The following is a 422,462-nucleotide window of genomic DNA, read 5'->3' on the forward strand; positions in this document are numbered from 1 at the left end:
TAAGACATTTTAATTTTTTTTGCGTTGGTCTGGCAGTTTGAGCTATTGGCAAGCATATAGAGTAAGTTGGCATTGAAGCTCATTCCAGGATAATTCACCTCGCCCACACACATTGACCAGGGCCAGAAGTTTCCTTTCTTTGGGTTTCCCTTACTTTCTATGCACTTTTTTGCGGCGCACCCAAAATGATTCTATTCGTGTGTGGCTTTGTTTGAAAACTTTTTTGGCCCAGATAAATTTTTAAATTAGGATGATGTCTACGGAAATAAGTGATATTTCTGTGAAGGAATTTTTTAAATTTATGAATATATTTTAGTATAAATTATAGTATTAACTCAAAAAATGTAATTGATAAAACTTTATATTTTTCCAGTTAATGGTCAAGAATATTTTAATAAACTTTATTTAGTATTTATCAAACTTTAAAAGCATTAAACTTTTTCCTTAATAATAAATAAATTTGTCTTAAATTTTGTTGAAAACTACAGCAGCTTTGTGTGTCAAGGAGTTCGTGTCTGTTGAAGCAATTAAATATTGGTATGCAGTCAAAGTTCAGCAACTCGAAACTTAGTCTTCAAATAAAATAAGTTTGAGTTATGCTTTCCTCAAGGCATAAAATTGATTTTACCTGTATTTATACTGTGAATTGCAACTTTAATTGGTTTGACATCGAGATGGGAAAAACACACGAATAATAAAAATAAAATAATTCTAAAATAAACAATTAAATTTTACAAATATATAAAAAGGCTGTGAATACATCCAACAAAAATATTCTTTTTGGGAATTAATTTAATAAACCATCAAAAATGTCTCTTATTTTATTAATTATATTCCACAAAGGGCACTCTGTTCCACAACGGCCTGCATAACATTGAACTCTGCACCAGTTCTTGACCCCTCGGGTCTGGGCCAACACATGTACACATGTGGCAGAGTCCAGACGACAGACACCCAAGGTCTGTCTTTCGCAGCATGTGGCCTCTTTACGGCGCATAAGGGATACAAATTTTTTGGCAACTACTGAATTGCTGGCTGAATGGCTTTACAGGGAAATAAAGGACTGCGTGTGGCATTCGGGGGATTGGGTAAATAAAAATCGTTAGGACGTCAAGTGGCGGAGCAAGCATTTAGCTGGCGTGTAACTCGAAACTTATCAACGCGCCACTTTTGCCGCTTGAATTAATTTTTTTTGGAGGTCTGGCGTAACGGATGTCCTGCTATAACGCAAAGCTAGCCGGAAGCGCCAGCAGAAGCTCCTGTTTGTCCTCGTTGCCGCTGAAAGGAGCTAAAAGGATTCCGCCGCAATTTGTTTGATGTTTGCTACGTGTTTTCAAATATTTTCCTCAGTTTCAACTTATCCCCATTCCTCGTTGGATGGCGACAGTTGGTGGCCAAGTGAAGCAACAAATGCCATAAAATATTTCATAGAAAATTCTTCAAACTTTCCCGGGCACACTCCTTTTTGTGCAACTGCGGTGGATGCGAAAAGAAATGAGCCTGAGAAATGGCGTCTGCACATTTTTTTTTGTATTTAATAATAAAGTGTTCCTAAAAAAAACTCTGAAAATAAGCTTGCAATAAAATTTATTTGCGTTCCTATTTGCCTCTTTCAATATGATCAATATGTGGCAATTTAAATCAATATATAATACACAAAATGATTGTATTCTGTACTTATCAGTAAAATGTATGAACCAATTTCGATTTTTTTAATAATAAAATAATTATATGTTCTAATATGATGCAAGATTTGAAAATAATCTCATTTGTAAATTTGTAAAGGTTTAAATTTATATTCAAAAGCTTAAAATATGTATATTTAAATGAAACATTTATTTGGCCAAATTAAAATGAAATTGTTTATGTTACTACCTTTTTATAAACAATTTACTGAACTAAAAATAAACACAGATCCCGCTGTGCTAGTTAATTTATCATACATTTATCACACCAAACCACGCAATAGTGCACAAAAATTAAAACCAAAATCCCAACCGAAAAAAGCGAGCAAAGTATAATGCTTCCGTTTCGCACTAGCGGCAAATAAATGGTGAGAAATTTTCATAAAATAAAAGTAAATGTAAAAAACGCACACACGCAGGAAGCGGAAATGAAGTTTATGGCTGGCCGTCTCTGTGTTGGTGTAAATGTGAGCGGGTGTCGGTAGGAAGTAGTAAAATTCCTAATAGAAATGAGGCGTGGCAGGGCAAGGAAAACCGCACAAAACTAATTTCCCCAAGGCGCGCTGCAAGAAAAACAAGAATCTCAAATGGGAGGAACACGCCCCGGAGCAGACCAACACCATCAGCTCATTGGAGCAGACAAGATTAGCGAGGTTTTCCGGATAGGTTGTGCATAGGGGAACCTAATGGGGCGTGTTTATATATACACGATATATGAGTGGTGCCCCATCATTTGCCTTCTTTCTGTAGGCCAAACAAATTATGTGTATTTTTTATTATTTATTATAAATGATAGGATAGTTTACAAAACTAGAGCTAACATTGAAGAAAGGTTATGTATATATAACAAAAAGTTGATTGAAAAAATTGTAATTACATTTGTGTAATTGCCGCAGGTTCGCAGGTTAATTATAATATTATTTATTTTGGTTATTATCTGCATAATTTTCAAAAATTTAAATAGTTCTAAAACATTTAAAGTTCTTATGAAACGTAATAAGCTTTAATATGACTCTTCATCTATACGTTTAGTTAGCTGCAGTTAAATAAAATAAATCCACTTCCCTCTTGCTTTTTAAGCCACGAGAACTTTTCGCAATTGTTTCTTTTTCCATCGAGTGTTTATTTTCGCCCCTTCCTATTTTTTCACGCCTCAAAAAGTGCGACAAAGTATAAAAAATAAGGCAGCCGCACAAAGGACACAGTTCAAGTGGCACATGTTGTGTGTACAACTGTAACTGCAAAAATATATATATAAATTAGCAACAATCCGTCACCGACTTTGTGAGGTTTTCACCGCTCCTGCCATTTTATTTTGCAGCCCCCACTGTTTGTGCGACCTGCTCCTTACTTAAGTGTTATTAAAGCCGTCGACTGACGACTGTCTGCCTCTTAGGCATAATTGTTGCTTTACTTAGCCCGCCCACTTTAGCCTCACACCTCCCACCTCCTACCACCCACCACCCCCTGAAGTTGCACCTCTTACGCTTTTGCTTGTAGTTTATTTCATTTGTCTGGCACTCGGCAGCATTTTCACTTATTTTCTTTGACTCTCATTTGCTTTTGCTTATTTTCCTCGTTTTCTGGTTTCCCGGTTTTTTTTTCTCTTTTCGCTTTTATGACTTTTGCCTTTTAGTGGCCTCTTAAGATGGCCAAAGTGTTTTGGCCGCCCACGCCGCGTATGAGTAATGAGGAGAAATGCCGCGCGATATTACTCATACGCCCGTTATTCCCGAGTCGCTAATAATAAACACCTTTGGTGGCCTATCAAATATATGCATTAAATGAAGTACGGATGTATGTATTGCTTGACAAATGACTCGGATTTAGTGGTCTTAAAAACAAGTTTTTACCACCTAATTAATATGATTCCAGCAGCACACTACTCGAGCGTAATATACAGGGGAATATCAGCCAATTAAGCTGTTGAAAATACATTTCAATTATGGCTTTCAACAGGCTCTTCTTCACCTGACATTCCAAACTTGGGTATATATACGACCAAGTGTTTGCCTTGGGTCATGTCGGGCTAATGCCAGTCACGTCATCCTTAAGGCGGGGGCTTATCAGGGTTCACAGCTGTTGGCCGGGGACTTAAGTCTGCTGCGCCCGTATTTTGAATATTTGTTTGTCTTCCTCCGCCCCACATATTTTGCCACTTGAAATTAATTTCTCAAGAGCTCAAGAGCACATGTGACGAGAACACAAACACGAATATTCCCTTTTCCAAACACTAGCTAGGCAAACAATATCTTGTATATTTACTTGTACATATTTTGTAAATGCGCCAGGCAGAGAGTCTGGCATTATGTCGTCGCTTGTTAAATCTGTTCAATCTGTGCGTGCGATGACATGTGTTTGCGTCTAGTCCTGCTTCTTGTTTTTGCACCAGGATGACAGCTTAGCTATGGGCAAAAATTTGCATTATATTAATAACTCAAAGGATAATTCAAGTTGTTGATGTGAAAATGCTGCCATTAAAGTTGTTTACCTCAAGCTAAATGAACCTTGTTTAGCTAGTTAGCTGTTCTATGCCATCTGTTTGTTTTGCGGTAGTTTCAAATTTATCACCTATAATAATTTTACCATTGTATAAAAATTTGAATTTCAACATTGTTATACATTCACATTCACTTTATAATTAGATTAAGAGGTAGATTAAATTAATCATGTACTTATAAGTGTACATTTTCTGCAATTAATATTAAAGCTTGGTATCATAAAAATTGATAAAATTATTAAAATACCATATCATAACTATCTATATACTCCTATTGAAATATACCCCGACAAAAAATGCACTGTGTGATTTGAAATAATTTTCACTTAGCCATCTCAAAGGCAAGCAATAATTTGCTTTGTTCAAATCGAATAAATTTTTCATTTATTTTCCCAATTTGTCCAAATAAAAATAAAAGCGGGGCATAAAGTAGATGGAAAAAATGAGAAATATGGCTTGCTCTCTATTTCTCGATTTCTGGGGCATCCAAAATACGCATCGAAGCGTTTATTTATTTCATTTACCATTGAGCACTTACGTATTACCAGCAATTTTTCTGCATCAAGTGAAATTGAAGTTCCGCTGCCCTGAGTCCTGCCAAAGTTCTTGCCACGCCCCCCGATCAGGGCTATCAATATCGTAGCGTAAAAGCGGAAGAAAAGCGAGTGCGAGGCGAGGCAATCAACAAGAAATACATTTACTTCGGCATTTTCCCTACCATTTTCCCTTTTCCTCGGCATTTCTTCCTTATGAAATCTCGCATGCCTCATTGCTGATGGGCGATTGGAGATGATGATGAGGGGGCATTTTCCGGGGTGGGGGTGAGCAGTCAAAACATTTGTTCATTTCCGTTTCACGACAATATTCATATTAGCGGCAAATTTCTGTGCCTTCAATTGGAGATTTTCGCTCAATAAACATGCCTGGGCATTGGTCCATGATGATTGCTCTGCCCCATTTTTGCTGCCTTTTTTGTTTATTTTAACATTGGCTGGGAGTCGGGAAATGAATTTGAAATCCAAACATTTCCATCCATACACGTTATTATTTATTAGGCATTTGTGCTGATGTTTTTATATTTATAGCATTGGCCCGAGATTTATTTTTATTGCCAAGTTATTACGCATATCGGTATGATAATAAATTTTCGAGCCCAGGGAAAAAGCAACAGAGAACTGAAAATGCTGGCGATGCTCAAGTGAAAGCTCTATTGAAGCGTGCCATTTCCCCAACATTCAAGTTTTTTTTTACCCCCGAACTAGATTAAATTTTATGCATATATTTTCCTTCCATTTGGCCAATTTTATCATTTCCTTTTTCTGCATTTTATTTTTCGGGGTAAGCCCCTTGAATTAGTCTGGGTAATTTTGTTGCCAATTCGAGAGCTCTTCGACTAGCAGTACTCGAGTCTGTTGTTCATATATATATTTATTTCCCTTTATACGTTTACTTGTGTACTCATGCATTTCGAAGAGTTATTGCGTTTCTGTGCATTTCGGTTGGCTTTTGGGTGTCATTGAACTTGGAGTGTGTTTTGCATTGGCGAGCCAAATCTTCCATAAATTTAAGGCGCATAAAATTCCATCATGTCGTCTGCTTGTCGCATAGTACATTGTTTTCTCTCTGGCAAAAGTAATTGAAATTTGCATTGTGGCATTAGTTGAATGAAATATTTGCACCACAAAAATTATGGCAGTTTAAATAGACGTGCTGAAGTAAGACTTTTAATAAATTAAATTTGCAAAGACAACGCAGTCATCAACAGAGATTTGGTGTCTCAACATGAGTTTATTGACATTCTGCTTGACATTTATTTGCTTTATTTGCCTTTATTTATTTTGCCGCTGTCGTAAGATTAAATAATTTATTTAAAAATATCTAAACTTTAATACGTTTTATTGTGTAAATTGTTAAAAATCTAGTAGATTTCATATATTTTGAAGTTGTTCATATTAAATCCCAAAGCGTTTATTAAAAGATCATTTTTACCACGTTATAAATTACTTCTAGATTTTGTGTGATAAACACATTGATTATAATATAAAAATCTAAAAATTATAATTTAAAGATAATAGGTTTCTTTATAAAGTGATATGATGAATGTGTATTCAAATAAGGCAATTTACGGGCTGTTGTTGATAGTGGTTTATGTTCAAATTAATTTGGAAACTAGGACAATTGGCTCGAATTCACTACCCCGATTGTGTCCCATACATAATGCAATTAATCAATGCCCCGATTGACGTGCACAATGTACTTGATTGTGGATTCTCTGCCACTGAGAGTGCATTTGCGGGTTAATTTAAATCTGGAATACTGTTTCCGTACCACAAGCCTTGGCCAGAGGACAACTAAATTTCAATTAGGTTTAAATGTAAGCACAGTAAATTGCGCAAGTGTCCACGTGGGCTATCTATTTGAATTAGTCTGCGAATGAGAATGTACGGTATTAATGCGTAATTATGCTAACAAGTCAAAGCTCCGATCTCTGACCCCCGAGGGGCTGGGACTGGGACTCTAATACGGCTAAATCAGTTTAATTATAAAAGATTAACCAGCCGGTGTCTGACAGCCAGACGCAGTCGCTCTCCATGTGGATTTAATTGAAATGCCCCGCACAAAGTCAATTCAAATCCAATAACAATGCTGTGGCCGTTGCGGAAGTTTGTTTTCGGCAACTAATCCCAAATGATTAACGAAATGCGCGTGAAAGTGTTGGGATCCTCGGAATGTCCTGTCCCTCGGCACTCCACTGTCTGTCTTCATTCCCAAGAATATATATAGGTACATGTATATATAGCTCAGGGCACATAATTCAATGCGGCCCGGTTGTTGTTGCCTGGTGTGTGTCAATATTGGCGAAGGGAAATGGAAAGCATTCACAGTGTATATATTTGTAATAGAGATGGGTGCGTGAGCGGAAGCTGGCAATCATTATGACGGATAATCAGGCTAATGGCATTAATTCGTGGTTTATGAAGTAAGCGTTTTACACAGAAGTAAGCGGTTTGGATAACAATCTGTATTGTAAGCCCCGTAAGCACGTAGCACGAGATTGAAATATGAGATTGAATAACATCTACGAGAAATCATTATATCAATAACTTTATTTTATTAACTGATTTCATAATAACAAATAGCTTAACTAAAATATTAATTACAATATTCTTAAATTAAAGTACTTATTATAGTAAATTTTAAAAATTTAATTTTAATTAATCTTGTTCTACATATCTAAGAATCTCCTACCTGATGTTCATCGCTATTTCGTAATGGTGACAGCCTGTGCCGTATCGTTTTGTTGCGTGAATATCGGGTAGGCGGTAAATGCGTGCGGAATTCAATAAAAATTCTAATGGTTTTCTGATGATAATCTCATGGCTGTGAAAATCAAACAGCCAAGCGTTTCCCAGGCAATATTTGCACTTTGGTCTGCGATTGGGTTTTGGTTTCGGTTTCCTGTTGTTGCTCCTTCCACGCTCTATTTTATGCTCGTATTTTCCTAAATATTTGCCACGCTCCACGCTGTCAACTTGGTAGCTTCGATTGAATTCCTTTATATCCAGCTCCACTTCATGCTTCGTTAACTGTGAATTCCTGCCAGTTCTGGGAGCATACGTTTGAGTCTGTCTCCTTTTGTTGGCTTGAACACCTTTTTTTTTGCCGTCGCCTCTCTACGAAGCTTACATATTTGTTAATACCTACATCCCCGACTGCCAGGGATGCATAAGATTGGATTTAATCCTATTTGCCGCATTTGCTGCTTGGTTAGCTTTTTTCATTTCGCTCGCAGCCCTCTAATACTCCCTTTCTTCTCTGTTTTTTTTTACCATTTGCACTTTGACATTCTGATTGGCATTGACAATAGTCTCTTTGTCTTAAAGTTCGACTTTGTCAGACCCCTTTTTTTGTGTTGGAAATTGAAAAATAATATAAACAGCTTAAGCTTAAAGTTTCTCTGGGGGCTTACGTTGCGTATGCGCAACTTTTCATTTGTGTTTTTGTCTGCATGTATTTTTAATCTAGACAAATAGCCGTAGGCTGCAGACGTCTACATGGATCCGATTAAAATGTAAATAATTTGAAAAATTAAATGAAATATAAGCACAAAGGGCTCGTGTATTTTTTCACATATAAAGGTTTAGGTAATTCGGTTTTGTTGCATTATAACAATTCGTTTTTTATGGATTTAAATATTATTGCGAAAACAGATTTATTAATAATAACAATTTTATTCAATCCGCATTTGTGGTAACGCAAAAAAAAATTCTAAACAAATGCCTAAGGCTTCTTAACATTTAAACAAAATATTGTAATACGGATACAAATTCAATACATTTATAAATGTTATAATTATTTCTATTATGATTAAGGATGAAATTATTTTTAGGTGTTTAGCATTTAAAGCACATTTTAAAAATTCTTTGAGATATCGCAAAAGCAGACAGTTAGCTTATAGTTTCAATATTGATTTTCCTCTATGTATTTTTGAACTTCGACGACTTGTGGCAGCCGAGAATTCTGAGATTTAGGTAAACACAGAACACCCTTTGACACCATTTCCCCTCAAAAACAATTGGCCCGATATCCGGGCCACTTTCACTCGATTCTTTGGACCACAATCGCATGTCCCGACTGCGGTTGAAAGCAGCCGCTGGCGGTGGCGATAAGTCCACCCAAAAGTCATTAAACTTGTACTCCCAACTTTTTCGGGGCGTGGCCGTGAAAGAGCAGGCAAAAGTCAACTTTTATGCACATGGCCGACGTCAATTCGATTCAATTTCTTGGCACTAAACGCGCCAGATTGTCTGTGTGTGAGTTTATTTCCGTTTCCGGAGTTTGTCCACTTTCACGCTGCGTGCAAATGGCTCAACAAATTAGCGAGAAAACTTTACGGACGCCACAACACAGAGCAATTAAAAACTCAAGTAAAACAGCAGCAGCAACAATAATTACAAAATGCTTTTGGCGAAAAGGAAAGTTTTAGTGGTTCAGTGGGTAATAATGCCACATCAGCAGGCGAGTAATAACAGTTTGGTTTCAGAATCCTGGAGGAGCTGCTGCCGTTCCTCATATTCAATTTCGTGCAGCTTTTAATTTTAATTAGAGCCAATTAAGGGGAAATGTTTGCTGTTCCAGTCTCCCATTCCCTTCTATCCCCATTTATCTCACATTTTCACCGAAAATGTGCACACGCACACACAAAACAAATTGTCCTGTGTTTTTCCTGTTGGCTCTTGGCATCTTAAGCGAGATTCTTTTAACGTATAATTGCTCTGCGAAACTACAAATTTTTCACAGAGTTTTCCCTCTCACTCTCGGCGGCGGTGAGGTTAAAACCGAGTGAAAAACAGACAAAAGTAGTTTCGGTGGCTTAGAAAGAAGCCAGCAAAGGGACAAAGGAGAGATTGCTGGTAGCGCAAATTAAAAAGGTAAGCAACGACCCAAATATACTTTAAAATAACATTTTTGTTTAAATAAATTATATAAGTTTTAAAACATATTTTTTATGGGGTCTGAATCAGCAAAGAACTGGATCAGAATATGTTATAAGCGCAAGCCACAAATGATACATGAAAAATGTGTAATTATTAAAATACACATTGGAAACAACAATTAAAATTAAATAAATCAAGCGATGACTATAAATGTAAGTCTTTAAAGTTTCTTATTCTATATTCAAATATTTTTATTTAGTCATAAAAAATATCAATACATTTTATCTTATTAAGATCCGTTTTTCAGGATAATTTCAGCTGTGGCATACTCCCTTCTAGCACTGCATCATCGAATTGCCGGAGGCCAGGACACGAATTCGCATTTTGCCAAGCGTGTGAGTGTGGGTGTGTGAGTGTTTGGCTATGTTTTATGTGTGCGGTGTGTTTTGCCGGCGAGTGCACAAAGTTAAATGGTTTTTTCATATACTATCCAAATGTCTCTGTCTCTTTTGCTCACTCTTCTTTTAACTCTGTCTCCCTCTTTCTGTGTGTGTGTGTGCCTGTCAAATGGCATTTGGTTTTCGGTGTTTGCCGGCAGACACAGAAAACTAAATGCGAATGAGTTTGAATTTAAATGTGAAAATAATTAAAGTATTTAATTAACTGATGCATTCGATATTTTCCTTGATTGTTTGGTAAATACAAGAATTTTTTCATGAACTATTAATCAAACATTAGGTGCCACATTAAATAAATATGTTTGATTTTGCATTTATATATTTGCCACTAGCACTTGACAAAATAATAATTAAAAAGAAAATACATTTTTGGGAAATTCAAGCCCTTGGGACCACAAAAAATGAATTTCTAAGTTTTAAAACAAGTAAGTATTTGCTACATAGCATTGAGATAACAAACTAAACACAAAAGTGAAAAAAGAAACATTTAATAGAGTTTGTAAGGTCAAAAGTTACTGGAAAAATCTATTATAACGTATCCGGCCTGTTGGCCCAGGTTAAAGAACACCATTTGGCGGAGAACTTTCGCCGCGACCAACTCATTGTGATGCATTCGTTTCCTGCCAAATCAACTGTCAAATAGTGAACGCTGCTTTTGATTATCAGCCGTTTTGCATACCACCCATATACCCCACCGATTTTCCCCAACGGGCAAGTGCGTGTGCTGTGTGTTTGCGCTCGCTCACCTTGCTTTGCCTTGGGTACATTTAAATTTCCATTTGAAATTGGCAGCTGTTGGAGGGAGCGGGCGGAAAAGCAGAGCGGAAAAACAGACAGCTGTTACAATATTATTGACTCATATCGCATGCACGGCACAAGCTCACGCCAACTCCTAAAGGACACCGGAATACCAGAATACCGGGACGCACTCCGCACTCGGTTATACACTCGCTATTTTCCAGAAAGACAGGGACGAGCTCACTGTTTATACGCGATGTCATAATCAAAATTAAAACAAGAGAGAACGCTATAGTCGGATGCCCCGACTATCAGATACCCGTTACTCAGGTAAAGGGAGTGCGAGGGAGATGGAGACTAGAAACTTTGATCACGCATAACTTTTTAACGAATGGTCCGATTTGAAAAATTTCTTCTACATTTCGATAGGTATTGATAAACACAATAAAACTGCATTTTTACTTTTCCGAAATATTTAAATTTTTAAAATCGTATATAAGCGATTGTGGGCGTTAAAGGGGGCGTGGCACCATTTTGAAACAAACTTGCGCTGCGTAGGAACTACTAAAATCTACATGCAAAATTCCAATCTTCTAGCTTTTATAGTTTCCGAGATCTCAGCGTTCATACGGACAGACAGACGGACAGACGGACAGACGGACAGACGGACAGACAGACGGACAGACGGACATGGCTAGATCGACTCGGCTAGTGATCCTGATCAAGAATATATATACTTTATATGGTCGGAAACGCTTCCTTCTAGCTGTTACATACTTTTGCACGAATACAATATACCCTTTTACTCTACGAGTAACGGGTATAAAAATTGATTGTCTGGTCACGGTAATCAAATATGGCTGTATCTGGTAAAACTTAAATAAATATATTATATATAATAAATTATTATATATACTTGACAATGCTTAGTCAGTTTATCGATTGATAAACAAATTTCTTTATTTTAGTTATTAAACAATCCTATATTGGTTCTTTTAAAGGGCATCTTAAATGTGTATATTTGATAATTTATTTCAATAGAAATATATTATAATTTAATTTTCCATTAGGCTCTCCGTATAAACGTAGAAACCAAAGTGAACAAGCTGTTCCATAAGGACCGTTCTTGCCGATTTGCCATCGACCCAAGACTCGAGAGTTGAGTTTTGAGTGCGGCGAACTTGGCATAAAATTAAGTGCTCCATTTTAATTGAATTGATGTCGGTCGGAGAGCCAAGAACGTGTTTCAGCCTTCTGTGAAAGGTAGCTTTTGACAATCTTGTGTCAATAAATGGGATCCGGGTGCTTCAGCCACATATGCTGCCAATTCTGGGGTTGGCATACCTTTGACTTTGCTTTTTATGCTCTCCAGTCTTGGTTTGTTTTATTTCGGTTCAGGTAATCATCGGGAAACTCGACAGGCACGTCTTCGTCTGGGATTCCTTTCTTTTTTCTTATTTTTTTCTCGGAGCGGCAACATCTGTTTGATAATGTCTGCCAAATGTTTATCACTTTGTTCGTGTTATTTTATTTTTGTACTCCTCTCTGTTTATGCCGTTCATGAATGCATAAGCTGAGATTTTACTTTAGTTGGGGGGCAGGGAAGGGTCTATAAAAGTTGCTAAGAAAAGCTAACTTCCACATTCGAATGAGATACCATTTAAGGGTCATGAATGAGATTAAAAAGTTGAAAGCAATGCAATGTTAAAGCAAAAAGATTAGCAAAGTTAGAAAAGTTTGTGAATATTATTCTCCTTAATTACTATTTAGTTACTGACTTTTTTTATTTTACGATAGACAAAAAAACTTCTATGTTTAAAAGCATTAAAATAGTTTGTTTGCTTGTTAAATCTGTGTTCATCACATCAAACATTGTATTTATAAGAATTCATTTTGTAAGATTTTAAATAGTATTTATAATGCAAAAGCAAATTAAAACATTATTTTAAGGACGGCCTAATTTCAATTTTAATCGGGGAACAAATGAGAAAAGGTCTATAAATATTTATTAAATAACAATTCCACAATCAAGTGACTGAAATTACATATTTGAACGTTTATTCAGTGCTCATGAGAGATTTATCCACTCACAGCTCTTCAACAGGTTAAAAATAATAAATCATAGCACAGTGACTCGACATTGGGAAAGTGTCGTTTAAATTGCAATTTTCAGCGTCGATGCCGGCAAAAAGTGGCCTCCCATGTCCCATCGTATCGGGGTGTTAATCGGTGGTGGCGTGTGGTGCCCCATTTCCGATCCGATGATACGTTACGTTACGTTACGTTAAAGTGGCGTTTGTTAAGTACAACACGCTTGACATCATTATCGCGACTGTCAACAGAAGCTGCTCAGCCCGAATCTGTTGATTATGTTGTTGTTTTCGCCGCTGAGGAGGCTCTGAAGTTTGCCCTCTGATTGACAACTTTCAGGGGGCTTGGTTCAGAGGTCCCGAAAGTTTTCGCCTCCGTTGTCAATTGTCACTCGAATCCAATTTAACAGACAGACACACACGTTGGGTGGCTGAAAGGGAGTCGTAAACAGCCTTTTAAAGAGCCACGCACAGCGTCGTCGAAAAAGGCATCAACATTATTGGCATCGTCATCGTTATCTGACAGTTTGTGTTCGACAAAAGTGTCGAGGCGTTAACGGTGCTTTGTGCCTGCTTCTTGGCGGTGGCAACCCTGGCAACTGTCACAACTTTCTGCATCATGTCACGCACTCTAAATGACAAAGCAAAGTTTTGGGAAATATTTAGCTTAACTTTTTCGCTAACAACTTCACAGGAACATTCCTTGGCACTTTAATTCCGAACCTTTCATTATTTTAATGATTTATCGAATTTTTCTCCTAAGGAATCTGTGAATCAATCACACTCTCAATTACTATCTTCACAAGCCTCCGAATCAAGTATTTATTTACACATTTAATACAGTCACTTTAAGATTAACTGTTTAGTGGAAAGATTTTCTCTTAAATTTAAAATATAAATATTTTCTTACATTTTATTTGAGTGTTTCTTTTCGCAATTGCAATAACATTTCTCAAATATAAATTCTGTACAGCTTACATAGGCAATTTTTCATTTAATTTTTTTGCAAATACTAGTTAAATTGAAATAAACCAAGAACAATTTTGATTGCTTTTATATTTAAACATAAATTGAATTTGCCACATGTCTATCTCCTCATTCTTTACAATAATAGAAATAACTGAAAAATCTTAAACCTGTCTTTGCATTTCATTCGTAGAAGTTTACTTATCTAAATAAACATTAAAAGTTGAATACGGGTTCCTTTGACTTATGCTAAGCAAATATTATGCAATTTCCTTTTTAGCTTGAACATTCCAAATAAAATGTTTTCCCACCCAAATTAAATAACAAAACGTTTTCCGAACCTAACTCCCCCGAGCAAGCCGCAAAAGGTAAATGAAATGTGCAATCTGTGCAAATCGGAAAATCGAAAAACTTTTAGCACAAAAATGTTGCCAACAACCGAACATGGCAAGCTTGTGTTTTCACGGGAATCTGTTGGAGCAGCAAATGTGTTGTTAGTCAGAAAAAAAGTAACTCCATTTTCCCCATACATAAATATTCATTTATTTTATTAAAAATATTTTTGGGCTTACCCTCCAGTGAGGAAACCAGATTACAATCCTGAAGAGGAAATGCTGAGATTCTAAATTCCCAGAAACATATTTTCTCAGACTAATTATAAATACGTTTGGCTTTGCCAAAAATAAAATGGTAAACGTAAACTATATGTTCGAGTGTCATTTCAAAAGTACAGAAAAATATATTTTGAGCTGAAAGCATAGAAATGAAGAAAAAGGTGAGTGTGAGAAGCCCATTGGGAGTCATATCGAAAAATGTGTCAGCTTTCATGCTGGGAATTTGCATTTGGCAACGAGTTGGTCAAACTAACACCTGGCATTGTGAAATTGTATGGGAAAAATGTTTGTTTTTTTTTGAACATTTAGAAAATTGCTGAACACGTGTGCATTTGTGTGCAGGTGACTTGACAAAAGGAGTTGGAATAGTTTGCACATTTCCATAAAATATAATTAAAAGCAACTCGCCGGAGACACAACTCTGCCAGATTTTTGTGTAAAATACCGTTCGTAATTTCGAAGATTTCTTGCATATTTTGCGGTGTTGCTTCAACATATTTAGCCTGGGCTTTCATACGCAATTATCGTTACGATTATTGTGCAAATGCCTCTGTCAAGTATTTTCCCAAAATAATTGCATATTTTATTGTAGCTGCTGTTTGCAGCTGACAAATGCCTTTTGTGCTGTTTGTTTTATTGTAACTACGTCTAATTGGAAGCATCAACACTTGTTTTGTGCAGGCATCTTAATTAAAACACATATATATATGGTGCCGCAGAGGGTCTGCTGCTGAAGTTTGAACGACTGCCAGCGGAGCTGTGGGAGAAATCGAGTATACGCCCCTTGAAAAATTTATCTGACATTTTCGCTCGCTTTGTTTCTAGAGGAAAGCTCCGCCAGCAGGCAAGAGCCAAAAAGAATTCACGCTCGATTTGAAGCTCATCCCGGTTGTCTATCAGCAACAGCAGGCACACGGAAAAAAGAGTCGCTTACTGATGCAGATACATATATACATACACTCGTATATACTCAGATTGAAAAAATGTACTTATATTTAAAAGGATTTTTGAACTTCTGATAGGTTGGAATTTCTTCTTATTTAAATTATATCTTGAAAACAGATGGTAATAGTATTGTGTATTATTGAAAAAGTATTTTATGTTTATTATCGGAATATTAATTAATTTTTATTGAAGCTAAGCCTTCAGCCAAATTCTGGATTTCCTTCCAGAAAGAAAATAAGCTTTGATTTATGAAATCTATTCACTATATTTTCTCAGTGCAGCCCACCCAGCTCGTCCTTCCAGGCGACAGTTGAATGGGCCCCGTCTCAATGAACCGCCCCCAACGCCCCCTGCCACACTCATTAGATCTGCCCACTGACATTGGCACGGAAAGTCCTCCTCTTAGGCTGACAACCCGTTTTCGGGCTCTCTGATATTTCATCACTTGGGAACGGCGAGTACCAAACAAAAAATTGTTTTTACATAAACAGTGGATAGAGGGAGGGAGGGAGGGCATTTTCTGGCTTTTCCGGTGTTATGTCAGTCATAATCATTCTGCTCCGCATCGCTCTATCTCCCATTTGGCTGAATGGATTGGGGAGATGTTTGCCCGAGATGTTGCCCCAGGCCCAGAAAACAGGACATGGCCCAAACAATGGTTAACCAATTTAGTGGAAAGTGTGGGCGGCGAGTGTCTGAGCGTCTGTTTTGTGGTTGAAATCCGGCTATTGTTCGCAATTGATTTTAAATTAGCTTCATTTGCAGTTTGCTTGGGTGGCTTCAAGTGGACTATTAAAGGTTGCTTTAAAAGTTGCCTGTGGCAGTAGAACAAACCGGATTTACCAATTGTATTTGCTTGTTATTTCTGAAACCCAAATGTTAAAGTTTTCGATTTTTATTTAATGTTACTACTCCTTCAGTAGAAGTGAAAGGAAAACAGACAGATTTCTTAGGAAATAGATTAAATAGAGTTTCCTTTAAAAGCTCACAATTGAATTTAAAATGAATTTACTATTCCTTTGACATTTTCAAAATTATTTTACTTATTTATATATCAGCTTTAAAGCTATTATCTGTGAAGCAAAAGTGTCGCCTTTCATGTTGACGCTCAGATTTTTCTGCTTATCATTTAACCGGATTATGGGAATTATGCATTCAAAGTGCAAAAATGATGACAGACAATGACTCGGCTGAGAGTAGAAAGTGTGAGGGGCGAAACAAAGGCGACGTCGAAACGCAAATTGCATACAAATGCAGCGGATTGCAGGGCACATCTTAGAGCAGTGCTTAGTTTAATGCGTTTCCCCGGAGAACTCGACACTCCCGGAGTGAGTTGAGTCGACTTGGCTTGCTTCCGGCACATTGCGACCATTTTATTTGGAAATATTTGCGCCAAGCCAACTGCTGCTGTCTGTCCTTCAATCCTTTTGCTATCTCACTTACATGCTTAAAAAAACTTGGTATTTCAGATTAAATCTTCCAATATCCATGAAAAATCAGATAACTTATTACAAAATTTTATTCTATTAAAAAGGTTTAGTGTGGCCCAAAAAATTGTAATTATTCTTTTGATATTTTGGAAGATGTTTATAATATATGTTTAAATACTTTTAAATCCATTATTGAAAATAGTTGATTTAATTGTAAGAAAACTTGTACCTCGAACTCATGCTATTAAATGACCCTTGCTTGAATAATACAGAACCGATTTAAAGTCAAAGTATATTTTTTTCCAGTGCATTCTGTGTTTGTTTTTCGTTCAGTTTGTTGTCAAATACTAACCCCTAGCTATGGAGTTGCCAATGGAGTTGCAGAGGCACCAGAACATCTGACAAATGCGCCGGGTTGAACAAACAATAGATTAGCAGGGCTATCTCGATAAAATCGTTTCGTCTCGGCTTGGGAAATTAAATTTCCCAACTCAGTGGGAGGAGGAAAAATTACTGACCCAAGTTTTTGGCATAAATTCTTGAAGTGTCGCGTATAATTTGAGTTTTCTTCAATTTCGCCTAAGTGCCTGCCAAGTTCGGGATTTCCCATGGCACTTTTGAGAGCTGTTAGTGCATTCATTCATGCAGCTCGGAATTGATGTCAGGTTCTTTGACTTACGGTGCTCTGCAGCGGGCTCTTTGGCGCATTGCCTTTATGAAACTCATAATTCCTATTTTCGCCCACTTCTTTGCTGGTCTCGGACATTTTTGCATTTTTTTCCTGGGTCCACTTTAAGTGATGGGAGACGATAAAAAATGAAAAAGCCCTGGTCTTAAAATGAATTTTAGGACCTAGAGGCCTTAAAGAAAGGCTAGAAGCGAATGATTAAAACATTAAATAAACAACATTAAATAAAACATTCTATTTTGGCAGCAAACCCTATTAAAAATATTTATTAAAAAAATTTAAAAAAATATATAAATCTTAAGGCAATTATATCAATAATTTTAACATCTTTATTGAATTTCCCTGGCTTAAGTAACATTGAATTTCTTAGAGTGTTTTGGGAAAGCAACGCCTATTGAACATTTGCCAGTTGTTAAATTGGAATATTACCAGTTTTGGCACGCGGCCGCAGCTTTTGCATAATTTAATTATGCCAACTCTCATGCATATTTAATGTAAAAGCTTTTTAACGCCTTCCTTATTTATGTATTTTGAGCAACGAAAATTTATTCTTTGTTATTGAAAACATGCAGAGGCAACAACAATATTTGGCCTCAGATTGTTTTCTCATCCAACTTTTTGTTGGCCCCTAATTAAGAACACTTTTTCGGGGGCAGAGCTTCTCTTTATGCCGTTTGCACTAATTGGTGGAAATAAGTTTTTGGTGCCATTTCCAATGTGATTGCGGATCTGCGGGGATCGTGTGCGAATCGATTTTCAATTTGCCAGTATTGAATTGTGGCCTGCAGAGGCAACTTGACAGCGAATTACTCGACAGTGGTCTGTCGTTTAGATAGGCCTACCATTTTGGCTAGGGAAAATTGATAAACAGAAAGAATGCCATGCTGCCACACACAAATCGCCATCTGCATCTGTTGGCGGGCATTTAAAAAGTGTTCGCGAGCCAATATTGATAGCATTTCCCATGCGAGGGCGGAGCGGCATCTATTGCTTCAATTACTGGCGAGTGGAGTCACAAAAAAGGGAAATGTTAGCGTTGTTTTCCAACTGTGGTCAGTAAACCAACATGGGTTGGGTTTTTTGGATGCCTCTGCCAGCTTTTCCCCTTGCCATACCTCCCTTTACATATCAATGGGCGGTGCGGAGGGCGTGGCCACTTTCAAGCAAACATTCATTTATGTCCAGTGGAATTTGACTTCCAACCAGCCGGGAGTTCGTTCACTACCAAACAAGTAAGTTTTTTTAAAAAAATACGTCAAAAGTTTTTTAATTGATTAAAATAAAAAATGGCTTATAAAAAACAATTTGTTTTAAGTCACTTGATATGTTTGTATTACCTATTTAAAAAAACATTCCATGTATTTACATATGTATAGATTACTTAAAGCACTTAAAGTTTATTAATGGAATGTACCATTAAAATGACTGAATTTATAACATTCCATCTACATTTTAAGTACAATTAATTAGTTAGTCTTTAATACATTGTACGTTTTTTAATAATAATTGTACTATTAAGAGAATGATTGATACATATTCCATTAGACCTTGCCAGCTATACTTCCCAACATACACTCGGCAATCAAAGGACAACCAAAAAACCCAAGGGAACATTCCAAATAATTACCACAAAATATATCAGAGGGGTAGGCAATAAAATTAAACATAATTACAACAAAGTGCCCTCAGCCAATACAATCAATGGGTAAAACACAAACATAAAAACATGGATTGAACTGCACACAAATGGGCAAACACCAATAAAGCGGCAAAAACGATATAATTTTGCACAGCAAAGAAAATATTCTCGTTAACTTTTGCATAGAAATCGAGTGGCCATTGTGAATCGTTGGCAAAAACTAAACAACAAATATAAACCAAGCACACACATATAAAATTTACTAGTGTTCCAACACAGATTCACAGAAATAAGAGGGCAAACGTTGCTTTTTATTAGCAAACGCGTGTTGTACCAGGCGTACGTGCCTCGAATTAGTTTTTTGCGATTTGAATAAAATGGTTTTGAATAAATTTGAACGCCACACCCCAAAACACGCACAAGTACATAACTACGACCCCATGCAATTGTTAACTGGACAATGGATATTCCAACATTGGGCAAACTAAATGCAAATGTACTCAGAGCCAGTTTTGTAATTAGAGAGCCGATAATTGTAAAATAGAATAATCGTGTGTCTGAATGATGATGAATAGTACTTTAAATTCAACAAGAGTTTATCAATTTATGTGAAACACTGAATATTTGGCATACTTCATTTTTGGTGAAAAAAACAATTTAGTCATAGGAAGAAACTTTTAAAAAATAATTTGAAATGGTTAAATATATTCAATAAGTTTTTTTAATCAATACATTTTTGATTATTTTTTCCCTTTAGAAAATAAATTGATTCCTTCTATTTTGGCTTTTACTATCATAATTGAATTTGTCTGTCAATATATTTTGTAATTACTGATTTAATTAACTTTTACATTCCCATTAAGCCATTTATTATTTTTTCATCAGAGGTGAACGCACATAGAAAATCAAAATAAATGTTTGCCAATTAACCGAAGCACAATTAGTTGACCCCAACCAAAAAATATTCGAGTTAATCACACAGGCGTGACCGGGTCAAAGGTTAAGGCAGCATCGAGTGTCGACATAAAAGTCGGGGATTAAATAAAACACACTCGTAAAATCGAAATGGCGGGGGCACCAATACAATCATAAATCTAAGTGCGCTCCTGTGTGTGTGTGTGGGTCGGCATTTAGGTGTGTGTTAACAAGCCAAGGGCTTGTATAATATTTTCTAATTTCTCAATTTCCCGCACATTGACATCCGGAACTAATAAAAATAAATCGCACTTTGATATCCGCTGCGCATTGCGTTCGTTCATTTGGCTTCGTTTTCCTTTTCCCACCCATTTTTTCAATAATCGTTATACCCACACTCATAAGAACACACAAACAAAAAATAATCTTGTTTTCTGTGATGAATCATTTCTCGTCTATATTTATAGTTAATTTTATTATATATTTTTTCAACATTTTAATATCTGTCTATTCTATTAATAGATACTATTCTTTGATTCAAAATGTTTTAGGATTTTAAGACTAAAGTTCATAGGCCATTTTGCAGCAGGACTAATGAGGGTCCTAGGATTATTGTTTTAGCTTGTTAAATTCTTTACCCAGATATTTGTATAATATACTGGCTGTTACCATTAATATATATTTTACCAGTGGATTTTAAATAAATATAGGGGCTAGTTTTTGTTCAGTGCATTTCCACACATGGGAAACTCTATCGGCTGTCAGTGTCGTGGCCCACTAACATTTTTATATCATTTTTCGTATTTCTTTTCATTGTTTTTCTTTTTGCTCCCCACACTTTTTTGGCCTGGCGAGTTAGCGCCAACAATAAATAAGTGCGCTCACATAGACACACACACATACATACATACATACATACATACTTTTACACACACAAAGACAGATACAGTTACAGGAAATTTATAGATCTGACCGGATGTGCGTCTCTCTGGTGACAGAAACAGCGAGATAGGAGAAATAGTTGGAGAGCAAACCCTATATCTGGCATATACCGTATACATATTACACTTTATGTGTGTGTCTATTACAATGTACAAATAACAACAAAATGACCAACTAAATAAATAGTTTTGTAACCGCACACAGGCAGGCGGAACAGGCAAACAGGAATGTGTTTTCCAAACACCACTCCAATTTCATAGCAGTCCCTTTTACGACTTCCCAATGTCCAATTAGATCGCGAGCGTATAATATTTTCACTAAAATTAAGGGAATATTTCGTTTAATAAAAGAATATCTGCGTGGGAGTGGCGAATTTAAATCGAGTCTTGGATAGAGTCTTGTCCCGTAGCCTTTTGCTTAGTAATTGCATTGCACCTGAATCAAACTCAATTTCCCAGTTCCCGCCCTCTAAGCTCATCCCTTTTGGGCAATCGTTCCAATCGAGCACTTTCGGTCTCCCCTGCAATTGGAAAATAGAGACAACTCTGCGCTCCTGCTTTTCTGCTGATTTCCTGCTGCTGGCATCGTAAATCCTGCCGAAGGGAGAGTATATATATCACCAGCCTTACAATATAAGCGACTCAGGGAAAGAAGAGCCAAGCCAAGGCAAGCGTATTATTGCTTCAGTCTTACTAGCTGTATCTATATCTGTATCGGAGGATTCTACACTTCGGATAAATATAAAAGATAAAAGTAAACACACTAAAATATATTTCTTAATACTGGTTTTTGGTAAATATATATTTATTTCAAATTATTTGTGCTCTTACAAGTAAACATAAATACAAGTAAAATAAAGGCCAAGAAATAAGGGATGCTTACTAAATTTTAAAGGGGAATAATTGTAATTCAAAAATATGTTTATTATTTTAATTAAGTCTTATATAAACACAAATATTAATTGGGGTAACAATGCAAATATATTTTCAAAGTAAAAGCTTAGTCCCTGTCTTAACTTTAAGGATATTAGTTTTAATAAGTCTGCTTTTTACTTTGAAATCATTTGCCATGTATCCATAATTCAATAAATTATATTTAAGGGGCTTATACACCTTTTCTTTGCCCAGTGCTGAACAATAAAATATCTCAAGTTGGTGATGAGGAGCAAAACGCTTCTCATCGTGTGCGAATTCTTAGATATATGTGCTTGCAGCAGGAAGAAGCAGGTCAGCAAATGCAACAAAGCTGCTTATCGCTTAACGCTCTGTGTAATGCGTTTAAACTTGATGATTGATTCTGGGCAAACGCCACGCCCCCTCCCCGCCCCTCTAGAAAGCCCCTTTAAGCCATTAGCTGCAACTAAGTGCAGATACAGATAGAAAACTGAACCAAAGTTTCTTGGTCAAACTTTAAGGGGGGGGCTTCGTTTCGCTTGGGTTCGGTTCAGTTCGGTTCGGGGTTATCCTAGTACAGAGTAGGCTTTACCAAGGGAAATCCCTTATCCCCTTATCCCCTTACACCACCACCACCCCTCCCTTGCAGATTTTCCTCCTGCTGGCGCCATTGTTCCATTCATTTTATGTTGTTGCCTGCGTTTTATTGACTGAAGTGTGGCCTGCTATGGCAATGGCGGCCATTGTGCCCTAAACTAAAACAAAGTACTGTTAGAAGCACTTTCTCCCGCTGTCAGTGTGTGTGTGTCCTAGTGTCTATGTGTATGTACTGGTTATGGCTCGTTATATTCGTGCGTGTTACTGCGCAAAGATGCCCCATAAATTTCGCGCGTTTTCGCCTTCAATTTTTTTCTCACTTCGTTTTTAATTTTTTTTTCTGTTTTGTTTTGGTTTATTTTGTTTTTTATGGCAAAGCGAGAATGGCACAATTATTTTTGTTGCTCTAAGTTTCTTGCACTACGTATATGTGTGGCAATCTTTTTCTAAATTTAATGACTTTGGCAGCTTTCGGCCAGTAAATCAAATTGTTATTGCCCGCTCCTATTGCTTTTGTCACCTAAATTAATTTTACGATGTCTGATGTGTCTAGTGTCTGACGACAGTTTTTTCTGTTCAAGTAGAGAGCAATAAACTTTCAAGTCTCCTTTGCAGCTGATACCAGCTAATTATCTGAAAAGCCTTTTAAAATCGAAGGAATACAACAAAATGGATGGCGAAACTGAAATTGCAAAGGGAAAGAAAGAAGAAACTTCCGCTGTGTGAAATTCGAAAGGAAAAACGAAGCGACAAAGTCATAAATTTGTTCATGTATTCAGACTCAAGTTACTGTGCAACTGTGAATCGAAAGAAATAAATATTTCGAGCATTGGCTTTTTTACCGAAAGTTTTTTGCACTTATAAAAAGGTTTCCTCTTGGAAAAAAATCAATCAGAATTTATCATATAGAAATGACATAAATATATGAACATAATTGAAGTTCTACTTCGTTAGAGACATTTTAAATTAAATTTACTTCTATATTGACTACCAGAAAAATTGTTTTACAGTACTTGAGTTATTTATTAAGTAAAGACATCTAAAATATATATTTAGGGAGACACTGAATAATATTTATTTTTGCCCACACAATTCAACATTCTTGGGGCATCATCGACCCTGGCATTTATTTAATAATATCTTTCTTTATAAACAGACCTGCCAAAATAGAGGGAGCACCCAAGCAGCGTATTTACCAGGTATTTTACCACTTTGGTACACAGTATTTATGGCCCAGTGCTGTAGTCAAATATTTTTCCATGCACTCAACTCACGCACGAACAGAGGGACATTTGCACTGGCAGTGGCGGTGGCGTTGGGAAAACGAGGCTTTTGTTTGCATATTTTTTGGCATAGCACTTAACGCCGTGGCAGAAACGCAGAGCCGACCACAATGCCCAGGTTCAACATGCCATCCCACCAGGATCCTGAATCCTGGATACCCGGCAGGGCTTATCCCTGGCTCGCTGGTCAGTTCGGTGGGCACTTTATGTACTTGCATTTTTCCATTTCCACATTTAAAACGCCGCATTTCCCTCTCTGGTTTCGGTTTTTTGCATTTTGTTTATGCTCTTGTTTTTCACATTTCCATCGTGACGATGCCGGGGCTCAGGTAGCGTTAACACTTGTTTAAAAATTTGTTATTGGATTTCTTTTGTTCGCATTGTTTATTTATTGTGGCAGTCGGCGGAATGGAGAGTGACAAAAAGGACAGATAGTGGGTAAAGGGCAGACAAATGGGAGTGGATATTCCGGAGATGGCTGACAAGTTGGCCTCACATAGGTCACAGAATTCCCCCTTCTCCATTCATCCGCTCCTCTGGCACCCCTTTTTTCGTCCATCCAGTAGCGCCTTTGTCACTTTGCATTGGCTTTATCGGATTGCACGTAATATTCCCAACAAATTGAATATAATTGCGCTTGAGCTGCAAAGCGCATTAACCAAATTGAATATCATCGTCTCATTGAGGCTTCGATATTAAATTTAAATGCCATATGCGCAAAAAGAAATCCCGCAAACAAAAGTAGCACTTTGATTGGAGGTGTTTAATTGGAAAAGTATAAGCCGATTAAACTGAAAATATACTCGTATAAATACAAATTTTCTAGTAGGAATCACTTACCGATGAGTGAATACGAATTGAGTTTTTATTATGAAGCATTTAGGAATTGACATATTTTTGTTAAAGACCAAAAAGGGACATAACTTTTTTTTGGAATAACTTTTATATTTGGAGTATACATGTTCTTTGAATCCTTTAGTTTCTAATCTTCTACATTTTAATTAATATTTCTCTGAATGAACTTATTTCAGAGTTTCTAAGAAGTGCGCATGAAAGAAAGTTTTTGTTTTAAGCAGTTATTTTCTTTAGCTGTCGTCGACAATAAAACATTTTATAATTCACCTTGTTTCGTATTAGTCTAATTAACTTGTCAACAACTTTGTTTTGTTCATTTCATAATTGAAAGCACAGAACTTGTTACTTTGTCTTCGCACACATATGGAATAGAAACGAAAACCTCGCTTGTGTTGGCCAGCAAGTAAATTAAGTTAATTACAAGCAAATGAAATATGAGAAAAGTTAGCATTCAAATGCTGCAAAGCCAAGTTGAGCGTTGCCATGGTTGTGTTTGTGTCCCTGTTGCTGAAAGATTATATTTAGGGCATTAAATTTGAGAGGGGTCGGAGGTAGAGTCACGTTTTGCACTTCAACAACATTTTCCCCCTGTTAAATGAGCTGGCCACTACAATTGCGTAGAATGGTTCTGCTGTTGCTTGAATTAAGGGCTGGCCAATGTCTGGTCTGTGTTTTGGTTTTCGCCAGGTCCTGGCCTCTGTTTCCTGGAAAAACAGGAACGGCGAACAGCTGCGAATAATTTTAATGGAAATATTCATTCGTGCCCACAACGGAGACAAGTGGCGGTTAAAAGATGGGCAAACACTTTCACCGGCCGCACTTAATATAATGTAATTTGGATGCTCTTGGTTAATTATTCAGGAAATTTTCCAACGGCTTCTAAAATGGTTTATATCAGTTAAACGCACACTTTGATGTCGCGACGCGATTTGGAAGAACTTTAGTTGACTAATTTTATACTGCCTCTGGTTTTTAGACGGGCTAATTAATGTTCGTGCCAGAGGAACCAAATTCAATTAGTTTAATTTTCCAAGTATGTCAAGTATGTTTCCGACTTCCCCAAAAAGCAATTTATCAAAGACACTTTATTCGTTTTTCTGTCACTTCGATTATGTTCTTTGACGCCCTAAGCTTTCAGATTGAGACATTCCGCATTAAAAATTAAGCTAATTTCCGCAGCACCATTAGGGAAATGTCACGACCGAATTTAGACTACTTTGATTCTGGTGTCGCATTTGATCTAAACATATAATTTGATTTGCTATGTCAAGTATGAATATTTTCTATTTTTACACGCTTTTTGAAGAGCATTTTCTTGTTCCTGTGAATCAATGAACTTGTAATAAGTAGAAATTGTATATTTATGTAATAGGACCAACACGTCTTTAATTTCCCATTTTAAATGTATTAGGAAAATAAGCCAAATATTAGAAAAAATTTCCAAAGTACTTACTTACATAAAATCAATACTTTAAAACTTAATAAATAGCTATTTTTCTTTTTAAGAATTGTATATAATACAGCTAATATTTCATATTACATTACAAATAGTAGCGATAACATTAATTTTCAGGAATCCAATTTTACCTACGGGTTTTGCTGTGTTACTTTTGGTTGTCAAAATAATATTTACATTGTTGTTATTCTCTCTTGATTTAATATTGTTTAGCTGTAAAGCATCATCAAGTGAGTCTCAAAATTTTTGGTATGCATTGCAAAAGTGTAGAAAGTCGGCAAAGAGCGACCTTTTATCATGGCATAAATAAAATACAGGTGCGTGGCGGTACAAAAAGCGAGAAATAAAACGAGGGAAACACGGAAATCTGCATTAACCAAAAAGGCATTTAGAAGCGGTGGCCACGCCCACGCCTGCTGCAGAAATTAAAAGCAAATTTCCGACACTCGAGCGGGCTCTCTCCTAGCCGTTTGGCAGTTTTATGAGCCGGCTTTAAAATCACGTTAATGATATTTACAACGGCGGCTGTAAGGGAAGCTGAGCTGCTGCCTCGCAAGTGGAACGGCAGACTCACTTCGGCCTTTTGACCAGAGTCGCTTCCGTTTTACGCCCCCTCTCGACCGTGGTGTTAACTGTGTGAATTTCCCGGCAAGTCATTTGCATAACAAAGTCCGACACACACACAAACACGCACACACACACAGTTGGTATTTACAACATTTAAATTAGACATTAAATTTGAAAGATGGGCTGCCAGGGAACTTTGCCCATTTCTCTCTCAGGTGTTCCTTTCTTTACCGAGCCTTACATTCCCTTTTTTATATTTTTCTGCCAAATTTATTTAAGCTGCAGATAATTTTTGGTCTCGGCACTCGGCAAATGCCGCTCTTGATTTACTTATTTACTTTCCTTTTATGGCACTTAAATGACATTCCGCCTTTGTTGCTGCTTGTAATTTGGCCAGTTGTCGAGTGTTTTCTTTGGGGTCGATTAAGGCGATAAGCGTAATTCCTTCTTTTTGGCCAGAATGGGACCAGTCTATATATTAACTTATTGGCAATTACAAAAGAAGATAGCAACTGGAGAGTCAGCAAGTTTAGAAATCGTAAATACGTTTCTGAAGTTCTAGTTTAGTGTGAACATTATTCACAGCGATTTATGGGTATTGAATTGGCTTGACATGTGGTATCTATATTTAAAGAAAATTTATTATATAAGAGATGTGCTTTTAGTCGACACCTAAATATATACTTTTTAAAATAAACATATTAAGAGCAAAGCAAAAAAATTAAAAATTAAATTACAAAATATATTTTGTTTTCTTAACATGAAAATGAGACAAATAATTAATCAATGTTAAAATGATAATTTTTATTGCATATTTCTACAGAATCAAAAAATATTGTGGGTCACATTTTAACAACACATCGAATACTTGGAAATATGGACTACGGAATTCAAGTTGAGGGTCACATTTTAACAACACATCGAAAACTTGGAAATAAATGACATGAAAAGGGGTCAATAATTTGATCAACGTTAAAATGAAATTTTTGAATGCAGATTTTTTGAGAATCAAATTACGAGTCTTACGAGATATGCCACTTGCCAATCGGATAAAATTTGGTAAAGTTATGGACTCCGGAAGTCCAGTTGAGGGTCACATTTTAACAACACATCGAAAACTTGGAAATAAATGACATGAAAGGGGGTCAAAAATTTGATCAACGTTAAAATGAAATTTTTGAATGCAGATTTTTTGAGAATCAAATTACGAGTCTTACGAGATATGCCACTTTCAAATCGGATAAAATTTGGTAAAGTTATGGACTCCGGAAGTCCAGTTGAGGGTCACATTTTAACAACACATCGAAAACTTGGAAATAAATGACATGAAAAGGGGTCAAAAATTTGATCAACGTTAAAATGAAATTTTTGAATGCAGATTTTTTGAGAATCAAATTACGAGTCTTACGAGATATGCCACTTTCAAATCGGATACAAATTGTTGAAGTTATGGTCTCCGGAAGTCCAGTTGAGGGTCACATTTTAACAACACATCGAAAACTTGGAAATAAATGACATGAAAAGGGGTCAAAAATTTGATCAACGTTAAAATGAAATTTTTGAATGCAGATTTTTTGAGAATCAAATTACGAGTCTTACGAGATATGCCACTTTCAAATCGGATACAAATTGTTGAAGTTATGGTCTCCGGAAGTCCAGTTGAGGGTCACATTTTAACAACACATCGAAAACTTGGAAATAAATGACATGAAAAGGGGTCAAAAATTTGATCAACGTTAAAATGAAATTTTTAAATGCAGATTTTTTGAGAATCAAATTACGAGTCTTACGAGATATGCCACTTTCAAATCGGATAAAATTTGGTAAAGTTATGGACTCCGGAAGTCCAGTTGAGGGTCACATTTTAACAACACATCGAAAACTTGGAAATAAATGACATGAAAAGGGGTCAAAAATTTGATCAACGTTAAAATGAAATTTTTGAATGCAGATTTTTTGAGAATCAAATTACGAGTCTTACGAGATATGCCACTTTCAAAGCGGATAAAATTTGGTAAAGTTATGGACTCCGGAAGTCCAGTTGAGGGTCACATTTTAACAACACATCGAAAACTTGGAAATAAATGACATGAAAAGGGGTCAAAAATTTGATCAACGTTAAAATGAAATTTTTGAATGCAAATTTTTTGAGAAGCAAATTACGAGTCTTATGAGATATGCCACTTTCAAATCGGATAAAATTTGGTAAAGTTATGGACTCCGGAAGTCCAGTTGAGGGTCACATTTTAACAACTCATCGAAAACTTGGAAATAAATGACATGAAAAGGGGTCAAAAATTTGATCAACGTTAAAATGAAATTTTTGAATGCAGATTTTTTGAGAATCAAATTACGAGTCTTACGAGATATTCCACTTGCCAATCGGATAAAATTTGGTAAAGTTATGGGCTCCGGAAGTCCAGTTGAGGGTCACATTTTAACAACTCATCGAAAACTTGGAAATGAGTGAAAAAATGGGTAAACGTTCGAATTTATCAACGTTAAAGTGATCAATTATTTGGAATATTTCTTTGTGCAGAATCTGCTGATGATCATGTTCAAAATATGCACACTTATGGCCATTAGGACTAAAAGCATAACAAAATACAAGAGCCGAAAGCGTAAATTAATTCCCATACAAAAAGTTTATCGCATCTGTCTGTTGGGGGAACCCCAGAGCTTTACTATATGGATGAAGGGGCCAGAGGAACCAACGAGTGTACTAAGGAAATCAGCACATTTGGCTTTAACGACTATGTTCCCCGGCATTTTTTTTGGTAACAACAAAGAATATGGTCCACTCCGCATATCTTTTCCTTCGGTTGTTTTCATCTCGTTTTTCTTATTTTTTTTGTCCAACCAGCTTGTTATTGTTGCTTTTTAATGTGCATTTGCTGTCGCCGGTGGTGCTGGTGGTTGGGTGGTGCTACTTGGTCGCCATTTGAACATTTCAGCTCTACAAAATGTCACAAGGCGAGACGCCAACATTCCTTTTGAGGGGTATATTTGAATTTTGAAAAATTCCGACACCAGATTATATCCAAATATAAACAGATTATATTTTGGGATTGTCGAGGATTCAGATTATGAAATATTCCAACGTAATATTTCTAGATTTCATTCTATATGCATATCCATTGGCATTCATAAGGCAATCAATCTTCGGCTTTCCTTCGGTTGGCATCCATTTCTCCTCCTTTTCCCTGTGTGGTGATGGCGGTGTCCTGTGAATTCAAGCAGCTGAGCAGCTCTTGAAATATGCAGACAGATGAGCCGGCAACAACCATCACCCACAACAGCAACAATGGCAATGCGATGATGGCAAACTGTTATTATGCAAACAAATTACATGGCGGATATCCCACTGTGGGAAAATAAACGGTTTGAATTCCAGAATAAACATTGATCCAAGGCCTTTTTACTCTTATAAATAAAAAATGTTTGCATTTATTTTTTATGTCGTTACAATATTCACCAATGCGGCTTCAAAATGTTGTAGGCTTTGACCGCTCAAATTTGCAACCTGTCTTAAAAATTGAAAATTTGTTAAATTTTTAATTTTGTGTTGGCGTTTATATAAATAAAAATTGACCTTTATTGGCAGTATTTAAAAATTAAATTAGAGATTGAAAAAAGGGGATTACTTGAAAAGTGAAATTAATTCTCCTTAAAAAAATATATTTTTTAAATATTTAAAAAACTGAATATCTCTTTTAAAAATTTATTAAAATATCATAATTTTGACTTCGATAATATACATAATCTTTGATTATTTTTTCCAGTGCCTGTGGTAGTGCCTGTAGTGAGTAGATCGCAACTAGAATATCCTTGCGTTCTTTTGCGTATTCGAGCAGTTATTATTTGGCCATTTTGGCGGATGCTCCGACTTCGTTTATTGCCCAATGTAATTAAAATATCCAATTAGTGCAGAGAGCGATCTGCATATATGTATGCGCGCTCTGTTGGCCAGGAATTTTATGAGCTCCGGCTCCTGTTGGCCACATAACTAATGACCGAGAGGACAACCCCGAGTTCGGCCGGCAACATAAATTCCCTTTTGGGTAAAATTAATAAAAATGATTGCAGTCGCTCGGCCGTCGCCTGTCCTCCTGCTACGTACAATGAATGAATGGCGCATGCCAGCTGTCGGCCAAACACGCTTTTGATTGCCAGCAACAACAGGCGCGGAGCCAGAAACTACAAACCAACATTGTTGTAAGCCGGAGTCGGGCCCAAAACAAAACATCAGGACGGGAGCCAGTAGCCAGTAGTCCAAAGCTAGTGGGGAAAAAAATGGTACCCGTCTTTCATCAGCGCGTGCATAACAAGCAGCTCGGCTCAAACTAAAGCTGGACATCCGTGGAATGGGCCAAAACCCTGGCAAAGGATCGGGAAAGGACGCCACTGTCCTGTCGCTCACTTGGCTCATATGGTGAGCGATTTGGGGGATGGGAGGCCTCTTCGCTTCGAAAACCATTTCGGATGTCCTTGGTGTCTCTTTCCTTGTGTCATGCCACAGCAAAATGACAAACAGTTCGCGGGATGTGATGCAAACTCAAAGCAAACGCGAAAAATAAGACGAGACCAGTCAAACAAAGAGTGGACTTCAAAATACCCAAACTTGTTTAAATATATTTCAAAAGTGTTACACCTTGAATTAAAAAAAAATATATTAACTTTAAGCTAAATGTATTTTATTCAATTTAAGGGTAGAAAATTATTATATATTTATAATGTTATTTATTTGTTGATAAACTAAACTCGGTTTAGAGTCAACTATTTCGGTCGAGCAAGAAGAAGTCCAAATGTTATATGATTTCTATTTGAAATATATAAACACCAATATACCACTTAAAATGTTATTTAATAATGTGTACCTTCAAGGCATAACGAAAAATTCCATTTGCAGATGCCTGTCTCCAGTAAAGACCATTCAGTCCGACAGCCAGTGAGAAATCCTCGAGCTCAGCTGCTGTTTAAAGCCCCTTTTAATCCAACATGGTGCCCAACAATTGCCACGGCTTTTTTAGCCACTCCAACCATAGCCCCCACAAAAGCAACCACATCGCTTATAAGCACTTCACATCTAATCAATTATGCCATCTGCACATATCGCTGGGGCTCTTAGAAAAGCACATTGGCCAATGGCCACATAACATTTAAATATGCATGAAGATTTTAAAGCACCGTCAAGGATCGAGGGTTCAGCGAGGGAAAAAAAAGGAAGATAAAATATAGCCGTACGGCCAAATGAAATCGTAAAGGATAGCAGCACGACCGCCGTGGAATGAACAAAGCACAAAAATAAGAACAACGCAGAAGGATAGCGATGGCAGCTCCAGAAGCCCAAACAGCGACAGGACACTCCAGCTGGAGTGAAATCGGGATCTGAATCTGAATCAGAATCCGACACAGAAACAGAAACAGAAACGCCAGCCTGGAAACGGAGGAGAAACAGGAACCAGAGCCAACATTGCATGGCTGATGGTGCGCTAATTCCGTTAGCAATTTCACTTGCCAGTCGAGAACGCGCAAAAACATGAAAACAAAAATCCAGGAAACAAAAATCCAGGAAAACGAACCAGTCATGGGCTTGGGAATGCTCTTTAAAAATGGATATAGTATCAATATTTTAGCTCAAAGAAAGCACAATTTTTGCTCAGTGTTTCATACGTTTTTGTTGTAGTATTTGTAATAGCTACAATTGATTTAATAATTAAAAGGATGTGCAGAAGAGCCTCAAACAGTGTAATTTTTTAGCTAAATATAAAGACTTAAGTAATGTAATAGTCAAAGAATCTTAAAACAGAAATAGGAGCATTTTTATTCTAATATCCATTGAAATAAGAAATATTTAAGTATTTAATATCCATTGCTAAAAACGCTGATAAAAAATGTATTTGAGTAAACATACTTAGTAAACAAAGCGATATTGCCAGTTTTTTCATCCAAACTTTCTAGTAGTTGAGTCAAATAAACTTAATAAAGTATTCAAATTTTTGGTACTCCAGAAAACCACTTCAAACGCACATATGTGCGGATTTCTTGGCATAAATATCACCGCACTGGAATTCTTTTCTCCAGCAAACTAGAGCAAATATTCAACGTCTGAGAGTAGGAAAATAAACAAATCTTACGCTGCAATGAAAAACGAGGCGAAACTGCTTAACGGCTGCCGTTTTCTACTGCCATTCGTCCTGCCAAATGTGCAAAGGAAAACGGAGCAGGCGAAACAGAAAAAAAATACTACGGAAAACAACAAAGGAGCTGGAAAAAAACGAATGAAATGGCCAAGCAAATTGTATTAGTGCGGGAGTGTGCTGGCCACATTGCAACAGATTAACGTTCTTTACTTGGCTTAAGCATTAGCAAACAGGAGAAGGAGATACAGATGGCAAAGTGGAGGAAAATGGGGAAAAACCTCTGCCCCAAAAGTGGACGGTGCACATAAGTAACGTTAATTGCATTGAGGGCACACATATGTGGTCCCAGATGCCCCCTCTTCCCTTTTTGCCACTATTTCACATTACCCTCCTTTGACATCAACAACAAATTTTAAATAAAAGAAACCACGCACTCACTCGCTTGTTTGCTTTATTTCCTCATTCTGGCTGCTTGTTTCTTGTATTTATTTACATTAATTGGATTTCAATGTGTAACAAGCAGATACATCCAATACAAATTGGATACCAGAGCCCGGGCAAAGGCGTCCTCAAAGGCTCAAAGGGAAACTCAAAGGACTTCAAGAACTTAAAGGTGCGGAGAGCGGTCAACTCTGTATTTTTTATTTATATACCAAATATTTAAGAACTTATAAAAAAAACACAGAAATTAAGGAAATTTCAATAAGACAGCTTAAGCCATTCTTTGTTCTAAAAATAAATTCATGATATCCCAGAAGGGAAAGAGCAGTGTATAAAATTAAATGATTTTAACCTGAAGTGCGGTATATAAGCCTTAAACCACTTTTAAAATCAATATCATGCCCGGACAATCCACTCAATGACGAGATTAGAACTAATGGTCTAAAATAATTAAGCAGCCTCTGCAAACTGGCTAAATCACTGGGTCCTTGTGGGCTTAGTTGAACAGATGATGTGGCCCTGCCAACCATGTTAGATGGAGTGTGAGTGTGTGTGTGAGGGCCGAGGTCTCCTGCTAAAAGGATATGTTGGACTTACCCTAAGTACGGGGAAGCCGCAGCCAAGTGCAGCGGCGACACTAACAAATGAACCCTGTTCGGGGCCATGACAATGTTGAATATCCGAGGGGGGAGTGGGAAACTCAAGCATATTGAGCGTGAAACCAGAAGATTTAAAGGTACATGCACAAAGATGATACTACTTAGACATATGTCTTTCGCCCGGGTCGCTCACAATTTATGGTTGCAAAAAGAGCAGCCAGCGAAGCATCATCAAAACTGGCCAGTGCAATCCGTTCGCCCTGCATCCATCATCTTGGCAGCTTTTGCATACAGCAAGTCGAGTCCTTCGGCAGGAAAAGAAGCCAGGAGCTGGGACACAGGGCAAGAGAAAGCCATTTCATTGTGCCAAGTGGCTGTTTATGATGCTGTTGCTGGCCGGAAGTTATCAGTTGCCCCGGCTCAGGCCCAAAGAGTCAGTCTTACGACCAAGACCTAGCCCAAAACCAAGACCGAAAGTCAACTCTGGGTGTTGCCTCAAAATGCTGTTAGTTTGCCATTTTGTTGCCTCACTCTGGGCAATTTTATTGCAGGCTGTTTGGCGATGACTACTCTAACTAGAGGCACTTAAACTACTCAAAACCAAAGTTATACTTAATTTAAATAAAACTTTTTTATGGCTTGGAGCAGTTAGACTACTTAGAATATTTTAGCTAACTCAAAATGTTTTTACAGTTTATTTGCAGTGTTTGCCCAATTAATGCTTAAGAATTTGTTAAGATTTGAGTCCAAAAAATGCATATTTATAATTTAGACAGAACCAAATAATTTGAATTTTCTGCACTTTTATTATTTATTTTCAAATTAGGTTTGAAAATTCCTTCTAAGTTTTAGGGAATAGGCAAAAAAAAAACTATAAATTCATATAAATGTTAACTATTATGACGAAAAAGTATTTCAGTTATGTTTTTAGATGAGAAAATGTGATTTCTTACAATCAAAATTTAATGTGGTTGTATATTTGCAAAGACTCCTTTGAATTATTTCCAGGGTATATCAACTTCGAGGCTTGTTCATGAGCACTGTTTCATTTTTTTGGCCACCCTCAGGGCTTAGCCAACAAATGGTTTTCTTAAATTGTTTGCCATTTTCTATTTTTGCTCCTTCCAGTGCGGTTGTTGCTGTAACTCCTACTGCGGCTGTTGAAAGCTTCCTTAAATAAATTTTTTGTAGTTTACAGTTTCCGCATTTTGGTGTAGAGAACGAGCCTGAACCGAACGGAATAACAACCCGATGGTATAAAAAAGCATCCGCTTGTTGTCCTGGCCAAAGCCAATCATCAGGAGCCTCGCCTATTTGGGCACCCGAGTCGAAAGTCCCAGACCCCAAGCTTCCTGATCTCGCTCGCTTTAACAATGTTAATAATCTTATTTTGTGCCTCAATGGACTTTTTCCTCTTCTCCCTTTGGCCGGGCCTTTGTTCGCAGTCGAGTGCAAAAAGAGCAGTAGGAGCAAAATGTATGCATGGCATTTTATTGCATACCTTAAATGCAATTTTTGTAGCACAATTTTTGGCGCTGCTTTTTGGGCACTTGCCCTGGGACGGAAAAAACCCCCTTGGCCAGTGATTTTTGTGCCTTTCTGTTGGCCAATTTTTTCCTTGCCACTGCCGTTTGGCCCGAACGCCAGCCTTTGCCATTTTTATCATTCCGCGCAAAGTTGCAGCAACATTTGTCCTTTACCAGCCCCAGCATCCCGAGTCCAAGAGCTTTGAGCCTTTTGCTATGTCATTCGACTACTCTTTTTTGCTGCAAACTGGCAATCCAGTTAACGGCAATCGCTTTAAATGATTTCATGTTTGCGTTTAGGATTTGAGGCATTTAAGTGGCATTTTTTAAGTATTTGTTATAATATTCTACAATTTATTGCTCGGAAAGTTTGACTTTTTTGTGGTCTATTAATTTAATAAATTATTTATTTACACATTGCTTCTAACAAACTTATTTGACATACAAATGAATATAATGAATTCCTATTTAGTAGTATTTGACATACAAATTAATCTAATGAATTCCTATTCAGTAGTATTGATGAAGTAGATCTGGTCAGTAATAAATAAATTTCTATATTTTTTCACATGGCGCTTGGGAGTTAAAACATGTAGCATTTGATTTAGCATTTTGTGAATTTCTTAATTTGCCATCATATAAATTTTGCAATTAATAATTTAGGCCAAGTTGAAAAAAACTAAGCCAATATAAAGAAGATAAATTCATTCATTAAAAAGGCTAATGGAATCAAACTGAATTTAACCAAAATAAAATCCAATGGGGCGAAAAAATCAGGACCCCTGCAAGACAAATCCTAAAAAGGGAAAAGGTGACTAAAGTCTTTTTACCAGACGATGAAAGCATAATAGATGAAAGCGGAAGGAAATAAAGGAAGAAGGAAAATTGGGAGGTATCATATCACTGAGGAACAACCTGGGGTCGGGCCAAATGTGTGGCGGAAAAAATTATACACGAGGAATAACAAAACTCAAACAGATTACTAGGAGCATGAAACGACATGAAACGGAACTGAAGCGGGCCAAAAGTAGTAAAAAGAGGGAGCCGGCGAATAAATAAATAAATAAAATCAGGAGCCAGCGCTGATTTCGTTAGGGGCATCTCGTCCTTTTCCATTTGGACTGCTCCTGGTTTTACTCCCACTCGGCTTTCCGGGCCCACAGCTGCAAATGAAACCCAGCCAGGCGAAACTCAAACAATAAATGGCATAGATAATGCCCTAAAATATTCAATTAGTTTATGGCCACGTTCGCCATTTACGTTTGCTCCACGGACGCTCTCGACCTGGTCAAACTGAAAAGTTCAGTAGCAGGAAATTTCCAAAAATTAGAGCTGTTTCGCCCCATTGTTGTGTACCTTTTTGATATATTGGGTGGGTTTTTTTTTGCTCGGCATCTTTTTTTTTTGTTCACAGCCCTTTTAATGGGCAACCGTAAAGTGAGAGGATTCGAGTGGCGGAAAACAAGAGAAAAAAGAAAAAGATTGCATTAAAATATTTTTATTGCCCGCTCAAGTGCAGAAGGAACATTTTTAAATTTAAGGGCAAGCAAAAATTGAAAATAAAAATTAGATAATGGGGAAAAGGGAAAACACGATAGAACTTTTACAGGTCATAAACTCACATTTTTAGTATGCAATGCTGCTGCTGATAATGATATGCGGTAAATGAGGGTCACGAAAAAAGTAAAATAATACTTTAAGTAAAAAGAGATTTTTTCATAAAGAGCGAAATGCTAAAGATGTTACTTGGATTATATATGAATTAATATCTATTATTTTATTTAATAATAGGCAATTAATTGATATAAAACAATATTTTCGTTCTTTAAAGCTTGTATTATTTATGTGATTTCTTTGTAGCTTATTATCTGTCCACTCTCCATAGAAGTTTTTTTTTTGTTTATTACAAATTTTTATAAGTTTCTTAAAATTTTATTCTTACCTTACTTTTTAAAATTTTGAAAACATCTGTCAATTCCATTAAGCTAAGGCTGTTATTTACTTTAGAGCTCTACCTCACACAGTCTCCTTTGATCTCTCCTGATTCAAATCTTGTATGAATCTCATGTGTCAAACATATCCCTCTCACTTATCACCAGGCTAGATACAATTTGCAATCAGTGAACGAAGATGGCACTCCACTCACTCACTCATTATTCACGCATTTGACTGCTGTCGCTGACAAATTTGGGTTTAGCATGCACATTTGCCAAAGCCCTGACAAATTAATGCACATTTGCGATAGCATCTTCAATTCAAATCACGCGACATGTCACAGACTTGAAAGCAGACACATGCCATTGAAAATCAAACGACAACTCATTTGATGCAGCGCCAGATGTTTTTACCTTTCCATCAAGACGACGGCGCGTTGTCTCCGTTGTTTTTGTTTTGGGGCAACGTGTTTGCCATTGTTGCCTGCCACCCGAAACACTCATTTGCCTAGTTGCAAGTCTACGAGTTCAGTCTCGAAAATGCGCTACAATTCGCTGAAGTGTAAGTAAAGCCAAGAAACGGGCCTGAATAATACGTTTGGCGGGGATGAGCCTGGAGTCACCGTGTTTTGTTTTTTAAGAGAGTTTGCCCCAATGGCATCTGCGGCGCTAAAATGACAAAAAACACAGTCATGGGCACTTCGTCTGCTGCACCTATTTTCGCCATAATTCTTTAACTGAAGGTGAGAGATTTTAGTCTAGGAATGTAAGAGAGAATGCCTTGGCATTCAAGGCGCCTTAAAAATGTTAATAAAATGCCAAGTAAATGTCTGTGATACAATCTGACCATTTGCATAGCTGAAATGATCTCATTTATTAGAACGCAATATTGCTAGCATAGATTATGCTGATATCTCGACACATAGTCCCACTAAATACCCTATACATAAATGTGTTTTAAAGTTCAATCTAATTAGGATGATAAGGTGACAGAAATTAAAAACTGTTTTTATTTTTCGTGGTGTAAACCAATAAACACAGCTATCGCACAACTAAAAAAATTGTGCTCTTGAAAACAAATTTAAAGAAGTAAAATAAAATATATATGAGTAACTTAAACTTAATCATGCATTAAACATAAAAATGTATTTACCAAATTTTAATTTTAAAATGATTTGTCTTCAAATTCCTATTTATGTCGAATAAGGCAAGCAATATTTAGTAAGGGTATATCACCTTCATCTCTGACTTTAGGGACTTGTTTGCATTTCTGGCAACTGTTGTCGACTGCCACGCCTCTTTTGCAGACTCAGACAATCGCATAACGTGTATAAGTGTACAGTGGCAATGCTGCAGTGTCTGTTTATTTGTATCTGTATCTGCTTCAGTGTATGAAGCTGCTGTTGTAAATGTATCTGCGTCTCGGTGTCTGTGGCCGTCTGTCCTTGCGAGTGTCTGTGTTCATCGCGAGGTGAACGCATTTGGCGCACACGTGCTTTTCTGGCATTACCACCCCGTACATTCAGGACTCCCTATAATGTATTTGTGCCCGGGCCCAAGTGGCTGCGATGAGGCCGGGGAGACCGTTTCGAAAGGATGTCGCCATTGTGAGAGGTCCTCGGGTGGACTAGGCAACACGTTGCCACCGGAGAGATAATAAGTCAGGCGTAAATTAGTTTGCCATTTTGAGTTATGAATGCGCATTTCAGCGGACTGCTGCGAGCCTGATTGTGTGCCACTGCGAGTGCTGCGGAATGGATCAGACTGGGTTTCACTGAGCTGTTTCTAGCTAATGAATGATCAAAGCACTGAGATTTTAATTACAGGCAAGATAGAAACGAGTTCGAATTAAAAAGAAATGGTATAAATACAAAAATAAGGCCTACAAATTGATAAATTATGAAATAATAAAAACTTCTAGCATTCAAATAATAATATTAATAATAATAACAAATTAATTTCCTACCCAGGCAGTTCTGCTAATAATCACCTGAACGTCCGTTTCCCAAACATTCAGTTTTAATCCCATGTCTTAACGTCTCCTTGTCTTCCCAATTGGCACTGTTAAATATTTGATGGTGAGCAGAAGTACGATGAACGCATAATTAAGCATTTGATGGGGCAAACAAACACAAGCAAAGGGGGAGCCTGACTAATATGCCCAATCATAAAACTAATCCTCATGGCACAAGAAAAACCTCATTAAAATAACGCATACGCAACGTAGTGTGTTGACAGACGAGAGTACATAAAACAGGCGAAACAGGAGCCATGGTTAATGTGTCTGCCGGCCCGAAACCGACACTGGTTTTTGCGGCCAAGAAGTCTAACCAAGCGAAATTAACATAAATGAATTTGCAGCTGTCCAAAGGAGTGCCCCATACCAACCCTTGCCCTCGAAATGTGAGAGGCCCAGACAAATGGCCAAATCACACTGACCTGCAGTTAAATGTGGCGAGACGTGTGTGCATGCGGGGTTAGGCATCGGGTCAAAGAATTAAAGATGGATGAAAACTTGTGGCAAACACCATATAAATCATTTATGCCATGCTAACTCCAGACCGAATGCCTGAAATGAGTCTACAGCCAAAGGTGCCGGGCATATTAAGTAACGCAGGGCTTGTGCTCCTTCGATTCGCTGGCTTTAAGGCGACGCCGAGGCACTAACCTACAGCAATATGAATGCGAAAAGTGTGTCAGCCGAACCAAAAACTAAAAAAGAAAAGAGAAAGAGAGAAAAGGCCAGGACATGCGCACATCCCCATGCGATCCACAAACAATTCGAACTTCGGGTCCTCACTGTTAACATTGACCAAGAAATTATTCGGAATGGCCAACGACAGCAGCATCCCAGCAGCGTCAGTCAAGCGGCGTTGCTGTTACCGAGCACAACACACATTATCCCCGACTGTCGTCAGCCAAATATCCTTCGCAGAAAATCGCGTGAATTCGTCGTGATTTACCGGCACATTTTCTGTTTGTTTTTTCCGCAATTGCTGCTAAGTCGAGTGTCCATAATTGACAGAACTGTCAGTCGAAATCAAGCCAAATCGAGGCCGACGGGAGCCGACGAGGCCCACAAAGTGTGTGTTTAGTGCTTGACTTGTTACCAAAGTTCTGGAGACGTATTTATAAATATCCAAAAGGTGGCAGAGTGCCCTTAAAATTTGCCTGAGGTGTAGGCGGAAAAAGCGAAATAAAATTCACAAGAAAAGGAATTCAATCAAATTAACTTCCACCATTAATCAAAATATAAATACTGGTAAAGTAAATTACAATCAAAATAAATAAAATATGCAATAAAGTGAAAATCAAAGATATAGATAAATAAATTCAGATAGCCCAACAAAGAGTACGAAAATAATTTTAATGTAAAAAAACCATCGAAATTAAAAACACTGTGTTTGCTAACCAACTAAAGCCACTACCAATGCTTAAAAAATACACAAATCAAACAGGAGAATATAAATTACGATAAAAAAACCACAATAAAAGGAGATTTTTTATTTAAATTTACTAGAGCCGAGTGTGTAAATGGTAAACAATAAATTACCATACAAATAGCCACAATAAATTCCATATTAAACGACTAAGAGAAAAAATCGGATTACACAAAAAACAGAATCGCACAACAATATCACAATATAAATCAAAATTCTCAATCGAACAGTTCACAGTGATAAAACAAAGTTATAATAGAATTGTGAATATTTCATAATTCACATTGAATGGGAACAACTGATTCAAATTAATCCAAATTAGATAAAGTAAAAAAGAATAGCATATGCTTATTAAATCATTGATAAAAACTTCATTTAATCGAGATTCATTTGACCTAAATCCATGTTAATCGGGAAAAAACAGCAATTTGATCAAAATGCAAATGGCAGGAAGCAGCGGAAATTTTATTGACAACAAAATGGCGGAATGCATATAAAATGCAATAAATAGCAAATGGTAAAATTTCAAACGGCAAACGACCATAAATCGATGATACAAATGCATTAAAGTTCGACATATTACGAGCCCCATATATACACACAAAATTGTATAACTCTGTGCACTTGTGTTTTTTTGTTGCCGCCGCTTAATTGAGCATGCATTAAAATAATAGCAATATATAAATTAATCTCGTTATAAAATATAAAAGAATGCTTACATAATTTAGGCCTGTAAACGTTTAAAGCCACCGAGTGAAAAATTCTGTGTCTATTTATGTCTACATAAATATCAGTGTTCATAAGTGTAACAGTGACAGTGCGGGTAAAATAAAGGCTATAATTAAATGCATAGCATAAACAATCGGCCAGCTCGGATTACCATTGGGAATACGCAGTAAAAAACGATTCTGTTTGGTAAGCTTAGATGCTGAATAATACTATTTATTTGTTTTCCATTTAAGTCAAGCGAAAGCAAAAAACCTAAAAACAACTTTTTATTGAAAATTAATTGAGTATACAGCCATGAAAAGCTAGAAAAAACTGGCAGATGACCACAGATTGAACTCTATCAATTAAATCAATTTGGGTTATTGAATTGTTGGTAATTCCCCACTTTATACAACGAACTGCAATCAAATTTAAACGTATTTATTAGACAACTTTTCCTGCAAAACAAAACAAAAACTCCTAGTTCACTGGTTTGTAAATTATTCATTGATTCTAAAACTTATTGAAGCCGAAATAAATTGGAACAACAACATTATAAAAATTCAAGCAAGTCAGTCACATTTGATGTAATTTTCATTGATTTCCCTTTGGCATTAGAACGAAATTAATTGATTTCTAATGTTGATAAAAGTAAAGTAAACAGAACACTTGACAACTTTTACGCAACGTTCCTCCCTCATTTTACCTACAGCCTGGGTATTTTCCCAGCATTTTTTTTAGCTTTTTTCTACGCTTGCCTTCCCCAATCTTGGTTGTCAAAGTTTACTTTGAGTGTTGATTTTGGGGACGAAATAGCAAGCAAGTCTCCATCAGTTGAGGACTTTGTATTGCTATTGCATGTAATTAATTTTCCAGCTCGAAGCTGCCGCGAGATTCGCTGGCAACCAGAAATGAAGCCAGTGGAACTCTTCAGTAATTAATTTTAATATACCTTAAAATGTTTTTATATATGTCTAAAGACCTACGATTTGCCGTAACAACGCAAATGTCGCACAATAATTGGAGGCCATGAATTTTTAATTTTCTGCGCTTTAGAGCTTGACCAAATCCAGATAATTGGCACTATGAATATTCTTTAATATAAAATTCGACGGCAATGAGATTATGACAGGAAGTTGACCCCAGGGAAAATGTCATTGTGAATATTCTTTCCTTTGCCAACTATTTGTTTTTTCTTTCTGAAAGGTCTTGCTTTGCCTCAAGATATTTAATTTTAATATAATTAATTTTAAGTATAAGAAACATCAAACTTAAAAATAAAAAAATGTACATTGAAACAAAAGTTATTAACAGTTAACTGTTACTAAAATATAAAAAAAAAGTTTAACATAATTTTTAAAGTTTATAGCTTTATAGACTTTTGTTTTAATTCTTACTAAGCCCCATAAAGAATTTTCTAATATTTTATACCTTTATTGTTATATTTGGTAATTTTAATAATTTAATACTAAGCTCGTATTATTTATTTCCAATTTTATTTATTATTTACTAGTTTTTGAACTCGTGTTTTATTAAGATACCAAAAAAATAATTGGATTGAATACCATAGAGAATGTGCTAGTAGTGGGAGCACATTTTTATGACATGTAATAATGGGTTTCTGTTGCCATTAAGATTATCATTTTAAATCTAACTAAGCACCGGCTTGTTGCACTAATAGTCACAGCTGTCATCCGCTGCATTCGCCCACCCCATGGGCATCCTCTTCTTGCCGCAAACGGGAACGTGCTCGAGTGCATGACAAATATGGTGAGGTAAGCCGAGTCGGGGCAGAACCAGACGTGGCAGCAGCTCCTCCAAACCATGGCCATTACCAAGACCGCATCTCTGCCATCCGTGTGTGTGTTTGTCAGTTTAGTTGCACTGGAAGACTCGGCGGATGCTCGATGCTAAAAACCGAACGACGTAAACAATTTGTAAGTCATGTGTAAACATCATAAGTTACTTGGCGGCGCATTCGTTCCAATTATAAGCACTTAATGTATCACCGGGTAAAATCCATACGCCACGTAGGCGCATTTCGCATATATTACGCATACGCCACGTTCGCCGGCAATAAAAACAAACAAAATACACACGTACGGGGGAAGCTGTCTGAGTGCTACTACCCGGAGTTAGTTATACAGCAGCCAAGTAATTAGATTTTTCCACATGAAACACAGACACAGAAAGGGCGAGAGAGAGAGAGGGTAAAGTGAGGAAGCGAGATGGCGCATCGAGCCAAGCCGTGTGCAAATACGAGTAGTTTCAAGTGCAAATAAAGGGTCTGCTCCCGTACAATTCAATTATAAAAAAAAAAATAAAAATCATGAACGGAAAAGAACACAGCCACATTCCGTTGGAGAAAAGTTTCAGCGGAAAACTTAATGCATTTAATGCGTGCGGGGCAAGCAAATGGATTAGTGAGCAGAGCAAACTTTTGTTATTCTCGGTAAAACCCCGACATATACCCACCCACCGGGTTAGCCCACCTGCCATAAAGTTTGCGTTGTCATATATACATTTTGCCATATGCCACATGCCGAAATCTCTCTTGAGCAAAAGGAAAACAAAAATAACCCGACTGCAGCCCTTTGGGTATTTTCTGTTTGCTTGCGTATTTGAGCTGAGTTGGTGTTGCTCCCCGAAAAGTTATGCCTGAATCTCGCATTACACGTTCGTTGGATGTGTTATTTTTGAAACTTTTTTCTCTTTTTATCGCGCCCTGGCCGAAAACACGTGACTGCAGAGACAGGTGGCAAGTGGGCAGAAAAAAGTGCATTACTTCGCCTGTGAAAAATTGACGTTGGGCAAAAAGCGAATGACAAAAGAATTAATAAACTTTCCGGGCATTGTTTAATACCAAAAAGTAGTTAAAGTTTAGGTATGCCAACTGTAATTACCAGAAAGATGCTTTTTCGATCATGCAAATTAAGCTCTTCTAAGCTCACACAAATACAGAGGGATTAAAGTAGTTTTACCTTGAGGAAACTAAAAAGAGTGAAAACAATGTAATGAAAAAGCGCAAAAATTGCTTTAAATATATAATTTAATGAACATGGAAATCTGTAAATTAACTTAAAATTGTTGGTTTGAGTACCGCATATCAAAATTTCTGTAACATATATTTTTTAGAAAACTAGTATATGTGGGTGTAATAAACTCCCAACTGAATTGTATTTTTTAGCCAAAATTATCGATAACATTATAACATTATACAACGCTAGAGCATAAAAGACAACAAATGCCCAGCTCCGGGCGGAATCATGTCATGCTCACCGATGATTTGCATATGAGGCCCCATAGTTTTGTTCGGATATAATATATGTATTTGGAATATGTGTACAAGCTGCATTCGCCGCAGGTATACGTTTGTGTGCCTAGCTGGGTAAATTTTAAAGTCCAATTTATGCATATTTTAAATAATACGGACTTTGTGCATACGCAAAGTTTATGCTACCACAGAGCTGCCAAGTTTATAGTATGTCTGCGAATAGGTGAATCGCTGGCAGGCTTTGTGTTTTTGGCTTGGTCCTAGACTGCAGGACCCAAAGCTACTTTTTTGAGCAGATACTCGCATATTCCACTTGTGCGCATGGAAGATAAAATGGCTGCATATAAATCATGCCATGGCCAAGATAAAGAGCGAAAATAGTCTTCCTCTGTGGCAAAAAAGTAAAAGAAAAATATTAAAAAAGTGAGGAGTTGGACAGGGGATTTTCCAGAGACAAGGACTTTGTTTGATTTCGACTCGAATGCATTTATAATGGTCAAGTGCAATGTATCTGCAAATATAATTGAATTACCTTTCAGAGATTTCTTCAGCATTGGTCAGATCTTTGCAGATAAATATAAAATATATTCTTTATATTTGGCTGAGCACACAAGAAGTTTTTGAGCAATCAAAATTATTTGGCCACAAATCTATTGAGTACATTTTCTGCATTTCATTTAATATACTTATACTTATTTTCTTCGTCATTTTATATACAATTTTCTAGCAAGAGTTTTCTATTTTGCACGGCACAAATTCAATTTCCAAGTATTTATATTTATATTTTTTTTATTACTTAAATATATAAAATATATGAACATTTTTATTTTTGGGCCGTACAAAATTGATAAATTAAATATACTTTGTTAAAGATAAATTAATTGACTCAAATTTAATTCTCTGCATTTATTGTAGGCAACCATTTTTGTGTTGACTTAGTAAGGAAACACACTTTTATAATTCCCTTTGCGGACATAACCACTTTGGATTTTTGCTCGCTTACGGATTGCTACCAAGTTTGGCCCAACTATGACGCTAATCCCCAAGTAATTGTCTGCTTAGCGCTTACTGCCAATTTATTGAGATTTTCGTTTTTTCCTTTTACCATTCTCACCTGTCGCACGTAGTTAAGTGTGTCGATACTTTTCGCACTGCCAGTAAATTTTGTTGGAGTTGAGTTGGAAATCCCCTGCACACATAGTTATCACGTCGCAAACTTTGCGCACTTCAATTTTTATTATGCGATTTTGTTTATTTTGATTTTGCCCACGAGAAAGTTTCCGCCCAACGTCTAATGATGTTAACTGCTAACGGCTTATCCGGTGAGCGAATCAGCTCAGGACTTAATAACTCTGACAGGGCGTCCTTTTTGGATAGTTGCCATGAACATTAAGTCACTGCATTAAGACCGTTGTGGCCTGGTTCTTTCCCATCTCAGATCCGTTCATCTCTGGGGTCCGCTCTTAATTAATACCAGGCATGTGCTGAAATCAACAATTTTGGTCTGGCCGAAAAATTCTCAGATGAGGGGTGCCTGGCGCACTGAACTGTCTCACTCCTGCACTTAATATATTTTTCTTCATTTTTTCCTCGGTTTCTCGGGTACGAGTATATCCACGTACCCCATGTGCAATTTCAATTTTCTCGTATTCCTCCTGGAACGGGGAATGCAATTATTTTTGCGCTACTTTTGCACCCACTTCACACTGCATGCTCACAGATATATATATATATATATTACTGGAAATATATCCCTTACTGCACTGCAGCTTCGGGGGCCCATTGATGGTCATAAATTTTTAAACAACAGAAATTACAATTACTGACCGCGCCAAAAGGAAAAAGCAGCAGCAGTACGGGGAAATTGTGAAAAATGCATAATGAAAGCAATCCATATTAAAAATATAAATCACGCAGTGCGCCAAGGATGTGGTATGTGGAATGTGGAATGCTGGGCGCAGGACATATGCCGCACTCTGGGAACAATAATAATATGGCCAGCTGTCAGTCAATTCGCCTGCGGCAAAAGCCCGGCCAAATAATTAATTGGCTGCATTATGGCACTCAAAGACAGGCTCCGACTCCTCCGTAAAAGTGCGCGGAGCATTTAACATAAAGTGACGATATGAGGGGCAACCGAGCCGCACTTCCACCTGTCAATGGCACTCATTCGTCGCTGTCATCGGCCATTCCGGGGCATAATTTTCAACTTGATGTGGTCGCCCAATTGCCGTTCATTAAGAGCGCGTAATTGTGGGTAAAGTGGTTTGGCGCTATAGTACCCACATTCAGTGGTGCTGGCCACAATGCCACGCTAGATGGGTCTTCATTACCCCACAAAAATGTGCTAGAGCGGGCTTTAATGAGCCCACTTAATTGAGGGGAAATATATTAATGGTTCTTCGAATGGACATGTATGAAATCGTCAAAACTTAAAGTGAAACCGTTTAAAATCATGTAAATTGTATATGTTAAAATAGCTCTGAAAACTGGTAAGATTCTAACTAGTAAAATTCCTTTCAAGAAGACAATGATTTCTTGAACTACTCTTTGTTACTATGTAAACATTAAAGGCTAAGTCAAAAATTTATAAATTTATTTTAGTGGTCCTACAAAGTCAATGATTAAACATCTATATGTCCAGATTCATTTTTATAAATTAAAATTATTTATTCATTAATTTTTTTTGTCAAAAGTAATTTATTTAGTTATTTTTACTATTTCTTATCAAGCCTCCCAGCATCTTCATACTGATTGATAAAATACACAATTAGTTTTATTTTTTGTGCATATCCTGCCTACTAGCATCTTGGGCACTGAACCATATTTATTTATTTTGCTCCTGCCCTAAGGAAGCTCTGCAGTTGCCTTGGAATGCACAACATTTCAGAGGCAAGAACAAGTAAAGTCAAGCCCCAGGAGCTGAAGGAGGACCCAGGGCCAAGGATATCAGCCTGCATTCCGAGCAGCTGTTGTGTCATTGTCGCCGGGCGGTATCCTTGTTTTTATAAGCTCTCTTGCATGTAATCAGTTAGGGATATTCATGGACATGACTATGATTTTAGTGCGCACAGAAAAAAGAAAAACAAAATGGCCTGCATGTATCCTACACAGAGAAAATAAAATTGCTCAGAATTAAGAATTTTATAGAAGTTAAAACATATTTTAGGATTAAGGGGCTTAGCCAATCAAATCAATAACTGAAACAAAAAAGTTGTAACTATTTAAGAGTCCAAATGTAGCCTACGAAATATTATTTAACATTATTTTTGCTGACCCATCGATAAGATGAAAACATCTTTTTTAAATATTTTGTTGTCAAATTAATTTTATTGATCATATCTCCGAATTTAGGACTGCAGAATTCGAAAGCAATAAATTTAAATTTAAATAAATTTTTTTAAGCCTGCTCTAATTCTTAAGGTAACTTGGGGATAATCTTTTCCGCCAGTGTATACATTTTCAGCACAGATTTGTACATGGGATGGCGCCAAGTCGCAGCAAGGAGTCTTCCAATAAGAAAAAAGAAAGCCCAGGCTTAAAAACAAAAAGGCAAGGAACGCTGCAATTCCATGCAAATCCTGCTGGGCAACACAACTCAACATGATGGCCAAGGAGCGAGCCACTCGAGTCCTCGTCCTCGTCCTCGTTCTCAGCCCATTTCCCATTTGCCGTCAACAACTTGGACAAGAGTCCAGCTGGTCCTGCAATGGCGATATATGTGGCTGGCCGGCTTTAAGCCCATAATCAGGCGATTTGCAGGCATTAGAGATGCTGAATAAAAGGAGGCGGGTTCAGTGTGTCCTGCTGTCGAGGACACAAGGCCGCCTGTTGTCGTACGTCAGCTTTTGTCTATGGTTGATCATTTGCTAGCCAGTGGATTTGGTTCCTAATACTCTTGAAAATGTCTCCGGCAGTTGTGTCCAGTAGATTCTCATGTAGAGCCGCTTAAGGTGGACTTACCCATGGCAAGGAACTTAAGGAAAAAAGCTTCGCTAATTCTAGATTGGTTACTACATGAATATACTAACAACAAAATTGAGTCTTCTTGATCAATTTTACGCTTACATAAAAAATTTAAGTAACGTTGGTTTATTTTAAAAAATAGGGTAATTTTGAATTAATGATATCAAGTTTAAATAAGTTTAGTGAGGACATTTCTCAATTATCTGGATTCACAACACATTTCTCAATTGACATAAAAAGTTGTCTTCAATTTCCTTAAGCACTCTCGCAATGCGCCTTTGCAGGATTGTTACTTAACTGCAGTTTTGTCTTGCGGTTTTTATTCGTCCCTTTCGACTATCAACTATTTCTTATCGGGCAAACTAATCTAAGGTAGACCAAAAAAAGAAAGCAAATGGCCATCTATCTTCGGGCCTTATGGAAATCCGTTTTCCTTCTTTGCCCAGCTTTTCAGCCACACGCACTTTTTTACACTTCATTTCTCCACTATAGTTTTACACAGAGAAAATTATATACGTTTTTAGAAGCTTCAATAGTGATTTGGCTGCCAAATATATGTTTTAAGCAATATAATAAATATTTATACAAACATTTTATTCATTAAAATAAGCTTTAAAGCACTTGGCGTTTTTATTTAAAGAAATCTTAAATTAAAATGATTTTATACTTTCTAAGATTCAAATATATTTTAAGCGAACAATTGCTTACAACCAAATACTGAATATTTTAATCTTATTATATTATATTATTATTATTATTATAATATCTTAATAAAATATTTTTTTTTTTTTAAGGTCAATGTTTTCTCTGTGCATTTTTTATTCCATCGTTTTTCTTCGGTCCATTACTAAAGAACAGGACTTTTTTATGGCTCTTCAGTGCATATGCTGACATCTCTTGGTTGCAGCTCGGCTTTCATTACGTCTGTCCTGGTCTGCACTGCCATTGCCACTGCCATTGCCCTTATTTTCTTGTTACACTTGCTCCAAGAATTATTGCCTTTGCATATTCCACTCCTCTCTCCGGCGCTCTGTGTGTTTGGCTGCGCATTTTTTTAGGTTTCTTGGCATTTTTTGCCAGAATTCTTTCCACAAAAATGACAGCTGACACTTGCGTTTAACCGCACAGATTTGCTTTTAGTACGCTTTCGTGTCTCCCCCAGTCGAACCCTTTGTCCCCTCCTGCGATTGCGGTCCATTTGTTTGTACGTTCGTCTGAAGGCAAGTTGTAATTGTCGTTTGTATTACCAGCAAACGACGACTTGGGGCGTTGTGATTGCGGTTTCCTCCTCCACCGACCCATCAAATGCAGCTTGCCACCATTTTAATCCCCACCCTTTGTGGTTTCCCCAAAATCCTTCCGAAAAAATTAGAATTCCATTAAAACGACTGAGCTTGTGGGCTTTTCACTTGAATGCGCTCACAGTTGGAAAATATTGACTTTTCTTTCGAATAGGAGGGAAATTAGCGAAGCATTTGTATGTTAGTATTTGTTTTGTTGAAAAAAAGAGTTAGCTCCCATAAGATTTAAAGCAAAGCTTCTAAATTATTTTTTTTAAGTTAATCTTTGCAGATTTTTAAATGAAGCTCGTTATTGATTTCATGTATTGTCTATCGAGTTTTTGGAAAGCATTCATTTGAAATAGAAACAAGCAAGGGGTTTATTTGCAATGTCTACATGTTGGCTTGCTTTAGCTCTGAATAGAATTCAATACTTCATCTCGCAATCTGTTCCCCGAAATTTCATTTATACGCCCCACTCTCATCAATCTCGTTTGCATGGTCCTGAACAATATTTTCGATGTTTCACACGGCGCATGATGAATATTTTGTAACTGCCACGCCCCAATTCACTTAGATCGCCCACCAGTGGGCCAGCATGTGCCGAACAATTTCAGCAATTTATGAAAAACATTTTTGATTTTTAAAGTATTTCGAGCACAGTTAGTTGCAAAATATTTCATGCCGCTTCAACTTTTTTGTTGGAAAAAGTTTGAGTGATTTTTTTAGATATTCAGATATTCATCAAAATCAAAAATCTGAATTTTACTCCCATGAGAATCTATCTACATTTTAGGGTTTTCATTCATATTTCCTAAAATAAAAATCATTAAAGCATAAAGTTAATGGATTCAATATATAAAATTGTTGAAATTTTATCTTAACTAAATAATATAATAGATTGAATTTTTAAAATGGGTGTTTTTATAATGTAAGCAATTTTTGTGTCAATTTATATTTATATAAAACCCCTTTAAAGTATCTCTTGAATAGAACCTAAAATGGAAAAACTTTCTAATCATCCACTCGATAATATGGCCAAAAAAGTGAACATAAAGTCCAAGGGTAAATGGCTTAGAAAATGTTCACCAACAATTGCCATAAATAAAAGTCACTCGGGGCCACATAAATACAGTATCGAACAACAAGGACGCCGGGCCATTGATGATGACAAAGCTGACAGAACGCAAATAAGATTTGGCTCAAAAATTTATTTAATTTCATTTTATTGGATGAAAGTCAAAGGCGACGAAAGTCCAGACAGGCAGACGAAGAAAACCCAGCGGCGGGAAGGAAGTGGAAAATGTTTACCAGAACGCAGCGGATCCGATGTCGAATCATTAATCTTTTTGCGCTGAATCAGCCCAAAGAGCTTTGCCCTCTTTTGGCGAGACGAGCGGGCTGAATAAACAAAGCAACCAATTTGATGCCAAGTCATTGGGGCAAGGGCCAACAGCAGACTTGGCCATTTGCAAATGAGTCGCCAGCATAATGACCATGAAGCTATTTGCTCGACAACAAATTGCCAACAATTTTGCACACTCCATTGACTTTGGCCTTTCCTCTTTGGCTTGTTCAATTTTCATTAATTTACTTATAATTATTTGCCGACATTTTCATATTGACTCTGACCGGTCGTCCGGCCTAAGAAAACAAGTCAAATTAAAAATTTAAACTCGAGCATGGGGACATGGAAATTGCTTTTGTGCCCATGCCCATGCCCTTTTGCATCCCACGGTAGCAATAAAAAGAAAGCAATGAGAAATATGCGGCTGTTAACTTGTTCATTACCCTAATGGAGCGTTTTTCCCATGCATTCTCCTCCTTAATATTCCTTTTCTCTCACATTTGGTATCCCTTTGGACCTTTTTTGCCTTTGCGAAGGTCTCCTTTTCTCGAGATCTTGTCCTCCGGTTCGTTGCTCCTGTGTCTCTCCGACATTGTGTCCTTTTTGTTACATTCTTGCGGGGTGGAAAAACAGCAAGCAGCGAAGCAGGCTGTCCCGCCTTAATAGAGTAAAATTCCGCACTGTTATATATTTCATTTAAATGACATTTTAATTAATGTCAACAATTTTGCCATTGTGGCGAGTCGACGCTCTCATTATGATGCCCTGGGAATTCCGTACTCGCTTACCATCACTTTCAAAATACTTTTTACCGTCTGCCGCTTTAATGTGATTATTTCTAATTAGATATTTTAATTATGCATAAGTCTTTGAGGGTTTCTCAAGGTCCCTTGTTCATTAAACAATGTTCTAGTTGGAGATGCGCTCGTGAGCCAGTTTTAATATATTATGCACGTGCACTTATTATCAAAGAATTATTATATCTAGGTCACACCAAAAACAATATCGTAACTTTGTCAAAATAATTACGATAAAACCAGACAAGTGTAGTCTGTATTCAGTTCAACTTTATTTCCAGATAACAGTTGGTATATAGGCGAATTCTTACTGTCCAGCTCATCATATTTTATTCAACAGCTTTAACCCATTTAAATGATATTTAATTCGAATGCACCAGAATGCCAACCCATTGGATAAATTATAATCCCTGATCTTTTCGAGTGTCAATTCGATAGATGAAATGAATAAAGCCGAGGGGGGATGATAAATAAAAAAGTCAAAGAAAAGTCAGCTACTAATCACAGCTTAATGTCGGTTTTAATCCCAACCAAAGTCACTGTTGACAGTGGAATGTTTGGCAAGCCGAAATCTTAAGCTCACCGAAAAAATAAACATGCACAGAGGCTCTATAAAATGGCCCACCAGAGACCCACAAAATCCAAAGGGCAAAAGAAACGAAAACCCTTACTTATTTTTTTGGTAGGACAACAAAAAGAGGAACCACTTTTAGTTACAATAAATTATATGCAACAGTTTAAAAAAAGGACCAAAGAGTTAACGATGTTGTGAGCGGCGGTGGCGAGTCCCCGAACGTTTTTTGTTGCCAAATAAAGCACTTGAGGGAATTGCACATAAAACGGCTGACGGATGACAGGGGGAAGAGAAGGGTTAAGGCCTTTATTGGCATGTGGCGAAAAAAATCTTTTCATTTGGGAGATGCCAAATATTTGCAGGTAAAAAATAGACGACGGAAAAGGGACAAATCCCAATATGCCAGGCACTTTATTGCAATCCCTTTAAACAAGTTTTTCAAGCCCACCAACGGTTTTTCTCCCTTTTTTCTCGTTAGACATATTTGCTTGGACGCCTTCACGTGCGAATGCGGCAAACAAATGTGAGACTTTTATACCAAACACTTGATATTGTGTGCTTATGTGTTCGGGAGCTTCTCCCTTTCGAATCCTTTCTATTTCGGCGAATAAAATATGGAATTACTTAACGGCCATGTCAGAGCGCAGACATTGTGTGCGTCTGTCTATTTGCTGGCGGTTGCCTTTGTGCTGGATTTTATTTGTTCTGATGTGATTTGTTTAGCTCAGCAGTCCCATATGTCAGGTTGTCTTTAAACTCTCGTTGAGAGTTCCCTTTTCCGACTTTCAGTTTTCGGGGATTATGTGAAAGTAAGTGCTACATGTGTCTCTAAGTTGGGGCTTTAAAAGTAATTTTCCTTGTTTGTCCAAATTGTTTTTACACTTTAAGCAAGCAGCTGCACACGCTGCGTATGATTGATATTTTCGCGAAAACAATTATTAATAGCACACTTTGGAAGCCCCTTATATTATCTTTATCTGATACAGTACTATAAAATTTAAATATTATTACACATAGGAATTTTTAATGAAAATGTTTGCCGAAAACACAAATAAAAACTTTGCAAACAACTTGAATAAACTTTTGGACAATCTGTGATGATATATCTCAAGCTCATTAAAAATGAGCAGAAACTTTCGCATTTTTAGCAATAAATTTTTCATTTAAGGTTCTTTCTAGTCTGACCAAATTTCGCACGCCTCATAAAGCAGGGGCATATAAATAAAATTTTCATAAGAAGACGGTATTTCTGGAGAAGGGTTGATGTGGGTTGAAAAAACTCATCAGAAATTCAACATGCGTGGTCTTATGAAAACTTGATGCCTCCGTGATGACACTCATTGTCTTGGATGAAAAGTGTGGCAAGTGACATGAGCAAAAGCAGGGTGGAGGCCTGACATTTTGGAATTTTATAAAATTGCCAGAGCACCCACACACACATTTTAGTCGCGGTCTTTTGTTCGACATTCCCCCAACGCTTTTAAACATTTGTTACACACATTTTTCTTGAGCGGCAAATGACTTTCAAGCTGGCATTTCCTCCGGATTTTCCACCCATTCACCCGCCAGGTGTCCCCCGTCTCTCTCAGTGCATTAAAAGTTTTCTAATGAAAAATTCAGCTGCTCAGTTAAAGTTTTGCTTATGAAAATGCAGCTGCCTGCCGAGGAGTGACCAGATAACTGCGAAATGAAAATGGAAATGGAAATAGAGTATTCGAGAATAACTCCCCGAGTTGGATGCGAATGGCTTAAGCTGCACAAACTGCCTCGAATTGCGAAATGAAAAGTAATCAAATTCCTGTTGCTAGTTTGCAGACTCGTGAAAAGGTTGAGCCAAGTTTTTACCGAACTCTAAAAAGTTCTGAATCGTGAAGGTGACATTTTGCTATAAAGGTGGACGAGGAACGGTAATAAACTTGAACTCCTAAATGGAATTGTTACAACTTATTTAATTAAGACTCCGGTTGTTTTTGTCCATTATTTGGCCTTTTACAGCTTCTGCTAAGAATATGTATACTCAAATAATTTCTTTTATATACTGTTTTTTATATACTTTACACCAAAGTATGGATAATAATTATGCACAGCCTGCCTGCCTTTCGCGAAACTCGATCCTGCTTTAAAAGCATTTGGCCATCGTAGTTCAAAATTAATTTTATTCTAGTTGAGAGATGGAAATTTCATTAAAGCCCATGCCACTGCCAACCGCATAATTTATAAAGTGTCGAGCTGAAAACTGCCCTCCGAGCAGCATCAGCTTCGGCAGCAGTTTCCATCCAACAAACCAAGCGACCAACCAACAAATCCGTCCATTTATCCATTGAAGGTCCGGCTGCGGCCATAACAAGGCGTGACTTACAGCGTACTTGAAGGGCCAGAATGAAGCAATTTTAATTTGCTGCTCTTGGCTGGGTAGTAAAACATCAGCAGTGGCAACAAGATGAAGATGGAAGCCGGAAAGAAAGGGGGGCTCTGGTGGGGCTCTGCATCCAAAGTTTCTGCAGTCAAAATGCAGTGGGTGGATGCCAAAGTGTTGCGCTTCATAAATAAAGAGGGAGAATGGACCGGGGCAGAGGATGTGGTGCTGGATGAGCGGCAAACTTATAGCTCTGTTGGCCAGTGTAAAAGCATATTTTCTGCTTTTAATTGCAATATATTCTTTTAGACAAAATGACTGATGATGGCCGAGGCGCAGTAAAGTTGCCTTTCTCCCTCTTGCTCGCTGTCTATTTGCCGTCTTTCTTCGCACAAGCGGCAAAAATATATTGCCATGAAATTTGCAGATGGCACAGGAAACGGAAACCGAGCGGAGACAGGCATGTCTCCACACTGGCAAACTCCGTTTGACTGCTAAATGAACAAGGAAAACTCATTCTACGCTTTTCTCCGCCTTTTCCCCCCAGCCCCCCTTCATTTTCTTCTTTCCCAGAGCTTCGAGGCACTCCGAGTAATGCGGTTTTTGGTCACTGCGGTCCTCATTGTTATTTTTTATTACGATACTGCGAAAAATCGCTTGGGATACACGAATATACATTATAAAACTGTTACCGCTTACAAAGTGAATATATGTTTGAAAAAGTTTGAGAGCAATTAATCCTTAAAAATAATTCTAATTAATGATGAATTTAATCCCAACGCTTTTTTGGCTTTTATTTCTCAAGTGTAGCACCCTTAAATCCTTTCTCCGCCTTAGCGATACAAATAACTCAGAGATAAAGAGAGAAAAGGGGAAAAGCGAAAAATGGAAGGAAGGGCTGAAAAAGTGGGTCTGAGAAAGGCCTTTGTCTTAGCCATCGCGACCGCCATTTTGATGATGAATAAATGAAGACCTTTGTGTTTTTGGACGTGGCCGAGGAGAATTTACCACTTTCATTTACTCGACATGCACTTCTCCGGCCGAATGGAATAATTAAAATGTGCCCCAGATCTTTAATCCAAGTTTCTCAGTTAATAAATTTAATATTTATGTGCATTTCATGTTTAGTATTTATAGATCCCCCTTTTCTGTTGGAGAGTTGAAGTGCAGTGGTCATTAGTCATGAAAGTTTTCTCCTTATTCACTCGGCTTGTTATAAATTCCCTAATTTATTTCTCACTAAATCCAGAGCTATTACCTCCCACGAAAAATATGGTAAGGGTGGTGCAATTTTCGCTGAACTGCAAAAATGGCAAATCGCTGAGAAAACTCATAATTTTTTTCCTGACCTGCTGTGAAGGCAGCGTAAATTTTATTATTGGCAATGCCAACTGCACGGTCTGCAGCAACTACAACAAAGTTTCCGGCCAAAGTTTTAGTTTTTTTCAGCGCCCTATCAGGCGTTTATACACCCCCCGTAAGTCCCCTTTCAAATAGATGATTAATGAAGCTTGGAAAAGTTGAGTGCAAATTTAATCAAGCGCACTAGCAAATCGAAACAATCGACGAAAAAAAATGGCCAACTTATAATAAGCTCCAAATTGGCGCAATATGCCCAGGAAAAAGAGAATATAGAATCGAATTATGTAAAGAGGGAGTCGAAAACAAAAGAGCAACGAGCTTAGAAAATAAATTATGCAATAAGCAGGATGATGGCGCCTTGTGATTTATTACTTGATTTCTGACATGTATTCAAAACGGTGGAGTGGACCTGAATAACAAATTGACTTATGTAAATTGTTTGATTCTCACAAAACGAAAGTAAAATAATGATTGCTTTAGGCTTTGGAAATTTACTTACTGAAAAACACACGAAATACATTTTACCAGTAATAATATCTATTAGAAATATATAGCTTAAGCTATATAATAAGCTATATAATATAGCATAAGTGTAAGTTAAAAGAAAATGGCACACGTTTAATTTTTCTTCCGATTACAGATTACTTGCTTCTCTTTGTCTTCAGACCTTTTAATTGTAAGTATAACTTAAACTAATACAATATCTAAGAAGTTTAAAATAACATACGAGTGCTTATATTAAAATTACCGGGCACAAAATATAGTTTGCCAGCTAATATATCTCAAAAAAGACTTTCAGCTCACATTGCTCTAGAAATGACTTTTAGTATTGCCATAAATTTATTGAAATAGAACTACCGATTCACCTTTTTTTAAAACATAAGCCCCAAAAGACCCCAATATTGTATTTCCAAAAAAAAAGTATACTTATGTTGCCCTTACTTAACCCTCTTCAAAAAAATTATCTACTCTCACTTTGCAATCCAGTGTAGACATTTTCTTAACCCTTTTCGCAGGCACGTGTTTCAAATTTGAGCAAAAAATTAGCTGGCCCAGAATACGCTTTTATCCTTAAAGACAACTTCATTCATCATGCTGTCTGTTTTATATATAAATTTCATTAAACTTTCCAAGGAGTCCCCAATAATCAAGTGGCCATTTTATGCGTATTTGTTGTCTGACGTATTCATGAGCGCCAACTAACGCCATCAATTTGCGAAACTTCCAGTCAGCTTGAAAATATTTTCCCCTGACAGGCGAGGGCCTAACTTTTGGCATTTCTTGGGCCCGGGGTGACCTGAACACTTGACAGGAGCAGGACCTGGTGTTCCGATGTCCCGGTTCGTGGCCCAATTATTATCATAATGCCAAATGAAGATGACAACATTGACAGCTTGTTGGATATGGGGGCGAACTTTTAATGATACTGCTAAGGTCGTTGGCTGAGGGCCAATTAATCACTGCCGGACAGTGTCTTCGCTTGAGTGTCACTTAATTTTTTATGATACTCCGCCTTGACTTAGCGTCAGAAACGTTTCACGTTCAATTGTTTTATGCCGTCTGCGCTTTGAGGTTACGAGTGGTCTCTATAAAGTGTTTTCCACCCTGCACTCAAACCGCATTTTCCCGCCCCTCGAGCGAATTGTTGTCGAGACTTTCAAGCCATTTTGAGTGCCTGGCCAGAAAGTTTTCTCTGTTACCCGAGAATGAAACCGTCAATTTGCCGCAAATATACGTACACATAGGGTGAGTGAAGGGGGATGAGGATCGAGGGGAGTAAATATACCAACTGCGAGAAGTTTTTAATGGCCATTGAGGCCAGTTTATGCAGCTGCCACTCCCATTCAGCATTTACCAACAGCCATCCACCCGCTGCCCCCGATTCGACCTCCCTTATGGTTTGTTGCTATTATTAAATTAGTTGCGGGCGATTTGTGGTAATTAGGGTGAATTTTAATGGCTCTTTGAACTCGGTGGCAAATTGTGAAATTTATATGCCAAAATCCTACATGTTGGAAATGGCGTCAAACCCTTTGTCTGACATGTTCTTAATTTAGTTTGAATATTTACATTTATACTTTTATTTTTAAATGCAAATAATTTATTTTGTACCCAAAAACTATTTCGAAATAAAGAAGATTACACTCTACGACTGTTTGTTTTAATAAACCAATTTTATTTTGATATTATTTATAAAATATATGCAAAATGCACAGTTTGAAATTATCTACCTGGGTATAATTAACCAAGGTGATTGGTGAGTTGCCTGGCTATCATAGGCATTCACCCGGGGACTAATTAGGTCGCATCACTGCATCGATTATCTTGCACACTATTGCCCCTGGGAATCACACAGGCTCTGAGAAGGATATGGATAACACATACCCATGCAGCTGAAATCCCATCAGTTGCTTAATCCTCCCGCTGGCGGCACCTTCAACCATCGAGGTCTCCCCAATCTGTTCGTGCGTGGTGCTGAATCTTATTTGAGGCATCAGAAGCCGTATCATCATCATTTATTTATGCGTGGCACAGCGTTGCATGGATGCATTATGGGCATGACGACATCTGCTGGATTCACGCGGTGTTAATAACACGTCAACATTTGGGGCGTATACTTGATGTGTGTGTGCGGTGGTGGGAAGGCGCATCAAGTATACGCCGTGCAGGCATCTTACACAATACTGCCATACTGGAAGAACGCCAGTCGACAGCGGCTGCAGCTAAACGCGTTTAATGGCCAACGTTGTCTGCCGCTGCGTCTTGCAAATTGCAATTAATTAATTGAAGTGCCGGTGGCGTTGCTTCCACTTCCACTTCCACATCCACATTCTCCCATTAATGTCTGCACAATGCCAGGCTGCACACCGCTTAAATGGCTGTCACGTCTGCTACTCGAGGAACAGCTCTTCTGTCTTATTTATGAGTCTTAATAGCGAACCAGCCCACACAAGTTGGCCAGGTTTTCTTAACAGGTTAAGTAGCAGTTTGCCTTGGCAAATTGAAAAGTCTAGCTGTGAGTGGCATATGTACGCCAATTTAATTTCATGTTCAGTGGCTGCAACTTAATGATGGTAATTCAACAGACTCGCTCTTCCTCCAATTATTAAAGATAATACGATAAATCAATGGCAAAAAGAAACCAACGTAAATGAGCATATATTCAGTACATCTGAAAAACGGCTTTAATTAATTATTATCTTATTAAAAGATAAAAATAAGGTAGAGGAAAATATCCAGAAAATAAGTAGCTTCATTTTAAATGTCATTTCCAGGGAGGGCTGAAAAATACTCAATTTTTTGGTATTCCCGTAAAAGCTTTTTGAATTTCCCAATCGAAATCAGTGTGACAGGAATTGTTTGCAGGCTTTATGCCTTCAAGCTGAATATTTGAAATTCCACCGACATGCGTGTCACTTAATTAAGAAGAAAAGGGAACATTTTTCATCCTCACTAGTGTATTTTTAGTCGCGTCTACATAATGATAAAAAGAATTGAATGGCAAACGCGAGTGGAATATAAAAAACAAAAACCAGGCTGCTGAATCAAATTAAAATTGTACCGACATTTAATATTCATTGAAAACATTCTGTAACAACAATAATAATGCTGCGTGTATCTGGCAAGCCGACTGCCGGAATTGAATGGATATTCGAGACTACATATAAAACACAAATACGGGATATACACGTTTGATATGAAACAACAAACCAAACTGTCGTGGACGGAATCGCAAACACATTAAAAGCCCCCAATGTATTGATCGAATGTGTGGCGCAACCATTGAGGTAAAACCGTTGGATTGAATAAATATTAACCTGAAAACGATTTACAATTCGCAATTGGCCCAAAATTAATCAGACATTTGGGGAGCGAATTAGTAATCTACATTTTCGACATTCAAATACATTCGTTACCTGATTTAAATTTATGTTAGTCCTAAGTTTTTAGATTAATCTTTGTTTTTATTGTGAGCAGTTTGCAAGATGGCAATAAACATGCACTCTTATTCAAAGATTTTACCTAGCTTTTGCATTTATAAATAAGTTTGATTATTTTTGTAGGAATTTGAATAATTTCATAAAGCTTACGCGCTTAATTTATTGTTTTAAATTAAACTAGTTTTGTTTTAAAAATGTATAATCTTTTAAGCCAGTTACCCAGTTCCCACAATTTATCTAAAGTTTTAATCAAAATCACTTAAGTCTTTGATTTTGAATTCACCTAATTATTATTAAAGCGTAAATTGATAAAATGAGTTTACATTTTAAATGCAGCTTAATGTAATTACTTTATAAACAGAAGTTGAGAATATTCTGTGAATTTTATTATTTTATTTCAGGTGACTTGTGTTTCTCCTTTGAACATTGTATTATTTAATTATTAATCACTTAATCGTCAAACTACACAATTATAGAGGCATTTCAACACAATTTGAAACTCAATTATTTCTGTGACTTGTTTGATCAATATTATTTTCCATAACTATTTATACAGCACAATATTCAAATATAATCAGATTACTTGCCTTTGCTTAAGTAAGTTTTGCTGCAAACAGAAGCAGCTCATGATTCTGTTTACTTGGCAGGTTAAATTCTTGCCAAAAACACAAAGTGACTGGGTATTTGATTAAATGGCCATTTCTAGCACATGCTTATAAATACACATGCATCTATCAGCCATAATGAATTCAATTAATTTACTCCTGCCAAAAATACGGGATTATACATACACACATGAGCGACTTTCATATAGGGAACTCTGCCTCATCCTCAACTTTATCCTCGATGTCTGAGCTTCATTATGATGAGTGATTGTTGCTGCTGGGAGTGTCTGCGTGTGTCGAAGATTTTTCTCAGCCGATTCTGGGATATATATTCTTTTTTCTCCTTTTTTCCTTTTATGTAGCAATTTTTTTCTTTTGTTCGTCGCACGTTCTTTGCGGTTTTATTAATGTGTGCTAAATGTGCCGTCCACTTATAATATACGATCTACTCATTCATATATACTTATGCACTCCAGACGCGAATGGCTTATTTTTATGGAGCCCCATGAACTCGAGTTTCCCCAATCCTAGATGATTTGTTTGCCCACAATGATGCCAAGGCCATCAGTGTGAAGTGTATGTTTATATACCTCAAGTGCCAACGATTTTGGATCTATTTTTCACCAGGACAATAACCTGATGGCTATTTATTATTTTGTGCATAGGAATTGCGGTCACCGGGTGGACTGGATAAATTGGCCAAACGGAAAGGATAGACATTTTTAGCTAATTGAAGCCGAAAAATAGTCCAATCTAAATCAAATTCTGGCCATTGATTTCCATTTTGATTTTCAATTGAGCCAATCTAATCGAATGCATTTTAAAAGCCCAACTTTTTGGAAACCATTTTCGGCTGCCCATCGCATCCTCGATTTATATTCACAAATCTGCAGCGAGCGACATTAAAAAAGCCAATTTTGTCCGCATCGCATCGCAATTTTCCGCCTGGAGCCAAACTAATACATAATTAGTTCAATTTCCGTTGTTGCCGATGACAGCGAGGCATTTTCGAAATTTTCACCCAGCTCTGCAGTGCAGTCGTCTGGATGCCGGGAAAAATTTACTAACGCTGCATTTTGTTGAAAATTTCACATGAAAATGTATGTAAACTGGGTAAATTTATTCAATTAAAAGTTTGTGGTTAATGGTCCATTGAGGTTTATTGGCCAACACTCATTTACCAACCGCCCTTTAAGAGGCGTCAGTAAGAATGCATTTAACACAAAGTATTTGCCTTGTAACTTAAAAGTTTTGGGCCAAAGAGGAGGCAAAAACAAATAAACATAATGCGTCTATTTGCCACTTAATGAATTCTTGCCAGCGAAAGACAAAAAAACCGGCCGAGATGGCAAATGGCAAACCTGTGTCCCAATGTCCTGTGTATTGTTCGGCGTCTCCATTTCTTGGCCCTTGCCAACTGGCAACTTTCGGCCAACCAAGTGGCAAATAAAATATCGCCAGCACATCTTGAGGACATCCGGGAAAGGGGGTCTCTGGCGCAGAGCTACAAAATTTTCGCTTCTGTCTGCCAAGTTAAATGTAATTGTAATTTTTAATTTTAAGTGCTCTGCCAGCGACGAAAAAATATAATAGAATGCGGGACAATGTTGGGTGCGCCAGCATAACAAATGTTAATTGCGCAACACATAACTCATAGTCTGGTAGAGTCTGTGAAAAGCGGAAAAGGCATTTTCCTATCTGCATGGCTGCTTGGAATTTCTTTTAATAAGTAGAGCATTCGCAAAAATATTTGTTTATATGCCAGATGAACTGTTGCGCTACAGTTAAATTTTTCATGCTCCAGGTATCTTATTATTTTAAGACTTATAGCAACTTAAAAATACGAATACACTTTAACTTCTAATTAAATACAAGTAAGAAATAGTGATCTTATTCTATTTATTTCTGCAATTTATGTATTATGTTTTTTTAACGTTTTGAGTTATTTTACTTGCTTAAAAATAACTGTCCTGAAAGATAATTGAATTACAAATGGTTCTTAAATATTGAAGTAAGCTCAAATAAAATCTTTAATTGTATCGAACATAAATATTAAATAAGTTTTTTAAAATATCTTTTTTATAAATTTTGCATCTTCAAAAACTATATATATTATTTGTGGGACTTGAATATCGGTTTAATTTGTTTTTCTTGTTAATTTAGGTTTTGAAAAGGACAAAAGTCTATTGCATTTTTCTATCATAACTATTATTTATTTTTTCCTGGCCAATAAGGTATTTTGAAACCAACTTCAGAGTTCTTTTTTACGGTGCACCTTGTATTAAATGAAAACGATGCCTGTCAAAAGGTAACTTTGTGCAGAATGCTTTCGATTGTCAGTGAGGCAATATAAACTGTCCGCTTCCTGTGTCCACAAGCCCTTTTCCTCTCCCCTCAGATCACCCTTTGGCACTTATGCCTTTTGTGCGATACTTATGGCAGGAGGTGTATCTGATAAAAGGGGGCCCTGCTGGCCAACGGTTGCCTGGCAGCTTTTGCTGCAGGACAAAGCATAAATTCGGCGTTTCATGGCACCCACATGGGATCGATGCTGGTTTTTCACGCCACTCCCCGAGGGGAAGTCCCCCCGTTTTCCCTTTGAAAACTCCCCACCCATTTGCGGACCACCCGCACTGACCATTGTCCTATGTTCGCATCTCGCTTTTCCAGCAATTGCAATTGTTTTCTATGGTGCCTGCATCGATTATACGGTCATGACTTGGAGTTCAGTTATCTTAGCCGTTTACCCTTTGCTTTCCACCCCGCCCTCCATCGCTTTTCCCTCCCATTTTGATTTTAATTTTCACCCTCACAGTGGAAATGGTTGCGATTTTAATCAGCTCGCCATCGTTGATTGCCGGCCAGTTGCAGTTGCCTGTTGTTTTCACTGGCCACTTGCAGTCGATTATCTCCTTTGCACTTGGCCAGCGACTGAATTGAGAAGTGCTTTATGGCGCCCTCATTAATAATCAGCGATGCAGTCATTTATGTAGGCTTAGAGGCTTTAAGATCTAGCCTGAAATTGGGGAAATTTGGTTATAGGATTGGCAAACATTTAAGGCATACAAAAAATCATGATAAAATACTGTTACCATAAATTAATTTTTTGAAATTCATTAATTAATTTGGTCAGCGATGTGAAAAAACGTCTAGTATCTAAAAATCACAACAGCGCCAAGCCCATTTTCCGGAAACATATTTCCGAAAAAACACAAACAGAAACAAGAGCAAACAGATAACAAATTAAAAATCTGGCGTGTTTGCTTGCATTGTGTGGCCGGAACTGCAAAAAGCTGGATGGAGGATATAGTCAGAAATATTTTGCTGGTCACATAATTATTTTGGTTTGGCCCCTGGCGGATGTGGTCGCTTAACTGCCGGGACACAAAACTGCAAAATGCATTTGATGGAAATTTATTCAACCCCAGTGGCCCACCACTTCTGCCTTGGCATCCCATCAAAGCCACTGTTTTCCCCAGCAGCGAAAAATTCAATAAAATCCCGGCCCTTTTCCCTTTTTGTTGGCCTGGTCAATTTTTCTAGCTAATGATTTGGTTTCCGCTCTGGCGAATGTGTGCGTGACCCACTGTGGTTTTTCCAGTGTGTGCGTGTGTGTGTTAAATTTATGGCTTGCCAAGTGGTTAATTGTGAATGAGTATTCGCGGCTTGGGCGCTGAAATGTGGATACGCTGGTGGCTTATAAGTGAAATGGTCTGTGATTGAAAAGAGGAACGTTGCACTAGACCACTAAATCCTATGACAAAACCGTCAACATTGCTTTTTATTGCTTTTCACAAAACCGTCAACATTGCTTTTTATTGCTTTTCACAAATGAGAAAATCAAGTTAAATGTTCCCAAGCGAAAAATGGTTCTCGCAAATGTTTCGAAAATTAAATTTTGTAAAGTAAAATGCATATATTTTGGGTAGAACAAAGAAAGCCATACGTTCTGCTGCAGAAATTAAGTAAGCTCTTAGGCACTTTTAAACACCATTCAAGTTCAGAACGCATGAACCATCGACTAAAGTCGACAACTAATGAGCTTTCCCAAAACACGCTGTTTTGCATACATTTCCGCACTTAACTACTCTTCTCCCTTGGGTAGTGAATTCTGAAATTTGTGCGGCTTGAAATTAATGGTCAGAGGGTGGTAAGTGTGCTGCGTGTTGGTTGGTATTTGTGTGTATCGAACAAATATTCCGGTTCGATCGTGAAACGCCACTTAATGAGAAATCCTATTAAAGTACAAATTTAATCCTCTAACTAATTTCACAAGCACGCCGGGAGCAACACGCACATATTTGGGAGCTCCCTTGGTAGTCGGCCACACCATTTTCAGAACCCCCTCCCCATGTCAGTAGCGACAACTGACAGTTGCTGCTGGGTATTTAGTTGCTGGCTTATATCAAACAAGTCCGTACACCGAAAACAAATTTTTTAATATTTTAAGTTTCAGGTTTTTGTGAATTAATTATTGTTATTAAATATTTTTTCATGACTTTTTGAAATAGATATATTTTTTATATGTAATTTTGTATATGTTCTTATATTTCTTACCATTAAAAACTTACTATTTATCCTGTAAATTATTATCTTTGAATTTCTAAAAATTGTTAATGACAACATATTTCTGAGCTTCAAAAATAATATTTAACAAAATAATATGGCTTTAACAATAACAAATTCTTTCAAACACTGTAGTAAACAAATAATTATTTCACAAAAACCGTTTTAATTTATGTTATTGTAGAAATCCAGTTTATGACTCTAAAACAAATTGAAGAAAAATATATACAAGTTTTTGTGGTGGTGCCAAACCGAGCTGAAGTGGACCGAAAATATGCACAGGCGATTGAATCAATTAAAAGTTTGCCACAGTAGTACCAGTATGCAACACTAGCTGGAAAAGAGCATGCGGCAAGAACTTTATAGAACCAAAAGAGGGGTTGAGGCAGGGGTCCAAAACATTTTCGACAAATTTACCCAAAAATTAACAACAAATCTCGAAGGGAACAGCGCGGGACAGAAACCGAACTTCAACTTGTGTGATAGGTAAAGTGCACAAGTTGTGGCAAATATTTTGAGCGCACTTTATTGACCAATATGTGTAGCAGTTGCCAGTTGGAAAATGCGGGAAATTCTCGGGCGGACAGCCCGACTTGCTCTTGGTGATATTGCAAACTTTGCCGGCAGCCATGGGACAAGTTTTCCGCACATGGCGGAGGAATCCAGCGGAAGTGACTGACTTCTGACAAACTTCAAAAGCTTCGAGAACATAAAATTGGCATTTTTTAATTGCTTCACACAGATGGGAAAGTCATGAGACTAAATAAGCCTGATTAACCAGGCGTTTAAGCACTTCAGAGATTAAATTCATCTAGGAATTAGCATTTGCACAGAGAAAAATGGTGTAGCAGTTAATTCTATTAAATGTTACAAATACCAACGCAATAAACCAAGGTCTGTACTTGAAGCGCAAAAAGAAATGTTTAAGAAATGTTTAAAAAATATAATGACTTAGTTTTAAATTATTAAAAATAAGGTGTAAAATCAAAAGATACATTTTAAATATTTATTCAAATGCAAAACTTTGATTAAATTAAAGTTCTGTTCAAAAATAAAAGTATATTTTCTATAGGCTCGAAATTAATACAGTTTTAGCATAAGTTTTGCTCGCTGTGTAAAGCCCATATAAATTGATTGGCTTACTCGGCTCACATGTAAATAAAATCCCAGACAGTGCATAGTGTCAGCTTAAATGTAATTGTTTGGAATTTTAATGAAATTGAAAGACTCCATGCTGATGCAGCTGCAGCATAAAATAAGAAGTAATTGGCATGCAATAAAAAACGGATAAGAAAACCGAGAAAAATTTTACTACGAGAGTATGGAGTGTGAAAATGGAAAATGGGAAACTTCACATGAGCTGGCAGCCCTCGAATCTATTTGCACTAAGTGTTCGTTAGAAAATGTTTGCATAGCAGCACTCAACGTCATTCAAAACACATGTAGAATCGTCGGAAACCCTTGAAGAGAGTTTCTTGGGCAGGGAAATTGCGTGGGAAATGGGGGAAATTCGGGAAGGGTGAAAAGTGGAGGCCTTGACTGTGCGATCTGAGTGAAGAAAATCAAAGAAAAATCAATAAAAGGCAAATTGTCGTAGGAAAACAGAAATGTGCATCATTTTCACTTTATGCAAATTGCAAAATGTGTGATGAAGTCGACAGCTCTGCCGCTTTTCCCCATTCCTACTTTTCCGCCATTTCATTCCTTCTGCAATCGTCATGAATGAATACAAATACAAGTAAGTGTGTATGCCCGCCACGCCCCGTTCCCCGCCCTTTTCCACTGTTTGTCATGTGTAAATGCAATGGCTGACAAAAGGCATTTGCATATTTAATGTTATTACGTTATTTTGCATGGCACACAAAAATTTATGTTTGCATGCGACAAAACTCTCAGACATTGCGAATGCGCATATTCGTTATATTTCCCACAAATTTCACAATAATTCCCTTACAACTTTTTCGGAAGCCCCAGAATAGTCGGGAGTGGAGTAAAATCTCGTTGCCACACTTGTTCGCCATCGTCATCACCATAAATAATGCAATTATTGTCTGCTGCCAGTTTGAATATACGCCCATTTTGAGGCTCGGCTAGTGAAGTAAATATTGCACAGCGGCAAGAGCAAAAAGTCGAGAACGTGAAGAAATGAAAATGCCATTAAAAACACGTTTCAGATTACAATAGTTAGAGGGTTCTCATTCCCGGATTTCGCGTCATCAACCCTGGCTTTGAAACCTATGACTATAAATGCAAGCATCCGATGAGTGTGTAACTTAATAATATGGTTAAATTTGTTATATTCCATTTATAACGTCATTTATTTTTGCAAAAATATAAATTTAATGCGTGAAATTGTAGAGAAATTTTACAAGATATCATGTTTATTCTGTGCATGCCATTTAATTTTATGTGTTTCCATTTCATTTGTTTACTGAACTGAAATTACTAGCAGAAAACGTAATCAAAATATATAAGGTTTATAATATCACTTTAAATTGTTTGTGTTTTTACTGAAATTATAGTTTGTTTTTAAATTAAGGCTAGCAAGAGAACATGAATAATAAATTTACCAAGAAGCTGAAATTAGCTCCGGGTCGATTTTTAGTTAAGAACAGGTTTTAAAACCTAATATATTGTGGAAAGCTCGTGGAGAATATTCCCACATAACTTTGTCCTCTAAAAAATATCATCTACGTCCAGTAGCAATTTATGGTTTAAAATTCCATATCATCATAATCAATGTTCAAAGCTTAATGTAGTAGCGGACCCACACACATGCCACGCCCTGTCCCCACAGGCATGCCGCCTCAAAGGACTCAAAGGACCCGAGGACAGCAAAAGGCAGCCCAAAGTGTGACTTCAGTCACTTGACTTTGCCAGCCAGGAAACCAAGGGGCAAGTCAGCAGAGCGATGCCATGCGATGGAATCCTGGCCTACAACCGGCAGGATGTGTGGAACAAGGATACGACTAGAGCGGCGGCAGGAGTGGAAGGAAGGGTGCAACTGGGGGAGGTTAGCATCTTCTGGCCGACAATCATGGCAACCGCAAATCATCATAGATATTTCGAAAATTTCATTACATTGTTCGGATGTGCTGGGAAACTTGCTAAAGGTGGCAGGAGTTCTCCCGCCCCCTGCAATCACCCCCTTTCCACCCAACCATTGACCCACCTACGATCTCTCGCTATACATTGTTGAAAAATTCAACCTTAAATGGATGATTTTAAAGTTTTGAAGCCCATTTTTATGTAAAAGTTGAATCAAAAAAAATACCGATTTATAATCTGGATTTATGAAACAAACTGTAGTTTTCGAACTTTTATTTTGTTTGAAAGACAATGTTGAAAAGGTGAAACCTATAGTACATGTTTACATTTACATTTTATTGGTTCATAATTCTGAGATAGTCATTGCATAAGATTTTATTTCTTGGTAAAAAAGTCATTTTTATTTTTTCATGGAATTTTAATATATTTATTTTTTAAAAATATACATTTGCACGTGACCAAGATATTGTTGTCAGTGCATGTGTGCACTTGGCTGAATGTTATCTACCATGCCAAATGATGTCAATGAATGGTTAGATGAGGTGTGCTTGTATGAGTCGTCGTATTATATAACTCTAGACCTACATACACACGCATAACAGTTAATGACGGTTCTGGAAATTCCATGGCAGGAAAAGCCCAAGTCCCCGACAGAGTCGAGCCGCCTTTCATTTCCGTACTTTTTACCCAAGCCAGAATTTTTTCGTACCATTTTCGTTGTTGTTTGCTTTTTTCCGTTTCCCCCGCCGCACCCCCCTTCCAGCAGCCACACCCACCTCCCAGCCGCCCCCTTTTCCGCTTGTACCAACCATTCTCGTCTATTGTCTCATTGTCTGTGCGCTCATGTATGATTTTTATACCCTTGCAGAGGGTATTATAATTTTGGTCAAAAGTGTGCAACGCAGTGAAGGAGACCTCTCCGACCCTATAAAGTATATATATTCTTGATCAGGATCACCTCCTGAGTTGATATAGCCATGTCCGTCTGTCCGTCTGTCCGTCTGTCCGTCTGTCCGTCTGTCCGTCTGTCCGTCTGTCCGTCTGTCTGTCCGTCTGTCTGTTTCTACGCGAACTAGTCTCTCAGTTTTAAAGATATCGAATTGAAACTTTGCACACACCCTTCTTTCCTTTGCACGCAGTATATAAGTCGGAACGGCCGGGATCGGCCGACTATATCCTATAGCTGCCATATAACTGATTGATCGGAAATGCCATAACTCTGCTGTTTGTTAGGTTAGGAAGTTGGGACTTTCTATGGGTTTTATATTTGGCCAATCAATCCGACGTACCAAATTTCATAAGGATCGGCCGACTATATCTTATAGCTGCCATATAACTGATTGATCGGAAATGCCATAACTTTGGTGTTTGTAAAGTTAGGAAGTTGGGATTTTCTATGGGTTTTATATTTGGCCAATCAATCCGACGTACCAAATTTCATAAGGATCGGCCGACTATATCTTATAGCTGCCATATAACTGATTGATCGGAAATGCCATAACTTTGGTGTTTGTTAAGTTAGGAAGTTGGGATTTTCTATGGGTTTTATTTTTGCCTAATCAATCCGACATATCAAATTTCATAAGGATCGGCCGACTATATTCTATAACTGCCATATAAGTGAACGATTGGAAATGCCATAACTTTGGTGTTTTTAAAGTTAGGAAGTTGGGATTTTTTATGAGTATTAAGAATGCATTATGAATGATTTTGGAGAATATAATTTGCAGAATATTCTGCAAGGGTATTTCAACTTCGGCTCCGCCCGAAGTTAGCTTTCCTTTCTTGTTTATTATAAATAAGCTTGTAGGCATGTGTCAGCTAGGAGGGAAAAAGCCCAGTGTGCCAACTAAACTCTGGCCGTAATCTGAAATGGTAAGGAAACAACAACAACAGCAATGCCTGGCAATCATGGTGTAACTGCCAGCAACAACAGCAAAAACAGAAACAGAAACAATATGAGCAAAACGAGAAAATGTGTTGTAACATTAAAATTTAAGATTTCAAGGAAACAGTGCCCAGAATTTCATTAGATGAATGTTGGCAATTGCCTTTAAGAAGGATGCTGTCGAAATGAAATAAATAAGAAATGAATCTATTAGTAATAACCAGAAGACGGCATCAAGTCTTAATCCAAATGCAAATGGAAATGACAGCATAAATGTTAGCAAACAAAAAAAGGAAATTAAGCAAACTTCAGCAATCGTGAAGTTTACATTCACTTGCAGGTGTTTCAAAAATGAAATAAATTTAAACTTTAATTTCGATGTACTCGTTCGGTGATGTTGATCAATAATGAACGGAAGCCAACTTGGCAAACGGAATATTCAATTAAAAAAATATGAGTTAAATAATTACAAAATGCTTTTAAAAAACAAAATTATTGTAATTATTATTGATGAACTTAAGATGATTTATTAAACGACATTTTCTTTTTGTTTTCAGATCGCAGAATTAATGCAAATCAGAGCTCACAGAACGGTAAGTAAAACTCACAGATTGCTTCACGAAAAGAGTAAGCTCGTTTGATAATCCCCATTCAGACAATTTCTCTTAATTTATTTATGAAAATGTCTTGTTGTCGGTTTTCATTGTTACAACAAATCGGTTTCTACCAAGCAATTCAAATTGAGCACCCATAAATACCTCGAGCGATTGGTTGATTGTTATCTCAGCGCAAATCTGGGCAATTTAATAAAAAATAAAGACACAATCGAAGCCCACACATGCTGCATTTGTCTAACGAAAGCAATTTTGTTTTACTTAAAAATTTCCCAGAAGCATGAACGGCAACCTTTTGCTGGCGCACGAATTGTATATCTAAATCGCAAACAAATCGAAAGCCGCAGATTTCTGTGTGGGTGTGGATGAATATCTCTCAATTGCGAAAGGAGGCGCCGAGGGAAAGCCAAGGAAGAGGAAAAGGTGGTTGAAAAAGAATACACATTGCCTAGGGCTTATTTGTCGATTGTGCGGCAATGCAACACTTTTTGCCCAATCCCCAGGTTTAAATGAATAATGGCAGGAGCAATGCGAGAGTCCTTGCCATCCTTCGCCAATCCGCCAGCCAGGCCAATTTCAATTCCCTTCGCCAGCCACTCGAATCCTTCCTGGAAACTGTGGCTGCGTCATTTCCATCAGTTGATTGCCATTATGTTGTTAAGGTGAAAAGCGCAGGGACATTGTTGTCCTTGTTGCTCCTGCCGCTGTGGCAGGAATATTGCGACACTTGCAACAGCACACAAACAAAGTGCAATGAATGAATGGCGCTGCCTTTGCTGTTATTGTTCTGTTGTTGAGTGGAAAATGAGTTTACACTTAAGTAAATCACTTTTGCGCTTTCATATTGACAAATGAAATTAACCTTGGGGGCCGGAGGAGAAGTACAACTTTCTCCCCGGAGCACGCACACGTAACACATTGCGTATACGAAATATCTGGATCCGACCAACATGCCTTCCTGCATTGTTAACTTGTTTATTAGTGAGTCGGACATCCTTTCGACCTGTTTCGGAATAACCGAACCGGTGATAAAGAAAATTTGATTGCGAATTGGCAGCACAAACCTCAGAATTGAGGGGGTAAAAAAGGTCAGATGTTGCAGGGCTTACTCAATTTGCTGGCTAATTTAATATGCAGGCTGCAGAAAAACCTACCGAAAAGTAAAATAAAGGCACCCCAAACACATTCAGCTCTCGTAATTGGATTTTGGAAAGTTATTGTCTACAGGCCACCGCCCCTTTTCTTTATCCCTTCTTTCCATCTCGCACTCGCTGCATTTGAAATATCGAAAAAGTTTCTGTATAGGAAAAGGGTTTCAAGTCCTGACTATGAGATATGCATGCTAAGTCATGGCTGACCAAGCATACAAAAGTTTTAAATGACTTTTGCTTACTCTTCGGCCCAGAAAGAAAAGTACCACTCACACATTTGTATGGCACACTAGGTTTCCTCATGTAAGTTTAGTTTAATTAAATCTAAAGAAAAAATAAAAACACTATAAGGAGGGTAAAATTGTCAACTCTGGCAAGTTTCGCATTGCACACAACTATTTCAATTTATGTAACATTGCACGTCGGCAACTTTTCAAATTCTTTTTTTCGTGCCTGAACATTCTTTTTTTTCACCGTGTATGTGTGTGCTGGAATATGTTCCATTTTTAGACATGCAAAAAGTTTCTTCTGTCTGCTGTCCGTCTCTTTTGCAGGGCAATTATTTAGTTAATTTAACTGATTTATGCTCTTTTTGAAGTTTACCTTAAATTGATGTGAAAAACCTTTAAATATATTTGCGAATCAGAAGAGAAAGCAGATCCTGTTTCAAAGCCAAACTATTCTGGTACTTTGCATAACTTGTCATCTGCAGAAAATTACTTTCACGTCAACAAGAAGAGGATTTCGCTACCAAAAGTTCTTTCTTTTTGCTTGCCAAACTTGTGTTCGACACACACAGGGCAAATTCTTTAAGCTTTTCAGTCCGACGCATTTCACTACGTCGGAAGAATCCTTGACTTTTTCCGGGTCTTAAGAATTTTCCTTTCCTACCGCTTTTACCTTTTTTTTTGCCGATCATAAAGGCGTTAAAAAATTCATAAATAATTTTGAGATAGTTTTTTCGGTCTAATTCATTTTGATTTTTCTCAATATTTATTGTAATAAGGCAAAATATTAAATAAATAATGTCAATGTAGATTAAGTCTTAAAAATAAAAATATTTAACAGAAGTTCTATCTTCTACTTGTATGTAAAGTATCAATTACTTTTGTTATTTATCAATTTATATTTATTTTTTCCTGGAGAGCGTATTTATAGCTTCGGCGTGACTGGTTTGTCTCTAAGAATTTTGGTTTTAACCAAACACATGCATAATGTTCATAATGAAAATGTGCAAAGTGCAGGCATAAGTTAAAGTTTTTGGCGGGCTCTCAAAGCAGTTACCATCCTTTTTACCTTTACCACTGCAATTTTCGCCACCCATTTCCCAACCCGAGTAATCTCACTCTCAGAGCTTTGAACCTGCACCTTCCGCTGTAACTCAAAACTGTTTGTTGGCAGTTTGATACCGTGTGTGCGTTATTTTCTGCTATCAGCAGCTTCCTGTTGTTAAGTTTTGCCAGACAACTTGTGTGTAAAGTAGGTTAACAACAAAAAAAAAGGAGGCTAGTGAAAATTTTAATGCCACATAACTAGGGAAATTGTAGAAAAAATCAATTCAATTTCGCAGAGCACACACTATGCTAATGCTCGTTGTAATCTCTTTTGCGTTTCCAAGGGCCACAGCCCACTATCCACACAACTTGCACAACAATACCAAGTGATAGTAAAAATCAAATGTTATAGACACAAGGAAAGGGTTCGGGGAGGAGTGGAGTGGAGTGAGGGTGGACGAAACAATCTGGCTAACAGAAAAGTCAATATGCGCCTGGCTGGTGCATTTCTCAAGTTGGATAATGTTGTGGCATGCTTTGCATGGGGGAGAATATGGAACAACGAGGGCAGAAATAAATGCACTCAAGAAATATATTAGCTTCTTTTTTATTCAAGATAGAGCTCCAAAAATATAAGTCGTTTTTTTTAAGCAAGTCCAAAAATTTAATAATATAATTTTCCATTTGATCAATTTTAACAATTTTTAAACTTCAAAGATTTAATAACTATTTACAAAATGTTCTTTGAAAGTCGTAATAAAACGTTAAAAACATAAAATCATATTTATTTTTGAATATTCTAAGAATTCTTTTGTAAACCAAAAGTTGTTCTTCTTGCTGAAAGAGGAAAGAAATCCGCCTGCGACAATCTGCAACGTCTTATTTTGTAGTCTACTTCTGCACTCTTTAGACTGTTAATCGGCTGCAAAAACAAAATGTACTCGAGTGGCAAAAGTTCCCAACAAGGCCAGTCGACTGTGAATGCAATGAGGAGGAGCAGCCTCCGTTGGAAAGGGAGCGGCAAAGGGCACAGGATCAGGCGGCAATCCGTTGCTGACTGGAAGATGCCCTAATGCGGTTGCCACACATCAGTTGTTCCCTGGTCGGCTTGCCGTATTTGGTCCTGCTGAAAATTGTTGCCCAGCGTGCCTAATGGCTATTCAATTGGTTCCGAAACGTAAGCTCCAAAGTGACTTCAAGTTGCAAGGGATTGAACTTAGTTTTTGAACTCTGATTGGTCATAGGGTTGTTAACGGAGGCCAAAAGCATAGGAAATTTGAAGGAGCTTTGTAGCTGCCGAATATGGAAATAGTTATGAAGGAAAATGTTACCAATGCCCACTACAGAACTAGTTCAAACCGTATATTGTGGAGCTTACACATAAAATAGACTGCGATTGTTATAAAAAACCTCTATAAATTAACCTTTATTAAGGAAAAAAAACAATTATGATTTTCTAAAAAAGGTGTGGCCCGAAATCATGAAACTTAAACTTAATTAGCCCAGCCTAGTGTGTTTACATAACCAGACATTGCGATGAAAGTGAAGACATTTCTGACAATCAAAAAAATGCAATTGCATTCAAGTTTGCCAAAGTGTTTCAACTGAATTTTAAATCCTATTTTCCAGAGCAAGTGTTGAGCTGCTTCAGGATAAGCCGACGTGCTGGATGGATAAATGAGGGAAAAGCTATTAGGACCTGCCGTAAATTCAACAGTTTATTGGCTCCTTCGCCCAAAGTGCAGCCAAAATATTTTGCTCTCCTTAATTGAAAATGCACTTGGCTGGGAGCCACCCAAAAAAAACCCCATTCACATTCACATTCACCCACCTCGTCTCTGTCTGGAACATTTCTAATGAGCACTCAACAATTACATACCTCCTGAGTACGTTTTCAGGGCATGGGAATTCTTTTTTTCAATCCCCTCTCTCTCGCTCTGTCCTTCTTGAACAAAGTTTAGCACATACTTTGCACTACTTTATTTCCCAATGTCCTTTTAATCAAAAGGCAACTTGACCGGGCCAACAACAAAAGACATCCCTTCGACAACGACTCTCGGAAGAAGCATTCAGCATCGAGCATTGAACAGCAATCGATTTAGTTGGTGGAGAAGCAGGAGGAAAAGTGGGTCCTGCAGGAGCAAAAGTAGGAGCAGTAGAATTTACCTTGTCGAGTGCTCCTCAAGATGCACTCATTTAATTGAGTGACCCAAAAATGAACGAGCAGCATGTTTAATTTCTCGCTCTTGTGCCTCTCCAGCACTGATTGAGATCCCAGGCCAGTCGATTGCTCTTTAAATATTTAAAGAAACTCCTCTGTGAGAAGGACATAAGAGGTGCCTGCCAGGAGTCACCGAAGGCACTTAAGTGGCAATAGACAGGATTCTGTAATGTTGCTATGGGACTCTTGCATTATAGCATTGCATGTTAAGCGATAATTTGCAATTGCCAGTTCAAAATAATTAATTGAGAAATTTTGGGATTCCTATTCGGCTGCTATAGGAAACATCAGAACAATTTTTCCGTTGCTACCCTGCTTTTATTTATTTTTAGTTTAATACATTCAAATTAGTTGTTTGTGATACTTGAACCTTAAAGTTATCTCCTATATACGATAAGCAGAATATATCAAAAGTCTTCAAGGAATATCAGTCAGTTAGCAATTTGTCCATTTATAGCTCGACATCGTTTCGCAGTTTTGGTTTGTTCCCGTGGCTAAAATCAACATGGAGCTTTCCGCAAACAAGGCGAGTGCATGTTACCAGTGAATTAATAAACCAGAAGTACACGGCCATCCAGAAGCACTCATCCACGGCGATTCCCAAGGGCAACCAAGCACCCACTGGCAACCCCACCCAGAAAACGCACATTAATGCGTGTACATAAAACCAAACTGTGATTTTCCTTCTCTCCTCCAAGGTTTCCTCTTCTTTTTTATACATCATGAATTTGTGCGGCTCGAAGGTTAATGATATGGATGGAAAGGAGGTGGGGGTGAAAAAGCGGGGGAAAACTCAAAGTGCTTCAGCTAATTATGCGCATGTGAAAAGAGGAGGGTGGGAATTTGGGAGGTCATGATCCGGCCACATTAGTTGTATTATTCTAATTAGGCGACGGACAAATTAATTGTGTTGCGAAAAACCCAATGAAGTGTGGGAACATTCAATGGGTTGAGTGCAGAGAAAAACACTTTGGTAAATGTTCAGCGATAAACACCACCAGAAAGAAACCATTTTTCTTTTTTTTTCCTTCAGGTAATCGCTTGCAATTTTTTCCCTTAGTTTCTTAAGCGATTATTGCGGTTTTTATTTGACCCTTAATGCGCAGTGGTTGCGTTGCCAATGGAATTGCCAGTGTTTCAATAACAATCAACTAGCTCCACTCCTTTTGGCCATTAAAGGCACTTAATTTTTAATAACCACACTTAAATGGTCAGACTGGAAACTTATGGCGTGTCCATTCGATTTGGACGTTACCACTTGAGTCAACATGCAATAAATGTGATGCATTATAAGCAGAGTGTGAAGTAGAAAAATATAAATAAAAAAGAAGCAAAGCAAATGAAATTGTTGAGAAATTTAAAAACAAATGGTACACGCATTACGTGGTGAAATTCTTTTATACTTTAAAGACATCATTTATAATGCCAAGAAAAATAATTTAAAAAAAAATTGTTTTTATATGCCTCACAGCTCTTCAAGCCTTTTAAATACAATATATTGCCATAAAATCTTTCTCGTCTGATTTAGAAAAGATAAAACACCCTCTCGTTCATAAAAAATCCATAATTAATTAAAGTCAATGCCAAGAGCCCTCTCTTAACTTAGTCCTTATCACAGACTGGCTCGTGTGTATCGCAAGATACAAGTACCAGGGCATAAATCAAATCAAAAGGAAGGTTATCACGTTGATCACGTAATTGATTATGTAAGCTGTGGGTGTGTGTTTGGCTGCCCCACATACATATATATATTGGGGAAATGCTCGTTTTCGTTCCACCAAGTGATTTCGCAATTAACAAGGAAAAAGTTGGCTGTCATTCGAGGGGGAAAACAAGGGGAAGTCGGAAAAGAGGAACACGCAATCCCCCAGCACGTGGGCATTGAAAGTCCGGACTCTGGACTCCGGACTCCCAACTAGGGACTACAAGTCCAGTCCGGTCGGATGCCATTTGGACTGCCGGAGTTTGCCATTGTTGATGCTGCCTCTCTTCTGGGACGTGACAATAAAGCGCCGAACCGTTAAACTATTGTGTGCCATAAGGATTAATGTCATTTACATAATTTGCCCATGTGTGAGTGGGTGGTGGAAGTAGTAGTAGATGGGGCCGAAAACCCCAAAAACAGGAGAGCACGCGTTTAGGCATTTCAGCATTTTGGCCACTCGCACGAACAGCTGCTGCAACATGATTGAGCTTTCAAATTGCTAGACCGCTCTCAACAGTTAGATCCTCATGCTTCTACACTTGGAGAAACCTAAATCAGATCTTAAAATCTATTTTATACGTGTTTTAAGGAATATATAGTATTACATATTTAAGGCTATATTCTTAAAAGACGAATTTTTACAAGGCTTACATGTACTTGTATTTTAAAAATACAGTATTTTATGACATTTTTCATTAATAAAAGCATGAGCTTTTTAAGTCGTTGCACTTTTTTCACAATTAAAATTAAAGTTATAAAATAATGTATACAATTTATTGCTATGGACTAAAAAATATTTATAAAATAAAATGAGAACTATTCTACACAATTTTCTATTAACATCAATGGCACCCAAAATTTCATGATAAGTGCTTTGAAGATTTGTTTAATTCGATGTGTATTTCACCGCGAAACTCATCAAGTTCTCCATTGCTCCCACTCACTGTGTTTACCCCTCTTCGCAATCAGAGCCCCACCTTTCATTTGTTTTCCGGTCGTTTCCCTCCATGGTCATAATTATCCTTCTGACTTGTGCTCATCCATGTGCGATGTCGGGACATTGGTTGGAAATTTTTCGACAATTACGGGGACAACCGCAGTGAGCAGCATCGCAGGGTTGTCCATCATCTAGTTGTAATTCCTCCCGATTCTCTGCTTCCAAAATAGTTGGGGCGTTGTCCGGGGAAAATGGCGAGAACATAAAAACTTCGCCCTGACACTGTCAAACCACAATGGAGTCCCTCCCCCACGCATGGGTGTGGGTTAGATGGAATTTTTGGGAAGTATCAGGGGGGTTTGCATGAGTTGCATCGCCTCCTCAATTCTGGCATATCTCCGTTGCGACAATTGCATTGGAAATTGGATTAAGCACATGCCACAAAGAAATCAACAGCAGCTGTCGGCGAAACTGTAGCTAAAAACTGGGTTCGGCTTTGCCGACTCACATTTTAGGTTGTCAATGGAAAATAAAAACCGCAGAAAAGAAAAAAATTGTATAAGATCCAAGCCAATTATTTTATAAAAAGTGAATCTTATATATTATTTTTATCCTAAAATCAACTATAACGCTACCAGTTATTTAAGAAAATACAATAATAACAGAAATATTTTTATAAAAAAATTTTGACTTAAGAAACATGTTAAGTTTATAAAAAATCACTCTGTAGTTAAGATCTGTGCAGTTTTAAATTAAATTTGGCCAGTACAATATCAGTTGAACTACTTGAAGTACACTTTGAGATTGTACAAGAAAATTGAAAAGAAAAATTTATAATTTTTAATAACTAGCCCTATGAATAGCGTTCAAGATAGTTGCCTATGCCTTGAACTCGCATATGTCGCTCGTAAAAAATGTTTTCCATGTGCTGAACAGACAGTGACTATTGCATCGCTCTGCAGGCACCACCGCACCACAGCACCACCCACTTGAAAACGAACCACCCAATCCACCCGGCACCACAATCATAAAGAATCATGGAGAGAAATTGTTGAACATAGTCGTCATATCTAGCCATAACTCATGCTTTGTACTCTTGTTTCTCGACTCTGTCTAGAGCCCCTGCCACGCCCACTTATCTGCTGCCACGCCCCCCTCCACCTCCTTAATCTGTAGTCGCATTTGGGTTTTTTGGTTTGGGTTTGGCACTGCTTTGGTTGACGTGACGTGATGCTGGAGTTTTGCCCGGTTGGCCAATGACAATGACATCGTCATGTCCTTCGCAGTAACATGAGATGCTGCTCCTCATCCGTCTAGTCTGCTTTCTTTTTTCTTAGCTCCTGTCGATCCATATATATACATACAAATACATATAGATGAACCGCACTGTATGGAGATGAAACGTGGAATGCTAAAAGCGCGTGCCATGGCTTACACGTGTCAGTGGTCATGTCAATTGTCCGAATGAAGTGCAAGTTTCGTCCCATGTGAAAATTTGAGACACTCGCCATCCGGAGAGTGAATTGCTGACTCCTGGCATTGATTTCCAACTGTTGATGAGCTCAATGGAAAAGCTTTGGATAAGCTGATTGCTGATGGCTTTATTTGGCAGTCATGCAGTGTGGAAAATGAAATAACGATAGCTAATAAATTATAAGAACTCAGATTAACACTTTCACTTACTTTATTCAATATTTTTATTAAGCTTTAAACAGAAACATTTTATTGGTATATATTGGTCATACATATCTTAGATTTGTTTTAATCAATATTAAAACCATCAAATTAGTTTTGGTTAACATCTAATATTAATAATCTCTGTGTATTAATCAACAAGTTGTGGATATATATTGCCGCAAGCAAAGTTTCATCAACGTTAGTAGTTGCTGAAATTTTGGTTAAATAGAGCTTGCCGATAATTAGGTGACTTAATAGGTCCTGTGATGATGAGACGCCAATGAGGTCACAGATGATGATAATCACGATGATGCAGCAGCTTCCGCTGGGAAATTGAGCACTACAGCGAACACGTCGAGCATTAATAACATGTGATTTATAGCGGGGAATTAACTTTCACCCATCGCTCGCCTGCATAAAATGGTGTTAAATTGCTACCCGTTCGATGAAAGTTTTCCACGAAAGTGTGAGTAAGTTGGAGGAAAAGTTTCCGTGTCTAATTCGAAAGGATGGGAAAAGTGTTTGATAAATGGTCTACATGATTGGCGGATAAATTTGCCTTAAGAGTTTAGCTTGTCGTATGGATTAATAACCAAAAGAAACAGATCTTGAGTAAAATGGATTATTACTAATATAGTTTTATATTTAAAAAATTTAAATATAATGTGCAGGTGCATATAATAAGATGATATAATAAAATGTTTGACATCAGACATATCATAAAGCTTTTTCATGTTTAATTTAATTATTCTGCACCTGTAATAAAATGTTTGACATAAAACAGCCTAACATAAAGCCTTTTTATGTATACTGATGATTTTATCGATCACATCTTAGGATAATCTTTCTCTTCCGTGTAGCATAGAAAGAAAAGCAACCCTCTTAAAGCGACAAACACTTGGCATAATAACTGGCAGCATTTGCATCTATTCCAAAACATAATGACAATGTCGGTCCCCGACCCTTCACTGATTTCTAAACTGTCTTTTGTTGTGCCAAGCACAAATCAAAAAAAAAAAAGCTGAAAAAAGAGGAAAAATAGAGAAGCGTGCATGGAGTGCAAGATAAGTCCCTGTTTTATCCATTCCCCTTCGCACTCTGCTCATTGTGAAAACGCCACAATGCACAATTTCTACGCGCTCTACTTCATAAATTAAATAGCAGTCGTTTGAGTGTGTGCGAGCGTTTCCACACATGCAAACGGGGAGGAACACACAGGCATCCTTATTGTCTTTTGCGGTTGTTAGAAAACAAAACGTCAAGAAAAGTAATTCATGGCACAAAAGAGACAGCCCGCGAAAAAACGAGACGAGACTAGACTAGAGCTCAAATGCAATGTGACAAAGTTTCTTAGAAAGTCTGGAAAACCTCCCTTGTGTTAAAGCCCCCTAATCATTATCACGTTTATAAATATTCAAGAGTTGTTACAATCTAAGCACAATATCAAGATAAAATTATTCAAAAGATTATTTATAGGTTTTTAAAAATGACTAGAACATATTTTTTTGATGCCTATCTTAACAGATAATAGTGCTTTTGATATGAAATGGTGTTCGCATTTTCAAGACTTATTTACAAGTAACAGCTGTTGTGAAAGTTTAACATTTTATTAAATTAATAATAATAAATGTTAGTGTGAGGACGATAATAACAGTTAATCTGGCCGTCAAGTTTAAGGCCAACATTTTCGGGTCAGTAAAAGTATTTTATGGCGTTTAAACGAAACCAAAATGACAACAACAAATGCAAATTAAGCTCTCCTTTTTTATTGGTCTGACTTCGCTGAGCTGGGAGCAAATTTGCCCGCTTTATTTAATATATTAATTATGGCACGGCTACTGTTTAACTCATTTGCTCTTTTGCCTGTTTGCTTCGCAAATATGCATACTACGTTTTAAATATGGAAAGAAAAAAAATGTGTCACACAATTATTCAATTTCGCTTTTTGTGTGCTTGCATTTATTGCATTTTTAATCGCACTTAATATTTCAGTTTGTCGCGCCTCGTGTCTGTGCTGCAATGTTATTATTTTCTTCTGTTCAATATTTATTATGCCAATAATTTGTGCGATGTTCGCCTTTGACTGGGCTTATAATTAATCATTTACACTGTTGGGGAATGTAAATACCAACAAGTTAATGTAGCATTCCATAATATTTTTTTGTGATCTTATTAAGCCGCGAACTTTTAATGAAATAAGTGCAAAAGGCATCCAATTTTTATATTAAATTTAACTGGATTTTATTGTGGCCACGTGACAGAAATAATAACCACAAATTGGTAAACTATATAAGGGCATAATATTAAAATATTTACAATAAATTGTGTCAGTCCAATACAAAAACAGTACAATAAATATAATTTCAAACCAAGACCATTTAAAAGAAGAAACAATGTCTACTTTTTAAACTTCTCTTTCTACTCTTGAATCTCTTGAATTTTTTTGTTTTGCTTTTGTGAACCCGAGTTAGCAAATCTAATCTTCTCGCTTTTTTCTTGTACTCTTTTGCAGAGCTGGAAACAACTTAAGCTGGATTCAATGGGAAGCAGAAAATCGCAATAATTGACAAATCCAGTTAAAAACTGTCCAATTCCCCAAAAGCGAACACAAAACCGGCAGTAAAAATAACTTAAAGTCGATGCCAAAAAGCAGGGCAAAAAACAACGGAGACTGAGTCCCGAAATTGCCCCAGAAAATTGCATAAAATTGCAACTAGCCAACAGGAAGTGGAGAAGTGACAGGAGGAGATACGACAGCGATAACTAAGGACACAGACGGGATAAATCGGATCGGGGTCAGTCATTTGCTGCACGATTGCCGACCCCGACCAACGAACTGAAAGTTTAATTGCCTCTGTTATTCGAGTTATTCGAAAAAGAAGAAAGTGAGATAGAAAAGCAGTCCAGGCGAATGCAACAATTAAAATCAAAAAGTTTTGGACAAGATGCTGCTGCCTACGCCGTGGCGACAACAAATCCCAACTGCTGAGCGCATCCATCGACAGCTTTTCCGAGCCTAAGAGCCTGTGGAAAATCAAGGAAACGGCCAGCAGAGTCCTTCGAGCGAAAGAAACAGACTGAGACTGTGCGATAGAGAGGGGGAGAAAGCACGCTGGCGAGTGGCGGGGCTTTTAAATCGTCTGCTTCTAATTTGAATGGACTCAGCCGCATTCGACATTCAAATGCATATTTGGAAACTTTTGTTAATTGGTAAGTGCCAGTCCGTGTTATTTTATGCTTGATGAAAACGAAAACTTGACCAGTCGTAGATAACTTTGGCAGGCTTAAAGAGAAATACGCTTGAAAAATGCACTTACAAATGTCATCTAATTTTCTCAGCAACTTTCAAGCTAGTTAATAATTTAATAACTTAATAAATTAATACTATATTTCACTAAGAAATCCATGAACAAACATTTTAATTTTATTCGACTCATATCTTAACAAATTTAAAATTCAGCAAGTGTAGATAGAGAATGAAAAATGAGGAAATCGGAATGTTAATTTCAAACTTTCAGCGCCTTGCGATTCTTGAACAAAAACTTAAAAGCAAAAGATAAAATATATAAAAAAATACTCTAAGAAAATAAAAATCAACTTTACAGTTTTCTATATATAAATAAAAAAACCTTTAATATATCACCCTTTAGACATGATTTCCAAATTTACAACTGCCTTCAGTGAGGGTGAAGAGCATAAAAAAATACTAAGAGATAGCCAACTCTTTGAATAAAGGGTTAAAAGTTGCCGCTCTCGTATTTATGTTTTTTATTTTTTTCCTCGCCTTTTCCTCTTTTTTCTGTTCGTATTTAACTTGGCCAAAGAGTTCTTTCCCGCCGAGTGGAACTTTTTTTTTCTACTCCTTCTCTTCTTGAGCATTTCAGCAAGGCTGGTTTAAATAGTACTTTCACCTACTTTCTTCCGAGATAAAGTTGTTGAGGGTAAGCCCGCGGGAATGGACTCTCGTTCATGGCAGCCATAGAGCTTTTTAATTATGAAGCAACATCTCTGGAGTAAATCTCCAGGCGTTTAGTTAATTTGTATTTTTCAAGTTTGTTGAAAAACAGAAGTTTGCATTACGGAACTATCTAATATGAACCATATGCTTCACGGGTTCAAAATTAATTAGGTACACTGCGAAATATTTTAGTTTGCGATTGCCTTCTAGCTGTTTAAATATTTTTTTAGTTGTAAATCAAAATATTACAGTTAGTAGGTAATAATTTATGATGATCCATCGACGTTTGTAGCGTGTAATAATTTTAATACGTATATAATGTCTTGATTGGCTATTTGTTTAAAATAATATATTTTTAAGATCTTGGAATGATTTTAAACTAGCTGATTTTTAATGCTTTATCTTGTGGAAAAAGGAATCTCTCAATTCGAATAATGCATCCGCAACTCAATTCGGAAATAAATTTGATGCACTTGGCCAAAACTTTTAGTTGCGATTGCCATCCAATTGCTTCGCCATATTAACAGGCAATCAACTTTGATTAATATCGAGCACAAAGCTTCCCGCTTGCTTCAAGTTCAATTTCAATTTGTGGTTTGCCATATCCTCCTGCCAAAGCAATTGCATTTTTTTCCTTTCTCTGGGGCACTTTTCCAGTTCGGAACTTTGACATGGAGTCTTGCAGCACTTAATAAAGTTATTTATCTAGACCAGAGTCTGCAGTTTAGCTCGAGGTAAAGAGCATGTGCGTTGAGGTGATTGATGACATCGATAAGTTTTTATAAATTGCAACCGCTGGCGGCGGACTCTCGAGACTCTTCTTATATAACAGGCAGATAAGCCGACCTTAAGCTTTGACATCTCTGCAGTTACTCTAAATTGCGCATACTAAAAATCTGCATGAACTGGCGGGAAAAAAGAGGTTAATCTTTCTGCCGCGCATTCCATTGCATAATTACACCATTGCCACTGATTTCCACCCCAATTAAAAGTCAACTGCACTTGAGACTTACTTTGGCTTCCAACGAGCTGACCACACACCGCCTGCAAAAAAAAAAAGTTCGTAGTGAAAAACTGGGTAATATAGAAATAAAACTGCTAAAACTTTTGCGCCAAATACTTAATGAGTGGCTCATAAAAATTCTCATATAAATGCAAGTGAAGTTTGTGGACGGGCGAAGGCCAAAAACACAAATGTCAGATGCAAACCGAAACCTCAACAATTAAACTTTGACTGAGTCCTACAAACTGGCAGACCAAACTGTTTTATAATGTATAAAGGTTTTCCGGCAATTGCCAAAACAAAATCACTGCGAAAAGCACCAACAACTCGGCCAGCAGAGTTATTCATGTGGACATCTGGCCAAGATCTGGCTGACAAAAACTGAGTGAGAGTCTTTGTGGTCCAGACGTGTGGCTTACTTGGATAATAATATTTCAAAAAAACTTTGAGTTACGAAATTAAGTTTAGTTTGTAGTTTGAAAAATGTGAACTTGAAGGAGTCATGACTTTACACGTAACCAATATTACGTTTTCACCAAGTTCTTCGCTTTACGTTTTTTTGAGTGAAGAACAAATTTTCCGACCAGCTATTGATACTGGGAAAGGAGACACAAGACCGTGACACTGACAATTTTCCGTTTTTCCGCGATTGAGAACAGTATACAGTTAAATGCGGAGACGTAAGTTAACTATAAAATCCTGTGGAAAACAACTCTACAGAAAAGCTTTATGGCTGGACTCAACGAATGGCTCTGTACCATAAAAGTTGTTTTCTATAATTTTATTTGTTTGAACAGAACGTATGAGAATGTTTCGTAGAGCTTTTCAGTATACTACCAACCGAATGTATAATTCAAGTTTATTCTCATTCTTATACCAATACAAGATTGGCAAGATTGCTATAACTATATTTAAATGTATAGCAGTTTTTCCTGATATAAAACCTAAAATAGACTTATACGAAAGCCAAAAAATCTACACTTACCATTCAGTCATAAAGGATAAATCCTTATAAGAATTTTTCGGAAAACAGAAAGTGAAGTTTATATATTTTTTATAGACAGCATATAAGAGGCATATAAGGCTTTCGAACTTCCACACGACAAATAGCTTTATTAGGGATATTTTCTACTGCGTCTAGATGAATAACTTTTTGACATATAAGAGCTTTTCGAAACCATTTACTGGTAATATATGTTAAGCAAATTATTTCATGTATTCCGAATTCCCTATTTTTAAATATAATAAACAATCTCACATTTATAGAAAAAAAGTGTTATACCACACTTTTAAAAGAGAACATACAAATCAAAGAGAACTTTCTAAAGACTTGTGAAGAAAAAATAATAAATCAATTAAACTAAGCAAAATGCACATCTTAAAATTCATATAGCTCTAGCAAAACGTCAAGTTAAATCAATCACAAGTGGATCCCAACTTCACACATCACACTTTAACAGCATTATTCAATTTAGATGTCACAAATGTCATACGTAATAAAGACAAACTGAAATGGCAAGAAATTCGCCGAGAGCTGCGGCAATAATACAAACAAATTAGAAATTACGATGCGACAGAGATGACAGAGTAAGGGCAGACAGAGGAGTAAGCCGGGCCAACTAACCCGCAAACCATTCACAATGTTAGCACCGAAGATAAGAGCAGCTACTACGAGTACAAGTGTGGCTCTTACTGGAGGAGCCAACTACAAACCGGAGGGGAAAGCCAGCTTAAAACTATAATTTGTAGGTTGTTGCAGTCTGGCAAAGCCACAAGCAAACTCTTGTGTGCATGATGCACAGTGAAGAATTATTGTCCAACTTTTGAAAATTCTGCAGCCTCATTTTAACAATGCTTTATTCAAAAACAAATTATAATAAAACTGAAAAAAATCTGACATTGACTTATTTGAGGCTTTTAAAATGTTAAAACCCTGCTAATACCATTTTTGTTCTTTGTTTTTTTATGCTATGATTAAGTTTTATTACTATATGGATTTTATTTCTTATAAGTATTTTATATATTTACCTAATAGGGTAGGCATATAAAAATATATACAGATAAAATAATCTACAACTATACTAAGTATTGTGGCTCCCAGTAAATAGAAAAGTGAGATGTGGAAACTAAACTGATATGATCTTGAGTGCGTTGAAATTTGTAGGGGCTTAAAAATTATAAAAAAATATTGGTTTTCTCAGTGTACTTACATGAGAGTCTGGGGTTTTTATTATTGTGGCTTCATTTGCAATGCACAAAGAGAGCAGGAAAGAGGACCTAGAGTGAGGGAGACGGAGCGAGGCAAATGCGTGGCAAGTTAGCGACCGCATCTGAAATGAAAAATCTCCAGCACACACACACATTTGCAGAACTACACAGGGCAACAAAATATTAGGAAAAAGCAGGAGGGTTACGATCCCAAGAAGGGACAGCACTTGTGGCTTTTCGACTCACACTCTTACTCGAACGAGCAGTTGTTGCGGGTGCTAAAATGGCCACAGCCACAATTTGTGTTGTCACGAAGTAAATGTTGACACTTGACATAGACAAATACAAATACAAATACAACTACAAACACACGCACAGTCGAAGGGAGAAAGCGAGAGAGAAAGTGAAAAAAGAGTTGCTAGCTAACCCGTTAGGAGTTTGTTTTATGCATCCGCACACTTGACATTACACTGCCATTGCACATCCTCCCCCACGACCATTTGTCCCATTTCTCGTTCTGCTCATCTATTTTGGCCCTTTTTTTGTTTTTGTAAGGGGTAGCAAGTATATATGGAAAGTAGGGAGCCAAAGAACACAGAAAAATAATCAAATTAATTGGGACTCCTGTAATTTGCTCCTGGCTCTAGAGTGCATGGTCACATAGAACTACGTTTCATTTTACAAATGACTTGGTAACACTGCATATGATTTTTGACACTGAACGCGATCACAATAAACATTTTTTACTTTATTTTATATTACCTTAAGTCCAAATACATTTTAAAATTTGATTTCTGGAAATAACTAAGACATTAATTTTCGAATACCAGAACTTGACTTTTAATGTTCTCAAGTCGACCTTAAGATTTTACATAATACTTCCGAATAGTTTCGACAAACTTAACAAAAGGGTAGAATATTTTTCTAAAAATATATAAGCCCTTCTTTGCATATTGAAAACCCAAAATACTCTTCCAGGGTATGCTCCCGATGACTTTCGCCCCAACCCAGATTGTTTATTTGGATAAGACCGCTGCCCTAGCCCCACCCACCACTTTATTGTCGTTCGTGCCTTTATTCAATTTTACTTTGACTGCTAAGCTCACTCAAACACCCGGCCATCCAATATTTTCCCCACCCATCAATTCATCCACGAGGCGTTTAGTTGCCACTACTTGGGCAGAGGTTCCGACCACGCCCACTCTGACTACCACTCCCACTCCCAAAACCCTATAAAAACCCTACACCAACCCCCCGGGCGCCCTGTTCGTGACACTCTCTGATAGCAAATTATTACAGTCTGATGAGTTCGTCCTGCTGATGAATGCATGCCGAGCCAATAAATTGCGCTTTGGGCCAAAGATACTGGACCATTTTTTGTTTTCCTCCCCTCCCCTCCCCTTCCGTTTCGATTCTTTTTAAGGAAGTGAGGGATAAGAATCTTGTTATATCGAAAGCATGGGTCACATCAACTTGTTTGCTTTATTTAAGTTTCTGTTTTGATAAAAATTGTTTGCATACTTTGTCAAGTTTGCTGCCTTTGCCTCTCACATTTTATTGTTTGTCCATGCATTATGGACCCTTCGCTTGGGGACAATATTTTTAGAGGACATTGAGCTCCAAGAAGGATTTTCCATCGCATTACAAAAGGCTGGTTCACAACTTAATTAAACTGCTTTTAATCTACCGAATTAACCAGGTGCATAACTTAGGTCCAAAGCCAAAAGTCAAACCGAAACCAGGGACCGCAAATGAGCGAGCTCTCGTTTGTGCCAAAATATGTTCGAGGAAATTAATTACGCTGGTGGAAAAGAGGCTGCTCGGGGCACATACCCGTGTATCCTTATTGGCTCTAAAATGCGGTTAGTGGGGAAATGCATTCCAACTGCTTCAAGCTGCGACCCTCACCGCAATCCTCGCAATATAAACTACCTTGTGGTTCAAAGTTGATGCCCGGAAACTTTTTGGAATGCCTCGCGTCCGCAAGTTAATTAAAGTGCTTTATATCCTGCTGAGGAATCCGTGCACCTCGCCGTTTATCTCTAGGTTGTTGACTTTTTGGCCATTGAAGTGCTTAACCCCTGTCTTAAACGTCTTGGAAAATTTATAAATTCTCTAGGTATTTTCTGAACATCTTATGGAATTTCTCCTATTAAAATAAAAAACGAATATAACATATATTGTTTAGTTTGCTTATGGTAATATTAACAATTAAAAATATAAAAACATTAAATTTTTAGATTGGAAAATTTAAGATTCACTGTTAATAATCACGTGCAATGCGGAGAACCACACGAGAATGCCAAAGGATATCTCAAAGCAGATTGATAGATTAATTCGATTACGTATACGCCACGTTGCGTTCAAAATCTGCGAGCAAGACATAATTTGCGGTGGCATTAAATTGAAATGAATCGACTCGCTGCAAAGTGTCATTGTGCAGCCGGCAAACAAGGCGCAGTGAAAAACTTTAATGCGACAATTTGCAGCTGCCACAAAGACGGCTAGAGCAAGGGAATCCGCTGGAGAGGTGAGGAGAAAAACGGAGAATCGTGGGCGGGAAGAGAAAAGCAAACTGGCAGGGAAAAGTTGCAGATGGGAAAGCGAAGCGGAAGCAAAACTTGCCGGCAACTTGCTGACTCCTCTGAATGAGAATGAAGTTGAAAAACCAGCGAGAGAATCAGAGATTTGTTGGAATAGCCCGTAATGATTGCAAGAGTTTTTGATTGTGACAAGAAGCACACACACCCGGACAAATCTGGGCATATATATATACATATATATGTATTCGCCTAAACGATGATAAATGTCCAGGCAGGCGACACGAATTTGTCAGGACCCCGAAAATAGTTTCTGATTAAGATCTTTCTTCCTATTTTTGGGGTCACAGCGTGCAAAGGCATAGAAATAGTGAATTAACTTAGCTCTTCGGCTGCAACATTTGTCTTTGATATCAAAATAGCCCAGGGCTAAGAGTGTAAAAATTAAATAAATATTTATGCATAGCCCCAAATCAAAATCGGAAAATGACAAGTAGCAGCTGTCAAAGCAACTGCGTAGGATTTTATTGCCCTAGCCATCGGATGTCCAGGATGTTCGTGTTCTTTTACCTGGCTGTCATTTGCGGAGGAAGTGGCAGATGACTTCCTCTGGCTGAACCGCATCCTGTGCCTTCCATCTTTGCCATATTTTTCATTGTTTGCTGTAACCTTTTGTATGAGTTGGGTGATTCTTCAGGCTCGCTTATTCATGCACGGAAAAAAATTACATACTCCTCTCTTAATTACAAAGGAATATAAACGAGCAGCATAGCAAATAGTTCAAGAAGCTTATTATAGTTCAATTTGTATTGCTAATTTATTTTATTTTATTCAGGATGATTAAATTTAATTAGCATTACTTTTGTTATGGTATTAAAATCCACTTTTAATTTCGTCGTAATAAATGTAATTACCTTAATTAATTTTATTATTGATAATAAAAATAATTAAATTTTATTATTGATAATACAAATTTTCTTACACTTATCAAAAATATTTGTTTATAAATTTAATTGGTTGTTTTAGGATTAATTTTTAAGATACTATTGAAATTAGTAAGCTAATACTAAGTTTTAAAACAACCAGATGTCTGAATCAAAACAAAGTATATTTTTTTAATTACCCATTTCTGTAACCGTTTTGTTTCTGTGTTTTTGCCTTGCTTTGGTAGCTCCTACCTTATTTCCTGATTTTCTTCTCCACCTCCCATTAGCCCTCGAGTTATTTAAGCTGGCACTTATTTAATTTTCATGTAAAGTTGATGCTTGCTGAAAAAGTTTCGCTCGCCTTTGTTTAGCAAAAGTTAAAGTTAAACTGTCTTCAGCTCGAAAGCCAAACAGTTTGCCAGCGTATTAGAAATTCCAGTAAGCAAAGTTGCCGTTCGAGTTGCTGGTGTTTTTTGTGTGTTTCTGGCTGCTCCTGGCAGCGGCTTTCTTTGAGCCAAGTCGGTGGATTCTGTGCCCTCATCCCCGGGCGAAATTCCTGCGCTTCTTCATTTACTTGTGGTTGGCCATCTTTGGGGCCAAGTTTTCATTCTGCTTGCATAATTGAATTCCTTTCTGGGGTCAACAAGTTGTTAAAACGGGAATAAATACGAAATTATTGGTCGAGATTATGGGATTGCAGGCGACTCAATTTCAAGTTAATTATAAATTCTATTCACTTATTTATATGTAAACCAACATGTCAAATGTGAATGTTGAACAACTCGATAAATCACAACTAAAATTATTTCTATTTATTTTGCTCACAATAGCTTCTATTTTTTTAAGGCATATATAATTTAATGCAATTAATGGAATACGAACGTGCGGTTTGCTCTATTTTCAAGCCAAAAAATCGTATTTCGGGCAAAGGTAAAGAAAATAAATATTTGATAACAATTAGAAATGCTATTAGCATTTCTGCAGTCTGAAAATGTCTGTCCAAAAGTCCAACATATCAAACATATTTAACCGGTACATGAAGGCGATAAATTTCATTGCAGAAAAAAGTAAAGTAAACATTTTGACATGTTGCTGGTAAATTTAGCACTGCCTTGGTTGCGTTTTAGAAGGATATTTATGCAGCTACCATGTTTGTCCATCACAATATTAGCATAAATATTTTCTAAATTTGATACGCCACACACACATGCTAGTTGCAAGCTTTTGCCCTTGTTGCATGCCACATTTGCATTTTGCTTTTAATTTCCCCTTGCATATTTACATGGTGACCAGGAATTTGAAGAGTATGCCTGATTAGTCGCCTCATTTGATATTTTCGATAATAAATAATGCAATTTTAAGGCCTCAGCTTATGGCAATTTTTTCACCTCATTATTATAGTTGGGGCGAAAAGTGCAGACTACTTTTTTCCGCAAATTGTCACGTTTCCCAAAGGGAGGGAATCCTGCCTTCCTGCGTGGCCTTATCAAGGACGTCTTTGGTTGCTAACGAGTGTCAGCTGCGGCTGCGAAATCTTTGAAATTCATGTTCGGCATGCAAACGATGCCACAAAGCGCCGCCTGCCAAGATATTTGCCTTGACGAGCGTGTGTCAAGCTGGGAGAAAATTCTTTGGCACTGGCAAATCGAATTCTGTCTCCTGCGGATTAAGCTTTAAGCCCGAGAATTGACGAATTTGTGGCCGAGTTTCCCGAGTTCACTGCACCCGCACTGCTCACCCGCTATTGTCTGTGAGAGCATAGTCCTTTATATCAATTCACTGTTGCATAAAACGCGGAGCAGTTAAATGCCTTGAAATATACAACGGCAATTTGTCAGAGTGTGCGTGTGTGTGCCAGAGACAAATAAACAACAATTCATTTGTACGGAAAAAGAATAGATGAGAGCAGGGTGCACTTAGAAAATTACTTTTCATATGGGTTATTTTTTATTAGATGCTCACATATTTAATATAAAATATAAAATCTTTTCATAGGATCGTATTTGAATTTTATGTTTAATTATTTAGCTTTAGTTATTTGTTTTTACCAAAACTATGTTCTAGTTGCCTATAACGAGAAACTTAGTTTTATTTGCTTTTAAAAATTTACTCCGTTTTGTTCTTGTAATGTGTTTTTGGGTATTAGTGTCTGAGTTCATACCCATTTTCTTGAGTGCAATATAAATTCGATTGCGGCGCATTTATTCAACGCATTCACTCATGCAGTTAGTGTGTCACTCTGCAAACCATGGCAACACTGGATTAGTGCACTTTGTGGGCGACTGTACTCCCCCATCATTCATATGTGGCATCATGCCATTGGCATTTATCTTCGTTCTAAACTGGCCATTGTTCCGACTTATTTGTGTGGGCCAGGACTTGCCTTTTGTGGGTTAATCTGGACTGAAAATAGATGGTCAGGCAGGACATGTTAATGCGTTTGACAGTCTACCTGGGAGCACTTTTGGCCTGAAGTCCCTTTTTAGCAATGGCGTATTGACCGCATCTTTGGCCATTTTGTAATAGTTACACCCGTTGCAGAACACATTTTCTATTGTCATTGTCCCCCGGTAATGACAGACCAATGGCTTTTCCATGTAGCCTTTACGGCATTTTTCCATCACCCAGCACCACTGGTTCATTTGCCCCCCAACTCCGGCTTGGCAAACTTAATTGAAATTTAGAGCTCTCGAAATTAACTTTTCAATTATGCCTCCGCAATCGAATTTGGTACAGAGCCCCAGTCCATGGCTGCTTTTAATGTTTGCCAGTGCTGCATTGGCGAGTTTATAGCATGTTAAATGTGTTTTATGTTGACAGTGTTGTCGCTGTTCCTGTAGCTTACGCACTGAGAGAAATCTATTACGAAATAAGGAAAACTTTAGCGAATACCTTGCCTTTTTTTTTCATTTTTAGATATTATTTTTTAAACTATTAATGAACCTGCTTATGTTTTTATTTACACAGTAATTTAAGATCACGAATATTAAATGGAATTAAAACAAATATAATAAATCTTGAAAAACTATAAGTGTATGTTGTTTGCAATACCAAATTGTGAATTTTAAGGACTAATATAAAAACTATTAAAACTAAATCTGCAGATATTTATTATATGAGAAAACCAATGCAAAATGATTAGAGTGTATCGTAAGTGATCGCCGCCAAGTCCATTACCATCCGAACTGCTTTCTGTGTATTCGGTGCTGTTCTGTTCTCTTGTTGGTGGACAGCATGTTGACAACAATAACAACGAGTGCATACATGCCTCGTTGCAGAAATTATAGACATAAAAGCTATGTCCTGCCATCCCGCTCGAGCACACATCCTGCTGGAATATCGTTCAACTCGGCAAGAGCTGACATGACAGTAACTTCAGCTGCAATGCCAACAACGGCAACAACGGCAACAACGGCAACACCGGCAACAACGTAAACTGTTGCACTGTCTTTGGCTGCAGAACGACATTCATAGGTGGTTCGAGAAGGGGCAACATTTCGGGCCATACTGAGGGATAAAAATTGCATTTATGCATGTGACGTGTTGCTCGCCCCGACACGCCAGCAATTTGGCACAGAAATACGGGGAAAAAGAGGCTGGAATTTTTGGGGAAAAACGGAAGCGAAGTTTTCGGGTCCCCATCGGAGATTTCCCTGTCATTGGAGACCACAAAAAAATCAAGCTACAAAATGCAGCTGACGTTTTGAATGCAACGCCAAGTTGCTGTCAAATTGGTCACCCCCAACTTCTCGGTGTATAACTCATTAGGCATATTGTTTTATAAGCTTTTCGCAGGTTAAAATCAGGAAAAAATTAAATTAATTTTGGAATAAACAGTCATTTTCAAATTGTGATCGAATTTCAATTATAAATAATCAAAGGAAAATTAAATGATAGAGATAATAATAAACTTAAAGCTACCAAAATAAATGTGTATTAAAGAGGTAAAATAAAGTTATAATTTTGCAGATTTTTTATGTGGAACAACGTTTTTTCCCTAATGCTGAGTGTTCTTTGTGGACGAGATTAAAGCCCCCTGAAAAAGCGCCGAAAAAAGGTGAAAACCCACTCCACTGGGCGAATCACTTGAAGTGGACGTGGAGTGCATCAATGCAGGACGTGAAGATCGGGCGAACACAAATAAATTTCTGCACTTTTTGGGGTCAGCGGGATAATGCCGATGGGCGTGGCAGCTGCCTCTAACGCACATGTGCCAGTAATTTACATGCATGTCTATTTGCCAGCGCTTGGAGGTCGCTGCCTGTCAGGAGACTGGTGAGAAAGACAGATGGATGGCAGGGAGGGAGGAAAAACTAAAAGGAAAAGCGGGGAAAATTCCGAAAGAGGGAGAGAGGGAGAGAGAGAGCGGCAAAAAATTGGACATGTAAAATTCGCCAGAAAGACGCCCATTGGCAATGCAAAAGGCAACCTTCAAAACAGTTGCATGCATTTTTCAATTTTAGAATGACGAGGCGATGGTTTATACGCCACACACACCCCTTTTTGCCACTCCCCTTTTTTCGCATCGCCCCCTTTTTTCCCCATTTACCAGTTCCCCGCTCTTCCCGCACTTGCATGCAGGCGTTGGTTTTTCTGCTGGCTTAAAATTTCACCGCATGACATTCATCATAGAGCAGGACCGTTTCGACCCCCAGCTGTGTGGGATGGGTTAAGGCTGCCACTGGTTTTTCTCTTTGGATGTGTGTGTGCTTTAGATATTTGGGTTTGTTTTTGTACTTGCACAGAGCAGTGAGTGAGTGAGTGTGTGTGTGTGTTTGTGTGTGTGTTAGTGTGTGTAGCCAAAACAAACATTGCAAAATTTATGTCGTCTCATAAATTTGTAGCATAATTCTGGAACTGCTGCTACTGCTGCTCTGCAAGCCGCCACTCGAAAATGTTTGGCTGCAATTTTGTGCTTCTGGCCAAGAGCAACCCAACACGACCCGTTTCGACCCGGATTTGCCTTTGGACCAACTTGGTTTGGCCTTTGAGCCGTTTGCCTCGCTTCTTTTCTTTGTTTGTTGGTCTAACGAACCGCGTAAATGCAATTTCTCGGCTTCTTTTATTTTTGTTTTCCCTTCTACTTTGTTGCAGGATAAATCAAACATTTCACATATAATATTTAAGGATTTTAAATTGGAGCTTCTAAACCTTGAAAGACTCTTGACAAGAAAAAATATTTCTTTTCATAAGAATACCCGTCATAATGTTGGAATACAAATAACGGTTTAAAGTGGTGTTTTTACATCAAAAATATAAATAAAATATAGTTCTCCTAATAATATTGAAAAATGGAGATGTATCAAAATACTTATAAAATACAAAAAGCTTACATGAAGTTTTTAAATAAAATATAAGCCTTTTGTTTGTATTTGAAACCAAAATATATGCTTATATTTAAGTAGTTTTCAAAAACCAATGCAGTTTCTTTTTTTCAAAGTGCATTTAACCCCAAATAAAGCTTCAAGCTGGGAAATCGAATCATATCAATTATTGCCATTAATTTGACGGTGTCAAAAGCTGCAACGGATTGAAAGTTCAATAAATTGTGTGAAATATTTAAATCTCTTGCGGCTGCTGCACTAGCAATAAAAGTTCAGTGAAGTGTCGATGTCAGAAAAGTAGCCACAAGAGCATTTTGCAATGCTGTCAACAAATGCCAGTTGGCAAAACTTTCGGCATGCTAATCGAAGGCAGTCAAGCCCACAGATTCCGTATAATCAGGCTGCAACTCGGGAGCTGCCGTCATCAATTATTCCCCGGCTTCGGGGAATTCAGGGCTTAAGTCACTCGGTGTGCATCGTCGCATAAATCAGTTATTAAATTATTTGCACTGCTGGTGGGTTAATGGCAAGAGTCACAGCTTGTGGAGTGTAATGCGCTTACGTGGAATTAGGCTAAGACCCGAAGACTTGCTTAGAAGATTGCGCATACGCAGCGTGTGCCAGTGGCAGTAGCAGTATCAGTTAAACGGGGCTTTGGCCATGTCACTCAGGCAGACCCCTGACTTATGCATATGCAAGCATGCGGGACCAGGTAAACCAAGTGAACCAGGAGCCAGGAGCTAAATCTCATGCCAGTGACAGCTAAGAAATGCAAGGGAAAACTTTCCCGAGGCTGTGCATCAAGTAAATGCATGAATTAGTAATAGAGGAAAGTGATTTTGTTGCTGCACTCAAAAAAAATGTTTGGGAGTCAAATTACTGTGTTTCATGATGTAAAACATGACCTACCATTATCAAGCTTTAACAACATCAAGACCATGATTTTTCGTTTTAGTTAAAGAAAGATAAAGTTTTAGATAAAGAAAATTAAACACTGCTGACAACAAATCAAGTGCTAAAATATGTGCAACATATTTTAATTCCCTGTGCTTTCTATTACTTTATTAAAAAGGGGTATTTTACCTTCTCTGTGATCTTCAGGAGTCAACTAAATTACAAACTCTTATTAAATGCGATTATGGTGGGTGATACCAGCTTCCGACAAATGAACTTCCTTTTAAAATATCTCCGAAATCTGACCGCAAACACTTTTTAACTTCAGCTTTCCAACTTTCGGCTAGAAAATAAACTAAGCCTGTGTACGACCGAAATTGCGGCCCTGGCAATTATTTTTGCTGCTCTTTTGGCAAACAAAGGCCAACGATACGGGATGGCAAGAGTGAAAGCCACCTTCGTTCCAGCAACATCCTTCCTGAGTGACTTTCCTTTGCCGCTTAGTTGACTTGCAAAATGGCTAAAATTTCAGCAGGCAACCAAGCGGGCCCAATTTGACCTACATGCATGCCAAAAAGGCCCAAAAGGTGGACAACACGATTTTAATAATTCATTGAAATCAACAAAACTAAAACATTTTAATGGGCGTTTTTTAAGCTGACTCTGCTTATTGAATTTGCATTTTATCCATTTCAGGTTGGCCCCCAGCATTAATACCCAGATTTGAAATTTACAAAAAAAGCAATTCTTTTTAAATAATGTTGAGCAATTTGTGTCTGCGATTTGGGAAAACAGGGCTTAAGCTTTGTCATTAATTTAGCTCTGAGGTCGCAGGCCTGGTCAGCAGATTTTTAGTAGACCACAAAAAATGGCTTTAAATCCATTTTATGGCCATGGCCATTAACCGAAATTTGTCTGTCATGTGTGGAAAATGTTTACGATGATTCGCATAAGGCAGATGTAACATTTTTGGAGCGAAGGCTCTTAATTTTATGGCGGACTCATTTGCCTCGAGGTGAAAGTGTAACTATCGGCCATTGAAAACTTTTTTTTTGGGGAAACGAAATCACGCATACGCCGGGTAAACACACAGTTTTTGGCATTGAGCTAAAAAACTTTTTTTTCGGCTCACAACTTTGTTCATTTAAATGCTTATTAAATATGCCTGGTTAGGTTTTTGGGGAAAAAACTTTTGCAAAAAGGGAAGTAAATGTATTAATCTCGAAGCTAGGATACCCAAAGATTAGGAACTACAAAAGGGTTTTTACAAATAATATTTTAGAAAAAGCAATGTATATATTAAAACCGATTGCAAGTTATTGGAAAACTACTCAGTAAGTACTAAAATATGCAATTATGTTTTCTTACGAAATAAAATATAGTCGTTTAGCATTCTGATGGGATTTATGGTTGCTTTCGGAGTGTTTTCGTATTCATAAGGAAAAAAGGTTGATTCAAAGTTCAAGAATTTATTTTGCAATGGTTCTAAACCACAGCAAAAAAAAAGAACCAATATGCCATTTAATGGCTAACGGCGACGGAGGAACGAACCCAAAACTATCCGGCCACAGTGGTAAAAATATAATCAAAATAGAAATTGTTGATTTTTCGTTTCGTTGCGCATACTAACGAGTTTTAAAAAGTTTAACCCACCAGCCGAGCGACGCACTTCCACGCACACCCACGGCCACGTTAATGTTAACCCATTCCGCCCCTTGACACATTTACCCCCTGCGCATTCGATTTCATTTTGCATTTGTGGCCCTTGTCGCTGCCCTTTTTTTTGTGCCGTCGCGAACTGGCGGCTCTTGTAATTTCCGCTGTGTGTTTTCCATTTTTTCGTCTCTCTCGTCGTTTTCCCAATGTTGTAACCCTTTTTTACTTTCGCTTTTGCTCGCTCGACACGGGGAGCAGCCTTCTCACAGCCATTAAACTCCTTGAATGCCCGGGTCCTGGCAGTTCCTGCCGCCTGCTAAACTGCTAAATGTCGCATAATTATCGTATTTCACTGGCAGCTTTTTGCAGGGATTTTTTCGGGCCTCCCTCTAAAGATGTCTCTCATTATTGTCTGCTGCTGTTTTTGTAAATCCCCTTTGAATATTTCATATATTTTATTGCTTTGAATTTGACAACATATTTGTGGAATAAAACGAAATGGGTTTTTATTAATTTCGGCAAGGTAAAATATTTTTGTTTACGTTCATATAAAGGTAAATGAGTTCTTTGCAGCTAATTAGAAAGGTTTTTCGAAAAGAGAAACCAGCTGAAAAGGTTTTGTTTCGCTTTGCCTTTGGGCTAAGCCCTGTATTCATGCCGAAATTCTAAGACCCCTTTATGGAAATGCCATAACTTTGATAAATTTTGTTGGGTACACATTATCTTTGAGTCATTAAAAACTTTCAACCCACTCCAATTAATGTTGACAATAACAATTAAAATCATTTAAGCCATTCAAGCTCACTTAGGCCAGCGTATATACCATGTATTTCAACTGCAATAACCATAAACTATTTGAACAAAACTTTTCGCTTCGCGGCATCGTTAAAAGGACAACCAGTGGAGCTTCAAGTGTCCTTTTTCCAGACTCTCTGAAAGCCGCAGAAACTTTTGAAAGTCCTGCACTAATCGTTTGACACACACACACACACTAACTAAAGGATAGAGAAGTCCTGGGAATAGTAGGCAACTTTTTAGGTGCACAAAACACAATACAAGTTTTTCGTGAAAATTATTTTTGGCTCCCCATGCAGCAAGTATTATTTTTCTTTCCTTGTTTTTCTTTTGGTGCTACCACCACATTTTTTTCTTGTCTTTGTTTATGTCTTGGCTTTTTTTACGAGGTAGCCGGGCGGAAGACAACATTTTATTATTTTGTAACGTTTTATTTCCGCTTACACTTTTCTTTATTTTATGTGGCCCAGCGAGCCTAAAAGTTTTTCAAGCAATTCCACCCAGCTGAGTTTGAAAATGATTGTTTCTTGGCCTTGTGGGCTGGGTATCTTCTTTATCCATCGCTTAGCCTAAACGTTTTATTGTTTCATAAATACTTAATATGCATTGTAATTACTTTTAAGCATCTTATCATCGTTTATTATCCTCGGTTTATAGTTATTCGCTCTGGCTTTTATGTGGAAACTAAAATTGTATGTGAATCGTGTGTGTGGTTTCATTAAAGGGATTCACCCGTTTGCCATTCTTCCATTTCAACTTTGTGGCAACACACAAATTGGTCAGAGAACAAGTGTGTGGAATGCCTTTCGGGGTTGTCTAAGTGTGAATTTAATTAGAATTTAACTGGAGAGCCATGTAGACAGCTTTTGAAGTGGGTTAATGTCATTGAAACGATTCGCAGAAGAACCCAAAATTGGGGCTCTAGCAGCTCAGTTCGAGTTGACCATAATGTCTCCATTTCATGGCCAATAAACAAATGCAAAAGCCCCGAAAATCCCAACCTCCATGTGTTGCCGAGTGCGAAAACATTGCAGCCATTTCTATTCATATAAATAAATACATAAATGTATGTGTATATATGTAGACAGATATATATTATGAGCAGATAGCCTGGCAGCACATAACATCACAGAGTGTCTGCAATAAGGCAACAAAACGTAGAAAAGGCGACAAATGCCAACAATGGGGGTAAAAAGTGGCCAAATAAAATCCATAAATCGCCAGACAATGCAACAGACATTGCGGAGAGAGCGGGTGAAATGTAATAAAAATACAAGTCACAAAAGCAAACGGGTCCTGGCATCCAATGTGCCAAACACGGACTTCATTTCTGCAGAAAAATGCAAACAAAAAAGAAGATGGAAAACTGCATCTTGTTGTGGCAATTTTCGGACTTTATTCCATCGTCCATCTCGTTTTTAATAAAATGTGCCAAGCTCAACTCAAGTCAGGTCGGTCCTGGCGGCTTAGACTCAAAAGCGAGCTAAGCTCACTCAACTGTAGATATTGCTTCTCTACTTCTGGTCAGATCCCCAGACCCGGGCAATATCAAGAGCTGTCGAATCTGGTCGGAGAGCAGCGAAAAGGACATGGCACACACACTTGCCCAGCCCGGCACTTGACCACATTTGAAAAGAGTTATGAATATTACAGCAAGGTCTGCAGGAGAATCTTTGTATGGGGGCTCCCCTATTTTTATGACCCCAATGTGTATGTGTGCGGTCGAAATTGTTATTTTCCTTATTTATTTCAATTTATGAGATTTTTATATGCGCACTTTTGTGGCTTCAGTTTTCATGCAAGTCGAGCAGAGTATATTGCCTTCTAAATAAAGCTTTTTTTAATCAAATTTGTTTGTAAATAACAAGGCCACGGAAGTCGGTAAATTCTTTGGAATATAAGTTACCAGATATCAATCTGAATAAAGGCCTCGGTAAATTGTAGTCGTTAAGTCTCTAGGAAATATGTGATATTCATTGTTTCTACATGTTTTTCAGTCCATTATATAAATATGAGAATATTAAAGCGCAGACTCTATTTGTAATATTATTTTTATTAATACCTAATTTGTCTACATTTAGATTTCATGTACCATCATATCAAAAGTAATTTTATAATTTTTAAAGATACGTCTTAAATAAAGTTCAAGCTCTGAACTCCTAATAAACGAATCACTTTTTATATTGACTGCCATGATGAACTGAAAACAAATCGAAAGCTAAGTACTGCGAGAGATTCGAGCAAATGGAACCTTAACAAATTATCACATCCATTACTTGGCAACCTCCTGAAACCATTGGAAGATTAGGAAACCCAACTGCCATTGCCACTAATTCAATTTCAAGGAACGCGCGAAAAAAGACAAAACTGAAAAATCGGTTGGGGAGAAATATATATGTATTTCGCTGGGAAAACTAGTTTAAAGCGACTGCAACTCGGTCACGAACTGCCATAAAAAGCGCAGTGAAAAAGGGAAAATGCGAAAAAGGGTGGTGTTAATGGCGGGGTGAGGTGGGGAGTGCAGCTCCAAGACTACCGAGAGTGTGTATTGGACTTGATATTTGCGCATCAGTGAGCACATTGAACTGTCAATGCCAGAAAAAGGAGCAGGCGAAAAATAAGATCCCTGGAAAATGAGGGGAAAACGGGAAAAGCGTCTCCATTGCCAATTTATCAATTGCAGTTGGCAATCGACAATTGACAACGACGAACTCCGACGACTAATGCAGCCATTGCCATTTGACCCGTGGGTTGAGTGCTCCACCGACTTCCTGCCTCATCATGTGCGTGTTGAAAAAGTAATTACATCGTGAACTGCCAACAATAAATAACAAAGAGGGCTTGTATGGAACGACACAGTTTTTATTGCAACTTTAAAGTGTCATTTTGGGGCATAAATATTGCCCACAAAAAGATCGCTCCTTTCTCCACCTCTTCCCTTCCCATTTCTCCGACTCCAGCTTCTCGTTTTCCTTAGCCTGCATAAATCAACGTAAATGAATGCTATTTAGTTGATGGCACAGGCCAGGAAATGCGCCGCTTAGCCAAACACACTCACAAAGATGCACACGCAGGTTCTTAAAACTATGCACTTAAAAAAAATTCCAGAGAGTTATTATAAAACTAGCAGCATACAAAAAAAAAACAAAAATTTATGAAAAAATTGTAAAATAAGATATTTCATTTCATAATTCAATACGTCGTTTATTTATTATCCACATATTGATCTATTCTTTTCTTCGGAATCTAATATTACGAATATATTAGCCATTTATTTCAAATAGATATGGAAAATTAAAGTTATTATATTGACTTAAGAATGTATTTGGAGTGTAAAAAAACAAAGTTCTTAAAAACCGTTTAAAAGCCTGTAATTTAAAGATATTTCAATATTTTTTTACAGCATTTTGATTTTTATTTGGAAATTAATGTATATTTTTCAAAGTGCACACAACTCCAAGAGCAGTCTCCAACTGGTAACAGTTACAAATGCAGTCAGTGGCTGGCATTTCTCAAATGTGTACGGAAACGAAGCCAAGTGCAGGCGGGGCGTTGTTGCCAAGCGAAGAAAGATGGCTCAGAGAGAAGTACTGAGGCCGTTGGCTGATATACCAGTGTGTCTGTGTTTGGCACTTCCGTTTGGTATTAGCCAGCTCTCTTCTGCGAATTTAGTCAAAATCCACAAACATTGGCAAAAGCAACTCCGCCCCTCTGAAATTTGCAGGGGGTAATGCATTTCTGCGGTTTTGGCGAGACTTGAGGCTTTGCTTGGGAGGCATTTTGTTGCATCTTGAGTAACTGAAGATGTTTGGCCTGCCATCCAAATGCGAGCCAGACGGGCATATTTTGCATACTTCGGGGCTAAATCAGCTACGCCCATAAATTCAGTGCCAAAATGGATGATATAGTGCAGCCGGAATGATGCTGCTCGAATTAAATTATATCGCTAAAGACGTTTCAGTTATCTTTCCACTTCAGGCATTAGTTCTGCAGATGGCGCAGTAAAATTGGTTGTGATTGGCGCTTAATTTCTAACTTAAAAGAAGATTATTATTATACATTTTAAATATTTAATAATATGGTTAGTACACATAAATATTTTGTACGATGCAACATTGCTTAAGTTACAATAATAAAGTTTAAAAAACAAGAAAGGAAAGCTAACTTCGGGCGGATATATATATATACCCTTGCAGAATACTCTGTAAATTATATTCTCCAAAATTATTCATATGATGCATTCTTAATACTCATAAAAAATCCCAACTTCCTAACTTTAAAAACACCTAAGTTATGACATTTCCAATCGTTCAGTTATATGGCAGCTATAGGATATAGTCGGCCGATCCTTATGAAATTCGGCATTTCGGCATTGATTAGCCAAATATAAAACCCATAGAAAATCCCAACATTCTAACTTTACAAACACCAAAGTTATGGCATTTCCGATCAATCAGTTATATGGAAGCTATAGGATATAGTCGGCCGATCCTTATGAAACTCGGCATGTCGGATTGATTAGCCAAATACAAAACCCATAGAAAATCCCAACTTCCTAACTTAACAAACACCAAAGTTATGGCATTTCCGATCGTTCAGTTATATGGCAGCTATAGGATATAGTCGGCCGATCCCGGCCGTTCCGACTTATATACTGCGTGCAAAGGAAAGAAGGGTGTGTGCAAAGTTTCAATTCGATAGCTTTAAAACTGAGAGACTAGTTTGCGTAGAAACAGACAGACGGACAGACGGACAGACAGACGGACAGACGGACAGACGGACAGACGGACAGACGGACAGACGGACATGGCTATATCAACTCAGGAGGTGATCCTGATCAAGAATATATATACTTTATAGGGTCGGAGATGTCTCCTTCACTGCGTTGCACACTTTTGACCAAAATTATAATACCCTCTGCAAGGGTATAAAAAAAACATACAATAAATAAATTTGTATAAATATAAATTTATTGCAAAACCAATAATACAACTTTGTCAGAAAGCCCAATAAAGTAGAAGCTGTTTATTTAGATGCAGCGAGGCTGTTCAAGTTCGTTAATAAAAATATTATATTTTCCTGCCTATAATTAATGCCATAATTGTGTTAATTAAATTTGTTTTTACTTTTTTTCAGGTAAGTGAACTAAAATCCTTGAATGGCAATTACACAAGCGTAAGTAACAGAAAAAATATGTTTTTAATGCAACATTCGCTATTGGTTGTACAATAACAAAAAGCCAAATTCACAATACAAATAGACAGAGTGAAGCGTGAACATTAAATAAATAAGTTGTGGATTTTTTTTGTTCCATAGCAACTGTGGAGGGTTCCGAGATTTTTCGACCAACAATGTCCAATATCCAGTGCCCGGGATAATACCTTTGACAGGGGCGAACACTCAGGTTGGGGCGTCGACAACATTGTTTTATTAAATACAAAGTAATGGCCACTGCCACCCACACACGCCCACATACCCACACGGATTCACACACGCTGACATGGCCGCACTCTGACTCCGGAACGGCTTAAATCATTTTCCAACTTTCCACGTACCTTCATTTTTTTTCTGCTTTTTGTCATGCTTTTTCATTTTTTGTTGGGAGGCACTTAAATTATGCAACAATCGTTACACACACGTGCACTTGGCAAAGGCTCGCACACCCACCATCAAGAGTAATGGCGACATTTTCCAAGTCGCAAAATTTAAGGAATTAATTGCCAGCTTAGCCACAAAATGCCGTTGAATAATGACAGACGCAGTATTAATTGAAAATTCTTTAATCACTTCTCAATATGCATAGGTTAGATATACGTAATTCAATTAACTTGCCGGGATTGGGATTTATGATGGGCTTAACCCATGACAAAAGGGCGTTAACAGAGGCAGAGAATCTATTGTATGTAGGGGGTGATAAGGAAGCCTTAAATAAGTTTCCATTCGATTCAATTTCGTTGAATAATGGCAGACGCAATATTAGCTAAAAACCTCAAATCACCTTTCAATATGTTTAGGTAAAGATAAGAAAATAAATTAACTTGGGACTTATGCTGGGCTTAACCCACGACAAATGTTGGTCAAATTTCCGTTAACAGTGGAAGAGAGTCTAGTTTATGTTGGGGATGTTAACAGAACTTAACATTAGCCCGTCTAGTTTATGTTGGGAATGTTAACAGAACTTAACAAAATCCCGTTGAATGTTAACAGAACTTAACAAAATCCCGTTGAATAATGACAGACCCTGTACTAATTAAAAATTGTTCACAATTCCAAGTCACTTTTCAACACGCATAGGCAGGTTATAAGTAATTCAATTAACTTTCCGTCCATTCGGACTTAAGCTAGGCTTAACCCTTAACAAAAGTTGCTCAAATGAGCGTTAACAGAGTAAGAGAGTCTTTGGTATGTTGGGGATGATAAGAGAACCTTACATTATATTATATTAAAAAAGGTTGAGAGAATTTAATGTCTGTAAAAGTGTGCTCGCATCGACAGCTGTTGTGAAATAAAGAGAGTTGTTCTGTAAGAGATGCAAATAAATGCTTAACTTGGTTTGCCAGGAACAACATTCTAGAGAGTCTTTTGTTTTTAAATTGAAACTCATTAAAAACCACCTCAAAAAATTTAAACAAAGGTAACTAAATTTGACAAACTACTTTTACTAAGCCCTACACCTAATAAAAATAATAGATATTCAAACGTAACACATATTAAATTTGTATATTTAAATAAATTTTATTATAAAAACCATTAACATTTCAAAAGTTTTTCTAACAAAACGAAAGAGTTTACTTTCCTTGTTTAAATTCAAGCTATAAAACTAAGAGACAAAATTTTTGCTTTTGGAATATATTATAATTGTATATTGAATTGTATTGTCATCTTAAAACCTACTATAATCCGCTCATAAGGAGGAGGAAACGTGACCAAATGAACAATTAGCTTCTTAAAAAATCCATAGCCTACTTATTGGTGCACGTTACTGCAGCCAACTTATTTACTCTGACTTGTTGAGTTAACAGAGCTGTTAACTACCAACAGCAGCCGGCAAGAGAAAAAGTCCCTTTGTACGAAAGCCGGCTACTGGCAACCTACTAACCTACTGAGGCCTCTCCTGCTATCGCACGTTATCACATTAGGAAATGTCCTTCAAATAGCATAGCAGTAAGTGCCACTGTAATTGCTACTGTACAGAGAGCCCACTGTACAGTGCAGCATCCCGACATCGAAGTCGCAGGATACATTTTCAGTACATTTTGAGTTGTTGACGGCGGTGTGCGCGTTCTTCGGCATCCGAGTGCCCGGAAATATGTGTGTGTGCTTTCCGAGTGGCTGAGTTGTAAAAAGCATGAAAAATTACACCCGAATGTAAAGTTGGGTTTCGGGAGCAAAAATCTAGAGGTCCTTTTCGGGCCAAACACAACAACAAATAATGAAGGAGATAAATTATTTTAATGTGATATGATAGCCGAGAATTTATTCGCGACGCGCTGATAACGCACAAATTTCCATGGCAATCATATTCAGTCCAAATAAATAATGCAAAGAATTAAATTGAAATATCCGCGTGCTAGAATGTTGTGTCCTCGCTTAAATGCCATTTTATCACATTCAATGCGTGCGTGCGACTGCTTTAATTAATATTCAACCAAAACGTGTGGTCTCATAATGATTAATGGAATATGTAATCAATTAACTGCAAATGGTTAAAGAATGGTGTCAAACTATTCACAGAATTTACACGCACGTGCACATTAATTAAGCAGTTTTGCGCGGCAAAACGGTGTGAAAAGTTTTGAAAAAGAATTTGCAAAACTTTCGTGGTGTGAAAAAATAATTTGTGTGTAATCCGAAATTTAATTAAAAGTAAAAATGCAATAAAACTAATAAAGCAGTCCGTAGGAATGTAAAAAAAAGTTCCCAAAGCAACGGAGCGTGGCAAAATAAAATTAGCATAAAACAGTTTATGAATAGCGCTATTAAAATTCTTTGGCTGAACAAATTTGTGGAGTGAAGTTTGACTATATTAAATTAAATGAATGTCAAGAAAAAATAGAACACAAATTGAACGACAATAAGTACTGTCATATCTGAACATTTTCGTGATGTGAAGCTTATTAGTCTCAGTTTAATTATGCTGATAAAATAAATTACATGGAAAAATGGAAAATTAATTTAATGAAAATAAAATGCTTAAAATGTGTTTCCTTGACTTAATGTTTTAATTATTTCTAAGAATATATTTTATCATTAAAACACCATTGAACATATTGAAAGATTATTTATTTATTTTGCTTATTATTCGATTTGGTCTTTTAAATCGAATAATAAATTAAAGATTTCTTTTAGGGGAATCTTCTAATTTATGATTATAAAACTTAAATAAAAAAATGGCAAGCTAAATATTTTTATATATTTTTTTTGAATTTATTGTTTTTTAATAACCAAATTAATACCATTTTTGGCATTAAATCTCAGAACCGTTGTATTTCTCTTTGATTTATGGCAAATGGAAACCTATTTTAACAAGTAATTTAAATCATTTTAAATTGTGCAATAACATCGATAATTGTAGTTGAAATGAGTGATTTTGGTGGACCAAAGCTTAAATAACCCCCCCCACTAAATGGATCATCCATGCCAACAAGCTTATGCCTTGTATAATGAACTGTGAAAGATAAACATGTCGACCCCGCGGCGAGTCCAAACAAATCTAAACGACTGCACACGAGTAAATATATCACAAATTGAGCGCATAACGCAAACAATTATGGACAATGCAGCAACAATGTCACAACATCGCATTCGGTCCACAAATCTGAAAACACTAAGCGGCTTAAGTGCCATTCATGTTATGTTCACACAGTGTCAATCCCACAAAAAAAAGCCCATCAGAAACATGATTAATCTCAATTTATGACATCAGCAGAAGCGGCTAAAAATCAAAACTGCAAAAAATAGGAGCGCTTCTGCCAAGCGCTAACGATCAAACTAGCAATCAATCAATCAATCAATTTATCAATCAACACTTTACGCCAAAGTTGAGCAGGAGCTCCGAAAACTAAGCCATAATTGACATTTATGGCTGAGGGCCCTAAGCCCAACCCAAACCCTAACCAAATTCATGTGTAAATATCAGGCTGCGATTACGGACAATATGATTTATGCAGCAGCATAATTAGTGCTCGACTGATGGGTGGATATATCATTCGGGTTGTCCCTCTGTCATCGTTGTTATTATCCCTCTGCCGTAATCATATTTCGCATAATATGCAACTTAATAAAATAATAATATTCCCCGAAATTATGCTTTTGCTAATTAGTTGCATAAATCAAGCCATTAACCGGATGGACATCCTCTTTACCCATTTCCTTGCCGTTCTGCTAATTGATTTGAGCCGTAGACACGATTTTTGCATTTGCGCATCCACCTAATTAAATGGCACTACATATGCCAAGTTTATTTCGCATTAAACGCCACCAAAGGGAGTGCCCTGGTGAAAGTACACAGAATCTCGGTGATTTCACACTTCAGTTTTCACCTGGCTTTCACTTGAACTCCCACTTCCGCTCCAATGGCTGCAAGTGAAATGTCTGCCGCTCTTAATTTATCATCTGGGGTTCATTTGGCGTAAGTGAGTCTGCGGTGTCATTATTTTTTGTGGCTTTTTGGGTCGGGTCGTGGCTGAGCTTTACATGCCATCACATAAAAAGCGATGCGTGGCATTATGATTAGGGTACGTGTGTCAGCATTGTCTGCTGGATAATGGAGACGGGCTCAGAAAATGTTAAGCCAGGTTAAGGAAGCAATTGTGCGGCCCGGATAACTTGTCCGCATCGAGCGCAAATTTCATCCTCAGCGAAATCATACGGTAATCCAAAAGCCAACAGCCATAAATCCCCCTGATTGCCTTCAATCTTAATGGAGGTCCTTGAATTCATACGCTCGAGCTGCTTCACTTGCTGACCTATTCAACAATTCGAAGATAAAGATAAATAGTTTGGCCTAATTTTGATGATAAATTTGGGCAATCCATCAGAGATATGAAACTAAAGTAAAGCCTCATTAGTAGATTTTTATAAATATTTTAAAACAAACAAAAAATACGAAATAAATAATTTATTCAAATACAAATTATAAAATCATAAAATTTATTATTAATAAAATGTTTTAAAATGCAACAGATCCCCAAAATATCACTTTCTTAGTCTTTCTGTATCTTTAGGCATTAATAGTTAACTTACTTGCATGATGCTTTAAGTTTATTTTATTTCGGAGAGACTTAAATCAATATGTATTGACAGTTGGCATTGCTTTTAAGAAGACACTTATTCCACCCTCGCAGTTAATATCTCAGCACAAGCCCAAAGAGCTGCAATAAAATAAAATTATTATATTTGCCGGCTGTGATGTGCGACAGATAAAATAGTTGCGACTCTCACCGCTGCGCCAGCAATTGGCCATATATCCATGGGAATGGGGAATGGGAATGGGGATTGGGATGCGCCATCGCGCCATTACACAAGCCAAAAGCCGCGGGTCTGCGATTCCGCCAAATGTCTCTCGATATGTGGGTGCGATTGGCTGTGAGGCGAGAGGCAGCCATGTGAGCAATTTGGTGGCTCCCAAACGGAGGCCCAGGGCCTCCAAGAGGATCCAGATTTGCAGTCGGAGCCGGGGAAATCGAATCAGAGACCCGCAGCTGACTGCCAGATAAGCAGCTGTGATTTATTGCATCTAATTGCTCACGAGCCGATCCGCGAACGTGCCCCAATAACATTTGGGGGCTTCACACCTCAGCGGATTCATGGCGGATGCCCAAATGCCCCGCAGTGGCAGCGGAATCCAATGCCATACATTTTGTGGCCGGCGGTTCCTGCCAGCCGCCAATCAATTTAAACTGAAGTGCCCACGCTTCATTAGAACCATTTTCAATGGGCATTCTGGCACAAATCAAAAGCCATCCCGTTTGTCACATTTTAACAGCTGAAAACACAAGCAGAAAAACAAAAGCTATACAAATAAATTAAGTCAGAATGAATTCTAAAATCTAAACCACATTTATTTATTTATTTATCAAGGATTAAGGTTTTTTTCATAAAATAATTTAAACAATTCTTATTTTAATTACACTCCATGCACAAACAACCCTTAACACTAAAATATCATTTACAAATTAGCAATGATAATTTAGGAAAAATATAAAATAAACTTCGTTCACAAAAGGCTTTACCAAAGCTTTATAGACTTATAATAATATTTAAAATTTAAAATATTTTTTAAAAATTATGTTTTCACTTTTTTATATGATAATTTAAAAACCACAAATGTTCTTTCAAAGTCTAAAATATAAATTGATAAATTTTTTTTCAATCAAATTGATCGAAAGCACTTGAAGCTCTATTTCTGATAACAATAAAACTTAAAAGCATCGAACAAAGCGGATTCGCCAAGTAACAAAGCAGAAGCAAAATGTTCATGCAATTTTAAACGGCGAAAAAATATCTAAATAAGTAAGGCAAAATTTGAGGAGCAACCTCTCAACAATCTCTACTCCTTATTGCAACCATCAAGGGACTTAAAAAGTGAGAGAAGAAAGACCACTGAAAGCCATCTTAAGCGGTTGAAAGAAAAGAGGAACATTGTTCCAATCATGAAATTTGCAACTACTTAGAAAAGGAGCAGGTTTTTTTTCTGACTAAATTTAACATCAATAGATGTAGAGCATCAAAAATTGTTCATTAAATTTCTATTATACACACATGTTGTAAAATTTTACCACCCACTTGGAAGCCAGCTAATTTATTCAGAAATGTTTGAGCAGCGCAAATAAACGAGCGACGACATGACAACAATTTAATGAAATTCACAGTGGCAGTGGTAAGAACAGCCTAATTAAATAACCACGCCCACTTCAAGAGCACTTCGAGCGTAACATTTGCCATGCCACGCCCCCTCCGGATATTTCCGCCCACTGAGCTGTCGAGCATGGATAACTTTATAACGCGAGCTAACTTATTTTTTGCCACTCGAACGCTTTGCTTTGGCTTCGAGCACCTGACAAAAAACCACTTGAATTTTAAACTTTGTAGTCCGCATCCCGAAAAGTATTTTTTTTGTACCGAAAAATGGCATTTAGTTTAATTGAAAATATATCATAATAATTTTAAAGAGTTTGGAAAGCATTAAAAATATTTTCCCCACTGATAAATGAAAATTTGTAAATTAAAGTAAATTCATATGAATTACACTTCAAGAAACACCATTGCTTACACTTAAAAAACTAATAGTTATCCGTTACTCCAAACTGTATCTATTTATATGGTAGTTTTTTTCAGTTATCATTTACAACATAATTTTAGATGGAACACTTCATTTATACTTTTCTTATTGTTCATAGTAAAAAATAAAACGATAAATACAGCTGTTTAGGAATGTTATTCATGAAAAGTTAAATTCCTTTAACTTTTTCCCCTGCTCTCTTTCTGACAATCATTTAGTTACAAAAAATTTATTTTAAGCTCAATGAAACACCTAATTAACTAACAAGCCAGAGAACAAAAACATAATGTGCTCAATTTTAAAAGCTGAAATATAAGCTATTCATATTTCAGTATTTGACGTTACATAAAAATAGACTTACAAATTTTAAAAGTTTCTTAACTTCCCATTGTTGTAGAAACTTTGCCAATGAACTTTGCATGAACATCAATGGTAAATAATACTATAAAAAAATGACTGAAAGTTTTTCTGTGTAACGCAAAAAAGCTTACTTTGTTTTCCGGTGAACCCAAAAATAAAGTTACTAAAATAAAATTTAATTTCAACCTTTTCTCGTTGTCGTCCTGAAACACAAAAATAAAAATGAAATGGATAGAGAGAAGTGGGTCAATAAAATGCAAGTGATGCATAAATTTGCAACAGAAACTGGAATTCGCAACAGTGGCCGGGATCTGAAAACCGGGAATTGTGCTATGCCCCCAAGGAAAACGGGCAGCATTAAAATAAATAAAAATTAATTGGTATGTTACCAGCCGTGGGGGCGGTAAAACATCGGGTAAATGGAAGAGGTGGTAGCAAGGTGCAGGGCATTCAGGGCATTCGGAACTCAACTGGAGCCCACACAGTTGGACAGCTGAGTCAACTACCCTCAAAAGTGGGCTATGCATATGCATAAGGGGCGTGGCAAACAGATACAGAGAGCGAGGGAAAAGGGCTTTTTCCACCACTTTAGTTCAAGTATATTAACACAGCAAATAAAGAAAATATTACAAGAAAATGAAGCGAGGCAAATAATATTACTCTTCAATGGGGAACCTTTTCACTGGAGTTTTCCCTTTCCAGAATAATCCTTAAGACCATATAGAAAGGCAAATAAAACGTGACGGGCTTTGTTATGTTTCATAAAGAAAACAAAACGTGACGAGATTTTCCTGAATTTCATAGGCCGAATGTTAATTGAGTGAAAGCCAGTAAGGTTTGACTGTTCTAAGAACATGAGAAGTGTATCAAGTGTATCCGAGATTAGGCATCTTGATTATGGGCATAGGAAACCCTTTGTTATTTCCCTGAAAGTTATGAATAAATAGTCATAATCTGTATATCACTGAAATTGTAATGATTAAAGAAATTTTAATTTAAAATGCTAACCAAAAAGTTACGTTCAATAAAAGAAAAATCAGAACCGGAACATATATCCTGCCCTTAACTTTCTTTTACCGCAAGCCTTTTGAACTTTGACTAACTTCTTACCAATAATCCTGTGTACTTATCACAGCATTCTTTGCAAGTTCTCTGTTCCACAAACTTTAAGCCACCTTTAAGCTTGGCAAAAATGAAATTTTCAAACTTATGACTTGGCCAACTTTTCTACAAAACACGAAAAAAACCTTAGGGCAATTCCGAATTGTGCACAGAACTCGTTCATCAAATCATTTTATGGTAACTACAGAGCAGATTTCGTTGGTCTAGGTAGAGCGAAACTGAAATGCATCCCCGGGAAATATCAAAAGTAGCCTGGATAAAATGCAAGGCAGTTGCAGCTCCCTCTTTCCTGTGAAAATGGGAAAACCGGGGTAGGAAAAGCTGGGGAAATGGGTCACACGGCTGAGTGCATTTTTGGCGCGTCAAAGATGTCGATGTGCAGCAAGCAGCTGGCAGAGAGATTTCCACCGACTTGACAGCTGGCAAAGGGAAAAGCATTTGGGGAAAATTGTGTCCTGTTTGGGCGTGCCTGCCTATGAAATATGCTAATGATCAACTTGAGACATGTTCAAATTATTGTCACTGCTCCGGGTCCTCTTCCTTTTCCCTTTAAAACTGCAAAGTTTGTAATTTTTTTAAGGGAAAGAAAAACTCTGGTGGGAAAACCGGAAAAGGCGCCAGAACGCAGTTCGCTGCTAATTAAGTCAGTTGATGCTACTTTATTACTGGCGTCATATTTTTCTTCTTTAAGTTAATTTTTTTCTTTTTTACTGTTGTTGACTGTTGCCGCCGGCAGCGTTTTGGCACTTTTGTCTGGCTGTGCGAGTTGCTGGCAAATTAATTTTTATAAATTTAATTAGCACGGCATGCTGCCCATATTACCCTCAGGCAATTTGATAAGCTCGCAGATAATTGAGGTGCATTTTTTTTACTTCAAGAAGATGAGTGTTTAAAGCCTGGGAATATATTAAAAACGTGCAATAAATATTTGCCAGCTGAGAGTACCGCCGGGCATGACAGATAACTTGGAGATTATTAATTTTTGCTAATCCGTCAAAGCAACATCGGACAAACAACTGAATGTCATCTCATCCCTGCAAAGATTTTCTTTTCTCGTTTTAATTGCAATTTTTTTGTGCTGCCACTTTCGTTGTTCAGGGGCTAACTAAGGCGCAATAGCGGAAAGGACTTTTCCCACACACATTCCTGTCCTCCAGAGGAAAAGTTGGGGAAATAGGCGGAGACAAAAAACGCCACAGAAACCGCTGGGAAAATGTACTGAAAGAAAATACAGTTATTTAATCAGGGCCATCAAATAGATTCACAGAAAAGAATAAGTTTGTAAGGTGGAAAATAGGGAAAATGTGGAAACATCTGATATAGGTATATACAAAAATATTCCAAAGCCATCAATTTAAAAACCTTAGCATTTAAATCAAAAACTTAAAATTACACTATTCTGTTAAATGTATTACATTAACAAGATTGATTAAAGACTTCAAGATTTATATAAATTTAAATATTAATTCAAATAAATTACATCTTAGTTGGCAAAATTCAAATGTTGTCTCCTTTAAAATATACAATTTGTATCTCAGTATAAGTGTCTATTTTTTCCTGCATGTACTTCCACACAAGTAGCGAATTTTTCCCGCTTTCCTCCATTTTCCCTCCGTGAACTGTGAGCGGGGAATGTGTGATTGTAGCAAATGCAAGGACGAGCGCACAGGGTCCTGCATTAGTTCCCCGCACGGTTCAGTGCTTCAAACTTAATCCTTGCTCTGTTGGCGCCTCTTTTTTACCCGTGGCTCCGCTTTTCCCGCCCCTCCGCCTTGCCACCACCGATTTCCCAACTGTATGTGTGAATCGTTAGTGTGTATAATTTTAAAGTTGGATTAAGCAAAGCGGACGGGGACAAGCAGGAGCAACAAGGATGCGCCCAGAAAGGAATGTGCTGGAAAAATCAGGTCAACTGTATGTGTCACTTTTACAGCTTATTATGGCAAACGAAATGGCCCCGCCCTCCGTTTTCCGCCCCTTTCTGAGCACTATCTGTTTGTCACCCTGCAGCCTTTTATGGAGCTACATTATCGCATAATGTAATCATTGGCCCAAATGATGGCATGTCCTCAAGACAAATTCTTTGTTATATTAGCCTTGGCAAGCCGCGCTGAAAGCACGTCCTTGTAGTTCGTCCATAAAACGAGCAAAACGGAAAAGACAGAGAGAAAGAGAGAGAGCGGGTCCAATAAAATAATAAAAGTAAGTTTAGTTAAAGGCGGCGCAAATAACAACACCTCAGTGGCAACAGCTTGTAACTCAGGGCTATAAAACGTCCATTAATTGGCTTTTCACAAGGAAAAAGACATCGAAGGAGAGTGGAAAATGGAGTGGAAAATAAATACGAAATAAGCTCCACTTAGTCAGCTATCTTTAATCTACTCCAGCTGCAGTTTAATTAATTTCCATCGATTTCAGGGTACCTACCCAACTGACTGGAAAACTTTTGCGCACTACAACTGAAACAATGAAAATCATTCGTGGCTCAGTTGGCTGTGCATTTTCCAGCTGCGAAATGAAGCAGGAAAATTGCAAGTGAAACTAATGAGTTTCCGCTAAAGTTTAAGTGATTTGCGGTCAGCCTTAGCTGCTTCACTTTTGCCAGTGAATGAATGAATCCTGAGCCCCACTTTCCCCTCTCAAGAGTCCAATAATGCAGTTTTATGAGCTCTCAGTTTTTTATTTATTCACATACTTTTGACAATCTTCTTTTCTCTTTTCGAGTATTATTTGTATATTTCCTTCTGCTGGGCAAAATTTGCATATTTATGGGACAGTTTTGTAAGGCGAAATAAATCTGCGGGGCCATAATGCAAAATAAGGTCCGGTCGTAAACAAGCCCCTTTTGGGCCAAAGTGAGAGAGCCAAGTATCTGGCTTATTGATCTATCTCCGCGTATATATTAACAAAAAATTTGTTTACATTGCGATGCCAATTTGATGTTCCAAGTAAGATAACGCCCGAAGAGTATAGCCGCGAAATTTATTGTGTTTTTCTCGATGAGCACGAAATCACAATCCTTTTGTGGCCCTGGCAACTTTTTAATGATCCAAATACTTGATTGCTTGGGTAACAAACAGCAATTTGTCAGGGCAATATAATGCGAAACTTCGGCTCCACAATAATTGATTTACTTTTCCTCCCTATCGTCAATCAATTGACGTTGCCAGTACTCATACGCCACGTGGCACCGAGTTCAAGCGCTGATATAACGAGCAAACAACAGCAAACTCGTACAAGCTTCGGCATTATATGCTCGGCTGCTGATAACGGGATAGCTCGTGTGTGAGAGTGCTTGAGTGTGTTTGTGAACGCATTAGGGGCGTGGCCGGGCGCCTTGATTGATGTCACTTTAGCTGTCGGTCCAACTTGCGATGCCATCGATGATGGAAGTCCCGGACTCCAGAGAATTTCGAAGCGCTGCAGAAGTGCGATCTTCGAATTGAGTGATGGCCTGCCGAAATTGCTTGGGGCTAAGGAGATAGAAAGGACATTGTCTCAAGCCTGAGAGGATTCAAGTGCTAATAATAAATGCTAAACAGAGGTTACCCTCTTCACAAACTACAATCTGTGGTCAACAAATGTATAATTCCAACTACTTAATTTAAATAATATGCAGCATGTTGGAAAACAAGATAAAGATATACATTAATTAATTTCAAAACATAACATTACATTAAAAAATAATTTCTTATAAGTTTAAGTAAACACATGTTTATAAAAAAATATATAAGGCAACTATGAATTTAAAAACATTTCTTCCCGTTTTGAAGGTAGCCTTTTAACAACTATCAATTGAGGATCATTGCAATAATGGAAATATTTTGTACCACTATTATTCTAAGACATAACCAACTTCTGACTTATTTTGACAATTCAATTTGAGTTAATCACCCTTTTGAAAAACGATTTTCCGCTTCACTTTCACGCTCTCTCTCACACCGACATCCTTAAGTGGAAAATAATAATTCCACATGAGACCCGCACAATTGCGCCATTTAGATGAGTTCCATTGGCGTCGTTCGTGTGAGAGTGTGTACAAAAGTTTTTTCGGCACGTGACAAAGGGCTGGGAAATAAGGAAAATGAGGGCGTGGCTGATTCGTCTTTAGCTTTTCGCTCTTTTCGCCATCGCGGGGCGGCCGCAAAATGGCAGCCAGAAATAATGACGCTTATATTTATGAAATTTATGCGTGACACCCACTTGAATGCGAAAGCGAGAATGAGTTTGTCTTTCGGCAGAAGCGAGTGTCTTTGACGCTTATCAACGGGCCGCCAAGTAGAGCGAACTCCCCCTAATATTGCGCCTTTGTCATTTTTAATCTTAATAAAAGAAAGTTTTTGCACAAAAGTGCCGGGCGAGGCGTTTTTATTGAGCCACTAACAAAAGTCGTGAGAACAAAATGTTTATGTCACATGACAAAATGCCAGGGCAGCCCAGTAAGGGGCGCGTCATTATTATCAATGCATGTTGACGAGGATGGGGCGAGGGGCAAACTTTTGCGCAAAACTTTCGCATGAAATAAAATCAAAATATCATAAACACTTGAGCTGGGGGCGTGTGTGTCTGGTCTGGCCAGATATATTTATTTATTTTTATGCCCGACGACAAATGCCATTAGATAAATAATACCAAATGGAATTGCCCAAAGAAAAAAGTTTTCCCGGTCGTTTTGAGTTTTTCCTTCTGCCCAGGCAAAGCGAAATAAATAGAGCCAATAAAAGCCTAGAAAATTGATGAGGTTTTATATTTTTCATTGAAACTTTCCGCAACTCTCTGGCCTTGAAAGTTGCGCTGGGGAAAAGTTTAAAAAACATTTGATACGCAGCAAATAAAATCAATTATATTCTTGATCGAGTTTACTTTCAATCGGCTAAAAACTATTTCTAGTATTTCAAAGAGTTATTGCCATGTTTTTCAATCCTGCTTCGAATTATTTCATGTATATGCATAAATTTCATTGCCTCCGTCACTCTAATCCTGCCAAAAACTGCAATACTTTTTCCGCCATTCTACTGAACTATGGCGCTATGACACCACATAACGTGTGTATGTGGGGCGAACAAAAAAATATACACTGCAATTTTTATTGACTGTCGCAGCCGAAAATGAAACTGCAAAAAAGCGGGCAAATCAAATAAACATTCCGCATAAAATAAATTCGGGGGCATATCAAACAGCGCCACCCGAAAACTGAGTCTGAGCAAATACAATACAATTTTCATGTGCAAAGGGTGTGGCTGGGGTGATTTTCCGGGGAGTGGCAGCTATTGCACTGCGGACGAAAAAAGCAAATGCTGGAAATCAAATAAATCAAATGCTCGTAAATAAATCATTTGAATTTATTTTCATTTGGCCAAAAACGAAATGTTGACAAAATAAAAGCACAATAAATACTCGACGCCCAGAAACACGTCCCATTCATTCGGCCCAGCCGAGTAAAATATATATTTATATATACACATTACATAGAAATGTATTCTGGACGAGAGCAACAAGAGTCCTGCTGACTGACATCGGACAGGCAGATGAAAGTGGCGAAAATAAGGACCCTGAGATCTCGTGAGCCTGTCACGAGCCAACGAAAGCTAAAATGTTATTTTCTCACTTCCAACTTTTGCAGCTGCTCCTGGACTCCTCTAGTGTCCCTTTTTCCGTTTCCCGGTGCCCGTTTCCGTTTGTGTGACTTCCACTTGTGGTTAGTTATTTCGTCCTCAAGTGTCCCGCCAGTCGAACAATTGTGCACTCGCCACAGTGAAATACATATAAATGCTGGCTATATTGCTGCCTTTATGGTATTTTATTTTATTAGTCACCGACTGTCGATTGTTGTGTATCTATGACAACATGACACGTCTGCCGCAGTAGAGTATCTTTATAATAGGACGACCATGGCTCACAAAACAAACTTACAGATGTACAACCTTTTGCTGCTTGAAAGGCACATTATTCACTTTAAATGGAATTAAGTTTCTTGGAATTTCTTCTTTATAATAATTACGATGGCCAAACCCTAAAAAAAAACCTTTAAGAGATTCAAAACAAAAATATACATATTTTATTTATCCAAAATAAAATGTTTTTCATAATAGCAGTTGTATTTTAGTTAATTATAATAAATTTACTTATGTATATATATTGGTTTACTAAAGGCTCTGAAACAAAAGCTCTCTGGGGATATCAAAAGGAAGATTTCTCTTGCCCAAAACTGATTTAATATCGACTTTGGCCCAAAGTTTTAGACAAATTAACAAGGCAAGCCCTCAGCTCGTTTGCAATTTGCAGCTTTCATCAGGATGCTCTGATGAAGGTAGTGCAGGGAAATCCTTTAAGACCGAGAATTGCTTATGCCAAATGCCGGGTGGAGAACAATTTGAACAAGAGTTTCTGCTTCCTGTTCCCTGCGGTCGGATGTCTTCGGATGCAGCTCTACATCTTAAGTGAATGCCGGGGGAGGAGCTTACTGCAAAAGTTTGCCACCAAAAACAATGAAGGCAAGCTGTAATTAATTACATTTTATTTAAGTTCCCGTTGGCCGAGGGACGATTGATTATTTCGTGTGCGCATATTTGGTGTTTCATTTGTTTGCCAGCCAGCTAGCAAACCAGCGAAACTTGAGCCAAAGTCCCACTTTCCAGTGGTAATCCGATGCTGAGAAGACTGGCACGTAGTAGTCTTACTCCTCGTTCCATCCATCCAACAATGTCTCGCTAATTGAATTGTTAAGCGCATTTGAAGCGTTTGCTATGTTGCTGTTGGGATGCAGTTTTGCTGGGAGAGCGTGCAAACACTTGGCGGGCTGAACGCTGAGTGGATGGCTGCTTGTCTGCAACAGGCAATCTGCTGGGTTTTTCCGGAAATGCTGGTTATAATTGTTTCCCCGCCGCCCAGCCACTTTTCCATCTCCCACCGCCTTTATTCACTTTGTTGTTCTGCAACTGTGAGCAGCATCAACAACAATAAGTACAAACATATGTTGCCTGCTTGTTCTGGCTTCTCTGTTTTTACAACTTCAAGTTTTCATGTTTTTCCATATAAATATTTCTCTTTTTTTTTTGCGCTCCTCTTTTATAGCTTTTTATTTTTTATTGTGCCGCTTTCTTGTTTTTTTTTTTAGTTTGGTTCGCCAGATGTTGGCTTTGGCGTTGGCTATGTGGGTCACTCACTTTTTGCGTTGTTAACTCATTTGAATTGCACGTCAACAATTGTGAAAACAAAGCGAAAACTTTTACCATTTGTTCGGGCAACAACAAACAGCATTCGACAGCGCCAACAACAAGAACAATAACACTAACAACAGCAGCAACAGCAATAAAAACAACAAAAATGACTGTGGTTCCAGAATGCAAAAGCGCTTAGGGACTTGAGCTTTATCTGCTAATTCCTTGGATCATCCCCAAGAGCAGCGTAGATATATTTAATTGTATGGGAAAGTTTCAAATGCGACAAGCAAATTCACTTTGGGGTTGCCTTAGGCTATTATTAATTTGCTAGCATTCATTTAAAAAAGATCTTCCATAGTTAAGTGAAATTTTAAAATCCTTTAAAATACATTGTAAGGAAGTGCATTTTAATATGTATAGAAACTGCATAAAATCAATCAAAAGCTGTGTTCATTTATAAAAATATTTATTTATTCATTTGCGGTTAGTATAATTACAAATATTTTATGTTATATGTGTTTCTGAAATTTTCTTTTATATTTACCTTTTCTATTTTATTAAATTATTATTATTAATCACATGGGAAGCCCAGAATGGTATTCTTAAAAAAAAATCGCTTTATTTAACTTAAGCTGCCAGCAGTTTTGAGCACTATAGCTGTTGCCACAACTCAGGATCTATCTCATTTTTTGTTATTGACTTAATGAAAAGCATGTACGAAATTTTCTGAGAAAATGGCAGGTGGTCGACCAGTTGCGGCATGATGTTTTCATTAATAAACGAGTTGATTTCCTGTGGCCCTCATAAACTTGTCATTCCAGTTCCATTTGGTAGCTATCACATTTCTTTCGTTCCTTCTGCCATTTTCTTGCAAGTGAACTCGGCTAATTTACTTGGCTTGTTTTCTCCACCCCCTTTTGCGGGGAGGGAGCTTGTGGGATCGGGCAAGTTTATATTCATTAAACTTCCGCCACATTTTCCGCTTTATATTTTGGCGCTTTCAAATGTCGGCCCGGGACACTCGACTGAAGAATTCCCCCTCCATTATCCCGCCGCCCAGAAGAGTCTGCGGTTAGTTTTGGCCGGAAAGTTTATGCTTTTGTATTTCCGGCGGGGCTGGGCAACAATTTTACCCACTTCCTCTTCGCTTTTTTTCTCCTTTGGTCGACTTCATCTTGGGCCGGAAAAGTGCAATTTCAAAATTTGTGCTGCATTGAGGCTGTCTTTTCTTTGGTCCGTCTCAAAGTAAAGTTAAGAAATGAGCATGTTTAACTTTTTGGCAGGCAAAGGAACAAGAGACAGCCGACTGAAACCAAGAAAAAATTCTTGTTTGCCGACTTAAATTTCCCATTTTCCATTTCCCGTTTCGTTGCAAGGCAGCAGCTGCCGTTTGAGCGGGCGCTTGCATAAATTTGCATAAATTGCGTAAACGGGGATTATAGAGCTGGCAAAATGACTTAAAGTCGGCAAGCCTGACGCTAATTTCCCTGACCTCGATTCGCTTTCTTTTTCCCGCCATGGGCACTGTTCAGAAATTTGTTTTCAAATGAGGAAAATATGAGCCATACCAGAAGGTAACAATTAAAAAATCAACGTTTTAGTATCCATCACATTTCTTGGTTTGCCTTGATCTTAAAAATTATTTCTTGATTACAGCGTTGAATTACAAAATTAATTCTTAAATTACCAAATAACATAATGAATATTCAGACCTACTCATAAATTAATATATTTATGTTCCTGGTAAAACAGTTTACAAAGAGCTAGCAAAGCTTTAATACATAAATTATTTTTATTTTATAAGGACATTTATAAGGACATTTACATCTGTAAACCAAAATTTGTCATAACCTTACAATTTTTTCCAGTGATCTCCATTTTTATTCATATTTGAGCACGCCAGTTGGCTGGCAATTGATTTGGCCAGCTTGTGCCGGCTTACGGGTTTATGACAAAACCACCAATAACCCATCAAAGTCCAAACAGGCCATTTGTATGCGGTACTCAGCGCCAGAGCGAAGCAATTGAGTCACTAATTACTTTGCCCTGGCTTTAATCGTTTCGGCAACGCGAAAGAGCCCGCATCTCCGCCAGCCAACTGTCCATTAAAAGTCTCTTCCCAAGTGATCCAAATTGTTAAAGTACATTCCGAGGGGGCGGGATGGGCATTACCCCTTGTAGCATAAACAATTAAATATTTAGGAGCCTGTCCACGCCTCCGGATAAAGGTCAAGGCTGTGGCCAGGATTTGAAAGCTCCTTGGGCGAGTTTCGGCCAGCTTTAGTTGCGTTAATTGGCCCGCCTAGCACGGCCCTTTGTTTGGTCTTGGCCCAAGTTAGCTAATGGCCAACTGTTTGGGCAGCGTTTGAGAATTTCCAAGGCAAGTTTGGCAATTCTAATTGCTAAGATTTAGGCGTTACCTTGCCTGGAGCTCATCCGAAACTAGAGCAAAGCCTTGAGCAAAGCCTAGTCTAACTAAAAGTGGCAATTCTGTGGAAGTAAAATAAACATAATGAACAACATTCTGAGCAGGGATTTCACTGAAAGTAAAGAGCTTACTATATATTAGATGAATAATTAATTATATTTAAAATAAAAGGCTGCTGAAATATATATTTATTTATTATCATTTAATACGAAATCGTATTCCTAATGTTTTATTGATGATAACTATATCTACCAAAAGATTCATTGAACAACAAATTCTATACTTCACTCCCTCGAATGCTGACTATATATAAAGCTGTCAATCAATCACAATCCAATTTTACAAACTCCCGAAACCCAAAATAATGCTATCAAGAACATAACAATTTTTAAGATAACTCAATTACTTGCTCAATTCACCTTGTCAATCATTTAAAATTACATCCATCTTTTGGGGAAACAAAACTTTATATTAACCAACCCCAATTAAGTCCCCACAAAAACGACCAAAATTGCTGGAAAAGCTTGCTTACAGTTTTCGACAATGTCACAAGCTTTTAATAGCAACGGCTTATGATGGCAATAAGGATAATGGTAAAATTGTGTGTGGCTGCGAGACATTGTTGCTGGCAAAAGTAAACGAACAATTTTAATTATCCTGCCAAGGACAAAATTAAAACAATTTTAATCACCAACGAAAAGCTTCGAAAACTGCGCTTAAACAAAAAAAATGATAAACCCAAAACTCGTTCAAGGCCGCAAAGTGAAAGTTACAATTTGTGTAAAATATTTTGTGTGGCTTTTTTCAGCGCTGAGTGCAAAATGATAGCTTGAGCTGTAAGCAAAATATTAATGCCAACTACTATGAAAAACGCGCAGCTTTTTGATTTATGTGAACGCCATAAAAGTGCACAGCGCAAATTGCAAAAATACCTCAAAGGCAACAGCAAAAGCAACGTGGACCACAGCAACTCATTAAAACTAGTGCAAATCAACAAAGGCGCTGGCAAACCGGAAAGCTGGAGGATCGCAAGCTGGAACAGCTAAACTTATCACTTTAATCACTCGCGCGCGGCAGCAGGAAATTGCGAAAAGGTGTCGCGGCGGAATACACCTGGGAAAAAATCGACGCAAATTAATTGCTCAACGTTTTGCGACTTTCAGCCGTTTGTTCACTTGCAGCCGCTGAAATAGCTTTCATCGCCATTCAAAATCGCCGCCTCGCCCTTCATCCGCCTGCGTAGTTATGGTCGATCCATTAAAAATCTTTTGGGTTCTGACAAATAGCACCTATTTGGGTAAGTGTGTTCGGCCATTTGTATACCCTACCCCGTAATGTGCGTAGCTACTTATAAGTGCATATGATTATTTACTCGTACGTCCCACCATCGTTATGCTTATGTAAATGGTCCTGTGAAAATTTCATGAAGTGTAATTTGTTGGGCAGCCGAGAGTGGAGTAGGGCTCAGAGAATCTGAGTCTGCACGTGTGTACGTGAGGGATCCTGCCTAACGACACCTCCGGGGATGCGGCTCTGCTCGCCACTTTAAATATGCATTCATATTTCCCGGTGCTTCCTAGCGTAATTTTCTTAGTTGATTCCCTCTTGCCGTAATGAAGAAGGTAGCTGACACTCCTGCAGACATAAGGCTACAAATAAAAAATAATATTTTTTTAAAGGCAAACTTGATTGGTTTTGTATTTAGTTGCCTTGGGATTTGTAATCATAGTTCAATAAGAAATCATCAAATTTAACACCTTGAGAAGATTGCCTTGCTTGATGTTAATAGACTAACTTTTTTTTATGACAAGCAATAGTTGACATAAAGTTAATATTTTAATAATCATTTTTACAGTGTGCACAAATATAGATTCTTTTTTATTTTGATTGCAGATGTAGTCACGTATTTTATTTTTATATAGACTAATTTCCCTGAATTTTATTACAAACTTTCTATCATCCATGCTTTTAGATAAGTTCCTTTAAGAAACTAATATGCAGCCCACCAACTTTCCGTAATTGCAACTTACCATACTAGATAGAAACTTTAAATTAATTTATGATTAAGGTGACTTTTAATTTTAAAACCACTGCCATGACATAGCACACATGGCGTATACGCATCGTGGCTGAACTGATAAAAGTGCAATTTCCACGCGAACCAGCATTTTAATTGCGGCTTTTCGGTCTTGTACCGCCCTTAACCCTGTCATCACAGCCGAAAACCCGTCCGACGTGGCGGATGTAGGTCGTAATTAACACGCCAGCGGACCGTCATGTTGGATAATGAACTGCGATGGAAACGAGGACCATAAGCAAGGTCTCCACCTCACCTTGTCTTCTTGCCCGAGAACTCATTATGACTGACAAAATATTTGTCAACTCATCAACGCAGTGGCGAGGGACTGAGAATGGCGACATATTTTTTTTTATATCGGTACACCATACTGTCTGAAAGTTTTTGTTTTCACGGATTATTTTGTTTTGCTGTTTGACGCTTTGCTTGTCACTGGCCGCCGCGCACACTTTTTAATTAGTTCGGTGCTGAAAGGAAACTCACAGGAATTTTAATGCGCCTCCGAATGTTCGGAGGGAGAACAAAAAATCCTCTTCTAAACATTTCATAAGTTTAATTAACAATTTTTTATGTTGGTTAACGCGCACAAAAGTCAAGGGGTGAGTGCGGCGGATAAGGCTGAAGTGCAGGTCACTTCCGGCATCGGATGTTGGTAACGATGATCATCATCATTGGGCCGGCTAATGAATACAAATATTCCGCGCTCTTGGACCCGGTTTTAATTGAAATTTCAGGCCAACAAAGAGGCTCAAGCGAAAGGCACCAGAAAAAATCCGCTCTGGCCATCATCAAAGTTAATGAGCTGCACGTTACTGGATACAAAAAAATGGGAATTGAATACATGGCCGACTGGGCCCAAAGGGTATTATTTGGATTTCGTGGGGTTCAACGAGTTCATTAAACGGATTTAATTGTACTTTTTTGTGAAGGAGATGAGTCTGAGCTAAGGGTTTTCCCAGTGAGATTTGTTTTTGTGCTTAATCAGCACGGATTTTTATTTAAATGTAAAAGTTCAAGAGTTAACTAAATAATTGATAATTTAAATAAGGGTTTCATTAGTGGAAAGCAAAAATAAATATTATTTGAATTATTTATTATGGTTAATGTATTACAGTTATAGAATGTTTTTTCCTAGTAAATGTACCATTAATTATTCATGCTTATAACTTAATGCACATAATTATTTATAGCAACATTTAAATCGAATGTCAAGTGTCAACAGCAGTTGTGGGTAAGATCAAAGTGAACACACCGCAGTGATAAATTAATGGTAAAACTAATTATAAAACTCCCAAGCGCACACGCTATACCCAATTATTTATGTCAGAAGTCAAATGGGCTGCCATTATGCGAATGCTTCAACTGACAAATCCAGCGAAACAAAGCGGAACCCTTGGCTTATGCATACATCAACATAATGGGCGTGTAAAAACTGTCAGGCAGTTTAAACTTTTGCCACATGTCATATCACGCATACGCAGTGTAACATCCTTCCTCTTCCGCACGCTAACACGTGGCGCATTAAACTAATAATAACTTTTACACGCACAATTGGGTGGTATTTCCACCCCTCCATTCCCCCACCATCGATATCTGTCAATATTTGTTTTACTAAAGATAAGCGAAAACTTTTTTGCATATTACACAGAAAACTAAAAGCGAAAACTTAATCCAAAATACATAAGTAAACACAACAGGAGATTATCATAAAGTTAGTGAACAATATATTACGCATTGTTTGTGTGTTAAACGCCTTGAGGATTAAAATATTGCCGCAACAACATTATGGTTATTTATTCGCACTCTGCTTCTGCATATTTTCTGTTTGTTAATTTATCTGTTTGTTTGCTTTGTTGTCAACCGTTTCAGTCTGAAAACTAATTAGCAAATTAAAACATGTAATTTATTTATTTGCCGCATAGGTTTGAAGGCAATTATTTAACTAGATTTTCAGGCAACCAATACATGCCAATGGGTATATACCGCCCGAGGTGACTAATAAGACAATTTCGGTTTTCTTTGTAAGCAAATATTCTTTGAAGTTTGTGGCTGAAACTTATTGAGTTAAGCCAACAGAATTGTTGATGAGTTGAGCAATTGGAAAAGCTTTAAGTTTTAGCAAATTGTATTTTATGTAATTGTAATTTAAACAAGCTTTTTGTGGAACAAACTTAATTTGCCAGTTAATAAACCAATTAAACTTTTGGCTATTTAACGTAAAATTTGACCTATTGTATAGTGAATATTAAATATGATAATAAAGCAAAAGATGCCACCAAAATGGGGATTATCTAGACCCAGTAGAGACAGCATAGACGTGGCCATAAAAACCCTGTAGTTTTCAGTTGTCAAAGGGAAAAGTCCCTCCATTTTCCCCCTTTCACCCTGTCAGTTTTAATGTGATGCGCTTTGTTGCCTTTTGGAAAATGTAGCTTCCTTTTTTTTGCCCCACAAAAACTACTTTGACTATCTTTGGCTTTGCGAGAGTCTGCGTGTGTATCTGTGTTTGCCATGGCTGATTTGAACAGCTCTGACATTTGACGCCACTTTGCACACATTTTTCCCTTTTCAACCCCAACCCCCCTCCATTTTATTTATTTTGCTTTGCTGAACACAAAAAGAGAAAGGGGAAAAAATAGGAACAACAAAAACGAATTCTAAAGCAGCATATAAAATACAGAAATGTTTACGGGGGGTGCAAAAAAGGATGAAAAAAAGTAGTGCCAGCTGCCAGTCATTCATGGACTGACATATGGCTCACCAGCAGGTGGGCGGCGGCGGTGGCGGTGCAGGAGGGGCGTGGCTGGGCTTGTTAGTGTGCCAGTTATGCGGCCATAAATAGCTGACGGCTGCTCACCTGCCACTGCCCTCAGGCCACGCCCCCCGCCCCTGCCCACGCCTTCAACTGCACGTTAATAGTTTAAAGTGAGCCCTTTTGACTGCCCCTCCTGCGAAGCGTGGGAAAACGGGGTAAAGTGGGGGGAAATGGGGAAAAGGCGGAAAAGCGAGAGCGTGCTGGCTGGCTGGCTGATGACTCGGGCGCAGTTCACTTTGCTGCTCAATTTAACACCAACAAAAAGGCAGCCACTTTAACCAAACATCAAGCAGAGCTTTCCTACAGGGTACCTCAAGGGGTTAAGGAAATATGAAAATATAGAAAGATTTTGGAAATGTGTCTGATCAATTTGGTTCTATACCCTTAACATAATATCTTATTGTCAATGGGTTGAGGAAAGAAAGAAGTGTAAGGTAGATTTTGGAAATGTGAGGGATACTGTTGGTTCTATATTTTTTATTTGAATATTGTTTTAAAATATATATATATTAAATGCAATGCTTTTTGTGTTTAAGACATTGCATTACTTGATATACATTGCTGCTCAAAATATTTTCCTATTCTTCATTTGAATAGATTTTTGACTTATAATTATTAACTTGAATGCGATTATGTTTAAGATAGGAATTAATTTGATATATCTACATTGCAGTTCAACATTTTTACTTAAGCTTTTATTTTTCTTAAATTGCAATTTTCTTGGTTAGTTTTTAGTTTATTGTTAAACGTATGTAGTAACTTATGTTAAATAATTATTTAATTAAAATAGTTAATACTTACGATAATAATTCTTGCTCACATATGAATGATTAAATTAATGCTTGTTTACACCGCTGAAACTTGTCATATATATTTTCTTTGAAAATTTGATTTTCCGCACTCACGCGTTCTGTGTTGTTTACGTTTGCCTTCAGTCGGTATTACACAGTCCATTCGCTGCCAAGGTTTTTCGTTTACCTGGCCATAATGTCAGAGTGCCCAAAAATTAAGTCAAGATAGCTGAGAGCGAAAGGAAAAAAACACAGTAAAATGCAATTTCAACTGCCAGCGATGTTTACTCACCATGTTTGTGAGTGTGTATTTGTATTTATTCAGTATATTGTAGCTACACACATTTGTGAAGGTCCTTGGAGTTTTCTTCTTAAACGCTTTCTACCCGACTCACTTTACCCTCTTTTTGGGTTCTTATTTATTCGAGCTTTGCGCTTGAGCTGATGAATCCAAAAAACGAGTGTGTGTACTTTTATTTTGCTCATTTCTCATTTTCTTTCACTTTCTGGACCAAAAGAAGGACCATATTACGTGCAAGAGTTACCTACGAGCTAAATAAAGCAAGGAGCTAAATTCCAAATTAGATTCTATTTGTCTAACCCCATACTTGAGTATGAAAGGCCTGAAAGGTGGTTCATTCATTTTTTCATTTCATTTCTCGATGAATAGAATTTTCAAGTTTGACTTGAGCCTTCAAACGAATGAATGATATGTGTGAGGGGAGATTTTTAAGGGGCCCATGCCATAAACACACTTCTGCAAAATAGGGCAAGAGCACATTAAATTTCTTCTATTCGGTCGAACATTTAATTAGTTTCTGAAACTTTTCTTTGCCTTCAACTTTTGACAAAATTCAATTACGCCACAAACAAAGCAAGCAAAGCTAAAACAGATAAAAACAGTTTTATAGATTATGCAATGCATTTGGCAGTGTTTACCCAAGTCAAATATCGAAAGTTTGCTCAACACTTACGCTTGGCTACCAAAAATTGTATTTTCAATTTATGTAATCTACCAAATAATTGAGAAAATGAGAGAAAAGGAACTGGTCAAAATAAGGTAAACATATCTTTCTGCATTTTGTTTACAGAAATGATAAATAAATGGCATTTTACGAAATACTGCAGAAACATATTTCTTGGCTAGACAGCAAGTATTTTTAAAGCAGCTTTAAAAGCGATTATAGAATATGGAAATGGGAGTGCATTTAATAGCACACTTTTGCAGCCGAAAGGATTGCCCTAGCAACTGTCGTGTTTTCAATATTACGCATACGCAACGAGAGCCTGCTGGCAAAATTAATTCTTCCTTTCCCACCCTGCAGCTCTGCTCTTTTATGATGTGTGACTGCCAGCCCCGGTTACTTTGCACTGGTTGTTAAAGGACATTTATTCTTGTTGAAAATATACATTTTATCTTTCTTATATTTATGCCCAAGTTGTGCAAGCTTTTTGTGTTTTTTGTGAAAACAGATTATTGCTTCCGTCATGTGGGAACCGATACAAAAAACAAGGCTAAGGACCTTTCAAGTCATCCTCAGGCTCTCTAGGGAAAATTGAACGCTTAAAACACTTTGTTAGTTTCGTTGACAAAAGACGTTTATTTAAAATATTCAGGCAGTCATATGGAATGGTACTTAATTATTAAGGGAAAACTTAAGAGCCTTGAAAGATTTCTATAATTATACCCCGATTGGGGGATTTCATATTTTTTTTTTGGAAAACAATTGTAAAAGCTTACCAAAGTTAGCAAACTTTCTCTGGGGGACTGTAAAAATCCACGCTCATTTGTTAAGTACAATTCCTTTCGTATTCGCCTCGAGCTCCCCTGCTCGAATAAAACTCATTAACGCACGTTCCCGTTTCGAAAACTAAACTACACAACTATCCAGAAAGTTTTGTTTGGCAAGACATTAGCAGGAAATAAGCAAATAAAGCGAGGCAAACAAATGTCGCTGCAGTTTCCGAAAAGAGAGAGAGAAGGGAAAACCTTAAATTCGCTGTGCACTTTGTGAAAACTTATTTGCTTTCGACTGGAAAAGGGGGACACAAACTTTTCACTTTGAGTAGATTGTTTTGTGATTTCTGTTGACTTCCAGTTGCGTTGCATATTCTTATAGTTGGGTCTATTTGAGTGGAGGCTTTGTCTGGTTTAGCAGGGACCTTGTTAACAATTTACTTAACGGGCTGAGAAATTTCGGATTTCAAGAATTTGTGCACTCTAAAAAAAACTCTAACCAATGTGTGCTTTTTTATAAAATATCTCTGATTTTAATCCTAAATTTTGTATGTGGTATTTCTTTTATATCATTCTATTTATATTTTTAATAGTGGTAATTGTTTTTTAAAATATCGAATATAATTTCAATCTTGATTTTATTTTCGGTGTATAGTTAAGTAGGGCATATGAGTGGCGTATTTCCATCTTTTATGCCTGCCACGTTTTGAACATAAACCGACAAGTTTACGACTTCCTCGACCGCAAAGGAGGCACGCGCGCAATTTGTCAATCAATAAATTTGCTATAATTAATGCTGCTTATTGGCATTTCATACACTAACAGCATGCAACCAAGCAATCTATTTATATGGTATCTATATCATGGCTTGCCTTCTTTTTTCTCATTTGCAGTTACAAAATTTGTACGCATTGGTATTGCCGACAAAAACGATTCACCGCCATATTTCGATAGATTTCTGTACGAGACCGAAATCGATGAGAATGCCGATTTGCAGAGCACAGTCCTCACTGTCAACGCCAAGGATCACAATGACTGTGAGTAGCAATCCAAGTCCCAGACATAAACGATAAACCATCCCTTCATCTACTTTAATTGGATTTCTGCTCGAGCTAAGGATATTTGTACTTAATCGCTCGAGCAAAAGAATATATTTTACATAAATTGCCAATTGATTTAATTAAGTGTGTCTTTAATTGTATTGTTCAGGGGGTGTTCTCATGTCACTGGCAATCATTTGCATTGCAAAGATATAGACAGTTGCTTCAGGGGCTAAACTGCTAATGGATGTCAGTGAACTTGGGCTAAAGTCGTAGATATATAAATATTTGAATAAGTTTTGCCAAAAAACTATTTTATTGATAAGGCTTTCAGAAAGGGTAATTAAACCAGAATCATGAATCGTAGTTAAGTATCGATTGATTTACCTTGTGTCAATTATTTCACATTAAGTTGCTCTACCTTGTGTCAATTATTTCACATTAAGTTGCTCTGCGAACTGTAAAATGTTAAACAAACGCCATTAACCTACATACTTGCAAATTACGTTCAAGAAATATTCATTAGAGATATTAAAATAAATTAGGCAAGAAATTCTTAAGTAAACAAAATGGTCTTTATGCACTGATAGTTTCAATCCGGATGTGATTTACCTCTTCATTTTGCCATCTTACGTAAGAGACCAATAACAAAGTCATCGAAAGACAATCACTTATTTGATTTTTGCCAAATCATGCGGCAGAGACATTTTCAGTCAGTTTGAGTCATGAATTCTACGACTTCCTTCCATAAAGCACAAAAAATTATACGAAAATGTGTATATAGGACGTCATAAACATTTAGAAAAAACCAATTTGGCAATTTCCCTCATGGGGCCACAGCAAATTTATGCATAAATATTAAAGCAGCGCTTGAGAGTATTTTTCCCTTCCACACTGTCGTAACAGCATTTATTTATTTTAATACTTCGCAATGTATGTGGATGTGTAAAATATTATTAGGCATCGGGCATGTACCGCAAATATTTACGAAATATTAACAAATAAAGGCTCATTGAAGCAAAAGATTTACAATAGAAGATACAGCTTATAGTCATGCATAAATCCATAAAATACAAAGACAAACACAAATTGGGAGCAAGTGAGCATCTAATATGCGTATTTGTATATCTGTCTATTGATTCCCATGCGGAAATTATTATTGTTAATATAGCGAGGCATGGAGAAATTCAGCGTCTGCGGCAAATACGATTTGCAGCACGAAAAACATTCAAAATCTCATTGAAAGCGTTTAACAACTTTTCCCAACCGAAGGGCGCACCAAACTTGCGGGTAGAACTTTGTCTTCTCTTGGCTGAATCTCCCCAACAGCAACAGCTCGCAAAGGACATCCGAGAAAAGTCTGAGTCCTTGTTGTCGCCGGCGCGACGACTGCGAAAAAAGCATTAACCCGAATTGGAAAAAAAGCAGAGCTGCTCTCACAACAATAACACAGTGCTACAAAACCATGTTTAAAACAAAAAGCCATAATAATAACAAAAATAAAAAAAATTCAACCTATTAGATGGAATAACAAACATTATTTAATTGTGCAGACTTGTCAAATAACTAAAAACTTTTTATTTTTATAAAATTTGGAAGGAAGCATTGGCATATTAAACATTCTATTAACTAAATTTATTTAACAATTATACCATTTCCTAAAAAATTAATTTATAGACGAGGGCATGAAAACAATTTTATGAACATGTAAATCTTCACCGTGGTCTTAATATATAATGCAGTATAGCCCAGTGTAATCTTCCAAGAAATAGAAAAAACAGCGCCGGCGAACGGAAAAATAAATGGGCACACGAAAATTTTGAACTACTTGCCGAAGGAAAAGGATTTCACTTCTATGTGTGAGTCGCATAGAATATGAATTGAAGGCTGCTTCTAACAAAACAGGGTCAGGACAAATCTTTTATGCGATTCCTTCGGTTGCCATGTTTGTGTCTACTTTGAAATACGAATGGGGCTGTAAAACTTTTGTGCCATTGCGTGCCACATTGCGAATTTATGAGCAAAAAGATTATTTATTTGAAAGTGCGCGAGTGGTTGCCATGTGTTGGCCAAATGTTGTCACAATCGAAGCAGTTTCAAGAAGTTCCCTCCAGCTCCATGCAAACGATGCTCATTTATTTCCCCGGCTTCCCATCGCTTTAAGAACTCATTTTTAAAGACCCACCTAAGAGGTGTCTGGAAAATAAACAAGGACTCTCACAACCTTTCAGTGTGTGCCATAAAAACACTTAGCTGCCATCCCCAACCTTCAAATGAAAATAAAGCAAAAAGACCACAAAAACCCTAGGAAGATCAAAAACCAGGGCAAAAACAAGAATGTTTTTCCCTCCACTTTTTAAAATGACTTTTCATGCTAAATAAGTACGCAGACAACATCACAGCGGATCCGAAGTGAAGGGAGGGATACTTTTACTGCCTGGGCTGCTCCCATGTGTGCCTGGGCCTCTGGCGTCTGTATATTAATTTATTATCATTATCAGTGATTTAAAAATGGCGTCAAGACATCGTAAATTGTAAACGTCATTGTCTAAGACTGGGGACTACTTAACACGACTCGCCTGAGCTACTCCTAATGTCCCTGTTGTTGTTATTGCCTGTGTTTTGAAAAAAAAAACCAATAAAAAACAAGAATAGAGTCATTTTATAGGTTTTTCTTTAAGCGTTGGGCGGTCATTAAAGGAAAATATAAGATAAAACATATCATCAACGAAGGCTGCTGCATGAGAATTCGATAGCTGAATGTACTATATTTTATTATGAATATTAAAACAATTAATTATTGAAAATAATTTAATGAAAAAAATTGTTTTGTAAAGCCCTAGAAAAGCACTAAAATAGTTTTCTTCAATAAATACAATAAAATTTTTAAACAAATTTTTGCTGACAAAGTAGGCGAGTAACCTAATGTAAGATATAATTTCGCAAAATATTGTCAGCTCACTTTTCCACATCAAAGTGAAGAGACCTCAATTAATATATCAGTCATATTTTAAAGAATAAAAAACATCAAAAGGATCCAGTCATGAATTGCATATCCCTGAAACGTCCACTTATAATAGAGGATAATTTGGCGGATACTTCTCCAGCAAAACGAAGACGCAAGCATTGTCAAAAAAGAAAAATATTGAATTCAATTACTAAAGAAAAGGACCAAGAGATCCCAAGGGAGTTTTTGAAAGGTTTGCCCATTCTGCTGGATACAGATTCCAGTGATTCAGAAGTAGATTCCCGGATATCCGAAATTAATGCCCCAAAATTAGTCGCTCAGGATAACACAAATCTATTCACCTTCAAGCAATTGCAATCAATTTGCTGCGGAATGATGAAGCAACGTGAAGATCGCCTGAAGGAGGAATACGAGTTGGAGTTGACCCAAAAAATGGCGGAACAATACGATATTTTTATCAAGTTCACCCACGATCAAATGCAGCGGGAAATTGGACAGAATTCAAGTTACTTGTCATAAGCAGGATTTTTATAAACTGTTGATATATTTTTAATTTCATGAGAATTATGTTTCTTAAAAAAATAAATATTTCTTATTAAATTTTATTTCTTGGATAAAAACGAAGAATAAAATATATGAATCAAAGGGAAAAATATTTACTGATGATGAAAATATAAAATATATATATTCACAAAATATATTTTAATATAATTTTATATAATTATTGAATAAGTTTTAAGCTTTCGAAAACTTTTCGTTCAGCTTCCCAACTAATTCCTTAATTGGGCAGAAAGTTGTTAAGGCCCACAAACAGCCAAAGTCAAATGTGGCCAAGTTTTTTTTTTTTTTTTTTTTTTTTTTACTTTATTCTTATTTATTGGATCTTCTCTATTACTTAAGAGACTAACAATAAGTTTTCAAATCTTAATCTATGTTACGTTAACTTATGTTATTGAAAAAGGGATGGGAAATCATTCCGCTGTAGACGGGAATGATAGCTTAGCCGGTTGAGTTGTCTGGCAAGCAGGTTTGGGTGATTTGATAATCTGGCTTCATATTTAATTTTTCTGGAAACAATTTCTTCTTTTACGGGATTTATATCCAGGTCTCTCTGGATGTTTGCATTGCGGATGTACCAGGGGGCTCCAGTTATTGTTCGTAGGGTCTTTGATTGTACTCTTTGAATAATTTCTATATTGCTGCTGCTTGCGTTTCCCCAGAGCTCGGAACCGTAGGTCCAGATCGGCTTTAAGCACGAGTTATACAGTAGTACTTTATATTCGAGTGGAAGGGGGAGCGGTAGTTCATGAGCCAGTGAAGGCTGCTGGCCTTTAGTTTTAAATGGGTCTTCTTTGCTTCTATATGCTTTCTCCAGGTAAGCCTCCTGTCTAGGTGTATGCCGAGATAGGTGACTTCGTCTGCTTGTGGAACCGGCTTGTTGTTTAGCGTCAGTGGTGGGCATATCGACAAGTTTAGTGTAAATGTAATGTGCTTACACTTTTGCTCATTGACTTTGATACGCCAGTCTGCGAGCCATTTTTCTACAGCTACCAGGTGTTCTTTTAAATGGGCTGTAGCTGTTTTTGGGCATTTCGAGCGGCTGACAATGGCAGTGTCGTCAGCAAAGGTTGAGATGAGGGTCTGGCGGCTTGTTGGAATGTCTGCCGTGTAAAGGATGTACAAGATTGGTCCAAGCACACTTCCTTGGGGTACTCCAGCTTCGATGTTACGGATGGTTGAAGTAAAGGTTTTACATCTCACGGTGAAAACTCTGTTTCTGAGGTATGACTCAAGCAACTTGTGAGTGTTTTCCGGTAGGAGGGTTTTGATTTTGTATACCAGACCGTCGATCCAGACGCGATCAAATGCCTGTGATACGTCCAGAAATAAGGCACTGCAATATTGCTTGTGTTCGAAAGCCGTGCGAATTTCAGATGTTAAGCGGTTTACCTGTTCGATAGTTCCATGCTTTTCCCTAAATCCGAATTGGTGCAGAGGGATCGTTCTGTTGTTTTGAAGATGTGTTACTAGATGAACAAGAAGCAGTTTTTCAAATAGCTTTGATAGACATGGGAGCAGACTGATGGGCCGGTACGAGGAAGGCTGGGATTTGTCTTTTCCTGGCTTCGGGATCATTGTAATGACAGACTTTTTCCATTGGTCAGGAAAGTAGCCCCATTTCAATATTGAGTTAAATATAAATGCGATGCATCTGACTGCGCATGCAGGTAATTCAATTATCATTTTTGGAGAAATAAAATCGTGACCAGGAGCCTTTTTTGGGTTTATGTGTTCTTTAATAGCTTTAAGTATTGTGCTGGTTTCAAGGGTAACTGGGGAGGACGGCGACGCTAGCGAGACATTCGGTAGAGTGAATTGGTTGGATGGCGGGTGGGGCTTGAAGACGTTTTCCAAGTGATGGGCAAAGGTGTTAGCCCTTTCTTCGTCACTGCGCGCCCAGGCACCTGTTTGTGATCGAATTGGCCAATCGGGATCTATTGGTGGCTGCATGTTTGGGTGCGCTCTCCATAGTGGGAATTTATTACCCGTCGGGGATAGTTTCGCAATGTAGGCCCGTTGGGCCTGGTTCTTTTCGGTAGAGAGGGCCTTCGACAATTTTCGAGATGCTTCATTAAGTCTTTTCTTAGTAGCTGGGGACCGATGAGTCTGCCAGTCTCTGCGAAGTCTACGTTTTTCAAGTAGGAGAGACTCGATCTGGATACTTGAGCGTCCAGTTCTTAGCGGGTTTGTGGATGAGGGTTCTGGCGTAGAATGTTTGGCGGCAGAGGACATTACGTCCGTGAGGTGTTTAAGCGACTTGTCAATGTCAGATTCAGAGGAAATTTCAGGATCAAGTTCGATGTGTGCACTTACATATTTTTTGTACTTCAGCCAGTTTGTTTTGTTTGATGTTAGATGTTGGGGGCGTTCCAGAAGCTGCGGCTGTTCAGATAGACAGAGGAGAACTGGCGAATGGTCCGATGTAAGCTCTTCTAAGGTTTTTATGTTTATCAGCCTGTGCGAGACTCTTCTAATAACAGCGAAATCGATAATGTCAGGTTGTTTATTTGGATCTGTGGGCCAGTATGTAGGCCTAGCTGGTGAGACAAAGTCAAGCGCATTACCAGGAGTGATAATAGCGTTGTATAATTGGCGGCCTTTGGGGTTGATAAGACGAGATCCCCAGTGGGGATGCTTTGCGTTATAATCACCGGCAGCTATAAAGCAGCGTCCTAGTGAGTTGTAGAAATTCATAAACTCATTTTCTGCAATACTGAAACGTGGAGGGCAATATATGGCGGATAGGGTAAGTGGGCCGCCAATTAGGTTTATACGTAGGGATGTGGCCTGCAGGTAGTTAGTAGCGAATGTCTCCAAGGGATGATGTTTTATGCGTTGTTTTATGAGTATACCGGTACCTCCGTGTGCTTTACCGTCCGGGTGGTTGGTCGCGTGGAATATATATCCGATGATATGGAAGTAGTTTTTATTAGTTAGATGGGTTTCAGAAAGTAGCATGATATCGATATTGTGGCTGTTTAGGAACTGTAGGAGTTCGTTTTTGTGCCGGGAAACGCCGTTTGCGTTCCAGAAGCATATTCTTAAGGAGTCCATTTATACAGACTTTTGTTTGATCAGCAGTTCCATTAGAAGGCTCTGGTTTCGCAGTAGTTCTTGAAGGGAACTTTGAATCGTCATCATGACGTTTGCAAGAGTAGCTAGTGTAGATTCTAGACCGCTAAGTGTTTGTGGGGGAAGAGTTTGGTTTTGCTGCGTAGAAGGTTGACTTGTTGTTTGGCCATTTTGGCTTAAGAGCGGGAAATCATTTAGGTTTGATATGGGTGGCTGTGGACGCAATGCTGCAGGTTGGGCGGTAGATGTTTGTGAGATTCCAGGGTAGCGGAGTGCGTTGGCAAAGGAGACACCAGGAGTGGTTGTTGATGGGGTGAAGATGTTTGGTTGAGCAGAGTGTTGAGCCGCGAGTGGGTTACTGCGTCTCTGATTTAGGCGGCTCTTGAGTTCTTTGTAGACGGGACAGCCCCGGTAGTTGGCAGTATGATTTCCCCACAATTACTGCATTTCCTCAGAGTAGGGTCTTCTTTGTTTCCCAGGCATGCTTCAATGCAATGCAAGTCTCCACAGGCGACACAAACTGGACGCAGGGTGCAGTAGGTTCTTGTATGCCCGAACTCCTGGCAGTTTGTACACTGTACGGGGCCGTTCCGCTTATGCGGTTCCTCTACGGTGATTCTTCGGTGAAGGAGATATTGCAGATTGTAAATAGGATGCACTGCATTTTTCTTTAGAGGTTTCGTCTCTGGGGCCAACTCAATCTTAAACAGTGGTTGGGGAATTTTATCCCTGTTCACTATGTTTACGATGTGCTTAACGTCGAAGCCATTTTCAGTGAGGCCTTCAGCTATTTCTGCTACCGCAACAGTCGATTCTATACCTTTAAGTACAACTTGTAGGCCTTTCTTACTTTTTAGTTGGTAAGTGTAGTAATTTATAAGCTCATTGTCAAGATATCTTGTTACAGAACGGAAGTTGTCTTCGTTGTTAACCTGGAGTTTTGTTTCTAATATGTTTCCTCTTTTTAGGGTATTGATATAGAAGTGGTTAGGCCCGATTACTTGTTTAAGCTTATTAATCAGATCGACACTGTTGTGTTTCCTAATATATATTGGCGGTGGCTTTACAGCTTTCATGACTTGAGGCGCCTGACCCTTGTCTTCTTCGGTCTCGCCAAGTATGGCAAATCTGTTTTCGGATGTTCGTGTGTTGCCTAAAGTTTTTGGTACTTTTGGCCAATTTGAGTTTGCGTTTTTTTGTGGACTAAGCTTTCTTTTTATTTGTACATACCGATCGATCCCCGTCTGTACGAGAGTGTTATTCGTAAGAGGGTCAGTAGAGCAAAGTTTTACTTGTGGTGTTGAGATAGGCCACTGGGTAGCCGCAGACGTTAAAGTTGTTGTTGTCGTTGACGTTGCTGTAGTAAGAGAGGGTACAGTGCTGGTGGGCGCACAAGCCGAAGTAGTCGGTGCATCGATAGAGAGAGAGGTGACGGGCATTGTGAACTCCACGACTGAGTAACGGCAGCGCTGCTTGAGCATAAAATCGCTGGTGACAGTGAGCGGGCTCTTTCGGTAGCGGTCAGTGACGTTAATTTTGTTGTTGCCTCCGATGAGTCAATTGAAATGTAAGCATTGTTCCGTGCAGAAGACAGCCGTCGTTCGTCTAGTTGTATTTGTTGCCGATCGCGACTTGGCTTCGTGGCTTTACCGGTTGCACTTGCTAATATTTTATTTGCGTTCGACATTTTTAATTGATTTGATTAGCTAGATCGGTTTTAAATTTAGTTTTAATCACAAGGAGATGTTGACCTTGGGATATGGCATTGCTGCCAGCGTCTTTTCGCTATTTTTCTTAGTTTTGGTGGTCACTTTGTAGATTTTTGGAAGTCTTTCAGCAGGGCGAGCAAAAAGACACGTCTACGCGGTTCGGTGGTTCTGTTGGTTCCAAGTTTTAACGCCTCAAAACTCCTGCTTCCTGACATCCTGCTCATCCATTCCCCTTCCATCTTCATCTAGTCGAGCAGGTTAAGCGATTTACGCGTCGCTAATTTACGCTAATGTTTGCCTTTCACATTTCCGCATAAATGCACAGACAATGTGGCAACATCAGCCCCGTTCTCCGCACTTTCCCCCACTTGCCACGGACGTGATCCCTTCAGATGTGTCCTGGTTGTCACATATGAAAGCATTTCCATATTCCGCCAGCAAAGACAACACTTTCGCAGGCTGTTTAAACATGAAATAGGTAAATTATATATTCTTGTTGTTGATGGGATTCTCTTGAAACATTAGGACCTCCTCCCGTGGGTGCAAAATGTTTTTTAATTAACTTAATTATTTCTGCTGCCTCGTGCTGTCTGCCTTTTTTTCTCTTTGACTTTGTTCATTATTTTTTGATCTTGAGGCATGTTAAGGTAATCTTGTGTTGCCTAGGTGTTTTATTTTTGAGAGTTTGAGTAACAAAGCTTTATGAAACTTTGGGAATTATTATGACACCGAAAGTGGTGGAGCTTATTGATTTTAGCAAAGAAAATAATTAACAATAATGGGTTGAATTTAGGACCGCAAAAATCAAATAATATATGTATTCTGTTTAAAAAAATGTATTAGATTCATATTATTAAAATAAATATATGCTACTTACTAACCTTTGTTGTGTAAACAAATTAGCCTATTCTTTTATTTCATAATACCTACACTCGAAATAAAACGAACTTAAGCAAATTAATAAGATTCTCGACAAGCAAATAATACTTGAAAAATCTTGTTAGTCCAGGTCTTTTGCGTGATTTTCAGCCTTTATTTTTAATTCTTAATAGGCTGAAATTGGATTCATTTTCATTACGTATACGCCGGGTATGCTCCAACCTCCATAAAAACCTACTCAATTACCCCCTTGAGTGAATTTTAATCTTTATTAACGTCATACCCTTATTGTCTCTTTGCAGCGACGAATATTCGATACCAGATCACAGGCGGTAACATAGGCAATGCCTTTGCCGTACAAAACACCACCGGTGTCATTTACGTGGCAAGTCCACTCGACTACGAAACGCGGCCAAGGGTAAGTAGTCGACTGCTCTGGGACTGTCTACAACTGCTGACAGGCTTGTTTTAACTAAGACACTACATACAACTGAGAAAAATATTTCGTTACTTTAAATTTGTTATTAAAAAACTTAACCGATAAATACTAAATATAGTTATTCTTTAAACTTAACTTTATTTTATTCAATGCTTCCAAATTTTTTTAACCACAAAACAGAGTCTGGATAAATAATTTATTTCTTCAATTTTTCTCTTTGTGCACCCACTTGTCTACAAGTTGATGCACATTTTTCTTAGTCCTATTTTTTTGCTAGGTACTAACTTTGTGTTGCATGCATAATTTATATATTTTTATGCTTTGGCGATGAACAACAAAAAAGTGGAAATATGTAAAACTATGCAGAACTTTTGGGGGGAGTTGGCAAAACTTTCGACAAGGCAAGGCGAGGCGTATAAAAAAATTAATCCGAAAAAAGGAAAATTCGCTTACATGCAGAAAGCATTTCCATCTCAGAGAGCTAGGGGGTTATATGGGATATATAGACAGCTACAGCTGTCGTTACATTTCCCAATGCGAATTTTTAACGTGGCTGTTAACGCACCCATCTTGCACTGAGAAAAATGCTGATGATGGGACAAATACTCAATTATAAAACAATAATTTGTAGATAACGATAAAAAAAATAAATACGAAATTTTTATTTTGTAGGAATTTGTATTTATTATTTTAATAAAATTGATACTAAATATTATTTCTAAAAAATATTATTACCTTTAATTTAAATTGTGTACCAAAGCAATTGTTTTAGACAGACTTAATATAATAAAAACGTTCCGTACTGATTTATTCAAGAATTTAAATTTAATTTTTGTTAATTTTTTCTGAGTGCAAGATGAACATATATGTAGAAATCCCCCAACATCCTGCATCGCGTAGTCATCACCTATACGCAACTTGTTTGGGCTCCCCCACAGGACTGGAAATCCGTGTAGCTGTCAATGCTCAACCATGCAACAAGCACTGGCAGTGCCACAACCAAAACAACAAGCCACAGCACCCGGAACATGTGTTGCCAATTTCGTATTTGGCTCTACTTTTTTCCACTTTGTTTTGTTCTACCCGTGGAAAAAGTTTCACTGACCATTCATGCGAATTTGGCTTTTGTTGCTCAAATTGTGACTCGACTTTGGCCAGCTCGTCGGCATCAGGCGCATTAAAAACGTCAGGCCAGAATAAATCTCTTTGCTGATAGCATTGTCAGTTTCTTTATTTTTCTAAAATTTCCGCTGGAAATATCCATAAACGTATTTTTAACTTTTGAAACGTTTTTGCTGGATTAGGTAAAAAGTTATTTGGTTATTCACTTTGCTGCATTAACAGTTTATGGTATGAAAGGCTTAATTTACAAAACTTAAATACGGTTTGGTTTGTAGTTGGACATTTTATTTAAATGCGTTTAGTTTAATAATTGTTTATGTTATCTTTGTTATATTTTATAAAATATATTAATATATTTAATATACTATACTTACAGTATGAACTGCGGCTGGAGGCGACACGAAATCGCAAAAACAACTACACCACCGTTGTGATCAACGTTCGCGATGTCAACGATAATCCACCCGTATTCGATCGTCAAACATATCGCACACAAATCACTGAGGAAGACGATCGCAATCTGCCCAAACGCATACTGCAGGTTAGTTTTCAGCACAAAAACTTTGTCCGCCTTTTCCGGGCACCATTTATCGCCTTATTGGCTTTCAACAATGTAAATATTGAAACTCGGCTGCTGCATGAGCATCACAAGCAAAAAAGAAACACGAACCGAAAACAATACATACAATACACGTAATTTACATAAAAAGCCAAAAACTTAACAATACAAAAGGAGAATGGCAAGGCCAAAGGCAAACAACAGGCTGCAAACTCAAGTGGCGAACGGATACCACGCAGAATGTGTCTGGGAAAAAAAAAGGAAAAGTGGGAAAAAGTGGAGGGAAAAGTTCTTCATTCGCGTGGAGCTATTCGGGCGTAAATACAAATAAATACTCATTCATTAATAATAACGTGATAGTTACGCAATGGCAGTAAAATGCGCCCACATACGCAAATACATTCATCAACTCCATGTGAACGAAATATATACATATAAATCATATACTTATATATACATACATCTGTACATATCTGTACAAGCGACTTTTATTCCCGACATCATTTGCCAACATGAAAGCCAGTGTAGAGGAAGGCAAGTTTATGACCACATCAAAATTTGAATACACTTTAACGGATGCATTAAGGAAACGGCCATTTATATATGGTAAATACGAAAGTTGGAAAAAACAGCAAGGAATGATAGGAAAACATACATTTTTATTCCCTTAATATACATACATTAGTTAAAATCAAAGCAGTGAAATTAATGATATATTTTTTTTTAAGGGGGCTGTAAATAAATTACAATTCAATTTTTTGAAATATTCATTGCCAGACGAAAGTTAACTCATAAAACCACAAAACTTCCATTTATTTTATTTACCTTTAAATATATTGAAGAGCATTCCATTAATTCCCACTTGTTTCGTTTTTTTTAAATATTAAATACAAATTAAAATTGCACAGCTCAGCGGGCGTAGCCGCAACCAATAAACAAGAAACGGGGAAAAAAGAAGGCGAATTTTTAATTACACATTTATGGGAGGCCAAAGTGCGAACGGAGAAGCATTGTCACGGCAGGTCCCATTATGGCCGATATTTTTATATGTATATTTTTGTCCTTATTTGTGAAGATACAAGCTGAATGGAATGCGTTTGCTGTCGCCGACACCTTTGGACCCAAATTGATTTCTGCGTTTGGAAAATGAAATGTAAATATTTTTATGTAAAGCGCTGCACTTGCGAGGCTTCTGTGGGTGGGTTTTTGGTGGCAAGGGCGTTGAATTATGGCCATAAATGGGCGACCGGGAGTGTGTGTATTCTGGCCGAGAGGACAATGGCACGCAGCTCGAAGGCTCGCTTCCGCCTCCGAAATGGGCGGGGCAATAATAATGGGCACAATGATGGCACGTAGACAACTCTTTTGTCATATCAAATTGTGTTCAACATTTAACGTAAATTGTCGCATTGTGAATGTGCAGCGGGAAGCGGATGGCTGCTGAAAATGGGTATGGGTGGAAATGGCAGGCACTTAACACGTGACGATGATTTAATGGACCAAGGACCCAGAGGATATTGCTACAAGTTTGCTTGTAATTGTCAACTGAAACTCTCCTTTCTTTCATTATAATAGAAAATGGGTTACACACATGCAGGAATCGTGCATAACTGGTTTGGTTTTAACAGATACTTTGCACAATCCTCTTTGCACAGGCAAAAAGATACAAAGGGAGAGATGAAACACAAGCTGAACAAGGCAATTATTGCTTTTAATTGACAAGACAACTGTTTGAAGGCTTTGCTACTCCGTCGTCCTCAGCATCAGTAAAGAGATTTGCATTTGCTGCACAGGAAGAAAAAACACAGTTTGTTTCGGGCATTAGAAAATTCAAAATAAATAAATAGGGAAACAGCACATGCAAACAACAACTGTTTTCTGAAAATTAAACATTTACTCGCGTCCATTTCCATTTAATTTTAAGCTTCCAGTTTTTTAATGCCTTATTTAGAAATTACTCATTTTAATGTTTACATATCAATTATAAATTAATTTTTTTGGTGTATTCACTATAATGCTTTCATGACAATTATAAGCTACATTTTATTCTGAATTTATTATTAAGTTTACATGACAATTATAAACTTATTTTTTTGGTGTATACATTTTGTTCTTAATGCTCATGTATTGTGTCTTGTTGTTAAGAAACGATTACAAGAACTTGTAGGTTTCCATCCTGTTCCTAGGCCTGAAGTAACATTTAATAACTCACTTATTATTCCCATTAATGCAAAGAGGCTTAAAACAAGTAAATCTCCAAAGGACTTTCTATAAATTTCCCAAGTATCTCAAAGTTGTTTGCAGATTAACAGATTGTATTTCATTTATTTGATTTTATTCAATTGCCCAACCCCTCATTGAACCTAATCAAACTCGATAACCATTTTGCCTATGATCAAATATTCCAAAAAAATGCTCCTAAATGCTGATTTAATTTACCAATCCCAGGCCAAAACGAACAAAATAAAAATAAAACAAAAGAAAAAAACCAAATCCGATTGAATAATTACATAAATCTCTGTAATATTAGCATTTCTTTTCTTTTTTCACTGAAAGTATTTTGTGGCCATTGCGGAGGGGTCGAAATACAATGTGCAAAAAATAGAAGACCAAAAAAATCGAAGCATAAATTTACAAGCAATCTGGCGGGTAAAAGGAAAAATACCAGCCACGCCCACCGTCCAGATTTTTCAGCCGCCCCTCCCGGTATTTTTCCCATTTCAACATTCACGTTGCCCTTTATTGGACATTTAAAGCATTTGGCTCATTTGCATATTTGATTTATAGCCCCCAATATTGTAAGCAGCGTCCAGCTTTCCCCAACCTGATTCTTTATCCCCACCGAATAATGCACTTTTTGTAACCAACCGCCTTTCGTTCTCCTTTCCGTTTCGTTGCAGGTCACAGCCACCGATGGCGATGTAGATAGACCAATAAATATTGTATATTTCCTGACTGGCCAGGGCATCGACCCTGATAATCCAGCGAATAGTAAATTTGATATAAATCGCACGACGGGCGATATTTTTGTACTCAAGGTAAGTGAGCGCACGTCCACCTTCTGGCGTTTTAAAACAGATTCCAATTTCGAGTCCCCTCGTAAAACGAGCGTAATGAAAGCCAGTTAAAATTTCGCGACGGCCCCTTAACTGCAAACCGTGCAAATGGCACTGAATTCAAACAAGAAAAATAACTTTTTTGTTTGTACTTCAGCCGCGGGGGGTACTCTATAAGCCCCGGGGGGGGCTATTTTCGGGACAGGGGGGCTGTTTTTTTGACAGGGAGCTTTGGCCGTTCACAATTGAGCCACAGTTTATGTTCACACAATGGCGCAGTTTATATTTTGTGACGAGTGAACAGTTAAAAAAAATAAGGGGTCATTGCAGCATGGAAATGGGCCTACCCTGAATTTATGCGGGTCGGTTGACCTTGTGAACTTTCATGTCAAAAATGAAGTGTTAAAAAGGTTCTAGAAAATGGCATTCATTTTATACGTAGTAAAAATATCACTTCTATTTTTACTTTTAAATAAAATAATGAATATAAAGAAATTCTGAAAGCTACTTAACTTTCTTGAATGACATTTGGTCTGAAAAATAATAGCAATTTATTAAAAATGTTGGTCATTGACATTTTTAGACTACTTTTATCAATGTTATTGTGATAAAACTACTCTTTCAACCAGCTTATGGAACACCGCAAAAAACGTTAAGCGACTTGACACCGCTTTTAACTTTTTGCCACTGCGTCACGCTTTTCATAGCCGGAAGAGCTTGAAAACGTGTTCAATATTTAACACTTTTTGTCGGCTTCTGATTGTTGTCATCCCTTACCACCCTCGACTGCGCGACTTTTGTAAATTGCAAAGCTTTCCACGCGGTTCGGTGGCGTATGATTAATTTAAAACTGTGCCAAACCGCACACACACAAATGCCACACCCACTGGTAGATGGATCATAAAAAAAAATAGTGTCATTTAGATGCAAAAAACTACCACCCTCGGTTGTCAGATACATAGACTCCAATTAATTTCACACAAAGTCCATAAAAACTAACGAGTCAAAGTGACACCAAACGAACGAGAGTAAATTAGTGTTGCTAACTATGGATAAGGAATAAATGGTTTAAAGCTAAATATGAGTAGTCTAAAATTTATATTATATGATTATACGATAGTTAATGTTAACTTCAAATCTTATTCTTATATTGATCATGTAGTAATGGGCAAGAACGCTTGCATGGACACAATTTATTGAAAATTATATCAGTGAAACTAAATGTTTTCGATGCTTCCATATAGGTATTATATCTTTTTAAAGTAAAATATATATTATTTCAATAACATAAACAATATAATTTTTAATATTACAGCCTACATTTTTACTCCAGCGCAAAAATGGTTGAACTTTTTTAAAACTGCTTTTAAAAAATTATAGTAGAGGAAATAAATATCCATTTACACAAACTTTTTATACTTTAAGGAAATCCGTAATTTAGCTGTAAAATAGTTTTCAACACTAATGGACCTCCACGAGCATTTCAAAGCACGGGCCTCAAAAAACACCACTTCGATTCGCATTCTGCATAAAATGTTCAAATGTTGCCAGTGGCGGTTGGCTTTATTTGTTTTGTTGCTGGCGGAAAGGGCAGTTTGCTGATGCGATAGGGTTGAAAGTGGGTGAACAGGTTGAGAGGGGCAGTGGGCGATGGGTGGTGGGTGGTAGTGGGAGGGGTTCGGCGACAGCATGTGGCATTTGTGGTTTTGACGCTCTACAACCGACCACATGTAAATGACGTTCGTCGTTCGTTATTGGTGGCGCGGTCGCCTCGCATAAAATTGTGTGTAAAATCAGGCGGGAAAATGGGGCTTGGAAAAAAAAGGGTTCTGAGGTTGGGGTCTTCTTCGTCAGGCGGATGCCACTTGCCGGTTGCCTGACGGCATTTAATTTGTAATTGCGATTGCATTACGTGTCACGTGGCAGTAAAACCATTTTTTCCACCGCTTTAATTGAGCGAACGGGGTTTTAAAGTTTATTTGCCTACAGCTGAGCGAATTGCAATCGAATTGGTTATCTAGTGTGGTTCAAATAAAGGGGTAGGAAACGAAAGGCATTATATGGGTCAAAACTACTTTTAGGATCCATAGTTGTCTTTAAAAATCTTTAAAAATAATTAAAAAGGAAAAATATAACTTTGTGCAGAGTAATAAATATCAAAACATAAATAAGTAAAGTTTTATATACTGAAAGACAAACAATATTTGGTAAAAGTAATCTGGTAAAACTTCGACTTCCTATTATACTTATTCCAATATCTTCTTGAGCACTTTAATATTCTCTTAGAAATAACACGTGAAGTTGTTCAAGTCTTTATTTTAGCAACACCAACACATTTCGTGTGTCTTTAGACTAAATGCAAAACTAAGCTTTCATTTACTTCAATAAGACTACAGAATTAATTCATCGTAAAGCAAATTGTCCTTCAGAAAGACCACAGATGCCAACACATTGAATACATTTCGTTAAGGTATAATACTATATGCATTAGCTGAGCCAGCAATGTTTAAGGGCAATTTGAATAGGACCAAAGCCAGGCCACAACTAAAAGGTTGACAGGGCCAACACATTGGCAAACACAAGCAAATCGAACGAATACTGGAGGACGTCTCAATCGAATTGATGGCTTTTATTTTGTCATTGCCAATGCAATCTCGTGTGGATAACTCATTTAATGAGAAATCTAATAACAGACTTGTGTATAAGACTACCTACCACCGCAATGCCATCAAAGCCAGGTCAGAAACAAACAGCAATCCATGGCCAAGGGCTCAGGGGTTTCCAAGGTCTAAGACTCAGACTCAGTTACAGTTTACCGAAGGGCATCAAATAATTTGCAAACAAACAAACAGCTGCCAAATCAAATCCTTTTTACACTCTAAGAAATTGAGTTGGCCTAAGGAACTCAAATAAAAATCTCAAAAATCAATTGCTTTATTTTTATGAAAATATTTTGTTTTTAAATTTAGGTAACACAATTTAATTGAATAAGCATAGAAATGTACAGAAAGACAATTTTCATGGAGAATATTATTTAAGACTTGATTTTACTTAATAAGCGAAATAATATTTATTTGATTTCTAATGTTGCAAAATAAACAGCTTTTCAATAGTCTAATTTTTTTTAATTTTTTAAAATTATATTTGTTATTTTTATATATAGCTACAAATGTTATGAACGCTTTTAAAATAACGCTGTTAGAAAAAATATTATTTTGAATTCGAAACAGTTTGGAACTTAAATCTTTTGGAATATTTATAACAAAACGATAACTTTACTGCGAGCGAATTGTGACTTGAAATTGGATTTGTCTTGTATTTATTTGTAACTATTTCCATACTCAATATTTCGTGTGTAACTTGGAATCCACAGCCCCTGGACCGTGATCAGCCCAATGGCAGGCCACAGTGGCGCTTCACAGTATTCGCCCAGGACGAGGGCGGCGAGGGCCTGGTGGGCTACGCGGACATCCAGGTCAACCTGAAGGACATCAACGACAATGCGCCGCAGTTTCCGCAGGGCATCTACTTTGGAAACGTAACGGAGAACGGCACCGCCGGCAGTTCGGTGATGACCATGTCCGCCGTCGACTACGACGATCCCAACGAGAGCACCAATGCCAAGCTGATCTACTCGATTGAGAAGAACGTAATCGAGGAGGAGACGGGGGCGCCCATCTTCGAAATCCAACCGGAGACGGGACTCATCCGGACTGCAGTCTGCTGTCTGGACAGGGAGCGAACGCCCGACTACTCCATCCAGGTGGTTGCGATGGACGGCGGCGGACTCAAAGGTGAGTGAAATAAATACAACTGAACTCAGTCAGTTTATCTATGCTGTGGGCGTTGTTAATATATGGTTTCCCAGGAATTTCATATGCCTAGCAGGCAGCATTTGAATCCAAGCACGCATTACCTCATCCGATTGACATAAGATGTCTGTGGCTATTAATAGATTTGGCTTTGAAATAAACTCATTAAATGCTAAGAAACGGTTTAATTATATTTTAGTAGCATTTTTGATTAGGGCTATAAAATCAATTGAATAAAGGCAATAAGAACTGTCCCAGAATCAGAAAAAGGTGTATAAATAAAAAAACAGAACATTGTATGGGCAGCTAGTATATCATGAAGATAAATTAAATTTTATCCCAGTCATTCCCCTAATTTCTGCCACTGCATCTGTGTTTAATCGACACCCATCTGATGCACTCTGTCTGTTCTGTTTACTGTCCAATATCGCAGGCACGGGCACCGCCTCGATTCGCGTCAAGGACCTCAACGACATGCCGCCGCAGTTCACCAAGGACGAGTGGTTCACCGAGGTGGACGAAACGAATGGCACTTACATCCCGGAGACGCCCATTCTCACGGTGACCGTTCAGGATGAGGACGAGACGAACACCTTCCAGTACAAGGTGGTGTCGAATAGTGGTTTCGGGGCGGATAAGTTTGCGATGGTGCGGAATGGCGATGGCACGGGCTCGCTGAAAATCATTCAGCCACTGGACTACGAGGATCCGCTGCAAAGTAGTGGCTTCCGCTTTCGCATTCAGGTCAACGATAAAGGCGAGGATGGACCCAGTGGAAGTGATAAGTATCATGTGGCCTACTCCTGGGTGGTTGTGAAACTGCGAGATATCAACGATAATGTTCCGAAATTCGATCGAGAGCACATCGAAGTCTCCATCTATGAAGATACGAAAGTGGGCACTGTTTTGGAGCAATTCAAGGCCGCCGATGCGGATCAAGGTGGTCACTCCAAAGTGATTTACAAAATAGTTCGCTCCACAAATCGCAGAAGACAGTTTGCCATCAGTGACAAGGGAGCGGTTAGCATACAAAGACCATTGGATAGGGAAACCCTGGATCGACATCACATCCAAATACTCGCTATTGACGATGGCAACCCTGCTCGAACTGCAACTGCAACTCTAACCGTGATAGTCAAGGATGTGAACGATAATGCACCGACCTTTGCCCAGGACTACAAGCCCACATTGCCGGAAAATGTGTCTGGTAAGAAAATTCTGGAGGTGGCAGCCAAGGATGCAGATGATCGGCTAAGAGGAAATGGAGGACCCTTCACTTTTCGACTGGATCCCTTGGCCAGCGATGAAATAAGAGCGGGCTTTAAGGTGGAATACGATCGCAGTAAGTACAATCATTTTGTACAAAAGTTTAACGAACATTTAAGTATTAAAAATAGCAGTTTAACGAACATTTAATTATTCAAAATACAAATTAAATTCAATAATTTTAACTCCATTACCAGTGGCTATAGCTCAACTACTGGTACTAATAAAAAATAGTTGAATGTTAATCGCAATCGCATACACAAATAGAAACTATAGCCGAGGGCAAAGCGCATTGCATAATTAATGATGCAAAATATATATTTAAACGCTCACTAAGCCCAACATCTGTCACTTTGGGAAATAATCGCCAACACTTGGAAAAATTACAAAATAAAATGCTGAACATATTTAATGCATTTGCTTGATTAAAAATGTATTCAATGAGATATGTCGCAGCCATTTATACCAATTACGCATCTCATTTAAGTAATTATGCAAATTAATATCAAGCGAATAGCCGAACTATTTTTTATTTATTTAGACTTTGAATTTGTTTATGGGCGAATAATTAATTCTGCATTTGAAAATCAATTATTTATATTGATACCCCGAAGGGCTTTTGGGTCACAAATTCGTTTACTGGAGAGATACTTGAAACTCAAACACGTGCCAGGTCGACAAAAAATTACAAAAAAAAAGGAGCAGAAAGTGATAAAAACACATCAATGAGGATGGTCCCTAAAACAGAGGGACACACAAATACAAAAGAGAAATGAGCCCTGAAATTCAAACTGGCAAAGCAGAAAAACTGGTAGAGAAAATTGAAAAACTTGCTGTCAATGTCAGCGACAGCATTCAAGTGACACCTCAAATTTTCTTTCATTTGATCGATTTTATTGGGGTTCTCTCGAAAGTTTTTCTTCTTTTTCGGCTTTTTGTTCAGGGCTTTTGTTTCAAATAACTCCCAACAATGGCTACACAAAAAGTGTAGACCAATTTCCATTTTACAAAAGAGAAGAGCAGAGAAAAAAATTCAAAATCAAGTTTGAGAGTGGAGTTCTATTTTCAAGCTGACTACATTTACACTTCTCATCTATTTATTTTCAGCAAAAACTAAGGTATTTAAAAATATACATAGTCTTAGTTTCCTTTTAAATATATATTTATTTTTGAGCTATTTTAAAGTATTAATAAGCATACCATTTTTTAGACAGCTCCTAATACATAAACATAAAGTTTATTAAATTTGATTTGACTAAATAGATAATAATCGGACAAACAAAAATTCCCAGAAAATGTAGCTTAAACCGAAAGCCTTTATTTCGTGCATATACTCTTAGGGAGAGTCCCTGAAAGGAAAACACCAAATCGCAATGAAAACAAAAGCCGGCCGGACATGGTCAACTGCATCGACCGAGATGATGCCCCGAGGCTTGGTTCTGTCCACAGTTCCACCGCTTTTCTGTTGCTCTGTGTCTCCGGCTCTTTCCGACCAACTCCTCTATCTATCCCTGCAGTTGGCTTTTACTGTGTTTTTTCGGTTACCAACTTTGTGGCACAAACAATGCTGATGATGCTGATTGTCTGAAACATAATTCAATCACCATTACTATGCAAACACAGTTTGGTTTAGCGTTTGATTTCGACTTTGATTGTGTGGCAATTGCCTTGAATGAATGAACTGAATTGGTTGGAGTGCCGTAGAGCAGAGTGGAAGTGGTTCGGTTTCGAATTGCAAGTTGTTTGATTTTAGCGTTTTCCGGTTAGCCTGGCCAAAAGCAGTGAAGCAGATTCGCACTGACTAGGATTGGAGTGGATTGATTTAAAAATCGATAGCATTTTTATTGATTTATACTCTTGGAATGCAAAAAGTAAAAATAAATTTAAAAATATAAATATAAAATATATATATATATAATATAGTAAATAAATTGATTAAAACCAAATACCTTTCTCTTTTCAGGAGGTGACAATGGAAATGGGGTGGCCATCATCTCATCCCTTCGTCCTTTTGATCGCGAAGTCCAAAAGAGCTATGCCATTCCCATCGAGATCAAGGATAATGGAGCTCCTGCGATGACGGGCACTAGTACACTAACTGTGACAATTGGCGATGTAAATGATAATAAAATGCAGCCGGGCAGCAAATCGGTTCTGGTGTATAACTACCAAGGACAGTCGCAGGATACGCAGATAGGCAGGGTCTACGTTAACGATCCCGACGATTGGGATGTTCCGGATAAGAAATACTACTGGGAGGTTCAGGAACATCAGAGATTTAAGCTCGACACGGATACTGGAATTCTAACGATGAGAGCGGGGACCAGAAGAGGTCGCTATCAGCTCAAATTCAAGGTATACGACAGGGAACACGGTCAGGAGGATATCCCCGCCAATCTAAGCGTTACAGTGCGCGACATAACAACAGAGGCGGTGCAGCAAGCGGGTTCCATGCGATTGGCCCACATAACAGATGAGGATTTCGTGAGAACCTGGAACCCAGTTAAAAATCAAGTGGAACCCTCTAAACTGGAGAGGTTCCGCAACAAGTTGGCCGAATTGCTATACACAGATCGAGATAATGTGGACGTATTTAGTGTGCAACTGAAGGAGGGTTCTCCATATCCCCTAACCGATGTTCACTTTGCAGCCAGATCTGCCACTCAGCAACCATATTTCAAGGCAGTTCGCTTGAATGGTGTTGTGCAAATGCATCGTGAAGAGATTGAAAAGGATGTGGGCCTAAATATCACCATGGTTAATATCAATGAGTGCTTGCACGAAGGCAAGGGAAAGTGTGGTTCCAGTTCGTGTACATCCAAAGTGGAGTTGGGCAAGAAACCCTACACGGTTAGTGTGAATCGCACCGCCTTGGTGGGCGTTCGCTTGGAGATTAGTGCCCAGTGTGTTTGCCGGGCCAGGAACTTCACCAATCAGGATCACAATTGCCGATCCCATCTGTGCTACAATGGGGGTCGCTGTGTGGAGACCCGAAATGGCCCCAAGTGTGTGGCCTGCCCATTGGGATACAATGGTCCTCGATGTCAGCAGTCCACTCGGAGTTTTCGCGGCAATGGTTGGGCCTGGTATCCTCCGCTGCAACAATGCCAGGAGTCCCATCTCAGTTTGGAGTTCATCACGCGTGCAGCAGATGGCTTGATACTCTACAATGGACCCATCGTGCCACCAAAACCTGGAGAAGCCGTGGTCAGTGACTTCATAGCCATCGAACTGGAACAGGGCTATCCGCGTCTCCTCATCGATTTCGGTTCCGGCACCCTGGAACTGAGGGCAAAAACGAAGAAGACCATGGATGACGGTGTCTGGCATCGTTTGGATATTTTCTGGGACTCCGAGAATGTCCGGATGGTGGTGGACTTTTGTCGCACTGCCCTCGTTTCCGAAATGGAGGATGGCACTCCGCCGGAATTCGATGACAATGCGTGCCAGGCGAGAGGACAAATTCCGCCATTTTCGGAGTCCCTAAATCTGAATCAACCCCTTCAATTGGGTGGACTCTATCGGCAGCACTTCGATCAAACGCTGTACAATTGGCAGTATGCCTTCAGTTCCAAGGGATTCGATGGTTGCATCCGCAATGTTATCCACAATTCCGAGCACTATGACTTGGCTTTTCCGGCCTTGGCCCGGAATAGTTTTCCCGCCTGTCCGCAAACCGATGAGGTTTGCCTGAAAACCGAACACACGGCTCGTTGTTGGGAGCATGGCAATTGTGTGGCCAGTTTGGTCCAGGCCAAGTGCCATTGCCAGCCGGGTTGGATGGGACCGGGCTGCAATGTGCCCACCATTCCAACGACCTTCAAGGCTCAGAGTTATGTGAAATTCGCCCTCAGCTTCGAGCCGGATCGATTTTCCACACAACTGCAGCTTAGATTTCGAACTCGCGAGCAGGGTGGCGAACTTTTCCGGGTTAGTGATCAGCATCACAGGGAGTACGCCATCCTGGAACTCCGCCGAGGTCACCTGCAGTTTCGCTACAACCTGAACTCGCTGAGGAACGAGGAACAACTGCTGACTCTGACCGCAATCGCCGTGAACGACGGCCAGTGGCATGTGATTCGCATCAGTCGCTACGGATCGGCCGCCTTGATGGAACTGGACGGCGGGGAGTCGAGGCGGTACAACGAGTCCTTCCACTTCACCGGCCACCAGTGGCTCACCATCGACAAACAGGAGGGCGTCTATGCGGGCGGCAAGGCCGAGTATACGGGCATCAAGACCTTCGAGGTGCAGGCCGACTTTCAAAGGAGCTGCTTGGACGACATCAGGTGAGGGCTAATTCTAGTTTGGTCCTTCTTGGCTACGGGTTACACTTTTGTACTATTTTAGAAAAAAATGTAGACATAAATAGGCTTTCTTCAATAATTTATTTCAGTATCAGTTTCTGGTTGTATTGTTCCTTAGAACCTACCCTTAAATTTTTTTAAATATAACATAAAGTTTAAAAAAATTTTTAAAACATTTATAATTACTTATTCGAATTTCAGCTTTTTAAAAAAGACTGTTTTTTAAACACCTTAGAAAAAAAATATTTTATTTACGACAAAAATACTAAAAAAGAAATGTTAGCAATATATTTAAAAATAAATTAAGGAAATCATTTTTAAACATTAATATTCATTTTTCTTATTAATGAATACAAAAAATTTATTTTAATTAATTTTGTAACCATAAGGGTAATTAGTCAACGGATTTGTTTGCAATAATGTTTGTGTGAGGCACAATAATAAATTTATTTAGTTAATGTCAAATAAATTGAATACCTTCCCAATAAAGTATTTTGTTTCAGACATCGAAAGAAAAGTTCTTAAAGTTCTATGCCATTTTAGTTAGTACAAGTGCTACCACCTAATCAAAGCCAACAGGAAAAGGACACATTTTTAGTGCACTTCGATCGCTGGCATTCATGCATAATTTTCCCCTTTCCCGCCCCCTTTTCCGCCTGCAGGCTGGACGGGAAGCACCTGCCCCTGCCCCCCGCCATGAACGGCACCCAGTGGGGCCAGGCGACGATGGCCCGCAATCTGGAACGCAACTGCCCCTCGAATAGGCCCTGCTCGAATGTCATCTGCCCGGATCCCTTTGATTGCGTCGACTTGTGGAACGAATACGAGTGCACGTAAGTATACCTTTTTCATTTTCACTTCCTGGCCACTTCCTTTGTGAGCGGTGCATAGTAATTTATTGGGCTTTCGATTTAATTACAGTCCCTTTTGTTTGCCTTTGAAGGCAAGCCAAAAGGTTTAATTAAATTGGGGAAAATGCCAGTTTCAAATAAGTTAATTGTATCACGATAGGTAGAATTGAAATACTTCTTAGACAAAAGTTGGATTATTTAAACATTTGTAAATATGTGGGCTATATGAAAAGGAAGCTCTCAGTTGCAAACATCAATTTATGTATCAGAATGCCATTAAGTGGAATGCGACCTGAAGTTAGGTACACATTTCCGAGAGAGACTCCCTGCCATTTTCCAGCTTCGGGCACTCAGACAATGACAAACAGCAAATTGACTCCGAATGCAAAACAAATAATATGATATTATTGTCATTGCCTGTCTTCCTTTGCTCATGCAAGGCCAGTCACCGCAGAAATAGAAGGTTTCACTTAGAAAAATATAACCAAGATGTTCGGAGCAAGACAATATAAATTAAAAACACAACAAACATAAAAACAATATACAAATTAAATTTGATTAAATTTTAGAAAGTTAAACTAATTATTTAAAAACAAAATTATTAAAGACAAAATTCTACAAATAACATTGAAAGTAAATTATTATAAAAGACCTTTTTTAAACTTTAATCAATGTTCTTTAACTACAATTTCTTTCTTTAAGATAAACGTTTTGGCACACAGAAGTTTAAATGGACTTATACATTCTTTGTTAATGGTATTTTGTGGGCATCAACTCTTGAAAATAATATTCTTGTACTTAAATATACATAAATATAAGTACATAAAATACCTGGAAAACCAATTCCGAGACTTAGAAATAATTTTCACCGTTCTAAACTATATTGCTTGAATAAATGTACTTTTTCCGAGTGTTTGCACATGGAAATATCTACATTTGCCTGGCCGGGAATCTGGGGCACGACTCCTGATCCTAGAGCTTCTGCTCTGCAACACCTCATCGATGATGGGTCGTCGTGGCGGTGGCAATGGCAGTTCTCTGGCTCGAGAGCAGAGCACATTTTCCACATCATTAGTTTTGCGGAGTGACTCCATTCGAGAGCCGACGACAGGCAGCAAGGACACCCAATCTGGCACTGCATCATGTCCTGGCCGCTACCCCCTCCCCTCCATCCTCCTGGGAAGACTAAGCACCCCCAGCTGTGAGCTTCTCGCTCCATTTGCTTTTGGGAACGGGAACATCTGGGCCTGCTGCTTCCAAAACACGTGTTCGCCGGGCTCGCCTCCTTGCGGTCTTCTTTCTTTTAAGATAAATTTAAATAGTGGCACACGCCTCGCCTTCAGGTGGCGACGTGTCATAAATTATGCTTACTTTAGCCTCAATTTCGTTGCCAGTTGTGGGCAGCAGTTAACGCAGTGCTCTGCTGGAATTTGTGTCACTCACTCAGGACTTGGGACACTGAAGATGTCGGACAAGGAGCTGTCCCCAATTGGAATACTCGCAGTGACTTCAATTTAAATGCTCAAAGTGTGCGAAATGTAAAATATGGCTTGTTTCCGCGCTTAAAGCTTTAACTTCCCCATCGCTGTTTTGTCCAGGGATTCTCTTCTAACCAAAGCTTCACGCCCTTAATGCGCTTCGCAAAATATTTGAGGGGCCCAACTCATGGGGGAATTATTCTATCCCTGGGTTGCACAACTTTGTGCCAAAATAAAAAAGTTTGCATTTCGGAACAAAAAATTTAGAGAACTAAAGTAGGTACATACACACGAAACAATTCATTGTAAAAACTGATACTTTTAGGAAGTGCTTAATTTTGAAATTATTTTGAAATGTAAAACTACAAAATGCGGCTTTCCTTTTTACCCAAACGTTTCGTCAAAAAATAATTTTTTTGTTTTTTTTTGGCCTTGAATTTTACTGGTTTTAGTTTTTATTAAACAAAAAATATTTCGTTTTCTCCCCTATTTCCCTATTTCCCTATTTTGCCAAATTTTCATGAGTGTATTGAAAAGCAAATATAGAGAAATGTGTGTGGCCACATACATTGCTGCCCCTTCCATTAATCGCCTTTGATTACTTAAAATTTACACATACTGTTTTATATGGTTTATTTTCCCCGATTGTAGGGGCAAAGAGCATTAAGGAAATCTTTGTGGCAGCATACATTTTGGTTCGCGAGCCGTAATCGCCTCCGAATTCGTAATAACTCCCGCGTTCTCCGATTTCTCGTTTCAGCTGCAGCGAGGGTCGCATCATGTCCTCGGACACCAAGGGCTGTGTGGACAGGAACGAGTGCCTGGACCTGCCCTGCCTGAACGGAGCCACCTGCATCAATCTGGAGCCCCGCCTGCGGTATCGCTGCATTTGCCCGGAGGGCTATTGGGGCGAAAACTGCGAGCTGGTGCAGGAGGGCCAACGGCTGAAGTTGAGCATGGGAGCCCTGGGGGCGATATTCGTCTGCCTGATTATCATACTGAGTAAGTACGAGTGGCGACCGCAACTGAAGATACATTCAAAGAGCCCCCCGCCGACTGCCGACTGTCGCTAAGCTCCTCCCAAAAATGTCCCATTCATGTGTGACAATTAAGCGGCTTAAGCAGCAACATTGCTTCCTTCTCAAGTCCCTCTCTTTTTCCATGTAAATGCAATTTGCTGGTGGAGAAACCACCTCCCCAAAAAAGCAAAAAAAAAGTATAACGACACCGACATCTGTTTGGACAGTCGCCACCGTGTGTGTGTAAGGGGGTTAAAAAACAAAATAAAAAATGTAAGGGGTTAACATGGAGAGACCCATGCAGTTTCAACAGCATAAAGTGGCAACAAATCTTGTATCCTTTGCTTTATTTTTGTAACTTTTTTATGCCCAGACAGGGGCAATTTGTTGGTTTAGTCTAAAAAAAAAGAGGACAAAAATATTAGCATAGCGGCTAATTAAGCTTAGGAAAAAGGAAGAGAAAAGTTTACATGTTGTCTGCAGGAATAGTTGTACAAATAGCAGCAATAATTAAACATAAACTTTAACCATTCAAGATTCACAGGGATTTAAAATTGTTTTAATTTTAATTGGTCTGTTTATATTATAAGCCAGTAAAATTCCATAATAGAGAAATGTGACTAATTAAATGCCTAAAAAATCTGTAAACCATTTTTTTTCTAACATTATAAAATTTGAATGTATTGTAATGCTCTTATAAATAGTAATCCTCAAGGGTACTTAGTTCAAAAGTTAAAGCTTTGATAAATCAATAAATATTTATAAATAAAAGATTAATATAAATAAATAACATATTGAAAAAAATATGATTTTACCTATATTGAAAACTCTTCCATAAAAACCACTTAGCTTCGTACTATTTTTGGTTGGTTGGGCATTTACTACATTGCCTAAGCCAATTAGGGCCATTTTATTGCTTGAAAAAATCGCAGAAAATGGAATAAAATTTCAGCAAAATTCTGAGCACTTAATGGATTTTGCGAACGAGTGTTAAGTGGCTTTGGTCATTTGGTTGTTTTTCCCTTCCTCTATTTGCTGCCAGCCCATGCAAATGCGTTTTCTCTCACGCAATGCGCGACAATCTATTTTCGTTTCGCCGGCTCGACTGGGATTTGAAGGGATTTTCAATTAGCGCAGCATTTTCGCCCCGCTCCAGATTGGTTTTATATGCCTCTAGTAGCACACTGTAGGCCATTTATTTTTGGCCATATTTAAAAGTGACGCTGATTTATCCGGCCGGCGGGCCAACTTTAATGAGTACTTGCGCCAAAGTTGCAGCTGAGACAACAACAAAAGACAAAAGCGTAAGCTAATTAGTCGCTGCTAAGGCAGATAATTACACAGTTGGCTGAGGGCGGAAAAACAAAGACTGGAAGTGGCCATAAAACCGCTAAACCGCAAAATAGGCGCAATAAATAAACGACGAGCCGTCCGCACAAAAGTACTTTCATCTCCTCCTTTTTTTATGATGTGAAAATATCTCAGGAGCCGAAACATAAAATCTGACAGCAGCAGTCTTGTCTTCGGTTTGTGTTGATTCGCCCTAAAGTGGCGTTAAGATTGGACAGGGGGAGGTGGGAGTGATGGTGTATAAGCAAACTAAATAATTATCTAACATTATTTACAGTCAACGCTCCTTCATGTCCTGTCTGCGGAGCGGCTGCTGTGTAATCTGTGAATCGCTGAACTGTATTTTAGCATAAAGTTTCAAGTGTCCAAGTGGAGCAACTACAAAGTCCCCTCGCCTTGATGAGCTGACCTGGTCAGCAAGTTCAGGCCAGCAACAAGATATTTGCCAGGGTCCTTCGTCCTGTATAGTTAAGTGCAAACAAAGGCCGTTAAAGAGCTTTCGGTCCGGCATTGTTCATCTTACAGGATATTTTTGCCTTTGTTTTTGCTAGTTTTTATGTAGGTTAGTTCATGTTCTCCTCTGGCTGTTGTGCAGTTTTTCGGGCTGCTTCTTATTTTATTTTCCTGGTCGGAGGTAATGTTGATTAAAGGTTGATGAATGAACAGTTGGCCCTGGCCTGCTTAGCAAAATATTTTGAGCTTTATCCCAGGTAACAGACTTTAAAATGCGCTTTGAGAAAGTATTTTTAGTGCAAATTGAACTAACGCTTTGGTTAGGTCAATAATTGAGTTTGGTGCTATGTTCCATAGTTGGATTTTTAAGCACGTTTCAACGGATAATTCAATTCATAACTTCTCTCAGGCACAAAACATTTATTTAGCACGATTTGGCGTCGGAATGCAATTAAATTTTGTTTTTAATTGCTTCCTAGCATTGAAAAATATGTAAACTAAGTGCCAGCAAACCTTAAATTAACTAATTTACTGTATTGTTTAAATTAATGTTTATGGTTAATTTATTAGATTTTTAACAATCCGAAAATACTCTTGGAAGAGACTAATAAACTGATATGTAGATCAGTATATTTCTATATAAAATTGATTGTTTTGTTAGGTTTACTTTAAAATATATAATAAAAATAACTATTCTTTAAATGCATCATTTTTCTTTATTTTTTTTTTAATTTTTCTTTTCCTCATTAATTATTTAGGGTCACCTTTGAAAACAGATAACAAAAAATATTTATCAAACTTCATGGAATTTTCATCTTTTATTTGGCGAAAGTTTCCAAAACAGATTTGGAATGCTTCGCTTTTAGGACGAATTATCGAAGATTTCTGTTGGCTGTTTTTGGATGGGGGCACATTAATAGCAAAACTTGTGCGGCAAGATAATTTAGAAAGTTTTCTCGCTCCTTTCTGCGGCGAGAGACAAATTTAATGCACTTCAAGCCATGGCCGAGAACTGGCAGTGAACTATTTTCGGTTCAATTCGGTTCTCGGTTGTGGTTTTGGGTTTTGTGTCTTGCTGCTGTCGCAACTTTATGCTGTAATTGTTGCATTAAACTTTCCAGCTCCCAAAGACACAGGACATCTCGAATGGGTGGCGTTTTAGAGTGGTCCCCTACACCGACAGTCATTTGCCAGCTAAGCGGATTACAAGTCGGCCAAAAACATTCACATTTCAAATGCACATTTCAAGTGTCTCCGGTTCGCTGTAGCATGAAAACTTGTTAAGTTCTGTGTCCTTTCTGCGTTTGCCTTTTTACTTTAGTTGGCTTAAGTAGCATAAAGTTATTAATAAGTTTCCCTCCACTCAACCACTGTAACATATTCTCGGAAAACTCGCAGCCACTCTCCTTCTGTTTGACGGGTAAACAGGACTTTTGCTCGGCAAAAAAAAAAAATACTGCCAAAAGAGAATCCCTCTTGTAGACTTGCATTTTATCATTTGCGCTTCAGTTGACAGGAATATTAACTTGGCTCTGGCACAGTTGGGTTAAGCAAACAGCTAAGTAAAAATAATTAAAACTCTGGCTCGACTTCTCCAAAATGACAAGCACTGCCAAGGATGTTTCTTCGGATTTCACATCCCATTTTTCGGTTTTTAATGCCCCAGCATTTCTTCTGGGCTAAGCGGATTCATTAGTTGCAATAACTGCCAGCTGACTTTCGCAGAGACAGAGCACAAAGTTCATTTATAAGGAAAAGGCATAAAACATTTCTCCACTGGCGAGTTGATTTCTCGTAATTGTTGGCCATTTGATCCGTCCTTGGAATCGTTATCTTCTTAAATTTTGAATGCTTTATTGTTTGTTTATTGCTCTGCACACAAGCTTTTTGGTTTTTGTAATAGGGAATATAATATGCAGACAATAATTGAGTACCATTTTTTTTCTAAATTCAATTTGTTGAGTCTTTAAGGTATTTAAAAGTGTTTCCACCTTATACAATCACAAAGTTTCCGCCTGCTCTCATTTTCTAAGTGTGGAAATGGAAAAGCGGAAAAAGAACAACATTTTTCCTACATTTAATTACCTTCATTAAATGTAAATGGAGCTGTTGTTATGGCTCTGACAGTTAACAGACAACCAACAGACTACCAGCCTTGCTTTAGGTATTTGTTTCACAATTTCAGTTTTTTTGTGCCTTTTTTATAAAAAAAAGTACAACGGGCATAATGGGTAAAAAGGAGGTTTTTATAATGAGGAGGAGAGAAAAATTGTGGGCTACCTTAATAGAGATAATTTTAAGGAGTGTCCCAAAAAAGATGACACAATTTAAACGAACTATGAAATAAGAAGAAGAGTAATTAAATAAATAAATATTATGGAAATTTATTAATGACAACCCAAAAATTGCTTGGACCTTTCTTTTCATAACGTTAGAAAATGTGTTAATTAGATAGATAGAAATTTAGTAAGAAGAGAAACGGAAATTAATGTTTTATCTTCATAGATAACATTTAAAGTAAACTAAACTATAGTTTGAGATGAGATGAAAAGCAATTTAATAAATATTTGTAAATAAATTATCATAAGGACAACTAAAAAATACACGTTCGTTGGATTTGATTTTTGGATCTGACTTGAGAATGTGACAAATACTTTTCCCACGAATAAACTAATATTTTAATAATATCTCTCAAATATTATGTACTTCAATCGCAGATAGATATAAATTAATAGATACAGTTTTAAGGAATTTATTTTATACCATAATATTTCTTTGTATATGCTTCTTGATAACTTTCGATGATGTGGCAAATACTTTACCCACAAATAAACAAATATTTTAACCATATCCCTCATATATCTTTCAGTTCTGGCCCTAATCTTCGTGCTGTATAGCCGCAAACGCAAGACGACCAAGAAGAAGAAGCGCTCGGGACCCGAAAAGGATGTCCGGGAGACGGTAATCAGCTACGAGGACGAGGGCGGCGGCGAGGACGACATGACGGCCTTCGACATCACGCCTCTGCAAATACCAATCAGCGCCCAGGGAGGACCGCCGGACATCGCCGCCTGCAAGATGCCCATAATCTGTGAGTAAACACGAGTCCGGCGAGTGGGACTGGCCAAGTAATTGGGCGGTTGTTTGCACTTAGACCCCGTGATGACGCTGCTGCCACCTGGCCAGGAGCTGAACGTGGCCTATCTGATGGAGGAGCGCAAGCAGCGCATCGACAAGGACCACAACGCACCGCCCTTCGACGACCTGCGCAACTTCACCTTCGAGGGCAGCGGCAGCATCGCCGAGTCGCTGAGTTCGCTGGCCTCCGGTAAGGGTCCTTCATCTTCCCTCCACTTCCCAACATTTTAAGTAATTCCTGGAAATCTGCCACTCAAATATGCTCCTTCGGAGATTGTCTAGTTTTACAAACAAGTAGCCTTTAAACAGTGCTTAAAACTACATTCATCATTGTATTGGTTATAATTTCTTCTAATTTTTTGATTTCATAAAATTTTGATTAATTTTATTTTTCTACTAAAAAGTGCTTGAATCTTACAATATCAATATTATGTTTTTTCAAAATATATATATGACTAATTCGAAAGCTAGACCTTCCTTTTACACAGTTTAAAACGTTTATTGAGGTCACCATATATAAGAAAAAAAGAACTTTAAATGCATTATATTAAATTAATAGATAAAAAGTTTTTAAATTTATAATTTCAATTTATAAATTTTAATCTAAAAAAACGGTTCTTTACATTCTTCTAGAAATAAATATCCTAAATATAAAAATCGTACCTAGCAATCACGCTTCAGATTAATGATAAATTGCACCTAGATTTAGTGATAATCGTACTCAAATCGTCTGGAGTGTAAATTAGACTTCTAAATTCAATCAAATAGCTAAATTTGATGGCTTTTCCGACATACTATTTGCACTGACAAAGCAATCACCCTATTAACTGGCTACTCCCCCTTGACCAATTGCAGGCACTGATGATGAGAACCAAGACTTTAACTATCTGCAGAACTGGGGTCCGCGTTTCAATGCCCTGGCCGCCATGTACGTGCACGACAAGGCGAAAGCCAAGCAGTTGCCATCGGATGGCGGTGGAGGATCAGCGGATGGAACTGGAGCCTCATCATCGTCGCCATTGGGAAGAGGAGGAGGAGGAGGAGGAAAAGGAGGCGGAGGAGGAGCAGGAGGAGGAGATGTCCTTGCGGTGGTTGCCACGGGCAGTGGGGCAGGTCCTGGCGGCGGCGGTGGCAGTGGGTTAATGCCCAACGTCGACAAAGTTGTATTATAAAAATAAATAGTTAAGTTGTAGTTAAAATGATGTTTCAGCTGTAAGCACGATGGGGGCAACCCTTTTAACGAAACAGGTGTTTTGTGTATTCGTGTGTCTGGTTAGGGTTAAATCGTATGTACATGTGGCTAACTGTGGAATTTAAGACTAACGTAAGGTTTTAGGTGTTTTATCCTTATAAAGATATTGAGGGACTTAAATAAAGATTGGGTTAAGGCTAATAAAATGGCTCTTCTATCGATTCATTCTAAAACTATAAAAATTTATTAGCGTCATTCTGTTGTATAATTTTAAATGAAAATATGTTGAAAAGAATTTTTACTTATAAAAAAATTAATGTATTTAATTGTAAATCCTTTTTATACCCTTGCAGAGGGTATTATAATTTCAGTCAAAAGTTTGCAACGCAGTGAAGGAGACATTTCCGACCCTATAAAGTATATATATTCTTGATCAGCATCACCAGGAGAGTCGATCTAGCCATGTCCGTCTGTCCGTCCGTCTGTCCGTCTGTCCGTCTGTCCGTCTGTCCGTCTGTCCGTCTGTCCGTCCGTTTCTACGCAAACTAGTCCCTCAGTTTTAAAGCTATCTGCTTGAAACTTTCCCAAAAGTTGTCTTTCTATTGCAGGTAGTATATAAGTCGGAACGAGCCGGATCGGGCTACTATATCATATAGCTGCCATATAACTGAACGATCGGAAATGCCATAACTTTGGTGTTTTTAAAGTTAGGAAGTTGGGATTTTCTATGGGTTTTATTTTAGGCTAATCAATCCGACCTACCAAATTTCATAAGGATCGGACGACTATATCCTATAGCCGCCATATAACTGATTGATCGGAAATGCCATAGCTTTGGTGTTTGTATAGTTAGGAAGTTGGGATTTTCTATGGGTTTTATTTTTGGCCAATCAATCCCAACCTACCAAATTTTATAAGGATCGGCCGACTATATCTTATAGCTGCCATATAACTGAACGATTGGAAATGACATAACTTTGGTGTTTTTAAAGTTAGGAAGTTGGGACTTTTTATGAGTATTAAGAATGCATCATATGAATAATTTGGGAGAATATAATTTATAGAATATTCTGCAAGGGTATATCAACTTCGGCTCCGCCCGAAGTTAGCTTTCCTTTCTTGTTTAAATTCGTATTCTACTGAACACTGGTTAAAAATTGGCTTAAAAATAAGTTGTTCTTTGTTATTTATATATTGAAAATTAACTAATAAGTTCTGCTCTAAATTTGAAACCTATGAGGAATGCACGGAAAAACGTTCACCTATCAAAGATATGACTTTCCCAGGCCACCTTCTTACAAATCTTTCTGTGTCTTCCTTTCAAAACTCATCTGCGCGATGATATTCAACTGAACCAATTGAGAAATCACTGAATAGTTCTACAATTAAAACGATATGAGTATATTAAGCATACTACAATGAAAAAGAGTTTATAAAACTTGCTACATATTAGTTAAAGATCCTGTATAAATATGGCGTTAACTCTTTAGCACGTAAGTTGAACCAAACTAAACCGAAATTTTGCCCATCCTCCCAGAAAATGTTGGGCGTTGCAACTTTTGTGTGCCACCGACAGGGGAACGTGTCCGATTGCCACCGACCAGGTGGCACCTGAAAAACCCTGGAACCAACGCCGAAAGCTGCCACCGAACCCACGCAGCCACAAAAGTTTCGAGAGAAAAGTAGAAATTTAATAAGAGGAAAAAATCATAGCTAACTTTGGTGAAAATTAAATGGAAAGGGGAAACTCTACTGTAACATAATTTTGTACATATTAAATTCTGTAATTCTATGATTAAATTAACTGCTATTGTAGCGGACAAATAAAAACAAAAACAACTAATAGACTAATTAACTACAATTAAACCTACATTTAACTATAGAGAGACGGAAGCCGAAACCAAATAATGAGTGTTGATCAAACCAATTTCATATTTCTGCATTTACTAGCAACTACACAACCAGTACAGAAAATGAAAGTATTAATAATAATATTGTAATATGTATTAAATTATGAGTCATACACGAAAAACGGTTAATTACATTTACGTTAGTTAATGGACAATTTGTTAGTAGTTAGCATTTAAGCATAATTTTTTAAAAATCAATAAAGCCAAAAAAAAAAAATATAATAATACAATTCCGTGTAAGAGCAATTTCCATGCCAATATGCCCTGAATTTCCGAACGCCTCCTGGATGTCAGCCAATCCGGAAATCCGCCCGTTGACACTGCCTAATGATCCTTGGACCCGCCACTTCCGCCCCAGACATTGCGGCATTTGGCGCCGTAAACGCGCCGTTAAGTCCCGGCAAAGGTGTCCAAATGGAAGCCGCCGAGAGGAAGCCACTTTCAGCGCCTCCTCCGAACTGGAGTTCACTGGAGCGTTTGACAGGGCAACATGCATTGCCTCTTTCGCCAACCAGATGCTGTCAGTGGACCAGGATGAACTGGCGCTTTGGACTGGGGCACAAGCTCTTCTAGGCCGTAAAAAATGCTGAGCAGTGACCTTTGAAATTTCTCGGTTCAGGTTGCCGCTTTTAAAACTCCCTCCCATCCACTGTGGATTTTCTAGGGCGGAAAAAAAACATTTTACAGCGCATAATAAATGAGCCAGCGAGAGCTATCGATATGAAATATGGTCACCAGCCATCAATTTATCCTTACTCCTCCGGTTATCCCACTTAACTTTTCTGTTTGGGATGGATAAATGATGGTCTATATTGAGAGTAACAAATTTGGTTAAAGTAAGTTAAAAATCGTGTTTAGTTCCCTATGGTGATTAGGAACTAATGAAGTAGAACTGATTCGATTCCTTAAAGGTTGCTTTATGTCGAAACAAAACCGTTTTAGAAATTAGGAAAAATGTTTAAACTATGGCTTAGAAGATATCAAATTGTCAGATTTATATACATAAAAACAGTTTACAATTTTTAGTTAACAATAGATAACAATTTTATTGGGCTTAAGCCACAACAGCTTACTAAACCAACTTGTTTATTAGCTGTTATGTTTTAATTGCTTATTTTTTGGTGTATTTTTACATTCAAAAAGCAAAACAGAAATGGCTAAAATGCCAATTAGTTCGTCTGACTTGCCCCAGTACTATTAAACTTTCAGCTGAGCCACCAATCGGTATTCAATAGTTCCGATGCAGGGATGCAAATAGTCTGCAAATGAGCTAATTAGTTGCATTAACACTAAGATCCTGGGCGGCGGAATAAGCATCCTTAGGCAATTGCAACGCACCCACGCAGAGATGCACAAATAGGACTTGTAGATGTAAACACAAATTACTGGCTGCATTTCGCCTGGTTTAAATCACAGTGGCAGCAGTCAAGTTGCTGATACACCAACAATAAAAATTATAAAAAGGGGAAGCCAATGGAGAAGGATAACATAGCCTTAATCATCAAATTTAATTCAGTATCAGGGGTTCATGATAAATGGTAGATGTGTAAGTAATTGTTCGATTTACAGATCGAAAGGCTTTTATGAGCATACATGCATAAAATTAACTTAGCTAATCACTTGAAAGGAAAATGTATAATATTGTTCTGCTACTGATGATTAGACATCTAAGATAATGTCGAAAATATTTAGACAATCAAAGAAAAATGTTGAGTATTGGAAGACTTTTAAACTTAAAGGAAAATAAGAAAAGGAGATTTGTACATTATTTTATGATGTTTATGTTCCGCTTACCAATTTCCCAATTAGTTAGTTACACTTTGACAAATAAATGTTAATTTTTAGATCAATGTGGATTTTAATTTTAAAGTCCATTAAGTACTTTATTTATTAAAAACATTTGACTTAACCATTATCCAATATTTATATTTATTCATATATTTGGAAAACGAAGCGAGGCGGAAATGCAGCTGCATTATTTGTATCCAAATTGTATGCTAATTACACAGATTTTCGCCTGATTTGCCGCATGAACCTGCATTTTCATCGCCGGACAGAATAAATTATTTATAAAAATCATGCAATTTGCTTAATTACATTTGCCCACGTTTTTTCGCATCTCTCGTCTACAAATATTTGTGGATTACCTTTAGCCCCACGAATTGCCGAATTTCTCTGTTGGCCTCCCTTTGTTTTGCAGTTGGTCAGAAATTTCCATTTCCATTTGCTGGCCATTACTTAACGAAAATAGCCAGGAACATTATCATGGATGTTGTTATTATTTTTAATTGAATTTTGGTCGAGAGGAGGAGAGGTGTGTATGTGAAGTCTGGACTTAGAACGAGCGCATTAAGGGTATTTACCTCGTCATTTGGCCAGCAATAATGGCCCGCTAAAATGCGCAAAACATGCCCAAATTAATATTTGTTGAAATTCGGAGTAAATAATCATCAAGCTCAATTACATGTTGGAATACTTATTGTGAAATGGAATGGAAACGGGGTGAAAGATTTCTTAAAAAATGTACAGTTTTGAGTTAGCTAGACTTACCAACATTAATTTTTTAATAACAAGGTAACAAATGCCTGTTTATTAATGTTTTAGTTCATTAAATTATTTTTGAAGTATATTCAATTCTGAGTTTCAGAAAGCTTCTCGATTTCCTAAAGATAAAACTGCTATAGTTTTTATAAATATATATAAATATGTTGGTAGCTTGATTGATTTTTCGAATTTTACCATATCAGTAAGCTTTTGAGAGATATCAATTTCTTTGGCGCCATCTATATATAAAGAGTAAAACTATTTCTGGACACAGATGGTGCTAAATATGTTTGGTTCCTCTCAGCGCCACCTATATGTGAAATATTTATAGATTCAGAGATCTAGCCGTCGTGTTTTTGCTCATCTGGCAACGCTTTAAATAACTGTCCACAGGAAGTTTAAATAAATGTACATTAAGCCAATTTTGTTTTTATAATACCATCAAATAAACAGTAAAAGTTTTAATTCAATTGTTATTTTTAGCCTCTTGTTCACCAACATTGTAGTTGAAAGTTAAGATTGTAGTATGAAATCAATCTTAACATCCATAAAAAAAGGTTTTTAATGCCAAATTTATTTTGCAAAGTGTTTTGCACATTTTTATGTGTAAATAACCTTTAAATTAATAAAGTTAAAGTAAAATAGAAGATCGGACTAACTAAATTCATCTTTAAAATAACTTCACAATCATATTTAAATGATTTTAAATTAATTTAAAGAAGTTCATAGTGCAACCAAGCGGCATAATTTTGCCAGTAATATTAAAAATACGAATGTAACAAGTTAGTACTTTTAATACAGTTTTAGAGAATGCCGAAACTTCCCCTTCATTTCTGTTGACCAACAAACTACATTAATATTGACACCCCGGCGCAACTGAACCTAATCAAGCCACTTCATTCACCAAAAAACAATTGTTAAAGAAGCGAGAAAAAGTCGGGAAGAAGGCAGAAAAAAGCGATTCTCACGCCCAAATGGGCCGACAAATAGAAAAGCTCCTCATCGAGTAGTTAGCTCCCCGCGGAGTCGCTCTTCTCCTTCCACTTGCCGCTAATGCGAAACAAACGAAGTGCGGAATGTCGAGGGGGAAAAGGGGAAATGGGGAAAAGGGGGCAGCAATGGACCACACGTCGAGCATAACAATCAATCATACAATTAATAATTCAAAATGTGGGACAGGAGAGGGGGGAGATGTACCTGGTTGGGCTGTCAAAGCTACCAGAAAACCCGAAACCCCGAAAACATCGAAATAAATACGTTTAATCAATGGGAAATTAAATTTAATTAGCGTGGCCCAGAGCGAACAGAAGAAGAAGGAGGCCGACAGCGATGTGTTGCCAGATTTATTTATTTCTAGTTAAATAAATCAATTTAAACTACTAAATTGTCGCCACGTTGTTGACAGGCAAAAAATTAAAAAAAAAAAAACAAAACCCAAAAAATGTGTGGAATTAAACAATTTACATATGGAAGTCGAGTTTTAAATACGCTTTATAATTTGTTATCTTTATAAAGTACTTATATTTATATGTATCCAAAACTTATTTAACTAACTATATCCTTAAATAATTAAATAATAAATATCCGCTTAAGCTTTACTCTAGTGCCAAACATATATTATTTTAAGTATAAGCATAAAAAATCCTCATCATACTGAACACTTCAATAATTAAATGAACTCATCGCGCCGCAAACCTCGAAACTGTTGAGTGTTGAAATTCGTTTTTAATGACAAATGAAAAACGGCGATAATTTCGTGTCAAACACAGAATAGGCGGAGGAATGAAAAAGTGTCTGCAAACTGGCATATGCCCCGATACATATTTAATTAATGATGTTTTTAATCAACGCGCAATTTGTTAATAATTAAAATAGACATCCCTAACAAGCAGTCGGCAGAAATTTAAGTTTATTTTAATACATGTTAACCAATTTTTTCCGCACCGTTCTGTTCTATGGCTAAAAATCAATAATAAACTTCCAACTGGAGGCTGTTGGGAAACATTTTGGGCTTCGTTCTGGATAAAGTGTTTGAGTTTTATGTTTTTTGTGTAAGCTTGTCGTTGACCTTTGTTAAACGACCACCGGTTGATGTTCGTTCTTCATGTTTGTGTTTTGAATGAGGCCGCCTTTAAAACATTTTAAATGGACTCATATTTTTATAAGTTTGGTAAGGGGGAATAGTAAAATGTTCCATTTGTTAAAGTCAGAGGTTTTTCAGCTAAAAATCTTTATGATATTGAGTTATTAGATTAAATATGACATACAAATTTTAAAACTTATAAGGCCGTAAATTATATATAATTTTAAAGTTATTATTAAATGATAAAGTCTAAGTATATTCTTTTCCAATTCTAAATTTTCATTTATTTAACAATGAATCTGAAATGAAATATATTAATTTATCTCTTATTAATTATTTAAAATTTTTAATATACAAAAGTAGGAAATTTTAACATAAAAGGTTTTTCAGAAAAATATATGCTTTAATCGATCTTAATCTTTGAAATCTAATATAACATCAAAGCTTCCGGGAAAACTTTTATATCATTCATTTGCTAAAAATTGTCACTCAACTTAAAATGAAAAAAAAAATGGGATGCTTGCTAATATTTTCACCTAGTTGTAAAAACTTTGGTCCAATCAAGGCGAGCAAGTTGACCTCCTAAAACCTCTCAGCCATTTGTCTCGCACAGGCGAAGGATACCCAGAATTTGGTCCCCTTTTCCCCTTTTTCCCCCGCCTAAATACCCTTTTAATTTTGATTGTTGTTGTTGGCCAGATGCTTCTGTGTTGGCCAAACTTTGGGAGCTGACACTTTTATCGGACTCGTGGCCAAAATGCAGGCAAAAGCATTTCATTTTTTTCTCTGCCATATTTTTTTTGCCGTTTTGTCAAAAACTTTTGTGTTTGAAAGCAGACGCGTCAGTTTTAATGAATGACGAACGGAGAGGACACTGAAAATAAATTGTAATTTTGATTTTCAAATAATACATTTTTCACAGGAAACATTTTTATGTTTATTTAATTTTGTTAATACAATATTTATACAATTATGAACTTATACATTTTTTTAAGGGTAAACAATAAATTAATAAGACCAGTTTATAGGTTACTTTATTTACATTTTTTATTTTATTATTTAATATTTATTAGAGTTTTAGTATCAATGTGTTTAAATGAATTATATAAAACTTATAAATATTTGTATAATTAGGTCTTCAAATCATATCAGTTTGTTTTTATTATAATTGTGTGATATTTACACACTTTTTTTTTTAGTGTAAAGCCCAAAGTCGGGCTAACCGACTGACTGACGTGGATCCCGGCACCGAACCGCATTGGATCCCCTGGATTTTGTTTTTGGGCTTGAAGCGGAACTGTCCGCAACACACCTTACGCACGTCTTTCAAACTAATTTCTCCGCGCTTCTCAACTTTCTCGCCATGGTTTTAGACCAAGTTTTTGGCCTGCCAGAAGTTTATTAACTGTCCCCCGACTTGGACTCCTCCCCGCAATTCGATTCCCCTCGTAACCGCGATTCTAAACGGCTCTCACACAAATTTTGGAATGGTTATAACGGAGGGGGGAAGGGGGTTTCGAAGTTGCCGGGGGGCAGGGGCAACTTGGGAGCACTCTGAAAAGCGTGGCATTGTTGCTGCGGTCTCTTATGTTGCTGCTGTGTCGGTTGATGTTGCTGATGTTGTTGATGTTGCTCCTGTTACGCTTGTTGTTGCTGGTTTTTATGGTTGTTCCCGCAATTTTCTTTTGTTGTTTGCTAGTTTTGTTAATGTTGTCACTTGCTCATGTGGCTAAAGCTGTGGGAAAACATGCTGCAGTTGTTCTGATAGATAATATCAGACGTTATGTAAAATGTTGTAGCAGTATTGTCCGATAACTATTTTGGTTTTTAAAAATTTATAAATTTTGGAGTTTGCAAATCTCAATGAAATGTTTATATCTAAATCTATAACTTTATGAATGGTATTCCTTTTTATGTTGGTTGTTGAATTTTTGTTTGTTTTCTAACAGAAGATTTTAGGTCAGGACTTTTGAGCTCATAGCTTATCTCCTTATTTAGGATTAGGTAATTAAGCATTAGTTTATGATATCAAACCTAAATATAGTAAAAGAAACCCATGGCAAAAGGACTTGTGCAACAGGAGATGTATATTGTTGACTACAAAATATTGTTTGTGGCTTCCCAACATTTTCGACATTTTTCTTTCTTCCTTTCTTCCTTTTTTCCTCATTTTCCTTGAGTTAATTCATCATTCACTAAATGGGTATTACCTGTTAAGTGCGTTTATCACGTGCTGTGTTTGGCGAGTTTACGAGTTTTTGTTTCGCCTCCTTTTTATTTTTGTTGGCTGGTCTTGGTACAGGTTTTTAAATAAGGCCAGAAGCTCATCCTCATTTTAAAGCCAATATCTTTTGATTATTTCAATAAAAAACGTGCAGCGTTTAAAAAATTAATTACATTCCACTGGTTTATAAAATTGAGCTAAGTAAGCAAAAGAATTTAGGGCATTATTTAAGTGCAGGTTAAAACAAAGGCTCAGTATTTTAATATATTTTTATAAGCTTGCGGAGGGTATTATAATTTCATACACAATTTTGCAACACAGTAAAGGCCACATTTGTTTTTAATACAATTCATGGGGAATTTAACGTCAGGCTGAACTTAAAAGGTAGACGAAGAGGTATATATTAAATAAAACATTATGGTATACATATCTTAAAACTTTCCAACTTACTTAAGGTCCATCAAAAATGAGCCAGCAAACAATACATAAGTAATCCAGTGATTAATGACCTAGACTACCATCAATACTTTTTGAAGCCCATTTCTCACAGCCAAATGCCAACTGAATATTTCACAGGAATTTAATACAGTTTCGCTTCCTTTTAGAGACTTTGGCAAACATTTGCACATAATCCGTCATAAAGTGGAAAATCAAGTAACCAAGTGATTAAGCCATGAATGGAAGTGGCAGGAGGGGCGAAAAGAGTGTATTCAAACAGCATTCGTAACGAAAATCAAATCGAAAATTATTCAATAGGCTTTTGCCTTCAACGTCTCGAGTGGCCATCGGAATCGAATTGGCTTGGCTCGGATTCGAATTGGTTGGCTTCGATTGCTTTTTTTACTTTTTTTATTCGGGCGGACTCCGTTTGCTCCACAAATGCATTTTAGTTGTTTGCCCACTGGGACGACGATTTTTCGATGACGACGACGACAAGATTTACATAAATAAGTGCGCACCAAAAGCTGGATAAGAAATCGTATATTTTTCTCTATCCACACTCACATATTTATACCCCATCGAGGTTTCTTTCTTCTACCTTTTGATTGCCTTTTTTTTGGGAGCCCATTTAGACAAACCGCAACGAATTTTCTCACTTTTATCGCATTTTAATTAAAAGCTGCCGAAGCTCTGATTTCGACCAAGGCAAAACTGGATTGAAAGAAATATATTTTAACGGACCCAAGAATTTGAGAAAATAGTAATCATATCTGAGATATTTATGAACACATAAATATGTCTAATTATTTGGATAAAGGCGCGGATTTCGTATATGTTAAATATTAATAGAAAATTAGTCGAAATGAGATACGAAACCAGAACGCAGTAGTTTGATTAAATATGCTACTCGTAGTTTTAATACGTATTGGGTGTGTTATTTGTAAAGGTTTGTAGGCATTGAAAGATTCAAATAAAACCAGAAATACATATCTGCACAATACGTTTCGTTAAAAAGTAAACTTTAGAAAAACAAATAATTTATCTAAGGAATTAAAAAACAAATAACAAAAATAAACGAACAAGAAAAATGCAAAGAAACTGTACTAATAAATAAAAACTTGATAAAAACAATGTATTTTGTAATAATAATTTTGTTGAACAAGTAAAGAGTAATATAATTAATTATCATCTTATAAAACAAACTTTGACTTTAATATCTAAAACTACTTCAAAGTCCCACATTAACGTCTCTTGCATTTAATCCGCTTAAATATCTGGTAGCGTCTCATTATTTGTTAACATGTTAACTAAAATTTAAATTAGGAACCCAAACTTAAGAAATAACCGTTTCTTTTTTGATATTTTGAACTCAAGTTCAAGTCGATGGCTCTACCCACATTAAGCCTTTTTTTCCATGTTAATAATATGTTAACACTTCCAAAAATAGACATTGAACCTATTCAGAGCCCCCGGAAAATAGCGAATGGAAGTGCTGCCCGAATTTCAGTTATAAGCCGCACAACTTAGCCGGCTTAAGCATCCGGTAGCAGCTTGTTAGTTCGTTCTTAATCATTGCCCACTGGCCCGTTGACCATTTAGCTCTCAACGACTTCCGTTACGGTTGAAAAGAATTCTTATTTATTTGTTTTCACATCCCATACCCTTCCCCCTCACCAACATTTTTTTATTTAACCATTTTTGCGCTTGTTTTGTCAGCGCTTTCAAAGAGATGATTATCTAAGAGCTTTCTGTCTGTCGGTGGCTTTGTCCCATCGGCTTTATATTATATATATGTTGTATCCCCGCTTTTGTTGTTACCCGACATCAATATCTCGCTGTCGATCGCCTTTCATAATTGTCACACATTTTGAACTGGAAAACGGGTTTCCTCGATCCATGACACTCGTTGTCTGTGGGTCAGTTTTAATATTTTTTATTTTCCCCATTAGTGCATTTTAGTGCACTTGCCGATCGGCTGTCTCTTTCTGCCTTTGCTTGCCTTCTCTGTCGTCTTCACTTGCACATTTCGTTGGGACAACTTTTTAGCCAAGCGTTTTTTAATGGCGCCATTTTCGCCCCATCATTTCGCTAATGACCAACAGCTGACCGCATATTCAGCGCAAATGTTTCAAGGTTGCTCATGATAACATAGCGGTTCCAAGTCCGGTCTTAGAAGTTCAGCGTGAGAACAAACATATGGGCAAATATCAAATTGATTTATGGGATCAGCGGTGCACAGGTTCATTAATATTTTAAGCTCGCATTCTTCCTAATTATCAAAATATTGCGCACAAAATAAAGCAATCAATTATTTACTTTGGACGTCCTCAACACAGCTTGATCAATGGGAACTTTGGTTTGACATAAATCAGCGAAGAGTATAATCTTTTGATTTTATGTTTAATTCCATGTGTACATTCTTAAAAATTCTTTAAAAAAATAAAAATAACATATATTCTTTTAGGAAAAATTTCCATAAGCAATTAATATATACAAAAAGGGTTTTTATTATATTTTCAAACAGGAAGTTAGTCCTATATGGTCTTTTACTTTTATTCTTTAATGTTTTAAGCAAAGATATAATAATTTTACATTTTTATAGAAGTAATACATGAAATTTAATTCATAAAAATTAGTTTATTAAGTCAATTAGCTTAATAAAAGTTTAAATATTTAAATACGAAATTGTTAAAGTGTATGCCGAAGCCGGTTGTTCATTCAAAACATAAACAAAACTCAACGGGGGTTCATTTTGCCGGCTTTTTTCAGGCAGCCAAAATGAACTCTCTCTCTGACAATCATCTACCATATCTTTCTCTTTAAGTGTCTCTATCTCTCTCTGGCTCATCACTTTACAGCACGTGCAGCGGAAAACAAGAATTACGAACCAGGCGCTCTCTTTGGAGGCAGAAGATTCAGGCAACAACAACTGCGGGTCAGCATCGCCGATGATCGTGGGTTTATTTTATTTCTCTGTTTTTCAGTTCGATTTGAACGCGCGAACGGGAAGCTTCGAAAAAGGCGGATAAAAGCGGTTGGAAAAACAATTTTCATTTGGCGGGAGAACGCGAATAAAGTGCATGCTGTTAAAAAAAAGAAAAGCATGTTGATGGAGGAGTAACAAAAAAGGTGTAAAAAATAGGATGCAAAAATTTCTGATCACGAAGACGATAAAATCAATAGTATAATAATATTTATACAAATTTAAATTTATATTATTCAATAAATTCCATTACTAAATGGATAATGATTATGAAATTCTTTAAAAGAGTTTAGCGATCTTCCAATAAATTGAAAATATTCTTTAATTTTACAAGATATTATTCTTCATAAAATTATTAGTTTGAAAATTATAAGAAAATCAATAAAAAACTTAATTACAATTTTGAGATTTACTAAACGACATTTTTATCAGTGTGATGCGCCTTTTGCTTACATTAAAGTTTCCCCACATTTTTTGCTGCCTTTAAAGCTATTTTTGGAGCTCTGTGCGTTTTCCTTTTCATTTCGGAATCCCGTTACCGTACATTTGCATCTTTTCCCCTAGCATTTCCGTTGCGTGTGCAAAAATCGACAAGAAAAACAAGAGCAGAATGCTAAAGTGCAGTGATGTGAAAAAATAGAGAAGGAAAAATATTGTATATTTTTAAATATTCGCCCTCAAGGCGCGGCCAACAAAACAAGCAACCAAAATAATAAGAACAAAAATAAGACCAACCCTTTGGTGATGTGCCCCCTGCTAAAAATGCGATGCATGTGTTTCTAATAATGAAGTGTTTATTTTGTGTGCCCGCAAGTGAAATGCATTTGAATGCCACAGAGCAGCGAGTTCAAATCAAGAGATAAATAAAATTCGAAAGTTTGTTTTCATATATTTTTGTTGTGCATTTTTGTACCTCTTTTTGTGGAGAGCCTTTAATTTGGATTGGATTATTTCCCTTGGCGGGTAAGCATCTTATCTGATATCTTCAACAGCAGCGAACAAATTGTGATTTATGCACTTATTGTGAAATATTTTACCCGCTTTTGCAATCTCCTCGATTCCTCTTGGTGTCGGCTTAAAATATCTTTTATTTAATAGCCCATCTCCATGTTTTCATCTTCCCCATGCTGTACTTTAAGAGATTTTATCTGATAGGCTCTTTCTTTGATGTAATTTCAGTAATTTGGTTTAATGTTTTAACAGTTCGTTTTAAGTCAAATGGCTGCAGGTTACTTTTAAAGATACTATTTTGTATCTTAAGATCTTTAGATTAAAAAAAGGAATGAAAATATACAGATTTGGTGTTAAAAAGGACTATATTTTGGATTTGATAAAAATTACAAATTAAAGTATTAAAATAAATATATTTAGCTTACAAAAAAAAAGCCGACCAAACTCTTCTTGTTAATACATGTAAGTGATAAAATATTTTTGAATATTTATAAAGTTCTACAGAAGAGTGCATACTTTTAAAATTCTTTATGTAAAACTTAAAAGGTTTTTATAACCTATTACCTGAAACTTTTATTTTTAACAATTATTCACAATTTAATAATCTGATGAGTAATTGTTTTTTAGTTTACAGATTTTTTTTTATTTCCTTTATCTCTTGATATTTAATATGATATTTTTTCATACTCATAAATCAACACCTATGCTGACGCATTCCTTTACTCATCCAAGTTTTTACCCATTTTGCAAACTCCCGACTGTAATATCACACACATCTCTAACTTTTCTTTGCTCGAAAAAAAAGCTTTATCAGTGAAATAGAATCTGTTGCGTCAGTCGTTTTTCCCCAATTCCCAGTTGATGCCAAGGTACTTGATGCATTCCTGAATCTAAGTTAGCCATTTTTCTTTTGCGATTCGAGGGAATGTCAACCGCTGGCCACGTTTAACCGGGGACAATAACAAACAGCGCCTTGGAGTTAAACTTTTAAACAAAGCCCACAAATCATATTACACATCAGCGGCAGCAGCACACCAGTATAACTAGGCCCTGCCACGCCCCCAACGCCCACCGCCTTAGAGAAGGGTAAAGTGCATGGGGACAAGCCGAAACCTCGGGAAACACATCCAAGCAAATATTTTGCACACATAAATCTGACTTATGGCACCCACCGCACACACACGCTCAGTGCGTGGGAGGCAGCTCAAGGGGGGCGTGGCATAGCCCTATACCACACAGAGAAAAATAAAATGTAATTCATAAATTAGATATTTGCTAATTTCGGTATCATCACATATTTTAATATATAAATAAGATATTTAACTTGAGTTCTTTTGACTTTATTTCATATTTAAAATTATAATTAAAACACAAACAAATGTAATACAAATTTTAAAATTAATCTGATTGTTAAACATACCTTCAAGTAAATTTTTACTAATCATTTTATTTATATTAGCTGAAAGTTGAATTATGACTTTTAAATAGATACTTTTCATTAGGATAATCAAGCTATAAGATATCGTTCCATAGATACAATTTTAAGCTATTTACATTTTTAGCTGGGTAAAGAAATTATAGAAATACCAATTCGAAAACTGTGTTATTCAGGTTTTACCTCAGTGTATCCCATTTCGAATGCTGCCTTGTTGATGATGTGACTCTGTTAACAGACCGCGAGAGCTTTTGAAAATGAAAAATGCTGATAACTGCAACAAATCACCGACTCAACCCGACACTCGGCGTAAATTGCAAGAATGTGAGCTCGTTCATAAAAACATCATTTATGAGGGGGAGTCTTCTGGGTTAACAGCACCTTTTGTCTATGCCCGTAGATTCATACACACAGGGCCAAAAAGTGGCGCCTAATGATGAATGCAATTGCCGCAATTTGCTTTTACTATTATGACCAGCAAAAACAGGAAAAGCCTTCCCAGAGGCAAAATTGTGGAGATAGGAGGGAAAACTGGGGAGGAGCTCCAGAGAAGCTGTAGACTCGTAAAATAAAAAGCGTTTTTCGGTGTTTGCATTTGCCAGTTTAATGCTCGAGAGGTAATCGGGGGAATTTGACCTTTTGGCAAGGCGAAAATCGTGTTTGTTGTTATACACTTGGCTTGAATTCGATTTTTGTGGCTTTAAGCAGGGTGAAAAGGGTTGGGAGTCTCAGGTTATGAGCAACTAGTATTTGCCGTCTTCAAATTTATCGGTTGGTTAGTAAGCAATACCATTCGCACTTTAATAACGAGAGAGGGAAGGAGTTTATTACTTTATATTGTCTTTATAAACTAACTAAATATTTTTTTACACATACACATACATATGAAAGCAATCTTTTATTTTTCTTTAAATTATATTTTTTATTTATGTTCACTTCTTTAATAATGACGTCATTGGCATCATAGCTTTAATGAAATGACTCCAAAATGGCCCATATTAAAGTGGGTAAAAAACTTACAGTTTTTCTCGTCAAACATCAGAATCCTCTTAGCCCGATATTTTTTTTTGACTTAATCAGGCATTTGCATTTCACTTTAACTCAGTTTTTATTTTCAATGAAAATGACAATATTAATTCGCATTGCAAGGGCATTGCACATTCGGGTACTGGCGTTGTTGTGTTTGGGTTTACTGTCGCTGGAATTGACAGACAAATAATCCGAGGAAAAATGGTTAACCGAAAAGGAATGATATACAAAATAAAGCTGAATGTGAAATGCTGGAGAGCGGAAGGCGATGATGAAGATGCGCGCGAAAAACGTGACGAGCGATTTGTGTACTGGATTTTATATACATTTTTTTTTTTTTGTAGAAGAAAACAACGTCAACAAACAAATGACAGTGAGAAATATGCCTTCGATAAAAGAGGTTGGCAAAGAAGTTGCATTCAAAAGTTTTTCAGTCTAGGGAACTTGGAATGCAATCCAAATGTCAAGCAAAATGGAATGAAGAGGGTGATAAAGTTGGAAAATAAGCAAGAACAAGTGTCAGACAAGACAGCATAAAATATTGTATTATGGATAGTTGCAATATTGTCAGTTTGATATTTTTGACATTAATGACAGCGGAAATTCTTCCATAAAGTTGCAGTTCAGCTATTTCTTAGTTACGCCTTTATGGCAAATAAAAATATGCCAAATGTTGCACTTAAGACACATATGTAGTACCCCAAAAGTTATTTTATTGATCTAAATAAGTGTTGTTATTGCAGATCAAGAGACCGTATAAAGTTAGTATATAGAAACCCACAATCGGTTGATTCTCTGTGCTCTAGCTGCTTATCTTCTAGTCTGTTTTTCAGTGTCTGGCATTTTGCTAAATTTTTATTTGTTCCCACAGTTTGTCGTTTGGCATAAATACATCGTTAGCGGCCGTTCCAGCTTTGGCTTCATCTTCAGATTCAGCTCCAGCTTAGCTCTCCAGCTTCACCTCGAAAACGAAGAGGAAAAACTTGCAGGAAGCTGCAGACAAAAAGCTAAACTAGACGGAGACAAAAACTACAATCCATAGTCGCAGTCTTAGACGCTGTCTTAGTCGTAATAGTAGTTATTGCCTTACATGCACGTTTAATGTTCTTTGGAGGCGGTGCGACAGCTAAACTAAAAAATCCGAGTCTTAAGAAAAGGAAAAGCTGGAAGAAAACGTATACAAAACTTTTGATACTCTTTTCGTGAAAGGGCATAACTTAAGACAAGTTTTAGTTCTTTTCTCTTTTACATATTTTTAATTAATGGGATAAATTATCTTTATGAACCTGTAACTAACTGTCAGTAATTTATTATTATCTCATGTGTACACATAAGCTATGACTTTTGTATGTGACGTAATAAATTTTTAATAGCTCAAAGGTAGTCAACGATTTAGTAATATTTAGAGGTGTTTGATTCAGAAACCCTTTTCGAAATAAAATATTCTTACCCATATAATGCAAATAAAATTATTAAATGTACTGCTTTTGTACTTAACTTAAAGCAAATTTCATATGATTTAGCAATATAAAATACGTTTAATGTTTGAGTATTTTTAAAGTAATGTTTGTAGCTGTGGTCCGATGTGATCCCTTGTTTTATAGGGTATACTAAACGTAAGCCCCTAAGTGTCGTGCCCCTGTAACCCCGCTTTCATCGCCCCCGCGGCAGTCTACCCCCCTGAACTTTGGTGAACCCCCTCCCCCCCATTCCTGTATCCCGGTGGAATGGCAAGTGAAGTGTCTGTGAAATGGTGCACAAGTGAAAACAACAAATGGGTCGCCTTGTCGGAGCATCTCCGAAGTGGCTCCCAACTCGAGCTCACGTTTTTGTTTTTTATTTTGCCGTCGATTAGCTGGCAGTTCATGTCAATGTCTGTCCCACAGTCAAACACCCCTACAGCGGCCATGTAAAGTTTTTCTGCACAATTGCTCATCACGTTGAGCCGCAGCTTGAGTTCTTCCATCTCTTTGGAAATACAAAATTGTCGCCGACTTCCACTTGTCCCCTTCTTGTTTCCATTTGCTCCACTTACAAATCAACTGAATTCATAATTTCTGCAGGCATCTTTTGCCGACTTTAATGAAGTTTAGCCAAAGGGGTGCGTTCAAAGTTGGTCCCTATCTTAGCTCTCAGCCACTCGAAAGAGGATGTCCCTGTTTATTTATGCGACACATTTTTTTTTGCAAATGTGTTTTCGAGTTCATTAAGAGGGTTCTGTTGGACGAACCGCAAAAATCATCTTGAAATGCGAATAGTTGAAGGTTGGGAATCAATTCAGAGATGAGATGGAAATTTAAATTAATAAAACAGATTTTCAATAGTACACCAAGATTTAAAAATGTATATATAAATACCTTCAAATCCAACTCTGTCTTGAATATCGAAGACAATTGATAAGGCTTAATTACCTATACAAAATCAAGGACGAGCACTTTCCCATTCAATTCACTAAATAATCCCTCCATTTATTGGGCAATCTCGGCTAGAATGTTAAGATATTTCCACAACCAACGGATCTATTCATAACCAGCACCTCCTTGGGCATTCTCTCACAATCGGAGATGCCAAAGTCAATGCCGGAGCTAATTCGCCACGATTTATGGAGAGGATGGCAGCGGCAGGAGGAACTCGGTGGCAGGCGGACAATCCCAAACTGATTTGGCTACCACTTAATACCCACTACCTATCGAGTCCAAAAGTTCCCCCGAGGTGCTGCACGTTCACTCGACTCCACCATCTCCATCTCCATTTCCATGGCCAATAAACATATTAAAGACGTGCCACAAAAGCAATTACTTAGGGAAGAAAGGGAGGAAGGCAGGTATGCGCAGCGGATATATGCAAATAGGTTGGCATATATGAGCTGAGCGGAGCTTGGCTAGTTTGTCAACCAATTTGAGGGGCCCGGCTCGTGAGAATCTTTTTGTCCAATGGAAAGAAAAAGAGCCTAGTCACGCTCGAGTTTTTGGCCCGAAGAGCCAGTTATCTGTGGCCACATGGGTTAAGTAAAAACAGAGACAGAGACCGGTGTAGAAGAATGCTTTTTGCCACAGTCAGAGTCCAAAAAATCCCGAGTCCAGAATCCAGAGACCAGAATCCAGAATACAGAGCTTGGAGCGGGGGCGTGCAAATAAATCTTGGGGGCAATTACCAGCCCCAGACGCCCAAAACGGGCCAAGGCTAAACGGGTTCACAAGTGTTTGGCCAGAATGCTGTGTGTGACCTTTTATGGCTGGTCTGGAGTTGTACCTCTCCTTCGCAAAGAAGCACACATTGCACTGCCTTCGACTTAGACAATTTCTAAATTGTGTTCCTCCCGCTCGACTGCGTTTGGATTTATGGTCAAAAGATCTCTGACAAGTTTTGTGCCGGGAGAGCACTTTAAAAACGCTAAACAGTTTCCAGGGAAGCGATGGCAAAATCGTACACTCGTAAAATTATGTTCTTAAAGATAATAAATGCCATTAATTTATGGAATTTGATTTTTATTATGTAAATAAATGTAATAAATGTATCTACAGAAACTAAGCTTACCATTTTTTTTTACATTGGCAAAGTTCTAAGTTGCTAAGCGTTGCTCCAGTATTTATTGTTTATGCATTCCTATATAGTAGTTTAAGCTTTTTCGATTTCGTTATTATAATCGGGTTTCTAATCACCAAAATTAAATTAGGTTATTAACATGTCACATGTTGTACCCAAAAAATGTAATTAAAGTGCAATTTTGTTAAACACTAAGTAATGTAAATTACTTATTTACGATTGCTGTTTAAGAAATCCATATATTTTTAATCTTTTGTGCCTTAATATCTGCATTTTAACTCTTTATGAAATATTTATTTACGCGTATTTTTCCATCAATATAATTTTTCTCCTTGTGCAGCCAAGTATTCTGTCTGATTGAAGGCACGCCAAACTATGCGACTCAGATGTTCCATAGTCGAGTGGAGCTCCTCGATCTATGGGATCGGGCGATCGTCCGTTTGGCTTCGATCCCATGGTCCTGGGCATTTATTTATTTATTTGTGGCTCTTTCATGTCGTCAACTTGTTGTGACTTTGTTTGGCATACATAATAACATGAGGAACCACAGCAACCACTTCGAGCGGACCATCATTCGAGCATCCATTGGGGCCAACATAGATCACCGACTGATCATCAATTCGCTGATTCGCCTCGGCTAAATGCTTAATGTCATTGCTGTGTTGTTTTTGCTTGTCGGTTGTTTGTTTGTTTGTTTGCTGGCCCGAGCTGAGCTTTATTTTGTTTGGCATGTTTTATCTGCATCTTTCATGTTCGCATGTAATTTACTTTTGACTCGCCACGATCATCAGTTTTCAACTTCAACTTCAACCGAAGCGATCTTCGGTTGATCTGCTTTCTTGTTCACTCTTTTTGCGCATTTTCCAGTTAATTAGCTTTTGACTTGTCGCTGATTTGATTTGGCTTTGATTTGCACTGACAGTTTCGCGTTTCTACTTTGAGTTTGACTGATCTTCCTCACTTCGCCGTCAATTGTTCATGTGAAAAGCAAAACGTGCATTTTCTTAAGTGCTTAAATGGAAATTGGAGTGGAATTAGTTGCCTAACGAGTCAAGCAATTATCGGAAGACACTAAGCCGAAGTCGAGGAGTGTGACAGAGGGCAAAAGAAATAGACCGATCAATTAGGTAATTAGAGCTATAAGTGTTCAGTACTGGTCGGTTAACTTGTGGATCGATTTTCCTCTGAGGAGCCACGAGGAGAACATCGGAATCAGAAGTGTTTGAAGTAGCTCAAGAACTTATTGAGTAAGAGTTTCCGAGAAGCGAGTACAAATAAAACAGATCCGACCAGAACGACAGCAAAACTTTATCAAGTGGGGAGAAATTCCTAGAATGTTTAAGAAGCCTTTAATTGCCAGCGAAGATCAATTATTTTATTTGTGCTTTTTATTTTTAGGGCACTTTAAAAACGTTGTGTTCCACATTTAGTTAAGCAATAACCAATTATCTATTTTTTTATTGTTGAGTCACTTTTGGAAAATATTTTAGGCATTACCAAGCACCCAAAATTCAATTACTTTGGTTAAAATTTTTTTTAAGGAGAACTGATAGTTGTAAAACTTGAATAAACCGTTTTATCTGCTACTCCACATCCAGTTAACCCAAAAATGCCGCAATTTAAAGATTTATATCACCAAGCATCGCAGACAAAGACAAATTGCTACATTAAGCGATAAGCGATCTAAGAGAAATAACAACAATTAATTCAATTTGCATTTTGTTTAAATAAACAAGCGTGCCTCAAAGAAAAAGAGGAACAAAATGTAAACGATAACAAAACAAAAATGAAATTTTTGCCATGCATATGCAAATTAAAATAAAAAGAAAAAAACCAATGCAAATTGAGGCAACGAGAGGGATTGCCGATGGCGGAACCTATCAAAGCCCGAAACAAAATAGTTGTCGGCATGCGATTTTATTGACCATTTCAGATTCAATTAAGGGTAATTTAATTTCAATAATAACTAGATAGACAAGAGGGCCAGCCCCCTGAATGGGCACAAAAGACACACATGTATCTGTATCAGTATCTGTATCTGTATCTGAGGCCGCATCTGTATCTGCTGGATATCGTCGGCACCAACAACATTGCGGTTGCTGATGATGGCTTAGAGCCGCAAGCTTTGGATTTCGGCGGAGACTGTGTGTGCGTCTAGTTTTGGTCACAGTTACAGTTATGGGCATATTGCCAACGGTCTTGGTACACAGAAAAAAAAAACTACTAATACAAAAAATATTACATAAAGTTTGGAGGTTTTTAAATTATATAAAATAATATAAACCATATTTTCAGTTAAACTAAAAATATGTTTGTTAGTTAAAAGATAATTTCTTTCTTTAATTTATAGAAATCATTTGAAGTGGTTTGTTTTTTTGTCTGTGAATGACTGTAACTGGTTTTTGGCTCTGATTTGAATGTTGCGTGTCTCTTGTTTTTGCCTGCACTTCTGTGAGGAAAACGACAATGACTTTATGTACAGACTCTTTTGCTTATAGTGGATTGTTATGATTATGATGCTCTTAATAAAACATTTTTTTATTCGTTATGGAGGAAATGAGTCTAAGTAATGAGTGAGCAATCTCCTATTAATGGAGGAAATGCTGAAGTGAGAAAGTAATTTGAGCTAGGTGTAATTGCAGAGATTTGGTTTAATTGATAAATAAGTGAGGATGTGATAAGAAAAATCAAAGAAAGATACTACTATATTTTAACTTACTTTTTTCCTAGCATCAACTGAGACATAAATATGTATAAAATCTTGTATATAATATTAACGATCGAATATTTAATATTTATTTGTAGTTAATTTTGAGTACAAAATTCCCTGGTATCCCCCATCACTTTAAAACTCAACCACAGTTAATATTGACACACACTTCCCGCAGGCACCTGTCCAACCTTTTTCCCACCCAAAGTATTTTTTAATTTAACTGCCACCAGCTCAATTTCAGCTAATTTGCTCATCACTTGACCAAACACTCCATTCGGGCCACAAGAAAAAAAACCCAAAATTATTTGCTGGCCCCTGATATGGTTTGTTGTGGTCAACCGGCTGCCGTTGTTGATTTTGGTATTTAATTTTCTGTTTTGGTCGCGTGCAGCGTCCACTGCTGATGACGGTTTTTTTTTTTGGTTTTTGGGGCCAAAACAAAAGACGGCACACGCAAATGTATTTCGATTTTTGTTTGTTTCGCTGCGTTTTGTTCGACATTTTGTTTGGTTTTTATTTTATATTTTGGCGCCAGTGCGTGTTGCATGCGTTTCACGAACAGAAATTTATGTGCAACCAACAAAAGAAAGAAAAACCGACAAGAAAATTATGACAACAACAGCAGCAGCCGTGAAAATGGTTTGCCTTGGGCATTGCCAAACACACAGCGCACATTGTATCTATGTTAATTAATTAACAATTAATTAGGTGCACCAACCACGACATCGACCCCGACGAATTGAATCGATGACGTCGCTAATGGTTAATGATGACTTTTTGAAATTTTTTCGGACCTGTGTGTTTTTTTTCTTCGTTTTTATTTGGGTTTGGCCCCGTTTCCCCACACATTTCGGGTTCGTTGGGTTAGCGTGCCTAACCGAAATGTTTGGCCAAAAAAAAAAAGGAAAAGGCAAAGAAGCCGCTGAAGTTGCCACCACTGCCCCTGCCACAAATATATTTTTTTATTTTCCGAACTCATCTCGTGCGGGTGCTGCAAACCTTCCGTGTGTCGTTTTGTTATCGGTCGCGTTTATCAAATGCCAGACAGCTTTTTATTAGACAATCCCCGTTGCCCGACCCGATCCCCTTTTTTGAGGCATATGAAATTGATTAATACAGCATGATAAATATTTTCAAATTCCGTTCAATTTCTTCGATATCTTCGAGCTGCCATTAAGCCCATGATCTATAGTTGTTCGATAAGTTTGTGTATGTCGGGGTGCAGCCTCCTTTGATAATGTCGAATCGAAGCGTATCAAAAACAATTTTTGTCGACAGTCTTTGGGTAATGGATAAATGTGAACTTTATCTCGGGAGAAAATGATTTAAAAATTACGAAAATAAAATCAGAAAAAAAGATTCAGGGTATCGGATTAATCAGGAAAAAATTATCATGGGAAAGTAGAAAGCGTTGAATTCGAAATTTTCAAGTAATTTATAAAGATGGATAAGGCTTACTGATATATTGAATAGAAGAGATTAAATGGTTTATATAATATATGTATATCTTAGAAAAAGGTTGATAACCCTATATTCTTGATTATCGTTCCTATGGTAATTATTATAAATATTCCTAAGCATAGGTCTGTTCAAATAATCGTAGTATTTGCTTATCAGTAATTTATTTTTATGTTTACTAAGAATCTATTGATTCTAGTAAAAACTGTAGCTGGATGAAAAAATCATTAATAATCATTTTAACGAAAATAATTTTAATTCAATAAAAGAAAACCCACGTCGAAAGCGACGAAACTTAATTAAAATCCAAATTGTTTTCACACAAACTGAGTTGAGGCTTGGAAAAACACAAACGCCTAAACCAAGCATTTAACAAGTGCAAAATCTGCGTATAAATCTGCTAATCTCGGCGCCTTACCACCTCGAAAACAAATGGTTTAGGAAAGCGCCAGAATGGAGAATGAGTCAGAAGGGGAATTTTCTGGCCAAGCCCAAAGTCGACTTCCGGCAGCAAGTAAACTTTCCCTGCCAGACAAAAAAATGGTTTATATCTATCTAAAGGGTTAACAAACTTCGCGCCCAGGCAATAAAATTCAGCAGGGCGAGGCTTTTCTTCCCCCTAGCAAATACAAATTGCTTGCATGTCTGAGCATTTTATGACAATGGCCAACTTCTTCAGTCTGTTAATTAATATGTGCGGAATGAGTTTGAAATCCCAGCGATTTGTTTCGGCCTAGCCCAGACTTCTGGGTAAAGCATTTAGAGCATAAATGACTGATTCATAATTTGGTAAAAAGATATATGGTTTTATTTGCAACAGATAAGCATATGTTGATGGGTAATAAATCAAAAATAAAATTAATTAAAAATGATGTGAAGCATGGTTAGAAAAATCAACGCATGAAATGGCTTACTTTTTGATTGATACAATGTTTGTTTGAGTAATATGAGGAAGTCTCTTAATACAATTATTTTAAATTTGCCTATTCCTCTTTTGATGTATGATTCTTGGCTACTTTGCATTTATCTTTCCAAACTAAGAATGAAAATATTTCTCCAAAAAAAAAACGAAACAAATATAAAAAATCACCGCATTGAATCAAGTATTGAAATTTCCTACTCTAAATCGATTAAGAAATCTATAACGGCTGTCCTGAAAACGAGATAACTAAAAATCATTTTCGCTTCGTAACGGCCGTAAGCCCAAAGAATGGTTAAAATCACAGCAAGTCCACCGATGATGAAATATCCCAATGTTCCAGTGAAATGATAAATGATACAAATGATGCCCAAGGAATCATTTTTTATGCCTCATGTTTTTGTTTTTTACCCTTGAACGGAAGTCAGTAAACAAAAATGCCGACATCATCGCAATCATTATCATAAACGACACTACTCTAAATAATAATAATAACAAGAGTTTTATAAGCAGCTACTTAAAGGTTAAGCCAAAGTTCTAGTGAAATATTTCGATCATTTCTGCTACTCTAATTCTTGGGAAATCGTTTAGGGGGAATACTCTTCACTTCTTTATTTATTTATACAAAAGTTTTTGTTTATGAGGCTCGGTGACTTAAATGGAGCAAACCACTCACACAATGGTCACAGCTGGGGGTTTTCGAGGGTGGAGAAAGGCATTTATTTTCCATATGATAAATGGTGATGTACGCAAATTTGTTCATGACTGCAGGCATTCTATTGATGATCATGTGTGAGAGTACTTAACATTCTCCTTCTCAATTGCAGTTGAGAACTTTTACGTTAATCGTTCCAAGTTACTAGTTACAATTTTTCTGCTCACGAATGTGGTATGTCTGCTCTAACCTAGTTTCCCAAGTCGTTAAGGTTTCTTTCTGTTTTTTATGGCATTGTAAAATTATCCCTAATGACCCAATTCGGTAGGCAAATGAAACCACAGGATTTATGCTGATTTACACACGAAGACTCCTCCCTTTCCTCCCTTTTCTCAGCTTCAGCCTTAACTAAGCCGATAAAATAGCCACAAGAAAGAGGAATAAAAATGGACAAGGGGCAGCTCAAGGGGAAATAAATCAATATTTAAATTTTATTATCCACGTTAAACGGGGCGAATGTGCCATGTTATCATCATCATCATCAAACGTTGGGCGCTTGTGCACGGCAATTGTAATTAATTGTTAATGTGGCTACATAAATGTATATAATTTGCTTATTTTGTGCAGCAAATATTTGCTTTACCACTAATGTACACACAACACTGACCATGCGGGCCTCAAAGAGTTAACACTGGCCCCAGGCACTTTAATGTATTTTTTAAATTTATAATGACAGGGGAAGCAATAATGTTAATAATCGAAAATTCTCTGAGGGCTAGTTAAATTATGGAAAAAAGGTGGAGATTGAATGAAGTCAATGAAAAAATTATTAATGAAATATTTAACATTCGTAATGATTAATAAATTTGTCTTGGGGGAATGAATGGTTAAATTTTTATCTTATTCCGTACACTTCGGAAAAAATATTAACTAAAATGTATTAAATTTATTATTATATTAAATCTTTAATTGAGCGATTTTATTTAAATCTTACATTTTGTGATTTCTAAAGCTCTTTAGTAAATATACACCTTAGAATTAAGTAATGATATTAATATTTTGTCAAGCTTAAAAATCCTTATCAAGCTCCAGAATTTAAGTACTTTTATTCTATTCTATGGGTTTATTAACAACTTACTTTTTCAAATGCTGATGCAGGGGATAGAAAATAAGAAAATAATTTTCCTTTCACTTAAACATTCGCTGGCACTGAAAGAGGGGAGAAAAGTGGGGAGTGCTCGATTCTCGATGGGCGGCAAAAGATAATGATTGTCTAGCTTGGATGCTTGCTCAAGTGATGTGGTGGAAATGGGGGGTAAATGGCACTCATACATAATGATTATGGGGCCACTTTTCTCATAAAAATTCAAGCGGCAGCCCCACGATAATGATGCTGATGGAGGGATGGAATGGGATGCGAAATGCCACTGATGATGTCAAAATAAGCAACAAATTGGGTTCGACTAGCAAACACTTGTCATGAATTGAATCATTGATATTTTCCCTGATTGCGCGCCACATCATGAACATTATATTTTATTATAGTAAACTTTTGGCTTTGTTTTATCAGCAGGGAAATAGCATACACAAACGCTCCAATAACAAAGGCAAATAATCTAGGGAAAAATGTATGAGTTTCCCCGCTACCTTGCCGATTTTCTTGGCATTTGAGCAAGAGTTGAGTTTTGCCTTTGAAATGAGATGCTTCCCTGGCCTTTCCGACTCCTCAATCCTTTCCCAGATTTCTCCAACAAGTTTTTGAGGGAGATTCGCCTCAATTCACTTTAATTTTATTAAACTAATTCGAGTGGCTCAATCTTGAAAGAGACAAATTTGAGAGCAGATTGGATTAAATTAAGTAATTGGGGAAGTTAGATTTCAGAGAAGTTTTAATTGAAGCTGGTCATTTAAGCCTTATTAGCTTAAATCTTACACAAATATTGCTGTTTAATCTGACAGTATATTTATATATAAAATTGTGGGGACTATATATTTATGACTAAAATCTTTAATATAATATAATAAACTTTTTTGGACATACAGTATAAAAGCCATATAAAATACTTACGTATTAGCCTAGATAAATATAAATAGATTTATAAATGAATGGTTTTCTGCATCAGCAGTATCTAGACTTAATCCACAATTTACCATTCATATTATACTTTATCATACGTCCAAAATAAACCAAATACAAATAAAGCAATTGCGATGCATTTTCCTTGATTCAAATTTATTCCTCTGAACAGTAATCCCCGAAATTAAACCAATAATTTGCAAACATTTTTATTTTCCTCTCTATTTAATAGCCTAGCACAATCGATTGGCTGTTTAACTTTTGCCATTAATTTAAAATTAGTTTCCATTCGCTGCCACTTTGGCATTGACCATTTTATTCCGCAAGCTGACCGCACGGGATTCGATTCAATTTACCCACACCGAGCGGACAATGCAATATGTTTATCAGTTTATTGATTTTCGAGGGTGCAAACAAACAAACTCCCCCTTGTGGAACCCATGTGTATCCACATGTGCAGCTGGAATCTAAGGGAGAACTGGCCAAGACTTATGTCAAATGGCACAAGATCAAATATCCTGTGGTTAAAAAGCGATTCAGTGATAAATGGGACGCACATGTGACAGGGGGAGAAGTAAAAACAAATAAAATTGGGCCAGTGGGGCCAAAGGTTACCAAATGGGGTCGTTAGAATGCATACCCACCCATCAATATGGTCACCATTTCCCCGGGAAAACTCCTTTATTAGTCGATCCTTTGGCCAAGGATTTTCTCCACAGGTTCATGTTCGTGTTTGCGGTCGAAATTAAATTGCAATTTCCAACTTCCTTGGCCATTTTCATTTTTATGGGATTTGCACTGCAGCAGCCCCACGAAGCTTTGTTCCCAACTGCAGATACGTGCGAAGTGCCGGTTCAAAGCCGAAAACAAAAAGAAATATCGTGGAGGGGAAATAGTTTTTTCAACGCTAAATGGATAAATGGAATGGCCGGGTTAAGATTGCCTTAGCTTGATACTCGAGTATTCTCGGTTACCGTTGCGCTTAATGCATTTGATTTGCACTCGGTTGTGTCTCTTTCATCCATCTTTTTCTCTACCTGTCCACTTGTCATCTTTTTTCATTCCACAAACTTTGCTGCAAGGGAAGTTAGGGTATTAAATTTTTTTTTTTAAATCTCTGCATTTACTGGGTTTCATAAACTTTTTTCCATTATAAACATAAAAGAGATATTCTTTCGATTTGTATTTTAAATTCACTTTACAGTTGTTGTGTTTTGATTTGTTATGTCTTGTGTATTTCGTTGTTATTGAATATTTATTAAAATAGTATAAAGGTACCACTTATGTAACTCTTGATTAGGAATGTCATACAAAATATTCTAAGATATTTATTTAAGAATATAATTGCTTTGTTTATATACATTTTTATTCAGTAAGGGCATTCATAGCTCATCGTACTGCCGGCAAACTTCCTTTTCCTGTGTTCTTTCCTCTTTTTTCATGCAATTTTGTAACTTAACTAGAGTTCATTCATTTAGCAATGTCAACAGTTGGCTGACCAGAGGCGACGCCTTTGTTCAACTCTGGCCGAATGCCCGAATGAATGAGCGAATGCCCGACTGACTAACTGAGTGATTGAATGGATGAGCGTTTGGGTTTGGGCTTGGGTTCGTGTCAAGTGTCGCAGGCAGCGGAAATCCAAAACCCAGTCACTTCGCTGACTGCCGACCAACAAACTAACTGGCTGACTGACTGGAATGAATGGAAAAATGGGCGTGCGAAATCTGTGGGCAAAGAAAAATGATACCATCCAAACTAACTGAAATGGAATTGATAAATGGTGAGGCGAATGTTGCAGGAGAGCCCAAGATACTGTTATATACATCAATTGTTCGCAAGACAAAAGGCACGATGCATTCATTAAACATTTATTGCCCGCTACTAATTGCAATCGGGATAAGAGTTTTGTACATATTATACAGATGAGGTCAAAACAATTGGACTAAAATGTGAATTCAAAAAAATAACTATCCTTATTAAAGTATTTTGCGATTGTATCACTTAATACTCAAATATATAAAATATCAGAGATATTTATAAATGGATTAAGTTGGCAGTTATTTAATTATAAATAAATGTCAATGCGAGTTTCAATTTATTCCTCACATTTTGGGGATTTCACTTAAAACGGCTGTGAATTTTAAACTAAACTAAAAGAAAAGCAAACTCTAAGTACTATTTTTTGGCCCACAACTGTGTACATTACATACATATGTTCTTCAGATGAACTCCACTTGACTTTGAACAGCACCCGGGACTGCAATTAATTTCACTTTCAATTTACTTTTAATTTCCCCATTTAACGGCCAATGTGTTGGGCGAGTTTGAAGGAAGCCGAATGCAAATTAATTTTAATTACCGTCATTTAGATAATCAAATGAACTTGACCAGAAAAAAGGCCAGCACCCGAAATGAAAAATAAAGCTTTGCCAACCCTCAACAGAACTTTAAGTGAAGATAGAAATATTAAATTCAGGCTGCTTCTAATCTGCGAGTACACTAGAAATCAATTAGGGCCTGCTCAATTATTTAGAACTCATTTGGAATCGACAACTTCCGCTCTTAACTTTCAATCCCAGCAGCTGCTTAACCTTTTTTTCCTGTTTTCGGGCCAACATCACATTAGACTAAGCCCAACGGCCCAAAAAATTATTTGGCGTCTATTTTTTGTTATTATTTTATATTGGCGATGTAATTAAAGGCATTTGGCTTTGGCTTTTCAATTTATGCAAAGTAAACAAATAAAATGCAAAACTTTTGCATCTTTCCCGAGACTCAGAAAGCATTTAAATCCACTTAAATAAATCCCCAGCGCTCCATTCTCTTACCCTCCATATAGATTGAATAAAATAAACTCTGAAAACTTTTGGCTAATGCCTGGCTTTTCCTTCGCTTTTCTCATTTTGCGGGGGTTGGAAAACTTTTGCGCAAGTGAAGGGGAAAACAATAAACGCTCAAGCGGTAGCTCTTGTGTTTCATATTTTTTTTTAGATAAATTTTTGGCAATTTGCCCCGCCAAAAGTTATTAATAATTAATTTACTTGTGTACCTCTTAGTCGTCTCGAATTCGTCCCTTCTCAGTGAGTGATTCCATAAAAGCTTGGCAAATAGTTTCGCACTGCACTTTCCATACATTGAACAATCCACTTCATGGCTCTAACAACAAAATTTTATTGCCTGCAAGGACTTCTCATTGTTGCTGCCTTTGGTCTCCATGGCATGTTCAAGTCAATCCTAGTTAATGCTTGTTATTGCTTTGTTGTTTCACTGCTGAAAGTCTCATCCTGTGTCTGGTTCCCATCCTGTTTGCCCCGTTCCCTTATTGTTATTGACCAGTTGACTTGCTTTAACTCCGACATTTTCACAGATTTTTGGCATCTGGCCTTTCGGCTTAGAACCTATCCACCATGTCCTTGGCATTTAAAAGTTGTATGTACTGGCTTTTGGCACTGACAAGATTTGATGCAATACCAATAAGGATCAATGTCAGTAAAATGGCCGTTTTAAATAAAGAGGGATATATTGTGTGGAAAAAATGAAAAGCTCTGAGGAATTTAAGAAATTTAAAAACTTTAGTAGTCATTTAGAGAGTAATTGCTTACAATAATTAAATAACCTAAAAAACTCATTAAAAATTTTTCGTTTAAATATTAACTCAATAGCAATAATAAGTTTTGTTATTTTTTTCAGCTTTCAAAAGTTGTTTGGAATATGTATGTGCCGCCAATTATTACAATTTGGTAATTTTAAAACACTTGTAAGTATATAAACTAAAAATCGCTAATAATGAATCACTTAATTTGACAATTAATCTATTATTCAAACTAATTAAAATTTTGATTGTTGAAAGTTAATAACGCTTTCGCTTCATTATTTTGTTTTATTATAGCAGTTTGTTCTAATTTATATAGTTGAAACTAGTTGAATAGTTACAAATATAATATTACAAAAACTGTATTTTTCACAATATGGAAATTTAAACCCAGCATAAATAAAAAGTTATTATTTCTTCTCCGTCTAATTGAAATATAAAATTCAAATCATTTATGAATTAATAGGCGAACAAAAAACAAATAAAAAAGAAGGGTGAATGCGAATGCTATCAAACAACGAAATGTATTTAGCGAACTAACGGCCAACAAAAACATTTCAATTTGTTTATGACCAATGCAAAATTTATTGAGCAATATTGCACTGGGCTTATATCCCTGCCACAAAAACTAATTGCAAAATGGCAAAAAGACGAGACAGTAAATTAAAATGGCTTAAAAAAACGCAACAACGCAATGAGGAAGCGGAAGAGCTCCTGTTGTTGGACCCAAATGAAATGCAGACACATAAATTACCAACAGACAAAACGGGACGTGCGCATTGTCTGACATTGAAAACAGCAAAAAGTTGGCAAAATAAAAATATGTGGGGGCAGAATCGTGCTCAAGTGTCGCAGCTCTAATTTATTTGGTGTTTTTTGGTCCACTCCAATGGGGTTTTTGCATGAGGCGGTCGCAGCTGAAACCGAAACTACCACAGACCTCGGACTTTGGATGTGGACAAAGCTTAATTAGCAGAGTGAACCAGACACTTGAAAGTTTCCGTTCCGTGTGGTCCAAAACCCCCTGAAAATGCCATCAAGAACTCATTTCCGGCTGTGCGAAAGGCGAGTGAAACTTCCCACAGGATCGCCTGCAATTGCAACAAATTTGCTGCTATTATTATATTATTATTAAATGGAGCGCAAATAAAAGGCAGAGAAAAGAGAAAAACAGTTTAAGGGGAAAAAACTTCTTCCTGCCTAATCAAAAGTTGCCAACCCCAAACCGCAGTTCTCATCACTGTTTTTCAGTGTTGTCAACTAGGTATTCAAGAAATAAGGAGTATGGAAAACGTTTATTATTTTATTTAATAAATAAAAGAGTGATGCTTAAAATAATATAAAATCTAAATTTAATAATACCATTAACTAAGGAAGAATGTTTTTTTATTGTTTGCCTCTTATAAATTACTATACTATTGTCTTTATGTGTATATTTGTTAGGTAATATAATATAGATACTCTTGGATATGAAGCTGTTTAAAAATATTAATTCCCTTTCACCAGATATTTTTTTAAGCTTAAAAATAGCTGCATTTAGCTAGAAAATAACTCACATGACAACCCTGCTTATTTCCCTTTTCTATTTTACTTTCCCATCTTGTTTTTCCCTCTAATTATGAGTGCTGTGTTTCTGTTGATTAACCTTGCCAGGATTTCTCAACGACAGTCCGGCAGCAAAATGTATCTGTAACTGCGCGTCTGCACTTCGTATCTACATCTGCATGTGCATGTGGGTGCCCCTACTTTAGCTAGTTCTTATGCCAGCTCGTTCATTCTAATTGAGTTTATGAGCCCCTGACAGGAGGGGTGCCTTAGGTTTTTTGCAGTTACCTCTCACTTGTCGGTCACATTGATGCATGGCATTTTAATAGAAGGGCAACAGGAAAATGAAGATTAACTTGTTACTCAAGGGGAGGATTTATGGTTAGGGGGAGTGTTGGGGAAAAAAAGGGAAATGAAAATTGTTTGACAGCAAAGTGAGAACGCCGAAGGCTTAAGGTGCGGTGTTGAGTGAGAAAAGCTGTGTGGAAACCACAGCTTTGCACTGGGCTTACACACTGGCCTGCCTTATAAGTCCTTTGCCAACACTGGAGGCGGAAAAAGGAAGAGTGATAGCATAGGTGAAGCAAAAAGATATAATTTTTTTGTTTTTTTTAAATTTTTTTTAGCCTCCTCTAACTGCTCCTTTTTTCTGTCAACTTCTACTTCACCAATTATCTTTAATCTATACATTTCTAGGTTATTTTACCCATTTACCGTATTTGTTTTAAAATAATGATTATTGTTAAGATGTTTATAAATTTCCTTCTGTACAAATTTAAAATATTGATATAATTATTGAAAAAATGTCTTATAAAGCTCTTTCTTCTTGCAAATAAAACCCAACTACGTTTTACTACAAAAACTTTATTCCAACTTTGCCAACTAAAGTGTCTGGCTCTTGTGCAAAACCAATTTGATTACCATTTATATATAATGCGCCATAATGTAATATGATGTGTAAACAATAAGCCTGGCATTAGGACGAATCCGCTTTCCACTTTCCCCACCCAAATCGAAACTCGGAAAAACTTTGACTAAGCCGCAATACAAACTCAAGATGCCGGCCAGAGATGAAAATCAATTTCCACAACTAAACTGAATTTAGCCAAGAGATGGCCACAATACGATTCGAATACCGACGGGCAGAGACTCATCGTTACGAGTTGAGTTAGAAGGAAAAGGAAAAAGTCTTCTTCCTGTTTGCCTTGGTTTGCTTTCTCTCGATTTTTTTTTTAATATATTTCCCATGCTTTTGTTGTATTGGAAAAAGTTTATCGCAGAGCAAAAATCTATTAAGAAAGTTTTGCCACAACGCAGCAGTTTGGTTATGGTTTTTGTTTTCTTGCCCCAACTAGAAAACTGTAAAAGTTGCACTTGGCTTTATGAGTTAGTTGTGCTCTGGATTTTGGATTTGGGATCTGGATCTGGATGTGGTCCGGTGTGTGGGGATAAGTGTTAGTGATAGGCCAACGAAACCTCGGGTACAACACTTCGGCATCCGCAGGACTCCTTTTGGCATAAAGTTCACTTGGCTGGGCTGCTGCCGCCAAGTTGCCAAATTAGTTTTCCATTGTGCATTGACATAATTTTCCTTCGAGCATGTTGCTCGCAATTTGTTTTCATCATTTTCCCGCCGGCATTCGCAGAGGTCGCTATTGAGTTTTAATTAACAAAGTTGCCAGAGACAAAAGGCGTTTTGTAGGTATAATTTAATTTGCACATTTCTAAAACTCTATGCTTGCTGGAGCCTTCATCAATGCCACCCACACCAATTGTGGTTATTTGTTGGTGTCGATCCTAATAGACCCCTAAAAAACAAACACGCATCCTAAAATTGGGAATGTCTGGAGTTGCCCCTGAAAGTCTGTGGAAAGTGCTTTGAAAAATTGCTTAATGCGCTCACAGCGTGGGGGAAAAATCGCGGGAAATAAAAGCACCAAAATAAATGGCGGAGAAAACTTTAGGTATTGCATTGCTTTTATGTGGATTTCTTTAAAGTTTTTCTCACTCGTTTTTATATCCCTCACTTCCTGTGCAGAAGCTTCTACTGATGCGTGTAAACTTTGGCATTTGCGCAAAATTTAACAGACAAGCTGAAAATGGAGAGGAAAATGTGAAAAGGGAGGGACAGAGTGCAAACCTTGAACCCAGCTTGAGAAAAGACAGTTCCACAAATTTTATGATTTTTTTATATGCTCTAAGAGCAGGGAGTAATGACTCATTGGGCGAACTTGTCATAATTCTTCACGAAATTAGGTGAATAAAAACTGGTTTAATGCTCCACATATTTACTTTTCACTTAAACAAATTCATTAAAATTTTATTGTAAGATGCCATTATTAAGCTATTGTGAAGTATATACTTAAATTCTGTGAAATGACTTGAAGTAACATTTTCAAGTTTATTTAAAACAAAATAGGATTTATCTTTACAGCCTATTAAAAATTATAGTTTTATAAATCTACATAAATATATTTAATCTATTTGCTTAGTACCGATTTATTTTATTAATTTAGATGCGATGCTTAATTCACATAATCTTCTTAGTTGAATAAAGTGAATCTGATATTCTTGACAACTATAATATTTTTAATATTGACCTGTTTTCTTATGAGTTTTGGATCTAGCTGCCATTTATCTAAGGTTTTTCCAATAGCTACTTATCTGGACAGATACTTTGACAGCTAACGAGGGCACCAAATCCGGAAGCTTTAAAGATCACAAACAATCGAATAAAATACTTTAGAGTAGAATTCATATAAATAAGTAACGAGTTTGGCATTAACAAAATGTGCCATCAAATTGCGACACTTGAGGGAAGCGGCCTCCAAAATTGTTGTCCAAAGAGCCAAACCGCCAAGATCCCGAACTCAAAATCCCCGTCATGTCAGTAGAAAAACCAGGGGTGTGAGGAAATTGCAGGACATGTACGTGACTCGATTCGAGTGTTAAGCCACAGGAAACAGCAGGATGTCTGCATGTCCCCTGTCAGTGATGTCGGCTTTTTTCTACTTTATCTGTTAATTTTATATATACAAAATTAAAGTATTTTACATTTTTAAAGTCAATAAGGAAGAGCTTTATTGGATTGTTTAACACTCTGAGTAGAAAAACTTATATGTTTCAGAGCTTAGTAGAATTAACCCGAAAATAGCGATTGAGTGAATAATTAGCTTTGTAATGCATATCTCTGTTGTCTTTTCTTCTGGTTATAGAACTTAATATTTAGCTATTTAAAAGCCAATATTTGTGCCCTCCAGTTGGCATCACTGTCTCCCGCCTTTTCTGGCTCCTTTGAGTGGTCGTTGGTCCTTCGCTGTTTGTTTGCCCGTCGTGGAGTGTTCAGCTGATGACGGTTCCTGCCTGCCAGCCTGGTTTTCTGGGTGTTGAGCGGGGTCCTTAGCGATGAGACGAGATACAGGACATGCCAGACGCCACCGTCGGACTGGTCAGAAATGTGTCTCAACTGTAACAGGATCAGACATCATGGGCAAACCAAAAATGCGAGGGATAATGCTGCTGTGAGTTGTTTTCGCAAAATGAAGATAAATGTTTTAATGCAAAGTTGAAATGCTAAAGTCACATAGAATGACAAGTGCGATGCAAGCTACATTTATAATACAATGAATAATTTAATGGAAGTTAAGGGGATAAACAAATCTAACAATGTGTGACTTAGGCAAGGTATCAGATTAAATTTCTTAAATTCTATAATATCAGTTAAAAAGAATATAATTAGTCAATCCTTTTACTTCCTTCACAATATAAAAACACCTTGAAATAACAATAAAGATTGTATTTAATATTGGATTTATTTAAAAATTTTCTGTAGCATATGAAACTTATAGACTTATATGAAATGCAACAAATGTATTAATATTTATTTTTATTATATTTTTTTGTTTGCTTTAAATACTCCGGTTACCTTAAATATAACCCAAATAAATTTCACACTAATTTTATGTCCTTTCCCATGCTCAGAATAAAACTATTCCGAACTCGTCGCGTTTCCTTCCTCAATTTTCCCCCTGAACAGTTTTTAGTTACTTTTTATTTAGTATCCCACGAGTTCTAATTGCCTCTCCCCTTAGGTGTCGTTGAAAGAACATAAATTAGTGACAAATTCATTGATATCGACACATATCGAGTGTCTGGGAGTGTCCGGGCAGGTCCTTCGATGACTAATGAAGCGCCGACAAATGAAACAAATGTCACAACTGAGCGATAAATGAAGCGCACTAAACTGGAATTGTTGCGACATAAAAATGCACTAAAAAGACCGGAGAAAAGAAGTGGCAGATGTTGACGAAAGACAAACTACTGCGGCATTGATCATTGAGTTTGAGTGTTGTTTTGGGGTTCCTGATCCCAGACCCTATAATTATATTTAAAGCCGCAACCGCACAAAAAGATGCTGGTCCGCGTAGCCAATAATGTCATCATCATTACAAACCCGGACATGTTTCCCATATGGATGAGCGGGATTAAGCACTTTCAAATAAAGTCAAAACAATAAAAATTAAAAAAAAAGCCAGAGCGTGTGCGCATGCGTGGCCTCTGTCATTTTACAATCCCCATTCCCACCGAAAGGTCAACTTATCCAAACGAAATTGAACCTTTTATGAGGGCGAGGGCGTCTCACTTTCGTCTGCCCATATGCTCGTCTTTGTTTTTCAAAAATATCCAGGGGAATAACTCATAAAGCAAACATGTGCCGTCAATGTGTGGCCAAATGCTTTTGAGCGAAAAGGAAGTGAAGAACTGAGAGGATATCTCAAGGTTCCTGAGACACGAGACAACTTAAGAACCTTTTAATTGGCGCGAGGTGCGATGCGGTTCGCATCCAATCCGATACAATCCAATCAATTCTTATCGAACACGCGATGCAATCAGGAGTGAAAAGCAATTATAGGCCGATGCCGCTTCTCGCCTCGATTTATGGAATTTTAATGAGCGAAATTATGCCCAAGGAAAGCAAAAAGTATCGCACAAGAGTCAACAGCAGCAGCAAAAAAAATCTGATTTTCTTGGTATGAGACCCCAGTCAATGTAAACATTTTTGGTTGGATTTCTTGTTGATTTTGTTGCCATCGCTCTAATAAAAAAACACCCAAACGCGCTATGAATATGAAATTTTATGAAAATATTCAGCGAATGCATAGCGCCTCTAAATATGAATACAAAAGTATAAAAAAGAAATTGCGAACAAAATCGAAAGAAAAATGAAAAGTTGATGGATTCCACTGGGTTCCGTTCTGGAAAAGTGTATTATTTTGGGTGCGGGCTATAAAACTTTTTTGGTTAAATAAATATAAAAGTGTCTAGACGAGGATTTATTTCCAGAAACAGAGGATAATCTGTTGGAAACACAGTTGGTATAGAATCTTCTAAACTTAGATAATGTTGGATTTTGTTATAGGGGAGCTTTAAAAAAATGTTATTAGAAATTATATAACTGAAAGGAATGAAAACAAAACTACTGCAAATGGTAATTCATCTTCTTCTGAAACAATCTTTGATTTTTTTCATTGCCAATAAAATATTTTCTTTTTCTCATGTTGAACTGTCTAACAATTATTTTGGTTTCCGTTGAGACCAAGTTTTATCCGTATTTGGCTCAAAACTTTTAACGCACATTTCGTGTAAGGGATCCAACCGCTGAGCTTTCCACTTAACCCCCTTTTCCGCCCACCTGAGCCACCTGTCAACGGCATCGTCAACAAAATCACCATCATCATTATCAACACTTCCCACCATCTTTTCGGGATTTTCGAGTAGTCGTTTTAAATCCGACTCTCCTGCTTAATTAATTGGCCTTCTTTTTGAATTTGAAATTAAAACTGCCTTTACTGCCCGTTTTGGCCCTTTTCCCTTAGTTTTGCCGCCCATTTTCCGCGCCTTTTTCCCACATTTCCCCACCCTTTTTCCCCTCCCCTGTCCCTACTCTTGCTTCCCCTTTTCACTACTTTCACCCCCTCATTCACGCTTTACTGGCTGCTTAATTACGGAAATTCGTGGGGCCCACCTAATCCGGGGTTTCTTACCACCCAAAGAATTGCATTTGCCAAATGTCTGCAAAATTGTTCACCCCCTCTCTCTCTCTCGCTCTTTCTCGTCGTCCCTCTCTTTTCATTTCGTTTTTTTTACTTTTTGGTAGGGGCTGTGTTCCGTTTCCGTTGCGTTCCGCGACCGCTCCTTGGCTATAATATCTCAAAGGTTCCACTCAGAATTCCGTTTGCTGGCTTCGCGTTCGGTGTGTTTTTGAAATTTTAGCTCCGTCTTTGGTTGTATTTAATTCCAATTGGAAACGCGTAACGGTAACTTGACGAACTTTCTTTGTATGGGAGCGCGGGTGTGTGTGTGTGTGTTTGTAATATTCTCTTTGTGTTTGTAATACTTTCGTAGTGTGTGGGAGTTGTAAACAACGCAGACTCTCTAAGACCAAAAGGGCATTTTTCGGGGGGTTTTTCTTCGTTTTTCCTGCATTTCCCACTTGACGTGTTCCCATTTCGCTGCTTCCCGTTTCCCTCCCTCTTTTTACCCATGATCATATGGCGCGCATTTTGCGTGCTTCCTTCCTCCGTCTTAAGTTTTTTGTTTCTTCTTCATACTTTTTTCCTGGTCTTTTTTTGTTTTTGGCCAACTTCCTGTTGCGTCCTTTACGAACTTCAGGGCGTTTATTGTGTGCATAACTGTCGGGCTCAACCTTAAATAACCGTATATTGCTGGCAAATAATTTTCGTCGTCGTGTGCAGTCAAATGCAAATTTCATTTTATTTTCTCATTCATGCAAAATGAGTATTTATGACTCTTGCCTTTCATTTGCCTCTTGCAGTTTTGATTTATTCTACTTGACTTTATTTTTATGTTGGCTCCTAAAGTTGGGTGTGTCGCGAATTTCTGGAGGAAGTGGGTGGGAATATTTTGAAATTGCCAAAGCGAAGTTTAAATTTGATTGGTTACGGCAGCTGCTTCTTGTTATTGCTACAGGGAAACCTTTTATGAAAGTGCAGTGCAAGGGAAGTTATGAACCATGTTTCGGAATCATAAACACGCTTTCTCATATATAAATTATTAAGTCGAAGACAATAAACTTTGTGCAAATAAGTTTTTAAATCTATAAATTGATCTACTAAAAATATTATGTAATTTAAACTACAAAAACGTTTAAATTCATAGTATAGTTGTAAGCCTGTTTCTTCATTTGGTAATTATTAAATACCACCCAATCACCTACTGTATATTTTTTTTGTATTTTATTTGATAGCCCCTCTCATGTTCTTAAGCCTTCAACTCAAATTACTTCAAACTTTCTACAAAACCCTTGAAAAGTTTACAAAAACCCAACCAAAACCTCATCACTCGAGCATCGCTTGCCCGAAAAATTCCCTCGAAAAAGTGTAAAAAAATAAAACGCACGTAGAGTGTAACGGAAACTCATGAAACTACAGGATATTACACAAATACAGATAAACAGCAACACCTATTGGCCAGAAAAGCGGAGAGAGTTGGGGAAAAGTTAGCTTAGAGGTTGGCTATAAACGAAACGTAGGAAGTCAGGAAGTTCCGACTGCGGTTGTGGAGGAGATGGAATCTGTAGGCTCACAGTTTTCGATGGGAGGCAAAACATATGATTCGGGGAGAGTCAGAGAGAGTTTTCCTTGCTCTCTCGCAGAGTTTTCCTTGCTCTCTGGCAGAGTTTACCTAGCGCTCTGGCAGAGTTTTCCTGACGCTCCGGCCTTGCTTTCCTTTCTCTCTGGCAGGGGTTTCCCTGCTCTTTGTTGGATTTCCTACTGCCTCTCTGCTCCTGAGTAACTTTCTCTCTCTCTGCGCCCACTCACTCAACAGGAGTATTGGCTCTCTGCAGCGCTGCTTTCACATGTTTTTTTGGTGGTGGAAAACTCGGTCGGCCTAGACATGTCGCTCTCCCATCAGTTGTGAGGACTTTTCCAACATGCTCTGGGCTCATTGTGTCGATTGAGTTGCTCGTGGAAGGACGACGACGACGGCGGTGTCTCCAGTCTTTGAGTTTCGGTTCGGTCCGCGCCAAAGGATATACAGACCCACACACACCAATATTTAATACCGCCCACCACCCCCCGAATACATAGGCGCAGTGAAAAATTCTATACGTTTGCTGTGTCTGTGTGCGTGTCTCGCGTCGCGTGTTCGAGTGCGTGTGTGTGAAATGGGCACAGCGAAAATAATTTAAATAAATTCGGAAGAGTCCATAAAGAAAGTTAATGCAAAATTCTTTTCTCCTTACAAAATCTGTATAAAAGAATTAAATTTAAGAAAGAAAATACAACATATACCACAAAAAAAGATATATATAAGATATATCCTTGTGTGTGTGCCAGTGTCCAATGTGCAAAAGTGTTGATGGAAACTAAAACCAATAAAACGTAAAGCTAACCGGGTTTTAAGTCCCAAAGAGATTATTGTAGTAAAAACACAAGCACTTGTTAAAAATCAATAACTGGGATTAGTAGCTGAAGTTTATAACAAAAAAAAAACACGGAAAAGGAAATCGGAGAAGAATCAACAAAACTTAAAGTAAGCTCAAATTTCAAACAAAGTTTATGGAAGTAAAATATGTCTTCTGTGTAAAAAATTAAAAAAAAAACTGAAATCATGTGTGAGCGGAAAAAAGTCTTCAATAAATTTGTTTTAAAAACAAATTAGTGACCAGAAAAATAATATTTTAGCTTGCAAAGATAATTACGTTTTCATTATAGTGATTTTTGTTGTAAAGTGTTTTTCCTTATTTTACGTAGAATTTTTAAACAATTCCACTTGATTTTGGTTTTGTTGCTTGAGTGTGTGTGTGCAGAAACATTTGAGGTTAACACACCTTAGACATATACATACACGCCACACACACACACACACACACACTCAAACACACACCAATACAGAGAGAGAGGAGCCCCAGCCCGAGAAGCCGCTGGGCTCTTTTGCTCCTGTGCGTATGCAGCAGTTTCTTTTTAGCCCGAGCTCCCGCTCTGTTTTTGGGGAGCATGAAAAATCGATCGAATCCTTGTTCCCCTCCCGTCTGGAGCTACAATTATGTTCTGCCCCTTCCCCCCCACTCCCAAAAAAATAAGGAAAACAGCGGCGGCCGCTTATCAGCAAAAATACGAACTCGTAGTACTCCAACATAGTTTCCCTGTAGGAAAATTGGCAGGAGTCTGCACAGTGAGTTTTGTATTTTCTGGGGGGTTGGTTTTTCGCAGAGAGAGCGTGGAAAGCCTCTCTGGGCTTTGCAGATTTTCCACCAACTCTCTGAATATTCTACTCTCTTGGCTTGCCGCCATGTGGGCTGCACTTGTTCCTCGGCCCTTTGCTTTTACTTCGCCTTTCTTGCCGGCTTCCTAGTCTCCGCTTTCATGTTTGCTTTGTCGCGATGGGTTGGAAAAAAAGCAATGAAGGGTGAATCAAAAGAAATCTGCTTAAATGCGACTCGGAGAAAAGAAAGGACAGCTTTGAGATACTTTATCTACCAGACTTGGCATGGGAATTCACAAAGCAAGGTTGATATATTGCTCAAAGTATTATTTACTTACCCGAATCAATAAGGAGTATAGAAAGTTAGACATTTTGACCATGAGAAATATACATATTTTTTTTACTAATAAACACTATTTTGTTTTTGTGTGCAAACTTCGATTATAGTCTCTTTTATTACCAAAACTAACCCAAATTATAGTTCAAAATATTATGAACAGTTGTTTGTTTCTCAGCCAACCTTTCTCACATATTAAGCGCGAAATTGCCTACACCAAAATATTTCCATTTTATTGAAAAAGATGAAAAACTAATCACTATAATTTGTCAGTCAATAATAACAGCAATAATTTGCAGGCAACAAGCAAACTATAATCTAGCAATTTGCGGGCAATAATGTAATCAGTAAATTGCGTCTACACTCTTGACGTCCAAACAAAAAAGACCCAAGACCCAAAGCTCAAAGCGGTCCGAAGATGCTTCACAATTCGGAAAAAATTAAATAAGAGGAAAAAATAAATATGAGTATAAATCTACGTGCCAGTCAGGAAAATACAAAAACACCGTCTGGTCGGAAGAGATTTTTTGAGCAAAGTGTGGCAAGAGGGATTCAACGAAATGAGTGAACAGTGGATTAAAAGTGGTAAAAAATAGTACGCTTGTCAAGTAGAAAAGTTTTTGGATTGAACACGAAATCAATTAGAGCTTAGCCTTGTTTTCTAAATCAAACTCAATCCAATTTTCATTTACATGTTTTAAATATACAAACAACTTAATCTCAACTATGTTTTATTGTGTTTTATGAAATCATTTTTAAATAAAATATTTATATACTTATACTATGTATATACAACTACCCAGCATTTAACATGTAATATACATATGCTAAAATCATGAATTTTCAACCACTAAAATTTTTTTAAACAACTAGAGACCAACCAATTTTTTAAAAGATATTTGAGCCGTTTTAGCCCACTGCTTACCACTTTGCCATTGACAGCGTCGATGTTATCGCCTTGGTTCAGGCCAAAAGCGAAAAAAAACTGAAGACGAAGACGAAGACGAAGCGACGGTGACGTTGACTTTCGACTGTGGGAATTGTGAGAGGAGCAGCAAAAAGCTGCTTGCCACCTTAAAAGCCCCAGACAGCCTCAAAGAGTTCTTGGCCAAGTCAATATAATTGACTTATCTGCGCTGCATTGTTCTTGCCTTTTGGAGCCAAGACGAGTTGCTGTTGTCGTTTTTGTTGCCATGGCTTAGCCTTTTGTGTTGCTATTGGCCCGAAGAGGTTGGCTCCCTTCTGCGGTTGGGCTTTTGAACATAATGAAGCTCGCTGGCCTCGTATTTGACTTATTGCGGTCGAAACGCGCCGCCGTCGAAGATTCATTGATCGATGGCGACGGCGGCGCGAGAAGCGAAAAAAAGCACGTGAAATATTGGACTTTTAGGTAGGTGGATATAGAAAATGCGACGGGGGGCCCCTGGTCAATAACTATTGAGATTGATTGAGATTGCTTTGCGGTTAAATTGAAAGCAAAGCAATGCAGCAAGCTCTTTTTCTGCTTATGCAAAGTAAAAATAAAATAAAAACAGAGGTACGTTCGAGATTGGCAACTTCCTCTTGCGTAGAGCATTTTCAATTAATTTTTTTCGGCACTTTTGCCGCCAGCCGGCATGGCAAAAGGTCTTAAATTATTAATTTCAACCTCAATTTCCGTTTGATGCAATTTTCCGCTCAAGCGACAAGTCAAAAGCAATTTATTTGAACCCTAGCCCTGGAGAAGTGGCATTTCAATTCACGTCTTCGCCAGCATTCAATGCACATGTACACAATAATTTCTTTAATGCCCAATGTTTGCATTCTCTGAGTTGCAGCAAAGCGAATTGTGAAATTGAGAATTTCAAGCGCTCAATGAATTTGCATGCCTGGCATTCGTGTGTGGCAAATATTTAAACAATTTCTCATTTATTATATTTTTGTTGAAGCTGCTCGAATTTTAATTTGAGGCTGCTATCTTCCTTGAAATGTTCTGAACAGGGGCTCAACTAAAAGGGGGGTTAGCTTTCAAAGAAATGTTTATTAAGGGAGTGGTGAAAATAGTAAATTATTCATAAAATAGTAGTAAAAGCCAATAAAGTTAAAATCATATTTTTGACCTACCGGTAACGCATTATGATTTATTATTCAATATTTAATAATATAACTTTGGAGGTTTTATGGATGAATACTGCAATACATTAGCAATTAAAACGACTTTTAGCTTTAAATATTTGTTAATTTTTTCATTTCTCGATATAGTAGTATTACAGATTACTCCCTTTCATACGAACCGGCGTTTGGTTTTATGGCCCCTTGAAAAGTCACTACCTACGCCCCTGTGCAATAAATCTTCTTCGGTTCGGCATCTTCTTGCACTTTTTTTGCTGGTCCAGGCCAACGCCTTGTGGTCTCTTTGAGACAGGGTAAAAACGAAATGAAATGAAATCTTTATGAATGAAATTTCTGCTTAATGCATTCGTCTCGGCGAACACACATGTGAGCAACATATGTGAGACTTATGATGACGATGAGATGACTTCAATGAGGAGGAAGGGTCAAACTTGGGCAGTCCGTTTGCCACTTGGAAATATTCCCTTTGCCTCGGCCAAATGTTCAGAATTTCTGTCCATGCCCCTTTCTTTAATTGAGCCTCACTGTCTTTCGTTTGAGTGGCACTGCAGAATATGTCATTTCTAATGGAATTTTCAGGCCGCATAAATATGCAAACAACTTCCGACCGAGGGCGGCGGAAAATTTGTTTAAATGCAAGCGATGGCCTCGTGCATAAAAGAGTCGCAACCCCGATTTCCCTTTTGCCTCTGGCTGTCCATATTTTCCGCTGCATTCCGTTGCTAATTGAGGACAATTAAAATTTATTAGCTGGCAACAGCAATTAAATGCAGACACCCCGTCAGCGAACGAGAGATTCTATAATGTAATACGAAGTGATTAAAAAACTGAAAGCTAAAAAAGAGTTTAATGCATTTGACGGTTCCATGTGGGTTTTAATTTGCAAAAGGTCAATATTTAATTTATTTTGTAAATGTGTACTTTAGCTACATGATATATTTATTTTTCATATCATAACTGTTTGTATAATAAATTAAATTATATGTGTATTTTGCATAGAGATTAAGATTTAAAAGATTTGTTGGGCTTCTTTTGCTTTTTCCAAACAATAACAAGAGTAAAACATTTCGAAAAGCCAGATTAAAGCGAACATAAAACTAAATTTCTCATAGATCTTCCCTGTCATGACTTGTACAAATAATGTTTCTGTCGGATGTCAAGTATCTCGGCTACTCTGGCATCCTGCATCTCTCTGAGGGCTAAGCTTATAATTCTAATAAGCTTACATCTACTCATATTCTGAATAATTGCATTTGCTACGGAATAGTAGGGCAACCAGTAGGGTCAAAACAACCACTCACCCACAACTCCCACTCCCACATCCACTTGACAATCAATCAATCTTAAGTGGAGAGCTGCAGAGCGAAATCCAGTGAGATCTGTTCGTGAATATACAGAGAAATATTGAGGGGGCATTAGCTGCTAATCTGCATACTGTGTCAAACGGCGATGTCGGGATGCATTGGGTTAGTTTATTTTTTGCCAAGTGCCACTTGCAACAAATTGGAGATGAAGCCACAGCTGCGGGTGGCAAATAAAAAAGCTTACTGAGAGCAAGGGGGCTTTTCACTTAACCAGAGGAGCTCCTAAATCTTCTGGCAACTTTTTGCCGCACTGCAGCAGCACTGGCAGCAGCGGCAACAAAAACAATGGAAAATCAATAGGAATTGCAACCCCAAGCAGAAATCATAGTCTGTGATCCGATGCACTATGGGGCCAACGACCACATTCGTTGGCCAAAACCCATTTTTGAAAAGTCGTCAAAACCAAAAAAGTTGTTTTAGGATATATTAACAGAAGACCAATCTGCAATGTTACGTATCAGGAATTCCGATAGAGTGCGCTTCTGTTAAGATAACAGCTGTTAAATCAGATGTTTAAGATGCAAGCCACGTGCTTTTGAAATTCGACTTTTAAATTGCATTTTTAAAGTGTTTAAAAAAGCAGTTTATAAGCGTTCCAAAAAATTGTTGTGATATGAATTCGATGAATGGTGGTGTGTACTTAGTGTTTATGTGTTTAAACGGTTGAAATCTATCGTGCTGTCTTTGAACTTAAGTGATAAAGTGAGTTGCCTAAAACGCGTTTTTTAAATAGAAAACTAATTTTAAAATAGAGCAACAAAGTGAGTCCAGCGGAGTCCACTTCTGAAACCTATTGAGATTTGTAGAGTATTAAATTCTTTTTAAAATGTATATGGTTAGAATCGCCACTTATTGCCACTTTTTACGAAATTTTAATTTTAAGCACATAACCTCAAGTTTTGCAACCTTAACAGTAGTTGCGTTGAATATTAGAATCCTTTTGATTTTCAATGAAATATTGAACTAGAATCCGAAGAGCATGATGTTTAATAGCAGGTCCCATTTTTTTACTTATTAATAAAATTATTTTAATCCGATTTTCGTGCATTTACATTGAACCTTTGTGGAACGAAGAACATTTTGCTTTGCATTTTGAATTCTATTCAGAAGCAGATATAAAAAATATAAAAAAATATAATATAAATGTAATTATAAAGTATATAATAATAAAAAAAAAATTATTCGATTATCTTGACAAATGACAAAGTTGACTAAATCGATCGTATGGCAGCTATGGGATATATTTGTTCGATCCTTTTCTTTTTAACATATATGTTGCCTAAGGATACCAAAAAACGATTGGTAAAGTTTTATCTCGATATCTCTAAAATTGAGCGAGTAATTAATTTTGGCCAACAAAAGTGGTCGTTGGCCCCATAGTGCGATGTCTCGGGTCGGGTGATTGCCCTCTTTGCCGGTTGCTGCGGTTGTTCTGTTCTCCGTCCGCTGAACGAATCCCGCTCCCGCTCCCTCGTCCTCCTCCTCATCCTGCTCGGATTCCCCTGCCCCTGCGGCCATCCACTTCCTCCTTTGACAACAGTTCCGGCATCGTCTGCGATGTGTGTGTGTATATGTGTGTGTGTGTGTGTGAGAGTGTGTGCCAGAGATATTTATGTGTGTGCGCTCGCGCATCGTATCCTTTTTATTGCACAAAAGCAGATATACACTTCAAAAAGAGAAAAAAGTGGTACCTAAATTTTAAATTTATTAAGAACTCAAGAACATTTGTTAAGTCTGTAGTGACATGCATTGACAATATTGATTTAACTGTACTCTTTCTTCTAATAAATAAATAATAAAGTATTAAAACTAACATTTTGTTAACGGAAAATCATTTGCGAGCTTAGACTTAGACAGGTTCTTCTGAACAGTTTATTTTGCTATATAATTTAATATTTTAAAATTATTCTAAAACATAAGATCATGTAGTAATGTTTTCATCTCAATTTGATCAAAAAAGCTTAACAAAATAGATTTTCTTGTTTTACAAATATAAACCACTTTTTTATCTTACAAATCTAACCTGAGATACGTAGGATTTCTAAGCAATAATTACAACATTTGTTTTGAGTGCATTGACGGAATAGGACAGACTTTTCAGGGGTGGGAAGCTGAGGGTGGTGACGACAAATGGCAGAAAAAAGTTGGAATGGAACGGCGTGTGCGGCAATACTTGTGACAAATCTGTAGGAATACAAAAAAAATGCAGATGTATGAACACGAGGGGTGATCCACAATTCGCATGCAGGAAAAAGAGGAACGTACGAAACCGGGCGCTATAAAAATGTAAAATTCATTCAGGGCAGTCGCAGCAACAACAAAAGAAAGAGAAGAAGACGATACGCGACAGCAACAACGTGACTGCGCATAAATACGTGAAAGAACAAAGAGAAAGGATGGAGAAAGGGGAAAAGAGAGATATAGATTGGAGCGGTGGAAAATACCAGACAACGGAAATCAATAAATCGTTCCGGAAAGATAGCAAATGTTGGCTGTATCTCCAAAATAAAAAGATTATAGCACATAAAACCTTTTCTGGAAATTCTTTGAAGCTTAAGAAAATTTCGTATTATATATTATAAAAATACAAAATATAGAAAATAAAAAATATTGCTATCAAAACTCACAGTTTTTGTATGATTTTGACTGATTATAGAAAATCTATACTTAATTACTTGGTTGTATTTGTAATGTTTTTTTTTGCGCTGACTAGAATAATACTGTTTTAATGAGTTTTCCCATTGCCATTTGAATGTTTATTTTAAATTCCGGACATACCTTTTCCAATCGATAACCACAATCCCCGGGACTAACATCTTCCCTGGGGCGTTATTCTCGCATCTGGTATTTATTTAGGTGTTCCAAATGCCGTATTTATCCCCACTTGGGACGCTTTAAAACATTTACACCACGCTTTTATTGTTTTAGCGGATTGGAAATGCTTTCCAATTAATTCTCGTCCCCATTTGCCCATTTATGCGGCGGATTGTGTCTCAATTTAATTAGTGTTCGAGGCTTTTGGGCTTTGAAATGTGGCACACACAGTCGATTCCATTAAATAAACGACAGACAATTACACACGGGCGCGAATACGGCGACAGCAAACAAATGCAAATATTTAACCTTGGTGCTACATTCTGCATATTTTTAAACAAATCTGCAACAACCCCATGGTGCACAGAGAACAAATTTATGATTCAACTTACAGTATTTGTATGGTCATTTAATATTATATTTTTTGACTAAATATATATATTCTACACATATGAAAAAAAAATTATTTGTAGCATTCTAAATTCCTTTTTTCAATGCATGCTTTAAATTGTTTTATGAAATATACTTAGACAAACAATGTTTTTCCTAGTGTTCGAGCAAGTTGAATGTCCTCTTGCTTATGACGGTCACTGTACCGAGTCACCCTCTCACCTTTGAATTGATTTTGTTTCTTTTTCCCCCCTCATCGATTGCATTTCACGTTCTACATTGTTTGTTTTGTATTCTGTTGGGTGTTTTCTTTTTGCAATTCTGTCTTCTATTTGTTTTTGGTTTAATTCAATTTTAGTACATTGCACTTTTTGCGCTGACGATGACGCCGGAAGTGCAGCGGAAGGTGATGAATGGGGTGGCAGGGGTTCGTTCTGGAGGTGCGGTACTTCCCCTCCCAGTCAGACAGTCATGGGTTGTAGATTTAGCAGTTGGCATAGTGCCAACACTTCTTGTTGCTCGAATGTGTTTCAGTTGGTTCTCTACTCATAAGTTTTTGGCACATTTCATGCTTAATTCAGTTCTATTGTTTAACATTTCTCGTTGGCTAAACTAGTGTACAAAGCCTTGTTTTGGAGCTTAGACAGGAAAAGTTGTGGAGAGGTACATTAAAAGTAGGTAAATGTGGTGTATTTTGTACGAAAATATTACAAATACCACATTTAATCGGATTAAAAAGTAAACTTTTATTTAATTTCAATAGCTTGTATCATGAGGATTACAACTAGTTTTTAAATTTATTTAGGTTGCAAAAATGTTTTTGTAGTTGATACTATTTGAGGATTATAGTTTTTGCTTTGTGTTTACTAATGGTTTGTACAAAATTTTGTCAAGATGCAGTTTTTGGCAGCTTTAAACTGCAACGAAACTTGTAATATATTCTTGACATTCTACTAAGGTATTTTCTTAGCCTTCTTCAAAATTTCTTAACCATTGCCATTGCATGCAGAACGCTATGTTAATCCAAACACACGAAATTACTTAATCGTCTTTTCCAAACAAAAGTAATCAACAATTGCCAGACCGAAGACCTGCATGGCCACATCCCCTCACTTTTGCCCATTTAATGGCACATCGAAGAATTCGCCTTGTGCACGCAAAATATAGCTCACAGCCACAAAAAGCCAGACAAAAGTCTGCAAATTTAATTAAGGCGTTACCTCTATTCAACACCTTCCAGGCGTTCGCAGGAGGGGCATAAAAAGTTAATTTCTCCCCGGTGAATTCCATTCCGGGAACCAAGACGGCAACAAAAGGGTTTTCGGCTCTCCTTCGCCGACGGACTGCAGGTCCTACATTTAATTGCTTAAAAGCTTCGGCAATATTCGGTACGCTGCGAGCCAAAGAGCACTTTTGATCAACTAAAATTGTTATTACATGGCAAAAAGCGGACAAAGCGAAATTTTCGTATGCCTCTAGGGTGCCAGTTAATGACATTATAATGGCCAATTGTTCTGGTCGGCAAAGCGTACCATTGTAAATACAGGAATATTCGATTTGTTTTCGTTGGGAATTAGATTCTGATAGCTAGATTGACCTGGAAATAAGTGGATGTTATTATGGTTAATAATTGTAAAGAAAATGGTCATGGGGGTTTTTTTTAAAAAAGTTTTGGTTAATATTAAGATAGATGCAATATTATTTTATGTAATTATATTTAACAATTGTTTAAAAAATTGATTATTTTGTAATTTATCGTTTCTTTGCCTTCATTTTCCGGAAACCATGTTAATTTATAAAAAATCTCTTGTATAGCCTTACAAAATGACAAAATGAATCGGTTTCTTATAAAAATAATTAATACAACATTTATAAACACTCTATAAGGTATAACATTTCATTAATCAAAGAATAGCAAACAGAAATCTCAGTTTATTTTTTCCGACAGTGCAAGCACTTTAGCTATGATTGCCCAGCATCTTAAGCCTGCCACGCATCCCAGCTATCATCATTTGAGCCCAGCCCATTCCCCTCACCTTTGCTGGCGTTTTGTGATCAGCTACCTGAGTTATCATTATCGCTAAATTCCAGTTAGCAATGCAGCGTTTTTCTCCTGCTTTTTTTTTTGCTGACCAACCAGTTTTGAGGTCTCGAGAGGCGTGTCACCAAACGCTGGCCATGTGTTAACACATAATTTGTTGCCAGACATCGGCGGAGGCGAGTATCAGGTTGCTCTTTACCTGGAGTGTGTGCACGCCTTCATTTTCCCCGCCCTTTCCTCTTTTTCCCTGGCTACCGTGTGTTTACGCTTCTTGACAAGCGGGCTTCTTGTGATATGCAAATATTTGGATCGCATGCAAAAAATCCTTTGGCGCATGGCACAAAAAAAAGAAGGAAAATAAGGAAAACATGCATAAATAAGAGACGAGTGCGTAATGACTTTATTTATGACTCGGTCTGAGACAATAGCCTGGGGACCAGAAACAGAAACCGAACCGAATGCGATATTTGCATGCCGAAGTCATTTTCCGCTCTCCATCCTTTTGCGAAAGTGTTGACAGGCCATAAATACTCACAGGACTTGGCGATTTAATGAGTTTCTGCTGATTTCACGGGAATTTCATCTTGAAATTATATTTCGTTTTTTTTTTTTGGTCCTGGCTTCAATTTAAATAGCAAAACAACCGAGCGCCGACCAATTAATCATTGTCTGCTCAATTTTTCATTGTCACCCAAGTGGAGGGTCCATGTGGATGACATTTTTTGGTTGGCATTCGTTCCCATTCGGTTTTCCCTCTGCTCGGATGGCCTATTTCATATTTGATGAAGCACTTTGCTTGCTCCTGTCCCGTTGCCATCCATTCTGTTGCCATTGCCGGATACATTAAGCGGAGGGACAAACCTGATTTTCGACCCTCCCAAAAACCGAAAATCGGAAGCGTGTTCACCCCTCTGCCAGGCAATCTATTCATTTTCAAATTTCTACCTGACAGGGGAGATTTTCGGCCATTGTTGTGTGGAGTGCCACGCGCTCTGGTGGCACAACAATAAAAATCTCCTCAAGCCGAATGTGTCTCATCGCCTTTGATAGAGTGGACTTGCACATGAGGAGTTCTGAGCTGTGAGCCCTTCATCATGTTCCATTTAGGTCTGGCTTTTGTTTAGAACCCCTGTTTAGTTTTTCATTTGCATAATTTTCTAGGGGTTGCCCGCAGTTCCTGGTACAAAACTTTTGAATTTAATATTTTTTTTGGGAATTTAGGAACACCGTTTTTTGACCTTGATTAGGGAAATGAGTTGTAAATAGTTATCCATTTCGGGGAATTGTGAGGGTGTTTAACAAACAAGAGGGGAAACTTAATAAGGAAACGCTCAAAGTAAAGCTCCTAAATACTTTCAGAATAACTAAAAAAAACACATATATAATAATTTCTTTACTATCTACATATATTTCTACAAGGGCTTCTATGAGTAATTTTCATTACATTTTCCACATCAACAAAACTTTGTCTTCAATTAAAAATCTGCATAGGCACAAGCTTTCCTTTTACAGTCACTCAATTTATTGACCATTAAAAAACATTTAATAACTTTTATTTGATTGACCTTAAATTCCATTTCCATTGTGTCACAAACTCTGAATGCTTAAAACAAAGTCCCAGCAATAAATTGAATTTTGGTAATAAAATAAAGTGAAAAGCGTCAAAGAAATCGTCAGATCAAATACGAATACAACTTTTGTTTGTGCGGGTGAAGAGTGAGTAAATAAAATATGGAAATGTGAATTTTAATTGCATGACATTGGGTAATATTCAAAGGAGAAATCAATAAACCGTCCCATTGGCAAACAGTCAGTAAAAGCCACGAAAAGAAAAAGTAAATATAAAAGACAATTAAAGCTTCATTAGTCAACATTTGGTTGTCATTCAATTCAGGAAATTTTAGGACAGCCACAAGCGTAATTTATGCAGCTGCGTTGAACTTTTATGAGCTTCGCTACTGAAACTTGTTAAAAACTGTTGGCAGCAGTTAAAAATCTAATAAACAATAAACCGGCAACGCCTTGAGCTTGAATACATTTTTGGTTGTCTCTTCAAAAACGCATTCACACTCGAGTTCTTTTCAGGTTAAAACACGACAGGTGGTCTGCTAGCATTGATATTTAATTGATTTTAAATGACTTTAATGTGGGGAAAGCCCAAGGTGATGCGCTATGGGGGCGTTACTCAATTTGAGCTATTCAATATTTGTTTTTGGGTCTATAAATCTTCTGGCTTTCTAGAAAGTGAGCCAGATTGATTTCACTAACTGAACTTTATGTCAAATTCAAAGATACGTTTCCATCAACTAAACTCCATGGCAGCTTCCAAATATTTATGCATTTCATTTACCTTTTCTCTTGCGTGCCCTTTGGCTGCCATGACGCATCAATCAATCGAATGCTTGAATATATAAATATCAAACACACGGAATTCCAGCATCAAATATTCATGTATGCCGAAATGTAGAGCTATGCATGCGGACGCTTTTTATTCAACATATTGTATCGCATTTTATCTTCGCTTTTAATTAAGTGACACTATGAAAAATAGAAAGACGAAACCAACTTTTTGGAGAGTCAAAAACTGAACAATGTTTTGATTAATCGCAGACTGGGTCACTTCAAATGAATTTTAACACGCAGAAAAGCTGCCGCCAATCAAATTAGGAAAGACAAAGAAATGATTCAGTTGGGAGCCGAATAGAAAAACTTTTTGCCAAACAAATTGTAAATGATTTATAAGGCTAATATCTTGGAGCTTGTTACCCCCGAAACTATGGGTTTATTAGCGGCAGCAGCAGGTTATGCAAATAGCAGACATTTCGGTAATTTGTTGGTAGTCAACTCCGTCAACTGATTAGCAGATCGCACAGATATGGGCTAAAGTTTCGTTTTATTATCTCTCTCGGCTGCCGGGGGACATTTTCATAGCTAATTGCAATTAAGATGCCGCAGCTGCGATATCCCAAAAGAGGTGAGAATTAAACATATGTGACTCAGGTTTTCGGGTCGTTTAAAATTAGTAGTAAAAACGATGTTCAAAAGCCAAATGCCTAAGCTTATTTAAGGCCTTCCCATATTTATAGGAATAACTGAAAAACACATTGACTCTTTGAACTTAAGGAAACCTTTAACATATTTGTAATTAAAAAAACCTTAGTATCAGAAAAGTCTTTCAACCGTTAACATATTTGTTATATAGAAAAACCTTAGTATCAGGAAATTATTTTGTATTGGAACACAAAAATTGTAGTCATTTTTCATCAGGTTCATTTCACATTTATGCTCACAGGTCATTAGGAATTACCCAGGTAATCATTTGTCATCGAATTCCGGTCACACCCAATAATAAGTCAGGCTAGTTATAAGATCATTAGCACACTATAGCCCCCACTCTTTTTTTGTCACCCTAACAATTGTTGGACCAGAAATCCTCCTCGTTGATAGGAATGCGTAAAAAGCAAATAAAACTATTGTCAACACATTTGGGATGTAGTCGAAACGGTCAATAGCCCAAAAGTCAGCGGCGCCAGCGCAGCTGTTAGAAAAATTGTTAAAAGGGAAAGAACCTTTTCCGACTTACCCAACTTTAGGTAGCGAAATTACAGGGTGCGTGCCATTGTCGGATTAGAGGGTCGGGAGAGGGAATATGTGGCGTGTTGCACATGGGGTAATTAAAATAATTTTCTCAATGAAATTTTTGTTTTTCAAGGCCGACCATGTGTGGCACATATTTTTAAGGGGGTGAAACTAGAAGAGCCCTACAGAATTAACTAGAACCTAGGACAATGCAATTGCTGAGGCGCTATGTAGAGCATGTCAGGAGAACATCAAAAACCAACCGAAAATCCCACATATTGGGAAAAGTCCTTGACAAGAACAGACTGTGACAATGTTGCCCATTCCTTTCCCTTTCTGATTTCCTTTCTGCCAAAAAAGCATGAATATTAAATATTTTTGCTAATATCATTAAAAAGTTTTCGCTTTGTGCAACATTCTTCCTGCTCTTCGAGAGTTTGGTGCTAGCCTGCAACATGGCAATTAAAAAGTGAAAAGTTGACAATTTTCTCGGGCTCAGCTGCTGGTTACGATGTGATGGTGATGATGACCAAGCTTCAGGAATTTGGCTCCATTTTCCTTTTACGCAGTTTAATGAATTAAAGGAATTTGTCGGTTTTAACGAGCCTTCTGTTTACAGCTATGGATATCAAAATATTTGGAATTTTTAAATTATTGTTACTAAGGTTATTGATTTAAAATGTTGTATGTAGTACCTGCTTTGAAAGTGCCTGTTATAAATTTGATATTAATAATTGAAATATTAACGAAATACTTTGACTAGGTATTCTCTTTGTAAATTAATTTAAATAGTTTTATAGGAGTATACAAATATTTTCCCAGATATTTACAAGATATTAATTTAATTAATTACTGAACACTTTAATTATTTATAAACTTAACCTACCCGCGAAGTCTGTACACGCATGAACGCAACTTTCATGCATACTTGATTAACCCTTGCAGGACTGCCCAAATGTTATTCATTCACCTGACCCATGAATTATTCACTCCAAATGACCCATAAACTTTACACAATGCCCATAAATATTTACCTGTACCGAGAACTGCGACTAACCATAAAACAATTTTCATTCCCACCCACTTTATTTGCAGATTGTGCCACCCACAAAGAAACAACGAAAATGTATTGATTAGCAGTGGAAAAAAGTGGACAGGACAAAAGGAATTCACCCATGAATAAGTCAAGCGTAAGGCGTAAAATCCACAATTGAAGAGGGAGAAAAAAAGGAGAATAAGTCACGAAAAAAGTGCTAATCGTCAACAGGATCAAACAGTGCCGCGGCAAAATGGCGGCACGACGTTGCCTGAATCAGCTCAGGCAACGTTATATAACCAACCGATTAAATCTATACACCTGCGCGATATTTTTGATATCTCTACCGTTAATTTTGGCCATAGAGGAGACCACATTTGCTGGTTTGTCGGCGGAAAATGCGGCTCGCATGTTGGCCGGCAGTCCTGGCGATGTGGAAAAGTCACCGTCGCATCACAGCGAAATGTCCTTGGTGCTGCCACACGATACCTATCCCGGATTTAGCATCAAGAAGTTCAAGACCCATCCCGTTAAGATAAATGGTAGCTCGCATGCCGGCGGAGCTGCCTATCACATGTTGAATAGTGATTACTCCAAGTACTTTACGGTACTGGAAGATGGTGTGGTGATGACCACGGCGGATATATCCCCGCTTGTCAATCGTCCAGTTCAATTGGTGGTCGTTGAACAAACGCCCAATGTCACCAACACCCACAATCTCCAGTTGTTCGTGATGCATCGCAATGATATGCTGCGGTTTTCGGGTTCCCTACTCGATGCCAGTGGTGAAGTTAGGGAGAATCAACCGGCGGGTACCAGGGTGCGTGGAGTACCTCTGATGCAGGCCTTCAGCGGATCCATCCTGGACGAAGAACTGGCCACGCCCAAGAAAGTGAGGTACACCATCATCGATGGCAACGTGGATGATGCATTTGCTCTGCAGGAACGCAAGGCCAATAAAAACATCCAAATCAGCGCCAAATCCTTGGTAATTAATGGCGATGACGAGTCCGGTGTTTGGCTGGTCACCAATCGTCCCTTGGACCGTGAAGAACGGGCTCACTACGATCTCTCCGTGGAAGCATCCGATGTAGATGGCTTGGATAAGACAGTTTCCAAAATACAAATCACCGTGCTCGATGAAAACGACAATAGACCGATATTTAAGTCCCTGGATTATAAGTTCGCCATTGCTGGTCAAAAATCGGTGAATATGGAGAGCAACAGTAGTGTGACCTATCAGCGATTTGCGATCATGGGAAAAGTAGAGGCCACCGATGCTGATGGGGATAAAATTGCCTATCGCCTCAAGTCGCCCAGCAATGTTGTGATTATAGTCCCTCAAACTGGCGAAATAATGCTGGCCGGTGAGCCCACCTCAAATGAGCTTCTCATCGAGGTGTTGGCTCATGATTTGAGGTATCCCAGTCTACTGAGTGCCAAGCCCGCAAAGGTCCTGCTGGAATTTTTGGCTGCTGAACCAGTTTCGTTTATTATGCAACATCTGGAACACGATGAGGTGAATAATCACTCACATCACCGCGAGAAAAGACGAGTTACCCGAGCTGTTCGACCCACCAAGAGGATTGAGTTCACCGAAGCTGATGGAGATACTGAGGGAAAATCGGTATTTCAGTTGGAAAAGGAAACCGACAAGGAAACATTCAAGATCAGGGATGATAATCCCTGGGTGACGGTGGAAACAAATGGCGCGGTGCGAGTCAAGAAGAAGTGGGACTACGAGGAGCTGGGTCCGGAGAAGACCATCGATTTCTGGGTCATCATCACCAATATGGGGCATAATGGTAAGTGCAAAAATCTCTTAAAAATAAGTATACCAAAATCCTATTTAACAATTTCACTCCCAACTGTGGCCAATTCTACTGTCATCAAAATTCAGTTTCAATATTCAGACTCCGAAAGCAATTAGCGAGCATCCACCGTATTTGTTCAGAGATTTATGAAACTCACCACAGCGTATTTAATATTTCACATTAGCACACCAAATTGTTCAGCTGTTTAGGCTTAGTTATGTGCCTTATGGCACTCGAAAAATAAATGTGTCTGCACAACGATACTCACACATTAATCCCATTATGGAAATTCATGGAGGAAAATTATGAAAATCAAGAGAGCGCATAATGCTGGACAAACTATACAAATTGAATTCACTGGAGGGTTAACGGATAAAACAAAGATTAGTTTTCGTATGTCAATGCACTTAAATGGTGTCAGTAAATGCTTAATTGAGATCGATGTCATTGAAATAGCTTAAAATGTCTGGGACTAATATTTATCGAGAAATTTAATAAGACACAATTAATGTCAAAATGAGGAGACAGTAAAGGAGTGCAGTGATTTTATGTGACCTTTTCAAGCCATGAAAGCTCAATTTCGACAATTAAACGTAAATCACAGAAAAGTGCTGACTGTTTTTGGCTCTCTTTCAATTTGACTGACCATTTCTCTTCACTCCATGTTTTTCTTTGCAACATCTTTTGTTGCGATAAAACTGCAAATTGCTTTTCAAATATTTGGTTGACATGGCAAGCAATTACGGTCGATACAAAGTGGAAGGTTATTTACACAGAGAAAAATGTGGATAGATATTTCAAAATTCCCAAGAAATATTAATATCTGTAGACATGTATATAAAATAAAAAAAAAATTATTTGTATATCCTTACGAAAGGTAATACAATCTTTAATGATATGTTTTATTTAATTTGAGAAGGAAAAATTTTAAATTGATATACATTTTTTTCTGTGTTCATCCATTTTTTGTTTCTAAAACAAATGCCATGTATTGGTTTAATTTTTTTTTTTTTGGCACCCACTGTACTTTTACTGTCATTTCAAGCGTGGCTCAATAAGCAAATATCGAAGCTACAGGAAACCCAGAATCCATTCAGGCATCAACTGAGCAGCTGTAAAGCAAGTTAGGATTACCGGTGGTGCTCGATCCCGGAAAACCCAAAAACCGCACCTCTCCCCCTCCCATTTTTCCGACCAACTTTTGACACGAGTCGAATGAAAAGTTCAGACAGCTGACAGCTTTTCCTCTGAATGTCCAAGTTGGTTTAGCAACCAGAACAAGTTCATGAAACGTTGAAATATATTCACTGTTGCCCACACCCACACTTGTTTCATTTAAATCCACGAATGGATGTTGAAAAAAGTAAACTTTCCTTTGCAGTTGTTTCCGCATTGTGTGGGTGGATGGGTTTTGGAATTGCGATTGGTGACCCCGAACCCTCAACCCCTTTCGACTGTTCAACTGTCAGTCAATTAACAGTTTTCCATAAATGTTGCAACTGCAACTGTCTCTCACTCGCTATCGCTTCTGCTTTTTGTTTGAGTGATTTTCATTTACTCTGTTTGCTTTCACACATTATCGCAGGCTTTTCTCTCTCCTCTGGAAAATGTCCTTTGATTGTCCTGACACTTGTGCAGGCAGCTTTTAAAAAACTGATTAATCATGTATTTGTTGCAATCAATGGATTCGTCGTGGCATGATGTCGAATTATAAAGCTTTTCAAGAAAAATAAGCAATCGCCAGAAAATATTAAATAAAGTAACACATTTAGTATATAAACAGTATTGGTATTAAATGGATGAATCAATAAGTTGTTGAAATCTTAATCATTAAGCATAATGTTCAGGATTATAATGATTAGTAAGATAAAGAAAAAAAACTCTTCTTTCAAAATAAAACGCTCAACCTGCTAAAAATATCAAACAAACCACTTGATGACATCTTGGAAAAATTATCACCTTAAAGATTCCCTTAAACCACTTCAAATTATGTTTGGTATTTCAAGCGTTTAGACAAGAAATTGGAGATTTCATACACCCCCATATTTCTAGGTTCTCCATGAGATCCTGGTATCCTTGAGTTAATTTATGAGCAGCCACTGGAGAGCAGGAGGTAAAAGGAAATTCTAGGATGCACACATGGGTCGGAAAACTGTAAGCGGGGGAAAAGCGGAAAACTCAACTATGTAAAACACTTAACAAAGCATTGCACTGGCCAAAAGGCCATGCAGAAGAGGGTAAAGGCAGCATAAGTGAACAAGAAATTTACGACAATATTTTTCATTCATTTAAAATGCTACGCCAATACACATGAGGTTATTCGAGGGGAAAGCGAGAGGGGGAGAAAGAGTGAGAGAGACATGACATCTGTGGAACGTGAAATTCTAAAACTGAAACAAATGAAATTCGAACAGATTGTTGAGCATGCGCCTTCGAAATTGAGAGAATTTTGGGAACTTGGGAGAGTAACTGAGAAAGAGAGACTGCAATTTGGGAGAAATTGAGAATTATTCTAGGGGTTGGGTTGTAGTTTTTTTTTCTTCTGCTAAGGACTCGCGCCAAGTCCAACAGGAAAACGCTCGTAACAATTAGAATTCTCCTTATTGCACCCCAAAAAGCCCAAAGAAACCAAAATGAGTTTTGGTACCCCTTGTAAATAAGTACGCACGATTTGACATAGAAGAAGTGAAAGAGAGGGATAGAGCCGGTTAGAAAGAGACAGGGCTATCGTGTGTGTTTGTTTTAGAAATTTCCCAGCGCATTGTTTTGCCCAAAAATGTATGCAGTCCTTTTTGCATTGGAATAGTTACCCAAAGACGCGTTTTTGGGGGAAGGGGGTTAGAGAGTAGAAGGCTTTGACATTCCCCCACACACACTTACACTAGAAAAATGTGGTAAAAAGGAAAACGTATGAAATTTATGCACTGCATGAACATTGAAAAGTCGCATAAACAAAGAAAAAATACAGGACACGCAGAAAAGAAATACATACTATAAAACTATGATAGTCAAAAAAAAATGGAAAAACATTTATAGAAGATTAAGAAGCACTGTTTTAAATTATTTCTCTTAATGAGAACTTAAACTCAATATACTAAAAATGGTGTAATTAAATAAAACATATGTTTTAAATTGTATAATTTTGTTCAGTCATCTTTCAGTCAAGTTTTTACTTTCATGAAAAGTTACGTGAGATCTCAGGTGTAGTTTTTCAGAAGATACTTTAGTTGACATTCATCCCCCTCTATTTGCAATTGTCAACTTTTATTGCGATAAAAACTTTCGTTGTGATGTCAAACCTGGACTTTTTCCCCATATAAAAACTTTACACGGCTTTGGGTCATAAACTCCATCTGGCTGGCATAAAACAAAAGCGAGCATGCAACGCCAAGATGGCAACCCTAAAAGGGAACAACCCTGACTAAATGCTGCGCAAATTGTAGCATAGCCTTCGGCCGGGCTTGCATATAAATTATGAAAATCAAAATTTAAGTTTATGGCGAGGAAAACTTCTTAGTGCCCTCTTCTTTGGAGAAATAATCCAGTTAAGATATACACACACACATACCTATACCTTTTTGTGTATAATGTGTGGAGGTAGAAACTTGCCTAATTAAGCATTAATTTCATGTTTTATATGCAAGTCTGGGCTTCCACAGAGCAGCGAGTGAGAAAAGGCACAGGCAACGGCAACTACGCCCGTAATGGAAATTATTTAAATTAGTTTTACGGCAAGTGCCGGCAACTGTTCAGTGAATTAATTATGCATACATTTTGCTTATATTTATATATATTATATTTAATTTTAAAATAATTTACATACCTTTAACATCAATTATTTAATATGTGGGACATTTCATATTAACTTTCTTATTTTTTTAAACGGATATTACCACGAAGATTGTTATCAGCTACACTAGTAAGATATGGACCAATCAACCTAAGAGTTCCACATAATTTTTGTACACATGATTTTATTTAAAGTAAATAATTGTGGATAAAATAATTACTCTCACTAGAAAAAGCTCAAATAAGTCTTTAGTTTTGAAGTTAATGCAGATAGCAAACTGGCGTAAATACTTTAAAACTTCATCCCTCACCATAAAAAATCACCAACGAAAATTATTTACGACACATTTCGTTCAACTTTACACCGTTCTGAAGCTCTTGAAAATTTGTAAACTTGCAACCCACATCTGCGCCATGTTGCAAGCTTCAAAAGTGTTTTGGCCTAAATTCCAAGGGCCGCCGAGGGGAGATGAAAACAGAAAGTGGAGGGAAAACCGTTGAAAAAAAGTTTCGCTACATAAATTTTCTATGGTGGATGCAGGATGCCTAGTTAAGATTTTTCAATGTGACAGTCGAGCAGGGCGAATATTAAGCAGGTTTCGACTTAATGTCACTTCAAATACCGTATACCCATCGAAATAAATTCAACCTCCTATACACGTCGCAGTGTGATAAATAAAATATGCAAGTCCATCCTTTCATGTGACATACGATTTGATTAAGTTGCCTATTCTAATTCAAATTGCATTTAAATTACTTGTTTATCTTTTTGCGGCTTTAATGTCCGTGTCAATAAGGTCACTTTGGCGAATTAAATTTTAAAATGAAAAACAACCACTAGAACTTGACCTTTTTGGTTTATTATGCTTTTAATTAAATATGAATAACTATTGGAATTTACTTAGTCATCATTTAGATAGACAAGCATCTGAAAATGAAAAATCAATTTACAAATTTGTTTGACAATATTATTTGTTTTAAGTCTGACAAACAAAGTAAACAAATATGGAAAATTCATGTAAAGTGCAATTGGGTAATAAATGTTGTATAAATCACAAAATGAACTTTGCATATGGGACTTAGCTCTCAACCAAAATTTATAGAATTTTATTTTTCAAGAGACACTTAAAATTCCAAGCGCGATTTCAACGTTGAGTGGGGAAAACTTAAATAAATTGTTTTTAATTTTTATATAGATTTGTTTAAATATGAGGAAAATGGTGAAATATCAAAAATATTTAGCTTGTTGAATGTAATTTAAATTTTATTATTTTGTTTTTCTGTTTATAATTTAATCTGTCAATTAATCATCAACACTTCTGACACTTTAAAACTAGTGAAAAATGTTGTGTAATCGATTAGATGGATTTCAACACTCTTTTTCCATTTTTCGTTTGGTTTTTTTTATGGCAAAGGTTCAATAAACGATGAATATTCGCGGAAGGCAAACGAAAAAGTTTCGAATTACCGAATAATCGGAGTAGACAAGTGACAGGAACAGGGACAAAAACATCGAAATAAATGGCCATGGCCAGAGACAGAAACAGGAACTGAATTCGACTCCGAATCAGAATGAGAATCAGAATCAGAAACTGAAACAGACAGGACACGAAAGGCAGACACAGAGGCCAGAACGCCTAAAGGCTGGCTACAGAGCAAGGAGCATAACCATCCTCGCACACATGGAGCCACGGGCACTCATACAGATACAGATTTCCACCAAGAGATGTGGCAACAAAATGGCGTCTATTGCGACCATGTTGCCATGGCGGCAGACGGATGGGAAAATGGGAAATTTCGACAGGATGGATGGCGCACTGCGTCCAAAAAATCTCCGAACGCGGCTTATTTGGTTTGTTTTGTGTTTTTAGTTTTTGGCGGCTGCGACTGCGACTGCGACTGCAATAAGAAACACTCACACACTGAGAAATATAATGGCGTCCAAGGGATAAGTAATGGCGGCCCATTTGGGCAGTCAAAACAGGAAGAAGAGCCCTTAGAAAACTAAACGACAAATGGAATAATAAGTATGAAGTAAACAGAGACGACGGCTGCGAAAAAGCAGAAAAGTAAACAAGCAAGGAAGCCAAGAAGCCAAGAAGCCACCCTCCGATAAAGCAAGATTTATATGTATGAAAGCATATAGATACTTTATAGGAAAACTTGAGCACAAATGTTTGACAACGCCGAAAATTTTGCTGAGCTCTGCCTTTATTGTTGGACAACCCTGGGGGATTATTGACTCGAAATTCATAAAATCAACTTTAAGCAGTGTCGACAGATGGCCAAAGTTTTAGCTCCAATCTTCTCAGATTGGCTTAGTTTTCCTTACTTTTTAACTATTTCTATAAATTTATGGAAGCGTTTTTTATTCGATGCCGCTAAAAAATATCGACTGCAAGTTCTGCCAGTTAATAAAGAACTATTCTTGCGAAAATACTGAAGCAAATTAAATGCTGAAAATTTATTTCAATGCCGTTTCTTGGCCATGGATTCCGTTTCCACACTTTCCCTCTGCCACGGGGTCTTTTCTTTTGTTTCCTTTTTTTTTTGGCAACACAACGACCGTATTTTATTTCCAATTTGTTTGCATTGCAATTTCACATACCATTTTTACCAAGTTTGTTCAAACTAACGTCGTTTGCCGGACTGCTGGACTCAGTTTTCGTTTCTTTCTGCAGGAGATGGTAATAAGTTTTGAAGGGTATATTGGTTTATGATGCATTTTGAAGGATTTGGAACAGGGGCCTATTGAATAATACCATTTCATTTTTCATAAGAATAACATATTATTTTTAGCTTAACGATATATTTTAGAAAAAAGTTAATGAAATATAGGTCAGACAAAATGAATATTTTTTGAGCATTATTATTTTTTTTCAAAATAAAGGAAAGATTATAATTAGATATAGGAATATTATTGTAGGGTTTTTAAAAAATATATGTCAATTTAGGATCCCTGGTTGAATACAATAAAAATGTAGAGAAATATTTATTCTTGCATAAATTAACATATCCACAGTAAATATAATATAATATTGAAAGACATCAAGGCGCTTTAATCGTTTTGCCAATATTATTATAAATTAACTATGCTTAATTGCAATGTTAATATATATATTAAACAAGAAAGGAAAGCTAACTTCGGACGGAGCCGAAGTTGATATACCCTTGCAGAATATTCTGTAAATTATATTCTTCAAAATTATTCATATGGTGTATTCTTAATACTCATAAAAAGTCCTAACTTCCTAACTTTAAAAACACCAAAGTTATGGCATTTCCAATCGTTCAGTTATATGGCAGCTATAGGATATAGTCGGCCGATCCTTATGAAATTTGGTAGGTCGGATTGATTGGCCAAAAATAAAACCCATAGAAAATCCCAACTTAACTTTACAAACACCAAAGTTATGGCATTTCCGATCAATCAATTATATGGCGGCTATAGGATATAGTCGTCCGATCCTTATGAAATTCGGTAGGTCGGATTAATTGGCCAAAAATAAAACTCTTAGAAAATCCCAACTTCCTAACTTTAAAAACACCAAAGTTATGGCATTTCCGATCGTTCAGTTATATGGCAGCTATATGATATAGTGGCCCGATCCGGCTCGTTCCGACTTATATACTACCTGCAATAGAAAGACAACTTTTGGGAAAGTTTCAAGCAGATAGCTTTAAAACTGAGGGACTAGTTTGCGTAGAAACGGACGGACGGACAGACGGACAGACGGACGGACAGACGGACAGACGGACAGACGGACAGACGGACGGACAGACGGACATGGCTAGATCGACTCTCCTGGTGATGCTGATCAAGAATATATATACTTTATAGGGTCGGAAATGTCTCCTTCACTGCGTTGCAAACTTTTGACTGAAATTATAATACCCTCTGCAAGGGTATAAAAAGGAGTATAAGTTGAGGGTATCTGCAGATGATTTCATCTTCAACTAACGCTCTGAACTTCATTTTGCCATTCAGTTTCGCTGAGTAGAGCCCGCACATCCGTTCGGCCAGTTCGCCGCAGTAATAATTCATGATACAAATTGCGTTTATTACAATGTACCATAGCATGGCGCAAGGGAACCCGTATCCGTACACGGAACCCGTAAGCACACGAGTCCGGAGACGGAGACTCCATTCTGTGCGTGGCAGGCAACTCGATTTGCATTCCAAAAACGAAAAAACGGGGTAGCGATATATACATACTGCGAGGTCGGGAGATGTTGGAAATATGCGAGTACAATTGGCCTGTGGCAATACTGGCTTGACGTTTTCTTGCGGCAGTTATTTATCACAGTTCACAGTCTGTGATTTGTGTTTTTGTGGGCGTTGTAAACACACACGTCACGGTCCAATTAACAGACCCAAGAGCGATGAAGTTGTTATCCGCAATAATAATCGCTGGCTGTCGATGAAAAGTTAACGCACAAAATCTTCACACTCGAGTGGGCGAAATGTTTCGTGCTGGCGTTAAGTGATCCGTGAAAATTTCACATGTCATTGAATTTGATTATGGTTAGAAACGAGCTCTAACCAAATTAGCCAAACGCATCAACGTCAAATGCCAGACAAAAATGAATAAATATTTAACACGTTTTTAAACACAAGCTTTGGTCATCATCAACGCCACCGGCATTTGTCACATTATAATGTTGCATAACTTAACAATAAATTGCATTAAAATAAATAATTAATTTTGCCTATCGTTGAGTAAAGCACTTTTTTTATCGCATTTTATATAGTCAAGAGGGATACATTTTGAATGTAATCAAATTATAGGATAAAATAAATGAGTTCGACATAAGCCACGGATTTAGATTTAGAACGTGCTGAAAATTCTGTCAATTCCAAAAGAGCTTTAGTGCCTTTTCGTTCCATTCCCATTGTATTTCGTTGTTGCACTGATAGTTTATACAATTGAAAATCACAAAAACAAACTTTCACTGAGCTAAATCAATAAACATTTGTTTGCCCGAGCGAAATAAATAAATTTCCACCACCTTTTTTTGGAAGATGAAATTGTGTGACTTAAATAAGAGCAGTGGAAAAACAACAGAAAAGCATATTTAGCACAGTGTTTTCCACTGTTAACCGCATTGGCTATTTGATGAAAATGAAAACAGAAAAACCACCGACTATTTTTTGAGTGAGAAAAACACAAATCAAACAGCAGGTGTGCCAAAGGGGCTGGATGCGGAGAAAGTCCTGCGGATTGGCCATGTTCGGTGGCCATTTTGTTTTCACATTGCAAATACAAATTGTTCGCGGAAAATCGTAGTCCTCTAAACTCCCCAGCTGGGCAGCCATAACAAAAAGGCGAGGAAAAACACCAGAAATTCGAATGGAAGGCAAGGGGGCAAAAGGAGGTAGAGTCTTGCTTTCTGTACATTTTTTTGTGTTCATTCTATATTTCCCTTTTTTTTTTGGCTGGGACCAATCACACTTTGCATATGCAGCGTTGCGGTATTCACACCAGCGATCCTGCCTCCATCGACATGGGTCGTCCAGTGGAGCAGGACCTCCCTTAGCCCCTTAGTTAACCCCATCGTACCCGGCCCTGTGTTTACTCATTAAAATGCAAAATGCTCGCGCTTGTAGAGGTGGTCCAACTGCCATTTATTTAACGCTCGACATTGTTGATACTCTATGTGTGGCGAGTGGTTTGGATGGGAACCCAATGAAAAGAACATGTTTTCAGGACGGCGAACACTGGGGAACAAAAAGTGATTACAGCTCTGATTAAAATTCACTTTATGTTGGGAAAACATATAAATAAACTAAATTGTGCTTATGGAATCTAAATTTTATGATTGGAAAAATTAAATAAAATACTTTCCTATATTTAAATACTATAAGAAGTTTATGTTTGTTATTGTAATATAAACGAATATAAACGCTGATAAAATGTATTTGATATATTTTATATATCCAATAAAGCAGTGACATTGTTTCTAGTAAGTATAACATAATATTCTGAAAAAATCAGAGAATTGAACAGAAATGGGAAAACTTTACGACAAACCACTGTATACTGCAGGCTATCCCCTTTGGCAGTCGCTCTGTATTTGGGGGGTCATTTGGCGTGGCCCTTAATGACAACATGCCAGATGTTGTTGCCTGATCTGGACACTTGCCAGCCCCCACATCCCAGCATTACGCCCCACTCGGTGTGAGAGTCTGTGTAAATTGATGTGCCATTGTGTGGTTGCAGTTTTATTGAATGGAAAGTGCGTGTCAGTGCCCGGACAGCGGCAACGACAACAATTTACATAGCTTAATGCGCTGAAACATTTAAATATTTTTCGGTATTTGCATTTAATTTGAGCAATTTCCACTGGCTCGATTTCAGGGTGTGTGGATGTGAATGTGAATGGGCGGTACTGGCAGAGATTTCCATCCTATTTCCTTTTTTTGTTGTTTTTGGTATGCCGCACATGCGAGACACAAATCAGCAGGACCGGAAAATGTATATGCTAAGCTTTACGATTATGATTCCGATTTTCATAGCATACTTTTGTGGGCCCTTCTTATCTTCGGGTGCTTTCTCTTTTCGTGAGTGTGTGTGCGTGGGCTACATTATTTCTTATGGATGCCGCTTCTGCTGCCGCTTATTATTATTGGAAAGTAAGGCTCATAAAAATGCATATTAAATGCGGTAATGGTTATGAGCCAAACTATAATTTTTCCAGGGTTGTACTTTCCCTCAGGGGGTGGCGGAAACGTGGTGGAAAATCCTAATGAAGTGGCGTGGAGTGTATGATTTATGTACCACTGGGGACTGGCAAGAATCAAATCAATGAAATCGAAGGGAGAATATTTTTCATGCACCGTTAGCAGAAAGAAATGTGCAGTACACTCTGAAAATATGTTAAATTTGTTGATCATAGGAAAATAGCAAATATTATTTTGAAATAAAAAATGTATTTCCCATAATGTTAATGATGACTTTATAATTTCTAATCCATTTGGAAAACATGTTTTATTTAATCCGTTTTTGATTTATTTGTTTACGTGAAAATATTTATTATTTCTCTAAAGCTTAAAAAACATTGTCCTTCTTTAAATTTTCTATAAAGATTTAAAATTGGTAATAATTTTTGTTTAACTCTTAGAAAAGACCCATTCATTTATACCTTATAATCTCTGCCACTGCCGCCCACATAATTTTATCTGCGATATCCACAGTTCAGTGCATTTCTATGTCACTCAGTTGGCAGCAGTCAGCTACTGCTAAAACTAAAGTGAAATTTATGTTGGAAACTTAAAGTCTACTTCTGCCCGGCTTGCTCATCAATCAAAAGCCAAAGTCCTGTGCTTAACTTTCAGTATGGAAAAGGAGCAGGGAAACGGGCGGCAAAAACTAATGTCTTGTGCCAGTGCCAGAGGCCTTAAATGACTGACTGCCACCTGAGATGGGGCCAACCTCCGATCTCCCACCTCCAATCTCCGCCTGATTGGTATGCAGGGGGGCGTGGCAGGCCGCCCCTGGCTATCGGGACGGGTAACATCATGGCTGAAATTGCAATCAAGGCAGCGCAGTTGGCGCAGCACAATCGCCATCAAACTCAATCAAGCTCACGACAGCCCCCGGATAACAACGGATTGGATGAAGCTCAGGAGAACTGGGGAGCAGTCAGGCCCGGTGATAAAGCTCGGCTAAAATGCGTCTATACTGGAGGCGAGGCGCCATCGGAAAATTTCATTAATTTTCGCTTAATGTCCGCCATGTGCGCAATTTCACTTCATTTGCTCGGGCTTCAGAGTGTGTTTGTGTATGCAAAAGAGTGTCTAGGTGAAAAGAATGGCGAATAGACAGGTGGAACACAGCATGGTTGAGGCAGCACTGAGGGTGAATTCTTATCAAGTTTGATTAGCTTTAAGATAGCTTGATCAATGGGGATTTTTAGGGAAGCTCTCAAGTGGGAAAAGATAATTGAAACAGATTTTTAAGCATTTATTTGAAGTGAAAGATTTTTTTAATGGCAAACGGGTAAGATACTTGTTAGAATTTAAGGCGTTTAACTTGCCTGCACTCAGAAAATACAACATCAACAAGAAATTAAATTATTTTTAAAAACATTTACATGATACATTTTCTTTAATTATTCATTGCTGAAATAATTCTCATTATTTAGTAACGATTATTAAAAATTAAAATATGTAACATGAATGATATTTAGCTGTTATTTTGTCCTATAAAAATGTTTCCCTACATATTTATGTCCCTCGGGCAGTATTTTTTTCTTATTCCATATATTCGCGGCAATTTCAAGTTGATTACGAACAATTTAATTGAGTCGTAGCTCTCATCACCGCCCCTCTTTGGCAGTCCGTGCAAATTAATTTATTAATGTTGGTAATATTTTTTTGCCCATCCTTCTTCGTCGCTGAAATTGGCAATTAAAGTGTCTGCGATGGGCGGCGAAAAGCAGGGATGGGCCATGAGTCTTCGCCTAAGCTTGTCAAATGATGTTCGCGTTCCCCAGTTTTATGTGTCAACATTAGACTGGGTTTTTAAATTGCGAAGTTTATTTATCAGAAGCAGTGCGGGAAATATGACACCTGATAAAGTGCGGTTTTTTATGTTCGGTGGCAACAGAAGTCATAACATTATCTTTATCTGCAACTGCCAATTTGTTGCCTGCAACGAGGCATGCCTGATAAAGAGCCACCGGCGTGGTCCTTACTGTTTTTTTTTCTTATTTGCGGCAGTCTTGCATATCTTTGCATTCGAAAGTAGGCAGTTTTCCCCTCGAGTTGTCATCCTCCAACGCGGCAAGCAAACTCGTTGTCGCACCTCAGATTTCTCGCAAGTTGCAGTTGCACACCTCGTCCCACCTGTCCAGGTGTTAACTCATTTGCGTGGCTGTTAAGTGACTCAATAACGACATCTCAAATTGAGGACTCCACGCTGTGCCTGCATCTCAAAGATACACACGTCAGAAGTTGCATCTCTTGGGTTGCATTTCACAGTGACAAAATCGTTAAGTTTGCAACTGTTTTTATTAATTGGGTAAAATTTAAACTGGTTTTAAGGTGGTGTTGGCAGAAGCGAACTAACTTGGCAGAATGAATTATTAAGAGTATTAAGTTGTTGTTGTTTTCTTGAACATGTTATTCTTAATATTTTTTAAAAGTTAAATAACAGTATTGTTTCCTTGCTTTGATAAGTTGTTAAACTATTTGTTCTGTAATATTAAACAAGTTCATACTATGAAAGAGTAAAGCAAAAAAAAAGAAATTCTAAATAAATATGAAATATTTTCCTTCTGCTTTTCTTTTATTTCCCGTATAACAGGTTACTTATCAAAAACGATTTATCAAAAAGTAAACCAGAAAAATCTCTTTGTAGTTCATTATTTGGCAAGTTTTTCCTCTTGACTCATTTCCTCAACTTTAAATGGCTTTCCATCAGTTGCCATGGGTCCTGGTCCCATGAGTTTGCTCAAACTCTCCAATTCGATTATTCTGGCTTCTGTTTCCGTTTCCTCAGATCTTTGCCACTTTTCTCTAGAGCAATCATGGCAGTGCACAAAAAAACTTCAATCCGAATTAGCTACAATCAATACGTTTATTCAATATTTGGCAATGGATTTTTCTACTTTGCCCGGAATCCATTGTTAACAGCTTCATTAAGTCCATGGCAAAAGGATGGTCGTAAAAAGAGAGAGCTCTTGCCCCTGCAAAAGGGAAAATATTACAGGAGCCATAAAAATATTTCGGTGGGGGAAACTGCTGCTCAACATTGTACTTGTATTTCTTGCACGTATTTATCCAAGGCCCCTGACGCCCTCAACTCAAGTTTTCTTCCATTGAAACCGCAGCAGAAAATGAAGAAATTCATTTGTGGCTCGCGTACCTGGATCTTGAGCCGAAGAATAAAGTTTCGACTTGACTGCATTTTAATCAAGCCGAGAGCCACGAACCGAACCGAACTGAATCGCATTCTGACCCTCTTGATTATGTCGAACACGGTGGGGTGCAAATTGTTCAGCTTTCGAGGATGCGGGGTTGTGGGGATGTCGAAAAGGCATGGTCCCTTTTCCAAAGTCATAAAGGCTAAGTTGCCGTTAAATTGTGGTGAAAAATTGGGAACATTCTCCGAGTGGCTGATAAGAACAAGAATAGAGTTTGATGGTTTCATAATATGTTGCGGAAAACTATGTTTCTTGAGTGGTTTATTGACAGATAAGACATTGGAAAACTTTGAACTATTCTTCTTATAAGGTCCAATAATAATATAAGAATAACTAAAGTATGCTCTTACATCTATTTAAAATTAAATTAAATGAATTATCTTGAAATATCGCTTAACTTTAAAAGCTTAAGTTTAATTAAATAATAGCTTTGCTTGTCTCGTTGATTTTCCTTTGTCATAAAAGCCGTTTGAGTGTAATTTTTTGAAACGTAAACGCACAAAATAGGTTTATTTAGAGAAAAATGACATTAATGCAGCACGTAGCACAAGTTTCACATGCCAATTTTCAAACCAAATTCAATTTTTATCCGCGCATCTCACTCATGCACAGATTCGTTTGCTTCCGCTATAGAATATGTCGGAAAAGGGGGTTGAGTGGGTGGGTAAAGGGTGGAAAAGGAGAAAAACTTGGAAAAGTTCAAGCTGGCACCCACTTGAAGATGGCACCACAGACGATGAGCCACATCCCCTAAAAATCGTCTGAGCTCTGATGAGCCCTTCTTCCAGCTTTTACCCCTTTCTCTTTCGGTTGGGCTCCCCAACCTCCAACGGTTTTTCGTTCAGTGCATCTTCTCACTTTGGCTGCCTTCCACTTAATCCATTGAAACAGTAAGATGCTTTGTTTGTTCTATCCACGATGGCAGTCTCGCACTTTTTCTTCTGGACTTTTGTTTTGTTTCTACACTCCACGAAAATGAAAAGAGATAAAGCGATAAAAGGAGAAAGAGACAGAGAGATGTAGGTGCAGCCGCAGCATTTTTCAGATATTAGCAACTTTAACCTCTTGTCGCTCTTTTATTCCAATTTTTGTACCCTTCCAAAGGGTGCTTATTTAATTCAAAAGAGTAACATTATAACTAAAAATCTTTTAAATAAGTCTGGTCTTTAAATTATTCTAACCCACTTTATAATATGTTAAAAAGTTAGCCAATTTTAATTTGCAGAAAGTTGTATTTTTCCATAAAAAATTATTGATTTATTTATTTATTTTTAATGATTAATTGTGGAGAGAACGTTGGAATCGACAATACAATAAAGCTAATTTTTTGTCATTTGCTAATTTTTTTTTATAAGGACATTTTAAATTTTTTCTCTGAAGCTAGTTATCCTTTGGTTGTTGTCTGAATTTCTTCTCCACCATTTGAGCCTGTTTCCCCATTGTAGTCCCAAAGCGCGTCTGAAGTGCAATGCAAACGGGAGTGGAGACAAAGCCGGTACAAAATCTTCGCCGTCTGCTTTTGGGTGTTTCATTTAGTGCTAACCCCTGGGTGCCCCCCCTTAGCTACTTCCCTGGCTGTATGCATCCCATCCTAACCCCCTTTGATCTCTTCCTACTGCATCCCTTGGCTAGCTTATGATGACAATGGCTATGACTCCGAGGGGAGATTTCGGAGATGGGGAAAACGGCATCCCTTGGCAGTGATTACGAGCATTATAGTAGCTGCCTGGTTTTGACTCCTCAAGGATCTCTCCTCGGTTCGCATCGCGTGTGACAGTCACTTAATGTGCATATGTGCGGGTATATGGCGTTTTTGATAAGAAAAAGGCTACACACATAGGTTCTCATATAGAGGAAGCAATGACAGTGTTTTAGGGGTGTCTAAAAAAGGGGGCCACGATGTGCCAAGAAGTTTCATTAAATTGAAACGAATGTGCGCAGGCTAAGTGGCGAAGATGATGGCTCATTATTACTACATTTTCCGGGTATAAATTGTAGGACACTTTATAAAAATTGCCTTGAATATGGGACGTGCTAATACAATACACTAAGAACTAACAGCTTCAAAAGTATTGAACTATAAATATGATAACGAATACATTTTTCTTAGGAATCTTACAAAAATTTAAAAATAAGTCTAGAATTTTAAGATATGTTTTATACAATTTTTTTAAAAAAATTTTAACTTAAATTTTCAAGTATTATCATTTTAAGTAATAAAGTCAATAAAAAAGTATCTTAATTTTTATTGGCCCAAAATGTTTTGTCAAAAAACACATAACGTATTTTTACTCTACAAAACCATTATTTATTCTCATGCCCCATTTTAATGCCAAGCTATAATTAAAAATGCTTCAACTATTCCACATTTTTGTAGTTTTCTCCATGAAAAACTTAATCACAAATCACATTTATTCATGCTTATTGTAGCGCCCAACATAATGAAAAACGTTCTCGCTCTTCCCATTTTAATCCTGAAAATCACACACTCTCCGACTATTCCATTGCTAGACTACAAAAGGCGTTTTCCCCGCTTTCCACCGACCATTTTCCAACCCATCATGTGCATTGTCGCCACGGAAATCCGCCATGTTGGCTGCTGCTTTTCCTTCATGGCGAAACCCAATGCACATTAGTACCGCTCACACACACCCATAACAATAAAACTCGCTTCGTATTATTTAAATTTCAAGTTATATATGTATGAGTATAGAAAATGGTATTATATTTTTTTTAGTGATTTTGTACCTGCTTGGCACTAGCACAATAAGCCATAGAAAAGCGTTACAATGCCAAGCTGGCAGGGAAATAACAAAAGTTGGCAAGAATCAGTAAATAACTCTGCCAAGTTATGCCCGAGAAAACGCTCCACTCCCTCACTTTTCCACCCGAATACATGGCATTTTCATTGTGCGCTTGGCAAAAAGTTTTTTCTTGCATTTTCTGTGCAATCTGTTGAGCGAAAATGTTGTTTATTTCCCTCTGTACTTTTTTTTTGCCAAAATTTTCGACGCGTTGCGTCTTTGTTTCAATTGCAATATTTGCTTACACGGGTTAAGGGTTAGCCTCTGCTACCTGTTTACAATTCACTTTGCTCTTGAGAAATTACACATGCTTCACCCCCATTTTGGCTCATTTCTTTTTCTCTTCTACTTTCTTCGTATTTTTTCTCGCTGCCCCTTTTTTTTATATGGCGCTCGAATTTCTTCTTTGTGTTGTTTGAAGGCGGGCAGGTAAATCGTCTGCTTTATTTGCCCGCTACTTCAGCCGACCTTCCACCGCCCACCTTTCGCCCCCTTTTCCGCAAAAATAAAAAAACTGCACACGCCTCTAATAAGCGTCCGTCAGCTTGGGGTTCCCCTCGTTTGCCGTTCTTGTTTGCCCTAACCAAAAAAAAAAAACAGAATGAAAAAACAGGGAGAAGCACAACAACATGATTGGAATTTTCCGGTGCAGACATTTTTTGCAAAGGTAGTAGAAAAAAAAAAAAATACGACCCCTGCATTGCTTCCTTACCTTTCTCTTTTCTCGGCCTTTTATTGATTTCTTTTAAGTTTAACCATTCTTTGTGTGCATGTTTAGTGGAAATTATAAGTTGTGGCATTTCGCTAGCTCGAAAGAATATTCAATTATTTTAGGAATTTCTACAGCCCGAAAGTGTTATGTGAAGTAAATAAATATTACAAAAGTAAATTCATTAATAAATTACTAAGCCAAGTTTAAAAGCCTTAAAATGTAATAAATTTGTTGTGCATTTAAAAGTAACATTTATATAGAGAGATAAGAAGAAAGATAGATTTAAAAATAGATAGGTGTATATATACAGTTTAAGAAAAATAACTTGCTTTTCTATTATATATAATAATTATTTTCCAACAATTTAATTTGCCCTTAAGGCCAACATTTTGTGCCAGACTTTGGCCTTGCCTTGAGACTGCTTTTCCGGCTGATTGCATTTGAATGGCTTAACTGAAACCGGAGAACCTTAAATTACAAAGGGGCTACCCGACCATCTCTTATTCCTATGTCCCCCCAAACCACTATCCATTAGTTGTAATAACAAAAGGCAAAAGTTTCGGCAAACCGACCGAAAAAGCCAAAATACAAACAAACCAAAAAGGAAAACGAAAATTTCTCATGCTTTTCTACCATGTTTTCTGTGTTTCAGCTGGCATCAAGTATACGGACAACCAGCGTGTGATAATCCTGGTGAAGGATGTGAACGATGAGCCACCGTACTTCATCAACCGACCGCTGCCAATGCAGGCCGTGGTCCAGCTAAATGCACCACCCAATACTCCCGTTTTTACACTCCAAGCCCGAGATCCCGATACCGATCATAATATCCATTACTTCATCGTTCGCGATCGAACTGGCGGACGTTTCGAGGTGGATGAGCGATCTGGAGTGGTGCGAACTAGGGGCACGGATCTCTTTCAACTGGATATGGAGTATGTCCTGTATGTGAAGGCCGAGGATCAGAATGGAAAGGTCGATGATCGCAGATTCCAGAGTACTCCGGAGGAGCGACTGTCTATTGTTGGTGGCAAACGAGCTCCTCAGTTCTATATGCCCAGCTATGAAGCCGAGATTCCAGAAAACCAGAAAAAGGACTCCGAGTAAGTCAACACAAATGGGAAAATAAAACAAACAAAAACCATCGCAAAAAATGTATAAATCAGTATACTCTAAAAAATCGGGATAGATTTTTTTAGGCCTCTAACAAGTGCTCTAAGATTTCAGAAGATATTAAGCTTAAAATAAAGGGCTTTGATTCAAAGCCTTTGAACATTTTATATGTGTTATTTTAAGGAACTTGAATTTTTGATTTATGTAAGGTTGTAGAGATTTGTATATGAAAAATTGCTGGTCACTCATTTTTATTTATTTTTCTATTCCGGTAAAACAAATGTTCAAGATTTAAACTTAAAGAAAGGGTTGGTCACTCTACTTTATATGGGAAGACATATTGAAAGATGAAATTCAAGTCGACCAATCAGCATTTTTAACCCAGTGTATGCAAATTTCGTGGGGCTGCCAATAAAAGTTATGCATAACAATGTGAACTAGACGATGGCCATGTGTGTGTTTGTCTTCATTGAAATTCTGATGGGAAAACAACTGTCAAAAGGCAGTGGAGCGAGTGACAAGCAGATACATACATACATACATGCTGAGCTTGAAGTGGCCTGTGGATGGACCTAAAATATGCAAGAAAATTTTCCATTTCCCTTGGCTAACTTTTCCGTATCCTTTCAGCATCATTTCGATTAAGGCCAAGTCGTTCGCAGACCGCGAAATCCGCTACACTTTGAAGGCCCAGGGCCAGGGAGCCGGCACCTTTAATATCGGACCCACGTCGGGCATTGTCAAGTTGGCCAAGGAGTTGGACTTTGAGGATCTGCGACAGCCGCACGTGTACTCGCTGATTGTGACAGCCACCGAGGACTCCGGGGGATTTTCCACCTCTGTCGATGTGAGTGAATGGGAAATACATGTTGAGCGGTTATGGTACAGAAAAGATGGAGAAATAATCTATCATACATATATTTCTCCTGCAGAAAATCTTTAAGTTTGTAACAGAAAAATATAAATCTTTAATATACATATTTTAAAGACAGGAAAAATAATTTTTAATCAAACATATTTAAAGCACTCAAACGATTGGATAAAAATTGTATAAAAGTTATGTTTTAGTTTTCAAACAGTCTTTAAACAAATCTTTTCTGTACCATTGACTTAAAACAAATGATAGCAACAATTAATTTACAAATTACATCTTTCAGCTCACCATTCGCGTAACTGATGTGAACGATAATGCTCCTAAGTTCGAGCTGCCCGATTATCAGGCCCACAATGTGGATGAGGATATTCCGCTGGGCACAAGCATACTTCGTGTCAAAGCTATGGATTCGGATTCCGGATCGAATGCCGAAATCGAATACCTAGTGTCCGATGACCATTTCGCCGTGGATTCCAATGGAATCATCGTGAACAACAAGCAATTGGATGCGGATAACAATAATGCCTACTATGAGTTCATAGTCACTGCCAAGGACAAAGGTGAACCGCCAAAATCGGGAGTGGCTACAGTTCGTGTTTACACCAAAAATAAGAACGATGAGGAGCCAAAGTTCTCACAGCAAGTCTATACACCCAATGTCGATGAGAATGCCGGTCCGAATACTTTGGTGACCACTGTGGTGGCCTCCGATAAGGATGGTGATAATGTACGATTTGGATTCGTGGGTGGCGGCACTTCGTCGGGTCAGTTTGTCATCGAGGATATAACCGGTGTGATCCGACTGCACAATAAAGCCATTTCCCTGGACAGGGACAAGTACGAGTTGAACGTCACCGCCATGGACGATGGATCGTGTTGTGTGAATGGCGATCAAACTATCCACACCTCAACTGCCGTGGTAGTGGTCTTCATCACCGATGTCAACGATAATAAGCCGGTGTTCAAGGACTGCAGTACCTACTACCCAAAAGTCGAGGAAGGAGCTCCCAACGGAAGTCCTGTCATCAAAGTTGTGGCCACCGATGAGGATAAGGGCGTGAATGGACAGGTACGAATTGCTGTTAAGAAACCAATGTTCAATTATTAAGCCATGATTGTGTGATAGTTAAAATGTAGCTAGTCAATGCCCATAAATGATTGATTAATTCCATTAATTGTTAGTACAAATAATTCAAGAACAAGACAAAAAAACACCTAACTGCCAATATAGACGTAATTCCCTTGTCCCTCCAAACTAAAGATTTTTTAGCCTGCTATCCATCGACACTAATAACCTTTTTTAATGAAATTGCATTCCTCTTATTAAGTATCCAAAAAATAACAGCTTTTGGCTGATATCAAGTGGACAAGTTCCATTAATTGCTGCATTAACTAATTTAGATGTACATACTAGATTTTACCAATAGCAAAGTCATATTCAAGGCCTCTTTTGATTATCCTGTCCCTAATTACTTTCCCCTTTCGGGCGGCAGACCTGATTAATTATACGTTATTTGTGTTTTGAGGCCAACGCAAACATGATTACCCACACCTAATTCAATTACCTGCATGTATGTGGAAACGATAGGGAGATTCCATGACGAGATTTGGCCATAATTTTCTTTTCGTGCCCGCCAAGTTCAATGCACTGTGGAGTGCATGTCGTGTGCGGAGGTCGAATGCCTCAACAGCTCTAATCGCAATTTGTGTCAATCATTAAACAATTTTGCATGTTCTTGCGACAGGTGAAATACTCGATTGTTCAGCAGCCGAATCAGAAGGGAACAAAGTTTACAGTGGACGAGGAAACTGGAGAGGTGTCCACCAACAAGGTGTTCGATCGTGAAGGAGATGACGGCAAGTTTGTGTCGGTCACAGTTAAGGCCACCGATCAGGGTGATCCAAGTCTGGAGGGTGTCTGCTCTTTTACTGTGGAAATCACAGACGTTAACGATAATCCCCCACTATTCGATCGTCAGGTGAGTGATATATTTAAAAATCTCCATAACCCAATACATATCTAATTATTGGTATATTTCAGAAATATGTGGAGAATGTAAAACAGGATGCCAGCATTGGCACGAATATCCTCCGTGTCTCCGCTTCTGATGAAGATGCCGATAACAATGGAGCTATAGTATACAGCCTGACTGCCCCCTTCAATCCTAACGATCTGGAATATTTTGAAATTCAGGCCGAATCCGGTTGGATTGTGCTGAAGAAACCGCTTGACGTAAGTGTTTGCTTTTCATTTGGCCTTGAGAATTTTTCAAATATCTATTACCCCAATTATGAGTTTACCAAGTCCCAACTAACCAAGTCTTATAATTTAAATTTAAAGTTTTAATTTACCAAAAAGTACAACTCTTTATGTTTTTACTAACTAATTCAATGACGGATGCTTAGCATCCACCAAGTTCTAGTCAGACTTAGCGGCTTGTATCTATATCTAACTATCTTATTATTGCGTTTTTCGGTTTTCTTTCAAACTGCACCTTTCTTTTTATTTTTATTTCAATGTTCTACAAGTCCGCAAAAAAGTGGTAGGTGAAATAGAATTTGATGTGCAAACAGTGCAAGTTTTTTGCCTATCCATCAAAATCTGCGTAAGGATATAACTTAAACAAATATATTTCTTTGATTCCAATTGTTTTGTTTAGTTTATAGTGCGTAACATTGGCCAAACAAAGTAACCTAACCACGTGCAAAACATGCAAAGAAAGCTAATTGATTTTTAACATTTTTTGAAACAAATCAAACTAACACAAAATAAGAAACAAAAAACCGAAGTATAAGGAGATGGGAAAACTATGCTTATAACAGTTCAGCTACTTGTTTTTTTCGGTACCAGGTTTATACTCATAAGCTAAATGTAAATACTGAAACTATTTGAAAAGGAATACCCCTAAACGATCACGAACATTTTTGAGCATCGTTGTAACCCATTTTTGAGGGTTCGAACCAATAAAATTTTTATAATATAGTTTTACCTCTTTCAATAGTCTAATTTTGTATTGCCTTTTTTATTTTTACCCAAAAAAAAGTTCCCAAAAAGTCCCAAGAAAAACAAAACAAATACTTTTTGTCGAGACTATGCAATTTTTTGAACGTCTCTTGCTGTAAGCTTTACCCATTTTTGCCTTAGCTCAAACTTATATTTTTGAAACCAATGTTTACCAAACATTTTTGAAGAACATTTAATTTTGCATGCCCATGAAAAATGTGGGTTAATATTTTTCCATGGAGATTATTAGGATGTATTAAAGTATTTTTGTTTTAACTGCACCATTACATTATTATTTTTCTTATTTTCTAAGTCTTTGAGAGGAAAGATGATCGAGGCATTTTAATGGTTTAAATTTTAATTTACCATTTATCTTTACATATCCAAAATTATGGTACTATCGAATGTTAAATCAACAAATTAGGGTTGTTATCCAGTAAGTAAATGCAATTACTGTAACTGTGCTAACCCCCCTAAAAAATGTCATAAGACAGGCCTGTAAGCTAACCCAAAAATGAAACTAACTCAAGAAGCAGGCTGTGCTTCATTAAATGTAAAAGATTCACCTTAGGGCAACTCAAAATAGAGCAAGAAATAGTCTCGTCAAAAAACATACCATTTATGTGAACCGACCCACCAAATTCCTTGTAACAATGCTTCTTTACCCATACTAATCCTGTCCTCATCCCAAATGTTTGAATATATATCCCTTATTTATCGAATATTTTGTTATATATTTAATTTGTTTTATGTTTCATATACTTATAACAACATTTGATTGATAAAAAACATTTAAACAACGATGCCATCAAATACGTAATCGTAATGACGTGAACCCAATACACAAACCAAAACGTAACCAATGCTAACATTTTGGGTTCGGTTCTCGACTACTCCTTGCAATGTTAATACCGTTTTGCTGTTGACGCTAACATTTTGGCCCTAAACTTGTACCACTGCTTCAATCGAAATTCACCCAATCAATCAATCAAATCAATCAACAGCGTGATCGATATCGTTTGAGGGTTAGCGCCTCCGATAAGGGCACTCCCGCCTCGGCAGCCGATGTCGACGTTGAGTTAGATGTCGTCGATCGGAATAATAAGCCGCCCATTTGGGATAAGATCGTTTACGGGCCGATTTACATACGCGAGAATGTAACTGTGGGTACGGTTGTAACATCAGTTAAGGCAAGGTTTGTATAGCCAATGAGAACTCCACATCTATTACTAAAACTAAACTAAAACTAAATCTAACTTGAGAGTCTAACAGCTGTCGGTAACCTAATTAAATACAATTTTTTTGAGAATAACAGCATTTAGCGATTGGTTAACATAGCATAAGCTTTCATCTATTTTTAACATACGGTCTTTTTACTGTTACGGGAGCTTTGCGATACGAAAAGTCCTTTTTTTTGGCGGCATATCGTAAAAGCTCTCATCGAATACCGCAACCAAAAGTCCTTCAAAATTTGTAAACAAAAAAAAAACGATGGAAAATGGAAGTGGAAAAATTCAAAATCTGGAAAACTTTTGTTGCTGGTCTGTATTTGATTTTGATGCGAGCAATCTGCTTTTTCACATGGTTGCCCCTCAGGATCTTTTTGGATTTTGTAGAGTCTTTTCCCCTTCTCTCCACCAAAAACACACATTACCCATTGGATTGGCTCTTTCCTCTCTGAACTGTGATTTTCCTCCTTCAAAGACTCAAATATCCCAAATGAATTAATGCCTTAAATATTGTGAGAATCGTATTGAAATTTTTGGTGTTGGTTTTCATTCGAGAAATACGCTACTCTAACATGATAAATCGCTTCTTATATAAGCCAAACAAGGTTGCAGTTTAGTTGTAAGCTAGAGGAATAAAGGTAACCACACAAAGTGTTCAAAAATGTTAAAAAGCAATAGTCGAAATCGAAAAAACTATAACCGCAGCAAACTGTGTAAAGTATGCTATGAAAATTGTACTTATAAAATGCACAAAACCCTATATTAGTTTATTAAATTTAATATTTTGTTGACATTTTCATTTTAATGCTACAAATATTTATCCAAAGGATATGAACTTTATTTTTGAAGGCTAGGGTCGAGACTATATAAAATACTTTGCACTGCATTTAAAAATACTTTTTACCACAGGCCTTAAACTTTAAATATTTTCTTTTTTCCCGTTTTTCCATTATAATCTAACTTTTTTAACAAGAGGTGTTGGTTTACAATTTTCATTTTGATTTTTAACCAAGAAACTACAATTATTATAATTAAACCTTTTTTAGAACTTATTTATATAAAAGGTTTCAACTATATTATATAATTTTGTTTTTTGCCTTTTTCCTGAACGAATATCGTATTTACCAACCAATATCGACGCGTCTGTCATTTTTGCAACGCCTTGCTTGATTTTGATACAAAATAAAACCAAACGATTTTTGATAATATTGATCGTGAAATGTATATAAAATACAGCGCGAGACTTACAAGTTAGAGGCCATGGCCCAAGACAAGGGCTATCCGCCATTATCGCGTACTGTCGAAGTACAAATCGATGTGGTCGATCGTGCAAACAATCCGCCCGTCTGGGATCATACTGTCTATGGGCCCATTTATGTCAAGGAAAATATGCCCGTTGGCGGCAAAGTCGTCTCGATCAAAGCCAGGTCTGTTCATTTTTCGTGCAAAAGAGTTAATCACAAAAAAAAAAAATCAAATCATGAATTAAATTTCATTCCATTTTGCTTAGTTCATTTTTAAGAATTACATATTTTTTTAATATAATTCTAGATGTTATTTTTTAGTCCTATTTTATCGATTATTGATCATGTCTTGCAGTTAATTTCTGTGTGTTCTGAATGTTCGCTCTAGATGTTTCTTAGATGTGTTCCTCTAGATGTTCCTTTTTTGTTATTTAATGTGATCCCCTTAATAGCTCCTACTTTCCATATATCATCTCTCCCATAGAACCCTCATTATTTATAAAAAGCACTCCAAACTGCACCAGTGAAATATACACCCATTATATGCTAAAACCGCACAATTCACACATGTATATTGAAAAAGCACAAATATTTGTTTTACGAAAATTTATCTTTTAAAAGCAATAAACAATAAATTCCATTTAAAAGATTTAGATTAAAAATGTGTAGTAGTACTTTATATGTTGGCTTAATGTTACTACTTTTATATCCTGCAAAATAAGGGTCTTTGTAAATTCATATATTATGGTAGTTTTTCAAAAAGCTCAAAATATAACTAAGTACTACCAAAACAATTTTTTTCATGCCTGAATCCAACGAAAAAGTCCCAGCTTTTACTTTTCCAAGGCTAGTCGTGGCTTTGGTAAATAAATATACAACTTTTTCGCTTTGGACACATGCAAGTACTGCATAAACTTGAAATGGCACACAAGTCGGCTTTGTCGCCAACCTTTGCCGCATGATGAGCTGGGTCAGTTTCAATTACCTGCCACTTAGTGCCAGGGGCAAAAAATAAAATATATACAATTCGCCTTCTCTAGGGAAGGGAGATGGCGGGAAAAAAAGTAAAGTTTATTTTAAACAAAGTTTTGTTTTTTATAATTGCAATTAAAAAACTTGAAGCAGCGGACTTTAATGACTTTTGACCCCCCGCGACACTATTCTGCTTTTGATATCCCCGGGCAGCGTTTTATCTTCGTGGCAAACCAGCCACATGGCACTGGCATTTTAATTATGCGTCAGTCCAAGTCAGTTTTTATATTATCCAATCCTATTTTTTACCATGCACATTCCTCTCTGTTGCCGCACTAAAAGCAAATGCACTTAAGCCGAAAGGCCACGTAAAAAATAAAAACAAACGTAAATAGAGTATAAGAGTATACTGAAAAAAAGTGAGAATACTGCACATACGCACCTGCACACACCTGAGCCTGATTCTGAATCTGCTGTTTAGCGTTAGTTTAGTGTCCTTAAGTACACTTCCTTTCTGTTCCCCAGCGCAATATTAAGGAAATTACAATCTATTAAACGTGCTTGGGTTCTGCTTTCTGTTTTCTTTTCTCGCCTCTGTTTTTTATGTGTTTAAATTATTTCGAATGAAAAGCATTTTCATCCTGAGTTTTCTTCTTCGCAATTATCTGGTCATGTCCCAGCACAGAAATTTGTTAACAATATGTATATATACATAAGAAGCCATTAGGAGAGGGTTTAAGTGTTTGAAAAGGGACGGGTAGAAGGACTCCCTAGCGTGCGTGTATATCATAATAATTGTGTTTTCTCTTGGGGCGCCGCGAGTCCTTAAGGGCTCAAGACACAATGGCGGCAAGGTCGAGGGCGTAATTCCCATATATATATCAATAGAATTCTGTTGACTATTGTTGATTTCTGTTTTTTGATTTTTTTTATACTTAGTTTAAGTCAATAGCAATTAGTCAAGGCTTTAAGCAAACTGCAAAACAACCTACAAAATATACCAAATGTGCTCAGTGTACAGCAACAAATAAGTATATAATTTTCAAACACTTTATTTTAGGTTATCCAACACAATCAATGAAATTAAAATCTACTTACACCACATCCAATCACAGAACCACTACAAAACGAAACGAAACCTCCAAGAAAATTTCATGCAATCCACAAATTTCCTAACCATTTTCCCACCCACCATTCCGCCATGATATTTTTTGTTCGCAACAATAATTTTTTTGTGTCGTTTTTGTCCTTGGCAGCATTTTTGCGCAGTCCTGACAGTTTTCATTTATTCTTAAGACCCGTTCTTAAGGCTTTTTTTCAACGTCCTCTTCTGTCAGCTGCAAGTGTTGTCCAGGCTCAAATAATATATTTTTATATATACAGTGTGTATATATTTTGCTCCTTTTTTGCGCCTAATTTGTTTTTCATTATCATGTGCCGAACCCATTCCCGAAACAGTCAAATGGCAATTAGATTTTTTGAGGCCATTTGGCTTGTATTCGGTTTTTTTTCGGTTTTCCGTTTTTTAACTGCACAAAAGACGCTTTACAGAATTTTGCTGTGTAACAATTTTTAAAGCACACAATGCAAAGTTTTTGGCTGCACCTTATTTAAGAGCAAGAATTCCATTCATGCGTCGTATTTTTGTATTTTGTTATGTCGCATGTGTTCAAACAGAGACATATTTTTGTGTGTGTGAATGTATGAATGTTTTTGGAGCAAGAGAAAGTTTAGTTCATTTACTGAAAACTGAGTTTTCTTCTCTTGCTCTCTTTCATAATTATACAATTGATTTTTGATAAACTTAATATATATTTAACAATTTAATTTGTAGTCAGTACATAATTTCATGTAGCAAGTATTTAACAACGTACTTAAAATAGTTTTATTACCATTTTACTAATGCATTCTATTGTTTTACACTTGACCTTTTGGCCTCGACGTCTGCAGTTCGGGCATTGAAGGCAATCCCACAGTTTTCTATCGACTGATGCCCGGGTCAACGGCCCAAACGAACAAATTTCACACGTTCTACTTGCAACAAAGACCGGACAATGGCGACACTTGGGCCGATATAAAAGTAAATCATCCGCTGGACTACGAGAGCATCAAGGAATACAATCTAACCATACGTGTGGAGGTAAGTTTAGGCAATATAAAAAAATAATAAGAAACCCGAAAAGCGAATTCAATTTAAAGTTGCCAAATGTTTGCACCATTCGCAGACGGCAGGCGAAAGTTTTCAAGTCGGTCTTAGGCCCAATTAGACATGTATTTGACTTTTGTATTTGAGAATGACTTCCAAATACGTTTGTAATTATTTGATTTGAAAAGTTTTAATTACTTGCGCGAGTTTCCTGGCCGGAAAATGCAAATTGGAGCTCCGGTTCGTTTCGAATTCATTAGAAACTAACTGATTGAGTGACTGAATGATGGACTGACTGAGTGACAGCCCGCGGCTGAGCGGTAATCAATTGCATTCCCAATCAATGTCAAGTTTTAGCATTTCCTCATTAGTTTGGTTATTCAGCGAAGGACAAATTGAATGCCAGACTAAATAAACCGCCTGCTGAAATATTAACGAGAATTCCGCTGCTAACCACAGCGCATCGTGACAAACTTGCCTAATGAAATGTTGCAAAAATTCAATTGCGCAAAAGGATTTCCACAATATTGCACTCGATGTGCAGGTAATTAAATATCACAAGGCTTCTCTTTCATTGCCTGCAAATGACCCACTAAAAGCTAATGGTCTCCAGTGGGCCCAAAACGTTTGATGGGTGGCGAAATGAATTGCCAAATGAATTTTGAAAATATTTTTTGCGGTTTTAGGGAAGCCATGAATGGATATATTTCCGCATATTTGTTTGACAATATATTCGTATTAATTTTTAATTCACTTTTTTTTTGATATTGCGGTTGGGAAATATGTCATTTGTTCAGCCTGCGGTTGGTGCAAACTTTTTTAAGCAATTTAGAAACGTAATTAATTTGGCGGAAGATATTAGAGGCGATTTCTTTACATTCATTGTTAATAATTGTAATTTGTTATACCATAGTTAATTTTAAATTTTCCAAACAAATTAAATCAATAATTTAAAAAAGGGTTTGAGCTCGATTTAAGCTTTTGCGGACAACCAATCAAAGTTATGTGCTCAAACCCCGTTAATAACAAGTCTAATTAGGGCCTTGGCAATACGCATGTGTTTGCCAAGGAAAATGGAACGAGCACAAAATAAATAATTCATTTTGGCACTGCTCTCCATCAGAGTCCTTGCTGCTGTCCACATTGGTGTAAACATGTGTTTATGTGTATATCGATTTCATATGCATTGATTAATAACGTAATGCCGTGAATGCCAAATATTGTGCAAATAAACCGTTTGTCCGGAATATTAACAATCTGGCTATAAAACAACTAATAAACGACAAGTCGCCAGTGAAATTTGTTATGTTGATTGATGCGATTCATTTAATCAATCATCTGGCAAAGTGTAAAACCGAAATTCAGCTCAAATAACCATCGATACAAATAAAAGAAAACCATTTTTTTTTTGTATACAAAATTCATGAGAATTTTTCGCAGAACCTAAAGTACGTCAAACATTTTTTAATCAACCAACTTTTAACACAAATTAATATACAAATATTTTATCAGAGGCAAAAAGCGGGCAACGGAACTCATTAAAAACACTTTATTGCTTAATTAAAAAACAAACAGCCAGCAGAACGAAAAAGAAAGTTATAAAAAAAATCAAATGTATACCCTTTTTTAAATTGCCTTTCATCCATTTTTTTGCGCCACTCTTTCCAGAACAACGGGGCCCAACAATTGGCATCGGAAGCGACCGTTTACATAATGCTCGAGGATGTTAATGATGAAATACCTTTATTCACCGAACGCGAACAGGAAACGGTGCTCGAGGGCGAACCGATTGGCACCAAAGTGACACAAGTGAACGCCATCGACAAGGATGGCACATTCCCAAATAATCAGGTGAGTTCCAGTACCCTCCAGAGCCCCTCTCCCCATCCCCCGAAATGGGGTGAAATCGGGGGAACTCGGCGGAAATGCCAGACGATTGCTAGCAAATTAATGGCACCGAAATGAAAATGGGAAAATCGAAAAAAGTGACTGGGTGAAGATACAGGTGAAAGGTAGAAGGAATAAGACTATTAACAAGACTACTTAAAGTCAGCTATTTGCTTTAAACCGGCGATTGGTAAATCGGTATTCATATTAAAGAAATAAAATAAAATTACTGTCAAAGAAACTATAATAAAAACAGTTAAGCAGAATTTAAGAACAAACAAAAAATATACTTGCATTTGTTTACAAAATGTCAATAAGCAATCAAATGAAACCGATTTTTAAATTTGCCATATACACAGAGCTCTAGCAATAAAATAATTATGCTAATTTAAATATAAGAAAACTGTTCACATTGAACCACCATAAGTTTAAAAGACAAAAAGCTATTTAAAATCTAATTATTTTAAATATCTCTGTAGAAATTCATCCAAAGCATATTAAAATTTAATTTCTAAGGCAACGCCACCTTCCTTTTTTTCCCATAGCATTAGCAATCTCTTAAAACCCTTCATCTTGCAATTCCCTCAAAGAAGCCTGCTTAAATCCCTTTAAATTAACATTATCATCGCCATCTTCATGTTTCACTCCGTTTCTGCCCCACCTAAATTTATCTCACCCTGCTTTCACCGACCCTTTCACGCCTTTGTAATTGTTTTTGCTCCTTCGCTGACCACGTCCTTCGTCCATTTGGCCATCAGCTGGCAGCTGGCTAATAAATGTCAAAGAGTTAACATTTTTGCACGCCTTCCAAGTGTGTGCTAAGCCCCTGGTGAAAGTCCAGGGCGATAGAGGGGAAAAAACTAATGCAAAATGCAGAACGCGGACAACCGCAGGCTATGGCTTTTGTGATGAAAGGGCGGAGATGGGTCCGGTCTTTCAGACAGACCCCTCAAGCCGCATTCGCGATTATAATAATATGGCACTTTGGGGTTATTTTTTTTAGTCTTCAGCCAGCCACAATTTGTGTCCTAAAGCCAAGTAATTTGCATGTACGCGCGAAATGTCCGCACTAATTAGCGTTTTCATTTATAGTCCCGCTGCACCCCTCAAACGGTCACGGGATTTGATTATCATTATCGTTCCTCTTTAATGTCCGAAGCAGTAATTAAATTTCTCTCATTTCCTTACTTTCGAGTTTCGAGTTAAATTTCTCATTTGCCTTCTTTTGAAGTTATATGTGGCGTGTGTGTGTGTGTGTGTGTGTATCAGCGCCATGTTTTAATTAACCAGAAAATCGAGCAGAAATAAACCAGAATATCTTGTCTTGCAGGTCTACTACTACATTGTCGATTCGCCACGAAACGAGGGCAAAGAATTCTTTGAAATCAACCTGCAGAGTGGAGAGATATTCACGAAAACCGTGTTCGACAGGGAGAAGAAGGGCGCCTATGCCCTCGAAGTGGAGGCTCGGGATGGAGCTCCTTCGGCGCGACCCAATAGCAATGGACCCAATTCAGGTGAGTGATAAATATTGAACTTTACTTCAGCTGTTTTTATTAGGCAAAACCGAAAACACTCTAGAAAAATACAGTGGTTGGAAGTGAGAGCTCAGAGTTCAGTGGTTTTTGTAACGCAAATATAAATATATTTTCAAATGGATTTAAGTCTTTCCCAGTATATATTTTTTTATTATAATAAAAATAACAACTATTGCAATTTGATATTCAATTTCCCATTTCTATAAAATATTCTATCTTCATGAAATGATTTTAAATCGCTTTCGATTAACTTTTTTGCTTAATCGTATTTTATGCAAATACATTTATTAAAGCCGATTAACGTTATAATATATATATAAAAGCAATAAAATAAAACATTTGAATTACTGTCCATTTCAATAAAAAATTGGCTAAAGTGTTTAAATCTTTTAAAGTTGTTTATATACCAACACCCGAAGCCAAGTCGAATTTTGTGTCTCTCTTAAACTTCGAGTTTTATGTTATGCAAAGGGGCTAACTTTTATCGCGCCAAGATTGCAAAATGCATAAAATAGTTTATAAACAAATTGCTGAGTTCTTGAGTGCCACCGAAATTCGCTACAAATGGCAACAAATAAATTTGACTAAATTCCCCGAAAACCAGAAACGAATTCGCTCTCCAAATATTGACTACCTCATCTGTGTGTGTGGCTGAGTGGGTGGGTGTATATGCGAGTGTGGGCGAGTGTGTTTAGTCGAGTGCATTTGGGGCATTTTATTTATGCGGCATGTTGCCCAGGAATTTGCCACATTTGGCGTGGTAGACATCAAAAACATTTTACGCCAGCCGGGCCTCCTGAGTTTGAATGGTTAAGCTGGTTGGAAAAATATTTGACATAGGTCCGGATTGTTGACGGGGCTAAAACTGATTGCCAGGATGTCAGGGAATGCCGAAACTAAAAGCATTTAATCTGATGTGATTTAAAAGAATTACCTAGCGAAAGAAAACAAGTCCACGGCAAAGGGTTAAATTGCGTATTTTATTAGGTCTACTAAAAAACATAGCGATTGGAATTTATTGATGTACTTTTTTTAATATTTTGAAAAATGTTTGAAGAATCTAATACAGATGTTTGTTATTATTAAACCGTACTTTACTACAATTTAAATAAATCACTACAATTAATTAATAATTAATTATTTACAAAAACTAAATTTATAGCTAGTTAGTTTTTACTCTTATATTAAATTGTTTTTTGTCACTCACAATATTCCAAGTCCCATAAAAAATACAGTTTGATGCTAAATCAAAACAAGCCATGAAGCGCATATCAGAAATGTCATTTTCCAAATTTGACTTGTAACTTGTGGCATGTACCATGTTGCTTCTCTTTTTTCATTTGTAACACATTTCTATGGGTAAGCCTTGGCGTCATTGTTATTTGCTGTTCATTAAAAATTGCCCCTGAAATGGCAATCAATTTTCTCTGCTCCTCTACTTTCGCTTCGTAGATTTTTATATTTTTTGTTGTACTGCGGCAGTCTGTGAAAATGCTTTTCAATTGTTTAATACGTCACTAAGCCGTACATAAGCTCGTGGTAAATGGAAACGGCGAAAAAATAGACTCGGTAGCGGGCCACATTGAAAATGATGTGCAATCAACATGAGCGGGAGCGAAGACAAGGGTGCTTTTGGCCATGAAAACGAAAATTAAAAAGTTTCCATGTTTGGTTGGCAAAGGGAAAGAGCCAGAGATATATGTAAATTACAACAGTTGCTTACAAATATTGATATTCATGTTGAGCGAAAAAGTTGTGGCAAGGTTTTCGGGGTTTCACGGGGGACTGGGCGCTTTTCCGGTGGCTCATTTTTGGGCCAGGTTCTGGCAACAGCTTGCGGTTTCGCAATTTCCCCAGCCAAAACAAACAGGCCTCGCTGCTTGCGATATTGTTTAGAGAAAGGCAATAAACTATTGTTAAAAGCCTGTACCCTGCGATGATTTGTTTTCCGTTTCTATTTTGTTTCGGCTCCGGTTTCGTTTTCATTTTCTGCTGATGCAATGCAAAAGTTTTCCGGCTTTTATTTATTGTTTTTAATTGATGTTGCCTTATTTGTTTTTACACGCCAATACCAACAAATATATGCATTCTATTTTGTGGACGGTATGAAAAATTGTTTTGGTTAGCTGGAAAAGTTAAAATTGTAAATCTCTGGCATTCTCTTTACAGAGGTTTTTGTAAGTATTTACATATTAAATTGAGTGTTTTTCAGGCTTGAATAGTTGTGCTTCATTAAAGGCAAAAGTATTAAGTTGAAGGGAAATTTTATTTCCTTTTGCTTATCACCAGAGATATTTATAAATTTTTGGATACCACAAACATTTATAAGCTAAAGTTATAGGTTACTCAACAAAATCTCAAATGAATGTATTGCTTTTTGGTTCCAAAGCGAAATTCTAAACACATTTACGTTTACTCGAGATTAAATTTAATATCTACGACACCTTCTGTAAAAACACAAATTTAAATATATGTCTTTAAGAAAATGTATTTATCTAGACTACAGGTATCCTTGCGCTAAGCTTGTGAAATTTGATTAAATTTTTTTTTAGTTCTGGCTTTTGTTCAATTTTGCGTCAATATTTATCTGTCACTTTTAGCGCTTCGCATGGTTTCGCTTTGCTTTTTTTTTATTTTTGTATCATTGTTTGTTGATATTTGCATTCGGTTTTTTTGCCATTGTAGTGCCTTGATGTTTCTGCACTGCTTTGACTGCATTTGTGTTCAATTTCGCTTTTCTCGATGGCGGAGTTTTTCCACCAGCCCATTGTGTGGTTTCCCTGGATTCCGTTTTGCATTAGTCCCGGACAACTCATTTTATTTGGCCTTTGTTATTGTTTGGCTTTGAGCATTTCTCCTTTTATGCTGCGACCTTGTGACCCATTTAAATGCGAACAGTTTTGCCACAGCTGCGTTTCGGCTTGCATTTTCCGGTCCATTGGCAAACAGACCCGAAGCGAAAAATCATTTGCCTAAATAACAAACATATCTGTTATCCCACACGCACACATTGGGGAGAACCCAAAAATCACACAGATTCATATGCACTGGGAGAAACTGAGATTAAAAACTAAGTTTGACTTTACAAGACTTTTTTTTAATATTTTTTTAGGAAGAAGTAAGTTAAGTTAACATAAGTTATAAAAGCATTCTCTTTTCATGAGATTTAAAATCAATATAAGCCAAATTTTAGAGTTCTAATTTTTGAAATGTCAGTTTAGTTTATACATTTCAAAGATATGTCCAGTACTTTAAGTTTTTTTAAGGTTTTTCTTTCGGTTCACTGTTATTGATGTCTTGTTTTTCTGTCTGCCTTTCTTGCTTTCCTTTCCGTTTGTTGTTCGGTTATCTGTGGAACGTGCTCTTTTTAGTTATGCATACTTTTAGGCTTAGCAGCAGCCCCTCTGCACGTACCACAGCCTTTTGGCTTGTTGGGGCACCAATTGCGCCAAAGGGGAAACCAAAACACCAGACAAACAAAACATGACAAATGTCGGAAAGTTAAATTTTAAGCATCACTGGGCAGTATAAAAGAGTTATTCGGGGAAAATAAACCCCAATGGAAATTATTATTTATCCAAGGGCCGAAAATTGAGCCACTGACGGGAGCGAATTAATCCCTTCCTTTTGGCACTCGTAAAAATCGCATTAAATAAAATAAGCAGAATTTGCATGACATACTCGAGAGAATAGCCGAGAGCAACCTTAACAATGGCCCAATTGTTACACACATCATAAATTCACAGAGATAGAGCCAAGGCAAGAGAGAAGAAAGGTCTCAACCTATTGGGGCACAACACCCTTTCGGGCATAAACGATTCCCAAGCAGTTGTCTAATTTCTGGGGCGGAAATAAGTGCTCGTAAAAAATGTTCGAGCCCATAAAATTGGGCCACACCCACCGAATATTACCGCCCTCTTCCGGCACTGCCATTTTACCAAAGAAGCAAGCCAGAACTTTGCTCTAAATATTCGATAATGCTTTTATGGAACGCATTCAATTTATGACTTTCTATGAAGGGTCCAACAATTTGTAAATAGTTTGGTTGATTTTTGTGTCTTTTTTTTTTGTTTGCCACTTTAAACCGTTCTCGTCGCACATTGCGCATACGCAGTGATGTCATCGAGAGTTCAACAATAAATAGCCGCCGAGTCGTGAATTTCTTTTGCCCATGGCTCCTCCGGCACTCGACGGAACCATTTATCTTGATTGCCGCACTCCATCATTTATGATCGATGCTTGAGCTGCGTCCCCTCCGCCAGACATTGAATTCTCGGTTAAAGCCATTAAAAATAGTCGGCGATGACCATCAATATTTGCTGTAAATTGAATCTGTTTGTTAATAATGGCCTTTCATTCTTTTTCTCTTTGCAGGTACGTAAAGGGAACTTTGTTAAGTCGTAACGAACATGACAGATATGTTGGAAGTTGGGGTATGTTATGTGTTTAATACTGTTGTGCCAAATAATGGCACAATTCTATTTAAGTTAAATGACTGAATACTTTACTTTTATTAAATGGTCTACAATCCATTTTGGGTCATATGAAACCCATAAATACCGACTCATTCCAATTAGATAAAAGGCCAAGACAATAACCAGACGGTACTTTATTTATCACCAGATGCAGTCGGTCTTCGTAGAAAGATATGCACTGCTAATATTAGACCGGCAAAGCCAAACAATTTGTCAAAAGCAAACCAAAAGAGACCAGCGATAAAGTGGGGCAAAGAAAACAAAAGGGGAAAGCACCCATATTTATCTCTTTGAGAGGGAGTGTGTGTGTCTGTAGAAATCATGAAAAATTGCATTTCCGCATTGCCAACTTCATTTCCGCTTTTCCTTCCGAACGGTCAGAGTGGCAACAAGTCAACAACAAGTTGGCCAAAGTGGCAGCTGCATTTACCATTGAAGAGCTGACAACGTCTTGAGAAATGCTCCAAGCGAAACGCTAAAATAAGGGAGAAAATGGAAAGGGAGAGAGTTCCAAAGTAAACGCAAATATGTACTTTTCGACCATTAAACAAAGCTGCCGGCACTTGGGCCAATTTGCTACGTTTTCTGGTTAGCCGCCGAAAAGCAAGGGAGAATGCTTGAACGTTTATTCTCGACATCTTTAATTTACATAAATTCGCCTTAAATTCGCCCTGGCATATTTAAAGGATTGCCCACAATGGGCCAAAAATAGACTGTGAGCTGGAAATTCGCGTCTACTCGAGTCAATTGCGCTTTCTAGAGCAATAAATCTTAGAGATTATTTTAATTTCATGCGAACTATTTCAAGCTGAGCTGCGTCGAGATGCCTGTCAACAACTTTTGCGACTCGAGAGCAACAGCAGCAACAAAAGATAACAAAAAGTTGCCGAACTCACGCAAAAAAAATGAAAAAGGATACGAGTAGCAAGCTGAGAATTCTCCCTGGTGCAAAAACGAGGTTAAAATCCACACGAAGAGATGTGAAAATAACATGCCAATGAGGGAAAATTAACATTTGTCGTGTTTCTGGGGCAAAGAAAGTTCGTTGGGATCCAAAAATGTTGCGGAAGAACTTAAAAGAGTTCGCGAAAATGTATATACAATCAACCGAAACTCGAAAATTGAGGGGAATACTAGAAAAAAGAAAACTCGTAAGGTCCGAGGTGGAAGATATGTTAGCGAACATAACATGTATTAACATTTTCGGATAAAGTACAAGCTCCACATTCCCCTGAAGTCACTTTTTGATCCATATTCTAGTTCTGTTAACCTAAATTAAAATCGGGCTGGGGAAATTCGAAAGATAAAATGTTAAATAGCAACATTTTGAATGGGACAGATAGAAATAGTTTGATTATTTATTCAAGAATTATTTGTATCTAGGAATTATTATTTATTAATTTTCAAAGTCCATTATTAATTTTGGTTTTGAATAAATAATTTATAGGTTTTATTCAATCATAATCAAATCATATTAAAACTTGTAAAAAGCATTATCAAAAATAACAATTTTAAAGTTGGTGTTCTAAAAGCTGTTAACGCTTAGAAGAAATTGTTTTTCGGATTTGACTCTCTCATGTTAACGACTTTCTCTCTCTGTATGTGGATCCCATGTTAACCGCTTCGTGAGCTGCAGTCGCCATTTTTTTTAACATTGCCGGCTTTTTGGCAGGTCTTTGAACCATCTGTGTGCATCTGTGTGCGTGGGCGTATCTGTGTGAATGGGGAAGCACTCTTAACATCCTGCCACACTGCTGTTCATGGCGTTTTTCGAGGGCGCTTTTGAACATGTTGAGCAGTCATCGAAGCGAATGCAATGAAATGCTTCTCATACATTGAGTAAGGATGCCGCCATCAAAAATACGAATCTGTTGAATGGAAGTGCTATTTGATGAGCAATTTTAATGCAATTCGCCCGTGACCTTGACACCCATAAGCCAAATGGTTGGGTTACTTTTTGGTAATTACAGTTTTCCCACAAAAGAAAATATTTGGAAGTCGATAGATTTATTTTTTAAACATAAAGTTTGCGTGTTTTTCTAATTTTTTACTGACTTACTAAATGTAATTTAAAAACTAAGCTTTTTCCGAAAAAAGAACCCTCAAGTATATGTGCAAGACAGCTTTAAGAACACAACCAACTTGCTGCAATAGAGCCCACTTGAGTTGATATTTATGGCGTCGCCCTTTGGGTCCACTTTTCAATAAACTGCTAAATCGCAGTCGCAGGCCACAACAGCAGCGAAAGCAATGCAGAATCTGCTCCTCCATTCAGTGATTTATAAGTGCAGGATTTCACACCCTCAACCCTATGCACTTCGCAGCTTCCTGGTGCCACCGCCTCTGCATGCATCTTGTTGCTATCAAAGTGCAAATAAATTACCTCCAGTGGAGGAAGAACTGCCCATTTGGCATAAATGCTAGTCAGGAGCAAAGGATAAAGGGATTCAGTCGGCCGTCTAAGCGTTTTCTGATGAGACAGCTCACCTGTGCACTAAGGAAAAAAATATGTCCAAATAGAAGGTCAATAGAGTGCCTATATCTATTGAATCCAATTTTAAAATGTAAAAAACATGAACTGTGTTAAAAATGTTTGTTAAATCAAAGAATACTTCAAGTTTTTAGTGCTTTATTATTAAAGGTATCACTATCAATTACAAATTGTTCTCTCCTTTGTTAGTATTTCAATTAAATTTCCTTCTGTACAACATTGCAATTTCTGCAAATAAAACACTTTAACTTCAATCAACTTGATATTACATGGGATAAACATTTAATTAACATTCTCCTGTTGACGAATTATTTTAATTGCCACAAGATTCAGGTATTTTAAGGATGGCATCTTGTCCAGAAACTATTCTCGGTATTGGCTTGCGGCCAAATGGCCATTAACTGGCCTTGTCACTCACTTTTTCGTTCACTTTGACATCGTTCTTGTCGTTGTGTCGACGCTTTCAATCGAAAATGACACGAGTCAAGAGTCAGTAGCAGCAACCATGCCACAAAAACTGCCTCGCCCACGCAGATTACTTTAATTGTTTACGAAAAGTCCAGGACATTCCGGCTTCAAGTTGGTAGTAGAAAATGAGGTTAATACTGGTAGAGTGTTCAGAAGAGTGTTTCGGTCTCGTTTCGTCCAATATTTCCTCTGAAGATTAACGTCACCCAAACAGCTTGGCACCTTTTTCAAGCCAAATGATTAATGACAGCAATTTTGGGGTGAAATTCGGTTGGGGGAAGAATTTTTCCTCTTCCAGTCCAGTCGTGGGCAGCTTTTCCTTTGATGAAAATCTACTTGTTGGCGCCAGTTTTTAGCCAATCAAATTTGTCGAGAGGAAAAGCTTTGCCTACTGATTTATTTCCTTTTTTCAGAGCATTAATGATTACCTAGCTTATGGTGATTACAGAAAATTTGCATGAACGTATCATATCAAAAAGAAAGCTTGAAAAGGTTAAGTTTAATGATTAAAATGCTAAACAAATAAATATTTTTGAACTCTTGAAACTTGTCACAAAACAATTTAAAGCTTTGATTAGTGATTAAAATTATTAAACGTTTATGTGTTTTGCTATTTAAGGAATTTTTGCTAAGGACATCGTATTCTATGCAGTGTGCCATATATTAACATCTTTATAACGATATGATAGTCGGCAAAAAAAAAAAAAATTTGGTGATTTTCGAAAATGTCAAATGCAAGTGCATGAAAGGAAATATCTGGCAAATTAGTGGAGCACAAAGCCGGGCCCAAACAACTCCAGGTAGCTGGCTTTTAACCCTTCCGGCTGCAATATTGAAAGCCCGAAAGAGATACACAGAATGGCGGAGAAGGAAAACGAATGTCGTTTGTCGGCATTTGTCACGTGCAGTGACAGTTCGTGGGGGCGGCGGATGTGGGCGTGGCCGGCTGTCGGTTTGTTTGGGAACTTGTGTGCAGCGTTTGATTGAAAGGCGTTGCGATTGTCGCTCCGCCACGTTGCAATGCCTAACCCCAAACGACATGGAAAACCTATATATATTGGTGGGGAAAAATTCGTGGCATTCTGCACATAGCGGGTCTCAATCAACTCAGCCAGTCAATCAACCAGTCAGTCACTCATGCATTCAATTATCCAATTCAATTCATTTGAACAAGCGTGCACTCGAAATTATTGCGCAAACGGGTTTTGTTGAAACAGCCTGATGAGAAAGCACAATTGAAGAGCACACAAAGCCCGAAAAATGCAGTGAAAATGCTTTTTATGGGTAGTTTCCTGCCCTGAGGTGAATTTGCAATGAAAAATATAAATAGGAAATTTATTTAAGAATTACAAAGTCAATGCAGGAAAATAATTGGTATCTTTTCAATATGCAATATCAATCAGTTCAATTTATTTTAACAATTTGCAAACAAATTGCCACCAATTAAATCAATTTATATTAACAATTTGAAAACAAATTGCCACCAATTTTCTGCTTAGCTGCTTTCAAAGTGAAACACTAAACGTCAATAAAACCATCGTTTAAATATTCATTAATCCAGCAAAGTGCTAGAAACCAAATTATAACATAAACACGAATTTTTTGTTGGCCACATACATAGGGGTAATTAAAACTGCAAGCACCGCAACAAAAATGCGAAAATCTCATAGAAAAATAAAATACCAATGTGGAAATTGGCGAGCGGTTAACTCTACCTATGTTAGTAATTTAAATAACCCAGCTAAGTTGCTTAGTTTGGTTTTGGGCCACACAAATTGCATTACCCTACATATATGCAGCCAAAAAAAAAAAAACAGAACGAGGTCAGCAACAAATATTGCGTATACGCCGTCTGTACCCAAAAAGCGTTTAATTGATTTTTTGTCGAAAAGAGCACATAAAAACTGCAGGTAAAGGCACAAAAACAAATGTGATAGCCAAACTGGGACTTGTTTTGAATGGTTTAAAATATATAGTACAATGTATTCTATTCGGATTTATTTGATGAACGTTGAGAAAAAACATTCAATGCTAACAACATGCGGTCAGATTTTATAAAGAGATTTTGTCAGCTTGTCGTTAAAGTTTGTCATACTTTTTAAGAATTTAACTTGAACTTTTTAAATAAAATCAAAAACTTCCGAAACTCACATGTGAGCAGTTTTTCTGCATGGCTTTTGCATTTTCTCACCTGAGGCTGTCGTCACTGAGCCAAAACGCATAAAGTGTCAACTTTATCATGAGACCGCAGCCAAGTTGCTCTCCCTTTTCGTCCTGTGTTCCCACCCACTTTGGTCACCTTTTGTGGAGTGGAGAAAATATTACCGGAGCGTGCACATTTCGCACATTTATCGCAGAGGTCAGGTCTGACCAGAGGTTGTCTGCCCTTTTGCTGGCAAAGTCTTTTCAAACCAAGCTGCCAATGTGCGTGCCATGAAATTAAGAAAAACGAAAAGGAATATTAGAAAAGTATAAAATAAGAGAGCTAGATAGGTTTATAAAATTCTACAAAATATGTCAGTCAATAAGCAGGATTATTAAGCCAATTTATGTTCCATTTTGGAAAATGCTTTTGGCAAATGCTATTGGTTTCTGAAAAAGAATAAAACAAATTCCGGAAAATATTGAGCTTAATTTGTACTCCTGGCTAGTCTATGTTTCTAGGCACAAGAAACTCAATTTGCTTGTCATTCACCAGCAACAACTGAAAAAAGTGTCAATGTAAAATCTAACAATTTAATTAAAAACTTTATGGCAACATGTCGCTCGATTTCCTGCTTCTCCTCCTGCTGCCACTAAAAAAAAAACAAGAAAAAATACTTCATAACTTCTGTGGCTGACAATTGTGGCTGGGAAGGCAAAGCGAAAAGAAAATAGGGAAGAGTGGAAAATATTTTCATGTAACCAATAAAAGCATAAAGTAGACCAAGTTCTGCAGCAATGGAAATGGAAATGGAGCTGAAGATGGAGCGTCCCTTGATATATTGTCATAAACGTTGACGAAAGGCAAACATAGGAATCACAAGCTGGAAAATCATCCTCATGAAAGCAAAACAAAAAGCCATACACACACATACAGTAGCAGCTGCATTTGACAGTGGGGGATCACATGAAAACAACATGTCGCTGACTTTGAGAGGGGGTAGAAAAGTGGGTTGGTTTTTGAATGGATAAATTTTGCCCACTTTGGATACTTGAAAAAGTTTCGAAACACTCGATACGGCTTCATAATGCTGGGCAAAAAAAGACAACACAAAGTTTTCACATATTTTACTTACAATTAAATCCAATTGTTACGGCGAAGGAAAAGGGGCGTGGCTGCCATTTCCCGACCGTGGGTAATAATTTATGATTCTTCACCGAGCACAGAGCGCGTAAATTATGAAAATCCACTTAAACTTGCGCCGCGGAAAACCGCTAAGGAAAACCGGCTAACGAAGCAAAACAAAAGTCGCAACAAGGCTAGACGCTTTTTCTTTTTCCTTGTACATAGTTGTTCCTGTTGTTTGCCACTTTTATAATTGCTCCATTTTTTTCTGGCTGTGTTGGCATTTTTTCTTCGCCCTCACAACTTGTGCAAAGTAAGCAGCTTAGCATTCAAAATGGTTTAATATTTGGTCTGACATTTAATAATGAGATCGAAATGCAAATATTTTCGCATAAATATAGATTAGAAATTGAGTTTATCAATTTAGCTTTTATTAATGTACAAAAAATTGTATTTCTCCCCACTCTCCCATTTTTCTAAAGTTCTGTAAACTCATACTTTGGAGTTAATATAATTTGTTTGCTTAACAAGTCCCGCAAACAGTTCAAATTAATGATTTCATAATGATTTCACCGACAAGCTAGGAATATTCTTCCCGCTTCATTAAAAATGTTCATTTTTATACGACTTTTATGCAAATTTGTTCTGTTCATTTAAAAAAGGAAAACAAATAAGGAAAGCCGGAGAGAGTACAATATGAGAATACTTCACTTTATGTCGCGCTGTTGTTTGTTTTTTTTAATTACCCCCAATTAGTTATGAAAATTTCCTCTTAATTGCGGCTGTAATTAACTCTAATGAATTTTAATTGTTCCACCGCTCCCCATAATGCAAGTATAATTTAATCAAAGGCAACTGCAAAATATGTCGCACATTTTGGTTGATTGCTGTCTGGCCGTCTGTTTATTTGTCGGCAGCTGTCATTGCATGTGGTTTTTGTCAAAACATTACATACAGGTGTCTAATTGCAAAACAGTGATCCAGTTGTTCCTGAGGGCTCGCAAAAAGTGGCAATCAGTTTATTGGTAAAGCAATTTAATTAAAACAATTTGGTCTTTATTGTACAGCAGCTTCCCAAAATTATTAAATTGAAGGAGGCACATATAAAAATGTATTTATCTTTAAACGATAATAATACCATTCAGGTGAAAATACTGAAGAAATAACTTACAAGTTAAACTTGACAGAAAATAGATACAGCGAAACTCGCAGAAAGCATCGTTGCACAATTGCAATTACCAATTAGAAGTTTTCATGGTTTTCTTTTTCTTTTTTTGCATCTGCAGCGGAAACAATTTCATTGCAATTTTTGATTTATTCGCCAAGAAGTTGCAGGCAAAGAACAAGGAAAAATAAGTAGTCGAAAGAAACAGGTTTAATAAATCAAATTAAATTTGTATTGCACAAAAGCTGCTTAAAAAACAATTTAGTTTTTTAAACGGGCAAAATATGCAAATAGGAAAGTTTATAAGTCTAAAGCAATAAAATGGAATGCTGATGGAATGAGTCTAAAAACTCATCTATGTTATCTTTCCATTTTCTAAGGACTAATAAACATTTCACATGCAAGAAGCTGTCGGCCACAAACTTGCAAAATTATTAATATTAACTTCTTTAACCAGGTCTGAAAGGCAGCAGCTACCTCTGGATTGGAGTCCTCCCACAACATGTTGTCGCACTGTTGTCAACGCAAATTTTTCGTGTCGCATGCAACAAGGCAGAAGGGAATTCCACTCCCCTCCTTTATAACCCTTTCAACAGCTCAACGCTTTTGACTTTTAATATGCAAGCAAGCCGAAAACCCGCACCCCCTTATCCTTCCTTCATTTTTTTTTTGGTTGCTGCTCCTGAAATTATTTCGTTGGAGCAGCAGCGTCGTTGAGTGTTGCTTTGTTTGAAGAGGCACGTCGCACCCTGCTCTACAAATTTATGGTCGGAGCCCTCAACAGACCCCTAACCGACACAGTCTTTTATTAAAGTTTTTGCACATTTCGTTCTTCACATACTATACGATGATTTTGTTCCCCTTTCCCATTTGCTGGCAATTTCTCATATGCAACCAAATTTGCATAAAAAATAAAACATCAGCAGCCACGCCGAAAAATTGTTGCGTTAGTATACATACATATATATATTTTTTCATTCTCCAATTTTTTTTTCTGTTTTGGGAGGGTCAGGTCGTGTTGTTATTTTTCCAGTTTGGTTACTCTTTTGGACCCCCGCTCATAAAGATATATATGCAAATTGTGTTCCACTTGGCTCGCGGCCTTCTATGCGCATATGAGTTGCCCTAATCATGTGCCACTCAGTCAAGTCGGGAAAGTGGGGAGGGTGACAGGTCAGATTATCCTGGCAAATAGGTAAACAGGGTTTGAGCTGAGGGCGGAAGTTTTACCCTCGCCGGTAAGTTTTAAACGGTAATTATTTGTTTTCACATATTGTTTTTTCCCAAAAAATATACTTTATAACCAGGAAACCGAGCCCTTTTAAACTGTATTAGTTTTCAGCAGAAAACAGTTATTTACTATAGTCAATTTTAACACAACTTTTATATATAATTGGTCGGTGGATTATATGTATTTTTTCTTGTATTGGGCTAATGTGTTTAAAACACTTTTATAACACTCCCATTCATATTTTACATTTATATATTTTTTATTTATTTATTTATTTTTTTTAAATGTGAAATAAAAGCTCATTCAAACTTTATTTATTAACTGCTAGAATAGGCCACAATTGGTGCTGGAAATGAAGCTGAGCTGGCCTAAAAAATATAGCTTGTCTGGGTATTAATTTAAAAAGTTTTTTCCCCCTAAGCCTTTCAATACTGATTCAACTGATGAAAGCAAACATAAGCTTCGGCTTTTGCGGCATCATCATCAATATGTTTACATTTAAGGGCCAGCAAAAACTTAATAAAACTGCCTGGTTTAAAAAATGCATTCACTCGTGCTGCAAGCTGCAAATTCATTTCAATTTTTCGGCTGTAAAGCTTCTGAAAAAAAATACACACAGGCTCCACAAAGGCCGCGAAATTGCAGTCGAACCAGCCGTCCAGCCCCCTTCTGCAGCAGGTCCCAATAAAAAAAAGCTTTGTTAGCATAAAATTGAACATGTGTGGACTGCTAAAAAAAATAGGATAGGGAAAAAGGGTAGTAGCCCCGTTTCGTGCGTTGTAGGACCCCTTTTGTATGATTTTTTCAGTGCTCCCTTTACTGCGCCGCATGGATTATCCCTTGGATTATCCTGTGCAGCATGACTGCGTTTTAGTTGCAATTTCTTGGACGCTTTTTCCTGCGAGTTGAAAAGGCAATAAAATGGTCTACCCTCACGTCCAATGTGTCCTGGCAGTATTTTCCCTTTATTTCGTTCAACTTTTCGCCCAACTTTTGTCTTCGGCAAAAACTTTCAATTTGACTAATTGAAAATGTGTTTGCAAAGAAAGGAGAATAATTTTCATAATTTGATTTCGCTCGAGTTGCGCTCACAACAGTTTGGCGCCCGAGTAAATTTCAAATAAATAAATAAAACAAAAAAGGGGGAAAAAAAAAGAAAAGTTCAAAATTAATTAAAAAAGGGCTAATAAGGAGGGCGTTGGTTGTCGCCGGCTCTAATTGAGTTCATCAACAAAATTTGTTTTTTCCCTGTTTCCGCGTGTTGTAAGCTTAGGTATGGGTGGGCTTAAAGGTTTACTTCAATTGTTGATCGTATTTGCGTTTAATCCAATGCGCTTAGTCGCCGTGGGTTTTCCACGTGAGCTTGTGTGGGTGTGGAACAATGCCTGCAAGTATGCCACATAAAATTTGAGGGGGCGTTGTGGCAGACTTAACATGAAATTTTAATACAGCTGAAAATTCAGCTGAAACTTTATGCAGAAAGGAATTTGTTAATTTCAATTTCCAAACTCAGCCACCAAAATTCCTCATTTTTTAAATTTATGAATGTATCTTTTAAGGTATTAACATATAACATTTTTTTAAAGAGAAATATATTTCATCAAAACATTTTAGTGAGTGAAGTGTTGTGGTTATAATCATAAATATATTGCAAAAAAAAGTAAATAAACATTTTTACATGATCTTATAAGAACTGTTATTGATTTGGACGTACAATCTATCAATTAGTGCTTTTGTTAGAGCCTATTTCAAGCCGTTTTAAAGCCCGCCGGCACAATAAACAAACAGGACTTAAGTGCTGCCATGGAGTGCTCCACTCCACTCCACTCCACTCCATATAAAAAGTAAACCGAAGGCAAACACAGCACACACACACACACACACTGGGGCACAAATAAACAAATACCAATGCCAGCCGCAAACAAAACGGAAGCAAAGCGAAATCCTGTCTCGCAATGAGCAAACAATAGACGAGTGTGGGGCCAAAAGGGTTCAGGTGGGGTCAGCTGCGGTTAAATAAATGGGATGGTCGTGGGAAAGGGGGCAGAGGGTAAAGGGCTATCCCGGCATGTTGGTGTCAAAACAACAAATTGTTTTATAATGCTTGGGACAGACAAAAGGACACACACTGCCACACACACACACTCAAAGACAAATCCAAAATGGAAATGGACACACACAGATGCAATTTGGGCGTGGTCAGCATATAGGAGATGGAATTTTGGGGCCAAAACGGAAAGTGCTGGGGCTTATTGTTCGCATTGTCTAAGCTTAAATAATTTGCCAGTCAAATGTCACGACAAAGGGATTGAAAATTCACGCCTCTTTTGTATTGAAGCTGTGAAAATGCCGTGGAAATGCCTTCCACAAAGCGCAGCATAAATTATTGCTCTATACGTGAACGTCTTTTCTTTTTATTGTTTTTCCTTTTTGTTGAAAAGTTTTTCAGCACCTGTCGAAAAATTTTTGTGCCGAAAAAGGAATTTGTTATTGGCTTTACTTTTTCTATGGATGCGGAAGCACTTTTGGCCTTTGTTTTGCTCAGCATGTGAAAGCTGTTGCATATATACAAAATTCTATTTTGCAAGCTTGAGCTTAGTTTTTTGCTCATGTTGTAAAATAACCAAAACTCAATATAATACTCTATAGAAAAGAAAAATTTAAAGCAAATATTTATAAAGTAATTTCAAAAAAACTCTTTAACTTTAAACTCTTGTGTTTCTATATAAACTCAACAACTTCTTCTCCTTTAAAGTGTTCAAGCTAAGAGCTGCAGCATTTTATTTGGATCGCAGAAGATTCATTGAGTTGTCACCTCAGCAGTTGCAAATTGGCCTGGCGAATGCGATTGGCAGTGAAGTTGGCTGAATGTGGGGAATGTCTCGGCTCGTAAATTGGCATTCATTTGCATTACCGTAAAAAGTTATTTGCACATGCATGTGTGCACTTGGCCCGGCCGCACGCTCCAACAAATTGCAGCTACTAAAGCGCTAAAACGTGACGACAGATGCCGGGAAAGCTGGGAAAGCCGGGAAAGTGTGGGCCCAAGGCAAATAAATTCGAGTGCAACAAGGGGGCGGGGTCGCAGGCTAAGACATGGCATTAGCCTTCCTCTACTTTTATTTCACTTTGCTCAAACGCTTATTGGCTTAGTCCGAAATGCAGTTGCAACAGCAGACTGAATAAATGCCATAGCCATGCATCCATACTTCCCTGTAAGCCGATTTTCTACAACTTTTCCCTCGAGGCTCTCACAATATCCAATCCGATTGGCTGATTGCAAAGGATGACAGAGCGATGAGCCTTTTATGCTAAGTTCGTTAACTGAAAAATACTTTTCGAAGAACACAAATTAGGTTGGCTGCAAATTTGACTAAGAGCCTTTTCTATCTTTTCTTGAAGGTATGTGATAATTTTTTTTCCATGATGGATTACTTTTTGTTGTAAATGCAAAAGTTGGTAGAATTAATCTATTCTTTAATTCAGGGTACCATCATTTCATTATTAATATTACTTTTTATTTTATTGAATATTATTGAAATTTTTCAAATCATATTCTATATGACAATTCACTTTGGAAAAAAAATTTTTTAAGTGTTTAAATTTAAAATAAATTTAAAGCCAACATTTTTTCGTTCTTCAAAGGAAAAGGTTTTTATTTTTACACTTCAATGCTGTGGAAAATTTGAACGTCGGTAATGGTTTCGTTATTGGAATATGCGTAAAGTTTAATAACAAAAAAGTGTAAAGGCAGATATTTTTATTTTCTGGCCACTTAAATTGCCATGTTAAAGGGCCATCAAATGATTGATTGCCAAAGGCATAAAAATGCAAGCAAAATCTCGAAAAAATCCTGCTACAATAACCTTTATTTATTTATTAAATGCGAGTCAACTTGAGATCCTTTCTCACTTAACGCCTTTTCTAAAATTAAATGCATACAATCAGCCGATGACAGGGCAGCAGGGGGGGTTGGTGGCAGTTACCTGAACAATGACAGTCCTGCCATTTACAACCTGGCTGAAATAAACGCAAAATGACAGCCAACAAGCTGCAGTAACAGCAGCAACAACAACAACAACAACAACAATCGTCCTGCGCCAGCAGTCGCGACAACAACAAAACCAACAGCAATAACAAGCGTGACGCAAGTTATCCTCAAAGTGGAAGCGCAGTTAAAGTGTCAAAAACACGCGCACACGAACACTGAGAAAAGGAGGGGGTGGCAATGGGTGGTGTTGGGTGGAAAATGAGGGGGTTGGGGGTAGGCACCACCTGCCGCCAGGCAGAAACCACCTGAGCTTGTCCCCTGGTATGTGTGTGGTATGCGTGTGGGCTGCTTTTATAGATTTTTTCGCACGTGAAGCATTTTAGACGCGCCATTAATCTCAAACAGTCGTGGCGACCCTCGCGCAGAGCCACGCCCCCTAACCAAAGCACCCAAGCCCTTTACACAGAAAAAAATATTTCTTTAATTTTGCATTTCAGAAATTGTTAAAATGTTACATTACTACAGTGCTATTTCTGGGATAAAAATCTAATATTAACTTTATTTGACGTTAAAATAGAATAGAACATGGTTTTGACTTTGAACTTAACACTAAATTACATCGCTTTTTGATAAAATGTATACCGGAATTATACCATATTTTTGCTCACTGCACTCATGGTCACATTTGTCATAAATATCGAACAAGCAAGTGGTTGCACTTTCTCTTTTTTTTTCCCCCGACGACTTTATTTTTATACGACCAAACACACACACTCAAACACACAGTGTCTGGCATAAGGCGAAGTGGGCGTTCGATGGGCGTGGCGCCGGGCAGCACATGCGATTGATTTAAAATGCTCTTGAAATTATGTACGATATATTTGACAAGTGAATTTATTTAAATTTTGTTTTTGGCAGGTGTCCGGGGCCAAGGGGGCGTATGAGTGGTTTTAACTTATGCAGGCGACCGTTACAACATCACAACGGGCACCGTAATTTATGATTTCGAGTGTTTTCCGTTGTCTGCATTTAGGGGTCAACTTATGGCCATGCGTGTGTGTGTGGGTGGGTTATGTGTGTTGTCCATTGTTTATGGCCCGCGCACTTTTTGCTGCAATATGTTGCCCTGGCAAACAATGCGATCGCATGTAGCGGACCAGCTTCTGAACAAATTGCGCTACATAAATTATGCGAGTGTCAAAAAGTTTTTGGCGATTCAAACACGCCCCCAACTGACCCCGCCCACGAAATGAAAGAGTCCAAAAACAAATGGAATTAAATCGGGTACACGAAATTGGGCTTATTTCGGGGGGAAAATGTGACATGAATCGGACATCATTAAAAGGACTTAGATCAATTAAAGGGGTTAAAGCCAACAAATAAATGCCTTCTTTTAATAATTCCATTTAATTAAAATAAAATATATTATAAATTCTTCTAGTAGTTATGGTTGTTAAATAGGGTAATATTAAAAATGCTTTATTTGCTCGAAATCTCAAGGACTGTTCAGCTTCTTAAAAGTCCATTTAAAAAGCTAAGCTGACGCCTCCCTTCCTTTATTTTAACAAGATTTCAGCATAAAGAAGGGAAACATTCATCCTGCAGATGAACTTTGCTCATCCAAATAGTTTCACGCTCAGTTTCATTAGGAGTTTTCCCAAAACCCAAAACTTGTGTCATCAAAAATCCCGCTTTACTTGGCAGTTGATCACCAATTTTTGCGGTGTGCATTTAATAAGCAGAGTCACTTCTTTTTATGATTTTATCATGCATATAAACATTTCACAGCTCGAGTGTTTATGGCAAACTTCTCGTGCTCATCTAAACTTGCCAATTTCATCATCAATATCATCATCAGCAACAGTAGCAGCAGCAAAAGCAGCTGAATCAGGATGGGAGGCAGCCACAGGGTCCTGTGCCTTTGATGGCTGCATTTAAGTGCCCGCCTTTGGTTATAAAACTTTAAAATATGTGCGTATAAAAAGCAAAGCAGATTCTTTGCATCTAACAATGTACGGAAATGCGCGTTTTTGGCAACAGCTGAAGCTCAATTTCCGAAATTTTCTGGCCAGCGTAATGAGCCAAAGCCAACTCGAATATTTTCTACTTAGTTGGTACCGATAAAGTTTTGTCCAAAAAGGGAGACAAAGTTTCCACGTGGATTTTAGTGTCTAAAGTATGGCCTGAAATTAGCATGGACTAGAGATTTTATGGGGGCAATTAAAATTAGCAGCTGGTCAACGAAGTTTAATTTAATACAGAGGGATTAGTTAAGTAAACGATAGTAAGGGAATTGCAAATTACTTTAAGTAATTTAGTAATAGAGCTGGGTTTATATTGTAAATAACTTACTTTATCAATTAAATATTTTGAAACAAGCAAATTCAATTTTAAAAAAAATGTTTTTGTCACATTTTGGGAATCTGGAATCTCTGAAGTTTTATTGCATTCCCAAACAAAATATCTCTACATTCGTTAAGCTTAATCTGTTCTCTGTTTCTATAAAACCCAATTGCATCGTGCAGTTGAACTTATTCCATCTTATACGTATTAGTTTAAGCTTTCTAAAAAGCTTTCAGGACTTTATATTCCTTTTGATTATTTTACACAGCTTTTATTTTTCTACATTTTATAGCAACCAATTTTCCACTGGTAGTTTAAAGGAATAACTCTTGGGATCTTATACGATTAGTTGAAGTTAAGCTATAAAATGTATATCAAAGAATATAAAAGCTTTGTGTTCGTATACTTTTCAAATGGCTTATAAATTCTTGTTATAAATTAGAGTGAAAGCTATCTTATATTTTGTAGTAAGCGGGATCTTATAAATTGTGCACTGCAAAACCATAAACATTTATGTACAAATATAAGACTTTCTCGAAATATACTTATACGTATACGTATACTTTGAAAGGTAAAATGACTTTCGACTCTTACTCTTATAATCTTAAAAATCCTTTTAAAATTTCCATTTCGGTTTCGATTTTTTTAAAATTTGTTAAAAAAGCTCGAGAAGCCACAGAATTTCCTTTGAAGAATAACCTAATATTATTATTTAAAATTATTTTTATGGTTTTTGGTTGTTTTATATCAACTGTATAACAGTTTGCCCCTTGTGCTTCATTTGTTGCAAAGAGAAAATCCGTAAAAAGAGTAAATCAATTTTCTATTTGTTTCTTGTTCAGTCTGCTTTTGTTAGTCAAGCCATTTTTAATTACTTCACCACCTTGTTCTTTTAATTTGCTGACACATAATTAAAACTTGAGCATTCGCGGGATACTTATCAACCCACCTTTCTCGACTCTTGACTTTTGACTGAATTGACTTAAACTTGAACAACTAAAGCTGGGTTTTTCGCACCTTTAATGTGGCGGCTGGGGACTCATTAGAGAGAATTATGAACAGCTTAAACAATTATAAGAGCTGCCAATCCAATTTTTCTTTCCTGTTTCCAGAGCTGAGTAAATTAACTTAGAAACACCATTAAAGTTTCCTTTTAATAAGGAAGGGGCAAGGTCAAGTTCCAAAGGAATCGGTAATGTTGGGTGGCTGCCAACTGGAGTGCTTCTCCCTTAACTATTTGCCAAACAAATCGCTTAAGACCCTGATGGCAGCCAAACAACAAATACACAAACACACATTTGTCAGTCAATTTTCAATTGGCATCGGAGCCTTTGAGCCGGCACGTAAATTTATTTGCCTTTGCTGGGCAATCAGAATGGGAATCAATACTCGAACTTAAATCTGAATACGAAATAACAATCGAATCATTGTGTACGAGCTAAAGGAAAAAAACATATGCACCTGCACAATGAGAAATCGCTGGATTTTCACAGGTGTGCTGGAAAAAGCCCCTTCGATAATGCAGTCAATTGAGTTTTCATTTCAGCGAAAATGGATCAGCATTGCACACGGCGACTGCCGACGATTTATTAGCTTGCAAATCGAATTTTAAAAATCCATGTGCACAGCCAGGTGTTTTGTAAAATATTGTTCGTTATTTGGACTACATTTTGCGCATATTTGGCTAATATTTTAATCAGCTCCAATCATTTAGAATTCAATCGAAGCCGCAATCAAATGCAAACCATGGACGTGTACAATTTAGCATCATTTGCTATAAAATGTTGTTATTAAATATTAAATTATAATTTAACATCATTCCCAAACTATGCATAATGCAATTCCTGTGTTTAGTTCAATCATGCGGCTGCCAATCTGAATTGAAATCCTCGAGGGGGTACTTTTACCCCTATTTATAATTCGAGGGGGTGCGACTTGAAGAAGCGGAAATGGCCAGTTATTAATTACATTTTATACATTTTATGCGTTTTATTGTTATGCGCATTATGAAATTGTTTGATTTATGTTTATTGTGGGGGTAAGATCCCATTGAATAACTTATTGTTGAACTCTTTCCTTTGACAATAAATCAAGGGTTTTCTTGTGCCGTTTTATTTGCTGTCTGGGCAGCTGTCAGGCATTTCCACAGGGCATTTGAGTATGTGGAAATATTATGACATTCCTTTTCAAACAGGATAAATTGCTTTTGGCGGAAAGAAGTCGAGCGTGAGACGTTCTCTTCGGGGACTTGCAATACTTTTAAAGCTGCTTAATAGTTAGCATGGCAAACAATATATGGGGTAAAAACTTCATTTTCGCAGGGAAAACAAACAGATGCTGCACACCTTTGGCAAAGTTTTCTTAATTTTCAATTAAGCAACGCAAACAATAATTTAGATGGCAAATGAAAAAGTGTCGCGAAGATTTCTCCCTGTAGTTTCTCAGTTTCCTGTCTGCTGTCTACGCAATTAATTTGCTGCAAAAAGGCGGACAGAAATCAGCTGAAAGCATGCAAAAAGTAAAGCGAACAAAAAGCAATTGCAAGACAATCTCTTCGCTATTTTCTTCAGTATTTTTTTGGTGCCTTCCCTCAGCTGAATACGCATAAATTCGCATCCGGCGACAAGATGGCGCAATGTGCAATGAGTTTTGGGCTGCAATACCTCGTCCACTTAAAGCGTAGAAATTGTCAACGTTGCACTTTGTCAGACAGAGATAGAGCGACTACACGAAAAGAAAAAAGGTTTTAAGATATTAGATCTAAAGTAGTTTCAGGAAAAACTTAATTTAAAGTGAGTACGAATAAGTAACAATTGATATTATATGAAAAGCCGCTCATGAACTTAGGTTTTTCGTAATAATTTTAAACTATGTCGAGCTTGCAAGCTGATCTAATTTTTTTCCGTGTACCTATTGCCATCTCAGTCTGTGTTTGGCAACATGGCGTATGCGGCACTTCCGCTAAGCGAAAAAAGCGGAACGGAAATGTGCAAATGAGTGCGCCTTGAATATGTTAAGCAGGCCACGGATACTCCAAGTTCCCTTTCCCTCAATTCCTCTCCACTGTCATCTCAATTATTGTTCTGTTTTGTTTTTGCCCGAAAAGATGACAAGCTGGGAAAAAATGGCGATTTAGCCTCCTTCTGTTGCCATTTTTTGTATTATTTCGCTTAATTGGAAAACTATATGCAGACAGTGAGAAGTGGCAGCAAAATGCTGAGCATGGCAGCATAAAATAGGGCAGTAAAAGTGGCATGCAAATGCAACCGAGCAGGAAAGAGAGATAGAAGCAGAAAGTGAGTAAGAGATATGGTTTCTTCAATAATTTGGAATGCAAATTGGAATGTTACACATTTTTTTTCATTTGAATTCATCCAGTTTAAAATTAAAGCTTTATTTTAATACATTTTGTCTGGGATAATATTCAACAAGTTAAAGATAAATTAAAGACAATATAAGCTGCTTCTTAAAAACGCTTCAAACAATTTTGAAATGTTAAACTTGAATCATTTAATTAGTATCAGATTTCCATTTATCCTCATCTTTTTGAAAACTAAGCTACAATACTAAATATTTTTCATCTTTTCAATAACTTATGACTTTTGTGACAGCCGTTTATTGTAATCATTATCGTTATTCTGACTTAAGTCAATACAGAATTTAAATTAGGTTTTCCCTAGAATTCTAAGCCCTAACCTTAAAGCTTGTGCCAGCTACAATAAACAGTAGCATTTTTCCATTTGAAACATTTGCCGGAAGCAAACAACCTTTTACCCTTCGCCCACACATAAGACATCAATTACCATTGCGTTGGATAGATTAAAAATATCTCGGTCGAAGGGTTTCTTTGTGTGGCAGTCGTTAATTTAATTTTCGTCTACGATGTGAAAACAGCCAAAAAAGAATTGCAACAATGGACAAAGTTATGCAATCAGATTGACGACATGTCATGTTTTTCCCCTTAAAAGGTCAATAATACCCCTGGCCTAATTCGGCTTTTTGTGATTGATTGGGAATCAGGAGGATATACACACACTTTTAAAATACCATTACTCAGGACTGCAATTAGTTTTACTCTCGCTTTGTTAATTTTTAATCGCGTTTCATTAAAGTCAAGCCTTTCCATCTAGAAAGTGGATTGAAAAATCTTGTAAATGGGACGTGGGCAAAACTTCAACTTTGACCGCAGAAAACGCGATTCCATTTCCGACTTCAGAGATGAATGACAGCAACGAGTGTGCATCATTCATCAGACCGTGGTGGAAATTCAAGCTTCTCCGCATGTGCGTGCTTGGGAGGTTGGGAAAATTGAAAAATTCATTACAATTAGTCGACGCCAATAGATTGCCCAGACCGAAATGGTTTTCCTTCTGTCCTTCTCTATAGAACGTATATCTCTTTCGCTTACTGGCCATTTTGTGCGATAATTTGACAATTATCACCATCTGAAAAGTTTTATAAATGTGACAGACACAAAAGGTAATGTCAAATGCAGGCCAAGTCAACGAGGGTCTTAATATAATGGTGGCATATATATATTGGATTTGTGTTTCCTATAACATTTTACCCTGTTTTTGCGAATGATTATTTTGTTTTGTACAATGATTTGGGTTTCTTAATATAACGTTCTATAACCAAAGGTGGTAATGTAAAATCACTTGATGATGTTTAGTTTAAAAAACGTAAAACCACTAGTAAATACAAAAAACACTTAAATAATCAACTATACTTCTCAACCGATTTTCAAGGGTATCCCGCATTTCATCTCCTTATTACTCGTGTAATATCTTACATTTTTCCCCCGCAATCTGTGCGAAACTTTATTAGCTCGACCAGCTGTCACACGGCAACCTTTATCACATTTAAACAGGCGCAGGAAAATACAACAGAAATAGGCGAAAAAATCTCGTTATCCCACCGGTGTGAGAAACACTTGCCAGCAACCAAAAAAATCTGGCCCACCTACTCATTTTTGCTATATAGACAGACCCTTTCTCGCTTTCTCGCTCCCTCTAATTGATCAAAGAAACTGGTCCAAAATGGAAGAAATGGAGAAAAGAAAACTTCTTCAAACTTGCCTCAACAATTTTCACGCCAACTTAAAGCAGCTTAGAAGTGAACTGAGAGCCGAGAAACGAACACAGAAGTTCAGAGGGAATCTTTCTGGTTGAGTGGACTTCAGGGCTTGTACTTCCTCATCTGGCCTACCTCCAGATATTTTTTTCATTTCGTTTATTTTGGGCCAACTTCCCTGCTCAACGCTTATTAAGATGCATTGCAATCTGCGTGTGCAGTATGCTTTTACCTGGCGATGATGATAATAAACGGCAAAGTTTTTCCACAACTTGAGTTGATTATTATGCGCCGACAAACTTGGAATTGTTAATGCGTGTTAAAGATTTTGCATTAATTATCTGAGTGCGGTGGCGCCGGTGCGGTGTTGGTGGGAAAACTTTAATTAAGTCATTATGCAATTGTGCATTGCGCATACGCCACGTGTGTCGAGGACGACTGTTGACTAAGAATCGTTGCGTAAATGCAAACTAATTAAACGTGCAAAAGTTGACTCTTTTAACAGTTTTGCTCTGTGAAAAGTAATTTATTTTAGGGGCTTTGATAACTTCAATTAAAAGCTAAATAAACGGTTTAAAATCCAACTAAATATAGCATATGTGAACAAACATTTGATAACTTCAATTAAAGTCAAACCAAAACATTTTTTCATTTTTTTTGAAAAATTTTCAGGTTTGAATTCTAAAACCACTTCTGCCAAAATAGAAATATAATAATAAAATGAAAGTGAAAAAACAAACTAATAAAATCACTAACCAAACAAATAGAAAAGCCATAAATGCCGATACTGATACAGGCAACCAAATGCCAACTGCTAAGGAAAGAAATACAAACAAAACTTTGGCTAGAAATGCCATAAAATGCCAAAAACTGCAAAACTTCTACGGCTGCACAATTTTATGACCCAATTCTCTGTCTACATATTGAAGTCTTCGCTCTGTCGAGACCTTTGACTCCTGTCGTGGTTGATTTCTCCCTCGGAAAATCTCTGACATCGAGCTGATGATTTAATTGTGGATGCAGGTGAAGGAAGAAGTCCTTAAAGTGTTCGGTAAAAGCTAAGCAGAAATTTTCCCCGTCGTCATCCTTGTTTGGCGCCGCCCTCCCTCGACTGTAGTTCGCATTGTCAACGTTCAGACAATTGAGCTCAAGTGTTGCCACTTGGATTGGAGTTCCCTCAGCACGGGCCTCATAACAAGTATAAATCTCCTGAAGAAGGTCCTGCTGCGACCACAGGAAGAGAGAAAACGAGGGAAGCCGGGAAACTCTCGTTGTGAGGCAAGACAATAAAAATGCTGGGCCAAAAGTTTTCTTAGATAAGCCCAAGCACGTGTCGTCGAAGCCCTTATGACGCATACGCCGTGTGGGCCGAGTCATTTCTTGATTTGCAGTTCATCAGTCTTGGCTTGTATTTAAAATATTTCCCAACGATTTAAAACAATCGTTTTTAGTGGATTTATATAAATGATGAAAAAGTTTAAAAAGTATATATCAAAATAAACATAAAAATGATTACAATTATTAAGTTTCTATATTTTATATACTATTGAATACTTAATAATTATTTCTACAGCTTAAAGTCTACAAACTTTAATACAAACTGTCTTTATTTCTTTGGAAATGTTCAACGCATATATCAACTTGGGTGAGACTTCTTGGACTTTAATTCCTTTTCTTTTTGTCTATAAGCAAACACAAGCTCCATTTACCGAGCAGCATTGCTTACTTTTCTCTATTATTACCACTATAATGGTCCGACTGCTTATTGTCCTTGGCTTCCTGGCTACCACAATGCCAAGAGTGCAATTGTTGGGAGCAGCAGCATCATCTTCGTTTTATCGCACACCCACGGACACGTCCTCGACTCTCGTTTAACTTCTGACCTCCCTGCGGTCTTTGTCCTTCTCCCCAAGTGTTATTTCAATTTCTAGTTTTTTTTTTTGTGTGCCTCACAATTGAGTCGCCTAATTCATAAAAGTTTATAATCAAAATAGCTGGAGAGCTAATTGAGTTTGCAGCGTTCGAAATTTGAGCTTATTTTATTAGAACAAATTGGAGCAGGGGTGGAAAATATTATCAGCAGTTTGCCAGCTGCTTTAAAAACCTGGCCAACTGGTAACAAATTAGCAAAAAGCTTTTGCCAAGGACAGGGAAAGGATTGTATTGGGTATGGAAGGCCCTGGCAGGCACATTCACGTGTATATTTTATTGAAGCGACTGTGATTTTACCAGCACATTGAGCAGTAAATTCTCTAGGCGTTCACTGATTGCTACACGAACGAACAGTCGAGGAAAGTCAGGACATTGAGGTCAGCTTCAGCAAACACGCACCCAAAGCCAAATCAAGTCGAGCTGACTTGGCCCGAACTGCTGGCCACAATCCACCTTCCGGAGAATTCTTTTCTCTCCGTCCTTGTGCACTATCAGCACAACTGTGCGGCAGTGGGGAAAAAATACAAGTCCTGTTCCGACCCGGACTTGGGTGGGTTGGGATAATGAAATAAGCCACAACAGAAAACGGCTCCTCGAACATATTGAGTGGAAGCTGCACAAACAAATGAACTAAATGTGAACACGTAAGGTAAATAGCGGCCGGCAAAGATTGGAGCTATGTATTGGAGTGTGGTAACGAAAAGAAATAAAAAGAAATGAGGCCCTGTGTTTAATTCAGACTTTAATCCACTAGGCTGCCCTCTGAGCGAAGCACAAGGCCTCTATAGAAATCTCAGTGTACTTACCCGTTACGAAAGATAAAATATATACTAGAAACTTTGTTAGTAATTTACACAGTACTGCTGTTAACCCATAACTACCATTATTTTCCCCTTTTCATCTGGAATTCTTAAACCAAAGTGCAATTAATCAGTGGGACGTGCCACGCCCACTTTCATGTTCAGCACGCACACAGAATGTTGATAAAAATGTGCATTGCCACTTGCAACGTGTTGCGAGATTGTTGACTCGCTTTTATTTATTTCATTTTTTTGTTGCCAGTTGTTTTTCCAGAATTTTTTGTTCCCACATTCCAACAATGCTGTAACTATTTTGACATTTTTTGTTTGTTATTTGCGCTCTCTGGGTATTTGTTAAATGCTCAGAGTTTTTTGTGCAAATTGTTTGAACAAACTGTCACCAAATGACAACGTGGCCGCTGATGATGATGGCGGCATGAGAGGATGACACTCGTTGTTGTGAAAGTGTCGGGATTGGTCACTTTTGAGCGGGCAGGAAATACATTCAGCACTTGTGACATTTTCGGGAAGTAATTAAGTGAAATTTGGGGTCGCAGAAAATATGCTATTCATATTATAAAACTCTCTCAATGGTATTTCTTAAACTTAATTTGCTATTATCCCTTTTGAGCAGTTTACTTGCCAAGGAAAGCCTTTATTTATTAAAAGTATTTTTTCACACATATTTCTCTCTTTAAGTTTTTAGAGTTTTGAATATGCAACAAAAACAGACCTTTTAATCGAAAGGTTTTTAGTGTTGGCAACTTGCGCAAGCTGCAAGCTGCAGCGAAGCATGGCAAGGGGCAGATAAGCTGCATCTTATGCAAATGTAATTAAAATGCAACAGAGAGCGCTGTTTTACAATATTTTATGCTATTTCGCTCGCTATATTTTTTTTGTTGCTTAGGATAAAGCTGGCTTAGCGACACAGTCGTCTGTCTCTTTCGCCCTCCGCTCCCTATCTCTTTCTGGCCATTCCGGCTAAATGAAAATGAGCGTTGTTTCCTATTTATTTTTGAAGCGATAATTAAAACAAATAAAAGTTAATGAAATACAGTTGAAAGCGTGAAACGATCCGTTGGCGTACCTTAAATGAAAGCACCCAATTTCTGGAAAATACAGACATTAAATAAAACGCAATCCCAAAGTCTTCACTAATTGGTTCACATAACAAACAGACTTGACATAATAAAAAAAACGACTGAAAGGTAAGGAAGGTGAGTCAGGAATCATTCCAACAAAGGCAAAGCCCTCGCCCTCTTCCACTTTTAATCTGATTACAAAGCACTTTTTTTTCATCCTTCCTTATCGTTGCAGCGGGATTTCTGGTTTTCCTGCTTTTCATTGTCACTTTTGTCACCTTTGTTGTGATTGTTGCCAACGTCAAGCTCAGTTTATGCAAGTAATAGAAATCCTCACTGCTGCTTTTGAATTATTTAACCTGACGAGTTCCGAAAACATAACCAGTACTTGATAAGTGAAACAAATGTGTGAATTAATAAACTTGATTTGAAAACGCCGTTGTGCTGCAAATTTAATTTTCAACACAAAAGCTTACCATTTAACATCACAAAGAGAGTTCAATGCCAAGACCAGACTTCCTGGTTTTGGACAAAACAAAATATGAAATAAATTAAAAAAAGAAAAAAAATAAATAAAAAGCGATGTAATTAAAATTATATTTCATAGAAAATGGCACAGAATTACATTCTATGCAAAAAGTCAAAATTTACCTGTTGGTGTTGAAATTTAAGTCTTTAAAGTCAGTCGTTAATAGCAAGTAACAGAATACTTTGATTAGATATTACAAGTAATTAGGTAAATACAAACTTCCTTTGAGTGACTATCACTTAATGATAGCCTTGGGAAATTTGAGTTTGCTTTTAATTGAGGGGTTGTTTATAAAAGGAAGTATCGGACGTATACATCTTAAAGCAGCAGAAGTTATTTATAAAACACGACATGTTCTTGCCTCCTTTGAATATATTTTTAACGAGTTTTCAAATTAGATTTTAGTTATTGGAAAATAGTCTTTCTGTCTCATACAAATTAAAATAAAACACTACATTTTGTTCGATGTTTTAATAAACTAATTTCCTCTCCTTTCATTTCGTTGCAGGTAAACAAATCGCATTTTTTATCACAACTTTCTTATAAAAACCGCACTCAGGTAAGGTTGGTACTTCGCTTAACCGCATCTAGCAGAAACTTTAATTACTTTGACGCTAAAGTTCGGTGCAGTTAACTTTATGTGCAATACCCTTCAACTTTAAGCAGCTTACAAAGAAAACAACAAACGTTGGGGGAAGCAAAGGAAAGCCGGAAACTTTCATGTGCAAGGGTCAATAAAACACAATGGAAATAAACCCCCTGGTGTATGGAGAGAAACAGAATTTCTAAAAATATGCATGACTGTTGTTAGCCACTCTCACACACAAAGACAGCAAATAGATTTGTGTTCTGGGTAAAGGGAAAATATAACACACAGTTAAAACTAGGTACTGCAAATATTGCGCATACGCCAGGTGGTACAACAGCCGGTGTTCACACTTTAATTTTTACACAAAACTGAATGGCCAACGGAAAGTCAAAACATGGTTCTGCATATGCACATATCTTATATTTCCATTTCCTCGACCAAAAATTGCCAATGAAATATAAGCCCCAAAACAAATATTTCGGAGCAACTAACTAGCATTTGGACTCGATGACCCATTGTTTCAGTTACACGTATAATTTCATTGCACATATTTGTAACGAAACAGAAATGGGAATAGGAATACAAAAATATTATATCTATAAATCCGTGTGCCCCAGATAAGCCATGCTTCCGTTGCAAAAGAATTTTCGTTTGCCATCGGAATTGTTTGCCATATTCATGCGAAATGAATATTCTTCTATTTGAACTGATTGCATATTTGAGCCGGGATATGAATGTGAAAATATAAAATGTGTTGGATATGGAGTAATAATAGTTTATTTACAGGGAGGACACCATTTAATATAGACTATTTGTTAAGGCTTAGTGGCAAACATTATTAAAAGATATATTTTATTTCATCAGGTCAGAATTTTGATAGTCCCGCTTAAATTCAAATCTTTAATGCCATTTTATGCTTAGGTGGCGACCTAACATAAACCAGAAATTGTAGACGCAACAAACATTGTGTAATATGGCACCGACCACAACGTGCATAAACAATATTTATAGTTGGCTGATGTAGATAGAGGCAAAAGCCTTCGTCGCACCAACAATGAATTTGCGACCATAAAAGCCAAAACATTGTTCACCCACCAGCACCATCTGCTAGTTGAAAGTAACAGTGCCACACAGACAGGGCCAAAGACTGGAGACGTTTTTATGAACACTCCGCCCACATCCCCATGCCACATACCACATCCCATATCCTGCATGTGTCTCTCCACGTTTCCCCATCGATGGCTTCACCCCTGCCATATTCCATCTCCATTTGAAGCACATTTCAATGGTTTTTATGGCAAGAACATCAATCAAATGGAAAATATTATTGACAAAACATGCGCACGACATTGTTGATGCGATTTCTCGAAAAAAGTGAAGCAAATATAAGTGTACACTGCAAATAGAATGAGTTCTTATTAAAATAATATGTGTGTATATCTTCTTTAATTTAATCAACCAAAAAAAGTATCTTTACTAAAATTGTAACTACTCTGTTATGTTCTAAAGGCAAATGGTTTATTATTATGCAGAAAATTTAGAGAAAAAACGGAGTTATTATTGTAAGGCATCCCAAAGTGAATACTGAGAGCATTTTGAACAGTGTACGCGTACAGTAAATGCGCCACGACACATCCATGCCACATAAATACAGTGAAAACAGCTAAAGTAAAATAAGCAATTTGCGGACGTGCCGCCGCAAAACTAGGCAACAATTTAAATTGCATTTCAGTGGAATAGTTTGATAAATTGCTGCAAGAAATTGATTGATGCCGGTGTCCTTCCGCCCACTTTCTCGCCACTTCGAGGACGTCTGGGAAAAGGCTCGCCACGAAGGCGTTGGGCGTGTCAGTCGGGGTACAAGTGTCGATAAGTCACGCGTGACTCTGGTCTCGCTTCCCTGGCCTGGCATAAATCAATGTAATTAATTTGAGTTTATCAAACGCTGAAAGTTCGTTTGGCCAGCCACTCGATGCCTAATGGCCATTCGAGCAGGATAATTATCTCCATTTGTACATAGTATAATGTCGGCTGATGCTGCTATTGTTATTGGTGTCTGTCATTACCGACAGACATTCGCTATTGAGTCCCCGGAGAAAAGCTGAAGAGCAGAAGCAGTCGTTCTTCAAAGAACACGGCCAGTAATTTTTATTAATAGTATTCTAATTTGCTGGCCACTTTTCTCCATTAGCTTGAGTTGAGTTCATTGTCTGGGCTTTGGCCTGCCTTAAAGAATTTAACTTGGCAGAAAACTTAAATTGGTTTATTCTCCCGTTCTTGTCCACCTGTCGCTTTTCGCTGGAGAACCTGATGGAGTCACCGGAATATTCTTGGACAGTTGTGCTGAAAGTTTTGCTTGAGAGATACAATTTAATGCTTCACTGCGATGCGGTGGAAAACTCATTTACCTCGGAACGAGTCTTCCGAATGCGAGGCACGCATTTGGGCCAACTACGAGCATTTCCCCTGTCCCAGTGCCTTTCCACCTGAGGGATAGTGCGGCCAATCAATGAGCATATGCTGTGATAGAGGGAACGGGCCGAAATGCCCGACATGTTTACACCGTTCGATTGGCAAGCTGTGGAAGCTATAAAAAGTTTCGACAAAGTTGCGCACATAATTTAAACTATGACACGAGGGCCGCAACTTTCCGCCGCTGTCCTTTCAGCATGATTAGTCGTCCCTGGGCCCAAAAGACAGCAGGTGTGCTGCAAGTTCCGGTGAAATAGCACTTTGTCCACTTGACGTAGTTTGGCGACACTTTAGAGCTGCTTTTCCTGTACACTTGCAAAAATTTAAAATAATTTAACACTTGTCTTAACTCAATTGTTTTACTAAACAAATACTTAAGTATAGTTCCACTTAACGACTCTTAACAAAACAAGTATTTGTTTTATCTTTAATGATTAGCTTACCAACTATTGTATAAGATGTGTTATTTTATTAGTAATATAACATATAACATTTAAAATATTGATCAACTTCGAACGAGAATATAAACTACCTTATTTTTGTTACTTCCAAATATAACAAGTTCTTAATCTCCTGCTTGCAAAAGTACCATTTTTTTTTTTAATTTTATTTTAACAGTTATTGTTTTCATTGGTAAAGTAAACAACACAATTTAAATATTCTCTAATATACTGTGAAACTCTTTTTATTTATTTCATGTTTTCATTATCAGCAACTTCTGAATGCTTTAATAATACTATAGATATTTTATTATAGATTCCTTATTTTCAACACAAAGTTTGCAAAGTGTAGAAAACTTCCAGCTGATTTTCCTTAAACTCCATTGACAGCTGGCGAAGTTTTCTGGCAGTCAATTTGCGATGTCGAAACTGAGAACGAATCCCACTCTAGTGGCGACAACTGGCCATTGTGAGGGTCCTCTAACTGGCCAACCCATTTTTGGCCATTCATTATGCAAAAGCTGCTACTGTTGTCCGCATAAATTCGCCGGAGACCAAGACCAGCATAAACAAGTCAAGTGCAAGAACAGGGTCACTAGTTTTTGGTCAGAGCAAAATTATGGCCATTTGGTAATTGTACAATCGTATGCAGCAGGAACAATCCGATGACAACTGTTTCGGGGGCTGCAACATGATTCTGCCCCCTTCTTTGGTCGGCTGTCATCAGCAGGGGGAGAAATGTTTCTTATTCTCACTTTCCATCTGCCGACCACAAAAACCACAACAAGCCCCCAGGAAAACTCGTTTGCCTCTTGTCGCTATCATCCTTGCAAGCCCCAAAATGTTATTAGGGTCGGTTCTTGCCATTAAGTATTCACTTTGGTGCTTCAATTTCTTTAAGAAAATTTGAAGGGGAATTTTTCCGAGACGATTTATCATCCACCTGGGTCCTATATATAAATATTTTTTATACTTTATCAATTAATGCCCTGCCAATTTTGGGTTCATAAATTTGCTGTTAGTACGTGACAAAATTTTCTTGTTGACTTTCAGGGAAAGGAGGGGGAGTTCCTTTGCCTGTCAATTGATTTTAATGGGCTTTTGTGGTTGCGCCTGGCCTTTAAACTAATTAAAAAATGCCCCTTAAAATCTTTTTCTGGGAGCGCAAATTAGTTGATAATTGGGAAAAGTGTGAACACACAAAACACAGAAATGGAAAGAAGAAAAAACCCCAATAACCACAAACAGGACAATCATATACAAATGAAACAGACAGGCGCACAAAATATCCGAATGAACCGCAGTTACATTGTTGCAGGCATGTGGTGTATATATACATATATCTTTTTTAAATCCAAGGACGAAGGACGAACAGCAGGGAACAGCTGCCAGTCAGTGGGACAGACAGGAAAAATGACATACAGACAGACCACAATCATAAAAAAATCAGCAGCAGCCAAGCGACAAAATGCATTTGAACAAGTTTTTACGAGCTGAAGCTTAAGAATAGCAATAAAATATTTTTGCAACAATTTAGATGCCACAGTTTCCCCTTCGGTGGCATTAGCTTCGGACATGCAGTTAGCTTGTCTTTATAGCCAGGCCACATTAAGCGCCATTAATGGCCCAGACCCACAAGCGGATGGTCAGTGATTTCCTTTTACATCGTACATTGTGTGTTGCCATTGCAAAAGCGGCGGTCGTAAAATAAAATGGCCAAAGGAAAACTGCATCTTGGCCAATTAGTTTTTACCTCAAGAAAGCGAAGGAAGTGCTGCCCTTAAAAATTAAGTGATTGAAAAGGCTTTTCTCATTCTTATATATCTGAGATATACATATAGACTACTTAAAATACGACTAGGTGATGTACACCTTTTCATAGTAACATGATATAATATATCTCAATTTTAAACTAAAATAATAAAAAAAATTATGCAAAATTATATTATTATGTTCTCCTGCAAAAAATCTTAAAGCCTCGATGGTAAAAGTTACATTATAAAAACATTTCTCCAGGCTCGTGTTATTGTTTATTTTCGCCGTGCTATTTAATATCGTTAAGAATCATTCAAGTGCGAAACTTGTCGATAAACTTTGCCGCACCAAGGAAGAGCGAAAACGGAAAAATAAAATGGAATGGGCTGGGGAAAACTGTTAAGGAAAGCTGGCTAAAAATATGGCGTCTTTGATTTTGACATTGTGCCACATCACGTAGTGCATATACATATATAAATATGTTTGGATGGCGGAACGCCTGAACAAGCGAAAATAGCGCATAAATTTATGACACTCGAATTGGAGGGGGGCGTGGCATGTGGCATTTGTGCAGCTAAGCGTGGCAGCTTTTCCGGGGCAAAAACCAAAAAAAAAAAAGAAAACAAAAAAAAACCATTCATATCGAACACTATTTATTTGGCTGAAGAGAAAGCGAATGTGACACATTTTCCATGATCTAAATATGTGATAAAGTTGACTTTGATTTCGCCACTCGACTGCAGTTACCCCGAATTGCTTCAATGTCGGCTTTTATGGCCGCACAAAGGGCTCAAGATCCTTGGGAATCCCCCTCCAAAGGGATTCCCCAGCAGCTGTCCAAACATTGCACACACAATTCACCATCAAATTCGTTAAATGTCAGTGGGCGAGTGTGTGGCAGAAAGCTCAAAAGCTCAATGGGATATATTTTCCACTTCCATTTGATTTCGGGTTAGTTGATGGGAGTGCGGTCGGGTTGAAGAATGCAATAAAATTGGTGTTAGATAAATAGATAAAGTATTTCAGTATTTCAAGGGTCGGGCTTCGCAGCGTAAGCCGATAAAGGCCATGGGATAAAAGCTTTACAAATTGGGTTAACTTTTGACTTGGCTCTGGGCGTATTCTTTATTGTAAAATATTTCACCCTATAAATTATATTTTCGCTTATATCCCGTTTTAAATTCCACACATCCCGGCAATGTGCTTAATAAAAACTCATAAAATTTCATTTATCCAAGCCAAAAGAACTCAAAGAAGTGCCTGGCATGCGGAAAAAATCTGCGTCCAAAATATATATGAGGAGGCAGCATGAAATTTTTATAACTTAAACATCAGCATTCAATATATATTGCATACACCGCGTACAGTCAACCTTATCTGCATATAGGTAAATTGAATTTTGACGTAATAAAGTCAAGGAAGAAAATGCCGTGGGAATTTAATGAAAAACTCTGCGTTGTATAAATACATTGAAGGACGCCAGATAAAAAACGCATTTAAGCGAAAAACTGTATATTTATGCGAGGTGAAGGATAACAGTTGTCCTGCGATTAAACTGACACTTATTAATTATAAAGAAGTCCACCAATTAAAGACTTAAGTAATCATATTGCAATTACTTAATTTCAATCCCATTGCAAGAAGATGTTATTATTTTTAATGAGATGTTATGGGTAATTAGCAAGGCAGGATGAAAAAGTTCCATTTGAATTGCCAGAACTCATAAAAAATGGAAATACAAAAATGTTTATTTGGAAAATGCAAGGCCTTTGACTAAGGCATACATTTTAATAATAAGTGTGCTAGAAATGTTTTGCATTTAATGCCGGCAGTAGGATTTTGCCGAGTTTTAATTAATATGTCGTCACAAGGAAATCTAACTACAGTCGAGTTGGTAATTAGCAATGTTTTGCAATAAATTTATTTCAAAATTGGACCCAAACATTTGCTAATTTAAGCGCAATGTGGAGGGTGCATGTAAAGGGCTTGGAACTTATCACACATACGCCATGTGCGCCCAGTTGCAATGTGAGTTGTCAACCTGCAGAAGCATATGTGCATAATTCTTGCACACAGATAATGCCCAGTCAAGGCAGCAAAATTATAAACCGAAACACAAACAACACAGGCACAAGAGAAAGTTGGCCTGTGTTGTCCTTCTCAGCATTGCTAAGTAAATTGATAAACAGAAACATTTGAGTCGAGATCCTAACTAAAATACTGCGAGAAAATCTCACAAAATGTTGCTACTTATATTGTGAACTGTAATGGTTATGTTACCTGAGGTGGAAAAATGTATTTTGATTTTGTTTGATTGTATGACTTGATAGTTGACATTCTATATTTTTTTTTTATATCTTTTGGGGTTCTTAATAATATTTTTAGTAATCTAAATATTTGCAATAAAATAAATGAGCATTAAAGTGCCATGTAAAGTCTGAGTGTCAAAAACTAAGATCACAAAAAATTATTAATTATAATTAAATAGTAAAATGTATATTTTGTAACACATTTTTCCTTTGTGTAGTTCCGAAGTTCTAAATGGGCTGTTAAGAGGCAAAACTTTTGTCGCATCCATGGCGCATCTGTTCCCTTAGATTTGTGTTTAGTAATCAGGTTTTCGTTTGGTCCGATGGTCTTTGCATTTATTTAATTAAAACGCACTGGCTTTGTCGTCCGTTGTTATTGGTGCAATTATAAATGATATATGTAATTTACTGTCTGCCTGACATTTCTGCTCACTGATATGTCTCATTGTCAGTGGCTTTGTTCGTCTTGTCCTTCGCCTCAACTATTGTACTTCACTCCGAGTTTTCCTTGTTCTATTTGCTCGTCCTGGCATATTAAATCATCTGTGTATTTTGACTCAACTCGGGCAGAATGAGTGGCCTTTGTGGGGCAATTTGAAATTAATTTCAGTGAGTTCGAAGCAATTTCGACAGCCACAATAGGTGTTGTTTGACATTACCAGCGGTAATAATAGTTAATTATGCGACTGAGGTCTTGAGACAAGAGACAAGAGGCTTAAATGGGCTGAAAATAAAATTTCGCTCGAATTCATTTGCAATCGCATTACCGCTTACTCAAGTCTGTGATCAAATAGAAAATCCATGAATATCAAATAAATTACATCATCGCACATGCAAATAAAAATCAAATGGAAAACCAAAATATCCCAGGCTGTTTAATATGCGAAACGCGTTTGCAACTCCCACGCATAAAAAAATAAAGAAATAAAGAAAATGGGGGCGAAGATCTTAAATAAAAGGCAAACAAAATGTTTGTCGCCTCAATAAGAGGCGTCAAATTGTTGCTCTGTCTGGGGAAAAAGTTTTCCTCATTGTGTCTAGTACGTGATAATTGCGAAGTACCAACAGTCTTTTGAGTGTCAAATTGAAAACGAGAAATTTAACAGAGCGAAATGGTGCCTTTTTTCTGCCTTTTTTCCCATCGACAGTCACCAAATTCATACGCATTGGCATCGCCGATAAAAACGATAATCCGCCCTATTTCGACAAATCGCTGTACGAGGCCGAAGTGGATGAGAACGAGGACATTCAGCACACAGTGCTCACTGTAACGGCCAAGGATCACGACGAGTGTAAGTAGAGGGTCCCGCTCCCCGCCCAAAAAATATGACCAAAAATTCCGCAATTATTATCTTACACACACAATTTTCTTTTTCTCCTTTTTCCATCTTTTTCCTGATTTTTCTCTGTCGCTTTCCTTCACAGCCTCACGTATCCGCTATGAAATTACAAGCGGCAACATCGGCGGCGCTTTTGCGGTTAAAAATATGACGGGTGCCATTTATGTAGCTGGCGCTTTAGATTACGAAACTCGACGCCGGGTAAGTAAAAAACCAAAACCCAAAAAAAAGAAGGAAATAACGAAAACCGCGTACACAAAAAAATGAAAAATGCAAAGTGGAAGCCCGTAGAGGAGTCCTCTGTAATCGACAAACGTTCTTTTCCAGCACAGATATATTTATGACATAAGCGTTGCGAGCTTAGTCAACTGTGAGATTTGTTTATGTCGTTGGAAAGCTGAGAATACATAAGGGACAACAGGGATTACAATATTACATTCCCAAAAATATTTACACATTTTTTAAAGCTAGCAGGAATTTACTTTTTTTATTGTATAGAGGGAATTTAAAAGTGGAACGGATTCCAAAGCTATAGTTAGCCTTACAAAATTCACAGAAAAAAGCTGCAGCAAAATTAAATTCATTGCCCAACCAGGCATTAAGTCCTTCTTCTTCTTGGCCAACTATAAAATTCATTAAGAAACTCGCTCTCCCTTTGAATTTCAATTTACACACTTCGCACACCGCGAGGCTGCTTAAATATTTAAAAGTTCAAACAAGTTTTGTTGCACGAGCTGCGGTCAAAAAGTCAAATACCGAAGGCAAGAAAAGGAATGGCCAACCATTAATTGAATTGCAATTCGAACAATTGGCAAAAGTGCAGAGTCAGTCAGTCATTCAATCTTCGAGACTTTAAAATGCGGCTAGGGAAACTTTTCCCAAGAAATATGCAAATGTTTCCAATTATTATGTTACACAATTAATATCGCAGTCATGAATTTTCTAATAAATGTGCAAGTGTGTAATATCTTAAATGTTTAAATATACACAAGAGGGAATTTATAACATTTAATTGAAAAAATATATAAGTATATATTAACATAGATAAAAACGATAGGTCCCTTGACAAAAGAATATACATTAATGGGTCATTCAATAGAGTACCAATACAATTAAATTATTTAAGTAATTAAGAACCCATAGATGACATTTTAAGATACATTTTTCCCTCTGCGCGTTCAGTACGAGCTTCGTTTGGCGGCCTCAGATAATTTGAAGGAGAACTACACCACCGTGATTATCCATGTCAAGGATGTAAACGATAATCCCCCCGTTTTTGAGCGACCCACTTATCGTACCCAGATTACCGAAGAGGATGATCGTAATTTGCCCAAACGCGTCTTGCAGGTCAATGAATGATACAAAATCAATCGAAAACTTAGCTCACAACTTTTGTTTTGTTTTTTCGGTAGTGTTTTCATTGCGCTAGATTTTATTGCATGTGTTGAGTTTTTGCTTTAAGGTTTTTCCCCGCCCCAAAATCTGCCTGAATCACAATTGCACAAAAGCATTCCCACACTTAGAACGAGAGAATGTTTTTTTAAAGTGACATGTTTTTTACAGCTTTTTAGGTTTTTTAGGTTGATTTTAATGATTTTAAAATTTATTAGTTGAATTTATTTTTCATTGCCATTTTTATTCCCCTTTTCAGTCAGTTAATAAATAGTTGACATATTTAAGGTATTTTACTGCCTGTAATATCAATGGTCTTTACAATAACCATTTTTTATTGATTTGTTTCGAAAAAACAAAACCAATGCAATTTTTTAAAGTATAGAGAATGCAATATAAATGTTTTTGAAGCCATTTGCATGTTGTTCCATTCCCCGCTTTTTCGTTTGATTTAAGGCTAGTGAAAAAAATGAAGAAAAGTAATTGAACAATTAAAAAAATGTTGTCCATTCCAGAGTGGACAAATGTATAAAATGTGGGTACGAAAAAAAGTATAAAATTTATTTACAGAGTACACACATAAAGCATTTAAAATGCGGTCACAGAAAAAATATATGGTAATTCTATTGATTTATCATTAAGCAACGATAAAAAATTAATAAATTATGAAGATGACTTGAAAATATGTCGATTATCGTACATACTTTCAATTTACCATGCAGTTTGTAATGCATAATTGAATAAGTCGATTAAATTATTGCATTTTAATGAGTAAACATGCGTGTATTTGAATATGAAAAATGCAAATAAGCTGTCAAGTCAAGAGTGGAAAAAGATATACAAGATATTCGGTCCATCTTCAACATGTATAAAGCGAACTTTCATTTAATTTTAATCAATAGTTTTATGTTCTTTTCGTAATTTATGTGCATTTAAAATTTATTGTTTAATTTCGTTGTTTATTTTACTTTTTTGTTCTCTCCCCCACCAATTTTCCGTTGGCCATATATTTTATTTAATGTTTGCATAAAGTACGAACTGAAATTGGTTGCGTCGGACAGTTTGAATGAAAATCAAACAACAATCGTCATAAATGTGCGCGACGTCAACGATCTGCCACCGCGATTCCCGCAGACATCCTATGAGCGAACTCTCGACGAGGGAATGAACGACACGCCCTTTACCATCATGCAGGTCGCTATATTATTTACCATATCAGAGTCCTGTACATAAAATCATACCGAATACGAAATATAGCATAAGGCAAACAAACAAAGCAGTTTCATATAACAATTAATTTAACCCAACAACCGAGCCACACAAAATCTCATTCAGTCTCATTTCTCATGTTAACTTTGTGTAAACCAGCCATAACAATACGTAAACATAATGAATAATCGGCGTGTGCAAGGTGTAATGTTCGAAATATTTTTAAACCATTCAGCGGTAATTGCGTAAATTGAAAAGAAAATTCCACTGGGCATTACGGTTTACGAGCAGAACAATTAGTTGGGCGACTTTAACGAATAATCGATTTTGGTGCTGAAAAAATCCCCGGGGTCTTTAATTGCCTGCGTAAATATTGTGCAAAATTTTTATATTTTTTTATCGTACATATTTTCCATTAGCCATTTTCTGTTTGCTCCCAAAAGCTGCTAATTTAATTCAATACGCTCTTTAAGTATTAATGCCAAACATTTGCACGATTAAGCTTGACTCGTTTAGATTTCCTGTTGTGGTTTAACTATGTTTTACTTGTGGCTAACTGCCGTCCAACTAATTTAATTAAAATGGAACTAGTTGGCGCTTAAGGCCAACAAAGGGAATTAAAATCAATCAGTCAGCACTTAAACCTTGTTTATATTTACATTTTACTAACCAAAAGCAAATAATATTTTATTTACCATTGATTTTGTGTTCACTCACTTCTAACAAACATATTTTTTCACTGACCAAGCTTAATACCTCACAGCATTTGGAAAATAAATCATAATCCATAGAAAAATGACTAAAAAAGTCAAATTTGTAAACAGAGTAATAAAAACCATTAACTAGTATTATTGCAAAACTCCAAAAAAATGTACTCTCATTTAAAATAATCGAAGCATAAAAAGTTTTGTTATTTAAGTAGTTTTTGCATGGCATGTTTGTATTATTTCTGTATTTATGCTGCATTTTTATTCGTTTATTTTATTTGATCGATTTTTTCCGAATTTCCCGACCATAAATAATAAATATCTGTATTTACTTGCCGCACTGGATAAACAGGTTACGGCCACAGATGGCGACAAGGATCGTCCCCAGAACATCGTGTACTTCCTCACGGGGCAAGGCATTGATCCGGATAATCCAGCCAATAGCAAATTCGACATTAACCGCACCACTGGCGAAATATTCGTTTTAAAGGTAAGTCATCAGCGAACACCATACCTCAATGCTTGGCTCGCAATTTAAGCATTAACAAATTGCCAATGGCCTGTGTGCAAAAATGTTCGCATACATAAATAAAAATAAATAAAATAAAATGCGGTATTTAAAAATCCATGCCGACCAAGGCCGCAGCTGGTCAGAAAATGAAAATAATGGCGAATTTTCGAAATATGCTCTCGTTGATTAAGCCCCATCAATGTGCACTTAAACCCGCTTCGAATCAATCGCAATCCCCACAAAATGCAAACGTGCGAATCCGTCTACGTGCTCATTATTTATCATTTAAGTTTCAATTGATGGACAAAAGGAGGGGATCTCATTTCAGCTATTAAATAAATGGCTTAAATGGATTTCGGTGATGTAGCGAAAGTGAATGATGGACCCTCAAGGTCTCTCTGACTTCAAATGGAAATATTTTATACGAAAGGGCGCAGAAGATTTAAGACAAGTGAAAACTTAAATTAAACAGAATTTAATTAGTTCCTCTTTAAATTTTCCACTTAAAAGCCCTAGAACAGCATCAATTTAAAAGTAAATTAAAACTAATTACAAAATCACAATTGAAAATCCCTCGCCACATGCGAGTTGCAAAAATTTCACTTAACTCTTATGTAGTCCGAAAAACGCCAAAGCCAAATTAAATGAAATTCCCATGCGTCCAGCTAAAATAAAAATAAAACGAATAACATTCGTGCCGCACAATTCAGCCATTTTAGTCCACAGACTATCTCTCTACGTGAATATAATTTTTGAAAAGTAGCGGGAGGGGGACTTGATAAGGGATAACAAACAGCTGTACCGCATTTTTTTAGGGGGATGTACCACTCACAGACCGTGACCCACTCACAACTAATCCCTTAAATTGAATATGTCATAACAATGTTGGCAAATTTGTCATGCAAATTAAAGCGATGACTACGCAGGGGTTATGTGTACATATTTTTCTTTTATTCCTTATTTATAGGGTATTTTTGAGGAATTTTAATTGGCTGTGGATTTTGACAAAATCCAAATCTATTAAACTAATTGGTATATCATTTAGGAAACCAATTTATTAAAGCAGAATTGTAATTAAATTCATAAATATTGCAAGAGAAGTCTTTTATTTAATGGTTTTTTATAAATATAATTTTGTGACCTTTCCTTAAATTTACCCATATATATTGACAAAAAAAGTAATTAATATTGACGTAGGCAAGTGGGCACCTTGACAGGAAATGGATTATCACCCCAAAATTCTTTCTTTATAAGCTGAGCCATATTTTCCCAGAGTATCCTAGAGTGCAATCCATCACCAAAAGTATTTATATACACACTTCCTTTGTTGTTGTCGCCTCGTACACATTTTTTTACGACAAATCCAATGTCAGCGCCATGAAAAGCTGCTCTTGTTGTCGGTCTGCTGTGCCTGTCACATGTCGGCATGGGTTAAGGATAGCCGGGGGTTAAGGGGTCGGGGGTTGCGATTTGCTAACAAGGGTTTGGGGCATTATCCAAGGGTTGCCAGCAGCCAACAGATACAAAGTACTGATTAAATTCGTTTTTTTTATTATTTGCATACGTGTGCCCAGGGTTAACGAACAGGTGGGGTTAAGGGTGCCCAGGTGGGAGCAGCACATCACTCAGGCTGCTGTGAATGCATATCAAAGTCACAATCAACATCAGGGACAGGCTTCACTTTTTTTTGTTGTTGTGGCTTACCCAGCTTTATTGTAGGAAGGGATAATTTCATGGGTTAAAGACGTGCACAACATTGTTAGCTTCCCTCCACCCCGATGTTAATCGGTTTTGCGTTTATGACAGCTAAAATTACACAATACCCCCGTGCATATTAACCCACAACAGCGTTTTACACTCAAGCTCACACTTTTATTTTTACGCCTTTATAGCCCCTGGATCGCGATCAACCGAACGGACGACCCCAGTGGCGCTTCACTGTATTCGCCCAGGACGAGGGCGGCGAGGGGCTCGTGGGCTATGCGGATGTCCAGGTCAATCTGAAGGACATCAACGATAATGCCCCCATTTTCCCGCAGGGCGTGTACTTTGGCAATGTCACGGAGAACGGCACCGCCGGCATGGTGGTGATGACCATGACGGCCGTGGATTACGACGACCCCAACGAGGGCTCCAACGCCCGACTGGTCTACTCCATCGAGAAGAACGTGATTGAGGAGGAGACCGGGTCGCCCATTTTCGAAATCGAACCCGACACGGGTGTGATTAAGACCGCAGTGTGTTGTCTGGATCGCGAGAGAACCCCGGACTATTCGATACAGGTCGTTGCAATGGACGGCGGGGGGTTGAAGGGGACGGGGACGGCCTCCATACGGGTTAAGGATATCAACGATATGCCGCCGCAGTTCACGAAGGACGAATGGTTTACGGAAGTGGACGAAACGGATGGCACGGCCCTGCCAGAAATGCCCATTTTAACCGTGACCGTGCACGATGAAGACGAAACGAATAAGTTCCAGTACAAAGTGATCGATAACAGCGGCTACGGAGCCGATAAATTCACCATGGTGCGGAATAACGATGGCACTGGCTCCCTGAAAATCGTCCAGCCCCTGGACTACGAGGATCAACTGCAAAGCAATGGCTTCCGTTTCCGCATCCAAGTGAACGACAAGGGCGAGGACAACGACAATGATAAATACCACGTGGCCTACTCGTGGGTTGTGGTCAAACTGAGGGACATCAACGACAATAAGCCGCATTTCGAGCGGGCCAATGTGGAGGTCTCCGTTTTCGAGGACACCAAAGTGGGCACCGAACTAGAGAAGTTCAAGGCCACCGATCCGGATCAGGGTGGCAAGAGCAAGGTCTCCTATTCCATCGATCGTTCCTCGGATCGCCAGCGCCAGTTTGCCATCAACCAGAATGGATCGGTTACCATTCAACGCTCCTTGGACCGCGAAGTTGTGCCCCGTCATCAGGTCAAGATCCTGGCCATTGACGACGGCTCTCCACCGAAAACCGCCACTGCCACGCTCACAGTTATCGTTCAGGACATCAACGATAATGCTCCCAAGTTCCTGAAGGACTACCGACCCGTTCTGCCGGAGCATGTGCCTCCACGTAAGGTGGTCGAGATCCTGGCCACCGACGATGACGATCGCTCCAAGAGCAATGGTCCACCATTCCAGTTCCGCTTGGACCCCAGTGCCGATGATATCATCCGTGCCTCCTTCAAGGTGGAACAGGATCAGAGTAAGTACAATTTTTTATTATATACTGTAAGTTTATTCTATAAATATTTTTAAAATATCACCGATTCTAGAACAGCTTAGAACTTCGCAAATGTTTTATGTATTGTCTCTCGAATTTTTCAATGAAATTTTTAACTACCAAAGCGGCTATATATATTTACTTACTGAAAGTATTTGTATTTATAAATACATGTGCAACGCAACTCCTGGCCAAAGTATTTTCTGACCTTCTACCCTTTGATTTGGCAATCTGGTTGCCAAACACCAGCCAATTACTTGTAAATTGCTGCACATGAAAACTCAACATGAAAAGGTTACAGGGATCTAAAAATAGTTGCGAGCTGACCAAAAACTTTGCCGGCTGCAATGAAAAAGTTATCCAAATATTTGGGTCAAAGCTTAAACAATGCACCAGCGTAACATTTTCAGCTTTTTTTTATGTGAGTGTTGTGCTTGCATTGAGAATTTCTTGCGAAGTATTGAGGGAACCGGAAAAAGGGTTGAGGCTAGTGTCACAGAACGCTAACAATAGCATAAAAATGCAATTACCTCGCAGAGGATGCCCGAAATGAATAGCCAGGAATCTTTGGCCATGGAACGGAAACCGTAAACCGCATCGCACATGAAAATTTAAATAATATAAGCAAGGTAGCATGGACCCACCCACCTGGGCGAGAAATAAAATGGCAAATGCACAAGTTTTCAATTAAATTACCCCCGACCAATGGGGAGTCTGCCGCAAAATCCAAACTCCATATGTATGCATCGCAGCTCCCTTCGCCAGGCCAAGGAAAGAATAAGGGGAAAAAGTGCCCAGGCAGTCACAATTTGTGTGGGTGGCAATCCAATTTTGATGCCCCAGCTGGGAAATGGGAAAAGCTGCAAGTTGGGGGCATTTCGGAGTCCGCACAAGTACGATTCTGTGACTTTATGCAAACGTTTGGGGGGCGGCACAGGCTTTTCCAGACTCCTATTTGCATACAATTTGCCTAAAAACACACCATGGAGTGTCTTTAAAAATACATTTCAAATGTGCGTTCTCGCCGGCTCCTGGGGTTTTTCTCCTCCGGGGGCAATAGTTTCCATACCTCCCGTCCAGACTTAACACTTGTTGGCTCAAAGGCGTAATTACAACAAATGGGCTATTGCACAAGTTGCATCTGCAATCAGGTGGAAAACGTGCTGGCTAATAAAAGAGCTTAGTTTTTGGGTTGGTTAGTTGTCAGAGCTTACGGCTAACTGGCAAATGCCTTTGAAGTCCTGAACAGCAACTGGATTTGGGCAGGTCTTTTGGCAGTAACATGCCCCAGAACTCGTAGTTTATTCGCTTGAAGCCAGATGTCTGGTTTTTTAATGGCCATAGGGTGCTCTTCAATGGAGACTAAGAGATTTAAGGATTATAGAGCTCTTCCGAATTAAAATAAATGCTGGTTTGGGGGAGGTGATAGCCTTAGTTTCCTTGCCCCAATTCATTTAAAACCATTTAATTGTCTTTAATTTAATTTGTTTCCAATTTACAGAGGGTGCCAATGGTGATGGCATGGCTGTGATTTCCTCCCTGCGATCCTTCGATCGCGAGCAGCAAAAGGAGTATATGATCCCGATTGTGATCAAGGATCACGGTTCGCCAGCGATGACGGGAACCAGTACATTGACCGTCATAATCGGTGATGTGAATGACAACAAAATGCAGCCTGGCTCCAAAGACATATTTGTTTACAACTACCAAGGACAATCACCGGACACGCCAATTGGTCGAGTTTATGTCTACGATTTGGATGATTGGGATCTGCCCGACAAGAAGTTCTACTGGGAGGCCATGGAGCATCCGCGATTCAAGTTGGATGAGGATTCCGGCATGGTCACCATGCGGGCAGGCACTCGCGAGGGACGTTATCATCTCAGGTTCAAAGTCTACGATCGCAAACACACCCAAACCGACATTCCAGCCAATGTCACGGTTACCGTGAGGGAAATCCCCCATGAAGCTGTCATAAATTCGGGATCCGTACGCCTGTCTGGCATTTCAGACGAAGACTTCATTCGCGTGTGGAATTACAGAACCCAGAGCATGAGTCGCTCGAAAATGGATCGTTTTAGGGATAAACTCGCCGACTTGCTGAATACCGAAAGAGAGAACGTGGACATATTCAGTGTGCAATTGAAGAGGAAAAATCCGCCTCTAACTGATATAAGGTTCTCGGCCCATGGATCTCCGTATTACAAACCCGTCAGGCTAAATGGCATTGTTTTGATGCACCGCGAGGAGATCGAAAAGGATGTGGGCATCAATATCACCATGGTGGGCATCGATGAATGTCTGTATGAGAATCAAATGTGCGAGGGTAGCTGCACAAATGCCCTGGAAATAAGTCCGTTGCCATATATGGTAAATGCCAACAAAACTGCCTTGGTCGGAGTTCGAGTGGACACGATTGCCGACTGTACCTGTGGTGCTCGCAACTTCTCCAAGCCCGAATCCTGTCGAACCACGCCTTGTCACAACGGTGGACGTTGTGTGGACACCAGATTTGGACCCCACTGCTCTTGTCCAGTGGGCTATGCCGGTCCCAGATGTCAGCAAACCACTCGCAGTTTCCGTGGAAACGGCTGGGCCTGGTATCCACCTCTTGAAATGTGCGACGAGTCGCATTTGAGTCTGGAGTTTATCACCCGAAAACCCGATGGTCTCATCATCTACAACGGACCCATTGTTCCACCCGAACGGGATGAGAAGCTTATATCCGACTTTATTGCCCTGGAATTGGAGCGTGGTTATCCCAGGCTCCTCATCGACTTCGGTTCGGGAACCTTGGAACTAAGAGTGAAGACCAAGAAGACATTGGACGACGGTGAGTGGCACAGAATCGATCTGTTTTGGAATACCGAAAGCATTCGCATGGTTGTGGACTTCTGCAAATCAGCGGAGATAGCCGAAATGGAGGATGGAACTCCGCCCGAATTCGATGATATGTCCTGCCAGGCGAGAGGACAAATTCCGCCATTTGATGAGTACCTGAATGTAAATGCTCCTCTGCAAGTGGGTGGCTTATACCGCGAGCAGTTCGATCAAAGTCTGTACTTCTGGCACTATATGCCCACGGCCAAGGGTTTCGATGGTTGCATCAGGAATTTGGTTCACAACTCCAAGCTCTACGATCTGGCACATCCGGGACTTTCGAGGAACAGTATGGCAGGTTGTCCACAAACCGAGGAAGTTTGCGCCCAAACGGAGACCACAGCTCGTTGCTGGGAACATGGAAATTGTGTGGGATCCCTGTCCGAAGCCCGATGCCATTGTCGACCAGGGTGGACGGGTCCTGCCTGTAATATTCCCACAATACCCACCACTTTCAAGGCGCAGAGCTATGTGAAGTATGCCCTGAGCTTCGAACCAGATCGATTCAGCACTCAAGTCCAGCTGAGATTCCGTACCAGAGAGGAGTACGGAGAACTTTTCCGTGTAAGCGATCAGCACAATCGGGAATACGGAATTCTGGAGATCAAGGATGGCCACCTGCACTTCCGATACAATCTGAATTCCCTCCGCACCGAAGAAAAGGATCTCTGGCTAAATGCCATTGTGGTTAACGATGGCCAGTGGCATGTGGTGAAGGTGAATCGTTATGGCTCTGCTGCTACCCTGGAATTGGATGGAGGCGAGGGTCGTCGCTACAACGAGACCTTTGAGTTCGTGGGACATCAGTGGTTGTTGGTGGACAAACAGGAGGGTGTCTATGCAGGCGGAAAGGCCGAATACACTGGCGTCAGAACCTTTGAGGTATATGCCGATTACCAGAAGAGCTGTCTCGATGATATACGGTAGGTTTTCTAATTAAATACTTACATTTACTGGCGCTTAACTATTGTTTATTAGTTTTTTAGTTTTGTATGGCTACTCCTAAATAATTTCTAATTTAATTTTTTTTTCTCTAATACAGTCTTGAAGGCAAACACCTTCCATTGCCACCGGCGATGAATGGCACCCAATGGGGACAGGCCACAATGGCCAGGAATCTGGAGAAGGGTTGTCCTTCAAATAAACCCTGCTCGAATGTAATCTGCCCCGATCCTTTCGAGTGCGTGGACCTGTGGAATGTCTACGAGTGCACGTAAGTTTCTTTTTTCATCATTTTCAAAGTCATTTTATACATCTTAAGGAAATCACCCATTGCTTTTCGTTTCTCATCAATCAAAAAGAAAATTTAAAACCATTTAAATAAATTGACTGCTCGGACTGTACTGCACAAGCAAAGAGTGTTAAACCACAAACTACCCATAAGCCAAGAGTGGCGATAAGAAACACCATAGAAAATCCCTTATCCCAATGCCACATAAAAGGAAACAAAAGGAAAACAAATCGCTGGCTTTTGATAAGCAAGCAAAAGCAAAGCTAACATTTGATAGGCTTAATCAATTAGAGGCAGGCACAGAAAAAAAAGAAGAACAGAATACAGAGTAGGAGGAGCCGAGTCCGGCGAAGAGCTTATTGGACCTGTCCGTCAAAGGACCTCGTGCCGGAGATTCAGCTCAACACCACCATACCCACACTCGTCCTCACACGGCACAAAAGTCAGTTAGTGACTGGCACTAAACGTTGCGTGACAAATCAATCGGCTTAGGCTTACGTTTCCGATTTCGCTTTGACTTCGGGTTAAAGTCAATTCGAGATTCGACTCGGGAGCAAAGAGCATTTGTCCGGCTTGTAATGGCCTTTGTACATATTCACGCTTTTCTTTCATTACGCAGAGCAAGAGAAACAAGCTTAGCACAGGTACTACAACCTCGCTTTTCTTTGCTTAACACACACACACCATACTTTACACATTGCTGCCTTATGGCTTTTCCCATCGACCATTGGTCAGTGGAAAATCAATCCGATAAGTAGAAAATTCCCAGAACTTCTTCCATTTCATTTTTGCCATACACAAGTTTTGAACTTTAACTTATTTTGAAAAAATCATTGGCTTCAAATAACTTTTAAGATAATAACACTTTTCCCTCCACTAATAGAAAGTGTTCGAATAAAAGCTTATAAGCGCCATGAATATAATTATTATTCAATTGATGGTTAAATAACTTTCTGAGAATAAAAGCTACCGAAATTAAGGTGATATTATTAGGCATACTTGTTTGCTCATTAAATCTCTGACTTAACTTGGACCTTTCTCAAATATTTATCAATCACACAATTGGAACCTTCATTCGATATTTGCATTTTCGGTTGCCCAGTTTATGTTGCCATTAATCCCAGCAAATCAACTAATTAATCTCAAACTAATGGTAATTGAAATACGAAACGAAATAGTTGCGGCGAAGGACGCGTAATGTCGCCCGATTCCAAGGGCTGTATGGATCGCAACGAGTGTCTCGATCTGCCCTGCATGAACGGTGCCACATGCATCAATCTCGAGCCCCGTCTGCGGTATCGATGCATTTGCCCCGACGGTTTCTGGGGCGAGAATTGCGAACTGGTGCAGGAGGGGCAGACCTTAAAGCTCAGCATGGGCGCCCTGGCGGCGATTTTGGTCTGCCTTTTAATCATACTGAGTGAGCATCGAACCGAACAGATCTTTCCCGATAAAACCCAAAAATATGCAACAACAACTAATAGTTATAAACAAGCAATTAGTGCTTTAGCGAATGCTTAGCGTTTTAATGTCTATGTTGTTATGTTATTCCAACTTAATTAACTGGTCGCAATCATCCAATCAATTTCATGCAAATTTCGTTTCATTTTCCCATCGATTCCACATTTTCAAAGGCTCTTATGCACTTTGCTTTTATTTTATCATCTCTATCTCTCTCTATCATTTATAAATCCAATCATTCGGTATCAAAATCACGGCTCACCGAATTCACCTTTATTGAAAATGTATATATTTTGCACATGGCTTTTAATATGCCGGTGACATTTAACCCATTCAAAAAACCATTTCCATATTCATCAAACTATGATTTCATCTACATACCAATTTGATGTTTGTTTTTGGCACATTTTCTGTTTAGCCTTCCACTCAATGTGTAGTATTATTCAATCTTTTGGTGTGTGTAAATATTTTATATAACAAAATGATATGTAGTCGAATATTTAATGAACTTGTGACTTAACTTCTTTTATCTGGGTATTTAATTCGGACTACGACTCCGCAATACACACTGTGCATTTAGTTTTTTGTGCTATACTTTTACCAACTCTACGCCCCCATCACACATTTCCAAATGCACTCAGCCAAGACAAAGAACAAGACCTGAAATGCCCTTCAGGTAAGTTAACAAATGTGCAGTCAGAGATACAAGTTGCACATGAAGAGACAAGGGCAAGCCACCCAAAACCGAGGAAGAGCAATTGCAGTTGTTAGCTTTGGCATTTCGAGAAATCACGATGCACTAACTCCGCCCCAATCCAGCCCACCTACTATACTATAAGAAAAAAAATAGACATGGGAGGACAGGATGATCAGACAGCTCAAAGGAGCCGGTTGGAAAAGTGGCACTAAGAAGCTGCCAGTTCCATTTCATGCAATGCCCCGCGAGGATTTACTACGTTTGCATTTATTTTTTTTCTCAATTTCTTAAGTTAAATGCCGGGTATGTGTGTAAACATCCAGAAAAATGCCAGTTTCAGACTCAGCTCCTTTTTTACGCCACCTTTGCTTAGCGTTCAAAAGTAAACACGGTTCGTGAAGCGTACAGAAATTGTTTCTTGCCCGAGTCAACTTGAACTTTAACTTAATGGCGTAAAATTTGGCAAACTTTATAGACGGAAAAATTCGTAGAAATTATCAAGTACCTCACTCACTTCTGATGGGCTTAAACTACGCACTTGGGAGCAATCGAAGCCAAAGCAAAGCAGCCAAAAACGGAAAATAAAACTATCCCCCATTCAACTTTTCAACTGGCGCTGATTTAGTGTGAAAGTTTCTTGCTGCTTTTGAGGTATTTACTTTATCCTCGCTCTTTTCAAGTTGTATGCCCATTTTTTTTTCTGCTTTCCCGCTGTGCAGTTTTCGATGGTCAAGCCATGGTATTTGCCAATAATCGTCAATATATCAAAAGTGTCTCGAGTCTGCATTTGAAAAGTATTCAATTGTATTTGCTAAAAAAGTCACTCGCAAGCCATGAATATTTTAAGGGCTATAAGAAAAAGAAAAACCAGCTGAAGTGCAAACATTTAAAAAAGCTTTTTTGAGCAGCGTCTTTCAATCGTTTGCTTTTATAATTTTACAATTTAGCGATTTAAAAAAAATTAACTTTACATTTGTCGATAAACGAAATGTATTTCAAAGTCTATATCCATATAAATTTATTTTACCTTAACTATGTTTCAACTGTGATCTGTATTTATTTAAAGTTGATTGATAAATCTGTCAGCATCTTGGGAAATTTATCTAGCAAGGCACTCAGTTGGTTTTTAAAATAAATAAATAAATCCCATGCATCTCAATTACTCAAAGCTTGAGTAAAATAATTCTCCCTTGGCCATTTCACACCTCAATTCGCCAAGTCAACTGACTTTGCAAAGTTTTTATCCCTCTGCTTCTAAGGAACTAGTGTGAGTGCGTTAGCCAAAACTAATCAAAACAAACTTAAGGCGAAAGTGAGACAAAATAAAATGAAATTCAACTTATGCCAAGAATGCAGCTAGAGAAAAAACTTTATTCAATTCCAACTGAGGAAACAAAAACTGTTACATAATAATCATAAAGGCGAACAAAAATGGTAAAAACAGCACTTAAGATGCGTGTTAGGAGGGGAAAGTCGATGAAGGGCGAGTGGACTGTTTGCACAATGCAAATGCAAAAAGTTTCACACACGAACGAAAACGAAACTAAAAACTCACAAAAGCGTAAAATAATAACTACAACGAAAAAATATGAAGAAAATAATAAAGTTGCAACGAACGTTTATAAAGACTTTTTGACAGTTTTTTACACTCCAATAGGATGAGAACGAAAGAGAGCAAAGGAAAATATTTCATTCTCATAACTATTCAAACAAACAAAAGGAATCAAGCAAACACTGAGGGAAAATACAAGTTTTTCTTAATTTAAATAAATAAATCAGAAAAATTTATTAAAGCATTTTAAGATTAAAAATAATATTAAAATATATGTTATATATAACATTAAATATTTATATTCTAATATTTGGTCATTTCCTCTCAAAATGTTTCTATTCCATGATAACTAGTAAGCTTTTACCAGAAATCATTATTGTTATCAATAAATTAATTTTTAAGGAAACTTAGTCTTGATTCCGTTACGTGATTTTCTCAGTGCAATAATTTGCAGAAACTTTACGCAAGACACAAACACCACTCCACTGCATGATGGAAACAAATTTAAAATAATTTCTTTTATTTTTTCAACAATCCCACCAACGACACACACCTCCCACTACATCCCACATCCACTCGAACAACCGACCAACCAACCACTCGTATACGTAACTTTTCGGGGTTCGTCCTGCAGCTGTCCGGCGGGGTACAAGAGCGCCGGCAGCACCTGTGTAAACGACAACGAGTGCCTATTGTTCCCGTGCCGCAATGGGGGTCGCTGTCGCGATCATCATCCGCCCAAGAAGTACGAGTGCCACTGCCCCATGGGCTTCACCGGCATGCACTGCGAACTGGAGTTATTGGCCTCCGGCGTATTGACTCCGTCCCGTGATTTTATTGTCGCCCTGGCTCTCTGCCTGGGCACTCTGATACGTAAGTATACCGCAGATCCACCCAAGAGGTGTGGAATCGACGGGTGGCTGATGTAACTCCTACGCTTAAGGTTTGACTAGCTTAAGACAATGGAAAAAGTAATGTGGATTTAATAGAAATTCACTAAGACTACTTTGAATGCATGCATTTTTTATAGTTAATCAAGATTTATTTTAATTTTTTGTTTTTATACCCGTTACTCGTAGAGTAAAAGGGTATATTGTATTCGTGCAAAAGTATGTAACAGCTAGAAGGAAGCTTTTCCGACCCTATAAAGTATATATATTCTTGATCAGGATCACTAGCCGAGTCGATCTAGCCATGTCCGTCTGTCCGTCTGTCCGTCTGTCCGTCTGTCTGTCCGTCTGTCTGTCTGTCTGTCTGTCCGTATGAACGCTGAGATCTCGGAAACTAAAAAAGCTAGAAGATTGGCATTTTGCATGTAGATTTTAGAAGTTCCTACGCAGCGCAAGTTTGTTTCAAAATGGTGCCACGCCCCCTTTAACGCCCACAATCGCTTATATACGATTTTAAAAATTTAAATATTTCGGAAAAGTAAAAATGCAGTTTTATTGTGTTTATCAATACCTATCGAAATGTAGAAGAAATTTTTCAAATCGGACCATTCGTTAAAAAGTTATGCGTGATCAAAGTTTCTATCTCCATCTCCCTCGCACTCCCTTTACTTGAGTAACGGGTATCTGATAGTCGGGGCACCCGACTATAGCGTTCTCTCTTGTTTTTTTATATAAACTATATTTTTATAAACATAAGCTATTAATTTATTATTATTTTTAAGCTGAGTCAAAAGTAGATTATGTATTATATATTCGAAAGAACTTTGCATATACTTTGCTTTCCATTTAAATTCTTCAATTTCTCTCTGATTTTCTTATGCCAATTAAAAGTTTAATCAAAAGTGTACATGTCCTTTAAATATTGATGGCATCTCGCGAAAGCCATAAAATTAATTAAGTCTTACAATCAGCCAGCTGCAATGACCGGAAACTACGGATCCCACCAAGCAAACATGTCAAAAGTCATTTCCGCAAATTACAGGACACAACAAAAGTGCTTCCATAAATTAATGTTTATTGAATGGTCAGCGAAATTTTTTTGCATATCAATAGGGCGAGGCCGCAAACGCTTGAGCACAAATTAAACATTGTGGGTAAATAAGAATTTTGGTATGGCGAATGCGTATTTGACTAACACAATAATTGCAATTATACGCTAGCCAGTTGGCGTGAGACAAGAAATTGGAAAAGAAAACTTTTCGCAGACGAAGAAGCCGCTGCAAATTACTTAACGTCAACATCAAGTTGCGATGGCAATTTCCACGACTCCGAATGCCGGGAAAGTTTTTATTTTCCCTGGGTTTACCCATGCAACAGATGCTGTCTGCGTTTCGCAATATGGTGAAAAGAGCGCTGGCAAAATTAGAAATGCTACAGAGATACAGCGGATTCAAGTTGTCTGCAGCTTGATTTGCTATTTCTGTTGACCAGAAAACTGGGACAATGTTTGCAATATTTGCTTTGGTTTCTTTTCATTTTCGGCATTTTCTTTTTCCCCTGTTTTTTTATTCTGAGTTCCGTTTTGGTTGCACAATTTAATTAAGAATTTTTTACAAGCAAATAGCGTAGAGATATTTTCGGATTCGCTTTTCTGCCGTAAAGGACAAGTATAACTTAAATTGTTCTGCATGTTAAATTAAGCGTAGTATAATGCACTTGGTGGAAGTTGTTGTTGCATACGGAAGGAGGTATCTATTTGAGGGGAAAATTGCATTTTAATATTGTTGAATTTTAACTATTCACAGTACTCGTCTTGGTGTTCGTCGTATACAATCGTCGGCGTGAGGCGCATATCAAATATCCGGGTCCCGATGATGATGTGCGCGAGAATATAATCAACTATGACGATGAGGGAGGCGGCGAGGACGATATGACCGCCTTTGATATCACGCCTCTGCAGATACCAATTGGTGGGCCAATGCCACCTGAGCTGGCGCCCATGAAAATGCCAATTATGTGTAAGTATTCCTATGAATTTTCCCTCTTGAATGCTTGACTTGAGCTTGAGAGTTAGAGATAAAAGACAACCAAATTTAAGAAACTTGAGTTGGCAGCGTGACTGCAGGCAAATGTTGTTTGCTATTTACCTTATACATATGCAAAATATAAAAGATTACACAATAATTGTACAGTTTACAAGATAATTGTACTTAAGAGAGTAATTTATGAACTTAAATTACAAAATATCCAACAATAACTTTTATATTGAGTATAAATTTAATGGAGGAATACAAAAATATATGTGCTTATATATAATACATGTTTATGTTTTATTATTGTAATTTTTAGATCCCGTTATGACCTTAATGCCAGGTCAGGAACCCAATGTGGGCATGTTCATTGAGGAGCATAAAAAGCGTGCCGATGGAGATCCAAATGCGCCGCCCTTCGATGACTTGAGGAATTACGCGTATGAAGGCGGCGGCAGCACTGCCGGATCGCTTAGCTCGTTGGCTTCAGGTAGGCCCAAAAATATTATTTTAAGACTAGTTTTTGCACCCAATATGCAGCCGTTTAGTCACGAACCTAGAACCAAAGCCTGAGAAGCCCCAAAAAGTAGGCTACCATCAACTAGAGAGCACTCATAGCGTGCAATTGAAAACTAGAGCATTCGATTCTTTGTTGACTCATCATCTTTTCTGACATTTCCAGGCCAACGTGTCTCAGATACAGCTGAATATTGGGTGTAACTTTAGGAGAAAATATAAAAACGTTTATGGTATTTTTATGTTTTATTTTGCCTTTAACTACTCAGAGAAGAAATATTACTATAATGTGTCACCAAATTTTAACTAACGCGTCCTTTTAAATTCGCAGTTTTAAATACTACAAAAAATAGATATTTTTCTCCATTTTTATGCTTTGCTATGAATTGGATATTTAATATGGATTTTCGTCCGTGTATTTATTTGTTTTTTGCAGGAACTGATGACGAGCAGCAGGAGTATGACTACCTCGGGGCCTGGGGGCCACGCTTCGACAAGCTGGCCAATATGTACGGACCCGAGGCGCCCAATCCCCACAATACCGAACTAGAATTGTAAGCTGGGAGACCGAGGAATGGCAAAGAATAGAGTGGGGAGAAGGGAGCGACCGAATCCAAATCCGAAGCGGATACCTAGATGAACAAACTAAAACTGTTAGTAGATACAAAGTTGCATTTAAATCGAAATGAAAACCCCACTCACGAGGGAAACTCACACACAAAGAAAGCGCAACCAAAGAGGCATCTTAATGCTGAAGTTGGCAGAACTCTCTACGTAAATGGAAACTAAGAACTAGAAAACTAAAAGGGGAGGGAAAATGGATATGGAAATGAAGGATAAATCAAACACATATTATGACACGTAAAATGACATTTGTAAAAATATTTCATCAGCATTTAAATTTAAATATTTACGATAATGAGATTAAGTTATTAGGGCAACCCAAACCGAAACTTACGGTTGCACTTTTTCCAGCATTTTTTGCGGGGCAAGCTAAGAACGAATTAAGAAAAATGAGAAATTGAGAATTGTAAGATGTAGAAGAGAGCATACCAAAGTTTAGTTTAGGAGCGCTTATGAATTTATAACTTTAATTCTCGAACAGATTTGTTGTGCATATTATTTTAAGTTGTAATTATTATTTTAAGCATTTTCTGTTTAGAAGTGTGTGACGTTTTGTGTGAGTCATTTAGCGGTTAAGCCAGAAATATTCTCAACGCCTTTAATTTATCGTCAATTTAAGTTAATCATTTTTTATTTCGCATTACTTTTTAAGGATTACAATTAAACAGAATTAAAAATTATATAAAGGAATACCCAAAGACTGTTTTCGTTCCATCATAACAAGTATATACATACATTAAAAACACGAAACATATATATATTAACATATAAACATTACGAAATTTTTAACTGCAAATCGAATGGCATTTCGCAAGCTGTCGCAATGTGTATCATTCAATTTAAAGTAAACCACAATCGGCATACCCTTGGCAAATGCCAAGAAGAAAATACTCCTAAAAAGATATTCTAAATGCAGAAAACCTATGCTAAAATCTCCACACAAAGCGAATCTAGCCGAAGAAATGCTGGCAAAGTAAAGTAAAGTAAAGAAAAAGAAAAATTACCTTTAGATGAACTTAGCGCAATTGATATAATTAAAATGAATACTTAAAAAGAAAAAAAAGATATATATTAATGATGAAAAAGTATTTTACATTGTATATATTATTAGTTTTAGCACGTATACAAAAGAACACAGACACAAAAACAATATTAAACCAGATGAAGTTGGTAGCAAAAACTTAAATCTTATTAAGTCATTTCAACTAGAATGGAAGAATGCATTCAACTAAAAATAATAAAATCCTCCATATACATAAACCTTAAAAGCAACTGCATTTAAAAACAAACTTTTTCCACATGACAAAGCAAACGTTTGCAGATTAGTTCTACTTTTCCAATTGTTCGCTGAAACTTTTATCGATAGATAATAGTCGCAAAATTTTATTATTTTCATTTGTTGTTGCATAGACAAACACACATAATAAAAGTTGATTTTGTAAGTTGAGTTCACGTTTTTATTTCAAACTGTCAGCCAGATAAAACAAATCAGAAAAACAGTTTATTGAATACCGATTACCGATTGTAGAGAACCGTAAGTACATAATATAAAAATAAATATATGAAATCTATCTAAATCATAGAGTTTTCCAGGCAGCATGGCCAAAAACATGATCCTATTGAAAATTATGTTTCAGTTCCTTAATTTTGACAAATTTCCCCTTTAGGCAGATAAAAATCACCCACACAGCCACACACAATTTTCGGTATTCGAATTATTCCTACTACCACAAGAGAAACGTTAAGGAAAAGTACTTAAGAAATACTTACCATATACATATAACAAAAGAAAGTGGAGAAAATCTAACAAAACTGCAACAAAAGTTGACTATTGAAAAGTGCAAAGATTTTAACGTAATTGTTAAACCATACAGCGAAATAAAATAATAATAAACTTCTCTGCTGTACTTGTTTGAGAAAATTCATAGAAATTTTAAAGCACATTAATTGTTAAATCGAAACGTAGCTCGAAGTAGCCATTAAAGAATATCCGGAGCCATTTTGAATGATTTGCCTGTGCAGCTACAGTGCGGTACGGTACAGCAAGTCCGCAAACACAGACATACACTGAACACTGCCAAAACAATGGCTTAGTTGCGCAAAGACTCGTAGACTCAACGAACTTTTCATTTTTGGCTTTCGCTTTTCTACCGCCCATTTAGAATTTTTCATTTGACCTTCTTTCTGACGCATCTGACTATGAATAAATTTTGCATTTATATATGTATAGGTCGAACAGCCAACGGAAACGAAAAAAAAATCTCAAACACCCACAAACCACACAATGCAAACATTTTAAATTGAAGACATTCGATAAACAGCAAACAAAAGAACCGACGCGATATTTTGTATTTATAACAGCAGAAAAGACACACAGAATAAAAGCAAAATAAGTAGAATGGCAAGTGAATTATATACTCATTTACACGTATTTGTTATATATTTTGTAATGTAAGTTAGAAGCATATACGATATATTGAATACTGCACACACACATACATATATAATGCGAAATACATTTACACCAGAGGAACCCAAACACAGCGACAGACTGACAGATAGACAGACAAATACATGCGATGCAAGAATCATACTATTTGATAACTGTGTATTTATAATGTATGCATTTTTTACCAACCCAAAAACAAGCGGCAAAAAAAAAACCGAATCTCCTCTATAAAACGTAAATCCCATTAAGTCTAATAAAATGGAAAACAGATACACACACAAACACAAAAGGAAATGCGAAACCAAAAAAAACAAAAAACCGATTTGAATGCAGTTTTAGATAAATTTGCATATAAGTACATTATTATGTAAAATCACTTTAATATACAGTAAACAGAAAAGGAAAACGGAAACTAGTATTAAAAAATGAAATTATGAATAAATTACGAGTAATAATAATAAAACAGAAGTGCAGCAAACTGCTAGAAAAACTAACAAATCAATTGTGTCAGTATCAAAAATGATAAAAATGCTAATTAAGTAAGCAACAGAGAAAAGGCGTGAAAAACTTGTAAGCTAATCACGCGCCACTTGAGGAAAATGGGGAAAATATTTATTTAAGGAAACCTATACACGAACATACACACAAAAAAACACATTGACATATACACACATTCACTCATAGACAACAACAACTGCAATTATATTAAACGAGAAATTATTATAAAAGCAAGAAAACACACAAAAAGAAAAGTGGAAAGCAAACAAAAACAAGAATAAAAAAAATAAATAAAGAATCTGTAACGTTATATGGAAAACAAAAATGGAGAAATGTATTTTTATTGCAAGGTGGTAAAATGTTTGATAATTGAGTCTTCAATATCTTTAATTGTGAGATGTTCATCGCCACAACCATTTTAACATTGAACTCAAGAAAATAATAGTTCAGTGTTGCTTTAATAGTTTCGATAGCATTTATTTGGACAACTAACTAATCAATCACCTATTCAATTTTCCTGGAACTTCTTATTTAAGCGTTTTACAATTCCTGAACAAAGTCTTCAATAGCCATAAATCAAATGTAAATATTTGTACCTCACAGACGGTAATCCCTTGTTATCTGAGCATTACAATGGCCATTCCATTTCAAGGTAGTTCTCAAGCACATAGATACTTGTGTATTTGCATATTACATATTGCATTGTAACAAATGAAGCCAATATTATGCCAATGTCAATGTTGAGTTGGACTTGCTCGAAGCCGCGGGCAGACACTGACAGGAGCATATTATATCCTTATTTGGCCGGGTGTGTGGCCTTTGTCTGCTATCACACTACCGCTATCAGCAAATATAACCAGCAGTTACTATAAACATACAAAACACACAACACAGAGAAACGCTTTTGCCTCGAGAAAAGAATGTACAAACACATTCGTTCACCGATTGTGCAAGGAAAAAACTAAGGATGTTTCAAAATGGATTTGGCCTTTGCTCTTGGCCTCGAATACAATTTCCTTTCCCTAGTCAAAGCAGTGAATAAAATCTTCGCTTCACCACAAAGGCAAATGTGTATAAAGGGAAAGGGTGGGGGTGTAGAAGATTTCCCTTTACATTTTCCAGTGAGGCATCAAATTTCCAATATTATTGCTCCCTGTTGAACATTTGTCTTGCCCTTTTCGCCGGCTCTTGGCACGTTCCAACAATTGTTTAAGGCGCCAAAACAAATTGCGCATACGCCAAGTGGTGCGGGCAAAGAGAAATGTATATGTATATGCAAACATTCACTTCGAGCACAATTTATAAGCCACAATTTGTGCGGACTATTTTCAGCTAAACAATTTGTTTAGCCGTCTCTTTGCAGCTGTCGATTTATTGGCCGAACCCTTTCCCTCTTTATTTTTCCCCTGCCATTTCCCATTTTGGCTCCACTTTCCACCGTCTGATTTCATTGTCAAGCTTTCGCTTTTGTTTTTTTTTTCCCCGCCCTCACTGGTATTTATGGGTTTGGTTTTTCGGCTGCGAAATTTATGAATTTCGCACTGACAAGAGCCGCTCGTTTATCTCATCTAATAAGTTTCGCTTGTTGCTCCTCGTTCCTCACACTATCGAACTTTCCATTTCATTTCGGACTTTTCCTCGCCTCTGTTTTGGGCTTGTTGCTCTTGCTCATTTGCAGTAAAAATTTCTAGTTATGGCATTTCTGAAAACCACTTGGAGAAAATATGATCAAGTTTACTAGGCAATATTTAATAATATTGTTTATTTTCATGAACTAGTGTAGTAAAACAAAAGTGTTTCTATAAAATCCAACAAGTTTTTGGAATTCTTAATTATATTAAAGGGTTCCAATATTATCAATATTATTATTTAAATGTAAAATTGTCGTTTTCAATTAATCCTCCCCCTTTTTCTTGTTTTTATTAAAGCTTTTAGAACTTATTTCAATATTCCAAACTCTTATCACAAATTTTTTATTTGCATTTTCTCTGTGCAGTGTGTATTGATTTTGAGCTGGCCACTTTGATGAACGGGCGGAATGTTTCGATTTCAGTTTCCGTTTTTGGTCTTCGGCACTGGAGTCGTGTGTGGGTTTTTTTTTATAGCAGGTTGTTAAACATTTCTCGATTTTGGCCACCGCCTACAGTGAAGCAACTGTGGCTACAAAATATCCGGCATTTTTAAGTTAAGTGCTGCAGTTTATGAAATTGCTTTGGACCATGGATAGGCAACTTTGAATGGAATTTAAAATCAATCGATGGGCGGGCAGGATTTTAAAGAGGCCAAATCGAGAGACACGTGAAACGCATTTGCGTTTGGCCACTGATTTCATCTCATTCAAATGCGAATGATTCTTATCGTATTGGCGCTTCAAAGGGGAATATGAAATCAAGGCATTTTCAAATGCGATTTTGCGCCAGAAGGCATGCAGTAAATATGCGCACTAGATAAGCACATGTCATCTACATATGTTCGAAACGGGCCCAGGTTCCGGCTTTGTTTTCTGCTGCACGCCCACATATTTCATTATTTTGCCAACATGTCACATAGATGACATTCATTTCCTACAGTCAACACGCACAATTTGTCGCTCGCAAATGAAATGAAACGCTCCAAGACAACAAAGGCGAACCACGGCGGAAAGAGCAGTCAGCCAGCGTAAAATCCCCTGACACACCGGAAAATCTTGAACAAAATCCCAGAAAAATGAAAATAACAAGGGGGAAAATGGATTGAGCATAACATGTTTTAGCCCAAAAGCGAAAATCAACACATGCAAATGGTGAAAGTGAGAGCAAGAGCTGACAGCTCCAGGCCAGATGTCTGCGAATAGATTTCAAAAAATGTTCAACAATATGTATACACAATAAAAAACTTTGCAAATGACCTTAAGGAATATTCGTTGGATTTTCAAACAAGCTTATTTTATTTGAATTATTTTTATTATTCCTGGTAGAAAAAATAATTCCGTACGTGACACGACATGAAATTTGACGTTCCTTTTAATAATTTCTTTGGCAATAAACCTTAAAATGGCAATCAAGGTTCTAAAATTATTTTTAAAAAAAGTAATTCTTTTTTTGTAAAATTCATGTCAACCTAAACAAATTATATATAAATTGCCTAATTCTTTTCTGCGTGTGCTGTTCTACCATGTACACAATTACATATTTAACTAGACCCACGCAAGCACATCACGGAAATACTTGAAATACAGAAAAAGTAAGATCCCAAAATGAACCCCTGGTAAACTTGAGCAATTTAAATCCTAATCGGACTCAATTTGATTGTCCCCGCCCTTCGCCACTCCCCAGGACCTTGTGGTTGGTCGTTAAGGCCAACTTGTCAGTCAATCAAAGGTCAAAAGGGTTGCTTTAATACGAAAAAAAGGACAAGGGACAACGGTCGCTGGTTGACAAGCATTAAATAAATAGCAAGGATCAGTTTAGAAACATATTAAATTTTGTGGCTACAAATTACTTAATGAATGTGGGAATGCCAGCGGATTCCTTCGAGGCACGAATGGGATATATCCTTTCGGCCATATGCAAATACTTTGGCTGCCTTGAGCTCTTGAGTGGGGCGCCAAAAATGATGATTGCTCGCTCCGTCTGCCCTGAGAATTTGCATAAACTGTCGGCGGGCACGTCTGCCGAGCTTACCCCTCCATTTAATTGATCCAGAAGAGGCGGGCCTAAGCTCGTTTTAATTGCATTAGGAAAACGGACGAACCGGAGGCACAAAAACCAAAGCTCTAGTCCAGATTTCGTCATCCCTAACGGACTGAGATCAGCTTGGCATGCGGTTAACCCACATTTCTGAAATTAATTGGTATCTTTGGTTTCTGCAATTTTTGGGTCACATATCCCACACATTCACTCACTAAAATTAATGTTTGCTCTGCTCTCAGGGTCAACATTTAATGCCCCTGGGTGTCGGTGTCCAGAGCGGTTATCGGATTTGGTGTTATGGTCCAAGGATTGGTTCATTAGTATATAAGTGAAGGCTCACTAACGATTAAGCCTATATAGCTGCATTGCAGCTGGCAAAGCCTTCAGCCCAAAGCCTACTAAAGGTGCACTTTACAGATTGAAATTTGTGTGAGTTATTTTAGTTCCTTTATACATTTATTATATGCTGATGTCCATGAAAATTAATAAACAATTTTACAAATATTAGTAGAACCATATATCTAAAAGAATAAATTTGATAATTATAAAATTTGAAATAATATATATGTTCATACGTACACAAATAAAATAAATTTAAAAGAATAAATTTGATAATTATAATAATTCAAATAATATTTACATACGTACACAAATAAAATAATAATTATTGCGAAACTTACATTAACTTTTTTATTTAGGATTTCTTTATTAAACAACTTTCTTCTCCAAAACCTATTGAAGTTAAAATAATTAACTAAGCACCGAAATCTTGAATTTGTCTTTGGTATAATTTTGCTAATTCAGCTCATCATCTCGTTTCGCTGTGAAGCTTTCAACCAGAAATAATTTAATTGCTAAGAAGATTGCCAGTGCAGTAAGCTCTCTTATCCACTTTCCCGCGGAGTATTGGAAATGCGATTTGGTAATGCAGCTACTTAGAGAAAAGCCAAACGCTGAGCTCAATAAATTTTCGAGGGCTTCAGTTGCGAGAGGAAATTGCCTTAAATTTCTGTCAATATTAAAAGCCATCAAGAATGGCAAAAACCAATACGCATAAGAACCTTAAAAAATACAAGCCCCCCATTGAAGATCACGTTTCTTTTGCACTTTGAGTAATTTTCAGCACAATATGCGGCCCAACTCTTTCGAGTAATTTAAATGTATGTGCCCATACAACGGTAACATTTTCTGATTGCTTTCCATTTGCGGAAGAGATTTTCCCCCCGTCGGGTGGTGGATGGATATTCATTTAATAAAAGCCAACAGCGAACAAATTTTAATGAAAGACTGCCAGTGCAGGCTGGGTGGTGTATTCCGGATCCTGGCACTGGAACTGGGACCGTTGCATATGTCTGCGTTAGCCTTAAGCGCGTACAGTAAAGCCCCGAGGCGAGAACGAACAACGGTCCAAGCCAGCAACAAGGTGGAACAGGGGAAAACGCGGTGAAAAGTCTGGGAAATCGGGGAAAGAAAAGAACGAAAAAGGGGAAACACAAGAGGCCTGGGAGGAAGGAAACCCACTGCGTTACGCTTCTTGCTGATAAACTCTTTGGCGGGGCTTTTGACGTGGTCCGAACCGCTGAAAGGACATAATAAATGCCTCAACTTTCGAGCAATAAAATCAGGCTCACGTTACGAAAAAAATTGTTATACGAGTTAATCCAAATTACTATTAACTACAGGTTTTTATGGACTTAAAAATATATGAATCCTAAAAAAAAGTTTTGAATGGAAAATGTGATATGAAATATATCATTAAGCTTGCTTATAAGAACTTAGAATTTTAAGACTAAGATTTATGGTACAACAACATTTTCATTGATTTAATACAAAGCCACTACAAATACTATGTTTTGCATCATAAAAACATTTATAATTAAACTTATTAAAAACATAGTTCTTTTTTTTAGTGCGCAAACGTACTTTATACGTATTAAATGCAAAAAATACATTTTCTCAGCCAACCAAATACACACACACCAGCAAAGGGAAGCCAATTTCATTGAAATTTCTGTGTGTGCCAGTTGTCATTGCGTATTTATGCTAAATGGACGCGGTGTCGAAAGGATATGCCAAGTCCTTTTTCAAAGGTGGACAGTGGAAAGTAAAATGAATATTTCCCCATTGCTATCGATTATCGCCATATACGCGAAAAGGGCCTTTCATATATTGCACTTAAATTTAAGGCCTCATACCAGTACCACGTGCAATATCTTTCGAATTCATTGGCTTTCTGCTTTAACCTTTTTTCTCCGCTTTTTTTGCGCCACTGTATCGTTTCTCATTTCGTAAATTGCATTACTGCCGAGTCATAATTGCGCTGATTAATTTCCATAAAGTAGCCATGGCCAAAGGGCCTCCGTCTGAGTAGCCCCACAACTGCCCGCCAGTTGTATTCATACATATATATCTTGGCTATATGGCGAAACGTCCCGGTAAATGGATTGCAGCAACAAAAGTTTATTGCCGTCTGAAATTTCTCCCCTTTTAAATTATATGCCCATATATGTGCAGTTCCTGTTTTCTTTATGCTTCGTAATTTAAAAAGGCACTTTCCTCATTAGCATAAGAAGCGAAAAATATTACGAATCAACTGAAGTCGGAGATGTGATGAAAAAGAAATGGCAGAAAGAAAGACTTAAGGGATTAATTGGAGAAATGAAAATAAAGGAAAATGATACATGTGATTATTTTCTTTAATTGATCTTTGTATTTCTTAACAATCAAAAGGAAGATATCTATAATTATTACACAAATGTATAAATGTTGATTAAATTTCACATCATTAATATAATGAAAAAAAAATCTAAGTTCACACACAATACTAGTAATTCAAAAGTAATATCATGATAACGAATAAATATTATTTCGTAATTAAAGCGTTAACATAAATGGTATTTTTTCTGTAGTTTTTTATCTCATTTCAACCGAATGTTGTAAACTTATTTCGGAACAAATATTTAACTGTCCATCGGGGCACTTGTCACCTGCCTTTGCAGGATTCGATTCACGCAACTGTGACAGGAAACACGTGACATTCGTGCCCATCGAAGAAGACGAAAAAGGTGGGCCTGTGATATATTGTGTACCGATAGGAATATATTCATTATATTTGTTTTTCAGCTGCCTTGCACTTTGCACTCCATAAAAATCAAGTAAATTTCATTTACTGGAGAACGGGATTTCCAGAGAGTGGACGCACAATGGGAATACAACAGAGAAATAATAATTGCGAAGAGATTTAATTGTGCATGGTGAAGTTGGTTGCCAAAAAGATGCGGAAGTCGCCCGCACACAATGTCACAATGGCTGCAAAGGTGGAAAAGGATATGCGCCATGAAATCCATGTGCTTTTAATGTTGAAAAATGAGTTTGTGAGCGCGTCGTAAGCGGCCAACTGACCCATGGGCGCAGTCAACCACCCCTTCTCCCGTTTTCCACCCACTTTTCCAGTCACAACCCCCCGCACTTCCCTTGCCCCTTTTTCTGTGTGCAGCGAAGCAATTTGGCGTGTGAAACGGGTCAGGTCAGTTGCGTCCGCACTCGGCAACATTTGCAGTCGGAATTTATACTGCACTTTCGAACAAGTGGCCGCCATTTCCCCGCCATTTTCCCCATTTCCCTACATTCCCACTTCCCCCCGCCGAACTGGCTTTGTTGTTGTTGCTGTTTTAGTTCAATATGTGCTGCTGCTACAACTGCACTTGGCCAAGTCATTAAGAGTACGTGCCGGCCTTAATGTGTGAGTGTTTGCTTCTTTAACTACATTTAATTGAAAGAAATTTTATTCCAAGTGCCTTTAATAAAAACTAAGAAGAAGTCATGAACTAAATTCTGAAATTGTTACAGGCCTTTCTAAAACTAAATAATTATAGAAAAAGTTGTAAGCAATTCAAAGCGGGTGCTTTAACAGAACCAATTTATAAAAAAAATCAAAATGAAAAACGCAACAGCAAAAACAAAAATGTCTTAAAAATTAAAATGTTATCAGTATTTAAATATATATAAACATTTTCTAGGTCAACTCTTATACATTTATTTATACATTTGATTTCCCTTGAAATTAATTAACATTAATATATCAGCACTATAAAAGTAAATTAATGTTTCCTTCTGCCAAGCAACGATATCTTATAATTTATTGCAACAATTTTTTAACTGCAAGTTGAAATGGCTTGCATATTTTAAGAATCCATTTAAATCTCTGACAATTTAAGTTTATAGACGCCCGAAAGCCTTTCTCGCTTAACAAATATTTTATAATCCTGTCCTTGCCAGAGCAGAAACTTTTCATTCGCATTTTTCCGATCCTTTGAGCACCAGGCATAATCATAAATACTTGGCTTGTCATTTAGTGTGCAATTTCCGCAGTTCGCTGGGAAAACTTGCCGGTTCCGGCTGCCTGGGTCATAATTCCTTTTGAGTTGACAGTAAAAGTGGCGCTAATGTGGCAAAAGGGTCTTGAAGCTAATCAGCCACAAAACTGCCGATGATGATGGTGCTTATTGGGCGCTGATGATGCTCCTTCGACTGCAGGCTGGCTGCAACTTTAATAAGAAAATGATTTCCGTTTGGCAAATTGGAAAAACGTTTGCGGCGTTTGCTCGGTGATTTTTCGTTTTTCTCCTATCTGCCGCACTCTATTTCCATTCCCCTTGCATCCACCGTCTGTAATCCATTTATATGGTAATTTTTGCGTCGCTCGTTGCGCATACGCCACGTGGCCTGTCATAACTATTTCAATTCGCACAACATGTGCTGCAGAAGTAGCAGTAGTAGCACTGGCTGTGGTAAAAGGCAGCCGCAGCAGAAATCAATAAGGACCCGTTACCGCGAACGGAAACGGAAATAAAAGCAGCAGGTGAATGCTAAGTCGCGGTTCCTCAACTCAACTCCACTACGAATCCCCTCATCTGGCCAAATGATTACTTACAGTTTGTTCAACTGCTCCGCTTGTATATTATTGTTTCCAAGGATAACCACTTTTCGCGCTTGAAACCGGTGTTGCGGTGGCTTCCCAGTTCGCCAGAAATGTATTTTGGGTTCGGTTCTGCACACCCAAAACCAACTGAGAACGATGAACGAAAACTTTCGTTAATTAAAAATACAAAAGTAAAGTTTAACTACTAATTATGACTTTCGTTTTGGAGAGGCGTTTGCACTTCAAGTCTTTGACAAGCTTTTCAAGAAACTTCATTTGATCCAATAAGGAATTTAAATATGAGATACAATTTGGCCAAGTTTTACGATATTAATTAATTCTAATAATTTTACATGTCTAATTAGACATGTATATATATAATAAAAAAAATATTTAAAAGAAGAGTATTTCAATTAAATTAGGTTTTTTAAAAAATTAAAAAAATTTTTTTTTATTATATTATTAAAAAAAGTTTAAAATCCTTCGACATAATACATACATTTATACATTTTAAAATATTACTTTAAACTTTTGGGGGAAAAGGAATTAAAAATAATACATGTTTTAAAAAGATGTTTCCATGAAATCATCCAACCATTACAACTCTGCATTTTTCCACTTACTTTTCAAAGTCAAAGCACACGAGCAATGGGTTAACGACAGTCTGGCAACAACTGTGGAAAATATGACAATAAATTAATAACGAATTTAATTAGTCCTGTACCAACGAAATAGACAGGGGAACCTATCCTGCAAGAAGGAAAGATAGAGGCAGGGACAACGAGCTTTGCATTCTAAAAGGATTTTTGCTGAAAATGTGGCACAGTTGCGTTTTAGCTTCTGGTATTATTGTTGCTTTTGGTGCCACAGACAAAAACTAATTTGAAAACATTTTAACACTTGTTCGGCCATTTTTGCACCGGTACCCTTTTACCCACCGCTTTTGGCATTATTAGTGGCTGGTGTTGTCGTTATTTTATTAGATTTCATTTTAGCTGCTACATTTACTTTTTCCCAGGCGTTATTTAAGCGCACACAAACACGAAATTTCCCACTGCCTGGCTTTATATTGCAAAAACATTTGTTCAAATAACGAGCATAATAACAATAACAACAGAGCCGGCACCAGCAGCAACAGCATAAAATATGTATCCCCTTTTATGGAGTTTTAATTTGTTTTGTCGCCGAAAACACTTCCGAAAGGGGAGTGCGCCGAAGTTGGTAATATCCGTTTCACGTTTTGGCGAAGCTAAAACACTCAAAAAGTGTAATTACCCAAATGGTGTTATAATTTAGATGTGTGTTGGGGGACAAATTGAAAGGGCTCGGCAAGAAAAGTTGAAGAAAGTTGTTCGTGGTGGCAGATTTTCGGATTTTTGCCAAAAAAGAGGGAATGCATTGCAAAGTTTTTAAATGGCTGAGATTCTCATGACTGCCTTCTAATCACAGCAATTTATATTAGTTTCGTTCTTGTAGCTTGCATTTTAATTTTGTTGATTGGGAAATACAAATGAAATTGCAATCAATCTATACTAGAAGAACCGCATATTTAAGTTTACACGTAAACACATTTCAAATTGTACACTAAAAAAATTAAGATAAATATTTATTTGTAAAAATGGTGTGTTTAAAAATATGAGAAGTTGTATTAGTCTTATAAACTTGGGTTATATAAATTATAATGCAAATTAAATGAAGGTCTTGACTAACTTTAGTGATATCCGTCGAATATTTATTGCAACTGACATTCATTTATTAATTTATTTTTACTTAGACAGGAAGCATTTTTAAAAATTAATTTTGGTAAATTATCTTAATCATTTAGTATTTATGAACACATATTCTCTTCGTGTGACATTGCATCTCAATTTATTTTTTCACTCAAAGCAATTTCATTTGTTTTCTATCTGCACTATCTCTGTCCCGTGCCCCTGGTAGATTTGCAAATAAATTACATTGAGGGAAACGTGAGCGCAAGCTAAACTGAAATATGTTTTGTAAAATTCCGCCGAAAAATTGCGCAAACATTAAATTGGACAACATGTGCGCGCCTTTTGCTGTAGCTTTCGCAATAAATTTCACTGATTTACGAGAATGCGATGCGAGCGGAGTGGCAAAGGGGGTATAAACAAGAAGGAGGCGAGGCACATGGCTAACTAACTAAATAAATGTTGCAACTTTGCCCCATCTGGCTGAATATCAAATTATTTGTTGCACTTTAATAGTGCCCAACTGGAGAACGAAAACTTTGCGACTTTCTCTTTTTCTAGCCTGCCATTTTATTTCCCGTTTTTTTTCCTTTTCCAAATGAATTGCACATTTGACATTTGGCAAAGCATTTGAATAATGCAATGGCCCCCAAGGAGTTTTTTCCAATGCCAACAGGTGGCCTCGAGTGTGTTTGTGACCCGGCGAAAAGCTTTTAGCATCTAAAGGTATGCAAATCAGCTGCTTCGCCACAAAGTTGCCAGCACTTTCGGTTTGGAGAAAGGAAAAAGGAACCTGTCATTAACCCCTTGATTCCACTTCCTCCCCCAACAATCACGACCTTCTGCATTCTGGCCACGCCTTTTGTTGCAATCTTTGTAGCAAACTTTTCGCATTAGCTGCCGAGTTTGATACTCCAAAAACTATTATAGAAAAATATTTTTGCAACTCGAGTGCGACCGAGGGTGGTAAAAAGGGCGTTTTTCGAAAGGTTGGAATTTGATCCTGCAGCTGACTGGTTCATTCCGTTGCCTCTAGAGAGGTGCGTGATGCTATGGAACAGTGGGAAAAGTTTTGAAGGTCCCATATGGAATTTGTGGCCATGCACACAAAATTCCATTGGAATTATGGTTAAAAAAAAAATCTTAAATAAAATTTATTTTCATGTTTTGTTTATACAAAAAAATGGCAAAACTGTAATACTTTAAGACAATGATACAATGTATTTTAAATTGGTTTTAATTTTAAAATAGTGACATAAATGTCATGCTGTCAGCAAACTTGAAAAAAATGGATACAATTGAACGGAACGCTTGTTTTAATATTAATTTATAACTATAAAAAAACAAGCAGATTTATTTTCAATATTTGAAAGCAACTTTCAATTTTTAACCACTTTTTGAATCGCTTTTTCATCAATTTGTGGAGCGTGTCCTGTCAAACTTTCCTTTAAAACTGCCGAATGCTTTTCCCACTTTTCACATCATCGGGCTGTGTGATGGATACAGTGTGTGTTTGGGTTGCATTATGTGTGCAGGAGCCGTCGTTGTCGACATCGTCTAGATTGGCACTCGATATTCGCAACTGCATTCCTGCAACGTCACTGGGCTTCCCCCTTAACCCTATTGTATTTTCAGCTTAGTTAACACAAAGGCATATTTACTTTACCCCCACAACCCAAGCCCCCCAAAAAAAAAACGTAAAAGTTACTTGCATAAAATTTGATAAATTCCGGCTGAGACTTCCAGAATCTCCCGACTGACGGCAAATCTAATAAAAAATACCATTCAAGGCTTCTTCCTGTGTGCTGTGCCTCAAGCTTCACTGCGGTCAAAAGTTAAAACTTTGAGTGCCACAGTCGACTTTTTGTTGGCCCAACTCTTTTGGCCATCCGGGCGGAGCTCAAGTGGCTGTATGGCCTTTTGGCATTTTCTGGTAATTTCTAACATTTTGCATATGTTCATTGACCCCTTCTCCGTTCGTTCAATTACCTTTTAGGCTTCAAAATTACCATCCATCAGGGTAAACATTTAGTTGTTGCTTCGCAACTTTAAGCTCAAGGCATACAGCTGCCTTCCTTCTGAACTTGAACCAACTGTTGCCCTGTGTTCTGTGTTCTGTGATATGTAACTTGTCAGAAGTTTGCTGACGTGCAGATTAAACGCCGAGTAGTCTGCCAGGAGCAGTGGAAACGCTACTCGAGCTGGGGGATCATTCATCATAAGCTGTGTACTCGAAACATTTTGTTGACACTCTTGACGGCTTGCAGTTCATGGATAACGAATTTCGAGAGCACCACGTTGGCGATGAAAGGGTTAAGCCATCGGGTGAAATATTATTCCAGTTTTTCTCGCCATTTAATTGGCACAGCGAAATATTGAAAAAAATATTGAAAATAAACAAGGAGTATTAAGTTTGGGTCCATTTTAAAGTCATTTACTGTTCATATAACAAATTTATTTATTTTGAGTCTTTAAGTAGCTGTTATAACAATCAATACAAAGAAGAAATTTTCTAGAAAAACTCGACTTAGACAATCATGGGCATAAATGTAAATCCCGAAAATGTAAATTGAATAGTAAGTTAGCTGAGATACAAGATCTCTTGTTAACCTGCTTACCAAAATTAAGATTCTAAAATTCTTGTTTTATGTAATATTATTAAATAGGTTTTCAATCTGACCAACTTTTATATTAAGTGTGCCAACTACTGTTTAGATCGAACCAACCATCTGTGATGGCACATTTACATACACCTGGGCACGAAATGCTGAGGAAGGACTAGAAAGTCCCTCCCTTTCGATGTTCAAGGATATAGGAGGCAGAATACCGGCTGTTCAACAGAGCATTACAAATCACAACAATCATGCGCGTTCAATTGCGCATATTGATTGTGAATATAATGCCTGCTGCTCGTGTTGATTGTGCTTACAGGTCACATAACAAAGGTTGTGACCCCGACCACGCCCCCTTTCTGCGGGCTAACTAGCTCAAGTCCCCTGGCGAGAGGCGTACTTTTGCGACTGACTGTGCCCGTGTCTCGGTTGTCATTTGTCTGCGTCGCCTTCTGTGTGCCGGAGCTTGGGTTTCCTCCGTGGACACAAGGACAAGAGGTTCATCCGTCGCAGCTTGTTGCGCGGTTGTCCTTAGGTCGACCTCAACCACATCCTACCCACCCACTTGACCTCCCACTCATCGCCACATAGAGAAAAACCTATCACCAGGATCATTCATTAGAAAATTAGCCTAAGTCTTGAACTGAAAAAAAAGTGGACTTCTCTTTTCGATGATCTAACTTCTGAATACTCCACTAGCTTAATTTTTAACAATTACTTTAATATTAAATTTAATTAAACTTTAATGAAAATATAAATATAACAATTGAAGGCTTCCAAACTTTTTTTGCAGTGCATCCGCCTCACTACTCAACGTTGTCTGCGTAATTGTGCGCAACTGGAGCAACGTCGTTTGTCATTGTAAATTATGCGGTTAAATCGTTCGTGGGCCTAGTTCTGTTCTCTAACCGTCTATTTAAAATAATATTTTCCTTTTTGGTTTAAGCGATCTCCCAGTCAGTTTTAACCCGAAATGAATATTCATATGGTTAGCAGAACAAAACTAGTCTCCTAACTACTCCAGCACTTTTGTGCAATTCGTTCAGCACTCGGTTACAATTTACATATCTTTCACATATGCATGCATAAAACTGAAGTAGAAAAAATAAAATTATTTGCCTGCCTTTAAATTCCCAACTTCAACTAATAAAACTCAGTAAAAAAATCAAATAAAATTTTAGATGCGCGAAAAAAAGATTAGGTTTGTATACAGAAGGCTTTACACCCTAATAATTAAATGGTTTAAAAAAATAAATTTAAGGCGACATTTAAAGTGAATTCAATACATATCGTGTTATCAGTGTTAATAATTTTTAAAGTAAAATACTTAACACTTTTGAAAAGGTCATTTTAAAACAAAAAAATGTTTTTAAATATATTTATCTATTTGTTTACATAATCTATTGACAGTAGTTGAGTCCACTTCTTTTTCTGTTAGAGTGCTTGCGCAAAAATAAAAAGGTACAGATACAACGTAGCACTAAAGGACCTTTGGTGAACTTTGACTTTTTCATACCGCAGCGCCGGAATATTTGTGTTTATGATGAGCGCAAACTGTATACCAACATTTGCTTCTGGGAAACGAAAATATATGAGAAAAATGTGTGCGTAGAAAAAGCAAACGTGATTAAAATAGTCGACGGGTTGTTGATTAAATTTTTCTTTATTATGGCCAAAATTAAATGAAAGCCTTTAATTGAGTTTTCTTCCAGGGTCTTTTCTGCTCTCTTCAAAATACTTACTTCCAGGACGACCACCCGGCGAGAAGGCTCTTTATGTGGCAGCTTCCACTTTTTGCGTTGATGGATTAATCTCTATCACATGTAAACAATTCACGTGCTCCGAGAGTTTGCCCTTGTTGTTGTGGCTGATGTTGTTCTTCAGCACTTTGCTGTTGGTTTTTCGCCAGGGTTTTTCGCTGCCTGGTTGCATCATAAAGTCATTTAAGCATATAAATTGCACTTTTATGCTCCGCTCCTGTCACACAAACACAATTACTGAAACACGTTCCACGAAAGTGGGATTTTTGTGTGTGTGTGACCAAGGACGAGAGAAAGGAGTTAGTGAAAGAGAAAACGCGGCTAACTTAACTGAGATCTTTAAGAACTAACCTTTAAAAAGGCTTTTTGGTATCTTTTTACACCTTTTTAGAGGGCTTTATAATTTTGGCCAGCCGTTGTTTAGTGCAGTAGAGGAGACACTTCCTACACTATTAAAGTTATGTGTTTATATACCGTTAGCGAGCTTAGTTTTAAAGCTAGAAACTTTAAACTATCATTTCCAGGTTGGTTTGAAAAAATATTTTTTTTTCCCGATGTTTTTTTTTATATCAGTATATTTGGCGTAAATTGGCCAAAAATTAAATTTTTTTAATGGGAGCATTCAAAAATCATAATCGATTGGAAATTTTATCATAAATTTAAAGGGGAATGCCATTTTAAAATGTGACCATTTTTTTCTACGGGTTTGATTACAAAAAACAAATATCAAGTTGCTTTTTTACTGCTTTTGGCAAGAATAAAATATTTTCAAATCGTTTTTTGCTAAATTAAATTTTAAAAAGGGTTATTCATGATTTAGTTTTATGAAAATCGTAAGACTATGTCTTTAAGACGTCGATCCTCTTGCTGTCAACGATCGGCTTGGCGAATGCAATATATTTTTAGGTATGCATAGTTTTAAAGTTAGTTGTAAGCCACCTTAATATGTCCCTAAATTTTCTCTGAAGCTCATGCACCATAGGCAATTGACTCAGTAAAATCCCTAATGGCCATACATTGCGTATTTACTTCGAGTCATTCGTATCTCTGTTGCCGATGGCCTTAATTACACTTCTTCAGTGCTATTGAGAGTGCAACTTTTGGGGCATATTTCAATGCTGCAGGGCTGTCCAAACAGCAACGGGCTAATTAACACGGGGAGGCAAAGTGGGCGGAGTGGCAGAAGGGGGAGTGGCTGTGTGGCAGTGGCAGTGAAAACGGGAATTCCCCGGTGCCACAACAGGCCAGAGTTATGCATTAATAATGCAATCGCAAAGCAGCCCAAAAGCCAAAACGGGAGCAAGCTCATTTGGAGGCACACGCAGTGCAGTGGCCACAGGCTTTTGTCATTCACTGTGTCGGCATGTTGCATACTTTTCTGGGCGTAGGCAGAGGCAGAAGCAGCAGCAGCAACAATAGCTGCAATACTGGCAACAGCAAATTATAATGCAATTGCAAATGCTCGTCGTTTGTTCATTTCTGGGTAAATTTATGCATTCTCGCTGCGTTTCCTGCATTGACATTTACTTGGGGTTATTACCAATGCCGGGGGCCGTCGTTTCGCATAAATGCAAACTGCAAACGGCAAACTACAAACTGCAATTGTCCCAAACAACAGCCATCGACCCACACCTTTTGCCCACTTTCATTGTGGTTTTTGGCATTCTTCCGCCAATTGTTTTTGGGTCGGGCACTCAACACTTTTGTTCGGTTGCTGCGGTCAACCACATCCTGCACAGCATTTTCCTCATCGATTTAAGCCAACGATAACTTCATCTCCATCCTGTGCTTTACCTTTAGTTTAAGCCAAGAAGTTGCATAGCAATTTTATATTTATTTTGGTGATAGGTGTTCAATACCAGAGAACTCAATTGGGAAAACGGTCGCCCAGAGGAAATTGACAAAGCAGACATTAAGTGAATTATTTCTTTAAACAAGAACTGCAGTGGTTTAAGCCATTAAAAGCGACGTTCTCGATATTTAATGCATTATAGATCCTAAAGAGCCTAATGTTAACATTTTATAGCTCCTAGTTTGAGATTAGAAACCGTAGATTTATTTAAAAATTAATAAGATAACATGATTGAAAGATTAAAGATATTACAATTTTGTTATGTACCCGATAAAATTATATAATTTGTATTTGCCTTTTCCAATTTGTTTTTCTCAATTTAATTTGTAAAATTTATCTTTTGAAATAAAGATTTAATTTTAGAGAATATGATAACATTATTTATTAATAAGTAATAATGAAATTTTCTTTTTGCTCATGATACAATATATAATGAAATTATCTGAAATCATCTCAAGCAATTCAAATGAATTTAATTTTGTTTTCTTTAACTAAATTATTTACTTATTTATTACGAGTCCTCAATCGATATTTTATGAAGTTTTTCGCTGAGATTATCCCAACTACTGGGGCATTCGTTAAATGGCTTTGGCCATCATGGCTGCAGCCGTATTGTGTGCACTTCATTTACCATTATTTTCTCACTCCGAAAATGAGGTTAAAGCAACTTGTTGCAATTACAATACTGTTGATAGGAAAACTTTTAATCGGCTTAATGCATAGCCAAACTATACAACTAATTCTCGGTAGGTAAACCGATAGCAGCAACACAACAACCACGAGCGAGCGAAACTTTGTGGTTTGAACCGGATGGCACTCACACACAGTTCTTTCAAAAACATATACATTCGAGCTATAGACACAGCTGAGTCCAAAAATAGCAATGTAAAGGAATAAAGTAAAAATAAAAACTAACTTAATACAAAATATTAATAAAATAAAACATTAGGCAGTTTAAAAGAATATTTAATTTAAATGAACAATCTATGTTTAGGCCACAGAAGGATAAATTAAATGAGATATTTCTTGCCAAATTCTGGTAAAACTCTATTCTACCGTATTATTATATTTATATCACTATTTTTGATATACATTTTTGTACTCCCCTATTTGTGCCATCATCTGTGTAAAGATTCTCATCGCTGTCGCACTTAGCTGAATATGCATAAAACTGTAATGGTACATAATTTCAATGCCTGCACAAACTTTAATTAAAACGACTTTGCCGAGCGGTAAACATCAGTGTCCCGGGCGACAACCGCTGCCGACATCGATATACAACCAACCTAACAGATACTCAGATACACAGATACACAGATACACAGATACTCTGCTCTGCCGCATGACATGAGGTGGGGCTGTCCTAATGAAGTGCATGAATACCTTGACTGGATGGAACCAGCCGAAATCTATGCGGTAGTGTGTGTGGGATCCCCCGACTGTGTGCGTGCTCATAATCATTTTGATGGGCACGTAAAATTCAAACTAAAATCACTAGAGCGTTGGCAAACAGCGACGCATCTGTTAAAGGCAAGGGAATATTCGGGAAAAACAACATCAGAACGAGAGGGAAACTAATATAAAACATTCGCACGTGACTTTGATATTGAAAATGCTTAACACGGCAGGCAAACATTCAAATGGCAGGTCAACAGCAACTTTATCCCATTTCGGATGTTAACCGGATTTATGGGCAAACTTTTGTCTATTTTTAATAATATTTATTTTTATTGTTTGGCCAATGCATTTTACATCCCTTAGCTGAAGGCCATTTATGGCCAGCCCCCTACTTGTTGATACTTACAATCGCAAAAGTTGTCGACCATGACTTCACACAATACCCGCATTAAAGTGTAAATAGTTTTGCCATTGATCAGAGAACCAAAGGGAATAGTTTCTGTGAACGTGTTTAGAATTTCTGGCAGGAAAATGCTGACCTCAGTTATTGGGGAAAGTCTTGACCTCAAACCGAATTGAAAATCAATTGAGTTTTGTGGTTTGGTTCGCCCAGTGATTAAACGGAAGCAATAAAGGCTGAAGGCACAGACTTAAGTCATAATATCCGCAGCTGTGCGATAATCTAAAGCAATAATTAGGTAATTAATCATATCAGGCGTACATACCCACACTCGTTTCAGACCCCGCCAATTGGCCATTAAGTCAGCCCACTTACAAGCTACTAATTAAAGATAAACAAAACACTTTAAAAATCAGAATGGAGGGGCAAAAAAAAGGAGGATGCCAAGTTCACAGAGACTTATAAAAACTGCAAGAAAAATATTTAATTATAATTAAAGCTTAAAAATGTTTACCTGTGGGAAACAACGAGAGTGAGGGAAAGCCCCAAGCAAATATGGGAGATGCTAATGGAATTCATCCTTCGGCTTTCCGGGCAGAAATTTTATGATAATGCAATAATAAAGCATTAAAAAAAAACCATGAAAATGATGTTCCAACTATGAATTTCCCACCTTTTTTTGGGATTTAGTAAGCCAATAATATTTTATTATTTATAATCAATATTATTTTGAAATTACCTGTAAATAAATGTCGTTTGGTGGTTAATATGAATTTTAGTAAACTACTATTATTTTTCTACCATTAGCGCAATATATAACACGTTCGCCATTAATTATTTTTTATCAAGTAAATTGGTACATCTGTATTTCTAAAAAATTATAAACAACATTATTATCGATTATTACTTTTTATTCACACCGAAAAGCTTTTAAAGAGAATTAAAATCCTAGAACGCCTATAAAACTAAATAAACGCCATGGGATGTTTCGCCTGACATACCAATTAGGCTAACACTCTTGATTATGAATAAATTGCAGCGATGAAGAGGGGAAAAATGGGAGTGGGGCGATAATGCCAGACGGGCTGAGGATTATAAAAAACAAAGGAGGAAAGCGAGGGACTAACAATTTAAAGCTCATCAATTCAGGACAAAGCAGCGCGTTGAAAACAATTGAGCAGTTAATGTTTGTTTACCCCACGTCCACAAGAATAAAATGTGAGTAAAATGAAAAGAAGATACCAGAGGGATGTGGAAAGCGGGGACTCAAGTGAATTTAAAGGAACAAAAAATCCATTTGCGACTTTGCTTTTCGCTTTTCCTTCCTTTTTTTTGTTTTTTGCTAAAGCTATTTTTGCGGGCAACGTGCTGGCGGCAGAAATTTTTCATAATTGAAATAAATAAAATACGAGCAAGACAAAATTGGAGAATATATTTTGGGTCCGCTAGGGAAATACCCCGATGAACGGCCATCTATGTTTGTATATCAATGGAAACTCATTTATTCGGATATTTTAGAAATAATGCGGATTCGTTTTATGCCCGCTGGACTCGTTTGCGCAGAAATTTAATCAAGTTTCGGCCAGTCGGGCGGTGCAAATAATTTTTGCAAATTCATTTACGCATTTCATCTGCCAGGCCGCCCTAGTTCGATCCCCGCCTCCTTTTGCCGCTGGCATGCAAAGCGTTTTTTAATCCCCGGCAACTTCTGGATGCTCGAACAAACGCATTGGCCAATTTGTGGCAAGCTGAAAAAAAAGAAGAGAAAATCCGAAGGGGGCGATGGGGCTGTAGAAAATGAATAAGTGAAACCGAAGGTTGAAGGCTGTGCCACAGCCCTGCGGCAGTTGCAGGAGCAATGACGTCGAACATTGACAAATGGGGCGAGGCCACTGACCGGTTTACTTGGCCATCTATAAATTCCAGCTGACGAGCGGAAAGTTGCTCAGTTTGGGGTGTCCTTGCCGAAAGGCGTTCACAATTATCGTTATAAATGCGGCAGCGGAAAATATCAGTTGCACAAATCTTAGCTATATATTTTAAATATCCATGCGGCTCCTTTAAGTAAATACAATTTGCTGACACTTTTTCAATAATCCAAATAATCCCATCAAAGAAAATATTAATTTCAATTGATGAGACTTCTGCGTACTAAAGACCTTTACAGATTATCGTCAAATTGATTTCAACCAATTTACTCAATTTGTTTGTATATAAATTCGTAAAGAGTTCTTAAAAGAAAATATTATGAGTACAAATTTTTGGGTAATTTTATATATATTTTTAATTTGTATTTATTGTAACAAAAATTTAACAAAAAATATTCGATTAAAAGCCTTATCATGTTTTACTTGACTTTTAAACAGGAACAGCAACTATCGTTTGGTGGTCGTTCGCTTTGGCTGGCTTTGTGCATTCTTGAATTGTTTTTCGATTTTTCGACATTGCAAATATCAATTTCGAACTGGTTAGAAAGTCTTGAATCATTTACTCTTCTCAACAAGCACTGAAAAACGAAGCAGAACGCCATTAATATAACCAGAATGCAGCCAAAACAGACAAGAAGTATAGGAATTTTCCATAAATCTTCTTGGCCTATTAATTCTCTAGGCTTAATACTTTTTTTTATAAGACTGTAGCACTCATCTGCACTCATGAGATCATCGCTTGATTTTTGCTGAATTTTATTGTTTATTGCTTGTTGAGTTGTGAAAAACTTTGATCGACTTTCAGCACAAATTCTTTCAAACCAATCCATGTTTTTACTTTAAATGGAATCAATTTTTCGGAGTTATTTTGAAAGGAAATTCTTGCTTGACATTAAACGAAGATATTTGTGATTCTTATTAGTTGTATATCTTCAACATATCTTTGGATTAGTACAATTACAACCCCAGTCTTATTATTGTATTCTAAAAGTGCTTATTTTTTAATAAAACAGAAAAGGTATGTGTTTAATTAATAAGGTATGTGTTTAATTAATAAAATGAAATAAAATGTTATTGAATCTAAGGCAGCGCTCCACTCACCCATAAATGCGCTGTCTATTTCAACCCTTGAACGCTGTAAAGCACCAAATTTAACAAATAAAATTGCCTTCCAATGGGACAGCAATCGACCTTTTTGGAACCCTTTAAAAAATACGAGTTCCAACAGTCAAATAAACTCGGCTTGAGTTTAAATTTCTTTTATTAAGCCTGAACTGAAAGGCGAAAGCAAATGTTTGCGATAAACTACCTGGCAACTTAAAGCGAAAGTCGAGAGCATTCCCATGACTATTTGCGACTGCTTGTTGGGTCCTCTTTGCCAACACAAACTAAGTAGGTTGATCCAATCAGAGGGAACAGCAGCAAGCCATCGTCACAGCCGCCCCAAGCCCCAAGATTCGGTTGAAAATATTTTCCCTTGGATTTCCGGCGTGATTCGGATTCGTATTCGCATTCGCATTCGTCGTCTGTCAACCGTCGACAGTCGTCAGTCGTGGTCTGTGGTTCACGTTCCGACCTCTAACCCTTGGTTAACACTGCAGCGCACGACTTGGTCTTACTTTTATTTATTTTCATATTGTTCGAGAACAGCGCGCTGCTCTACTTTCAATAACTGTGAATAAAACCAAATGAATGAACTGGCTAACCTTGCCGCTGGCTCGACGCTCGATGGGTGGTGCTGGAAAATGAGGCGCTGGACTCTCGCTACTCAGCTTTGTATTCGGTTTATTAAAATATACATTTTCCTTTTTTCATTTGGCTTCCCTTCTATACAGAGAGCATCCTATTTGGCCGTGTCTGTGCCTTTGGCATCCTCTGCTTTTTACTCTTTAGCTTCATAAATTTTGCAGAAAAAAATGTTCCTGATTTCTTCTTTTCAAGTCGCCGCAGGTTAATATGTCAGCAAAAACTGGACAATAAACTAGACGTACAGTAATTACTGACCAATTTTCAGGACATTTGACAAATAAGTACTTATTTTAATAAATAATTTTCCCATTTGTAGTAAAAATTAATAAATTCATAAAGAACAGTTTCAAATTATTCAGTAAATATAATTTTACATTTTCTGTGAACCTAAATACTCTAAGCTTAAATGTTTTAAGTTTAAAGTTTATGTTACGTTTTTTTACGAAATTCATATTTTTAATAGCAGCTAAAATTTAAAGCCATTTAAAAGTGTTGTAATTTAAATAATTATATTAAGTGTTTTCATTTATTTTGTCTGTTTAAACTCATCTAAGCTCTGAAACACATTTAAAATTTTTGGAAGCCAAAAATTAGATTACTTTTCCTGTTTTAATTTTCAACTGACCACTGTATATCTATGTTGGTTGATTTAATTTTTTTATTCATTTTAAGGCTTGCGGCTTTTGCATATTTCATGCGCATTTGCATGTTCTTTTTTCCGAGCCTGTTTCGCCCTCGAAGATTTATTTGTCAGATACGCTCTTTTATTTGATTTATGAGGTGCCCCCATAACCTCCAACAACCAGGTTCTCTGGTCGCCGATAAGCTGGAGGGTTGGAGCTGCCCAGGAGAATTGTGTCAAGCCTCTGAGCCTCAGATTCACCCCTCGACCAGGAACATCCCCACTCCCTGCGATGACTGCTGTGCGTCGGAGGTCGTAGTCTGTCCAAGATTCCCACCTGTTTGTGTGTCCAACCGTCCGTCGAGATGCCCGACAAGAGGCCACTGGATCCACACCAGCCGGTGCTCTATATCGAACACTGTCGCTATCGCCACACTTATAGGAAACATGCTCTGCACCTCCATTCTTCGCTGGCAGAAGCTCTGAGGGCCATCCAGCCGAGGGTTAAGCTCCAGCTAAGGATCAATGACAAAGGTCCTCCGCAGGATGGATCCTTCGAGGTGGCGGTTGCCCAGCAACCCACCGAGGATGCCACCGCCCGCCAAAGTGTGTGGACCGGCCTGCGGAGAATGCCCAGTGCATCGAAGGTTCCCCATGTGGACGACATCATCACCCCGGTTTGTTTCGCCCTTCAGCTTAGGGATCCCCACATGGAGTCACATCGACGGATGCTGACCAATTTGCGGCACAACGAGGGCAGTCGGGCAAGGAGGGGACTCAAATAAGTAGTGAACAAGTATTTTGTATTATAAACAATCAAATAAAATACTGTTTTGGATCTCACATGTATGAAATTATAACTTTTAAACCAATATTCTTACATATTTGTTTAATATACTTTCTGAATAAATATACCATCTTTAAAAAACAATATAGGCTGGATAAAATAGTTTAATTTGTTCTTCTTAAAGCCAAAAAGCTTTATATTCTCTTTTCCGAAATTCTGTAAAAATATTAAATAGCGGATTAACCCTTCAATAGAAATTTTTATGGGGAAAAGAATTTATTTAATTTCAAATAGACTAGATAATGATTCACTTTGACTATTTATTCTTATTAAAATGGCTGAAATATAAAGAATAAAGTTTTCTGCATACTAAAATTCCACTTAAATATTCATAGCCAATGAAATCTTTTTCTTAAGCCTAATTAGAACTGAACCATTCAACTAGAAATAATTAACTGAGATGGCCTCACAAAGCGAATGAAAAGTTTGCAGCGAAAGGCCATCAAAAGGTCAAGCTTAATGCTGAAGTTCAACTGGGAAGTTAGCCAACCGAGTTTCGTTTTGGGGCAGACACAGAAGATAACACTAAAACCCGAAACTAATGAAAAGACAAACTGTGCGCCGGAGGAAAGTGGCACTTGGAGGAGCAACTAAAGTGTGATGTGTAACTGCATACAGGCAGCAGTTATGGCAGCGCCAAAAGATGCAAATGAAAATTCCAGAAGGCAGTCCTAGTCCTTTGCCCTATTTCCTGCTTATTTTCGCCGGGGGAGTTACCAGTTAGGATTTTCGCCTCGTTGCCGGGATCTTTGAAGGAGCGACAGAAGCTCAAGTTGAGTGCTGCATTTCGGCATCATTGCGTCTCGGTGAGCACACAGTGAGCGCAAGAAGTCCGCGACTACAAGGAGCGATGCATTGGCAAAGGCAAACGCAGGGAGCACAATAAATCCCCCCTTTAAAGTAGTTGTATAATATTTTCGTTGGCAAAGTATTTCGTTGCCTGCCTTTCGCCAAAGCATCTGCTCTCGTGACTTAAGCTTTCAACACACGCATTGTGCAAACACACACCGGCGCAAACACACGCACACTCATTAAACTAGAGAGCACACACAAGTTTCGAAAGATACGAAGATACACTGCCAAGAAAAACAAAATTCATGTTTGATTGCTAACATCAAATGAAGAAATCTTCATCTAATAATTCTACAATACAATTTTTTTAGAAAAACTTTATACCAACCTTATTTTGGCAATTGATTTAAAATGTAACTTTAAAAAATGTGATTTCTACAAATTTTTATTCAAAATTTCAAGCTTGCTTTGCAATTAAATTAACATTTCTATGTTCTATTAAATGATCTTTAATAAAAAAAAAGAACTCCGTAAATAAAAAATTGTAATTAATTCTTCAATTTATTTATAGGTATTTTTTAACCACCCTATCCAAAATTCTAATGAATTTTTGATGGAACGTAACTAAGCAAAACTGAGATAATTAGCCACAAACGACGTGAAGGCGCATTAAATGTTATGCCTGGCGTGGGAAAAGGTACTTCAAAATTTCTTTGACTTGACTGTTGATTTCTGAGAAATGTAATTTCCGAATTTCCCATTTCCCGGCAACCACTGTACAGTGTTTCGTGTGTAAGTCCTGACAGGACGTGCTGGCCTGGTCCTGAAAGGCAGCATAAGTAGTGGAAAACGGCAGCATATTAATCTTGCAAACAACAACAGCTAAAACAAAAGCATCAGCAATGGCCGCGAAGACATTGCAGCAGTACTTGCACTCCTTTCTTTTCCTTCCGCCAGCCAACGGAACATGAAACTAAATCGTTTGTGTGCCCTTTTTATTTTCGCACAGAGTAAATGAACTTCATTATAAGTAAAACGTCTCTGGAGTTGCCTTTCTTTGTTGCCGTCTGCCTTGCTTTTCTTTTCTTTTCTTTTTTTATTTTTGCATTTTTGGCTTTCGGTTTCAGTGTCAGTGTTGTTAACACAAATGGCGCAGTTTCTTGGTGTCTGGCTGCTGGAGTTGCTGCCAACAAACCGAAAATGCTGCAGACTTTCGAGGAGTAGGCGAGATTTTTGACAGCACAAGAATCACGTTCCGCTTAAAGTCTGAGCTATGATTTATGTTCAAATAATTATGATTATGTTCTCAAAGCTTAATTTATTACTTTGAGGCGCTTAACCAAGGACATTTTTTTTATTTAAACTGCATAAGTTTTTTAACCAGCTGCTTATTCCAATTTAAAATATTACGAAATTGCTTTTAATGGTATAGATTTTATAAACTAAAAGTTATTTTGAATATCTGTTTATATTGAACAGAGCATAAGTCCAAATTAAATAATTTACTTAGCTGTTATATTTAAATTATTTTGATATCACTTTTTTTAAATATTCATTGATTTAGATCTTGAATAAGAATTTGAATCCAAAGCTTAAACGACCCTTACTGATCTCGTTAATAAATCGAATCCCTTTATTGCAACTGCCTTTTCTTCATCTTTTCTTTTAGCTTTCTGGGTCCTTTTTTCTACTTTTAATAAACTTCTTGTCATTTGCAACTTTGCTGCTACTGCAAATTGTTTAACTAGAAGTGTAAAAATGTCAAATGAAAAGAAAGAAAAGGCGAGTTTTATGCTGTTTACGCACATTTTGCTAGTCAGATCTAAAACCCATTACTTTGCTCCTTGAAAAGAAGCTCATTCCCTGGGCTATGGAAAATAGTGAAAAGAGTATAAAGAGTAAAATGATTTTAATACAATTTCAAATTGACGTTGTCGATGGCCCTGATGACATTCAATTAGTGAGCAACACTTTCTCGAGCTGCAACAAATGATAAGTGATTGGTTTCTGGTTTAGACGTTTCTGCTCTCCGATTTTGTTACACAGCATTCGTTATTTTCAGCTGACCCCATTAATCAATTTGAAAAATCCTTGATGGGTGGTTATCATTTTTCTCAGTCATCATTCAGTTCAGTCCAAAACTAAGAATACTTTTCCAAACATTGAAATAAACTAGTCGATGTTCTAGATTAAAAGCACTCTCTTAATTAAATTAGTACTGTTATTTTCATGTGCAGCTCAATCACTAGCCAATCCGTTTTAAAAAGGTAATTGAATTTTGCTTTCATATTTATTGATGTATGCCTGAAAACAATACATCAAAAAAGTGGTTGCATTTCAAACAAGTAAAAACGTTCGTTAATGGTTGCCAAAAATTTGTATATGCCTGGTCGAAGAGGGAAAATTGCTAATAGACTAATTTGCATTGTGTTTTATATGATATGTTTTTGTCTGTCGTACGATGTTTGCATTGTGCGCATTATTGTATGATATTGATATTGTTCCAATAACAATCATCACTAGCATCGTTTAGCCACTTGTTTAATTAAATGAGTTGATACATGCCACACGTAAACCGCATTAATAATAATGCATTATTGTATGTGCTTGCATTCACTATTTATTCATTAAGTTTAGAAAGCAGATCCACTGACGCGGTGTCAATTTTGAATTTAATTAAAATCAGCAAAGAATCCGGAACATGGCCTGGTTGCAAATACCATTTTTGACGTTTTTCCAAGCCGAAAGTGCATCGTTGTGGATGCCAAGGTGAACGAATCGAAAAGGTCACTCGAATGACTGACAAGTCTCGCAATCTCTGGCAGTCAACCGTGGGTTCTTTTCTGATGACCAAGACGCATTCAGATGCACCGGGATGCACCGCAGAGAACCGCAATTGGATTGGAATTGCTCAGGTTACCCCATAGAGGTTGCATTCGCATGCAGGCCAGGAATATTTGTTTTGTAAATATTTACTTTAAATGGCTTGATATAATTTTCATTTAACTAAAAAAATAAACTCAATTCTTTTAATATACAAAATTTTATAATAAAATCTTGTACACACTGTGATTGTTGTTAGCTAATATTTTCTATAAATCTATTTGAAATAATTTATTTGAATTTTACTGATTCATTTTGTGGTGGTTAATTTTAAAAGTATAGTTATATATGTGATTAAATGCTCAATTTATTTATTTGAAGGAAATAATAATAAACAAGTTCAAAATTGTATAAATTCAAGAAATAATAAATAATACAAAATGATACAGTATTGATGAAACCTGAAAAGCATTCTGAATAATAATTTGCATAATGAGTAATAGTGACCCAGTATACATATTATATTTAAATTTTAGTCTGTAAAAATGAAATTAATTTAGATATTTGCATATAATTTTATAAACTCAAGCCTAGTTTCAACAAATATGATAACTGAGAATTTTCCCACTCGTAACCATCTATGTTGTTTTCAAACCAAAAACAAGTTATATTATATATGCGAAGCAATCCCTACACCAATCCTTTATCGCTCCGTGGAATGTCAGGCTATCCGATTCCCAAAAGGACTCACCACAGCCACACACACACATACACACACCCACAAATAGGACAACAACAACTGCCCCTGTCCAAGTGTCATTCCGTGATGATCTATGGATGGGAACATAAATTTTGAGTGCTCAACTTGGAGGCGTGACGGCAGCAAACCATCGGACATCGATGCTGCGGCGAGAATCGAATTGAAATTTGAAATTTCAAAAGTGATTACAACTATACTCGGCTTTTGGGACGGCTGTTTGCGAATTTCAGGCGCTAAAATCTGATTGCCGGAAATGCCTGTAATTGGTTGCACATGCAACCAAAGCGGGTGGCGTGTTTTTTGTCCGGGGGGAAGTGGTTTACTGCTGATTGGGTGGCCTCCACATGGGCATTGTGGCTGCAGCGGTTGCGTTGCAGTTTTTAGCATTATTGTTATTATTTTTGCGGCGAGCGGAGAGCGCTTGTTAATGATTTATGCATTCATTGTGCATAGAAATGACATTGCAGTTGTGCAAACAAATGTGAGTGCGTGTGTGGGGCTGAAAAGGGGACCGCTGCTAATTTAAATGCACATTTGGGGCACTTGCAGGAGGTGGTTATCTAGGGGGTGGTCTTCAGTGGGAGGTGGTGACATCGCAATGCAACCGCAATGCCGTCGACATCCTCGACTTCTGTGATTTATTTATGCTGGCTTATGGCCATTAGCCTAACATTCTTGTACCGCTAACAGTGCAGACTAACAGTGGAAGAGCCAGCAGTGTCCTTTTGCAAGAGTAAATTTCCCAAAGAGCCAACTCTGTTAGCCACAGTTTTTCTCTCTCTCTCTTTAGCACTGTTAGTTATTTTAAGAGTGTTCGCCGCTCTTCGGCTGTCAGTCTTAACATCAGATGCTCGCTTAAACCTCTTAACGTGGCAACATAAGGTTCGTTGTTCCATTAGTTGGCCATAGGTCAGTAATTTTAGTTGCAAACAAATACAAAACACAAGCACGTGATGCCATAAATCATTTGCTTTCGCCCAGAGTTTTTCCTGTTTACAGCACACATCTGCATTGAAATGATTTAAGATATTTTATACATCATGCCAGAGTAAATAACGATACTTTCAATTCCTTCGAAAGTGACTTATGCATTTTATGTCTAAATTTTGAAGTCCCAATTTTGCTTAATTAGTTAATCGAATAACTACCATGTATTTATATTTAGTAATGTAACGCACTATATTAATTACAGATGTGTTAAACTTCTTTAAATACATTTTTTATTAAATTTGGATAACATTTTTTGATGCTCATAATACATATTCATAATAATATAAGTCTTAAGTTAGTTGATTACCGAATTCTATGATTTATTCTGATTTAAATGGCCTCAAATTTCTGTTGTTAAACTTTACTATTAATTACTGCTTGCTAGTCCCCATAAATGGCCTTGCTTTAATTATGCTTTGATTACGGCCCGCAATAATGGCGATAATGACTTAAGCTGATATATTATTTGATGGTTTCAACGCTGCCCCTCTTTATGGTCACTTCCTGGCAAACCAAACGCCCGAAATCCCAACTCAAACTAAAAGGCATTAAGAATTCAGCTCAGTCATCGAAAGATCTAAGCAAAAAGCCACCGACAAAGGGAGTCACAATGAAAGGTACAAGGAAAGCCCGAAAACAAAAGTAAAAAGATACTTTAAACTTGTTACTGAGTGTGTGTGCTTTTTGTGATTTTCGTATCTGTGAGTTGCTCACGTTGCTATTTAAGATTCATTTAACTGCAAAACAATGGCAGCAAATGCCTGGGATAAGTGCAACGAATGTGAAATACCCTAAATGAGGTTTTTTAGCAGGAAAACTCAACTATTGTACACACGCCTAATCCACATTTCCTGCACTTTTCCGGCTGGGTTTTCTAGTGTATACTAGCAGCACGGCATGACGTTGGCTTTGGCTTTTGTTGTTGTTGCTTGTTGGTTGTTGGCTATGGCTTTTGGCCGTTGTCGCTGCTGCAGCCGCGGCAAATTACGTGAATCAGCGAATTTGGCAGCAAGATACGGCCCACGATAGTGGCAACAAAAACAGTTACCGGTAGCCACATAACGACGCCGCGGCCAATTGCCGATTAGCATCACTTTTGGCCAAGGCAAAAGGAGAAGCGGTGAGCGAGAGGCGAAAAGCGAGGAAAAACTGTTAGCAAACAGCAGGGAGCGAAACAGGAACAGGATCAGGAGCCGCAGGATATAGGGCCACAGAGGTCGGGGCGGATATGCAATTGCGAAACAAAAGAAACAACTTTGGTATGGGCAAAACGGAGGACGTGGCGTGACTGTAAGTGATTGTAAGTGAGTGAGAGTGTCTAATGAAGCCATCGTTGATGACCAAACGGGAAGAATCGCAAGTACACTGCGCAAAAATACAGGATGCTTTGCATTTGACTTATCACAAAAAGTATTGCCTACTTTTCAGGGCACAAAAATAAATTCTCTATATATGTACCGAAGAATAAACAAATGTTAAAATCATAATTGGTTTTGCTTAACTTTAGAAAAAATATAAAAGGGATATTTAAATTAATTGATGGGAAATATTAATTGCTGAATAATTTATTATTTATTTATTGCAGTAATTCAATGCAATTTTTAAGAATAATATGCATTCAAGATTTCAAAAATTGTTCACCTATTGTTTTGTTAAAAAGTGTTTTTTATTTACAAACATAAATAAATAAATAAGAGTGCCAAAATTCAAAAACCATTTTGAAATTAAGATTTCTAAATATTTTCAATATGTTCCATATGGTTAATTTTTATCAGTGACTTTGAGCTTTTTTTCTTGAGTCCCATTGACATTTTTTCAGGCAAAGCTTTAAGAATGACAACCCAAATGGGGGCGGGGCGTAGGCTGGGCGTAGACAAAAGGACCCCGGCCAGGAGACAATGATGTCGCCAAAATCGTTGACGAGGATCTGCCACCGAGGGTGCCGAGCTTGGATTTGGAGGACTCAATGCCTGCCGCAACGAGTGTCAATATGAAAATGAATGCGTGTGGTTTTCCTCTCCTTTTTTTTTGGCTGCCACACCACCTCACTGGTGGTTCTATGTGTGGCATATGAATTATTCATAAAATGGCAATGGCACTCTGAGCAGCGACAAGAACAAGAGCCAGTCGTGACGATGCCATTGGAATGTTTGTGGTCCCAAAAAAAAGGGAAAACACTTTGTTGTTGCTCCTGGCGTGTCTTTAATACCCTTTTTTCTGGATTAAAGGCTTTTCATATAATTTCAAAATACAGTTAAGCAAATGCACACTTTCATACAATAAATATTTCTTAAATCATAATCAATATAAATATAAATTTTTAAAATAATATAAGTATTGTAAGCCCAAAGAAACTAAAACAAGCATCTAGTATTTTATTTAAAAATTTAGTTATAGTTCCTTAAAATTTAAAAATTTTTTGCATATAATAACAGAGCATGAGGAGATCGCTTTTCTTATTTTCCATAATTTTTCTTCGTTTCTACCGCCGCGACAAGTGCACAACACGAGGCAACAACAATGAGACGCCATTTGAGATGCCTTCCACATAACACACACTCCCACCTTTATGCATATATGCAAGAGTGGGTGTGTGTGGGAAAACTATGCGACATAAAATGTTACGAGGATGGTGGAAAAGGCGAAATTGTCGAGTCACTGAGATGGCCGAGGCCTCTTTGTGGCAGGTTACCCCCAGGCAGGAACCCTCAACTTTAACCCCCATTTGCCAAAGTGAAATTAAGCGGAGATCTTACTTAAAACAACTCACTATCTCTCAAGGAAATTAAGTTGCATGCCATCCAGGTGCATTTAAGAACCTTGGAGACCGACATATCCGCTTCAGCCAACTTTTCTTAAATCCAGCTAATTAGCGAAATGGAAAAGCTTATTATGGCGATTGCAAAACTTCTGCTCTCGAACGCTGCGTAAATCAAGGACTGGAAAATAGATGAAAAGGGAAAACTTACCTGACGTTTTTCGTGGAATTTTCGCAATCGACATGAGAAATGAGAAATGGGGAAATTTTGCAACAAGGGCTGCGCAACCGACTTCAACACAATCATAGTCATCATCAGCATTAGCGAGAGTTCCCATCACTCTTAATCCCCTTTCGACTTAACCCTTCATCCACTTGGATCTGCATGCATAACAACAACGTCAAAATCTATAATATTTACGCAATCAAACGAATCAAAAAAAAATTAATCGAGCTACGCTAGAAAAAAATATCAACAAAGAGCAACAAAAAAAAGTTCGGAAAAAAGAAAAAATGAGTTGCGTGTGCTCTTTCTACATTTGCATATACATTTGCATATGACAGTGGTTCAAAAAAAAATGCGCATCTGTGGGATTATAATATAACAATAAAAGAAAGAAAACAAATTTTTGTAATGCCATTTCATTCTAAACAAGAAAGGAAAGCTAACTTCGGGCGGAGCCGAAGTTGATATACCCTTGCAGAATATTATGTACATTATATTCTCCAAAATTATTCATATGATGCATTCTTAATACTCATAAAAAATCCCAACTTCCTAACTTTACAAACACCAAAGTTATGGCATTTTCGATCAATCAGTTATATGGCGGCTATAGGATATAGTCGGCCGATCCTTATGACATTTGGTAGGTCGGATTGATTGGCCAAATATAAAACCCATAGAAAATCCCAGCTTCCTAACTCTACAAACACCAAAGTTATGGCATTTCCGATCAATCAGTTATATGGCAGCTATAGGATATAGTCGTCCGATCCTTATGAAATTTGGTAGGTCGGATTAATTGGTCAAATATATAACCCATAGAAAATCCCAACTTCCTAACTTAACAAACACCAAAGTTATGGCATTTCCGATCAATCAGTTATATAGCAGCTATAGGATATAGTCGGCCGATCCTTATGAAATTTGGTACGTCGGATTGATTGGCCAAATATAATACCCATAGAGAGTCCCAACTTCCTAACTTAACAAACAGCAGAGTTATGGCATTTCCGATCAATCAGTTATATGGCAGCTATAGGATATAGTCGGCCGATCCCGGCCGTTCCGACTTATATACTGCGTGCAAAGGAAAGAAGGGTGTGTGCAAAGTTTCAATTCGATATCTTTAAAACTGAGAGACTAGTTCGCGTAGAAACAGACAGACGGACAGACAGACGGACAGACGGACAGACGGACAGACGGACAGACGGACAGACGGACAGACGGACAGACGGACATGGCTATATCAACTCAGGAGGTGATCCTGATCAAGAATATATATACTTTATAGGGTCGGAGATGTCTCCTTCACTGCGTTGCACACTTTTGACCAAAATTATAATACCCTCTGCAAGGGTATAAAAATGGAATATGTTATGGTATCAAATTGCAAGTAAGTTAACAAAGCTCATATTTAAATTGTAAGTCGCCTGCAGACTTTTGTGTTATTTATTTTCAAATAAGATAAAAAAATGTTTAAGTCTAATTTGTAGCAATTACAACTTTTGATATATGAGTATATTTTACATTCATACACAGATAACAACTCGATTACAATTATTTTTGATTAAGCGTATTAAATTGTATCTATCCAAAAATGGAATGACATATTTCCCCGAAAATATATATATTTTAAAATATTTCCTATAATAAATTATAATTTCTTTTTATTTACCACTGTCGAAAACATTGTTGTTTTGTTGCTGCGAACTTATGTGCTTTGTGGGTTAGCATTGCAAATTCTCGCGACTTGGCTAAGGCTTATTCAAATGATCTGAAGAGTGCTTGGGCCAGATAGGAAAGGAAATCGAGGTTAGGGAAATAGTAGGGAAAATAACATTGTAGGCTGAGTTTCAACTTAGAGAGGTAGCGTGGTAATTAGCTCAGTCCTTCAACTTATTTCAAAATTGTGGCACATTTTCCATTTTACTGTGGTTCAGCAAAACTTTTAAGGCCATGTTTTTCTTGTCGTTCCAAATTTCGCCCAACAAAACACGCAGCAACTCCCACTTTCTGCCTAGGCACACTTCATTTGCGCGGTAATAGTTATTTGCGGACAGTAAAAACAAAAAGAACATAAAACAATTATAGTCCCGGCGCTGCATCGCATAAAAAGGAGCGGGGCAAAAACCTTTGACAAATTTTTGTCGCCGCAGCGTGGCAAAAGCTGTGCACTTAAGGACCCACACAGACAGGAACACAGTAGTGGTTCGCTAATAAATTTTATTTTTATTAAAAAAAAATGAAATACATTTAATTGATGGAGGGTGTATATCAGGTAGTCTTGACAAGTGTAATATATTTAATTAATTAACGGAGATAAATTGATAAATTGTTATGACGTAACTAGCTTTTTTTATGTTGTCCTATACTTAATCCCTTAAACATTTGTTTATAGATTTTTATTATAATTTATTTAGCGACCACCTTATGACCTAATTTTATTACATTTTCCGCAACTTATTCGCGAACGACTACTGTACTGCCTGAAGCCTTTTGTCGCGGGCAAACAACAAACTGACTTGCTAATGAAAAGTTTATTGCTCCGGGGCTATATATACTCAGATCCCCGAGCATTCCGAGGTTGGTCCGTCATGGACTGTCGTCTTCTGACCTGGTCTGTCGTCCAAATGAAATGGCACTGTGTGCTGCTGCATATGCATACCATGGTTTGCCCAGCCTCTCCTGTTTTCCCATTGTTGTCGTCTGTTTAGTGCTAATATTATTTACACCAACGAAGACCGAGGGGGGGAGGGTCTGGGTTGAGAGGCAAATGACAAAGCGACATAGACGCATAAGCACTTTATGTGAATGACGCCCCCAGGCATAAACTAGAAGTATAACGCACACACTCAACGTGATGTGATAGTGCCTGGAAACAAAGGAGTTTTCCGAGTGCTGGCCGCAAAAGTATGCAACAACATTTTGTGAAAATATACATACTTTAAAGGCATGCTAAGTCAAATGAGCATTAGACATCGCCCAAAGCCAGCGAAAAGAAACCAAAGGGGTATTCAAGGATTGCAGAGTGTTTAAAAGCGGCTATTTGTGTGTTTTCCTTGGCCCTCCTCTGTTAGCTTTTCTATATTCATCGACGTGTTTGCCCAATAAAGCTTGAAAAGCCATTAGAAATTTTTCAATTATGCAAAGAGAGCGAACTAACCTGAATAAAAGACACAGCCCAGAGATGAGAACGTAGACATTTTTTTTACAAAATACAAATCTTAAGTTAATACAGTCAAATAACTTTGAAATTTTTTGAATTGCAGTATTGTCAATTTCTTAATCTGTCACGGAAATCTCTTCCAAATTAATTTGGAATGTAAATTTTATATTGATTTAAGCCAAATTTGGTTAGAAGATATTTCCCTGGCTCCTTGATTATTAAACTTTATTTGTTCCTTTCCCAAAAAAAATATAAGTCTAACAATAAACTACAATACTATCTGCCATACATTTAATTGAATTTAACTGATCACTGAAAACACACAATTTCTTGTTTAAATCTTAAAAGTACAATCCTTAGACCTATTTGTATATTTATGGCTTTTAAATTCAATAAGCAGCTAAATCCATTGGCAATATTCTTAAAATTATCAGATAATCTTGTAAGAATCTCACTTGATATATATGCCCGCCCTTTTCGTTTTTCCCAACATCCAATAACCTTTTGCACCATAAATCGCTCATCTCTAGCGAACACCCACATTAACCCGTGTTTACTGCGCTGTACAGGTATTTTACGAGCTTTATATTGATAAACAATAAAACCACCCATCGCACCAATTCACATACACGTACACACATGTGCCAAACAAATCGCTCAACTCCCCCTGCCACGCCTCCAGACGCTCCTGCTTTTATAAATTTTTATTTTAATTTTATTTATTTTGTTCGGCATGGCTTTTATATATTTATGGGGCGACATGCAAATGCAAATTGAAAAGGAACATGAGCAGCGACACGGAGATGCCTCAGCGAAAAATGATTACGGGCATTTGTACCTCCCTCTCATTTTATATTTTTTATAATGCAATAAATAATTTTATTATGTGCCGAGACCAATAAACACATTTGAGGCAAACAAATAATCGAATACATGCAGATGCAAGGCGGTCCGTGCGAGATCCGCATATAAATCAAGGATATGCAAAGGGTGTCCTAACGCGAGGTTCCATTTCTCTTTTTTATAAATCCTGCAAAAACTTAATTCTGCTTGTAGAATTTTCTATACTCTATCATTATGATAAATTTTACATTAAATGTTTTTTTATACATTATTATACAGTTGTTTAAAATATATTTTTTTGTGCCATTTAAAGTTATTATATAATAATATAATATAATAAAATGTAAAATCTTAAAAGCTTACAAAATTCTAAAGATTGATGTGAAATATTTATATGAAATTATAATAATAATTATGATAAGTATTCCCATGGCCTACTTAGTTGATTACAATTATGTACTGAGTTATTTCTATTAAGAGTTTTATTTGTAAGAGGGAATTATCCTTCCTGACATATTGTAAATGGCTTTATTAAGCTGTTGGAATATCTGTATTAATTTAACCTTCCATAATTCAATTTAGATCTAATAAATTCTCAAATTCCGTTGAAGAGCATTTCAAGTTCGCTTTAACTCTTTATTACCCACTCAATATTTTCCTCTCACATTGACATTAGGAAATGAGTTTTGCGATACTTTAGCAATTTTCACAGGCTCTCAAATGCAGACAAGACAGACACAACTTATGTGGGCGGTGGGTGGTGGGGGGGCTACTTAGCCACGCCCCTTTACATGCTTTACGCTTACATGCCAGGCCGTAATGCTGGAAAATCCACAAAACCCTGTTAGCCTAAGCTCATTGGGTAACTGAGGAATGGAATGGGGGAGTACTGGGAATGTGGGGTAACTAAGCTGAAGATGGGTAAGAAATTCCCTCTTATGGCAGTACAAATGATATGCGTATTTAAATGGAATGGTTGTAGCCGTTTCGACAAAGCCAAAGGGGAAACAAGAAAACGCACAACGAAGTCAAAGACAAAGTGGTAAGGTGAATTCAAAGGAAAAGAATCGGAGGGCAGAAAATACGTTGAATAAATGGTAACAAGACGACTTGTCATCCAATAAGATGATTTGGGCATTGATTACTTTACATAACTTAACATGAAACCGTTTAAGCCGACATAAAGAGCTTACAAAACATGTAATCAAAAATGGTATTATTTTTTATTTTTAAATAATAATCTAAATTTAGAAGCATATAAATCAAGTCTTACCAATGAATTAATGGTGATTCATTTTAAAGTAACTTTAAATTGCCCGTTTAAATTTAAATTGAAACCAATGAACGTCATTAAACGAGAACAATAAATTAAGTTTTCTTTGTTTGACATTAGAAAACATGTACCTACGTTTTCATAAGAATTTGTTCTAATTTCAAATGACCAGTTGTTTGCGCTTATGAATTTGAGGACTGCCTCGTATTTTAGAATAAGCCTCTACATGAGTTACTCTTGCATTTCTTTTTGTGGGCCAGCGAGGCTCCTAAAAGACTATCCATCGCCATCTCTGGCCCAAAATGGTAGACACTTTTTGGTCATAAAGCATAAATCTGCAGCAACCAAAAAACAGAAAAACATAGAAAAAATGAAAATACAAGAGAGTGCAGTAAAGTTCAAGAGCTCACAACTGGCTGGAAATATATCTATGTCTGTACATTCATACATACGTATATCTGCTGGCTCGTATAATGATGCCAAGTTATGTTTCCATGTGTTTTGTTTTGTTTGCTTCTGTTTGGTTGCTGCACAATTTTTTCTCGTTCAATGTTTGCAAACTTGGGCCGATAGTCATAAATTTTGAAACAACGAGAAATTGTTCTAAATACGAATTGGAAGAAAGAGTATTCTCTGTATACATCTTAAGTGGACCAGCAATTTAAGATGAGTTTTAAAACTGTTAGCTTATACATATTCTTAGTCTTTGTGCATACAAAGATAAGATAAAATCTACCAAAGTAGCTTGAAAAGGGATCAAAATTTAATAATGCTTTTATTCAATTTTGATCCATTTTCAATAAATTAAATGTAAATAAAATCTGTATGGCAACTTTAATAAATCGTTAGCAAATCTATTAGCTATTTTTGTTTTGGTAATATTGTTAAGCTAAACAGGGTATTGAATTTTCGATGTTATTGGGTTAAATACAGCTCTCATCCTCGACCGGCTGCAGTTCAGTTACCCGATTTCAGTTGGCTCTTTGCGAGTGGGCCATAAAACATAAGCCGGTGTAGAAGACGCGAAAAAGATGAGAACTCCACTAATAATTTTGGGCGTTTTTCTGTTTTTGTTTGTTTTTGTGTTCCACCCAGAGGCCACGCCCACCCAATTTTATCGTCCACCACGGCATAAACTAGAAATTGAAAAAATTGTGCCCCCGCAAAACGGCAAACGAGAAATAAAACGGAAGGCGGTGGGTGGCAGTGCAAAAGTCCGGGAAACTGCCAAGAGATTTTTGCCGCCGTAATGATAATTCTGGTGGCTTTAGTTGCTCTCTTTGGTTATGTTGTTGCTGTGGTTCGGTCGTCGCCACAACAGCCGCAAAAGCCGCAGACAAATGGTAGGGGGAGGGGGGTACCGGCCATCATGCATTTTTGGTTTATAAATTCAGTTTTGTTCTGCAAGCGTTCAGCCGGAAAATGCGAGAATTCCGGCCAAGCAGACCGATGGAAATGCCCAACGCATTTTTTTTTTGCGCTTCTTTTTTCTGAAAAAATATTCAATCTTAAGTTGTTGATAAAAATTTTATTCTTGTTTTTATTCGGGCTTACAATTTGTTGGCCCATTAAAATTGTGTTGGCCAAAATTTTGTTTTGGATTGCTGTTGTTTGTTTTCTCTCTTTTCAGCATCGGTGTCTGTCTTGTCCGGCCAATTTTAATTGGCCTTGTCTACTTTGTTGTGTGTTGGCAAAATGTTTGCATTAAATTAAATAATTAATTTGCAAAAGTCAAACAAGTGGTTGGCTTATATTTGCCATGAACTTTACTTTGTGAATTTCAGTTAATTAGTTTTGGCTTCAACTGCTTTGATTTTAAATAGGCTAAACGTCAGGTTGAGATGTATATACTGTTCAATTAGCAAATAGTCAGTAATTAGGTGCCGAATTCATGGTTTTTCAGGGGTGAAATATTTTTGAGGTGTCAGAGGGCATATAAACAAAAAATAAGTAAAGCGAAATTAAACAACTAAAACAATATGAAGGTAACCATTTTATACCTTAAAATGCACATAAAAATAAGTAATAACTGTGTAAGAAAAATAATTGAAGAATGAATGGGACTTCAACTCCTTTGCACTTTTACCCGTTTCTAGCTTCCACTTTTTTCTGAAGTTCCAAAGAATGGCGAACAAAATTCTGCTCACGCCGCTCAATTATGGCGCTAATATGCACTTGACAATGTAATGACATTTATTGAGCGGCATTGGCATTCACTTCATGGATGCCAGCAGGGGAAAATTGCAGGGTAGGGTACTGCGAATGCGAACGCGAATCCTTGGCGGACTGATTGAAAGTGTCAGAGTCGGGAATTCGGATTCAGCAGCCAGACGTTTGTCGCAATGTGCAAGAATTCCGAGCGTGGCGCCCTCCAGGCTTGAATAGCGTTAATTTCATGTTGCTGACAAGGCTTATTGACAGGAAATCGCTGGATGCGGTGGTTCCATGGGTGGTTGGATGTTTCTGGGCCAATCCGCCATTATTTGTCAATGGGCCACAGAAGCGCGACATTTATTAATCAAGCTGGGGAAGATTACATCGCCTTTGGGCATTCCTAATCAAAGCATTTCCACATTTTCTAGCTGATTTTCCGCATCCCCTTGCAGCGCATGCAACTCAAATCTGTCCCTATTATTTAGCAATATGAGTGCAGACAGTCTAATCCAGCTAAGCAGGAAATTAAAAAATAACACTTCATTAATATAGTTGCAAAAAATAGAGTGTGTAGACGTATGTATGTACATATATATGACTTCATTTGAATTAATAAAGCCAAGGGCCATTAATAATAATAAATAATTTGTGTAATTATTTATGAAATTGTTGACTTTAGATAAAAGATGACAATAAAAAAGTCCTTATATTCTTATTAAAAAATAAAATTATTTAAACACACTTTTATTAAAAAGTTGTTTTAATTATCCATTTGTTTTTCCTATTCGTTCACCTGCTGGCAAATTATTAATACAGTAAAAAGGCGTCAGTCCGATGTCAGAAAATCCATTCAACAGAATAATAAAGTGACTCAAGCCCCTTGGCCACCAAATATTTATTATAAATATCACGCCAGTATATCAAACAATAAATGCGATAGCGACATCGATGTTTTGAAAGCCTTTTGGGCTGTCGACAAAATTGTATTTTATGTCGAAATTTGAACTGTGACTGCAACAGTAGCCCAGCAGTCATGTCATTGTATATTGTTTTGTATCTACACCCCGAAAAATTATTTAGGAATTGATTCAGCCTAGTTCTATGACATAAATGAATTATACAATGTCTGTGAAATCACACCATTTCTAAACTAAATGCATTGTATTGAGAACCCTTCTTTGCATAATACAAAATTAAATGGGTTCCTTAATTATATTTAATGTTATCAAACAAGAGGTTTTTAAATTTTTAGTTTTTAAAATACGCATATAAATCATTTGCAAATAATGTTTAAATTATATATTGCCTAAATAAAATGTATTTAATATAAGAGCATAATTTTGAAAATTGAAATAGAACCATTTTCCAAGTGTTTAGATTGTTATTTGCTTGTTTTCCCGGGAATTTCCGCGTGTGCGAGGCGCGATAAGTGAAATCAGGGACGGTTTTAGGGGCAAGCAAAACACGAACTACAAATTGTTTAACACAAATCGCACTGCCATTGTTCCATTGTGTGTCGCCTGTTTGGGCTGTTTGGGTTGTATTAGGTGTTAGCCCGCCGAAATGTGCCTGATAACAAACTGGAACATTTCGGTGACAAGGCCGAGGGAAAATGCGTAGCGACAGGTGCGGCAGTTGGTTACATTACGATAAGGAAGGGGGCAGTCTGGTGCTAATGTGCAGTTGGGGGGAAGGATTTGCAGGAGATTGCATAACTTTGGCATTGGCCTAGGTGTAAACTATAGCTTATGGGCAGATGAATTGGATTGTGGTCTATTAAATTATAAAGTAGAGGTTAAATAATGTAAAACTTCGTTTATTCTCTATTGAAGAAAAAATTGTAAATGCTATCAAGTATCTCAAGTTAAGTTTTTTTAAGAATGTTTCAATAACAAATGTAATAACATTTCACAAAATCAATCAAAAATAAATAGGTTGAAAAAAATAATAAAATGACATAAAGTAATATCTTACCCTTAATAGGAAAAATTAAATTTTAGACCCAATTGAACAGCCTTAGAATTCTTATTCCTCGGCTTCTATTAAGATTATAATTCAATCCAGTTTGGCAAACTTAATTACTTTTCTAAAACGCTTGACAAACTTTTAAGCCAACTTAAGTTAGATATGAATTTACACTTCATTACACAGCCAAGGCTGAATCTTGTGCTGGCAGAGCCCGAGATTGGAGTGCCTGGCTCGGAAAATGGGAAAATCTATCGAGCAATTGAGTGCTTTTCCTGACTGGGAAAACTTATCGCCTGGCAGGGTGTCAGGAACACCGCTGTCCGCATTATCCCCACCGCTCCTTGATCTCCATTGAATGATGTCTGCGTGTCACACTTTAGCCCAAAGTGAAATTACCTATTTGTGTCACGTGCAATTTCGAAGGAGTGTCGATCTGAGGGGCGAGTGAGTGGGCGAGGGGCGTGGCACGGCAGCCCGTCCATGGGTATGCACATAAATAGTGAGTGCATCAAAGTCAGAGCGGTATTGCATGGCTGCTGCTGATTAGGGTACTGAAGCAGTTTGGCTACGATTCGAGGCGGCAGCTATCACGGTAACAGCAACAGCAACAGCAATTGCAACTGCAGCAGCAGCAGCAGCAACACCCTACAGCAACAACCCACATCAGCAGCAGCGCCATTGTCAAAACATCGGACTGGAGTCACGCAAGTACACCGATAAAAATTAGCTGTATTCAGAAAAAATAAAATAAAATAACTTTTTTTTACTAATAGTAGTGAAGACAAGGTAGTTAAATTAATTAGCTCTGAAAATATATTGCTTTTCTTGAGCTTTTCTCTTAATTCTGGGTGCATAAATGTAAAACCAATAAAAGTGTTCAAAGCCAATGTTAAATTAAACAAAAAAAAATACAAAATATTATTTTCGAATATTTTTTCGACAAGTTGGATTTGATTTTTGTTGTTTTTGAGGTCACTACATTTTAAATTTCCAAACATGGAACTCTCAATTTGCTTTTCAACTTTAAATTTAATTAAAGTTTTAATTTAATTTAATATTAAAAGAAAAATACAGCTGTCATATTCATCGGCTTAAAGGCACAGTTATTAAGGAAGTGTGACTTGGTCTTTATTTTTTTCAGTGCATTAGTAGGCAAGCAGTTCTGTCACTTTCCCTTGCTCCTCCTTTGGCCGCAATGACGTGCCAATTGTGCGGCCACCAAATGCCACTCCTTCTTTTCCTTCCCCTGCCTCTTCATCGTCCCCTGTCAGCAGCAGCTCCTTTCGCCCCCTATTCACCCCTCTTTCACCCCTTTCATGCATTTCGTGGCTTAAATCACGTTAAGATTTCCAGCGCTACGACTTGGCATGTTTGCTCTCCTTTCCCGTCCACGTTGCATCTGCAAAATGCAAACAGCTCTGTGACTACAAATGTTCTTTGGCCACCCCCTCAATCTCCGACACCCCCTCAATCTCCGCCACCCACTCTACCGCCCCCTTTCACTTTTGAGGGGCGTGTCGTCAGGCGAATGTGACAATGATTTCAGCTTCTGCTCCAAATGTCGGTTTGTTGTGCCAAGTGAAGGCGGAATAAACAGGACAACAAGATGGGCGTGGGAAGAGGTCATTAATAATTACGTCTCCATATTTAACAAAATTTAATTTGTTTTTACATTCAGTGAACGTGACTTATGGTAACTAACAGTAATAACAGTAACTTATATTACATTCATTATATTAATACGAAAAGAAAACGAAACCAAAAAGCTAAACCTAAAAAAAAATTAACCCGAGTTTCGGTTTTTTAATCAAAACACTGGGATATAATGGTCAAATGTTGAAATAGCATACCTCGTTAAATTCGTTATAAACTTTTTTTTTGGATATATAAAGCCAAAATCTGAAGAAAAAAAACACAAAATCCACCTGAATTTGATAATTAATTAATTAATCTTTTGTATAAGTTAGAACAAAAAACCTTTTTAATGATAGTGTGCACTGCGCTTTTTGTATCCGTAATAATATAAGATTATTAAAATTAAGCAAAAATCAGTAAATTGAGCACCATGGTAGCTATATAACATAGTATCCTAAGGGGAAGATTTTAAGACATGATCAATGTATTCATAAAGAAAATACGATTATCGGGTTTCAGTCCGATCTGTTAATATGATTTATTGTTTATGAGATTCATGGCTTTGTGACTGATTTAGTCAAAAATGGATGCCACTTTATGGCGTATTTCATATGCAAAACCATCACATCCGCTTCAAATCCTATTGCGGCACTCACGTAATACTCAACTTGGATGGAGGCCATCCAGCTGTGTACATCCTGCCAGGGGCCATTTTCGAGTCTGTTATAGCCACACGATTTCCGCCATAAACCACTCGAAACTCCAATATCTGCACTCGAACAGTGCAACCTGCCAGCTGAATTGAAAACGTGCGTCCCTTTTATAACAGCCCGATATCCTTCCAGACCCACGACAATAATATTTACGGCTTTTCGCCTAAATTCCAATTAAAATGGAATGGCTTTAAGTGCCCGCCCCGACTTTTCACCGCGACTTATTTTTACCATAGTGTCCAGGCTCGTCAGTGGTAAAAAAAAGCGGAAAACAATATTCCAGCGATTTGTGCGGATCTAAAAAATGGATAGACCACCTTCGCATGTGTTGGCCACTGCCGACCAATTAGAGTTCTACAGCGGCTGACCGCTAGAAATACAAAAAAACAAAATGTACATCAGGAAATAGCGCAGGGAAAAAAACGGAAAAAGGATGAAAACAGCATGAATGAAAAGGAAAAAATGCACAGCAAAGTAGAAAATCGCACAATCAAATCGAAACTGCTGACCAGCATCGATCTCTGACGGCGACGTCGACGAATCGGAATCGGAATCGAAATCGGAATGGGTACACTAAGAAAACCATGTCAAATTGTGGAACTTTCTTACCAAAAGTAGTTCTCACTCAAAAGATTTGACCGATGCATTTTAAATATATTTATTTTTTGATGCCAATTATATTCTTGAAGTCACTAAGCGGAATTCTAGACATTAGCTTTTAAATTTAAAGGAACACAATTATAGAAATTTAACTTATTTTTTAAGAATAAGATTCTAAAACAATAGCCATGATATTAGTAGAACTAATAAATAAACAAAAAAAAAAAATAAATTTATGAGTTTAAAAAACTACATTTGTTGTATAAAACCTATATATTTTATTAAAGGACTTAACAACAAAATCTTAAAAATATATTTGAATCAGATGCTTTAAGTTTGCCACTGTGCATAGGAACGGCACCCGATTCGAGGCCACTGTGGGCCATTAAAGTGTGGATGTTGTCGCCATCGGGAGATCTAAAACGGGTTGTTCGAGAAGAAGGAGGCAAAGGAGCCGTTGGGCGTCGCCCATAGCCGCAGAGTCACCGACAGGATAAAAATTCATGTTTGCCAATGTGTCCTTCCACCAGATCGATGTGTGCGAGTGCTGTCCTTCTAACTTGTGGTGCGTTGTCCTATTTACGTTGTCGTACTTCATGCATTTCAATCAACAAGCACAACACAATTTAAATATGCTGATTGGGTGGCTGAAATTTCGGTTGGTCATCAGGCTCGCCAGGGACATTGTTTTAGCCCCATTCGTTGGGTTGCGGACCATCTTTAATTGCCTTTGACCATGGCCTTTTTTGCACTATTTCCCCAGTTTCGGTGGTTGCCATAAATTTTGTTTATTGATGAGCTGCATCGAACAACCACATGTGGCATTGCTTAGCTAAAAATAATTTAATTAATTTTTGTTTGCGCTTTTTAGTTTTAACTTGCGTGCACATTGTTGACATGCGAAATGGCTTTTTTATAATTGGTTTATTTCGCTACGATGGCCCCCCTTTGGTTTGCGGGAAATTGATGCTTGAAATGGGGGACTGAAAATATAATTATGCACTTGGTTGAAGCGTGGAAGTGATTTTATACGATTTCAAGCATTGAATTCTGATTTAATAAACACAAATACTAATTTGAATTTTTAAAATCATGTTTTTTTCTGTCCGTTGATTGCAAACAATGAGAATCTCCTTCCCTAAAAGCTTTTATGTTTAGTATTTCATATTTATTAAGTATAATGAAACCAAAAAAAATTAATTACTGCTAAGTTCAACCCTCAGCAAAAAATTCATAAAAAAGTAATTTATCAAGCTCTGTTTTTCAATCAACCTGAGACAAAGAGAAGACTTATTTAAAGTAATCACACAGAATCCATTGAATCCGAATTCGTTGAACTTTTTCCCCGTTGGTAATTGAGAATGATCCAAACATACACCTCTGATTTCCCCCGACAATCGCCGAAGGGTTTGGTTGTTGGTGGAAAATTCAGCGGAGGCGTCGCCGAGCTAATCTGCTCGCTGTCAAAAGTCATTGAAACAATTCGAAATGACAACAAATATGGAAGTCGTACAGAGATACAAAGCAAACACCTACACATATATGGTGAAGAAAATCTGCCGGGGGGCGGTGTTGGGATTGGAAAAACTTGGGGCGCACGAGAAGCGAAAACTGCTGACAGTTGCATAAACAATAAAGGCAGACCCCCAAAAAGCGAACTCAGCCAGCGAAACGAGCCAACGAATGCGGTCAACATCAAAAGAAAGGACTGAAAAGAAAAAAAACAAAATGAAAGGGGTGGAGAAGCGGAAGGGGCCGGCGAAAAGAAAGCGAAACGAAACTAGAACTATTACTGCCACTGCAACACACATGCAACGTGTGGCAAGTGTGGGAGTTGCTTCCATAACACCCACCCACCAATTTCCACCCATCCTCCTCTCATCTCCATGATGGCTAGAACAACAATGTGACATTTTTTCCGCTTTGACGACAATTTCCCTCGCGGCACAAACGGCAGCAACAGCAGCTAGTGCAACACCATTGCCATCGTCACTGCCGAAACTAAAGCTATATACCAATGGCAACTTAACGATACAACGGGACTGGAGGATCCAGAAAACAAGAAGGAAATACCTCCCTAGAACGCGACTTTTTAAATACTCTAATAATACTCGTATTTATAAGAAATACTTTATCCTAGATTTTGTAAAGATTATCTTTTATTTGGTTGCCAATTTTGTATTCCATTTATGAAAGTCCACGATCTATAGCACCGTAAATTTATAAAGGATAATTTTAACTTAAAAAAATGTTTCAATTCGTAACGTTTCAATTGAAGTCTTAGAAAAATCTTGGAAGAAAAAATTGAATTTAATTTTTAAACGATGTTCACAACTGGAGACTATAATTTTCCTGTGATTTTGAAAATTGAAATGCGTATTTTCTCTTTTGGTTAAGTTAAGAAAGTAAATCAAAATAAAAATCATGGAATGCACATGAGACTACAAATGATGTGTCGTTAATGTGCTTTTCAAAGAAGTTTAAAATCAAGATCTGATAAGAAACGTTTTCTTTTAATGATTACGTTGTTGAATCTTCTCAAAATTCAATATAAAAAATAATATACAAAATTCTTATTCAACTTTATGTAAAGCACCTCCTACACAATGTTAAAATACCCTTACGAAGGGCAATGCAAAGGAAAGTCCAGAGATATGGAGGATGTGTATCCACATCCACGCAATGTCGCCAAGCAAAAAGGACGTGCAAGGAGCAGGATTCGCTGTCCTTTTCAATCCCACGTTCCCGCTCGCCTTTGCCTGTGGATCACAAAAGCACGAAATTGATTGTGTAAATAAGAAAACGAAAATGTCGTTAGTTTACGTTTTCCGCTGACAAGCTTTTGAAAATGGCCAGGACTCAGGACTCGGCGAAGGGGTAAACGGACTGGGAATGCAGTGGCAAATAGAAACGAGATGATGCAGAGACCAAATGGCGTTGAGATAGACAAAGAGTGCGACGAAATTAAAAATGGAATTTACTCGTTAGTCGTATTTCCAGTTTATTGCCAACTGACTTTGATGCGAGGCATTATCGGTGAAAAATTGATAGCTGCCGCTCCAAAGGAATCCCAGCGATTGCAAACGAATAGAGTGAAAAATTGCACAAAAGCACTTTGGCAAAAGCAGCGACAATTGGCAGACAGAGACCATCAATAAGTCAAAAATGTACATAGTCTGAAATGCATTGTAAAGCGAATACTTTATGAGAACAGCATTTGATCTTTTAAAGATGAGAGGGTTAAAAAACTGTTTGACTTTTTCGCAAAAGCTTGCTAAACAAACACATTTAAAAAGAAAATAGCGATGTTTTATGTGATTTTTAGACTTGTGTATTTCTGTTTTTTTTTCGAATTAAAGAATCTAAGTTCTAAGCAAATTAATTTTTTTAAAATTGATACATATATATTTCACTTTACTTTGACTTTACATTTTTTGCATATTAATAGGTATCCGATAGGCATTTGCTTAAAATCATAATCGTTAACTAAAAACAAAGGCAATCCATCTACACAACTTAACAGTCTATCTATTAGCAATCAATTTTAAAATATTTTTTTTATTTTTTTCACTAACTACCTTTAAAATAAAAAAACACAACTTTAAGATATTTTCTTTTTTTATTTTAAAGCAAAAAATCTAAATGAATGGAGTTGAAGCAGCTAGTAAATTTGCAACTTACACAAAACCACTTGGAAATTCTCCTATGGATTTTCTTTGATTCTTAACAGTTTATCAGCGACTGACCATTGACCTTGGCCACAACTTAAAAGAGCAATATAAATGGTTGAAGAAACTTTATGGAAGGTCTGGCGAAAGGAAGGAAGAAAATTTAACTTTAACGGAGTGGTGGGTGCGAAAAGGACCGGACACAAAGGCAAATGGCTAGCAAATAATTTAACTATCCTTGCGGTGTTTTCTGCTAGTTGTGGCGACTATCTTTGAATCCATTTTGAACCAACTATCAGTCGGCTCGCTTTGCACTCGGCTTCCTGGGTCACTCTGTAATGTGGTCGTGGACTTTGTTGGAAATCCATAAGAATGTTTCCGGTGCCGTTTAGCAGAGCTCCTGTTTGCACTGAAAACAAATATGATGAACATACCTAGAATTCCTCACTGGCCGTACATAAAGTATGTATTCAAATTAATAAGAAATATATACATATTTTATCTACATATATAAGAATATGTATATCTCACTTTTTATGACGATTTTAATGGCATTTTAAAGTAATCGATATAAATTATTCAGATTTAAATTTTTCTCAGGCCTTAAACTGTCTTTAAAATTAATTTTAATATTTTTAAAAGATGAATTATTTTTGAAACAACTGCTGTATAATTTTTTGTATATGCAACGTTCGATTCCCCTTTGGCGCCACCAATTTCTGGCACCAGTTCAAAGTTGCCTTTGCAGTTCTTCTCCTCCTATTTTCCACACCCACGCTGCCCTAACTTAGGCTACTTATGCCCCATCGCTGCCTTCCAAATTGAATGAAAGCACATTTTGATTGAAAAGGAAATTTACGGTGAACTTATATAGACACAGACAGGAACCGCAACAGTTCGCAGGACCTGGGGCATCTCCTGCATGGCTGCTTTAACAGCCAATGTAGCGTTGCCCGTCGCAGCTCCCTGCGGATTTATCAGTCAATGTTGGAAAATTAGTTAACGGGTTTTCCGGAAAGTTTTTTTTGCACGCCAACTTGGCCAACAAGTTATTTTGGCCCACCAAAATATTTAAGGCTCAATGTCCACGAAAAAGGGTAAATGGGGGCAGGGATTTCTTTGGTCTCGTTCAACGGAAAAAGGAAACCTCAAGCGTTTGAAGTTGATGCCTGAAATTAATTAAAGGTTGGTTAGGGGAAAGTTTGGTAATTAACCTTGAAGGGAACTGGATTTAAACCAAATATAAGGTTGAATAGCAAAGAAAAACAAATTGAATCTCTAAGATCTAAGAACTTTATTATGTATCAATAATTTAAGGTAGTTTGCAAATTTGGAATACATAGTGCGTTTAAACTACTATAGACACAATTTCCTTTATATAATCACTACATTAAATATAAGAATTATGCGTATAAGAATAGTTTTATTTGGTTACATTTATTTCCACTCGCTATGTATTATATTTTCAACACATTTTTATAAAGCCTGAATTAAAACTAAAATTCTATGATTTTTTTGTGCCCTCTGTGCCCTGAAACCTTCGCCTAAAAATTATAAAATCAAAGTATTAATCCTCGCTTGATTTTTGTATAGTTGGTAGTAAGTTATTTGTTTAATTTGTATAAGGTTTTTGTATTTTAGGTACTTCTTGACATTCCTGACACATAAATTGTATATTAAATATATATTCTGTGATTAATTGATACCATACAAAGCACATTCATTGAGATATATTGGATCATGCTAGAAACTAGTTTGTGATCTTTGTGTGACACTCTTGTTCGACTCTTTATCCTGCTTAAAACGTATCCCTGCAAGTTCCTTTATTCCAGTACTTTTAACAAGTCGACCAAAATGTTGTTTATATATATATAAAGTATATGATATATATGTACAGCCGTTTTCACAATAGGAGCTTTATTTCCATGGTTCAAATCAAAATGGTAACTTTATAAAACAAACCAACAATAAATGTATAAATCATTTCTTTTGCTCCTATTAATTTGACAACAGCTGTACGTGTTTCTTGATGTTCAATCTACATTGGGAATTCTGTGTTTTTTTATTTCAAAAAGGGTAAGGGTATTGTAAATCAATATATAGTATTTCAAGAATATAGTTTTTTAAACGTAAAATAAACAAAATTTACGAAGCTACGAATAGTTAATTGGTACCGGTTTTTGTGAGTTATTTTAAAATATCTTCTCCGATTTATTTTATCTATCAACGCGTTTTTTAAGACAATTTACTAGAAGTTTTATTGAATAATGACTGATTAACAATAGTATCAGCGAAAAACCAAAAATGCGATATTAATGTAAATTTATAAGATACAGGTTTGAACCTTTGCTTGATTCATATTTAAAAAAAATTAATGTGCTTTAACCCTTACACCAGACTTACTGTTACCCAAGACAACCACCGGCGCCGTCTCTACTAAGACACAAACCAAAAGCAGTCGGCAAATGCGGAAGCTAGTTCTTGCTGTTTGCGTTTTTGGCTGTGGTAGCTAAGTTGTTTGCCGGTTCCTGCAGTGGAACCCATTGGGCTGTAGCATTTTTGGCGCGGAAAATTTCTTCAAAAAATATTTTCTCCTCAGTGCGGACTTCTGGGGAGTTTCCAATAAGAGTACGACCCAAAATTTCGCTGGAACCTGCAATAGAATAAATGTTATTTTATTTCTTACCTTCAAAAAACTTAGACAAATGTTTTAAAATATTAATTTAAATGAAGCTAGGTTTTAGATGCTTTCCGAACATTATGGACAAATTCACTCAAAAAATATTAAAATCGCTTGAATTTCAGAATTAAATGATATATCGACAACCAATCCTAAAACACTACATAAAATGTTAAATATTATTCGTTAAAATCGAATGAAGGGTATGCAGCTAACGCAACTCCCCAAATCCGAATTTTTAACTTTGTTAGCTTCGCTTTAACTAATTACAACAAATAAATGATATACAAACGGAATTATAGAGCTCAGTTCTTAAAGAACCTAGTCGACGTTGAGGTGGACAATACCATGAAATTCATAATTATTTTGTCTGTCGTCACTTTCTTACTTAGCCAAAGGGCATTTGGCTATCATGAAAGTATTATATAACTTGACTTTGGTATTCAAAACATAATTATTTTTTACGTTATTCAGCCCATTCGGAAAGATGTGAGGAAGAAGTCAACTCCTCTGAAGTAGAATGTGATTATAAAAGAGAATATACATATTCACATTATACTAAGGACTGCCAAATATTCGTATTTTGCGAAGCCGATGACAACCACAATAAAAAAAACAGGTTTAAGACTAAAGCTGAATGCCATATGGCCTGTCTAGGTAAAATGCTTAAAAAATAGTTGAGTATCTATACTTAATTGAACTTTTATAATTATATTAGGACACCTGAACAAATTTTCATTAGATGAACCCTGGACAGAAGAACAAACTCTAGAATCTAATCGATTTATGGCAACTGCAGTTTACACCTAGTAATTTGGCAATCAAGATGACACAATTAAAATTGAAACCCAGTCTCTGATAAATTATGTCAAAGTTCTATTGCTAGAATGGCAAATAAATAACATTTTCAATTGTGTATTTAATAAAAATATTTTCATTAAAGCTTAATTTAAAAATTTTATTGTGAAAGGATGAATCGGTAACCTTTTAATTCTTAAGCTTTTTCATAGTCAATATCTATTTTAGTACGGTACGCTTTCCTGATCTTCACGAATCTGACTAAAGCTAAGCCACAAAGGCTTAAAAATAATAATATTAAATAACTTAGCATTCTCTTTATGTAGACGGATTTCTTAGCACAGCTTTTTCTTCTAAATGCTATTAATAACATATTAATAACATCGTTACTCACCCAATAAACCATCGTGGACCACGGTGAATTCTAGTACACAATTTTTCAGCGTCTCCTTGGCGACATCGAAAGCCAGGGCTTCATTATAAACAGGATTCAGGGTGCCCCTTTGAACGCCCGTCTTGCGCTTCTTCATTTTCTTGCCACCGGGTCCCAGAAGTGTAACCTTGACATACGGATCCGAAGAGTTCCGGGCATCGTCTACAATCCGCAGATTTCGGGCCTTGATCAGGACCACCATCAAACGTTCCGCGGATGGCAAATAGGCCAGGGACACCATTATATCGCCCAGATCCACCTTCATATCTTGGGCCGAGGCAGAACTTAAGGGGGTCCAGAGCTTCAACTGTTCACTCAGATCCAAGTTGGCCAGGTGCAGCTTGGTTCCTCCGATGCAAACGTGCCGCGAATAGGCATCAAAGTCGTACAGTAATATCTCCACAGTTCGTTTGTCAATAACTCCGGCTGTGACCTCGAACACAAACTGCTCGTCGAAAACTTAAAAAATGGAAATAAATCGTTTATTTCAAAGTGTTTAATTAGAATAAAATAAATAAGTTAATTTAGTATTTTTTAATTATTTTTATATGGAGTATTTTTTGTACAGACATCCAAAGAGTACTATAATGTTCTAAGATGGATTTGAATTTTAACTTGATTGAGTTACAAATATGTATGTTACAATTTTTTTTTAAGTACATTTTTAACTCGATAAAAAACGGTTTTTTTTATCATATACAACGCTCGTAAATTTGTTAAAAAAAAGCAAAAAATATAATCACCTGGATTTAGGGTCCTCTTGTGTATGCGTGTCTGCCAAAAATTCTTTTTATCAGGCAACAATCGAACCTTGGCATAGGGATCGGCAGTTCCACTGAATTGCCTTGGCTGCAGATTCTGAGCCTCCAGTAGTCTGACATTCAGCAAGCCACCAACAGGATCGTAGCCAATGCTGACATGCAAATTTCCACGGACTTCATTAAGGGAAACGGGATTGATGGTCTTCGGTTGGGAGTGCTAGAAGGATATAAATGATAATAATTTATAAAATGAAATAACACCCTTTACTTACACTCCTATACAAGGTCATGTCGATTTTGGTGTGATCCAATTTGGCGTTCATGGAGGAAACTCTCGGACGACTGGGATGCATGGCCAGAACCACATGCTTGTCGGATCTGGCGATGGGAACAGAAGTGGTCGAGCAGTAGGACAGGGTGTTCGACTTCAGGCTGCCGGTGGGCGAGGTTGGTGTGGGTGGTGCCGACTCCTCGGTGGTGTTCGACACCTGTTGCTGGATGGCGGCCGTCGAGGTGACCGAGGCGGGTACCCAAAAGGCCGGGTCATTGTCCTCGCTCTTCAGGGAGGTGGGGCTCAGGTTGCCGCCATTTCCACCTCCGAATTTCCCACGCGGCACCTCGTTGATATTGTCCACATTGTAGCCCACGGCACCGGCTACCAAGGCCTCCCTGCTGAAGTGAAACGAAAACAATTTTGGGCGTAATATACGGTTAGTACCATCGAGGGTGCTTGAAAAAACTCATACAGAAGTTGGAAAAAAATTTAAATTATCTTACACAGGTTTGCCATTTCACAATGTGTTTCTTTCCTCGTTTAAGGGGGAAAAATAACCTAATTAAATTTTAAATTTGTCAACTCGAGGTTACCTTTAAGTCTCAAATGCAGTCAAAAACACCATATAATGCCAAATAAATATTAAAATTTAAAAAAACGGTGAAATCTATTTTTCTTTCAAAAATTAATGCAGAATGATTCCGACTTGTTTATAAAATGACACGGAAATAAAATTATCATTATTTAATACTTTTATAAACATAAAACTGTTTGGATTTTAATTTATTCGGCTAAAAACTATTCTGATTTTTACACACTTTTTGGGCAAAAGCTAATAAAAATTATCTGTCTGATTTTAATACATTTTTTAGACAAAAGTAAAACGAACTTTTTTAATAAGTTCACGGAATTTCTTCAAAAATAATACTATCAAATAATAATTATTTTTGGTACCTGTTAAATAAACGTTTAATGAAATACAAATTTATTTGAGATCTTCATATTTTCTGAATTTTATAAAAAATAGTTTAATTTTAACATTTAAGATACTAGTGATATTCACCTCTGCTGATCTTCATCCTTTTCGTTGGCCGACTCCAGAAGATTCTGTTCAAACCAGTTGAGGCGATACCGTTTAGAGCAAGTGGTATAGAGGGCTGCCCCGACGGCAGAAACGACTAGAAAGGATACCGAGGCATATACGCCAATCTGGGCCAGCGAAATGTCCTCCTCACGTATGACAATGTCCATTTCTGAGTTTGTAGGTCAATCTGCAAGAAAATAAGTTGGTTTAATGGGTCAAAGAATGCAGCAAATTCCTTAACACAACACATGAAACGACAACATGGGTCAATTACTTGCAATGACCCCATATCGACATCTATACACCTGGCTAATGACACCCAAACTAGCCATAAAACATTCATTAGCAAGTCAGGACCCTGGGATTTGTGTGTCTCATAAATAAATCAAAGCTCGGGGCCCCATGTCCGACATTCATCTTCACCGCTCGCTGGCTTTGTGGGTTATTAATTGAGCGGCTTAAGGTGCTGGTGGTTTTGGGGCACGGCCACCGCAAAATCCTGACCACCGGCACGTGCTAACAGTACCCCATCAGCATCCAGAATTTAAGAGGACGGGGCTTTGTCTTTGTTAGACCGCAGCCACACAAAATTGCCATAAAGGCGCCTCGTCCTCGGTTAGTTCGCAATTAGCCAAACAAACTGCCAGGTGACCCTCATCCCAGGAACCCCCACAAAATCCTCGAAATTACACCCACACTTAAAACAAAAGACGAGGGCAGAGTGTCCGCCCTGAAACTTATTTAATCACTGCGCAATCTTGGTGTTTTTTTTTCTGACAAAAATTAAATTGTTTTTAATTACACGGAATGTTAAAAAATACTCACACAATATTATTTTCGTTTGCTTGAAAGTTTCAGTTGTGAGATAAAAATAAAACTATATTTTAATAATTGCCCTACAAACTTTTTATACTAAATCCATTTTGTATTATCTAATATATAGTTTGTATTTTCTAATATTATATATTAGAATATAGATATATTATATCCTCTATATAATATTATTACTGAACTTTTTTTCTATGCAAGAGAAAAAAAGAGCGTTTAAAAAATCCAAAACCGTTTTTTGTGTATAAAACTTAATTTAAGTCCCCAAAATATAAATTAATTAATAATATTACAATATGGCTTAACTTTCTTTCTGTGCAATAGAAATGTAAGGAACGCGGAACTGCCGACAAGATGAAGCGTTGTGTGTTTAGAAAGCAAAAGTATATAACCGAGTTTTTAATTAATTAGTGTATTTATATTTGAAAGCCACCTTTGGATGAAAAGTGCCTCCTTTGCCCCTGACCTTTCCCACTCCCAGTTACACCCTTTTTGTCGGCCAATTTCAGCAAATTTACTTTTCGTTCATTATTTATTTACGGCCAACTTTTGTTTTGGGTCTACGCTTTCTTTTATGGCAATTGCATGAGGTGTGTATGCGGGTTCAATTCCCAGTTTTCCCTTCTTCTTTTTTGCGTTTCCTGCAAAATTTTGTGGAAATGATTTATGTTCCCTTATGTGCAAATAAGAGACTTCGGGGCTAAGTGCAGGAATTTTTGGGCCTTAATGTGACTGCTTGGAAAATTTATGAAATTAGTTCTAATTTAAACTTTGACAGTTACGAAGATAAGCAGCTATCGCAGAAGCCAGAGCCGTAAATTAAGGGAAAATTCGTGTAGCAGCATTTAAGCGCTTTATGTAGACATTTCCAGTGAAATCTATTTGCCAGTCAATCGGCTGTTAAGCCCCTGGGAAATATGGCAAAATGCCATCGAACTGATATCACCTACCTTTTATTTCCATCCGCAGAGCCAACAAAAGCGCGTCCCCCGCTCACGTATTTAAATCACACATAACCCAATCAATGTCAAATTGAGCAGATCTCGCAGCCACGCCCCTCATCATCAGTCAGTCATTCAGTCATTCGAGGTGTCCTTTTGCGCCTTCATGTCCTGACACTGATGTCCTGACACACGCTGCTGGCAAAAATTGTTTGTCCCGGCACATGTGGTTATGTGATTTAAATGATTTGTCATACCCTTCCTTTAAACTTGGTAAAGAGTTTCTCTAAATATAAAACTACCTATGATTGCAATATGAAAAAAATATATGAAACTTTTTCTAAAGCTGGCTAAAAACTACAAAAAATGGATACCAAAAAAAACGAACAAACTGCTGATAAGTCAATAATCATTCAGTATTTATAAAAATATTACATTACAAATAAATAAAAAAACTTACAGAATGGGGTAAAAATAATATTTTATTGATATAAAAACTTATTGTTTGTATTATTCAAAATGTAACGTACATTATTCCTTTGCAGATACAAAGGTAAATAAAATTAAAAAAGAAAAATATCAGAACTAAACAAAATTTACAGCTAGCGAACTTAATGCCTCTAGTAGTTATAGTTCTTTCAATTTACGTTAGCGCTTACTTTGAGCAACGAATTAACAAAAGAAAGATTCAGATCAAGAAGAAAACCTCAACCTTGCCCGGTGAATAAATCAAATCATCTTTGATCCAGCTTAATAACTTAGGCCAGCTGGGTTCTCAGTGAGGGTATTTTAAAGAATTTGTGCCGTGGCCTTTGCTGCGAGTTCCCTTGTTGATGCCTGGCCACATGCATCATTCACACATATGTGGGCCTGTGGGCATAGGGATTTATTGCTCCTGTCATAAATTTTAATACAAAAACTTAGCCCTTTTGGCCCGACTGCCTGGTATTTGGTTGGCTTTGTAAATCATTTTGCGGCCTTTATCGTGCACATTTTCACTTTTCGCTGGAACCCCTAGATAAGGCCGCGGCACTACTTCCGCCTGTGGTTTTGATTGCGTCGCAGCAAAGTCAAGGGCAGAAATGCGTCCCTCCAAGTCCCGTAATGTGTTGACAAAGCGACTAAAATTAAGTTTATCTAATCGATAAAATCAACCGCATGGTTCATTGCCTGCCTGGGAAAACGGTGAGTGTGTGGACCAGCTCACTCCCGTGATTTCCCTTTAGCTGGCGATTTCATCAACCATGCTTTAAAAAATTAATGGATAAAGATGCCTTTCAACGGCATCGCAGTGCCTTTGCATTGCGCCATTATGGCAAATTATGCTCATTAGTCTAATGAAGTGTTTTGTGACTCAAAGACCCATGGAATATCCACAGTTGGCATTCCATTTCTTGGTCAAATCCACGCCCTGCTGTTTTTTCAAAAGCTTGGGGACAATTGCAGTTGTCAGCAAGCCAAACACCCTATTATCCTGTTGTCAGGACAGTCTGATGATGTAAACTCAGCTGGATAGACAGATAATTGAAGGTAATTATTGAAAAAGGAATTTAAGTTTAAAATTTAAAATTAAGGAGAAGGGGAAGAATATATGGAGTTCATTTTGAACCATAAAGCTCACAAAAAATAAAATGTTAGCAGTAAAGTAAGCATAAATACATTCTCCCCTGCTTTCTCAAAAAAAAAAGCTTTAAACGGAAGCGAATCAACTCGCAACTACCAGCTTCATGAATACACTAAACCAGTTCCATTTAACTATTCATTTTTCTTCGACTTCCGGAAGCACTTTGCTTCAATTCTTCCTGCCTTTCGTAGCCATTGTTCCGAGTATCCTGCCGTAGAGTATTGCGGAAACATTGGCCAAGTGCTGGTTGCACACCTGTCCCTGGCTGTAATTAGATTACGACATTGGGTCCACCAGGATGCGCGTGTTGTGACTATCCTGAATTGTACTGTACAAAAGAATGACCAGGAAAAAAATTAAACCTAGATAAAGTACACAGAGGAAAAATGTGTCCTTCGGTTTCTTTTCTTTATAAGTATATATATAGTTTGGAGATAGATTTACTAATGAAAAATTGTATTTTTGTCAATATTTTAATAAGGAAGATTTATGCGAATATCTTATAGAAGCAACCTAGGTATGGCTTCTATTTGCTTTCGTTGATTTTCTCTGTACATGTTTCATAAACATTACCCAGTTGTAAGAGTAAGTTATGAAGGCTTCGCCGACCTGGAATCCTTTGGCTCGTGGCCTCCCGCACCTGCGCTGAACTTTAATTTGGCTTTAACTCATCCAGTGCAGTTTTATACACGGTCCCTCGAGCTTCAAATGGAAAACCTTCGGAGTGCATAAACAAGCAGCAGAAGTTTTGCCATCATACGCGGATGGCCTCCAGGAGTCAGAGTTGACGGATGCGGAGGTCCTGGCCGTCAATAATCAGGCATCAGCATTTTGTATTACCGCCATAGTGGCACAGTCGAGGCGCTAGTTTATCCACATCAGCAACATCATTATCATCCCTTTTGCCCCCCATTTGAGTCTCCTTTATGTGTCTGTTTTTGTTATTCAAGTTGATTATCCCCCACCAATGGCTGTGCAAGTTGTTGTTCTCAATGTCAATGGGAGCAGCGGGGCAAATTGGAGAGTGACCCCATCGCAGTCTTTGCTAATTAGCCATCAATGAATATTTATGGCTTATGGCAGGGATGCAAGGGATATACTATTAAAGGCTGAGAGCCGGCTGTGTCCAGTGAAAAAGGCATAAATGGATTAATAAACTTTGCAAGATAAGGAAAAACTTGTTATTAAGATGTCATCCCTTTTGAAGAGTTCCGATTACACAATTTATAAAAGCATACGCTTTCATGATTAAGTCATGTTCGGCTTTTAAACTCTTTTTTCGACAATGAGTAGCACAAGCAGATAATATTCTTAATTAAATTCTTTAACAGCAAATATTTTAGGTAATATTTATTAATAAACCATTGATAAATCTATCCCTACAAACTATTTGTCAATTATACCTATATGAAAACCCTGAAGGTTATCAACAAATTTTGTAATTTTATAATTAAAACAACATCTTAAATTTAAAGGAATATTTTTCAAACTATTAAATTATTATAATTTAGCTAGGAATATACTTAAAGTAAAAAAAACCAGCCTTTCTCTCTTAAGTTTTAGTCAATCCTTTGACTCCCATTTGAAAACACTCTAAAGCCCAAAATATGCGATAAAAACGGAATAAAAGATCCCATTAAAATCAACAACCATATGTCAATTCGCCACAGGCCATTAAACCATGGGACACCAACCAACAAGGCACAGAAAATATTGAAAATAAAAAATAAAATATAAGAGAGAGACTGGAAAAGCAAGATAAACAGCAATTTAATAAAGTGACCCAAAGTTATGCGCCCCCAGTCTAAGGGCGCCGAGCATAAAAATAAACAATAAAACGCTCATTAAAACGCTGAAAATGCCCAAGAAGTAAACAACGGAAAATGTTTACATGCGAACTCAGGAGGGCACAAAAAAAAAAACAGAAAGGAAACAAATGTCTTGGCGTGGGGTAAGGAAATAATAAGTGTGATATTAATACTTGTGTTCTTGGAACAAAAGGAAACCCACATAAAGGAACCCAGTGGTGGGCCACAGGCTAAAGAGCTGCCAATAACTCAACAAGTTAACAAACATGTTTGGCTGCGAGCTTCTTTATGTCCTCGTCAATGTTGGGTTCGGCTGCCTCGGGCGACGTTTTTGCATTAAAAATGCATTAATCTTTGGACACGTGATAAATATTCATGGCTATTCGGCATCCGGAGATGTCTATAATAAATGCACTTCTTTAGTGCAGCCTGTTGACTGCCTGACACGCAATATCCCTGGCCAAATATATGACGAAGGTCGCCAGAAAAGAGCTCGGTTCGGCTACGGAATGGAGGTCGGGGTTCACGGTCATATACGGGTGTTTCAAGGACATACTTGTTGTGTTTGAGTGGCTGGCAACGTGGCTGAGTCCTGGCCTCTACACCAGGTTAAACAGCCTGCGGCTGAGAAATTCCAAACGAAATCCTTACTGCCTTTTCAAACGGAACACGCCGAATTGGGTAAAGGATCCCGCATATGTTGGAGTACATTCGCAAACGCACTCGACTTATTTAATTAAACAATCTTTGCCTTGGGAGAATTTATCACATCCACTGCACAACGCGTTCCACGTGCCGTATACGCAATGCAATCATACCAATCAGTAATCAGCTATTAAGTAACGTGGTGGGTGCACAAAAAAACTCTCGTTGGGCGAAAGGGAACTCGGTTTCCAAAACAAACAATTTTCGTAGCTTCTAATACATTATGATAATATAATGGATATGACAAAAAATGGTGATAACTTGAATTATGCATAAATGATACTGCATTTTTATGAGCTCCCAGATTTACTTTGTATTTGAAGAGATAACTGATTTTAAACATTTGTAACTTGCCAAGAAATACCAAGAAAAAAGTAAAAAAAATATGTATTATTTCAAGGCTGTTTTGAGACTAGCAGCAAGTCTACTGAACCTGAGTTCCCTAAGTAGATTAGCCGAATTTTCTTTTCGTAAACATTACCATAATTTTATTTTGCCAACTCCTATGAAAATAACAAAAGATCATTTCCCCCCATATTCATTTTCACAACAAGCTTTCTCAAGAAAATTGAGCAGAAGTTTTCACTAGACTATTTGCAAAGAAAATTCTCTAACTTTTACAATAAAAGTTTGCAAGCTAAGATTTTCTGCTGACTGCAGAAAATCAATTTACTTGCTCAACAAGTTCGTATTACATTGGTCCAACAAAAGTATTGTCCAATAAAGGTTTCACTCAGACTTCAAAGCAGTAAAACACATTACATATTGAATGGTTTGTTTTTCAAACGTGCCTTAACTATTTTCCAATTTAAAACAACGAATTTATATGCAAATTGAGTTCACATAAATCAAACAGATGTGTCAGCACTTACCCGTTGAATATTTGCGAATCGGTGACACAAAGTCGAACAAAAATTGTGCAAACAATTTTCTTATTCAAATTGCTGCATGCAATTTTCCGCAACAATATGTTTACGAAATCCTTTTGACGGTCCAACGTGGCGTATGCGCAATTTGCTCTACACGGAGCAACGCATATTGTGCGTGTTTTGTGTTCTTAACGAGTTTTCAAAACAATTTCCTTATTAGCGGGCTTTCATTTAATTTTAATTCAATAATCCCCTGTGCACACTGGTCAATTATTTCAACAAATGTATCCAAGCAGAGAGATAACTGGAAGCGGTTGAGTTTTTCCTGTTGGTTCACCCGCCTCAACAACTTGGCCAGAGCGTTGCTGAAACTCGACTGTGTTGTTGTTCACCGAAAATTACACGCAGTTCCCCGATGTCATGTTCCATCACACTCACACTTTGGCACCCAAAACACAGATGGGTTCGTAGAAACACACAAATGCAAATGGGAAACTTCGAGCACTCCTTTCAGTCCGTTAAAAAGTCTTTTTGAAAGAATCACTTATTTAAAGCTAATAAATTCGATTCATTACAGCTCGAACGTTAAGTTATTGTATATTTTGTACTAAGGACCGGCTCTTTTAGCCAAAACTAAATATATATCACTAACGGAAGGAAAGGCATTTTTACACAAAAGCTTCTTAACAAGCAACAGCTGGCTCATTTGATAAAAAGCCCGCGAAATCCCAAGAGGCTTAATATTTATAACTTTTCCGAAAAGCTCCTGTTTTCAAATAGCTTTCCAGGATGTCAGTTACTTTTGGAGTTGCCACTTGTTTTGTTTTCCTTGACATTAATTTAAAACAAGAAATTTAACAAAATAATATTATTTGGACTTCTATCTGCATTTTATATTCATTTTCGAATGTAAATAAAATTAATTTTTACTAATACTTGCAATTATTAATTAGTCTTAAGAAATTTATTTCGGTTAAAGTTCAACTAAAAATAAAACAAAATTAACTAAATATATTTAAGATGAGTTGCACTTTTCCGCGAACGCTTATCATTTAACTACCACCAATGTTTTTTTGGATTATTATCTGCTTTCGGGGTTGACCACAAAAACAAATCAAATCTGTTCTTTTCTGATCTTATACTATACCTAACAAATTTATTTCGGTTGAAGATCACCTAGAAAACGTAAAACAAATATACGTTATACATTTTTATATGTGATCAAGATGAACTGTACTTTCGGGCACAATAAATTTAAATATTTCAATTGATTTGGTTTATTTTTTTTGCGAAAACAAATTTAGACCGGGCAAAGAAATCTAAGAACGCATAATATTCTTTTTATAGCCTTGGACTTGGAAATAAAATCACAAAAAACAATAAATTCTCCAACTTTCATGGAAAATAATCTACAAAAAGTAAATTTGACATTTAAAAGTGAAGCCAAATGGAATGAGTAATCACATTTTAGGATTTAGCTTTCTAATACAAATATTTCCGGCCGTGGACTTGACAATGCTTTTGAAGGTACTTTCTGGCTTATCTCAAAACTTTTGCAAAATCCGCGCGGAATAGACTCATCGGAACTAAACTTTGATCTCCGGATCTACAAATTTTAGTATATTTTGATAACACTACTCTCAACACTTATACAAACTTTATTGTCACAAAACGAGCTGCCTTTTTTTCGCACAAATTGACGCATGTTCTCTAATCACGCAACTTGAGAATGATAACCCAATATTGCGGTTTCAGATTGGCTGCTTATATACCATATTTCTTCTCAGGCTTTTACTTATGTTCTAAAGATATTTGATATAAGTTATAACTCAAAGTCAAAGTCAAGTGCCTTGGCCCAGGTAAACAGCACGTAATACTTTCGATTACGATTGCTTTGAATATTTTTGCGGTTTGGCTCGTTATTGAACGTGATGATGCTGATCTTAACACTGAGCTGCCAACATATTGGATTACCAAACGATGTAAAAACCACACATAAAACTTGAACTCAATTGGAAATAATAAATGTTCAATAACAATTGAACTGTGACGTCTTCACACATCATAATATTGTCTTCTATCCGTTTGTTGTTTTTATTTAAACAATATTTTTGTTGTATATGGCGTAGTTGAGAAAAATGACTTCGCTTAGCAGTATTTTTTATTTATACATAACAATGTATAGAATAATTAAATTGCGTTTTGACTGGCGCCCTTTTAAATGGGAAATTAAATAGACAGACTAATTTCATCAGCCCTTGGCTTTCATAAGAACGACTGATTAAACATACTTACAAATAACTAAAAAGAAACTTTCTGATAGTTCACATAGTTCAAAAGTGTGGCATCATTTTAAAATTCAATTTAATTTCAAGTTCAAAGTTGTAGTTAGCGATAGTATTGAAGTCATTATCTCTGTTCCCATTAGGCGCCTTCGAAAATTTAGAACACACGTCAGAGGCTTGACACAAATTTCCATTTTGGGTAGACTTAAAACGCATTTAAATATTATTATATATTGTTAAAGAAAATAAACACAGGCTATTAACCCAATACGTATTATGATTGCCAAAATGACTTGCGATCAAACGGGTCGAGTAGACGTAATTGATGCACGTTTGACTTGTGCCAATAAATCAATTGTAATGCTGATTAGCTCGTTAAAAATTTCCCTTTTAAATAATTGTCGCCCCATTAAAAATATAAGGTAGAAAGTAATTAGCTCACAGAGCATCCAGTTTCCAAAGAGAATAGTATTATTTATGCTCATCTCCCCGAGCATATTACGAAATTGAGTCATACGCGTGCGATTGCCCATAAAATTAGTATTACCCAATCTCCCGATCTCAGTGCAATGCCTAGCCCTCCCATGAATTTGGGTGCAAACAAGTTTGCCTATATGTTGCTATATATATATATATTAATAAAACCGATCTGGACGAGCTTCGCTTCTCTGGACCCGAAGTCTTATCACCGGGGCTTCGGCCTTTCCGATCGATTCACGTGTTGTCATTTATAAAACGATTACAATCCACGGCATGAATGACACTCGATTGCCGGCGGCTGCACAAGACACACACAAGAGCCCAGAAAAACTGGAACTGAATTCGATCAAGCAGAACTCAACTCGACTCCAGACCGTCTGAAGCGATCGTGTAGCATTACAAATCGTTATATCAAGTATTCGTAAAAGTGAAAGTAATTACATACAAAATGTCATCGGCGTTGACAAACCTTTTACAATCGCTGAGGATTGTGCCCATGGGACAGGGAAAATCCAGTAACCAAGTGGTGGTCGTATCAGACAAAAGGGAACGCTTGAAGGTGGAAGATCTGCCGGAAATTTCATTGGAGGAGGTGGCCCAGCACGACAGTTTCGACGACTGCTGGGTGGTGATCTACGACCGGGTCTACGACGTCACCCACTTCCTGAGGGATCATCCCGGCGGCGACGATGTCATCATGGATCACGCAGGACGGGACGCCACCATCGCCTTCCACGGAACTGGACACTCTGGCGATGCCATCGAGCTGATGAAGGATTTCCTAATTGGCCAGTTGCCCACCAAGCAGCACATTTTTCGCACTGGCAAAAACAAGGTCTTGTCCATGGGCATACCGGAATAATGTCAGCCGATCCAGCACCGATCGCCTCGCCGCCGTCCTCCACTTACTTTATGTCTATTTGTTTTTAGAGTATTCATCGATTTTGTGTCTAGTTTTAATCAGCTTATTCTCGCATTTCGCAAAAGTGCTTTTGCTTAATCATCATTTAACCATTCAGCAAACTATGTATATTTATATGATGTTATATATTTTTGTCAAGACTTGAAACGGATCTAAGATTAAATTATTTTAATTGTGACTGAGAATTTTTAATACTTCACATTCGCTGATTAAAAGTGCTTGGGTGGGAAATGTTTTGATGTTTGAGACATACAATAGGGTTGCTTGTCGATTCATAGATTGGTATTCTTTAACAGTTGTAATGGGAAACAGGAATGGGAGAAAACTTGGTCATCCCAAAGTTTAAATACCCTTTTTCAAAAATTAAATATTCTATATTTCGATGCTTAAAAACAGTGAAGCTAGGTCGATTTTCTATGACTTTATGAAATAGCCGTAAGATTTTTATAAAACTAAGTCCGTAATTCTGAAATCTTTAAAAATTACTTTATCTTGGAATGAGACTTAGAAGTTTACATGAGCCACTTTAATTTTTGAGCTAGATTTTGTTCTGAGCATTGGCCATTTTAGCCCGTCTATTTCCTTTTGCCTTATCATCTTTAACCTATGAAATACTCTCTACTTCAATAATACTTTATTTGATAATATTCATCTTACACATAGTGGTTGACATTATGTAAATGCACAAATAAGAAATGCTTATGACAAAAATAAATATCACTTAACAGATTTTCACTTGGCTGCTCTGACAAAGAGGCTCGTTTTCAACCTCCGTTCGTCTGACTAGTACACAAATATTTGGCATTTGTCCAATTGACTTAAGAATATTGCTTGTTCTTTGGATTGCTTATCAGGAGAACCATTGTTTTTTTGCGGTTCAGACTCTTATTTAACTGCTGCTGGAGGGCGGTTCGTTGTGAGGTCCTTGGAGAAGAGCCTGCAATTTGGCAGCCGCTGGGAAGGCACCCAAATCCAAAGGTGCAGCGCCCGTGGTGCTTTGTATATAGGCCAGTAGTCTGAAATTGAGATAAATATTTTAGAATAACATATAAAATGACTCCAATTGTATGTCACTTGAGGTAGTTCTTCCTATCTTACCTCCTTAACTCCTCAAGGGCATTTTGCTGCATAAGAATATAGTTCTTGGCCAGCAGCAAGGTGGCTATTTTGGACAGCTTTCGCACAGAGGGTGAATGGGCATAGGGAATCACACTCCTCAGTTCGTCCAGGGCATCATTCAAATCGTGCATCCTTCGACGTTCGCGGGCATTTATGTTCAGCCTCACAGTCTTTCCCTGGCGATTCTTCTGCTTGCCATTATTGGAGCCACTGCCTCCGGCTGAACCGCTGGAAACGGCCACCGTGGTGGTGCCACCACTGATGGCAATGGCTGCAATGGCCGCGGCCGTGGGACTCAGTGGTTTCTCCGGAGCACTGGGTCCCGGTTTATTCTCGTCCGTTGGCGGCTGCTGGGACATGCCCATTCCCTGGGCATAGAAACCACCCAGACCCACCGATCCCAGCGGGGTTCGACGGCCGGGGACGCTCTGTGGTGGACTGGCGGTGGGTGCTGGATGCTGGCCACCCAGCATATTGGCGGTGGGTGGTATTGGCATGTGGCCGTGGTTGGGGAGACCGGGAAAACCAAAGGCCAGATTCGAGGGATCCATTTCTATTTATTTCTCCGTGTTTTTTCCAGCTCTGCAAAAAATAATGTTGAAGGGATGTGTAATCTTGTAGGGTAGTCCTTGCGTCTCAAAATGGCTTTATGCAGGGTTGCACAAGGATAAAATACAAATAGGGGTGGAAACTCTCAGCTGTTTGGTGGCGCCAGCTGTCGGAATTTTGTTAAAGCAGAAGCTTCGCAAAGCTACTCGTAGGTGGAGCCTTCAAGTGTTTGTTATATTCAACTTTTTAATTAAATAATGGGCTCTTTAAAAACAAACAAAACCCAGAAAAGCATCCTTGAAATTACTAATTTATTTACAACAAATAATTACTGACTAAATTGATTTAAATACAAATTTATCTCGTACTTATTTACAAACTTTAAAAATTTTATTAATAGCTGTCGAATTAAAAAAAATAACTCATTAATTAACATAGATAAAGCCTCATCAAGTTTTATACAAATGGCGCTTTAAAGGTTTGAGCGGTAGTTCAATGTGGTTATTTGTTTATATTCAATATTTAAGCGGCTTTATTTAAAGTTTTTTAATGCCCATTAACTGTGCAATTTTATTTCGTTTTAGCTTATAATAATCCTGCCATTTCTTTTGCTAAATAGTTTATCAAATATGCAAAATCACCGCAGCACTTTATTTTACTTGCTGTTAATTTATGGAACACTTTAAGGATTATTTATTTAAATTAACCACAAAACACAAGTCCCCTGGTGTATGAAGGAGACGGAAAACACAGAGCGCGTTGAAAGAAATTGGGGATTTAAACATTTTAAAAAATCGCACGCACCACAAACCAGGAAAAAAATTAAAATGCGGCTGCTGTGTCAGAGGATTCAGATCCTGAATCGCAATCGGATTCGATGCGCGAGTGTGAGGTGCCCGGCAACAACAGAGACGACCGCGATTTTGTGGTGGGTTATAGTAGTCGGATAACGATTTTCCGATTTTTCTCCACTCGCTCTCTCTCTCTTTCTCATTCGCCCCGTCTCGCTCTCACTTGCTCTGGCTGCTGTGTCGATTATAAATTTTTTGCCACCGACGCCACCGTCGCCGTTTGGTGTTAATCTCTTTCTGCAGAAGGAATATTATGAGGCACTATATAAAAATGTGGGTCGGGTGTTGACGCCGGTGGTTGACGTTTAGTGGTTGTGCTTCGCATAATGCAGCATCCACACCAATACCAAAACATAAAGCAGTACTATTGCCAATGCTCACAAAGCTGAATGAGTCACAGTCGCTGCACTTTAAAAAACATTTATAAGCTTTAACACTATAGAATCCTACCCTGAATCCTAACACCATACTATATAACATTAAAAATAGGGGAAACTAAATCATAACAAAATATATATCATAGAAAAGATATGGGTAATCATTATAAATATTTTTAGATATGTAATGCAACCATCATTCATAAAAATTGTTCGTTTAGTTCCTAACAATATTAATACGTTGGGAATAATAAATTTTATGTTTAAAAATAAAAATGCAATATTTTTAATATTTGAATTAATTGTAATTGGGCAAAAGATATATTAATCAAAAATATTTGAATTTTTTTTTTATTTATTTTTAATAATATTTACCATTTACTAATTATGTATTTTGTTGACTCTTTTTTTTACTCTTACATAACTCATTCTGCTAATGAATATATTACAAACACAAAATGTAATTTCATATTTTGGAAAGATACAAATATTTTATTTCATACCCTTATCCTTAGAGTTTCTTGATTTAACTTATCAAATCCTTGTGGCCAAAGGGTAACCTTTTCTCTGGGTGTAGGAAGTTTTTAATGCCTTCGCCCTGGTTGTCCGAAAATTCATTTCTCTTGTTGTTCAGGATTTTTATCGTTTCGCTCCTTTTCAACCCCGATGGCCCCGGCGCCACCCCTTGCATCCTGCATCCCCCTGGCCCGCTCCTTTGTCTGTGATTTCAATTTCCATTGAAACTGAATCTAATCACATGCTCACTGCCTGCTGATCCTGCTCCGCCAGCCTAGTCCTGGATGTCCGCTCCCTCCTGTTCCCCTGTCGCCCTCGGGGGTTGAACAAGGAATATGGTCGTAGCCCGTGCATCATGGCACATCGCCTATATAGCATATAGCATAGCACAGAGGATGCCGCATCTGCATGGCATTCTTTACGTGCGAGAGTGTGTGCGTTTGCGAGTTGCCTGGAAATTATGGTATCGCATTGTTCAAAGTTGGAACAATGCCATAAATGGCACATGCCAAATATTTTCGTTGTCAAAGGCATACTCTAGGATAGGGTATTGAAAATGCTCCGAAAATTTTAACTATATTCTAGGCTTAATCACATGAAGGTTCAAATTACTTTAATTTTTGCACGACGTTTACTTATAAGATTGTTTAATTTTAAAAGTCCAAAACATTATTTGGTTAAAAGGGCCCATTAGTTTTTTTTTGTATGTTTAATTTATTTCTTGAACTTTTTTCCGAATTTCGTTTTCATTTTTTTAAGATTTTTTTAATCTTTTTAATAACAATTATGTTTCTGTTGTGTTAATATGTGACACCAAGAGAAAAAATAAAAAAGCTTATTTAAAATCTTGAAGGCAAGGATACCAATTAATGTATCTTTTTTTTTGATAAAAAGAGTATTTTCGCAACGTTCCAGTCCAAACTAGTAATTTTGCATATTATTTGTTAGTGCTGTTTCGCAAAATATTTAAAATTTTATAAAAATCAACTCTAAATTCTATATTCAACTTTTACTAAAAATAGTAACTAATCTTATAAAATATTAAACAAAAGTATGGAATTATTTTTTGCCTCGTTACTTAGAAATAGGGAAATGTCTTCCATTTAAGGATTAAATGGCATGGGACCTAATTTTAATACTTCTAAAAGAAATATAATATTATTTTAAATTTGTTAATTTTTGTACAGAAGCTTATAACCTTTCTAAGATATAAATAAGGTTATCTTTTTGATTTTTCTATCTACAAAAGAAGCTTACAAGCCGGAGCTTAGCATCTCTTTTCTCCTGTCAACTGCAATGCCCACTAATGACTTTCCACACTTCAGACTTCACAGGATATTTATGTATCAGTGGCGAAGTGTGTGTTTAGAGCTGCCTGCAGTCGTTTAGTCCTTAGAATAAGTCAAACTACGAGTACGGGCGACAGACCTAATGACTTCGCGCATAATAAATTTAATAATTTGCGCTGGCGACTTTTCTATTTTCCCTTTGTGTGCGCTTCCCTCTTTTCGTAGGGGAAATTATTGTGTCAGATGTTCGGGGAAGTAGCAACCGTATGCCATTATTTTCAATGAAATCCGGAATCTGGACAGCCCCTCTAGGCAATGCACCATTTGCTCCGTGATTGTGAGAGTTTTTTTTTTTTATTTGTCGAGCTCGGATGTATTTGCAATCGCAGTGCACTCTCCCTTATTGTAATTGTTCTGGGACTAATTCAGTTTATATGCAGCATTTACATTGCAATTTACGGCATTCAGCTCCGGCCAACAAAATTATTTCGACTCTTCAACCCCGGGCCTGACCGAATTCAAATTTTCGTTTTTTTCATTTTATAGCCACATTTTTATCAATCCATATACATATAGATGAGTATTTGTCGTTGGTATCCGGGTCCCCAGGTCCGGCAATGAGGAATTTCATTATAATTTGCATAATTTATGCGCGACCGTGATTTGCATAATTAAGATTTGTACATTTGTGCATGCCAGTCATCATTAGCTTAGGTTCCGCACTGCGGACCAATTGTAAACGGCCAGCCCAGGGATTTTTTGGCTTCGTACCCCGCGATCCATCAAGGGGTTGTCAGGGGTTAAACGATGGCCCTCGAACTATGTCACTAGTTCGGTTTAAAATCGCTTTATTCCATATGATTAATTTTATTTTACAAAAAGAAGCTTATTGCCTAACAATCCTTACCATTTTAAAATAAATTTTAAAAATTATTTTTGTTAGAAGTTTATATCGTCTTTTCATTAAACTTAAAAGATTTAATAATATTTCCTGTCTAATAAAGTTTAAATAGTTGGGCTTGTTAAGCTGTCTCCTGTATAAACTCTATAATAATTAATAACTTATTTAAAAAAATGCATTATTCCAATTACGCTTAATTTAAAAACCCGATTTTAAAGTTATGTAGAAAGTAAATTTTATTTTTTAAGGATTTGATTAAAGCAATAATAATAACAAAATTAATTTAATTCAAAGTTAAGGTAAACAACTGTCGACTCCTGTGCCAAAGTCCACCCCTTACTTGCTCGTTAGAGAAAATTACAAATGCAAAAGCCCAGAAACCCAAACGAAACCCCAATTTAAGGTTTGGGTATGCGCAAATTAGACAAAACCATGAAATTCTTGGTTCTATGGGGTTTGGCCCATCAATCATTAGCATTTTATTGTTGTAAAACCAATTTGGCACATTTATGAAGAGGCCTTCTGCCCACCTCAGTTGCTTCCTCTTTGGAAATTCAGTTGATTTTGGGGTTTATGGCTTTCTAACCTTATTATCGATGGACTTTCGTTATATTGGCAATATTTATGGCAGCCCATGACGGTTCGCCTAATGATTCCCTAGCGTATCGTTTTCAAGGTAGCAACTTCGATCCCTAAGCCACAGATACACACGCACACTCTTGCCAGTCACATATTTTATTTCGTTATTTTTATTGGCAGACGTCAACGAAATACAAAAATGTGTCAATTGTACGCTGGGGAAATCGCTGCCGACTCGAGTTTGAAATAAGAACAGAATGAAGATATATTTATAGCTCATTTCCGGCTTGACAAGCTTGATGTGCTTTTGCTATTAGCCGAAAGTTCTTCAAGGCAAAGATAAACTTGGCCCATTCCGGGTAACAAAAGAATAACACGGGAAACATTTGGGAGATTTTATTGGTCCAACAGGGCAGAGAACATTTTATAGATGTCTTATTAAATAGGCCAAGAAAATCTTTCTTTGAGATTCAACAAAAGAAAAACCTATTATTTTTTAATTTCGTTATTAAAAACACTGTTAGCTATTGACTTAATTTACAATTAATACTTATATATGTTATAACTGATGTTTAAAGACTTTTAAAACTACTTTATATAAATTTGATTAAATTAAAAAATTTTGAATTATTTTTATCAAATTAATAATAACCTAACTATTTCTCAGTGATTAAAACTATCTTAATGTATATAGTTTTTCTTCAGACTTTCAACCATTTCTTGTTTATTAAGTCAGAAAAATATGGGTACCAACATTTAAACGAAAATCCGAAAACGTTATTTTGGTCGCTTTGTTTTAATCTAACCCCCGCCAAAACCTTCACACTCTAAATAATTACCAAGTCGCACATAAAACGTGCCTCGAAAACGGGAAACCGTAACACACAGAATTTGATTTCCCAATTTGATAGGATTTCTCATCCATTAGCCGAACTGAATGGATTGCGACGAGCTTTTATTGATTACATCTAATGCTCATCATATGCGCTCTTCCAACCAAAAACCCAAAAAAAAAAACGAGAGAAGCGAAATAATAATAATTTCAGACAAAGGGAAAAGCGTGCAATATTTTATCAAATTATGCGATGTATGCAACTTCCTCTGCAGAGCGAATCTTTAACACCCCACTGCCCACCCGGGCGTACTTACAATTTATCAGCATCAAATGGAAACCAAACAGCGAGGGTGAACCCGTGGGTTGGCGAGGGGTTGGGGGTGGTAAGCCAGCTACAAAACAACAATAACAGTGCCGGAGCAATACCAATTCGAATTAAAATGCTGCTGATGCTGGGGAGGAGATGAGGATGCGGATGAAGATGAGGAGGATTCAGCACCACCCCCAAGGGTGGAAAAGGGGTTGTTTGTCGGTTTCCCTTAGGTTTTATTTTTTTTTTTGCGCGCGCGTTGTTGCAAATGGATATGGAATGTTACACAAACAAAGAGGGAGTAGGGTGGCCGAGTGGAAGTCGAAAAAGAAGAGCTCGAATCAAAACCGAACACCAAAAGGAGAAACAGGATGGAACAAAAACACAAAAAACTTCAGGCACGGACCACCACGCACAGGACACAGAAAGGACCACGCAACCAGGAACCAGGCGAAAACAAAGGGCACAACTTTGATACGAGGGACGAGGGTGAGGGTGAGGGACGAAGGCCTGTGGGTGGATCAGCAGGAGTAGGGTGTAAATGGGTGGAGGGTCATGCTGAATGGACCCAACAGTGCCCAAGTACAGCTCGATAAATGCCGGCTGTGTCAGCTCTCTACACGGATCGAAAAATAATAATAATAATTTGAAAATATTTGATTTTAAATTGAAAAAGTATATGAAAGGAAGATTATAATATGAAAATAGCATAGTTTTCCACCAAAGACAAAAGAATTTTAGGGTCAGAAACATTCAAGATCGAAACTCCCATTACAGATTTCAAGAAACTGGGTTCAACTTTCACTCTTGTAAACATAATACATATTTTCAGCTGTCTACCCAGAAGAGATATCATCAAAATCATAGGGCTTCGTCTAGGAGACACCAGACTGACCCAATAACACCGCTTTCCCAAAGCCGATTTTGCAACCCCATTTCTAGATTAAACATATAGTTCTAATAATTCAAATATAAAATAAGCCGATCTCCATTGTAATCCCAACTTGTATAAAAATATCTTTGTTTCCCCCCATATAAAAATATTAGTAATTAAGTAAACCTTTAAATTTATTAAACCGACCAAAAGTCTACGGGGGAATCCTACCTGTAGCTTATCGTTGCAACTTTTGCTTGCAGTGCACAATAAATAACACATATAGTAATAATTACTAATTAATTTCTCTGCGTGTACTGAGCCCCGAACCAGTTTCCGTCGATGTCTATGACGACGACTATGCTGATGCCCCTTGGTGCGTTCTGGGATTATGCGTCGTTTGGCAGCGTGGCACACGCATTTTTGATTATGAACCTAACCAAAAGGCAGCCATGGTCTGCAATTACAATCGTAGTCCAGGTAACGGCAGAAGCTACTCGATATAGTACACTTACACCCCCGGCACAATTTCCAACACCCAGTCCTTGTGAGAGTCGACTTTTGTTCGGTTCCTGTTGCTGATTTTGATGAATTATGCACTCTCGACTGTTGTCCTTGTTGCCGGGTGGATGTTCGACTGCCGGATGACAGTCTACTGCAAATGGCTGGGCTGCCTCTAATGATGTGTCCTTATTCCTAATGCTTTCAACGCACCACTCCGATTAGGCCAGACTCCCATCCAAGAGGTGTGTATCGCCGGGTGAGATTGCTGTGCCGAGATATTGAATAATGCATGGCCGAGGGAAATTCGATTCCCCGCAGAATTTCGTGCCTCCGGCTTTCCCATGGGAAAATTTTCGAATTAGCTCTCGCAATGGGGCGAAACTTCATTTTGCACTTGAAACAAAGCTCTTGATTACACTTGTCAATGAAGAAATCCTATTAATTTTATTTATTTTCTTTTGTTTTATTATATCGAAGACTCAAGACAGGTTCTTATGAATGATTTTATTGGCAACTTTCCTTTTCGTAACAGTCAGCTAGCGAATGTTCAATCTGATCGTTAATATTTGCACAACATTTGTAGATCTCTAATATTAATATATAAATTTATTAATTTGCACAACTTTTTGTTTTTTTTTTAGAAGTGTTGCCCTAAGCGAAATCTACTCGAAATTGCTTTTTGATTCTCTGGCAGCTTAAAACTTTGGAATCCCCCTAAACAAGGCGTTTGAGGATCAGAGAGTGCTACGCCCACGATATCCATTATTGGATAACTTGCAGCAGAACATCGACTTGACAGCGGCTGAGCCAGGGATTCATAACAAATTGTTGCGCTGACGTTGATTAGACGTGGGGCGAAACCAGCCCGCACCACCGACGCAACCACTAAAGCTACTCGCAGTAGTGACCAGTTGTCATTACAGTGAAAAAAATCTTCTAAGCCAAAACAAATAATTTATAATTTATTTACACTAAGTTTTAAAATAAAATCGATTATTATATGAGGCTTAGATAAAGTTTCATAGAATTTCGTATTTCCTCTGACCCAAAATTTCTTATATGAAGCTCAAGAATTCACGCTATTAGAAATACACATCATTAATCGATATAGGAGTCTTTTTAATCATATAAACCGGATAATTCTTTCATTCTGATCTTTCTAGCTAAGACTAGAGATTATATTTCAATTGAGTTTCTTGCAGTTGTTTCAGTGCAGTTGTTCCCCTTGGTCGCTGTCCAACATCAGTCACATCTTCAATTGAATTGAATGTACGTGTGTTCCTGACGGCCGGATCCGCCTCAAATTTTGTTTAGTTTTCGTTATTTCTTTCTTTTTTTTTTTTTGGTTCCAGGGGATGTGGAACGCTGTTAATGACTGATTGTGCGTTTCTCAGCGCCTCGCCAAATGGAATTTTGATTGCATCCGCTTACGTGCCGCCTCCCTGGGAGATCATTAAGGGAATCCATCTTTGTCTAGTTAAATGTGTCACGTCAGCAATTATTTGGCCACATGAGGCACACAAACATTGAGTTTTCTTTTACTGTTTCACTCTTCATTTCTCTTTTATTTGGCAAGGAGGAAAGGGAAGACATCAAAATAATTTCGGCATTTATGCGCAATTTCTTGGGTTCCATTTTTGCATTTTGGATGATTCTCATTTATTTTATTGTGCAGTCGAGCGCATAAAATGTGCAATAATAAATGCTGACTGCCGACCGGCGACGACTTTGTCCTGCTGCCGCTCCTCCCAAAAAAAAAAAAAAACCCATCCCGCTCGGACTTAAAACTTTATGTGCATATAACATTTTTTACCCCACACTACGGCAGGACTTTCGGTCGGTTGGGCGGACTTTTGGTCGCTGGCTGGCATCGTTAACATCATCAGTGAAGCAGTCAAATGCTAATAGCTGCCATTTCCTGCAGGTCCGGCATTGGAGAAAAGCGGAGCCGGGAGCGTTCAGGAAAATTATGCGCACAAGCGAAGTTGCGTTCTTCTCGGGGCTTCTCTTCTTGCCTCTAGTCGCATTCTATGTACATTCTTCTTCTGTGTGCTTTTCTCGGTTCACTCAGTTTGTTTGTAGCCTCCCCACTGATTATGCTTGGGTAAAAGCGAAAAAATAGGAAGACATAATGAAAGAGAAACGACTGCAAAAGTGGGGAAAAAATACAACGAAAATGTTGCATTTTTATTGTAAGTTTGCGAACGCCATTTACATTTTAGAATATGCAGCAAATTAAAACAGGAAGGAACTTTAACGAGGGGTGGAATATTTTAGAATGTCAAGTGAACTTTAAAACCATAGAAAACTGTTTGCTTTGGTATGTTTCAAGCAGACATAAACTTAAACATTTTTTAAAATTTTAAGGGCAGTTAGTTTTTGGGAATATAATTATATAACTTTTAATTAAATTGCCATAGTACCATTAAAGTTTAATCATCACATTTTAACTTTAACGCAATCAAAATTCACTTGTAAAAATGAAAAACTAAAGGTATAAAAGAAGTATTTAAAACTATCAAACATACAAAACTTCCTCCACGTAGTTTTTCGATTGATTAAATAAACATAACAAGCTTTTGGTCGTTTCAAATTGTTTCTAACCTAGCAATCAAACTCAATGTCATCAATGTTAAAACAGCCAGAAGTTTAACTCAAACATCCGAAACAGGAGCAAGCAATCATAATAATATTACTCTGGTTTTATATGTCACTGATAGATTTAACAAGCCACAACACCCAGCCATGCAAAATGTTCGTAAAGTAAAGAAATTCCACAAATCATTACGACACAACCGCAAAATATAAAACCCTGTGGAAACTTTTCGACGTTCGAGAAAGGGAGACAGTGGAATGACGACATAATACCAACGTCAGTGGAGGGAAAATTGAAGAAAAATAAGTTTTCCGAAAGGACACCTCCTCATCCTTGAGCTTCTTTTTTCTTTCTTTTTGTCTTCTTTGACATCGGCAGATAAATTGAATCAAATGAGGAACGCACGAAGATGTCGGGCAGCCAAACTTTGCATGCGTCGAAATTCAATTCTAATTAACATAAATTTCCACAAATGAATGTCAACCGCAAGAGGCTGCCTCGGAACAAAAAAAAGGAAAGAAAAACCCGAAATTCATATTTGGTTTATGCGAGCTGTGTTTTTATTATCAAGTTTTTAAATATATATATAAATATACATGTGAATTCAAGCTTATTCATTCAGCTCACAAAATTTTAAACACAAATCATTAAAAATAAAATAGTTTACTTCTCAAATGCGTTTGTTAAACATGTCTGGTGTGCCCAGGGTGACATATATACCACCAGTGAGACCAGTTTTCTATAAATAATTCGTTTGATATTTCATTGAAAAATATGCTATAAGAATATGCAACTTATTTTGTAAATATGATTTTTTTTAAATATATTTTGATCATTGAACTTTAAGAACTCGCGACAGTTACAGCGTAAACGTATGATCAGACCCACACGTACTCGTAGTCCCGGGCAACTTGTAATTTAATTTATGTAGCGAGGCAACTTTTTCAGCAGTCATAAGTTAAGCCGCCCCTCGAAAGCTCAAAGACACACGCACATACACGCACACACACGCGACAACAGGTGTGGAATGGGCGGGATTTGGGCGCCCAGGAGTGCGCTTAATGCAAGGTCCCAACTTGATCCCGACTTGCTCGCACGTGTGGGCAAAATACAAAGTCTTTCCTGGATATCCTGGGTGTGGCATCTCGCCCACAGTTTCCGGCCGTTGCCGCCCTTGCACTCCCGTAGCTTTCCCTTCCAGTTTTCCTGTCTGTTGCTGCCAGCTACTAATGAGCTCCACAACAAGCACAAATATTATTTGAGTGGAATTTATGTATTAGGGCCGGAGGATGGGACTTCGTTTGAATGGAATTTCAGTGAGAAATTTGGGAGGATTTCTCCTCCAGCGAGTATGCCAAATATTTCGATTATTTGGCTGCGCAAGAGGATTATTTAAGCTTATTAGTTGTAAATTAACAAAATAGTTTTGTAAACCATTCAAGCTTAAAAATATTTTGTTTTATGGAAAGAATTTAATATATGTACATAATTACATAAATAAAAAGCTTGTTAAGGCTAACTAACATTCGATTTTAGTTTGTTATGCGCAAATTTCTGTAACAATTGCAAAAACAATTATGCTAACTAAATAATTTCATATATTAAATATAATCTAATTGTAAGGAGGTAATAACAAAGTTTGATAAATTTTGGCGGCGTGTAAAAAAATTCTAAAAGTAGACAATTAAAATTGTTTCCAAAAAATGGCCTTATTTTGATGTACAAAAAATTATGTTATTATATAATTTAACATATTTAAATATTATAGAATTTTATTAAAAAACCTATAATAAATTTATTTTCTTGCTGCTTAAACCCTTTTTTAAGAGTATCAACATTTCGCTTTGTACCTTAAACTCCTTAACATTTCTGTTTCGCATTTCGCTTTGTTCTTGGGGCAAAAGTTGCCGGAAACGGAAATGGCATTTTGTGTTCTTCTCCAATTCAAAGCGGGCCGCAGGGGCGGGCAAAAAAGTTGACTTAACTTTTCACTTGAAGTTGCCGAATAAACTTTAAATGAAGCAGTAGGAGCAGAAGGACGCGATGCAGCGATGCAGATGCACATAGCATAGTAAGCCCTTCGGAGGCAACAAATTTGGCTGAGGGATGACCCTTTTTTCCAGGACCGGCAGATAACGGAGCGGCGCATGTCAGGATCAGAATCAGGAAGCGCGGACGATATGCAAATTAGACACAAAATAGTAGTGAAAAAGCGAAGGGAACAAAGTGCCAGCGAATGTAAATGGAAAACAAAGTAAATTCCACTCGAATCCCTGCACGTAGCACGCGGCCAAGGTGGTGCGTTCCCAATAATAAAGGGTGCATCTGGAGCAGCCCTCGCGTCCCATGGCCATTTGATATGCACAGCGTCATAAATAATGTTCAACGTTTAATTTCATTTCCATTTTACGATATGATATTCAAGCGAAGGACTTTGCCGGCTGCTGCCGCAGTTCTTCGCACAAATTGACAGAATGGAAAGTGTGTAATAAAATTTCCAAATTGTATTTTTCTTTCGCGAAAGTTGTGCGCCGCTTCGCGAGGCAGCATTTGATTTTATGATTTTCTGACAACAAACAGTTGGCAAGAACTATTGAAGAGAACTTTCTCCTTTATATTGGTATTAAATTGAAAAAGTTTTCGTAATTGAAAAATATATTTACATAATTGTTGCTCAAGGCTTGAGCCATGCAGATGTTTGCGAAATCGCCTTGAAATAATAAATTCTCCTTTAAAACTCATAAACTCGTGAACTGTATGAAATTTGTTGCGATTTGTAAACCTTAAATGTAAACTTCACTAAATTTTGATTTTCTATAACAGTCAGATTATTTTTTTTTTATTTAAATGACTGCCGAAAATATTTTTTGTTTAAGTATGTAAAAATGATTCTTAAAATGTGTTTTAGACGGATTTGCTTTAATAAACTCTGCCATGGCAAATGCTTTGTTCTAAAAATAATCTCTTAACTTGAAATGCCTTTTGTTTCGCTTGGCAGAATATGCTAATTAAGTTCTTCTTAATCCTATTATGTCTTAGGAAATCGGTTATTGAAAAGATTGTACTAGAGATATTCCACTGCATGACCAAGTTAATTTACAAATTATCTCTGGCAACTACAAGTGCAAAGTGTCCTGTGCTCTAAGGCAACTAATTTACGTGAAATGCATTACCAGTATATGGAACCAAAGGGTGGGTCCATCTAGATGAGCCGCTTAGGCGTAATGCCAGTTTACAACTGTCAACTTGAAGCAAAGCTTCTACAGCCTGAAGATTTGCATGTCTATGCTCGCATTTATTTATTGATTGATGTGAACGTGTGCGTAGTCCGCTAAACAAAGGACATGGGAGTTGGCCAAGAGATCGGGAGAGGGGGATTCCGGCCATACCTTCTCCTTGGCAATAAACGCAGCAAAAGCCTCGAGCTTAGCAGCAGTCACTCAACAAAGAGGCCCGCCCTTCTACATCTATCCCTGAACCGCATATATCTTCCATCTTCTCAGTTGCCATGCCAACGATTTAGCTTCGAGTTTGTTGAAAGCACTGAGGAAATATGTGTACTGATCATCCTTAAAGACACGTCCTGCAGACACATTTCTAATACTACAACCTCTCAACCTCTTTTTTAAAATTTTTATTCAAAATCGTATTATTTAAAGGCGCAAGCAACGGAAAAAATAGGTTATTTAGTGGCTTTTTACTTTTGAATTTGAATGTGCGTCACTTAAAGAATTTGCTTTCCTCCAAATGCTCGAGGCTAAGGGATTTTCGGGTCAATATATCAATTTAAAAAAATGTTTATAAATATAATAGAAAAAGTTATTTACTCCATACGGATTATAATGCCATATTTGTTTACATATTTCACGAACAAATGTAAAATTGGCTATTCTATATGAAAATTTCCCCTTAAAGAAATATTTTTTATAAAAAGCAGTTGAGTGTAAGCTGTAACAAATAATCATCTAAATATAATTTGGGTTTTATAATTCCAGAACTCTGCTTCCATTGCTTTCCGAAGATTAAATTAATGCAATTTAAAACAGTTTTTTAAAGACACATATTATTATATATATTTTATCGCAGTGCACTTGTGGTGTGAGTGTGTGTGGGTGGCAGCAGTTGCTTAGCCATTGGTGATTTATGTCACAGTACGGACAAAGCTGGTGAAATGCGCCCACCTACCACATACCTGCTGTCAGTCCGTCCATCTATCCTGTGTATTTGTCTGTCGCTTTGGAATGCCTGCCATGGCAGCTCAAATTATTATTGCCAAGTGCACTCGGGCGTATACGCAATGCTTTTTTCCACTTGAGCATGCCAGTTGCAAAAACAATAACAATGCATGTCTATCAGTGAAAACCTTAATGGGGTATGGTTGTATATTTGAAAAAGCTCGTTGCCATAGCTATATCTTGTTTTCTAACGCAAAATAATGAGCAGAATATGTTAAATTAAATCAGTTCCCTTTAAATTATTATTAGATAGTTTTATTTTCGCAAAAAAAGGAAAGCAAAGGGAATCTAGTAATTGCAAAATGATAATAATATTAAGTGCAATTTACATTTTTTTTCGAAAAGTAAATAAAATGTTAGAAGCACATTTTAGTTACTTTTCAAACCAAATTTTTTAAAGTTTTTAATTCCCGACTGCATCTAATACAAATTTCTAAATCTTTATAAAAAATAATTTCTTTTACTCCTCCCTTTTTTATTTTTGAAAAGTACTTTACTATTCGACTTGTTGATGCAAACCAAGTTCCACTGCCCAACTCGTGTAGAGATTCATTTCTTGACTGGCTGCAAGCAACAATAGCAATTTGTGCTCCGACACACAATTGTGGATTATTCATTTGCAAAAGTTTTTCTCGGCACATCCCACATATATTTCCCCAGCCATTGTTCTTGTTGTCGCTGTTGTCAACGTGGATGTTGCTGCTGCACCGGCAACAGCAATAGCAACAGCAACAGTAGCAACGGCAACAGCAACAGCAGATGATGATGATGGCGATGTGTGCCGATGCTACAGATGGGGTTCCTGGTCCTCTGGCTGTTGTGATTCAGTTTTGCCATTTTCTGCGAATTAAGCCAATTTATATGCAGTCAGAGTACAAAGCATCATTGAGAAACGACGACCAAAAAATAAAGAAAAGGCAGCTATGGAAATTAATAATTGTTGTTGAAAGTATTTTTTGTTTTTTAATAACTGAGGGGAATATCGAAGAGCCGGATGCTGCACTTCATTAGCGCACAAAATTCGCAATGTTCGGAAATTGTTTTCCATTAGTGAAGAATGCACAATGGGGGAGGGGGCGGTGAAAGAGGCCGCCGCTAAGCCTTTATGCATTTGATGGCTTTGTGACGGCTGCCTTGCCACATGTGGGCTGGCTTATGGGCAAAAACTTTTGGGCCGCACCAACTCGTTGGACAAATTGAAAATGTTGCCGTCAATTGGCGCTTTCAGTTAAGCACAAAAGTTGTCCGTGTCAAAGAGAGAACATTTTCTAATTGGGTTGAGATTAGAGCTTTTCACCCTTTTTAAAACCACTTAGTTAAAGAGCCATAGTTCGTTTTTGACTTTGAAAAAATATGGCAACTTAATAAATTGCAAAATTTGTACCTTTATCCCTCCTCTTTTTGACCGATCATAGCTGTTATTAAAATATATAGTTGCCAGCTCTTTTATTGAAGGAGAATATTTAAGCCTGAGTTTATTTTCCCGTCTACTAAGCCATTCTCTTTTTTCCCCTCTTCGCACAAATCCTCAAAGCAAGCAAATTTTATATTCCTTGTATCTTTGCATCTCACAAACGCCAGCTGGGCGAGTCATGCCCTGTTGCTCATAATTCAATATTTATTTGCGCATATTAAAAATACTTCTGCCATATAGTTCAAACGGCAAACAGCGAGCCAGCAAATATATGAACAGAAACTTACTGAATAAATATTTTTGCAATAAGTACCATAAACTTACACAGCTGTGTGCGTGTTTGCATGTCCAATAAAGAGGGAAATAGAGTTGGAGGCTGGGGAACAGTGAGTGCACATGTCAGGGCCAAGATGGAGAATCTTTTGTATTCTTGACCATGCCTGTTTGTTCTGTTGCATGTTTGCTCTGCTTAAGCAAAAGACAAACAAATGAATCTCAATTTTAAATAGATTCTATTTGCAGTGTCATTCAAGCGAAAATTGCACACAGTAAATAAGCACTTGTAAACTCTGGATCAGTTTCAGTTTGGCCACTCAATAGCAGTTAAAGTTTTTTTTTTAATATTGAGCGTAGCTTTGGTAACGAGCTAACCTACAAAATTGTTACCTGACCGCATCTTGGCAGCCGAGAAAATCTAATAAGCAAATGACTGTCAACGGTTGTTATACATATAGAAAATTCTTTTGGATGTGTCTATTCCTATATACTGTGGAAAAGGAGAAAAAATATATATCAAGCCATCCCACAGCAAAGAAAACTTTTCGGGGCCCAAAAAGAGAAAAAGGTTGACAGGCCACAACCAAGCCAACCAGCCAGCAGAGCACTCATCGATCCATTAAAACCCAAAGTCTGCACACGAAAACGAAAAATAGCAAATGGCAGCATCGCCATCAGCGGCAGAAGCATCCCAAAAAGGACTCAAGGACTCGTAGGTGGATGCGGCATATTTGCAGCTGCGACTGATGAGGTTAAGCTGCCGGGGCATGAGCACCAGGTAGTCAAGGTTGCCATGGCTACGATGTTCAACGAGAGTATTTGTGTGCGTTGCCCATACGCCATGTTGTGCGCAGACCGGCCATGGAAGCTATAAAAGCCGTTGCCATGTACAGCCCGCCGCAGAGATGCTCCGCCGTTGCCGTTGCCAGGTACCTCTATATCCTGTCCTATCCTATCCTTTCCATTATCCTGTCATGGGTCCTGGGCGACTCTCAAGTGGTTGCATGCTTCAACATTGTTTGCCCTGCCCTGTGCAAGTTGGCAAAACTGTTGGAAAAAGTAACATTTTAGTCGACCTGGGAACGAGATGTTGCATTGGACTGAAGAGCTCAAGTGCCAAACAAGATTTAAAGTTTGATTAGTTGTAAAACAAAGGAAGAGGGATTAAAGTTGTTTTGAAATTTGCAAAAAAAATATTTTTTGTATATAATAGATAAGTATTTTAGAAAAGAAAAACATACATTTTGAAAATATTTTCATATTGAAATATATAGATTTTTTATGATAAATATATATTTTTCTAATTAAAGAAATAAAATAATTAAAAATAAAGTTTTTTGTCAACAATTACAATGTTATTTTGTTATGCATTTAAATTTATTGTATTTCGTTTTCTTTATAACTCTTTAACTGTTTTAAAATGTATTACATTTCTTATATATGAAATGAATCAATGAAGATTAATTTGAAATCTTCTGGTTACCAATTTTAATATTATTGTGCAACTTTTATAAATTTTAATCATGCTTTTTGCTACAAAAATTTTCATTTTTGATTTCTAATGTTTTAAGCTTTTTTCTAATATTTATTTAGACTAATTTCCTAAACAGGATCTTTAAATTTCTGGCAGTGTATGCAATGGCGCCTGCGCCATTTGTCTCGCTGGAAAAAACATGGCTGCGCTCACGGCCAACACAGACACACACACACACAAACACTGATGCAGGCCCTCCAACACACTTATACACCCGCACATACCAGCTGAAGACAGACAAAGGCTATTTCCCCTTAACAAATGAGCAAATGCACGCACACACAAACACCTTCCCACCCACCCATACACACACACAGCGAGAGAGTGATTTCTACTCCGACGTGTTTTGCTCACAGTTGTGCAAGCGATTTTCAACACATTTACAATAATTGTAAATGTGTGCAAAATTTCAGACCTTACAACCGTATATATACATTGTGTGGGAGTGAGCCATAAGGGCGAGTGTATCTATGTGTGTGTGAGTGTGCAAAGTGAACATTCGATTTTACCGGTTGTTGCTTTTTGCCGGTTTTTTACTACCACTGGGAGGGGGCAGGGATGGCCTGACTAAAAGGAGGGGCAAGGACCCCCAAAGGGTTTGGGGCATGCACAGCTCTCCGAGTGTTTCCCCCCGTTGTTCTGGGCATTTGAATTCTCTGCGTTTGGGCTGCTTTTTGGGTATATTTTCCATTTTTTTTGTATTTTTTGGCCTGCTGTTTGCCTCTTGTCCTGTTTCGATTTCTCGCCAAAGCCACTTGGTCAAGTCGAGCCTTTGTTTGGAGCGCTACCACTCCAGAATAGCGCTGGTCCATCACAGCCATCTATCTAACTGCTGGTCAGGTCCGGGACATCCCCACGGAAATACGTTTGCGGCATGCTGATGTCGAGCGATTTATTATGGCCAAGATAATGATGGCTCTGCCATGGACTTGCCTAGCTGAAAAAGAGGCGGGCATCTGAATTAGAAATGTGTAGCAAAGGGCTATTAAGTTTCGGATTCCCAAAGACAAGATATTTTATTGATTATATCTTATCACCCATATATCAAATAGTAAGTTATCACTTAAGTTTGTACAGCTTTGAATGGAATATGGTTCTTCCTTAAATTGTTCGGACTAAGCCTAAATTTGTTGCATATTTATTTGGGCATTTCAACAAACCTAATATTGTCTGTTTGTATAAACAAATGCATAATAAAAAACTTATTCCTACATATGATCGAATTTAATAACATTTCTGAAAATATTTTACCAAACAGAAGATAGCAAAACAATACAAATTTATATATGAAAAAGACTTTTAATAAGAATTGAAAAATAGTCTTGGCAGACAAATAACCGAAAGAATAGGCAATCAGATGGATTGATTCCCAATCAGCAATAAATAATTTAAAAACATGCTGATTTATTTATAAATAATTTTCTACAGACATGTTGCTCTGCCAATCGATCTGTGCCTGTGTGTATGTGAAAGTGTGAAAGTGTGAGCCCCTCTCGATGTGGTCGTTGTTTCTGGCATACTAATGGCCGGCCAGACGCCATTGGAAACACCAATACAATGGCATTTCAATCGCTACGGCGATGGCGGCCATTGTTGTGGCCATTGCGCGTAACGTTTTCGCGTTGGCGTGGCGGCAAAACAACAAAAGCAATGAAAACCGCCGGATATAGAGAGAAAAATGTATAGATTCCACCAATTATGGCTCGCAAATAATATGCAAAACTTAAATATTTATAATCTTTGAAAAATAAATAAAAATGCATGGCATTATTACGTATTATTTTCTATACATAAATATTCATTAGCTATCCTAACTCCCTTCAATTTCTACCAAAAGCATTATAAAACTTAAAGAAATCTAAGAATAAAATTAAGTAACTTAATTAAATTTTATGATTTTAAAACTGTATATTTTCTTTTAGTGTAAAATTCACATATAGCATGGCAATGGCAAACAACAAATACTCAGACATCCAAATACAACGACAAAAAGCAGCATTGAGTCGACTAAATGAAATGAAATCAACATGGCCACCCCAAGGATACGAAAATGGAAATGCAACGTTGCCAATTTTTCGCAGAAAATTCATTTTGCCTTTCATTTGCTTTGCCTGCCATGTGATATTGGTTGTCCCCCCTCTCCGACAGCCTCATTAAGCTTCACAGAATTTAATTGCCGTGTTTCTGTCCTTTTTTTAAATGATTTGTAAATGAAAAATAAGCATTTCATCGTTGGCCCTTCAACGGCAGTTTTTGTATAGTTTTACTGCTCGGCTAGGCACTTTCATTAAATTAAATTATTTTTACAATGCTTTTGCGTGTTTTTGAAAGGCAATTAATAAAATTGAAATTGTTGAATTTTCATCGCAAAGCTTTTAGAAAAAATGTAAACTAGTTGAGGCAATTAGAAGGCCAATTTTAATACATTTAATTGTTGCCTGCAGAGCCAATTTGGTAAACTTATAGTGGTTGTAAAAGGTGGAAAAAAAAAGTTTTCCGGAAATTTCCAGCTTTGTTCACTGGTAAATTGATTGGAAAATATTTATAGGAAAGGCAAGAGCTCCAACGAACGTTACAAAATAATTGTGTAATACTTAATTACGCAAATTAGTTTACATTATGAAAGAATGGGAGTAGAGAAGGATTCGTACGAAAAAATAACAAAGCTCGGTTAAACTTTTGATAAAATTATAGTAGATGTAACATGAAGCAGTTGAAAATTGAAAAATAATGTAAATTTAATTAACTGTCTGGCTTGCACTTGGAATACGAAATAATGATTGTATTCTGTGTAATTAATCAGTAATTAAACTGTAAGCTATAGACACTATGCACAGTTATAAAATTATAACAAACTAGGGGTAGCCTTACAAATCTTAATAACAGAAATGTTTTTGCAGAATAAGAAAAAAAACTTAAAATATTGTAAGAAAGACAAAATCAACTTATTTTTTCGACCAAAACTTTTTTGGGAACATTTCAGTTACACATGCAGCTCAGTTTTTTATTCGCCCCAACGGACTTCCGCTGATAATAAAATAATAATAAATTTCGGTATGAACTTTAGCGTCCAGACCGAGGGAGCCAGTCACATGTGAAAGACGATGTCGGCGTTGGCGTCATTGCTTTAATTTATAGCAAAACTGTGAAAATATTTCCACTCTTTTTGGCCATTTTCCTTCTACATTTCCAGCAGTCCGTGGCCAAGGCGTTGCCAACATTTTCTAGTATTTGCGCGCTCCAAAAACCACTTTTCATGCCCGTCAGTTGCAGCTGTTACTATAAAAGCGAACCGAGAGCCGACAGCCGGGGCCAATTCTTTTTAGCCCTCCTTGGCCCGCCGTTGCCAGCTTTCCGTGCCTGTCTTTCTACTGAGTGGTAAAAAGGAAAATTTCCAACACCAAACTAAAGGCATTTTTCCAGTGGCTGCCTTTGTCTACCGAACATTTGATAGAATTTTGTGCCGAGAGAGGGAAAAGCTTGTTATCACTCGGTGCCCACATCTGTCACATTCTATAAATCAGCCAAGCACACATGTACTAGTATATATATATAGATATTTTCATATAGAGGAAGGGAGCATCTTATATTGGTTGTACACGCTGTGGCGTTTGGAGCCAGTGTCTTTACCGCTTTTATTATTTTGCAACTAATTCCCTTAATGGAAACTTGCACAATCATGTTAAGAAGGAATTGTTGTTGGAAATAAAAGAAGTTACGTATGCATATGCCACATGCGAAATACTCTTGAGGGATTTTAAAAAGGTATCAGATGCAATTTAATTGAAAAAAATTTAAGAAATTCTTAGGTATGAAAAAACCTGACCAGTGTTATTACCAAATATTATAGAAATAAATAGGAATGTATGAAATATGAAATGTAACATTGTTCAAGCAACTTTAAATTTAAATATGATAAAAATAAAAAGAAAAAAATCTACGTCTCTTCGGGATTATTATACAAATTTTTGATACTTTTGCCATTTCACCCATTTTTCTTCCTAACGAACCAATACTGATTATACTGATACTAACATACTTAAAACAAGTATAAGTATTTAGTTGTATTTCCCTCGAAAGCTTTTATGTATTAAATCCGATTTTAAATGCTGAATGTATTGGGGAAATATTCCGGCCTGCAGGATCTGCGTGGTTTTAATATGCAAATTTTAATGGATTGTAAATCCAGAAACAATCCAATGGCAAAGTAAACCAGGCCGGGGCTGGGGAAGAGTATGCCCGAGTGTTCCACATCCATTTGTCTGTGGATGGAGAGGTGGCTGCGTCTGAATTGCTCTTACGCATAAAATATTAGATGCTGCATTGCAATTGTTGGCTTTCCATGTTGCGGGCGTTGCATTGTCTCTGGGCTTCCCCCAGCCTATATTTTCCAACATTTTCCTATATTTTCCGCCATTGTAACATTGCCAGCCGAGGCCCACACCCCCGTGCTAGTCTGTTGTTCGTGCTGTCGCATTATTCTTCCGCATTTGCTGCCACTTTTCTTTATCTCCCGGGCAGCAGCAGCAGCAGCAGCTCAGAGTCCTTTTGCCCTTTGGCCCCCTCGACAGAATTCAATATCTCGTGTTACATTTCATTGCATGCACAGATTTATTGTAGCGTAATGGGAAACGCTGCTTGTTACCCGAAATCTGTGCGAAATTCCTCTTTCCTTCTCCTCTCGTGTTATTAGAAATGGGGGTTACGAGATACATTTTGGTGTTGCTGGCATTGCCCAGAACAATGTCGTAAGCCTTTTTAGCTTAGCTTGCAATTCGGCTTTTATTCGACTACTTTTAATGGCCAGGACTAAACTTTTATGATTTCTTTTTCTGGGGCTTTTCTGGGTTTATTGTTTTGAGCCGCACACATGCATGGGGCTTACATTTTGATTTGGCCTTCCACTCTAATTTGATTGCCTTGAATATTTCTTATCCATTTATCTATGGGGCCGATTCAATCAGTTTTAATTGAAAAATCTACTTAGGCAATGGCTATGAAAATTTATATTAATTTACCAAATTACTCGCTTTGATCGAATAGACATATATTAATGGATGAAATTCAGTCGACCGTCTGAGCCAGGCGGAAAATGGTAATTTTCTCTTATGCAAATATGCGACTTATGTAGTGGGGAAATTATTGAGCTACATCAAAGATATCCAGCCTTTGCAAATTCCATTTGCTGCACGTCCTTTCAATTAAATCGAGAATCATTATTCGGGCTTGGCAGACATTTCCAAAGAATCTCCGGGCTCTCTTACACTCTTGTAAGCAATCTTAATTATAGGCACATCGAAATGGGATACTTTTCACATGCAGACAGAAAATGCAATATCCAGTGGCCTTTATGTGCCTGTGTAAAATTTATATATTTTCAATTTCCGCTTTTATGAGAGTGCATTTTCATGCATGACCAAATCAAATGGCCTCAGCATTCATAAGCGGTAATAACTATGTAGTATGTATGCAGGCATAGGGATCCCAGGACTATGCAAACACATATGCTCCAGGATGCCATTGGTTAGGGCAATGCAACCGCCGAAGATGAAGCCTGATCCTAACCCATTCTCCGATGGAATCGAAATGCATTGAACTGCTTATGCAAATGCCAATCAAAATGCGGTTGCCTTGGGGCGTGGGTGGGTTAAGGCTTACATAACGAGGAGGCCAACTGGATAATGGGCTGGGAAACCCTGCAGAGTGGCTTGTCGAAAATTTTACATGAGTGCAACTTGAAAACTTTGTTTGGCACAACTCATCGACTTGGGTTTTGCCTTGCAATTGTTCGCAAAGTGTTCCGATTATACCAAAAGACCTTCATTATGACGATAGCCAATCTTTACTTAAGTATCCAATAACTTCGGAAACAGCTTCAGAGTTTTACATAAAAACACCTAAATGGAATTAATTTACCTTATGCAACTCTCTTAAATTAAAAGTCTGATTTGTTCTCTTTGCAAGTTGAACACTTTATTTCAATTTAATCAAACTCAAAGTAGGTACTCCTTATAGCAGCTCCCAATCAATTCAATCGATTTCCAGGGTACACATAGCAATCATTTCCTTTCTTAAGGGATACAAACCTCATGGACCCAGTCCGGCCCTAATCTTGCGAGTACTCTGCATTGAACAGTTATTAAGTTTTCACAGGCCGAAGAAAAAGAGAAAACCATGTGGCGCAACATAAGCCAAAGCCATAGGATCCCATAGGATTCGGAAGACACAAAGGACCGAGTCGAGTTGCCCGGGGCCAAAAACAAACAGAACGAGAACAGAACGGTGGGCAAACGCCCAAAAGCTCGAGCATTTTATGCATATGCGAAATGGAACGCACACGCCCGACTGCTCAGCGGGTCCTGCCTGTGGAAAGAAGGAGCGGAAAGGAGCCAGGATTGGGATCTGTAAACTGAGAACTAAAACCGGAGACCGGGGAACCGAGCAGCGTGGCAGCCTTCATATTCATGCAAGCAAATTTGCATGCCAAAGCGGTAAGGCCTAAGGAAAAATAACAACAGCAACGACGACTGCAGAAATCCCTCAGGCAGACATGCACACATATGTGTTTGTGTGTGGTTGTGTGCCTGGGTGCAAATATATACACTTAAATAAATTTAAAAAAAATAATAATTCATTATTTTCCATTTTAAAAATCAAAAATATTATAGTTTAAATTGGAAAACCTTTATTATTGTTTGATAACATTCTAATATAAAAAGGACATATATTATAGGGTACCCGTTTTTCGATTTGTACAGGTCTAAGAATACATTTATATCCTTTTATTGTTTGACATAAAAATGATAAAATGGTTATAGTTTTGAATTTTATATTTAGGAGAGCTGAATTTTGTTTGACAATAAAACAAAATTTTTTCAATTTGTTCATATTTTTATCTGTCTGTCAAAAAAAAAGGATACACCTTTTAGTATCCACCCTCACCCAAAATATAAAATGATTGTATCAGAACGAAGCTTAATTTTTAAGTCAAGACTTGATTTGAACGAAATCCTTTCATTTTGGTGTCAGTGTATTTATGCAAGGATATGAGATGCTGACAAGCTCGGGGAAATGCGCAAAAAATATTAGAAGAAGTGAACAAATTGCACGGATGTGTGTTGCAAATGCGTGTGTGTGTGCATTAAACTGTATGCGTGTATGAGTGTGTCCCCATATGTGTAACTAAGAAAAGCTCATGCATAGCACCCATGCCCATTTCACCCATCACCCACTAAGTCCCAGCACTTTGGCAAGCATGCTCATGTTATTTTTACATTTTTATAATCAGTTTGTTTAGTTTTTGCGCTTTGCATTTTTCACAGATTATGTAAGGGTAAAAAATGTTCTATTAAATTAGATTTTTTTTCTTTGTTGTTGTGCACTTAAAGTATGAAGCCCTCCGGAAAAATATTGCAAATTTCCTACTTACCAACTTTGCTGTTCCACCTTCGCTCTTCATTCCTTTGACAACTTAGCTTTGTGGGCGGGGTTGCAGGTGGGGCGAAAAGGGGCGGCGGTGCCACGCCCTTTTCCACCTGGCGTTGTCCTTGCGCGGTCGTAGATTCTCATCCCGTCTTGTCGCCTTGGCAGCTGCACTAAGCCCCATCTAATGCATATTTGTGCGACGGCTTTTGCATGTAGCTGACGTTAAATTAATTTCCGCTAAAGAAATTATAATACCGCTTCATTCTCCTGCTTGGCTGAGCTTATTGGCATTTTTTAGATGCCATCCTCTAAGTTATGCCAGCGATTTAATATATATCGTAGTAGGAAGGTGGCAAAAGCAGGTCCCTTAACTAAAATTTAGATACAGAATCGTTTTCCAGGCGCTTTTTCAATTGTTTAAGTTGGTTAATCTACACAAGCTAGTATGATTAAGTATGATTTTGTCTTTTTTATATTTCCTAATTTATATTATTATCAAATAGACATGGTTTTCTCTAATATATTAAAAAATAAATAAATTCTTTAAACATAATTTCATAAATTAGTTATTTTAATAATTCTTTCGATGTCATTTCACCTCATTCAATCTTCTTGTATGCACCATTTTAACAGAAATAATAATTTTTGTTTATGGTAATTTTGCATGGTAATTTTATGCATGATTTTGAAGTACTGTAAAATGTTAGTTTTAATAATGTTCCTTTGAAAGTTTATTGACATTGATCATTATCTTTTCTTAATTTTTATGTGGCGAAGTTTGAAAATCATTTTAAAACAAATGAAAATTATGATTTATTTAATAGTGTTTCTAACTTAAAAATAAACATTTTAATAGTATTACTTTTTGTTGCTGAAAACGTTTTAAGTTCATATTCAAATTTTTGAAAATAGTGTTTCACAACGTCTGTTTTTCCTATTGTTTTATTTCAATCTATTTTTGCTGCAAATGTGTAATTGAGAACTCGTCAAGTAAATATTATCTTTCAAAAGAAATATTAATTAAAATGTGTTGTATTAGTACTTTAAGATTTGATAACTAAATTAAACATTTTATATCACACACTTATTGTTCACATTGGTCAAAAATGTCATAGTTTACAAAACTATATTTTTTAGTTGGCAATAGTATGAATAGTAAGAAAATTAAAAATGATTTTATATTTTAACACTTCAAGAGGACTTTTAAACTTATTTGGAGGCCTTTTTAAGCACTTTTTGTTTATATTTGCTTTGAGTAATTTGTAGAACTGCGTTCGCTCTTGGCATTCACCGCGTGCCTTATGGTGGAAATACATATAGGCCTACAGTGGATACCAGGAGAAAAACGTACCCAATCAAGAGGAACACTTGGGCTTTACTCATTGCATAACGATGTGGCTGAAGTTCAGGAAATATCCAAGGGCGCGAATATCCTTGACCGAAACGGAACCGCATGAGGTCATCAAACGAAAGTGAAACCGAAAACCGAACCGGTTTGAACTCTCACGTTCTATGTAGTTTATTGTCTTCCGTTTTAACTTTGTTTTGTTTAAACTTTAACGTTGCGGAGGACCCAAAAAGGGAGATCCGCTCGACACCAATGTCGCGATCGAACTGCCCGAATTGGCGAATGCGCTGTGATACAAATACCCTGATACCGGCCAGGTCCTTAAGTACTCACGATCGGGATGCGGTACCCGGCACATTTAGGGGATGATCGGTAACAGGATCACGCTCGATATCCTTTCAGACGAATCACAGGGCTAGAGAGCGATGGAATACGCCGACTCGCTCTCTCCCCGAGTTTAGGCCAGTAATCCGGTTTTGGTTCACTGTGAGTTATCCTGGAGGGCCAGCTGCCAGTGGGTTTCATTCACCGATTGCCTGGCGTATTTGTTATCCTTGCTGATTTTACGATTATGTTCATCTGTGTGCGTATCTGAATCGGAGTCGTGTGTATCCTTTTGCGTTTCGTTTTTTTTTATAGCGCTGGCAATGCACTTTTTATATCCTGTTTATGCGCTCGTCTCCTCATTGAATGCGAACCGTGATTTACTCCTCACCTCCAAAGGTGGCAGCTGTGCATTGGCAAAGGTGATTGAGCCCACGGATCCCGCGATGTCATTATGTTTACAGTCGCATATTGTTGGCTCGCCGTTAAGTAGGTTTTGTCCTGATTGTAATATCTAGATAAAACTAAATTGTTGGGTAGAAAATTAAGCGGAGCTTTAGCTTACGTTACGCAAACAATAATAATATGCCTTTTATAATCTTTTAGCTAGGATCAATTTCAAGAAAAAACCTTTTTTAAACTACAAATTTATTTTTGCATATGCAAATGTATACCGAAGAATAATATGTACATGTTTAATTACTTAATTATATGTTTGATAATTATCTATTTTCTTGCCTGCATAAAACTAAATTTTAACAAACTAAAAATGACCCTTTTACAGAAAGTAAAACAAGTATTATGTTCAGTTGTTAAAAATTTAACACTTGTGTGTTAAAGTTTTCCTACTCACAAATAATGTTTTGATCACTCCATCTAATATGATTTAAATAAGTTTAAAGCTTTTAACCACACTAATCATTTTCTACAACAAAAAATATTATTTTTATTTTTATCTCACATTTATTATTTTATGATATTACAATATGAACAACATCATCTTGGTCTCGAACGATTAATTTGCTTTCCAAACAGTTTTAAAAAACTCAATTATTGAATATTATTATTAGAAGTCTTTCTTTATAATCCATTATATTTTTAATACATGAAATATAAATAAATTCTTTTAAGCTTAAATGGAATAGTTTATTTTATGTACCCATGTATTTTTTTCACTTCATAATAATTCTTATTAACTTCAATAATTGTATTAATTCAGCCATATTAGTCAAATTAGTGCATATTAAAATAGCTACCAAACTATAAATCAAATTGTAATCGCTTTTTCCGATCAATATCCGTTTTTCAAATGCTCTCACACACATAGAAACAGCGAATCAGTCACACAGCCCTAAAGAAATCCTGCCTGCATCTGGAAAATGCACAACAGAGGAAAATCGCACAGCGGGCAGGGGGTGGCTGGAGAAGAAGATGGGGATGGAAAAACAAGCGGCATTGTGTGCATTGTTGTAATGCAGCAGCTGATCGGCAAACAGCAGAATAAGGCAAGCTGAATAGGCCGTAAAGAAAACGGTGGCCCAACCCATGAACATGGACCCGTGGCCCGTGACACATATACACAAAGGACAATATAGGGTGAGGGAAAATCTGCCCCTGAGCGTTTTCCTGCATCGCATTTGGCGCCCAAAGCGGCAACAATGAAAATTGCATGCAATCAGCTGTGGAAAGTGCCTGCCAGCTGCCTTCGTGCCGATGAATGGAAAATAGAACAGCTGACAAACTCCCAGCAGTCTTGGCATTGTATTGATTTTTTCCTATGTCATCGCTGTAGCTATTTAAATTTTGCTTCGTCCATACTTTTTTGATGGCTATTTATCGATTGCCAGCCGCCCTAGAGTTCGCTTCATTGGGCAACAAAGATACAAAAATAAAATCTGCATATTTAATGGTTACACTCCAGGGCGGCAGAGGATGCTATTACATTGTAAAAAGGATTGTATTATATTTTGAAGCTGTGCGAGTATTACATATCCTACGAAAAATTAAAACTCGTATATTTTGATTAAATATAGAATGCATTTTTGGGTTATACAAAACTTTGTTAATGGGTGAAGTATCATATCTGATAATGTGTGTTTATATATTTAGAAAATATTGAAAATTAATATACAAAATTTCCTAAATGTTGTTATCCTCCTTTCAGTTAATACTTTAATTTACTTTAGTTTAATTTTTTTTTGGAAAATCTAGATAAATTTTACACGGAAACATAATTTTTTCAAATCCATTTAAATGGATATTTGGAATTGAAAAATAAATAAGTTATTATAGTATTGTTTTCCTTAGAAATATTATATTTATTATTTAATTGTATTGTTATTATGCATTTAACCAAAAATCAATTTTGTCAATTCACATTTGTTAAATTGAAAAAAACCTTTTAAAAGTGAAAGTTGTAAAATATTATGGTTTAAGGAAAATAAGAAAGTGGAAAGCCTAATATGCTTCGCTAACTGGGCTTTTATGACAGACATTTTATAAAGCGGTCTCCCCTGGCTGCCCCACTGTCATTCTATTTCAATGCCTTACAATTAGCCGTCTTTGTTGTAGTTGTTGCTGACATCGTCGCTGTCGCATTGCCGCCATACGAGCACTTATGCATGATTTTAATGTCAATGGTTTCGCTTCTGCTTTGCGTCCTCTTCTGGCTTTTATTGCCTCAGACAGGAGCAGGACACCCATAGGAGCAATGACTAAAAGGAAAGGATATTCACATGTAAGGCAGCTTGTTTGCTAAGCAAAGAAGATGAAAGTGTTAGAGGTCATAGCACTTTTTTTACAGATTTTTTTCTTGGCTTTATTTCAAGCAATTCAGGGAGTGTAAATATTTGCCTAACTTAGTTCATGTTAGGTTTTAAATGCAGCAAGCGATAGGTTAAAGTTCGGTAGAAAGGATAGGTTTAAAAAAATAATACGCTTTCGTAAAATTAATTGCAAGCAATTCACACTAATTTACTTTTCAATTTGTTTTCAATCGACAATTAAGAAGCTCATTAAAAGAATAAGATTTATCAACTAATCATATTCTTTTTATAAACAACTTTTGAAAGAATATTGAGGAATAAAAATAATTTTTAGAATTAGGCCATATTAAATAAATAATTAAACGAGTTTATTATTTTAACATAACAATTATAACTTTAATATCTAAGTATGAATACTATATCCCAATAAATTACTATATTTTTTCCATATCTTCCATTTTGTTCTTCTTTCAGTTCAGCTCAAATATTCCGCTTAAAATATAAAAAACAATCGGAACCACCCTTTTCAAGTCTTTAAGCTCACCAAATGAGAAAACACAGCAGGGAAAATCTTGAACAATTTTTTGCTAAAAGCGAACCGAATAAAACTATTTTTTACCTGACAAAAAGTGCATAAAAGCCATTTGCTGTACGTGCACAAAGCTAAGTCCTAACAAGTGTAGACAACCAAAAACGAATCGGACAAAAAAGCAACGCGAATGAACCCGTGATGGCGAGGCACTCATAAAAAACAAGCTCCCAGGACAGAAAAGGGGCTGAATAACGTGCAAAAAACGCAGCCAACAAATTTTTACGCCAGCCGAGCGTAAGAGATAACGAAGACCCGACTGAATCAAGTTGTTTGTGTGCGCGGCATAATAAAACACGGGCATCTCGCATTTTATGCAAAGCACGTTTCACTCTTCTTTTTTTTTTGTGCCAAGAAAAAAGTTCTTTAGTTTGAAAAACGAAGGCTAGGAGACACATAAAAATGTAATATCCTTCCGCTTGCACACTTCGCTAAGCTTAACCTGCCATAAATAATTGCATATGCTTGGAACACAAAACTAAAAGTCATTGTTAAACAGAGACTTCTATAAGAATATGTACATTTAAAATTTATTAATTGTCGTAATATTGTATTATATTTACATTACAAAAAACTGTGATTTGAAAAATTTTAAAATAATTGGTTTACATTTAAAAACATTTTGTTAAATAAATTAAAATCATAAAAAAATGAAAACAAGAAACTCATATTCTTCATTCCCTACTCTCCATTAAACTCAATTATTTATATACAGCAAAATTTGTTTATATATAAAAAAATTGACCCTAATTTTATAAATCAAATCTATATTTAATGGTTGTTAAATAGGCTACTCAAAATCATTTTCAAGTCGATATAAAGAAACTGTATTATTTTATAATTCTGGAGAGAAAAAAATTTGTCTGGATAATTTGCTTTTTACAAACTTCAGACATTTCTGTAAGCCATATTTTTTCACAGTGCAGACTTCGCGAAAAGAGAAGTTCCTACTACAAATCATCGACAGTCGGCGGGCACCCAAAACCCATCCATCCGTCCATCAGAGCTCAGAGCTCGTCAGAAATTCGCGTTGCGAGAAAAAAGTTTTTTGGGTGCGGTCCTTGACATCGCGTACGACGCATGACACTCGCTTGAGTGTGTCGGTGTGTGTGTGTTTGTGTGTGTGTGTAGGTCTGTGGGTGTGTGTTTTTGCGAGGATAGCCAGCATCCTGCGAGTGCTTGAGATTCGCAGGGTTGCCTGCCGTTTGTGGCTTCTCGTTTCGAATTCACGATGAACTCGATTTTACGACAGGCTGCCCGTCCACCACATCCACCACCACCTCCCCCATCGCGCCCTCCTTTTCCTCGAAGAAGAACTCGGCGTTGCCGATGTCCTGTGCTGTCCTTGCTGGCCCTGCAGTTGCCGTAGTTTCAACACACGCCCACACAGGCCCTGGCTAAGGAATATTTGATGAGTTGTACAAATTCAGCTCGTTGAAACTTTTCTGTTTGCACTTCTTCGTTCCTGTTCTCCCTTGGTCGTATACTTGATTCCTTTTCCCAGTCTTTGAGACAACATTTGATTTGTAATTTCAGCAGCAAATTGGGTTTGCTCAACTAACTTTTTTCTTTAGGTCATTAGAGATCTCTATTCCCTGGAATCCTAATTTTATTATATAAGTTTTGGGTATTCTACGGGAATACATAATATACCCACATTAAGTATTACTTTTCAGACCATTTTGAATCATACGTTAGCAATGATTTTAAATTATTTAACCTTTAAATTTTTAAATTCATTTATTACTAATACCCAATGCCTTCCTAGCAACTAGACTTTTGATTTTATTTACAGACAATAATGTATAACTCAAAAAAATTTTATTAAAGCTTTTAAAATAACCCCAAATTAAAATCTAATCACAAATAGTAGGTGTGTCTATTATATAAAGAATTTTTCATACTCACTCTATACATTAAATGTTGTCATCATAGTTCTTTATCGTGGTTAAAGTGACTGTTTTATTTATTATTTTACTTTGGACAATAACAACAACGACAATAACGAAAATGACATTGACATTAAAGAACACATCAAAAATTTGCATGACATATAGAAGACGTATATTCCATTACAACATCAAGTACATACCCATGGAAATATTTTACATAACGCGCACATTGTCGAGAACGGTATTAAAATCAATTACTGATTTAATCATTTAGGAGAGAGCTCTTGGCCATTTCCATTTGGCATTGGGCCTTGACACTTTTATATGATTTTATGTTTAATTTTTGGCACAGCGTTTATCACTTTTCGTTTCATTTAATTCTATATATTTATTTTAGGAAGGTTTAAAAAATAGTGTGGCTGTCGAAATGAGAGTTTCGTCTTTGTTTGATTGTCGGGTGAGGCGATTGTAATTTGTAGTTTATATTACGGTCTTTGTCTGAATGAAGCTTTTCTCTGGTCAGTCTCCTCTGTCAGTGTGAGTCTTGGCGTTTGGGTGTTAGATGGTCGCCGTTCAGTAGTGTAGGAAGTCCTGGCAGGACTCTGTCTCAGTCTCAGCCTGAGCTTCAGATTCAGCGTTCTTCTCAGCTGAGCGGGCTTTACGTGTAAGCGCAGCACCAAGCGCACTAGTTGACGCCTAAACGTCTACTACGAAATGCGTTTGTTGTAGCGAACCCCAATTTCGAAAAATTCCAAATGGCGGCACCATCACACTCACACTGTTACCCACACACTTGCAGCCCCACGCACACAGGCACATCCTGCGAGCAGAGCAGAGCAGCAGCTGCGCAGCAGCATCCACGGTTCTCAGCCTCAGTTTCACTTCGCTGCTGCTGGTGATTTATGTACAAAATGGCAAACGGCAAAAACAAAATAATACAAAATACGCTCACAGCATCCTGCTCACACACACACAAGCTCACAGTCACATACTCACCGACTAACACATATGAAAAACACACAGTGTACTGCTGCCGCCGTCGACTTAATCCCAATAGTGTCCTGCTCTGAGGGGTGGTGGCAAGCTCACCCATCCTGTGGGCCTCGTCCTGAACCCGGTCCGCTTTATTACATAGATATATACTTATATACTCCGCCTGATGCTGCCCTTATCGGTGTGTGTGTCAGTATCTGTGTGAGGCTTGCATATACACAAGCAGACTGTTGCTGCCGGCTTTCCATTTGAGTGGAAGCTTCCTTCAAACGAGACTCACTCACTGATTCGAGTGAAAGATTTTATAGAGAACTCAATGGGTGGTCGATTTGATGATTTTTTTACGATTTTTGATAGCCGACTGAAATAGATTTAATGGATTTTAGCAACACTCAAATTGGTTAAGTGTTAGGATCGAAAGTTTACGTTACTTTTATTGACTTAAAAGTAATAATAAATAGCAATTGATCTTAATTTAAAGTTTGGGCACATAACAAAAATACTATATATTAATTTTGATAACATTTATTAAATTTTTTTTTGAAAATATGACCTCAACATTATTAGTTAGTTAAAAAAATTGTTTTATTCTGTATTATGTGAAACCCATTTAAGGGTTGACAAAAATGGATTTAAAAAATATTATTAAATTCAAACCTCTTCATTAAAATATCCTTTTATCCTTCCATGTTAAATTTTAAAACCCAGTTAAGTGTATTTCAGCCTCTCCAAAACCGCAGCTTAAGCAACAAACTTTGGCGCAAAGCTTAGCCCAACAAGCACTCAAAAAGGAGCGCTCTATCTATACACATTCACCAGCCGGGATGAAGCTGGAGGAAAGTTTCTCTGGCTTTTACCTACAAACATCAAGGTGAGAGAAAACTCTGCCAACAGAGATAACAGGGGCAACAGCAGCATACAAAACAGCAGCAACAGCAAAAGCAATGGCAAATGCAAAAGCTACGGGAGCAGCATAATAAAAATCCATTTTTATAGTCCCGACAGAGTCTGTTGCCTGTGGGACGCACCACAGGAAAACCAACCCCACTTCTCGGATGAAAAAAAAAACAGATTTTCTGGGAGGACGAAATGTACAATTGTACATATCAAACTCTCTCTAGTCTTTTTGTGTGTGAGTGTTGTTTGCGTACTACGTTTGGTACAGTCGCTGCCAGCAGCAGCAGCAGCGGCAGCAACATTGACTGCTGCGTCAACTGCGACTGCGACGGCAACTGCGACTGCGGCAGCGACGCAAACGGCAGCAATAATGTCCGTCCAATCTGCCCAGACGAACAGACTTTTGACTGTGCGGGGTAACCACTTTTTTGTGCTTCACATTGCCCAGGAATCGTGATGTTGTTGCTGATGGTGCTGCTGTTGCTGTTGTTGCTGATGCTGTTGTTGTTGGTATTGCTGTTGCCCTTGTTTGATTGCTAGCAAACAGGGTGTTTTTGTGGGACTAAAAACCCAGAGAGGAGCTTATGAATTATGTATATTTTATAATCTTTATATATCACTGAATTTATATTTTTTATCGATTTATTTGTAATAATGTGTTTTTTTTTTAACATGTTATTTCATAATTACAATTTTTTTTGATTACCTATTATAAACCCCAATAAAAAACACCATTTTTTAATATTAATACATTTTTCCTGAAGAAAATTACAAACAAACGAAAGTGCACCACCAAATGGATACCCTAAGAAATACCCGGACACCCAGTATTTTTCTATATTTAAGTTGAACAAGTGTGTAAGCACATAAACAGTGAAATGGAATTAAGTTTGCATAGCAAAAGAAAATAAACTGCTAAAATTATAATAACACAACGAGCGGCGGACGGGGATGACAAAAAAAATGGAAACTAGTGTAAAACGGCAACAACAGAAACAGCACAATAACACACCAAATTACACACACCCACTCACCAACACACACACACACCTTGACTATCAAACACGGACAGGCGACAAGGCTGAAAGAAACAAAACAGGAAAAAAGAGAAAACTTGGTATGTAATTTATAATATCCTTTGTCCTCAGCCGGCTTTTGTGCGCTATGTTTTTGGAAAAGTGAAAATGTGTCTGCGTGTGTGTATAGTTTCGGTTCTGTGAGTGTGAGTGAGCTTTGTTTGTGTGAGTCAAATACTTTGGCCCAAACACACAGACACAGTTACTGATGCAACGACTTTGCAGTGTCCCTTGCATTACTTTTAGCGTTGCTTTTTCGCCGCTTGTCGTTTGTGCTGGGCAAATAGTTAAAACTAAAATAAATTTAGTTGTTGTGAGCGAGAGCTAACGCACACAGACACACACTCCCAAATAAGACAGACAAAAGATAGCGCGCGACGCCATCTTTGCGCTGTTGCCTTTGCCCCGCGCTGATAAGTATGCTATGCTTGTTGGGCTGCTCCCAGGCTCTTGCACTGGGAGAAAAACTTCTAACTTAAAAATTTCAAACCTTTTTTACAGAAACTGTTTGCGAATTTAGTTTAATAGAGCATAAAGAAAAATTTTTAAAATTTTTAATAATTTAATTCTTTTGCTATTGCTAAAATTCTAAAATCAATTTGTAAAAAAATTAAAATTAACTAAAAAAAAAAAATTGTTTGTGGTTTTGGCTTAAAAATATATATATATGCTTAGATAAATGCTTAAATAAAATACTTTTTTCTTGCCTACTTTTTTCCGATGACTTAAATTTTAATTTAATTTTTGTCAGTGTTCTTTAGCTGCTTCTCCGCCCGCTGCACGAAATCTCATTATATTTGTTTTATTTTATTTGCTGCCACGTCTTCGTCGTTTACAGCAGCTTCTTGCTACTTGTGCTGCTTCGTTTTGGCTTTTATGTCTATTTCCTACGGTTTTGGGCAAAAGTACTTTGGTGTGCACATAACTAACTTCTCTGGCCATTCCGCCCAATCCCGTTTCCTCATCTAGCGACATCAGACCCACAACACCCGCTCCTTCTTGAAGATTCCCTGTATTGTCATCTACTTACTTACTACTTAATGCGTGCTTAGTTATTGTTTTAGTGTGGCCTTTTGTCTCGAAATTATTAACAATGGACGTTGCCAAGTGAAAGGTGCTTCTGCCTTTGGGACGAAATGGAATGGGTTGAGCTGAGTTGGTGGGAGGAGCATAAGAGCAGCGGTAATAGCATTTAATGCACCTGCCCAAATACACAGACACACCTGCATTTAAGATGCTTTGTTCTGCCCGGCCATTGTCTTCACTCACACGGATACAAGCCCACCCACACAACTACACACAAACTCTTCAGAGACATCATCATAATCATCATTATTATCATCATCAGGGGCATGATTATGTTGATTGTAAGCGGCTTTATAAATGCTTCATTCTGCGCGTGTTTGTTCATTATTTATTTACTTTTAGTAGCGCTTAATTTTCACTCTCTGCCAGCGCACTTTTACCACTTCCATATTTCTTTCTCTCCGCAAAATGATAAGCTAATGATCTAATTTCATATTTACATCCAGCTTATTTCCATCATAATGGTAAGGCATTAAATTATTGCATTTTTCATTGCCCTCTCTTAATATTTAATTTCTGTTTTCAGCTGTTAAATGGTTGATATTTTTTGGTAAAGTTTCTATTTGCTTACATGTTTGCATATAGCTTTTAATATTAAGTCAGAGTCGGAATTCTAGGGAACAGGAAGTAACGTCAGTACGCTACGAACAGTTTTTGATGAACACATCCTGTCCGAGGTAATACAAAAAACAAAATGCGTAGAACGTCAAAATCCGGCTAAATAGTACAGTCCCCTATAGAAAATTAGAAAAAAAAGTGAGTGCTTCGCCAGTCCTACGAATACCCAGTGGGAAACCACCCCCTCGAATTCCGATTGGGAAGAAATTAATTCAGGAATCCACGATGACCCAAAAGCCGATATCCACTGGTTGCAACTCATCGCTAAATCTGGAGAACCTGCTAATCGGCGGCAAGTATAGGGTGATGAAACCAATAGGATCCGGATCTTTCGGCGATATATACCTCGGACTGAGCATAAAGGATGGTTCCGAGGTGGCCATCAAAGTGGAGCCGAACGACGCCAAGTATCCGCAACTGATGTACGAGGCCAAGGTGTACGAAAAGTTGATCAGCAGTCCGGGATTTCCACAACTACTGCACTTTGGCTGCGAGAAGAACTTCAATGCCATGGTTATAGAGCTGCTCGGTCCTTCCCTGGAGGAGCTCTTCAATCTCTGCAAGCGTCGATTCTCCCTGAAGACCGTCATCATGCTGACCGACCAATTGCTGATGCGACTGGAGTGCGTCCATGACCGCGGCTTCATACATCGCGATATAAAACCCGATAACTTCCTGATGGGTCTGGGCAACCACAGCAACAAGCTGTACCTCATCGATTTTGGCCTATCCAAGAGGTACAAGGACATGGACTCGGAGACCCATATCCCCTATCGCAAGGATCGCAATCTCACGGGCACCGTTCGCTACGCCTCGATAAATGCCCAGATGGGAGTGGAGCAATCCCGCCGGGATGACTTGGAGTCCTTGTGCTATTGCGTTATGTATTTCAATCTGGGAAAGTTGCCCTGGCAGGGTATTACGGCCGCCAATAAGAAGCAGAAGTATGAGAAGATACTGGAGAAGAAGAACAGCGTTTCGATTGGGGAGCTCTGCAAAGGATTTCCTTCCGAGTTTTCGCTGCTAATGAACCTCGTCCGCAATCTTCGCTTCAAGGAGCCACCGGATTACGTATATATGCGCCAGCTCTTCCGCATTCTCTTGCGATCGCTGAACCATCAGTACGACTACATATACGATTGGACCCAGTTACAGCAACAGCAAAAGGATCGTTTGCGCCGTGACAGGCAGCGGGAACGGGAACGGGAGCTGGATCGGAATTGGGACCGGGATCGTGAGCGTCAGCGGGAAAAGGACCAGCCGAGGGAGCGGGACAGAGATCGGGAACAGGATCGCCGGCTTAAAACGTCCACTCAGCAGGTGGATCGCTCCTACGGCCACCTATCGAGCAGATACGATCGCATCGGCGATGGGTCCATCAGCAAACGAAAGTAGTACCACAACAACTCCTTGTATCATATATCAAAATTAGTTCCATTTAAAAGTTATGTGTTTCACGTTGGGGCCTTCATTTTTGTGGTTTTATTTCGCAAACGGAACTTTAACCTCCAAATGAGCTCTTAACAGCAATGTAGCCAAGGAGACACTCTTATCAAAGTTCTTTAAAAATCAAATGTTTGGACAAATATTTTTTAATTCGTTTACGCATACTTGGCATACTTTAAATTTATATTAAATTTGATTACATGTTTTAAATATCTTTTAACCTACTGGTTGCACTAGTTTTAAATCTAAAATATATGTTTTATATACATTTTGTTTAAGAAATTAGTGTTTCCTTGCAGTACCCATTTTATTTATTTATGCTCTTATATCAAACCTCTGGCCTTTGTGGAGAATAAGCTAATTTCGTGTTTAAACTAAAAAAAAACGACATGGTTCCTTAGTTAAAAATATGCTTTACAATGAGAAAGAGATTTGTGAAGTCCCATGAAATTACTATATCTAAAAGAAAATTTTTGGCAGCTGTACGGAATAATTTTTAAATGTTTTTCTGTTTCTAAAATCCAAGTTGTATAGAATTTTTGGTTGATCTTAAAGTTTTCAATATATTTGCCAACTGTAATAAAAAAAGGAAAATTCTCTTTCTCCGTTAAGTGATTTTTCTATTAATCGTGAACCTAATTATGTGACAATCAACGCTTTACAAAATAATCCCTAGACACTCGAGTCAATTGAATAGTTTATGTATAAGTTCGGTCCCCGAGGAAGGAGGCACTCTAAGTTTTCCATTTAGAAACCAAACCCGCGGGCGGGGCTCTGGCAACTTAATAAACTGTCAAATTGTCATGTAAACGGGACAAAGCTGCCAACCGAAAGTTTTTTACCTCTCAGACAAGCTGGCCCAGAAGGAGGTGGGTTTATTTACGCTACTTATTTATTGAGTGGCGGACAGAACAGTGGGCAAAAAAACATTCTCGAGTTATGCGAAAACAAAATAAATTTTAGAGTAGTGGGAACCGCAAGAAAGCAAAAAAAAACAAAAAAACATTTTATTAGTTTCTTCTCTTGTCCGTTTTTGTGGCAGCAAAAATAAGTGGAAAAGTTTCATTTTATTTTCTATATATTTCTGCCACGATGGCTTTGCTTAAAGACGGGGTCGCGACTTGGCACCTGGTGCCAAATTAAATTCCCCAGCTGCAAAACTGAGACGGAGATAGCGAATAAGAGCGAGAGGGAAGCTGGGAATGAAAAGAGACGGAAATAAAACTACATGGCTATGACAGACTGGCAACTTCAATAATTTATGATGCAGCAGCCAAAGGAGAAAACAGCGCCGGAATCATTTTGCCATTTGGAGTAATTTTTCTTTTAGCTCTCTCTGTTCCCTCCGTTTTCTCTTGTTGGAAAAGTTTTCCGTGAAACAGAAAACATAATTAAGTGTTGCCTTGAGTTGGGTGCATAGTTGACATGATAAACAGTTGATAAAGAAAAAAGGAAAATTGCGAATTCCATTGGGAAAAATAGTTGAAGATCCCGGACAACCGACCGAGAACAATGTGGCTAATAAAGCGCCGCGACAAGTGGCAAGTGGAGAACAAAATACCAGGCAATGTGGCTCCTCCATCTCACTTCCGACACCTTTCGCGTATCCTGACAATGACAGTTGGCGTGTCAGCATATGATAAATTGTTCAGCCGACAGGTGACTCAAATGTTATGGAAATTTCAAAGCCAGGACCTGGCAGCTTCCACTTTCCCAAGCCCAAACAGATACTCCTAGTCGGTAATGTAATTGCACATTTCGTTGTGTGAATGCTAAAAGAGGTGTTTATTTAATTTGCCGAGTGAATGTGTCTACGTGGATGCCATTCGCCTGCTCAGAGTTTGTCCAATTTGATGTGACAATTTCCAGCATTTTGCACTCGAAAGGCAAATAGTTGGGAACGGTGTGCCGTCCATGGAATATAAATGGGCTGGACTTCAATGTAAATTGTCGAAGCAAAATGTGAGCTGAATGGTGCCACACACTCAGCGCTTAAATTTAAATTCTAAAGATGTTTGATGGATTTTGTCCTATAACTAGGGAATAACCACAGAAAGGTAACGTGAAGATGAACAATAAACCTTACTTTTAAAACTGTTTTATCTGCAAGATTTATTATTTTACAGACCTTTAAAAAAAAATGTATCTTAGTTTATAAGTAATCAAAATATTATAAATATTAACAAAAAATCATCATCACACGCATGTAAAATACATTTATTTATGATTATTACTTACATATAATTTGAATAAAAAAAACGCAATCCTTTGGCTAAACTCTAAAAACCAGGGGTTTAAAGCATTTTTAATGGATTTCCATTAATATTGTTTTATTGCAAGTCACAATATACAATTTATGGGAAAACAAAGCATTTGTCAGCGTCCACAGGCAAAGCTTTTCAAACCTGCAAAAATCCCCTTTAATGCATATTTGAATTATGTCCGTTGCCGTTGTCGGACATCCATTAGGAATCAGTTGCTCTGCCGTCAATGTTGAGCCGCTCAACCCACTTAATCCTTCTAAAGTGTTGAGCTGAAAAATTGCAAAACTAATCTATTGAACAACTCCGTTTCCTGCGCCATCCGCACAGGTAAACCATTAACATCAACAGTGAACTGGTTAAATACAATGCCGCAGAGGAGGTGGATAAGTCGGTGTGCCAGCCCTACTTTAGCAGCATTTATTTTCAGCATTAACTAAAAACGTTGAACGCAACGAGATAATGACAAACCGAAAGCAAGCCAGCCACCAAAGCTGCAAAAGCAGCTCTTTACTTTCAGCGGTAGCCTCAAAGTTTCCACTCAAATAATTGCTTTTACTGGCACTAATAGATGGGGATTTCGGAAAGTGGGCGGCGAACCACCCACGCAGTTTCTCCTTATTTTGAGCTGCCTTAAAATGCTGCAGCATAATCCATTCGCACAGATAAGTCGCTAGAACAAACTCGAACCGAACTCCTGCGATTCCAGTTATTTGTTGGGATCTCAGCTTTACTTTGTTTTTAGTTTCACATGCGCTCTGAATTATTTATCGGGTATTTTGCCAACAGAAGCAAAGTAATTATGTGCAACGCGGCGTATGCGCAATGTTAAGACATGGCAAAGACATGAAAATTAATTAGTTTACCAACAGCGGTAGGTTGTGTACCGCTGTCCTCAGGTGGGATATCGATTTGCGGCTTACCTGTATGAGCACACTAAAAGCAAAAAGTAGCCAAATTAATTGTTAAGTTCATTAATGGAAAACAAAAAGTAAACTTGTGTTGTTCTTTTAATACAATTAAGTTAATGTTAATAATTGTTTATTATAACACGTATAAATATTTGAACAATTAAATTATGTTTATATTATTTAGACTTAACAGATTTGGAAATTAACTTATTTAAATTAACAAATAATAAATTTAGTACAGCAGTCACATAAATTCATAGCTTTGATCACGTTAATATTTGATATTATTTCCACACACAAATAGATGTTTATGTGCACCTTGAGCAGATTTTACCATCGACTGGTCGAAAATGAAATGAAAAGCCCATCAAAGTGGTCGTAAAGCAAAGGCGATCCAGAAACAGAGCCTCATGCTGTCTAAACAAAGGGCAGACTCAGCATGGGATAGACACACGAATCGAATGTCATTAAAACGATAGCCCAGGGAGATGAGGATGACTGACTGACTGTCTGAAAAATATAGAGAATGTTGGGCCGAGGGGGCATCATGTTGAGAGCTCATTAAAACGAATACGAATTTAATGGTACTTAAAGCGGAAATTGCCTGGCAAGTTTCCGCCATGGTGAGCACACAAGGAGCCGCAGCCTCACACAGATACAAAGGATTCGGAGAGGAGCAGTGCGAAAACTGAGCTGCACAGCAAAGCCAAGCCGATTTCAGTTGCTAGCCAACTTAGATCGAAGTGCCCAGCCAAGGAGTAGCAGCAACAAGGCTTTTACGAGCTGGAAAACTATTAGTGCCAACAGCAACAAAAGGGGGGTGAACCTTTCTACCAATGCACACTAAAAACAAAATTTATTTGAAATGTTTTTTTGGACTACATAACAGCATCCCTAACTTTAACCATTTCAAAATATATATTTTTTTTAAAAATTGTTTCCAAATTTTTCAATGGCAAGTGCTCACCGCAATTTTTCGTTATACATTTATTGATAGCAAAATTAATTTATATTTATATACAAATACATTCACACTGAAGTCCAGTTATATTAAAATTTAAAAACCCTTTGTCCCTACCCAGTATTGAATAATATTATTTACTCACAAGCAGGAATATTACTTGGAGAATTTGTAAGTATAATAAATAATCAATTTAATATATAACGATTAATCAACTAATGATACAAATTTACTTTAAAACCACTGAAAAGTTTTTTATTAAAGAAAAAATGTAATGTTTTTATAAACGATATATAGTTTTAATTTTTCCGTGTGCACACAACACCTAACAAATGCTCAGGCGGACCTGAGCAGGTGCGCACCTATGAGTGGCTCTTACTCTTTACTGGACTTGTTTTCCCATTTCTTTGTGAGCTGACTGAAACCAAATGCACTGGTGAAGAACCAAAACAAAAAACAAAACACGAAAGCGAAATGTGAGGGAAATCTTTTCTTAGAGTTAAAACAATGGAGTCGGATAACCCGAAAAAGTTATGAAAGTATTACGAGAAAGAAAACCAAAGCAAAAATTTGTACATTTGAACAACTCCCATCTTGTTGCAACAGCAGTTGTATTAAATTCATAAAAAGCAACAAATGGAAGTTAAGCGAAAATTTAAATTTATTTCAAACTTTAAACAAATGCGTTTATTGACAGAAAGCAAAAACAAAAAACCATCTTTATGTGAGCACGAATTGATATTGGTATCAAGCCAAAGTCAAACTTTTTAAACTTATTTTTATAAACACAAAAGTTATGAGTTTCTGCCTTTTATTTTGAATACTCTTGAAATATTATTTTGTTATTCTACAAGTGTCAATACAACAAACGTTATTTGTGTATAAAAATAAGTAAGAAAGTAGAATTAAAATATTGGAGTTTTTCAGAGAAAAAGCTGATGGTAACAGTGTGAAAAACTGGTACGCCATTTTAAGTTGCACAAAAGTATGCTTTAATTAAATGTTTGTTAGCCCGCCATACAGCATCCTTCTATGCCATAGCCCCCCTCTCCCCCAATCGCCTTGCACACAGGCAACAAAATGTTTGAACATTTTCCGCACATATGCGTGTCAGTGGCGCCCATAATGGCAATACCATCCCATGTACTTTGAGTTTTCAATTTCAGCTTTTTGCCAGCCGAATTGCCGAAAGAGTGGGCGGTGGAAAACATACAAATGGTAGCAAGCAAATGGAGACCATGTCCTACGAGCTTCAGTGCTCATATGCCTGCTTTTCTCGTGCAAACAAACCGACTTTATTTAAAATTCTTGATACCCATCTTGTGCAAAGATGGAAATATTTTGAAAATTGTAATAAATAATAATAATTCAACAACTTTTTTTAAACATTTTTTGATATTTCCAATCAGTGAAATATGAATCGATAAACATTTCATAATGTTTTTAGACAAGCTATTTTGATGTTTTCCATATCTTAGTTCATAGTTTGATTATTGTGGATTCTCTTTCCATATCCTTTATAGCTGATTAAAAAATAGATATGCCCATTCAAACTGAGAAAAAGGAGTATTACGCTGAAGCCATCATCGTCCTTTTCTGTGAGCAATACAGTTGAGGTTACCTGATAGCACAGAGGTAACTTTCTGCATAAGTCAGCCAAAAAGTTCCATCGATATGAGGCACGATTTTTGTTTGCAGCTGTAGTGTAGCGTTTTGCTTGCCTAGGCAACTTTGTCTGCCAAATCAACGATATGAAATTTTTACGTCTGCCATAAATGTGTATAGATTGATGGGAAATAAAAACGAAAATCCACCATCCATCAGCAAACAAATACATTCTATTTTGCTTTGCAAGCGATCGCTTGTCTTGCGATCTGAAGACAAAAAAACCGCACAGAGCTGTTTACAATTTATAATTCTTTTGGTCATCCACAAAGAAAAAACAGACACCAAAAGGACGAGAAATACACATGGTAACCGTCAGTCGAAAACACACACACACATACACACGGAAAAATACAACCGACTTTCAAGTGCACTTGGTTGCCAAAAAGTTAATAAAAATAAGTGCCTCTTGGCCATTGCCTAAGGGCCCTGGAGGAGATGAAGACTGCGACCCAAAACTCCGTCCGGGCCATATGAAGTGCCCAGCCGACTTCGCTAGTTAGTGGCATTAGTAATTTAGATTGCTGCCGAATAACTTTTGCCGTTCCCAGCCAGCTGCAAACTGTTACTGGCGCTCTTCGACCCTCTTTCATTCCCAACTTTAAGCCCAGGATAAGAAAATACCACAAGCTGGTATAGAAGTAATAACAGTTTCCAAACGGAAGCCCTGCAAGGCAGTCGAGTGGAATATTTTTGATGCTATACAGGATGTTGGCCAAGCCATTGACAATAATTGTTGTTGTCTGTAGACATACACAAATATTAAAAATAAAAGTTAAAACTAGCCAAATGCCAGGAAAAATCTCATTAAAGTATGCAAATAAACAGGAGTTTTTGAATTGCCTCCTTGGGTGCCTTTTGGGGTAGTTTCCTTTGGGAAAATAATTTTGGATTTTATAGTTGTTGAGAGGCACACTTTTAACAGTCCATAACAAAACGAAAAATAATAATAAAATGTTATATTTTGGAAAACAGAAAACTTTGACAAACCAATCTA

At 37.4% G+C, this 422,462-nt stretch overlaps 10 protein-coding genes and 1 long non-coding RNA gene across 27 annotated transcripts; 8 read left to right on the top strand and 3 right to left on the bottom strand.

Annotated features, from left to right (window-relative positions):
• Positions 1–29,957: 29,957 nt before the first annotated feature.
• On the top strand, positions 29,958–30,077 carry LOC108053215. Its single transcript, XM_017135813.2, has one exon. It carries the CDS (start codon positions 29,958–29,960, stop codon positions 30,075–30,077), a length of 120 nt encoding a protein of 39 aa, XP_016991302.2.
• Positions 30,078–71,040: 40,963 nt separating this feature from the next.
• LOC108037952 (putative neural-cadherin 2) lies at positions 71,041–164,715 on the top strand. 3 transcript variants are annotated; one of them, XM_044459594.1, is made up of 14 exons: positions 71,041–71,088; positions 82,587–83,284; positions 131,049–131,192; positions 140,687–140,802; positions 142,322–142,486; positions 145,405–145,542; positions 148,934–149,354; positions 149,806–150,714; positions 152,602–154,927; positions 155,608–155,778; positions 158,035–158,276; positions 162,966–163,187; positions 163,251–163,424; positions 164,090–164,715. In XM_044459594.1, the coding sequence occupies exons 2-14, from the start codon at positions 83,230–83,232 to the stop codon at positions 164,404–164,406; spliced, it is 5,400 nt and encodes a 1,799-aa protein (XP_044315529.1). In that variant the 5' UTR covers positions 71,041–71,088; positions 82,587–83,229; the 3' UTR covers positions 164,407–164,715. The 3 variants fall into 3 exon arrangements, with proteins under 3 accessions (XP_044315529.1, XP_044315531.1, XP_044315530.1); XM_044459596.1 differs by lacking the exons at positions 71,041–71,088; positions 82,587–83,284 and adding exons at positions 106,647–106,689; positions 123,543–124,031; XM_044459595.1 differs by lacking the exons at positions 71,041–71,088; positions 82,587–83,284 and adding exons at positions 106,653–106,746; positions 123,543–124,031.
• LOC108040214 (akirin) lies at positions 134,187–134,682 on the top strand. The gene has a single exon (XM_017117557.2). It carries the CDS (start codon positions 134,239–134,241, stop codon positions 134,680–134,682), a length of 444 nt encoding a protein of 147 aa, XP_016973046.2. The 5' UTR covers positions 134,187–134,238.
• An 11,918-nt stretch (positions 164,716–176,633) lies between the features above and the next one.
• Positions 176,634–312,395, top strand: LOC108052732 (neural-cadherin). Of its 14 annotated transcripts, XM_044459582.1 has the most exons (25): positions 176,634–176,757; positions 177,176–177,574; positions 195,085–195,151; positions 219,492–221,237; positions 239,131–239,581; positions 240,222–240,438; positions 240,749–241,534; positions 242,211–242,444; positions 242,507–242,698; positions 243,894–243,905; positions 244,474–244,664; positions 248,865–249,054; positions 250,729–250,911; positions 252,278–252,464; positions 290,047–290,190; positions 290,324–290,439; positions 291,421–291,585; positions 293,899–294,036; positions 295,950–297,273; positions 298,793–301,094; positions 301,214–301,384; positions 302,581–302,822; positions 307,808–308,020; positions 308,352–308,522; positions 308,985–312,395. In XM_044459582.1, exons 4-25 carry the CDS (start codon positions 219,686–219,688, stop codon positions 309,104–309,106), a joined length of 9,303 nt encoding a protein of 3,100 aa, XP_044315517.1. In that variant the 5' UTR covers positions 176,634–176,757; positions 177,176–177,574; positions 195,085–195,151; positions 219,492–219,685; the 3' UTR covers positions 309,107–312,395. The 14 variants fall into 14 exon arrangements, with proteins under 14 accessions (XP_044315517.1, XP_044315516.1, XP_044315519.1 ...); XM_044459581.1 differs by lacking the exon at positions 176,634–176,757 and having other exon boundaries at positions 177,129–177,574; XM_044459584.1 differs by lacking the exons at positions 176,634–176,757; positions 177,176–177,574; positions 195,085–195,151; positions 291,421–291,585 and adding exons at positions 204,494–205,087; positions 292,663–292,824.
• Positions 312,396–332,789: 20,394 nt separating this feature from the next.
• Positions 332,790–333,200, bottom strand: LOC108038098. Its single transcript, XM_017114813.2, has one exon. The coding sequence runs from the start codon at positions 333,198–333,200 to the stop codon at positions 332,790–332,792; it is 411 nt and encodes a 136-aa protein (XP_016970302.2).
• Positions 333,201–334,962: 1,762 nt separating this feature from the next.
• LOC108052731 (selenoprotein BthD) lies at positions 334,963–335,690 on the top strand. Its single transcript, XM_017135197.2, has one exon. It carries the CDS (start codon positions 335,107–335,109, stop codon positions 335,524–335,526), a length of 420 nt encoding a protein of 139 aa, XP_016990686.1. The 5' UTR covers positions 334,963–335,106; the 3' UTR covers positions 335,527–335,690.
• Positions 335,691–361,232: 25,542 nt separating this feature from the next.
• LOC108041664 (synaptotagmin-5) lies at positions 361,233–373,142 on the bottom strand. 2 transcript variants are annotated; one of them, XM_017119644.2, is made up of 6 exons: positions 372,766–373,142; positions 365,967–366,174; positions 364,902–365,298; positions 364,612–364,846; positions 363,830–364,327; positions 361,233–362,610 (listed from the first exon to the last, which is right to left on the bottom strand). In XM_017119644.2, exons 2-6 carry the CDS (start codon positions 366,152–366,154, stop codon positions 362,432–362,434), a joined length of 1,497 nt encoding a protein of 498 aa, XP_016975133.1. In that variant the 5' UTR covers positions 366,155–366,174; positions 372,766–373,142; the 3' UTR covers positions 361,233–362,431. The 2 variants fall into 2 exon arrangements, with proteins under 2 accessions (XP_016975133.1, XP_016975132.1); XM_017119643.2 differs by having other exon boundaries at positions 364,902–365,301.
• On the top strand, positions 362,955–363,585 carry LOC108041667. The gene is made up of 3 exons (XR_001769162.2): positions 362,955–363,055; positions 363,112–363,294; positions 363,356–363,585. It is a non-coding gene; the product is annotated as an uncharacterized LOC108041667 (long non-coding RNA).
• Positions 373,143–375,795: 2,653 nt separating the features above from the next.
• On the top strand, positions 375,796–376,627 carry LOC108041666 (cytochrome b5). Its single transcript, XM_017119647.2, has one exon. It carries the CDS (start codon positions 375,976–375,978, stop codon positions 376,387–376,389), a length of 414 nt encoding a protein of 137 aa, XP_016975136.1. The 5' UTR covers positions 375,796–375,975; the 3' UTR covers positions 376,390–376,627.
• A 439-nt stretch (positions 376,628–377,066) lies between these two features.
• LOC108041665 (class E basic helix-loop-helix protein 22) lies at positions 377,067–379,194 on the bottom strand. The gene is made up of 3 exons (XM_017119645.2): positions 378,922–379,194; positions 377,548–378,150; positions 377,067–377,465 (listed from the first exon to the last, which is right to left on the bottom strand). Exons 2-3 carry the CDS (start codon positions 378,117–378,119, stop codon positions 377,339–377,341), a joined length of 699 nt encoding a protein of 232 aa, XP_016975134.1. The 5' UTR covers positions 378,120–378,150; positions 378,922–379,194; the 3' UTR covers positions 377,067–377,338.
• A 35,013-nt stretch (positions 379,195–414,207) lies between these two features.
• LOC108041663 (casein kinase I) lies at positions 414,208–415,692 on the top strand. Its single transcript, XM_017119642.2, has 2 exons — positions 414,208–414,280; positions 414,344–415,692. The coding sequence occupies exons 1-2, from the start codon at positions 414,261–414,263 to the stop codon at positions 415,614–415,616; spliced, it is 1,293 nt and encodes a 430-aa protein (XP_016975131.2). The 5' UTR covers positions 414,208–414,260; the 3' UTR covers positions 415,617–415,692.
• The last annotated feature ends 6,770 nt before the right edge of the window (positions 415,693–422,462 follow it).

This window comes from Drosophila rhopaloa, unplaced genomic scaffold (genome assembly GCF_018152115.1).
Source record: "Drosophila rhopaloa isolate 14029-0021.01 unplaced genomic scaffold, ASM1815211v1 contig_2, whole genome shotgun sequence".
Classification (NCBI taxonomy): Eukaryota; Metazoa; Arthropoda; class Insecta; order Diptera; family Drosophilidae; genus Drosophila; species Drosophila rhopaloa.

Bases quoted from the DNA above. Each gene is read 5' to 3' on its own strand.
- LOC108041663 (XM_017119642.2), top strand. From the start codon at position 414,261: ATGAACACATCCTGTCCGAG. The intron at 414,281-414,343 runs GTAATACAAAAA...AGTCCCCTATAG, and splicing joins ATGAACACATCCTGTCCGAG to AAAATTAGAAAAAAAAGTGA.
- LOC108052731 (XM_017135197.2), top strand. From the start codon at position 335,107: ATGCCCGACAAGAGGCCACTGGATCCACACCAGCCGGTGCTCTATATC.
- LOC108041664 (XM_017119643.2), bottom strand. From the start codon at position 366,154: ATGGACATTGTCATACGTGAGGAGGACATTTCGCTGGCCCAGATTGGC. The intron at 364,847-364,901 runs GTAAGTAAAGGG...ATATCCTTCTAG, and splicing joins ACATGACCTTGTATAGGAGT to CACTCCCAACCGAAGACCAT. The intron at 362,611-363,829 runs GTGAGTAACGAT...ATTCTATTGCAG, and splicing joins GGTCCACGATGGTTTATTGG to GTTCCAGCGAAATTTTGGGT.
- LOC108041666 (XM_017119647.2), top strand. From the start codon at position 375,976: ATGTCATCGGCGTTGACAAACCTTTTACAATCGCTGAGGATTGTGCCC.
- LOC108052732 (XM_044459582.1), top strand. From the start codon at position 219,686: ATGGCGGCACGACGTTGCCTGAATCAGCTCAGGCAACGTTATATAACC. The intron at 252,465-290,046 runs GTGAGTGATAAA...TCCCATCGACAG, and splicing joins TAGCAATGGACCCAATTCAG to TCACCAAATTCATACGCATT. The intron at 301,095-301,213 runs GTAGGTTTTCTA...TCTCTAATACAG, and splicing joins AGCTGTCTCGATGATATACG to TCTTGAAGGCAAACACCTTC.
- LOC108037952 (XM_044459594.1), top strand. From the start codon at position 83,230: ATGGACTCAGCCGCATTCGACATTCAAATGCATATTTGGAAACTTTTG. The intron at 150,715-152,601 runs GTAAGTACAATC...TTCTCTTTTCAG, and splicing joins TAAGGTGGAATACGATCGCA to GAGGTGACAATGGAAATGGG. The intron at 163,188-163,250 runs GTGAGTAAACAC...GTTTGCACTTAG, and splicing joins CTGCAAGATGCCCATAATCT to ACCCCGTGATGACGCTGCTG.
- LOC108040214 (XM_017117557.2), top strand. From the start codon at position 134,239: ATGAATTGCATATCCCTGAAACGTCCACTTATAATAGAGGATAATTTG.
- LOC108053215 (XM_017135813.2), top strand. From the start codon at position 29,958: ATGCAGACAGATGAGCCGGCAACAACCATCACCCACAACAGCAACAAT.
- LOC108041665 (XM_017119645.2), bottom strand. From the start codon at position 378,119: ATGGATCCCTCGAATCTGGCCTTTGGTTTTCCCGGTCTCCCCAACCAC. The intron at 377,466-377,547 runs GTAAGATAGGAA...TCTCAATTTCAG, and splicing joins GCCCTTGAGGAGTTAAGGAG to ACTACTGGCCTATATACAAA.
- LOC108038098 (XM_017114813.2), bottom strand. From the start codon at position 333,200: ATGGATTGGTTTGAAAGAATTTGTGCTGAAAGTCGATCAAAGTTTTTC.